At 41.0% G+C, this 568,070-nt stretch overlaps 45 protein-coding genes and 4 long non-coding RNA genes across 85 annotated transcripts in view; 20 read left to right on the top strand and 29 right to left on the bottom strand.

Annotated features, from left to right (window-relative positions):
- Positions 1-1,017, bottom strand: part of LOC116603539 — a 6,112-nt gene extending 5,095 nt beyond the window's left edge. The window contains exon 1 of the mRNA XM_032364873.2: positions 632-1,017. The gene's annotated coding sequence lies outside the window, so the exon portion shown is untranslated. The remainder of the gene's footprint in view (positions 1-631) is intronic.
- Positions 1,018-1,652: 635 nt separating this feature from the next.
- LOC5520011 (protein RCC2 homolog) lies at positions 1,653-9,223 on the top strand. 2 transcript variants are annotated; one of them, XM_032365073.2, is made up of 10 exons: positions 1,653-1,980; positions 4,025-4,115; positions 4,800-4,937; positions 5,203-5,334; positions 5,403-5,494; positions 6,199-6,483; positions 6,573-6,693; positions 7,257-7,416; positions 7,690-7,762; positions 8,358-9,223. In XM_032365073.2, the coding sequence occupies exons 1-10, from the start codon at positions 1,789-1,791 to the stop codon at positions 8,544-8,546; spliced, it is 1,473 nt and encodes a 490-aa protein (XP_032220964.2). In that variant the 5' UTR covers positions 1,653-1,788; the 3' UTR covers positions 8,547-9,223. The 2 variants fall into 2 exon arrangements, with proteins under 2 accessions (XP_032220964.2, XP_001639937.2); XM_001639887.3 differs by having other exon boundaries at positions 1,654-1,971.
- Positions 9,224-9,608: 385 nt separating this feature from the next.
- On the bottom strand, positions 9,609-10,956 carry LOC5520010 (mitochondrial carnitine/acylcarnitine carrier protein). The gene has a single exon (XM_001639819.3). It carries the CDS (start codon positions 10,709-10,711, stop codon positions 9,725-9,727), a length of 987 nt encoding a protein of 328 aa, XP_001639869.3. The 5' UTR covers positions 10,712-10,956; the 3' UTR covers positions 9,609-9,724.
- A 36-nt stretch (positions 10,957-10,992) lies between these two features.
- Positions 10,993-24,339, top strand: LOC5520009 (mitochondrial 2-oxoglutarate/malate carrier protein). Of its 3 annotated transcripts, XM_048724741.1 has the most exons (14): positions 10,993-11,107; positions 12,796-12,857; positions 12,960-13,050; positions 13,441-13,524; positions 13,614-13,657; positions 13,823-13,901; positions 14,513-14,603; positions 14,686-14,776; positions 14,883-14,982; positions 15,055-15,106; positions 16,818-21,198; positions 22,918-23,088; positions 23,483-23,659; positions 23,878-24,339. In XM_048724741.1, the coding sequence occupies exons 1-11, from the start codon at positions 11,046-11,048 to the stop codon at positions 16,983-16,985; spliced, it is 924 nt and encodes a 307-aa protein (XP_048580698.1). In that variant the 5' UTR covers positions 10,993-11,045; the 3' UTR covers positions 16,986-21,198; positions 22,918-23,088; positions 23,483-23,659; positions 23,878-24,339. The 3 variants fall into 3 exon arrangements, with proteins under 3 accessions (XP_048580698.1, XP_001639936.2, XP_032220965.2); XM_001639886.3 differs by having other exon boundaries at positions 16,818-23,088; XM_032365074.2 differs by lacking the exon at positions 12,796-12,857 and having other exon boundaries at positions 11,007-11,107; positions 16,818-23,088.
- Positions 24,340-25,814: 1,475 nt separating this feature from the next.
- LOC5520007 (potassium voltage-gated channel subfamily B member 1) lies at positions 25,815-28,307 on the top strand. Its single transcript, XM_001639884.3, has 4 exons — positions 25,815-26,234; positions 26,491-26,736; positions 27,047-27,373; positions 27,645-28,307. The coding sequence occupies exons 1-4, from the start codon at positions 25,926-25,928 to the stop codon at positions 28,221-28,223; spliced, it is 1,461 nt and encodes a 486-aa protein (XP_001639934.3). The 5' UTR covers positions 25,815-25,925; the 3' UTR covers positions 28,224-28,307.
- An 879-nt stretch (positions 28,308-29,186) lies between these two features.
- On the top strand, positions 29,187-51,053 carry LOC116603594 (transient receptor potential cation channel subfamily A member 1). Of its 2 annotated transcripts, XM_048725021.1 has the most exons (31): positions 29,187-29,510; positions 30,621-30,723; positions 31,341-31,516; positions 32,202-32,291; positions 34,794-34,910; positions 35,824-35,932; positions 36,483-36,583; positions 37,042-37,089; positions 37,383-37,519; positions 37,593-37,641; positions 37,772-37,960; positions 40,958-41,044; positions 41,428-41,534; positions 41,832-41,993; positions 42,515-42,629; positions 43,509-43,678; positions 44,381-44,465; positions 44,696-44,752; positions 44,839-44,916; positions 45,300-45,370; positions 45,448-45,565; positions 45,789-45,845; positions 46,115-46,222; positions 46,628-46,818; positions 47,180-47,240; positions 47,369-47,443; positions 47,790-47,963; positions 48,249-48,317; positions 48,396-48,506; positions 48,723-48,814; positions 50,078-51,053. In XM_048725021.1, exons 1-31 carry the CDS (start codon positions 29,292-29,294, stop codon positions 50,211-50,213), a joined length of 3,462 nt encoding a protein of 1,153 aa, XP_048580978.1. In that variant the 5' UTR covers positions 29,187-29,291; the 3' UTR covers positions 50,214-51,053. The 2 variants fall into 2 exon arrangements, with proteins under 2 accessions (XP_048580978.1, XP_032220958.2); XM_032365067.2 differs by lacking the exon at positions 32,202-32,291.
- LOC125561228 (cochlin-like) lies at positions 50,922-54,729 on the bottom strand. The gene is made up of 3 exons (XM_048725023.1): positions 54,518-54,729; positions 53,588-53,916; positions 50,922-51,366 (listed from the first exon to the last, which is right to left on the bottom strand). The coding sequence occupies exons 1-3, from the start codon at positions 54,609-54,611 to the stop codon at positions 51,067-51,069; spliced, it is 723 nt and encodes a 240-aa protein (XP_048580980.1). The 5' UTR covers positions 54,612-54,729; the 3' UTR covers positions 50,922-51,066.
- On the top strand, positions 52,281-54,848 carry LOC116603568 (QRFP-like peptide receptor). The gene has a single exon (XM_032364987.2). The coding sequence runs from the start codon at positions 52,444-52,446 to the stop codon at positions 53,383-53,385; it is 942 nt and encodes a 313-aa protein (XP_032220878.2). The 5' UTR covers positions 52,281-52,443; the 3' UTR covers positions 53,386-54,848.
- A 171-nt stretch (positions 54,849-55,019) lies between these two features.
- Positions 55,020-57,295, top strand: LOC5520005 (MIT domain-containing protein 1). The gene is made up of 2 exons (XM_001639883.3): positions 55,020-55,529; positions 56,280-57,295. Exons 1-2 carry the CDS (start codon positions 55,094-55,096, stop codon positions 56,546-56,548), a joined length of 705 nt encoding a protein of 234 aa, XP_001639933.2. The 5' UTR covers positions 55,020-55,093; the 3' UTR covers positions 56,549-57,295.
- LOC5520077 (ephrin-B2) lies at positions 57,087-61,976 on the bottom strand. The gene is made up of 5 exons (XM_001639817.3): positions 61,729-61,976; positions 59,645-59,952; positions 58,698-58,799; positions 58,432-58,599; positions 57,087-57,759 (listed from the first exon to the last, which is right to left on the bottom strand). The coding sequence occupies exons 1-5, from the start codon at positions 61,842-61,844 to the stop codon at positions 57,500-57,502; spliced, it is 954 nt and encodes a 317-aa protein (XP_001639867.2). The 5' UTR covers positions 61,845-61,976; the 3' UTR covers positions 57,087-57,499.
- A 1,117-nt stretch (positions 61,977-63,093) lies between these two features.
- On the bottom strand, positions 63,094-67,202 carry LOC5520076. Its single transcript, XM_032365037.2, has 2 exons — positions 66,386-67,202; positions 63,094-64,309 (listed from the first exon to the last, which is right to left on the bottom strand). The coding sequence occupies exons 1-2, from the start codon at positions 66,641-66,643 to the stop codon at positions 63,749-63,751; spliced, it is 819 nt and encodes a 272-aa protein (XP_032220928.2). The 5' UTR covers positions 66,644-67,202; the 3' UTR covers positions 63,094-63,748.
- A 220-nt stretch (positions 67,203-67,422) lies between these two features.
- LOC5520004 (hyaluronidase-1) lies at positions 67,423-74,265 on the top strand. The gene is made up of 5 exons (XM_001639882.3): positions 67,423-67,993; positions 69,673-70,038; positions 70,348-70,584; positions 72,162-72,685; positions 73,246-74,265. Exons 1-5 carry the CDS (start codon positions 67,649-67,651, stop codon positions 73,496-73,498), a joined length of 1,725 nt encoding a protein of 574 aa, XP_001639932.3. The 5' UTR covers positions 67,423-67,648; the 3' UTR covers positions 73,499-74,265.
- Positions 74,266-74,605: 340 nt separating this feature from the next.
- LOC5520075 (D-glucuronyl C5-epimerase B) lies at positions 74,606-79,148 on the top strand. Its single transcript, XM_001639881.3, has 2 exons — positions 74,606-75,584; positions 77,721-79,148. The coding sequence occupies exons 1-2, from the start codon at positions 74,753-74,755 to the stop codon at positions 78,749-78,751; spliced, it is 1,863 nt and encodes a 620-aa protein (XP_001639931.3). The 5' UTR covers positions 74,606-74,752; the 3' UTR covers positions 78,752-79,148.
- A 359-nt stretch (positions 79,149-79,507) lies between these two features.
- Positions 79,508-90,371, bottom strand: LOC5520002. Of its 3 annotated transcripts, XM_048725054.1 has the most exons (14): positions 89,786-90,371; positions 87,171-87,353; positions 86,546-86,701; positions 85,587-85,772; positions 85,415-85,506; positions 84,871-84,997; positions 84,405-84,557; positions 84,078-84,178; positions 83,743-83,834; positions 83,386-83,434; positions 83,274-83,314; positions 82,617-83,175; positions 81,719-82,351; positions 79,508-81,541 (listed from the first exon to the last, which is right to left on the bottom strand). In XM_048725054.1, exons 1-14 carry the CDS (start codon positions 90,014-90,016, stop codon positions 79,951-79,953), a joined length of 4,194 nt encoding a protein of 1,397 aa, XP_048581011.1. In that variant the 5' UTR covers positions 90,017-90,371; the 3' UTR covers positions 79,508-79,950. The 3 variants fall into 3 exon arrangements, with proteins under 3 accessions (XP_048581011.1, XP_032220832.2, XP_032220834.2); XM_032364941.2 differs by having other exon boundaries at positions 79,508-82,351; positions 89,786-90,370; XM_032364943.2 differs by lacking the exon at positions 89,786-90,371 and adding an exon at positions 87,755-87,942 and having other exon boundaries at positions 79,508-82,351.
- Positions 90,372-92,616: 2,245 nt separating this feature from the next.
- LOC5520001 (ubiA prenyltransferase domain-containing protein 1) lies at positions 92,617-94,073 on the top strand. The gene has a single exon (XM_048725056.1). It carries the CDS (start codon positions 92,752-92,754, stop codon positions 93,679-93,681), a length of 930 nt encoding a protein of 309 aa, XP_048581013.1. The 5' UTR covers positions 92,617-92,751; the 3' UTR covers positions 93,682-94,073.
- Positions 94,074-103,387: 9,314 nt separating this feature from the next.
- Positions 103,388-104,291, bottom strand: LOC5520000 (ceramide-1-phosphate transfer protein). The gene has a single exon (XM_001639814.3). It carries the CDS (start codon positions 104,166-104,168, stop codon positions 103,536-103,538), a length of 633 nt encoding a protein of 210 aa, XP_001639864.3. The 5' UTR covers positions 104,169-104,291; the 3' UTR covers positions 103,388-103,535.
- A 1-nt stretch (position 104,292) lies between these two features.
- Positions 104,293-120,705, top strand: LOC5519999 (integrator complex subunit 11). 2 transcript variants are annotated; one of them, XM_048724548.1, is made up of 25 exons: positions 104,293-104,456; positions 104,577-104,588; positions 105,322-105,407; positions 105,830-105,903; positions 106,383-106,494; positions 106,589-106,648; positions 106,855-106,911; positions 107,380-107,478; positions 107,763-107,797; positions 107,872-107,952; positions 108,642-108,699; positions 109,222-109,286; positions 110,443-110,497; positions 110,759-110,854; positions 111,271-111,309; positions 111,448-111,531; positions 111,675-111,764; positions 111,864-111,944; positions 112,717-112,798; positions 113,036-113,155; positions 113,510-113,583; positions 113,705-113,847; positions 115,317-115,386; positions 115,604-115,681; positions 116,289-120,705. In XM_048724548.1, the coding sequence occupies exons 1-25, from the start codon at positions 104,429-104,431 to the stop codon at positions 116,388-116,390; spliced, it is 1,881 nt and encodes a 626-aa protein (XP_048580505.1). In that variant the 5' UTR covers positions 104,293-104,428; the 3' UTR covers positions 116,391-120,705. The 2 variants fall into 2 exon arrangements, with proteins under 2 accessions (XP_048580505.1, XP_048580506.1); XM_048724549.1 differs by lacking the exon at positions 116,289-120,705 and adding an exon at positions 115,817-115,894.
- Positions 116,981-153,325, bottom strand: LOC5519998 (oxysterol-binding protein-related protein 11). Of its 4 annotated transcripts, none has more exons than XM_048724546.1 (23): positions 153,224-153,325; positions 152,030-152,061; positions 151,360-151,465; positions 151,201-151,248; positions 140,594-140,675; positions 140,120-140,199; positions 139,002-139,268; positions 138,674-138,715; positions 138,459-138,488; positions 137,565-137,612; positions 137,380-137,416; positions 132,588-132,627; positions 129,909-130,096; positions 128,101-128,243; positions 127,780-127,865; positions 127,631-127,712; positions 126,755-126,941; positions 125,427-125,537; positions 125,043-125,106; positions 124,437-124,659; positions 124,021-124,182; positions 123,304-123,369; positions 116,981-117,823 (listed from the first exon to the last, which is right to left on the bottom strand). In XM_048724546.1, exons 1-23 carry the CDS (start codon positions 153,296-153,298, stop codon positions 117,731-117,733), a joined length of 2,292 nt encoding a protein of 763 aa, XP_048580503.1. In that variant the 5' UTR covers positions 153,299-153,325; the 3' UTR covers positions 116,981-117,730. The 4 variants fall into 4 exon arrangements, with proteins under 4 accessions (XP_048580503.1, XP_048580504.1, XP_032220981.2 ...); XM_048724547.1 differs by lacking the exon at positions 153,224-153,325 and adding an exon at positions 152,673-152,823; XM_032365090.2 differs by lacking the exon at positions 153,224-153,325 and adding an exon at positions 152,253-152,398.
- Positions 153,326-154,127: 802 nt separating this feature from the next.
- On the bottom strand, positions 154,128-185,641 carry LOC5520074 (thyroglobulin). Of its 2 annotated transcripts, XM_048724543.1 has the most exons (39): positions 185,290-185,641; positions 183,660-183,765; positions 183,441-183,511; positions 182,726-182,950; positions 181,747-182,016; positions 181,312-181,521; positions 180,108-180,275; positions 179,581-179,805; positions 179,241-179,441; positions 178,820-179,026; positions 178,178-178,375; positions 177,718-177,933; positions 177,327-177,551; positions 176,486-176,686; positions 175,986-176,192; positions 175,312-175,524; positions 174,807-175,013; positions 174,506-174,706; positions 173,797-174,006; positions 172,966-173,178; positions 172,496-172,702; positions 171,287-171,505; positions 170,747-170,965; positions 170,453-170,671; positions 169,649-169,980; positions 169,210-169,471; positions 168,900-169,073; positions 168,405-168,611; positions 167,880-168,095; positions 167,650-167,796; positions 167,001-167,183; positions 166,630-166,845; positions 159,176-159,379; positions 158,462-158,671; positions 157,655-157,840; positions 156,704-156,904; positions 155,927-156,091; positions 155,344-155,553; positions 154,128-154,748 (listed from the first exon to the last, which is right to left on the bottom strand). In XM_048724543.1, exons 1-39 carry the CDS (start codon positions 185,357-185,359, stop codon positions 154,711-154,713), a joined length of 7,659 nt encoding a protein of 2,552 aa, XP_048580500.1. In that variant the 5' UTR covers positions 185,360-185,641; the 3' UTR covers positions 154,128-154,710. The 2 variants fall into 2 exon arrangements, with proteins under 2 accessions (XP_048580500.1, XP_048580501.1); XM_048724544.1 differs by lacking the exons at positions 182,726-182,950; positions 183,441-183,511; positions 183,660-183,765; positions 185,290-185,641 and having other exon boundaries at positions 179,581-179,800; positions 181,747-181,888.
- On the bottom strand, positions 163,923-166,473 carry LOC116603603 (adenosine receptor A1). Its single transcript, XM_048724550.1, has one exon. The coding sequence runs from the start codon at positions 165,476-165,478 to the stop codon at positions 164,531-164,533; it is 948 nt and encodes a 315-aa protein (XP_048580507.1). The 5' UTR covers positions 165,479-166,473; the 3' UTR covers positions 163,923-164,530.
- Positions 185,642-187,053: 1,412 nt separating the features above from the next.
- On the bottom strand, positions 187,054-190,795 carry LOC5519993 (metalloproteinase inhibitor 3). The gene is made up of 2 exons (XM_032364891.2): positions 190,581-190,795; positions 187,054-188,000 (listed from the first exon to the last, which is right to left on the bottom strand). The coding sequence occupies exons 1-2, from the start codon at positions 190,693-190,695 to the stop codon at positions 187,432-187,434; spliced, it is 684 nt and encodes a 227-aa protein (XP_032220782.1). The 5' UTR covers positions 190,696-190,795; the 3' UTR covers positions 187,054-187,431.
- Positions 190,796-191,757: 962 nt separating this feature from the next.
- On the top strand, positions 191,758-227,013 carry LOC5519992. Of its 2 annotated transcripts, none has more exons than XM_032364946.2 (76): positions 191,758-192,313; positions 193,622-193,684; positions 193,892-193,963; positions 194,645-194,710; positions 194,784-194,855; positions 195,062-195,130; positions 195,690-195,761; positions 195,853-195,936; positions 196,045-196,116; positions 196,222-196,293; positions 196,697-196,780; positions 197,347-197,430; positions 197,713-197,787; positions 197,892-197,972; positions 198,430-198,483; positions 198,564-198,635; positions 199,025-199,102; positions 199,396-199,473; positions 200,048-200,119; positions 200,223-200,288; positions 200,390-200,461; positions 200,694-200,765; positions 201,468-201,539; positions 201,846-201,917; positions 202,213-202,284; positions 202,495-202,602; positions 202,867-202,941; positions 203,289-203,375; positions 203,496-203,567; positions 203,710-203,799; positions 204,029-204,109; positions 204,390-204,461; positions 204,601-204,669; positions 205,083-205,226; positions 205,366-205,437; positions 205,679-205,744; positions 205,822-205,893; positions 206,178-206,356; positions 206,572-206,792; positions 206,857-207,031; positions 207,162-207,228; positions 207,348-207,665; positions 208,282-208,460; positions 208,826-208,923; positions 209,690-209,926; positions 210,427-210,580; positions 210,970-211,115; positions 211,355-211,527; positions 211,859-212,106; positions 212,561-212,715; positions 212,880-212,942; positions 213,022-213,118; positions 213,359-213,553; positions 214,473-214,600; positions 215,136-215,354; positions 215,655-215,804; positions 216,175-216,279; positions 216,623-216,730; positions 216,974-217,133; positions 218,053-218,174; positions 218,649-218,704; positions 218,869-218,954; positions 219,373-219,486; positions 220,214-220,389; positions 220,896-220,947; positions 221,296-221,486; positions 221,709-221,783; positions 222,392-222,489; positions 222,672-222,815; positions 223,278-223,358; positions 223,625-223,729; positions 224,484-224,581; positions 225,346-225,416; positions 225,508-225,573; positions 225,770-225,964; positions 226,272-227,013. In XM_032364946.2, the coding sequence occupies exons 1-76, from the start codon at positions 192,042-192,044 to the stop codon at positions 226,371-226,373; spliced, it is 8,433 nt and encodes a 2,810-aa protein (XP_032220837.2). In that variant the 5' UTR covers positions 191,758-192,041; the 3' UTR covers positions 226,374-227,013. The 2 variants fall into 2 exon arrangements, with proteins under 2 accessions (XP_032220837.2, XP_032220838.2); XM_032364947.2 differs by having other exon boundaries at positions 191,759-192,313; positions 206,872-207,031.
- Positions 227,014-229,849: 2,836 nt separating this feature from the next.
- Positions 229,850-241,662, top strand: LOC5519991 (acid-sensing ion channel 1C). Of its 5 annotated transcripts, XM_048725041.1 has the most exons (9): positions 229,850-229,992; positions 230,755-230,856; positions 234,088-235,607; positions 237,434-237,988; positions 238,134-238,385; positions 238,826-238,982; positions 239,311-239,527; positions 239,731-239,822; positions 240,612-241,662. In XM_048725041.1, the coding sequence occupies exons 4-9, from the start codon at positions 237,440-237,442 to the stop codon at positions 240,728-240,730; spliced, it is 1,386 nt and encodes a 461-aa protein (XP_048580998.1). In that variant the 5' UTR covers positions 229,850-229,992; positions 230,755-230,856; positions 234,088-235,607; positions 237,434-237,439; the 3' UTR covers positions 240,731-241,662. The 5 variants fall into 5 exon arrangements, with proteins under 5 accessions (XP_048580998.1, XP_048580999.1, XP_032220870.1 ...); XM_048725042.1 differs by lacking the exon at positions 230,755-230,856; XM_032364979.2 differs by lacking the exon at positions 229,850-229,992 and having other exon boundaries at positions 230,033-230,856.
- Positions 231,038-233,292, top strand: LOC125561229. Its single transcript, XM_048725043.1, has 2 exons — positions 231,038-231,815; positions 232,048-233,292. Exons 1-2 carry the CDS (start codon positions 231,428-231,430, stop codon positions 232,164-232,166), a joined length of 507 nt encoding a protein of 168 aa, XP_048581000.1. The 5' UTR covers positions 231,038-231,427; the 3' UTR covers positions 232,167-233,292.
- LOC5519990 (tyrosine-protein kinase Fer) lies at positions 241,501-252,890 on the bottom strand. 2 transcript variants are annotated; one of them, XM_001639806.3, is made up of 14 exons: positions 252,494-252,890; positions 250,170-250,636; positions 249,867-250,004; positions 249,158-249,277; positions 248,627-248,681; positions 248,489-248,556; positions 247,985-248,063; positions 247,394-247,492; positions 246,661-246,846; positions 245,772-245,963; positions 244,223-244,604; positions 243,347-243,577; positions 242,615-242,781; positions 241,501-242,323 (listed from the first exon to the last, which is right to left on the bottom strand). In XM_001639806.3, exons 1-14 carry the CDS (start codon positions 252,722-252,724, stop codon positions 242,144-242,146), a joined length of 2,595 nt encoding a protein of 864 aa, XP_001639856.2. In that variant the 5' UTR covers positions 252,725-252,890; the 3' UTR covers positions 241,501-242,143. The 2 variants fall into 2 exon arrangements, with proteins under 2 accessions (XP_001639856.2, XP_048580997.1); XM_048725040.1 differs by lacking the exon at positions 252,494-252,890 and adding an exon at positions 251,380-251,571.
- A 2,084-nt stretch (positions 252,891-254,974) lies between these two features.
- LOC116603600 lies at positions 254,975-258,116 on the bottom strand. 2 transcript variants are annotated; one of them, XR_007307296.1, is made up of 3 exons: positions 256,374-256,690; positions 256,081-256,299; positions 254,975-255,631 (listed from the first exon to the last, which is right to left on the bottom strand). XR_007307296.1 is itself a non-coding variant. In XM_032365083.2 (2 exons), the coding sequence occupies exon 1, from the start codon at positions 257,548-257,550 to the stop codon at positions 256,729-256,731; it is 822 nt and encodes a 273-aa protein (XP_032220974.2). In that variant the 5' UTR covers positions 257,551-258,116; the 3' UTR covers positions 254,975-255,631; positions 256,081-256,728. The 2 variants fall into 2 exon arrangements, 1 of the variants encoding a protein (XP_032220974.2); XM_032365083.2 differs by having other exon boundaries at positions 256,081-258,116.
- Positions 258,117-260,869: 2,753 nt separating this feature from the next.
- LOC5520073 (trichohyalin) lies at positions 260,870-279,229 on the bottom strand. Of its 4 annotated transcripts, XM_048725703.1 has the most exons (6): positions 278,903-278,984; positions 273,307-273,357; positions 264,919-268,967; positions 264,466-264,672; positions 263,969-264,073; positions 260,870-261,873 (listed from the first exon to the last, which is right to left on the bottom strand). In XM_048725703.1, the coding sequence occupies exons 3-6, from the start codon at positions 268,963-268,965 to the stop codon at positions 261,418-261,420; spliced, it is 4,815 nt and encodes a 1,604-aa protein (XP_048581660.1). In that variant the 5' UTR covers positions 268,966-268,967; positions 273,307-273,357; positions 278,903-278,984; the 3' UTR covers positions 260,870-261,417. The 4 variants fall into 4 exon arrangements, with proteins under 4 accessions (XP_048581660.1, XP_048581661.1, XP_032220970.2 ...); XM_048725704.1 differs by lacking the exon at positions 273,307-273,357 and having other exon boundaries at positions 278,903-279,229; XM_032365079.2 differs by lacking the exon at positions 278,903-278,984 and having other exon boundaries at positions 273,307-273,445.
- Positions 279,230-284,316: 5,087 nt separating this feature from the next.
- On the top strand, positions 284,317-291,002 carry LOC5520072 (contactin-associated protein-like 2). Its single transcript, XM_032365082.2, has 3 exons — positions 284,317-284,743; positions 286,890-286,980; positions 289,768-291,002. Exons 1-3 carry the CDS (start codon positions 284,402-284,404, stop codon positions 290,367-290,369), a joined length of 1,035 nt encoding a protein of 344 aa, XP_032220973.1. The 5' UTR covers positions 284,317-284,401; the 3' UTR covers positions 290,370-291,002.
- LOC125561290 lies at positions 285,523-287,297 on the bottom strand. Its single transcript, XR_007307320.1, has 2 exons — positions 286,809-287,297; positions 285,523-285,643 (listed from the first exon to the last, which is right to left on the bottom strand). It is a non-coding gene; the product is annotated as an uncharacterized LOC125561290 (long non-coding RNA).
- Positions 291,003-293,192: 2,190 nt separating the features above from the next.
- Positions 293,193-294,523, bottom strand: LOC116603599. Its single transcript, XM_048725341.1, has one exon. The coding sequence runs from the start codon at positions 294,379-294,381 to the stop codon at positions 293,317-293,319; it is 1,065 nt and encodes a 354-aa protein (XP_048581298.1). The 5' UTR covers positions 294,382-294,523; the 3' UTR covers positions 293,193-293,316.
- Positions 294,524-295,623: 1,100 nt separating this feature from the next.
- On the bottom strand, positions 295,624-298,141 carry LOC5520071 (putative sulfiredoxin). Its single transcript, XM_001639804.3, has 2 exons — positions 297,887-298,141; positions 295,624-296,689 (listed from the first exon to the last, which is right to left on the bottom strand). The coding sequence occupies exons 1-2, from the start codon at positions 298,106-298,108 to the stop codon at positions 296,477-296,479; spliced, it is 435 nt and encodes a 144-aa protein (XP_001639854.2). The 5' UTR covers positions 298,109-298,141; the 3' UTR covers positions 295,624-296,476.
- Positions 298,142-299,239: 1,098 nt separating this feature from the next.
- LOC116603598 (trichohyalin) lies at positions 299,240-308,971 on the bottom strand. The gene is made up of 2 exons (XM_032365078.2): positions 308,711-308,971; positions 299,240-308,238 (listed from the first exon to the last, which is right to left on the bottom strand). Exon 2 carries the CDS (start codon positions 308,233-308,235, stop codon positions 299,719-299,721), a length of 8,517 nt encoding a protein of 2,838 aa, XP_032220969.2. The 5' UTR covers positions 308,236-308,238; positions 308,711-308,971; the 3' UTR covers positions 299,240-299,718.
- Positions 308,972-313,150: 4,179 nt separating this feature from the next.
- LOC116603561 lies at positions 313,151-325,616 on the top strand. Of its 2 annotated transcripts, none has more exons than XM_048724506.1 (13): positions 313,151-313,347; positions 313,449-314,121; positions 314,366-314,512; positions 314,672-314,826; positions 315,955-316,135; positions 316,914-317,033; positions 317,283-317,437; positions 317,949-318,134; positions 318,356-318,587; positions 319,342-319,496; positions 319,819-320,101; positions 324,368-324,565; positions 324,965-325,616. In XM_048724506.1, exons 2-13 carry the CDS (start codon positions 314,079-314,081, stop codon positions 324,967-324,969), a joined length of 1,860 nt encoding a protein of 619 aa, XP_048580463.1. In that variant the 5' UTR covers positions 313,151-313,347; positions 313,449-314,078; the 3' UTR covers positions 324,970-325,616. The 2 variants fall into 2 exon arrangements, with proteins under 2 accessions (XP_048580463.1, XP_048580462.1); XM_048724505.1 differs by having other exon boundaries at positions 316,914-317,123.
- On the bottom strand, positions 325,408-343,818 carry LOC5519989 (glutamyl aminopeptidase). 3 transcript variants are annotated; one of them, XM_032364960.2, is made up of 22 exons: positions 343,611-343,818; positions 342,100-342,307; positions 338,263-338,550; positions 336,801-336,978; positions 335,805-336,075; positions 335,462-335,582; positions 334,787-334,941; positions 333,814-333,927; positions 332,769-332,903; positions 331,974-332,039; positions 331,739-331,804; positions 331,205-331,374; positions 330,550-330,629; positions 330,101-330,225; positions 329,727-329,782; positions 329,502-329,652; positions 329,020-329,093; positions 328,480-328,590; positions 328,190-328,357; positions 326,960-327,103; positions 326,353-326,434; positions 325,408-326,041 (listed from the first exon to the last, which is right to left on the bottom strand). In XM_032364960.2, exons 1-22 carry the CDS (start codon positions 343,644-343,646, stop codon positions 325,880-325,882), a joined length of 2,961 nt encoding a protein of 986 aa, XP_032220851.2. In that variant the 5' UTR covers positions 343,647-343,818; the 3' UTR covers positions 325,408-325,879. The 3 variants fall into 3 exon arrangements, with proteins under 3 accessions (XP_032220851.2, XP_032220853.2, XP_032220852.2); XM_032364962.2 differs by lacking the exons at positions 342,100-342,307; positions 343,611-343,818 and adding an exon at positions 341,667-341,685; XM_032364961.2 differs by lacking the exons at positions 342,100-342,307; positions 343,611-343,818 and adding an exon at positions 340,655-340,897.
- Positions 343,819-344,613: 795 nt separating this feature from the next.
- LOC5520070 (putative neutral sphingomyelinase) lies at positions 344,614-351,508 on the bottom strand. 2 transcript variants are annotated; one of them, XM_032364968.2, is made up of 7 exons: positions 350,994-351,508; positions 350,671-350,742; positions 347,014-347,090; positions 346,511-346,694; positions 345,996-346,303; positions 345,204-345,361; positions 344,614-345,104 (listed from the first exon to the last, which is right to left on the bottom strand). In XM_032364968.2, the coding sequence occupies exons 1-7, from the start codon at positions 351,081-351,083 to the stop codon at positions 344,734-344,736; spliced, it is 1,260 nt and encodes a 419-aa protein (XP_032220859.2). In that variant the 5' UTR covers positions 351,084-351,508; the 3' UTR covers positions 344,614-344,733. The 2 variants fall into 2 exon arrangements, with proteins under 2 accessions (XP_032220859.2, XP_001639852.2); XM_001639802.3 differs by having other exon boundaries at positions 350,671-350,767; positions 350,994-351,088.
- LOC116603562 (tigger transposable element-derived protein 4) lies at positions 347,983-350,514 on the bottom strand. Its single transcript, XM_032364969.2, has one exon. It carries the CDS (start codon positions 349,883-349,885, stop codon positions 348,914-348,916), a length of 972 nt encoding a protein of 323 aa, XP_032220860.2. The 5' UTR covers positions 349,886-350,514; the 3' UTR covers positions 347,983-348,913.
- Positions 351,509-351,857: 349 nt separating the features above from the next.
- On the bottom strand, positions 351,858-363,206 carry LOC116603584. 7 transcript variants are annotated; one of them, XM_048724509.1, is made up of 11 exons: positions 362,968-363,195; positions 362,281-362,356; positions 361,214-361,300; positions 360,365-360,549; positions 360,024-360,122; positions 357,274-359,116; positions 354,755-355,613; positions 352,629-352,919; positions 352,435-352,503; positions 352,270-352,359; positions 351,858-352,009 (listed from the first exon to the last, which is right to left on the bottom strand). In XM_048724509.1, exons 7-11 carry the CDS (start codon positions 355,595-355,597, stop codon positions 351,959-351,961), a joined length of 1,344 nt encoding a protein of 447 aa, XP_048580466.1. In that variant the 5' UTR covers positions 355,598-355,613; positions 357,274-359,116; positions 360,024-360,122; positions 360,365-360,549; positions 361,214-361,300; positions 362,281-362,356; positions 362,968-363,195; the 3' UTR covers positions 351,858-351,958. The 7 variants fall into 7 exon arrangements, with proteins under 7 accessions (XP_048580466.1, XP_048580464.1, XP_048580468.1 ...); XM_048724507.1 differs by having other exon boundaries at positions 362,277-362,356; positions 362,968-363,194; XM_048724511.1 differs by lacking the exon at positions 362,281-362,356 and having other exon boundaries at positions 360,365-360,482; positions 362,968-363,206.
- Positions 363,207-364,785: 1,579 nt separating this feature from the next.
- Positions 364,786-458,664, bottom strand: LOC5519988 (MAM and LDL-receptor class A domain-containing protein 2-like). The gene is made up of 141 exons (XM_048724504.1): positions 458,536-458,664; positions 457,295-457,428; positions 453,966-454,109; positions 453,163-453,327; positions 452,617-452,883; positions 451,712-451,977; positions 451,167-451,257; positions 450,102-450,242; positions 449,498-449,763; positions 448,524-448,614; positions 448,110-448,247; positions 447,502-447,755; positions 445,777-445,939; positions 445,266-445,415; positions 444,755-444,905; positions 444,199-444,316; positions 443,772-443,865; positions 443,333-443,473; positions 442,876-443,099; positions 442,413-442,536; positions 440,695-441,852; positions 439,938-440,272; positions 439,369-439,546; positions 438,770-439,029; positions 438,170-438,424; positions 437,744-437,995; positions 437,330-437,618; positions 436,515-436,783; positions 436,161-436,395; positions 435,566-435,810; positions 435,108-435,369; positions 434,628-434,887; positions 434,252-434,420; positions 433,772-433,909; positions 433,263-433,525; positions 432,743-432,974; positions 431,892-432,148; positions 431,492-431,582; positions 431,253-431,402; positions 430,684-430,949; positions 430,325-430,583; positions 429,696-429,967; positions 429,510-429,600; positions 429,175-429,315; positions 428,319-428,575; positions 427,163-427,394; positions 426,535-426,794; positions 426,215-426,386; positions 424,961-425,104; positions 424,502-424,668; positions 424,082-424,180; positions 423,845-423,935; positions 422,129-422,290; positions 421,630-421,883; positions 421,170-421,260; positions 420,520-420,660; positions 419,793-420,061; positions 419,109-419,391; positions 418,796-418,979; positions 418,103-418,319; positions 417,525-417,615; positions 416,856-417,115; positions 416,321-416,411; positions 415,916-416,077; positions 415,238-415,490; positions 414,022-414,578; positions 413,459-413,727; positions 413,190-413,280; positions 412,935-413,075; positions 412,528-412,790; positions 412,101-412,332; positions 411,389-411,666; positions 410,859-410,943; positions 410,571-410,723; positions 410,248-410,352; positions 409,666-409,878; positions 409,072-409,348; positions 408,871-409,004; positions 408,409-408,680; positions 407,661-407,913; positions 407,176-407,313; positions 406,043-406,291; positions 405,619-405,773; positions 405,219-405,414; positions 404,555-404,773; positions 404,068-404,287; positions 403,625-403,854; positions 402,761-403,020; positions 401,935-402,161; positions 401,534-401,667; positions 401,044-401,394; positions 400,491-400,787; positions 399,293-399,484; positions 398,834-399,017; positions 398,184-398,419; positions 397,605-397,871; positions 397,021-397,269; positions 396,547-396,770; positions 395,857-396,049; positions 395,563-395,751; positions 395,286-395,375; positions 394,486-394,814; positions 393,988-394,206; positions 393,663-393,867; positions 393,198-393,466; positions 392,802-392,920; positions 392,128-392,369; positions 391,658-391,803; positions 391,263-391,494; positions 390,815-390,994; positions 387,295-387,419; positions 385,432-385,581; positions 384,146-384,367; positions 383,413-383,866; positions 382,747-383,226; positions 382,210-382,466; positions 381,605-381,894; positions 381,220-381,395; positions 380,482-380,651; positions 379,837-380,077; positions 378,605-378,985; positions 378,124-378,350; positions 375,645-375,846; positions 375,112-375,408; positions 374,717-374,892; positions 372,765-372,933; positions 371,678-371,923; positions 370,676-370,742; positions 370,080-370,252; positions 369,752-369,821; positions 369,169-369,326; positions 368,471-368,540; positions 367,951-368,126; positions 367,533-367,599; positions 367,120-367,292; positions 366,884-366,931; positions 366,719-366,803; positions 366,523-366,585; positions 366,326-366,410; positions 366,170-366,229; positions 364,786-365,268 (listed from the first exon to the last, which is right to left on the bottom strand). The coding sequence occupies exons 2-141, from the start codon at positions 457,332-457,334 to the stop codon at positions 365,185-365,187; spliced, it is 28,641 nt and encodes a 9,546-aa protein (XP_048580461.1). The 5' UTR covers positions 457,335-457,428; positions 458,536-458,664; the 3' UTR covers positions 364,786-365,184.
- On the top strand, positions 387,968-390,014 carry LOC116603555. The gene is made up of 2 exons (XR_004290672.2): positions 387,968-388,461; positions 389,164-390,014. It is a non-coding gene; the product is annotated as an uncharacterized LOC116603555 (long non-coding RNA).
- Positions 454,057-461,656, top strand: LOC116603554. The gene is made up of 3 exons (XR_004290671.2): positions 454,057-454,189; positions 455,632-455,769; positions 461,021-461,656. It is a non-coding gene; the product is annotated as an uncharacterized LOC116603554 (long non-coding RNA).
- LOC5520069 (serine protease 23) lies at positions 460,856-466,466 on the bottom strand. Its single transcript, XM_001639799.3, has 4 exons — positions 464,790-466,466; positions 462,554-462,892; positions 461,805-462,211; positions 460,856-461,239 (listed from the first exon to the last, which is right to left on the bottom strand). The coding sequence occupies exons 1-4, from the start codon at positions 464,846-464,848 to the stop codon at positions 460,962-460,964; spliced, it is 1,083 nt and encodes a 360-aa protein (XP_001639849.3). The 5' UTR covers positions 464,849-466,466; the 3' UTR covers positions 460,856-460,961.
- Positions 466,467-466,697: 231 nt separating this feature from the next.
- Positions 466,698-469,348, top strand: LOC116603553. Its single transcript, XM_032364923.2, has 4 exons — positions 466,698-466,921; positions 467,076-467,390; positions 468,641-468,726; positions 468,825-469,348. The coding sequence occupies exons 1-4, from the start codon at positions 466,826-466,828 to the stop codon at positions 468,871-468,873; spliced, it is 546 nt and encodes a 181-aa protein (XP_032220814.2). The 5' UTR covers positions 466,698-466,825; the 3' UTR covers positions 468,874-469,348.
- A 178-nt stretch (positions 469,349-469,526) lies between these two features.
- On the bottom strand, positions 469,527-472,139 carry LOC5519986 (transcription initiation factor IIA subunit 2). Its single transcript, XM_001639798.2, has 4 exons — positions 471,981-472,139; positions 470,781-470,885; positions 470,506-470,632; positions 469,527-469,897 (listed from the first exon to the last, which is right to left on the bottom strand). Exons 1-4 carry the CDS (start codon positions 472,050-472,052, stop codon positions 469,869-469,871), a joined length of 333 nt encoding a protein of 110 aa, XP_001639848.2. The 5' UTR covers positions 472,053-472,139; the 3' UTR covers positions 469,527-469,868.
- A 656-nt stretch (positions 472,140-472,795) lies between these two features.
- On the bottom strand, positions 472,796-477,481 carry LOC5519985 (protein YIPF3). The gene is made up of 11 exons (XM_001639797.3): positions 477,343-477,481; positions 476,933-477,003; positions 476,584-476,677; positions 476,296-476,402; positions 476,120-476,168; positions 475,509-475,601; positions 475,072-475,203; positions 474,568-474,687; positions 474,315-474,447; positions 473,568-473,726; positions 472,796-473,478 (listed from the first exon to the last, which is right to left on the bottom strand). Exons 1-11 carry the CDS (start codon positions 477,427-477,429, stop codon positions 473,447-473,449), a joined length of 1,077 nt encoding a protein of 358 aa, XP_001639847.2. The 5' UTR covers positions 477,430-477,481; the 3' UTR covers positions 472,796-473,446.
- A 616-nt stretch (positions 477,482-478,097) lies between these two features.
- Positions 478,098-484,332, top strand: LOC5520068 (UDP-N-acetylhexosamine pyrophosphorylase). The gene is made up of 10 exons (XM_001639875.3): positions 478,098-478,349; positions 478,916-479,410; positions 480,073-480,421; positions 480,769-480,834; positions 481,173-481,300; positions 481,619-481,690; positions 481,761-481,829; positions 482,068-482,253; positions 482,594-482,651; positions 483,200-484,332. Exons 1-10 carry the CDS (start codon positions 478,294-478,296, stop codon positions 483,311-483,313), a joined length of 1,593 nt encoding a protein of 530 aa, XP_001639925.2. The 5' UTR covers positions 478,098-478,293; the 3' UTR covers positions 483,314-484,332.
- Positions 484,333-486,301: 1,969 nt separating this feature from the next.
- LOC116603559 (voltage-dependent N-type calcium channel subunit alpha-1B) lies at positions 486,302-520,125 on the bottom strand. 6 transcript variants are annotated; one of them, XM_048724500.1, is made up of 44 exons: positions 519,932-520,125; positions 519,415-519,520; positions 519,100-519,239; positions 513,544-513,671; positions 513,208-513,357; positions 512,767-512,975; positions 512,158-512,270; positions 511,095-511,258; positions 510,512-510,635; positions 510,146-510,315; positions 509,708-509,820; positions 509,294-509,403; positions 508,875-509,006; positions 508,672-508,744; positions 508,246-508,369; positions 507,758-508,001; positions 507,219-507,258; positions 506,940-507,084; positions 506,593-506,731; positions 505,919-506,048; positions 504,799-504,858; positions 504,507-504,613; positions 503,917-504,034; positions 503,670-503,777; positions 503,461-503,513; positions 503,285-503,345; positions 503,010-503,110; positions 502,390-502,591; positions 500,310-500,474; positions 499,556-499,663; positions 499,216-499,299; positions 498,438-498,566; positions 495,309-495,374; positions 494,821-494,915; positions 494,414-494,555; positions 493,459-493,586; positions 493,012-493,108; positions 492,411-492,615; positions 491,849-491,952; positions 491,569-491,723; positions 490,988-491,132; positions 489,593-489,718; positions 488,466-488,491; positions 487,215-487,351 (listed from the first exon to the last, which is right to left on the bottom strand). In XM_048724500.1, the coding sequence occupies exons 1-43, from the start codon at positions 520,123-520,125 to the stop codon at positions 488,471-488,473; spliced, it is 5,328 nt and encodes a 1,775-aa protein (XP_048580457.1). In that variant the 3' UTR covers positions 487,215-487,351; positions 488,466-488,470. The 6 variants fall into 6 exon arrangements, with proteins under 6 accessions (XP_048580455.1, XP_048580456.1, XP_048580459.1 ...); XM_048724501.1 differs by having other exon boundaries at positions 489,649-489,718; XM_048724498.1 differs by lacking the exon at positions 488,466-488,491 and having other exon boundaries at positions 486,302-487,351.
- A 13,029-nt stretch (positions 520,126-533,154) lies between these two features.
- LOC5519984 (gamma-aminobutyric acid receptor subunit beta-2) lies at positions 533,155-543,682 on the bottom strand. The gene is made up of 9 exons (XM_001639796.3): positions 543,420-543,682; positions 540,533-540,606; positions 538,899-538,969; positions 537,232-537,449; positions 536,548-536,630; positions 536,259-536,393; positions 535,694-535,908; positions 534,593-534,751; positions 533,155-534,264 (listed from the first exon to the last, which is right to left on the bottom strand). Exons 1-9 carry the CDS (start codon positions 543,482-543,484, stop codon positions 534,040-534,042), a joined length of 1,245 nt encoding a protein of 414 aa, XP_001639846.2. The 5' UTR covers positions 543,485-543,682; the 3' UTR covers positions 533,155-534,039.
- Positions 538,308-553,201, top strand: LOC125561266. Its single transcript, XR_007307299.1, has 2 exons — positions 538,308-538,447; positions 552,804-553,201. It is a non-coding gene; the product is annotated as an uncharacterized LOC125561266 (long non-coding RNA).
- Positions 544,759-561,776, bottom strand: LOC5520066 (endothelin-converting enzyme homolog). Its single transcript, XM_048725200.1, has 19 exons — positions 560,637-561,776; positions 558,788-558,984; positions 557,875-558,129; positions 557,485-557,550; positions 556,997-557,116; positions 556,809-556,898; positions 556,191-556,324; positions 555,133-555,367; positions 554,445-554,543; positions 554,058-554,135; positions 553,848-553,951; positions 553,531-553,589; positions 552,887-552,938; positions 552,126-552,193; positions 551,456-551,580; positions 550,974-551,039; positions 547,258-547,353; positions 545,892-545,968; positions 544,759-545,737 (listed from the first exon to the last, which is right to left on the bottom strand). Exons 1-19 carry the CDS (start codon positions 560,932-560,934, stop codon positions 545,638-545,640), a joined length of 2,319 nt encoding a protein of 772 aa, XP_048581157.1. The 5' UTR covers positions 560,935-561,776; the 3' UTR covers positions 544,759-545,637.
- Positions 561,777-568,070: the final 6,294 nt, after the last annotated feature.

Below are 568,070 nucleotides of genomic sequence, written 5' to 3'. Positions count from 1 at the left end.
TTTCCGGGTTCTTCTCCTCTGACGCGTGAGGCTCATTACTGTATATTTTGTTTCGGATTGAGGCTAAACGTTTTTCCGGGTTCTACTTCCCCATCTAAGTGGGTAGAAAAGCCATTTGTGGTTATCGGAATGGAATACCCTGGGTATTTTTAAATTTTGATTTTAAATAAAGGTGTCTATCTTTCTAAAACTGATGTTCAAGCTTTCACAGCACGATATCAAAATTAATGTCTAACTAAATGCATGACATCTGAATAACCATGAAAACAAATAGTTTGTGTAGAACCACCCGAGCAATCAAGGAATAGCATGACTTAGGCTTATATATCTTTCTCACCTCCCCCCTCTCTCTCCCTCTCTCTCTCTCTCTTTTTGCTGTACTACTACCCAAGAGCAGATCAAAGAAGATCAAAATGTGTTTCGAAAGTCTATGCCTATAAACTCACTGCCTTGAATACAGCGGCCATGTGCACAAAAAAGACTACCCGGTACGACAAGTAGGCTGTTATGAGATGCATTGAACACAATATGGTTTGTTCACAATTTGAGAAGATACGGAATACAAATTCCTTTCGATCTCAATCTTAATTGCGCCTCAGTAACAAAACAACATATAATTTCGGATACGTACCCCAGATGCCGGGTTATTAGCGTACGGTTGTTGAATCCAGGCACACGGTTACAGCTCCCTGGTTGGCGAGCCAGTATGTTTCCAGTGACTAGTGGAGTAATTACCTATTGATTGCTTGTGTGTTTATCTCTCCGGTTCATCCGTGCCGCCACGGGCTTCCCGTAGATGTCAACCTTCTCAATTCTCAACGTGACTTGTTCACAGCATGCCTTCTGACGTATTAACACTATAGACATATCAAATGATATGAAAACAAAGATTTTTAGGGACAGAACCTATCTGTTTCAACCACAAAGGACCGTCTTTTTTACCGAAATTTGCCAAATGGAATAATAAAACTGCAGTAGGACCAAACTTTAAAAACTTCACCTATTTCTCCGATGGCTTAAAGTACAAATCTTTGTAGTTATTCATTCTTGAATTGTGTCTTTCTATGCACTTATAAAAGTTAATTGTAGACTTCTGATTGGCTCCTAAATGATATCACCAATTACCTTAATGGGCTATAAATTCTTTTCAATATCAGCAATTGTTAGTAACTGAGTGGTAAAGTGTTTTTTCATTGTGGAAATATACGCTCTTTTTAAAGAGTTATTAAAATAACTTGGAAACAGATAATCGGCCTCTATCCAGAACTGACTATCTTTGATATGCCTGCTGGTGTTGACGGGTCAACCGTTAAACTCACATTGCTTTAGATCGTAGCTTTGCAAAATATGATTCGCTAAAACCGAAAACTTAATTTATATTTAATGGATCAATGGGCACGGAATGAAGTTCCTATACGCTCCGACAATAATATAGCCAATGTGTTATATTTTATAAATGGCACTTATTAGATCTTTGTGTCTGCTATGAAGCGCATTTCATGGCATAGCTTGGTACGGGTTTGTAGGGTACTAGATCTTTTTCCTATTCCTTGTTTTGGAAGAAGGGTCGCAAGGCCTAGCGCAAACGCTGTTATTCGTGGCCAACGGTTCCTCGACCCTACCCTACCCCCCTTATTTATGTTGCTTGCGCTAGTGCCAGTCTCTTTGGCGTGGTTTCGCAGCTGCACGCTGTTGCCTGTGTATTTTTATTCTCGGCTGAAGGAGAGTCTAAGAATAGGTAGAAAAGGCCACCAAATTCTTTATAAAATCTTCTCAAGACTCAATTAAATGCCCCCGAAGAAGAAACGAGACGCCGAGAGCTCATCTGAGTCAGAATGTAAAAAAGCAAAGACAGAAAATGAAATCGTAGATGCAGAGAGAAGTGAATCGGCCACGGAACCGAGTGACAATGGAACGGATGATCATGTCCGTTCAGAAAAAGCTAATGCAGCATCGGCTGAGAGAAGCGAGGTTAGGAATGTGAGTTATTATTAGGGGGGATAATCGAGACGTCAGGGGCTATATGCGTGGGTTTTCGAGCTATGGACGCCACTCCACTGCGGACAGGAGGTTTCGTTATTACAGATAGCTTGTAGCTTGGTAATAATTGCATGCATGAGCTTTCATTTAAAAGAAATACAATGTACAAAGAGGATATCTAGCCGCTAGAGAAGCTAGGGGGGCCTTATCCGGTTAAAGTAGTGGTATATGCATTCGATTGACCCTAACCACAAAGTTTCCTGTCTTTTTATGGGACCTTGTAGAGACTTTAAGCTGAAGATACCCACAATGTGCTAAAACACGTTTTTATTCGAAATTAATTATAATAATGATTGTCTATAAAGATGTATAGGCGTATTAGAATAATTTAAATGTCTCTTATTACTAAGTATTCTGCCTCATTCATGTCGCTGTGAAAAGGAATTGTAAATTAACAGTAAATAATTTTTTTCTCATGGATTATTTCGTATCCGGATGACAGCGATATTCGGAAATTGGTTTTTCGTCCAGACATATGCTTAAAAGCTAACCCTTGCCTATCGTAAAAATATATTTTCAATCTCCCCCTATTGAAATAGGATATTAATTATAAAGTTTTTCTATTAGGTGTGTTGATTTTTAAAGTAGAGCTCGTATCCAAATATTTTTCTTTAATTTTTGGCTCTTTGGCATATGAACTTTTTTATCGTATTATAATGAAGAATACTTTCAACTACTCTATATAAACATAAAAACGTGATTGGATATGTGCACACATTTATTGACTTTTGGCTTTTTTTTCTATGCTCAACAGTAGATGATAATTTCAAGCAAAAAAAAAAAACAATTATGAATTTTTGCAGTTTTATAAATGATGAATAGTCCATTTGGCTTGAGCATGTTTTAGATACTTAAATACTTGCTACACAAAATACAAAAACAAGAAATTTTCCAGACAATTGCTCTTGGAAAGACTATGAAAACATGTTCATGAGAACATCCTTTCTTGATGGTCTTTGAAGCATAGATGGCAAAAACTAGCCAGAGGGTAATTATTATTGTCTTTGTGAAACGGCCTGCAGCATGTGTCTCTGTAGTTCATGAGATGGACATGTATTGCTGAAGCGGTTATCTTGCACAACCCTAGGGGTACTCAGCTATTAATATAATGGTTGTGGTGGGAGGGGGGGGGGGGGGGGGGGTGGCAGCCTAAAATTTAATGCCTCTCAAAAATACCAATAAAAGAAACATTCCCCTCCAACAATACCTAAATCTGTATTTGGTACTTCCGAAATATTTCAAGGCTAGAAATATACCACCTTAAAACCAAGACCCTGAATTCTATAATAATAAAGTTGTCAACCCACTTGGAAAATTCAATCCTCCCCAAATCAGGTGGATTGGCCAAGGGGGGGGGGGGGGTGCGCAGTTATAGGTCCCATGGAAAAATCATAGCATTTGAAGATTCCTCAACAAGAAATGACCCCCTTTTTTGGCCGCCGAGGGGGGTGCATGCTCACCTGGCACACCCCTCTTTGTACCTGTCTGCAAATACCCCGCCCAGACACATGGCCAAAATATTGACATATAAAGTGCAAAAAAAAACAGTATGAACAAGTATCTAATTCAAATATTTTTTTAGCTCTTGCACATGTCATATCAACTCACAAGAAGGTTGTGATGTTTTATTGAAATCAGCACTTAAAATAAAAAAATGTGAATATTCCGTAGTTGGCTAGCTATATTGTTGCAACTGTTGTATTTGGCCTTTAAAAGTGGAAAAGAATTAGACAAATTGTGCTAAAGTGTTTTGCTGTGCAGAAAAAATGGTTTAAATAATCAAACAAATTGTAAATAATTAAGGTTAGGCAACCTTAAAATTAAAAAAAGATAGTGTACCATTTTGACAAGGGTTCTAGTTAATCACCCTATTAATCCCCTGGACCCATTCCTTGATTGTCTACACAGTAAGATGTACACATTTGTTAAGAGTTGCTGTTTGAATTTGAATAGTTGAATCTATTATTGATCTGTTATTGTAAAGGTGCGCCCATCTACACCATGTGGGACTCTTTTGATTTGTGGAGGTACAAACTGGGATCTTATTGGCCGCAAAGAGCTCCCAAAATCAGCTAGTAAGTCAAATAAAGAATATTGATTAATTAATTTAATGTTGTAATTTAGGTTGAGATGAAAGCTTAGACAAGACATTTGTCCCTACCCCCTTTTGGCTACCAAGGGAAGTGATTTCCATATGAAATAATAAAAATAAGGGTTAGAATCCTCTTTCCCATTGTGTAAAGGATTTTTTGTTACAAAACAGCTAGATCTGCCATGTCTGAATATTAAATACATTTGAAGCTTATAAAAGTGATACATTTGAAGCTTATAAAAGTTCACCTTGGTAAAGTGGTCTGCACTAGAGCTTTGGCCCATTCCCTTAAGTGAACATATCTACAATTGCACATTCAGCCACTCAGTATTATCTCAACCAAGTCAGATATCGCTCTGAACTTTCCGTGTGCCTCAAAGTGATTCAAAGTGCCTCTTTGATTGGTTGTGTGTACATTATGATCTTATAAACAATTGAAAGACTTATTTGTCATGCCTAAAAGTGGTTAAAGTCTCCCATGGTAATTATTGTTTACTTGTTTGCATGAGTACAGTTGGAGTGACAATTTGAGTGGGTTTCAAACAAATACATTAACTATGGTCATACATGCTTTTATTTAAGCACTGCAGGTTACGGCACATGGAATCTTTAGTGCAACCTCATTTGAAATCCGCATTTCAATTTTTTATCAATGTTTGATCTACAGAAAACTATGGTGGACCTAATTTATGGGAGCCTCATCTGATCTCAACATTGTCAGGAATTCGAGTGCGCCATGCTGCCTCTGGTCCAAGTGCTTGTCACAGTATCATCGTATGTGAAGATGGGCGTGTCATGAGTTTTGGTACATATACTGGAAAAAATTATTATGTCACGTTATTATGTCACATTTCCCACACGCTCGCACTTTGTTGTGAGACTTGAGACTAACACAATCAAGGCAAGATTATTTGTGGCTGTACCACATTTTGACTATTATTACCTTTGCCCTAACCCTTCCTTCCTTTGTTTCCTTTTTCACTACATTATCTTATATCTTTGCCTCTACGTTGCCTTAAGTGAACAGGGTGTAAATATAGACTTTTTTACTACATTTTCTACGTGAACAGGGCGGAATGATAAGGGTCAGCTTGGTCATGGTACAACTGAGCGCTGCGATGTACCAAAAGTGATTGACAGACTTAAGATGCACACCATTGTACAAGCAAGCTGTGGAAGAGGACACACCCTTATTTTAACAGGTTTGAACTGCTATTGATATGTGCAGTATGTCAAATTTCAAAATTGAACTTATTGACTTTTTTTTAAGATGCTGGTCTTGTGTTTGGCTTTGGTGATAATAAGCTTGGACAGATAGGACAAGGTCACCAAAAGCCGACTAGCCTACCATGTCCACTACAGGTTAGTGTTTAGGCTGCATATGTCCCCTCCCCCATTTTAAAACCACCATGTGATATTCCTCAGAACTGTAAAATCTTAGTTTGCTAATTAAGAGTGTGGCTAGAAAACAGTTTTTGTTTCTGTTTTTTTGGGGGAGAGGGGTCTCCTTTGTTGTGCCTTTTAACCATGGGGGGGGGGGGGGGGGGGGAACTTGGGGTTGGCTGAGCAGGACCCAGCTGGCCATACTTTCAATGATTTTGCTTTGAAGTATGAATAAGCATGTGGAAATCAACAAAGAACAATGAATCCCCCTTTTCATGATTTATTTATTTATTATTTAGTTGCTGTCACCACACTACAAAAAACAAGTAACATGATGAGGGGAGACAAACAGACTCGAGGTCAAATAGTAGCATCCCAAACACATTACAGTATACATACATAAAATACAATATTGAACTCTTATAAACAAGTTACAAAATAAACATACAGCTACTAGCAGTCCATCAGCAATGACCTGCAGTAAGGGCATATGGATTTCTAGGACCATATCTGGTCAATGTCAAAAGCATTTGCTATTGAAACTCCTGTAGGTTGCAGACTGATTAAAATAGATCTTCATATTTACCATTTATTTAACATGTTTAAGCAAATTTACTCATTAAATTGAAATTATTATAAAAAAATTATAGCTTGGTTATATGTTCTTCTGTCTATTTTACTAGATTATGCACCCTACGGATAAAAAAGTTACAAAGGTCTGTTGTGGGGCCGAGTTCAGTATGTTGCTAGATGAGAATGGAGATATTTTCTCATTTGGCAGTCCGGAATATGGCCAACTGGGTCACAACACAGATGGCCAGTACATTGTCAGCTCCAACAAGATGGGCTTTCAGTGTGAAGTCCTTCCTCGTCGTTTGGTCGTTTTTGTGGAGCGCAATAAAGATGGATTTGTGAATCACATCGAAGGAGTCAAAATCAAGGATGTAGTTTGTGGCAATAATCATACAGTGAGTAAAGTATGATTTGTATATTAGTAGGAGCATTTAATAAAGCATAAAAGTATCAGCATTTTAATCATGCAATGATTCATGTCTAGATGGCCTTAGATGAGCAAGGGCGAGTGTTCACTTGGGGGTTTGGTGGGTATGGTCGATTAGGCCACCAGCAACCAAAAGATGAGCATGTTCCAAGACTTCTTACTTTCTTCAACACCAAAGGTCTGATAATCCTTTTTTTCATTGATTCTGGTACCGTAGGCAAGACCTTCTAGGGAGCAATAATGCTCAAGTATAACCCAGATCCATTTATTGCTTTCAAGTGCAGTTGTGACTTCATATGACAGATTTGTATTTAGGCAGGCACCCACTTGATTACACTACAATGTCCTGATTTCAAATTTCTACAAGTGAATATGAGAGATAAAACCTCTATTAAGAAGACACCTCCATATTCAGAACTATATTCTTTTCTCTTTTTTTTTTTTTTTGATGACCACTATTTAGGGCTTTTTTGTTTTTTTTTTGCTGTAACATGCAATGCTTCTATGACTACTGCAAACGTTGATTTTACTCCATTAATTCACCATGAAAAAAAAAACAAGACTACCATACAAAAGGATAATGCTTCTTCTGATGGATTTTATTACATTACAAATATCTAGTCATGGACAGTAGGATCTAGAAGTGTTTAAATGATTTATTTGATTATTATGCTCCACATTGCATCTTTGTCTGTCCTCTAGCAATATTAACTGCTCTTATGCACTGTATGTTTTCAACAGGGAATCCCTCAGTGATCTTTGCTGGCTCCACATATTCCATGGCTGTCTGCATGGGGCAGCTTTACTTCTGGGGCCAGACCAAACAGTCAGGCGAGGCAGCTATGTACCCCAAGCCTGTCCAAGATCTGAGTGGCTGGCAAGTTAGAAGTGTTGGATGCTCGTAAGTTTCATTATGTTTATTCATCAGTTACATAGAGTAGTGTCTCATTCTTTATGCATACAGTATCTTTTCACTGAATTCATGCGTGTCATGAATGTCATAACATTTTGATTTCGTTTAAATGACACTGGATGAGAAACTAATGGTTTTTTAAAGAATCACCAAAACCATCCCCAATCAATAAATTGAGCTTGTACTCATATCAAAACAGATTGTGGATTTGTTGTAATCAAGACGATGACCTAATGATAACACTAAATTTTCATTCTTCAGGAAATCCAGTATTGTAATTGCAGCTGATGACAGTGTAGTAAGCTGGGGTCCAAGTCCCACCTATGGGGAATTGGTAAGTGTCATCAGAAGAGATATGTGGCATACAGTTTAACCCCCCAAACATTTTTTTACTGCGTTTTCACTTAAATAGTCTCTGTCACCTGCCACCAAGTGTGAAAAAGAACTCATTTTCCATCTGCAGATTTGATTTCCAATATGTATTGAAAACAAAAATGAGGGTGTGGCTAACAAGGTCCATTAAAAAAATTATCTAGATGCCTCAGTCAAGAGGTTCAAGGGGTCCTCCCCTTGATTTTATTTTGTTTAGTAATGTGTTGGATTATAATTGATCATTCTATATTGATATTTTATGCTTTCCCACTTGCATATATAACGAGAGCTGCTTTAACCCACATTTGGTTTACTGGGCATGAATACTGGCAGCAAGTGACACATACATGTGTTTCCCTAGCCTAGTGCTAATGAATAGGGTTCAATGCAATATACCCCTAACAGGTGGACAACTGTTACATAACAATAACACGGGGTACCAATCAATGAATTATATTGCACAGGGCTCCGGTCATAATACAATTTGCATTACTAGTGGGAAAGCATAAAAATTCTATTCTCTAGCAAATATTTTCTCTTTGTCTGTTGTATATCAGGGCTATGGCCTGAAGAAGGGAGGTCAGAAGTCATCAACAAACCCTAAAATTGTTGAACCCCTTGAGGATATTTATGTGCATTCCGTAACATGTGGTATGGGACATACCCTCTTTATCGCCAAAGATGTTACACCAGAGGATAAGACTATGCTGGGAAAGAAGCCAGTTTATACACCTGTGAAGGGTTAATACTCAGCCCTGCATCAACTCACAGTGTCTCGGACAAGCTGTGATATACAAGTCCCAAGACCTCAGACGAGCCCTCCCCTCTGTTAAGCAGCAATAGAGTATAAGTCTGCTGCCTCATTATGTTTTTAAACTTAAAAGCTTAAAGGCTTTTTTGCTATTTCCGTTACACTCTAGGGAACCACAGAAAACGATTCAAGCTAAATACATTTTTGTATTTGTTCTTAATTTCTGTTATATAGCCTTTAATTCATCATCCTTGTATTATATAAAGTTGCAGTAATTTATACCAGAATATGTGCTAGATTCTTTATATATCACTTATTATTTATAAAGTGATGACTTATCACCTATATGGTAAAATTTTATTTGAAGGAAGCAACATTTAGTGATATTTTTGTCAAATATTCCACTCTTGTAAGATGCATAGCCATGGATTGCTGAAGGGGATGTGTATTTATAGCAATAGATATCATAAGCAAATAGATATCATAAGCAAATTTTTATGCAAAAAGATTTTGCATAAAAAAAGACTACTGTTGACAGTCTAGGGAAGTGGTCCTGTCCACTACACCCACACTTGGCTACGCACCTGAATGAAACAGAGTGTGATACTTGCCGACAAGACCAGAGTTATAAAACAAGTCTAGCAAAAATATTAAATAAAAATTTAAATTGCTGGTTTATGTGATTTTAGTTGCTAAGGTGTTTTCTCTTTTGGCCCCCTCATCCCTTCCTTATTGCAGTCCCTGCAGACAACATACATTGCAAATCAAACCAGATGCAGCACAGGCTTACCAACCTCTCACTCAGTCCCCAGTCAATCCAAGTAACTAGCTCGAATATTTTCACAATTGATCACCTGCAATTGTCCTATAATTGTCTTATATCCTAAAATAAAGGTGACAACAAACTCGCATTGCTTTGTGATGTGTATTTATTCAGAATAAGCGGTGTTTCTAACGTTTGAGCAGTTGAAGGATTCAGCATTTCCGTACTTGATGCCTCTACGTTGGAAATACCGCTTATTCTGAGCTACTGGGATCGATTGGAGACTGAGAGGTTGGTAAGCCTGTGGATGCAGGTTAATTTCCATTTAATTTATTCTGTAATAACTTACATTTGATTAATTCCAAGGTCATCGTTCCAGATATAATGACCCTAATTCAACTTTAATTGCATCATAAATCTGGGAATGCATAATTAATGAGCCTTGCAGTGTAATCGTATGCTAGGAAGAAAGCTGCATTCACAGGCAGAGCCCTAATAAGAATTGCCCCAAACCCTGTGTATAAAGCTGTGAATCCCTCGTAGCGAACCAAAGTACGCAGTACGTCAAGAACTCTACCATATCGACCTGGTGGTGCTGTCTGATATCGAGTTTTTAAAACGTCCGCTGGGAGTCCGGCAGTCCAGTACGCCATTCCTGCAATTGCTCCGGAAACTAATACACCGCCCGGACCGATATGTCGGGTTAAATGATTTTTTTCGCCGGTGATTGCCCTATGACAGAGTTCATTAGTGAAAAACATGGCACCCCAGCCAGGTATATCACGCATTGCCGTCACGGAGATTCCCTTGTACACCCCTCTAACACCTGCCTCGCGGTAGATCCTTCGTAAGCAGTCCACAGGCCCGCCGTATGAGCTTCCACCGAAAGCTTTTTCTATCTGTAGAATACACTTTACCCGGTCCAGAGGCGTTAAAACAAATGATGTAGCAACTCCAGCAATCATTCCTGCTGCTAAAGAGCGTAATAGCTCCGGGTCTTTAGATACCGGTAGCTTGTAACTCTTGACAAACGATACACATGAAAATAAGACAGTTGTATTGGGAATAGAATTCAGGATTGGAACTGTCACTCCACGAAATAAATAATAAACTCCTTCGTTTCTAATAATTTTGAAGAAGCAGTCGAATGAGTTCTTATACATCCACGGTTCGCCAGGTTTAGGTAAAGGCATTGCTTGTAGTCGAACTTTGATTGTGTCGAGAGGAAATCCTACAAGATTCGCTGCAGCCCCAGCGGCTGACCCGGCGATACTATTTTTCAGTACCGAGAATTTGGGTCGAGTGGAGTCTATTTCTTTTTCCTGTGATACTTCCATGTTAACTTCTGAATATGTGGCGCTGGTTTTGACGGGTACATTTTGGTCGGTGGTTTCCATTTTGAGCTGCGTGTTCGAAGTCTTGCGTTTTTACGGTTGGTTTGTTGATATCATTGACCCGCCAATTGCGCAACACCGCTGACACATACCTGTGTTTTTGTGGCTGGCCGCTCATTATTTCAGGAAAACAAAAAGATAGTCATGAAAATGGAAACTATTCTAAATTATGCCTCAAAGTCAACATCCATAGAAATTATTTCAAAATGTAATTGAAAAGTAATGAAAGTGTACTTTGAAAATTTGACGGAAAATAACACGGTGCAGTTATTTCCCGTGACCCTCTCTTCTACAAGAGAAGGCCTGGTTACCTTGTAAGTTCGCACAAATTTCCAAAATGACGGACAAAAAGGCCGGTATTCCCAATTATGCACGCTTCGTTATGGGCGGCCTATCTGGGTAAGTGAACGACGAAGTTTTGATATATTTGCTGTGATTTCTGCTGCAGATTATTGATATTGTCGTACTGTTTGCGCCAATAAACTCGCACAAGTGCACAAAGCCGACGTGGACATCAATTCACAATTTTGAATCAACAAGACAATTGATTCTTGATTCTGTTAGGCCTGAAGAAAAATAATCAATCGTTTGTTTCCTGAACGGGAATTTAACTCGTGCTTACTTGATGCCTATGATTGTCTTGTTGTTTTAACACGAATCTTGTTAAATTGTTAATGTTTGTTTGGTTGTTGGTTTCGTGCAGTTTTGTTAACATTTTTGTTCATCCTCGCGATCTGCCATAATCCACCAATATATCCCCCACCGATTTCACTCCTATCTCAATAGCGGGCATTATAGGATCCCGCCAATATAGGAATCAATTTATTTTAGCTCTGTTTATGACAGCTAAGTAACAATTGCAATCTGTTTACGTCTGGAATGTTTACAAATATGCCAGCTAGTTGAAATGAAGATGGGAGTTGGTGAAAGATCATGCCCGTCAAATCTCTCTTACACTTATCAGGCCCAGGGGGCCCAATGGCAAGTTCTCAATAGGCATGCTATTTTGTAGACAAAACTATAAAGCAAAGGCTAGTTCACTCTGGTGTGTCATCAATCCATAAGTCAGACTTTTTTGTAGTAGCCAAACCAGACAATAGACGTGCCTTGGAGGTACTGCAAAGGCATAAAATCTCCCTTTTTGTTATTTCGGGGGTGGTCAGATTTTTATCAAAGAACTCCCTTCCCCCCCTCCCCACCCCCCCCCCCCCCCCCCCCCAGAAAAAATAGGTCCACTTTTTGGATTTCGCACCCTCTCAAGAAAATTCCTGTGTCTGGGCCTGCTTATGCACAAGTTAGATTTCTCTGCATGCTAAAAGGTTGTTGTTAATCTTAAGGTCACTTATGTCATGCACTCTTAGCAATTATAATTTACTTATTCAACCATGCAAAAAAACCTTGAAACCAACTGGTAATTCAACTCTTTTCCTGGAATCAAACCAAGGACCCCATGATGGGGAATCTGGCAATACAGAGTGATGCTCTGCCAACTAGTGCCACCCAGTCCCCCCTCCCCCCCCCCCCCCATACACTAAAAATCTGATTCTGTGCTGAATCCTGTAATCAAATAATCATTTTTAAAGATACATCAACTCATTTAATCACACGCATGAGACATCCAGACAGAGTGGAACTCTCCTTATGCTACCTGATCACTCATAAAAGACCCAGCTTTTTCGGGAATGGGCTGCAATCAAATGATTGGATTCTATTGTTGTGATACCTGTTGCATCCATTCCCAATGGGTTACCTGTGTAATACCCATGCACCACCAAGTGCAGCGAGACTGAGAGAGTAGTAGTAATTGAACATTTTGAGTGTTTATTTATTCCTCCAGAATATTTGACTGCTACAAGACAGCAGAACTGCTACATTAATGTAGTAATAAAAAAATGATAAATGCTTCAAAAAGGATTACGGAATTTAACTAGCAATATACACAATTGGCAGCTATAGTCAGATGCCAGAAAATTGCAATTTCCTTCAGTGGATTAACTTTTGCAAATGCAGCAACCTAAAAATCCATCCCTTGTGGTTCACCGCACAACATGGTGCTGCTATATAAAAGTTTAAACGTCTGTCTGTAGAATGGGTGCAACATTCTTTGTTCAGCCACTGGACTTGGTAAAGAACAGGATGCAGATGAGTGGTAATTATCATATTTATATTTAAGCTCTTTTGTAATCATACTACAGTAAACAAATTAAAATAAACTAAACTGAATCTTGTTTTACCCTTTTCGTGTGATTAGGTATCGGAGGAGCCACTAAGGAGTACAGGAGCAGTGTTCATGTAGTGATGAGCATTCTTCGGAATGAAGGATTTCTAGGGGTCTACAACGGGTAAATGATAGCAATAGGTACTTCTACACTGTTTGGGTAAATAATGGGGAAATAAATGCGGCAGCAGGTTTTGCAAGGTGGCTAAAAACAAAAGATTTTCATAAAATATGAGTATGTTTCTATGTTCTATTATGGCATCATGAGATATCAAAGGAGCATCAAGGACATTTCTAGCTCTGACTGATAATAGCATGAAGTGTGTGCAATGTTTGGTGGGTGGCTAAACATTTACCCTCAATACAAATGTTGGATGCAAATGTTTTGATTTTGTTTAAAAATCAGGAAGTGTTGCAAAAGTAAATAAAGTGTCATGTTTTAAGGGTGGCTTAAAACACACAAACATATATTTTTTTTAAACAATTTATATAAATGATTATTATCACTTTTCAGTCTTTCAGCTGGTCTCCTCAGGCAAGCAACTTATACTACGACCAGATTAGGGGTTTACACAAATCTGTTGCAGCATTTTAAAAAGTAGGTGGTAGTTGTTGTCCATATCTAATAAGTATGAACGGAAAATGAATTAAAATGAAATAAATGAACTTTTTTTTACATGATTATAGCCCAGATGGTTCTGCACCTGGGTTTTTCAAGAAATGTGCTCTTGGTATGTCCTATTTAGTATGATTAACATCAGTTTTTTTAAATGTTAAATCAAAAGGTTATCAGTTACATGCATATTGCACACCAGTCTGTAAAAATGTCCACATCTATAGTTGTTGTTGTTGTTGTTGTTGTTAATCATTAACAGATTTCAATATCTGAATCACAGGCATGACTGCAGGGGCAATTGGCTCGTTTGTTGGCACACCAGCTGAAATCTCACTGATCAGAATGACCTCTGATGGAAGGTACATATTATACTAACGACCACTGCCATTTGAATAACACATTGAACATTGACTAGATAATGTTAGGCCACATTCTAAGAAGGTTGTGGAAAATAGTTAAACAGCATTTAGTAGGAAATAAGTGATTTGAAAAATAAGAAGCAATGTGCACTTACTCCTCTTTCCAAAATTGATAAAAATGAACAATGAAGCTTGCCAAATTAGCTACAATATACCAGACCTATCAAGTCTCAGGCTTTCAGTGTGAGACTCGTGCATTTAAATATCATATCACGCTTTCACGCTGAGATAATCATTTCTCATGATTTATTTATATGCTGTTATATGTTAAATAAAATTTATAAAATAAAAGGTTAAAAGCTTGAAAATTTCATGTAAAATCGATTCTACTTTTTGATTAGTCTTCGGTTTAGTAGTCTAAAATTAAACCATTTGATTGGTGTAAATTTAAAAATTTTCTGAGGGGAACCTCTATACCACCTCTCTCACCCGTACAGCAGTCCGCGCTAGGGCCCCTTCACGGAAATCTCACTCTTTCAGAAAATTCCAACTTGAGAGGTCTGATATACTAAGTTCTGTCACCGTACACAAAGCCTTACTGTTTTCTTTAGGCTTCCTCCAGAGCAGAGAAGAGGATACACAAATGTGTTTAATGCTCTGTATCGCATGTCAAAAGAGGAAGGCGTTCTTACGTTGTGGAGGGTAAGTCAACAGAGTTTCTAGTTTAAAACTTTTCTTGAGAACACCCGGGTATAACAGCAAGGTAACAAACTTGTTCTTCTAGGGCTACATTCCAACTGCCGTCCGTGCCATGGTTGTAAATGCAGCTCAGTTGGCCACTTATTCCCAAGCAAAGCAACTCCTTTTATCTACCAGTATGTTGGGATTCTCCTAAAGAAACATTTTATTTCTTAATTGAAAACAGTTTAAAACATTCATTATTTTTCCCATTCTTACTTGTTACTGTCCTTTTTTTTCCAGAATATTTTGAGGATAACATAGTCTGTCATTTTGGAGCAAGCATGATCAGTGGGCTTGCGACCACTGTTGCCTCTATGCCTGTTGATATTGCCAAGACCAGGTAAAAACCATCAGTTGGCTTAGCTAGTCTGTATACCGTCACATGAAAATATATTTGTGTGTTTATTTGTAGAATACAAAATATGCGGATAATTGATGGAAAACCTGAATACAAAGGGACAATGGTGAGTTTAGTACAGTTGATACATGAATTAACCACCATAGATAGGGCCAAGTGTCTTCTATCAAGCGCATACCCAGGATTAGCTGAGATGGGGTGCACAGTCATACGTATCATATGGAAAAAGTTAGTATTTGACAATCCTTCAATAAGAAATTGCCAGCTTTTTTGGCCAAGGGGGGGTTGGGCGCACCCTGGGCATCCCCCTGTGTGACTCACGCCTATGTATGTAAATGGACATGACATTGCTGCACATCCCCCTGTGTGACTCATGCCTATGTATGTAAATGGACATGACATTGCTGCGCATCCCCCTGTGTGACTCATGCCTATGTATGTAAATGGACATGACATTGCAGCGCATCCCCCTGTGTGACTCATGCCTATGTATGTAAATGGACATGACATTGCAGCGCATCCCCCTGTGTGACTCATGCCTATGTATGTAAATGGACATGACATTGCAGCGCTTCCCCCTGTGTGATGCATGCCTATGTATGTAAATGGACATGACATTGCAGCGCATCCTCCTGTGTGACTCATGCCTATGTATGTAAATGGACATGACATTGCAGCGCATCCCCCTGTGTGACTCATGCCTATGTATGTAAATGAACATGACATTGCTGCGCATCCCCCTGTGTGACTCATGCCTATGTATGTAAATTGACATGACATTGCAGCGCATCCACCTGTGTGACTCATGCCTATGTATGTAAATGGACATGACATTGCTGCGCATACCCCTGTGTGACTCATGCCTATGTATGTAAACGAACATGACATTGCTGCGCATCCCCCTGTGTGACTGATGCCTATGTATGTAAATGGACATGACATTGCTGCGCATCCCCCTGTGTGACTCATGCCTATGTATGTAAATGAACATGACATTGCTGCGCATCCCCCTGTGTGACTCATGCCTATGTATGTAAATGAACATGACATTGCTGCGCATCCCTCTGTGTGACTCATGCCTATGTATGTAAATGGACATGACATTGCAGCGCATCCCCCTGTGTGACTCATGCCTATGTATGTAAATGGACATGACATTGCAGCGCATCCCCCTGTGTGACTCATGCCTATGTATGTAAATGGACATGACATTGCAGCGCATCCCCCTGTGTGACTCATGCCTATGTATGTAAATGGACATGACATTGCAGCGCATCCCCCTGTGTGACGCATGCCTATGTATGTAAATGAACATGACATTGCTGCGCATCCCCCTGTGTGACTCATGCCTATGTATGTAAATGAACATGACATTGCTGCGCATCCCTCTGTGTGACTCATGCCTATGTATGTAAATGGACATGACATTGCTGCGCATCCCCCTGTGTGACTCATGCCTATGTATGTAAATGAACATGACATTGCTGCGCATCCCTCTGTGTGACTCATGCCTATGTATGTAAATGGACATGACATTGCTGCACATCCCCCTGTGTGACTCATGCCTATGTATGTAAATGAACATGACATTGCAGCGCATCCCCCTGTGTGACTCATGCCTATGTATGTAAATGGACATGACATTGCTGCACATCCCCCTGTGTGACTCATGCCTATGTATGTAAATGGACATGACATTGCTGCAGTTCCTATACCTGGGAGATGGAGACATGACAAGACGCGACTGAAAGGAAATGATTCCAATAACCACTTAACTTTTAGAGGTCTATCTGACTCAGTGTTGTGTCCCGTTACAGGATGTTCTGGTGCGCATAGTCCGTAATGAGGGCGTGTTCGCACTGTGGAAGGGTTTCACCCCTTACTACTTCCGTATCGGCCCGCACACCGTCCTTACCTTCATATTCCTGGAGCAGCTGAACAGAGCCGCAAACTACTTCTACGGGGGGACATCTGCGACCATGTAAAACAAAAGACATGGTAGAGTTGTATTCAAAAGACCTAGAACTTACAAGTACTATCCCGCGATATTTTAACCTCATTGGCCCAGTATGCTTCTAGTTAACCCCTGAGCTATCATTGGATCAACACAAAATATATCACTGTTATACTCCAGGAAAAGGAGTGAATAATAGGTTAACCAAGATTTACCTCTTCAAGAGATAAAGTAATCATAACAGTAAAATATTTTGAATGTGAACTGTAGTAACTATTGTCCTGGGCTTCAGGGCCGTATCTAGTACGATGCCAGCCTAAGTACACTAGATTAAGAAAAAATATAATGATCTAATTACACTATTGTGATTTTTTTTTTATTTTAGTTATACGTCGATTCAGCGATGAACTGTAGCTAAGCTACTCTTTTTTTCTCTCTATCCAAAAAGATAAGTGAGGATTGTTGATTTATCGATATTCTCAGTAACGATGATTAATATATGAATATTCTCCCACTGCTAAGCTGCTTTTTAGACTAAACCGGCAGATTTTATTAAAGATGATGGCAGTTGTAAGTATAATTTTATTCCATGCGCGGTCTGAGCCTATGAAAAAGACAATGTTACGCATTTGTTCTTCAGTCGAGCACTTCTGCGCAAAGCACCTATGATTTTCAAGATTCTCAAAATGTCGCGAGATAAAAGTGACGCGAAATTTAGTGTCCAGAAAGTAAGGTGGTCAAATTGCGCCGCCATCTTAATAAATAAAATCTATGGATTTCTTTGGGGCATTGTGCTGTGTCCTTCCCACTTGGTACAGGTTTGAATCTCGGTTCGATTTAACGGAAAAACATGACATGACGCTTCGAATAAGCCCATTTCACATCGAATAAGGCGGAGAATTTCTCTGAGTACTTAACTTATAGCAAGTGCACTTTTTTAAATTGATGCAACTTTTTGTGTCATTGAAATTTGAGCTTTTCGTCTCTGAACTGTTACACAGGCAATGATAATCAAGGAAAAATTACCTTAAAAAGCCAAAATCTGGTTATGTTATTTGTGTTTTGAAAATCAGTCCGTAATTCAAGGAACCTATAGCCATTTTAAGAAATGGTGTCTTCTCTCTCTATCTGGAATTGCGTGTTTTCCAGGTTTTTCCGTCATGTTTCTCGGTTCCGATCTGAGTTGTGTTGGTTTGTTCTCGCCTTTGCTCTAATGCTTTTATTTCCTAAGTTATTCGTTCCCCCCCCCCCCCCCCAAAAAAAAAAAAAAACGAGACGTTCGATGTATTTCATCATTCGTTTGTTGTATTTCATGGTGCATTTGTGGCATGGTTCCTTCCTGCTCTCCTAATAATTCAGTTTTTCAGCTGCAAGAATAGGGTGATTAGCCAAAATCTGTTCTATATATAGATTATTTTTAGGCTAGGGTATCCGGATAAAATCTGATAGAGTTCTTGTATACCCTAGCCTGATCGTTCGTTTCACTTAAAACGAGTGTCAATATAATTCCGGCCATCCAATTTAATTCCGACCTGCCCTTTCAAAATGTGCGCCTCGCTTCATTTCCCTAGTGAAAGGGATCTATCGCGTACGGCCCTTTGAAAAGGTGACAGTTGACGAGATGCGCTGACGTAACCCCTTTCACAAGGGATTTAACTGAAGGGGCCCTTGCAGTGTCCTTTCTACCCTAGTGGTGTGGATTTTACCGTGTAACCCCTTTCATAAGGTATTTGCGAGTATGGTTTTTGTATTCAGTATCAGTCTACTCAGTGCCTCGGAGACTCTGAATTATTTTTGATTTTGTAAAATCGGAATGCAGTAAATTTGGGAAAACGTTATTAAAGCTATCCCACCTATATTCTCAACCAGAAATTAATAAGCCATTTGTACGTATATCCAGGCGACAAAAAAAAAAAAATACTAGAGAGGACTTAAAATCTATTTAAAAAAAGCCTAGTGAAACTTCTAAGCGCAAACAGCTTAGAAGTTTTATAAGGCTGAGCAATTAACTTTATTCGCTCTGTGCCTCACGACTCACATGTTATTTAAGAATAACGTCAGGGGCGAAATAACGCAGGGTGGGTCCCAGTTTAGCATTCCTTGACCACGGAGATCAATTAAGTTCAGTCGGCTCAGGGCCCGTACCCAAGGGGCGAACGACCCCCCCCCCCCCCCCCCCCCCAAGCATCAGCTAGATCAGTCTGGTATGTAGCCAAATACGACAATAAACATCCCGTGGCAATACTGCAAAGGCATAAAAAAATTCCTTTTTTTTCAGGGGATGTTCAGAATTTTATCAAAGGACTCCCTCAGGGAAGAAATTAGTTTTGCACCCCACCAAGAAAAATGCTGGGTACGGGCCTGCGGCTCTTGTAATAGGTCACTAGATCCATCTAGAAACTCTTTTTATCCAAGGGGTCATAGGATCCGGATGTTTACCTGCTGCAAGCTACATATTCTTTGTGACATTAATCTCTCTTTTAGTTAATTGTTTATATATAATTCTAACTCGGCAGGCTCCCTGAAGTAGGATTTATATCATTAGTTTCCCTAGTGATAAGATGATTATAGCCAATATCTATAAACCAAACACCTCACACGCACACTCCCGGTAAACACAAAACAGTGGAGGAATGATAAAAAGGAGGACGATTTCCCACCGGCTTATATACATACTTACGAAAACGTCTTCAGTAAATGTTCCAATTAAAGCAGAATGAACATGTTGTTTGTTCATTTTTTTTTTTGCGTTGATTTTGTATTTTAATATACTAATAGAAAAGCTCAGTTCTAATACGTCAAACAAAGTGCGTCATTGCAACATATATTGATATAAGAACCTCTATATTGATATAAGAACCTTTAATAGTTGCGTTTAGTTGTTGATATTTGGTTGTTATTTTTTATGCTTTTAATAAGTGTTATGTCTTTGAATAAGTGTTAGTTAGTGTCGGGCAATTTAAGGAAAAATTAATTTTGAAGCTAGCTGGCTTTGTTGTTGCAAAAAGCACAATCAATATCTTGCAAAGGGTCTTATCAGCGAAGTGTGTCGCGTATGGCGAAGTTTCTTTTGTTGATAACCAAAAATAGAAGAAAAAGAACGCATAATTGCTAGTCGTTTAACAAACCGGATCTCACGTCAGCGTTACTTAAGTGTAAAGCAGTGGTATGCCCGCGATGCTGTGGATATTGGTAGGACGCTGATATTTAAGATGTGCATAAACGCTTAGATTATGTCTTGAATTAAAACGATGTTCATCAAAACATGTTTTTCGCCCAAGCTTGCCATTTTGGGATTTCAGAATTCTCTTTGTCAAATGCGTGACTCTGAAATCGTGCCGCTAGCTCCAATCCCAGCACTTAGGTGCTTTGCCAAGTGCACTCAGGCTAATGATTGTTAGAACAGCGTTTAGTCAGACAGGAAAATATATGATCAGCTCAAAATGTATTTTCTTGTTTGTGAAAATGATTTCACAAAAAGCTGTTGTGATGGATACAATACACTCTTTTTTATAAGAACGTCAAGGCTGAGATTTCACCAAATTTTAAGAACATGCCGAGGCTCAGATAACAGCAAAATATTACTTTATTAGTCTGATGTGTTCTAAAATGCAGTGTCAAATTGTGTTTATCAATAACAACCTCAAATATTATTGCTATTGATCATTCTTCTAATACCCTTCCTAAATATTCAGTGGGTACTATATTTTATAAGCACTATAAAATTTAAGAGCATCGTTAAGAACACTTTTAGCCTTAAAATGCTGAAAATTTGACGTTCTTATAAAAAAAAAACAGTGTATGTGAAGGACTCCACTGAATATAGACGGTCTTCAAAAGCTTTTTCAGGATGCGAGATTCGTTTTTTTTTTTTTTGCGATCGGTTACGGGATTCTGGATAGAAATGCTGCAGGGATCGGGATTAAGGGAAAATGATTCGGTGGAAGGGACCATTGGGCTATTGTGGAATCCAACTTAGACCCTTGTCATAGTCGAATGGCCATCAGAGCAGTATCGTATATGATTGAGCTTATTTACAGACGTCCTCGGTACTTCAATGAATAAAAAAAACTGGGAATAAATTGAGTTTACATGATAAGCTCACTCTGTGTGTTTTCTGAACAAAGTCGACTTTCTAATATCAGGTCGCCGGGCCGTTGTGTAGACCAAATGGAAGGCACAAAGATTCTGTTAAACCAGCGCCATCATCCTGATAATTCTGTGTAAACGAAGAATGACAAATGGTAGGACTTACACCGATCCTTCTTATGGGTATTGATAGCTTTCGAGAATAATGATCATAGGTAAACTATGTATCCATATTTTTATTTTTTAGTAAAAATATGACAATATCTTTCAATAGTAGAACTGGCAATTTGGCATTTGCTATTTGCAATGTTATTATTTGAAATAGGTGCATATAGTGGTTTTCAAAAACCCGTGATACTATTTAGTTTATTTCGTACTATGACACTGTAATGTATTTTTTCTATTTTGTTCTGGCTTGACTATTACACTTTAACAACTACATTTTGTTCCACGGGATTTTGAAAACCACTCTACTAGTATTTTACAGCTTTTATTAAGAACATGTTAGTTTAGGTTTAATTTTTTATGTATATTTGTGTGCATCCCTATAAGGGCGGGTTAATATTTGGAACCCAATATGGTCATCTATTTACAAATCATCACACAATAAACCACTTGACGTTGAAGAGGGCATCATCTATTTTCCTTGTTCTATTTTTATTTTATTCAACCGTCTGTATTGGTCCAAGCAAGGGAAATTGACTTAAGTAGCACGTGATATATTCTGTTGTATTTTCTGTTTTTATTTTTTAACCATCTCTTGACTGCGACTCGATGAAACATCATTGCCGTGTTAACTTCATGTGTAGTGCATTTATTGTAGTATGTATGTAATCACCCTCATCATCAAGAGTAAGTCAACATTAAATTTATTGCACAACATACCTCATGAAGTTGTTCAAGAGGTTAAATGATTAATTTTCCGTATTCTATTTTTATTTATTCAACGGTTCATATCGGTCAGATTAACAAGGTTAACAAGTTTAGTGAAATGGCCAAAGTACCGCATGTGTTGGTGATATATGTCACAGATCTCATTCACATTGATTAACAGTAAATAGCTAAAGAAAAAGCTAATAATTATGTATTTCGTTATATATTGATAATATATAGTGTTGAACGTGGGCCCATGGAATGTTCAACACGCCCTTTCCCATATTGACTTCTCCTTGACCTTAGTGACATTAAACGAGAGCCCGTCAGTTCAAAAATGAAAACTCAGCACTAAGTGTGCGAAGTTAAACAATTGAAAGTAATAAATATCAATTCAACACAATAATGTTTGGAGTATTCACGAATCTTCTATACCAAGACGAATTTCTTTTTTTTTTCTTTAGTTATTTATTTTATTTTTTATTTTTTTACAAAAATATAAACAATTTGAGTAACAGGAATAGCTCTTCAAAGTAAACAGGATAGCAAAACAGGAAAATGAGAAACGTTCTGTTGTGTCCATGCTTATCCTGGCGCGTTTCAGTCTTTGTTACCAAACCAAATAATCGATATCTGAACGGTAGCGTAGAATAGCGTCTACATTGATGATTCTGTTCCTGCCTTAAACTTGTGTCTTCTAACTAATGTGAATTTGACTCGATGTCGATCGGCCCACCGATATAACTATTGTAACACAAGGCTACATGACGTAAAGGAATGAAAAATTGGCTAATGTAACGACTTGAACACTGTTTTCATCTATAAGTCTTATAATAACGGACGTGCCTTCCCTATATTGCTCGTTCTAAGCACTTAAATTCTTATGCATGGTTCTAGAAAGCGGCTGACATGGTGGAATGTTCTCAGATGTTGATATTGAGGTTTCAATAAGATAATATTTCAACCATTATACCGGAAAATGGGCGTGTCTTTGATATCAGCTTCTAGGGGATCTGTGACGTCACGCACAAGGGTATAAGAAATGAGCGCAGTTCAGCTCTCTATCACTTCATCTTTAGAGTTCAGAAGAAGACTTCAAGAAAACTCAACAAGAATGAAATATCTTATCGGGATCGCCGTCTTCGCGACGCTTTTCTATGCTGCATATGCAGGTGATATGACCTTCGGTTTCCTTTGATTTTATACCACTTTCTTACTGTACAAATGCATTTGTCAAAACGTTCTTGTTTCTTTGTTGATATAACAGCAAACTTTAAGCATTTTTTTATTACGAAACATAAATTACAGCTTTTTATAGGAATCCAAAAATTAAGCATTGGTTACTATTTTTGATTTTAAACAAATATTTTGGACTGTGAGCGCTGTAGTCTTTTTCCAATATTGGTAACGTTAAATCGGCTGGTTCTATACTAGATGCTCTCCACCTGGAATTAATAACAAAACCGATAGATACCTACCCCATATCAAATAACGTAACAAATTGACAAAAAATATACATGAAGTAAATTTGATTCGTGACTTATCATGCTACCGCTTGTAACTCAGCACCTCCCTGCACCCACGAGGGAGAGATGTTCGCAGATACCCAAGGAAACTGCAGTGTCTACGTGCAGTGTGACGCTGCCCTGAACCCCATTCGCCGACCGTGCGCACCAGGCACCGAGTGGAGACAGCAGGACCACATCTGTGTCCACCCTGAACAATCCGACTGTTCTCCTACAGGTAAAAATGAAGACACTCGCGGATTCAGTCAACTTAACCCATTTCATTATCCAATAACTACCAGAATCCCCTAAAGGAATTGTGTTCACATGCAATTCAGTACGTTAATTGAACTAGAAATACATACTTCACAAATGTACATACTACATTTATGCTGATAAGAACTTCACTCCGAGTCTTGAATTTGTTCAGAGTGTGGCTTTTGTGGTTTCTTGCAGCTGGTTTCTGCGCTGGCAAGATTGCCGGACACAACTACGCCTGGCCCGGGCGCAACACGGCTAATGGCCTGTGCCACCGCTATTTGGCATGTGTAGGGGGAGTTCACCCATACAATGTGATCTTCAACCCAACGCCGATGGACTGCCCCGCTGGGCTGAACTTCAAGGAAACTGGTCCTTATGGATACTGCACCTATGAGCACGACGAGCCCTGTCCACCTGCTCCATAGAAATAGATACCTTGATCTTTTTGTATCCCAAGGACTCTGTATTTTTATCCAGGGACCATTGTACCTTGGCACTTGTATTTTAATTCTAGGATCGTTGAAGCTTAAATTTTGATCCTCATAAGATGCCGAGCAAGAAATATTCTATACTTCGTGGCTATAGTATAATTCTCTTCTCATTTAATTTGTAATTTCGTTTAGTCTCTGCAGAAAGTAAACATACTTGGTATGGAAATAGTCTTTGTTGTGAGTGTGTTGTGAGAGTCCCTAAAGTGTGTTGCTCGCTTTCCTAAAGTGTGTTGTGCGAGTCCCTAAAGTGTGTTGCTCGCTTTCCTAAAGTGTGTTGTGCGAGTCCCTAAAGTGTGTTGTGAGCGTCCCTAAAGTGTGTTGTGAGCGTCCCTAAAATGTGTTGCTCGCTTTCCTAAAGTGTGTTGTGAGCGTCCCTGAAGTGTGAAGTGCGCGTCCCTGAAGTGTGAAGTGCGCGTCCCTGAAGTGTGTTGTGCGCGTCCTTGAAGTGTGTTCTGCGCGTTCCTGGAGTGTGTTTTGCGCGTCCCTGAAGTGTGTTGTGCGCGTCGCTGAAGTGTGTTGTGCGCGTCGCTGAAATGTGTTGTGCGCGTCTCTGAAGTGTGTAGTTCTTGTCCCTGAAGTGTGTTGTGCGCGTCGCTGAAGTGTGTTGTGCGCGTCGCTGAAATGTGTTGTGCGCGTCTTTGAAAGTGTGTAGTTCTTGTTCCTGAAATGTGTTGTGCGCGTCGCTGAAGTGTGTTGTGCGCGTCGCTGAAATGTGTTGTGCGCGTCCTTGAAGTGTGTTCTGCGCGTTCCTGAAGTGTGTTTTGCGCGTCCCTGAAGTGTGTTGTGCGCGTCGCTGAAGTGTGTTGTGCGCGTCACTGAAATGTGTTGTGCGCGTCTCTGAAAGTGTGTAGTTCTTGTCCCTGAAATGTGTTGTGCGCGTCTCTGAAGTGTGTAGTTCTTGTCCCTGAAGTGTGTTGTGCGCGTCGCTGAAATGTGTTGTGCGCGTCTCTGAAGTGTGTAGTTCTTGTCCCTGAAGTGTGTTGTGCGCGTCGCTGAAATGTGTTGTGCGCGTCTCTGAAGTGTGTAGTTCTTGTCCCTAAAGTGTGTTGTGGCTCTACCAGTGCCAGCTAACTTCAGTTGGGCAGATCATAGTGATTTATAAATAATATAAAGGTGTGGCTGTGCTGGTGGACCTTATGGAAAATTATGCACGTTAGCGACGGCCCTAATCTCGACGCGGGACTCCCCATGTTTTGAGCACGTGCAGTTCACTCATCGAAAGCGCAGTTTACTCATCAAACAAGCGGATCGCGCGCGCATGAACTGCTGTTTGTCTTGTCATATATTAAGAGCATAAGATGCTCTCTTGATTAATAGTATGGACATTTAATTGTTTCGATTAACAGACAATTTATTATGCACACATTCCTGAAACTCGTTTATCCTCAAACTTCTTATCGGAATCACTGATCCGCGCATGGAACGCGCGCGTTGCTATATCATCTTTTTTTCTTCTACCAAGAAATTCGTTCGAATCATCTCCTAAAACAGTTCCTACCTATAACCCATCATATACACCTCTGATTAACATGCAACAGTTTCTGCGGGAAAAGAAAGCATTTATAGATTCCACAGAACAATTAACCCTTTTCACTGGCCGGTGTGGGTATGTGCGCGCGCGGCGGCTGTTCTCTATGACGTCACGGATATTCTAATTGTTTGGTAATATTTATTTTTAAAAGAGAACAGCTTACATGGTGATGATAAATTATAGTCGTAATCATACTCTGCTTTGTGTGCCGATGGCTATCCATGCCGAAGGATAGCGACGCAGTGCTTGATCTGAACGGCAATGCCCACCTAAACATCAGTGGGGTACGTTTCGAACTATTGTGGAGCTCAATCAAAGAGTTCCCATTTACACGATTAGGAAAGGTCTACTTTTGGTATGAGCATGGAGACAACTGGCAGGAGCTCTGTGATGGCGTCAAAATGGGCGAGAAAACAGCAGAAGTCTTCTTCCAAAGAGACCCTGAAATTTTCAACACAATCATGTGCTATTACCGCAATGGAAAGTTCCATTTCCCCAGGACTATTTGTATTGAGCATTTTCAACGAGAGGTAGGAGTTAATAAATACTTCATAGAACAATAATAATAAACGCCATAACAATAAACGCCATCACACACACACATATATATATATATATATATATATATATATATATATATATATATATATATATATATATATATATATATATATATATATATATAATTTCCTGTTTTTATTACTAAAATATATTAACAATTTCTGTCCCTTGTTTCGCCCTCCCCTTATTGCATTATTTATTACGAGCGCTCTTTAACACTAACAGCTAAAGTACTGGGGAATTTCGATCAAGAACATGGACGATTGCTGTTATAACCACTTCCATCAAGAGAATGAAGCTGTAGAAAACCTGATGAAAATCAAGGAAGCGTTTAAGAAAGACTTGAATTTGAAGAAAGAACAAGATGAGGTCGATCTACTACTGGAGGTTGAGAGTCGAAGCAAACTGGCCCGATTGAAAAGGAAGATGTGGGACTTGTTTGAAAATCCCCACTCTTCCTTTATGGCTAAGGTTGGTGAATAAGGTTGAAGGTTAAAGAAAAAAATGAAAAAGTAGGATAGAATTGATGAAATATGTTATTCTTTAGATTATAGAATAAGAAAAGTTTAAAGACAAGGATAGCAATGAGAATTTAGAGGAGACAATACACAAATTTGTGAGACATAAGGATCACGTGAGGCTGCTGCGAGAGCTACTGAGACTCACTTCCAGGATTCACACACTCTTGACCATAATATCTGTTTTCTATTGTTTGCTTTTCCATTATTTTATTTCTTGTCCTTCTGGTAATGTTTTCACCTTATACTTTCTTATCCACCAGATTGTATACCTTTTGTCCAGCTTCTTCGTGATGCTATCCACCGTGGCCCTGTGCCTCAACACCATCGACTCCTTGCGTATTAAGCTTGATAAAGGAGAGACTGCAGACAACGCTGTTCTTGCTGGTATCGAAGCTGGCTGTATCGCTTGGTTTACTGTGGAATACTTGATTCGCGTTCTGTCAGCACCTAGAATTGTTCCATTCCTCAAAAGCATCATGAATACGATAGACTTACTTGCCATCTTACCCTATTATTTCGAACTCTTGTCCCTTGCGTTTGACAATCAACTTGACTATCGGTTTGTGGAAATGAGGCGCATTTTGCAGGTAAGTTAATGGCCTTTTTGCCCTTCAGAGCATCTATCATATATCTATCTATTTATTCCGTGTGCCTGTCCTATCATCCCGTCTGTTTTAGGGTATCCATCTATTGGTCTTCTTTGTGTCTGTCCGTTCGTCCCATCCGTGCTTCGGGGAATCTATTTATTGGTCTTCCGTCGGCCTTGTAAATCCTCCGTCTTTCCGTTTGTTACACCCTCTCCACGTATTTGGTAATCTGCATCTTTTAACCGTCCGTACTTGTTTAAATTATGCATAGATTCTCCGGATTCTTCGTATTGTCCGCATCTTCAAGATGGCGCGCCACTCTGTTGGTCTTCAGACTCTAGCGTACACCTTTAAGCAGAGCACTGCCGAGCTTGGTCTGCTCGGGACTCTTCTGATAATGGGAATGACTCTCTTCTCGTCACTTGTCTACTTCGCAGAGGAAGCCGAGCCAAACTCCATGTTCAAATCCATCCCAGAAGCCTTTTGGTGGTCTATCATCACCATGACAACCGTCGGCTACGGTGACGTCTATCCCGTCACACCTTTAGGGAAACTTGTGGGTTCCCTGTGTTGCATCTCTGGTATCATTTTTATTGCACTCCCGATTCCAACGATTGTGAGTAATTTCTCGCAGTTTTATAAGGACCAACGTAAAAGTGTCGAAGTGCGCCGTAGGTTGTCTATGGTTGAGGCAGGCACCTTGACGACGCTTGTGGGCGAATCCGGCACTCTTGTGCAGAACGGTGTTAACATTCCTGGTGTTGATGCCTCGGATGGTAGAAGCAGTACCCAGTCGGGAAATAAGGTGGCATGGTTACACAGAGAGGTTTCATCTCCAGATATATTCTAAACTGCTTTATTTCATTACTGATTTTAATATTTTATAGCTATAGCTTCAACTATGACCAATTAAAGTTTTCATTCTGGCATTCTATCCTCGTACGATATTGCGTTCCACAAACGATTCCGGGAAGCGGCGGAGGAGGGAGAGTGGCGAGAGTTAAGAAACGCATAAGAAAACAGACAAGTTGAATATGATTTTATACAGACTTTTGCCTATGAGCTCTCCCACCTCGTAGGCATAGTTTACACGCAGTTCTTTCCATACACCGTTTAAACTAAGCCGTTCTGGACTCGTCCCGCAATAGATTCATCCCCCCCCCCCTCCCCATCCCCCCCCCCCCCCTTCCCGTCTACCTTCGGTCTGCTCGTCTCGTTAAAATTAAAATGGCAGACGCTCCTTGGCGGGTAATAAAAATGGTGACGTCATAAAAAAAAGTGGTTGCGCAACATATAAACACCCGGTGACGAGGCTTGCCACGTTAAAAGGCGCTTAGCTTGGGCGGAAACTACATGCCTTTCCTCCTTTTTAAAGCGTGTACTACAATATGTCGGTTTTCTAGTTTGCCATTTATTTAGTCAGTTTTGCCGCTGTGCAGTTACTGAATACTGTTCGGATCTCTACAAGGAAAAACAATATGTTACCTGTTTCCTTATTTGATTCTGTATTACTATTTTCTATAATATTTTAACTCTTTGATATACTCTGCATCCAGAGCCAGGTATGCAAGACAGCGCTAAAAATGCAGTTTTCTCGAGCAGAAGAATAAATTTAGATGCTTTTTATCAAATATAAAAAAGTGATTTAGCAATATATGGATTCATTTTCATTTTTCTTCTTGTATTATGTGACTAACAAAATAGCTTATGGAATGATATGGAACTAATGGCGCGTGAACTCAATACATTTGTTTTCATCCTCAAACAATAACAGCTTATCTATAATTTGACGCTTTGATTACCAAGTCAGTTGAATAAATTGTCGCTCATTATAAATACACAACTGGCCACAATCGTTGGCAGGAAGACCTGCAGCATATTTCCAAATCAATCTTCCAGCAGCCTATTAGGGCATTCAATGAGTCGAGAGATGAACCTGGACGTCCCAGACGGGAATTTATCCCGTCGCAGCTCCATGACAAGCAGTCAAGGGTCCGAGGCACAAATTGATGAGTTCGAGCTCGAAGCTCTTTTATACAGAGATGACATGGCCGGAGACGAGAATGTAGGCGACCATAGCGATATCGACATCGAAATCGAGGTGGCGGAAAAAGAGCACGCTCTCTCTGGCTCTATGGTAAGCAGCCTTTGAGCAATGATCCGTCTATAACAAATTTTCATGCGCTCATCAACATTCTACTCTCGCTACAGAGACTCTATATTCATCTCTCGCTTATTGACGCATTTTTAAAAGTGTTTTGCTTTCTGTGAAAGTTGAGAGAGAAGTGAAGAGAGGCCAAAAGTTAAACTTATTTATATTTTAGTGTTACTGTACTTGTATTAGTGTAGGCCTCCGAGTTTAATTTATTCTCATAACTGTACTGGGCTCATCATGAATACAGTATTCTTTGTTATTATTTTGTATCAAGTAAGCATGAAGAGCATCTTACCGCAGCTGAGCAATAGTTCGCCTTTTTTTTACAGGGTATATTCCCGCATGTATTTATTAGTATATTGACGGACGGTTTAACATTTTTTTAACATTGTTTAACATTTTATCCTTGAATTTGACCATTTGTTGTGAAGCTTACTTTCTTTAATCCCCCTTTTAGTTCTACCCACCGGGTTTCCTAACCTTTGTTGTTGTTTTTTTATCGGAGGTTATTAACCGATATTTCACCACTGAATTTTTCTTCTACTGTTGCGTTTTTACCGCAGAGCTTGTTGCCGGGTACTTTATCCTACCGGATTTATATAACGTTGTCGGGTTTTATTGCAGATTATATTACCGGGTACTTTACCCTCCCGGGTTTTTCTTTCATTGTTATGTTTCCACTAGTGTATATTTAACAATTACACCATTTCCATTGAGGTGAATAGTGGCGAAATATCTACATAGAGCCGTAAAGTAGATATTTTTTAAAGCCAATCCGCCGAAATGGAAATGGTATAATTGTTTTAGTATAAAAAACGAGCAGGATTTTCTGCCGTTGTTGGGTTATGATACTTCAGGGTATCGGATACCTTACCATACCGGGTTTTTCTTCTATTGTTTGGTTTTCACCACATGGTATATTGTTGGATATTTCTACCGGTTTTTTTTCATTGTTTGGTTTCCGACAGAGGGTATATTGTTGGATATTTCTACCTGTTTTTTTATTCCATTGTTTGGTTTTCACCACAAGGTATATTGTTGGATATTTCATCCTACCGGGTTTTTTCTTCCATTGTTTGGTTTTCACCACAGGGTATGTTGTTGGATGATATTTCATCCTACCAAGAGACTCTGCACAAGGCGGCTTTCTGTGGCAACATGGAGTTGCTTGCCATGCTGTACAAGGATGGTGCAGGTAACCAAAAATAACGACTATTTCCTTCAATAACTGTATATTCTATAATGCAAGGTCCAAGGAGCTCCAAAAAGGGGGGCCGAAGCAAGGGTTTTAAGAAAGGGGGGGCGGATTCAATGTTCTTCCGTGTATTTTTTTTTTTTTTTTTTTTTTTTGTATTTTAAAGCCAAATATCTGAAAATAGGGGTGGAGGGGGGGGGGGGGGGTACGGCCCACCCCAGGAATCACATAATGTACTTTCGTATTTTGTTGTCCATTTAAAAGCAACACACTAGTAACAATACAGTTTACACACAGGTACATTGCGAGCTACATTATACATGTATCTAATCATCTTTCAACTTATTCAACAGTATTTAAGGCCGGCGTTTAACAGCGATCTGCTTTTTTTTAAAGAATAAAAACTCTCGCTTCTCCTAAAAGTGCCGTCGGATTGTCATCATTGTCTCCTTGTGCTCCTTTTTGGTAGAATCCACTGAGTGATAAAATACGAAGGAAAAATAGAAAATAAAACAGTTTCTGTGATTTCTGCCGCATAATATGTTATCCGCAGACGCACATAGTGCTTGAATACGACTCTAGAGTTAACCTGTTCGATTGTTACCCTGGCAACGCAGATATCAACGCACGTGATAACTACGGACAGACAGCTCTTCACTGCGCGATTCTCGGCAAGCAACACGAAGCAGCGAGATTTCTACTGAACCGCAAGGCCAGGGTCCACGTGCTCGACGATAAGCAGGACACGCCTGTCCACGTGGCCGTACGCATGGGAGACCTCGACCTTCTCAAGGTGACAAAACCATATCTAAATGTGTTGTTTCTCGTGGGGACGACATACTCACCTTCTCTGTGCGATAATACCTGATCTAAATATGGTATTCTTATGGGGACGATACTTCCACCTTCTCTGGGTGATAATACCTTATCAAAATATGGTATTAGTTTAGTTTTAGTTTATTGGCTTTGTCACACAAAAATACTACGGTTTACAATAGGAAATAAACAAAATAAAGAAAATAAGAAACAATTTGACGGGAGAAGAAAACAGGGCGTAAGCAACAACAGGGACAACAGGGGCCCAAGGATAGATCTCTGTGGGATGACATCAATGTCCTTCCCCCCCTGCTAGTCTGTCTACGATGTCATGATAGACTTCGACAAGTTGCGTCACGGTGGATTTTCCCTTAAGGAATCCGTGTTAAAGCTGGTAAATATGGGGGGAAATGAAATTGAAGCAGCGCTTGAAGACGCAGCGTTCAAGAACTTTTGACAGAATACACAGAAGGGAGATAGGCCTGTAGTTTTCTGCCAGGGTGGGGTCATCCTTCTTGAACACAGGTGTGACAGTTGCGTCCTTCCAAAGCGCGGGAACGGGTCCAAGAGACAGCGACAGATTAAACAACCGACATAACGATGGTGCGATTTGATAAGCGGTGTTTTTCAGCAGAATACCAGGGATTTGATCCGTTCCACAGGCTTTATGGGAGTCAAGATTTCGTAAGACATCCAGTACTTCAGGGACAGTGAGTTGGATAGAGCCCAGACCCAACACGGGCTCACGGTTGGTAGGTATGGCGCTAACAAATTCCTCGCTGGCGGATGAACTGAATATGGAGTGAAAATACCTGTTTAACAGGTTAGCCATGTTCTTGGTATCTGTAACGAAGGCGTGGCCATCGCGAAAAAAAAAATCGGCAAATGCTTGTTGGTTGTGCATGATTTTACGTATGTCCAGAAACGCTATGGGTTGTCGGATATAATAGAGTTTAGTTTTTCGGCGTGCTCTTTTTTCTTTTTGGAAAGCATTTGTTTCGCAGCGCGCCGAAGCTCATTGTATTTTCTTTCAGCAGCCAGCGATCCGGTTTTGTTTGCTTTTTTACGCTGCGCATCCTTCTTTTTGAGCAAAAAACGCAGATCGTGATCTATCCACGGATAATCGTTCACATTCCTTGGTTTGGATTTCGGAATATGCTCGCTAACAGCGGCGAGAAATAGATCAGTCCAATTAGCGAGTGATGAATCGATGTTATCCCAATGGTATGGGGACGATACTTCCACCTTATCCGGGTGATAATACCTGATCTAAATATAGTATTTCTTATGGGGACGATACTCCCACCTTCTCTGGGTGATAATGCCTTATCTAAATATGGTATTCTTATGGGGACGATACTTCCACCTTCTCCGGGTGATAATACCTTATCTAAATATGGCATTTCTTATGGGGACGATGCTCCCACCTTCTCTGGGTGATAATGCCTTATCTAAATATGGTATTCTTATGGGGACGATACGACATTCCCACCTTCTCCGGGTGATAATGCCTCATCTAAATATGGCATTTCTTATGGGGACGATACTCCCACCTTCTCCGGGTAATAATGCCTCATCTGAATATGGTATTCTTATGGGGACGATACGATACTCCCACCTTCTCTGGGTGATAATGCCTAATCTAAATATATGGCATTTCTTATGGGGACGATACTCCCACCTTCTCCGGGTGATAATGCCTTATCTAAATATGGTATCCTTATGGGGACGATACTCCCACCTTCTCCGGGTGATAATACCTGATCTAAATATGGTATCCTTATGGGGACGATACTCCCACCTTCTCCGGGTGATAATACCTGATCTAAATATGGTATTTCTTATGGGGACGATACTCCCACCTTCTCTGGGTGATAATGCCTCATCTAAATATGGTATTCTTATGGGGACGATACTCCCACCTTCTCTGGGTGATAATGCCTTATCTAAATATGGTATCCTTATGGGGACGATACTCCCACCTTCTCTGGGTGATAATGCCTTATCTAAATATGGCATTTCTTATGGGGACGATACTCCCACCTTCTCTGGGTGATAATGCCTTATCTAAATATGGCATTTCTTATGGGGACGATACTCCCACCTTCTCTGGGTGATAATACCTGATCTAAATATGATATTCTTATGGGGACGATACTCCCACCTTCTCTGGGTGATAATACCTGATCTAAATATGGTATTCTTATGGGGACGATACTTCCACCTTCTCCGGGTGATAATGCTTTATCTAAATATGGCATTTTTTATGGGGACGATACTCCCACCTTCTCTGGGTGATAATGCCTTATCTAAATATGGTATCCTTATGGGGACGATACCACCACCTTCTCCGGGTGATAATGCCTTATCTGAATATGGCATTTCTTATGGGGACGATACTCCCACCTTCTCCGGGTGATAATGCCTTATCTAAATATGGTATTCTTATGGGAACGATACACCGATCCACGTGAAGATACTTTTAGGGACCTCAACATATTAATGGCGAGCATAAAGCTATATATTTTCCCAAGTGGATGTGGGTATGGGAACCTCATATTTTCAAGGTGGTAACTCTTATGATTTTGATGATTTACTTAATGATGTTATGCAAGGAGGCTTGGCCAAGTGAGTGGGTGGGTTTCAGGTTCCCGTACCTATTATCAAAGAAAGACAAAAAAAACCCTACGCTCGCTCAGGTCCTGTCCGTATGTCATTGAACATACCTTGACTTTGTGGTCTAGCCTTAATCTGCACATAAAGCGCAAAAGGACATGGCAACTGTTTAGAGTAAGTACGCAGCTGCTTAGAGTAAGTACGCAGCTGCTTTGTCTCCTATTATCTGTGTTCTACAAAGTTCTTATTTCTCTATTCTCCTCGTTCTTTGTGTCGAGGTGCGGATATTGTTCATTTGCCCAACCAAATTGCAGCTTGTAAGAGCTGCGTACTGACCCACTGGGGATTTTGAGATCCCTCACCAGGGGTTGATATAGGAGTTTCAAAAAAGGGAAGCAAGGATTTCAAGAAGGGGGGGGGGGGGGGGGGGGTAGCAGATTAATTGTTCTTTTGTGGGTTTCCTTATATTTCTTGTCATTTTTAAGCCAAATATCTGAAGATGGTGTGTGTGTGTGTGGGGGGGGGGGGGGGGGGGGTAGGGGGGGGGGCTCGGTCCACTCTTAGATCCGCCCCTGCTCACTCACCCACTGCCACCGTTAATGATTATGATGATGTCAACTCTTTTGATATGCTGACAGGAGCTACTGATTGACCCGCATGCAGACGTGAACTTCAAGGGCCCTGACCAGCTTTCCGCTCTTCATATAGCAGTTCAAACAGACCACGAGAACGTGAAAAGCATCTGCCAATTACTCGTACGTTATAATAAGTATAATGGTATGAAAAAGCAGGCCCGTCCCAAGGATTTTTCTTGGGGTGGAGGGGGTGCGGAATCTTAAAAGTGGACCTAATTTTTGCGGGGGGGGGGGGGTGGGGGGGGACGAAGGGGTTGAGTTTACTGATGTACTAATTAGAATCTGACCACCCCCTCGAAAACACGTGAAGTGGAACGTTTGTATAAAGCTGTCAGAAAGCGGTGCCGCAAATCACTTCAAACGCCGAAAGTTATCGCTGGGCCCTGTCTTGGTTTTAACAGCCTGTTGGTAGTTTTGTCTTTAAGAATGTCGCCATAGGTAGATTATCTTTTGATCAACCAGAAAATGTTTTGTCAGAGATACTAGGTGCTTTTTCACCAATTCTAGCCAAACGTTGGCGCACTCCATTCTATATAGGCTCTATTTCCAGCCGTTGCAATACCATACTGGATTGCTGGCTCGGACTGAAAATTTAGCCTATATCCTTTCCAGGGCCGTAGCCAGAAATACATAATGATCAAGAAATAGTAACTTTCACTTAGAGAATACGATCATATGACCATGACAAAAAAAGTATAATACAAATTCTTAAGCCTCTTAAATCATGGCTGAGATTACTCAGTGCGCAGGGGCGAATCCAGGATTTCAAAATGGGGGGTGGATAATGGCCGGATAGACGGCATATTACTGATCTAGTGGTTCTTGGTAGGTCACATAGATCTCAGATCTTTCACTAAAAAAGGGGGGTGTGGATATCGACCCAATCCACCCCCCCTGTATCCGCCCCTGGTGCGCAATTGAGATAGTTCACAAATTGATCGGTAGCTGTCAACTCCGTGTCCCATCAAGTTTCACCCAGACATCAAAACACTATTCTGATAGTAAAATCCCTACTGCCATGTTCTTTCACCAGCTTCTGGCTGGTGCGGATGTCTCGGCGAGAGACGTTAATAACCGCACGCCACTGTGTCTTGCCATCATCAAGGGAGCACATGAAGTGGTAGATTGCCTCTTTCGACACGGTAAGTCATACACTTCTTACCTGTCACGCCCTTGCGTCCTTAAAGAAACGAGTCTAACATTTTAGACGATCTGGGGCCGGTTGCACAGAGCTTGGATAAGTCCTATCTGGCGGATAACTTACCAAGGCTTCGTGCAACCGGCCCCTGTTTGATTTCAAAGTAACCACACGAGGAAGACCCTTTTTCTGATACATCCTGTGTTTTTCTATTTCGAGTCGACTGTGTGGGTTTGCTTAACACTGAGAGTTCCGGCCGTTGTTGAACACATTGACGCATACATGCGCATATTGACCAATAAAATTGGTGGGGAAAGGTCAATGGAATTTGGAAACCTAAGCAGAGGGGCACAAGATATGTTGCAACAAAAAACACCGCCCACACAAACCATCGCTAAGCAGAGACGTCCCACTTTGCACCATCGACCATATTCAGCATCAATCTACCCTGTGCCACCTAGTCTAGCATTTCGCAGGCAAAGTGTGTTGATCCCATGGATGACTTGAGCAAAGCGAATGAGTCATATATATATAAATGCTATTTTTCTCTCTAGCGAATGCACATAAGCGTTATGACATCAATGAGCTGTTGTATGGCGTGGATTTGAACGGCAGCACACTGCTCCACCTTGCTGTCGACACCGGCCAAACCCAGGTAAAGTAAACGGTCTACTCGGAAACGAATCATTTAAAAAGGGAATTAGACATATGCTATTAGACACATACCGATTTTGCACGAATTCTAGATTTTCGCGGCCTGAGGCCTTTTCTAACAAAAACGCAAACACAGATTAAAGACGGGGTACGTAAAACAGTTGTTTCCAGGGACTAATTATTGGGTGGTGCCTGGCTTCCGTAGTTACTTGAGCTTTGTCACACAAAGCGCGGGTTACTCGTGAGAATGCCTTATTTTAGCTTGAGGGATTAAAAGTGTTCCTATTACCTTATTTTTTGTGTTAACAATCTTGATGCTCTCCATTTAAAAGTCTTGATGGTGCTGCGCAGTGTTTATTATAGTCATAGTTTTTGGTTATCCTACTGATGAAGGCAGCTTTGCCGAAACAAATTAGCACTCTGCGATTTCAAATAATTAAATAAAATCTCTCAATTCAGATTGTCGAGCTTTGCATTCGTTATGGAGCAAGGGTGGATTACGTCAAGGTAACTAACGTGCACCATAGTCTGTTAGCATCGTCTTTTTCTATATCACACTCACCACGACAAATTCTCGTCACGGTGGGTGTCAAGCTTTTCGTCACGCAATGTTGAATGTCTATCGGTATGTCACGCTCATTGTCATTCCATGTCTGTGCGGATGTCACGCTCATTGTCACTCCAAGTCTGTGAGAATGTCACGCTCATTGTCACTTCAAGACTGTGCGGATGTCACGCTCATTGTCACCCCAAGTCTGTGAGGATGTCACACTCATTGTCACTCCTGCTTGTTATCATAGGAATCTGATGGCACGACGCCTATTCACATGGCGTGTACGTACGGTTCCTTGGACATCCTGAATATTCTGCTGAGCTCTGTTAACTACGTCTACTCGTATTCCCTGGCGGACAAACAGGGATTTACCTGTCTACACAGGTGAGCCTAGAAACAAAGAGTCATACTGAGTTAAAGAAAAGAGTGTAATTCCCTAATGATGTTGTGTCTACAGGGCGGCAATGTTTGATCATGAGGACATCGTAAGATTTCTACTCAAACAGGTACGTGAATACATTGTATGCATTTTGCTACAAAAAAATTATTTGGAATCGTGAAACAAGGTGGCACTCGATCATCGATGTTTCGTGACCTGTGGTGGTTCCTGAGTAACGTATGACTGCTTTTTTGTAGGGCATAGAAGTGAATGACCTTGACCTTGAACTGCGCACCCCTCTGCATCTCGCAGCGTCCCGCGGGTGTACCCGTACGGTCGAGGTCTTGCTACAAACTGGCGCAGACTGTAATATCAAGGATGCTAAGAACAGAACGATCATTCACTCAGCGGTCGGGCACTCCGATACTCTAGCAGCTCTTCTAAAGGTAAGACCAGTTTCGCTACCACCTCCTCAACAGCCCTCCGTTAATTCTTTCATCTGTCCGCCCTTCTTCCCACTCACACTTCAGCCTGAATGCTGCAAACTGCCTACCCGCCTGTCTACCAATCTGTCTGTCTTCCCACTTGCCTTCCTACCCGCCTGTCTACCAGTCTGTCTGTCTTTCCACTTGCCTTCCTACCCGCCTGTCTACCAATCTGTCTGTCTTTCCACTTGCCTTCCTACCCGCTTGTCTACCACTCTGTCTGTCTTTCCACTTGCCTTCCTACCCGCCTGTCTACCAGTCTGTCTGCCTTTCCACTTGCCTTCCTACCCGCCTGTCTACCAGTCTGTCTGTCTTTCCACTTGCCTTCCTACCCGCCTGTCTACCAATCTGTCTGTCTTCCCACTTGCCTTCCTACCCGCCTGTCTACCAGTCTGTCTGCCTTTCCACTTGCCTTCCTACCCGCATGTCTACCACTCTGTCTGTCTTTCCACTTGCCTTCCTACCCGCTTGTCTACCAATCTGTCTGTCTTCCCACTTGCCTTCCTACCCGCCTGTCTACCAGTCTGTCTGTCTTTCCACTTGCCTTCCTACCCGCCTGTCTACCAATCTGTCTGTCTTTCCACTTGCCTTCCTACCCGCTTGTCTACCAATCTGTCTGTCTTTCCACTTGCCTTCCTACCCGCCTGTCTACCACTCTGTCTGTCTTTCCACTTGCCTTCCTACCTGCCTGTCTACCAGTCTGTCTGTCTTTCCACTTGCCTTCCTACCCGCCTGTCTACCAATCTGTTTGTCTTTCCACTTGCCTTCCTACCCGCTTGTCTACCAGTCTGTCTGTCTTTCCACTTGCCTTCCTACCCGCCTGTCTACCAATCTGTCTGTCTTTCCACTTGCCTTCCTACCCGCTTGTCTACCACTCTGTCTGTCTTTCCACTTGCCATCCTACCCGCCTGTCTACCAATCTGTCTGTCTTTCCACTTGCCTTCCTACCCGCCTGTCTACCAGTCTGTCTGTCTTTCCACTTGCCTTCCTACCCGCCTGTCTACCAATCTGTCTGTCTTCCCACTTGCCTTCCTACCCGCCTGTCTACCAGTCTGTCTGCCTTTCCACTTGCCTTCCTACCCGCCTGTCTACCAATCTGTCTGTCTTTCCACTTGCCTTTCTACCCGCATGTCTACCACTGTCTTTCTTTCCACTTGCCTTCCTACCCGCCTGTCTACCAGTCTGTCTGTCTTTCCACTTGCCTTCCTACCCGCCTGTCTACCAATCTGTCTGTCTTTCCACTTGCCTTCCTACCCGCATGTCTACCACTGTCTTTCTTTCCACTTGCCTTCCTACCCGCCTGTCTACCAGTCTGTCTGTCTTTCCACTTGCCTTCCTACCCGCCTGTCTACCAATCTGTCTGTCTTTCCACTTGCCTTCCTACCCGCCTGTCTACCAGTCTGTCTGTCTTTCCACTTGCCTTCCTACCCGCCTGTCTACCAGTCTGTCTGTATTTCCACTTGCCTTCCTACCCGCCTGTCTACCAGTCTGTCTGTCTTTCCACTTGCCTTCCTACCCGCATGTCTACCAATCTGTCTGTCTTTCCACTTGTCTTCCTACCCGCATGTCTACCACTGTCTTTCTTTCCACTTGCCTTCCTACCCGCCTGTTCACCAGTCTGTCTGTCTTTCCACTTGCCTTCCTACCCGCCCGTCTACCAATCTGTCTGTCTTTCCACTTGCCTTCCTACCCGCCTGTCTACCAGTCTGTCTGTCTTTCCACTTGCCTTCCTACCCGCCTGTCTACCAGTCTGTCTGTCTTCCCACTTGCCTGTCTACCAGTCTGTCTGTCTTCCCACTTGCCTGTCTACCAGTCTGTCTGTCTTCCCACTTGCCTGTCTACCAGTCTGTCTGTCTTCCCACTTGCCTTCCTACCCGCATGTCTACCAGTATGTCTGTCTTCTCACTTGCCTGTCTACCAGTCTGTCTGTCTTTCCACTTGCCTCCCTACCTGTCTGTCTACCAGTCTGTTTATCTTTCCGCTTGCCTTCCTACCTGTCTGTATACTAGTCTGTCTTTCTTTCCACTTGCCTTCCTACCTGTCTGTCTGTCTTTTCACTTGTCTTTCCTACCCGCCTGTCTAACAGTCTGTCTGTCTTTCCACTTGTCTTTCCTACCCGCCTGTCTAACAGTCTGTCTGTATTCCTGTCTGTCAGGCCACATGTTTGAAAACCTGCGTGCCTGTCATCCTAACCGCTTATCTGTCTACCTGTCTGCCTATTTCCTACCCAGTTGCGTAGCTAATGGTGCGTAGGGTGCGCGAGCACTCCCTTGACCGCCAAAAAGCAAGTATTTCTTAAGGGCCGTCTACACGCGCAATTTTAACTTGACAAGAAAAAGTTGCTCGTGGTGACGGGGAAAGTTGACGAGTTTACTTGTTCAAAAGCTAACGTGTTTGGTTTTACTTGACAGGTTTTGCTTGCCAAGTGCACAAAGTTGATCGTGTACACGCCCAACGAGTTTTATTTGACAATTTTTTTCAATGAAAGTAGATCGCAGGCCCATTTTTCTAATGCTTGTGGACTATCAAAAAAGCCGCTGTTGCTGCTGTAACTGCCAAGGTCTGTCTCTTTGTCAGAGGCATTAATTTGTGATTGCAAGCTGTTATTTTTTGTATCGCCGCTGCGTAAAGGCGTTACCAGCTCATCGCACGGAAAACTTGTCAAGTAAAAGTTGCTCGTGTGGACAGCACGTCTACGCGAACAACTAGAATTGTCAAGAAAAACTTGTCAAGTAAACATTGCCCATGCAGACGGCCCTTTATAAGGATCGTTAGATATTATACATTTTCCATATGATATCTTTAACGGGGCACACCTCGACGGCTCGCCATACCCTAGGTTTGCGCCAGCTACCTGCCTGCTGCCTTCCTAAACGCTCTACAGTCTGCCTGACCGACCGTCTGCGGGTTTTTTTTCTCGTTAACACCTTTCTCTAATATCCCTTTTTTACCCTTCAGAGCGTGTACGTGCGCGAGCTGCTTGTAGAGGTGGATGAACACGGAGCGACCGCACTTCACTACGCGGCACAGGGGGGATTCCTTAAGGTAGCGTCACTAAGTTATTTGTAGCAATTTGATTTTGGACCGTGTTCCTATGCCTAACTAGAGCATGTATTGTTACTCCCTAGGGGCATTCAGTATTTGTGCTTATTTTGTGACAGTACCTGCCAGCATTGCTGGCGAATTTTTGCTTGACTGACTATAGGACAAAGGAAATGTGAAAATGGAAAATGGACTTTCTGACATTTCTTCTGTCTTGTGGTCATTCGAGCAAGAATTCGCAGGTGCTGGCGCAGTTTGCACGGGGCTTAAACCATCACGAGCGTAGATTTCCGGGTGACTATTTGTGATCATACCATACCCAAAGCATGAGATTACATGACTGTTTTCTTTATTAAATCAACTCAAAGTTTTCTGTGTCTTGACAGAATGTGTCTCTTCTAACCAAGAAATGGAGACGGCAGGTTTCGGACAACTTTGTAGCAACAAGGATCCGGAATCATAAGGGCGAGCTGCCACTCCACCTTGCAGCAAGGTATAGATTATGTCGTACAGCAGGCTGAATATTTTACCACCTAACCGCTTGCTATTTGTAATCCTCAACCGCCCTTGAAGATCCCCTCTGAACAATCTAAGGACGTACTGCACTGACATGACGGAAAATCACGACGTGACGCCTCAAAAAAGCCCATTTCACATCGAATAAGGCGGACAATTTAGCACAGATACAATAGCTGTTGATAGCCAGACTTTACCGCTACGATACGTATTGGATTAATGTTTAATTGGGTTAAATATTTAACATAATATTCAAGCTACTATTTTGTTGTAGCCACGGATGGCTGGATGTCGTGAACAAGCTCCTTGAAGTTCGGGACTTCCGTCAACTTGAATCAGTGGACGACATGGAGCGAACTCCTCTATTCCGCGCGGCCGAGATGGGTCACACGGAGGTGGTGACGGCGCTGCTGCAGAGTGGCGCTAATATCAATAAGTAAGTACCCGGCAAGAGTGTGGTTACTTGCCTTAGGCGTGGTAGAGTGTGGATATGATAGTAGCGTAAATTTAGCCCTTTTGCAGAGTGGCGCTGATGGTAGTGTTGGCCCTATCGTAGTGTAGTGCTAACATAACAAAGTAATTTCACCGGGCTAGTGTGTGCTTATGTTATGCTAATGCTGTTGCTTACAGTTTAGGTGATGATTGTTATAGTGTGATTTGTATTACGAAGGAAGGATTTGTATTACGGAAGTGATAGAGTTTGTGTCGAGATTGATTTTGCGTGGTTGTGTTGTTGGTGATGGTGGTGATGATGATGGCGGTAGCGATGGTTATGCTACTGATGGTGATGGTAATGATGATCCAAATAGTGGGATAGCGGTTATTGTCACTAGTATAGGTGCTAGGCGTGTAAGTATTACTAATACAGAGGGTCTTATTGTTTCATGTTATGAATGTATATGGAAGTTTAAACTGTGCTGATGGGCTATGTAACCTGCCCTCTCTATGCCACCTTAGAGATCGTGATGGGCGTACCCCTCTGCACGCAGCAACGATCGTTGGATCCTTAAGATGTCTAGCGCAAATCATTCACAGCAAGCCTGGTACTATAAACGACCAGGACAAGGAACAGGTGAGACGCGATGAGACGCAATGAGACTCGATTGGACGCGATGAGACGCGATTGGACGCGATGAGACGCGATAAGAACGAGGAGATGACAAAAGCGAAAGTTCACACTCTTTGAGATGACCACGCACATAAAACCACGCACATAATTGTAATAATGATAATTAAAAGAGGGAAAACACATCCACCCGAATATAAACAAGGTGAGTTGCAAGCGACTGGAATAAGATTCTCTTTGGCTACGATGCTCTTTGGTTATTATGAAGCTCTCTGTAGCTATATTAACTGGTCCACAGTAAAATCTTATCTGGCACGACAAAAACCTTTGCTTTTATAGTTAATTTAATTTGGGACTTAATACTATCTTATTACACTTAATTTTCGCGACGTCAAAATTTCGCGATTTTGAGATGGCGATATTTCGCGACACTTTATTTTTGCGATTTTCCTACTTTCATAAAGATCCCTTTTTTGCGATTTCGCGATTTTGGGATAATAAAATCAAGCAAAACAAGTGGAATTAAAATGTGCTGTAGTCATCAAAACTGAAACAATTTGTAACAAAAAGATTTTAGTGAATACAAGTCCAACTCAAACCCTTACCGTGCTATATATACATTAGATGATTTAATAGACAAGGTGTTTCAATAAAGCTTATTAAGCGGCCAATATTCCCCCAAAGGCTTCTTGTGTTCTCACTTAATTTTCGCGCATCCTAATTTTCGCGACACTCAATTTTCGCGTCAATTTATTTTCGCGAATCTTATAAAATCGCGAAATTAAGGTGACGCGAAAATTAAGTGTAATAAGGTACCACATATATTATATATTTTTGTATACAGATTCCAGCATTATTTTAATTCTGCCTATTGTTTTGTAACAGAACACTGCCCTCCATCTAGCAGCGCAAGGCGGCCACGCCAATCTGGTTAAGTTCCTCCTGTCAATCAATAGCTCAAAGGTGCTGTTGAACGCGTATAACCAGAACGTGCTGGATGTGGCCTTGAGTATGGAGCACGCGGAGGTCGCCTTGGTGTTGGCTGATCACAAGAGGTGAAAGCAAGAAGAGGATACTTGCGCAGAAGCGTACTAAGGAGGTTGCGGACCCACCCCCCCCCCCAACTACCACCACCCCCCCCCCCCCCAACCACCACCACCACCACCTCCCAACCACCACCAACCCCCCCCAACCACCACCACCACCACCTCCCAACCACCACCAACCCCCCCCCCCCAACCACCACCACCACCACCTCCCAACCACCACCACCACCACCACCTCCCAACCACCACCACCACCACCACCTCCCAACCACCCCCTTGGCGGCCAAAAAGTGGTTAATTTCTTATTAAGGAATATTAAAGTACTACGTTTTTTTCACTAAGATACCTATGGCAGGCACCCCCCCCCCCCCCCTCCTCAGCCAATTCTGGGAACGCGTCTGCTTGCGTAAACTATATATAGCCCTGAATGTCAAGTGTCCAGGCCATCATCAAGATATTTTTCAATACATTTTCCGCATATTTAACCCGGCTAGTAAGCACATCTACTATCAGGGTATATAAAGAACAGTTTCAAAAGTTTTGAGCTAGATTAGTCTGATTTAGCTGGACGTTTTGTAGCTACTGCGCATCAATACTTTTTATAGTATGATTATACTTAGAAATAACCTAGAGATATATGATAACATTACAGTTGTAAATACTTGCCGCAGTAGCTACATGAGGATTACGGGCCTATTTTTGTTATTTTAGATGGCGTGAGGTTTTACGACGCTCTACGCGCAGTTCGCCGAGTCAGATTCAGTTGATGGTCAGATCGTCACCACACGTGGCAGATGTAAGGGGAGGACAAAGAAAATTGACATAAAAGGGGTGAACTGGGGTAGGGAATTCGGGATCGGAGGAGGACTTTAAAGTAGAGGGCCGATGATGTCACTATGGTAAAAGACATGGAATGAGAGAGGACTTGGGAGTAAAGAAGAGTGATCAAATATTTAATCAAATGCCAACGTTTGCTTTAACGTTACGATATGTTCGATCATGATTTTTTTCTGTCAATTGCTTTAGAAATTTTTGGATAACTGCGTTACAGAGGAAGGTAGTCCTGAGAGCCCTAACTACAAGGTTAGCTGAACTTGAACTTTTCATTGCTTGCTTTAGAGACTAGAAACTAACGGGTGTGAACTTATTCATTTTACTCATAATTGTAGATAAAATACGATTTCCGTATGTTGCAAGGAATGCCAGACGAGAATGAGCCCTCACGCGCCTCCTTGGATGCTTTAGAGGTAAGACAAATAATAAATAATAACAATAATCAGTTTATTGCCCATTATCATAGTCTAGGACTAAATTACATGGGAGGTCAGCAAAATATAGGAATTTATACATATTTGTAAGTGACAAATTGGGTAATTTAGCAATCAGACATAGATTCCGTCAACTCCAATCTTTACATACACTCAGGGTTAGAAGGGATGGAAAGGAGGGGAATCGTGACAGCTTCAGCCCAAAAATAGGGTGTCCTCACACTAACCGACCATCCGTTTCTTACTTATATTTTTTATCTATATATCACCATCTCCACCATCGCCATCGAAGATGATTTGCTATATGGATTTCTACATTGTAATTGGACCAATATCACCCTATTTGTATGTCCTCTCCACAGACTATGGTTAAGTACAAGCGGCTGGATTGCCTAACACATCCACTCTGCCAAGCCTTCCTTGACATCAAATGGTGACTGGACTCCAAGATTGGACTAACGATAGATATTAACGAGTTTTACTAACCGTATTTTTTTTACTATTTTCTAGGCGTAAAGTCGGACTAAATGAGATCATTCCCCAGTCTATCCTTTTCTTCACTTACATCCTGACTCTAGGCAACTTTATCCTTTACCAGCCGTGTGGCATCTCGGAGAGACGACCTCAGGTTAGACCAGGGGCGTAGCCAGGGGGGTTTCCCAGCCCCCCCCCCCCCTTCTAGCAGCCAAAAATACAATGAATATATTAAACATCTAAAATACAGGAGAAAATGCCTTGAAAAGGTCTTTTGTGCCTCCTCCTATTAAAAATCCTGACTACGCCGCTGTAGACTGCTTACACATGAATCAACGACTTGACAAAACACGACCTGAAAAATTATTTCTCAACAGAAAAGCATCCATAACTACTCCTGCGTCGACGGCAACATCTTGCTGTATGGAACTTGGGTAGGTTTTTTTTATAACGTTGACACAGGGCCGTTAGCAGGCCTCGAAATATTCGTGGAGGGTCACGATACAGAGACATCAAGAAAACTGACGCCTGTACTTGTCATTTCTTTATTATTTCAAGACATATTTGAGGGGGAGAGGGGGTTCTCTTGCTACGGCTCTGCGACACTTTTAAGCTTCAAACCCTACTGTCTTGGCTACCTTAAGAAATTGTCAGTACAGGCTTGAAGCCCGTTTGAACGTTCGATATGTTGTGATATCAACAGCCTTTTGAAGCGCGAGTGGACCACCTTACCCGTCTCCGTGTGATGTACTGGATCTGCTTGACGATCTGTTCACTACGCGTACCTAAAGAGATCTCCATCATGAAACAGGTAAGGATCAGTCGTACAACTTTTTAAAAAATTGCTGTACGAGCGCCCCTTGCTATTCCATGTCGGATGAAATGATACTTTTGATTGCGCACGTCAGTTGCGCTAGTTAAGCCGAACCTTATTTCTATACCGCTGTACAAGTAGTATGCAGCTCGAGTACGTTACGCTATTTTAAACTACCCGTGCTGCTTGGAGGGGAATGGTAGTCTTACTGCGCATGTCTGGTCTTGTCTACTTAAACTTTGTTGGTCTTATCTAGTGCAAAATTTTGCTCGTAGCAAAAATGTAATCATCCGTTTTCAAGAGACAAAGTTCAAGAACATTACTCTCCCACATCTCCTTCTCATCTCACCCCGGTGCCCACAGTAGCTGATACATAAGCTCATTGCGCTTTTCTCATCACAGGGCATGGTTCGGTACGTCACTGATATGGAGAACGTGTTCAACTTTGTTGTGATGGTAGCCACGTTCATATTCTTCCTCTATGTCATCCCTTTCGGTCGTCCGGATGTCGGACAGAGGGCGAGTGCCGGATATATCCTGACCGTGTTATTGGTCATATGTAGTGGTATCATCTACATCAAGCACTTGAGAAGGTGAGACCTCAGATTATAAAAATAAAAATATAGAAATAACTTGTCGCATCGTCAGCAAGCGCGTACCCAGGATTGGCCGAGGGGAGGGGGGTGCGCAGTCGTAGGTATCATATGCCACTACCATCATCATCATCATCATTACATCATCACTATCACCACCACCATCACCACGAACCGCATAACATTAGCCTCATTATCTTTATTATCATTAAAAATAACAATGGCAGCATCAACAATAGCAACATCTGCAGTCAATACATGAAGGTTAAGTGTAGTCGGATGCCGATCTTATAAGATTATGAGAAGAGGCCTTATTTACGGCTCTTGAATATCTGTTTCTTTTTTTTTTTTCATTCTTCAGCTACAAGGTTTTTGGATTGTACATCACCATGGTCATGAAAATAATTAAGACTTTTCTTAGAGTAAGTATCACCTATTTTCACATACTCTCTCATTTAAAGGAAAGAAAAATGCTCCGTCCTCCAATAGTCTCTGTGGTCTTGAAGACACTCACAAGATTGAACTAAAGGCGGTGTAATTTCTCTTGTAGGTCATCATTCTCTTAATCATGTTTATTTTGGCATTCGCGTTTTCATTTTACATGATGAACGTGGACACTGATAGAGTAAGTGTATGAATTTGTTTTATGACTGACTGTTGCTTTTATTAAACTCTCACAAATCTTCTAAGCTCCTAATCTTAAAGCTCCCCATTCTTTTCATATTATTTCTTCCATTTCCATTTTTTTGTTAGAATTTCGTTCCACAAGAATTCTTTCAACTAATTTACAATACTTATTACTGTTTTTTTTCATAGTTTAATAAAATATAAATTAAAATCTAATAAGTTGTGAGTTTTCGCAAAACTGCTGGGTCGTTTCCTACTCCCTTATTAGTTTATTCCCAACTTACCATCCTTCGCTATCCCAATCACCCTAATTCGCTCACTCGCTTATTCCTCTCAATCCCTAGCTGGTGTTCCGTAGCCTGTTCCAATCCGTGTGCACGACCTTTGTGTGGATGCTCGGCGAGTTTGAGTACAAGAGCACGTTTGTTGACAGCCCGCCCACATTCCAGCCAGTCCTCTTTTACTTTTTCTTCATCATGTTTGGCGTCAGCGTGCCCATCATTTTCTTGAACCTTCTGGTAAGGTCAAATGTCTTTCGTCGATAATCATGTGTTCGTGTATCTTTTAATGGGAATTATACTACCTTTAGCAGCCCACCCCGTGTTCTCCACCAGGTAATAGGCCATGTGGAGCGCTAAGGATCGATTAAATGGCGACATACTAGCTCCAAATGTTGGCTAAATTTGGCTATCCTTTGTGTCCTACTTCACGGGATATATATTTCTCTTCTACAAAGCACAGTATCTCTGTGTAGAACAGGATTCGGTATCCGCCCTCGCGTAAAATATTATTATCTTTAAAAGATTGGTCTTGCTGTGGGTGACATCGGTAGAATACAAGCTTCCGCTGAGCTCGAGGTTCACGCACGACAGGTGGGGGATCACATCTTTCAGTTCAGCTATAAATTTATTTGCGAAAATGTATCCAATTCATATTGTTATATTTTTAAGGTGGAACGTCTAATTCAGATCGAGAGAGGTGCTCCTAAGGTGATACTAAAGCGATCTAAAGTGACAGAACACTTGGAATTTCCTAATGCTAAAGGAACAATCAGGAAAAAGGTGAGATGGGACAGAACTCGGTTCTTGAATCTTCCTCTCCTTCAATACCGCTCCTCTGCCGTGTCACGTGACCCCCATTTTTCACTGCTTATCTGCTTGTTTCATAATATGACACCCCCTTATACCCTGTTAACCTGTTCATCAATGTCCTATATTTGTCACGAATTACGCCCTTCTGTTAAAGTGTTACGCTTTTCACGTATTACGCTCTTCTAGATTGTTGACATAATTGTAAGCTGGATAACCCAACGCAGAGAAGACAAAAAACAAGACACACTGACAGCCCGCCTGGATAAGCATCAACAGAGGTAAGACACACATGATAAAAGAGCGTCATAAAATGAAAAAAGATGTCAATTGACTTAAATTGCGTTTACCTTTTTTTCGATATTCCGTATTTTCATTAGTTTTCTTCGCAGCCCCCAGAGTCACACAACGCTCCCCGCCCGTAGAGACTGCTCAGATTCGAACTACATTCCTTTCCCATTGTCTGTACATCAAGATTATGTCAAACGGCTAATCCAATCAAATGCTTTTCCAATGTACAATTGAGCCAATAAAAAATACCATTGAACTGTCATTTTGTTTTGGCGCGAAGTCATACTCAGCTGAGAAAACATCGCAGCTGAGAATTGGACAAATTTAAAACAGATGAGCACCAGAGTTCCCAAACAATAAATAGCAATGAATATTACTCCAAAAAAGATCCAAAACATCGAAAGCCATTGTTTTATTTGTTGCAAAGAGATAATAGGGAAGGTCAAAATCTATATATTCGGAAAATCTTCCCTTAACCTGGGCGAACTAATAATAATAATGTGTCTCGAAGTTGACTTTGACAATTTAGAGAATCGAAAGGACTTTACCATGCTAGCGTACTCGCGCAAAGTTTCAAAGAGCAAGAGATAATCTACATTCTGTACAAAAAGAAATCAAAAGTGCTATTCAAAAGAGAAAAACCGAGAATCAAGCGTCTGCTTAGCGCTGCAGGCGATGGAAAAACACCAAAAGCTTCGAATGGGTTGCAATTTCCCGTCCCAACGCCATGTACTACTTGCGCTTCTTTCTCCCATGATGACTTCGAGAATGATTCAGGAGGCTAGACCCAACATAAGACTTGAAATGTTCCAGTCCCTCAAAAGGGTTTCTTTCTCCCAATTTACAACAACAGTGCAACAGTTTGGTCTTGTGTTTCGAGCATTCCCGCATCTCACAGGGATTACTTACGGTTCTCACGCTTCTTCTTTGAATGATAATACACTGGTCGTGATTGGTTTGCTTGCCATGGCGCGAACGGTTCTCGAAATATGGTACCCAAAATTTAATTGACTAAAAGCGCGAAAGGAATGTAGTTGAATCTGAGCAGCCCCTACGGGCGGGGAGCGCTGTGTGGCTCCGACCGCTGGGAGCTGCGAAGGAGACTATATTTTCATGTATATTTTTAAAAAGACGTTTTTATATCTAACCCAATTAGCCAGGGCTCAAACCTTAGTGGAAGAACACTGTCAAATCGCCATATTCTTTTTCTTTTGGTTAGATACTTAGCATAAAAAACTCTTACTTATTTCCAGATTGGACGAGATGAATGCGCTGATCACTCGACAAAGCAACCAGTTCGTGCATATCATGCAGTCAATGAGACGCATCGAGGAGTTTTTATCTTCACCTTCCTCGTATGACGCTACTTCCACGTCATCACTAGGCTGAATCTCTAGCGATATGACCGCGTCCTATCCTACCTCACGATATCACCGCGTCAAATCCTACCCGCAAAATGACCGCATCCTTTCCTAGCCGCAATATGGCCGCGTCCTAACCGCGTGATATCCTAGCCGCGATATGACCGCGTGATATCCAAGCCGCGATATGACCGCGTCCTTTCCTAGCCGCGATATGACCGCGTCATATCCTAGCAGCGATATCACCGAATCCTATCATCCTATCCTATCCTACCTCACGATATCACCGCGTCAAATCCTACCCGCAAAATGACCGCGTCCTTTCCAAGCCGCGATATGACCGCGTCCTTTCCTAGCCGCGATATGACCGCGTCATATCCTAGCAGCGATATCACCGAATCCTATCATAGCCGCGATATGACCGCGTCCTATCCTAGCCACGATATGACCGCGTCCTCACCGCGTGATATTCTAGCCGCGATATGACCCCGTCCTATCCTTGTATGTCATGCATCGCGTGTTTCTATCTCGCATGGCGCCAATTTCATGTCACAACTAGGCCTAGGACACCGCGATAAAACCGCGAGCTGACTGCGTTCTCGCGTTGGTATGCTTGCCAGATAGACGAGGCCGCACTGTCTTTGCTTTATATTCGGAAAAGATGGGATTAGGATGCGGGAAAATAAGCTCTGAAAAAGAAAAATTTTAAGATAAAAGATAATTTTTACGTTTCATGTACCATTTAGTTTCTAAATTTATTATCCATTTTAAAATTATCACATCACTGTCAATTATTTCAATTAGGATGTGATTTTTTATTTTATCTTAGATCATTTTTATCAAAAATTAAAGACAACTATCTCTTGAAGAAGCGTGGTACTTTACTTCCCATAGCAAGGGCTACTAGCGCATGCACCCACCCCCTGTTGGTACGCGTTAGCCATCATTGCCTTCCTGACGGATTTACAGACCGCGTCACGCAACTTCCTCTCGACAGACATAAGGTCACGAAATCCCGCTGTTAACACGTGACCTGTATCAGTCGCGATGTCCTTGAGCTCCCGAGGACGATAGTGTTCACCGATTCCCACCGCAAAAACCTCCACCCCACTCTCCCTCAAGGCCTTAGCGGGCGCTTTGACGTCATCAACGGAGGTGCCATCAGTAAGTACTATCAGAACCTGGGAACAAAAGGATATAATACAAGGGTAAAGTTCAATAAGCAGTAAGCCGGCCCTGGAGTGGGGCTCTTATAAAATATGATTACATGGATGCTCGTAAGTTCTAGAAACGACGTGAGTTATGTGTGGCTCGAGTTTTCCTTTTCCTTTTTTACCCTCAAAATTTCTAGAAAGGACGTGAGTTTGGTGTGGCTCGAGTTTTTTAAAAAACTTCTTTATTACTGAAGTTGACAACTCATCAGGTGTGTTAACCAGGTTGTCGTGTCCATCGGCGCTCAACACCATCCGCATTTTAAATTTTTATTACTCCCTTTTTAAGGTGATAAGAGAATTTCTGTCATCCTGATTGAGGGAGTCCGTTTTGGATCACACGGACGTACCACTGACTTGTTATCAAATTAGGGTTTGGCACACTATTTTACACTTTACACTCCGGTTGGCTCTTGGATTGTTATCGCAATTTGCCAAATATAACAAGTCAAGTCTTGCTTTACCATATTTCATAAACTTTTTTGGAGTTAATCGATGCATTTAAACTCGTTGCACCATTTATTTGTCTACCGTTTGGTAGCAGCTGCATCGAGACATCCTGAGATTTTCTTAAATCACGTAAATATATGTTACTTCGCGCTTTTTGTGAGACAAATACACTCATACACAAAAGCTCATCATACACTTTACTGACACTGATGTATCATACACTTCATACTTTTTAAAAAGGATATAGGAGTATCGAATCTTTGTTTAATTATGCGAAAACCAGATGGCCAACAATTCAAGTGTAAGGCATGAGGTTTTAAACATAGCTTATCTAAACAGTGATGTTTCTCTCAAATTAAAGACACCCGCTATACTGTCAGTTATCGGTTAAGTTATTGGATACTATACGATACTACCCCGTTGCAAACCAATTATACCGCAGCAGATTGACAACAATAGATGTAATTTCATTTTTCATCAAGCGAAGTTTACAGCAGTGTGATTTGTTCAACTCAGCATTCTGGATTTCTCAGTTGATAGGCTTGTATCGAGGGATCTATTTTAGTAAATATTATATGAAGAGTGTTGGAAAGAGAAATGCATAACAATTCCAGTAGCGGGGTCCAGTCAAGGACTATAAGCATAGTCTCTTGTATTGTGCTTTCAGAGGCCATGATCATCGTAGTAGCCAACACATTAGCACTGGCTGTTTTCTTGAGAAAGACATTTCGCATCAAAAAGTCGAACTATCTACTCTTAAACTTAACAGTGGCTGATTTATTGGTAGGACTGTCGCTGATAGTTTCAGAAACTGATGAAGTTGCAAGTTTTAAGTCTGGTGTATTCAAGACTACCTGTACATTATTTAACGTTATATCAACCGACGGATCTCTGTTCTCTTTTACAGGAATTGCTATTGAGAGAGCATATGCGGTCTTAGCGCCTCTCAAACATCGTCTTCTTGGAAACAAGCCTTACATTATTGTCATTTTCCTGGTTTGGGTTGCTGCGAGTGTAGTTAACTTGGGGGTAATCATAATATTAATAAACGAACAAGCAATCGGAAGTATTCTGGTTAACCTTAAAATGGCCGTTACTTTTATTTCTCTTGTTGTTGTGTTCTTGTGTTATCTGGCCATCTGGATCAAGGTGAAATTTGATAAATCTCTTCCAAACGGAAGACAAGCCAAGAGAAGCACCAAACTGACATTCACACTCTTTATTGTAACGCTTGTGTCTCTGGTTTGCTATCTACCCACTATTACCTTGGTTGTTTTACATATAGATTGGTTACACAAAGATGGAACTAGAAAATTGTTTTATCCGGTGTTAGTGTTACTATACGCCAATTCATTTGTTAACTTTATAATTTACTCCGTCCGAATGCCTGAGTTCAAGAAAGAATTGTTCAAGATTTTCAGAAATTTCCTTCCGTTGTGTGCGCAATCATCTCAAGAAGAATTCCCCAGTTACTTACAGCATATGGAGAGCAGAGGTCAGCCCTCACTGATTATGGTAAATATGGTACGATCAAGTTAAAACGAAATCACAACCTCTCAGAAGACACCATCTTGTTAACTCTAGCCCTAGCCCTGTAGCATGTTACATTACTTAACCATTTTGATCGAAAATATCGCAGATGCCAGCTTTCAAAAGAGCCAATCGAAATAGATGCTTTCCCACTGTTAGGATGACAAGAAGCGTCTGACAAATGGCTCTGTAAGTGAGACCCGACATTTACCTTATGGGCTTTCGGTCTCGACTGAGAGAAGAGATGAGTCTTCATTAGCTTTAGTGCTCTCCCTGTCCTGGTCCCTTCACCGGGATAGCGGAGTTTCTTTATCCCTTCAACAGTTTCCTGCAGACTCGTGTACTTGCCGAACGGAATAGGCACGGACGCAAAGGTCGAATACAAGCCGACGCCGACCCGAGTCTGAGACGAAGCAATTCCGAATCCCGAGGCTATTCGCTGTGTGAAGTCGAGCATTCGCTTGAAGTTACCACATGCCGATGCTTCGATGCTGCGAGAGCCGTCGACGATAAAACCCAGTTCTACTTGACCATAGCAACCTGAAGTACATAACATCGTGTCAACGTGCGAGCTCAAAACTTCAATAGTGTTGTCGGAATATTATAAGACCGCAACTCCATCGACTAGTCACAATCATTCATCTCCATGGCCATACCAAGATTATCGCATCTATCATGCCGCCATCCTAATCACCATCATCATCATCACAGTCATAAAGTATCTCTGTCATCATCACCATAAAAATCGAGTTATACTCTCTGTGGAATCGTGGACCGCCACTGAGAATATTAACTCTCTTGATCTACCCTACTTACATCATAATCACTATATTATCATAATGACATAATTCATAATATCATTATTATCATTATAATCATTAGCATCTTAGTCATCTGCCACGGCATAACAATCAAGTTACACACTCTCTTCAGAATTGTAGTAGTATATTAAACTACGCAAACTGTACAACATCTGATCGACATTTGATCACATCTATCACTCTGGTAAAAAGCGTATAAAAATAAGAATTAGGGAGCTAAAGGACATCAGACCTTCTTGATACGTTCGTTTAGTACAAAGCCTGATTTTGCCTTCTATGTCATACTTTTTATATTCATTCCTACATTTGTTCTTACTTACGGTTATAGGGCTCCACAAGTTCAACACCATAAGCCTTCCTTGCCAACATGAACGAAATAATCGCCGCTAACAGAAGAAAACTTGACATCTTCATTTTTCAGGGGACGTGTTGTCTCAATTTTTTTGAACAAGCCACCGTCAAATATTCAATTCATTTGTAAGTCTATTTTCTGGTTCTTTGGATTGTTTACGAATACAGGCTGTTTGTATTTGAGAAAACGCAAATTTTATTTTGGTTGTACAGCATGTGGCCCGAATACTAAAATTACAACCTTTCCAGTAAAGGGGGAAATTGAAACTTTTATTAATTGATTAAAGTATTATTGATAACCAAATGGTGGTGGATGTTGTTGTTTTCACCGAAAAAAATATTCCGGGAAAATATGAATTTTTTTTTTTAGTCGCGAACTAGATAAAATCGTTATATGATAGTAAGCTAAGGACAGATGCAAAGGAAAATAGCCACCCCACGCTACACTGGGTGCAAATGTGAACTAGTTCCCAGACCACTCGCTTTGAATTTTCTAACATGGCGGATGACACGAGTGACATAGCAAAACACAACAAAGTTTCAGAATGTCCCTAGAAGCAGCCATTTCCGTTCTTAAACGAGCTGTAGAGCTCGACGAAGGAAAGAGTTATTCTGAAGCCTTAGTCTGCTATCAAGAAGGAATAGGTTTACTGCTACAGGTCGTGAAATCCACTACAAATGAAATTACCAAAACGCGTTACAAGGAACAACTGAACTCATATTTTGAACGCGCGGAGAACCTAAAGCGTACAGTTAAGGAGCAAAAAGAAGCGGGTAAATACCACGAACAAATTCAGATCAAGGACGGATCTAAGGGCTACAGTTACTCTAAGATTTTTGGACGTTATTTGGACGAGAATGTGGAGGAAGTTACAATCGAGGATCCGTACATTCGTGGAATTCATCAAATCTATAACTTCCTGCGGCTCTGTGAATTATTCGTATTACATGGCAGCGTACGCAGAATCAACCTTATTACAGGTATAAGAGTGTGGACGTTAAATGAATGCATTTGTTTTAATCAATTCTTGTTCGACCTCTTTTGCCAAGTTGGCATGTTTATTGAAGAAAGAACCCCGAATATATAAGGCTTAACAAGGTTTTGAATGCACACATAAATGTCCTAGGCTGTAGAGAAATTAATGCTCGCACATAACCAGCATTGGCCGAGTAGGGGTGTACAGTCATGGGAATCATGGAAAAAGGATAGTGTTTGACAATCCTTCAATGAGAAACAACCCACTTTCTGGCAGCCAAGAGGGGGGGGGGGGGGGGAGGGTTGGAGTGGGTGTACATACCTGAAGGGGGCTAATAATGCAGGCGTGGAATTGAGTTTAAGCACCCCCTCCCACCCACTTAACTAGATGTTGTTAGTGAGAAAGCCTACCTTCCCTGAGAGCTTTGGCACATACAAAGGAGGGCACAAAGGGTGCGTGCACACCCCCCCCCCCCCCCCCTTGGCAAAGTAATTTCTTATTAAGGAATCTTCAAATACTATGCCTTTTCAATATGATACCTATGACTGCGCACTCCCCTCCGCCAATCCTAGATGCGTGTCCAGAGCCATAGCACAAAAGAGTATAAGAAAAATAGAACTTAAGAAATAAGTTTGTCATTAGATGCTGCTGTTATAACCCTCAACCATCCCCTCTCAAGCGACCCCTTCCCACCCGTCCACTATGTATATTTTGATCTAGCTTTTCTTACTCTGGGGCAATTATTTTTTCTAAGGTCTTGATGACGATCCCTCCACTCAACAACAGAGACTAAAGGAACTCACCTCAGATTTGAAAAGACACAATATTGATTTACAAGTGAACTACTCCCACACTCTACATGATCGCGAGATTAGATTCAGCAATGGCTGGGTCATAAAGATTGGAAGAGGTTTGGACTTTTACAAGAAGCCAAGAGGGAAATTTTCTATTGGTTACTGTAACTACAATCTGAGGGACTGTCATGAGACAACTATAGACATTTTTCTAAAGAGAAAACAATAACCAAATTCATCCATACTCAAGGAGAAAAAGTGGAAAATTAGAAAAAGGTAGGGCTGTAGCTAGTCTGAGGCAGTGAGAGAAAAGGAGGATATATCCCTCCTAGTAGAGCTGTATCATTGCACCAAATGACAAATATAGTAGCAACTCTCCCTCTCTCCCCCTGGCAGAAAAAGCAAGAAAGTTTATGCAGAACGTTTTTCTGCTATGGCCATAAAAGGGTGGGACCAAGATATTTTAAAACAGATTTTTGATGATGTGCCAATTAATACATTGACAAGACATTGGAAAAATTACATTAACATGAATTCAATTTTGACCACCTATTCATATGCCGATGACACAAAAAAAATCCTCTAAATAATTGTGCAGAAGTTGGTAATCCAGGTAGTCATATTTTTGTAATCTAGGTTCATAGGCTATTTTTGAGTATGAGGTATTAGTGAGACTATATATGACTATAGGTGCAGAGGAAGTAATTAAACAACAGATGTAAAAGATACACCAAGAAGGGGAAGGAAGGTAAAAAAACGCTTGATGCTTTTTCAACTAACCAGCTTATTTATTTGAAAATTCTATCTTGTTTAACTGTCATGCATTTGCTTTTCTCACAAGCACTCTAGTAAACCATTATGTGTCATTAAAAAAAACTGTGTATATTTGGGGTCTCTCTCAGCATGTAAACGTTATAAAATGTATTCCAAAACTTCATAACGTGTATAAAAGTAATAAACAACTCCTAAAAAGGTATCTCCACACATAGAAATGTTATTTTAAATAATCAGTGATATTCAGTGTTCTAGAAAATGCTGGTGACTTGCATCTTTGATTTTTTATGTACATAAATTTTTTTTCATACTTTCTTAGTAACTTAAAGTTAAACTGTTTTAAAGTATCCATGTTCAGCCTTTATAGGGAAGGGAAGCGCAAAACCTCATAATAAAGCAGCCCATTTTAGCAATGTGAGCTATCCCGAAGTAACTCGTGCTCTGCACCATCGATAGAGTCAGCGCCTTCGCTTGTAGTTCTGGTTGACGCACGCATTGAGAAGCGGCCATTCTCTGAACACATTCGAGGAGTCTCTTTTGTTTTCCGGTATAACCGGTATCCAAGGTAAGCAGTGCTTACTATGAAAACAAGACAGACAGCGGTGAGGAAGCCAACCGCAAACTGGTACTTCATTTCTGTGAAAAAGTCTCGACGGCCATGAGAATCTGGGGATCAAAATGTGAAAGGAGCTTAACTATGGAGCATAGCTGTCAACGTCGCTTTAGGAAAAATCATGAGAAAATACAGTAAATGTATCAGAAGTACCAAGATAGCTAATGTGGGAGAATACAGTAAATGTATGGATATTTTCAAGAAAATAAGGCTTGAGAAAAGGTTAAAAATCTTGAGACTCCCGGCTAATGCGGGAGAGTTGACAGCTATGATGGAGCCCTAAGTCATTTATGTCGTCTGTCACGTCTGTCTATCCGGCAATTTAAAAGTGAGACTTTCAATCTGTCACAATCAGTGCCGTACATTACTATTTTTGGTTATGTCGATTTACATTATGCAAATATTCAAAATGTCAAAATTTCAATCTGTCACAATGTTTGGCCCAGAGGTCGAAATTACGATTTTGGTTTTTCATGGGGTGTGGTTTATATGAAAGCTGATATGATTGAACAACTTTATGCTGTAAGTCTTTAAGGGATAGGCTCGAGATGTTCCCTATCCAGGTTGCTGGACTAAGGGTGGGGCAAGGGTGACCTGCCTGCAGAGGTTTCACTGTTTTAGACAGTTCTTCCGCGCCACCCAGTGAAAAAGGGGTTCCTTTTCTCGGTAGTGCGTGGTTGGGTGGAACCTCTTCTAGCAGGATAATGGTTAGAGGTATCACATACCTGGTTTACCGATACATGGGGCCGGAGTGCTGGTTAAGTTATTGCTTGAGTATCCTTCAGTAAAGTTGTCGTCTGTAGGATGGTATTGAGTCGTTGTTGCTGGAGCGACGGTGCTTTCTTCCTTGTTCAACAACGCTTGACATTGCGCTTCGCTCTTGCAATGAATATCTTAAAAATATATATATTCGGTTTGTCAGTTTTGATGCTTGCCAACAAATGTCAGATGCGAAAGGAGACGTGAAAGGATTTTTTTCAGAAATACGTACCATCAACATCCCTGCAAATGTGAATCTGCAGTCGCATTCTTGAGCTTGAACAGCGGCCACCCGCAGTACTGTCCAGTGAGCTTTTGTCGCCAGTGGAGGTAGCTGTTATGATAGGATAACAATTATAGGTGCTCCATTATACTAAGTTCATTTTGAAGTGGCTTTTAATACAAACGCCTAAAATAAAACTGGCTTTAGGAATCCTCGCGTCATTACCCGATTGCTTCACGGGGATTTATTGAAAGAGAAAGGGCCAGCCTTAGTCCCCCTCGCAGCGGCTCTAGACTCGTCAAGCTAGCGCCGCCTGGCTGCGAGGGAATCAAAGCCAGCCTTCTAAAGTTTTTGCACGGGCACTATTGATTGCCAAAGACTCCGAAATATCGAACCGCCATCAGTTTTTTTGCCTTTTATATTTCGAGCTCCTTCCTAAATCTGTATATGAAATGACTACACAGTCCTTTGAATGACATACCGGTGCATGGAGCAGGGGCGGATCCAGAAGTTTGAAAAAGGGGGGGGGGGGGGGGGCGAAGAAAAAGATTCAATAAAGGGAGTACCGGACTTATTGTTCTTATGTATATTTCCTTACATTTCTTGTTATTTTTAAGCCAAATGTCTTAAAATAGCCCCCCCCCCCCCCCCCCTAGATCCGCCCCTATAGAGTATTTCTTCGAGCCAACCGCATCCCACCCATACCATAAATAGGCATTAGGATCGAGGGCTCACAGAAACGAACTGGAAATCGTGCCTAACCTATAAACCACGTGGCACATCAATCATGGGAATATTCAGGCCAAGGTATATGGGACGGCTTTGGGACTGGATCACTTGGAAAAACAAATTTGAACTTGAATACTGTTACATACATACTGTACTAAAGTCAGGGACGAGGCATGTTTGGTTTTACTTGAATGACTTATAGACACAAATATCGTAGTGTGACTCACCGATGAAGTAGTACTCCCTTTCGGGAACAAACTCTAAGCCTTGAGCCGTGGCGCTCTGCTCTTGAAATATCAGCGTGTACCACTTGAGAACCAGGGGGGTGTCGCATCGCAATAACAGCCTCTTTTCGCTATCAGCAGTACTAATATTACAGCTGTCGTAACTCCCCCTGTTTACCAACCAGATGTTCTCGTACAGCTGTTCTTTTGGTGGAATCAAGGGGGAGTCTTGCACGACCAGGGCCTGTGTGGGGCACACGATTGTCATCTTGGATTTAGGAATCACGCATTTGATGGCAGTTCCAGAGAAACTGTGGATAAAGTCTTCCGTCTTTAGATTGCAGTCTGTAGAGAAATACCCGCCTTCCTACCCTTCTACATGTTCGGATCGCCAATAAAAACAATACGATTACAACTGTAGGCATGAACGACCCCAATAACTCGATCTCTCAGTAACCCCCAGTAAACCCAAACCTGCACTTAAAATTCATTCTTACCCGTAGTGATTTCTACTTCTCTTCTTTCATGGCCGTAGCTAGCATGGCGGTAGAGGACTGGGGGAACAGCTACCCCCTTAGTAGAGCAGGAACTTTACGATTTTACAATTCCAAAGCAAATAAAAAAGAACATCTACGGCTTGCCCCCCTAAACAAGTATATCATATTTGTAAAGCTATATATCTTATTCCCGCATCGTCTATCTATTATGTCTGTAATAGCATACATTTGACAATTTCCAAATAAGTCATGTTTCGCGAGTGACCTTTGGAAGCGCCCGCAAAGTACTCTGGATCTTCGAGCCATGCAAATAAGATTCAATTCATTTTAAAACTCATTTTCAAAAACCTATTTTGATTTCCCTTAGTCTCCTTTACAGCCGTTGTCGTGTTTGTAGTGTTGTTGTTTAAAATAATCGGGTTTAAAGGTAGGGGATGACTTAATCCCGTTTCTAAAGTCATCCCCCCTTCCCCGTTTCCGTCCCTGAGCCATCTCTTCAGGTGCCAAGGGTATGTATTTAACCCCTAGATCGCATGAGTAACCATTTGATTATTTGAAAATGCAAATTAAATGTCGTGTGTTTCTAGCTACGCAACAGTAAACAGATAACATCTTCACCTTTTGACTTGTTATTTTAAGAAACATGACATGTCTTCGCTTTTGACGCTAAGAACAAAGATGGCAAGGTTTTAAGGTGACCTTGTGTCATCTCCCTTGTGTCACTGAATAACAACACATACTTTTTTAGCTTTACCAAACTCTTGCTGAACACTCTCAACTAAATGCATTCAACGGTAAATTAATTATTTTCTCCTGAATTTAAGACGGAAGTTTACTCTCCAAGCGAACGCTTGTTTCCTCTCAATGTTTCCAGATACTGTTTTATAAACAGGTGCTCAGACGAGGTAGGGTAATTTGATGCTGAGAGGAATATATCTCAAAAACAGTATTCCAGGTCTAGTTATGCTATAAAATGATGAAAACTAATAAAATTATTGTTCCTTATTCATATGGACGTTCTCCTAAAACAGGTACTACGAGTTATTTGTTTGGGGGAATAGTTCATCACGCGCATAAATTAATTACCCTTTCCAAATAAAATTTCATCAAAACAAGCCATTCCTCCAATAAACTTGTCTTCCTAGCACCTTAAACTATGAAGTATCAAAAAGTTATGATTATAACACAGGTAGAATGCGAAGGCCAGTGAGTTTGTTGACAACGAGTTGGTTGATTGAGTCGGAAATAGAATACTAAATTGAAACTGTCTGCAACAAATCTTTCAACCTGTAGGCCCTCATTTGACATCGTTCTTTAGCTAGTTTACAACACAGGCGATTACAATTTCAAACTAACGATCTGCCAACGTAAGCAACGTTGATAATTATCAGGGGAAGAAACGCATCCCTGTATGATTTACATCAACAAATGAGATTACTGTTCGATCCCAGCTAATTAGTAGTTTGATTGCAAAAACTTGTAAAAATACGTAGCAGAGGCAACACACAATAAGGATAAAAGATGCCAACATCAAAATCGACCTGAAAGATGTGATAAACGCGATGGAAGTTCGACAAAACATTAACTTACATCGGGTTCTGTGGACTCCACACAATAGACTTGTAAAACATCGACTCGACAAGACTTGGTGAATTTGCAGCCATGAAAACCAACAATGTGACTATGCGGTACAGGTATAAATCCATGATTTTCGTCACCAAGAATGAATGAAAAAACACATTTTAGCTTTGTTTGGTGTCACATAGTAGTTTCGGCCGTAGCATGTTCTGCCAGATTTCGGTTGATGATTGTTATTGTTTTATTGTAAAGCGACAATACAACAAAGACTTCCGGTTAATTATTTGCATAAATTTGTATAAGTGTGTCGAAACTAGTTCCCAGTCCTCTTTGTAACTACCATCAGAACTTCGATTATATAAAAGCATAAGCTTTATCACAAAATAATAAATAATATTTTTTTTCAAGCATTTGGAGCAATATGTAGTGAAAAGTTGAAGCTCGAAGAAGCTCGTCTTCAAGAACCACCATCTTCATATGCTTATCATGCTTATCGCAGAGAATTGAGCGAAGCTTGAATTTGCCAGGTCTATTTCAACGTCGCAGTTGCCGAAACATTTCCGAATGGTAGTGGTGACTAGTTGTTAGTGTTTAGTTAGTGTCTGTCTAATATGGCTGTATTTGCTTTGGTTTCGCTCCTTGGTTTCGCGAGCTGTCCCTACGCGCTTTACGGTCTTTCAAACAACGCGCTTTGTTAAGGTGTGTTTTTCAGTTTTTTTTAATGGACGGTGTGGCATTCTTTGGGGTTGTCCGAACAAAATCTCTGAACAGGGGCTGCCTAGACACACAGGGTGGGGTCCAGAGCGGTAATTAACGACTTCGCGGAACGGTTAAAGCAGCATTGTCACCAGTTCACTTCCGGAGGTCCGACGGAAACCTCAACCGTTGAAGACAAAATAATCTATTAGAATCCGAGATATTTAACATGCCATCCGCTCTAAATTACCAATCACATCCTCGATGAAACTTGCAATATACACACTGCTTTCAATATTTTGAAATATTTTTTGCGTTTTCCGTTAAAAATAATCGGAGATTGTAACGTAATCGACCGGAAGTAAACTGGTAACAATGTGGCTTTAAGCTCAAAATGGCATACAGATCATCTTAGACCCTTTTGCTTATCCAAATAAGCAAACGTGTCTAAGTGTCTGGAACCCCCACCCCTGGCTTAGGGCCCTGAAAAAAAGATCGTCGACAACCCTAGCTTATGAAAACGCACGTGCGCAATATTGCCGTCTGTAATGGGCGAAATTCTCAGATGTTCAACCACAATACCTTCCTCTCTTCTTTGCTGTTCATACGTTTTTTTTACTCCCATTTATTCTCAGGTAAATTCCTCGGCGGCTAAATGCCTAGTTTTCTTTTATGGCATTGTCAGTTTTGCTTTATTTATTATTTTTATTTGAGTTGATTGTTTTTAAACAATCTTTAAAAAGATTACAAATATATTTCTATCCCACAGTCACCTCAAGACAATGTTATGTACACAAAATACCTCAGTGATTGGTATCTTCATTTTGGCGCAATTTTGCCTCGTCACTGCTCTTTACTTTTCTCTATAAATTGAGCATCATGTGAAGAGTGAAACTCGAAAATGTTCCGATTCTGACCGCCATTCTCAGAAACATATGTAGGCGGGCGGACCAGAAACGTGGAAAATATAACCACTGTGGAAAAAAGTATCCTTAGTACTAGGTATTCGTAATAAACTCGATAGGGTGTGGGTCATTATTTGTTTTCGATAATAGAGAATCTTATTGTCAGGTAGACATCGTCTCTATCCTTTATAGTCGTCTCCATCTATTAAGTCTTATTTACGAATCACCTCAACCAACATGCCGCTAGCCGTAGTGGCGCACACACATCTGACTGGTGGTCCCAAAACCATGTCTTTGCCACTTTCATAGTTACTGAGCTCATGCGCATTGCGTGACAAAGGCCACAGAAGGATAACGTAGCATTACTCTGCACCAGGGAAATCCTCAGCACGTCGCACAATACAAATATGTCACGTACCATAAAGCTAAAACTAGCTATTGTCATGAAGACAGTTCGTGGCCGGCCGCGCCATCGCTACGATGACCAGAAAACACCCCACGAAGGACAACACTATCTGCGCAAGCGCTTGGATGCCAAATACTTTGCGGCACCATTGACGCGGGTACACACACCTGCACCCATACCCCCAGGAGTCATGGCTGAGCACGTACATAACCGAACAACCAAGGATGAGAAGGAAGTTCACGAAACACGTGGCTTGGAACCCACGAAGAAGCTGCTCATATCCCCTGGCTGAGGGCTCACACGTCATAAACGCGAATAGCACCATGGTCTGTATGATGTTCTCGAATATGGCTATACCGCAGGAAGCCATGATTAGGGATTCGTATTTGCGTAACAACATCTGGAACTGGCTAGCCCTCATCGCCGCCGGATCGGTTTGGTCAGTGGTTATAACGTTTTGGTCCGCAGCTGTTAATACTTGGTGGTCTTCCTGTGGTAATGTTCGGTTGAATGTGTGGAGTGTGTCGGTTCCGCAATGCGGTGAAAAGCGATAATGGAACTCCAACGATGGCACTAGGATTAACAGCTACAATGAAAAGTAAGTGAATTAATGCCACATAATTCATAGATATATATCACAGAGGCGGATCCGATGCCGACCACAACCATACTTCAGAAAACTGTTGAAACAAATCATATCTGGGAATATGTTGCAAATGCAAAACAATGTGGCTGCCCAAGGGTGAATACTTTTTAATAAACAGTGTCCTCCACAAACCTGATGAAACTCGAAATACCAATGTAGTCCTTTGTTGCTATAGTCCGGAAATGTGTTTGAATTGCGCACTTTTTGCTAAAGTTACCAATTTTAGCATAGTGATAGTTTTTAATATTCTTTTCAAGATAGGCTATAGAGCCAAGCTCAGATCGACTTTAATTTCTAATTAATAAGGATTTCTTTTGGCTTCATAGCTTATCTTGAAAAGATTACCCTAAACTACTCCTGAAACAAGGTTTTTTTATTTTTGTTTAAAGGCGCAAAGTGAAACAAGCGTGCCAGTATTTACTCTTGACTACTTCCGGTTCAAAATTGCTTTCACCGCATAAGTTACAAAAATTAAAAAAAAATCTTGTTACTTTAAGAACTCTTTTGTTTAGATGCATTCTCTGACTTATATTTTATTTGTCTACGAGTAAACTTTCTTAAAATGTGCGAGTTTATTTATTTTTTTTGGAAAAAAGTTGGTTTACTTCCGGTTCAAAATGGCTGCCAAATCAGTATTTATTATTAATCAGAAATTAAAGCCGAACTGAGCTTTGCTCTATAGCCTATCTTGTAAGAGGTATCAAAAACTATCACTATGCTAAAATTGATAACTTTAGCAAAAAGTGCGCAATTCGAGGTAAAATCTGCACATATCCTCTGGACTACTAATATTAACACATGCCTTACCTTTGATTGTTATAGTTTTCTTTTTCTTTCTAAGATAAAACCTCTATCTCTTATTGAATGTCAATTTTTTTTAATTAAACATTCACAACAAGAAATAGAGGATTCTGTTGTGATGGATTTTCTAAAGCCTTCCCATTTCCCTTTAAATTGTTTTTTTCTAAACAATATGATGGCATAAATACAGTAGATCTTATTGTTCACTTTGCACTTACATTTTTAAAAGAATAATTGCCATGAACAATGAAAACTATTATACAGTACTGTTATCACAATATGGCTCTTTTTTGGTGCAACAGCAAATTTACCATATTTATTACGGTTCCAGCCCTGCATTGACTTTGTTTTCCATGCTAGTCTATGCCCTCTATACCTCCAAAGAGATTTGGTGTATGACCAATAGGATAATAAATACATGATGATACTAGGCTACTACAAATGCAATATATCCTGATATACATCCAGATATTCAAAATATTTTTGTCTAAACAATATTAAAGCAAATATGGTATTGTTGTTTAATTTGTACTTACAAATAAATATTAAATGGCATAAACAACGGAGACAATTATTTACTACAATTTATTTTTATGGGGTTCTCTCCCCCACCTGGAAAGCTGGTGTTTCTTACGTTTCTTGGCCAATGATTTTTAAAATATGGCATTTAAACATTTTACATTGCTTTTATAGTGAAATGTGTTTTTTTTATGGCTGCAAAAAAACTCGTCACAATACAGTGGCTCAAACAAATCGCAAATGCACATGCAATTCCTCAGGGTCTAGTTATTATTATCATATTGAAACAATAATAGTATTATAATCGCCCTCTTGGGGCGTCTCTTTCACATCCGATTACTTTGATCACAATACACCCGACTAAAGAGCCAGCATTCCTGGGCAGAACAGCAGTATCCATGGAACTGTCACACTGTCACACGTCACACGTCACGCATTCCATGAAATGAAGCAGAACGACTTCAACCTCATTATTAGTTAACTTAGTCTACTTTCAACACTGACAGTAATCATTCTAATCAACAAGTTGTAATAGCATATATTATTTCTTGAACAGATATCACGAATGATCTTGTCGTTTCCCCTAAGAATTTTTCAGTAGCGTAAATAAAGGTGATCCCATAAAATCTACAGATCTAGCTGAGTTGAATCGCTGAATATATCATTCGGTAATTCTCGGGGTATTTTCTTCCTCACCTTATACAAATTGAGGTATATTGCAGCTGCTGCAGATACACCACTGAGAATAGTCGAGAATACCAGGACACCGAAGATCGCCACACTCTGAAGCCATGGACGAGACGATGGAATAAACTCGTCTGCCTTGTAAGTCGTCGCAGCGTCATTGATGAGATTGAATATGTAGAAAACAGTCCATAGCATAAACCACGAGAAAGCAACACCTTTGCGCGTTTCAACGTCCTGTTCAGAGACCCACCATGGCTTACGAGGCATCTTCTAATTCGCAAGTCGTTGTGCAGCAGATTTTGTGAGCTTCAGAACTATTTGATTGACTGTTTGATTCATGCACTACTGCGTAAATATTAGTGACGTATTGAAATAGAGGTCATCCGGTTACAAGTTAGAAGCCAAACCAGGGGAGGGGCTACGCTAGCGGTGCTGTATCTACGTATTATATACACATATTCGTTTTAACTAAGACAAATTATAGTATAAGTAACAAGAATCTGCCGATTGTTTTTGATTCTTTGAGTTTTAGGGTTTATTTCATAGATAAATCTGATTTGGCGAATCTTTAACAAAGTAAAAATTATTGGTTCACAAAAGAAAAGGAAGCACATTTTTTCACGTTATTTCCTTAAATCTTGCCATGTTTTTTTATGTCCTGCCTCTATGTTTACTGTTTAGCACAAAATACATCCTACAGTCCTATGCAAGGAAAGCTTTTTGACTGCAGAACAATGGGACTTTGATTATACTTCTTGCATGATGAATGATCAATTTTGTTGTTAAGCATCGCAAAGATATGGGTCTTTTAGAATTTTAAAATCCTCACGCGGCGAATTTTGTATAACAAAATTTACACGATATTTTCCGGAACCCAACAAATGGCCCATTCTGAAATAAAATTAAATTATAAGTTTAGATACATACTGGCTTTCTTTCCTAACTTTTTTTGGAGCAGCCAGTTCTTTTTTACGTTCGAATTTTGTTTTGTTTTGTTTTGTACGACTAATATACGTGTAAATCCGGCTAAAAGTGTTAAGAATATTTTTTTTTTGTAAATGAGGAATAATGTGGGTAATGAAGACACACCATTACTACTCAATCAAACAATGCTATTTTGGCGATATCTGTTAAATTCTACATGGCTGGTGTGAGGGGTTGCCTCGCAACAATATGAAAAAAATGTAGTCTTACATCATCGGCCGGTTGAACGGGAAAAGTAGATCAGTCAAGACGAGCGCCCGAAATAGCCCCTGACGAAAATGATCCACCATGAGCGAAAACGATGCTCGGGTGCGCCTCAACTATCCTCTTCTGATATTTCTACTGCGTATATGCACAAGCTTTGGAAGTTCTCTTTTTCCTGGAACGTCTTGCCAATGTGAAGAATTTGCAATCGACGGCAAACCGTTTGTGGCGGTGTGGAACTCTCCGACAGGTGGCTGCACTAAGAATTTTAGTGTGGAAATAAATCTCAAGGATAATGGTATTCTAGAGAACGAAAACCAGACTTGGGATGGCAAATATGTGACAGTGTTCTACAATGCGCAGCTTGGACAGTATCCGTATTTCACGGATAGCCAAGGGACAGGGAGCTATAATGGCGGAATGCCTCAGGTATGCAACTTACCACAATTTTACGGTTCACGCGCTTTGGAAATACTATCAATTCTTAGATGTATTTGGTTTTTGACCCCAGCCCCATCCAAATGAATAGGGGATCTGTTTATCACATTTAAATAGCTCAGTTCCTAACATCTGATGACATGTGCCTTATCTCCCAGTAATTTAATTTTCTTTCTATTTCTTTTCTTAAAATTTAACTTCACCTTAAAACAAGCTTTTCGATTTTTGAGTACGGCACATGGTACTTGTTCATGTAAAAATACAAAAAAAGATATTTCAAAATTGCGAATGATGCCTAGAGTTGCCAGAGAGTGTTGTTGTCATCAGAATACACATTTTTATTATGATATTTTCAAGTTAGAACATGTTTGTTTTTCACATTGACTTTTCCTATTCTACGCCTTTCTTCCGTAAGCAGGTCGTAATCAGATGAATCAGCAAAATTCCCAATCGGTTCATTGTGAATAGCCGAATTCTCGTCAATGTGGAAAGAGTTTGAAGAAATTTTACATGATGTATTTTGATTCTGATTTCATCTAGTGTTTTCGCTTGATTGGGTTTGCATTGTTGCGCACAGAAAGGGTCAACGACAGTATAACAGGTTGTTTCACTTGTTTTCAATCGCTCACGCCCTCCCACTTTGCCTCAGTTGTTACCTGCCAAAACAATGCATGACTTGACATCCACATATACCCAAAAGTTAAGCTACAAATAAAACAATTATTTATCTATGTTAACTCGATATTTCTAATATTTTTTTTAGTAAAAAATATTCTACACTCGGAAGTGACAAATCGCTGTTGTGGCCGTATAAACTGCTAACTGTAAAAGGGCTACGTAATCGCGTTCTGCCTTAGAGTCCCATTAAAGAGTTTGGTCTTTGGCGAGTACTTACGACCACCCTAGCGCCATCGAAATACTGGAGAGAATAATCAGTACAATTTTCTTTCGAATTATGACCGATCCTCAATCAAGATGAGCAAATCCGAATTCGGGGAGCCCTCGAAAACGGCGTTTGACGCACACTGTCGTTTTAATCAAATTCGACCGTGATTTGCCTGGTACTGGCTCCTGGCCCCAACACTCTAGAAGTCTCCGATTCATAACCGCCCTGACCATACAAGCGCTTAAGTCTTGCTTATCTTAGCTCGTTAGCGCTCAGGGTTTTGCGCGGCGATGCTCAAATGTAGGAAGAAAACTAGTATCAATATTTCAGCAACGCAATACGTCGGGCAACTGGAAAAGGCGGATCCAGGAGTTCGCAAAAGGGGTAGCCGAAGCAAGGTTTTCAAGGTTTCCTTGCTATGTAGTCAAATATCTGAAAATAGGGGGACCGTGACCCGCTCAACCCACCCCTAGATCCGCCTCTGCGTGGATAATCAAAAAGGCCTCAAATCGTCAGTAGCGGATCTAGGGGGAGGGTTCGGGGGGTTAAAAAATAACCCCCCTCCCCCCTTTGGGCTGCCAGAAAGCCAAATGTAACCAAACAATCAACCCCCCCCCCCCCCCCCTTTGTCACTGAGCCAACCCCTGCCCCTGCTCGTTTCACTCTGCTTCTCAGGAAGCAGTGTATGGGCTAACCTTATTATAATTGTTCAGGATAGCCCCTTCCATTGCTCAATCAGTAAGATTTCTATTATAATTTTTATACCAAAAAATGTATTCTTCAGCTTGTTGATCTTGACGCTCACCTTGAGAAGAGCAAGCGTGACATCATCGACAAGATCCCAGACCCCCAATACAATGGCTTGGCCGTTATTGACTGGGAAGGCTGGAGACCAGTCTGGCATCGCAACTGGGATTCCAAGAAACTCTATCAGACAAAGTCAATCGAGATCGCGCGATCACAATATCCCGATTGGCCTTTGGATAAACTCGTGGAGCTAGCTAAGAGCCAGTTTGAGGATTCTTCTAGACGATTAATGGAAGCAACCATCAGGCTTGGCAGAACGCTACGCCCCCATGGAAAATGGGGATTTTATGGCTTCCCAGACTGCTATGGGAGAAAAGATAACGGTTACAAGTGCTCGGAGAAGGTGAGTGTCAAGATGAGGATGGGCTGGTGAGTGGATAGTGGCGCGATAGCTTAGTAGTTGGGCTTTGTCTCTCAAGCAAGAAGAACAAGCATTACGATACCTAAGATACCACCCCTTCTATCTGGTTCCAGCCATGTTCAACAATTTTGACAGTAGCTCAAAATTATTGGTCATTGTATGTCTTATTGATATTTTATTTGATATGTGTAATAAAAATGTTATAGATTTGTTTCACATAAAATGCCTATATGTGTATGGTACGGTTATTCCACATCATTATAAATTTTATCAATATTTCCCTGTTTTTAGCAAATGCGGATGAATGACGAGCTTGTCTGGATGTATGACCTCAGCACTGCGTTTTACCCGTCGATATACCTCCAGAAGCCCGGCCCGTCTAACAGCGCCTTTGTGCGGGGTAGAATGATGGAGACTATACGTCTAGGTCTCGTACAAGCGATGAAACGCGGCAGCCCAGTGCCGATATTCCCGTACTTTAGGTTTATCTACGAGAAGGACTTCTTAAAATATAACTTTCTAAAGGACGTAAGTACGGCTAAATGTTTGCGATACTCGTTAGGTGCAAATTATTACCACATAATAATGAATAACGCGCCTAACATGTATTATAAGGTGATCACTATGTAAAATTCAAACTAACAATAACATACTCATAGAGATACCTTCCACCTCACTCAATCTCAATAATGACCGCTAAGAATATTAATTATTTTCTATCGCTGAGTATAATTTTGTGACATTTCCGCAATGCTGACTTTATCAGGAATAAAAGAAATGACCGCCATTCATATAGACTGGCGGGGACACTATGACAACCATGTGCAATCACACACTGACAACCATGTGCAATCATACACTGACCACCATGTGCAATCACACACTGGCCACCATGTGCAATCATACACTGACCACCATGTGCAATCATACACTGACCATTATGTACAATCATACACTGACCACCATGTGCAATCACACACTGACCACCATGTGCAAAACACACACTGACCACCATGTGCAACCACACACTGACCACCATGTGCAACCACACACTGACCACCATGTGCAATCACACACTGACCACCATGTGCAATCATACACTGACCACCATGTGCAATCACACACTGACCACCATGTACAATCACACACTGACCACCATGTACAATCACACCCTGACCACCATGTACAATCAAATATGACCACCATGTGCAATCAAATATGACCACCATGTACAATCACACACTGACCACCATGTGTAATCATACACTGACCACCATGTGCAATTACACACTGGCCACCATGTGCACTCATACACTGACCACCATTTGGAGTCATACACTGACCACAATGTGCAATCATACACTGACCACAGTGTACAACCCCACACTGACCATCATGTGCAATCATACACTGACCACAATGTGCAATCATACACTGACCACCATGTGCAATCGTACACTGACCACCACGCGCCACCACACACTGACCACCATGTACAATCACACACTGACCACCATGTACAACCACACACTGACCACCATGTGCAATCACACACTGACCACCATGTGCAATCATACACTGACCACCATGTGCAATCATACACTGGCCACCATGTGCAATCATCACACACTGACCATCACTACGTTCAGTCACACACTGGCCACCATGTGCAATCATCACACACTGACCACCACTACGTTCAATCACACACTGACCACCATGTGCTATCACACACTGACCACCATGTGCAATCATACACTGACCACCATGTGCAATCATACACTGACCACCATGTGCAATCATACACTGACCAGCATGTTCAATCATGTGCTATCACAAACTGATCATCATGTGCTATCACACACTGACCACCATGTGCAATCACACACTGACCACCATGTGCAATCATACACTGACCACCATGTGCAATCATACACTGACCACCATGTGCAATCATACACTGACCACCATGTGCAATCATACACTGTCGACCATGTGCAATCATTTACTGACCACCATGTGCAATCATACACTGACCGCCATGTACAATCATTTACTCACCTCTTTATGCACTGACCACATCTTTGTACAATTCGTTCTTTCAGGAGGACTTAAGGAATACTATAGGGCAGGTTGCGGACCTGGGAGCGGCGGGGGTTGTCATGTGGGGAAATCGTAGAGACGAGAACACATCTCCTCAAGTCTGTAAGCACATCAATCACTACATTCACTCCAAACTCGGCCCCTTCATCCACCGCATGAAGACTACTGCAGAGAAATGTAGTGAACTCAAGTGCCGTGGAAACGGCCGATGCATTAAGGGAGTGACGTCGGTTGGAATGGACGTTAATAAAAATAATATGATAAGGAGGAGCTGCCCTTTCAAAGCAAAGACATTTACCCCAAAGAAGAATATCGACAAAGAAAAGAATGCTGTTCAAATACTGAATGACATTGCAGCTAATGTCGATAACAGAGACGATAAAATGCTTTCAGCAATTTCAAAATTAATAGGAAAAAAAGATTTATTCTTCAAAAATTCCAAAAAGGATTATGGCGTTGCTAAGGATGTCAGTGAGGTACTCGAGCGAGGACTTGGTCGTCATGACAACCAACGAAGTAGCCAAAAGTAGGTGAAACAGGTTTTAGTTACGTTATTTTACTGGCATATATCTCTATCCTCTGATGGCGATGATGATTAGGTGATGCGAAATCGGCCATGATATACGCAAAGCTATTTTTATAATTCTGAACAGCACTTGCACGCTTGTTCTAAGAATGTTTGATAAGATATGAAAAAATGTGCACCAAAACAACGTAAAATCTTCCTCAATACTCCGCCCAAGTGTAATAGATAGAAATCAACCAATTCTCCGCAAAAGTGATTTTATTCACAGTATCTATAGTTGGTTTATCCTTTATTCAAGGTTTCAATAAAGGTGCTGCCAGTTCCATTTCCATCCGCTCGATGTGAGACGTTCAAACCACAATACTGTATTTATCTAGAAGATTAAAGGTCGTGATTTTGACTGTTTTTGAGATTGCCGAAATAATGCTAAAATCACTCTTCACCCATTAAGACATTTTTTTTTCTTCAAAATCGTTATCATTTTATCATTTTATAATGCTAAAATTCCAGCACTCCTCGTGTGACTGATGTATTAAATGCACTTTCTTCTGTTTCCATAGCCACTCTTCAACGGCTCCGATAGATGACCAGCCGACAGAGATGGTCTACTGCAACAAGACGGCTGTGGGTGAGACGAAATGTGTTCTTGTCAATCGACACACTGCGGCACAACTTTCCAAGCACGGTCATTTCCACATGCCCAAGATCTACGCCGTTCTGATCTCCATCTCATTGGGAGGCGCTCTTGTCCTCTCCACCGTCTACATAGGAACGTATTGGTACTTCAACATTTACAAGAAGCAAAGGAGATAACCTATATGAATCAGAGACAAGGTTATGAGGGGGATAAGGGTTCGAGAAGAAATAAAGCTTCGCAAAAGCTGCTTAAACCGAAGCTGCCAAAAGAGCAACAGCTAACCCGCTAACCGCAGCAATCAACATTGCAGCCAAGCCAGCGTTGCAGCCCAAGCTATTAGTTTTACTTTTTTCGATTGTCTGAAAAGTTTGTTGTGGGAGTTAAGTGGCCAAACTCCTTGCAAACATTTGTTTACTCTTTTTTCAAGATGTAAAAAGCTCACCACCCAGGTGCGTGCCCTGGATTGGCTGAAGGGGAGGGGGTGTGCAGTCATGGGTAATAAGAAATGACGCCCCCCCTGTTTACGCGCCTGCCACCTATCAGGCGCGAACACCCAGGATTGGCTGCAGGGGGGTGCGCGGTCATTGGTATCACATTGGAAGCATTAGTTGTTGGAGATTCCTTAATAAGAAATGACCCCTTTTTGGCCGCCATAGGGATGGGCGCGCACCCTCTGCACCCCCCTGTGTACGGGCCTGCTTATAGGTGGAAAGTGTATGATAGAATTTTGAATTTTTCGATATCGTATGACCATCTATTGCAATAAATACACACGTAACCAAGTAACCCATGTTGCGCGGCCATATTTCAGTCAGCCTCTGACAAAATCCTGACTACAATTTGTAAATATAACTGTGAATATATCCCGGCTTTTGGGTTTTTATAATTGTATAGATATATACATCAACTGTAATAAAGTCTATAACATAGCGGACCGGAAAAACGAATCGAGATTCTGCTTTCCTTCACCACCCTCCCTCCCCCCTCTGCCCCTCCCCCTAATACACACATCGGGCTCTTTAGACTTATGTCTTTCGCTACAACCCAGATAAGAGGGTATGAATTGTCAACGGTTTATCAAGTCTGAAGAAGTGACGTCATGTTTCTGCGGTAAAATAATCTCACCAACCCTCATTCGACATTCGGCACACGCAAATCAAATGAAGGGAATTCGACACGGGCTGAAAAATCTTTTTATTAGTATTTTCGCATTTTCGTTGAACAAAAAAACTTTATGAAACGATCTGCCCCACCGGACTTCCTGTGTACGACGCAGGGTACCTCAACAAAGAGCCTGGCTCTAGTCAACTTATTACAACATGGCGGAGGCAGTGGACTGTGGTTGTTTATCTAAAACACATGGAACAGTGTTGATGAAATAGCCACCAGAACCATCTGTTAGCAAAACTCCACAGTTCGGGCTCTCTGAGATGCGCTTTTCGTCCTTGATGTATCACAGGCCAACGTTGAAGCTTGCATTTGCTTGTATTCTGAGCTCGGTTTTCACCTTGTACATATCGTGGCAGCTCTTCGGAGCCGCAAATCCACGAACAACAACTCGACTAAAAGCCATCACAGAACACGCCCGAGAACAAGAGTCTGCGACTCTGCCAGACCCACAACTCTACTGCTCTGAGCTTATTTCTAGAGCCCTAAGGGAGCGTGAAGATCAGGCGTACCAAGAAGAAAAGGAAAGGGAAGAACATTTCGAGCTCAAGTGTCCGAAGGAGACGCATTATGAGATTCTTGAGGTAAATGTCAACGGCGGAGAAAAGAAATTACAAGGCAGGCTGGACTCATCTTCAGGCGAGCCATACGTGCCGTTTTCATTCGTGAAAGAATACTTTGAAATATATGGCGAAGTGCAGAAGCAGAAAGAGAAAAAAGTCTTAGAGTGGAGACATTCGTACAGCGAAATTCACGAATCGAAATTCGAATACGACCCGAAGGGAACATTCCTATGGTTTCAAGGTTATCATGTAGAAGGAAGACTTCGCGTGAAATGCATATGCGGCAAGGAAGAGGTCCCTGTATCTTCGCAGTGGAACCCAAATGGCCATTATTACCCGATACAAATTGCACAGTACGGACTATCGCACTACAGCAGCTACATCGCTGAGCGGGATGACACCGGCAAAGTCAAGCTCTTTGAAGACGCCGAAAGCGTGTTTGACTCAAACTGGGTCGTATCGGAACCCAATAAAGTCGAAAATATTGTCGACGAGGAAAGGGGTTCTCGGGTTATTAAATTCTGGACTCAAGGTGGGTGGTTATTATTGTAAGATTTGTTACTCTCCTGTTTTACTGATTTTCGCTGTTGCAAAACAGCAGTAGGTCTGGTTGTGCGTGAGTATATTTCATGTGTAGTGTCCAACGCGTAATATGAAACCCTATGAATTTCCTTCGTCGCTCTGGTTTTCTAAGAGAGTGTTAATTTGAAACGCAAGCTCCTTCGATTCTCGCCATTAATTATTTAAAGCTTTATGGATCGTTGATTTTATGGTCGTTTTGTGGTGTTCTTTAATTCGCAGACTCACGTTGCTCTGATGTGATTCACGCACTAAGTTTTATTACTTGGAATGATAGTTATTCTTTACATATGTCAAAAAGCAATCAAGATATCCTGTCTACACGTTTGCGCGTTAATTGTTATCTCAAAGTCCCTTAGAGTGGATAAATGGATGCTTGGGCATTTTCAATTGTTTTCCACTTCATCGCTCCATTCCCGTATAATTGATAAAATTGTACTTATGATAACAGTCAGAGTTATCAAACCTAAAAAGAATCTTAGCCTCCATAAATTTTGTCATTTATATATACACTCGTTCTAGCTGTCATTCCTCATCCGATTTATTCTTATACTTCAAAGTAGTGAGTGTGTCACAGGTTATTTTTTAATTATTAAAAGTGAGATTTTTAGACAAAATTTCTAAACATTAATTTGTTCCTTCAATTTCCGCTTACGCTTTGTAGACATATTGATTGCTTTAAAAACAATTTCACAAAAATTAAATTTCTTTTTTTCATTATGTTTATGCTACATACTCTTTCTTATGAGTGTTTCTGTCGAAACACTCATCACGAAATCTTATTCGAATCTTTCTCATAGCTGTTTAGATTATATCTGGCCTGAGGGTCAAGATGCAAATTGATCCTTGATGTTTTTTCTCAATTTAGCATGTTAATAAGTAATACAAAGGCCCTGTCTTTCTTTATATTTGCTATAACCATCTGATTGCATTCTTTAAAAGCATGCTTATTACAGAGGTTTTGTGATAGTTTATCCATCATTGATGGCATCTGATTAATTTTGTTTGTTTGCTGTGTCTGTGCTCTCGAAAATTTATTCACTGTTTATATAATTTTTTGTTCTCAGCCTTTCATCAAACATTGTAACAGCAGGGGGTGACTGATGGCTTCAGCCATGGTGTAATTTTGCCTGAGTTACTCAAATGTTATTTATTTGGTTTTTAACACAACTTTATACAAAGCCTTTGATTTGGTATGGTATAAGAGGTTTGAGTGAATAGCCACTCACAAGCACAGTAACTTAATTTATTTGCAATGGTACGTTGTATACTACCTAAATTTGAAAAGAAAAATGCCAAAAAAAAATGATATAGATAACTGTTTAACTGTAGAATTAATGTACTATTCAAAAGCTGATCCTTTTCCTAGAAGCTAAGCTCAATCTAATTTCCATGTGTACCGTACAATGTTTTTTTATGTGTTAAAGCACAGCAAATTTCTACTTTTTAATTAACTGTGCGAAAAAGCTATTTACAACTAGCTACCTAAATTCAATCATCAGCCTGTTTTTAATAATTTATAAAAGAAGTTGTTATCATTTTAGATAGGTTTATTAATTTGCTGCAACAATAGTGGTCAACAAATTTCTATGATTGTAGTTATGCCTAATGACTAGATAGCCAAGATAACCTTAGAATATGCAACATTGGTATTTTAGTGGCATTTTGGCCTAGCCCTCCACCCTAGAACTGACATTTTAAAAAGAAATGTTTGGAGCTAAAATCCATGTATTTATCTCCTTATTTATTGGGCCCTTCTTCTAGAGATTTCATTACAGGGTTAACAAACGCCCTCACAAAAATCACACTCTGTGACCAATTGTTGCCCTGTCCTAAGCAGATATTTCAGAAAGTTCTTCTCAAACTTATAATTAAATGAAAAAAAAGTGTATCTTGGTCACAAATGTTATTTGATCATATATCCCAGTGGGGAGGGGCACAACATTAAGAAAAAATTGGTGGGCATAGCCACGCCCCCTCCTTATAATTTGTAAAAATATTGGGGGCACATGTCCCCAGTGCTGCACCCCCCTGCTACGACCCTGGGGAATTCATATGTGCTTTTTCTCATGCTGGTTACCTTTTTCAGGTTTCGTAGGTGAGGGAGTATCCCTTCACTTGGACAGCTCGACCAAAGAATATGTTCTCTCTTTCCACCTTAAGCAAACTGGGGATGTCATTATTACCGTCTCTATAGAAACCAAGCATAACACGCAGCACCTGATTCATTATACCTCAGATGAGGAGATGATCTCTGTAAAGCAAAATGAGATCTTCATGGGTATAGGCACATGGAAAGGCTGGCGGAAAATCACACGGAATCTGGACACGGATCTCCGGAAAGGACTTAGGTTATCTGAAAAATCTCCTAACAAGAAACCTAAAAATACACCTAAGTTTTCCGTGACTGAGATCCAGACTATAACTCTCAAAGGAAGCGGGTGTATCGATAACATAACTCTTAGCCGATCTGCAAGGTTGGACTTCTTCATGGCTGCAGCCAACTGGTTTGTCCGTAATCAGGACAAAAACGGTGGTTGGCCAATCACAGTGAAGCGCAAGATTATGGAAGGGGTGGAGATGGCACCAGGCTGGTACTCAGCGATGGCTCAGGGACAGGCAATGTCACTCCTTACTCGGGCCTATTACCACACGAACAATAGTGTCTATTTAGAAGCCGCACTTAAGGCGACTTCCCTATTTGGGGTGCCCGCTAATAAGGGCGGAGTGCGAGCTATGTTCATGGACAAGTACCCCTGGTATGAAGAGTACCCAACAACACCTTCCTTGTATGTCCTCAACGGGTTCATTTATTCACTTGTGGGACTCCACGATCTGACATTGGCCGCGCCCAAAAAGACAGAAGCGAAAGCGTTTTTCGACGACGGAATGAAGTCGCTAAAAGCGCTCTTACTGATGTTCGATGCAGGCTCAGGGACGTTTTACGATCTGAGACACGTGTCTATGCGTGCGCCCCCTAATCTCGCTCGTTGGGACTACCACACGCTGCACGTTAGCTTGCTACATTTTATATCGGGCATTGATAGCGACCGTGTACTGAAAGATACGGCTGTTAGATGGACAGGTTACACTAAAGGCAAACGTGCAAAGCATAATTGATGAGAGGGTACACTAGTTTAGAAAACGGGCTATGTGAAAGGTACTCGACAAAAGCAAACGAACTTAGTATTATTAATTAAAATGAATAGTCGGGTGGGGGGTTTGTAGGTGAAGCCTAGCTACGTTCATGATGGCTGTATAGTAGAGGGAAAAAAGCAAAGTACGATTGATATATCAGAGATAAGACTGATGCAACTAGATCGAGTGGTTTCAGCAAAGGTTAAAAACTGGACTATGATCCAAGTCAAGCCAAAATTGCACGAAGCCGGTAACCTTAAACTCTTGGTATACAGTTGGTTAAGGTGTTAGTGAGGGAAAGTTGAGAGTAAACTAGATCAATGTCGTGTAAATACTTCTAGTGTACATTAGGCATTTAATAAATTCTTATTTCATTCGATTCTCAAAGTCATTTATTTTATCATCACAAGATGGCGTGCGGAGATGTACACAGTATGCGCTTGTAAAAATTGGGGCTAGAAACGTCAACCAAACACTTTTTAACAGAGGCGTTAAACATACTATTTCATCCCTGTGTTGAATATTTCACAGGACACCCGGGTAACAACGCCTGGTTTCAAGCTGGTTATTGGTATGCTCGGAGACCCAGCAGCCTTTTCGGGCGCTCTAAAGATCTGTGACCAAAGAGAAAAAGTGCTGGACCCTCAAGCACGTTCAAGGTAATGATCGCTTGTGGGAGTTTTAACAATTTTCACTTCAAAAATCCCTCATCTAATATTCAGAGAATAGTCTTCCATATTACATTTGCATCATACCATTTTTTATTCTCTAAATGTACACTAATCTATTAAACAAATTAAATTCTGCCTTGCAATATCTAGTAAAAATATATTACTGTACAATAAATCTTATAAAATCTTCTATTTAAATAAGTTAATAAAAAAGAATATACTATAATAGATATTGTCTATGTTATCTACTTAAGGTAATGTGTCCCCAGCAAATGCATGGATATCTCAAGAAAGACAACTCAAGGGGAACCAGACGTGATGATAAGACTAGTTATTTTACCATTAAAAAACTTCCACATACAAACAAAAAAAAAATATGTATTTAACCCAATTCTATAAATGTGGCTTATTAAAAGAAAATATTTGTGTCATTACCACCAAATTGGTTATACGTTTCTTATCACCTGTACATTGCGACACTTTGCTTAATCTTACTATTTACTGGCTGTTTTACAGGATGGTTTCGGGCACCATGTTTGGGCACGTGTTTTGCCTGGACATTCCCTTCGACAACTTTCTCGGCAGCGGCGGTGGAAGCTCCTCCACTTCCTTTTCCATTACCACCTGACGAGGAGCCTCATAGGTATTGCCGCTTTCGATGGGACACGGCCGGTACCGCCGGGCTCCAGTCGTGGTATCATCTTCTGATGAACCGTGCAGGCCAGTCGAACGCACAACAGACCACGAGCTGCTACGGTGTAATGGACTTGTTGGGGTTTTCACACCAGATTTTGCCTTAGGTGGCAGTTCCGGCGGTCGCCCGTTTGCCTTCCTCAGGCTTAATCCGAACGGCTTGGACGAGGTAAAAGGCAATTTGCTTTCAAGCTCTGGATCAAATCTCGATCCCATTTGATCGTCAATCCCTAGACTTCTTGTCTTTGAGGGCAACGAAGGGCTAGTCATCTTGCGCGGAGGAGGCGGGACTGGTTGGCCCCTCGAGTTCGACGAGACTATATTCTCATAAGAACGTCCATCTATCTTTAACTTATTGGTCCCTAGCACCATTGTTCCAGGGGACGGCGTGTAGCGCGGTGGGAGACGAGGAGCATCTTCCTCCTTTTTCAAGATACTTCCCGAGTGTGGAAGACAGGGCGTTTCCTCCGCCTTCATGGTACTGTCTGAGGCTTGAAGACGGGGCGACCCTTCCAAATTTCTCTCCGCACTTCCCGAGCAAAGTGGTGCTACCTTTTGGCACAGTTCTCCACTGTTTGGTCGAGGCGGCACTGGCTTTACCCTCAGATTAACACGATGTGATGATACAAGCTCATTCTCGACCGACCGATCACTCAACTCTTTTGTTTCTTGGTTTCCTTTTGCCTCACGTTTTCGTAGCGCATTGGCGACTTCACCTGTGATACCAAGAGACCACTTCTTTTCGGGAACAGCGTTCCGAGCCTGCCTTAACTTTTTCTTTAACCTGGGCGGTGCAACAGGGTGGCATAACTCTTTAACGCACTTGAGAGGATGCTGCAAGTTTTCGTAGATGTCCCCGGTACTGGAAGAGCGGCGAAGATTGTTTTCTGATTTGAGCTCTCCAATGACCGCGGTGAAGGTGCCATCTATCCCAATACTCCGCTCAATCAGGCCCAAATTGCATGCTGATGGCACTGACTTCGACAAGACGTCATCCCATGCACCACTGTACCTATTCTGACTTGACCTGAGCATCTCAATGGTTGGTGGTATAATCTTTCTCGGAATAACATGGTTCTCGTATTGCGGTAGCTTCAGAGGTGCGGACACTCCCTTATCTGCAATTGTCACATCACAATACACATCCTTTTCTGAAGCCTCTTTCTCTCTAAGAGCCTGCCTAGGTAAAGGGTCTATTTTACTGGCATATGTCATATCACAATACACTTCCTTTTCGGAAGCCTCTTTTGTTGTTGGAGTCTCCCTAGGAGGCAGGCATGTTTTAATTGAATCCGTCATGTCACAGTATACATCATCGTTAGGGGTTGCTCTTTGCGATGAAGTTTTGTTCGACTTTGTTTCAAATCTTGGACTGGTTGTGTTTCTGTCAAGAGAACGGCTCCTAGATGTTAGGGCTGGTTTACTTGTTGTTGGAGTCTCCCTAGGAGGAAGGCATGTTTTAATTGAATCTGTCATGTCACAGTATACATCATCGTTAAGGGTTTCTCTTTGCGATGAAGTTTTGTTCGACTTGGTTTCCAATCTTGGACTGGTTGTGTTTCTGTCAAGAGAACGGCTCCTAGATGTTAGGGCTGGTTTACTTCTATCAAGAGAAAGACTTCTGAATGCTGGGCCTCGTTTGTTTTTATCGTGAGACTGGCTCCTAGATGTTGCATTAACCTCAAAGCTTTTCTCCAAGCTCATGTTTTCATAGACATCGGGCGATCTCAGGCGATAGTTCTTGTAATCCGAGGTGTCGGATGTCTCTACCTCAAGTCCAGTGCTGTCCTCCGTGTCTGTAGCATATTTATCTTTTCCATACACGTGCCTCTCAAACTCATCCAAAGCCTTAGAGATCGCGGACTTTACACAGGCCTGGTCCTGATGTCCTTTCCTAAACACATGGTTCTCATACCCGGCAAGACTTCCAAAGCTTGCACTACGAGGCTTGATCTCGAAGTTGTCAAATCCATCAGACATTCTCGGAATGGCTGTGGTGTCGAGGGAATGCCTCTTGGAAGCGTTTTCGTCGCTATTTGTCCGAATACTGTTTACATCTGTGGTGGTGACTGTCGAGGAATCGAAACATTCCGTCGAGCAGCTCTTGATGAATAAGATCATTTCGTTGGCAAAGGATTCGCCTATATTAGTGCTACCAGGTGAGCTGGATGCTATTGGTGGAGACGGGTCACGTGACCGAGGACTGCTCTTCAATGATCTGAAAAATAAACGACAACAATATAAGTAACTCGTTGCATCAGCTTTTGAGAGAGGTAAAATCTGGAAACTATGGAAACATACAGTCACATTATAGGGTAGGTGGATTCTTTGTCGTTGTTGTATCAAATAACAGAGGGAGAGAAGTTCTCAAACGCACAGAAACAACTATACTGCCTGTAAACGAGAATATGATGCGGATGAGGCAGGCTATGACAGCTTTTACGATTCAATATCAAGTCATTATGCCGTCCATCAGTTCCTACCTCGGAGGAAGAGGAGGAGGGATCTCTTCATCAACGACTTCCCGCCTTGAGCTGGCAAAGTCAAGCGGACACCTTGCGCTTGTAGTGTTCCCGCTGGGATCACTTCGCCTGTTTGCCACTCGCTCCATCTTGGGGCTCCGACACAGCGGATCAGACATGCGACCTTTCAGCCGATCAAGGCTGGGCAGGTCGGAGACCCTCTGCCTCGCACCGGTCATATCTCGCCGTGGGATGGGCATGGGCTCAGAAGAGCCACCGCTTTTCGGGATTGTTATTGGACGACTGGCTAGGGCATCAGCTTCCATGGTTTCGTATGATGGGTTACAGTTCTCATACGAGTACGAGAGGTCTTTTCGGGAGAAGGTGCTGTTTGAACGTCGCCCGTCCATGCTTGAGCAATAGCCGCTTTCATATTCGCTTGGAGATGAGATATCACTCTCTAAGGAACGCGTGGAGTTCCGGGAGACAAGGCTTGAGGCAGGGCTTGTCGGGTCAGAGGTGGGAGTGGATGTGGGAGGTAAGAGCACTGGTGTTTCGTAAAGGTGCTTCTCGCCACAATCTGTAAATGGGTAAGATTTCCACATGTCAATCTCGGGGTTATCGACATCAATATCAGACAAAAATATTTGATACACAGTGACGGAGACAATAACTCACCACAAGAAGTTTTGCCGCATGAGGCAGGCTTGAGTAGACGACTGTAAAAGTGATAATTGTTAGTATAAATACAAAGCTGAAACGTTTGGATAGAGAGAGATCACACACTTACCTGAGGACAGAGGGAGAGATATTTGTGGAAGAAATTTGTTGCACTGTCCCTGCAAAAACAAAGCTAGCCTCAGGATGACAACCTTATAGTAATCATTTAAAAAGCAAATCATATTCAAAGACTCTCTCCCTTGGTTTCTCATCGTGTGATATCATATAGCGAAACACAAAACTATGTTTTTTTCGCGTTCTTCACTTGGTATTATCACAATATCGTACTCAAGGCAAAATAAATCAAGTAGATTGTTTTATCTACATTATACATTTGCATTGAATACAGATAAAGGATAATACGACGTTTAAACTTCTCAGTAGAATAGCTTTCAATGCAAAAACAGGTACTGATAATTCTGCTTACCAGGTTTGGGTCCCCCGTCTACAAGTTCGGCAGGAAACATTCCCACTCGGCCAGTCTTCTTGTTTTGTCCTCTCCACCACGAGGTGTCCGCACTGGGGACAGAGAGAAATTAGCTACATGACCCAAAATTAGATACACGGGTATTGACAAAGAGACAAGCGAATTTTAATGGAGCCTTTCGTCACAGTTACTGCGTGACAGTACTAAATGAAATGAAGGGACGGGGTTATAATTTAGTAGTAAGAGAGAACACACCCAGTTTCCGATCATTCAAAAAGTCACACCTCAGCGATCGTTGAAAGAACAATAATGAAGCGACTAAGTACTTCACTTACCTTGCTTCTATAAGTGTGATCTTGTCGCCTTCCTCGAAGCACAGGTTCTGTGGACTTTTGCTGTCATAACCATGCACGGCACGGACATCATGGGGACGAACCTGAAAAGAGTGAAACAAGGCGGATCAAGTTAAAGACGGATTCGAGCACACCGTGCAAAAGAACAGGCCGAGAAAGGTTTAGGTTATCATTCTGATGATGGCGTGGATGCAACGATCATGATGACGATGATGATTATGGTGATGGCGGTGACAATGCAAATGATTGTGGAACTACTAACGTGGCAATTGTTCTATTGTATTATATTTTGTTTGTCCCTGATCGCACCTGTTCCAACGATTTTTTTAGCTCGGAAAACCCCGCCCTATTGGACGGATCATGAGCCCAACACAGGGAGACCAGGAGACTGTAGATCAGGGAAGGGCAGTGACTTGGCTTTAGCGGGCGCTCGCATCGCGGCATGTCCACTTTTGCAAGAATCTGAAAAGATGTGAATGATAGGAATCACTTTATTACTCCATTTTCAACCGTCCTAGAGCGGTGTATCTGTTACAAGATACAAATCAAAATAACATCGCCATTTGTATACTTAATAATAAATTACCCCGCAATGATTAAAAAAATTCAAATCACTTATTACTTACTCTATAATGTGCTTATGGAATGACACCTATCTCGATATTGCAATGATTCAGGGTTGACAAGAACGGGTAAGCGGATTAGATACTCAAAGATCTCTCTAACGTTCCATTAATGCTATGCTAGAAGGATATCCCAATATGCCAGCACAAACCTGCGCGCCATTCAGCCCAGGCCACGGCTCCTCCCCGTACGAGAACAGCTCGATAACACAGATACCAAACGACCACACATCAGATGCGTGTGAGAACTTGCGATACTTGAGCGCTTCTGGTGGACACCTAGTAACAAGTATATGCGTGTCAGCATTCATTCACAATCGAGGAATTAAGGAGACAAACTTGCTTATCGTGATTATGGCATTCTACTTCTGAGAATTTACTGAGCTTTTTACAGAAAAGCCTTGGAGAGTGCTAGGGTTATGTTTAGCAGCCTTTAAGGTGGCCTCTAAGGGATTAGAAAGAACTACTAGCGCAATGTAAAAGTACTTCGCCACTTGTTTGCTCGTTGTGTGAAACCATCAAAAGGGAGAGGGAATTGTCTAGCTTAGTTTGCTGCTCTATTACCAAGGTTCATTTCTACCCCTCAAGTTAGCTTTAAGAGCTCAGTTGGCATTTCCATTTGGGGGGAGGGGGGTTCGTCTCTGTGAGTGTCTAAATGAAGTCTTTGAAGTTCGCATTGCAGTCATCTCAACTCACCAAGCAAAAGGAACTTTGCCTTTCGGGTTCATAGTATAGTAGTCATCTTCAACGGAGAGGGCCCGCATCAAACCGAAATCACCTATCTTGACCTGGAATATATTTCAGATAAAAATCAATACAAATAAATAGATGTAGAATGTCCTAGTAATTTCCACTATATAGTACGTACCTTCTCGTTCGATTCAAGTAAAACGTTCCTAGCTGCCAGGTCTCTATGTATGAACCTCTTGCTCTCAAGGTACGCCATTCCTGATGCTACTTGGATCATGAAGTCGCACAGTGTAGACACCATAAAGCGTTGTCGGTTGTTCCTCAGAGCCGTCAGAAGGCAGCCAAGAGGAGCGAGCTCTGTCACCTAAACATACAAAAGATATGAATAGAAAATTCTGAAGGTGTTTACCTAAAACATGATGTCCAAAGTATTGAGTTGAATGGCCAAGAAACTAATGTCAACTGGATCTAGGGAAACCATAACAGGTGCGTACCCTGGGTGGGGTGGGGGGTGCAGTCATATGTATGCAAAATGACCCACCTTTTGGCTGCCACACCCTGCGCACCCTCTGTGTATGTGTATAATTTGAAATGAAGATTTTTGTGGTACTTATAAGGGGCTCTAGAATCCTAACTTTGCAGCTTTCTATGCCTATGTAGAAGCAGACAGAGGGGAAGTGTCCTCCCACTACACTAGCACAGGCATATAACACTTATTTCTGCTGCATTTTAGGAGATGTAAACATCTATAAGGATTTATACATTATTGAAACAGTAATACAATGTAAGGCATGTTATTTAAGGCAGACAATTTTAGATGTTTCATACAGTGTATCCCTTCTTAATAATTTTATGATGTGTCAAGTCGTTTTTGTGTTTTCAGTCATTCAAACAATATAGCATAGAGGATGGCACATAGAGGAAAAGGTACATATTTTTAGGCAGAAGGAGTTTTTTTGGAGGACTTTAAAGCTTTCTGTAAAAAAACATAAAAATATTGTGATCTCCCAATAACCCTTTGTGCTCCTAATAGCAACTGGGTAAGAGTCTGTCCAACTACGAAATGGATATGTACATGTGTAGAGAAAAGCAGAGAAATACACTTTCTCTGTCCAATCAACTTCGAGGGTACCTTACCAGCATCATAGGGGTAGACAGCACAATTCCAAAAAGCCTGATGATATGAGGGTGGTCTAGCAATGCCATAGAGTTAGCTTCCTTGATGAAGTCTGTCTGCATCTGTATGAAGGCTGCATCGGCAGAAAACTTCAGACACTTAACAGCTACATCAACCTGAAGAGAAAAAGAAAAATAGCTTAATCTCTTGTATGGGATCTTCATCAGATGCTGGCTTTGAGCTCCAAAATCGCAAGTTGTGAGCTGTGCCTAGCCTGCTTGCAGGTGGGACCCGGTGTTATTATTGCGGAATACCCTCTCCGTTCGGTGATTGGGGCGCCATCTTGTATTAAACGCAGGGGGCCCTGCGTCCATTTTGGCACTCGCCCCCAGGTACTATGCGGCTTAAAATACAAGATGGCGCCTATCACCGAATGGAGAGGGTTTTTTGCGATGATAACACTGAGTACTGTCTGCAAGCAAGCTAAGCTGTGCTCCACATATCATGGTGATGCAAGGGTGGTGTTGCTGGCTTTAAAATAATAATTTGCTGACATGGTACAACACAAAATACTGTTACTGTATAAAAAGATACCATGATACTGTGGAATATTCTGTTTAATAACTACAGTGAAGTATATCACACCTTTGTTCCAGTGTCTGTTGTCCACTGTCCTTTCCTCACATATCCAAATGCCCCATCACCAATCATCTCATATAACACCAAGGAGCTCTCGGTGATGAGGCAAGTCAAGCAGGGGCCAGCAGGAGTTGTTATTGGGGACTTTGGATAGGAAGAGGGTTCTGGCAGTAACTTGTTCTTGCTTTTCTGTTGAGGCATATTGGATAAGAGAGTTATGATCCACAAGAAGCAAGTTGCCAGCTATGTCATGACTTCAGTGCCATAGCAGGTCTTGGGATATTGGGGGTGGGGGGTGGGGCACGATTCAGAGACATATTGGGGGGGGGGGGGGGCACAAAAATATACAAAATATTCTTGTTTATGTGCTTCTCATACCCATACGGTTTTCTGTGACCAGAATTGTGTTATTTATATATTAAACATGTGTGCAACCATATCTAAAAAAGGTTTACATAATATTTGTTCAGACAATATTTGTCCCTGGTTGGATGTGCAAGTGATTAACACTCCAGGACCTTAATATCTGTCCTCTTGGTAATGCAAGCTGTAGGTATCTTTTGAAAGCCACACTCACTGTGTTGACTGACCTATTATTAATGTGTCTCCCTTTCCTTAACACATCACAAGGTCAGGATAAGGCTATCTTACAAGACACCTCTAAGATAGTAGATAAAATAACAGCATCATTGTAAACTTGATAATCAAAATTGAAAGATAGAATAGTGAGTGAATTGTGTCTCTTACTCTGATAAAATTAAAATACACAAGTAAAGATATCAAATTGAATAAGAAGAAATTCTTAAAACGACAAAAAATGTAAGAAAAAAAAGTGTCTTGAATCTTTTCTCTTACTTTAGTGGGCTTGATGAGTTTAGATTCTTTGCTTATGAGGGTCAATATCATTAAAGTAAGGCATTGCTCTCTTAATGATTATCCAAGGGTCCTATTTTATCATGATATATTGTTTCTTACATCTATTTAAGCCTTAGTTGTCTTAGCTTTCTTGTCACTTTATTTCCAAATTTCTAAAGATCTAAACATCCACAAACAGGGGATATTATGCCTCTGATCTAATTAATGTAGATATGTCTGGCCAAGATAGATTTTATCTCTAGCCACAAGCTCTAACACTTTATAAGATGACATGCAAGATAAGAAATTTTCACAGCTATCAGAAATAATGTGAGCCTACATCTACATGTTGACACTGATTAAAAATGGTTCCTTATCTACACCTCTTTGCATAGCACATCCTACAATAAACAAGTAAATTTGTGATTTATAGGAAATAGGTGTTATCTTAGGGTCACAACTGACAACCTGTCTAACAAGAGGCCCTAAACAAATTGATAGAACAAGTTTGTGTGTCTGGGTAAAGTTTATCTACATGTATTAGTGATCCCAAAGGGCTTTATCTCCTATCTCATGAAGGATGAGCAAGTGTGATGACAGCTACTCCAATGATAAGCAGGATTTCCAACAAAAGGCAAAGCCCTGAATGATAACCTCTATCTCTACCAGCAAGATATCAGTAATCTATACTTTCTCAGCCAAGTGCTGTGTTGCTGTGAAAACCTCAAACTGGGCAAAGTAGATCCCATGAGAGGAACATATGTCAATTAAGAATTTTAAAGGTAGGCATGAAATGCATGCCGATAGAGTATTGATGATGGTTGGAGGTCAGCACAGTCACTGAACTTTTGCTGTTTCCAAGAGATTAAGAATCTTATGCAAAAAAAATAAAATCAATATTTTAGCAATTAAAACTATTATAGCCATATTTTTTTGTATTTTTTTTTATTAAATGGTTATACAATATATATGAGTAGGCGGGCGGTTATTGTATTAGCATATCTCAGTAAACACACGTAGAAAAACTAAAAATACAATTGACCGATTGAATATATTTTATAGAACACAAACTGCTCTCTTATTTTAGAGATGCCAACAGCTTTTCTTATCAAGATCTCAATTATATTTAATGACACGCGAAATATAATGGACTTTAGGAAGGAAAATAAACACTTCTAACTTCAAGGTGTGAATCGTGTGCAGACGTGTGTGGGAGTCGATAGAAACCACAACAAACATGACGTCTACAACTGAAACTCAGCCCAAGAGACCAACTAATAGATCTAAAGTACTTTAAATATTTTACTCCTTTTGGCTGACCCTGAAAACTTTTCTGTGTACTGTACTTAGACTAAAAAGGCTAATGAATCGTAGTTACGGTGTAAACATTTAGTATACGCTTACTCAAGCATAACTCCATCCTGAAACGTAAATAGAATGCTACACGTGCGCTAGCTCAGCCGACAAAAACCCCGATCAAAGGTTCCAAAGTGTCATTTGATTCTTGATCTGAATTCGACTCGAAACAGATGGTGGAATCAACTTGAGTTAGTTGGGAGATACGCTGAATCAAAACGCGGTATCAAAACACTGGTTCACAGTGGCTTCGTTCGAGGGATTAAGCATGAATAAAAAAAAAGTCTAATACCATGTCATATTTTTCTAAAAGCCGTAGTTTTATATTACAAGAAGATGTCATAGTTTCCGACCCCAAACACGCAACTAACTTAGACTCACGAATCAACCCCACGATCAACATCACCTACCTTTCTACGAAAACTCCCAAATAAATTCCTACGCTTTCCTTTCTTGATCGCTTCAAATAGCCTTCGTTGAGCCGGTTTTGCCATGCCTAAGCCATCTAGGTCTTCTTCAGTAACATGATCAAAATGATTTACTCGGGTGACATGCAGCCGATCTACAATTTGCCTGTGGAACTGATCAAGTTGGACTCCTCGAAGAATGTCTAAAATTTTTTCTTCTTCTGTAGAAGCCATAATGTGAAATACTTTGTTTACTATTTCCTTTTTAATTTATCCACCTTTTTAGATCGTCATCTGCGGAGTTGATTTTAAAAATAACGAGGACATCGTTGATCTTCGGAGGTCGCAAGGTTTACCTTCTCATTCATAAGATGACGACTGTGTTGTGGTTGGAGTCGAGTTGCCGCGCAAAGTTGATGTTAAGGAGAAACTAGATTCCAATACACCTATTTAGCATTCGACAAGGAGATGTGTGTTCTGTAAAGCAGTTATCCATCTCTTGTTATCGCTTTATGAACTTATTACTACTGCGTCATTTGTCAAATATAATATGATATGGAGCGTGATCGAGTATTGAGTTTTATTTTTCACTTCCGGATCAGATTCTCCCAAGGTGGGCCGCTGTGTGAACGTAGATATCACGGTGATTCATTGAATCGTAGCACGAATCTCACTTTATCACGTTCATTCACGCGATTACTCACACCACCAAAAGCACGGCTCAGTGATTGGTCAAAGAAAAACGCGTGTTGATTATTAGATATTCAGGCGTCGGGGTCGCCTTTAGTATTATCGAGCACTTCTCTAGTTTAGAAAGCATTTACAAAAAACAAACAAACAAACAAACAAACAAACAAAAAACATTGCTCATCAGCAATACGCAATCGGGTTATTCATACCACAGGTAACCCAAACAAACGACAAAGGATTTAGGTTTGCTTGAGTGATACCATGAAAGCTCTCTTGGTGATTTACAACCCCTGCAACAAAATACAACTTCCTCGACCTTTTCCACTGCTCCGTTTGTGGTCACCGTACAGGCAGCTGTGATTGCATGCCCGATGCCTCCAGCCAAACAGGGCACGTTAAAATCTTGAAACATGCTGAAATATATGTTTTAATACCTCAAGGATTTTTCCTGGCTCTACCATGACGGACACACGCAACTAGCCCTAACACGACTATACCGGACACGCTACAGTTAAACTTGCTTAAATGTGCGTTTTGAACACACCTTGAAACTAGCCCTGACGCAATTATTCCAGGTATACATTACAGTAAGACTTATGCATGGACAGCTAGAGTAAATCGGTGTGAGAATAAGTATGGATATCAGGGCAGTAGCAGGGGGTGAGGCACTGGGGGCATGTGCCCCCTTCCCCACATATCTTCGAAAATAGTATCTAATCTTACGTGGCCTTCTACGGCTCTGCATATACATCTTTAGTATATAAAGCTCTGGAACCTCGCAAGAAAAAGCGATTTGATTGGTTGAGAAACTCCATACTTCCAGACATACTTCCAGACATATGCTGAAGCGCCGTATGGCAGCTAAAGCTTTACGACTATCACCGCTATCTAGCGAACTGTACAAAAGGAGCCTGAGGCACCTGCACATTAATGGGGTGGCAATAACCAGGATCCCAGACCTGTCTTAGTCGATTACGCACGCACAGCTCGCTGAGATGTAAACTAAAAAATATCGGGATTTTTCTCACGCTTCCGTCTCTTGGAAATTAGCGTTTTGCTATAGTAGTGTGGTAATTTCGTCATCGTAATATATTGCCGTCTTTAGTCTTTTGTTCTCCTTTGCTCACTCGCGCACGTTTGACATATCTTTCGTACGTGTTGCCGCATTTAGGTTTTTGCTCTCCTCCTGCGCTCGTCGTGTACGTGTAAACCTTTGTGCTCGGAAAAAAGAAAAATCAACTGAACTACGCTGAAATGTGCGGTGAGTCAATGGGTGTAAGTAGGAGCCGTTTATAAAAAATCCAAGATTGCCGCCTTGTCACGCAACTCCCGTCACGCGACTCGAGTTAGGGACATGTACTTCCACGAATACAAAATGTTTCCACAGCATCCAAACCATTGTCACGAACCATTTCCAACACCTTTTCATGAATGTGTGATTCTAATTAGTCTTGGAAAACAGGTGCTCTTTTCTCATATAGATTTCAACCCTTTCTCACACCTCGTATGAATAACTAAAGAGTCACTATAGTATATAAAGAGGCAAACAGCAATGTGATCAAAAAGGGAATAAGATTTCAGTTCAGAAGATACCGGAGGAGAGAGAAAGAAGAGAAGGGAGGAGATGAATAAGAGTTCTGTTCAGATGTTGAATAAGAGAAGAGTTAAGTAAGGCAAAGAGTCACACTGAAGTCACGCTGGAGAAGAGACGCATGTTCCACAAAGCGAACGGAGCAACGGCAAACAGAGTCTGTCCTGCTAAATTATGATAATAAACCTAGGATATTTCTTCTTATTTGGCTGAAATGGGCCCCTTTTCTTTGCGACGCGCTTTTCGTGTTTGATAGAAAACCGTCCCCCCGATGCGCAAGCCGAAACGTGCCCGACTGAGTTATTTTCCGATTATGTCATCTGCGAACAGGGCTTCACGCATTTGATAAAACTCTTCCGAATAACCCAAAATATTAAAAGCAGGCTACCTCGCGAAGAGCCATTTATTGGCATACGTAAAAAAAAGGACTTAGCTCGAATTTTTGATTGAAATCAAGATAATAGCCTACTCATACTTGTGGTGTGTTATCAATACTAAATAAGGAGTTTGGGCTTCCTGTGTCCATAGGGAGCCCAAACTCCATAAGCCCCTTGCTGTGGAAATAGCCGCTGACATCAGAAACAGCAGACACAATGACTTGTCTAAATACTTTGCCCACGTTTCATCAGCTGTCCATTGATGCTGGGAGTTGGTGAAGAAACTCCGTTAAAAACTCGTTAAGTCCACGATGAATGGGGTCAAAACCTCAGAGAAGCCTTCCACGCATTCTAGATTCGCATCGTATTTACTTGCGCTAAGGCCGTGGTCATTTTCGGCGTCGTTGATTCCTGTTTCGCTCGGAGCCTTGTTGAGTTGGAAGACAACCGGTGAACTGAGCATCCCACTAGCTCTCGCAACAGCCATCGCTGTCCTGTGTGTCCACGCTTCTGGTAACCTAGTGAACACGTTCTATGATTATCTCCGTGGTGTGGACAGTAAGGTATCGGATGACCGTACGCTGGTTGACCACATTCTCTCGCCAGATGAGGTTGTTCGTATTGGAGTCATCACATACAGTACAGCGAGTATTTGTCTAATCTTTGTTATGGTGTTATCACCCGCGAAAATGGAGCATCTAGCACTGCTGTTCTTCGGTGGACTGTCCGGGTCGTTCTTATACACAGGGGGAATCGGACTGAAGTACTACGCTCTTGGTGATATTGTTATCCTCATCACCTTTGGCCCACTGGCCGTACTCTTTTCATACGTGGTGCAGGGTGGTCAATTCGCTATGTTCCCCCTGATATATGCTATGCCCCTTGCACTGAATACAGAAGCTATACTACACAGTAACAACACAAGAGACATAGATGCTGACAAGAAGGCTGGTGCTGTCACATTAGCCATTCTGATTGGCCGAAAGGCATCTTATATAGTATATGTTATCCTGTTGTTTTCACCATATGTGATTTGTGCAGTATGGGGAGTCAACTTATCTATAAGGTACTCCCTCCCTTTATTAACACTGGGCTATGCATTCAAGCTTGAGAAAGATTTCCGTGATGACAAACTGTTCCTTCTACCCAAGAGAACTGCGAAGTTGAACCTTTACTTTGGGTTATTGTACCTGATAAGTTTCTCCATAGCTCCTAGACTCCCACATTTAGGAAAAATATGAAAGTGCATACCCAGTATTGCCTTCAGTCTTAAAACATATACTACCATTTATTCCCTAATTTATTTTACTCAAAATCTATTTTACCTACAGTCCATGAATGTGGTCATGTTAATATTCTCCATAGATACAATATATGTATGTTATTTTAAATATTTTCCTATGGTTACATAGGTTTTGATTATGAAATTATATTTCTAATGGCAGGATACTTTGTTCTGTCTTTTCCTAATTAAATGTTGTACCAAATTCTCTTTTTTTGTCTTTGTCTAAGAATTTTGACCATCTTCAAGGTCAGATTCATGTCAAAGTTTAGGACAGCATGGTTATTTTTGAGAAAGAATGTAGTTGAGTACTTTTGTTAAAGAAAATTAGAATATATTTTTAAGGATGCAGCTGTTTCAGTGTTTGTTTTGTCTTGAATGAGTGAACAACAATAAGGTAAACGAAAAGAACATTTGTCTTTTAGTCTTCTTATCTTCTGTGCAGTATTTTGAGTATTTCTTGAAATCCATGAGAAATTGATTTGTAAGATAAAATGTACTTCACTTTGCTACTGTTAGAAATCAAGCTTTTTAGTAAACCAAACTTTTAAGTTGCACATTGCAACAATAATTTCTTAATTTATACCAAATGTTTGTTTATGAAATAGTTAAATTTTCTAAAGTTAATCTAAGATCACAGAGATTATTGCCTTTAGGATAAAGAAGGTATTTCATTAAATTCGTTGTAAAAGGACACCTTGAGAATAATTCTTTATTTCCATGACACAGGATACATTTGCAATCAGTTATAGTGGATTATCTCTCTTGGTGTTAACTAAAGTAAATACATTCACTTCCAATCAATTTCCTGGGTGTTTCATCTCCTTTTGAGTTTTAGATTGTTTGCTGAGTGTTTTCAGCTGGACGATTATCACAGACACTGTTATTAAATCTCCAGGGTTTTGCTTTTTGAAAGACTAACAGGGCTGTAAAATGTGATGATGATACTTAAAAGGTTGAAAATATTCCATTTTAGGATGTTATTGGAGTTATCACTTGAATGATAGAATGCAAAGCATTTTGATTTTAAAGATTAGATCCATGAGCTTAGGCAGGATATTTTTTTATGTAATGTTTATTGTTTTTTTACTGGAAGTATTAATGTTCTTAAGAATTTTGTTAAATTTCATTATTGGAAATTGGAGCAATAATTGTCCCTTAGTAAACAAAACAAATCTCATTTACCTTTTTAAAGGACCATAACCAGGGTAGGATTTAGGGGATGTTAGATTACACGCCATGACATAGAAAATGACTACCACTGTTGCTAGGAGGAGGAAAAAAACTGCTAAATTGGCAATTGAGCTCCCACTCAATATCAAAGCTATGGATCTGCTTTATCAAATATGGTTCACACACAAGATCAAGAACCTGTGCAGTTCCAGTGAATATGCAGTGATATGTAGTAAAATAACTTCAAAAAAAATAAAAAAGGAGAAATACTCTTTCCTTTCACCTCTGGAACACAAATCTAATCAAATCTAATCTTCCACTGAAAACAAGCAAACAAAAGTATCGCCCTATGACAGGTAATCCGGAATCCAGGAAAAAATGAGACTTGGAATCCGGAATCCATGCTACTGGAATCCGGAATCCACACACTAGGATCCGGAATCCAAGACTTAAGCTGGAATCCGGAATACAAGAATAAGTATAAAAATTATTTTAATATTTGGCTTCTTTTTCCAAAATTCATTTTGATTTATCTGTTTATATCCACGTTATTTTCATTTCAACCTTTTGGCGGTTGACGAAGAAGCCATCCCATGGTTATTATTTTATTAGCCAATGAGACGCGGGTAGGTTTGAACATGCGATCAATCACCTCCAAGTTCTCGCTTTCTAGCTTCACACAGGCAAGAATCAACAACAAAGGAGGGTAAGGGCAGATTTATTTTTTCGAATTCTTATTGATAATGACATTCAATTATTTAAATATTTATTGTATTGTAAAAAAACACCCATAAGAAATCGCCTCGCCATATCTGTGAGAACAGGAAGTTCTGATCTCGACGAACTAATCGGTCAAAAGAGTTTTCACTTCAAAACACGTGTAAGTTGGGTGTCTACAAAACGAAGACCTAAAACCTGTGACCCCAAAAGCTACGACCCCAAAAATATTGCCGTTATTATTTAACCTACCTTGTTTCCCAAAATGGCTACACAGCGTTTTCATGTGGAATCAGTGATCTTTATGAGATAATTAGCTAGTTCAATTTGTTTTCTTTTAATTGGGAAGAGAAAAGCACTACTTGTGCTTCCAGGTAGTCGTTTCTTAAAACGCTGATAAACTCAGAAACCCGGAAAGTCACACGGTAAACTTTCCGGGTTTTTCTTAAAAAATCTTAATCGCCCGCCAAAGAGCTAACTTACGGGAAATCGCTTCATGTTCTAGTTGTGTCGAGTTGTAGAAAGTTTTCATCACAGAAAAAAACATTCCACTGCCCGGTATAAAGTGGGCTAATCAAGGCTAACATCAATAAGGTTTCATCTCAGTCAAATGATTTGACATTTAGCTGTCACAGTGCGCCTAAAAAATATAAACAGCTTTGCGAAATTAAGTTTTTCTACAAAATGAGACTTTATTTACTTGTTCTTTTTCCCTGCTAGCAGAGGCCTCTTTTCTCGAACTCCAGCCCAGCGAAATACAGAGAAAAGAGGCCTCTGCTAGTAGGGAATTGTTCTTTGTCTTTCATTTGAAAAATGCCGATGCAACGGTAATGTTTGGGGTGAAAGTTGTCTACAGACATCGACAAAACTAGGATTTCAATAACTACTACTATAATCTTCAACAGTCAAGACACGTCAAGACACGTCTGAGGTATGTTTTTATACTCGTATAATAAACAAAGCCATAGCAGGAATCAGAGGGGGGAAGGGGAGGGGGCAAAATCACAAAATAATCTAAAAACATGTTTGAAAAAATAAGATACACGTTGACAAAAAAAGGCAATAGAAGAAAATAAGATGAAAAAAGGATTTGATTTGAACAGGGAAGTGCGCTTTCCTGATTTGAACGACTGTTAAATTCTTTTATTGGGAATGAGCTTGTACTCTGATTACTGCTTTTTTGTTGGTTATCATGCAACTTGAAAAATAAGGCCATTGCCTATAGCTTTCACATACTTTTTGGTGGACTGATATTTGGTTGAGATTATAATCAGGGGCGTACGCAGGTTATAGGCCTGCAGTCACTGGACTGCAAAAAAATTGGTGATCTTATTTGCATAACGAGGGAAAAATCAAATGTTTGCTTATTCATTTTTATGTACGTAGTTTAATATATATAATGAGGGAGTCCATATCAAGCCTATTTATGGCAATGACTGCAATCGCCCAGCGCGTCATTGACAAAGCGAAGGAAATGGTGGAATATGTCCTTGAACTTCGGAACAAAGGAGAATCATCGAATGGTTCAATTGATGTCCTTTTAACCGTGTTAGATGGTGTGGCGGACAGGCCCTGTACTCTTGAGGCTGCTACAGACGACATCAAACGCCTTTGTCTGAAAGTTGTGGGTTCTTCCGCACATCCCCTCCTTGTCCACTTATCAGAGCTGTGTGAGGAAGGCAACATCAGTGAGCCAAATGATAGTGACGAGGAACGGAGCTCAACTAGCGAAGGCGACGATGAGGAAGAACATCAAGACAATTCTCCGTTATGACTAGAACCGCCGAAAAAGGCGGATCTCTTACTTGACCTAGAGAAGATGGATGAGGCTGCGGCAATGCTTGCTTTCTTAACATCATCTGGGATATTCCCAAGAACCACGTGTTTTACAAACAGGTTCATTCCTTTTGTTCGCGTGCACTAGGCGTTGTAGAGGCCGAGGCGTTCACGGAGCTTTACCCCGCATTAACGCGATTCCAGCGTGCAATACAGTTCAATTGCAAGCCTGTCGCTTCTTACCTTCTTTGCGGTCGAGGAAACCACGGCCAAGAGCGACATGCGGCTCAGACACCTCAAGGCTTCGTTCAGACACATAATCTGAGGTTCTTACACCCAAGGACGGTGATAAGACATGCCCCGCCTCCACATCTTGAAGGGCGTGTTTATGGTGAAGACGTTCTATTTTGCATTGAAACATGTGCAGAGAAAGACGTTGTCGCCATCAAGAGCAACGATGTGAATGGCTACCTGTGTTGTATCTCCACAGATGAGATGGCAATTAAGCCAGCCTTAGAATATTCTCCATATCTGAAGTCGGTAGTCGGTCTGGTAGACCCCGACCGTCTTTCGTATGATGAAATTCTACGTATTATGACGTCAAGTGAAAGTGTAACCAGCTTCCTAAAGACGCGACAGTTTGTCACTCAAGCAAGAGAAGTAAGAGTGAGCTCTCTTGATGACAAAATTAACTTCCCAGTTGGAGTTTTTTACTGCGGGAGCAAGGGAGGTGCGGACACAATAGAACATATGTACCAAGACATATTTAGCGCTGTGAATAGATGTGCACGTTGTGTTCAAGACGATCTGGATTGTATTTGCCATTGTGACATTTGCTTCGAAAATAAATCGGTGTGCGCACAGTGCCTCCTGCTTGGACATAGCGAGTGGCATCCTCTCCGTCGTCCTTGTCTCGAGTGCCTAAAGGAAAAGTAAATCCCTTGGAAACGGCTTCTCCCCTTAGTTTGGTCAACAGATTGTGACCCCAAACAGAAGTCCTTTATGAACAGAATGCTACAGGATAAAGCTTCATACCCTTACCAAGTTCCTTTCCCAGACCCACCTCATAATATTAAAAGCGTACGGTCAGCGGAATTCGGGTACTGGGTCGACATCAATGGCTATCTTGTGAATGTGCGACTTCTTCTTCTTCTCCGAAGAGAGATGGAAGAAATGAAAAGAAATGTCTCAATGAAGGCTGTCCGCAACATAGACCGGATGGACGTTGAGACAGCCATTGAGATCCATAGACATGGAGTCCAGGCGTCCATCCCGGACAAACGGATAACAACCACCTTAGTACCAGAGCTAGAATTCAAACAATGGCGAAGAAATGGCAAAATTCTCAAGCATCCAGTTGGAGTGTGTTTTTCACCTTGCCATAGTAAGCTTTTCGTTAGCGATCGACATCAACATGCCGTTTATATGCTCGATATGCACTGTCCGGTAAACGTAACATTAATTGCAGGGGGCAATGGACCAGGTCACGCAAACGGACAAGGAAAGGGAGTGAAAATGAGAGATCCTGCTGATCCAGATATCGATGGTAAAGTTATCTACGTTTGTGATCAGGGAAATGGCCGAATAAGAGTTATAGACTGCACCTCCCTTTTTTGTCATTCGTCTAGGCTTAATCTAGGTTCTGACACGTCTGAGAATGGAGATGAGGATAGAGATGGGGACGAGGAATGCGCAACTCGGCGTATTCGCCAGGTGACAGTAGGGGACCTTACTTTGACATCTGACTCAGAAGAATGTAATTTGAAGTCTCCATTTGGCATTTGCAGATCACACAAGGATCCTTTTACACTCTATGTATCGGACATTCGCGAGCAAATGTTATTCTCTATCGCAAATATTAATTCTGATGCAAATGGGAACTATTCTGGACATCTGAATGCCATATTATCTTTTGGCCGGACAAGTATCCTAACGTCGATAGCGGTTACCAGGGATGACGATCACATTCTTGTTGAAGACTGCAAAGAGAGCGCTCCTTGTGTCTACGTGTGCTATTTACCTGTGCTATTTTGTACACAAAACAAAACAATCACTCGGACAGTATCAGGTGTTGTGGCTCCTACAGGAATAGCAGTGACCGAGGAAGGAACTGTGTTCATCTCATCAAGTAAGATCAACACGCTGCTGACCATGACAGAGGTGGATCTTATAACCAGTGATAACACCCCAACAGCAATCTCTAGTTCAACGGATGCAGGCTATTGTGATGGTTTAGATGCTCAGTGGAACGCTCCATCAGGGCTATGTAGCTACCGTAATACGATCTTGGCTTGCGACACTGGTAACAAGGCCGTTAGAATGGTTACATCAGCTGTTGGACTGGTGCATCTCCAGCAGAATATGTCGATGTATGCCAATGTGTTCCGCCTGGATAAAAAGTGTGAGAAAGAGAATTTCCCCGAGAGGTTTGACGAACACAAAAGACAGATAGAACATCTGGTCGCGTTTTTATTAGATCATGAAGAAAAGGCAAAGGAGAGAGGACAGGGAAGCTGAGCACGAATGGCCCTGACATGACAATTCCACGTTGCACCCGACAGTCTTTCCAAATCGCGCTTGACTCACTGACCAGCCTCGCAAACACCTTAACAGAGATCGGCGAAGAGCGAGTTCTGGAGGAGATCAGATTTGCGAGTCTGACAACTCTTTCTGTCGAGTGCATCTTCAAAGCCATGCGTGCCGATTATGACATGCCAACTATGGTGGAGTATGCTTATAGACGAGCGCGCTGTGTGGAAGATGACATGCTCCGAATTTACCAGAAGCATTTTACATACTTAACAGGGCCGAACTCGTTTTATCCGGAGAAGATTATCTCGGGCGATCCACCAAGTCTGATGCAGAGGCCATCCAAGAAAACGCAGACGAAAGAGGGGACTGGTGATGAGACAGAAGACCGCAGACGTGCAGAGACCATGCGGGAATTTACACGGGAGTATGGGAGAGGAGTGCGACAAGCAAATGTCCGAGCTAAGACAAAAGAGCTGACAGAAACCCTTCCATACTCACTGAGTATGCTGCCTGACCGAATCGAAACGGGCTCAGACGACGTGCTAGACTTCGTAAGTGAAGCTCGATCAACGGTCACAGTAAATGACACCGGTGGAAGTACCAGGGTGCAGGTCTTGTACTACAAAGACGACATCGTCGCCGTCAGACACGATCGCCGACGGGAGGCATCTCCGTATTGGCTCGCCGTTATGATGGAAGACGTTTTGGTCATCGCTGCAACTGGACGATTCCAGAAGAACAGCGTAACTTTCAGATGGCTCGATCAGACTGATGACCATCTGAAATATACCTTACACGAGGTATGCAACGGCAATTCCCCTAGATGTCTGCTGGCAAAAGTAGAAAGCCTCACCATTCATGACCAGATCGTAACCATAACTCCCGAAGAAGACATCAAACTTTCGAGAATTGCGAACGGTGATGATCAGACGGTGGAGACACGGGAAGATGAGAACGAAGAAAGAAAGTGACTGACAAATGGAGAGTCTTCTTCTACCTCCACAGAAGCAACAGAAGAGTCGTTTCCGGCGAGAGTGGAAGGGGTTAGTTTATCAGGACGCAAAACAACGCGTTTCATTTTACGACAGTGATGTCTACTTTAGTTATTGTTATAGGCTCGTGCCAAAATACTTACCATGGCTCTCCTAAACTCGCCCTGATATTCCACCAAAGCGGGCCACAATGGCACGGTCAAACAAAATACCAGAGCATGATAATGTGTTTTGATATACAAAGAAGTAGGCATATTCTCAGCAACATTTATTGCCCGATGAGTTAATAAGGTTTCCTTGATCTATTAAATTTGCAATTTTTCGACTTATATCGAAGCATAGTTATCCACGTAACGCACAGACAAAATATACAGTATGCTTTGATATGCAGTTTTGTTTTTTGACAGTAATAAAAAAACTGTTTCTTTTAAAATTTCTTGATGTGGTCTACACAACGAGCGACACAATGCAAAACGTTTATAAATGGAATCGAAAGGTAAAAACAAAACTTTACAGGCATTAGAAAGATTTAGAACATATAGGCACTGGAGGTATTTAAAGTTTTGTAAAAAACCTGGAACAAAAATGGAATCCGGAATCCACGGGAAAAAACCCACATGGAATCCGGAATCCACACACTAGGATCCGGAATCCACACACTAGGATCCGGAATCCAGAACCCTATTGGAGAACCTGTAATGGGGCGAAAAGTATATGTGATGTGTAACCGACGGCAAGGGCTTGCACGCAGGACACGAACTAATATTGCTCAATGTAATTGAAAACACATTTATTATAGCAAAAGCCAAATTGAAATGAACGAATTTACAATTTTACAAACATGTAGCCAAATGACTAATTGTTGTAGGATGGTCTAAAATATAGTACAGGATAGTACTAGGAACTGTATCTTAACGGTAATATAAACGGGTACTACAAACGGTAGTTCAAACGGGAACGAAAATAAGGCATTACAATCTTGCTAGAAGCAAGTTCTTTCGTCTTCTTTCATCGATGCTCTTTCCAATCCAAAATATTGTTGTCGTTCTTACTGTTTTTACTTCGCAACTGATTGTTACTAACAAAAGTGCCTCTATTTATAGTCGGTGGAACAAGGAAAGGACATGCCTAAAATTGCAGAAAGGTGTAGAATAGTCCTGCGCATTTCCGTAGCTAAATAACGCGGCCAGGAAGCCCTTTGCTCGTACCGACGCGTAGGAAGTAGATTACACTATCTAACCTAAGATAACTTTGGGATGTGATTCGTGCGCCGCCTAGATGCACGTTTTAGCACGTAGGTGTTGCCTACGAGTTTCTGAATCACATACCAATCACATTGCTAAGCACTGAGTCTATCTGTGAAACAAACTAAATTTTAAAGCTAAACTACAAAATACAGTAAAATAAAGTCCATGATTTGATGATTATCAATGTTCATATACTAACTAGTAGTGACCCTGTCACAGATGTTTAATGGGAACAGAGTAGACATCCAGAAAACCAAAATGTCTAGAAAAGCAGTATTTCTTTTGAAAACTCCCTGAAGTAAAAGCAGTTAAAGTCTTACTAAACAAATATCTTTCCTTACAGTTGCTTAGGTTAGTAAGACCACAGTGAGACAAGCAGGCTCATAGCCAGATGACAAATTCCCCTCCATTCCCCACTTCACAAAAGTTTCCCAAAATCTCAATAAAGGGATTATTTGCCACCCTTAATCCAATCAGGAAAAACCCCTATGCTAATTTAGAATTGTGTTATAAAATTACGTTTTGTATATCATCTTGTATAACAGTTGATGTGCATCATCAATTCTATGTAACTACATACAGTGGATCACCTTCAGAACTCAAATGGTGTACTAATGGGGCTTTCATTTATTGGGTCTACTCTTAAAGCCGCATTGTCACCAGTTTACTACTGGTCGATTACGTAACAATCCCCGATGATTTTCAACGGAAACGCAAAAAAAAATACTTCAAAATATTGAAAGCAGTGTGTCTATTGCAATTTTCTCCGAGGATGTGATTGATAATTTAGAGCGGATGGCATGTTAAATATCTCGGATTCTAATAGATTCTTTTGTCTTTTAACGGTCGAGGTTTCCGTTGGACCTCCGGAAATGAACTGGTGACAATGTGGCTTTAACAGCAATGTGTTACCAGTACCTCTGGCCCCTATAGGTGGTGTAATGCCCCCCTACCCCTGTTTTAATTGTTCCTGTGCCCTCCAGTTTTCTTGTTTTTTTTTCTGGGGGGGGGGGGGGGGGAGGGTGGCTATTGTTGAGGGGGTAGGTGGGGTAAAATTGGACTGCAGGAGGGATACATATTTTTTTTTTCAAATAATAGGGAGGGGGCTTTAATTTCATTTTACTGTCAAATCTCCCCTTCCTTTTCAATAAGGTTGGGCCAAAGAAACATCAGTTCAACACAACATAATGTCAAGAATTCTAAAGATGCTATCAATAGACAGAGTCACTTGAATGAAGACCTTTTTATTGCCTAATATATGAACGTTTGATTTACATGCTAGTGGCATTATTTTCCACGAACCGGAAGTACAAGCAGGTGTCGATCAAAATTGCAATTTTTAGAAAAATGTAAAATTTAGAGGAAAATATTCCCCATCAGGGTAGACCATGCAAATCATATTCAGTATATAGCTCCTCGGTGGTATCATAAACAGGTTGAATTGCTTCAACAGCTTCACATAACAGTTTTTGGGCGCTTTCCTGGTCCGCGCTTTCAGCGGATGCTTTCTTGATCATGTCACCAACACTGGCCAGTGTGTACATCGCAAGGAGAGCTGCTTTGCGAATCAGCCAAGGGTGATACGCCGCAAGGGTCTTGTTGTATGACTCCGACGCTAGCGCGGACGAGCTGTCACCTTCATGAGACTCACTTAGACGTTTCATAAATAGCATAGTGAATGCCAGAGCTCTATGTAAGCGAAGTAATGTTCTTGATCCCGAGAGTGGTTGGGTCTTTGCATCGGTCAGTTTATTCTCGATTTCAAATTCAAACATTGCTTTCACGTCGGTATATTCACCCCCGTTTTCTGCTCCTCTGTGATGCTGCAGGATTCCAATCTTATCTCTCACATCAGACGTTATGAAGCCGAATACTGAACCAAGCGAATCGAAGAAAATACAAAGTTCGTCGTAACCTCGGACATACTCATCAACAATTATCTTCCCATCGTTGTGTGCTTTCTTGAATGCATCCACTACCACATCTAATTGAAACTGTCGCTCGGTCATTCTATTTCTCCAAATATTCTGATGTATTGATAAAATAACAAATCATAATATGTTATTTTCTAGGGAAGTTTGAGGGATAATGTCATCAAAATTATGGGTACTGCGGGGTAGCTGTGTTGATAAGATACGCATGTGTAACATATTATACCGCTGACAAGCCAGCAAGCAAAAAAATAAAAATAAAAATAAGGAATATCGTGGAGATTTGTAGAAGAATCAGAACTCTTGCACCGCAATAGAATACGTTTGGTGTGACTATAATGTCTGGAATAAAGGTTGTGCCGTTAGGTGAGTAACTGGACTGTTGAAATACTTTTCGGTAAGATTTGATTGCTGACAACCACTATCTTGTCTAGAACAACAATCACTGACATGTGCATATTCCTTTTCATGCGATAACCACATCAGGAGCTGGCCAGGGTGAGTGTAGATTGGTGTGGAATTCTTTATTGAGCTGCTTTGCTACTGCGCTGTGTTGCCGCTGTATATCTGGCTTTAGTTGCTTTTACTCAAACGATGGGCCGTCTGTCTGTAATAGTAATAATAGTTGATTACGACACTCTCGTAGACTAAAGTCTGAATTACAGTGAAGGGTTATGCACTACTTTACACAACATTACTGAAATCGCACACTAACAAAATTATTTAACCTGTAAGTATTTTCTTGAAACCTGTCAGTACGCATGTGGCCACACCGGAGTGAATAGCTATGATTGACTTGTGTACCTTTAGAAAAGGTATAGTTCAGAGGTGGCGATATCTTCTCTTTTGTGAAGAAACGCACACAAAGGCTATCATGGCAAGCAGATAGGGACATGAGCCCTGCATTGACAAGAGCCATGCATGTCTTTCTGACCAATTCAGGCACTTACCAAGGATTGGCTGAGGGAGGGGGAGGGTGGGGAGGGGGGTGTCAAAGTCATAGGTATCCTATAGAAAAAGCATAGTATTTTTAGATTCCTTAGTAAGAAATGACCCATTTTTTGGCCTCCAAGGGTAGGGGGAACCTTGCGCACCCCTGGTGTATGCTTCTGTCATTCAAACCTTGTGCTGACTTGAGTATTTGACTTTCTGTTCTTTCATACGTCCACCTTTCATATGTCTTTTTGTCTGTCTGTTATACCTTTGTACTGAATACAACTTTATTTGATAGATGTTGGTAGAAGCTGTATCCTGGTCAGTATTGGTGGTCGTAACATTATGTTAGACTGTGGAATGCACATGGGATATAATGACGAGGTAAGCAATTTATGGACATACTCCTAACATGATAATGAGTGGAATAAATGGCAAAAGAAAAAGTAAGCAGTTGCGGTAGCAGAGCAGTTGCCCAGGGCGTATTTCAGTGCTCTTTCTTTCTTGCGCACTCCCTGTGTGCCTGATCTCCATGATGCCCTGGGTCCCTGATGATGCTTAAACAACTAAAAATGCCGCCTTAAGATTTGAAGTTCCAGGATGGTCCTTCACTCACCAAAGAACAAGATGGAAACACCACACTTGATGACATATTTACTTTTTTAAGATACCAAAACCAAGGCTGCAGGCTTCGATCTTTACCTTTTCATAAATTTTAGTGGTAAAGGAGTCATGTAGGCAGTCCAATTTCAATATTTTGTTATAATTTTTTTTTACCTTCTTATTCTTATTGTCTTCATTATTAGCGCCGTTTTCCTGATTTCGATTACATCACAAGATCAGGAAAACTGACAGAGCATCTGGACTGTGTGTTAATAAGGTAAGAGATATTTATAGAAATGACTATAAAAGTATGCTTATAATTAAGTCTGGGCAAATAGAATATTACATTTGTATGAGTAGTCTTTAGGCTGATTTAGACAGCACCATTTAGTCTATGCAACTTGCCTGCAACACCTCTACAACTTGAGTTGAAGAGTGTAAATCATCCTACAACTCCTCTACAATGTTTGGCTGTGAACGTCATAAGGTGCACCCGATTCAGGGCTTGTGGGTTTAGACACACCCACTACACTGCAGATTGTTTTTTTATGGATGAGAGTCATAAAGAAAGTTATTGATGACTCAAGCCAGTCCAGGAAGATATCCTTTGCTGCTTTGTGGAAACACAGCTACTACTGTATGGACTTAACAGTATATTATTCGGACAATTAAAGGGGAGCCTTAAAAACAAACCATATCCAAAACCAGCCTGCTAGCCTGATTTTAAAACATTCTACTTGATTTATTTCTAATCAGCCATTTCCACTTGGACCATTGTGGAGCTCTTCCATACTTCTCAGAGATGGTTGGTTACGATGGACCAATCTACATGACACACCCCACCAAAGCTATATGTCCCATTTTACTGGTACAGTATGCTAGGACTACCATTACTTGATGCCATGGTTTCACCATTACCTGCTTAATAGTATGTACTTCATAGACAACTTTACTTTATACAGGAGGATTACAGAAAAATTACTGTTGAGAGGAAAGGAGAGACAAATTTCTTTACATCACAGGTACGATTTGTTTTCCAAGGAACTCTGTATCGTTAATACAATCAACGCTGTATATTACAGTGTAACTTGAAACTGTAACATTTTGCTTTGTTAAATTTAATTGTATTGTATTTTGTTTTGTAAGTTATGGTAATTGTTGCGATATAATATTTCATTTATTTGCATTCTACTAAGCATTCACATGTATTGTATATTATGTTCTCTAGATGATCAAAGATTGTATGAAAAAGGTTGTTCCAATCAATCTTCATCAATCAATCAAGGTGAAGAAAATGTTTAATTATTAGTGTGTAAAAAGTATTTGCATTTTAACAAAGCTTGAAATGGGATGTGGCTATGATACCCCCTTTGGGCAGTCTTCTATCAACATTTTGCTATTTGTTTTCTTTAAGGAAATCATGTTTTTCTCCAACAAATGCCAGCACTGGAATTTTGATTCTGTTTAGCACGGAGGAGTTTTGTTGTTGTCAGCATAGTATTAGCCCTTCGTCTGAGCAAAAAAAGATGAAGGGCTAATACCCCTAAACATACCATTTCAACCTTGTGTTGATTTATTCCCCTGATTCCACCATGTCTACTCAGACCACCTAGTTAGTCTACAGCTTGTGTGTAGTTTCCTCTTATAATAGGTTACCATAAGCTAAAGATGAAAGCTGATGTTGTCTTTGACTTGTTGCAGCCATGTTTTCTATATCTAAATAAAGTACTGGTGATATTTTTGTTGTTAACAGGTTGATGATGAGCTGGAGATAAAAGCTTACTATGCAGGACATGTGCTGGGTGCCGTCATGTTTCATATGAGAGTCGGAACAGAGTCAGTAGTTTATACTGTAAGTATGCATGTTTATACTGCAATGTCAGTGAGACTGGCACATCAACTCAGGGTTCAAACCCAGGTCAGGTCAACCTTACCCTATACGTTGTGGACTGTGTATCCCTCATGGCACAGATAACAAATCTCACAAATCTAGCCAAAGAATCAGTAATTGCTGGTGGACCACTGTAGAAGGCAGAAGGCAGTTTTTAATGTCTGTACTTGGCCACACAACCAATGTGGCTTTAACATATTTACATAAAACTTTTCTCATACTTTGTAAACTCCTTTTTGTTTCAGGGAGATTATAACATGACACCAGATAGACATTTAGGGTGAGTGTCTTGGTCTTGTTTAGCTTATACAGTAATTAGTCGATGCAATGTTATTGTATTTTTTTAAATTTTAGTTCAGCATGGATAGACAAGTGTAGGCCTGATATCTTGATAACAGAGTCCACGTATGCCACTACCATCAGAGACTCAAAAAGGTAAAACATTCAAAGACACCTGGATCACCACTATCACAGACTCAAAAAGGTAAAACATTCAAAGACACCTGGATCACCACTATCACAGACTCAAAAAGGTAAAACATTCAAAGACACCTGGATCACCACTATCACAGACTCAAAAAGGTAAAGCATTCAAAGACACCTGGATCACCATTATCAGAGACTCAAAAAGGTAAAACATTCAAAGACACCTGGATCACCACTATCACAGACTCAAAAAGGTAAAACATTCAAAGACACCTGGATCACCACTATCACAGACCCAAAAAGGTAAAACATTCAAAGACACCTGGATCACCACTATCACAGACTCAAAAAGGTAAAACATTCAAAGACACCTGGATCACCACTATCACAGACTCAAAAAGGTATAACATTTAAAGACACCTTGATCACCACTATCACAGACTCAAAAAGGTATAACATTCAAAGACACCTGGATCACCACTATCTCAGACTCAAACAGGTAAAACATTCAAATACACCTGGATCACCACTATCACAGACTCAAAAAGGTATAACATTCAAAGACACCTGGATCACCACTATCACAGACTCAAAAAGGTAAAACATTCAAAGACACCTGGATCACCACTATCACAGACTCAAAAAGGAATAAGTCTACCACTGTTAGAGATTTTTTTTGATAGATATGTTTATTTCAGGTGCAGAGAACGAGATTTCCTGAAGAAAGTACATGAAACCATGGAAAAAGGAGGGAAGGTACTGGAGAGTTTACATGATTTTTTATTTCCGTTATACCTACAACATGCATATTCTTCTAGAGGAGCCTAGGTGGCGCAGTTGGTCACCTTACTACAGAGTGTCACTCTGCAGTGCCTGTGCCTTTGGGTTTGATTCCTGGTTCCATCACGAGTTGAGTTAGCTAGTCTTATCTGTGCTCTGAATGTTTTTCTCTGGGTTCTCTAGTTTTCATCCCTTCACAAAACCTACAATTTCGATCTTGGCTTTGATCCCTGGTCAGACATGAGTCCTATGGCGACTGCCTGAGGTGCCTTTCCATGCCTTCAACTCGACCACGTCTGAATCGGCACTCTCATAATTCAGCATCTAGCTGCAATGGGAGTGATAAGCTACTCAAATTTATTTATTTATAGGCATTCATTTGTGCTGTTATGATTAACTGGACGTTTTAAGCACTGTTACACAGGGTACACATTGTCAGACCAGAACCTTCCTCACAGTATCATGACAATAACATTAATAACACTTGTATTTTGACAGGTTCTGATACCTGTGTTTGCCCTGGGCAGGGCTCAAGAGCTTTGCATTCTTTTAGAAACTTACTGGTATGTATAAAGTACATATTATTAGAAATTTGACATGTGTCAATCCATAACTCTAGCTGCTTTTGGAGCAATGTGTTGCGGTTGTGTGTACGGGAGAGATTTCTGTGAGGGCAGACGTACTGTTAATGATTTTTTTTAGCATCCAGTTTCAAATGAGCAACATTTATATTACATTGCTTGAGATGCCTTATTGAAGACCATCTATCTCTTGAATGAATCATTGAGTATCTGGATCTGGTGATGTTTATTTTGCATTTATGACATTTTGAGTGTTGGCTCTACTGTATATTCAGCAGGCATCTAGGGACAGAGAATTAAATATATCTCACATCCAATTACGAGTATGTAATAACAGTGGGACCTGGATTTTACGATGTGCCTCGGGAGAAAGAAAATGTATGGTAAAATCGAGGTATCGTTACAAAGAGGTCCTCGATTTTACTATATAAAGAAAAACCCTTTGAAAATATTGTTGTAGCGAGGTCGGGTTAATTATCAACTTTTACAAAATAATATTATTGTTACCTGTACTCTGTGTAAGATGGTTCAGTTACTGTAAACTGTAATCTCCATTTAACAAGATCTGTCAAGTCAAGAAAATCGAATAACTGTACTGTACGTGTGTGGTGTCCCGAGTTTTTCTCTCTTTGTTGATAGACACAATCAGTTATATTGTTGTATCGAGGCCAAAATTATGCTTTGGAGAACAGATTTGTATCGTAAAAGCGAAGATATCGTTGTATCCAATATCGTAAGATCCAGGTAATTTCTTATACAATTCACTGTATTTCCGCCGGGAGATAGGAACATCATCGTAAAATCGAGGTTATCTTGAAATCCAGTATCGTAAAATCCAGGTTCCACTGTATCAACCTTACATTTGCTTACTGCTGTGCCATACGTTAGGGTCAAACAAAGATGATTGGCACTTGTTATCCCATGATAATAATAGTAAGTGCCCAGCCTTAATTTACTCTCCACTGTCTTCTCGCATAGCCTGCTCCACTTTCTGGACTAAAAGATGAAAAAAGCCACCAAGGCCTTTATTTAAACAAGCATATTCAGCACCTCACTTTACAACCTTTTTCTCTATCTATTCTCACATATTTCAGATACCCTTTTTAACTGATTATATTTTTCCCCTTTATATTTTTAGGGAAAGAATGAATTTGAAAGCCCCAATCTACTTCTCTACAGGTCTTACTGAAAAGGTATGGTACTTCACTTGGTAGTTGTGCAGATCTCTATGAACACAGTCTACTACTGTAAGCAACTGCATACAGTCCCGTACCCAGACGCCGCACAATGTATTTTGGGGAGGTTGAAGAATCATACAGTGCATGACAGTCAGGATGCAGTTTCAGAGGTCTGAATTCCGTCTCCTCTCCAGGACTCCTGTGGATGCCCACGCAACTGGATACGAGTCCAAAATGCCTCTAGAGACCCTTTTATGTTTTTTTATGCTTTTCCAGGCAAACCATTACTACAAGTTATTTATCACATGGACAAACCAGAAAATCAAGAATACATTTGTCCAAAGGAACATGTTTGAGTTTGAGCATATAAAGGTTTGTAGACTAGTATCTAGTATCTGCATCTTTTCATTCTTAGATTAATTTGTTGGACATGTATAATTGCAGGAGAGTGGGGAAAGGGAGGAAGCTCAAAGAAGGGTTAAAGCGGCAATGTGACCACTTTACTTCCGGTCAATAACTTAACAATTTCTGATAATTTTTAATATTTCAAATTGTAAAGCAGTGTGTCTTTTGAAAGTTTCTTCGAGCATGTGGCTGATAATTTAGAGCAGATGTCCTGTTAAATAGTACAGATTCTAATAGATTATTTTGTCTTCATCTGTTGAGGTTACGTCGGCCTGATGGAAGTAAACTGGTGCGATTGCCACTTAAATCTCTTTTTCATTCAAGGAATTCAGATAATCAATGCAAATTTTCAATGAAACGGACAACCCGCTATTTTTCCACAGCCATTTGATCGGTCGTACATTGACAACCCCGGACCAATGGTAAGTTTCTTTTTTATCCATTCTCTCTCTCTCCATTGCTCTATAGCAATGTGCATTTTCAGAATGATCAATTGAAATGGGCCATATTGTATTACCCTAGCTTACTAAGAAAGTATTTAATTATGTCAAATGTTTCAGGTTGTGTTTGCCACTCCAGGCATGCTTCATGCTGGTCTCTCATTACAGATATTTAAAAAGTGGGCTTCCAATGAAAACAATATGGTAAAAGTTCTTAGATAACCCGGTACTGTTGTCGTGCTATATTTTTTCTTAAAGTACAGTAGTTTTTAAAGTATTTTCTTGTCTCACAAATTTTCTCATGTTCTCATTTTATCACAAAACGTGGTTCTTATTTATTGTTTCAGGTAGTAATTCCAGGATATTGTGTTGCTGGTACAGTGGGGCACAAGGTCCTCGCTGGACAGAAAAAGATTGAACTGGACAAAAAGAATGTGGTAAGCAGGGTAAAGCATTGAGTATAGGACTTTTACACAATTTTCCCTCAATCGTCTTGGGATTGGCATGCTGTAATTTCCTGGTTTCATGTTTTACAGATCGATGTGAAGTTATCTGTTCAATACATGTCATTCAGTGCGCATGCCGATGCAGCAGGGATCATGCAGCTCATACGAACGGTATGCTCCCACATGGAGAAGCCCTGGTGTAATGTCTTCAAAACAAGCCAAGCTTGATAACAATATCTGGCTTACTTTGTTCGCTAGAGGTCTAATGTATGATGAGGTTTATAGGAGTTAGTGACATGTTTCCAAGGGCGTTTAATGTCTTTGTACGTCTTAATAGACCGTTTTCACGATGTTGCGCGTGCATCCAAAATGCCACCAGACAGACTGGCCACAGTTGATCTAAAATATCGTCCATAGTGGAGTTTACAGAGTGAGACAAAGCTATAGAAAATGCTGTCAGAGTGCTATATACAAATTGGCGTTAGAGTCAAATACCCCTTCGTTCGCATTTTGGATCAGCTGTAGCCCGCCTGGCTGTGGCTTTTTGGATGCGCGCGCAACATCATGAAAACGGTCTATTATGCGGTGATATGAGGGTGCTTTTCATTGCTTTTTTGCGCGTGAAGTCTAACATGGTGTGATATAAGTACATATATCGCAGGGGCACGTTCTCAGGTGTGTTACGTTTTTGTCTGGAAGACTCGCCGTAAAATGTGTACTTAGGCAACAGGGAAACTTTGAAAAGTATTCTTCTTCCTTATGTTAGCTGGAAATCATTATGTGAGCAGGCGCAGCGAAAACACTCAAGAGCATTTCTTATTGCCTTGTTGGTAGGTTGGCGGTCTCGTGTCTAATCTTTTGTAGCCATGCAGTAGACACATTTATTGTCAAGAATCGCTTTGTTTTAAATTCTCATGTTTCATCTTGCTTTATGTGTCTGTAGGCAGAACCCAGGAATGTGATCCTTGTTCACGGGGAGGGAGGCAAGATGGAGTTTCTTAAGCAAAAAATTGAACAAGAATTTCGTAAGTTTTCACAGGTCGCGTGTATGACGTTTTTTGCGGTTGTGAGGTACAATATATCTTGGTATTGCCTTTAGCTTTGTGCTTACCTTAGACTTCCAAGCAGCAAGTTGAGTTCAATTACTCAAAACTTTCTTTCAGCTATCTCATTCTCCGGTAGATAATCTAACAAATGAAGTAAATGCTTAGTAGTATTCTTGTCTCAATAAATCCCACATGTATTGTTTTCATTTATTAAAGGAATTCCTTGTTACAAGCCGGCAAACGGGGAGACTGTGACAGTTCCTACCTCTCCTGTCATTGCTGTTGACATGTCTCTCAGTCTGCTGAAAAGGAAGATAGAGTCCTTGAGAGATCCAGGTAAGCTTGTGAGAAAGTCTCATTCCAGAATTCTTGTTATTGATTAGCCGTATGCAATCCAGGAAAAGGGGGAAAATCGAGTCGGCCCATTGTCACCAGATACGGCTTATGTAGCCTCCTCCGCAGGCGTCTCTAAACGTTAGAAACCGAGACTGAATCTCTAATACTCTCGCGGGTTTCCTGTGTTCGACAAATTTCTTTGTTATTGGGGGAGGGTTAAATGCCAAAAGCAGAATCCCGAGTGCCTATGTTTTATTTCTGCCGCTTTCTGGGCAAAGCGATGCCTGCGGAGGAGGCTACGGCTTATGGACAGTACGGCCTTTGAACTTATGATAACTTGCTAATTATTTCCAGATGCAAAAAGAGCGCGATTGACACCAGACAACAACCACCTGCCACTCCAAGGCGTCTTGGTCATGAAAGACGAGGTGAGCTGATGGCTCTACATGTATTTTACCCGTTTAGTGATGGGCCTGACTCCAGTATGCTAAGTAACGCTAGCACATATAGTGCTTGGAATTAAGAAACAAGCGTTCTTCTATTTCACAGTCTCTGCGTCTGCTAGAGTCCGAGGAGGCCATGAAGGAACTAGGACTCACACAGCACCAACTGCGATTTACATCTACTGTTACCATGGAAACCTCAGAACCTAATCATCAGATCCTGGAGAAATTGCATTCCCACCTTGAAAGGTACCGACGTCTCTGCCTTCGCACAACATTTTTATAGTTCCTTAACCAGTACTCTACACACCCTTCTTGAATGGTACTAAAAGGTATTGAAGTCTCTGCCTTTACACAACATTTTTATAGTTCCTTCAACAATACTCATCACACACTTCTTGAATGGTACTGAAAGGTACTGACGTCTCTGCCTTCGCACAACATTTTCATAGTTCCTTAACCAGTACTGTACACACCCTTCTTGAATGGTACTAAAAGGTATTAAAGTCTCTGCCTTTACACAACATTTTTATAGTTCCTTCAACAATACTCATCATACACTTCTTGAATGGTACTGAAAGGTACTGACGTCTCTGCCTTTGCACAACATTTTTATAGTTCCTTAACCAGTACTCTACACACCCTTCTTGAATGGTACTAAAAGGTATTGAAGTCTCTGCTTTACACAACATTTTTATAGTTCCTTCAACAATACTCATCACACACTTCTTGAATGGAACTAAAAGGTATTGAAGTCTCTGCCTTCACACAACATTTTTTATAATTCCTTATCCAGTACTCATCACACACTTGAATGGTACTGAGTGGTATTAAGTTTCTGCCTTTGCACAACATTTTTATAGTTCCTTAACCAGTACTCTACACACCCTTCTTGAATGGTACTAAAAGGTATTGAAGTCTCTGCCTTCACACAACATTTTTATAGTTCCTTCAACAATACTCATCACACACTTCTTGAATGGAACTAAAAGGTATTGAAGTCTCTGCCTTTACACAACATTTTTATAGTTCCTTAACCAGTACTTATCACACACTTTGTGAATGGTACTGAAAGGTATTGAAGTCCCTGACTTTACACAACATTGTTATAGTACTGTTCTCCCCTCTAACACCATCAATATTAAACTCTTACCATTACTCACTCTACACAAAGGTACAGAAAGGCCATGACTTATTTACCCTCAATAGGTTTTACCTACCACCTATTGTTCGCACACGACACCATAAATACCACCCATTTGTCTCTTTTGCTCCTACGCTCTTGGTTTCAGTCTCTTTTTCTCCTACGAAGTGCTAACGCTCGAAACGTCAGCACAACTACTCTGTTTCTACTGCGGCGTACAACATACTTTTCCAACCTTGTGTTCATTTATAGCTTGTCTACACCAAGCCTGGGTAGACCTTCTAGTTTTTCTACAGCTTGTCTGTAGTCTTTCAAGTTATATCATTTTCTTTTGGCTTACAATGCGACCTACTTGATAGAATTAAAAGCTAAGGCTTGTCCTACGGGCTTTTTGTGTTGGTCTTGTACCAGGGACTTGAGCATCCCGCAGTTAATGACAATCCAAGGCCATGATCAGTACTTGTATGTGACGTATAACAGCACTTCTGAGGCTCTTACATCACTGCACATAAGTGCTTTCTGTATTTTATACCTTTCATTTGTGAATAACCTTGGTATCTCTTGTTTTGCGTAGACTTCTGCCCAGCTACTCCATACAAAAGGTCTCTGGGGGTTGCCTTTCAGTCGAATCGGTTCTTATAAAGGTAAGTGCATATCTTGCCCTTGGGTGGGTGTGGCTTTAGACAAAGTATGAAAAAAGTTTGACCTTGGCCTGAGTATGTCTAAGGGGCTTGTGGTGTTGGGGGGGGGGGGGGGTAAAATGACTCTAGTTGGGATGATGGGTGGGTGTGGCTACACACAAAATCAGATTAAGAACAAACTCCCTGGAAAGTGCCCTTCTAATTCGTATTATGTCCGCAGTTCAGTGGTAGTGGATCTGGCACAGAAAGGACTGGTCAGCCCACCACTTGCAGCATGCTGGTCTCCTGGACATTCCAGGTAAATTTCGTACCTCTCCTGTTCTTCGCCATCCCAAGTAATCTTATTTCAACGAATTTTTTTTGGTCACTTTTTCGCGTGCAAGTCACAGACTTGCAGACATTAATCCGACTTGAGTGACGCATGTTTTCGTAGGCTATGACATACATACGAGACGCTCATCTCAACAGCGAACTCAATCTTCCAATCCTACAATAAAACGCCTCGAATAATGCGTGGGTAGCTATATTTTTAGTTAAATAAAGTGTGGTGATTCAAAACCAAACAAGCAAGTCGGATCAGCGGAACTGGTTGGTATCCATATGTTCGCAGCTAATTTGTTCGTACGATCTCAACCGATCGGAAAGTGGTTCATATGATGGTACACGATCGTAGGACGAGTTTCCATTCAATCGCGTGCTATCATGGAACCCCAGCCCTTATGACATTTTAATGGGCGTCTAGATGGCACAGTTGGCAGAGCGTCGCCACTGGGTTCTGGACTGATTCCCATTTCCGATGTTTCCGAGTTGAACTAGTTGGTCTCGCCTTTGCTCCGGGTTTCGCCAGGTTTTAAACCAGCTGCAATGAGAGTGATTTGCTACATTTAATCTATTTATTTATGTAGGACGAGGAGCTTGGCAGTCACATCCTTAACATACTTCAGGGACAGAAGGGCAGTTTCCTCTCCCAGACTTGCCCCCAGCCTGTACAACCCGCCGCCAGATAGCACCGAGGAAGCATGGAAACTATAACGTCATTGCCCATGCTTGGCAGCAGACCCGCATTTCTCGTATCCGGGTTTGGGAAGAACTCGACCTGCCTTTGTGAGGGGGGAAATCCCAAATTCCTGTTTGATCTCAGATGTCATTTCTACTCTTGGGCTCTGTAGCTAAGACCAGCTGGGGGGGCAGACCAGCAAAACGTGAGATATTAAATGTTAATAGCGCCGGCCCTACATACTTGGGAAAACTTATTCTAAACTGTGACAGGAAAGTCCACTAACATCACGTTCCTTACTGTTGAATAATGTTGTGCCTTTTCACGCCTATATGACATCGGCTGAGCATTTTGTCACCTATTTCGGACAACGTTGTGATGTTTGGTAGCGGTTTGTAAAAGATGAAGTAGTGTGCTTATAGATTTGTCAAGAGCGATGAAAGTGATTACAGACTTCATCAGTATCTAGTAGCAACCCTGATTGTATATTCAGGTATTTGCTGTTTAATATAATCTTATAATTGCGGTCAAAGAGAAATATAACTATCTAATGAAGGGGAAGAAAGGGTTAGAACTCTTGCCAAACCAACCACAAGACAATACAAAATGCAATCTTTATTTTCTCCTCTTTTAATATCTTCTAATTGCGATTTTGCTTCACAAACAGCAATTTGTTATTGTTCTGGGATTGCGGCAATATTTTCTTGGATGTATAAATTTATAAGCTTGTCATATATATATTCTTCTGTTTACGTGCTCTGACGACTGGATCCCATATGGAGGATTATAATAGAAACAAAGTAAAAAACAAAGTAAGAATACCACAAACAATGGGTGGTTTTCAAAATCCCGTGCAACAAAATGTAATTGTTAAATAGTCAAGCCGTAACAAAAGAGAACAAAGACATAACAGTGTATTAGTACTAAATAAACTAATAAGTATTTCACGTGTTTAAAAAAACCACTCAAAGCTTACAAATTGACTTACAATAAAAATAGGAACAAACCGAATTATCAAACAACAGGCTACAAAAGCAAAAAATGTCACTGTCAATGTCATTTTTCCTGTCAATGTTCTTGTGGCTTTTATTTCGTCCTAAATTTGCACAAATAAATGAACAAGCAAACAACAACAACAACAAAAACAACAACAAAAAACGAAATACTGACTAGCAGAAACATTCCGGACAGGCCACTAAAAACAGACGGGCGATGCGTTTTGCACCAATACTAATCTCCTCTATTCGTTTACTGCTTAAATTGTATACATTCCAACATCTTCGTAACTTCGGTAGAGCAATAAGCCGTACGTAATTATTAGTTCATTTGAATTAGTTCTGAACGCCGTGTTCAACTGGCAGCAGCTTCCTTGGTGTCCGACTCAGACTGTCGTCGCGAGAGGTGCTGATTGAACCGCCAGCCCTCATTGTGACGGTGGAACATCTGAAATCAGCGAGAGCATTGTCAAGGTGGACGTGACATGGAAAAAAAATAAATTCCATTTTTAGGGGATTTTCAAGAAGAAATTGGTGAAATAGTACATTTTAACTTGGGAAATCGTGGCTAAATAACGCAAAAATAACTATCCCCAGATAGTGGTAAAACAGTACATTTCTAGGGGATTAAAACAGTACATTTCTAGGGGATTGTCTAAGGGGAAAATGGTAAAACAGTACATTTCTAGGGAAAAAATGGTAAACAGTACATTTCTAGGGGATTGTCTAGGGAAAAAATAATAAAACAGTACATTTCTAGGGGATTGTCTAGGGGGGAAATGGTAAAACAGTACATTTCTAGGGGATTGTCTAGGGGGAAAATGGTAAAACAGTACACTTCTAGGGGATTGTCTAGGGGGGAATGATAAAACAGTACACTTCTAGGGGATTGTCTAAGGGGAAAATGGTAAAACAGTACATTTCTAGGGGATTGTCTAAGGGGAAATGGTAAAACAGTTCACTTCTAGGGGATTGTCTAAGGGGATAATGGTAAAACAGTACATTTCTAGGGGGATTGTCTAGGGGGGAAATGGTGAAACAGTACATTTCTAGGGGATTGTCTAGGGGAAAAATGGTAAAACAGTACACTTCTAGGGGATTGTCTAGGGGGAAAATGATAAAACAGTACATTTCTAGGGAATTGTCTAAGGGGAAAATGGTAAAACAGTACATTTCTAGGGGATTGTCTAGGGAAAAAATAATAAAACAGTACATTTCTAGGGGATTGTCTAGGGGGGAAATGGTAAAACAGTACATTTCTAGGGGATTGTCTAGGGGGAAAATGGTAAAACAGTACACTTCTAGGGGATTGTCTAGGGGGGAATGATAAAACAGTACACTTCTAGGGGATTGTCTAAGGGGAAAATGGTAAAACAGTACATTTCTAGGGGATTGTCTAAGGGGAAATGGTAAAACAGTTCACTTCTAGGGGATTGTCTAAGGGGATAATGGTAAAACAGTACATTTCTAGGGGGATTGTCTAGGGGGGAAATGGTGAAACAGTACATTTCTAGGGGATTGTCTAGGGGAAAAATGGTAAAACAGTACACTTCTAGGGGATTGTCTAGGGGGAAAATGATAAAACAGTACATTTCTAGGGAATTGTCTAAGGGGAAAATGGTAAAACAGTACATTTCTAGGGGATTGTCTAGGGGAAAAATGGTAAACAGTACATTTCTAGGGGATTGTCTAAGGGGAAAAATGGTAAAACAGTACATTTCTAGGGGATTGTCTAGGGAAAAATGGTAAAACAGTACATTTCTAGGGGATTGTCTAGGGGAAAATGGTAGAACAGTACATTTCTAGGGGATTGTCTAAGGGGAAATGGTAAAACAGTTCACTTCTAGGGGATTGTCTAGGGGAAAAATGATAAAACAGTACATTTCTAGGGGATTGTCTAAGGGGAAAATGGTAAAACAGTACATTTCTAGGGGATTGTCTAGGGGAAAAATGGTAAACAGTACATTTCTAGGGGGATTGTCTAGGGAAAAAAAGGTAAACAGTACTTTTATAGGGGATTGCCTTGGGGAAAAATGGTAAAACAGTACATTTTTAAGGGATTGCCTTGGAGAAAAATGGTAAAAAAGTACATTTCTAGAGGATTGTCTTAGGGGAAAATGGTAAAACAGTACATTTCTAGGGGATTGTCTGAGGGGAAAAATTGTAAAACAGTACATTTCTAGGGGATTGTCTAGGGGGGAATGATAAAACAGTACACTTCTAGGGGATTGTCTAAGGGGAAAATGGTAAAACAGTACATTTCTAGGGGATTGTCTAAGGGGAAATGGTAAAACAGTTCACTTCTAGGGGATTGTCTAAGGGGATAATGGTAAAACAGTACATTTCTAGGGGGATTGTCTAGGGGGGAAATGGTGAAACAGTACATTTCTAGGGGATTGTCTAGGGGAAAAATGGTAAAACAGTACACTTCTAGGGGATTGTCTAGGGGGAAAATGATAAAACAGTACATTTCTAGGGAATTGTCTAAGGGGAAAATGGTAAAACAGTACATTTCTAGGGGATTGTCTAGGGGAAAAATGGTAAACAGTACATTTCTAGGGGGATTGTCTAGGGAAAAAAAGGTAAACAGTACTTTTATAGGGGATTGCCTTGGGGAAAAATGGTAAAACAGTACATTTTTAAGGGATTGCCTTGGAGAAAAATGGTAAAAAAGTACATTTCTAGAGGATTGTCTTAGGGGAAAATGGTAAAACAGTACATTTCTAGGGGATTGTCTAAGGGGAAAAAATTGTAAAACAGTACATTTCTAGGGGATTGTCTAGGGGGGAATGATAAAACAGTACACTTCTAGGGGATTGTCTAAGGGGAAAATGGTAAAACAGTACATTTCTAGGGGATTGTCTAAGGGGAAATGGTAAAACAGTTCACTTCTAGGGGATTGTCTAAGGGGATAATGGTAAAACAGTACATTTCTAGGGGGATTGTCTAGGGGGGAAATGGTGAAACAGTACATTTCTAGGGGATTGTCTAGGGGAAAAATGGTAAAACAGTACACTTCTAGGGGATTGTCTAGGGGGAAAATGATAAAACAGTACATTTCTAGGGAATTGTCTAAGGGGAAAATGGTAAAACAGTACATTTCTAGGGGATTGTCTAGGGGAAAAATGGTAAACAGTACATTTCTAGGGGGATTGTCTAGGGAAAAAAAGGTAAACAGTACTTTTATAGGGGATTGCCTTGGGGAAAAATGGTAAAACAGTACATTTTTAAGGGATTGCCTTGGAGAAAAATGGTAAAAAAGTACATTTCTAGAGGATTGTCTTAGGGGAAAATGGTAAAACAGTACATTTCTAGGGGATTGTCTAAGGGGAAAAAATTGTAAAACAGTACATTTCTAGGGGATTGTCTAAGGGGAAAAAATTGTAAAACAGTACATTTCTAGGGGATTGTCTAGGGAAAAAATTGTAAAACAGTACATTTCTAGGGGATTGTCTAGGGGGAAAATGGTAAAACAGTACATTTCTAGGGGATTGTCTAGGGGGAAAATGGTAAAACAGTACATTTCTATGGGATTGTCTAGGGGGGAATGATAAAACAGTACATTTCTAGGGGATTGTCTAAGGGGAAAAATGGTAAAACAGTACATTTCTAGGGGATTGTCTAGGGAAAAATGGTAAAACAGTACATTTCTAGGGGATTGTCTAGGGGAAAATGGTAGAACAGTACATTTCTAGGGGATTGTCTAAGGGGAAATGGTAAAACAGTTCACTTCTAGGGGATTGTCTAGGGGAAAAATGATAAAACAGTACATTTCTAGGGGATTGTCTAAGGGGAAAATGGTAAAACAGTACATTTCTAGGGGATTGTCTAGGGGAAAAATGGTAAACAGTACATTTCTAGGGGGATTGTCTAGGGAAAAAAAGGTAAACAGTACTTTTATAGGGGATTGCCTTGGGGAAAAATGGTAAAACAGTACATTTTTAAGGGATTGCCTTGGAGAAAAATGGTAAAAAAGTACATTTCTAGAGGATTGTCTTAGGGGAAAATGGTAAAACAGTACATTTCTAGGGGATTGTCTAAGGGGAAAAATTGTAAAACAGTACATTTCTAGGGGATTGTCTAAGGGGAAAAAATTGTAAAACAGTACATTTCTAGGGGATTGTCTAGGGAAAAAATTGTAAAACAGTACATTTCTAGGGGATTGTCTAGGGGGAAAATGGTAAAACAGTACATTTCTAGGGGATTGTCTAGGGGATTGTCTAGGGGGAAAATGGTAAAACAGTACATTTCTAGGGGATTGTCTAGGGGGAAAATGGTAAAACAGTACATTTCTATGGGATTGTCTAGGGGGGAATGATAAAACAGTACATTTCTAGGGGATTGTCTAAGGGGAAAAATGGTAAAACAGTACATTTCTAGGGGATTGTCTAGGGAAAAATGGTAAAACAGTACATTTCTAGGGGATTGTCTAGGGGAAAATGGTAGAACAGTACATTTCTAGGGGATTGTCTAAGGGGAAATGGTAAAACAGTTCACTTCTAGGGGATTGTCTAAGGGGAAAATGGTAAAACAGTACATTTCTAGGGGGATTGTCTAGGGGGAAATGGTGAAACAGTACATTTCTAGGGGATTGTCTAGGGGAAAAATGGTAAAACAGTACACTTCTAGGGGATTGTCTAGGGGGAAAATGATAAAACAGTACATTTCTAGGGGATTGTATAAGGGGAAAATGGCAAAACAGTACATTTCTAGGGGATTGTCTAGGGGAAAAATGGTAAAACAGTACACTTTTAGGGGATTGTCTAGGGGGAAAATGATAAAACAGTACATTTCTAGGGGATTTTCTAAGGGGAAAATGGTAAAACAGTACATTTCTAGGGGATTGTCTAAGGGGAAAATGGTAAAACAGTACATTACTAGGGGATTGTCTAAGGGGAAAATGGTAAAACAGTACATTTCTAGGGGATTGTCTAAGGGGAAAAAATGGTAAAACAATACATTTCTAGGGGATTGTCTAGGGGAAAATGGTAAAACAGTACATTTCTAGGGGGATTGTCTAAGGGGAAAATGGTAAAACAGTACATTTCTAGGGGATTTTCTAAGGGGAAAATGGTAAAACAGTACATTTCTAGGGGATTGTCTAAGGGGAAAATGGTAAAACAGTACATTTCTAGGGGATTGTCTAAGGGGAAAAAAATGGTAAAACAATACATTTCTAGGGGATTGTCTAAGGGGAAAATGGTAAAACAGTACATTTCTAGGGGATTGTCTAAGGGGAAAAAATGGTAAAACAATACATTTCTAGGGGATTGTCTAGGGGAAAATGGTAAAACAGTACATTTCTAGGGGGATTGTCTAAGGGGAAAATGGTAAAACAGTACATTTCTAGGGGATTTTCTAAGGGGAAAATGGTAAAACAGTACATTTCTAGGGGATTGTCTAAGGGGAAAATGGTAAAACAGTACATTAGTAGGGGATTGTCTAAGGGGAAAATGGTAAAACAGTACATTTCTAGGGGATTGTCTAAGGGGAAAAAATGGTAAAACAATACATTTCTAGGGGATTGTCTAGGGGAAAATGGTAAAACAGTACATTTCTAGGGGGATTGTCTAAGGGGAAAATGGTAAAACAGTACATTTCTAGGGGGATTGTCTAAGGGGAAAATGGTAAAACAGTACATTTCTAGGGGATTTTCTAAAGGGAAAATGGTAAAACAGTACATTTCTAGGGGATTGTCTAAGGGGGAAATGGTAAAACAGTACATTACTAGGGGATTGTCTAAGGGGAAAATGGTAAAACAGTACATTTCTAGGGGATTGTCTAAGGGGAAAAAATGGTAAAACAATACATTTCTAGGGGATTGTCTAGGGGAAAATGGTAAAACAGTACATTTCTAGGGGATTTTCTAAGGGGAAAATGGTAAAACAGTAAATTTTCTAGTTAGAAGGTTAGGTTAGCTTTACTTACACGTGGTTTCCACTCGGCACCAGTCTCCGCCCGTTCTCGTGCCTCTTTCCTTTGTTTTTCTTCAAGCTAGAGGTATAACGGAAAGGTATCAGCCAAAAAAAAAAAAAAACAATATATATAAAAGCACGAGTCTGCTCTTCTGTAGCTTATCTGCTTCAAAGGACTACGTAAGGCCGTCGGTTAAGCTGAATGTGAGTTGGCCAACATGAACTCTATTTTCAATTACGAAAAATCAATACTGAATGCTATAGCTCTGGATATGGCAATAGGCAATGATGCAATAGCACCTCTAATAGGGAGGAGCGGCGACGGCAGCGCGAACGGCGACGGCAGAAAACAATTGAAAACAAAGAGCCAGACGTGAAATATACTCTGAAATGGATTCTGTCTGATACATTTAAGCCGTTGCCCTTCAAACTACAACGTGAAAACTCCAAGATTACCGGTTTAGCGAGGACTATCCTTGTGCTCCATGTTAGAAATAAAATTCTAGGCTTTCCTATAGCTTAAAATTGAGCGCAAAGCATCAAAGCTTTTAAAATATTGATAACCGCAGTAATTCTAAACAGTTTTTCGATAAACAGCGGTTTACTAGGAAGAAACTTGGTGTCTCCACGTCGGCGAGAGTTCGCAATTTTTCGAGTTTCTTTCGTCGTCATATTCGTCGTCGTTGCTTTGAAGTTCGATTTCCACTATGGCACTAGTGGTCCCTCTTACCGCGTGCTTAGCTTCGGTTGCTGAGACGGTGTTTTTGGAGCGTAGCCCTGATGTGACCGTGTGCCATAGTCTCCGTGACTCGTTGTCCTCCTGACTAAGGACTGGGCGCACGCGCTTGTGGTAAACCTTGAGGGTTTTCGTGTCGATCACCTTGGCTTGTTCCTAAGGAATGAATCAAGGATGGCATATTTAGTATTGCATGTTCCTAAGGAATAGATCAAGGATGGCATATTTAGTATTGCATGTTCCTAAGGAATAGATCAAGGATGGTATATTTAGTATTGCCTGCTCCTAAGAATAGATCAAGGATGGCATACCAAATAAAACAGTGTAACAGCTTCACACTCTTCTGTCATTACTTGATTGCGAATATCCCATATACTATGAATCCCACATGAAGAGTCTTCCCTGATTACCTGATTGCTTGTGTAGTTAAACTCGATCTTGCCATTCCACTCGCCTGCCACCTTACAGATGACCTTGCCCGTTGATGCGTTCTTCACCTCGCCCGTGACCCGGTGCAGCTTGCCGCCGTAGAAGGGCTTGGTGTGAAACGTGACGGAGGCGTTGTATCCGGTCTTGGGACATGTGATGTGCAGCTTACCGCCTAGCTCCACCCACGGGAAAGTCAGAATGGATCTGGGATTGAGCATTGATGAGTTTTACAAATGGGAAGCCAGTGTACGCAGGTGTCATAAACAAGCCATTAGAAAAGTGACGCTCTACCAACCGCGCCCCCAGTTATAATTGACGCACTTTGTAATACCAGGCACACTACCAGGCGCTTGGTTTGGACGCACTTAGTCAACTCAAATTGGAAGGAGAAAGCCGACACCTTATAAACTACCATTCACACACCAGTCCCATAAAATTGGCGCATTTGGTGATACCTGACACACCTTGTTTTCATTTAGACGCACTTGGCCTTAGAAAGACGCACACTTCGTGAAATAGAAATTCCAGCTCTAATATCATTACTCTCTTCCCTGGGTATCTAAACCTTACCGATCGCAATAACTCACCTACAAAATGCGCTCGGGAACGTGAAGTGGTATTCCTCTTCGTGTTCGAGTAATGTTATCACAGCTACAGAAAAACAAGAAAGAAACGTAAAGAATCGTTATTCGTTATACGGTTGGTACACTGGAAGACAGGCAATCAAATCCCTAGCCAGCCACACCTTTGCCATTTTTACTCGCTATTTCGGAAGACGAGTTAAAAAAGTTTTTCTTTTCATCTACCTATTCAATAAAAAAATATCACAAAAGCTAGCCTGCTTGCCAGCTCTCCAGTGGGTTTATTCGGAAATTACTGTCGATTCTCAAAACCAGCCCATAGAAATGGATGCATTTTCGCATTTGGTATTTCGCTAGGATGACAAAATGGCCAGAGAGAAGACCACATACCCTCGCCTACGTTAGCAACTCCAATAGACATCCCGTAGAATTTCGACTTGGTCCATATATGCGCGTTCAAACAGATCTTCTTACGAGGACATTCTGCATAAAATCCAGACACTACAAAGAGATAAACGCATAGGTTACAAAATGTTGGTGGAAACATCACTGTCGAGGAAACAAAGTATTATGCGGCAGGAAGAGAGTATGATGAAAAATAACGAATCTCCCTTACCCATGGTGACGATCCTGGAGACAATTTTTAGAACAGACATCAATAATGAGGATTCGTTTTTTTTTTCGACTTGGTCCATATATGCGATTCGTTTTTTTTTTTTTACATCATATTCTCCTAGCTAGCAGCTATATGATGGGGGAAACTCAATAAAATTGTAAATACTCTATTCAGAGCTCACTAAATAGGTTCATAAAAGGAAAATCGGCGCTATAGTATGAATGCTATTTCTATTTTCGGCATGGGTTATCACTTCAGGATTGGACTTCCACCCCACAATACTGTCTTTGGTCTTCATTTCCTAAAGTTTTCGAGTGATTTCAAGTATTCCGTAAAGTTTCAGTGAAGTAAGTAATCGATACAATGTCGTAAGAATCTGAGGCCGGTTCCTGAAAAGCCGACTAGCGCTAACCCAGGGTTAAATTTGCCCTAACCCACGATAAGATTTTTACCTCCGGATTAGTTCTGTTATCGAAACGCTGGTTAGCGCTGACTCTGGGTTAGTTTGGAGGTTAAACCTTATCCTGCTCGCGAGGTGGGTTAACTCGCTAACCTACGGTTTAGTTGGCGTAACACAGGCCTCCCAAACTTTGTAGTAGAACTAAAGTTGCATAAAATGATGTTGCCGACAAAAAAGACGTTACACAAAAACAAAGCATGGATCAAATGTCCTAACAATTCGCTTTGTTATGCGACCTTCGTTGCGATGCTGACTCGAAAATTGTGCTGGGACAAACGGAAAGCTACATGAAATTTATACTTGAAATGAATCTGTCACGCACCAACTCGAATCCTGCAAATGACATTTTTGGCAATGAAATGGAGGTAATTACAGGCGACAATTAATTACAGTAGAGGTGTTTTGGGGCTTAAATAAAACAAGCAAAGGTAAATTAGAGTTGTTGATCTACTGTGGTATCCTGTGTGAATGTTACTAGTCAAACCGGGGGTTTATTTGGCTTTCAGGAACGGTGAGTTATCCGTAGGTAAGCTAACTTACGATTAGCGATTTTTGACCCCGGATTTTAGGCACTGATCTAGGGTTAAGTCAACTATGGTTAAGTTAATCGTCCTTTGAGGAACAGGCCCCTGTTTCTTTTACCTGGAGGGTGATGGGAGATCTGCTCAGCCACAAACCGTAACCCCCTGTCATCTTCCATGACTGACACGTCATTAGCCAGATTCAGGGGGTTCCTCTCCATTCCCGTGCTGCATTCCTCACGAACATCCCACGAACACGTGAACGTCTCGCCGAGAATCGGGTTGTACGGCTTTTTCGCCAGAGAGCCCTACGGCGAACAAATTTCGACGCTTTTAGAGCGTTTTGACATGATTATATGGTAGGCATATGCTGGTCCTCGGGGACGCCCAAGATTCAAGTCACTTCCCGATTCAAGTCACTTCCCTAACTCGAACTATGACGGGTGTTATGGATAGTGATAATACAGTAAAAGCCCGCTAACCCGAACTCTGACGGGTCTTATGGATAGTGGTAACACAGTAGAACCCCGCCAACAGGTCTTATGGATTGTGGTAATACAGTAGAACCCCGCTAACTCGAACTCTGACGAGTCTTATGGATTGTGGTAACACAGAAGAACTCCGCTTACTCGAACCCTGACGGGTCTTATGGATTGTGGTAATACAGTAGAACCCCGCTTACTAAAACTCTGACGGGTCTTATGGATAGTGGTAATACAGTAGAACTCTGCTAACTAAAACTCTGACGGGTCTTACGGATAGTGTTAATACGGTAGGACCCCGCTAACTAAAACTCTGACGGGTCTTATGGATAGTGGTAATACAGTAAACCCTGCTAGCTCGAACTCTAAAGGGAGAAAAAACAGTTCGAGCTGCGGTGCGGTGGTTCGAGTAAACGAGTTGGATTGAAAGATTTATTTGTTTTATCTAAATCGAGCTTGATTCGAGCTATCCAAGCTCATGATAGCGGGATTCTAGAGTATCAAAGACGGCTTACTTTCCTTCCCACATGGAACGACGTCAAGTAAAATTCTAAAACCGCTAGAATTCTATCTTCCGCAGTTAGACCATCAGCGATCCTGGGAAAATGAATCAAAACAATGAGTCGTACAGTCAACTCGAGGTCCATTTTAGGGTGTGCTTTACCTAATAAACATATCTGGATGAGCGAAGAAGTCGGCATACATCTCAAGTAGCGATCTAGGCTCGAGGATGAAGGTGGGAAGAACAACCTGCAAGTGAACACACTGATCAGCAAAGGCGAGGTAAGACAGGGTACACTAGTCTGCTAAGGAGAGGAGAGGCCGGTTAGGGTTAGAAATAAATTGAGGCAAGGTAAGATATGGTATGGTGAGGTAAGACGAAATATTGGAGAGCTGCTCCAATGTGGTTTGATAAGGAAACTCTCTGAGATCTACTCCGTGTATAAGGCATGTTGTTACAAGGCGGTTTATAAGGGTACCCTACCTTTGTCAAGTCCATCCCGAGTTTGAGCTGTGACAACAAGTGCAGAATGACACTCTTGTGCTCCTCGACACTCTGGTGCTCAGGTTCCTCACCTGAGCTGTACACCACTTCATCAGTCACCTCGCCATTGCGACACAGGACACCTGACCAACACAAGTGATAAGTACAGTGGAAACTACATATAACGGCACCTTTAGCACCTGAAGAACACCATAGGGAGGGATAAGTACAGTGAAACCTATACATAATGGGCACCCTTGGCACCTGACGAAAACCATAGGGGGGGATAAGTACAGTGGAACCTCCATATAACGGACACCTTTGGCACCTGATGAGAACACCATAGAATGGGGTAAGTAGAGTGGAACCTACATATAACGAGCACCATTGCCACCTGACGAACAACATAGGGAGGGAAAAGTAAAGTGGAACCTACATATAACGGGCAAAATTGGAACCTGTCGCGCATCATAGGGAGTGAAAAGTAGAGTGGAACCTACATATAACGGGCACCATTGGCACCTGACGAACACCAGAGGGTGGGGTAAGTAGAGTGGAACCTACATATAACGAGCACCTATGGCACCTGATAAACACCATAGGGAGGGATAAGTACAGTGGAACCTACGGGCACCGTTGGCTTAGGGGTTTGAAATCGATACTTTGGGAAGTGTCCATTATACAGAGGTTACCACTTCACTGAGATACATTATTTTCTAAGAGGTCCTACTGCAAGCCGTGGCATCTATCCTTTTTGAACTCCAGGGAGAAGTAGGTAGTGTATAGGATTAGCATAACGAGTGGGGGATTGAGTCTGGTGATTGGAACTGTGGGATCGATTGGCTGGATACGCCAAGATGTCAACCCTGTCTAGCCAAAGTACACAACAACCTCTTTAACCATTCTATAGATGATAATTCCCTACTCGCAATTGACTCAATCTTGCTTAGTAGAGGAGACTGGTTAGGAAACGCGGCGACCTTCTTTGAAGTGTGTCTGTTAAATTTTTCTCGTTATCACGTGACACTGACCCTGCACAAGACCAGCATACAGTACAAGGTAATAATAATAATACATTGAGTAAACTAAGAATCGTTACTCTTTGCATCAATACTGCACATCGATCTTTTCAAAACTCCATAGTATTGATGCAGAGTCGTACATCATGCTTGCCTTGTAAGCTCACAGAGATTTTTCAATAGAACCCTACTCTCTAGAGCATTTTAACCCGGCTCTGTACTTGTACTAAACGTACATGGCTTTATAAAACTAATTTTCTAGGGCTGTAGAACTCAGGATGTAATTGCGATAAAACATGCCCGGCTCTGTACTTTAATGTTCCAAGGTATAAGACCGGCCGTTTTGGCAATAGTTTTATAATTAAGAATGCTTCCTCCCGATTTACTTAGATTTTATATACTTCTATTAGTTTCCCTGTAAATAATTTTAGTGTAAATAATTTCATAATTCAACCCTTGGGTTGCGAGGATTTTATTCAATAAACTATCTATCTATCTATCTATCTACTTGTACTAAACGTACATGGCTTTATAAAACTAATTTTCTAGGGCTGTAGAACTCAGGATGTAATTGCGATAAAACATGCAAAGTAATAAAAACAAAGATTAAAAGAAATGGCAAAGTTTCAGCGATTGATTTGTAACCAAATACGCATATTCATAAATTTCGTCCAGAGCGCCTATTGCTTATGTGCTTTGAAGCCCTAGTCACAACACAGCCTAATACATAACCTTATATAATCTTTGAAACCATTCAAAGAATTGGTCATTCATGGGATAATTCCTTACCAGCATTCTTGTCCATGCTGATTAAAGCTTGTTCACAGCAAGACACGCTAGGGTTTTCAGTCGCATCGTCTGCTCCACTCCTCTCTGGTTGCTTCGCCTGATTCTTGGGGGTGCCAGGGGTGCGCAAGGACCGTAAATGCCTCATGTCAGGACTCGGCTTGCTCGGCGCAGGCTTGGGGGTAGGGCTACTGAAACACACAGAGTGGAATCAAAGTCAAAACAAGAAGGTGGGGGAGGATTTTGGTGCGCTTAGCAAAGGCTTAGGGCTACTGAAACACACAGAGTGGAATCCAAAGTCATAGAACCAGTTGGGTAAGATGGGGAAAGATGCTGGAGTGGAATTCAAAGTCATAACATGGGGTAAGATGGGGTAAGATGATAGTGCGCTTAGCGCAGGCTTGGGGTAGGGCTACTGCACACATTAAAATATCGAAAAAGTGCAGATACAGCACGCATTCAAATAGCGATCCAAGCTTACGACTTTCAAATCCCCCAATCAAATTATACTCGAAGATATTAAAAAGCTGACCACGATTCTATGTCCCCAAGACATTCGTCAGACTCTTTGGAAAATGGCTATAGAGGCAATGTTTCTCATTAGCCGAACGGATTTATTATAAATTTCCATCAATTTGCTGTAGGGGGTGCTGAAAATATCAGATAAAGGAAACGGTCTTGAAGCATACATTTACCCCTTTTCCTATGTATCTAACTATACATATAAGCTGTATCGTACACTGTACAATGTGCCAGGGCCGGTTTGTGCGTGTCGTTAATTGTGTATATCGAAAGCTCACTATCAATGATCCCATAGCACAGATAAACACTGGACCAGAAGTATCCAGCTGAGACATGAATAAAGAAGAAACCTAAACATCTTGAAAAATTAAAGACAAAATTATGTATCTACGTAAAAAGAAAAAAAAGAAAAAAAAAACAATATATAATACATTTATTTACTATGACTCAGGACAGAATTTAAAAAGTCTACCGGGACTCGATCAACAAATATGCGATCATGCAATATTTATGAGTTGAAACCGCAGCTCATTCGTCGTAGCGTTGCGACCGATTCATATAAAAGAGTAATTTGAGCGAGAAAATCATAACACTTCACAACAAAACTGAAAAATTACCCGAAGAGTTAATGAAGACAGAATATTTCCACATCATGCAACTCCAACACCGGAACACAAGCACCAACATTTACCGAAACAATAGACGCATTAAGGACAATGATATACCTGTGGAAGTCTAAAGCGCGCCGTACTAAAAATATCTAGGGGACTCTCTTGTCTTTGAAACCGCGCGAAAAGAACTTGTTTTTGACAAAAAACCATCGGAAGACTTTAATAATCAGAGCTGTTTACTTCAATATTTTCTCCTTCCAATTTCCATATCTAGTCGGTCAAATAATGAGGAAATTTAAAAAAGATACACGTAGAGCTGGTTGTATGCACAACTGTCAAAATGTGAAGGTTTAACTGAAGAGCATACTGTCGTCTCCGAAGACTAAAAACACCACACACTCATTAACATTACATTTATACTGTTCCACTTCCTTTGTTTTCAACTTCAGACAACCCTTGTATCTAGATGATACTTTTCCAATTGGATTTGTATTATAAGCACGATGCGCTGTTGTAGCGGTGAATCTAGACCGCATGGACTCCAAAAATCATTGTTAACGTGCGCGGAGCGTCATAAAAACATCGTAAGCGAAGACGTGCGGTTAATCAGTGTTTACCTTGGCTTCTTTACGCGCATCTTGGCGGCTTTAAGTCGAGCGCTCGCCATTTTTACCAACACTCGTTCGTTCAACAGTCGCGTCGTATTGTTGTTCAATCGTTGGTTTGGCAAGTTGTTATCAGCACCCCATGCGACGGAGCCTCTTTAAGTATTCATGAGTCGTTCGGGATGTGGTGGCAAGGGGATGTGACGTGTGTATATGTGAGCCCAGTAGGGCCATGCTGGCTTAGTTCGCTGTTTGCACACTCAACCGCGAAAACGGTAATAGAAAATCAAACAAGAAACGTAAACGCAAACCGCTAAGCCCCAGTTAACGCTGTTTCCACACCCAACGCGAAAAACGAAACGCAGGCAAAAGAAATGCAAACAAGGAAAGTGAAGGCACGTCTCTTAGACCCAGTTAACGCGGTTTCTATGCTTAACAGCGAAAAACGAATCAACGGTTATAAAAAAGCAAGCAAGGAGTGCCCATTTCGCGCTGTTTACACGCTCTGATGACGAAAACCGCTAATAGAACAGTAATCAAGGAGTCAACCTCGTTCCCAGGGTCTTCTGGGTAATTTCCAATAGTTAGAAACCATATTGAAAACTACCCAGAAGCCCCTAGGGAAGAGCAGCACATCAATTTCAACAAAGGCAAATTGGCTTGAAGCGTGCACAGCAACTTATTATTTGACCATCTTATTTAACACCTTATGATTTTACCAACAATAACCTTTTCAATGGACAAAGGCCATACGATGTTTTTGGAAAAAAATAGCGGTGAATAGCCACCTATCTCCGGCCGGAGAGAGGTTCGTTTGAGTTACCACTGTAGCGTACGGATTATTGTATTATTTATTGTATCTACTTTATTATTGTATTATTTATTATATCTACTTTGTGTCGTACTGATTATTGTATCATTTATGTATCTACTTTGTGCCGTACCTTGATTCTGAAGGCTCCAGCCACTCTAGAGTTACACCACCTGTACAAAATAGGCAAAATAAAGCACTACGAATTAGTTATCAGTAGCAGCATAACAACACAATGGCTCACAGATATGAGCACTACTAGTATAACTATAAATGTCAAGTAACACACAAACAACCGCTCATAATGGTTAGAAATGAAAATTTCCCGGTTCTTCCAAGTAGAACAAAAAAAAATAAAAAATAATTAAAGAGTTTATACCGACTGGTGACATGAGAGTCTGTGGGAGAGGGCTGATATATATTTGCCAGTTCTCCTGATAAACTATTCAGTGATTCTTTTTCTCATTTGCTATCGGAATGTATTTCTCCCCCATAGGAAGCTCGATTGAGGTAACCAAAAACGCCGAATTAAAAAAAAAGTTACCAATGGAGAGGTTAGACCTGATTATCAAGATTTATATTACACGAAACATAAAATTATAATCTTTACGATGGCAGAAAGAGTGAAAAGGGATTAATGATCTGTACAATCAAAGGGAAAGAAATAATACAAAGAATAATTGCTAATGAGCAATGTACGTCATATGCTGGGGTAATTAAAAACACATTAAAATTTAAAGCAAAAACATGGTGGGCCCTTAGTCGCTTAACGCTCGATGTTCCAGAAAACACTCGATCATCCACTGAACTAAAACAAAAAAAGTTGCTAATCAGATGGCAAACTTACAAGTTTGTCTTTGCCATAGAGAAGTCTAGCTATGCCGTCGGGCCTAAAACATCTAAAAGAAATTAACAAGACCTCGAGCTAAAAAAACATCTAAGGATAAAATATTGGCTAAAAAAGCAATAACGCTAGTCTATGTAAAACAACGCAATAGAAACTAGCAGACAGAACGCCCTTCCCTTGAATAAAACAACGATGATTCTTCACTGTACAAACCTCGAGACTTCAACCGATACTCTTTTTCGAATACCATAGCCATAGGTTAGAATTACGAGGAAGTTACAAAAGAAATCTCGCCTGACAGATAGCATCCGCGACTACTGGGAATTCCTCTTTCTCAAAGGAGTCGAGACAGCTGTTTTTCCCTTATAATCGTCACTTTTGCTTTGAGGCCGGGTTATTGGCAGGTTTTAAATCACTACCCTAGGTTGATCGTGATAGCGCGCTATATTTAGATCAAGAAGGCTAATTTGGTGCGGTGTACATTGTAGCGATAAGCGAGGGGGAGATCGCGGCTATTGGTTGTAGGGGAGTTTGTCGAGGATGGCACGATCTTACGATAATATCACGTGCACTACGGCCACACGGCACTACGCCACTAGTTAAAGGCTTTGTTACAGGCGCCGATTTGCCGGGACGATATTGTGTGCCATTGGTTAAAGGCTGATGGACAAGTGCCGATTTGTCGGGCCAATATGGTCTGCCACCAGTTAAAGGCTGATAGACACGCGATTTGTCGGGCCGATATTATGTGCCATTGGTTAAAGGCTGATCGACATGTGCCGATTTTGTGTACGTTCTCTCGATGTCGGCCGAGTTCTAAAAATCTGACGCGAATCAACAGCAACAGGTTCCTCTTAGGCCGCATTAACGTCGCGCCGTATAAAATTCGAATTTTAGTCGACGTAAATATAGCGGTGGTTTTAGACGCCGTATTAAATTAGGCGTAGGTAAATAATTGAGTTCTAGCAGGCAAGCGATTAGTGCCTGCGCTATCACAATGACAGCGGTACATGGCTCGTTTCGAGGGTTGAAACTTCATGTAGTCATCAATATAGTGTGTCCTGGATACTGACCCTAGCCAAAACCCTAACCATATTGATGGCTACATGAAGTATTATGCTTTACCGAGTAGAAAAGCAGGCATGCAAATTGGAAAAAAAGAAATTAATGTTCTGTTTGCTTCAATATAAATTTGCGAGTTTATCGAGACGTGAGTTTCACATCGTTCAAAACGATGTTGTAAAGCGCACAGGCGAAAGGTTTTAGCTAAAACTTTATTAAAAACCGCTGGATAATCCTTCGCGTGACTTCATAATTCAATTAAATATTTGCTACGGCTGGGACCTAATTCGGCGTTTAAAACCAACGCCGTCTTATAGCCATATTCTCTCGAAATAGCTACATTTGCATTTATTATAATAGCTTATGCATTCTATACGGCGCATGGTTTATACGGCGTCTAAAACCAATCTGACTTAAGCCGTACTATGCGCCTGGAACATACTCGCAGACCCGTATTTAATTAGACCGGCCGTATAAAATGGTTTTAGACGCCAAATTAACCATGTATAAAATTGTAAAAATTTAATACGGCTGAATTTAATGCGACGTTAATGCGGCCTTTAAACTAGGTCTAAGAGACCCTAGTTGCACCCGCAACCCGTGTTTATGTAGTTAGAACATTGTCATTAATTACGTGTGAAAAAGCAACTGTGGAAAATTCATAGATAACTTATGTGTTTAGTTTGTTGAAGTTAAAACATTTGATCATAGTGTTACTAAGAAATAAAAATTCGGGAAAATGTACTAATAAGGAAATCTGACGAGACGAAAATAATGATTCATCATCATTATCAATATCAAGATCATATTGTCTTCATAATTAACATTGTCACTTCTGTGATCATAATCAAATTGTTCATCATCATCACAACCATCTTTAGCTTTAGCCTTCATTATCATAATCAAAATCATTTTTAAACGTCGCCTAGGACATCATCATCGTCACCACCATAATCATTATCGTCATGATCACTATAACCATCATCGTCACCACCATAATCATTATCGTTATCATCACCATAATTATTATTGTCACCACCATAGTCATCATCGTCACCACCATAATCATTATCGTCATCCTCACCATAATCATCATTGTCACCATCAGCTTAATCATTATCGTCATCATCATCGTCGTTGTCAAAATCGCTTAAGCCATCACCAATGCTTAGAGCACTCTCTTTTATTGATTACGTAGACAAATATATGACAAAAATAACACTTAAACAAATAAAACGAGAGGTAAATGTGTTTTAAATAACAATTCTTTGTCTGTTTAAAGCCAAATTTTGAAATGTAATATTTAAAATTGTACAAAAAAGAATTGCCTCCCTACTTATCAGATTATTCATGCGACAACCAAGTGCAGCTCGAATGCAAAATATTCAAATGCTTCATGGTGTACCAGTCTCGTCGTTAGCATATTCACAGCGATCGATAAATACATCACAAAACAAATCATTACGGTATAATGCGAAGTATCACCTGGTTAAAATAACACCGAGAGGGAAAAAGAAGCACTTAGTAGACCAGGTGAACGGATAATAAATAATAATACACAGAATCGAAAGAGCAAATTAATATTTTTAAATATCCCAGTTCAATGTATGCAAGATGCAACCCTAACAGAGATTGTAAAGAATCCGTGGGAGATGAATTTGGCTAAGTTCGGTCCCCGCGCAACCACCGATTGAATACTGCTCCTCGGCTACAATATCCTCACATTTCACTCTTGACTCGCTATAGAAAGTTATTAAAAAGGCGACTCCGTCTCCGAGCACTATCTTCTATAAGTACTAATACGCGATAAAATACTGTAAATTCTCTGCGACACAATAGCAGGCGAACTGGGTTCCATCTTGAACAAGCAAAGCAAATAGATGCTTACCGTTTAATACAAGAAAGATGAGCAATAGTTCAATTTTGAAGTATTCGCCGGAGTATTATCCGCGACTTGTATTATCCTGACCCGCCGTTGATGGCCGCTACGCAAGATTGCCGTTGTGTGACGTCACGTCACGCAGGCACGCATCGTCCACATACCAATCAACCGGCGTAATATGTGCTAATTGCGAAATTATGACTTTTAATAATAAACATGTTAGCATTGAACAGGATTCAAGCTAGAAATGAGCCAGTTAAGCGATGGTTTGGTAGTTCTTTTGACACAATTCTTAATTTCGGGCCGTTTAGGGCAGAAATAAACAGTGTAGCGTAAACAGCAGACCTAGAAAAGTACTTGAAATAGTAAAACAAATAAGTAAGTGTTGAAATAACACCAGCCAAAGCCGATAGGCAATAAACAAATGATTAAAATCTTCGATTGATTGATTGTTGAATTCCGCGTATCACATAAGTCTAAAGTTTGGCCAGGGAGTGAGAGCACGGGGCGTGACTGATGAAAAGGCTGTTGCTCAACCAAGCTTCGTATACACTATTGTACTGCTTTGAAAAGAGATTAGCGGAATTTTAATCAAAAAAAGATAAAGGAACGACAAGTACATTTTTAAGCCTGTTAGTCTTGACTTGTGCTGTCTTGGCAGGCTCTCAAAAACGTGGCACTAGAAGTCCAAGAACACTTTTTACTGTCGTTTCAGTTTATCGCAACTAAAGTCTGTTCTTAATCGATTTAGAAGCTGGTATTTTCCGCCAAAATATAAGCCCCCCCCCCCCCCCCCCCAATGACCCGTTGAAGCGCCCCCTAACCATTTCAGTATTACAAAAAGTAGGGAGGGGTCGCCGCAATAATTGATATAGGAATTTGTTGTCATGACAAGTTTTTTGCTATTAACACTCGATAACACCATAAATTCCTATGAAGGAGGGCTCTGAAATTTAAAGGTGTCTTCCCCCTCAGTGTATCAAATGAACACTCCCTAATGGCAACAGACATATAATAAAATTAGATATTTCGGTAAAGAGAGTAACATTTATTTAATCTACCGTGTATATACGGATGCATATATTGCGTATTGCTCAGAGTATAATTGGAGAAAATACTAGGGGTTTTACTCACCGCCTTGAGGCATTTCCTCACTTTGAACCTCTGCAACCTTTACAACATAGCCAGAGTTATAGAGGGTGTATTGAGAAAGCATGTACATTGGAAGATTGGAAGATGCATGAATGAACAAACAAATAATAGAATAAATGAGATCAACACAACACAAAAATATTTTACAAAAAAAAATGTTTCCTCACCCTTCTCTGCAGTATGGAGAAGCAGTGATGAAGGGAGCTCAAAGTGGACTGGAGAGAGAGAAGGGTTTGAGAAATCAATCAAGATCTTTGTACGTATAAAAAATAATAAAAAGGTAATAGGATGTACTTTAAAGCCATTTTCCTAATTTGCAGTTATCTAGCTAAAAGAACTTTCTAGTAGCATGTTACCTTTTTTGACCAATGGATAGATATTGTATACTCTGCATAAGGTTAGAAGATTTGAAATTTAAGGTAATTCCCTTGAAATAGTTCTATTATTCAGAATTTTTTTAACTTTGGCATAAACAATATTGAAGTTAAGGGCTTCAAAAAATGTAATAAAAAAATGGGGGTACCGACCTCGTTTTCACAACAATGGGGCACAATTTTACTGATCGCGCGAGAAAAAATCTAAATTCATAGTTTTTTTTAAAAAAAAGTGCCTATAGTCTTTAGAAAATTAGGTTCAGTTTGTCGAGCTGCAAAATCCGATCTCCCATAATAACCCATAGTACACAGTAACTAATTTTCAAAACAAATCACATTTTAAGAGATCGCACTAAAAGACACTGTTTTCGCCACTACAGTATATATACAGTAAAAATCGCAATTTTGAAGTATTTTATTTATTAAACGGCTTTTATAAGAGAAATAAAAAAACTTCTACTATCCATTTTTTTTTTCTTTCAATATATCATTTTTCCTTATATAATTGACTATTCGAGCAAATAAAAAATGGGGGATAACTGACCTCGTTTTTCTGTCAGAGCGATTTTTAAAGAAAAAAACATGAACCCTTTGTTTTTTTTTCTTATACAACTGTGGCAACTATGCGCAGAAGGGTGCGCAGTGCAATTCAAGGGAATTACCTTAAACAAAGCATGGTTTAAATACCTGTGCTGTAGCCTTAAGCAGCAAAACATCCTGAAAATCAACAAATGCATGTAAATTATGAGAAGAAGTTTGGTTGGTTTAAAGGGTTCATTGTTTCAGAGTGACAGAGAGACCAGGAGATATTTGAACATAAGGACACAAACATTGTGCCACAGTTTGGGCTGGGTTTGAAGTTGCAATATACAGTATATAGATAAAATATACGTAGTCCCTACCTCATCAAGAGGATAAATAGACTCTTCAGCTAGAGGCTCAAGCTGAAATATTTAAAAAAAAAAAACACATATAGGAGAAACATAAAATTGAGAGAAACAGAGATTACAGTGACATCATGAACTGCTGTAAAAAAGCCAAATTTTTCATGCTAAAACTGTGGTGAGCTTTTCCAGGATTTTTCTTCTAATTTTCCTATGTTTTTTTTTTTCTTAACTGGGGTCATTAGCATCTGGTTATTATCAGAAGAATGTGGTTATTTCAGTTTTTGATGAGGTTACTGCGGTCAAATGATGCTAACTTCAGCAATGCAACAAAGGGGATACCAACCTCCAATTGATCAATCATTGTAATCTGATCATCTTCTATGCAGTGCAGGATCTCGCGGATCCCAGCCAAGTCGCTATTTATGTTGGCTGGCACATGACTGAATGGTTTATGTCCCCTCTTGAAGAACGACTGTGTGCTGTTCTCTGTTTCTTCACTGGCCTCACTGACTGGTTCTGTTATTGCTGATGAGCTATCAGATGGTTGGGAAGGCTGGCTGGATTGAATACTGCCTAATGACGGTGACAGGGTGACACTTTGAGGAACAATCTAAGGGCAAGAAGTGAACATGTTACTAAGAGACACTAGAAAAGCCCAAGTCAGTTACACTTGGTTGATGTTTTTTATTCAATATTGGAAGATAAAAGTCTCAACAATGTGAAACCACTGTCTAAAAGCAAAAAAAGCTTTCCAAAAACAGCTGGAACAGGGAACAGGGAATTATGTAGCTATAAAATGCTTAAGAGTGTTGGGACATATCTTGCTACATCATGATTTGTTGTTAGAATCAAAAAGCCCAAACTGTCGCGATCTCGTACCAGAACAATGAATACAATACACCAAAAACTGGAAATCGACTCTGCCAAATTTTCGTTTTTAATAAGACTTCTTCAGGGCAGACTGAAGAAGGTGAATCGTAACAAGCTTATTTACATCAGAATAGTGGCACGAGACGCAAAAACATTACAACTGACAAAAACGCGCATTTTCTAGAATAGCGCGCGCTATGGATAAAAAGAATTTACACATCTCTACGTGGGTTCCTACTACAAAAAAAGTCATCACTATTAAGACCCCGCGGGTAGATAGACTTAAGCCAATAAGCCCACTGGCCTTCCCTTTCCCTAAGCTGAGCCTCAGAGTTACACTTATCTATAAGTTGTGCCATAACAACACTTATACAGAGTTACACTGTGTTACATTATGATTTGTTGTTAGGTGCACTCACAATCATTTGAGAACTGATAACGTTTAGGTAGGAAAATCAGTTAGCGGAAAAACAATTTATGTGCACACTACATTTTGCGAAATCTACTAATGTGAAATCTACATTGTGAAATATACAGTATCTATTATCTCAGTTTCTTTTATATGTTGTACAAGGATAAATTCAAACTCACAGGAGCCATGTTTTGGGTGTGGAACTCAGCTACACTTCTAAGGGTGTTGATCCAGTGTTGTCTTTCTTTTGCATTGTTGGCTGAAACATCAAAGTTCCAATATTTTTATCAGTCAATTGCAGGAACCATTGATTTTATTTGGTGATATCATAGAACTCACAAAACAAATTAAATTAACTCATGTTTACTATATCAAACAAGGTACAGATTGAAAAGGGAGGGGGAGTATTGAGTAAGAGTGACAGATAAATGGAAAGAATTTTAAAATTACTCAAAATGAATACTAAAATCAAGAATTTTAGTAATTTAACCCCTTTTTTCTACAATGAGATGAGCAAACTGTACTTTTTATTTTGAAGAAGGAAATATTATGATTCACTCTTCCAATATTTTTTGGAGCTTAAAATTTGGAAAGATCTTTTATTCTAATTAGTCTGGTTGCCCTTGATTTTAGGAATCAGAGATTTGCAGTACCTCTCAGCTTGAAAACATCTCCATTGATAGCATTAACACTGAAGGTGAATGAATCCTCATCACTTGGACAGACACTAGCCCCCTACAAAGACAAGAGTACTATCACTGTACAGACACTAGCCCCCTACAAAGACAAGAGTACTATCACTGTACAGACACTAGCTACCTACAAAGACAAGAGTACTATCACTGTACAGACACTAGCCCCCTACAAAGACAAAGAGTACTATCACTGTACAGACACTAGCCCCCTACAAAGACAAAGAGTACTATCACTGTACAGACACTAGCCCCCTACAAAGACAGGAGTACTATCAATGTACAGACACTAGCTACCTACAAAGACAAGAGTACTATCACTGTACAGACACTAGCCCCCTACAAAGACAAAGAGTACTATCACTGTACAGACACTAGCTACCTACAAAGACAAAGAGTACTATCACTGTACAGACACTAGCTAACTACAAAGACAAGAGTACTATCACTGTACAGACACTAGCCCCCTACAAAGACAAGAGTATTATCACTGTACAGACACTAGCCCCCTACAAAGACAAGAGTACTATCACTGTACAGACACTAGCTACCTACAAAGACAAAGAGTACTATCACTGTACAGACACTAGCCCCCTACAAAGACAAGAGTACTATCACTGTACAGACACTAGCCCCCTACAAAGACAAGAGTATTATCACTGTACAGACACTAGCCCCCTACAAAGACAAAGAGTACTATCACTGTACAGACACTAGCTACCTACAAAGACAAAAGTATTATCACTGTACAGACACTAGCTACCTACAAAGACAAGAGTACTATCACTGTACAGACACTAGCCCCCTACAAAGACAAGAATACTATCACTGTACAGACACTAGCCCCCTACAAAGACAAGAATACTATCACTGTACAGACACTAGCTACCTACAAAGACAAGAGTACTATCACTGTACAGACACTAGCCCCCTTCAAAGACAAGAGTACTATCACTGTACAGACACTAGCTACCTACAAAGACAAGAGTACTATCACTGTACAGACACTAGCCCCCTACAAAGACAAGAGTCCTACCACTGTACAGACACTAGCCCTACAAAGACAAGAGTACTATCACTGTACAGACACTAGCCCCCTACAAAGACAAGAGTACTATCACTGTACAGACACTAGCTACCTACAAAGACAAAAGTACTATCACTGTACAGACACTCGCCCCCTACAAAGACAAGAGTACTATCACTGTACAGACACTAGCCCCCTACAAAGACAAGAGTACTATCACTGTACAGACACTAGCTACCTACAAAGACAAAAGTACTATCACTGTACAGACACTCGCCCCCTACAAAGACAAGAGTACTATCACTGTACAGACACTAGCCCCCTACAAAGACAAGAGTACTATCACTGTACAGACACTAGCTACCTACAAAGACAAAAGTACTATCACTGTACAGACACTAGCCCCCTACAAAGACAAGTGTACTATAACTGTACAGACACTAGCTACCTACAAAGACAAAGAGTACTATCACTGTACAGACACTAGCCCTACAAAGACAAGAGTACTATCACTGTACAGAAACTAGCCCCCTACAAAGACAAAGAGTACTTATCACTGTACAGACACTAGCCCCCTACAAAGACAAGAGTACTATCACTGTACAGACACTAGCCCCCTACACAGACAAGAGTATTATCACTGTACAGACACTAGCCCCCTACAAAGACAAAGAGTACTATCACTGTACAGACACTAGCTACCTACAAAGACAAGAGTATTATCACTGTACAGACACTAGCTACCTACAAAGACAAGAGTACTATCACTGTACAGACACTAGCTACCTACAAAGACAAGAATACTATCACTGTACAGACACTAGCCCCCTACAAAGACAAGAATACTATCACTGTACAGACACTAGCTACCTACAAAGACAAGAGTACTATCGCTGTACAGACACTAGCCCCCTTCAACGACAAGAGTACTATCACTGTACAGACACTAGCCCCCTACAAAGACAAGAGTACTATCACTGTACAGACACTAGCTACCTACAAAGACAAGAGTACTATCACTGTACAGACACTAGCCCCCTACAAAGACAAGAGTCCTACCACTGTACAGACACTAGCCCTACAAAGACAAAAGTACTATCACTGTACAGACACTAGCCCCCTACAAAGACAAGAGTACTATCACTGTACAGACACTAGCCCCCTACAAAGACAAGAATACTATCACTGTACAGACACTAGCCCCCTACAAAGACAAGAGTACTATCACTGTACAGACACTAGCTACCTACAAAGACAAGAGTACTATCACTGTACAGACACTAGCTATCTACAAAGACAAGAGTACTATCACTGTACAGACACTAGCCCCCTACAAAGACAAGAGTACTATCACTGTACAGACACTAGCTACCAACAAAGACAAAGAGTACTATCACTGTACAGACACTAGCCCTCTACAAAGACAAGAGTACTATCACTGTACAGACACTAGCTACCTACAAAGAAAAGAGTACTATCACTGTACAGACACTAGCCCAATTCAAAGACAAGAGTACTATCACTGTACAGACACTAGCTACCTACAAAGACAAGAGTACTATCACTGTACAGACACTAGCCCCCTACAAAGACAAGAGTACTATCACTGTACAGACACTAGCCCTACAAAGACAAGAGTCCTACCACTGTACAGACACTAGCTACCTACAAAGACAAGAGTACTATCACTGTACAGACACTAGCCCCCTACAAAGACAAGAATACTATCACTGTACAGACACTAGCCCCCTACAAAGACAAGAGTACTATCACTGTACAGACACTAGCTACCTACAAAGACAAGAGTACTATCACTGTACAGACACTAGCTACCTACAAAGACAAGAGTACTATCACTGTACAGACACTAGCTACCTACAAAGACAAAAGTACTATCACTGTACAGACACTAGCTACCTACAAAGACAAAGAGTACTATCACTGTACAGACACTAGCTACCTACAAAGACAAGAGTACTATCACTGTACAGACACTAGCCCCCTACAAAGACAAGAGTACTATCACTGTACAGACACTAGCCCTACAAAGACAAGAGTACTATCACTGTACAGACACTAGCTACCTACAAAGACAAGAGTACTATCACTGTACAGACACTAGCCCCCTACCAAGACAAGAGTACTATCACTGTACAGACACTAGCTACCTACAAAGACAAGTGTACTATCACTGTACAGACACTAGCTACCTACAAAGACAAGAGTACTATCACTGTACAGACACTAGCTACCTACAAAGACAAGAGTACTATCACTGTACAGACACTAGCTACCTATAAAGACAAGAGTACTATCACTGTACAGACACTAGCCCCCTACAAAGACAAGAGTACTATCACTGTACAGACACTAGCCCCCTACAAAGACAAGAGTACTATCACTGTACAGACACTAGCTACCTACAAAGACAAGAGTACTATCACTGTACAGACACTAGCCTCCTACAAAGACAAGAGTACTATCACTGTACAGACACTAGCCTCCTACAAAGACAAGAGTACTATCACTGTACAGACACTAGCCCCCTACAAAGACAAGAGTACTATCACTGTACAGACACTAGCCCCCTACAAAGACAAGGGTACTATCACTGTACAGACACTAGCCCTACAAAGACAAGAGTACTATCACTGTACAGACACTAGTCCTACAAAGACAAGAGTACTATCACTGTACAGACACTAGCTACCTACAAAGACAAAAGTACTATCACTGTACAGACACTAGCTACCTACAAAGACAAAGAGTACTATCACTGTACAGACACTAGCTACCTACAAAGACAAGAGTACTATCACTGTACAGACACTAGCCCCCTACAAAGACAAGAGTACTATCACTGTACAGACACTAGCCCTACAAAGACAAGAGTACTATCACTGTACAGACACTAGCTACCTACAAAGACAAGAGTACTATCACTGTACAGACACTAGCCCCCTACCAAGACAAGAGTACTATCACTGTACAGACACTAGCTACCTACAAAGACAAGTGTACTATCACTGTACAGACACTAGCTACCTACAAAGACAAGAGTACTATCACTGTACAGACACTAGCTACCTACAAAGACAAGAGTACTATCACTGTACAGACACTAGCTACCTATAAAGACAAGAGTACTATCACTGTACAGACACTAGCCCCCTACAAAGACAAGAGTACTATCACTGTACAGACACTAGCCCCCTACAAAGACAAGAGTACTATCACTGTACAGACACTAGCTACCTACAAAGACAAGAGTACTATCACTGTACAGACACTAGCCTCCTACAAAGACAAGAGTACTATCACTGTACAGACACTAGCCTCCTACAAAGACAAGAGTACTATCACTGTACAGACACTAGCCCCCTACAAAGACAAGAGTACTATCACTGTACAGACACTAGCCCCCTACAAAGACAAGGGTACTATCACTGTACAGACACTAGCCCTACAAAGACAAGAGTACTATCACTGTACAGACACTAGTCCTACAAAGACAAGAGTACTATCACTGTACAGACACTAGCCCCCTACAAAGACAAAGAGTCCTATCACTGTACAGACACTAGCCCCCTACAAAGACAAAGAGTACTATCACTGTACAGACACTAGCTACCTACAAAGACAAAGAGTACTATCACTGTACAGACACTAGCTACCTACAAAGACAAGAGTACTATCACTGTACAGACACTAGCTACCAACAAAGACAAAGAGTACTATCACTGTACAGACACTAGCCCTCTACAAAGACAAGAGTACTATCACTGTACAGACACTAGCTACCTACAAAGACAAGAGTACTATCACTGTACAGACACTAGCTACCTACAAAGACAAGAGTACTATCACTGTACAGACACTAGCTACCTACAAAGACAAAGAGTACTATCACTGTACAGACACTAACTACCTACAAAGACAAGAGTACTATCACTGTACAGACACTAGCCCCTTACAAAGACAAAGAGTACTATCACTGTACAGACACTAGCCCCCCTACAAAGACAAGAGTACTATCACTGTACAGACACTAGCCACCTACAAAGACTAGAGTACTATCACTGTACAGACACTAGCTACCTACAAAGACAAAGAGTACTATCACTGTACAGACACTAGCCACCTACAAAGACTAGAGTACTATCACTGTACAGACACTAGCTACCTACAAAGACAAAGAGTACTATCACTGTACAGACACTAGCCCTACAAAGACAAGAGTACTATCACTGTACAGACACTAGCTACCTACAAAGACAAGAGTACTATCACTGTACAGACACTAGCCCACTACAAAGACAAAGAGTACAATCACTGTACAGAAACTAGCCCCCTACAAAGACAAAGAGTACTTATCACTGTACAGACACTAGCCCCCTACAAAGACAAGAGTACTATCACTGTACAGACACTAGCCCCCTACAAAGACAAGAGTATTATCACTGTACAGACACTAGCCCCCTACAAAGACAAAGAGTACTATCACTGTACAGACACTAGCTACCTACAAAGACAAGAGTATTATCACTGTACAGACACTAGCTACCTACAAAGACAAGAGTACTATCACTGTACAGACACTAGCCCCCTACAAAGACAAGAATACTATCACTGTACAGACACTAGCCCCCTACAAAGACAAGAATACTATCACTGTACAGACACTAGCTACCTACAAAGACAAGAGTACTATCGCTGTACAGACACTAGCCCCCTTAAAAGACAAGAGTACTATCACTGTACAGACACTAGCCCCCTACAAAGACTAGAGTACTATCACTGTACAGACACTAGCTACCTACAAAGACAAGAGTACTATCACTGTACAGACACTAGCCCCCTACAAAGACAAGAGTCCTACCACTGTACAGACACTAGCCCTACAAAGACAAAAGTACTATCACTGTACAGACACTAGCCCCCTACAAAGACAAGAGTACTATCACTGTACAGACACTAGCCCCCTACAAAGACAAGAATACTATCACTGTACAGACACTAGCCCCCTACAAAGACAAGAGTACTATCACTGTACAGACACTAGCTACCTACAAAGACAAGAGTACTATCACTGTACAGACACTAGCTACCTACAAAGACAAGAGTACTATCACTGTACAGACACTAGCCCCCTACAAAGACAAGAGTACTATCACTGTACAGACACTAGCTACCAACAAAGACAAAGAGTACTATCACTGTACAGACACTAGCCCTCTACAAAGACAAGAGTACTATCACTGTACAGACACTAGCTACCTACAAAGAAAAGAGTACTATCACTGTACAGACACTAGCCCAATTCAAAGACAAGAGTACTATCACTGTACAGACACTAGCTACCTACAAAGACAAGAGTACTATCACTGTACAGACACTAGCCCCCTACAAAGACAAGAGTACTATCACTGTACAGACACTAGCCCTACAAAGACAAGAGTCCTACCACTGTACAGACACTAGCTACCTACAAAGACAAGAGTACTATCACTGTACAGACACTAGCCCCCTACAAAGACAAGAATACTATCACTGCACAGACACTAGCCCCCTACAAAGACAAGAGTACTATCACTGTACAGACACTAGCCCCCTACAAAGACAAGAGTACTATCACTGTACAGACACTAGCTACCTACAAAGACAAGAGTACTATCACTGTACAGACACTAGCTACCTACAAAGACAAGAGTACTATCACTGTACAGACACTAGCCCCCTACAAAGACAAGAGTACTATCACTGTACAGACACTAGCTACCTACAAAGACAAGTGTACTATCACTGTACAGACACTAGCTACCTACAAAGACAAGAGTACTATCACTGTACAGACACTAGCTACCTACAAAGACAAGAGTACTATCACTGTACAGACACTAGCTACCTACAAAGACAAGAGTACTATCACTGTACAGACACTAGCCCCCTACAAAGACAAGAGTACTATCACTGTACAGACACTAGCCCCCTACAAAGACAAGAGTACTATCACTGTACAGACACTAGCTACCTACAAAGACAAGAGTACTATCACTGTACAGACACTAGCCTCCTACAAAGACAAGAGTACTATCACTGTACAGACACTAGCCTCCTACAAAGACAAGAGTACTATCACTGTACAGACACTAGCCCCCTACAAAGACAAGAGTACTATCACTGTACAGACACTAGCCCCCTACAAAGACAAGAGTACTATCACTGTACAGACACTAGCCCTACAAAGACAAGAGTACTATCACTGTACAGACACTAGTCCTACAAAGACAAGAGTACTATCACTGTACAGACACTAGCCCCCTACAAAGACAAAGAGTCCTATCACTGTACAGACACTAGCCCCCTACAAAGACAAAGAGTACTATCACTGTACAGACACTAGCTACCTACAAAGACAAAGAGTACTATCACTGTACAGACACTAGCTACCTACAAAGACAAGAGTACTATCACTGTACAGACACTAGCTACCTACAAAGACAAGAGTACTATCACTGTACAGACACTAGCTACCTACAAAGACAAGAGTACTATCACTGTACAGACACTAGCTACCTACAAAGACAAAGAGTACTATCACTGTACAGACACTAACTACCTACAAAGACAAGAGTACTATCACTGTACAGACACTAGCCCCTTACAAAGACAAAGAGTACTATCACTGTACAGACACTAGCCCCCCTACAAAGACAAGAGTACTATCACTGTACAGACACTAGCCACCTACAAAGACTAGAGTACTATCACTGTACAGACACTAGCTACCTACAAAGACAAAGAGTACTATCACTGTACAGACACTAGCCACCTACAAAGACTAGAGTACTATCACTGTACAGACACTAGCTACCTACAAAGACAAAGAGTACTATCACTGTACAGACACTAGCCCTACAAAGACAAGAGTACTATCACTGTACAGACACTAGCTACCTACAAAGACAAGAGTACTATCACTGTACAGACACTAGCCCACTACAAAGACAAAGAGTACAATCACTGTACAGACACTAGCCCCCTACAAAGACAAAGAGTACTATCACTGTACAGACACTAGCTACCTACAAAGACAAGAGTACTATCACTGTACAGACACTAGCCCTACAAAGACAAGAGTACTATCACTGTACAGACACTAGCCCCCTACAAAGACAAAGAGTACTAACACTGTACAGACACTAGCCCCCTACAAAGACAAGAGTACTATCACTGTACAGACACTAGCCCCCTACAAAGACAAGAGTACTATCACTGTACAGACACTAGCCCCCTACAAAGACAAGAGTACTATCACTGTACAGACACTAGCCCCCTACAAAGACAAGAGTACTATCACTGTACAGACACTAGCCCCCTACAAAGACAAGAGTACTATCACTGTACAGACACTAGCCCTACAAAGACAAGAGTACTATCACTGTACAGACACTAGCCCTACAAAGACAAAAGTACTATCACTGTACAGACACTAGCTACCTACAAAGACAAAGAGTACTATCACTGTACAGACACTAGCTACCTACAAAGACAAGAGTACTATCACTGTACAGACACTAGCCCTACAAAGACAAGAGTACTATCACTGTACAGACACTAGCCCCCTACAAAGACAAGAGTACTATCACTGTACAGACACTAGCCCCCTACAAAGACAAAGAGTACTAACACTGTACAGACACTAGCCCCCTACAAAGACAAGTGTACTTCACTGTACAGACACTAGCTACCTACAAAGACAAAGAGTACTATCACTGTACAGACACTAGCCCCCTACAAAGACAAGAGTACTATCACCGTACAGACACTAGCCCCCTTCAAAGACAAGAGTACTATCACTGTACAGACACTAGCTACCTACAAAGACAAAGAGTACTATCACTGTACAGACACTAGCCCCCTACAAAGACAAGAGTATTATCACTGTACAGACACTAGCCCCCTACAAAGACAAGAGTAGTATCACTGTACAGACACTAGCCCCCTACAAAGACAAGAGTATTATCACTGTACAGACACTAGCTACCTACAAAGACAAGAGTACTATCACTGTACAGACACTAGCCCTACAAAGACAAGAGTACTATCACTGTACAGACACTAGCCCCCTACAAAGACAAGAGTATTATCACTGTACAGACACTAGCCCCCTACAAAGACAAGAGTAGTATCACTGTACAGACACTAGCTACCTACAAAGACAAAGAGTACTATCACTGTACAGACACTAGCTACCTACAAAGACAAGAGTACTATCACTGTACAGACACTAGCTACCTACAAAGACAAGAGTATTATCACTGTACAGACACTAGCTACCTACAAAGACAAAGAGTACTATCACTGTACAGACACTAGCCCCCTACAAAGACAAAGAGTACTATCACTGTACAGACACTAGCCCCCTACAAAGACAAGAGTATTATCACTGTACAGACACTAGCTACCTACAAAGACAAGAGTACTATCACCGTACAGACACTAGCCCCCTACAAAGACAAGAGTACTATCACTGTACAGACACTAGCCCCCTACAAAGACAAGAGTGCTATCACTGTACAGACACTAGCCCTACAAAAACAAGAGTACTATCACTGTACAGACACTAGCTACCTACAAAGACAAAAGTACTATCACTGTACAGACACTAGCTACCTACAAAGACAAAAGTACTATCACTGTACAGACACTAGCCCCCTACAAAGACAAGAGTACTATCACTGTACAGACACTAGCCCCCTACAAAGACAAGAGTACTATCACTGTACAGACACTAGCTACCTACAAAGACAAAGAGTACTATCACTGTACAGACACTAGCCCCCTACAAAGACAAGAGTACTATCACTTTACAGACACTAGCTACCTACAAAGACAAGAGTATTATCACCGTACAGACACTAGCCCCCTACAAAGACAAGAGTAGTATCACTGTACAGACAGTAGCCCCCTACAAAGACAAGAGTATTATCACTGTACAGACACTAGCTACCTACAAAGACAAGAGTACTATCACTGTACAGACACTAGCCCTACAAAGACAAGAGTACTATCACTGTACAGACACTAGCCCCCTACAAAGACAAGAGTATTATCACTGTACAGACACTAGCCCCCTACAAAGACAAGAGTAGTATCACTGTACAGACACTAGCTACCTACAAAGACAAAAGTACTATCACTGTACAGACACTAGCTACCTACAAAGACAAAAGTACTATCACTGTACAGACACTAGCCCCCTACAAAGACAAGAGTACTATCACTGTACAGACACTAGCCCCCTACAAAGACAAGAGTACTATCACTGTACAGACACTAGCTACCTACAAAGACAAAGAGTACTATCACTGTACAGACACTAGCCCCCTACAAAGACAAGAGTACTATCACTTTACAGACACTAGCTACCTACAAAGACAAGAGTACTATCACTGTACAAAAATATGTAAGACTACTGTCACTGTATGTACAAAAACTAGCCAACTAAGAAGACAAATCTACAATATTACATACTTACAGCCAAGTTAACAGAGCCCCGAGGGCCTTGCTTCATTTTCTCTTTATCCTAAAGGCCAAGACAACAGACCCATCAGTAAAGGTAGTTTGCATAAATGCACTTTGATTAACATTAATGGTTCAGGATACAGTAGTTCCGAGCCATAAAGTAATAGCTTACCACATAATAGTCAAAGATGCCTGCATCAGGGTCAAGCGTAAACCATCTGTACTGCCACCCCTTCATGTAATTAGTCCATTTCATAAGCTGCCCTTCCATTGGCTGCCTGGGTGAGCCATGCAAATAATGTGATGACAAACAACAAAGAAACTTATATCACTTTCATGCTATACACAATATTCTGCATCTTGCTTTTTTTGTCACCTTTCACTGATTTTTTTCTAAAGCCCCATCTACACGAACAATTTTTAGTTGACGATTTTTATTTGTAGTGTAGATGGAGCAAAGTCACCAATTTTTATGTGGCAACTATAGTTGTCCAAAAGCTAGCAGGTTTGCTTTTTTTCGGCAATTAAAAATTGTCACACATGAAAATTGTTAGTGTAGATGCCAACAAATATAGTTGTCAACTAAAAATTGTCAACTTTAAATTGTTAGTGTAGATGGGGCTTAAGTCGTATTTCATTTCGTACTGTATATATTTTTACTGTGAGGTGTTTGCTGTTTTTTGTAGATTACCTATTTGGTTTAGATCTAGTCTTTTTTTTTATTTTCAACACGTGAAAATCCATCTACAGGGAAAATAGGATGCCTATATACAATATTCATAGAATTGACTAGAGAAAAGTTAGGGTTGTTTACAAAAATATGAAATCATTACATCGCTTACCTAAACTTGTTTTCCTCTTGCTTCTGGAAACTCTAACAAAGAATACACCATTTCAACATGAAATTTAAACAGGATAAATTGGGTTTCGCTTTTAGGACTTCATAAAACTTGTGAGTTATATTTACACGAAGCCGGACAGGTTCTACAAACAAAGAATAAAGACCTATTGCTTGTGGCCTGTGCGCTTATTCGACATTTAGCAGCAATACAGAGGGTAGACTACCTTAGCTCTTTCCATGACAGATACGATAGCAACTCGTTCTTCCTCTGTATAAATGGTGAGATCTATGTCTCCTGAAGGGTCGTGAATCACTGTTGGGGCCGCCATATTAGAAAATGGCCGACAAGTGTGATGGGAATGGAAGACTGGGTACCAGTTTACAATTAGAATAGAACTCGAGGGGGGGGGGGGGGGGTTGTAATCGCTATTTGTTGCTCTTTCAGCCCTACTAGCAAAAAGATCAATATAGACCATGCTAGATGCACTATTTAGTGGTCTCATATCATACATTAGTGACACACCTATGTCGGTAATGTCTATAGATATAACATGGATGATAACAAAGTGGATACTAGTCTAAAGATGACTGCTGAAGAAAGCCGGAAATCATTGTCATTTTAGATATCATATATAGACCCTCACCTGAAGAATATTCAAGGTCAAAGTATAAATGTTATGATCGCAGCGATCATCGTACCATAACTTATAGCGCCATATTCGTGCAACTTGTAGTGACGCGGCCGCCGATTAGCCTTGATAGTTAACTCGTGTACAGAAAGTATCTTCTCAGATTACAAACTGATAACAAGACCACAGGTAACCCATCGTTTTGAGCGAGTGGACTAGCAGCAATAATGCTTTTAGAGACCCTGAATTTTTCGTCGAAAACTTCCTTCCCTATTTTAGAAAAAAAATACAGGAAAATTTCAAAAATTTCAAATATTTTTCGAAATTTACATTCCAAATAAAAATACACACAAAAAAATGAAGAAAATTTAATAGAAGCTATCAATGTTTTGTTTTTGTTTTTTCCGCCAAACGCTTTTTAAAAAGCTAGAGGGACGGGGAATACATGTCAGAAGTGGAAATTACGAGAACTATAAACTAACGAATCAATAATTTATACGCTAACCCCTATAGTCTAAATTCATCACGTTACATTATTATCTCATAGCGTATAAAAGTCTCTGTACCTGTGAGACCGCTATGATCTTCCCTTTCACCAGAGGCTTTCGCTTCGTTGGTCTAACGCAGCCATCTTGGTTCATGTTTTGTCGCGTGACAATCAGTAGAGCAATAGTTGAGACAGCTAATGTCACGCAAAGTCATAAAGGCTTAACAGGTGCAATCATGCATTAGCAGCAAGGAATCTTATTCACGCGATATTACACGAACCGATCTATAGGACCGACCACCGGCAACGGCATTTAATGTACAGTTGTCGGGCCTCTGTTTTGTAGGGTGAAAAGAAAAATCGCGCCGCCCTAACTAAAGCCTTCTTGCGCAGTTCATATTTCCAGAAGTTGTGAGTACCCCATCTAGTAATACACAGATGCGAAGCGATGCTAGTCTGGGGAGAGGCTCCTTTTGTTATATTTGTCAAAAAACAAAGATAAGATTATGCGATGGGGCAGAAGGCGATACAGGATTTCCCGAAAGGGGGGGGGGGGGGGGGGGGGTGGGAGGGGCTGCGGGCATCGATCCCCATGGGTCCACCACTGAGGGGTTATTGAAGCCTGATTTTCATATAAATTTCAACTTGACAGGAGAAATACATAGTATATCCCAAATCGCGTGAAAATAGAAACAAACCTTACTACCATTTTGAGTACTCTGGAACTTGCATTGGATTTCAATCGACAAAACAAATTACTGCTTTCACAGATTTCAATTAGCCAACACTTGGATGGACGTAGCTTCGTTTAGCATTCGAATAAGTGTTTTATTAATGAGATGGACAAAAGTTCACCGAGCTCTCGAAGTAAGGACGAAAGGGGCATCGTGAGTGGACATTGTCCCTACTACTCGAATTATAAAAGAAATGGGTATTAGGATTGAAACAACGCGTCAAAGTATGCAAGTATAACAAGACATGAATACAAAATTAATTATTTATTCTTATTTCGGATGACATATTGCTCTCCTTGTTTTATTTAAATTACCGGTTTTTTTAATCAGTTGTAATTTTAAGACAGGGCGAATTCTTCCTAGGTTACCAGAATTCATATGTAAAGAATCCCCGAATCCTCGTCGCTCGTTTGATCAGCACCTCTTCCTCATCGAGACACACAAGTGGATCAGTAAACAATGCCATGAGGTTTCTTCAAGTCTGTGTCCGCGTCGAATGAGTGAGCCTGCAGACCGCGAAAAATTCTGTGGCATCAGTTTCTTCTTCACATGGCCGGTGTCACCCAAGTGCAGTGTCACGCAAGGAGTGGGACACTCCTTACGGACTCGCGCGTCTAACTATCTGCACGTCTTATTACATATGTCGTCGCTTCTTTATTATCTACAGCGTTCGCCTCGCTACTAATCCCCCTTTTAACTTATACGATAATTAATTTACACAATGAGGCCACAGGTGAAGAAAAAATGATAACAACAAGAAAGGTCTTTCTTGTTTCCATCAATTCCCGTAACATGAACCTCTCCTAGAGGGTACGACCGACAAGCGATGCGGTTACAGATGAACGCGTCCTCCAACCGATGTCTCTTTACCTGAAAATAAAATACAAAAGCGCATTTTAAAAGAAGAAGGAAGAGTGGGCAGGCGAGGAAGAGTTAGTGTGGATGAAAGCGACAAGGGGAAAATGGAGAAGAGAAAGGAAGAACTAAAATGGAATAGGCCAGGGGTAAAAATAAGCGAAGATGATTGGATAAATGTAAGAACGGAATCGGGGGGGGGGGGGGGGGGGGCAATTCACTACATCATCAACAGACCCCTTCGACGGTTATGCAACAATTCCTTGTTGAATGATGGTAATGTTCTTCATGGAGCATAAGAAATTACGTCAGCAGCGCATCGTTAACGCCCCCCTCCGCCAAGTTAACATTTTCTATCCGCCATCTCACTAAAAAGTCGAAAGCTTGTAACATACACTTTTCACTGATGCAATCCGGTACGAGGCAAACCAGTACTCACCGCCCCTCCCTAATAAAAATCCTCCCTTCTCCCCTAATGAAATAATTGTAAGCTAGTAAAATACCCTCTACACCGGAATCCGTCAAGCTGACAAGTAGTACTCACTGGCCTCTTCAACCTAGCCCCCCCCCCCCCTTTCCCCAAAAAAGAAATTGAAAGATAGCAGCGTACCCCGTTCATTGCAATCCAGTGGCGGTCCTACAAACGTGTGCGTGCCCCTGATCTCCTCTCCGTCCTTATCGACACACCAGCACTCCAAGTCTCCATGAAAGCACTGAACACTTGCATAGCTACCATCCTCTTTACACTTGGGAAGAAACCTTGAGTTGAGAAGGAACTTGGATTGCTGATACTGCTGCTGGCATAGTGTCAAAGATTTCCCTACAGCAAATGGAATAGAATGATTTCAAATATCGCTACAACACCAATTTTTCGTCACATAGTGTGACGCGGGCCTAAGAGCTAATAAATATTACAGAAAAAAGCAGCGTTACCATTTGCAGTAGTCTGGATCGCCTCGCCACCCTAATAAGTACCATCATAGACACCAGTAGCGGAACCAGGGGGAGGGTTTAGGGGGTTTAAACCCCCCTTTGGGCTGCCAGAAAGACTTATGTAACAAAAAAAAAATTACCACCTCCCGTCTTTGTCACTGGGCCAAACCCCCCTTTAGCAAAAAGCTAGATCCGCCCCTGGACATCATCATTGACACCACAGTTCGCTTGCGATAGTCTTTATTTACCCACAAACCTACCATTACACGTAGCGAAGCACTTGTCATACGTCTCGAAGTTGTTGTTGTTGCCATCGCAGCCACTGTAGAGAAAGATCTCACATGCGCCAGACGAAGCGTTGAAGTACCACTGGGGAAGAAATTCCTTACAAGGGCCGCGTTGTAAAGGCAGGAAGCACAGATCATCTTAAAGACGGAGAAATGCGATACAAGCTTGAATTTAGAACAAATAGCTGCTATAGTCAATGATTGGATAAGCAAGATGAAAAAAAATGTTTGTGGCAGGGATGGTTATAGTAATAAAATGAATACGATAGTGATTATGATGATGATGTCGGTGATGACCCTGGCCATGTGAATGAGTAAGGTGCATTTGTAAATTGGAACCTATTGCATCAGAGCTTGCGTCGTGGAGCAAGGAACAAATAAGAGAGGAGGTGGGAGGGGGGGGGGGCAAAAGCAGATGTATCACATGCAAGTCGGATGTTTTATGAGTTTTCGATTTTCCAATAAGAAAAGAGAAGGGGAGGGGTGAGGCTCTAAACCCACCCTAGCTACGTAACCGTCAGAAGACAACAAAATCTTCAAGGGCGCCGGAGAAGATACCAAGGTATTCTAAGTTCGAAGGAATCAGAAGAATTGGGGAATGGTAGGGAAGGGAATATAAAGCTGAGGTAATGAATGGTTAATGACCACGCTCCAAGTGATATTTCGGCGCCCTTCAATACCCCATGTTTAGCCATTACCAAGTGATACATCAGCGCCCTTAAATACCCCATGCCATGAATTTCCCATTACCTCGCATGTCACAATGAACATTTCCCTTCCTCCGCGAGCCGGCTGATTCCTGCCCATTTCTATCGCTGCACCAGCATTCCCCAGTCCTGGCGTCACACTGCTTCGGGCTGTAGCTACCATCAGGGCGGCATGAGGGTGCGTAGAGTGATCCTTGCTGCATGGCGATGTTGTAGCGGTAATGACAGATCGGCAAGCCCTGGCCTAATAGGGTTACAATGGGAGCCTTAGAGTCTTGCGCGTTATGCTGCTTCTGAGGTGCCCTTGTGCTTTGTAAATAGCGGTCCACTTTGCCAGCATAACGACATAGGCGCGAGGTCTTTTATGTTATTATGTACATCCGCGAATGACAACATAACATCGACATAGGACATGGGCATAGCGACATATGAGAAAAAACCACATAAAACAGCTTGTGCCTATGTTATTGTGTCACCAGTGTTGACCGCGCATTACAGGGGCTCTGCCGTGTTTTTTCCAGCACAGCCCCGTGGCATTTAAAAGTTTAAATTTGGTAAATTTGAAAAATGAAGCCATACTTTTTGGATATATATTTTGTAGTTATATTCGTAAAGTACGAAAGAAGAAAAAATATATATAGGAGAAGCTGATTGAGGGCCTTAACGGAACCATCTCAGGCCCGTACCCAGGAGGGGGGGGGGGGGGAAAGGAGGGGGTGCAAGGGGTGCAAACCCCACCCACAACGGCCTCCTAAAAGCAGTTCCCGTCACGTGACTACACAAATCAGAACGATTGCGTAGAGAAGACTATTATTATGGTGTTTAGTTTTGTTTTACCAAAGATAAGCGCACCTAAAATGAGGCGGATACAGGTTTTATGTGCGTACTTACTTGTAGAAGGCGGAGAAGGGGGCAGTTTACTCATCGTCATATTTTACAGTAAATTAGATTGTGTATGGGGGAGTCAGAGCGAGATTAAACCAGATCGCCTTACCTGTACACGAGGCGGTGCGGTTAGGGCTGATGGTCCCGAATAGCGCGTTCCCGTATTTATTTACACACCAGCATAACTCGCCATCACATTGTCTCGGCTTGAAGCTGCCATCAGGAAGACATTCTAAGCTTCGGTTTGTCGTACTTAACGCATGCGCACGCCGTTCCTCGCACAAGTTTTCCTTTCCTGTAGAGTGAAGACGGATGACGAACACGAATATTGTGAACCCATTGAAATGATTATTTGCAGTCTAAGTCTTAACCTGCTCGTAGTCGTCTATTCCGTCTTTTTTTAGAAACAAGTCGTAGCAATTCGCATCGCTATGCCCAACTTTCGCACGGCAGCATTCAAAAAAATCCAAGAATATCATCTGATGCTTTCCATTAAAAGTTAAGCCTAATTTTCTCTTGTGGCGCAAGCGCAGACGAAGCAAACGAGTTTCTAGTGAAATGCAGCAAAAGGATCAATTGTTTTTCTCTTTCTTGATTTTGCCTTGTGCTTTGTTTGGTTGTGCAAAGGGAAAACGAAACACAATGAAGATAAGACAAGTGTGTCTTCAATACGGCGACCGAGTTTGAGGATATTGTTTTAGAGGAAAGGGTAATTAGGTTCACTTTTACACAACTCGATTTTACTAGAAACAAACCCTGTGATTGCGTAACTAGTGAAAACTTGGCTTTACGGCGTCGATATTAGAATGAAATACTTTAGCCTGCTAGCCGGCCCTCCCCGAAACTCCGAAAACAGTTATTTCTGAATAAACTCACTTGAAAGCCGGGCCAGCAAGGTAGAAATACCACCACCTACCACAGTATGGTCGCTCTCCCGGCATTCCACGTGTCCCCGGGACCTCTATACCACGTGACGTCACACACCAGCACACGCGTTTTGCGGGATCACACTGTAAGGACGTGAAAGACCCGTCTGCTTTGCATTCTGGGAAGAATCGTCCAACCACAGGTATTCCGTCCAGACCGAGGGCGGATCTTCGCTGGATTTGACAGGGGGTCAGCCAAGCTGTGTAGAGATAACTTATTGAGCTCACGTACTAGGAGGAGAGAGCCTTACTACTTGGCATGTCTGAGGGTGAAGCTATACAGACTGTCCATCGCAGGACAACATTAAATAGATTGTAATCCATCATCAGGAAAATGGTACCTGGAAGAAAAACGTCTTTCTCACACTTGGTACATTACTGGGATGACAAAATAGTGGCTGACAAAGACCCTTTAAATCCATTCGCTACACGGCTGTTACTGTACAAAGGTTCACTTATTTGTTATAAGAGACAATAGGGAACTTAGGAAACACGGAGGAAGGACGGCAACCGGAAGTAGAGGGTGTTTATGCTTAACGTTACCGCGCCGCTAGCTGGTTCCATATCAAGACTGCGTTGTAGAACAAACACTACCTCTTTCATTGAGTTTGATTAAAAACTTTACAAAGAAGGAAACGTTAAACTTCCGGTTGCCATCCGTCGTTCAGAAACTTGTTTGATTAAGTTGTCTAGGAACCACGTACCCAAAAGACCACACGAGTCGTGTTTTCTCCCTATCATGCGGGTAGCCTGTCTCTCGTAGCCATATTTGTCGACGCACCAGCACTCGTCTCGAATGCACTGCAATTCCTTGTACGAGCCGTCTGAGGTACATGAGGGCAAACACTCGACACCCTTGTCGTGCCGCTCACACGCCAAGCGGCGGTATTGACACATTGTCATCGTCTCTGGTGGGATGGACACAAATGCATGACCAAAATCAGAGCCGTAGCAGGCCACGTAAGATTTGGGGGGCACACTACACAAAGATTAAGAAAATATTGGGGCGAGGGGACAGCCACGCCCTACTGGTCATTTCCTTGTATTTTTTTAAATATTGGGGGGGGGGGGTTCTACCCCCTGATACGGCCCTGTGAACTTGGTGGCTTTATGCAAGGTGGATGGGTGTGGGTAAAGGAACTCTTTAAATAGCGTATAAGTAACCATCTGAGCTTTTCACTGACTGCTGAAACTATAGGTATAGGTACTATTACCATTTTAGATCAAAATTACCATATCGATTTTTATATGGTTCCACTCGTTTATTGGTATGCAAAAAAGCGAGTTGGAGGCATAGAATAAATATACAATATGTATTTCAAAATTCGCTAACAACGCTTTTTAGACAGGGGCGACGGAATGGTCCCAAAAGTAGGGAGTGGGAGGGGGGGGGTAAAATACAATACAATTAGATGATTTTCGGTACCTTATAAAAAATGTACATAGGTGCAGAGAGGTATTATTGACATTTCTTTCTTTTCCTAATGCACTCAAAATTGTATTATACCATTTTGACCTTTGTATGTTAATATTTTCCTTTTCCACTACCAGGAGAACATGTTCTCCTGCCACTACTTATTGTCTATTATTATAAATAGAAAGGCCCTTGTGCTTGTCTATTACAAATATCTTTTTCTTTTTTTATTATAGTAGAATACGTTTCTCTTATTGAATTATATGCAGAACACACTGCAAGTAAGTGCTCCTACTTTTCTATTCCCGTTTATTTTGCCAGTTTGCAGATCGTGCACTTTCTCTCATCCGGGGGTATATGTGGTCTATCGTGTCTCCCTGTTTCAATGTCCAAGTTGTGGTTGCCAAGCCTCAATTGTTTAAGAAAAACCCTTTGTGTTGTATAGTAGAAACATTGTTATTACTACCTTTATTTATAATCATCATACGCCCCCGATGGCGTTGCAAGTGTCTGAATATTCCACTTTTGTCTTAAATGAGAACACGTACCTTCTAAGATCGCGCGCTTTTGGACATAGTTCAGCTTCATTTTCTCGTTTCTAAGCACGAAAGATGCACGTGCGCGACTGAACACCGAGAACAAAATGCTAAAGGCGGCAACGCGAAAACATGTCATATGCACGTGCGCGACACAGCAAAGCAGAACAAAATGCTAAAGCGGGTGGGATATTAAGCCCAGCGTTCTGTGCATGATGACGAAATTGCCACACTACTATAGTGTCGTAGACATCCAAACTACGATCTAGGGGAGTAGCTGTATTTATTAAAGAGTGATTTCTACCTAGATCCAAAGCTCTATTTATAACGACCATTATTTGTAAAGCTTTGCATCTAGTTCTACATGTATTACAAAAGCTTCGCTGCGAACTGCGCCTAAAATAACATTCAGGTGCGTATGCCAGAACTTGGTGTTAGGAACCTCTTTCGAAATTCCTTTTCCGGTCCCTGGTTGTCGAGTTCACCAAGTTGTGGTTGCCTGTGATTGGTTGACAGCCGATAGGTTCTTGCGTCATCACAGAACAGAAGGTATACAGCAAGGTCACTTTGTTCGCGAAAATATAATGTGTTGAATTTAGCTGGATAAAATTTAGTTGAATGTTAGCGTGTGCCAATAGTTGGAGAACGCCAATGTAATTTAAAAATACCAGCACGCTACCTGGTTTCGTCGGTAACGAGCTTTAATTTCGGGGTCAAGAATGTTTTGGCGTCCAAGAGTAGATTCGACTCATGGTTCACAGCTAAACATACATGACCAATATTACTTTTTGGCGGGAAGGGGTCATGCCAATCATTCGAACAAAGGTTGCTAATACAGCTTATGACTATCAACAAATCCATTCAAAGACCGTACTGAATGTTAGTTCAGCTACAAAAGAAGGAGGTTAGATGACGAACTTTGAAAAATACCTAAATTCAACTTCAACTATTTTCAATCGATTACAGAGAGATCACTAGTTTCTAGTCCGTCCAAGCGGCTTCTCTCAATCGATATTCCGGCTGTGTAAACTAATGCGCCGGTTGTGCCAAACTTTACGGCCCATTTAAATTAAACTTTTATAGTGAATTTAGTATCATCACAATAGCAACACGCTAATTCCCAAGAGACGCAAGCGCCAAAAAGACCCCGATATTTTTCAGTCGACATCTCAGCGAGCTGTGCGTGGAGTAACCGACTAAGACAGGGCTGAGATCCTAGTTATTGCCTCCCCATTAATGCGCGGGTGCTTAGGTTTCTTTGTGTTGTACAGCTCGCTAGATAGCGGTGCTGGGGCCGAAATCTTCAGCCTAGCCGTAAAGCTTTAGATAGACGTTTCAGCGTATGTATGGAAGTATGGTCTATTTTCTCTCGCTTCATTTGATCTAAGGAGGTTCGATCCTCGGGCAATTTCTATTACTTATCAGTACTTTTCATGGCTTTTATAATTTGTTTCCTTCCATTTTTGTTCTCGGTTATATCCCATGTGTTAAAGAGGATTTATCAAAAAATCGATTTATACATATGTAACACTTGTAACCCTTTATTCTCTAAGAAAAGTGGGGGCGGGGGCAATTTCATTTTAATTTTTAACACCTCGGCAACCCATGTGGACGCAGTATTACAAATTACAAATGTCAGGTATCAAATTAGCAATAAATGAGCAATTAATAGTTAATAAAAATACGAATAAAAAGTAGTGGATAGTTATTTTCTATGCCTTGCAGCTGAAGTAGTGGAGGATGGCACAACAAACTTTCTGGAGTCGGATTCCGTACACTACGGGGTTAGTTGCTGACGTGTAAAGAAAAAGAGCAATTGAAATAACCCATGTGACCACCATGGCATCCTGTGCTCTGCAGTCCGTACAAACCACAGCTAGAACATGGGTGATAGGAATAAATGTGAGCAAAAACATCGTAAGGACGATGGCGACTGTGGCCTTTCTCTCTCTTTGCTAACACGAGCCGACGAGTATTGGTGCTGGGGTCAGCGGATTGCAGGCTGATCGCGCGGGACTTGTGCCTGATAGAAATGACGATGCGTGCGTATAGACCGGGTAGGATTATGGCAGTCATGATCACGTGACTTCCATAAAAAGAGCGCTAAATAAGTACCACTTAGGGCGATGGCAAAAATAATCCTTGCGAGGAGTTGCTTAGTAACCGTACTCCGGTAGCTCAAGGGACGGGTAACGGCGAGAAATCGATCGATTGTCATTGCAACGAGAAGCAACAAAGAACCTAGAGTAAACCAGACCATCAGAGGACCTACAAAAACGCTTTGCAATCTACGTTTCCTATTTCCAAGAAATAGGAAACTCTGAGGCAGCAAAAGCAGAATTCCTGACAGTAGATCGTAAAAAGTGGCTACTAGCAAAATGGTAGGTACTGCTTGAAGATTCTTGTTGGGGTCCTTGACATATGCGAAAATGATCAAGGCGTTGCCAAATATGGCGACAAGAGGAGCCACTCCCAAGACACCATGCACGACGTAAAAGAGTCGAGGCGACTTTGTCTGTCACGTTGACGAATGTAATAAATGAGTTTAATTCCACGTCAAAGACGTTTCTCATGTTAGTTATCTTGACCTTCTGCTAGTATTTTTTTGTCGATTTATTTTCACAACATAGGAAGTCGTTAAAAAATATTATTTTTCAGATTTTCTTTGAATTCCGTGAGGAACTATAACCCAACTTTTTTCTTAGCCTCTTTTAATGTTTTTGTTGATGATTTTCGCAACGCAATAAGTTTAAGTGGCGGAAGTGTTCTTCAGGTATTTTCAAGTCTTATATAGTTCCTATTCAATAGCCGCAGATCTTCTCAATAGATGGTTACATTCGAGTGAGCTGGAGGTAATATGTGTTATCTTTTCTTTTTGTGTGGCCAGTACCTCCACAGTATTTCCAGAGCAGAGATGCAGAGCAGAGATGATCTTGCGCTTGAGAAGTTTAGCAGATAAAAAAATTGCATCCCTAGGCAAAACGTGAAATTATTCGTTTCCGGAATATTGCTATTGAAGTAGAGTTTGCCCAAAAATAAGACAATTTACAAATACTGAGGTTATTACAGTCTACCATCGTTTCCTAACAAGTCAAATAAAGAAATCAATAACCCAAAAATCCATCCTGGGGTAGATAGCTGAAAGAAAAATGATAAGTTGCCGACATCGTATGTATACAGTCATCCATGTCATATGTTTATACAAAGTAATGTAAATTACACAATAATTAAATTTCTGGTTATTGAACTGAGCTATATAGTTTTATTTGCTTGACATTATTAATCATTTAATGTTCAACTTTATTTTCTTGGCAAATGGCAACATGTCACTATTGGGCCGACACTACATGTGTCCCGCTTTTTAATTTCTGAGAAGATATACTCAAACAGTCTGACGGTACCGATATGGGAGCGTCTCAAACATTCATTTCTATTTCTTGCTTTCATTTGAATCAATATATGAGAGGGTGATGGAATATAAAAAAGAAAAATGAAACGAAATTGTAAATCTAATTTCAGGTTTAATTTCTAACAGTATTCGATTACAATGAATAACTTATTTACTTTATTTTCATTTGCCTCTGTGCCGAGTAACCTTAAAATTAAATTAATTTTGTAGCTGTGAAGTAATGAAGGTACATAATGGTTATTACATAATTACATAATCTTAATTACATTATGGTCACATACTAGAACCGGGAAGAACTAAGTTTATTTGAAACTTGAGTTTTTTTAATGAAAGGTGACAAACATAATATTATTTGAAAAAAGGATTATATACTTGCTACTGATCATTAAAATTTTCCTTTTCATCTAAAACCTGCACAGTGAAAATTATTATGAAACACATTCGCTACCACGTGATCGACAAAGAAAGGGATTCAGTGTCGTCGGTCCCCAAAAACCGAATGAAAAGTAAAACAATTATTTTTTTAGGAACAAACAGACTTTCTTTATGTACAGGGAGTGAGTTGAAAGATATAAGTGAGAGATTAAAGTTAGTTCCTAGATACATTATAATGAGTCTCTTAGCGACCAGCTTCTGTCTGGATCTTGTAGAAGTTCTCAAGCTCACAATGCCCCTCTTTGAGGGCACATTTGTCAATTGTTTAAGTTTTGGAGCAGGAATAATACCCGATGGCTTGCCTGAATTTGTCGACTCTGATTCCATAGACGAAAGGGTTGAATGCACAGGTGGAGTTGAAGAGAGAGACAGAAAATAACAATGCAATCGCAAACTTATAAGACAAGCAGGTAGAGCAGACCACCAAGAATAATGTAGTGATGTAGCAAGGGATAAATGAGAACAAAAACAGAGAGAGAACTATAACCACCGCAACTAACACCTTTTTCTCTCTTGCTAGCATGAGTCTGCGAGCATGAATGTTGGTGTCAGCAGACTGGCTTATCGCGCGGGACTGGCGCCGAATTGAGACCATTATACGGATGTAAAGACAAGACATAAGAAACGCAGCTAAGACCAAGTGACTTCCGACAAAAAACATACTAAATAGAAACCAACCTGGGTTCAGCAGAAACAAGGTGAAAGAAGCAAGGGAGTAAAGCACAATGCTAAAAATAGCCCATATGATACGTTGCTTGGTAACCAGACTCTTGTAGGCTAAAGGGCGGGTGACGGCGAAGTAGCGGTCGATTGCCATGGCAACAAGGAGAAAAAGGGAAGCTAGCGACAGGCATACTGATACTGGGCCAAAAAACCTTGCCTGCCAATGGATATATGATATATCAATTTTGCTCGGAATAGACATCAATGTCTGTAAAAGAATGTAAAGAAATAAAAAAAATACTCCCGATAGAATATCCACAAAAGCCAGAGTAGCTACTAGTAAGTTCGAGGGCACCGTCTGAAGATTCTTGTAGGGATCTTTGACGTAAGCGAATAGGATCATAGAGTTTCCAGCAAGGGCGGTTAGAAAAGCTGCTGTACAGAAGCCTATGTTTATATAACTGGCGGTCGTATGAATGGACGAGGTGACGTTTATGGCTGAGTCAAAGGCGACGAATATGTCAAATGGTCTTGTGTTGAAAATGTCCATCTCTATTATACAGACAGGATGATCGATTTCCTTGTCAGGTTTACAAATTCTTTGTCCGGTAGTTCTACCACATATGACGAGATGACGTTCAGTTTTTGGGAGCCAAAAACACGCAAAAAGAACTATTGGTATCTCTGCCCCGGTTTAAAATCAGGCAAAATCATCTCCACTTGACAGTATGCATTTCAGGTATAATGAGTAGGGAGACGATTGTCTAATTGACTTTTTTCTTTTTTCTCTTGTTGTGATGTAAAGTAATGGGTTTTCATTCGCAAGATAAGTTTTCCCGTTTCCTCAACTTCCTCGCCGTTGCTTGTGGTGCCCGCAAATCAAGTTTGTGGCCGGACCTTCTATGTTCTACCTTTATTAATAAAAATAAACACCTGTTCGTTCAGCCATATTCAATTAATTTCACAGTTACTTTTAATATTTGATTATGCTTCTCAATTTAATCTTATAAAGTGGGTTATAAGTTTTTTTTTAATGTTTGGGGGCGGAAGGAAAAAAAATTGCACTTTCATTCCATCAAAAGCACAAAAATGTAATTAAACAAACAAAAAGTCAAAAATTAAAAGCGCTTAGCACATTTAAATGTGATAATTGATGGTCCTATCGCTCCCCCTTTTTGCTGCTTGAATATTGTGAAATATGTTACCATACTCGCAGGTCTACTATCAAAAATGTCTCGTTTCAAATGAAATGCAGGAAAATTATTGATAAATCATGCGACCAGCGGTGGATCTTTCTCATTTACCCTGACAAAGTTTATTAAAGTACACGCATTGTCTTATGAAAATCGGTCAGTTGTTATTGATCATTTCTTTGGAAGTAAGGATTCACAAGTTATAAAAGAATCCCCTACCCTCATTTGTAAAATCTAAATTATTCGTGCTAGACCAAAAAATAAAAAAAATAAAAAAATAGGCAGCGGATAGCAGAAGAAGAAAGGGCTTGTATTTTACGGCTGCGGAATAAATACCTTATGGAGCACCCGAAAAGGCTGACGGACCTCCGCCCCGAGCATGATAAAAGAGTGCAGTTAAAAATACAGGACCAGCATTTTATACTTCACACGATCCCTCCAGGGGCAGAAAAATGTTTTCCCTTAAAGGTATTTCCCCTTAATAAGGCTATTCATGTTACCTACTTACCATTGATTTCTGTGCAGTTGTTCCGGCCCCAAACCCTTGTGCCGGCAAGCTCGTTTCCATTGCCATCTACGCACCAGCAGAATCCCGTAGCCGAGTGGCACTGGAGAGGGGTAAAGCCGCCGTCTGGCTGACACTGGGACACGAAGAAGGGAAATCCAGAAAGTCTACGAGCGGATCGCGCATGCGCAGCTTCACGCTGACATGGACTGATGGTGGCTGCAATGAAGAGAAAAGTGAATGCCGGGTAAGACAGGAATTATGGGGGAGTTGACGATAAAAATGGGAGACAAAACAATAAACAAAACATTACTCTGTTACTGAGACAGGGGGCAATACAAGAAGACAACACACATTAGGAACTGCTATCCTACCCCTAGACTCGCATTTGACACTCCCGATGCTCCTAGTCCCAGGTCTTTCGTTGCCATGGCGATCAACGCACCAGCATACGTTGCCAAGACACTGCGCATGCTTATAGCTCCCGTCCTTGGCGCATTTCGGCACGAAATTCAACAACGAGTTTGACATTGCCTGCTGACGCTCGAACTCACAGCCTGGCAAGAGTAAAACAAGACGATGAAATAGGAGCGACGGTTATAAAGAGGGATATCTGGTAAAAGGCTCAACCTAAAATAACAGTATTGTTTTCATAAGCGCGTGAAATACTATACACTCGAATTTCTCTGGCTTGACTGCTTCACTTTGATTATTACACATTGTTCCAAGGTTTTTTTTAAAAAAAAAAACACTCTAAATGCCTCAAACTATTACGACGACATTCATATCACACAAGGAATTGTTTTACTGTGATATTAGAAAGTCTACTCTATTTTGTACGGTTATAAGTCCATAACATTCTAAATATTGTAGCAAGGGCGCATTTAGGCTAGTAGAGCAGGACCCATTTAGAGGGCCATTTAGTGTTCGATTCTCTCGATTACTCCAGGCTAAGGGATTAGGTTACTTACTTTCAGACCATCCTCAAAGCGCAGGAAGTAAAGCGTCGAGCCTGTTACTTACTCATAGGTGCTGATATGGGCGATCTCCGAGACGTGCATCTTTTCCCACCGCCGCATGAGCAGCACTTGAAACCAGCTGCGCAGTCCTTGTCACTGGAACATTCCACGCTGATTTTCGCGTCCGGACACTTTTTCGGACATTCCCAGGCTTGGGAGAAGGAAAAAATATGCCGTCTATCATAATGAAATTTCCGAAATATCCATAAAGAATGTGTTTGGTTAGATTTGTACCTGATGCTGTAGCACAGGCAGCCCGTCCCCATCGCTGCGATCTCGGAATAGTTGCCCCAAAAGCGTCAACACACCAGAAGAAATTAGAATTCCCGATTGTTTGGCTTTGAGCGTATTCCCCATTCGGTAAGCAGTCGGGTACATGTCGGCCATGAGTCGGTACACTCGACAACCCGAGTGCTCTACGACGTTCTTTTAAACATAAAGAAAGCTGCGCTAAAGAAATAAAGGAATTGGAATGAAAATCATGAACCAATATCGTTTATATGTAATAAATTTCCTTGCTACATCATATACCTTTGTCGTTATTCTCATCTCGATAATATAAGGTTTGCTATTTTTTCTCTCTTTTTTCTTTCTTTCCTTTTCTCATTTCATTTCGTTTTACTTTTTTATTATTTCCGTCCCTTCCCTTTCGCCCTTCTTTTCTTCTAACTCTTTTGTCTCATCCGTCCTTTCCTTCCGTCCTTTTCTTGTCCCGCCAATAAATCCTCCTGCACCATAAAGAAGCAGCAAAGCGTTTACCTTTCACTTGGTTACATACGAGGAACCCTCCCTTCACTCGAGTACCAGGTCTCTCTCGTCCATGGGTATCTACGCACCAGCAGGTCCCGGATGTACCGTAACATTGCATATGCTCATAGCGACCAGACGATGTGCAGTTTGGAGTAAAGTGCCCGAGAACTAGCTGTGCCCGCCGCCTTCTCTCGGCAAGACACAGCGGCAACACTCCTGAAAACAAATAAAAGAAGAGCAGAAGTAAATCCATGGGTGGCGTTCTGAGAGAGCCTGGGGCAAGGGGGCGGGAAAGCTGTGATAATCTTACAACCAAAAGGTACAGACCAATATTTCGAGATGACAGCGAGAAAAAACAGTAAAATAATATTAAACATGAATTCTTGCAAATAATCATTTGTAGGACCGAAATCTGATCGAATGGGAGCCCTAAATGCGGCCCGAGCGAGAAGATAGAACGAATTAATTCTAATCACCTAACGATCAAAATAAGCTCGCACAAACCTCCACATTTTCTCCTGCATAACTCGTGATTTGGAAAGTTGTTCGCGTTACCACCGCAACCGCTGAACCTAAACTGCAGGCACCGCCCTGTAACACTGTCATAATGCCAGGCAGGGATAGAGGCCTGGCAGCCTAGCTGTCCAACATCATTTGCCTGGTTACACTGCTCCTCCACTTTGAAAGAAAAAAAAACGAATTGTTGTAAATATGAAAAGAGTGGTTTGAATAAGAAACGGGTTGTGCTCATACACGAGCTGTTTAGCATCACGTATCAATCACGTACGCGATATTCACAACCCATTCACGTTACCTCTACGCACGTCCCTTGTTGCATTTTTTATCACTTCCGCCATCACTTGCCCGTTTTCCGGAAGTTCGTCATACCCCCGTGCGGTAAACACGTGATATGGGTCAGATGCTACCGTGAGCAAGTCTTCGATCCTAGCGTCCAGTCCCACGCCGACGGTCGCAATCAGAACACCGCGATTCCTCAAACCACGTGTAGCCACGCCCAGTGAAACGATACCATCTTGGTCGAGCGGATGAGCCTTATCCATTACGACGAAGAGCGCCTGCAGAACAAGTAACGTGGTAAGAACAAGTAACGTGGTAAGAACGTTTTGAGACCAATGTAGCCTTATGCGAGCATATGGACAGAAAATACAGACTTGCACAGAAACTACAGACTTACACTTGTAACTACAGACATTTGTGACGAATACCGAATGCTGTCATAGTATTTCACCCACCTTTTGGGAATCCGTCCTCTCTCCACTCGACTCGGCAAAAATTTCATCCTCCACGTACTTGAGTCCGCGGTCAAGCCTTGCATCCGTAGAATCAGTACTCAGGCTGCGAATGACGTCTAGTACTCGTCTCTCGGAGTCGCTATTCCAAGGAAGGTTGAAGAAGGTCAAAGGCGCTCGTACATCGGTGGAGAACACGACGATGCTGAGGTGAGTGTTGCGACGGGAGATTTCCAGGTGAGATACTAGGGACTGCAAGAATGCCTTGATGGAGGGTAGGGTGGTAGTGGATGCGGATGGAATTAGAATTGCTAGATCCAGTGGGAATACATCTCCTAGAAAATAAAGAGTAGAGATGATAGTCGTGTGAGGATAATACTCTGATACGATGTTATTATTATTGTGAAGTGAGTGCGTGAGTAAGGTCTATTTTCAAATACTTATTCTAAAAAAGACTGTTCAATGATAGATAGATCCAAATGTTTGATATAGACTAAAAAATGAACTTCATGATGTCATCGATAACCGGTGCTTTGTGATACAACAGAAAGTCTTTTCGTCAAGACAACAAAAAGCTGTGAAGATACGATGATGAAAATTGGTTAGCTTGGACATGAAATGATATTTGGAAGATGCGTGGATTGCTTGTAATTTCTTGAGAGTGCAGTCTGCATTCGTTTAGCTATTTTAGCAAAGCTCTTAGCATATACGCGTGATATATTCTAAAGATTGCTAATATTCACAACGTTCAATTCAAATCGACAAATTTACAACCACTAGATGTCACTCGTCTGTTATAGCACTCACTCTTTGGGGCCATGTGGCACCTAGGATAGCCCCACGTGCGTGTCCTAGTGATTTCCTGTCCCCTCTCGTCCACGCACCAACATAATCCGGTGCCCGTATGGCACTGCACCTCTTCATACCGACCGGTCGGCTTGCACTGAGGTAAATATCGTGCTGAATTTGGTCGTCCAGTCAGACCCAAGGCGGCTGTGCGTTGCCTCTGACATGAGGTCGTTTGTGCTAGGACAATGTAGAAGAAACAAACAGTTACAAAGACAGAATTTTTAACCTAATCCTCTTGCTTTTACTGCATACCTGCTTTTTTGCAGTCAGGCCGATGCCCTCTGGTAACGCTTCCTGGTATTTCTATACCATTCATGTCCACGCACCAGCAATTTCCAGTAAGTCCATGACACTGTACGTCTGCAAAGCTGCCATCATCTCGACACGTGGGGATGAAGAGCGGAGCGCTCTGCGCATGCTCGATCGCACTGAAGATTGATTGACGTGTCTGGTGGCATCGGGACAGCGGTGCTGCAGTAAGAAATGGGCATTGTTGGTAAGTCAGTGTATCTGTTGGATTTTGAAATAGTCTGAAAGTCCTACTTTAATGATGATGTTGGAAAATAGCGAAAGAATAATACATTCCGCAAAATCGAGTAAAAAAGCTCAGTAACCCATTTTTGACGTTGCATGGGTAATTTGTGTTGGCAAAGGCCGCTAAGTCTTTCGCGTTATGAGCGACCCTCCCCCGTCTCCGCACGTTAACATAAAAGAGAGGGGAATTTAATTTCTGTACTTTTGGCGGAAGACCACACACATAAGATACTTTATGTTGCGTTTGGGTGTGCCTACCGTTGGGTGGGCATATGATGAGCCCGGCTGTGCGCATGCCTTTCTTCTCTTTGCCCTCGCTGTCCACACACCAACTCTGTCCGTACGTGCTCTCGTACTGAATGTTGTCAAAGCTACCGTTTGGTTTACACGCTGGTATATAACTGCCTAGCGACAATGGCGCATAGACTTGTTTGGCTTGCATACGTTGGCATGGTGATGGTATGAATCGTGCCGACACTAAACCCAGACGAGAAGATACTTCATATGAGATACATAAATGGGAATCCTTATCAATAGTTTAGGTAGGAATACGCGCTTTTTTCGACACTAACGAGACATTAGACATCATTTTGGAGTCAAATTATACTATAGCCACGTGATTCAGTGGGTTAAGTCCATATTCCTATATTTCCAAACTATAATAATCAAAGCCAGTATTACTAAATCTCCAAGCTATAATAATCAAAGCCAGTATTCCTATATCTCCAAATTATAATATAATCAAAGCCAATGCTCTGTGTAGGAACTAGGTAACCTAACGGCATGTGCACGCTTGTATGTCAAAAATGCCTTTGTTAATATTCGAAATTTGATTGGTCAAGACAAAAAAAATACAACATTAGTTACACTTAAAACTAAATGATGCCTATCGTTTTTAAATACTTGAGTTTTAGGTTTTATTAGTATGTGTAATATGGCTTATTAGACAAATGTAACGTGTGGAACCTTGTGAAAATTATGTCAAGAAAAACTATTGTTCTTTCTTCTTTTGATTGGTTCAAAACAGAAAATCTCAGATAAAATGTATTAGGGAGCACCTGTTTTATGTAATTTCCTCAAAATCTCGCTATATTATATTATCATGTGCCTGTGTGTTTATAACAAAAAATATCCTTTGTGAGAAAGCTATGATAAAGCTTTTTGCCGCAGGACAATGGGACGTTGCCTAGTTCTTGCATGGATGGTTACTTAATCCCCTGATCTGCTCCCATTATTAGAGGTCAAATGAACACCATCAATTTTCCCTCACTGTTATCAAGAATACAAATTCTAATAGATCGTGGTTTCAGATGATGAAAATTAAGCACGAAAGCGAGGCCTTGACAAAACGGAATATGTCAAAATCTCTTTGCAGTTCGCAGGCAAGAGGTTTCTCCGTCATGTCGGCGCATGCGCGGGGTTTCCCGTCATGTCGGACTTCGGGCATACGCGAGTTTTCGGACTTACCCATTCCCCCACAGTCCGGTCTACCCAGAGCTACGCTGACCCTAGTACCCAGGATTTCTCTACCGCGGGCGTTGACGCAGAAGTAATAAGAGCCTTGAAGTTGCAGATGGTTATAGGCACCCGATGGGGTACACCAGGGAGTGAAGATTCCATCTCGGCCAGATCTAGCAGACTGGACGTACTCTTCCCAGCATCTTGTGTTCATATCTGGGCCAGATAAACAAATTTTTTTTTAGATTTTGACAACTATTTCTCAAAATATTTAGAGAAAATCCTGCCACACGGACAATTGATTATTTTCATCTATGTCAAGAATTCGCCGCAAGGCCAAGCGAGTAATTTTTAAATGGACAGCATTTATTTTCCAGGGGCAGTATGGCCTATTTCTTGGTGAGGAATGCAAAATCGAAAACGCTATATATGTGCAGGGATCGAGCGCAACGTACCTCTCCCTCCCATATTGACCTTACTTGCGTTTCCACACGCGATCGTTCCGTTTGTTTTCGTGCCTTCCTTGATCGTGCCCGAGTCGTCTACGCACCAGCAGAACCCCGTCACGTGATCACACTGAATCTCCTCGAACCGACCGTCCTCCTTGCACCGCGGCGCATTTCCGCCAAGAGGGGACTGGATCGAGTAGCGGACCTGCTGCTGGCATACCGTCAGTGATGATACGGCTGTACCTGGAAGATGGTTTTATTGATTTGAGGCTTTTTCTTTTATAAACAATCTAAAAAAAGAGATTAAAATGATAATAACATGGCGAGGAAAGCACAACAGAGCGAGGATCCATATGACTTTCAACCAAGATTTGGAAAATTATAATGAAATCAAACATGCATGCGAACAGGTTCATCTTTTCATTAACAACAGAGAAGAATATGAAAAAGTGTGCATAAAGAGATCTTATCATACAGCTATGATGCAACGTGCGCTCTCATTGGACATCTACATCGTTTATGGGCTTGGTCATGATAAGGGATCGTACTGTACTTTGACTGGATAATGGATTGTAATGTACTTTGATTGGATAATAGATTGTAATGTACTTTGATTGGAAAAGGGATTGTTGTACTGTACTTTGATTGGTTAAGAGATGATACTGCACTTTGATTGGATAAGAGATGTTACTGTACTTTGGATAAGAGATGGTACTGTACTCTGATTGGATAAGAAATGGTACGGTAATTTGTTTGGATAAGAGACTGCACTGTACTTTGATTAGATACGAGATGGTACTGTACTTTGATTAGATAAGAGATGGTACTGTACTTTCATTGGAATAGGGGACCATACTGTACTTTGATTGGTGCAGACTGGATGTCCCTTGATGTAGCTTTGGCGACTGCCTGCCACCTCGACACCATGGTTATCCACACAGTAGCACTGCGCACCGCGGCACTGAACGGGATAAAACGAGCCGTCAGGGTTACAGAGGGGCTCGCGCAATCCTCTCTTCTTCATACGGCGAAATATCTGCATCTGGCGCTCGCATATGGTAGGGCCACGTCCTGGTAAAAACAAACATCAAGCCTACTGCCCACAATGCCATGTGTTAAATGGGGAGGTATATTTGGGTATCTTAGCTCCCATACATTTATTCTAAAATGTCAGACGCCGGGGTGGACATCAGCCTCTTCCTTAAAACGCAGTTGGGCCTTTCAGTGTAATGCATAGTGCACACTAGCGACATATCGACATAACGACATGGGCGCATGTTTTTTCTTTTATGTCATTATGTCCATGTCGTTATGTCGGGCTAAACATAGTGCGCGGCCTTTTCGTTATGTTGTTATGTTGCTAGTTTGCAGAAGGCATAAGCAGGTGGAGAAAACCGTTGTCAGGTTTGATGCAACTCAAAGCAAACTACAATCTGTTTAATATAAATTTTCTATCGACCCTGGTAATTCAAACCCTCGCTAACTCGAACTTTGCCCCCCTCTGTACCTCTTGAGTCCGAGTAAGCGGGGCTCTACTAAATGCTCTGGTTATAAGTACTGTAAAGAGTACCTCGGCATGTCAACTGGTCTGCGGCCTGTACACGGGATCCAAAAAGCTCCACACCATGATTATTGACGCAGAAGCAGCTGTCTTTTATGCACTGGACATTTTCATACGCGCCGTACTGGTTGCAGCGAGGCACGTGCACAGGCCTGAGGGAACTGCGGAGAGTGGACTGGTACCGCTGCTGGCACGGGCTGAGCACGTGGACTGCGGACAACAAACACGTGCTTCTCATAAGAATCAAATTTGCACCATTAATTCGGACCTATAAAATGTCCGACACTTTCGACCGAATAGTGAACTGTACCTGAGGCAGGGCATGTGATCAGGCCTGTGGTGCGAGTTCCTGGCGTTTCCTGGCCATGCTTGTCTACGCACCAGCACTCCTTGCCGTAACACTGGACCTCTTCATATCGCCCGTCACTCTTACAAATTGGCACGTGACCACGCTGGTTGCGTGGGGCCTGGAGTGCCCTCATGATGTGCTGGTGACAGGAGGTCAGCCGCTGCTTGCCTGCACGAGATAAAACATGATCGGGTCAGCTTAGTGTCTGGCGTGCCTAGCAGTGAGGCGCGAGGGACTGGCGAGAGCAAAACCCAGTCACAAATGCCACAAATAACCAACTTTATTAAGACTCAGGACAGGCTTGGGTCTGCAAGTTTTTGTTACATCATATTACTATTTTGGAAAATACTTTTATGCCTTTAAAAGAAAATGGATGGATAGAATTTCAGAGCGATTCTTGCGGATGATTTCTTCCTGTTAGGTAAATCTATTTAAAAATTTAGTGCGACACGTGTCTGTCACTTACTGTCCCTCGTACAAATTGGCATTCCCACGTGCTTCTTGTTGCGTGTGGCCGGTATCTCATTCCCATTCAAATCAACACAGTAGCAAAATCTTGTACCGCACTGCATCGGCTCATACGTGCCATCTTCCGAACAGCGAGGCGCCACGTGAGCGGCCACCGATGCGTTCCTTGTGTACTTCTGGTATTCACGCTGGCATTCAGTCAGAGGGCCACCTCAAAAAAGAAATAAAACGAGATGAACCGGCTATATGAAGGAAATTCAACGCGCCATTGTTCAAACTCTACGCCGCGCGACCAGCTACCGATGCATTCCTTGTGTAGTCCTGATATCTAGATGGCAAAATTTTAAATAGGAGATGAACTTGAAAAATAATGTAGAAGATACAAATATCAGCAAACTTGGTGGGTTATGTGGAGTGTGTTCCTGACAAACATGGCCGCGAGTTCCTGGAAGTTCCTCGACGGAAGTTCCTCGGCGCACCAGCCCTTTCCCCCTTGCCAATAACAGGACACCTGTTTAGCGGGGCGTGTTCCTGGTAGTTCTTTGCCCTCGTGGTCCACACGCTAGCCCCCCCCCCCCCCTCCCTTCTTCTTTTACTAATAACAGGAGAGGTAAGCGCATTTCTGGTATTTCATCGCCTTCGTAATTAATGCACCATACCCTCCCCTCTTACCAATAACTGGACACTTGATGAGTTTAGTGGAGCGTGTTCCTGGTAGTTCCTGGCCCTCGTGGTCCACGCACCAGCACTCAGACACATCTCCACGACACTGGACCTCTTCAAACCGGCCGTCCTGCTTGCAGAGGGGCACGTATCCATTTGTCATTGAATAAAGCACGGCTCGTCGGTATTCACGCTGACAACGCGTCAAACTTCCGGCTATATAAAAGAAGAGATTCAACACGACAAAAATATATAAAATATACATAGGAAGAGATTACTTCAACTCTACATTAAGAATAACCGGAAAACACGAAAAATGTTTTAATTTCTTCGAGGATGTGACTGATAATTTAGAGGGGATGGCCTATTAAATAGCACGAATTCTAATAGATTGTTTTGTTTTTAGTCGGTTGAGGTTTCCTATCGTACCGTCACCGGAAGTAAACTGATACGATTGCCGCCTTAATAGAGGTGCCGTTATAGCAAGAATGGTGTAAAGTTTAACTCACCTCCACTCTTACTACAAGTCGGCCTCCCTACTGCGACACTAATTCTTGTGTCAGGAACCTCGACTCCGTCGTCGTACACGCAGTAACAGAACGATCCATGACACTGCATGGGGTTGAAGTGCCCGTCACTCGTGCACCAAGGCAGAGAGCCTGTCTTGCGGGACGCCCTTAGCAGTGATACGTACAGGGACCAGCAGGAACCTGGGAATAGGAAAATTAGGCTTGAATTACAATAGAACTGAATTACATTAAATTGCATCATTTGTAGATTGCCAACACATTGGGCGCCGAAATTAAATTTTCGGTTAACCTCGTAATTAAATTATCCTATTTGTAGCTGAAATGCTGAATTAGGAAAACGCAGATACAACATCGTCGAGTCTAAGGCTAAAGGCCATACTACCCATTTCCTGACCACGGAATAGAAATCGAAATTGCTGCCAGCAAAGCTACCCTATGTCGGAACCGGGAATCAAATCCGTTACCTTGTCGTACGAGGCACAGAGACTGCAAGGCAACGCTCTGCAAACTGCGCCATACTGGTGCCATCTACGCCCAGTCCCTAGCGCTATTCAGACCCAGTCCCCTAGCGCTACTCAGGCCCAGTTCCCTTTGCGCCACTCAGACCCTCTCTGATGCTACGCTCGACGATCAAACTGTTATAGCTTCACGCACACTTCTTATCATCACATGGGTGTGTCTTATCATACTGGATCCCCTGGGACCCGCCCCCTGCAATTCAACGCATCTGCGCCCGCCATATACCAACTCCATATGAATTAATTTTCCGACACTTTTTGGAAGTAAAATAAAAAGTAACATACGCATGAGTGGTAGTTACCTGATACTTCGGCCCGCAATGCCTTGCCATGAATTGCACACAGGGGCTTTTGTAATGTTCTTGTATTCTTAACTTCTTGGCCATTTCCATCCACACACCAGCATTCTCCCGAGCTGTGTTCACATTGCACCTCTTGCCAGCTACCGTCTGGTTTACACCAGGGTACGAAGGTGTCAGAAGATCGTGCGGAATGCTGAGCTCGCTCACATGGGGTGGTGTTAACCTCTAGAAATTGATGAAATGAGTATTATGATTGTTATTACGATTATAATGAATATGATGGCAATAGAATTTTTTTAGGGGGATGTAGATTCGTTGTCGTCATTGCCACTGATGTCATCGTCATTACCATCATCGTCTTCATCATTTTAAATAAATAGCTTTTACACACCTGGAACTGTGCAGTTGGGCTGCCTCCCGGGCGCATGTATTCTTGTACCATTCACCTCATTCCCGTCCTCATTTACACAATGGCACTCCCTCACGTGACACTGAATTTCTTCAAAGCCGCCATTTGCTTTGCAGCGTGGCGCGCGCTGATTAATGGGATTGTAACGCCGTCGCAATGTATTCTGGTAGTGCTTCTGGCACGGCGTCAAAGAAGAGCCTTTTGAAAAACAAGAGTTTAAATAGGCCATTCCAGCTATAAGATCGCGAGTGCATAACTATAGAAACCCACATCATCTACCAGAATGCAGACACGCCTTTTCAAGCTTGCACCAAACGAGGCGCGCGCTGCATGACGTTAGTTGTGGTAGGTTCCCATGGTGAGTGCGCGCGCATGCTTATAGCTGGAATGGCCTATTCGTTTGTATGAGAGAAGATAGAGACTAAGGCAATAAGGTACATACCTAAGATGGGGCACGTTATTGTACTCGTTGTCCTGCTCCCGCTAATGATGTCCCCGCTGCTATCCACGCACCAGCATTCCTGAGTACCCGCGTCACACTGCGTTTCCTGGAACTCTCCGTTCATCTTGCACCGTGGTACGTACTTTGCCGACTTGCGCATGGCATCGAGTTGTAGCCGCTGACACTTTGTCAAGCCATCTGTAACGTTAGGGGGCTTAGTCTGGCGAGCTATTGGACAAACTTGTTTCGGAAGTAACGCCAGGACAAAGCGTCCGGTTTTAGTTTAGTTTGAGATGTCAAAAACGTTATGCACTATTAAATAAAGAAATTACGTTTCATTATCATGCCTCATTTTAAAGGATCTATATTCGATTTTATTCAAACTATTTAAAATACATTACTAAAATATAACCATTCATGTACTGTTTTATGCTTAAAGCAATATAATGAAGACATATTGAAGGCTGGATTGCGCATTTCACAAAGATTCAGATGGATTTATACTACTGAAATGTACTTCCGTTTACAGATATTTTTGCGGCATTTTCCTTACAAGCCGGGTCTCTGGTATTGCGAATAGCATGTCTTTACACTGTTTAACTTTTTTATCACCTGGAATATATAGTGAGACGTCTTTATTACCTGGCGTTTGGCACTGTGGGTATCCAATCTTCGTGTTGACATTTGTTCCAGGTATGACCGTGCCGCTGTCACGATTGACACACGAGCAAGACAGACCGCGACACTGCATAGCTTCATATCTCCCATCCTCCGTGCATCTAGGCACAACACCTTGGCCTTCCTTCAACGTCTTTATGTACTCAAGCTGGCACTTACTAGGCTTAGTTCCTATCAGAAACAAGAGTGCGACACTTCAATATAAAAGGTAAAACCCTTACTGATCTTTAGTTTGATGTTTGTTGTCTAGTTCATTGCATTGGTTGTTGGGAACATGATAATTCATAGGTTTTTCAGTCTGACGGTCAGACATTCTGTCGTAGAGACAGATGGACAGACAGACGGATGGAAAGTCGATTTGTTGGTGCTTTTATCTTAGACTTACCGAGAGAAGGGCAGCTCAGATGTTCTCTGGTCCTGGACCCTGCCATTTCAGTTCCATTGGTATCAACACACCAGCAGTACCCAGTCCACGCGCTGCACTGAACTTCTTCATAGTGACCGGTCTTTTTACACTGAGGCACGTGATCGGTGACGTCACTGCTTGACTTCGTTGACCTCTCAACTTCACATGGCATGGAGGATGCTACAAAATATGTTTGTTATAGGCTATAATGAGTATTTTATTTATATGAAATTTTAATATGGCTCAAATGGGTCAACGGTATCTTAAGTAGCCGGTAAAAAGGTCATTTTTTCTTCCTTTTCAGGATCTACTTTTTTACCTTTGAGCGTCATTTTGACGGTGCAATTTGCTTTCTGACCACGTGATACTCTCGTGCCAGGCTCCTCATTGCCTGACTCGTCAACGCAGAAGCAGACTGAGCCGTGACACTGCTGTAATTCGTACTTGCCATCCCCGGTACACCTGGGAATGAACACTCCGCGTCTGTTGCTCTTTGTAGCTTCTGTGTATTGCCTGACGCAAGGGGTCATGTCTGGGCTCTGCGCTGAGTAAAGAATTCACAAGAATGCGACAAAATATTCAAACTAACACTAGCCACTTCCGCAAGTATCTCTCGAAAGAACTACAACGACTGGATATGAGAGCGAATTGAACCCTCTTGTAAACCCTGTGTTGTCGCCTCGTCGACTCTGTGTTGCTTCAATAAAAAAAGTCACAGAACCTGTTCCCAATTGACTTTATTTTCTGCTTACCACGAATGCAAACGCGCGTGCATCGTCTGCCCCTAGCTCGTCATGACATATACATTTTGTTCCACTCCCTTGCTGAGATACATTTCCACAATACCTTTGCAGCTTCTTTCGCATGAGCGATGACTCTTGAATCGGTTTGCGTTACCTCGGCAACCGCCATAGACGAATTTTTGACAGCGTCTGTGCTTAGCGTTATAGTACCATCTGGGAACGTAGGCCGAGCAGGGGCCTGGGAGCTTGGGAAGCTGACAGATGTCACCAGCTGCAAAGATAGACGTGATAAACTAATGGGCGGGGATATATGATCAAGTTTTAATCAATTGTAAAATTATGCTGCATACAATACTGCATAGAATTATCGCCACAAGCTAAAATCGAATATGAAGAAGTCCAATCGACGGCAGTCTTAGAGCTCTGCACAGGGCATACTCGAGTATCAGCGATTTCTTGCTTCAGCCGCGAGTATATCACGCTGGACAGGCGCGTACCCAGGATTGGCCGAGGGAGATGCGCAGTCATAGGTATCATATGGAAAAAGCATCGTAATTTTTAGATTCGTTAATAAGAAATGACCCACTTTTTGGCTACGCGCCTGCTGGAAAGAACTTCTCTGCGGTGGTGACTACCTGTAAACACCGCATAGTATACTCCAAAAGGCTATCAATCACCCGCACTTTTCATTTTTCTACACCTACCCCATCGACCGCACCTACCCCATCGACCGCACCTTCCCTATGGACCGCACCTTCCCCATCGAGCGCACCTTCCCCATCGACCGCACCTACCCCATCGACCCCATCGACCGCACCTACCCCATCGACCGCACCTACCCCATGGACCGCACCTTCCCCATCGACCGCACCTTCCCCATCGACCGCACCTACCCCATGGACCGCACCTTCCCCATCGACCGCACCTTCCCCATCGACCGCACCTTCCCCATGGACCGCATCTACCCCATCGACCGCACCTTCCCCATGGACCGCACCTTCCCCATCGACCGCACCTTCCCCATCGACCGCACCTTCCCCATGGACCGCACCTACCCCATCGACCGCACCTTCCCCATGGACCGCACCTTTCCCATCGACCGCACCTACCCCATCGACCGCACCTTCCCCATCGACCGCACCTTCCCCATCGACCGCACCTTCCCCATCGGCCGCACCTTTCCCATCGACCGCACCCACCCCATCGACCGCACCTACCACATCGACCGCACCTACCCCATCGACCGCACCTTCCCCATGGACCGCACCTTCCCCATCGAGCGCACCTACCCCATCGACCGCACCTACCCCATCGACCGCATGCCTGCAGGCAATCCTTCTCACTCTTGAAATTGTTCTCGTTGCGCCCGCATCCGCTGTACACGAACACCTGACAAGATTTCGTGACAGAATCAAAATGCCAGCGCGCGTCATGCTGACGACAGTAACCATGGCGACGGGGTAGCATGCACGCAGCACGTGACATCGTCTGGACTTTGTCCTCACCGTCTTTGCTGACTGAAAAAGAAAGGGGGGGTTTAAGGTATTATGTTTCACTTAATTCCTTACACGTACGATCTTGCGTAGTGTATCAGGCACGGTCTAATTAGATCTTAGTTGGTATAAATGACGTACCCGCTGAAAACTACCATCCACCACCCCCATTCTACGGCCACATTAATCTTTTCTTCAGCCATCAATATGGAGGGTGTCCGCGTTATAGAAAGGTTATACTGCACTTACCTTCTACAGTCACGTTGATTGTCGCTTCCGCCATTGAGAAGCCATCGTACCCCTGGCATGTGTACACCCCTTCATCAAACACCCGCACGTCCGGGATAACTAGGGTATTCTTGCGAGGGATCATTTGAGGTGGAAGGACGTCCATATCTTTCTTAGACCACGTGACAGACACGGGATCACGCGTGAATGAGCACGTGATCTGTCCAAGGTTGAAAGCGATTAAGGTGACGGTACGCTTGTGTGAAGGACTTACCTCGAGCCGCTTCGATTCTAGAATAAATGGTAATAATATGGTGATGATGATGGTGATGGTGATGGTGATGATGATAAAGATAATAATCCTTTATTACACATTGCAATTCTGAATGATAGTGTGTGTCAGAACAACAAGAGACATAACGATAATAGTGGTCGACTTGCGCTAAGAGATCACGTGACTTTTCTGGGTGGCAAAATCAAACCAAAAAAATCACAGAAATTACTGCGCCCGTCACACCAGAGAACGACGAGAAAATATAATCTTTAAATGAAACTAAACCCTTTCTGGAAAAAAAATTCTGGATTTTTTTGTAAGCGCTATGTAAGTTGCTTTTTGTATATGTTATTTCGTCGCTAAAAGCCTAAGCGCGCGCTAGTTTGCCAACCAAACAGTCAAGTGATCTCTTAGCGCAAGCCCCCTATTGACCATAGCAAAATTGTTAAATACAAGTTGACATAATCTTTATGGATGGAATTAATCTGAGGTAACCCAGATTTAATAGTTCATTAGATAACAAATAACCCAACGAAGCATCAATCCAGAAGGTTAAATCCAGTGTACTTAGCAAAAATATAGTGTTACTCTGCAGAACTCCTACTAGCCCAACATTCCGAATGAAAAGGTGTGCTAACACCAACCTGGGCACGTTTTGTTATAGACACAGGCACGGTATAATGCACACAATACTGCGTAGACATCAAACTATAAAGCATACTATACTTGGTATACAAGGTCCCGGGTGCTTGACATGTAGTTTTTCTCCAAGAATGCACGCAGTTCGATTCAAGACGCATTCGTTTATATAAGTTAACCCATCGCTCCCACACAGACGGCTCCAGCTCGCTGGACCAGGACAACCCTGAGGGCATCTGCACTGCGGTAGGTTGGCACTAGTGAGGTCACAAACCTCCCCAGGGTACGTACATTTGATGGACGAACACAAGACTAGGGTAAGAAGAAGTACTCATTACAGAACAGGCAATGATAGATGCATATATTTCTGAGGAAAGTGCATTTGATGGACGAACACAAGACTAGGGTAAGAAGAAGTGCTCATTACAGAACAGGCAATGATAGAAGTAGGGATGAGCCAGAGTAAGAGAAGAAGGGATAAGCCAGAATAAGAGAAGTAGGGAGGGGCCAGATTAAAAGACGTAGGGATGAGCCGGATTAAGGGAAGTAGGGATGAGCCAGAGTAAGAGAAGAAGGGATAAGCCAGAATAAGAGAAGTAGGGAGGGGCCAGATTAAAAGACGTAGGGGTGAGCCGGATTAAGGGAAGTAGAGATGAGTTAGAGTAAGAGAAGAAGGTATGAGCCGGATTAAGGGAAGTAGGTACGAGCCGGATTAAGGGGAGTAGGGATGAGCCGGATTAAGGGAAGTAGGGATGAGCCGGAGTAAGGGAAGTAGGGATGAGCCACAGTAAGGGGTACATACCCTGCTTGCATTCCCCCCGAGACATGAGTAAAGCTGGGTTCGGGTTACACGTGGTGTCTGAGGTGCAGCATCTGGTGGAACAAATTGTTAAATCATCTCACAGCTAGACGTTATTAAGCTAATGCGCAATTGAAAGCTAAAGATAGAAGCATCTCCAAATGCAGTTTTAATTAGGCACGCAAGTCACAAGCACACATCATAGCATCTAGCACGAGTTACCTTGTGCAGTCTTCCTTGTAGCAGAATTTAGTCTCTATCGGCTTACAGTCGAGCTGACGTCGGTGTCGCCGTATGGTTGTGGCATCAGTAGGGCAATCAGTGGCAACTAAAGGAAAACTATCGATCAAGTTACCTGCACATAGAAACGTCTGCAAAATAACTATCTAGCCCTCATCATCGTCATTGCCGGGGGAAGGACTAGGCAGTTGCCGGATTATATATATTTATTTTTGCATATCAAACATATTCCCCACATATAGTGTCCTTCGTATGCATTGCCTTATATGGGAATTGATGCCCATATTTAGAAGAGATAAAGTTTTCCCGCTCCCGGATCTCCAGAAAACATGGTGAAAAATGCTGATTTCTGTCAATTTGTACCCTGGTTCCAGAGCCTCGTGCGTCTCTCTATTTAGTGGCCAGCGAGGTTGAGACGAGAGGTTGAGACGTCTCAACCCCGCTGGCCACTGAATAGAGAGACGCTCGGGGCTCTGGGACCAGGGTAGTCAATTTGAGACTCGCGGCCAAAATTTGTTAGAAAAACTTGATCGCTTGGTCAAACCTTTTTCTCACTGATCTTGAAAAGCCCTTAGACCCAGGCCTCCAAGGGGGGGGGGGGGGGAGTAACCACTCTTTATTCTTTGTTTTTCACACGTGGCGCTATCAGAGAAAGTGGTGAGAATATTGAAACCATGAATTGTTGTATGCCGATACATACAGCGCACCTTTTAATTAGAATCTGATGACAAAACGTCTGGAGATGTCGGGCTGAAATTATCTACAGAAATCTGTAAAGGGCATTCGATAGCACGTTTTCCTATCCTTATCCCGTGCGACATTTCTATTCTGAATCCCGCGTGAAAAACTATTTGTGGTCCATGCGAGCTCTATGGTCTTCTAGGTTTGTTTTTTCAATAAGAGACTCCGTGGGCTAACAGGGTCAAAATTACTGCTAACTGATGAAAAGAAACATTCGGAAAGCTCTTGTAAGCAGCTGAAGTTCCCACCATCAATCAAGAATTGCGCCCTGACTAAAGTAAGCAAGAGTCACTGAGCCGTGCAGTCTGTGCTCCTGGGAGAGATTATGGTCAATTATGCACTATTATGCTCTTCTTCTACTCAGCCCGTAGTCTGAATTGGGTATCGAGTTATGGCATTTAAATATCTTTAAAAACAATAAGCCAATTCATGATGAATAAAGATATATTGACATTTAGTTCCGATGAAGTATGATGTTATCGGTTCTATAGGAAAAGAATGTTGTAGTATTTATGTTATAAAAACTAGAACTTTGGCGTTAGTAAAGTATCCCGCTGCGCCGCGAACGAAGGAGGCAACCTTAGCGGCAAGTACGCAGGGAGTTCGACATAAAAGACGATTAGGTAGTGATTATTTCATCGCTTGGAGATCTAGACCCGGCATAATGAGGGATTGTTGATTTGCAAATCGCACGACTTATAGCAAATTACCTACCGTGAAATAATTCCTTCGCGCTAGCACTGGATTTGATACAGTTATAGATAGACACTATCAAGTCGATTTGATTATCCAATAATAGATCTATTAAACCAACCCTTGTATTTACAAAACACATCATCAGCAGTTTAATAAAATCCCGAAATTAACTTACCGGCACAGTTCGCGAATAAGGTGACGAGGAGGACGAGTTTGAGGGACGCGTTACTGTTTGCTAAATTCATTCTTATCCAGCCACTGAAGAACTGAGAACGTGGCACTGACCAACACACGATGGATAAAGACTCACAAGCGACAGAGCTGCACCAGAACTCTCAACGGTCACGATCAGCCGAAGACTGAGTGCTCTGTGGTGAGCCGAGCGTGGTTACTGAGGTGTTAAATTACTGCGCTTTCGACAAGCGCGTGCGATGATAATCCTTATGAACTGATGTCAGTATTAGATCAGATCTATGGGGTTAATACATGTACTAGTGCGTCCTGTTGTGACTGTAATTCCTCTCCTGAGTACTGACCGGGTCATTGCATTGCTTTTTAACCGTTGCAATTACTGCGGTTGCGTTACCATTGCGTGAGGGGCTAGATGACGCCTTGTGATGATAGGCAAGTTCTAATTGTCACGATCACAATAAGGCCATGTCGAGGACAACGGTAACAGTTGGAAAACATTAACTTTTTTTTCAATAAAACATCGATATAAAAGGGGAAAAACGCTTCTTATAAGCACTTTTTATTCTACGGAGTGTGAGAACGGGGCAGTGCCCTGGACTGATGGGGTGTGGGGGATGGGGGGGGGGGGGGGGGGGGTGCTAAATACTCTATCATATTAGATGATTGAAAATATTAGGAATTGGCTAGGCAAACAAATTTATTACTATCAACCTATTCTTGCGTCCTTGAAAGTGAAAATATTATATTATGCCAACGTTCTGAACAAATTTTATTTGCTTATAATAGGGGATTTTCAAGAAGTTGACACCTAGCTTCTGAAACAACCTCTCTTTATATAAATCATGTTTTCATGGCCACTTTTATTATCCAATCCAGTTTCCCGGCCGTTGTTCACCCCATGTCCGTTTTCCTTGTAGCTAAAATCCCATTTCCCTCCCAAAATCATTGCGATCCCTGGTTTCCGCCATTCCTGGTACATCAAAGAAATTACTCCACAGAATTGAGGATATGTGGTAGAGAGAGAAACTCTGCAACTCTGACCTTGTTGACAACCTTGGAGGTTTTTCAATCAAAATCAAAATATTGTCTGAGACGCTAGCAAAACACAGACAAATTGAGGTAGAGGGGTCAAGTACTTCAAAAGCAAATGGATGAACGCCCAACCTTAGCAAGAAAGCATAAAAAATTGCACTTTCTTGACTGCATTCCAATGCGTTCCCGGGATATTTTGTGTGTGCAAAATCTAACGCGGGTCTCAACCATTCTATACCAGCCTCCAGTCCAGGGACGCGGAGCATGGTGAAAATTGGTTGGGATGACAATTAATCGTATTGAAAAACGAAAAAGGAATAAAATTAGTATTTGACTTGTTTCTTGTCGCAAAAAGTAGTGAGGTTACGGCCCAACCAGCCCCTCCCCCACCACGGTGCCTGCAGTCCATCTAGTCAAATCATTTACTGATTTCATTTACTGATTTAGTATCACTTACCTTAAAATTTTCTTGATTTTCTTTTTACTTTGTAAACTTACAGAAAATCAAGAGATCGACGAAGATGCAGTCTAGGACGAGAGTCTTTTTTCACCACAGCTATGACCGCGATATGCGAATGCTAACTAAGGTTATAATAAGCTGTAATTCTGATTTCTTCTATTATGTTAAATTAAAATCGAATTTGACTGAACGAATATTATACTAGCGCAAGAGTAGCCACAAAAGCGCTCATATTATATAGTCTGCACTGATGTCTATCAAGGAAACTCAATAGTTTATTCATGTTTGTGCAAGATAGTAACTTTTAACAATTATGTAATGCTGGTATTAATGAGGGTTCTGATTTAACAACAATTGATAAAAATAGATACAAATACATAAGATAACGTTGAAGATGATACCCAGATAATCATCAGAGAAAGCGTTAAAAAGAAATATTAAGCTGATTTGATCCTATAAGCCGATTTGATCCTATAAGCTTGTTCCAGCGCTTTTTTGAAGGCAGCGATTTTTCCCCTGACATAAATTTAAAAAAAAAATGCATCAATAGTTCTATATTGAAGTGCCCTCTTTTCAAGAAATCCTTCATCCACCCCTTATATCCCTGGTTACCCGTGGTAACTATTCGAAAGGCTATGATCTACCGGTACGCATCCTCCCCCTCTTGGATACAACCTCCCCTACAGCCTCGCCTGCACACTTTGAGTAACCACTGTCTAACACCTTCCAAGAACACTTCTCCCAATCATTACTCAAAGCGCAATACATATGGCCATATGTACATGAACTGACAATTTCCCGTCCCCAGGGATCGCGGTCATCACAAGAGCGGCAGCCTGGGAGCCACCATCTTTGACAGTCGACCCTGCATCCGCAGTTACGCTTGTACACGGTTTGTACTCCTTTGGTTTGCGTTAGGGTTAGTTTATCCCACGGGGCGTGCCAGGAGCAGCTGCTAGTATGCAGCTCTCCGTTGACTGTGATGACACCAGTGAACAAGTACTGCGACCCTTCCTGGACATCTAGGGGACAATTGACAGGGTAATACAGCCTCACTTGGAAAACGATTTGGCCAAAGACCTCGGCATTCTCAGATGTCAAAAGTTGATTTAGACCCTTGAAGACGTGGCTGACGCTCACAGCAGCTGATTTCATGCCTGGTCCTTCTTTACGAATCTTGCCAAGAATTTTTCCCTTGATGGCTGCAGAAAAATGAAGAGATTCTCGATGAAACACTTATCTTTTAGACTGCATTTTGCAGTAACAGCGCATTTTAAAACGACTTGGACAGCTTTAGAGATTTTAATTCCCATCTAAGGCACAATATTATTCCGTGTCATCGGAGTATATAAGTGCTTTAAGTTTAGACGAGGTGCTTTTTTCTAATGGTTTACAAACTCTGGGTTGTGTTGCTACCTACCTACCTACCTACCTACCTACCTACCTACCTACCTACCTACCTACCTACCTACCTACCTACCTACCTACCTACCTACCTACCTACCTAAGTTTTGTAGGTGGATTCATGAGGAGGAGGAAGAGGTGATTTCCTGACATTCGATTAACATTAATGTTTGTTGCCATTTGTATGTTTTTGAAAAGTAAATAGGGCATATCCTCTCATTTGCTCTTTTGTAAGGTTTTCGATAACGCGCAGCTTCGATTTCGAGCTTATGATTGCTAATTCGCAGTTTTGTCAGCGCGATTCTGTGGTTTGTATTGGTGACCTGGCTGATATATGTTTCAAATTCGTATGTTGTTTTGAATATTCTATAGGTTCTAAGTTTGTTTTGTTGGTTGGATTCTTTTCTTATGTCATCATGTATGTCGCCGAACCATGTCTGTAACTCAACGTCTTGTATTCTTTGTTTTATTAACCTTTCAATTGCATTAAAATTATCAGTTATTAGATTTTGGCATTCCCATTTAGCAGCCCATTTTGATTGAGCCAGTCTTTTATAACTCCAGAAGGCTTTGTTGTCTGCCTCCTTAATCCGTTGTATGCAGTTTTCGAAAGTTTCTGCATTTCGTTTACAATAGATAATTTCAGCCATAATTTTAAAGATCGCATTTTTGCCTTTGTTCTCATGGGAAGCCTTCCAAGTTCGCCTCTGCATGCGTTATTACTTGCTCCTTTACCAACGCCGAGCAACATTTTACAGAACTTTATATGAACTTGTTCTATTGGTTCTTTTTCATTTGTAGCGGTTCCCATACACCAAACCTTTAACCTCACTCCGATACAGTAGAATGGGGGCTATCAGCGTATCAAATAGCTTCATTGTGAGTTTAGGATCAGTTCTAAAGTAGTCTCCTAATTCTTTTCTTAATTTGTAGAGTGCTTTCAGGGCTGTCTTTTTTAGCTTTTGTTTTGACAGAGCAAAATTTCCAAATGCCGATAAATGAAGTCCGAGGTATTTGTATGACTTGACGTTTTCGAGTCTGACATGACTGATGTAAAACGGGATGTTGTTCATTATTTTACCGTTGTTGTTGAAAATGAGAATTTTTGTTTTCTTAATATTAACCTTCAGGTCTGTTTGCTTTCAAAAATGTTGGACCTTGTCGAGATAGTTTTGGAGTCCTTTTTCCGATTTTGAGAAAATGACAAGATCATCTGCTTAAAGCAAACAACTTAGAGGTTTGCCGTTGAGATTAATATCGTCTATGTTGCAAGTGTCTAGCTGCTCAGGAAGGTCGTGTACATATAAATTGAACAGCGTTTGGCTAAGCATACAGCCCTGTTTCACACCTACAAGGCACTTGAATGAAGGTGTTAATAAATTATTGATTTTCACGGCCGATTTATCATTTGAGTACATCGACGAAACGACTTCATAAAACTTGCCGTTAACTCCAACATTTTTAGTTTATCGAGGAGTTTGTGACGCGGAATGCAATCCCTATCAGGTCGACATGGGAAGAACACCCCCCCCCCCCCCCTCCCAGGACCGTGCGTCCATTCCTTCGTTATAGAAGCACCTGATAAAGGGTGGCTCACGTGAATGTCACGTGAATCGACATTCATAGTACACGCACTGCACTTTTTTTGAGGATTTCCCAAAGAAATTCAATTTTTGAAAGGGTTGATCACTCGAGCGTACCAAGAGACACTCCGTCGGTTAAAGTTTCTAGAGGCCATATAAAGCACTGCGAATGTCTTGTGACTTCCACGACCCAACGCGCCGTGAATAATCTAAGTTTGGAAACAATCCATAACTTTGCTAGGCCTTGTTACTTGCTGCATTAAGGTATTTCGCAGACAAGTTACTCGACAGCACATGATCCATGATAGAATGATCGACCGGAACACTCGTCACCAATTCCCTATCCACAACTGATTGACAGATTCGGAATTCTGCACACTGCAGCAAGTCAAGAGGGTCATAACTGTTATAAAACTCCCCTCACTTATATACATATTTTTTTTTTATTTCGGTATCTTCAACCCAGCGATAAATTAAAACCTCAAGCAACGGAGTTTCACATTAAAGTATTTTAATGGATGTGCAGCTCGAAAACACATGCAGGTCGGGAACGTTGGGAACACAATAGACATTCTACATACGGTAAAACATATCGACATCTGTTTCATTTAAAATTCTACATGTACCATCTATCACAAAATATCCCCACCGGCTCTAACCGCTAGCCTTAATTGTAGAATCATAGTTATAGCCAATTACCAAGGTACCATTTGATAAAGTGCAAACCATACCTTGATCACCCTATCCCGTGTGACAAAAAAACATTGTGGCTGTTTTAGAGCCCTTTTTACTCACCGAAGGTTGCTTGACAAAACCAATCTTGAGGATGAGGCGGATTGTTGCACTTGCAGGTCTTTCCGTCGACCATAGACACACATGAGATAGCCAACAATAAGTGGAAGGCCCACATCTTGTCCAAATCTCTTTACGAAAACGTTCGTCTCTTTGTTGCTTGCGAGTGTGTTGAACAGTTCTTAAATTCTAAGTGTTCGGTTTCTAAAATGCCCAAGGGTTTAGGCACGTACGTCACCAAGAGCCAACATGGGATTAGTTCATGATACACAGACCTCTGCAGGCGAGTACCCAGGATTGGCTGTAGGGGGTGCGCAGTCATAGGTATCATATGGAAAGAGTATAGTATTTGAAGATTCCTTAATAAGAAAATACCCACTTTTTGGCCGCCAAGAAAGGGGGGGGGATGTTTTAAAAAAACCTTTTCACGAAGATATCTACATTTTTTTTAAAAGGAACTACGAGTGAAACCCCCCAACTCGAACTCGACTAGCTCAATAACCGTCTCAAACTGAGTTCTATTTCCCTTAAAGGTTTTTAATTGTTGTTGTTGTTGTTGTTGTTGTTGTTTTTTAATAGCGGTTAACTCGTACCCGAACTCGAATCCCCGCTAACTCATCATGTTTCTTTTTTCTTTTTTCAGAGAGGCTTTGCGTTTGGATTCAAAAAGTACTAAGTGCCTAGAATTAAGAATCAAGAATTAATAATTTAGAATTAAGAATACAGCGGGGGCTTGGACAGCTTATTCAGAACAATTAGCAGAAACGCCATCAGCTTCATCTTGTACGTCATCCCATCAGTCGTCCAAGAACGTATGAGGGACGCGCATATCTTCACCCAAGAGAACGATGTCTCTTGTTTCACCTCATGATGCGGGTGTGGACTAAGTTTGCGCCGTCGTGTCCGTCGTTGTGTCTGGGTTTGTAAGCCGACTTTTAGAAAATGTTTTTGTGAGAACTTAAAAAAAAACATTAGCTATACACACATTGGTCACCAGAAGAAACGCTGGCACCCGTCCAATTCGGCAACCATGGACATCTGTTTCTTCCTTATTATAGGACTCATCAGCATGGCATAGCTGGTTTTGCCTCAGTTGCTCTTATTATATTGCCGCCGTCCGTGCGTCCAAAAAGTTTTGTGCGCATTGCACTCTGGGAAGTAACCCCTCTCCACCGACTCATCATTATGCAAAGTGCATAGTGGTCTCCAAGGGAGATCGTCAATTGCTCCGAAATTGGAACTTATTGACTTGGAATCAAGAAAAAAAAATTTATGGTTTCCAAAGAGAAGTGTATTATTCGATCATTTGTGCAAACTTCTATTGGACTTTTAACATCTGTTCAAGGCTAGATAAATAGATCGATGTCTTCTTTGACTCAGGAAGCACTTTTTGGCAACCGTGGAATGCAGAAGTCGAGATAATTTCCTTACAACTCATCAACGGGTAAACTTTTAAAACACGGCATGGCTGCCGTACGAATCACTCTTTTATTATTTTGTTTGAAATCTGTATCGTCGCTTCTGGACCATGGATCGCAGAATTTTCTTGGCTATAACTACTGGAACACTCGATATCCCAGCCTGAATCTTCCCGCTGACTGGGACGGATTTTGGAATAGTTACACGGATGGTCGTAGAAACTACGAAAGAAGGTCTTCTGATCTTACATCGCGGTGTTCCGGTTGCCAATGCTCTCAGTCAAAGCTCGACTGTACTGGAAGCACTTCCAGCTCATTGTAAGTTTATGAAAATTTCCTTTACTCTTTATTAGCAATTATTAGCAATTATTATAAGTAATAAGTGTTAGCTTCCCGATATTCAGATATTGGCTATGACAGATGAGTTCACAAGGGGAGAGCAGGGTTTAGCCTTGTAGCCTATTCAAAATACGATAGCCCTGTAACTAGAGTAAGAATAACGAATAGAAGTTTCATTAGTTTATGTTACATATAAACTAAACGATCACTCGTTTCGAAGACAGCTACTAAGTGGTAAATATTTTCTCATAATAAACTTTACGAAGACGATAATGTCAGTCGAAAGTGTCTTCTATGTTTCTATGCAGATTAATGTTGCTACTGCGATGTTTGACTGGGTCTATTAATAGTGTTTCAAACTATAACCGCTCTTAAGCATATGCATGTGCAATAGAAAACGTTGTTGATTTTTGATGCAAAACTACTCTATCATCTACTAATCTACTAAACTACTCTATCAACTACTAAATCATACTCCACTCTTCTCCTACTTGGGCTAGAAATTCGTTGAAGAGATATGGGTATTTGTTGTATTGATGGTTGGGGGTTGGGGGTGGGGGGGGGGGGGGTGAGGCTGGTTAGCCTATTATTGATAAGAGGTCACCTTTTGATTTCTGATTATTGTCAGTGGTCATGTGAGTGTGGGATTGACACGTCGATGGGCCCTTAGAAGTACCCAAAGTAATGAAAAAAATAATAAATGTAAAATAAACACAACAGGATTTCGGTGCTCTGGCTCTCGGAAGATATGCACCCAACCAAGGTGTTAGCAAATACTCTTCAGCCAAACTCTAGCTCAGGTTATTGGACAAATTTCAAATCGAACAAGGAAAAACGGCAGAATCAACCCTTTTAACAAAACGCTTACTGAAAAATACTAGGAAAGAAGAAAGAGATAGGATGTAAAAGTACTCAAAATAAGGGGGGAGGTATCTGTTTTCAGTATATTTTTTGTAACTCAGCTAAAAAATAGCCAGGAGTCAATGGGATCTAAAATGATAACAATATTTTTTTTGTATTCTCACATTCAAAAAATATTTTCAGTTTAAACAATCTTGGAAGCATGTTATGTTATTTATAACCCAGGGAAGGATGGGATTATTCAGGGTGCGGGTAAGTTATTTTTAAGATTCAAGAAGGGCCATTTTTGTTAACGTGTAAGAGACCAATTATAAACCATGATCTATGATTGTTACTGTATAATCTGTGTGATTTTTTTAGACTTGTGAATCATTCAGGGCGAACAGTATATTATTTTATTTTAACAGAAAACATTTATTTCAACAGGACAGTGAGGATTTACACAGTAACAGAGCTTACAGAAATGCTACCAGATACTTTGACAGAAGTGTGAGTTTTGTTGTTGTTGTTTTTTTGGGAATAGCTATAGGATATTAGGTTCATACTTAATTATAATTTTTAATTCCATCCAAATCTGGCTCACACTAAATGATTGCTTACCAGTGAAAATAAAGTACATGGTAAAGAATCATTCATATCCTTTGTCTTTAAATTTTTGATTTTGAGTCTGCTGAATTGTTGTTGTTGTTGTTGCAGGGAATTTATAAAGACATCCTTATCAAGCATTGCAGATGATGTTTTCCACAACTTGACTGCTCTTGAAAAATTGTAAGTTCAAAAGCATTTCATACAGCTAGGTGCTGCGAATCTGTAAAATATTTTATTTGGATACAAAAATAATAAGTAAAAAAGGAGTAAATAACACATTTACTAATGGCATTGTCAGAATGCAGTAGCCTGTGTGGCAAGCGCAAAAGGCTGGGGAAGACGAGGGATAGACTCCACACGCCTTGAGAGAAGGACGGAACAAAAGAAGGGAAAGCCAACCATGTGAACACTTTATACTAAAAAACATGGTTTTGTTGCAAGCTCACATCCTTCCATACCTTTCAACCCTAGAATATCTCAAGGTTCTAGTTTTTTGTGGGTGGGGTATATTTGATTTTTGGGGGAGGGGTGGGTGTACCCTCACAATCAGCAGACGTTTGCCATTCAAAAAGCTCTCGTGCACAATATAGATCTCACATATATTCGATAAATGGTCAAAGAAAATAGTCAAAATATTGATTTTCTATAGAAGGATTTTTCTGAAGTGATAAAAATCACTAAAAAGCAGTAGATTTGTTGCTCCATGTGGAAGAGTGTTATATGGTAGTATAGCATATTGCACTTTAGGCTTGGCCGTATCACTGTAGCTGGATCATTGTCTTCCAGCCTCCATACCTCAACAAGGGTGCTAGCTTCCAAAATTTATTTTTCAAGTGTTAACTGCTTTGGGTTGATTTACAGAAAACTCCCATACAACAACCTGAAAGATTTCCCTGATATCTCTAAATGTGCTGCATTAAAAGAACTGTAAGTATTAGTATGTGAATATAACTTTTATCATGAACTTTTATAATAAAATACTGTTGGACTTTTGTTGTAGAGACTTATATAAGAATTCCATAAAGCTTTGGCGTCACAATGTAACATCCTTACCCAAGACTCTGGAAAGAATGTGAGTATCTGTTATGTAAAATAGTTGTTGACATGTTGACAGACAAACAGATTGATAATTGACTCTTTTTTGTAAGTGCAAGATTTTGTCGTTTTTCACAAAAGAAAAAAAAGGAAGAATTTGAAAATGCCTTGGAAGAAGCAGTTTATTAAGATTTGCCTTATCCAGTGGTTGGTTCATTACTAATTCATACAATTGGTCCTTAGCATCTTGATTGAAAATGAGCTGGACTGGATTCCAGACAACTGGTTTGATCTTCCCAACCTTGAGTACATGTAAGTGACATGTCTGCCTTACCTATACCAGGGGTGGGGACCCTTCAGAAAAGTAGATGGGCATGATCATCACATCATTTAGGGTATAAAATTTCGACCAGCCTCCATCCTTTTGGGGGTGTTAAAGGATTTTTCCAATTCTGCCATCTCTTACGGTATAAAATTCAACCAACTGCTATCCCTTAGGGGGTGTTTAAAGTTTTTATCCAATTGTGCAATGTGTATTTCTTATGCTAAAGGTCACCCAAAATGTATTACAATAAATCATAAGTTGACTGATTGGTTAATACTTCCAGCTTTATTGTCTCTTAGGGGGTAATAATTGCTGTTGACAAACACCCAAAGTGCCTTCCCTAAGGGTTAAAATTGATTTGCCTGCCGATGATCACCCCTGTCTGTTTTTGTCAGTCTCCCCCCCCCCCCCCCTGGACCTTATCCAATGTGTATGTCACTCCCTACCCTGTTGACTGTATTTCTTGTGGATATCTGTCTCTCTTATGGAGTCTGTCTGCCTGTCGGTAGACTGAAGACGTTATCTGATTATGCCATTACGTTACAGAGGCCTGAGCCATAACAAACTCAAGTCTTTCCCTGGATCAGCATTTGTAAACAACATTCTGTTAAGATATGTGTGAGTAGAATGTATTTCTTATTTTGCCTTTATCGCACAGCTGTTATTGCCATCTAGAAAATTCTGTGTTTCTACTGCCTTTTGGTTTTAGGTCTGTGGACAACAATCAAATTGATCGTATTTCCTATCCTAATCTGGAGCCATTTTTTCAAAACAGATCTCAGCTTGTTCATTTGTAAGTATACAGTTTATGTGACTATACACACAAAATTTAGGCACTAAAATGCATTCTTCTGGTGATTGGCTTACTGTCTACAGTTATAATTTCTTTTTCACTCAACAGAAACTTAAGCAACAATGCAATCGAATCTATTGCTTCTGAGGCTTTTTCTCAACTGATTCATCTAAAAGTGTTGTAAGTAGCAAATTGTTGATATGCACCACTGGATTACTGTGAGCTGGGTAGCCTTTGTAGAAAGTTTATTGGAGAAGGCAAATCTAAGACAATCTCTATTAACAGAGAGCTTCACGTAAACAAGATTGCACTGATTGGAGCCAAAGTATTCTACAGGATGCCTGAACTGCTCCACCTGTAAGTAACCATTCACTCAGGCTGTCATTATAGTCTTGTGCCTACATTATGCCTTTACTGATGTGCATTGTTCCTGGGAAGGAGGTCTCTTCTTCACCTGTAGCAGACTTGATTTCCTGGGATTTAGATGGGGGGTGTAGAGGTCCTGGTGCAAATGTAAGAAACATAAGAAAACAATGTCAGTCTTAACAAATTTAGAGAGCAGCAAGTCTGTGGGAACATTTCTTGGCATCTCTTCCTGGTGGGGCTCTGTTGATACTTGTACAGTCAATGCCTCATTTATCAAAGTGTGTTATTGCTTATTTGTTTTACTCAATGGGAGGTGCACGTTTTTGTATGAGCATGCCCTGTTTGGCCCTTGAAGAATGTTTTACACAATTATTAACAGCATTTTCTTTTGTAGGGATTTGCGCCACAACAAGCTATCTACAATCACTGCCCAAGGAGGTGTAACACCCTTTGATCAACTGCCAAAGCTTAAAACACTGTATGTAAGACAAGAATTGGCAAAACTACTCTTAAAAGGGAAAATGGTTTTGAAAGACCATTTGTCAATAGACATTATACAGCACTGTGTAAGCAGGTACAAGGATGAAAAAGATGAGTGAGCTGGACATGCACAAAGTATCAAAGGGCGAGAGAGTAAAAAGAAACTTTTCATTTCCCCCAGCTTCTGTTGCGCTTACAATGCAGTCTACTTACAAGGCATAGGGAATAATAGAAATTCTTGTGGCACTGGCCAAACACTGTTTAGGGTTGTCTGCTTACAAGACATTGTAACAAGACAGGGTTAAGGTGATGAGCAAGCTGGTCATGAGCCAGCTGGTGAAGGGAAAGAATTCTCCCCAGGCATGTGCCGTCTCTTTAAATTTTTGCTAGGGCCCCTTGTTGTGACTATGTAGATTACTATGATAGAAACAGGGGTGTTCCTATTGGTAGAGACTGTTACTTTATACAAAAGAGAATCGGTATAGAAACAAATTAACCCCTTTGCATCACAGTAGATTGGGTAACTGAAACTCCTGATCTCACTTTTGATTTCTTTACTTCTAGGATCCTTATGAAGCAGGAGTCAGGGTTTGAAACCCAGCATGTGATGTATAATGCATTCAAGGGTCTTTCCGCACTAGAAGACCTGTAAGTGGTAAAACAGAAGTATTCTATAGGTGGCTGCTTCAGGTTTTCTGTTTATGGTTATTGATATCTGAACAGAAGAAAGATACTCAGTTTCAGCCTCAGTTTCCCTGAGAAATATAAGTGTAGTTGATCTAAACAAAGTTATTTTTTCTTGTAATTTTTTTCTCGACAAATACTCAGCTAAAAATCTTGGTATTTTTACACCTTAGTATTCAAATGTCTACATGTTGTAATGCTCCACTCAATTGAAATATATGTACTTTCGTTTCCCTTCTTTTTTAGTTGGCTTAATGACAACAAACTAACAAACTTCCCTCATCCTGCCCTGTCGCAAGAAGTTATGCCTTTAAAGTTTCTGTGAGTACTTTGTTTGCATCTTTTTCTCAAAGAAGGTGGCTTGGTTCTTGCTCTTGTTAGACAAATTGAATGCTCGAGGTTCATCTTTGTTTATTTTTCATCAGTCATTTAGAAAACAACCAGATCAATTCTCTGACAAGTTATGCAGCCACAGACTTCCCTGTGGATCTGCAGGTCCTACATGGGTATGTATGTGCCAGTTCATCCTAAGGGCCCTGCAGTATTCATTGGAGTGCTCCCTGATGTTATGTATGTACTTTGAGCCAATATCTTGTGGGCCGATCCTTGTGTTAGCTCCTAGCCTTCATTCATTCATTCATTCTTTCATTCGTTCGTTCGTTCGTTCGTTCGTTCGTTCGTTCGTTCGTTCGTTCGTTCGTTCGTTCGTTCGTTCGTTCGTTCATTCATTCGTTCATTCATTCATTTATCCACCGACCCTGTTTTCCTTTAGAAACATAGTGCAACATTGCAATGTTTATACGAAATGTTATTCTCCTTTGCATCTGCATTGACTGTTTCAGCAAATTACGTTGAAATGGGGACTATCTATTGGGCGATGTGCAGCGTCTTTAACCCAATATTGTATATTAATCAATAACCCCTGTGTCTCCTTATTCTTGTTACTTCTGTTTGATTCTTCAGCGGGTTAAAGGACAGTCACGAACCATTTTTGAAGCTCTCGTCCCTGCAAAAGCTGTAAGTGTGCCACAAAAGTGAGACACGTAATTTAAATTATAAATGCCATTCTTTTGTAATTTGTACATTTCTATGCCCAGTTTTGTGCACAACAATCAAATCACCTCGATTGGAGAAAAAGACCTGTGGCACTTGAACACGCTTGTGGATTTGTGAGTATAGCAAATTTGAAATGTCATTTATTTAAGAAAATTGCAGAAAACCAAAGCTACAGTATGTTTACATTTGGTTTATGATATTGTATAACATAATACTTTTACCCAATTTAATTAAATAACATAGCAATCTCCGATGATTTTAACGTAAAATGCGAACATTAAATTTAATACTTGGAATTGTGTGCCTATTAGAGATTTCTTCGAGGATGTGACTGATAATTTAAAGCGGATGGCCTGTTATAAGTGGGGCAGATTCTGATAGATTCTTTTGTCTTTTGTCTGTTGAGGTTTCTGTCGACCTTCCATAAGTTAAGTGGTGTAATTGCCGCTTTTTCCTCAATTGCATTTTTCCACTTAATGTAATGCCGGTACTCTGCCACCAGCTATGCTTCAGTCAATAGCCTCACCAACGCTACGGTTCACCCAGAAGCATTCAGAAACCTCACCTCTCTTACAAGGCTGTAAGTATAATATGATATTCATTGTAACAAATAGCTCTATAGTAACAGCAATAAATGCAGCGTCACTAAAACGGCTACGAGTACTACTGCAACCAATCAGCAATTATAAACGTCAACAACAACAGCAACAGCATAGCAATGTTACAACAACAACAGAAGCAACAACAAATTCATAGTAACATTACCTAATTGCAATCAGTACTTACTTTTCATGAATTAACAATGACCATAGCAGCTACGTGAGCCTAGTGTGTATATTCTGTCTAGCTATAATAATCTCATCTCTCACTCAGGGACATTGACTATAATCAGTTCCACTACGTGCCAACGGCAGTGACTACCAAGTCCCGAATACCCAAAGTGCAAGTGATGTAAGTTAAATAATACGTTTATAGAGGATTTTGTGTCACATTAATTCGTGCTTTCGCGCTAGATTGCTTTGCGGAAAATGAAAAAGCATCTCATAAAAGTCATCAGTGCGGGACCTTACCAAATTTGGTTATATTGATCTAGCTACTTAATTATGCAAATATCCAAATTACGGCATGGAGTTTGAAACTGGAATTTGTTTTGTTATCTTTCCTTACAAACTGCAGCAGAAAATAGCAGCGATTGCTGGCCCAGTTTTCTTTTGGTTTTTGTACACACTATTGGTAGAAGTGTACATAGTCTTTTGTGTTTTGGTTATTTGAGCAGGGCAGGTGTCGGCAACGCCTTTGTAGGGGCTGCTTGCACGTTGCTTTACGGTATAGCCTCGTGACCTACCAGAATTCAGACTCTTGGTCTTGCTGGGTGCTTGCAGGGCTGTTTGATTAATCCATGGCATCGAGTGAATATGCGCTATCCCAAGACAAGAAGAACACTAAAATTCTTGTATGTCCTAATCGTTAGCTCGACTAATGTATTACACCGTTAGATTTGTGACTTCATATGTTTCCTTATCAGGCATCTAACAGGCAACAAGATTACGTTCGTCAAAGCCGGAACCTTTAGTGAGCTTAATGAATTGCAGAATGTGTGAGTACAAAGGCACCAGTCAGTCAATCAACAGCTAAATGTGAGGAATGTGTTTTCTAAGCTATTTTTTATAAATGTATTAAATTGGTGTATTTTTCTCTAGGTATCTAAAGAATAATAAAATTGTTGCTATAGAAAATGGAGCTTTTCCTCTCAATTTACGAGTGATGTAAGTAGTAAGCACATGATCAAGTTTGCGGCATATTGTTATGTGTTTTTAAAAGCTACCACGGCTCAACGCATTCTTATATCAACTTTGCTTTGATACAGAGAAATAGATGCCAATAGATTTACATTTATCCACGAAAACCAGTTCACCAATTTAACTCTTCTGAGGACCTTGTAAGTACATATTGTCAGTATTTACTTTCACCAGAAAAAGAAAAGAAAGAAAGTAAACAAAATTGGAATAGTGACCTCGAAGTGGCCAATTTGTTTATCTACATTAACACCAAGTGTAGCTTGAGATCTTCATTACGAACAAATGAAATTTGGCCCAACATCTTCTGGATTTTAGGATTTGGACCCTGTTATAGTTATATATCGTTGTTTGATACTGTGTTTATTTTCTCAGAAATTTGGCAAGCAACCAGTTACGAGTTATCCCTGACACAGCTTTCCACGGTCTGGCATCTCTGACCTCTCTGTAGGTGTTTGATCCTTGTTAATTATAGCTTTATCACAGGACGTGTTATTTTTTTATGATAAAGGTTTTTATTATATACATACTGAGAAATACTCACTGAAAACATATTCAATAAATTTTCGTTGTTCACTGGTCTCAGCAAATCAGAGGCGCGAACGATGTTTTTTCACCGTAAAGAAAAGCCGTTCGCGGTTCTGATTGGACGGACGATATTTTTTCACTGCACTTGAATGGCTTCAATCCCAACGCATCAACGAGTGCATAAAAATCGTACAAGAATTTTCCATTTAGTAATTCATTTATTTCATAGATTTCGAGATTTTAGAGATTAAAAAGTACACTACTTGTGTAACATGAGCTACAGTCTCGTGCGTGACATAAGCGAGACGATTAGTGACGAGCGATTAATATCATTGTAAGTTTCTGTCTGTCTTCAACTAAACCGTCGAACAGCACAAGCCTCGGAGCCTTTGCAGCCAAGTCTAATAAATATAAATATTAATTTCTCAGTATGTTATAATAAATAAAATACAGCATGGAAAGTGCTTTGTATAGTTTTTATTCACTCGTTTTTTATAAAAAAACTCGCTCGTTCCCTGCGCTCACTCGTTCGTTTTTTGATACTGCACAAACTCGTGAATAAAAACCGTACGTGCACTTTCCATGTTGAATTCTCTATATACCAAACACTTAATCTTCCAGGGATCTTAGCAACAACAAGATCGGACGCATCGATAAAATCGTGCTCAAGGATCTGGTTAATCTTAACTCTCTGTAAGTATTAGAGATGAGACCAGACGGTCACGCATGTATTTTCAGCAATAAGCAAATCAAGTTATTAATGGCAATCTGAAGGTTCCCTTGTGGGGACACAAGTTGGGACGGGCCTGCGACTATTGTGCATACAAATTAAACCTCTTATTAATCAAAAGAAACGGTGTGTTATCGATTAAAAAGTGTGCCAGCAGTTCTTATTCAGCTTAGGATTGTATTTTCCTCGCAGTCGCTGTATTAGATAATCGATGCATGTTGCGTGATTTTGTCTGCATTACTTCTAAATATATTAGCCTTTTGCTTCAGAATTTTGAATGATAATGAAATCGCGCATATTGAAGATGGAGCTCTGGCCATGAACACACACTACATCAACCTGTGAGTATGGAAGGAACCTTTCTTCACTTTAGAGCCCCCGCTATGAACACTATTCAGTATTATGTTTAAATGTGGAAAAGTCCGTGTCATGCACAATGATTTCAATTTTATTTTGGCACAATAGTTCTGCATTTATCTGTCTCCTGTGAAAAAATATTCTGTTTTTCAGGGCGTAAAACATAGTTTTTCAACCTTGTGTTGATTCATAACATCTACGCAGACTATCTAGTTTTTCTACAGCTTCTCCGTAGTCTTTCTAGTTAAACCACCTAACTTCGAGTTTGTTTGTTTGCAGGTTGCTAAATAACAACCAGCTTACCATTCTACCTAATGGCGGGGATTTCCACAACAAACAAATAGACAGGCTGTAAGTATGATGTCGCGAAAGTGGTGTTGATATCTCTTTTTTTTGTAATCATATGCCGTATATATTTGTGCGACAATGCGCCATGACGAGCCTAAAATGATAACAATTACCAGCACCATATAAAACTATGTAGAAAAATGAAACATTATGCCTTTGTTTTTTTTTCTTTTTTTCCGAACTATCTTCATCACTTTGATATTGTTTTGTTAGGGATCTCAAGAATAATCGCCTGACCACGATTGCTCCAAACACTTTTGTCAACATAACGTGCAACGGCTTCAGTTGCAACAAGAACCAACTGTCCTACATTCGATATTTGTGAGTTTACACTTCCTCCCCTCTCCTTACATAATTGTGCCCCCTTTGATTTTACTATTCTTCACTTCTCTGTTTGCCATTCAATTTCCCCAACTCACCTCTCTCGTACCTTTTCAACTTGCATTCTCACCTGTTGTTTTCAGGGTCGCTCTCCATTTCGGTACTCCATTCGGCGCAATCTTATTTATTCATGTGCCTCTTTTCCTTGTTGTTTTAATAAAATCCATCAAGTTTTATTGAGTGTTAACATGTCTATATCCTCAGCGATTTCACTAAGAACGACATCGTATCCGTCCAAGCAGGAGCCTTTGATAACTTAGTTGGAACACAGTGTTCAATGTAAGTAGCTTTCATCGACTTTAGTCGCTTTCAAATCAAGTTTATCGTAATTCCTGAGCTCGATCAAGACAACGCCATCGGAACAACGTTAACGCTGATGAGAAAATGTATTTTCGCGCCGCGCACTAACATGTCTCGTTAGGAATAAGAGTGAGGGAAGTACTATTTCATTTACAAGAATAGTATTAACCAAATCAGGGAAGATATCTTCAGTGCACATAATGGCGATAACGGAATCGCTTCCTTATCAAAACTTCAGTTTTCTTGGTGTCCATTTAAGTCTTGACAGGTCAAACATTGTTTTAAAAAGTTTTGTTCATATATGGTTGTCTTTTCCTCAAATGCAGATTATTTGGTAATGATCAAACTGCTGAGCGAAATCCGCTGAAGACAATCGAGAGTGACGCATTCAAGAAAGTCTCTGTTTGCCACATGTATGTTGTCTATAGAACTACTGTATCTGAGCATGGCTTCCTTGAGCCTTTGTTATGAACTCTGGGATTTCTAAGTCTTTTGTTAATATACTGATTGGGTGATTTATTCTATTCATTTAGAGATTTCTCATACCTGGAGCTGACCACCATTGCCACACGGACACTTGTTGATACAACCACCGGACAAGACATGTAAGAATCTACATTCCGACAAATCATGGAGTCATCTCGCGTCGCATGACGTCACAGTAGTTTTCTTGTCTTTTGTTTTGTTCAAGATTTGGAGTCATCCTACCCTTATTTGTCTCGCATGATAAGTCATTTGTGTTTGCAGCCGGTTCCAGTACAACTCCATCACAAGCATCGCAGAAAATGCCTTCCAAAACGTGAAGGTTGGGCAAATTGGGTCTGGCCTTGCCACGCTGTGAGTATCACACAAAGAAAGCATGCCAGAAGGAAAAATCTCTCACTTTAACTTAACCACGAAGACTCAGTAGCGTGTTATTCCACACATTCAAAGCAAGATTTTTTTATCTTTATGGATTTGAATGTCGTTTTCTTACCTGAAAGTGTTCCAACAAAACAATCAAAACAAGGGCAATTTATTAAGCAATTAATAATTCTTACTCAAAGTTTACTTTTTATTCGCCCAGGCATCTCCAGAACAATAAGATCCAAGCAATAACTTCCAAGATCTTTGGAAACAGCGGTTCTGGGTCAAGTATCAGAATATTGTAAGTACTGTAACATTTGAAATGCTATAAAATATAAATCTTCCTCAAGTAATACTGTTATAAAACAAGTTTTCTTTCAGTTGCGTATAGTTGCAAATGCTTTAGAACACTTTCTCAACCTGAGTTTTTTGAGTTTCTGAGTTTCTCAACCTGAGTTTTATTGCCATCGTTGTTATCACCACTGTTTTTTATTGTCATCTACTTGTTGTTGCTGTTGTTGCTGCTGCTGCTGTTGTTGTTGTTGTTGTTGTTGTTGTTTATGATAGTGTACCTTTTGCAGAGACTTGTCATACAACGAGATACGCACACTCAAAGAGGACGCCTTTGCTGGCCTAAGCAGTTCCTATAAGGTGTAAGTTTGTACCGATGGTTAATATCTATTGGATCGATGAAGGCTAAGTGGACTGTGAATATTTTTTTTTATTTTTTTTTGTGGTTATTTCTTTCTTCTTTATTTAATGATTTTGTTTTTTTAATTTTTTCTCTCTTAGGATGTTAAGGAACAACAAGTTGATCCAGTCACCTCTCATACCGCTGGCCCATCTAAACTTAGTTGTCCTGTAAGTATAGAATCATGCCGTTTTGATCATAATCAAAGTTACAAGTATCTCGCACCTAGATAAATTCTTATTTCTCCATTAGATCAATAAGTTGTTTTACAAAACTGTACTATCAGTTGATTGCAGCCTCCTTTGTAGAGGCTTGATATACCAAGCAAAAGAATTCTTCCCATCAGCCGTTAGATCTTTATCTCAGCACTACCAATATCTTCATCGATTAGTTGCATTAGAAACAAACCCATCTGAATTATTGCTGATGGTTTAGAGCGGCCCGAAGAAATTTAAAAAAAAATGCGGGTTGCACTGTAACGCTCTCTTCGATTGATTTGAATGTATACAACAATATATCGTCGTTGTCTGAATGGGCATTCTGTTTCAGGTATTTTATTTAATGAGTTGTTTTTCATTTGCAGGGATTTGCAGTTCAACCAGATACCTACGATCAATGTTGGGGAGCTAAATGTGTTTACTGGCCTAAGAGACTTGTTCCTACAGAACAACAACATCACTGAGTTGGGCAAAGACTTGTTCAAATACAACACTGTGCTAGGAACCCTGTAAGCTAATCAAAATGCTTATCTGCTGCTCTCTCTCAATTACACAAAACATCATAACTTAAATCAAACTCTGCGTTCTCTTTCTTTGCGACTTTACATTATTTTTATCTGACGCTTCACTTTCTCTCTACATACGAAGGAACATTGACAACAATGCAATTCAAGTTGTCCACGAGGGAGCCTTCAATGACGCCAGGGACCTAGATTTTGTGTAAGTATTGCTATCTCCGAGGTTTTATTACTTTTAGTACTACTACTACCACTACCACTGCTACTTCTATTACTATATTACTCTTAATTCTTCAAAGAAGAATATTTAGCATCAATGTCTTCGGGTTTCACATCAGTTGTTGGAGATGATTCGTGCTTTAATAGATTTGTTGAGCACATGAAAATGAACTGTTAAAAATTATGTGCCTGTTTGAATAATTTGCATCTGCACTGTTCTTTAGGTACTTGAGAAACAATCAAATTGTCTTTTGGCCAACCTTGCCATCCTTACCCCAACTTCAGAGATTGTAAGTACACCCTACTGCGAAGTAATAAGTTTTTGTTAAGAAAAACAATCTAATATATACGAAATGGTTGAATTTAGGGATTTGCGTGATAACAAGATTCAAAACATCGGCCAAGATGCTTTTGGAAATCTACCTAGTCTAAACCAACTGTAAGTGTTAAAGAAGGGTATATAATTGTACTGCCAGTAATCATATACGCCTAGAACATTGTGTTTATCCCCTTCGTCAAAGTACTGTCTTTAGTGTTTATTTTCTTACAAAAGGTTTCAAACTTCCAATTCACAAGGCTATCAATGCCATTATTTGTTTCTAACAGCGGAACAATGTCTTAGTATACAGAGATACTTCTATTAAACGACCACTCAATGCCCCCCCGAATTATTGGTCATCCACAGACTGACGGTTTTTCTATTAAATATTTCCATGTCTTCAGATACTTGAGCGGGAGTAATAACCTTTCCTGTGATTGTAATGTGTACAACTCATTCGTTGCCGTCATAAATGCACTGAACGCTGGCCCTGCTGAATGTAAGAGGCCTCCCCGTGTTGCTGGAGTGACGTTCTTCTCGTCAGGGACGTACAAGACTACTTACAGACAAGAGTTTACATGCTGTGAGTAACTTCCAATTCACCCACTGAAGTCGAGCACTACACGTGCTTCCTGTTTTATTTCGTTAAATTCCAATGTTTAGAATTTCTAGCTAAGAATATGCTTTTATTATACTTTTTACTCATTACTTTCCTTAGCAAGCTTTTTCATCGATGCCACCTCCTATCTTTGTTGAGAACTTCTCGTTGACCCAACTTAATCTTTCATTTACACACAGCTCCGATTAACATCGCTGCGAGTGCTCCAGGCGATTTCCAGCTAAATGTAACTTGGGACCGACCCAGCGAGCTGTATCCTCTGCAAAATACTTCTGGTAATGCCACCAATACATGGGAAGAGACCGAGGTAGTGAATGTGACATACACAACAACATGTGTTAGTGGCAATGCTCCTACCATGGTCAAAGAGGACAGCTTATTGTATGCTTTGTTTACCAAGGTAAGTCTTTAGTTCCATCATTTCTATAATTTTTTTTTATTCGTCGATTGTTAACGAGGAGAAGTCATTATATTTCCAGTCTGACAATGTCAAGGCCGGCACAGACTACGTTTGTTATGTCCAGATGACAGTCACGGCATATAACGGTACAATAAAGCCCGGCAAGCCCCTCGGGTCGGTGGTGGTCCGGACCACGCCCAAGAGTGAAGAGGCTTCGGTGACCACCTTGGAAGGCAAAGGTAAGTATAAAATAGCAAAAGTCTATCTCGCAGATGGAGGAAATGTGCCAACTTGTGTTGATTATTAAACAACGCTGTTGTCTAACTGCTTAGTTTAGTGTTTTACTATTGTCTTGTTGTACCTACCCAGCACCTTCGACCAACACGTCTGCCAACCCTACGAGCTTTTATTTGAATGGAACGTTTTATGATTTCCGGTAAGTTTGCAATTTTCTTCGGTAGATTGAACAAACCATGCTTTGACTCATCTGAATTCTTGATGCGCAACAAGTATAAGCAAAAGCATTTTATTTACCTGTTTTTGTGTTTTCCATAGATACTCCGACGTTGACTTTGTGGGCGTCAGTTATCGCGAAATCTACAGTGGCCCCACCTACATAGCAAGCCCATATGGTAGCTGGCTGGCCATATCCGCCAATCCCTTGATCGACACTTTTTCTAGCTGGTTCAGACCCGATGCTGTGAGGAATAAGGGGTACACAGACGCAATCGAGCTGAAGAAGACTGCTGAGATAGACGCTAATGGAAACCCTGTTTACCGTTACTATAACAGCAAGTTTTTCCCTGTTGATGGCAAGGGATTTGGGGCAGAGGGCCAAAGGGACTGTTACACCAACGCTCTCAGAAATTATGGGTAATTACTGTACATCGGCAATACTGTATGTACTGCATACGAAATTGTGAGAAATGTTTGTGTATGCCCCATTCGATATGGAGTTTACAAAGCTTTTCCGAGACTAGTCAGAGAAACAAGGTAGGGCCGACTCTCCCGAACTATGGAAGAAATATAAATTATCAATATACAGAGCCTTTTTTACGACCCTGGAAAAAATGACAAGCTCACGTATACTTCTAGCTCGAGAAATAAAATCTGTACCCCTGAGCTGTCAAAAATGTATATTTAACAAATAGAACTCATTTTTGCGTGCGTCTATCCTCTAATAGATGCCAGATGACGTCACAGCGTGTCATGAACAAAAAGTACGCAACGAGACGCAGTCGAGTTGCGTGACTGTTGTTCATGACACGTTGTGTGATGCATCTGTGCATCTATTAGAGGACAGGCGCACAAAAAAATGATTTATTTTTCATATAACAATAAAAATGTTTTCTTACGTTATAATCTAGTTTTGGGGGAGCGCGCGCATGCTGACCCCAAGCGTGTGTGTGTGCCCTCTAATAACACATGGATGTATGAATCGTCGTATGAAACGTGTTAGTCGTCAGTTCACGATGTCCTCCGTTTTCAGGTTTACTACAGTAGTCAGAAGTGCGTTCAACTTCACTGGTCAGGAGCAGTTCGCTTTTGCAGGTGGCGAGGAGCTGTGGGTTGTGGTAAATGGCAAGGTGGTGGTAGAGATTTTCCACAATCCTTCAAACAAGCCGAACCCTTGTCGTACGATTGATCTCTCTCCAGCTGCCGCATCAGGTAAGAGTCTCAGTATTTTAAATACCACGCTTTGCTTTCTACACAACATAAAACAAAGGAACGATCCACAATTTGAGCAACAATACTCATAGCATGCTGTTCCAAAACGAAATTATGTTTACATAATTGGTCGACCACAATCAGCAAACAAATTTATGCATTTGATTTGCTTTAGTGAAGTTTAGTTTTGCCTTGGTGTCATTCTTTCCGTCCATAAATGAAGGTGGAACATTTCTATTACAAAAACGTGTAACTGTAAAATTCATAAGAAAAACGCCAGAGTATGTTTAAGAATTCCACCATATTTTATATAGCGTCTTTTTTCGGGCTTGGCGCCAACATTAAGTAAGCTCATGACTTTTCAGAAGGGGGCATAGTAGTACCACAGCAAGGAACCCTAACTGGAGGGAAGTGCGTCACGACGGGTCCAGTATCCGCAGAACAGTTCAACATTACACTAAAGGTAACATTCCCTCTTAGCTATAGATACGGGACCCAGTATCATCATAACAGTTCAGCATTACACTGAAGGTAACATTCCCTCTTAGCTATAGATACGGGACCCAGTTTCCGCAGAACAGTTCAACATTACACTGAAGGTAACATTCCCTCTTAGCTATAGATACGGGACCCAGTATCCACAGAACAGTTCAACATTACTCTGAAGGTAACGTTCCCTCTTAGCTAAAGATACGGGACCCAGTTTCCACAGAACAGTTCAACATTACACTGAAGGTAACATTCCTTCTTAGCTATAGATACGGGACCCAGTATCAGCATAACGGTTCAATATTTCACGGAAGGTAACATTCCACCTTACCTGCTTGGGACACACAAGGGTACAATAGACCTCCCTTGCTTTTGTTCGTAATATCGTTCCTGCTTGGGACACACAAGGGTACAATATACCTCCCTTTCGTTTAATATCAGGAAGAGCGGCCTTTAACTACAGATACGGAGCCCAGTTTCCATAGAACAGCTCAACGTCACCCGCACACTGGGCGAGCCTGTCTGCCATGGCACAAGCCTGATACGTCGTACCTTCCTTACTCTCGTCTTCCTTACTCTCGTCTTCCTTTAGACCTGCAATTGAAAGACCTAACCAAAAGGCTAAGGTTTCATATCAACCGTACCAATTCTAATCTGTTTCCAAGCAGGACTTATTTTTGCACTATATCAACCATATACCTATACATACCCTCCTTCCGAACTCATGTTATTTTTTCCAGGTTGGCCTGCAGCACCGCATCGAGCTTTTCCTGGCCGAGCGCTTTAGCTGTGATTCGGAGTTCTTGTACCAAGCCAGTGGCATATCGTTCGTGACGTCACCGTCTGAGGCCCTGCCTCTCGACTATGTCCTAGATGTGAGCGAGAGCATCCATGTTGGGTCTGTGGTCCAGGAATTTCTCGTCTCTGATGCATTCTCAACTGGGCCATATCAAGTGGAAATATTATCTGGAAATGAGGTTAGATCGCTACTCACAGATAGAGTATACTTGTTTTTTGTAGCTTGTCTTGTCTTCCAGAAAAAAAAAACACCTGTAGGAGACATTCTATATATGAGTTCTAAAGTTAAATAAACGCCATGTAAACGCAAGGAATATGAAAAATTTAAAGCGAGGATTTTAATTTTCCTGATTCGTGAGTAATCTGTGATATCTGAGCGAACTCGGGTTCTAATTTTACGTTGAAGTTTAGCTGTCTAGTGCAACGCACGCTACTGTGGCCACCAATACAAAGTATTAAGAAAGTTGTTTTAATTGAGACAAACTTCATATCTCGGATAATTCCGTCGTGCTCTGATATGCTCTAAAGCATTTCTCTGCCTGTTTACTGTTGACTTGTGAAGTTCATGCCAAACAGATAGTACATTGTCGCATCCTCATTGTTTTCATTGTTTTCATTGCAATGTGACTCGAAGAATAATCTATCGTCTAATCTTCCTCTTCTGTCACATTTGCTCCAGGAACGCAGGTTCACGATTGAGAATGGCGGATATAGTGCTCCCGCAGCCCCAGTGACGCCAGCTCCACCCACTTTCATACTGAATGGGGAGACCGTGTACCTATGCGCCAATGCATCTAATGCCAGCACGCCAGCTATCCCTACAGTGGCTCCAGGTGGGTATATTTCCCCGCCCTTAACACCCTCCCTTTTTTCTGTCCTATTGTTTTGCTGTTTTTCATCCTTCCCCTTGCACGTGATTAATTTATTCTTATTATCTTCCATTTTCCTTTCTCATCTTTCACATTACTTCTTTTTCTCTGTTCTCCGCGTCTGCCCTTTCCCATCTTCTTTTCATTTTTTCGTCCTTTTGGGTGCAGTCATTTTATCCTCTGTTCTTTTGCTTTGTCGTCTTTCATGGTAAGTATCTGACATGGCTCTGTCATTCTGCCTGTGGCTCTCCTACATTCTCGCATCCCCCCCCCCCCTCCCCTCGTTCTTCTCTTCCATTCTCCCTTTCTAACCTCTCCTATTAATAAGAATCCTTCTACGTTTAAATTCCAAGGTATCGAGACATTTCCCACGATGGCTACATCACACGGAAAGCTAACCTTGAAGGCAGAGCTGGACTATGAGGCGACCACGGAGTACTTAATTGTCATGCGGATCACAGATACCGGGAGAGGGACTAGTGGAGAGATCGCCATAAAGGTTTTATCATTTATTCGTTTTTAAATGTACGAATACCGTATTTACCTGTTTAGACGTCGTCCTTTTTATTAAGCGGTAAGGAAATTGTATATAACGATTTGTAATGGACAAGACCGTACTTAAAAAAAGCTGAAATTCAGCTACGCCCTGTGAAATATTTCGCGCCACAGGAGTTTACCGCAGTCTTGCATAAATAGACAAAACGAATAAGGTTTGTTTGTTTGTTTGTTTGTTTTTAGATTTTTGTGTTAGACTATAACGACAACTGTCCTATCCTGCCGAAAGTGTCATACACTCTTAAGCCAATCCCACCGCTACAACCTCAGCCATTTTTCACCGCACGAGCCACCGACAAGGACACCGGTCTGAATGGTCACGTGACGTACACGTCAAGTCAGCTGATTTCTGCTTTGTATGTATGCACCGAAAAAGGGGGCTAATGTAACGAAGTTGTTGCAAAAGAGCCGTCTTCCTTTCTCAAGGAAATTAATTTTGCAGCCTAGTCCCTGGCTTTCTGACCCAGGATTCTGATAGGGTTTACTGTGGTTGGTTAGAGAGTTGTGACGTTACAAAAATCTCGCCCCATGCTCCATGCTGCCTTAGGGTTCATCGCTGGGAAGAGGAAACCTGGAAAGAACACTTATGGCTTAGCTGCCCTTTTCTATTGTCGAGGAAAGGTTCTTGTGTACCTTATCGCCCATTGTTTTTCTTACGTGCCTGATTGGGCCTTTTTTTATCTTAAGCCCCACAATCGTGAGTAAGAAGTACTACATGAACAACTACACAGAGATCGTGTGGTCCAACACAACTACCCAGTGGGAACAGACGTACTACATATTCGCTATCGACGGGGGAACCCCGAGACGAGGCGACAAGATACCGCTGACTATCACGTTCAACGCTACGTGCCATGAGACCGCTGGTATATTTGTGAATGCAGGCTCGGGTGAGGTGTTCTTCCGCGCACCATCCATGACCAACTCAGAGTACCGTAAGTATACATACCCGTGCCAGTGCCCTTGCCAGCCACACCTATGTTTTTGTTTTCATTTGATATTAGAAATGGCTTAATGTGTTAAGATCTCGAAATTACCATCCAAAAACAAAGTTTAATACTTTATTTAACAAATTCTATGGAACATATCGCATCGGCTTCCCCGAATCAGCCGATGGAAATTGATGCTTTTTCACACTTGCTACTTTGCTAGGATGACATAAAGGCGGCTGTCAGAGGCTGTTTAAGGACCGGATTCTCCTCTTTGTCGTTACCACTTGTAATTAAAACGTTTCATTTGCGAATAGATTTAATGCATTAGAATTATATTTTTAGGACATAAAAAAAAAATATCAGGTCACAACTCTGAACCAGCAAGAATCTAGAGCCGATGCCGAACAGGATTTAAAATTGTTGTTTTATGCAATTTTCAAATCCTCAATCCTTTCAGCAAAGAACTCGACTGAAAAACCAATGTGCCGACGATGCCAGACAGGGTATTACTGCCCGGGTGACGGAACTGAGACGAAATGTGCTCTGGGGGTCAACACTACCGAGTACTCATTTGGCGGAGCCGTCAGGTGCTCGGCTTGTCCAGAGGGATGGGTAAGTCACGTGCTCGCTATGCACCGAGGGATCACGTGCTCGTTATTTCCCGTGGGTACGTGATCTCGGTACCTGGAGGGATAGGTAATTCACGTGCGCGTCGTGTCCCGGGGGATTCCTGTGACGGATATCCCGTAACGCCAATCGATTTATCTACATTTCAGCTGTGCAAAGACGGATTCGCCCTGCCCTGCCCGCCCAACACCTACGTCAAGTGTAATAGCACAGTAAGTGAGCCGATCTGTTGTTTTACAAACGGTGAAAAGCCAATTCTTTCTTTATGGTTATTCTTTTCTACCCCGGCAGTGGTGTCCTGATAACTGCTACCCCTGTGAGAAAGGAACTGTTTGTTTCGAAGGAAAGAAATACGACTGTACGCCAGGCACATACAGCGACGGTACAGGTAAGGGTCAGTATGCTATAAACTCCTTGTTTTGTGGCCAGGGTCCCTTTGTGTCATATGTTATTGCTAAACCCCTTTTTTATTACCGTACCATTAAGGCCGAAAAAAATATCCTGCATCGGTAAAAAAAATTCTTGCACGCCAAATGCTTCGAAAAAAAATATCATGCGCACCCCAAAAGGCCCCCCCCCCGTCAAAAGTCACACGGTCTGCCCCTATAAGCCTTTGATTTGTCGACAGGGTTTCCCTGTAAGCAGTGCGACCCTGGGAGTTTTAATAACAAGTCTAAGGCAGACTCCTGTCAGTGTTGCCCGAATGGCTATAGTAGCACACATATGAAGACATCATGTAAGCCGTGCTTGGACATCGAGTGGACCGACCATGGTAGCTTCCCTAACTGTACCCTATGCAAGACGTGTGATGCCTCGGCGGGCTGTAAGTATACAACTCCTTACACACTCGCCAGTCCACACCAGCGAGTAAGTTATCCCACGCAAAGTATACCACTTCCCTAACCCCTACACACTCAACAGTCCACACCAACAAGTAAGTTATCCCACGCAAAGTATACCACTCCCTTAACCCCTACACACTCACAAGTCCACACCAACAAGTAAGTTACCCCACGCAAAGTATACCACTCCCTTAACCCCTACACACTGTTATCCCACGCAAAGTATACCACTCCCCTAACCCCTACACTCTCAACAGTCCACACCAACAAGTAAGTTATCCCACGCAAAGTATACCAATCTCCTAACCCCTACACACTCAACAGTCCACACAAACAAGTAAGTTAACCCACGCAAAGTATACCACTCCCCTAACCCCTACACACTCATCACTCACACTCCACAACCTTGAGCAAGAGGCGTTTTTCCAAGAAGGATCTGATGTAAGTACACCATACCTTCACCTCCACTCACTACACAACTACACACACGCATAAGCAAGGCGTTTAATTCCTCGGGTAGCTGAAAGTTAAGTACTCTTGGCCTGTTCCCTCCCGGAAGTTGGCTACACATATTGTTATCGATAGTCTAGAAAATTGAAACACTATTTAGTGTCACTAATAAACATAGCAACCGTAATTATTAAAAGATTGTGCCTGAAAATGTCCCTCAGGCATAAGCAATTATTAATATGGTAACAGATTGTTTATGCACTGCATGTGCTACATTTGATTTTTTCGGTCCTTGCTTCCCGACTGCAAACAGATAATACCAGCGTTTTTATTGTTGTTTTTTAGACATTTACTCCCCCCAGTCCCAACCGTCTGAGCGAGGTTGTTATCAGTCATTAAATTATTTAAAAAAAGAGGCTGAGCGGTGATAAACTGTTTTATATTTTGTAGGTCCATGTTTGAACAAGCCGTGCTTCCCAGGAGTGAAGTGCCGTAATACTGGAAGCGGGAGCTTTAAATGCGAGAGCTGTCCAGATGGTTATGAGGGCGATGGTGTGACGTGTACTGATATTAATGAGGTGTGTTACGCTCGTAAACAATCTATCTAATATCCACCAAGCGGACCGTGTCGTCAAATGACTTTCAGAAGTTTCCAAAATTGTATGGAATCCAATATATCAATCAGCGCTCTGAATAAGTGGAGACTATCGGGGACTATTGAAGACTATTTTAGACTGCTAATCCTTTCTCTCAGATTCGAATTCTCTTTTTCGGAACTATTTGTGTACTCTCAAAGACTAATAATTACATATGTACAGTGTATTTAAGTTGAAGCGAGACATATTATGGAGAACACTTTTTGAAAGTGTATAGGAGTAATCCATGCTTTTCTATCGTAAGTTGAAAGAAGGATAATCAAGTACTCTTTTTACAATATCATTTCCATCGGCTAATTCAAGCAACTGACCTACTTTATCTAATATCGTAAATGAGATTTTATTGACTTTATAGTTGGTCATTTTCCATGTTTTTTTAGTTTACTTGCAAATCACCTTTGCATTTTCAATTGTAAAAGATAAAAACTACTATTCTGATATTGACATGTTCTTGCAGTGCTCGCTAGCTTACCCCTGCTACGACAACTCCTCGTGCGTGAATCTCTCTCCCGGATACCGATGCGGAGGCTGCCCTCCTGGTTACCGTGGCAACGCCCCCTCGGGTATAGGTCTGAGCCACGCCCACTCTAGCAAGCAAGTCTGCACGGAGATAAACGAGTGTGCCGAGGGTACAGCATCCTGTGATCCGAACTCGCAATGCCTGAACACACCTTTGGTAAGTCGGAACTCACAATGTCTTTCAACACACCTTTGGTAAGTCGGAACTCACAATGTCTTTCAACACACCTTTTGTAAGGCGGAACTTAAATATATCAGCACACCTTTGGCGCCTAAAACTATTTGTTGGAACCTCTGATTCAATGCCAGTGATAACGGAAGGTGACACTGTTTGTATGATCTAGCGTCTTAGAGTTTACCCTTTTTTTCTAATGTTAAATCGCCTTATAGTAGCGCATAAATTGTTTGTATGCTGCGAGAGCTTTGCTGTCTTGTTTTCATGTTTACTGCTTTTTAGGGGAGTTACACTTGCGGCTTCTGCAATCCTGGTTTTATCGGACATGGAACCACTGGGTGCTCACCGGGCGACCTTTGTACTAACGGGACACACACATGTCACGCGGATGCCACGTGCACTCAGACAGCAGCCGGGAAGTACAAGTGTGTGGTAAGGACTTATGCGCCTTTTGACAGGCGGCAGTAGTGGTGGAAGTGAACATTATTTTCAAGAAGAATTATAGGGAACTTAGACATGAATACTAGATCAGGCAGAGCTACACGTTTGTCACATGAAGTACTTGTTGACATGAGGACTAGGAAGTCACATATATCTAGTTAATGGCACAGGTATGGTAAAATAACACACCACGTGTAATCCCACGTGCACGCACACGGATGGAGAAATAACACGTCACGTGAAATCTATGTGCACCCACAGTGATAGTAAAATAACACGTTACATGAAATCCCACGTGCACGCACAGGAATAGGGAATTAAAACATTACAGCCGTTATCGTGTTTTTTTTTTCTGTTACAGTGTAAGAACGGCTTTGGTGGTAACGGTGAGGAGTGTAACCCAGACCAGGACTTTGACGCGATCCCGGATGTTGGGCTCAGCTGTACGCTCTCAAACTGCCGCAAGGTGAGATATGGTCGTTTTTCTGTCATTTTGAAATAACTCTAACCCTATTTCCACTTCCCCTTACGAGTTGAAGCGTACATCTGGTCCTGTAGGGGGAGAGGACGTGTTATGTATTTAGCTATTTAGCCATTTTGTCAGTAGAGGCTAGGCTATGCGTGTGACGGGCCAGGGAAAGATAAGTACGTTTATGACGTTTCAGCCTTTTTATGTATGTACCCCCTGACCCATCGTCCTCTCTCACTCACCCCTCGCCCATTCTGACAGCCCTCTGTCGGCTGTATTTACTCCTCTTTCCGCTATATATTTTAGCACTCCGCTGACATGATTTATTATATGCGTTCAGGATAACTGTCCAGTTGTCCCAAATACCGGACAAGAGGACAACGATTCGGACACTGAGGGCGACGCTTGTGACGCCGATGACGACAATGACCTTATCCCCGATAAACAGGTGCAGATCACGCGTATTAAAGACGATTTTACGTTTTTTCTCGAGCAATCAAGGGCTGGCAGATACGAGCAAGCCAATCATCGTAACCGAACACAGCGTCGGTTTCGTCGGTTAAGTCAGAAGATCGATGCACAACTTTATCAAGCATCTTTGTATACGACGTCACAAAACGGAACAAACGAGCGTTTTTGATAATATTCGATGTTCTATGATAATGGAGTTCTAAAAAAAATTTTGGTCTAGGATAACTGCCAGTTCAAGTCCAACCCAGATCAACAAGACACCGATGGCGATGGTGTCGGGGATGCGTGTGATAACTGTGTTAATGATCCCAATCCAGACCAGAAGGATACGGATGGAGATGGCCAGGGAAACGCTTGCGATAATGATAGCGACGGTGATGGTAAGACACAAAATCCGGACGGAGGTGTGCAGGGGGTGCTTGCGATACTGATAGCGGTGATGATGCTAAGACACAAGATACGGACGGGGGTGGGCAGGGGATGGTTGCGATACTTATAGCGACGGTGATGGTAAGACACAAGATACAGACGGGGGTCTGCAGGGGGTGCTTGCGACACTGATAGCGATGGTGATGGTAAGACACAAGATACGGACGGGGGTCTGCAGGGGGTGCTTGCGACACTGATAGCGACGGTGATGGTAAGACACAAGATACGGACTGGGGTGGCAGGGGGTGCTTGCGACACTGATAGCGATGGTAATGGTAAGACACAAGATACGGACGGGGGTCTGCAGGGGGTGCTTGCGACACTGATAGCGACGGTGATGGTAAGACACAAGATACGGACTGGGGTCTGCAGGGGGTGCTTGCGACACTGAAAGCGATGGTGATGGTAAGACACAAGATACGGACTGGGGTCTGCAGGGGGTGCTTGCGACACTGATAGCGATGGTGATGGTAAGACACAAGATACAGACGGGGGTCTGCAGGGGGTGCTTGCGACACTGATAGCGATGGTGATGGTAAGACACAAGATACGGACTGGGGTGGCAGGGGTGCTTGCGACACTGATAGCGATGGTGATGGTAAGACACAAGATACAGACGGGGGTGTGCAGGGTGTGCTTGCGACACTGATAGCGGTGATGATGCTAAGACACAAGATACGGACGGGGGTGGGCAGGGGATGGTTGCGATACTTATAGCGACGATGATGGTAAGACACAAGATACGGACGGGGATGGGCAGGGGGTGCTTGCGACACTGATAGCGACGGTGATGGTAAGACACAAGATACGGACGGGGGTGTGCAGGGGATGGTTGCGACACTGATAGCGATGTATTGTCTCGGCATTCAGGTATTTCTGATACTATGGATAAGTGCAAGTTTCTAAAAGCCGCTAACGACCAGAATGATACAGATAGTGACGGTGTTGGGGACCCGTGTGATAACTGCAAAAACACGGCAAATGCTAACCAGGTAAGACTCATTGTACACAGATAACAGTGAGGCAGCTACTTAAGCCGTCAAGTTATGTGCTGTGTACCTTACCCCTAGTAGCTGTTCTCGATTTAATCGCCATAAAATATCTTTAAATAAATCAATGCTTGTTTATAAGCGCACCTGTTGCAGCCTCTGTTGGTCAATTATTGTTGAGGTTTCTTACACACTTTTATATTTACTAAATAATTACGTCCTATGCCACCGCTCAACAAGGAAAAGAGAAAAATATATTATTCGACTTGGCGACTTGATACTGTAACTTTATGAAACAAGAATTGATCTTTATTAAAATCAATATTAAAGTTTTTGGTGCACAGTTGTACTGCGGGATTATTTATTTGTCTAACAAATCAAAGGTCATTATGAATCCTCGATGGTCATTTTGGTGATTCTGTTTGATTCAATTCACCGTACAAGTTACTTAGATCAGTCGCACTTTGCTTCTCTCAGCTGGACACAAACCAGAACGGATACGGTGATGCGTGTGACGGGCCAGGGAAAGATAAGTACGTTTATGACGTTTTAGCCTTTTTATGTATGTATATATACCTATTATACCTATGTTATACTTGCGCGGAGGGCACAGTTCTGTACCAAGTGCTCCGGTATGTGTTTTGGTAGTAATCCACCAGGTCTCTGCTTATTTCCTTCTCCTTTCGTTCTTTCTAAGGGATGGAGATGGCGTGCTAAATGAATTTGACAACTGTGTCGATTTACCTAATGGTGACCAAGCGGACGCAGACGGTGACGGTATAGGTAAGCGATGCTATGTTTAACTTTGTTAACTTATGAGAGTGGGTTTTCTTGTTCATTGGCTCACTATCATCACCACCACGACCGCCACCATCATTATTTTTATTATCATTATAACTTACGTCATTATAATTATCATAAGCAACATCATCAACATCACCACGACCACCACCATCATCATCTCATTATTATCACCTACGTCATTATAATTATCATCATTACCACAACCACCATCATCATCTTTATTATTATCACCTACGTCGTAATTATCATCACCAACATCTTCATCACCACCACCATCATCATCATCATCATCATCTTCACCTACATCATTATAATCGTCAAAGATCTTTATCACCATTTATTATTGTTGTTTTTCTTGCTGATGTTTTTGGTGGTTATGATTATTATTTCCCTGAAGGCGACGCATGTGATGACGATGCCGATGGTGATGGTGTCCCTAACCTGACTGATAACTGCATACTGGTGTCTAACCCTGCCCAGGAACATGTCCATCGTACCTACAACGTCAAACGTAAGTCAGTGTGAGTGATCAATAGGCAACTTGTTTTTTCGACCTTGACTTACTATGAAATCTGTCATTCAGAAAAAAATAGCATGTTTTTGTATTTTCCTTTTATTTTCTCCGTCTTTTTTAAAGATAAGAATTCTTAGGAAGTTTAGTTATTAGACATGCTTCAAGTACCTTTCTCGGAGTGTCGGCTCATCAATTGTTTTCTTTTTAGAAATTTCGAATTGTATATTTTCTTTCTGGTGCCCGCCCCTACATGCAATTGGATAAATATAGCATATTTATTTGGTTATCTAAACCCCAATATCTCTAGTATTCCTGTTATAGTGGTAGCGGTGAGTATTATTCCTTCACTTTTTTTCATTATCTCCATGACCTCTCTCTATGAAGTAGGCCAATTGCGCCACCATTTTATGCTCCCGCCTAATGTCGAATCACTCAAAGAATCCATTTCCATCGGCTTATTCAACCGAGTAACCAAAATATTTGCAATCAAATATCGTCAATAACATATCCGACTACATTTGTAGATTATTATTTTGAAGTTTGCATATAAGCCTCTGTATTTTCAATGATAAACAATAACAAAGAGTGGGTGATCGACATTCTTTAACTCTTTTTAGATTGGTTGATATCCCTCTTGTTCGCTCCACCTCTGTGTCCGTTGCATATTCATCTTCCCCCTTGAATATTAATCTTTATTTACTTTTTTCTCTGTTCCTATCTGTAGCTGAAGCGGTCGGTGATAAGTGCATGGCGGACTATGATGGGGATGGCGTTGTTGATAATGACGATGCGTGCCCAAATGTCAAGCACATTACCAAGACAAGCTTTCTAGATCATTTCCTGGTTGATCTGTATCCTGGACATGGCGATCCCATCCCCGAGTGGCATGTTGCTGTCAAGGTAATTAGCATAAGTAGATAATGACGATGCGTGCCCAAATGTCAAGCACATTACCAAGACAAGCTTTCTAGATCATTTATGGTTGATCTGTATCCTGGACATGGTGACCCAATCCTGGATTTGGAATTTAGCGGCCAACGTTAGTAACTTACTGGACCATTTCCTGGTTAATCTGTCTGAGCATGGTGACCCTATCCTGGATTTGGAATTTAGCGGCCAACGTTAGTAACTTACTGGACCATTTCCTGGTTAATCTGTCTGAGCATGGTGACCCTATCCTGGATTTGGAATTTAGCGGCCAACGTCTATCTATGATCGTACCCTTGGTGAGCTTTCACGAGCATGCAAGCGGCATCATCTTTTTATCATGTTAAAGATCAAAAGTTGATGGAGGCTACTCAGTTGAATTACTCAGGGGCCCTATAACGCGAGATCGAGTCTAGACTAGAAAACAGTTCGTTCTTCTCTTCTTCCCGCCAGTGAGAGTATTTTTGTTTTGTTTACAGGGAATAGACGTGGAGCACGTGTCAAATAGTAGCCGCCCCGCAATGCTGATCGGTAAGTAGTGCCATAAGAAACCTTTTATTACCAATTTCATTCTCCGTGTATTTTACCGTTTTCAACTCAGTAATATAGTGTAGAGTTTTACTTAGCCTGTAGCACCTGTATATATAGTTTCCAAGGGGACACGCTTAGTGTTGAAACTTTATGGCTCTTTCATTAGCAGATAGAGTAGTGATTCATAAAGCTTTATATGGGATATTTCAGGCCACTTATTACTGTCGAGTATTTGATTCAGTTGTGGTCGACGGATAACTCGTGATATTTTTTTAAAATAACATTGGACAGGTATCACATCCAGAAAATACAATTTTAACAGCAGCTTGATCCCCTCTCTATGACTAGGCGAAACGAGGTACGGTCCTGTGGACTTCAGCGGGACGTTATACGTGAAGGGATCATCTGGCACGGACTATATCGGCGTGGTGTTCGGCTATCAGACCAACCAGAAGTTCTATGTAGTTATGTGGAGAAAAGAAAACATCAATTTCGCCGCCGCAAATATCAATGTTGGGATCAAAGGAGTACAGCTCAAAGTACGTTACGTGAGATTAATCTTTGAATTGTTAAAAATATTATAATTCACGCAGAATATACATTTAAAAATAGTCTTTTTTGGTAGAAATAGTGAGGATAACAAAAAATTAAAACCTATGGCGGACATTTCGATTATTATTGATTCTTCGTACCACACCCATATCACAAACATTAACAAGTATGTGAACCAGTAATTTATAACTGCTACACTCTGCCAATAGCTCGTGGACTCCAACGTCGGCCCCGGACTAGAGCTAGCACAGGCCATCTGGCACTCAACTGACAAAACAGACAAGGTAATTATTGAATAGTAAATATTCGTGCTTCTGGTCTGTCAGCGGTTCAACAATGGATGGCCTACATTTTGTCCTTATGCCAGCTTACGAAAGCGTTTTGCTCGTTGTATTGAATATTTAACAATTATACCATTTCCATTGAGGTGGATAGTGGCGCCTATCCTCCAAAATGGAAATGGTATAATTGTTTTAGTATATAAAACGATGCTTTAGAGCAATTTTCTTTTCTGAAACACTTGCAAATCGGCTGTTACACCCGCCATTTTGCTTGATTTCGGGGCACACCTCCTAGGTGTATATTGCATTTTATCCCGAGTTTCTCAACCAATCAAATCGCTTGTTCTTGCGAGGTTCCCGAGTTTTATATACTAAAACATTTTAGAAATACCAAACAAGCTTTTATTGACCGAGTGCGTGTTTTGTCGTACGAAAACTTATGGATCACAAAAATTTATGTATCTGTATATTCCCGTACGGTCAAAGGAAACGAAGACATTAAGACATTTATAGCCTTTTTTAGAAAATCATTAAGTTGAATTGTTTCTTAGTTTCTGAGGGATGAGTAATAAAGTCGATCATCACTACTTAACGCATTTTTTTTATCCTAGACCAAACTCGTTTGGCAAGATCCCAAGATGGCTGGCTGGAAGCACGAAACGCCGTATCAGTTTCACATAAAGCATCGACCCTCTATCGGACTCATACGGTATGGACTTTCACAACATCCTGAAGACACACGCGTTTAGTAATACTTGGTTATTTGCGTTTAAATGCGCGCATATACTTCTTTAGATAAGCCAAGTAAAGTAAGATAATCGTAAACCAAGTTAATTTATTATTTTCGCGAGAAATTCATGCAAAAATTAATATTCTCCATCCTGGTCGCAGAATTCGGGTTTTCCAGGGAGAAACTGTTCTGACAGATTCCGGTGATCTGTACGACACTACCATCACGGGTGGACGACTTGGTATGTTTGTATTTGGCCAGGAAGACGTCATCTGGTCTCGCCTGGAAGCCAAGTGTGCAGATAGGTGAGTTAAGCAGCCTCGCCGGGTAATTTAAAAACGTTTAAAAACGAAGCGATATAACCCATCTATCTGTCCCTCTTACCACCCTTTGCCTCCGTTACTTTCTCTTTCTCTTACTTCTTCATCTACTTCCCTTCCTGCTCAACCCTCGTCCTCGTCTTTTTCCTCTTCTCGTTCCTGCCACTGTTTCCAGCCCCCCTGCCCGTCCTCCTTTCCTCCTTTCCCTTCTTCTCCCCCTTTTTCCTCCTTTTTCCTCTCTCTACTCGTCATCCTACCTACCTCCCCCTATTTCAGCACCCTCCTACTCGTCCTCATCCGTACCTCCTTTTTCCAGCCCTTTCTTTCTCGTCCTCCTTTTCCTGTTTCTCCTCCCGCTCCCCTTTTTTCGCTCCTGTTCATCCTCTCTTTTTCTCCATCTTCTTGCATACCACTGAGCATAAGGTCTCTATTTTCTTTTATTTTCAGGGTTAACCAAGCGCTGTATTTTGATGGCGTGGGTGACCACGTTGTTTTGCCCTCTTTAAATACTATCGGCCTTCCCAACAGGTAAAAAAAAAAACTTACGAAGGATTTTCTTCGGTGAGATTGGCTTATGCGTCGTAAATATTTCATTGCTCATAAAAACGGAAAGAAATAATGGGCGACTTCGTCTACAGTTGTAGCTATAGGTTGAATTGCGGTAAATGTGGGGTGTTATCCGTTCTGCTTTACAATAGATGACACGCTGTTAACCGCAGTTCATAGGATCTTGGCCATGGTGGATGTAACATTGTATACCGTACTGAAATGATATGTATATTTTTTTCCTGCAGCTTCACAATCAGTTCTTGGGTAAAGATGGCGTCGAACTATCCGCTGAGCAGTCAGCCGATCGTCTGTTCTTTAGACTCCACTCTATGTCTTTATCTTGAAAACAGGTATGTGACCGTCCAACTGTACAAAGGCCGAAAAGAGTTATAGCGCTATTCGAGGCATAAATTTATATCGGGATTAAATCTTGTTCCTGAAAGCAAGGATATCGCTATTCGTTATAAAAGCAGTCTAACTTAATGTTTTTCATTGGCTTACCTACTTTTTTCCGCTACAATATTTGGCAATTCAGTCGACATTAACACAAATGATTCTCCATGCTTTCTACTATTTGCAGCAAAAGAAACCTCCACACTGTAAAGATGAATTATTTAGCTATCAAAGTTTTGTTATTTCCGTGACTTTTTGCTTCGTAAAAAGTGAATATTTCTCCCATAATTGAGCAAAACAACTTTTTGCCAAAACCCCGCCATTTTGTTTGAACCCAGCTCTCAAACCAATCACACACAGGGGCCCAGTAAAACGCAGTAGCAATGAACACGAAAAGCGATTGGTTTTTTAAAAATTTAGTTGCTAATCCTGGAGCAAGTTATTCCTATTTTCAGGAACCCGTCCCCCTGTTACTGTACATTTTCTTTTTCGCACAACGGTCTGCACACTTATATTATGAAATTATTTTAAAACGGGTTTCATAAATAGGCCCTTGAACAGGGTAAAATCTCGAGATTTGATCTAGCATGTCTTTTCTTCAGTTAAGATAAGTGTAAAACTATTACGCTGGTTAAACATTTAGAACGTCTAAAAGCTCTGCATTTGTAAAGGTCTATAAAACGCTCCATTTCGATTCTCTTCTTTCTACAGACGTATCCATGGCAACCTTGGGTCCGTGAAGGTTGAAGGAACGGAGGTTGTTGAGCCTGATGAGTGGCATCATCTGGCATTCAGATATGATGCTCAGAGTAAGTAAGAATGGAATAAAATGAATAGAAATATAATTAATCATGTAATGAAATTAATTAATATGTAATGAAAAACGGTTTGCGTAAAGCGGCTTTTTCTGCCTGATCTCAATGTGGCTTACTAGTCACCACAGGTGAAGGGAATTTCACGTGTGATCCCATCAATGAAATGCTTAACACAACATTCTCGAAACACCCGAGAATTCTCGGGCCCGAAAACTTTATTTTGCATTTTTGCCCAAAATTTCGCATGTTTTCCTTTTTGAGAACCGCTTTCATGTTTTAGAACGGTTCGAACTTCCTCTTGGTTCATATTCCAAATGATTTCGCTCAACAGGGCTATTTTCGAAGTTTTGCTGAAGACAGAAAGTTACCCGAAAAGTCTCGGGCGACTGCGAGGTCTCGAGAACTTTCTTAATATTTTAGCCATGTGAATTTCGGGCCCGAGAAGTTTGGGAAAGATCAAAATCTATAAATCTATAAAGGGAATCATCCTTTACATGAATCTTTGTGGTAAAATACGATGTTTGACGATATTTATACACATTTACAGTAGATACCATAAATTTTATAGAAATTAGCCAGCTTTTCAAATTCAAAGAATAAATCGTTTTCGGGCCCGAGAGTTCTCGGGTGTTTGGAGAAACGAGCCCCGGGATTGACTTGCTTCACTGCACTTTGTTTCTGCGCCGTAATGAGCTGTCAACAATAGTCAGACAACAGTGAAAACTGCTGTTATTATAAAGTTTCCTTCTTATTGACAGGGCACAAACTGGATCTTTTTGTGAATGGCTCCTTAGTTGGTAGCAACTCCAATTTGGCTCCTCCTTCGCTGGTTAGTATTTGTCTTTTATTTGTAACTTTTCGACTTCTAGTGACGTGTTTTGTTGTTGTTGTTTAATAATGGTATATGGTTTATCTTGTAGACACGAAGTATGAATCTCTATCTCGGCCGCGACAGGGACAACTTTATGAAGGGCACCTTAGACGACGTGAGTATCAGCAAGATCAGATTAAAGTGAAAAGGCAAACAGAACAACACGATAAAGGATGACAATCCCTTAAACATCTATTTTTTCCCCTAGTTCAATCCAACATAGTTTGCATTCGTTTCTGACAGTTTTTCCCTTGACCGTACTGCATTACTTTATATTTTACCTCATTTCTGAACAATGCTCTTCTTTCCAGACTACCATCTGGAGGGTCCAGATTCCGGACAGCGAGCTGTCCGACTACATGAAGTTGGCCGGTCTGACGTGGCCCATACATAAAAATCTCGTCCTTGCTCACTACTCCATGGAGGAATCCTCCCCTTCACTGCTTATGGACCAGAGCGGACGCAGCAATAACGGTGACCTGGTCGGCAAGCCTGACTTCGTACCGGTCAGTACGCCACATTCAGTCCTTCAATCCCACACTATAATTTTTTTTTTATGGTTCTTGTTTCATTAATAACCAGAGTTTGCTTTAGGGGGGGGGGGGGGCGTATGGTGCGCGCCTCTGAATTACCAAAGTCAGTTGTAAATAGTGTCACTGCCATTACAATGTATCCAAATGAGTACTTTCCTACGTTTTATGATTACAAATTGGCTTGTTTCCTAAGCCTCTTGAATAAAACGTGGTTCTCTTGTGCTAATGATAATATGTTATCCGCTCTCTCTAAACACACAATTATTCTTGGTCGCGACAGAGTACTGTTGACAAGAACAGATTCTTCGTTACATACCCAAACAACAGGCGTCGAAAACGAAGCGTGTGGGGAGCGTCAGAAGCTGAACATGCCGAGCTGTGATTGACAGATAGAAGACCTATCCTTCAACAAACAAGAAGAGAGCTCTGTTACCAGAGATTTATAGACCGTACACGACACAAATTAGCTAATGACTGCTCTTGAATACATACTTATTTTTAAAAGTGGCGAAATGTCTTTCATGTTACTGCAAGAAAAATAGATTACCGCCTGATACCTTAATAAAGAGCACAAACTCGTCGATTATACATTTTTACCTCACTCTTCCATTCTGCTATAGAAGGATACAGTGTGGAGGCAAGCTATGTGCATTGTTATGTGCTGTTTTCTATTTTGTATCTCTGGAAAATATTTGATTGAAAACACAAACTTTTTTTCTGAAACTTGCAGAAATATGCGAGTGTTGAGTGTTGACGTTATGTTCTGATACTGCTGGGATCTCTTAACCACAGTCTATATAAGACTACCATGCCCTCCCTTGAAAGTCCTTGTTAGCTCAGGTTAGCTGTAATTGGCTGGTCCAATTTGTAAATAGATTATATTTTACTTCTCGTATTTCTAGATAAAATGGGCGCTTTCAAGCGCGCAAAAGGTGTAAATCTTTGGTATTTTTTTATAGGCTATATGTAATATTTATTCCAAAAACAACTTTGTAATAAATAAAATTTATGTGATCAATCAATGATTTTTAATATTTTTTTCTAATGATTAAAAAAAGCCTTAACCTATAAAACCTTTTCTACCAGACGTCAGGATTCGTAATTGCCCCATAAGATGAAAATACAGAATTGGTTATGCCCCATAACATGAATACGACAAGCGAACGTAACAGGCCCGTAGCCAGGGGGGGTTCGGACGAACCCCCCCCTCCCGGCTTGAAGGTCCGCTCAGAGCAAACAAAAATATATAACGTTTGGCTAGAGATATACCGTGCACATTAATATGTCTTCAAAATGACTATAATATCTTTATTATTACCGCTATACGTTAAAAAGTACCCTATTAATAACATTTTAAATACAAGATTGATTACCTAATCTAACAAGACCCTGCGCGCAGGGTTGACTGGGGTACCTGATGGGTTACCTGTGTATATGTATGACAATATTTTTGGCCAATAATAATACCGCCTGGATATACTAAAAACATTTGTAAAATCTTGAGTTATGTTATAAATGCCATATCATAACACTGATTGGGGCAAGAATGGTAAGAAGCACCAACTCTCCAGGTTTGATTGGGGGGGGGGGGACTCACCATGAAAGTGGACATGACTAATTTTCCTATCTTTTACAGTGTAAATTTCTTCCAAATGCTATCATACAGCAGTGCAGAGAGCATACACATAAACTACATAGAAAGAGATATAATCCGCAGCAAAGCACTGTCATAGAAAATGTGTTTGAAAATTGTTATAAGTGATAGCACATTTGGGGGGGGGGGGGGGTCAAAACAGTTTTTAGGATATAGCAATTTTCAAACAAATAATCTGGAAAGTCAAAAGATATATTTAGTCCACCAACTTGTTTTCCAACAGCTACTCTTGTGCGACATTGAGCTGGCCCTATATTTCTGGTGCTGTTTGAATTACTCCTTCGGGAAAGACTACGCCTATCTGGTTAACTTCTAGAATACCATGGATGTAACAAGGAGGGCTATGGCCAAACATTCCTTGGGTGTATTTGCTTTGAAATTTAAAAACATATAGAAACAGATGTGAAGACAGATATATAGACACGAATGGGAGCTGCTTCTTCCTTTCTTGGAACTCCGGTCTTCCACTGGAGACCTTACAATTTTCTAACTATAAGGGTTTGTAATAAAATCTGAATACTGAGCAAAAAATGTTTTAAGATATTAGCATATTCATGGCGAATTTTAGAGCATCACTTAGGAAGCGGCAGCATTGGCGGAACAATAATAATGAGAAATATTACAAAAAAACAAACTCTCTTTTTTTAAAATTTAGTAGCAGTAAGTATTGTAATAAATAAGTACTTAGATATCATTGTTTAATTCATTGTTCCAATAAACCCGCGACTATTAGCCACAATTTATTTTGGGTCTCAACAGCATTCCCTTGTTGACAATATTCCCACCAAAATACAAAATGCACATAAGAAATAAATGTAATTAACTTTACTTCATTCCTGAGTGTATAAAGCTAAAGCACCTCAAATTTTGGCCTTGAAGAAAGCTCCCGAACACTTGTTTCTTTCTTTACGGCCCTACGGGTCGGGTCTTCGACTAATCATATCACGAATCGACGAAGGAAATACGCGGTAAAAATTCAAATTCACATGAATTTCCACAATAGCATTATAGATAAAAAAGCTTTGATTGCATTTGCAATAATATAATCGCCAAAGTTGCCTTTTTTACCTGCACAAATATAAGCTAATGCTCGGATGAAATCTCAAATCCAACAAGGCGCGTCTCCTGTCTTGAAGTGAATTAGCGATGACCTTATAAGGGCAGAAGGGACGTACTTAATGTAAGCTCAGCCATAGCGTAATGACAAATGGGGACACAAAATAGATGGTACACGAAGTGGCGCAGAGGCTCATGGGGTATTGCACAATATGGCAGATTTCCCGGGACCACGGAAAAAAAAACAGTTGCATTTTATGACTAGGATACCACAGGTATCCCAGTAATGAGGGGAGGGGTATACCGGAAATTTGGTCCGCTGAAATGGAAAAAACGAACCACCCCGCTCAAAATCCTGGCTACGGGCCTGACGTAAAGCAGAGCCGTATAATGCCTCGAAATGAATTGGTTAAGGAAGGGGGAACGGTACAGAATCATCAAGAAAGTTGTGGTGGCACAGCCACGCCCCTACTGGTCATTTCTTTATAATTTATGAAAATATTGCTGGGGCACGTTCCCCGATGCCCCACCCCCTGCTACGGCACTGTAAAGAGATGGAAAGCACAATTAGAAAACGTGAGCCATCATGACCAAGGGCAGCGGTATTTCATCTTGACGGGCTGTTTAGCTTTTTTTTCTGCTCTTACGATTAATTAGGATATAATGAGTTAAATTGAGTAAAATTATTTTTTTATCGACTTGTCATAGCCTCACTCCAATTTCAATTTCATGTTTTGTTTAATTTCTCCTTGCCCTTCCAGTATTATTATCTCAACTGTCATCTGTTTAATGAGAATAATTCAGTGAAAAACAACAGACCTTTAACAGATAACCGCTATACGTACATATTAATCTACATCTCATTTCCACCTTTCTTTAACTAAAAAGAACTCTACTTTTTTATGAAGAGGTTCTTATATTTGAACACAAAAGGTAAAAGTTTTGTAATCTAATTTAAATGTGCGTTATCAATTATTTATGAAATGTTATAATGGGGGCCTTGAATAATGACAGTTGCTTTGTAAATAGGAAAAAAAGTTTTTCTTGTGTAAAAAATCCGATGAGTATCTATTAAAACTTTCTAGTCTCCTGATTGGATGGCTGGTCAGTTTCTTTAACCCCTTTGTTCTGAGTGATAATCATAATAAACTTTAAATTTTGCTTAAAAAAATAGCTGGAAAAAACTGCTGTGACTTTTCGTGATTCTTAAAGCTTGCTGTTGGGAGGCTTCATCGCCAAGAAAGAAAACATCAAGACAAGTACCCAAAGGAAAGTCGGCGATTTCTCACAGGTTTGTTTTTATGTTACTACGAAATTTTTTTTGTTTTTAATTTTGACAGCAGCTGTATGTTTCAACATTTCTTCCCATACTTTAAGTAAAGAACTTTTACTCTGCTCTTGGCTGGTTTAACAAGGGCGAAGAGAGGGTGAAATTAGGGAGACCCGGGTAAAGCAAGTAGAAAAGGAAAGGGAGAAGAATTTCCTATATGAATATCTATGTCTTGGCAACGCGTTCCGTGAATGATGCTATGTTTGTGTTGGATGGTGATTGAGGTGCTCCTGGTGTGAGGGCGTTATTATCTCAAACAAAGTCTTTGTTATAGCGTACAACATTGAAAGGAAGTCGAAATATAAATTCTGGAAATTGAATATCATTGCATGGCTCATCGAATTTCTACATGTTCATCTTTTTTATTATTATTAATCAAGTTTGTATTAATCACAATAATACCTTAAACAAAAAGCTAGCTTTTTTATCTTATTTTAATGAGGAAAAACAAAATTGAACTTTGTGAGCATGATGATTATCAAAACCTCCATAATATGATTGTCGTCGACTCAATTATACTCATAACAACGCTTTCCCCAGGTAGAACGCCTGGGGAAAGCGTTGAAACATAATGATCATAACCCTGACTTAATTAAGGACTACATTGCAATACAATCATTGAAGTTTGATGTAGACCAATTATAGAAGTCCCATGGGACTTCTACTTAGTTACTATAGAACGAGCCAAGTAAATACAATGAAAATGCAAATAACTTTGTATAGGGCCCTCAATTCTGTTGCCCTTGCTGGCAGTTAGTGTACCCGGGAAATGGTTGACCAATTTAAAGAGGATACGTTTTCCAAAACTGCCATCGGTTCCTGAAGGTAAGAATTAAAGCAAGGGAAAAGCCCTGAATGATGTATCGTCTGCTGACGAAGGCTAGCTTAAAAAAAAGAAAGCTTATACTTATATAAGCACTAGATGATAGTTCACTAATAATAGTTGACTGAAAAGGACGTTATTTGCTGTTTTCGGAGGTTAAGGCGGGGGTCTACCTGAAACTCACTACAGACATCAAAAAAAAAAAATTTTCGATAAATATCATATTCAGCTATTCCTTTATCGATTCAATGTTGTCCTACAACTGTCCTGACTCTTTTTCGATAATCCCGAGCGCTTTTAAAAAGTTGTGTCAAGTTTGAAGACCACGTTGCCATGGCAACGATTACTGTTTCTTTTGAATTCGGCGCATTTTTTCTACTCCAATGGGGCCCAATCGCCATACAAACCTCCTCAAATCTCTCTTGAAACAACTGTCCAGCGGTTGACAGCAAAATACACAACTATTATGGGATATACATGTGCAAAATCCAGCAAAACTTCTAAACTTATCGAACCGCGATCCTCAAAGCTATATACAACTCATATCAACTCTTTAAAAGACCTTGAAAGATAATGGTGGGGGAAAAAGACTCATCGACGTACCGAAAGAAAAGAAAACGCGTGTTTTACGGCAAGCAAAAACAGGAGCTGAACCGCTCAGACAGAGATGAAAGCTCTCAAACAACTCGTGGCCTCGACGAAGAACCAGGACCCTCACACTCTCGATCGGCAGATTATACTCCAGATCACAGTGAACAAGCTCCAGCAAGTGCTTCTAGAAAGAAGCTTAGCGACCATGGCTACAATGAAAGCTTTGACGGAGAGTTTTCTTCGGACGATCAAAGCCTTTCAGAATTTGACTCAGACCACGAGGATGAATCTGGTGATGATGCTGAAGCCTGCGAATATCGAGTCGTGGACTTGGGATGCCTCTCTTCATATCTTTCCGATGTTCATGAAGGTGAGTATTTTGAAAAATAACATCATATTGTTTTCGCTGATAAGCTCAATGTAGTGATTTAGTTTATATGATTGGTCTCAGATTTGGAAATTACTATATACACAGAATACGTGACCTTATGATTTCTTGAACTCAGTGGGACTGTAAGACTCATATTATAAGTAACAATTATTCTGTTTGAATCAATGGCTGATTCATTAGCTAGCGATTCTAAGTGTTTGTTTTATTGCAGGTAAACTTGAAATAAAAGAAACTACTTCAGCAAGGGCAGGGCTGAAATCCTCTTTCGAGGTTAAGTGCAGTTCCTGTCATGAAACTGAAACTCTGACAACATCAAGTCAAATCCACTGAAGAGGCAAGTCTTTCGATGTCACCGGCGAGTAGTGTACCACTCCCTGGAAAGTGGAAATGGATATGAGGGACTTGCTTCATTTTGCAGAGTCATGAATATGCCATGCGTTAGCAAAGCAGCATATTACAAACAATTGGACATAATTGTCAATGCTCAGGAAGAGGAGGGAAGACGTGAAATGTGTTCGGCCGCAAAAAGACTGCGTCAGAAGCTGATAGGAGATGATGGCAAGGAGTTTGAGCCACCGGTACCTCCAGTTACGACTCAGCAGACTGCTTACCTGAGGTTTTCCTAGAGGTACTGCGGCCAGTATACATGAGCTTGAGTGAGACTGATTTACTGAAGAGATGTGTTCGTGGAAAGACACAGAACCCTAACGAATGTATTAATTCGTTGGTTTGGGCCCGATGCCCAAAACACAAGCACCATGGCCCAAAGGTGGTGCGATTTGCAGCAGCATCTGCTGTCTGCCATTTTCATGGGGGGGCTGCTAGTAGGGAGAAAGTGATGGAGAGTCTTTTGATCCCTGCTGGCAGCCATACAAAGCAGGGATCCCTTCTTAAGGACAGAAAGCGGGTGCAGAAAGCAGACAGGCAAGTGTCTGAAAAGGCAAAGAAGAAAAGACAGGCCACCCAGATGCGCAGAGTACGCAGGGAGGAGGCTCTAAGGAGTGCTGAGGGTGTTACTTACGAGTCTGGAGCCTTTTAGCTAAAATATTTTCAAGAACATTGCTTATATGATAAGAAACAGCGTTTTTGTGATTATTGTCAACTTTAAAGGCATTTTCCCGAATTTTTGCTTTTCGGGCTTTAAGAAAAGATATCTCTTCAAGAATTTGTTCAATTGACCTCAAACTTTCAGCATTGATAGATATAACTGAGGTGATTAAAATGAGTTGAGGGATTTCCTCTTTAATTTTTTAAAAGAAAGTTATGGACTGATGAAGTCAATTTGCCTATTATGCAAATTTAAATGACTTCTATTGGCTTATTTTTTGGAATTCCAAAATTTCCTCAACTCATTTTAATTATTAGTGTTCTAGCAATAGTACAATGAAGAAAAATCGAAATTCCATTCAATCTGCAAGGAGTTATTTTTTCTTAAATAAAAACTCTCCTTACTCAGCATGTGTCTTTTTGAAAGCCTGGTATCAAATTACATTGTCATATTTCACGGAATAAAATATAAAATCAGAATCGTCATCTCATAACCTTTCCAATGATATATGGTTTGCTATAGTTATGATGAAAACTTTGACAGTTGTGATTTTTTTTTGCAACACCACTCAATTTGCTATGAGTTCAGGTAGACCCCCGCCTTAATGCTAAATTTAAAAAAAAATGCATGGACTTTTTTTAGTTAGTAAGGAAATGTTGTTCCCGTCTTTTTTATCTTATTTTGATGAGGGAAAAGAAAAATAAACTTTGTCAGCAAGATGATTATCAAAACCTCATATTATGATTATCATCGACGCGTACATATTATCAAATCTTTGACTTAATTTTGAAAGACTACATTCATCACAAAAGTCCGATGTCCCTGGGGACAGTTTGTTGTTTGTACTCGGGAAACGAGAATAAGCAAGGAAAAAGCTAGAACGATGGCTCGTCAGCTGACGAAAGCTAGCGTCATAAATAAAAATAGCTTAATATATGTACTAAACAGCTAAATGATAGCTGACTCTTTTAAAACGTTATTTACTGACGAATAATTTTCAAAGGCTGTGTTTGCAAAAATTACATTAAAATTGTGATATATAATTATTTCCCCTGGTAATGACACTTTGATTGAAGTATGTTAATATGGAAAGACGACTTACTACCTGATAAGAGAAAACAAGAAATGAAGGTTTCGCTTTTACAATGACTGCGCAACATCTTTTAGATCTCATCTAACCCTTTTTTATTGTACCTAACGCAGAGCACAATGGAGTCTTTTAACCAAAACACAAAGACAGATAACAAAGATTGTGAAGAAGACGAGAAAAGAGAGCCACAACCGACCATGTTACAGGATTTTGCTGGCTACACAACATTACATGGGTTCCACTTTTTAATTCACCCTGGCTCGCCTTTAAGGCGTTTCATCTGGCTTTTGATGCTACTAGGATGCTGGGTGGCGTTGTTCTACCAGTTATACAACAGCGTTGACCGGCTCCTAGCGCACAGGATAGTCATGAGTCGCGGGGTCGAGCAACCTGACGAGATAGACTTTCCTGCCATCACCATCTGTAACCAGAACATGATGAGGAGGAGTAAGATTAAAGGAACAGAAGCACAGAGATATCTCGATGAGTTAGACACTGTATTTCCTAAAGAAGGAAATGTCCTAAAGGGAAATGTCAGTTATGAGACCTTCGTAAACAAATATGGACACGATTGGGAGAACATGTTTCAAAACACTGAATACAGCTGTATGTAATATTTATAGGCTGTATGTAATATTTATTCCAAAAACAACTATGTAATAAATAAAGCAGAGCCGTAAAAAGCCTCAAAACAAATTAGGGTGGGGAAGGGAGAACGGTACAGAATCATCAAGAAAGTTGTGTGGGCACATTTCGTTTCCTTATAATTTTGTGTGGGCACATTCCATTTCCTTATATAATTTATGAAAGTATTGGTGGGGAACGTGCCCCTAATGCCCCACCCCCTGCTACGGCCCGGTAAAGATATGGAACCGTAAAGCACAATTAGAAAACGTGAGCCATTATGACCAGGGGCAGCGGTATTTCATCTTGACGGGCTGTTTAGCTTTTTTTTTTCGCTCTTAAAATTAAATAGGAGATAATGATTTCGTAAATTGAGTAAAATTATCGACTTGTCACCATAGCCTCACTTCAGCTCCAATTTATTTTTTTGTTTAATTTCTCCTTGCCTTCCCAGTGTTATTATCTCAACTGTCATTTGTTTGATCAGAAGGGAATGAGATTTCCATAGAATAATCCAGAGAAAATCAACAGACCTTTAACAGATAACCGCTATACGTACATATTAACCTACATCTCATTTCCACCAACCTTTAATTAAGAAATCTATTTTTTTATGGAGAGGTTCTTATATTTGAAAAAAAGGCAAGGGTTTATCTAATATAAATGTGCGTTATCAATTATTTATAAAATGTTATGATGGGGGGCCTTGAATAATGACAGAGTTGCTGTGTATATAGAAAAAAGTTTTTCTTGTGTAGAAAATCTGATGATTATCTATTAAAATTTTCTAGTCTCTTGATTGGATGGTTGGTCATTTTCTTTGACCCTTTATTCTGAGTGATTATCATAACAAATTTTGAATTATGCTTGAAAAAAAGGACAAAAAGTCAGTAGTTGGAAAAAACTGCTGTGACTTTTCGTGATTCTTAAAGCTTGCTGTTGGGAGGCTTTATCGGAAGAAAGAAAACTTCAAGACAAGTACCCAAGGAAAGTTGCCGATTTCTCACAGGTTTGTTTTTATGTTACTTTATAACAACAGTTAGTCAATTTAGCGACTGTAAAGACACATCTTGATTATATGATAGAAGTTACAAATAGTTTTTATTATCTTTGTCTATTCTGATCGCGATGTGTCTCGGGTTCGTTAAGAAGAAAATGGCACGAGATTCTGACAGCAGCTGTATGTTTCAACATTTCTTCCCATGCTTTAAAGAAAGAACAACTTTTACTTCGCTCATGGCTGGTTTAACAAGGGCGACGAATAGAGGGTAGAAATTAGGGAGACTCGGGTAAAGCAAGGGAAAAAAAGGGAGAAGAATTTCTTATATGAATATCTATGTCTTGGCAACGCGTTCCGTGAATGATGCTTTGTTTGTGTTGGTGACTGGGTGCTGCCTTGTGTTAGGCCTTTATTATCTCAAACATAGTCTTTGTTATAGCGGTTCTTTCATAACTTCTTTTCTGGTGCGATGATAGTACAACATTGAAAGGAAGTCGAAATATAAATTCGGGAAATTGCGTATCACTTTGCTTTGCTCATCGATTTTCTATATGTTCATTATTTTTTTATTATTAATCAATTTTATGTTAATCACAACTAGCTCTTTTTAATTTTATTTTAACGAGGAAAAACAAAATTGAACTTTGTGAGCATGATGATTATCAAAACCTCCATAATATGATTGTCGTCGACTCAATTGTACTCATAACAACTCTTTCCCCCAGGCGGGGCGTTACATATGATCAAATCCTTGACTTAATTTTGAAAGACTACATTGATCGGAAAACAATCATTAAAATTTGATGTGGAACAACTACAGAAGTCCCTGAATTTTCTATAGAACGAGCCAGTAAATACAATGAAAATGCTGACATAAGTTTTGATAGGGCCCTTGAGTTCTGTTATCCTTGCTGGAAGTTAGTGTACCTGGGAAGTGGTTGACGAATTTAAAGAGGATACGTTTTCCATAACTGCCATCGGTTCCTAAGGTAAATAAGCAGGGAGGAAGAAGCTCTGTAAAGCACTAGATGATAGTTGACTCTGTAAAGACGTTATTTGCTGTTTTTATAGGCCGTGTTAGGAGATTAAAACTAAATTTAACAAAATGCATGGACTTCTTTTCAGTTAGTTAAAGGAAATATTTTTCCCGTCTTTTTGATCTTATTTTGATGAGGGAAAAGAAAAATAAACTTTGTCAGCAAGATGATTATCAAAACCTCATATTATGATTATTGTCGACGCGTACATAGATAAAATCTGACTTAATATGGAAAGACTGATTGATCACAAAGCAGTTATTAAAGTCTGATGTCCCTGGTGGCAGTTTGTTGTGTGTACTCGGGAAATGGATGGTTAAGATTAAGCAAGGAAGCTCTGAAAGATGGCTCGACAGCTGACGAAAGATAGCTTCATAAATAAATAAAGCTTATTATATGTACTAAATGATAGCTGACTCTTTTAAGACGTTATTTACTGTCGAATACTATGTTCAAAGGTTGTGTTAGGAGATTAATGATACATTTATAAAATGCATGGACTTCAGTTACTTACTAATGGAAATATTTTCCCTTTTTGCATTTCTTATTGAGAGATAGGTAGGTTTCATATTTTTCCTAGTAGCTAGGTTCTGTAAACAGAGCTAAGCTTTTCTCGATTTTTCTATTTAGTTCATAAACAAGACTTTGTACTACTAACAGCATTACAATTGTGATTATATATTTTTCCCTTGATGATGACACTTTGTAAAAAAAAAAGAAATGAAGGTATCGCTTTCACAATGACTGCGCAACATCCTTTAGATTTTACCTAACCCTATTTTATTGTACACTACACAGAGCATAATGGAGTCTTTCAACCAAAACACAAAGACAGATATCAAAGATTGTAAAGAAGACGAGAAAAGAGAGCCACAACCGACCATGTTGCAGGATTTTGCTGGCTACACAACATTACATGGGTTCCACTTTTTAATTCACCCTGGCTCGCCTTTTAGGCGTTTCATCTGGCTTTTGATGCTACTAGGATGCTGGGTGGCGTTGTTCTACCAGTTATACAACAGCGTTGATCGGCTCCTAGCGCACAGGATAGTCATGAGTCGCGGGGTCGAGCAACCTGACGAGATAGACTTTCCTGCCATCACCATCTGTAACCAGAACATAATGAGAATGAGTAAGATTAACGGGACAGAAGCACAGAAATATCTCGATGAGTTAGACGATGTATTTCGTAAGGATATAAAAAAGGAAAATGTCAGTTATGACGCCGAGACCTTCGTAAACAAATATGGGCACGATTGGGAGAACATGTTTGAAAACATTCCATACAGCTGTATGTTTCAACGTTTCTTCATTTGCTCAGCAAAAAACTTCACTTCATTCCTTTCGTTCACGGTAGGTTGAAAGATTGATGGGAGACTCAGATAAATATAAAAGATGTAAAAAGGAGGGGGACAAATTATTTGTTTTATTAAAACGGTGTTATATGAGTTTGCATAACGCAATAAATAATTTTAAAATCTTTATTGCGCTTTTTTAGAGAGGACTGTGCTACACATACAATTCAGGGGTAAATAGATCATACGTTCAGCGCGTTTCCGAGGCTGGAAGAAATAATCGTCTGGAGTTTCATCTTGAAGCACATCCAGAAGAATACTATGGCCCTTACAGCTATGAAGGAATTGGCTTCAAGATAGCTGTGCATGACCAAAGTTACGTACCAAATATGGACCAAGAAGGCTACGATATTACTGCCGGGTTCTACACCAATGTTAGAGTGAAAAGATACAAGGTAAATAGGCGATACGGCATAACTCCCGCTACGGCTTTTGGCGGCTAAATAAAAACAACAAAAAGCAACTTATTCAGTCGACCCCCGGGAACACAACGTGGATATGTGGGATATCAGGTGGGGGGGAGGTAGACATTGCCCCCAGGGGTAAACGACACGACTTTGATTTTGTGACCATGGGTGGGGAATTGTAATGGCTTTGTGTTTGTTTTTCTTCCGTCCAAAGAAATAACTATATTTGGAATCATTTATTCTCCAATTTCTTATATATTGAAAAAATTGCGAAACATCGAGGTTAAAATCTGTTGTTGCAAGGATCAGATGTACAGTTGCTGGGAGGCGTGCAGGGAAGGGCTTATTTCCATTAAACAATTTAAGTTTTCGTCGCTAGTATATCATTATAATGTAAATCAATTTTAATCAGTCTGATATTATATTAGGAAAAATCTCTCCCACATCCATACAAAACAAATTGCGGCGAGAGAAAACTCGAGTACTACGAGCGCTACTCCAGATCCGCGTGCATCCTTGAATGTCAGGCCCGTGAGTTCGTGAGGAAAACCAAATGCAGGATTATTGGATTCCCACCTATCAAGGGTAACAAAATGTATTTATTTCGGGGTACAGTATCAATCAAATCGCGCAAACTGATCTGGACCTTGCAAGTTCTTGTAACGATCGGGGTCAATATACTTTATATATTGTCGGTACGTATTCGAGAAAAACCGTGGTCTCGGCCTTGCAATACTGACCAAGGCCTTCAGAAATATAGCATATAATTAAATGATTATGTTTTTTTATCGGTTATCGACCTTGAGACATACCAAAGGGATAACTAAAATACCGAACCACAGATAGACAGGAACCTGTGTGGACAATATCCCGGAGACACTGTACTTGTCAATGTTTCATTCTTTGTTTTCAGTGATAAGAGATGTGCCATTTTGCTCAGTTCTTAAGATAGAAACTGGCTTGACATATATGTACTACAATTGGAACACGAATCAGTGCGACTGTCCAAAACCCTGTGTGGAGATCAGCTACAGTGCCCAAATGTCCCTCTTGCAATACCCGACACCCAGCCTCGTGAGGGAAATAAGAAAATCGTTTAACGATACAGAAGACTACATCAATAATATGAGGTACTGGAAATCCGAACCTCCTACAAAAGTATTTCTAAATGTTGTAAAAATGTTGTAATATGCTGAATAGACATAACGAGGAATGTTTCGTGTGTTAGAACAAAAAGGCAAAGGTGATAAACTGGGGTTGAGCGGGACAAGACCGAAATGTGACAAATACTTTTGAAATCTAATATACTGTCGTTTTGTTTTTCTTTTTTCAGGGCAAATTCTGTCATCGTAAGCATTTTCTACGAAACCCTCTTGACAGATGTCTTCGAGGAGAAAAACGATTATGACATCAGCAGGTTTGGATGTGAGTATAACGCTTTTTCTTGTTTGCACTATACCAAGGGCTGTAGGAACAGAGCTTTGTTAGGCTAAATTCTGGTAATAAACAACGAAATTCCCTCTAACTTGGCTGAAACGCGCTTTTTTTTTTGCGACGCGCTTTCCGATTAGAAAACCCGGTCGAGTTACGTTGAGTTATTTGAGTTACTACCCCGTGGCGTGTGTACTGTCCCCGACGCGCTAGCCGAAATGTGCCCGACTAAGAAAACAAAAAAAAAAAAAAAACTCTGTTCCTACCGCCCTTGCTGTACCCAGTGATTTGGTGCAACAAAAGGCGACTTGCCTTTTGGAATCCGAGACTATTTGAGAGGCAAACTCACTGAAAAGTCACGTGATAATCATTCGATATAGCGGTACTTAATATAACGATACTCGATATAATGATACTCGATATAACGGTACTTGATATAACGATACTCGATATAACGACACTCGATATAACGATACTCGATATAGCGATACTCGATATAACGATACTCGATATAACGGTACTTGATATAACGATACTCGATATAACGATACTCGGTATGACGATACTCGATATAACGATAATCGGTATACGATACTCGATATAACGATACTCGGTATAACGATACTAGATGTAACAAGTACTTTCGTTTTAACGATATCGATTTCTGGTCCCAGTCGGAAAATAATTTCGATATATACTTGCCGCTATTTTCTTGACCATACTGACATAACTGACCTTGCAGGCACTTTTTTTAACCATACTGACTTGCTCTATTTGTTTTAGCTGATCTTGGAGGTAACTTGGGACTATTTCTTGGCTGTAGCCTGCTTACTCTGGTCGAGTTCTTCGATTTGGGAATACGTTGGTGTCTTGGCCGAAAAGACAAAGTCCAACGGTCCTAAGTGTCTTGGATTTGGAGATGGAGCTGCGAGGCGGACAAGAAAGTATTATCTAGCCATTGCCATAATCATCCTATAGTTTTTGAAAAACACTTATACTAAAAATAATATTTCGTCCACCAAAACTTGCTGTCGACTGCGAAATTTTCGTCTTTACTAAGACTTTCTCAGGGCCTGTTCAAAGAACGCAACTATTTGGGTATTTAGAAGTAATATTCGCACATACAGTGATTACTAAGGCATCCCCAGAGAATAAAGTGGCCGGCTTGCCCTAATAATCGTGATTATTTGGCATCGAAAAAACTAGTTTTATTTTTATGCCAAACGAAATGGATGGTGCAGTGCTGTAGATAATGTGTCGTCTTTGTACCAAATTTGTGTACCGAATTTTTGTTGCCTTCAAAGATTTTCTCGTGCGGAAGTGTAAATATACACCTATTTCAAATAAGGTTGCACTCCGAGAATCTGTGTATCGTAACTCGCAGTGCTTCATGGGTATCAAGTTAATAAGCAAATAAGCGTAATACAAATTCAGGTTTCAAAAGCTGTAGAATTCTTTTTTATGTCCTTATGGACATTCACATGGATTTCAGATACAAGATTCAGCCGTTTATACGCTACCCATGAACCACCGCGGGTTACGACACATGGATTCTCGAGTGCAACCTTTCATGAAATAGGTGTATAAAATTTGTAGGTTACAGAGCTTTTTGCAGATGTCTTTTCTGGCAATGCACTAACGCCACTAGTGATTGACATCAATGGCGCAAAAATCAAACTTTAAACACTTTAATGTCGGTTGCCTCGATGGGACAATCCTGTAATAGCTAATTACAAATCAACATTATTGTCAATTATTGTGTACTGCACTATCTTTGAACTATATAACCTACTATACTATAATAAACTATTTATTGTGCATTTACCATTTAAAAGTATCTTCTTCTAATATGTATATTTAAATAATTTTACTTGTTGTATTTATAGCTTTAAAAAAAGCATGTTCAAAATAGTTTAGTGTGTGCCGTGCCTGGAATGATAGAGGAAATGGCGTAAGTAAAAATATCAACACAAATATAACATCTATCGACATCCTACTATTGTCCGAATTGCTCTTGGTAACCTATATTTAATATTAAATATCGAATAGGATTTCACTTTCGACTTTACTGTTCTTTGCGACCTTATTGGATAAAGCCAGCTTTCCACTAGCGTAGGAAACAGACAAGGGAAGGAGGGGGAGAAGTAAGAGCATGTTAAACCGGCGCCAAAAAAACAAGCGGAGAAGGGAAAAAAGACCCGTTCCCATTTGAAGTATTAACATCTTTTGTTCCCTTACTCCCCCGTATCTGTCTATTTCCCTTGCGAAATAGCCTTTAGCGAGACAGTGGCTATGGCCCTTTAGCGAGACGGTGGCTATGGCAAACTCGCCCCCACTTGCTCCTTGACCTGTTTCAGTCTTCTCAGGAGCTCGTCAAATTTGGGCCGCGCTTCCGGGTCGATATTCCAGCAGTCCTTCATGATCTGGTAGATGGTGGGTGGTGTTCCCATGGGAGGTGGCATGCGGTAACCCTGTTCCACCTTATCCCTGGTTTCCTGTTAAAAGACAGTAATCAAGATGTTGAGAAGAACACTGGGGGTGTGAGGACGCCCCTTACCCTTATTAAGTAAGGGGGGGGGGGGAGGGGGAGCTTGTCAGTCAGAAACAAGGATCATTACTTTAAAGTGTGAAAGAAATACTATTGGTCATCAGGTAAACTTGGTCCAACCTTGGAATAAATGATACTAAAGATTTTAAAAAAGCTCGCTCCAACAATATGACCTCATTATCTAAAACACTGTTTTTGTAAAGCCTGTGTATAGTCATGCATCATATTAGCCACCAACCTTGTTATTAAGACCGGGGTAGGGCGTATTCCCAAAAGAAAAGGTTTCCCACAGCAGCACCCCGAAGCTCCAGATGTCACTCAGCGTGGTGTACTGAGCGTAGTTCAGCGCTTCAGGGGCGGTCCACTTGACAGGGATCTCACGCATGTTAGACGCCTCGTACAGACCTGAGAACGAAGATGGAATTATCTCTATTAAACATATGCCCAATGGACGGCATCTCTCGCACCTGCTCTCGCGAGCGTTTATTATGAGGGGGAGGGGGTGAGTAAGAAAAGAGGCCTGGGTGTTGGCGTGTCGTAAAGGCCTGAGAACAAAGAGAAGAATTATTTCTAGTAATAATTATTGTCAATGGACGGCATCTCTCACCCTTCCCCCAATATTATTAGCGATTACTCGCTGGCGACCAAAAAGGTATAAAAAGACCTTGCCTCCACAATCTATAAGGTCTTTGCTGAACTGTGAAACATTTTCCCCATCCCACCGAGGTCGAACTTTGTCATTGTTGATGGGCTCAAGGAAGCGAGCTAGAAGTCGAGCCTGTCTTTCTTTATATGGCAAAGGAGGAAGGGGTGAGTAAGAAGGGGGTGGAGGTGGGGGTTACAAAAGGGGATGGGATCCAAAAGATTCCCAGAAAGGGGAGGAAGGAAGGCCTTGCAACTTTCACTGACATCGTAAAGACACGGTGACTTTCGCCATTCAAACAAAAACAAGACCAAATATTCCACTGACCTTCGTCGTAAACCTCCCTGGACATGCCAAAGTCAGATATCTTCAGCACATCGTCTTCACCGATCAGGCAGTTCCTAGCGGCTAGATCGCGGTGGATACAGTTCTTGCTAGCAAGGTATTCCATACCCGCTGCCGCGTGAATACTGAACTTGACCAGTCTTGGGACCTGGATCTTCCCTAGGTGTTTTCGTAGGTATGTCAGAAAGTCCCCGCCGAGCATCAGCTCCATAACTGAGATAAAAGGTGATTGAGTGGTATAAGAATATGGGAGTTTGTGCGCGACGATATTTGCCTGACCAAACGGCTTAGGAATATCACCTCCCTCTCTCTGCACACGCAAAGGCGTATGTATCACGAGGGCAGCGTCTTCTTTCCCGCCAGTAGAGGCGGAATTTAACAAGACAAAGAACATATGAAAGAAAATGGCGCCAACCTCCCAATAAATACAAGGAATGGCCGAGGGTTGCCCGCCTCCCCTCCCTCTTTTAAAATATATGAATTTAATTTTCTGGCTATGGCCCTGAGGCCCGACCCGCCCATCGGTATGACGATGTTTCGATGACATACTGCTTAGGTATTCGCACGTTCTCCCTCTGTGCGCATGCGACAATATGCTAGATTACCTTACCCATTTTTCCACCAGCACCGAGAGATGATTGTCTTTAGCTGAATCAATTATCATTTTGGCTTAATGTTTCCCACCAAAACCCAAATATTCACATGCATGCATTTGGGTTGATGCACAGGCGGTCATAATTTCCACTGACTGTACCTTTCCTATTTCACATGCCTATACACACTCACTGATAAGTCGATTATCTTCCTTATATACACGGGCTCCCTCTGTGCGAACTACTAATAAGAAGATTATCTCACCTATATACACGGGCTCCCTCTCGGCACACACGCCGATGAGCCTGACAATGTTTGGATGATCATACTGCTTGAGTATTTCAGCCTCCGCCAAGAACTTCTTCTTAACCACTTCAGATACGTCCTCCTTGCATGATTTGACGGCGACAGGGAGATGTGACGGCTTCAGGTATCCCCTCATCACATCCCCAAAGTGACCATGCCCAAGTTTGCTCTCAATCTCAACAATACTGTGGCTAATCTCCCACTTGTCCTTAGGTGGGCGCTGGACGGGTGTACTGATCATCGCATTAGACTTTTTAGTGACGGGGATATGATGGGTTATATGGTATTTGAGTAGCTCTCGGATACACGGGAACGCTTGCTCTTCGAAACGTACAAAGCCCTAATAGGAAAACCAGTGATGTTTAAATACCCTGTAGCCGACACTGTTGTTTTGACTTTATTTTAATAATAAAATATCTATATATTTGAGAAAAGTATTATCTATAGACTATTCTATGCTTTAGCAATCAAATAGAGCCGTTTTAATTTTTGGATGGATAAATTTCCGTGATTCTAGTGAATACAAATACAAAACATGCGAGGTTATTTAACGATGCAAAACCCATTTCTACCGTTCTATATCCCCCCATGCTTTAACTAGATAGACTATCTATCTCCCCTCCAATGATAAATACCTACCTCTTTTCTCTTAGAATTGCCTCAGCGTCGCTACCTGTGAAAGCCTTCTTGGTATTGTGTCACCCTAGCTATCTGAATACCTGTCAAATTGAATAAGTACTCTCCCTTTTTTTATAAGAATGTCAAATTTTAGTTCAGACCTGGCACGTCGTTTTTTAGCCTTTTAATGCTGTTCTTAATTTTTGGTATATACAGAAACATAATAGTAGTAAGTATTAGAGAGGAAATTACACAATGATCAATAACAATGATATCTAAGGTTGTTAATTTATTATGAACACAATTTTATTCTGCACTTTAGAACGCATCACAATAACAAAACAATATTTTGCTTGAGCCTTGACATGCTCTTAGCATGTTCACAGAATTTGGTAAAATCTGAGGCTGGACTATACCCAGGGTACCAGAGCCTCAGGATGTCTGGTAACCAGGGTAGCTGGACTAGTCTCTTGAAGCCGTTCTTTGTGTCCGGCTGGACGTTATTATAAAAAAAGGTTTTTATAAAAAAAAAAAGTGTATCTACTATTTTTTTTATGTCTTTTAATTTCGATAAAGTGTCGACAATAAATTGCCGACAACCAAACTTTCCTCACACTCTATCTATAACACAGATAAACAAATTGGATTACCACCATAAGTAGCTTCCATTGTTCACACATGTATTTTTCAACCGACTTTCTTGACGTTCTTTCTAAATGGGTATCTGACACGAAGCATTTATTTTTTCCTGACTAACAATACTTCCATATACCATGTTTTTTATTGTAAAGATACAATTAATACTCCAAAACAAGGGTCGAAAGCAAGCTTCTTAGACTCTCTAAGTTATCTAAACGTTAAATTCACCGAATTTCATTCAAAAACTTACGTCTTCCATCGTCTGTATGATGAAGTGCCTGAGCGCGCCATCACTGCGCGCTGACAGGACAAACTGGCCGGGCTTTGTAGCGCTCTCACGTACCAGGTACTCGCCATCAGACTTGAGTCGCTTGTCCACATCCTTTCGTTGAATTATGCCGTGGAACCAGGGCTCGTCTTGTAACGGGATGTCTTCAGGCGGCTGTGAAATAACCATGGGATTTTTTTGGGTCGATTAGAAAAGCTGAAAAAGCAGATGGGCTCAAGGTAGGCTCAGTTCCTGAAGTGTCCATCAACAAGAATAAAAACTGCAAACCGACATTAAAGATTACCCCCTGCTACCAGGGGTCTCTCTATCAAAAATGCGAGTTTTTGAGTTGCAAATTCAAGCCAAATAAATAAATGAATGCATTAACAAATAAAAAAAAGCAAATAAATAAATTAATTTATTAATTAAAAATAGCTGTGCAGGTGACGCCAGAGAGCGATGAAAAGATATTTTTCAAATGAAATCTTTCAATGGAAATAAGCTCTTTCTGACAAAGAAATTTCCATCTGATTCGTAAGCGCTGAATAAGTTTTTGTTGTTGGTGGTAATGATGGGGCATGCGCGAGATGCCACACCCAAAACGTCACATAATTTCTTAGTGCTAGCCGCCTATTAGCCACATGACTCATTTGATGACGAATATTTTGGTGTAGTATATACCACGGACAGCTATGGGAAATTTGATAAATCTATCATGTTCATAATTTATCCCTTGTATAAAAAAATTATGAAATGAAGCCAAAATCTAAATGTTTGATTCTAAAGAACACAAAGCTGGTGCGACGTATCTTGTGTTCTACAGTACATTGTTGTTCTTAAGCTCGGTATTTTGACATAATTAAACACCCACCTCAACATAATCGCCAACACTATCTTCATCTTCATCTTCGTCATGTCCGTCCAAATCACTTTTATTATCACTGTCGCTGGAGGACTTCTTTTTGATCCGCTTGTGGAAGAGATTGGCAACGGATATCCTGGGTATGCGAGTACTGCGGCGAGTCTCAGAAGGACCGTAATCCTTAGTGCTATAGTCCTTTAAAAAAGATACGGGTAAAGACTATTATAGAGATACTGTTCAGATTACTTGAAATAACAATACAGTAAAAGCTCTCATATGCTACCGGGGACTTCTTTTTTAGCCTCAATATGGGGAGCCGAGGGCTTTATAGGGAAGGGTAAATTTATTTCAAAATCTGATTTCAAAAGTCTGTACTGCACATTCAATCTAACTAACATTCTTGGAAACTTTTGTTAATGTGACATCTTTTTCTCCTTTGGGGGGAGGGAAATGGCTTAATAAGAGAGAGCGCCTTGTTCAAGGGGGGGGGGGGGAGGGGCGAATTTTTGGGAGAACAGGGCATAGTTCTTAGTGTTATCGTCCTACAAAAGAGACAAAGATATACAGTAGGTTTACTTCAGCCTTAAAATATTGGAGAAGGGCAACAATACAGAGACATTAGGAAAACGGGAAGACACAGCCACATCCATACTGGTCACTTCTACGAGGAGAGAGAGAGGCATGTCACTGAGAGATGTAACGGGCACACACATGGGGGTGAGGTCCTTTTAACTCATCTTACCCCTGATAAAGAAACTGGCGGACTTATCAAATCATAGAACTTTGGGGGAGGATCATTTCCCAGGCTGTCAAGCACTTCTTTCACAGTGGAAATTTTCCTCTGAAATAAAAATACAGTGAGCAGTAAAAAGACATCTGCTTTGTGGTTTCATGAAAATGCTTCTTTCTCCAAATAAATTTATGTAGTTTCTGCTAACATATGTAAATTTAGTCTCCAGCATGCTACTGTATGTAGCAAATGGAGTCAATTTCTAAATCGTTTCAATGGTTTTATCTACATTTTAAACTCACAATAAAAAGGGCAAGGCACAGTGTTACATCCCTGACCTTGGTCTGCCAGGATTACAGTACAAGAGCAAATTTTAGGTGGTTGAAAGACAAACGAAACCACTTTGTGGTGAAATGCAACAGAAAAAAAAACATATGTATTGTTTTAGCCCAACTGTTCTCTACCATCTTTACTGCTGTTGTTGATTGGTGGAAGCTTATGAAAGTATGCAAGTGCATTACATATACCTTGACATAACTTCCCATACCTGTTTCTTAGGTTTGTAGGGCTTTTACAGTGGATAAAATAAAACATGTACTGTACCTCAAGCTTTAGCTTACTACACTGTAGTTCTTCTAGCTGCCATTCCAACACTGCAACTGTAACCTCTCGTGGAAGTATACTGGTACACATAAAAGCAGTCAATTAGTTTAGGCCCGTACACAGGGGGTGCGAACATCCCCCCCCTCCCACACACACACACACACAACGGCCGAAAGTCATCTTTCGGTTCTCAATAGACGTGCTATTTGTAGACAGAACTATAAAGCATAAGCTACATAGATCACTCTGGTATGTCATTAATCCATAAGACAGATTTGTATTTTAGCCAAATCCGAAAATAAACATCAGATACTGGAGATAGGCATAAAAAATGTTTTTTTGGGTGGTCAAATTTTTATCAGAGAACTCACTCCCCCCCTCCCCCAGAAAAATTAGGTCCATTTTTTTGGATTTGGCACCCCACAAGAAAAATCCTGGGTATGGGCCTGCAGTTTCACTCAATATTTCTGGTAATTTCAATATTTTTGATAGAATATGTCTTACCATAGAGTTTCTCTGCCATCACTCTTTGCAGTTTCAAGGTTGTCTTTCTCTATTTTTAAATCTCTTATCTGCAAAATACAAAAGGGAGGATAATGACATATAAGTCTTTTTTTAAAGCAAAAAAGGCATAATAAATACCTTGTGCTCCAGTTGTTGGTCAATTATTTGGAGTTCTTGTGTCAACAATGTATTCCTAGAAGAAAAATGCTAAGGTTGAGAAAAAGAAATGAGAAAAAAAAATGAGATGATGTCTCCATCAAATGAATGAAACTAGGAAGTATTTACCGAATATGGGTGCCTTTAAATCATATTTAGAATGCCCAACTATTCCAATTTAATCGAAATTGCTCCTTCAATGATGCTCCTCAGCACATGATAATAGTGTAACTGGGGAATGTTTTAATGAATCTTTTTTTTATTTTTAGAGGGGTCATCTTATCGATCATCTTTAGGGGGAGAGCTGGAGAAATCTCATGAAATCCAGTTTTTAAAGATGAGGACACATTACGTAGGGTAGGTAGACATTCTAAGTGAAGTTGGCTCAAGGCAATTTATGTGATAAGTGTGGTAAATAACAAGAAACAAAGCAAGATAATGTACAGGTGCACCAAAGTACTATTTAAAGAATACATCAGATCATTTTAGCACAAAAGGTACTACGGAACATACTTGTGTTGTAACTTCTCCCCAGTTAAGTCATTCACCATAAGCTTATTAGCTTTAAGGTTGGTGGATGTATTTTCCAGTAGCGTTGGCTCGAAGAGAAAAGGGCACACTGGTGATGATTTTCTGTGTAAAGAACAACAAAAAGAAATATATCAGGATATCAAGTTTTTTGTATCTAGTAGCCAGCTACTGTATTACTGGTGAGAAGGAATGGATCCAGCCAAATATCCAGAACTCCTGGACCCTTCCATGGGATCTGGGGTCACTGTTTCAAAATAATGGTGGTGTTTTGGCCAAATGAAGGTTGGATTGAAACTATTTTGCAAACAATAAGGGAACAGCTACACCTCCTCTCACTCATGGAAGGGTCAGAACTATGAAATATCCCTCTTGTGTGACCCTATTCTCGCTGCTTGCTCACTCTTCAGAACAGCATCAGGCTCAATATATAGGGTCAATTAATTCAATAGAAGATCAGGAGGAGGGTTTAAATGCCCCTTTTTTGAGCTGTCAAAGGCATTTTGAGTGCATGCCTCTATAAAAAACCCTATGCTGGGTTTTTATAACAAAACAACCAGAGAATAGAGGGATACATTAGATTTTTTGTGTCTTTTGGGAGTCAAATAATATTTACCACTTGCCCATCTTTCATTTATTTATTTAGCTAATCTGCCATTTCAATTCATAACTCTATAACTGTATTCATTCTTACTTGTTAGCTTGGATGAAGTCTACATATTCATGCTCTTTTGTGACAGCCCCTATGGACTCATGTACTTTTATGGAAGAAGTCACAAACTCCTCTCTACAACAGTCAGTGAAATTGAGTATCTCCTGAAGAATTTCTTTCCTGTCAAACAGAAATTTATCAATAATGTTACAGATATTTTTACTGTTAGTGTTGCAGGAATGTCAGCCTTTATTGTTAGAGTACAAAGTAAAAAATGAAAATACTAAAATTCTGATAAAAAGTTGTGTAATAGTCTTCACCCATTATCTTTATCACAGTACATACCACTCGTTAATGTAAGACTCCTGCAGCTCTTGCAAATGCTCCAGCATTGTAGGAACAACACTATTATGATAGAACTCCTGATGGCAATTTGCAGATACTAGTGAGAGTACATAGTCATTGTGATTTTGGTGCAATTTAAGTGCCATTTTAATAAACTTGTCCTTTGATTTGTCCCATTCTTTGGCATTCATTTTATCTTTAGTTATAACTTCTTCATAACGTTTCTGGGCATTTTCAGCATCTTTGGCATTATCTCTATAAGTCCTTCGCAATCTGTCAATCTCGTCAGATTCTTGTTTGTATTCACTGTCCACACGAAATCTTTCAGTTCGATACTTTCGTAATAAATTTTTCTTGTCCTGTATTAATTGCTCTAATTTAGGAAAAGTAATTGAAGAAACTTGATTTGAAAATTGTGAGACTAGCCTTGACTTGGCCTCTGATTCTGATATGTACACAGACCATGCCTGGAAAAGATAAAATAAGTGTATTAGCTACCTTGCAACAACCTGAATTCAGAAAGAAGAAGAGCAAATCAGTACTGCACGATGACACTGCACTATAAGGGCCTTCTATTGGCCATGTTACAAATTTTGTTACACTGCAGAAGTAGAATTGGCTTATATACTTTTCTCAACATTGCGAGAAATATTGTCCTATGTATCATGTTTCTACAACTTCCAATGCAGCTTCCAATACAATTTCAGGAAATTTACCAATCAGCAGACAATTTCATGTCTTTAATACAATGAAGAGACTACTGTAAATCATAATTTTAATGCAGACACATGGCAAGTTGAAAAAATACTGTGAGTGTGTTTCACCGTGCAATATTATTTTTGGTCATTGTTGCATTGCAAGTCATAGGAAAGATTACCTCATGTAACAACCACCTTAAGTGATAAATACAGTAAGTAAGCTTACACATTTAATTCCAAAACATTTTATTTCCTGGAAAAAGATCCTGCTGCAACTGTATGACAGCTGCTATGACAGGATGTTTGAATTTCAGGGTTTTTTAAAGGGAAAGCTTTGAAATAAAGAGATGATATCATGATGCGCTCTCAACAGTAGTATACAGTAAATTACACGTACAGTACCGCTCACGAACATAGGGACACTGTTCGCGAAACATTCGACAATCTTCGAAGAATATCAAGCGATCGACATTCCTTCCCTCTTTGGGGCAAGCTTTTGAGAATAAACTAACTTTTTTGCCTGTGTCTGCCCTCGTAAATCCACGATTGAATCCTTCGCATGCTTTGGCTTTCATCCGCCATCTTTATTGTCTTTATTTCTCAAACTTGAAAGTGTCTTGTCTTGATCGTCTACAAATAATTGAACTCGAGGCATATCAGACTATAACTGAATTTGTTGTTTCTGATTTTTATGATAACCATAGCTCTCAGCTGACTTTTACACGAACAATTTATTAGAATCGCTTGCAGAACTCCTGCATGTATAAGTGAGTATCAGTAAGTCTTCGGTTACACGTTACGAGTTCCCGTTTGTTAAACGGTTTGCCCTGGTCTGTTCGCGAACACTGTGTTCGCGAACATCAGCTGTTCGCGAACATCAGCTGTTCGCGAACGTTGTTCGCGAATTTCGCGAACAATTTCGCGAACATATGTCCACATGTTCGAGAGCGGTACTGTACATACATATTGCCTAATTAACCTCTGATTTTCAAGGAAACTTAGCTGAAATAAGTAAATCTGAAGACAATTCACCAACAGATATCCAGCTGTATAAATTGCTATTTAAATTTCGATAACACTTTCTTGTGTAGGAAAATACATGTTTACCCTGAAGGTGTGCTTCACAAAATTTGAAAGAAGCCATAAGGCATGTCAACATCACTGAAGTGCATTGCCAGCGAACAAATTGTTCGCCGATGACAGGAGGTCGCTCTCCATTCAACATACAAATCGGTTGTAATATAATTCAATGGAGTAGGTCGGAAAGCCCCATAATCCCAAAATATACGTTAAAAATATACATGTTTCTATTTTAATTGAAAACAAGATATAGCCTGAATTGATTGCAAGGCGACCGACCGTGAAGCAATATGAAGAGATTATTATGATTCTCGTTGAAATCTAAGGACTTCTGAGTCGAGAGGTTTTCTTCAATGAAAAGGCGCAACTAGTGGTTTTAAGAAGAGTGTCATTTCCCATCATGTTTCAACATATTTAGGGTAAGCTACGCCCAACTGAAGGCGAAATAATCAAACAAGAGCTTGTCAGGCGAATCAACGCAGAATTCTAGAGTAAAATCAAAGAGCCCAACGCCTAAACGTCATCGGTAAACGCTTTTAATCTCACCTTTCGAATGTCACTTTCACTCGTTCCCTCGGCGAGAAATTGTGAGGCAGTAGAGTTAATTTTTGAGAGTGCGGAAGCATATTCGAGTTCGGCTTTTATACGTTTCCCCATGTACTGGCGAATGTGTTCCAAAAGCTTGATTTCTTGCTCATTCTGCGTGAGTATCGCTTCGTGACCCGACTTGGAGAGTAAATCTACCGCGAATCGGGGTCTTTGGGTGTTGTGGTCCATCCTTCATCGGAAAGAGTGTTTCATACAGATAATGTCAGAGCTTTTCTACGCGATCGCCATGTCTGGGGATGAAGTCTTAGTAGGTTTGGCGTGACTGCATCCACTCATTTTCCATTACTTCCTTCAAGTTCTGTTTCCGCTTTCACTGACAATGCTCGCACGGCCACTTGGGAAAAGATTGGATAACATTGTGGGACCACAGGTAGACCATAGACACATACGGAATGCCTGTCATTTCGCATAGCGTCCGATTGGTCGAATATTGAATGGCGCGAAAGTGGGGACGCGCGTACTAGCCTGCGTAGTGTGTTTTGAGCGAAAGGAAACCCAGACAAACAGAGGAAATCGGCGAAAAGTTCTTTCCTCTCCCCTCCCCTCCCCTCCCCCTCCTTCGTTTTTTGCGCTCGCCCCATTTTTCGCGAGGTCAAAATTTCGCTCGTCGAACTCTCGTCGGTTTCTGGGGGGTTTCTTTGCGCTCAAAACACACGGGAACGCTTGCTATGCAGGCTACGCGCGTATGCAAAACAAACATTCTACAAAGCCAAAGCTTATAAATATTATACTAGAAGTTCTCGTGAAGAAGTGAAGTGCTCGTGCTCATAGATTGCTTGGTCAATTGCAAGGGTTAAATCTATATTCTTTTAGATTTGTGTGGGGCAGTTCGCACATTTTCCATAAGCCGGATTTATGCAAAAAATACAGTTTAGAAGCGATATTTTAAATACATATGAAAAGCCGTTTAAAGCTCACCACAGGAAGCCCATCATCCAGCCTTTCACCCGTACTCGCTCAGATCCTGGGAGGACTGTGCACAGGGCAAGTGCGAAAAATCCACATGGCCGCCTTGTATCGCGGACTGCCAAAGGTAGCCCAAAAATAGTGTTTCCACAGACAGACAGAGTCCGTCCAACGTATAGACTACTAATTGATGATGGGGGGAGGCGACGTGAGAATTCGTTTTCAAGTTGGCGGCGGTTTGTTCCACAGGAAACCCAAATCGACACGGTGATCGAGAAAAAAACACTGAGAAAATACACAAATACGAACATGGAAAACGGGGCGATTTTGCGAAAAGGAATGTGACCTAAACAGGCGACAGCATTCTAAAAACCCGGGCATCTGATAACTTTCATAACTACGAATTTAAATTGGATTTAAACTTGGTCTACTATGTAAATAACAGAGAAAATCCTGTATCATCCATCATGTGAGAAAAATAAATTAATGACACATTAAATTATTTGAAATTGATTTTACGGCAAACGTAAAATGCAAGTTTTTGCATTGAATAAGAACTGCACTGCACTGCTCTCAGCCAATCAGAATCGAGGAATTTGTGCATGTATATTTTTATATTATTAACTATTTTTTGTTGTTAAATTTTACTTGATGTAAATTGTGCAATTTGGCATTTTCCCTGCAAGCAAGGCAACAATTTTAAAATAAATCATAGTTGTGGTAGTTTCACAAGATGTATAAATAACTGCGGCTCTTTCATAACTGTCAGTCAAGGGCTGTACTTTATAGATACGAACAACCAGTGATATGTTGGGCTCCGCTTCCGGAATTGCCTAAATGATATACACCTATTTCAATAATAAAGGTTGTCAGTGCAAATGGCGATTGGCAAATGGCAGTTCTACGACCGAAAGTAACCATGCGTCTCGAAGAATATGGATAAATCAAAACAATTATCTATGAAAGGTTACCAATGCTTGGCTCTGACATTGCTGGACTTTATTTAACACCTTTTATTTTACGAATATTTAGTACCCATAACCCATTTACCATTTGCCATTTGCCATTTGCAATGACAACCTTTTCTGAAATAGGTATCTAGTACAGAACACAGGAAGCCCCTCTAAAAGTTCTGTGAGAAGTGCCGGCGGGCTAATGTGCTTACAAACAGTTCGACGAACAAGCAAACATTTCAAGCAAATAAAAAAAAAAACATTTGAGCAAGTCCCAAAGACCTTGATGGAGCTTCCATTGCAGGACTTGCACGGCCTTGCCACATCAGCGGCAATCTCGTCCCTAGCCAACGCATGGCAGCATTGGCAACGCATGCATAGAAATAAGAAGGACTCTGGGGACGAGATTTCTGAGTCAAGACTTCTGAGTAATTTTGATTGAACGAATTATTGGTTTCAAAAACAGGGGGAGGGGATGCAATAAAATGCGAAAAGTTACCCTTTTGTTAACCAGTGAGCCTCCCGTTTTTCGCAGAGGGAGTAAAAAGGAAGAAACAGATGATATTAAACGTACTTTATTCGCTATACACAAAATATACAATATTTTTAAATTCTTAGTCCGAGTAAGCAAAGAATCGCCAGCAATGCATTATCAATGTCACGTGCAAAGTACCCTAGCTCAGCTCAGTACTGCTACCTTAATGCCGGCCAGCTCATAGCTCAATTGCGAATCATCTAGAGGGCGTGGACACGTCTCTTCGCTTAAGCCGTTGCAGCTCACGAATCGCCTGATGTAACAGCCAACACTTCGTAGGGTCTTGAACTCGAGAAGAACGGCCTTCCCGTTAGGATGTCTAAATCCATTCTGGTCTCGATTATGCGAATCAAACAACAACCAGGTTTGAGATGTCTTAAATAAGGCTATTGTATAAAGTAGATACCGAACGATGAACATGTCATACTCGTTTAGGGAATCAATACTACTTTCAATGCCATCTTCTCTTGAGTCTCCCTGTGTCTTTTATCCCCGGTGAGAATGATGTTGTCCATGTCCTCAGGCGTCCAGAGCAAAGGACTTTTGCCGGACGCTCTGAGGATGGCGCAGAGAGCAATGGAACAACACTGTACACCTGGAATGATAAGTCTTGCGTCCCCTTGGTGCATGTTTGCCTTGACGAGAAGACGCGAGCTGCTTTTGCTATCACGTGACTTGTAACTATAAACAGAAATGTAAAACATCTAGTTTATTCTAAACGGGAATACAGGATGATAGAGTAGCACTCGGGAGAAAGATAACCTCCACCTGTCTTCCAGCAATTATTTTTTTTTCATCTTCTTCCTTAGCTTTTCCCTGTCTTTTGCTATCCACGCTACTCAAGTGGCCATTTTATAAAAAAAGAACTAGTCACCATAAATGTTAGGAACGGGCGTGCGAAAACCGCAAAACCGCACAGAAAAACGCAAAACCGTCAAAATGAGTAAATAACAGTAAACCGCGCAGTCTAGAGAAACCGCAAAACCGCGGAATAAAATACGAAAAACGGCGCCAGATTAACGCATCACCGCATCACCGCAAACCCTTACGCCCCCCTCTATAACGTTTTGACTTTTGAAGGGTGATTCAATCTCCCCAGCGAAAAAGTATCAACTTGCTTTGCCTCTTACCTATTATTTGATCTTGCTTCATCTTGTACCATACCATTCGTCTGATATGATTCTCTGTGGTTTTCTCTCCCTGTGCTGTTTCCCTTTTGGGTCGCTGTGGCATATGAACTCCTCTTGGTGGTGGAAGGCATGGAAGGTCTACCCATTACTCCACAGGCGTGGCCCTTTCTGGGGTGATCATCTCCATGATTGTTTCGACGTTTTCCTTTTTTGGTTGATCTTACAGATGAACAATATGATTGAACTATCTCCTTGTTAAACAACTTAACTAACAATTCGAAAAGATGACTTACTTGGCGACTCTACACGAGCTTCCTTCTTCGATGCATCTTCTATTCTTTTTGGAGTAACTGGCTTCTTGACGGACAAGCTTTCCATTCTTTTCTGTTTTTTGCTCTCTCGATTCATCTTAACGCCTTGCTAAGACAATTGTTCAGCTTCTGCATCCATTTTGTTTGTCGTCTTTTCGACTTGTTCTGCTTTGTTCGCACGTTGAGCTTATTACTCCCCTTGATCTTTCCTTCTTGTGCATCAGCAATACTTGCGGTAAGTTCAGAGTCTGACGGCGTCTTATGAGGAGTCATCTCTTCAGCCTGATGGCCGATTTCATTAGAACTCGTGTCTGATGACTCTGTCACGGGGAAGTGCTTAGGAGGTACGACTTCTTGATCGACTCTCGCTTCTGTTTTGACGAAAGATGGATTTCGTTCTTTTTACCGATAATTCTGGTTCATCTTTTTTAGTTGGACACTCTTTTATGTCTTTGCGTGATCTGCGCTGAGATGCTTTTGGTCTTTGGTTTTTGTGCTTCGCCTTCTTTTTCTGTGCTTGAACGCATTTATGAAGGAGCTGCTGGTTTTTATTGCTAGTGTCCCCATCATTAGCAGAGGTCGAAGGTGTGTGGCCAGAGGTAAGTTCGCCATCATTGCCTTCATTTGGTGCATGCAAAACACCTGCATCAGTTATTAGGTTAGCATGGTTGTCATTCTTTGATACTCGATCGTCTTCACCTCCAGTCTCCAGCTGTGGTTCTTCTACACTTGAGGACTCTTCGTTCCTTTTAAGATACTGGTTAGATATAATTTCTTTTTCCTTCTGTATCTCTGTTATTGTTGGAGCACTTTGAATACTCACATCCGCAACCTCTGTCTTGTCAGCTATTATCTTGGATTCATCGTTAATTTCCAGCTTCGCTCCGTCAGCGGCCCCCTGGATTATGTGTGTTTGTTCACCATTCACCGACGTCGGTGCCAGTTGTTCGCCACTGAATGCCACACGAATGCCAGAATGGTAAGGCTTCGTGAAACCAGAAGGAAATTCAACAACCATCTGTCTCACTGGCAAGAACATTTCTTCAATCGTCATGATGCCAGTCTGGTCTTGTTTCGTCTCCTCATCCTGACCTTCCTCATTCACGCAACCAAATACAGACACTAAGAAAGGGCGGGATGTTGTATCCGTGAAACCCATGTCAAGACCCTCAAGGCCTAGTTGCAGAGTTGTAACACTGATTGTGTTAGCTTTAAGGTGCTCAGATATCTCATGCCGTCATCCACTCATGCTCATCATGTGACACCTGGCTGACGGAAGATAAAAGCGCTGACATGTGATCTGGTTCTGTTGCGCAGTAATCCATCAGATGAACCTTGACGCGACGTCGAATGGTTGGGTATCTGCCATCAAAGGTAACCAACACAGGTCGTTTAGCTGACGATGACAGAGGCTCCATTTGGTTAAGCTCTAAACTGAGGGGTCTCATCAACGTAGTCAAAGACTCGGCGAGAGAGGGATGGAGTGTGACTTGACGCCCCTGGCGCGATGCACAAGCGGCAAGTCTCTGGAGGCTTTGTGTGTCCCATGATGCACGCAGGTCAACCAGGCGGAGCTCCTTGAGCCCTGTAGAGGATGCAATCCCCTTGTTCTTTACGGCCGAGGACGGCTGCACGTTCACCTCGGTGGTTACGAGAGCATCACTCTCTTGGCGGTCTGTCGACGCAATAGATGGACAAGCACCAGTCTCCTCTTGGATGCACCTCGGTGATGCTGGCAAGACGCACTCCCTGATAAACACAAGAGCAATCAACGTCACTGGGAATAGGATAGGAAAGTATACCCGTTTCAAGTCCATACAAATGGTCTAATAATACACAGCACATTAACTACTGGTACCGAATGACGATCCAGCAGCTTTTATGGAAATACGATATAAAAATAGCCAAGTATTGCCGTACAAATGGCAATGCTATTGTCGTGTTGGTGTAGGGGTGTGGTTCTTTAATCTTCCCACTTTAATAAACGCTCACCTGGGGGGGGGGGATTGACCTTCGACTGGACATGCATCTTCATGACAAAGTTGATAACAAAGCATATTAGTACTGCGAAGGTAACCGCTGACATCAGGTACATGATATCTCCCAGCACGACGGTGGGAGCGGGACATTCGAAGACAACGAGTGCTGGCTTCGGAGCAGCCGCGGGAAAGACTACAACTGAAGAGGAAAAAGAAAAAGAAAGAAGGATTATTGATTTAGATTGACGCAAAATGATAATATATTTATCGTCTTAGTATGTGATAGCGTCGTACAAGACAAACATTTCTAACTCTAAGACATTTTTTTTTGTTCCTGAAGTTCCTGACCACATTTACGACCAGTTGTTATTAGGATGTGAGGATCTACTAGCGCTAGTGGATGACCACCGAAGGGATAGCAGTTAGTAGGATTTTATACCCTAAAAGGTAGGACGAACACGCCTGTCTACTTTTATGGAGAGTCCCCCTCCCCCCCCTCCCCCTCCCCCTTGAGCGTCGTGTGTATTACGAAGATATTTATGCTTCGATGGCTGAATGTTTTCAAATAATTGAGGGTATAATTATTATTGCACTTACTTGGCATCAGCAGTCGTGGCTTGATGAAGATCTTAAGCAGGTTCCGGGGGTAGAGTTCCGGGTACACTTGCTTGTAACTGGGGAGCAAAAGCTCCCAAGAACGGGCTACAGATGTGAAAGGGCAGATAAATATAAGTATCATCACTATGACTGGTTATAAAGATTATAAGAAGAGAGAAGGCCAAGCACAGCACAGCAAAATGAATAAAACATTTTTCCCACACTATCGGAATTTTACGACCAGCGGTCTGAGTTCGTCGAGATTTCTCGGAAAAATGAAGTTTGGGTGCCCTAGCTCAAAATTAAACTGGTAATAGGTATTGGTGACCATGATATCCTGTGAAAGTTTGAAGCAATTTGGATAAATATTTTTTGGCGATAGAAGCCGAAAAGTAATTTTTCGTCTCCCGCACCCGGATTTGAGACAATTTCGTGGTTGTTAGAAAAAGACTAAAAACCGGTTCGCAACGCGTGATAAAACAACTGCAGCTTATATAAACCTAAAGAATGGATAATAAGGAACTCCCAGGCTGAAGGATAAGCTGTTCTGTCAGCACCTTATTATTTTACGCGATTTTATTTTATTTTATGCTTTTAGATGACTTTGAAAAGCCTTGAAATAATCGTGTAATATCGCCGATGAGATGTGGATTTGGCAAAAATGTTTGCACTCATCGAAAAGAGCATCATTTCTACTTTTGATATGTGAAAAAAAATTCAGTGGCAAATAAAATCCGACTTTTTTACAAGCCGAAATATGACCCCCACTTGACCCTAATTATAAACAAATGCCATTTTGAAAACTTGGTACGCTCCATGAATACTTGTTTATCGTTTCGCTTCATGAACGTTTTGATCAGTTTGGGGGAATGCTGATTATGACGTCAAACAATACGTAAACATCCTCGAGCTTCTCATCACAGAATTAATCAATTACAGGATTTCACTTAGAAATAACATATTATCGACACCCAAAAATTCGAAACCGAGTAGTTTTTACTTCCAGTAACATTTGAAAAAAAAATACCACAAGTTTTTAGAATTATCGACTAATTAATTTCTAGGAACTGGATGATGTTTTTCAGCCTTTATTAAATATCTCAACGCAGTCAATAAAGTATAGATAGAACGAAGAACATCAAAGGATGTTGTTATGCTCAAATTGTTTGATTTAGACCACGAATTCTCCAAGCAAACTCTATAAACAAATGTATAAATCGAACAAGCTAAGTGACATTGAAACAGTAACTAGACTACTACGTATAGATCTCCATAGATATAGACGTGAAGGAATGTTATTAGAATGGTAGTGTAGAGCCTCTAAGAAGTCCTCTTTTTGCTGCTGCAACGGACGGGATTCACGAACACTCGGGTAGATTTTACTATCGGCTCGTACTTCAGACAAAACGGTTCCTCAAAGATTTCAGCCCATTTGAATCCGCATATTTTCTCATTAAATACTATTTTCAATCTGCCCTTTTTGTTGTGAACATACGAACTTTGATGGCGGTAAAAACATAAAAATACGTAAAAATGTAAGACCGAGGGGGCCTTGGAGTTGCACGATTGACTGGATGGATGGATTGTGACACCACAGGATAGCCGAGCGATGACCACAAAACAAAGTCGCATAGCTATACCACATTTCTATACCTATGAAGCTCCGCGCGCGGCCTGCGGCCGCACTGGCTCCGCTTATATGTAGTCTGGATAAAATTGATGAGATTATAAGCCATTGAGGCGAGTAGTTTATGGGCTACGCTTTTGATCCCACCACCCCTTCCATACAAGAAGAGAAGAAAACTAAAAAGACTTAAAGTCACAATGTAGCGCGATCACACACTGTGAGCTTGGGATACCTGTGATTTTGTTATAAGTAAAAAGTCAACATTTGTCTTGTCATTTTCACTAAAAATCATTTATTATAGTATTTAATAATATTTTTACTACTTAGTTTTTACAGCTTTATTCGGCTTTTGAGCTCAACCATTCACGATTGTGTGCAGACTATAATAGCCAGCAATGCATTGCAAAATTGTCTTCTGTCGTTTCCTGTTATTATATGAAGCGTTTACTTGCTGTTGATTCAATGCTTACAATATTACACAGGATTTTGCCTTCCCCTGCTTTTATGTCATATAGGGATGGTTTTTCTGTGTCATTCTATTTTTCATGATTGTGTGCAGACTATAAAAGCCAGCCAGGGCCATAGCAGGAGTTGGGGCACTGGGGGCATGTGCCTCCCCAATATTTTTTTTAAATTAAAAGAAAATAACTAGTTAGGTGCATGGCTGTGCCCCCCCCCCCCCCTAATATTTTCTTAATGTTTCTGATTTGTGCCCCCACCCCGATCTTACGTGGCCTGCTACGGCACTGCCAGCAATGCCTTGCAAAAAAATGTATGAGCATTTTTGCACATTGTTGTTAAATTATTTAAAAGAGTCTTCTGTCTACAATATAAGACAGCACTTTTGCCTGCCCTTGTCTTTTGTGTGGTCAAGCAATGGTTTCTCTGTTGTATCATCACCTTCTTCAGTAAGTATCACCAGCACAGGTTTTTCATCATCTTCGCCTTCATTCTCTTTACCCTCACTCTCATCCTCCTTCTTTTCTTTTTCAGGGGAGGGAACTTCGACCAAGGGGCCTTCTTTAGGGGCCTTTGAGGGGCCTGTCTTTGCAGGTATGTGTTTTGCAAGGTGTAAACAAGAGTCATCTATGTCACTTTCCTCCTCATTGGCAAGTGGTGGCATGCCATCATGCTCCCCTCGGACAGATTCTACCGATGTGACAGACTGCGGTCGTACACCTGTAAACATCACCGCTTTGGATTTTGGAGATGGCGCTTCATGCTCCTGGACTATGACTTTGGTTGGGGTTGTCACCTCACTTGGCTCTGCCGGTTTCCCCTTTGAAAAGGAAGAGGTTACATGTATTGCCATCACTATGGAGTGATGTACGGTAGTACATCTATTTAGCCATTACTCTTGAGACAAGGGGCCCCTTGAAAGAGGTTTGCCACTAAAAGGTCAAGACTTAAAAATACTGAAATACTGTATGTCTAGGTAGCTATAGATAATTTCTAAGTTGTATTATTATTTTTGAAGCATATTCTTTCAAATCTAAACTATATAACTACTACTGGTAATAACTATAATACTACTTTTGAGGCTTCTGCCTCTTAATCGGTGTCAATTAAATCAAGTTATATCAATACTTGAAAAAAAAGCTTGTTTATAAAGCTTATAAATACACATGAGTAAAAAATCAATTCAGTTTGATTTTGATGTCATCTAAATATTTATGTTCATTATCAATAATATACTATATACCTGTAGTTGGCTTCATTATCAATAATATAATGCCTATTTGATATATACCTGTTCATCAATGTAGTTGGCTTCATTATCAATAATATAATGCCTATTTGATCTATACCTGTTCATCAATGTAGTTGGCTTCATTATCAATAATATAATGCCTATTTGATCTATACCTGTTCATCAATGTAGTTGGCTTCATTATCAATAATATAATGCCTATTTGATATATACCTGTTCATCAATGTAGTTGGCTTCATTATCAATAATATAATGCCTATTTGATCTATACCTGTTCATCAATGTAGTTGGCTTCATTATCAATAATATAATGCCTATTTGATCTATACCTGTTCATCAATGTAGTTGGCTTCATTATCAATAATATAATGCCTATTTGATCTATACCTGTTCATCAATGTAGTTGGCTTCATTATCAATAATGTAATGCCTATTTGATCTATACCTGTTCATCAATGTAGTTGGCTTCATTATCAATAATATAATGCCTATTTGATCTATACCTGTTCATCAATGTAGTTGGCTTCATTATCAATAATATAATGCCTATTTGATCTATACCTGTTCATCAATGTAGTTGGCTTCATTATCAATAATATAATGCCTATTTGATCCATACCTGTTCATCAATGTAGTTGGCTTCATTATCAATAATGTAATGCCTATTTGATCTATACCTGTTCATCAATGTAGTTGGCTTCATTATCAATAATATAATGCCTATTTGATCTATAACTGTTCATCAATGTAGTTGGCTTCATTATCAATAATATAATGCCTATTTGATATATACCTGTTCATCAATGTAGTTGGCTTCATTATCAATAATATAATGCCTATTTGATCTATACCTGTTCATCAATGTAGTTGGCTTCATTATCAATAATATAATGCCTATTTGATCTATACCTGTTCATCAATGTAGTTAGCTTCATTATCAATAATATAATGCCTATTTGATCTATACCTGTTCATCAATGTAGTTGGCTTCATTATCAATAATATAATGCCTATTTGATCTATACCTGTTCATCAATGTAGTTGGCTTCATTATCAATAATATAATGCCTATTTGATCTATACCTGTTCATCAATGTAGTTGGCTTCATTATCAATAATGTAATGCCTATTTGATCTATACCTGTTCATCAATGTAGTTGGCTTCATTATCAATAATATAATGCCTATTTGATCTATACCTGTTCATCAATGTAGTTGGCTTCATTATCAATAATATAATGCCTATTTGATCTATACCTGTTCATCAATGTAGTTGGCTTCATTATCAATAATATAATGCCTATTTGATCTATACCTGTTCATCAATGTAGTTGGCTTCATTATCAATAATGTAATGCCTATTTGATCTATACCTGTTCATCAATGTAGTTGGCTTCATTATCAATAATATAATGCCTATTTGATCTATACCTGTTCATCAATGTAGTTGGCTTCATTATCAATAATATAATGCCTATTTGATCTATACCTGTTCATCAATGTAGTTGGCTTCATTATCAATAATATAATGCCTATTTGATCTATACCTGTTCATCAATGTAGTTGGCTTCATTATCAATAATGTAATGCCTATTTGATCTATACCTGTTCATCAATGTAGTTGGCTTCATTATCAATAATATAATGCCTATTTGATCTATACCTGTTCATCAATGTAGTTGGCCTTGACCACCACTCTTTCCGTTGGAGATCTCGGAGGTACCTCATGATCGGTCTCGGATTGGGAAATATCTCGGATCTCTGGCTTCTTAAATAAAAAAAGAAAATATCAGTATTGCAGGAGATTTTCGTTTGCTCTCACCCACCCAACCCACTATCTGTTTTTTTATAACTATGCATATATAGACAGAGCTCGACACCATATAATATCATATTCGCAGCTTTTATGATTATATTTTGGGACAGTAGTTACCAAAATACATTTTCCAATTTCCTTTTTTTTTCTTCTAGTCGGCCCTTGATCAACCCACCGACTTCCGAATTTTTCACAAATTTTGGATTTTTCTTTTTCTTCACAGATCCCTTAGCGGAATCCTACAATTATCCTTGTTGTGTCCAAAAAGTTGCCTACCATGTCTTTTACTTCTAATTCATATTTTACTTATGAGCCTTTTATGTTTGCCCAGCCCGAATTGTTACCTGGGATTCTGGTAAAACCTCCGTCCTCGTTTTAATAATCCTTGACTTTGCAACGGTTTGAGTAGTCTTCACTTTGGTCACGGATGAAGGAGTTGTTTCGACTGTTTCTGTCTCGGTGACAATCGGTTCTGAGGTCTCTCGGGTTTCGTATTCGTGTACAGTAGGTGATGATGGTGTCTGTTTTTCTGGACTTGAAATTGCTTGGACCTTTGCAAATATAAATGGTCATCTGTTACAAATATTCAACGAATTCGTGTGTACTTCATTTTATTTATCAGCTCTTCGGAGCAAACCAAAACCTGACTAGTATGTCGAGGTCGGCTTTATCTGTTTCTGTAAGACCAGGTCGATCGAAAATCAAGTTTAAATATGGTGACGTTATTGGCTAGAATCATCAAATTATTAGCTGTAAACATGACGTTTCGCAGATACATTTATTTAAAACTTCCTTACCTTCACAAGTTGTCGAGATTCTTCCCCTGTAGGCCTTGAAGGTATCTCTGCCGGAGTTTCGCTTTCTCCGTGAGGTTTTTGCTCGGTGAAAAGAGGGTATGATGATTCCGCTTGAGTCTGGTACGTTTCAAGTGGCTGGATTTCCAAGTTACTTTCGCCTTTCTGTGGAGAACCCTCCTCAAGTTCTTTCCACTTTTCTAAGAGGTCCCATTCATGAGATTTTCTCTTTTGTTGTACTTCCGTTTGAACAGGCTCGTTGACACTCTCCAGAAGTGCTTGCCTTTCGATACGCTCCACTTCAGACAATACTTCAATACTTCGCTCTTCTTCACTTGCTAAAGGTCTTGAAGCCTTATTCTTCGATATTTCATTCTCAAACATGCCTTCGAGTACCTTGTCATGGTCTATTTGATTTTCATCTGGTGTATTCCTTGGTTTTTCCTGTTCATCGTCCATCCATATTAGCTCGATACCGCTCTCTTGTGTTTCCTTAATTTCTGCACATATTTCTTCATGGATGGGTTGTGGAGCATCTCTTTCTAAGGGTTTCTCCACATCTACTTGCTCTTCTTCAACTTCATCATCAAGGTGAATATCGATCTCATCCGGGACACTTCTAGGCTCTGCATTCACCTCTTGTATCTCCTCTCCCGGAAAGAGTGCTTCTAGGCCGCTGCATACAGTTCTGTCTCTATTGTTCGGAACGATTAGTGTTTCATCGTCAGTTTTCCTTTCGAATTCGTCAACGCTCATCTCGTGGCAAACAAGCGCCTCTTGAGTTTCATCTGCAGCAGAGTCTATCTTAATTACATCACCTTTGAAAAGAACTTCCTCTTCATCATCTCTTGCCATCAAATCATCTGCAGATGTCTCTTCGTCACTGCCGTCATCTACCAATAAAAGAGGCTCGTTCTCCTGGGAGTGCTTTTCCACATGGACCTCAATCTCCCCGTCACTGTCATCATCATACTTTTCCCACACCCCGTTGGTTGTTGCAACTACATCCGGCTGAACATTATCAGTTTCACTTAATATAACGATTTTATTTAGTTCACCATCGTCTAGAGGTATTGCTTCCTCCGCGACCTTAACTTTGACAATGGCTCCCTCCTCCCCTTCTTCACGCGCACTGTCTACTTCATGTGTTCCCTCATCTACACACTTATCTTCATTAATGATAACATCTTCTGACTTTTCATCATGATGTAATATTTGCGTTTTATCCTCATGTTGTTTGTCGTCTTGCTCTTCTGGTATTGAAATTTGCTTCGCTTCATCAGTTTCTTGTTCGGCTGGCACTTTGACGGGTTCTTCTCGCTTTGGTTCTTCTTCCGACGCTCCATATACAACTATTGCAACTGTTTCCGGTACATCAATTTTTTGGTTTTCCTCGATTGGTTCTTCTGGGCCGTCTTCTTTTGGTGGTTCTTCTTGCTTTGTTTCTTCCGCAACTGCTTCCTCTGGTTTCGTTTCTTCTGTAGCTGGTTCCTCTTGTTTTGTTTCTTCAGCAGGTTTCTCTTGTTTCGTTTCTTCCGTAGCTGGTTCCTCTTGTTTCGTTTCTTCGTCTTCGGGTTCCTTCTGTTTGGTCTCTTCTTCAACAGCTTCTTCCGGTTTTGTGTCTTCCGGCACTCCAGATGACACTATAGAAATGGGTACTGCTACATCAACATGCTCTTCTTCTTCAACCTGTCTTTCTTGTTCCGGTTCTTCTTCGACTGGTTCCTCCTGTTTTGGTTCTTCTACTGGTTCCTCTTGTTTTGGTTCTTCTTCGACTTGTTCTTCTTGTTTTGGTTCTTCTTCAACTTGTTCCTCTTGTTTTGGTTCTTCTACTGGTTCCTCTTGTTTCGGTTCTTCTTCGACTTGTTCTTCTTGTTTTGGTTCTTGATCGACTAGTTCCTCTGGTTTTGGTTCTTCCTCAACTGGTTCCTCTTGTTTCGGTTCTTCTTCGACTTGTTCTTCTTGTTTTGGTTCTTCTTCGACTAGTTCTTGTTTTGGTTCATCTTCGACTAGTTCCTCTTGTTTTGGTTCTTCTTCAACTGGTTCCTCTTGTTTTGGTTCTTCTTCGACTTGTTCTTCTTGTTTTGGTTCTTCTCCGACTAGTTCCTTTTGTTTTGGTTCTTCTTCAACTGGTTCCTCTTGTTTTGATTCCTCTTCAACTGGTTGCTCTTGTTTTGGTTTTTCGTATACTCCAGATGTATCTATAGCAACAGGTGCATCGACCTTTGATTCCTCAGCGACTGCTTCTTTTTGTTCTTCAAAAGGTTCCTCTTGTTTTGGTTCTTCTTCAACTGGTTCCTCTTGTTTTGGTTCTTCCTCTACTGGTTCCTCTAGTTTCGGTTCTTCTTCGACTTGTCCTTCTTGTTTTGGTTCTTCTTTGACTGGTTCCTCTTGTTTTTGTTCTTCTTCAACAGGTTCCTCTTGTTTCGGTTCTTCTTCAACAGGTTCCTCTTGTTTGGGTTTTTGTTCAACTGGTTCCTCTTGTTTAGGTTCCTCTTCAACAGGTTCCTCTTGTTTTGGTTCTTCTTTAACTGGTTCCTCTTGTTTCGGTTCTTCTTCAACTGGTTCCTCTTGTTTTGGTTCTTCTTCGACTTGTTCTTCTTGTTTTGGTTCTTCTTCGACTAGTTCCTTTTGTTTTGGTCCTTCTTCAATTGGTTCCTCTTGTTTTGATTCCTCTTCAACTGGTTGCTCTTGTTTTGGTTTTTCGTATACTCCAGATGTATCTATAGCAACAGGTGCATCGGCCTTTGATTCCTCAGCGACTGCTTCTTTTTGTTCTTCAAAAGGTTCCTCTTGTTTTGGTTCTTCCTCTACTGGTTCCTCTAGTTTCGGTTCTTCTTCGACTTGTCCTTCTTGTTTTGGTTCTTCTTTGACTGGTTCCTCTTGTTTTTGTTCTTCTTCAACAGGTTCCTCTTGTTGCGGTTCTTCTTCAAAAGGTTTCTCTTGTTTTGGTTTTTCTTCGACTGGTTCCTCTTGCTTTGGTTCTTCTTCGACTGGTTCCTCTTGTATTGGTTCTTCGTCGACTGGTTCTTCTGCGACTGGTTCTTTTTGCTTTGGTTCTTCTTCGACTGCTTCCTCTTGTTTCGGTTCTTCTTCTATTTGTTTCTCCTGTTTTGGTTCTTCACATAAACCAGATGTGTCTATAGCAATAGGTACATCGACCTTTGATTCCTCGTAGACTGCTTCTTTTAAATCTTCTTCAACTAATTCCTCTTGCTTCGGTTCTTCTTCTACTGGTTCCTCTTTCTTTGGTTCTTCTTCGACTGGTTTCTCTTGTTTTGGCTCTTCTTCGACTGGTTCCTCTTGTTTTGGTTCTTCGATTTGTTCCTCCTGTTTTAGTTCTTCAACTTGTTCTTCTTGTTTCGGTTCCCCATCAACTTGTTCCTCTTTTTTCGGTTCTTCGTCAACAGCTTCCTCTTGTTTCGGTTCCTCTTCGACTGGTTCCTCTTGTTTCGTTTCTTCTTCGACTGGTTCCTCTTTTTTAGGTTCTTCTTCAACTAGTTCCTCTTGTTCCCGTTCTTTTTCGTCTGGTTCCTCTTGTCTTGTTTCTTCTTCAACTGGTCCCTCTTGTTTCGGTTCTTCTTCGACTATTTCCTCTTGTTCTGGTTCTTTTTTAACTGGTTTCTCATGTTTTGGTTCTTCTTCGGCTGGTTCCTCTTGTTTTGTTTCTCCAACTGGTTCCTCTTGCTTTGGTTTTTCTTCAATTGGTTCCTCTTGTTTTGGTTCTTGTTCAACTGGTTCCTCTTGTTTTGGTTCCTCTTGAGCTGGTTCCTCTTGTTTTGGTTCTTCTAATGTTACTTCCTGTTTTCGTTCTTCTTGTTTGGTTTCTGATTCTTCGAGTTCTTCCCCTTGTGTTGGTTCTTGTTCAACTTGCTCTTCTTGTTTTCGATCTTCTTGGACCTGCTCTTTTTGATTCTGTTCTTCTGAGCTAGGTTCTTGTCCTATTACCTCATCCGTTACTGCTTCTTGCAGCTTTTGAATTTGTGTATCACCACTTCCTTTAACAGTTGATTCCTCTTCAACCAGCCCATTCATTTCTGGCTCTGCCATTTCTAATTTTCAAGTAATTGAAAATAGTTATTAGATTAACGATGATCAATATTTCACTATATTTTTAGATTAGCCACAAAAATCGTATCCTATAACAGCCGCAGACAAGCCCCAATAAACATCAAATCCTTAAAATCCTGGACTTTAGAAATTCTTTTTCCAGGCCTTGTAATTCATGAAATTTGAATAAATACCCACCAAAGTCATTGAAAGTTATGGAAAAAGAGACGTTGGCATTATACCTTTACGAATAAAGGTATTTTTTTTGTATATGCAGTGTCATTGGTTTTTTAAAGATTTTGAAATTGTTATACTGGGAGTCTAAAATCGCGGTAACCCTGACTGCATTTTTATGCCGTTTTCAGCTTCAAAAAAGCGCCTCTTCTGGAACTAACACCCCGTCTAAGGAAAATATAAAGAAATACCCTCTTTAAAATAACCGTCCGGCCGTCTAATGAAAACTTTTGTTTATCATTGCTCCATTTACTTGTTTTGTGCATTAGCTAAAATTGTAGAAATTACACCATTATATTTAAAAAGTATGAGGACAGCCTGAGCTTCAAATAAATACTTTTGAATTCAGCGCTAGAAAAACTAGACCCTGTGCGCAGGGTTGACTGGGATACCTGAGATCTGCAACTTGTTTGAGTCCTGTGTTCTGACATGTATGACAAAGATTTTACTGCCCACTTTGTGTATGATGAAATATATATACAATCTTGGTTTTTATTGTAAATGCCATATCACAACACTGATTGGGGTAAGAAAGGTAAGAGCATCATCTCTTCAGGTGGGGGGTGGACTTGAGGTGTGCTGCATGAGAGGATTGTCGTATCATTTACGAGGTAAAATCTTACAAATATTATCCCCACAGCAGAGTTAGCACCGAATTAAAATTAAGGAAAGATGAGAATGTGTTTTGAAATTGTTATTTAATAAAAAATTCTTTGGTTCACAGCCCTCAATGTGCTATCACTTAGGGGTAAATTTATTTTAACACCTAAAGCCAGTCATATTGTATTAACAATATAACTTTATTGAAATTTATCATTTTATTTATGTAAGTGCAAAGTAAACAACAACATTTATTTATTTTGAGGTCAAATGAGAGGGCTATAGAATATCCAGAATTTAGGTCAGTTTTAATCTCATTACATTTTCATTCAATCAAATTTAAGTGAAAATAACACTGTATAACGTGACCATTTGTAATTATCTTATCATGTTATGTTGAGATATGTTATCAAAACGATAAACATGCTACTTGAGCAAGCTAAACAACCTGAAAATACCGGATTGAGAAATATTCATGAAGGAATGATACCATAACTTGAGAAACGACAAATAGCCAGTCATATTGTATTAACAATATAACTTTATTGAAATTTATCATTTTATTTATGTAAGTGCAAAGTAAACAACAACATTTATTTATTTTGAGGTCAAATGAGAGGGCTATAGAATATCCAGAATTTAGGTCAGTTTTAATCTCATTACATTTTCATTCAATCAAATTTAAGTGAAAATAACACTGTATAACGTGACCATTTGTAATTATCTTATCATGTTATGTTGAGATATGTTATCAAAACGATAAACATGCTACTTGAGCAAGGTAAACAACCTGAAAATACCGGATTGAGAAATATTCATGAAGGAATGATACCATAACTTGAGAAACGACAAATAGGATGTTGTGAGGTAACCCCAATTCCCCTGGCTAGGATCATCTGACCGGACTAGGGTCATGTGACCAGATGACTTGTAATCGTGTCGTGAAGTGAATCGTTAATCGTGAAGTGAAAGAGATAACCACTCCATCGGTTTTTGTTCATTCCACACCGATAGAATATTGATAAACTAAAGAACGCTTCATATTTTTTGTTGGTGGTCTATTCAATAATTACAAATTAGCTGATTTTTATAAACAAATTGGCGGATTTTTAGAAACAAATAAATTATTATCAGAGATCCTTTACAGATGATTGCTACTCGCGCTTTTCGCAGTAATTGATATGTTTTCAAGGGGACGATATACTCTAACCATGGTACATTGCTTTGTCAGCCATTTTCAACGCCAGCCTAAGCAAGGGCTTGTTATTTTTTCAAGATTTTTAGTGTCCTTGGTGTCATTTTTCTTTCTCTTGAACTTTCGACTTCGCTATTCGAATCAAGTGGCAATGGGAAGAATTCGACTAAGACAACCTCCCTGAAGTCTCACTCTTGACAATGATACAGCTTTCCGGTCCGAGTGATCTTATTGATTGGCCTCTACTGGTAGGAGGTCGCATAAAATGCCTCTTAATCAGGGGCGTACGCAGGATTTCAACAAGTTGCAGTCAAAGCATTCAGAATGAGGGGAAGGCTCCTCATCCCGCATCCCCGTGAAGATTTCATAGCTCCAGCTTTGGGGTTTGAAATTGGCGTCAATGCGTCAGACTTTTGAGAATATTACATGATTTTCTGTCATCCTCGATCTAAAATAGGACTGAACGACATAACAATATGTTTGGAAATCGTCTGTAGACTACCATGATTAAGAAAATTATAGTTTTTATCCTCATCATATATATAAAACTACGTACATAAAAATGAATAAGTAAACATTTGATTTTCCCCCTTGTTATGCCAATTTTTTTTGCAGTCCAGTGACTGCAGGCCTATAGGCTGCGTATGCCCCTGTTAATGTAAAATATTTTGTTAAAAGGAATGATTCTGGGGAGTGAATTTGGATAAGTTGTTTTGAAATATGCGCCAGCGAATACTGAATTGGTCAGCGCACGCATGTGATAACCAAGAATCGGTAAATACAGATAAACCCTCGATAGCACTCATGTATCTCATAACATACACACCGCACCCTCTACCAGCTCATTAACTCTTTACACAGACATGGCTATTAAAGTCCGTTTGTCTCCGCATGACCTCGCTACCGCAGCCCAAATAGGGTAAAAACCCGCATTCATACTCAATTAAGAAATCACAGTCGGTTATGATGAATTTTCCTGTATTTCCTCTGCCATACAGATTGAATTAGATTCATTTGCTTTGAAAGAAACGTTTTCATATTAAGTGTCCGTGTACTAAGAAAGTGATATTATGGAAAAATCCCAATCAAATTCGCCACAAAATGCATTTTTTTTTCGAATACGACAGATGTCATCATACGCACTTTTGATGTTTTATATATTTCAAGCACAAAGGAACTATTTCTACTTTGATAACAGTGTATTCAATCATACTTTGATTTGCCTGATTTTAAGCGTTTGCATAACGATCATAACTGTAAGCGTGATAGGTATTTAGATGTCTCTACAGTGGAAGGCGTGACGCTTGTATATATTCATAAGACAAAAGCAGGTCAGAAGTCGCACACGAACTAGCATTATAATTTCATTACTAATGTGTTTATCTAAACAACAAATCAAATAAATAGTTTACTTTTAAAGTGAATGTGTCCATTAGTAAAAGAAAAGTCTTAGTTATTCGAGAATATCGTAGACCGAAATCACTTTCGTGTATAAATATTTAGAATTCCCAACGGGTGCTCGGAGCATTGATATCGATTTTAAAACAGTGAACCAATTTCCGGCTTTTTAAACAGTAGAAGATATGGAATATTCCTTTTTTTTTATATGTTCTAAAAAGGGATGCCTGAAATAAGTTTGACGGTTTTAATAACAAGGTATAGCTGTCATATAGATGGCAAGTACGGGTTGAATAAACAGAGAAATGCGAGAGATGTCATCAATAATAAATCTCTAAATCGGTTTATATCAGTTCAACCGGGGCACATAACATAAAACTTTTTCCACAAAAACCACAAGCAACCTATTCAGAACCCCACACGAGCGCACTGAACATGGCAAGTAAATATACTGCTTATTACCTGTACAAGTAAATTTGAAACATGAATATTATTTTGGTGTTACAGCATGTCTTAATACTTTTTATGATTTAGAAAAATGAAACGATCGCTCCACAAAAATGTTTAGATTCAGCCTTAGCTCTGACGACATAAATCGTGGCTAATAATAAAAGGCCAAAGCACGGCTGTCTGAAGATGGCCTAATTCGGAATAAACATAGTTTTCCCCCCAAAAAAAATGTTTTACGCTCAGCAGTGTAGGCCCCATCGACAGGGTTCTATTCATAGCAGTCAGCACAAGAATTGTGTAAATTGAGTGTTAATTAAGACAAATTTCTTGAAAAATAACGGTTTAGGCTTGATGCCTGTGGGTAATTCACATGAAATGTAGCTCGATTTGTAGGTTTATTTCAGGACCAAAACGCTAAGAATGATGAGGACTTGAGAGAATTAAAAGCTCCTCGCTCAACTCACCGTTGTGGGGGATTTGCCGTCCTTTTTCTTCTCAAACAGTCGGGGGAAAATCTACAAGCACAGGACAGAAGTAGAAATAAGGTATTCTAGGAGCGCTTGTGATATGACTAGGTCGGCGGGGTCAAATCAGCGTAGGGAGGAGTTAGCCTTGTGTAATCCAAGCCGTCTTTTCGTGCCCGTATCCGATAAGCGCGAATAAACGCGATTTCTAGACTCGGTGTCAAAACAGCAGATAACACAGGATAACCCTGCTTGAGATTATCGAGAATAAAGACGAAACGAAATCGTTTCTCTTTAAAGTTTCGACCGCGTGGTTTTATATTCCATGGGAGGGTAGAAAAGTAGCGTGACTCAAGCTTCGCCTGGATGACGTGATTTAAGGTTTATTTTCCGGGGCCGTCCACACTAACACGGATTCGTTTGGATCCGTATACCTTTTTATACGTTTAGGCCTACCGTCCACACTAACACGCGCGCTGGATCCAGCGAATCCGGATACTTTTGAAAACGCCGTCAAAAGTGAATCAGAATGAATCCGTATACTTTGGTCCAAGTGTGGACGGTCGAATCCGTATCAAAATGAAAACGATGGCATCATATCGCAGGCACGTCTGTTGTTTTGAGCACGCACATATCATAAAAATGACGTTACCCCGTATCTTTCAGCGTTTCAAACGTTTGAATCCGTGTTAGTGTGGACGGCTGGATCAAGGTGAACACGCTGCGAAAACGATAGTGTGGACGCGAATCAAGTGATGCGTTTTCTGCGAAACGAATCCGGATACTTTTGAATCCGTGTTAGTGTGGACGAGCCCTTAGATACACTGTAGGATATTTAGGGTTCTCCGCAGTTTGTTTAGTCATACAACACGAAATTCTCATGCATTGACGAACAGTTACGGTTACGTCGCAAAAAATTACACCGACTTTTCTCAACTGGTAGCAGATTATATATTATACAGATTTAGGCAATGCCTAAAGGCGGAGCCAGCGCATTTGTATTCCAAATATTTCTCAATATGGTGGCAGCCCTGAGGACCCGCTAAAAATCAGTTTTTAGCAGCCTAATATCCAAGTGAACAAGTCAGCGTTTTATCTGGGACATTCCGTTGGAAAAACCGAAGAAAAACAGGGAAAAAACTGTGGGAGACACGATCCGTTCGACACTCTGCACAAAAACTTAACCTCAGCGAGTATAGTTCAAGTCAAGGGACAACATACCGCCGACTTCAATTCACCGAGCTGGAAAGAAACACAAGAACCACAGACAGCTACCACACACTGGGAAGTACAATCTACGTCGACTTAACAGCTGAGTTGATTTATTCAAAGAGTATTTTCTGTAAATAAGCTTACAAAGACAAGCTTACCGTTGTCAGAAATAAACTACGACAAGCCGGCAGATTCATCATAAATTCCAATCCTAGAAGCGAGGAATTCCACCCCCAAAAAGTATTTATGGACTCTTGCCGTAGTTAGACAGAACTCTAATTATTACAGTGAGTTAGAGTAGATAAAAGTACCGACTTCCGTAGTTTAGCGCCGTTTTTAGAGACTCGGCGATTGCTTTGAAAAGTTTTCATTCACGAAAATAAAACGTGCCACCGGCGTTTTTGACCGCGCGCAGCCTGGGACCGTAACACAGGTATACTGGGCACGCTAGAATTTTCTAGTACGATCTTTTTCGCGTTTTCGCGACGTTTTTTCGCGCATATTTTTTCAGATATTTTTTAAGCGTTATTTACTTCTTAAAATTATCACTCTGTCTTTGTTATTGTGCGAATTTATTTACAGCAATGGCTACATATCAGATCCCAGCCCCAACCCCAATGTCGTTACAGGGAGACGTAGTGGAGAACTGGCGGGACTATTATACCATTGCTACCGATCTAAGATCGAAATTGACATCGCCTCCAGGCAAGGAAATAGTAGCCGCAACACTTTGCACGGTAATGGGCCCTGAAAGCAAGAAGATAATGAACTCATTACCCACCCTGACCAACGCCGACAAGAAAGACCCGAAGAGGATTATAGAAGAGCTGAGAAAATACTTTGTACCCCAACGCAACGTGCTGTATGAACGGTTTGTTTTCAACTCTGCAACACAGAAGCCCTCCCAGTCCGTCGACGAATATGTCGTCCGCCTGCGTCATCTAGCCAACTCTTGTGAGTTCGGTGACTTGAAGGACTCTCTCATCCGAGATCGGATAGTCATAGGTACTACCGATGGGAGTGGACGTGAACGCCTTTTGAGGGAACGGCCGGTGCCAAGCCTAGAAAAAGTGATGGAAAGCCTTCGAGCTGCCGAGATCTCAAGAACTCACCGACAAGTGATCAGCGGGAAACCATACTCGAGCCAGGCAGAAACCATTCACCATACAGATAAGAGGCAGCCGAACAGAAGAAACAACCAAAGAAAGGGCCGGGGTAACAACGGTAACAACAGTGGACAACAAAAAACAAACGGAAACAAAAGAAGGCAAACCCAAGACCGTAGACCACCTAACCCGGGAAGCCATAACTCCTCCACCTCCTGTCACTGGTGTGGAAAAAAGGCAGACCATGTCAAGAAAGATTGTCCTGCTAAAGACGCAAAGTGCCGTAACTGCGGCAAAACAGGCCACTACGCCGTAGTCTGTCGGTCAGACAAACAAGTGCATGAAGTAAATAGAGAAGAGGAAGGAAGCTACCAGGAAGATTACTATTTAGACGACTGCTACTTCATGGGCGAAGTGAGCACCACCAACGATGACTTCTGGTCAGCGGAAGTGTTCATAAACCACAACCCCTGTACCTTGAAACTTGATAGTGGGTCAAATGTGACAGTGGTTGGCGACAAGGCACCGTGGTTGGAAAACAGGCGACTGGACAAGGTGACAAGCATGTTCAGAGGACCCGGTGGAGTGAACCTGTCCCACTTGATAAAAGGACAGATCACAGACGTCTTATTTGCAGTCAGAGGGAGGACACACCGCGAAAATGTTTATGTCATGAAGAACCAATCTAAGAATCTACTCTTCAAGTTAGCAATCCAGGCACTCCAGCTGTTAATACCGTCAGCAGCAGTGCACAATGTGTAGACCGCCCCGAATTTCAAGGCAGAATTCCCCGAGTTATTCAAAGGGCTGGGCCTCATGAAGGATAAGTACAAAATACCTCTGAAACCGGACGCAGTATCAGTTTGTCTATACACACCCCGACGTATACCGCACCCACTTCTCCCTAAGGTCAAAGAGAAGCTACTGGCCATGGTTCGTCAGAAGGTAATCTCTCCAGTAAGTGAGCCAACAGACTGGTGCTCAGGCATGGTGATCGCTCCCAAGCGCAATGGTGATGTAAGGATCTGCGTTGACCTGACACCGCTGAACAAGGCAGTAAAACAAGAGATCCACCCTATGGCAAGTGTCGACGAGAACTTGGCAAAGCTTAAGGACAGCAAAGTCTTCACCAAGCTAGACGCCAACTCTGGATTTTGGCAAATACCCCTCGACGAGGAGTCTCGGTTGCTCACCACCTTTGTCACACCATTTGGCAGATACTGCTTCAACCGCCTCCCATTTGGAATCAGCTCAGCCCCTGAGATCTTTCAGCGTACCATGTCTCGAATCCTAGAGGGCCTCGATGGCACAGTTTGTCACATGGATGACATCCTCATACATGGGCCGACACAGGAGCTTCCCGGCAGCCGTGTCCGAAAAGTGTTACAGCGGCTCAAGGATGTTGGAGTCACATTGAACGAGAAATGTGAGTTCTCAAAACAGCGCATGAAGTTCCTCGGGCATGTAATCTCGGAGGATGGGGTAGAAGCAGACCCGGAGAAAACCAAAGCAATCCAAGATTTTCCCCAACATACCACTGTGACAGAGCTCCAGCGTTTCAATGGTATGGTCAACCAGCTGGCCAAGTTTATACCCGACCTAGCAACCATCAATGAGCCCCTACGCCAGCTACTTAAGAAAGAGCAGCAGTGGCTTTGGGATCAGCCTCAGGAAAGGGCCTTTCAGGCGATCAAGACGAAACTGACCTCTACAGATGTGCTGGCACACTACGATCCAAACAAACGAAGCATGCCAGGACGGGCTTGGAGCAGTCTTACTGCAAAGCGACAGCAGCGGTAACCAGCGCCCAATCGCCCTCGCTTCACGCTCTCTAAACGACACGGAGAAGCGATACGCAGTCATCGAGAAGGAGGCGCTGGCCGCCACGTGGGCATGTGAAAAGTTCTCAGACTACATCCTTGGGATACCATTCACCCTAGAAACGCCCACTGGTACCCCTTTTCTCAAGCACAGACCTCTCTAAGTTGCCCCCGAGGGTTTTGAGGTTCCGCCTCCGAATGGCCAGGTATTCAGCAGAGGTCACCTACGTGCAAGGAGTGCACCAAAACACAGCGGACGCCCTGTCTCGTGCACCCACAAGCAGTCCCACTCCCCAGAACTTAAAACAAATCGAGGAATTAGAAGAACACAGCGAATCAGTCCTAGAGTCTCTACCTGCAACGGAACGGCGCCTCAAAGACATCCAGGAAGCCCAGGACTGCGACGCCATATGCAAGCAGGTGAAGACCTACTGCTTAGAGGGATGGCCTCCCATTATGCCATCCCTACCACTCCTAAAGGCATACTGGGAGAAGAAGCAACACTTGACGGTCAACCGGGGAATCCTGATGTATGATCACAGGCTAGTTATCCCCTAAAGCATACAACTAGAGATGCTGGAGATCATTCATGAAGGCCATCTTGGCATTACCAAGTGCCAAGGGCGCGCGAGCTCCTCGGTGTGGTGGCCGCTCATAACCAAGCAGATAGAAGCAACGGTCAACAGATGCCAAACTTGCGCCAAACTCAGACCAGAGCGAAGAGAAACTGCGTAACAAATTGCCATCAGTCCCCGAGAACCTAAGACCACGAAAGATCGACCAAGAGCAGCTGCTTAAGAGAGAACAAGAATATCGAGAGCGCTACTCCAGTGACTACAACTCTCGCCACAGGGCTGTGGAACTCCCAACACTCCACCAAGGAGACAAGGTGTTCATAAGGGACTAGCAAAGGTACGGAGAGATAGAGAAGAAACTTGCAAGCCCGAGATCCTACCAACTGGTAACAGAAAATGGCTCAGGGATCAGAAGGAACAGAAGAGCGTTAGTCCATGAACCAGTGGCGACGTCTGAAGAGTCCAGCTCCCTACCGAGCCCTTCCAACCGACCACCAGTACGCGAAGGAGGAGAAGGATCGCCAGGACCTGCTGCGTCTCCCTCCCCTAGCCCATCTAAGGCAGTAGTTAGAAGGTCGGGCAGACTTTTAAAGCCCACTAATAATCCAGACATGATTTATTATTAGTTGGACGTTCACAAGTGACACTGAACACCTGATTATGATGATTATTAAGTGTGGATGCAAATTAGCGTTTAGACCGTTCCAATTCAAGTTTGTTAGTTATAAGTTTATGGACATGATAATGAAACTAAAAGAGGGATGTTGTATTATGCATGATTGCGTGACGTGAGGACTACAGTTTAAATTTTAAAAAATCTAAACCGAACATTAACGAATCTTAAATTAAAGAAGCGATAATTAAATACGATTTGAAAACGTACCGTTTCATTCGTTTCAAGTCGGCGAGAAACCAACATTAATAATCATACTTTTGCTGCTTTATTGTCTCCGATTTCGTCGTCTTTAGACATGGCTCCTTTCTTTATTTTAGGCTTTCGATTTTCTTTCGAAGACATTTTATCTTTCATCGCAACACAACAGTGTCAAACGGTTACGTCGAGTAATAAATCTTCCGCCGTGTGATAACCAGTTTGTTGAAGACGAAATCCGACAGCGGAATCAGGGAAAATTGTAGATTCTTTGATTCAAACAATCCATGACTGTAACAGAGTTTCCCAGATTGTTTTCCCACTTCTTAGCGACACACACACTTCCGGCCGACACACGCCCGGGCATGCGACAAGTGCAGGGATCAGGGTTCATTTTTAAAAATGTTTCTACGGACCGTTGCATTTCTTCATCCAAAAAGTGAAATGGCTCTATCCCCCTTCTCCACTTCTCCATTAAAAATAAAACACTTTGCCCTTTGTCGATAACTTGCAGAATTTTCTGTTGTTCCGGTTAAAAATTCAAATTTATGTGGCAGTTATATAACATCTTTCGATAAAACATTGCTTTTTCCCGCCTAGACAAAATTAGCCCCGATCCCTGCACTGTGTGTCGGCGGCGCGATAAGTTCAAAGAGAAAGTGAGCTGTCACTCATCAATCATGTCTCACACCAACATCACAACATTGGCCGTAACTAGGCAGGTTTTCGAACAATGGAATCGAGCGTTGTTTCACTCCCTTCTTATTTTATATAGAACCTAAATACGAAGTTAGGTTCGGAGAGCGTTCGGGCTAGTCACGAACACTCAAGAGGCTATGGTTACTCAGTACTGTTCAAATGTTTCGAGAGTTGAAAACAACGATCGCGTGGGTTTTTAGACAAGAGAAATAGAAATATAACGAAAAAGGATTTCGCTGAATCGGGAGGCAGGAGACATTTCGCACAAGGGTTAGAGATATTTTATTCGCTGAAATCAATATTCAGCGAATTGGTAATTTTGGTTATTTTATTAAGAAATCGCTGACAAAGTATCCTAATCCCCGTGGTTATATACCATTTCTCTATTGTATTCGTTCTCTTACATCATGGTCTTCACGTTACGGTCACACAAGCATTACTTACCCTTATGGGGCTCCGACACAAACTGCTGGCCTGAACACGGACGACACGGAGATACGACAAGGTCATGCAAACAGTGAAACAAAGTCATAAAAAAATGCTTGTGTGACCGTAGCGTGAAAAATTACAGCTAGGCAAGAGACCATAATGTAAGAGAACGAATCCCCAGTATTAGGGTATGTTCCAATGATGACGTCCGTGAAAGCTATTTTTAGAACAACAAGTTATTTTTAGAAAGCGCGTCTTACGCGCGATCACATCTTGAGCGATGTGAACCGGCAAAGGATGTTTTGGAGATCTTTTTGACCGAAAATACCTTCCTTTTTTACGAACGTTGTGAAAATGATCTTCAGAGTACGCTGGATCCAATCAACCGTTTCTGGGACATTGAAACGCATAAAGTGCGTGATTTTAGGGTCGGGGATCAACTTCCCCTGTAAACGTTTTCACTGCTGATTCGCAAATTATAAAACAACAATCAATCATAATCTGTGTTTACAAAACACAATTTTCTTCCAATTCCTTTTTCGATATTGTGGTTATTAAGACAGGTATTTGACAAATAAAAGATTTCAAGTCTTTATAATAAAGTAATTCTTATACCAGTGACAAGGGTTTCTTGAGTGACATGATTTCTGAACATTTGCGTGAAGAATTGAAATTCATTTATCTAAAAATATTGTAAATCAAAGAAAAATAAAGGCCTTCTTGTATTACAATACATAACATAGACTCTGAGAATGCCTAGGTATTCTATCTCACCGAATTGCAGAGAAAAAGAACTTTTTAGGAGTCAGCCTGATGCATCTTGAATTCCAAATTCGCCTTCTCCCTCGACGTCTTCCCGTTCAATTATTAATACAGCATTTAGATAACTTAACATTAACTTAACAGATACCAGGACACCATCCTACGGGTAGTATTGTGATCATGAGCTATGAGGAGCAGCTAAAAGGATGAAAACAGGTAGCGAACGAAGTAAAGAAGTGCAGAGGGAAAAAAATTGTTGTGAAATTGATGTAGCTCGAGGTGCCCATAACCAAATATGGCGCGACGAACCATATATGGATGCTATGATCATATCAAACATATTCCCCACGGATAGTGTCCTTCGTATGCATTGCCTTATATGGGCATTGATGCCCATATTTAGAAGAGCTAAAGTTTTCCCGCTCCCTGATCTCCAGAAAACATGGTGAAAAATGCTGATTCCTGTCAATTTGAGACTCGAGGCAAACATGTGTCAAAAAAAACTTTATCGCTTGGTCAAATCTTTATCACACAAGCCTTGAAAAGCCCTTAGGCCCAGGCCTCCAAGAGATTGGCCGAGCGAGTTTTAAGGTCACCCAAATATTGATATGTTGACAAGCTCGCGCCATCTAAAAATAGCTTTCATGGACGACATCGTGGGCCGCAGGGCTTCGTTCTCTTATATCATGGTCTCTTGAGCTGGGACAATAAAACAAAAATTATCATTAGGTGCGTAGCTAGAAATGGATGCAAGTAATAATGACCTCACTTGGACGTAAACGCAAGCGCAAAGCACGTAATTGTCCGATTCTAACGCAAGCGAAAGCGCAAGAGAACGCAACTGCTTGATTTTCTTGCGCTTGCGCTTTCGTTTGTGTTTGCCCGATATTCACTTGTGCTGCTCTTTCGTTTGCGCTGACGCTTGCGTCCTAGTAAGAACCAACCTCTAGTCCCCCCCAAGCCCCTTAGTCCCCCCCAACCCCCTTAGTACCCCCCCCCAACCCCCTTTTCCTCGGCCTAAAAAATCAAACCCACAATCTCACCGCTCTCGGTGGATGATAGCTATATGCGCGCCTGATCATCAACACAAAAGAGTGCGCAAAACAACAAATAAGTAACGATGTAAGCTAACTCTCGATATTGAAACAAGATACATCGAGTGTCTCTTCATATTTTTATTGAGCATTTAAGGGCTGCAATTATATATAAACTAGACCCTTCGCACAGGGTTGACTGGGATACCTGATATCTGCAATTTGTTTGGGCCCTTTGTTGTGAGATGTATGACAAAGATGCTACTCCCCACCACCTTTGGATATAATAAAAATATATGTATAATCTTGTTTTTTATTGTAAATGCCATATCACAACACTGATTGGGGCAAGAAGCATCATCTCTTGAAGTAGGGATGGCAGGGTAGAGCGACCGGCTGTTTTCTGGTCTTTGCCGTTCTTTTTTTCTGTATCCCCTTCTCATATCTTCAGTATGCAGGCTTTTTTCCCCATCAAAATCCACAAAGCCGGCAAAATCTAGCCGGTAAAAAAGATTGTTGAACCCTTTTTAGGAGTCAGCCTGATGCATCTTGAATGTTGAAACCTGGGTGGACTTGAGGTGTGCTCCATTTAAGTAGATGGGGCTGATTGTCCTATCTTTTGCAATGTAAAAACCTTAGAAATACTTTACCCGCAGCAGAGATAAAACCAAAATAAAATTCAGGAAAAATGAGAATGTGTTTGAAAATTGCTTAGTATTTCTTAAACATTTTTTTGGTTCACTGCCCTCAATGTGCTATCACTTAGGGGTAAATTTATTTTAACACCCAAAGTGAGGCAAAATTGTATTTTAACAATATAATATAGATTTAATTTATTATTTCATTTATGTAAGGGCAAAGTAAACAACAATATCTATTTATGCTATCATATTGTTTAAACACTTTTATTTTGAAGTAAATGAGAGGGCTATAGAATATCCAGACTTGAAGTTATAGCATATATATATCATTAACAGCACAAGAAAGACAACACAATGCTCTAGATTTCATTGAAAATGGTCCATAAAATTAAAATTACATTCAATGAGGCATAAAGTTATTTTAGGAAGAAAACAAAAATTATCTAAAGGAAGGACCAAAATACCAAACAAACAAAAAAATAAGTAAACACTAAAATACCAAAATAATTTTTATAGTTTTACATATCTTACACTACACATGCCTACTGACATGTTTACCTCTAAAAAAGTTACCAAACCAAATATTGATGGGAATTGCTCGATATTCTGTTGGAACTTGTCTCAATTTACACATATGCTCTACTTTATTGAAATCTACATGGTGAAAAAAAAACATGACATTCAATGAGAGAGATCAAGATTTTTTATAGTAAGAAAACAAAATTTGTATTATGCTAGGTAGTCGGACAAGTGCCGCGATGTAAGGTAGTCACTTCTTTGGGATTCATACATAGCGATTTGTACGAGACGATTTTCATCAATAAGCTTCAAAATACATCCTCTTCAAAATAGATTAAGTAATAAAGTTAAATACCTCAAGTCGATTCGTGAGAGTCCAGAGAACATTTAATTACGTCTTGACCGGGCCGCATTTGGAAACACGAGTAAAAAAAGCGAAATCAATCCAGCTTGAAATAATTTTGCACAATTACTTGAGACTATGGTAATATATGCAGTAATAAAATCGCGAATCAGGCCTTCAACTGCACAAATAACATGGATCTGAGAGCTGGAATCTCAAAATCAAAGATGGCGGCCATGACACAGTTTTAAATTATGCAGAAGAGATCGACTATGGCGACTAAGGTTTTTGGGTCATTGCGCAACTTTGGCCATATCGCGAGCAGAAAAAAAAACATGTTGCATTTTATGACTGGGTTACCACAGGTATCCCAGTAAAAAAGATCGTGTCTGTTTTCGCCATACGCGAGTATGCGCCCAATATACAAGACGAGAAAAAATGTCATGCGCAGGTGGTATCATCAATTATCACCAACGCACCATACAGTAAATATACAAATATGATGGTTGCAATATTCTAAACTTAACATATATACACGTTAATTTTATCATTGAGAAACATAATATTAGATACATGCAATTTGTTGTTCATCAGATTTGCCCCCATTTTTATGCGAGTTAGATCTTGCGGTGCTGTAAAAACGGGTTAACAATAACGGTAAAAGTAAAATTTATTTAGGGCAACTCTACTTGATTTCCCGTTCAATGGCTGGCTGCAGTGTATGGTATACGTGTTATACCACATGCAGATTTGGTGAGCACCAATTACGTCAAAAAAAATAACAGTTTAGAAAGGGGGTCAGTACCCAGCTCTTACAAGCTGCAATTTGATTGGGCAAATAAACAATATCTGCACCTCGACACAAAGAACGAGAAGAATAGAGACAAAAGAAATCCTTTGTAGAACAAAATAGGAGACAAAGCAGCTGCGTACTTACTCTAGAAAGGCTATATAGGCGTTAGTGATTATTGCATAACAATGAAGTTTCTCGCCAACCATTAATTAGTCATATTATATGGATCTGTCATAAAGGCAAACCTTCCACCAAATAGCAAGGTTTAATGCTGTAACCAAGAAGGCGAAGATGACTAACAACACCGTTTTATTAATCAAGATTGCTCTTATATCTTTCTATTTTCGAGGCTTGTTCACAATTGACCAAACGGCTTACATAAACTCTGATTTTTCTTTTGATAACTTTATTCCCGTTTATGGCAAAATTTTGAATTCATCCATTTTGAAGTCTCTTGACGTGAAATGCTACGGAGATTGCCTTTTCGCCTGCTTGGATGAGTTGAAATGCTTTTCATTCAATATAGCAAATCTGCCAAGTGACCAAGGGTTCCTGAGATGTCAGTTATTGCCAACCGATATGTTTAATTCCAGTTTGGCAGCGAACGCCTCGTTCAGTCACTATAGTCGGGCGGTGAGTACTCACATTTGTAGTTTTTGTTTGTAGTAGATGTAGGTCACAACAAACAAGAAATGCCTCTTTTTCAGTTGAGGCTGAGCCGTTGTTATTTTTGGAGAATTTTAAGGTTGAAAACTTTGTTTTACACACCGGCTGTATGATACGTATGAAGTATCAAAAAGAGAATAACAAAAATGATAAATAACAATAGGACACATTGATTTGTACATTCCGCATCCCTCTGATAAATAAAAATATTTTGCTGGTTTTTGAGCTCGGTATGTTCTTAGAATTTGATGAAATCTCAGTCTAAACGTTCTGATAAAAAAGACATTTTTCTATAACAAATAGAGTGTGCCCAGGCTAAAAGTATAAAACCGATGTTCCCGATTGTAATTGACTAAGCCGATTGAATCTTTTATGGTCTTTCGAATTGGCTCTTTAACCTCAGATCAAGGGTTTTCTTACGATTTCAAACAATTCTTGATTATTTTTATCTATAATTTCTTTTCTATTGGCGTAATTTGATATTTTTCTTTAATGCTAATAAATTCAGTTTCTTGCCAACCATTAATTAGTCATATTATATGGATCTGTCATAAAGGCAAACCTTCCACCAAATAGCAAGGTTTAATGCTGTGACCATTTCAATCAAGAAGGCGAAGATGACTAACAACACCGTTTTATTAATCAAGATTGCTCTTATATCTTTCTATTTTCGAGGCTTGTTCACAATTGACCAAACGATTTCAAAGAGTTCTTGAATATTTTTATCTATAATTTCTTTTCTATTGGCGTAATTTGATATTTTTCTTTAATACTAATAAATTCAGAGCTTCTGTTGCTTTTTTATTTTTGTTATGTGAGCATTTTCCCATCGGAGAAATCTGCTTGCTTCTGCACACACGAGTCGTTCTATAATCAATATAAAAATAAAGATGGTAAAAATAAAGGGGTAAATTATATATACTGATTTGCCTGTTTTTTTAAAGAGTCGTCCCCGAGGGTTCTTAGAGGGGTTTCTTAAGGCTTACACGCTCCTTCATTGATGACGGAACTTTGTAGACCGTTGCTAAGGTGAAGCCTTAGTATAGATCACATGATGACATAGGAGCCCATCTAATGGTAGGGTAACGCGATTTGCGATTAATTATTTGGTCCTTTTTGAAGGTGAAAGTTGATGAATTCGAAACCTTTAAATTTGGACCTAATTTTCAGTCATTTATTCTGATAACTCGAAATCAATACAAGACTAGCTCGACTATTTTTATTTTCCACTCGTCAACCGGTAAACTAGAACATTTACGCCTCAAAAATACAAAATAGGCAATTTTGATTGTTATTTTGGTTGCTTATTATCCTTGAGTAAATTCCGTAGATAAAAATTTAAGATTATTGAATTTTATTGTTTATTAATATTAAAAATGCGCCAAAGTCCTTAGCCATCGAACGGAATAAATTATTCTACTAGATTCTATTCCTTTTTTTTGTCGCACTGCACGGCAAGGGCAAAAAACGGATCTGTTCCGCAGCCCGTTTTTTTGCTGGCTGGGGAGATGTTAGACCCCTCGGTTATTGCTGGGAAAAAAATCCAAATAGTTGATGGTTCTGCTGGCAAATTTGTGGAGTCGAACAAGTTGTGCTGGGAATTTTTGGGGTCGGCTGCAGCGGATGCCAAGGGAAAATAATCGTCCCGACCGGTTATTTTGGCATTTGCTAAAATGAATGGTCACTCCTGGTAAAAAGGAACAGACAATTTTTCCTAGCAATTTTTTAAAATGGATATTTTTGGGATCAGAACATATTCAAACGTGGAAATATGCCATTTGAACGTGTTTCGGTAAGGGGGCTCGTTGTATGCCCTTGGCAGTGATTCTATTCCGCTTTTTGTCAAGTGATTTGAGAGCGGTTTTAAGGATACATTCATTCAGCTTTAAAATGATATATTATTCGCAATATTTCGTGAAATATTCGCCCGTCAAGACGCATTCTACAAGAGCCGGTCGGCGACCCTTTCCACTATCCTTAAATAAAGAGATTGACCAGGTTACCTGGTGACTTGGCTAAAACAAGTACATACCTCAAGCTTAAAGGCTTCGTAACTTTAGCTTTTCTCGCTGTAATTTCTATTGTTTTTTTTTTTTTTTTTTTTTTTTTTCAGGATCCCTGCGTTGTGCATCCCTGCCCTTCACGAGGAGGACAATGCGAGCGACTCTATGACAAGTCATTTATGCCGTACCGATGTGTTTACGGTACGCCTTAAGAACATAACTCACATTACAATGCGAGCGACTCCATGACAAGTCATTTATGCATACCGATGTGTTTACGGTACGCCTTAAGAACATAACTCACATTACAATGCGAGCGACTCTATGACAAGTCATTTATGCCATACCGATGTGTTTACGGTACGCCTTAAGAACATAACTCACATTACAATGCGAGCGACTCTATGACAAGTCATTTATGCCATACCGATGTGTTTACGGTACGCCTTAAGAACATAACTCACATTACAATGCGAGCGACTCTATGACAAGTCATTTATGCCATACCGATGTGTTTACGGTACGACTTAAGAACATAACTCACATTACAATGCGAGCGACACTATGACAAGTCATCTATGCCATGCTGATGTGTTTACGGTACGCCTTAGAACATAACTCACATTAAAATGCGAGCGACTCTATGACAAGTCATCTATGCCATACCGATGTGTTTACGGTACGCCTTAAGAACATATTACAATGCAAGCGACTCTATGACATGTCATCTATGCCATACCGATGTGTTTACGGTACGACTTAAGAACATAACTCACATTACAATGCGAGCGACTCTATGACAAGTCCTCTATGCCGTACCGGTGTGTTTACGGTACGACTTAAGAACATAACTCACATGACAGTGCGAGCGACTCTATGACAAGTCATCTATGCCATGCTGATGTGTTTACGGTACGCCTTAGAACATAACTCACATGACAATGCGAGCGAATCTATGACAAGTCATCTATGCCGTACCAATGTGTTTACGAGACGCCTTAAGAACATAACTCACATGACAATGCGAGCGACTCTATGGCAAGTCCTCTATGCCGTACCGATGTGTTTACGGTACGACTTAAGAACATAACTCACATGACAATGCGAGCGACTCTATGACAAGTCATCTATGCCGTACCAATGTGTTTACGAGACGCCTTAAGAACATAACTCACATGACAATGCGAGCGACTCTATGGCAAGTCCTCTATGCCGTACCGATGTGTTTACGGTACGACTTAAGAACATAACTCACATGACAATGCGAGCGAATCTATGACAAGTCATCTATGCCGTACCAATGTGTTTACGAGACGCCTTAAGAACATAACTCACATGACAATGCGAGCGACTCTATGGCAAGTCCTCTATGCCGTACCGATGTGTTTACGGTACGACTTAAGAACATAACTTACATGACAATGCGAGCGACTCTATGACAAGTCATCTATGCCGTACCGATGTGTTTACGGTACGCCTTAAAACATAACTCACATGACAATGCGAGCGACTCTATGACAAGTCATCTATGCCGTACCGATGTGTTTACGGTACGCCTTAAAACATAACTCACATTACAATGCGAGCGACTCTATGACAAGTCCTCTATGCCGTACCGATGTGTTTACGGTACGACTTAAGAACATAACTCACATGACAATGCGAGCGACTCTATGACAAGTCCTCTATGCCGTACCGGTGTGTTTACGGTACGCCTTAAAACATAACTCACATGACAATGCGGGCGACTCTATGACAAGTCATCTATGCCGTACCGATGTGTTTACGAGACGCCTTAAGAACATAACTTACATGACAATGCGAGCGACTCTATGACAAGTCCTCTATGCCGTACCGATGTGTTTACGGTACGATTTAAGAACATAACTCACATTACAATGCGAGCGACTCTATGACAAGTCATTTATGCCATACCGATGTGTTTACGGTACGCCTTAAAACATAACTCACATGACAATGCGAGCGACTCTATGGCAAGTCATCTATGCCGTACCAATGTGTTTACGAGACGCCTTAAGAACATAACTCACATTACAATGCGAGCGACTCTATGACAAGTCATCTATGCCGTACCGATGTGTTTACGGTACGCCTTAAAACATAACTCACATGACAATGCGAGCACTCTATGGCAAGTCCTCTATGCCGTACCGATGTGTTTACGGTACGACTTAAGAACATAACTTACATGACAATGCGAGCGACTCTATGACAAGTCATCTATGCCGTACCAATGTGTTTACGAGACGCCTTAAGAACATAACTTACATGACAATGCGAGCGACTCTATGACAAGTCATCTATGCCGTACCAATGTGTTTACGAGACGCCTTAAGAACATAACTTACATGACAATGCGAGCGACTCTATGACAAGTCATCTATGCCGTACCAATGTGTTTACGAGACGCCTTAAGAACATAACTTACATGACAATGCGAGCGACTCTATGACAAGTCATCTATGCCGTACCAATGTGTTTACGAGACGCCTTAAAACATAACTCACATGACAATGCGAGCGACTCTATGACAAGTCATCTATGCCGTACCGATGTGTTTACGAGACGCCTTAAAACATAACTCACATGACAATGCGAGCGACTCTATGACAAGTCATCTATGCCGTACCGATGTGTTTACGAGACGCCTTAAGAACATAACTCACATGACTGCTAGAAAACAAGCGGCATAGACTACTCCGCAGAAATCTCAAGTTAAGAGGGTTTGAGGCTTCCTGTGTTTTCTTGGACAAGAGGGAGTAGAAAAACGCCGAGAAAATCCTTTCCAGTTCCCAGCCACTAAATCTTTCTAGAGATGCCTCAATTATTCATCATTGGGATTCTCTATATATTTCTTTTAGCTCTTGGAAACCAACACATCATTGTATACACTGAAAACCCCTCATTATTTTTTGGTATCGATTCATAGAAAATGTAATATTTGCTAATTATTTCTGTGACGGACAGATAAGACGTGCCGTGAGATCAAGGCCGCAGACCCGTCCGCTATCAGTGGCGAGTACACTCTTACTTTGAACGGTACCGAACCAATGATGGTCCAGTGTGACATGACGGCCCGCGAGGGAGTTGGCGTGACGGTGGTGAGTCACGACAGTGAAGCCCGGACCCTCGTCAAGGCAGGTGAGCCTCCTGGTGCATACCGGCGTGACGTGACATACACTGGCGTGACTGTCGCGCAATTGAAGACTCTCACTGGCAGCTCTATGTACTGCGAGCAATTTCTCAAATACGAATGTTTCGGCTCGGTTCTTTATAAAAATTCAACGGGTCTCTGGTTTGGCTGGTGGGTGTCACGGGATGGAGCTAAGGTGACAACGTGGGGTGGCGCACCCGAGGGCAGTAACATGTGCGCATGCGGGGTAGCAGATACGTGTGTTGTGAAGGGGACGAGGTGTAATTGCGATTCTAACTCCTTGAGTTGGAATGAAGATGGCGGCATGCTGACATTCAAGGATCTTCTGCCTGTGACTCAATTGCGATTCGGCGACACGGACTTCAACTCTCAAGAGGAAGGATATCATACTCTGGGAAAACTCATGTGTCACTGAGAGGGGACTTCGGGCATGGACAATATGGTTTTGTCTAACCTATTACCAGTGAGGAGAGATATCAGCAACACTTTTACACTAACTATTACAGGCGCATGTCCAGAGGGAGGGAGGGGGGGAGGGGGGATCGAGGTTTCCGGACACCACCCTGCCCATGTGTACTGAGATGTTAACCACTGAAAACATTTGACGATTGGCAAATTCGTCGATTAATTTTCCATGTATATTGGGACAAAGGGTTCTTACGACTTGTTATCCAGGGCCGGATGTGGGCGTGGTCCGAGCCGGCCCCGACCCCCTTTTTTCCGATTTTTGACTTAAAAAAAAATAACAATACAGGAAGAACATTGAATCCGCTCCCCCCTTTCTTGAAACACTTGCTTCGCCCCCCCTCCCTCCCTCTTTTGGAGCTCCTGGATCCGCCCCTATCGGAGCTATTAAGGATGCCATTTTAAGCTCAACAGTTCTGCTAAAAACGATTGGTTTTCAAAAAAGGGCACTGGTATGTGAATGTCAACTAAAACTTAACCACTGAAGTAACACACGTCTGGCAATCTCATGTACAACCGAGAGGATAAAAATGAAAAGACGATACTCTTTCTAATTACAAGTATAATTAAAAAGTAAATATAATCTAGAGCTTTATTGAGTACAATTTTCATTAAAAGGTAAATATTAACAATGGCATTTCACTTAACACTTCAAGTGAATTGTGTGCCATAGAGAGCTGAATATAAAAAGAGGATATGAATAACATAGTAATGCTATACTATCTGTAATGTGTCTTAGAGAGGTATACAACCAAGACCACCATATGTACATGATACAAGGAAAAGCACACCAAGCGTGATTTTCTTGGATATGCTAGAGTATTCACGCGATGATAAAACAGTACTCCGAGATGTTATAAAACAAAACCCTTTTCTCAGTGAACTTAAGTGCCTATGAAAGTTGGATATGAAGTCTTTAAAGTGCCCCTAGCATCAAATTCCAGTAACTTGTTTTTAATATTCACTTTTCTTGAGATGGAGAATAGGTTAAAGAGTTTCAATGATATCAGAAAAAATCTCGAAATTTGACCATAAGCAAAGATACAAGCGTTTAAAAACAGCTCTTCACAAGTTGACCCCATAAAACGAGCCCGCGCGCAGTGAGAACAGCGGTAGCTTGCATCAAGCTAGAATGTGCAAGAAATTTTCTAACTAAACGCTTTTCAGGGGATGTTAGCAATTAAAAATTGCCAACATCGTACGATAACTGATACCCCAACTTGAAGAATTTGATTCGTCCCTGCTTTTGTTAACTAAAAAACTGTTTTTTGTAAGCACATTTTCCCTTAAAAATAAGGGGAAATGCCGTAAATAAAAAACACACACAATTTGACAGCTATCTCGGATATATTTTATTTATAATTATACAGATGATCATATTGAATAAGAAAAATGATGATATTGGTCTGGTAACAGGCTAAAACAAGGCCCTAAAATAATAGAAAATGTGCCCTTTAGGATTCCTGAACCAACGAGGAATGCCTGGCGCTTTCGAAAAGTTGGGTCACTTTTCGCTCGAGAGTGCAATAATATTTACATTTAAAAGCCGTCAAAACCTCACGAAAACCCGTCGTATGGCAATAAAACTTGGTATGGTTTGTTTTCAAGCCCTAAACTACTGATATATTGGTATAAACCCGGAAATTAAGAGTTTCTCGATTTATTTAGGGCAGGTTACTCTGGGAATTGCAAAAGATGTGAATCACATGACACCTCTGTTATCAGAGAAAGTGAAAGAGTGTAAACTGTCGAAGTTTGATTCTTAAAAAATAAAGTAACACGCCCCTTCAATTTGTGCAGTCTTTATAGAAAGTCACGTGACAACTTATTAAAACGGCATTGTCACCAGTTTTCTAATCTTTTAGAATCAGCGCAATTTAATAGGCAATCCGCTCTAAATTATCAGTCACATTCTCGAAGAAACTCCCAATAGACACACTGGTTTTACAATTTTAAAATATTTTTCGCGTTTAGGGAGTGTTCATTAAATACACCGAGGGGAGGGGGGGGGGGAGATTTTTACTCAAGACAGAGTAAAAGATTTCAGAGCCCCCCTTTCATTGTAAACATTCTTTTTCGGTGCCCCCCCCCCCCCCCTTTTAGAACCCCAAAATTTCCAGAGCCCCCTCCCCTTACGATCTAAATAGACCAAAAAGTCTTTAAATCAGAAAAATAAAAAACAACTCAAAAGTCACATGGTCCGCCCCAAATGGTAAAGTATACATTGTATATATATATATTTGTTTTCGTTAAGAATGCTTTGCTGTATAAAAAGAGATAATGTCTTTTATACAAAGTATAAAACATTGTATGTATATCGTTTTGTGGATTTGCAAAGATAATAATCTGTATCGGTGGGTAATTCCAAGTGTTATATACTGAAAGCTGTAAGTATCTATATTATTTTTTATAAAGAAAAAAATACATTGTTTAATTTGGCTTAATTAATATTTAATCTTGTGCTACAAACTAGATTATATCAGTAAAATATTAAATCTGAAAAGTACGGCTCTTTAAAAATTCAGAGCCCCCCCTTTGAAGGACCTTTTTTAAGAGCCCCCACCCTCAATATCTTCACTCCACCCACCCCCCCCCCCCCCCTCGGTGTAGTTCATGAACACTTCCTTACCGAAAGTCTACAATGACATAACAGCGACAATGCCGCTTTAACCTGTGTGATTACAGCTGTTCATCTTTCTCCTTTCCCTCTTTCATTTGATTCCTTTGTTGTTTCTATGTTTCTTTCTTTTTCCTTTTTTCTTTTCTTTTTTTCATTCCTTTTTCTTGCTTTTTTTTCTTGTCTTCTTTAATTATTTTTTTTCTTCGTTCCTTGTCGTATTCTTTCATTGACTCTTTCACTCTCTTATTTTCTTCCCTTTTCCGAAACTCAGGAGTGTTTAGCTTGCTACCCTTATCAACTTCAACAGGGGGCAGCAAAATAAAACTGCTAGCACCATCACCCAAAATATGACTCCTATGACATACACCCTATCAATGAGGTCCTTCATTATGCCGCCAGTAATGCCTGGAAGATTATAGTACCTATACGTAAGCACTGACATCGCAGGGGTCAAAATGACGATAAGGAATAAGCCCCCAGCGAAAACGGACGTGGTTGCCCGGATGTAGAACATCTCAAAGTTGGGAACCCTACTCCAGCGGTAAAAACTCGATATGCCCTTCCACAGAGACGTTATACAGATAGCTGCCATATTGAGAATTATAAGTCGATGACTTGCATCCAGCTTACTGTCGAGAATTTTCTCGTCTAAGCATTCGCCTGTCTTTGCACATAGCCAACAGACGATCCCGCTATTCCCTTGCTGCAAGGCAAACAGTTCGGCCGTTATTGATGACATCGGGATGTCCTGGAAGAAACTTGCAGCGAGAAGAAAATATAGTTTTGTCTTCACTAAAAACTCCCTTCCTTCTTCTCCTAGTTCCCGTTTTTGTGCGGAGAGGTATAATGTGTATACCCAACTTAGAATCTGCAGGGTGAAAATCATGCTAGCGATGGCAAGGAAAAAGCAATATAGGTAAAAAACTCGCTGAAAATGTTCGGTGACATCATCGATTCTCTCTCTTCCCCAAAACACCCCAGACGAGCAAAAACTTGGCACGGTAAAGTTTAGTTTAGTAACATTTGGCGTAGACTTTACATCTTGTAGGCTGACCTGGGTTTGGAAAGCTTCACTTAGGACGAGGCAGTTTGTGAAAATGTCAAACCCTTGGATGGCTAAGAAAAGGAAAAACTCCGCTAAGACCCCTTTGTTCAAATTCACCCACCATTTTGGGAGCTTCATACCGAATACGATCTTTGAGACCGGCTTTTTGCTTGTTCTTCTTCTCTTCTTCTTGGCTTTGTCACTTTTGGCCATCTCAAGTTGCTGTTTTTTCATAAGAGCATCAGTTGCCAAATCTTCGGCAAGCCTCCCTGTCTGCATGGCGACAAGGGCTGACATTTTCTTGAAAGCGATCAAATTATAGGAATGATAACTACAAGGAATAGTAACTACTTCTCTTTGTATGGTCGCCAAAAAAAGTACTTCAAAGGACTTTCCTTCGAAAAAATAACTAAAAATAATTAATTCACAATTGAAAGCTTTGAAATATTAATGCACAAAAAAGATGAATTAGAAAAACTGTTTGTCCTAACTGGTGGTAAGGAAAATGCTGGAGACTAGCCATAAAACTATAAGGAAAGTTATTGGACTTTGCTCAAAGAGTTTATCACCATCTCGCCCTCACGGTCTTCTGGGTAAAAAATTTGGACGCAATTTATAAATACCCAATAGACCCTGAGAATTACGATGTGTGAATGTATTCCAATAGTGTGCTAGCCAGCTCTGAAAACGTTTAATCTTGCGCTCGGGATACAACTAACCGTAACCGCCAGTGCTGATAAACGCAAGCGTAGTTTCAGTACCGCGCGGTTAAACAGCCATTTTGTTTTGAAATGGCGGCGTTTTACCGGCAAACTGTCACATTTTGTCGAATGCTAAGAAAACTAGACCAAACTTAAGACTATAATTTTCTTTATGACTTCCTCATTATCAAACAAATCTGTCATCTTTTGTACAGTATGGTTTTAATGCTGTAGTTAGTCAAACGGCGACTGAAGTCATCATTTCGTACCTTCACTCGAACGATTCAACACTACGATTATGTTTGTTTTTGTCAGAGCACACGCATGCGCATACGTTATTCAGCACTGTCACCGTAACCCTAAACCTACACCTCGGGCGTTGGCCATATGGCTGTCTCAGGAAAGGAGCTTTGGCCGTTTGCTGGTTTGGGGACTGGTTATGGGCGTAGCTAAGATCTCGCCTAGATTGTGCACACATGCACGGCTGCGACTCCATGGGCTCAAATACATTTTTTATATTAAGAATGTGCTTTTGGAAAGAGTGGAAAAACTGATTCCTTTTTAATCATACGTTCTTCAAGCCGCATTGTCACCAGTTCACTTCCGGAAGACCGACGGAAACCTTCAAAATAAGAATCCACACTATATAGGTCATCCGCTATAAATTATCAATCACATACTTAAAGAAACTTGCAACAGACAAACTGCTTTTAAAATTTTGAAATATTTTTCGCGTTTTCCGTTAAAAATCATCGTTAAAAAGATTATTATGTAATCGTCCGGACGTAGACTGGTGACCATGCGGCTTTCACCTAATTAAATGTTAAGTCAACGATTGTTCCATAGAAAATCTGGTTTATTTTTCATAAACAACACAGCTGATATGACACATATTCATTTACAGATATTAACAACGCAGTTTCTATTTGTTGTTTTTAACAAAAAACATGAAGATACGCTTGTTTAAAGATGAATTTAATTCCAACTTCCCTCTGAAAAGTCTCGATCAGGCAACTATAAAATATCTCCGTCTAAAGAAGATTAATCCCTTAAAACCAAGCTGTAAAATCCAGAAAGCTTTACTTGACATTTTTTGCCTCACCCATGTTCCTTTTTTATTTTGATATTTTTTTTCTTCCTTTTCAAAGGAAAATTCTAATGCGGAGCGTTTTTGTTTCATTTGTTACCAAATAACTCTAAAAAATAAAGTATATTTTCATTGGTATAAACGGCATATCCGAGATTTCAGATTACAGATTTCAGATTACAGATTTCAGATTACGGAAGCACGGGTGGCCTAGTGTGTTAGCGCGTTGGCCTCTCACCGCTGTGGCCCAGGTTCGAATCCTGGCTCAAACTGGGGATTTTTTCCGGGTTTCTGCCTTGAATCGAATTTGTCACAAGTGAGTTGAAGTTATTCTCCCGTGTTTCCAGTCTTCTCGGATAAGGACACTAAACCGGAGGTCCCGTCTCTTCAAGCTGTACTACACTAAACCTGAACCGAAGGGACGTAAAAGAACCACTGGGGACGCAATAAACCCTCTGGCAGTGACCACCCCCAGTGACAGTGCTTGCTTAATGCCTCCTAGTATTAGCGAAAGCTACTTAGGAGTAATAATAAGAATAAGAATAAGAAGAAGACATCCTATTCCATAATTTAAGCTTTTTTTCGTCATTTAATTCTAGTATGGTCATTTCAGATCTGGTGTCGCTGAAGAGCCGAGGTGCATCTTTAGTATTTCCACTGTTCCAGGAATAAGTTTGCATGGAATTGTGTTCCTCGAAAGCCTTTTGTGGGCCTCCAAGCGGTGGGCCCCTCCGAACGAGTAGAAATAGTTCCCTCCTTGTCGGCCCTTTATCCATAGCACGTCTATTGGTGGGACCAAATGCCGTGTATTGGAGTGCTGCGGAAAACAAAAACAGCTTCACTTTAAAAGGGAAAAAATATCTTAAGTACATGCATTCAAAGATTACAATACCCATATGAGTTATTTGAGTGGCTTTATCTTGTGGCAAGAGGACGGTAATACTTCATTTCCAACATTTCAAACCATTTTAATTAATGGATACTCTTTGTTCGCCCGACACTTTTAAGCTTTTATCACAACAATGGACAAGTTCATCCGTTGGTTCGTCTTATATGTGCAGGCAGCTGCGAACTTTATTTAATAGCATGACTAATTCGATACCGTTGGCTCAGATAGCAAATTACTTCTAGTTTCTGCTATACTTAGAATTTTCTCCGGTCTAGGCAATGTCAGAGCGACGCTGCATTAAGTATCCCTTAATAATTAATGTAATTCCCTTACGTGCAACATTGACACAGCAAAACCCGTTTTACGAGCACGTCAAGCAGCGCGTCAGTTTAAACGCGTGTAATCTCGCATGCCAGCCAATGAATGAACGCTTTGACACTGCAGGTATATGTACATAGGATAATTAGCATAAAATAACCCAAAGCCAAACCCGTATTTCCCCGAAGGACGATTCAGATTATATAGTCCAGTTCAAATAAGCATAAGGCAAAGTTGCTAGCAAGCTAGGCACAGTTGATAACCTGGTGCACATTTTTTTTTTGTATTTTATTCATTTGTATTATTTCCTTGTAGTGTTTCGATTGGCCTTTTTGACTGAGAAGTGTCAATTTGTTATTGCCCATTGATCTTGTAACACACTTTTATTTGTGTTTTATCACAGATGCACAAAATTAAATGGAAAAAGCACAAATATTCTTCAGACAGTTATCTCGTCAACTAACATAGAGCATTTTTCAAAAGAAAGCGAATTTCTGATCTGACCGGTATCGTGATTTGAAAAAAGAAAAAAAAAACTTTCTGGGTCACTGATTACGATTACCTGTCGATCTAAAGATAATGTTTTTCGATCTAAAATTTTCGCGAAAAGCGGACAAAAAGAAAAATTTAATTCAATACATTTTAAACGAATTTCCAATTCGCCGATTATCGAATGATCATGCTGAATGCAAAAATTTCGATAAGAGGATCCACTGTTAATCTAATTGCGCGCGGTTATAATGGGCAGAAAAAAAGCTTTTTCCTGAGAATAAAATCACCATAAGCAAGAGAATCCTCTTAACCCACCGTTAGCACAGTGACAAGTGATTGCACTTTCCTTTCATCCAGATCTGCGACGAAGGGCCGCGTTATTGCGTTTATAGGGACGGCATGCGTCTCTGTGATACCAGCAGAGTGGACGCTATGGTAACCGACGTCTGCTGTACCTCTTTGAATAGCTCGGGAGTTCCTGATGTGCATCGTGGAAATCACTAGAACTCCGAGCAGCAGCGATAATGCCCTTGTCATGAGGAGTAAGGAAATGAGGCGAAGGCAGTGTTCACGTACTGGATTACCTGTTACGTTGCCAGGCAACAAATCGCGTCTTTTAGCTTTTAGACGCTTGAACGGATATCCCGCCTTTTCCTATCTCATTCCAAGTATTTACGTGCTAAGTAGTACATTTTAATTTAACTATCAAATATAATAATTTTCACCCGGATTCGCGGTATAGCAGACGCAGTGTGTCTTGCACTTGGGCTGTCATATATATTTTTATCGTACAGAGCTAATTTTCAATTACTGCCGAATCCGTTGTATCGCGACCCGCGTTTTCAAAACACGATTTGTTTTGGTTTTCTGTTCCGTCAATAAAACCATTCGGAGCCAATCAGAATCTTGCTTTGTGCACTTCCCTGACTTCCCTTTGGACGAAAACCAGACAGTCGCGACAGAAAGCCAGGCAACTAACTGCACTAAGCGAGAGATGGCAAGAATCTGATTGGCTTAGAATAATTTCAAAAGACAAAAACAAATCGATGTTTTGAAAATGCTGCGTCGCGATACAACGGATTCGACGGTATTAGAAAAGGCGATATTTTGGGTGTGATCGGGGTTGAGGTGAGGAGGTGCTGGAGGGGGTAGGGAAGAGGATTAGTGGAAACTTATGTTTTTACTATAAGACAGGGATTTTCAAATGTAGATTGTTTTGATGTTTAGATTGTTTTCTTGTTTTGAAAACTGTCGTTCGGTCATTTCCTTATAAAGACATTACATGGCATATTTGGAATCTTCTTTATCGCTTTTGTCGGCCTAGAGTGTATGTCGAAAATTTCCATATAAACTTGCAGGAATTCATGCTTATCACGATTTTGCAGGCCGCCATTTTGAAAAAAGGCCCAGGCCTAATCCTTAGCGTTTATAGAAAATCACAGGTCTCCCGCGCACTCTTCCCAGGCTCTCGTTTAGACCAGAAGCGTGAAGATCTGTCAGTGAGCCTGGTTACTAAATGTGCGCCTCCCGTGTCACTATGCACGCGGTATACATCAACAAAGATGTCGGCTTTCCCGCGCTTTTCACTTTAAGTTGTCTTTGAGTTTTTAAGATGGCAATGTGTGATTGCTCGAGCGGTGAGTGCTAGGTAGTAACACATTATTGCGGTTTACTGATAGAACACGGTAGGGACTTTATTCATAACACTGCTTTGTACCGTTGTTTGTAGTTTATTAAAGCTAAGCTTTGATCTTTATGATAATATTTACACTAAGCTATATAATAAAAGAAGGTAAAAAGGAAAAAAAGAAACATCTGTTTTTTCATCTTTGGCTTGGGTTGCTTGTTTCTCTCATGTAAAATTTTAAAGCTGTATGTAGATCTCATGTAGAAATAGAACTATGGCATTTGTTATTTGAACATAGATTTATGATTATGGCTACTATTTCTCCTATCTAAATCTGCATGGTTTCAATTATTAACAAATAAACATTTCAGATAGCCCTGTTGCTCTTTTAAACATTACTATAATGCAACCAGTTAAATAAGAAAAGTTCTTTTGACATTATACCTGAAAGTTCTTTTGACCTATATACATGAAAATAAATGAATAGTTATTTTGAGCTACCATATTTTGAACAATGACGTCATTCATTGACTGTTTTTTTACGCCGCTGTTGTCTGTCTTGAACAACCTTTGCAAACTCATCTGTGGTTTTCGTATTTTTCTCTGCCTCATAGAGCTTTTTTAGCTTGACAGCTTGCTCTTTGTATGTTTTACAGCGCTTTCTTTCAAACTCCAATTTCTTTTGAAGGTTTTCTGAAACTTTTGATGAACTCTCTTCAGCTTTCCTATACACAAACTGCAAGAAAAGCTGCAGAGCAATAAGACCTGAAACTACTCCAGATTTGTACACTATAGATACGACCAAAGCCAAGATGCTTATCACCATATCGGCTATTGCTTTAAGTTTCTTGTGCTTTGGAGAAACTGCTACTTGCCCTTGCATGACATTAGGTGTTGCTGATGTGCTTGCTAGCTGCAGTAGATTTTCTGCTACAACACTGTCGTCATCAGGCAACTCAACTGCTATCTCTTGAGCTAGAGCTTTCATTGATGTCTTTATTACTTCATCATTTAGCTGTGAGGAGTCTGTGTCGATGATGGCAGCTCTCATTTCTTCCATCTCCTTAACTTGCCATATCATCTTTGCCAGGGTCATTCTCTTCTCTTTGAGGCTTACATGCTCATTGTCAATCTCCCTCACCATTGTGTCGATAGCTTCTTTTTGCGCCTGTACCACGTCATGTTCTTTCTCTAAAAGTTCAGTCAAATCGTCCAGCTCCTCATTCTGCTCCTCCACAATTTTCCTTTCTTCGATGAGCTTTTTCATGACCACTTTCTTCCCATACCACACGTTAGCACAAGTGATGACCAGTAACAAAAGCACACTGAATGGTGCAAAAGGGTGCGTTGTCGTGACCTGCATCAGTGCAATAGCTAGTGCAGCCCAAAGCGGAAGAGAGGCAATTCCCAGATTGATCCATTTGATATCCTTATCTAGACAGCCTTCTGCCTGGTTCTTTCTTTTCATCATCATGGCTTCCTGAAGTTCCTCTTGAGCCCGTTTCTTCTTAAGAATCTCTAACTCATTTCGTAAGCGCTTGTACTCCTCAAAATTTATGTTATTACGATCGTCATCTTCAAGTCTTGCCTTTTCTACCAACTTCAAATGTCCCTCTAAGCTGCTGATGCGATGTCTCTGCTCCTCAAGAACATCAACTTCATCAGTTTCTTCGTCCTCGCCTGATGGCAATGGCTGGGTGCCCTCTAGCTCTTGTTTAAGGTCTTCAATAACCTCCTTGTCACTCTCTATTTGTAGTCTAAGCTGCTCGATCACGACTTTCGCTTCAGGACTGAACTCATCTTTTGCGTTAACAAGTCCAATACGCTTCAAGCTCTCTCTTGCATTTTTGCGATAGCGGGATATCTCGAAGGTTGTCAGAGCAAAGAGTACAGGCGTCCCTAATAGACCAAACACGAGAGGCAGATGCTTGGGGTCAACATGGTAAGATACCAAGCTTAGAAGACAGCCAGCAACTACATAAAACACCAGTCGGACCTTCCATTCTGTTGGAGGTAGCTCAACTGTTCCCTGCAGCATTCTGAATTCGTTTTTAGAAATATCAACATGCTTTTTGTATATTATTTCTTGTAGCTCTTGCTCAAATATGTCATCGGTTGGAGAAGCAGCCATCAATGTATTGTGCTCAGTGGCATTGATTACTTCTTCTTTGATAGGTGTCTTCCCTGATGTTTCGTTACAACTTGTTTGTGTGATTTCTTCATTGCGGCTCTCATCTCTCGTCCCATCAACTGATGATTTACTAGCTTCCTTATATGCTTCATTCAAACTTGATTGTAGTCGTTCGTACCGCTGCAACCTACGCTTCTTTTCTTCTACTTCAGCCGTGAGCAGCTTTTTCACGTTCTCATTGGCCTTGAGTTTACGTTTGTCTATTGCATCGTTGGACTTTTTCATCTCCACAATTCTCTCCTTCAGCCCTTTCAGCATTTCTGTCTTATTCTCGACGTCCTTTCGCAGTATATCAACCTGGGTGCCAAACTCTTCAATCACCAAAGTAGCATCCGATATATTCTCCGACATTGTCTTACTCATAAATTCACTTTTCTTCAGCTCAGCTTGCAACCCATTGAATAACTTTTTCATGACGGCGAAAGCTTGCTTGATATTTAGTATCTCGTTCTCTTTTTCAGTCATTGCAATACGATGCTCTTCTCTCACTTTCTGCATGACAGTTGCCATGTGGATCACTCGATCCTTCAAGCGTGCTATCTGCTCATTTTTGTTTTCTCGTGACGGAGCAGCATCAACATAATCTGCAACTCTACGAGCCTCGCATGCACCATCAGTAGTAATGATACCATTAGAAGTTTCTCCAGTCACATTGCCGATGACTGCGGGATCCTTAACTCCATTATTATCTCTGTTATCGTCGTTTTTCTTCCCAGTGTCGTCTGAATTACTTGGCTGATCCTCTAATTTTAGAGTTGCTTTTGTCTGGAGCACCTGTGATTTTAGCTCGGTTACCTCTTGCCGTAATTGAGCCATCTGAAGATTCTTGATATGCACATCAGTTTGCATGGCCTCAAACAACAGCTTAGACTTTTTAATAGCCGCCTCATATTTTTTCGTCGATTTTTCAAGAGGACGTAGACGCATGATCTCTGCTTGTAGTTTGAAGATGCATTTCTCGTTTTCCTTATCCTCTTTCTCTAGGTCTTTGCACTTGGTGGTTAGTCGCTCGATCTCTTGTTCTTTCTTCATTAGCTGCTGTATCAAACTTTCTTTAGAGTCCTTGTGCAGCGATAACTCTTGGATAGCTCTCTGCAAGTTGCTAACATCTTCCTCTGTGACACGAAGGCGCTCTGACTTTTCGTGCAGCTCTTGTTGTGCTTTTTCAGACTTTGTTTTGAATTCTTTGAGTGAGTTGATCTCTTCCTCCTTGTGATGAGCAAGTGACTCAAACTCACTCACTTTTTCTGACAGTCGTTTAGTTGCCTCAAGCTTTTCTCGTGCAAAGTTCTTCTCTTCCTCATAAAACTTTTTTAATGTTTCCCTCTCTTCTTCTATCTCTTGCATCTGTGTATTTCTTTTTGCCATCTCAAACCTCAGTTCTTCAATTGTTTTGCTAGATCTTAATTCACTCTCTCTCACCATCATGTTTATTTTCTCTATCTCGGCTGCAACTTTTTCTTCTGCCGCTTTACTGATCTGAGACATTTCCGATTCCTTATGTTGTAGCTGTTTACGATATTCTTCAACCTCTGTCTTTAATTGTTTCTGGGAGCCTTTCTTCTTGGCCACGGCTTTATTGATTTTGCGAAGCTCTCTTCTGGTGCTATCATTGCTATCATCACTGCTGTAATCGGTAACCTCGTCTAAATAGTCAGAGTCTTCCTCGAGTTCTCTTGTCACCTTAGCTGAGAGTTCCCTCACCTTCGACAGAGCTCTTTGAAGATGCCCAACCTTATTTTCGTACTCCCTGTTGTACTCTTCTAGCCTTGCTCTCCTTTCAGATTCACTCTCAAGTTTATCCTTCAGCTCTGAGGTATGAATAATTTGCGAGTTCAGGATCTCCTGCAGGCTCTCGGTAGCAGCGCTCTCGTCCTGGATTTTCCTCATTTCATCCCGTATCTGCCGATTACTCCGCCTCTCCTTCTCCAAGTCGTCTTTTAATTCCGTCACCATGACGTCCAGCTCAGCTAATAGGCTGTCGCGATTGTTGAACTCGCCGCCACTTTTGAGGAGCTCGCTTAACTCTCTGTTGTTTTCACGCTCACGTTCAATTGTAACTCGTAGCTCGTCAAACAGCTGGACATCAGAAAGTACTTGTTTCTCCAACTCTTTTAGTTTCTCTTCAAGATCTTCATTCTTCATCCTTTCTTTATCCAAGAGTTCGGAGAGCTCTCGGTTACGTCCACTTTCCGAATCAATATTTTCTCGCAATTCCTCAAACAGTTGCTCGTCCCTGTTAATGTGCTCTTCAAGTTCTTTTAACTTTGCCTCAACCTTTGACTTGGCCATTCGCTCTACGTCAATATCTGCAAGAAGATTTTCAATCTTGTTTTTCTCGTCTCCGAGCTGAGAGACCAAGCTGCCAATCTCTTCGTCTTTGTACTTGGTTTCCTGTTCAATTTTCTCCAGCTTGGTAGCAAATATTTGTTTGTTTTCTTGTTCTGCATTCAGCGCGGTGCTAAGCTCCTCTACGATGATCTTCTCTTTCACGGCTACTTCCTCAGTTCTTCGAGCCTTTTCTTCAAGCTCTCGCAATGTGCTATGTTCTGCTTCAAGTCTCTCGCTCATAATCCTATAGCACTTTCTTTCAGTCTCGAGCTCCTCTTGCATCTCTTCAATGGCCTTATGCTTGGCATAGAGCTCTTCCTCAAGTTGTGAAAGCTTGCCTTCGGCCTCGTATCGTGAATTCTTATCATAGCCAAGCTCTTCCCGGAGTCTCTCGGCCACCTCCCGTTCCTCCATCAGTTGGCCTTTAAGTTTCTCAAGCTCTTCCTGATATTCGATCTTTACCATTTGCTCTACTGCTAGACTTTCCTTCAGTTGGTTCACAAGGTTCATCTCTTCTTCCAGCCTGTCACTAAGCTCTCTGTTTCTTTCCTCGTGCTCGTGGAGTTTGTTCTGAACCTGGGATGTGCTGTCTTGCATATGTACTCCCTTCACCTGTTCAGCAGTCAACACTTCACTCAGCTGTAACGTGCGTTCTTCTTCCTCTTCGAGCGCTTTGCTTATCTGCTCTGTGACCTTCCGTTCCTGTTCAAGTCTTTGCTCGAGCTCATTCACTAACGCTTCTTTGAATGAAAATTTGTTTTTCTCTTGGCGGAGCATCTGGGAAAGTGATTCTATTGTTTCCTGGCTGGACCTGACGTTTGCAGATAGCTCCTCGATAGTTTTATTGCACTCTTGTAGTTTGTCTTCCATTGCGATGAGTTTTTTCTCTTTCTCGGAAACTTCTTTCATGAATTTTTCACTGTCCTCTGTCCCCTTTCGTTTCATTTTCTCTATTCTATCTTCCAATTCTCTTATTCGGCTTGTCTTCATTTCGTTGGCTTCTCGTGTCTCATTTAAGTTCTTCTTCAAGTCTTGTAAGATTACAAAGAACTCCGCGTTCTTATCTATTATTCCCTGGAATTTCTCAAGAACCATGGTTATTCTTCGCCCCTCTTCCGTGAATATGTTCTCAAAGACTTGCTCAAACATGATCAAGTGTTCTATCAGCATAGGATCATAAGGAATTTGATTGATACTTTCTTGTACTTCAGCTCTTATTTCTGTTTGGCTCTTACCTCTGCTTTCAAAGTACACAGAAGCGTCAGATTCCTGCCTTTCCTCTTCAGATTGTTTCGCGCCTATCTCTGCACTCGATGAATCGCTCCCGGTCTCGCTACTCATGAGATCCGAATAAGCAACAGTCAGCGGCATCGCTGCTCTTATTTCTGGTACAATAACCTCCTCATCAGCATCCTCGCGCTCTTTGAGTGATCGATCTTCCTGGACTGGAGTCGGGCGTTTTCCTGGAATGTTCTCGGGCTGTCTGAAGATTGTCTCCCTTGCAAGTACACCTTCCTTTCCATTATTTTCCTCTGGCAGATCCTCTTCACTCATTCCGCTCAGCCCTATGTACCTCTCTCTCATTAGTTCAAGCTTTTCCATCATCCTTCCAATAACGTCTTCGCATTCTAAAGATTTTGCAAATAAAAGATTTATCTTTTCATCTTGTTCATCATTCCTGTCCTTCTGTTTTTGTAGCTGCTCATCCAACTTTTCGTTTCTTCGTTCCACCTCATTCATGTTTGCTTTTAAGTCTTGAATAGTTGTTTTTTGTGATGATAATTTTTCGTGAAGTCGTCTTATTGGGCCGTATCTCTGTTTACTAGAAATTCCTTCTTCGTCGTCGTCATCCCCTTGTGGTCTGCGATGAAGTTCTATCCTCATTCTATCCACCTTCCTTTTCAGTTCACCCACATTAGCCTGATACGTCTCCACCTTTCTCTTTAACTCTTCCATCGTCTCTAAATGCCCAGTGCTCCCCTTCTTGTCAATAGCAAGCAGCTCCTCCAGAGCCAGTGTTCGCATTCTTTCTCTGTCAGCGATACCCTCCACCTCAGCGATAAGCTTTTGACCTTCTTCCACCTTCTCCGTGAGCTCATGGATTTGATCTTCAAGTCGTACTATTTCACGGTGAAGCTCTTTGATTTCCTTTAGATCGTGATTGTTTGCTTCGTTAAGGTCGCCAATTAATGCTTCTTTACGCTTCTGGCTTTCCTTTTCGGTTGCTAGTTCAGTACTTAGTGTCTCTACCTTTTGCTTGAGCTCTTGTATGATGTCGTCTTTTCTCTTGAGGGTCTCAGTGGCGTATTCGTCTTTTTTCTTTTCTAATTCCCCTTCCATCTCTTCAGATTCCTTCATTTCAATACGTTCCTGCAGAAACATAATTTCTTCTAGCCTTCTTATCTGGGTTTCATATCCTTCAAACGCAGTCTTATTGAAGTCTAATTCTTGCAAGAGCTCTGCAATTCTTTGACCGTCTTCAGCCGATTTCCTTGAAAGCTCAAGGTCTTTCTCCCTGATCTGATTCTCTGTTTCCTCGTACTGTTTGTTCAAGGCTGTCAGGGCATCTTCGTACTTCTCTGCGCGAACCCGTTCCTCTTGTAACAGCTTTTCAAGTTCGTCTGTCTCATTGTCGTCTTCCTCGTCCTCGCTAACTGGTCCAAGCCCTCGCTTCAAAGCTACCACTTCCTTCCTCAACCTTTGTATTACCCTAGCCTTGAAGATACTGTCGCGCTTACGAATTTGGACGTGACTGCTAAGGGATGCGATTTCTTCACGAAGCTTCAACTCTTCGACTGCGCATCGCATGATGAGATCTTCAATCCCGATGTCCTTCTCTGCCAGACTTTGTCGCAAATCTTCCACGATAGTCATAAGTTGCTTGTTTTCTCGCTCAGCCATGGCAATATTCTCTATAGACTTCGACCTTATGATATCACTGTACTGTGTTTCGGCAGCTAGTTGCTCCTCTAAGTCCTCTACGAGAGCGGAACTTTCTTCCGACTTATCTCTCTCCTCCTGCAGCATCATGGTTAGTTTCTCTATCTCCCTCAGTAAGCCATCCTTTTCCTCTTGTTGTGCCGAATCTCTGTCGTCATCCTTTTCTAGCATCGCCAACTTCCCCTCAAGAATTTCACACTTTATAATGTACTCATTTTTGACAAGTTTTTCCGACTGCAGTCTTGTTTGCGTGTCCTTGAGTAGCTCCGTCATTTCCTCAAGACTATTTTCCTTCTTCTGCAGATCGCTAATCAAGGCGTTAATTTTCTCCGCTCGCCAGAGTATCTCTTCTTCTAAGACCTTGATCCGTTCCGCGCTTTTCCACACCTCGGCTTCGAGTCTCTGATTTTCAATGTACTTGTCTTCTAGGAGTTTATCCTTCATCTTCATCTTCTCTTCCAAATCCTCAGAACTCTCAGACGACGATGACTCTGCTTCAGCTTGCTCAGCCTGTTGTTTGCGGAATTTCTTGCGCTTTGCAGGAACATCTCTAATCTCTCGTATAGCTAACAACTCCTCTCTGATCATTCGCATATCTCGTTCATACCCCTCATTAAGACTCCTTGCTTCAGAGAACTTTGTTTTCAGTTGCTCCATCTGAAACTCGAGGCTGCGGTTATTTTTCTTCTCTTGCTCTACCCTTTCCTGTAAAAGACTCACTTTTCCTCTTAGCTCATTCACTCGTGTTCTCTCTTCGGTAATTGTCTCCGTCAAATTTTTGTTCTGAGCTTCGAGGTTACGTACAAGCTTCTCACTTTCGTCCAACAGCCCTCGAATGGAGTTTATGAGGAATGCTTGCTCTTCCTTGCTTTTCTCCTCCTTGTCAAACTTGTGCATCAGCTGTTCTACATTTTCTTCGGCTTCCTTGCACTTTTCCTTCTCATCTTCTAGCTCACCCTCGGTGGAGTCAATGATTGACTCTTTCTCTTCGAGCTGTTCACGAAGCACTTTGAGTTCTTTGGTCAACTCCTTCGCAACCTCGGCTGCCTTCTCCCAGCATTTTGCCGATTGGCTGATTTCTTCTAGTTTAGACTTGGACAGCGAAATCTTCAACTTTTTGCATTCTCGGAACTTTGCCATAATGTGATCAAAACAGCTCTTGACGTCTTCTATCAGTCGATCTAACTCCTCTTCATTGTTTTCTTCCGCATGTTTTGCAACTTCATTCTTCAAATCTACTAGTTTTTCTTTTTTCTCGTCGATAACTTCAAGACAAATCTCAATTCTTTCTTGTTTATCCTGGATATCTTGGAATCTTTCCTTGATCCTTTCATACAGAACTCGTACCTCTGCTTTTGATTTCTTTCCATCCTTAAAACAGCTCTTAACTTCCTCGAGCTGATTCAGGGACTTTCTGTTAACTTCATTCTCTTTGTTGATCGAAGTGAGGAACTCCACTAGGTGTTCTTGCTTTCTTTCTATTTTGTTGAGAAGCCCTTCAGTCTGGAGTTTGAGGCTCGAGAGGTCTGTCGCCTCCTCCATGTTTTCAGCCCAACTGTCATCATCTTCTTCCATTCTCTGCGAAACCATACCACATCATTAACATAAGCGGTTTTTTGGTCAACGCGACTGCCAATAAGGGTTCTTTTTTCAAACAATTGGGCATAATTTTGTATGGAAACAAGCATTAGTGGGATTGTGGGGAAATGTATATTGTATGATTTGCAAAAAGCGGTATTTTAGAATATATCCCTATCTTCTACTTGTTGTTTTATCTCTGAGTGTTATCGTTACATGCCGTTTTAAGAGCATGGCCAACAGCTAGATGATGAATCTCATTACGCACCTTCTTTGCTTTTAAGTAAATATGTCTTTTTATCTATGTTTTATTTCTTTTTGGGAAATTGTTGCATACCTCAGTAAATTTGAGCCATCTTATCAAGAGAAACTCTCCTTCATTACTTGTGAGATTATAAATTGTCAAAGATAACATTGTTATTAGGTTAACGCTCTAGCATTTCTCGTAATCTTCATACTCGTTTATACTCACCTGTAAACAAGTGTCAAGCTTCCGTAAAATGACGCTTAGATTGTGTTTCTAGGGTATTCAGGTTATGTATATACTTTAGAACTCTGAAGACATCGCCTCTACCTCTGCACTGTATTCTTTTCAGCGCAAAATGGATCAGTTTGTTCGTATACAACAAAACGAAGCTATAGTGGTTAACGGCACCTGTCAAAGATGCGAAAACATCTCTCGGGCACAATTATGCGTCTCCTTTACTTATAAACTTAGGTGCAATTTATGAAAATCATTTATTTGTCTTTATTGAATCGAAATTGGCAGTTTCTATTGATCTTTCGGAGTGGGGAATGTTGATTATGTGGTTTGTCGCCGTGCATTATGCTATTTCCGACTCTAACCAGCATTTAAAATTTGGCATGAAGTTGTGAAACACATTAAACATTTATCCCCGATTAACAGGTACCTGGGTTTAGTGTCCCAAGATTTCAACAAGCTGCTGCAAAGGCTAATGGGATTCATAAAGCGTCAATCAAAGTTATTTTGATTTAATTTTTACATGTTTTGAAAAAAAAAATCAAAAAAGCAAATATGGCTCGTAAAAAGGCAGCGAAGAAAGCTAACGTAGTTCCTCAAGGCTTCAGCAAAGGGCTTCTCATAGAATTCGTGATTTTTGTGTTTCTTCAAGGCTTCGACATTTATTGCGACTACGCTGTTTACTTTGAAGCAAAAGATGCGTCTGTGACGTTTGAGAAGATTTCTGCGATGGACCCTGCCATCACGTCGAGCAAAAACTATAGCAAGCCGCTGACTTATTGCACATCTAGCTTCGATACCAACAAGATCGAGGGAATACGGGCTCAATACAACGACGCACTGGGAATCTACCTGGTCTTCTTAGTTTTCGCGAGTCTTATATTTGGATTTGCCTTTTTATTGTGGGTTTGCACATTGGTTTTCTCCGTCATGGAAGCGGACTTTCTTCAAGACAACTGGGATCTCCTAGTTAAGGGAAAAGTTGGATTCACTCTGGCCGCCAATTTTGTACAAGACATACCGACTTCTATGCTCGCAATGGCGCTGTACTTACTTCGCAGGGGGTCGTACGGACTCCTTTGCTGGCAATGCAGTATGAGTATTGATTGCGTCAAGGATGAGCAACTGGAAGTCTTAATGGCGCCTAGTACAACAAATCTGGCTTTACTGATCGTGGCAATTACCATAAGCACTCTATGGAAGGCCATCTCGTCGTTCTTCCGTTGGAGTCGGTTTGACGAGTGTGAGTTCTTTCTTGTCAGAGCCGCGACCTCATTATTCGCCGGCTTCTTGTACGGTGTTATCATCCTTACGCCAATGATGACTCTGCTAAAGTATCAGTACTTTACTCTCCCGGGAGTCACACCAGGCCTGCTCGGTTCTATAGTCGACAAGCTCTTCCTTGTAGGGGCTCTATTCTGGGCGCTCTTGCTCATGGCTATATGCTGTTGCCCGTGTCTTCGATTGATAAGGCTCGCTCAATAGAAGAAGACTCGGTGGGAGTATCTTGAGCATGGCTATATGCTGTTGCCCGTGTCTTCGATTGATAAGGCTCGCTCAATAGAAGGAGACTCGGTGGGAGTATCTTGAGCATGGCTATATGCTGTTGCCCGTGTCTTCTTGGGAAAGAGAGAGAGAGAGTCGTCCTAATAAAAGTCACAAAAAGAAAAACAATGGAAAAAATGCTGCCAGCTTCTGGGGAGGATAGTGTCCTTACTTAAAGCGACATCCTTGGAGCTACCTGTATTCACATTGTATTTAATATACTAGCTTTTATTTTCAATACGAATAAATACAAAAAGCCCAAATTGTCGTGTTTGTGAACAAGAAGAATAAATACAATACACCAAAAACTGGTATTCCACTCTGCCAAATTTTCGTCTTTAATAAGGCTTCTTCAGAGCAGTACTTATTAAAGACGAAAATTTGGCAGAGTCGAATACCAGTTTTTGGTGTATTAGCTTTTTATTTTCATATATAGAATACGCCAAAGAAAAAACATTGCGCGCCACCTTTCGCGGGAAAAAGGGTGGAGCTAGGTAACTCCAGGACCAACCCAACCACTAGTTTTCAATAAATCTGATCCGATAAATTTTAGTTTTACCCTAACCTTATATTAGTCACCAGGCTTCAACTTTGTCAGCTCTAATTTCCAGGCCCCACCATGCAGCGCTGTCATATTCTTTCAAAAGCGGACTTACGTCACTAACGACAAGCCACTCAGCGAAAATGAGTAAGGGGACGAGGCAAGCCTTAAATTAGAATTCATGTTTTTTTAAGAAAAGCTGCACTCACACATCGGCTTATGATATTTCGCTTGAAAACTCCATGCCTCAGCAGAAACGCAGCAGAAACATGACTGCGATATAAGATTTAAATGCGCAGTCCCTATCGTCTTTTACAAGACAGGACATCGGTCCCCCCTCCCCCCCCCCCCCCCCCCCACTACGCGACACTGATTATGTTGTATCCGACCCTCGTTCTCTATAAATAATACTAGCCCTCTACTTGTAGATTCTTTTCACATGCGAATAATTTGATTATTTGTGTTATCCGCCACCATTTCACCAACAAAAAATGTCTTACGCCTTCCCCTTATCCCGTCCAAAACTTGGGCCGCAATGCACAACTGATAATTCGCGAGCACTTCGTTACACTGCTATACTGTACGCAAAATGCTGTCTGCGGAGAAAAGATTTTATAAGTGCAGCGGATTCGTTAGTAAAAGTAAGAAAAAACGGAAAAGTATTCACTTGTTATAATAATATAATAAAATTAAAATAATATCTTACATGTGTTTCGAGATAAAGGAAGCAGGGATAGGATGCGAGACTGTCCTTAACCGAAACTAAGAGTAACATTTACAAACTATTTAAAGAAAAAAAATAGTGTGCGTAAACAGTAAACATACTGCCGGGATGAGGCGGAAGTTGAGTTTCTCGGCCACGCAATATAGAGCGACGTCAAGGCTTTCATTGGATTATTGGGATTATATAATATTCAAGTGTTTTGACTCACTTATGGCCTACGGTGCTCTTGGGCTCATTTTCATATGAGTTATGTTCTTAAGGCGTACCGTAAACACATCGGTACGGCATAGATGACTTGTCTGGGCTACTAGCGTACTATGTTTATATTAGGGGGCCCTTCAAATAGCATTGATTAGCTGCATTTCAGTAGTTGTATAGCGGCTTGTGTCGAAAAGTTTGCTTGTGGCTCATTTATTGCATCCAAGGGTACAAGAAAATAATTATAGTATAAAGTAGGCAATCCTGTCAGTATTACAGAGTTCGCCTCAATGCCACATATAGTGAGTTTTGTTTGATAAAGGCTACTTTATAAATTATAAAGTGTATCTTTTTATTCTTCGAAAGATTCCGTCATTACGATTTCAAATATATTACTCAAACTCTCCTAAAGTGTATACCTCCATGTGAAGGATACTTTTTTCTGTCCGTAATCTGGTAATACTGTGGAGGTTTCGCAGTAGGTTAAATACATCTTACGCCTGTTGTTGGTTGTCTGAAAAAGAATTGGTTATGTTTTCCATACAAGCTCTCTCGCGTGCATGCATATTTAATAATGTACTTGATAAACCTTCGGAAAATCTCCTTGACATTTACCTGTCCTCCAAGAAACAAATGAAAAGATACTACTTACTAAATCAGCACACTAAAGGTTTACATACGCAAAAGAACCTATTCCACGCTCGGCCACTAAGCCTAAAATGTTTCTGTAGTCTGTTTAAAATCCTTTTCGAGTGTGGTTGAAAGATGTAAGCTGTTTTATAGTAATAGTTGAAAAACACCGAAATTTTGAACATGTTAGCATTGATTTCAAGCGGCTAGCACGTATAAGGGGGGAAGCAGCAGAGTAAGCGATATGAGAACAGACGTGCGTCATCGGGTACGGTACCTTTCGTGACCAGTGGACCGGGAACAGTGGCTCTACAAGTGAGGCATGCCCGATTGTTTTCTACATGTTACCAAAAGAAAACAAATTATAGAGAAAAACTATCATTATAGGACAATAAATATTCGTTAAAGATGCCTGTTAGCATAAAAAATTGCATTAAAAAAATTAGGAGAACTCCTTCCTGTGGTGCGACATGAAATTGATTGATAATTGATCCACAAGAGTCCGTAAATGAAAATGCTAACCTAAGTAGATCTGCCAGGAATATGCAATTAATGCTATCAAGGATTGCTGTAAGGGCTATTATTGTATATCGTTCGTTTACTTAAAGCAGCCGTGCCTGGTAAGCGGCTAGTCTCCTCTATTTTCATCACCCGATCATCGATTTCGATTATCTTGTCATGTAAAAACGCGGTATAGAAATCAATAAATTATTATTATCACCCAAGGTCACTGCTTCAGTGGGCAGGTCCTGTTACAGTAGCGCCTCAAAGGCGTTTTCTTTCCACTGACGAACAGGATATGTGTCTTATTCCGTATCGTCAATTTTCGATCGACTGATCCCTATAACAGAGCTAGGGTATATAAAACTGTCTCTAACCTCGACAAATCACTGCAGAGTGACCATACAGCGGCCTACCTTGAACTTGTTTTCTACTATCCCCTGTTCGTCTGGACAATAGATGTATCATGAGAACATTATTTAACAAAAGGTAGCGATAATTTTACCTGTCTAGAAATGAATCGCTTTTCTAATGACTCGCTTTTCTTTTTGAATATTTTCGTCGTGATAGCTGTGTTCTGTTTTTATCAGTGTTCAGATATTTCACGTATGATGAGGGAAGGGCAGCAGTACGATTCTACCTATTCCTTATTTTACTAGTCCTCGGACAAGAATTTACCTCCGCAAGATATGTAGAAAGGCCGCAGAACGGGCAACGAAACATAAAGGGCAAAAGGGAAGATGGGGGAACGTGTTTTAACTTAAAACACAAAGACAAAAGAGTAAGTTCGGTTTATGTTTTAGTAGTCACCCTTTATTTATTGTAGTCTTAGCAGACTACCTCCCTTCTGTTTACACTGTTTACTGTTTTGTTTGGCATTTGGGACCTCTACTCCCCACGTTCAGGCGGTCACTATTTGCAAGTTCCAATTTCTCAATTGAAAGGGGTTTAAATTGCTAGATAAATATCCCTTTATCTAATCTAACACGGTTGCACTAAATATCAAGATGTAAATAATTTCAAATTCAAAGGTAAAATGTGGAAAAATCTATGTACAAAAACACTTGAAATGCTATATAAAAATACTAATACTATTTATTTAAAATGTGGTTTCGCATATCTGGGAACGGATATCTAGCTGAAAATCACCAAATGCTGTGGAAAGTTATCAAATCCTGTGCGAGTAGACAGAGACTTACACACTAACACAATCACAAGAAATGAAGACACTTTACAATGTGATAGACAACAATGCTCTTGCAGGTATGAATAACTTATTCATGCCTAAAATAAACGATAATTTAAGAAAAATGCAACAGCGTTGGTGCTTTCAAAAGGGTTACATACAAACGGTCAAAAGAACCAATTGATCCAGACTATTACAGATAGCACACTATACAGTTCTAAAAGCTATTACTCTTTGCTTCATCTAAAAATCTGCCCACAGATATCCCAACTGCATTTAGGCCTGTGACAATGAGCGCCGAAGTAGGCTTTCTACTTGCAGATCTGGGAACGAATATCTACCTGAAAATCACCGAATGCTGTGTGAAGTTATCAAATCGTAAGCTGTGCGAGTATGCAGAGACTTACAAAACACAATCACGAGAAATGAAGAAACTTAACAATGTGATAGACAACAATGCTCTTGCAGGTATGAATTCAAGAAAGGGGCTTATTCATGTCAAAAATATACGATTGGCGCATAAAGTATTCAAAAGGGTTCACATACAAATGGTCAAAGGAACCAATTGATCAAGAGTATTACAGTTAAGCACACCATAAATTTCTAAGCTATTACTTTTTGCTTCAGCTAAAAAACTGCTCACAGATATCGAGCTGGGGTATGGTCAATTCCAGATGGTTGCCACCAAGTTGATAAGTATTATCAAGATTTCGGACGAACTCCTGGAAGCGATTCATCCCGACATTGTCAAGGAATTTGACCAGAAATGGACAGAAATAAGGGTAAGAAATGTCCCGTATGCAAGTCAATATATCCCTCCACCACATTCCCCACTAGGACCGGATCATGTTTTTTTCTAATATTTTTGGTTTACATTCTCAATACTTGAAATGCCCCATCCCTTCAACACATTTCCAATATTGATTTGTCCCTACCCCCCTTCATCACATCATCCCCCCCTTTATCCCCCCTTTTTGGTTTGTCCCATTCAAACGCTGTAAACATCCGCCAGCATTGCTTGACCACAAGATAAAGAAAATATTGACGAACTACTTAAAATAACCCTCTACAATGGTAATTCCTTCTACAAGCTGCCACCATAGCGAGAAATCAAACAGTGATTAGGGGTGTGTGGGTGTTTGCAAACGGTTTACCCTGTATCTTTGAGTCCTTAGCGCCTATGTCCAGTGGGTAAAGTTTAATTACAAACTGGACTATTATGATTACAAGCAATATAAACTTGAAGTGTGCGTTCTCGACTTTTTTGTACGTTTCCAAAGGCAGGTCGAAAAGACCATGGTCTGATATTTCTCCGTGCAGACGAGGTTAATAAATCTTTTAATATATTGCCATTACTGTCGTATCCGTTGTATCGCGACCCGCGTTTTCAAAACACGATTTGTTTTGGTTTTCTGTTTCGCCAGTAAAACCATTCTGAGCCAATCAGAGTCTCGCTTTGTGCACTTCCCTGGCTATCCACTGGACGAAAACCAGACAGTGTCGCGACAAAAAGTCAGGCAACTGTACTAGGCGAGAGATGGCAAGAATCTGATTTACTTAGCATAATTTGACTGGCGGAACAGAAAATCCCAAAAGACAAAAACAAATCGATGTTTTGAAAATGTGGCGTCGCGATACAACGGATTCGACAGTAACTGCGGCGAAAAAAAAAAACTTAGGCTTTGCGCAATTGCCGATCAACTAACGGTGGGAAAAAAGAAGTGTGAAAAGTTATTTACCAAAGACGTAAAAGCAGCTGACTTTCTCAATCAATTTGTCGTAAACGTATAGATAAATGGCTCTTTTTACCATGGCAATGGTTCTGAGATGGGGGAATCTCGCCCGTTAAATCAGCCAATCACAGCGCGCGTACTTTCCTAGAATATTATGCTTTATTCTGTTTTTATTAGTGTTCAGATATTTCACGTACGATGGGGGCAAGGGCAGCAGTACGATTCTGCCTATTCCTTATTTTACTAGTCCTCGGACAAGAATTTACCTCCGCAAGATATGTAGAAAGGCCGCAGAACGCACCAAGGAGCATAGAGGACAAAAAGGAAGATAGTGGAACGGTATTAAGCAGTCAAAAGAGTAGGTTCGGTTTATGTTTTAGTAGTCGCCCTTTATTTGATAGTCGCCCTTATATTAAACTCCGCACGTTCACGTGGACACTATGTATTTGAAAGTTGCAATGTATCTATAGAAAGTTGTCTCATTGCTAGATAGATATCCCTTCATCTTCACGGACTCTTGGTTGCGCTAAATATCAAGATGATAGTTTATGCGTGCCCCGACACATTAAATGTTTACAAATTCAATGGTAAAATGTGTGGGGAAAAAACTAGGTACAAAAAAAATTATTTAAATACTATATACAAAAAACTAATACGAATACTGGTTTCGCAATTTAGGGGCAAAGGCGACCCGAACTAAATGTCCTTTAGTCGGCTCCACGCGCCCCCTTATTCACTCTATTTTTCTCTCCTGGCGGTCTATCCCCCCTCCCTCCCTTCATCACACAACCCTCATATAATCACTGTTTGTGCTTGTAGTGTTTTATTTCTATACAACAATTTCTTGAATCACTGGGTTCTATTTTTTTTTTCGACGTTTCGGCAATTCTGCCTTCATCAGGAACGGTAAATCAGGATTAAGTCAGGATTAACGATCAGCATTGCCGAAACGTCGAAAAAAATAGAACCCAGTGATTCAAGAAATTGTTGTATATGATCACTAATATGGTGATTTTCACTTCATCCCAATACACACCCACATCAACATTGCACCGCATCACCATTCACATCACTCGATGTTTATTTAAAGTGCTTCGCTAAGCTTCCAGTTATTTTTTTTATGTTATTGATTGCAGGAAGTTTAGGAACTGCATTTACGCCTGTGACAATGAGCGCCCAAGTAGGCTTTCTACTTGTAGATCTGGGAACGGATATCTACCTGAAAATCACCGAATGCTGTGGGAAGTTATCAAATCGTAAGCTGTGCGAGTATGCAGAGACTTACAAAACACAATCACGAGAAATGAAGAAACTTAACAATGTGATAGGCAACAATGCTCTTGCAGGTATGAATTCAAGAAAGGGGCTTATTCGTGTCAAAAATATACGATTGGCGCATAAAGTATTCAAAAGGGTTTACATACAAATGGTCAAAGGAACCAATTGATCAAGAGTATTACAGTTAAGCACACCATAAATTTCTAATCTATTACTTTTTGCTTCAGCTAAAAATCTGCTCACAGATACCGAGCTGGGGTATGGTCAATTCCAGATGGTGGCCACTATGTTGTTAAGTATTATCAAGATTTCGGACGAACTCCTGGAAGCGATTCATCCCGACATTGTCAAGGAATTTGACCGGAAATGGACAGAAATAAGGGTAAGAAATGTCCCGTAAGCAAGTCATCCAAGAAATCCCTCCACCACATTCCCTACTAGGACCAGATCATGTTTTTTTCGAATATTTTTGTTTGCATTCTCAATATTTAAAATATCCTATCCCTTCATCACATTTCTAATATAGGTTTGTTTTTACCCCCCTTCATCACATCACCACCCCCCCCCCCCCCGTTTAATCACATCTCTTATATTGGTTCGTCCCTAAATCCCATGCAAATGCTGTCAACACCGCCAGCATTGCCTGACCACAAGATAAAAACAATGTTGACGAACTACTTTAAAATCACCCTCTACAATGGTACAGTAGAACCCCGCTAACTCGAACTCTGAAGGGAAACAAAAATCAGTTCGATTTAGCGGGGAATTCGAGTTAGCAGAGTAAAAATGACTCTAAATTAGGTTCAAGGGAAATCGAACTTAGTTCGAGATAGCGGGGAATTCGAGTTAGCCGAGTTTTAGTTAGCGGGGTTCTACTGTGATTTCTTCCACAGGCTGCCATCAGAGCGAAGAATCAAACAGTGATTAGGTGGTCGAACACAGAGTTGCAGACGGAGTTTCAGTCAGTGTTTGATAGGGTTGACTCGGCGGTTATGTCAATTGCTGGCTATTTAGCTTTTCTTATTGACGGCGCCGTGAGGTTGGGCTACAAGCGGTACACAATCAACAAGATCAACAAGGTTAGAAATGAGATTTTGATACTGAGGTGTAGATTAGACATTCAAAAGGAAATGAGACTCACACAGGAAAGTAAGGGGTAAGGGGCGCCCTTACACTAGCCCCAGCTCTCTCGCGCTGCCATTCAAGACGCGCGCTACCGTGGCGAATTAGCCAATTAGCATGATGCATGCATCATCCCATCATATCCAAAAAGAAATTGAATTAAGAAAAGTATCCACAGGATTTGGCAAGCTTCGCGCAAGCCGGCAGTGGTGACTACAAACAGCTAGTGAATGCGCGCCACACAAAGGCGGATAAGGTTCTAGGCATTGATCGGCTCGATGACTACATCAAAAGCACCAAGACAAGCATGAAGAATGCGAGGCTTTCAAGCGGATCATCGGGCAAATGGGCCAGTCGGTTGAAGACTACATGGCGCGTCATGGCGGGCGCCGCCACACTTGTCACAGAAGGTGAGTCGAACGACCGGTGAACCTTGAGGAGGGGGGACGTAACCTTTAACGATAGCGCAGTCTTTTAACAGTGCTAGTAGAGATAATCCCGTCGGCAGGTGAACGATGTGGAGAGAAAACGTAAAGTAGTAAAGTGTAACGATAGCGCGGTCTTTTTGCACAGTTTGTAATGATAATTTCATCGGCCGGTGAGCCAGGGTTAGGGAGAACATAAATGGTAACGATAGCGTGGTCTTTTTACACAGTTTGTAGAGATAATTTCATCGGCCGGCGAGCCAGTGGTAGGGAGAACATAAATGGTAACGATAGCGTAGTCTTTTTACACAGTTTGTAGAGATAATTTCATCGGCCGGTGATCCAGGAGGAGGGGGGGGGGGGGTACGTAAACGTTATCGTGGTGGTCTTATACATTCTGTAGATGAATATTGTCTAATACTGTTTTCATCGGTTGGTGAATTACGTGGGGAGGGGAGGGGGGGGGTCGTAAACCGTAACGCTTACACAGTCTACGATGAACCGGGAGAAGGGGGGGGCGTAACGATAGCGGCTTACACAGTATAAAAGATGACTTTTGCTAGCCAGGGATGTATTTGACGTCTTTTTAGAAAGCGGCGTTACTGCGGATTATCTATCCTTTCGCCCGTGGCATGCCCTTTATAATTTAATGTAGCTGTTTGTGTACTTGGTTTAGCGATCGCGCTCCTCTATGATAAACAAGACCCTTCTCTTCTTATCCTTCTGGTTTTCTTTGCAGCACTGACCATCTACTCGATTATAAAGAAACCCCAGCAGTGTGATGCGATGGAGAAGAATGCACGAGAAGGGGCACACAAAATCACCGCCGCAAACAACAACTTGAAAGAGCTCAATAAAAATATTACAGATTACATGTCTTTTTTAAACAAAAAGGTAGATGTACACCCCATTCACCAAACTGTTTATAGTTCTCGATATTTATACAGTTCTTACATTTTCGAGTTATTTCAGGGGCTACAAGAACGCACATCGTTTTGTTTAAGATTTTTTTTGACTTTGGAATGTTTTGCAACATAAAGGCGCGCACGGACTCACATGCATACATACGCAAATACGTGGGGTGTCATGTCTTTTTTATTTCTCTTAGGGCGTAAATGCTGTCAACAATAGCCATTTTTCGGGACAAGATGCGAGGGAGATTTCCCGCGGTGTCTGTTACCCAGCGCTAAAACTAAATATTGGTCCCTTTGTTTAGGGAGCAGAGTACATCAGAACCAAGCTCAGAGCTGATGATCTTCACAACACCCTGCGTAATGTTGTGGCTATGCTCGATCAGGCCTCGGATCGCAGTGCGAATAACAGTCACGCAGCGTCCCTAATACGAGAGTATCTTGCCAAAATTAACACGGCCTCGCTACCTGAGACATACGACCTGAATGTTAAACTCAGCAAAGGGCTAAGTCAAGTCGCGTATCTCTATAAATGTTACCTGAACAAGGTCCAACTGGCGAAGTACGTGATCAGGAATTGCAAACAGGGTAAGGGCCGATGTCATCTTCATCACCACCATCATCATTATTATTATCACTTTTATTAACGCCATCATCATTTATTCATTATCTCCATCATCACAATAATTAACAACACCACTTTTATTAACACTATCATCATCATCATTGACACCACCACTTACATTAACACCACCATCATCATCATCATTGACACCCTCATCATCATCATCATTGACACAACCACGTTTATTAACACCATCATCATCATCATTGACACCATCATCATCATTATTGACACCACCACTTACATTAACACCACCATAATCATCATTGACACCATCATCATCTTTATTGACACCACCACTTTTATTAACACCATCATCATCATTGACACCACCATTTTTATTAACACCATCATCATCATCATTGACACCATCATCATATTCATTATCACCATCACATAATCATTATTACCAGCACTTTTATTAACACCATCATCATCATCATCATTGACACCATCACCATGATCAATATCACCATCACATAATCATTATCACCACCACTTTTATTAACACCATCATCATTGACACCATCATCATATTAATTATCACCATCACATAATCATTAACACCACCACTTTTATTAACACCATCATTGACACCATCATCATAATCATTATCATCACCACTTTTATTAACACCATCATCATCATCATTGACACCATCATCATCATTATTGACACCACCACTTACATTAACACCACCATGATCATCATTGACACCATCATCATCTTTATTGACACCACCACTTCTATTAACACCATCATCATCATATTGACACCACCATTTTTATTAACACCATCATCATCATCATTGACACCATCATCATATTCATTATCACCATCACATAATCATTATTACCAGCACTTTTATTAACACCATCATCATCATCATCATTGACACCATCACCATAATCACTATCACCATCACATAATCATTATCACCACCACTTTTATTAACACCATCATCATTGACACCATCGTCATATTAATTATCACCATCACATAATCATTATCACCACCACTTTTATTAACACCGTCATTGACACCATCATCATAATCATTATCATCACCACTTTTATTAACACCATCATCATCATCATATTCATTATCACCATCACATAATCATTATCACCACCACTTTTATTAACACCATCATCGTCATCATCATCATCATCATTGACACCATCATCATAATCATTAACACCACCACCTCTATTAACACCATCACCCATATAAACACCATCATCGCCTCATTATTATCATCACCACTTTTATTAACACCATCATCATCATCATTGACACCATCATCATCATTATTGACACCACCACTTACATTAACACCACCATGATCATCATTGACACCATCATCATCTTTATTGACACCACCACTTCTATTAACACCATCATCATCATATTGACACCACCATTTTTATTAACACCATCATCATCATCATTGACACCATCATCATATTCATTATCACCATCACATAATCATTATTACCAGCACTTTTATTAACACCATCATCATCATCATCATTGACACCATCACCATAATCACTATCACCATCACATAATCATTATCACCACCACTTTTATTAACACCATCATCATTGACACCATCGTCATATTAATTATCACCATCACATAATCATTATCACCACCACTTTTATTAACACCGTCATTGACACCATCATCATAATCATTATCATCACCACTTTTATTAACACCATCATCATCATCATTGACACCATCATCATCATTATTGACACCACCACTTACATTAACACCACCATGATCATCATTGACACCATCATCATCTTTATTGACACCACCACTTCTATTAACACCATCATCATCATATTGACACCACCATTTTTATTAACACCATCATCATCATCATTGACACCATCATCATATTCATTATCACCATCACATAATCATTATTACCAGCACTTTTATTAACACCATCATCATCATCATCATTGACACCATCACCATAATCACTATCACCATCACATAATCATTATCACCACCACTTTTATTAACACCATCATCATTGACACCATCGTCATATTAATTATCACCATCACATAATCATTATCACCACCACTTTTATTAACACCGTCATTGACACCATCATCATAATCATTATCATCACCACTTTTATTAACACCATCATCATCATCATATTCATTATCACCATCACATAATCATTATCACCACCACTTTTATTAACACCATCATCGTCATCATCATCATCATCATTGACACCATCATCATAATCATTAACACCACCACCTCTATTAACACCATCACCCATATAAACACCATCATCGCCTCATTATTATCATCACCACTTTTATTAACACCATCATCATCATCATTGACACCATCATCATCATTATTGACACCACCACTTACATTAACACCACCATGATCATCATTGACACCATCATCATCTTTATTGACACCACCACTTCTATTAACACCATCATCATCATATTGACACCACCATTTTTATTAACACCATCATCATCATCATTGACACCATCATCATATTCATTATCACCATCACATAATCATTATTACCAGCACTTTTATTAACACCATCATCATCATCATCATTGACACCATCACCATAATCACTATCACCATCACATAATCATTATCACCACCATTTTTATTAACACCATCATCATTGACACCATCGTCATATTAATTATCACCATCACATAATCATTATCACCACCACTTTTATTAACACCGTCATTGACACCATCATCATAATCATTATCATCACCACTTTTATTAACACCATCATCATCATCATATTCATTATCACCATCACATAATCATTATCACCACCACTTTTATTAACACCATCATCGTCATCATCATCATCATCATTGACACCATCATCATAATCATTAACACCACCACCTCTATTAACACCATCACCCATATAAACACCATCATCGCCTCATTATCAACATCACTTACATTAACACCATCATCACCATCGTCATTATAATTATCAACTCATCAATCATACAATGAAATGTGTCACCAAACAATTAGAGAGAAAAAACCAATCGCATTTAAGGCTTCCATATAATAGTTGGCGATCGTGTACGATTATATAAAAAGTCACCTGTCGCCATCGTGTGCAATCGTATGGAAACCATTCTTTACATCAACAACCAAAGCAATCAAACTCTATCAAGAATAAACAATCGTTAGGTACAGCTATAATACACAAACGATGCACAAACGATTGCTTTGCAGGGGCGGACCTGGTATTTTTTTTTTTAAATGGGGCTTGTGGCATGTTTCTTGGCGGCCTAAAAACGAGATTTCTTTCTTGTGCCATGTTTTTTTGTGTTGGGACTGCCAAAGCTTCACCTAAATTCGCCCCTGTTTTGGTACCACATCAGTTACTTTTTCCACTGGTCCGAAAAGAGGTCAAGATTTCCTAAGATACTACACAACCTAGTGATTAGACAAGCATATGTGACCTGAAATATATAGATTTAGGCATTGCCTAAAAGCGGAGCTCCAAACGACCAAATCTTTGCTTATTTTCTCTTAAATAATTTAAAAAATATTAAATATTATTATTATTTCTGTTTTTGATGACGTCAACGATTTCACAGATCACGCGACCAGCTTGTTATACCCCCCACATCTACATGACACATAACAAGTTTAGTTGTCATATACGATGTTTCGGCGTCAGGGTAGTTTTCATTTATTGACGTCATTGATGACGTCACGTGACCATCTCATTGCACCCCACTTGAAACAACATCACACCTACCGAGTTTTGTTGTCACACTTTGTTTCCTTCGTGAAATATAAAATTTTTATTTTTATTTTGATGACGTCAGCATATTTTTGCTTCTAGTGACGTCATCGATGACGTCACCAATCACGTGACCAGTTTTGCACTTCCCTTGATACATACATGACACCTGCCAAGTTTGGTTGTCATACGATGTTTTTAAGGGACGGACGGACATCGCGTCACGAAACCTCGAGTCGATGGGTTACCAATATTTGTTACAATATTTGTTTTATATACCACTTTTTCTTAGGTATGGAGCTCGGTTCACGCAGCGCTTCACGCCGCGTGGGAGCTTCGCTAAAAAAAGCCATCCCTCTCTTAATGCAAATCACGACAAAACAGGATGTAACTGTCCGTTTACGAGCTCCTTGTGATTATAATTTGGCAGGTGCTGGCGATCTTAGCACTATCTGGCATGATGGATCGAGAGATTGGAGCACTGAAGAGAAGGATTGTCTAAGCTACAACGGGATCCCCTATTACACAATGAGTGATGCCAGGAACGACGTGACGAGCACTGCCAAAAGAGAAGGCTTTTATCCTCACTGTCACCTCAACAAAAAGAATCAAAAGAAAAAACATGCGGGTCAGTATAAAGCACTTTGAGTTTAGAAATACTGGTAATTAATACATCTAAACGGCGGTCACTCTAGGTGCCAGAACACTAGTCTAAGTGCCAGAACACTAGTCGTTAGTGCGAGTTAAACACAAAAATGCATCTTTTGCAAAAGCTCGATCCTCAGCTAAATAGGGTCTAGCTCTTGCCTAGCTCTTGCTCCTTTAAATGATGCTCGTGAAAACTATTGTTTCCAATATTACAGCTTTAGGGCTACAGGCGGCAAAGGTTACATATAACATTTAAGAAATGATGAGATGTGACGTAAGAATAATAACTGTTAGACACAAAAGAAACATTATAGCTCGACACGCGAGTAATTCGTGTTTGAAACGCATTTTGCTCATATTTTCACTAAATCTCTTGCAGGTTAGTCAACAAGGGCGGGTGGTGGCCAAAAGAAGCAGCCAAAATGGGCTGCCCAAGTAAAAGATAACACAAAGGACTGTCCCCGGAACCGCTGTCGCCAAAAGAAAAAGCAATGATTTGCCTTCTACGGGCACGCTCAATTAAAGACGTGGAAATTGCCCTTATTTATAACTACCTCACGCTCGCACAAATCATGGCAGTTAAGTGCACTTGATTCCCGCTTTATCTCGGGAACATCACTCTAGTTGAAATAATAACATAAGAGAGGCTAAGAAAAGGGTTTCGGGTAATGTCACATTATCAACCACAGGGAACCCCTAACAAGACAGGGAACCCAAACAGAACCACGCCGCTGGGGTGGGGTGGGGGGGGGGGGGGGCGTTGTCACTTGTATAAGGCATATTCAATAATAGAAAAGGCAAGAGAGGAGCTAATTGCTATCATTTGTTTGCCGCTAGAGCTATAACTTTTTTTATTAGATTTTGTGCACACGAAAATCAGACTGGCATCTCCCAGTCATAACGTTAGAACCAGAACCATTGGATTTACAGAAAATGCGCCTGTACTTTACAACATTCAACTAATGCCATGTACATACAGAACTTATGCTAATCGTTTACTAAGAATATATTAATAAACCTACTTCAAATAATTACTCTAAATACACAATGATGAACAATTAATATATTAAACGTTCTAGTGCATATGTACATAGTCCAATTGCACTGGCTGCTTAAACAATTCGAAACATAGAAATATCGAAAAGGGAGGAAGATTGTTAGGGCAAATAAATGTATGGCAGATACCACCAATGTGTAAATGTTAAGAAGACGGGCCAACGTCGGGAAAAAAATATAACAGTCTATATGATACTACAGCAATGGCTATTGTGGGGGGGGGGGGGGGGGAGGGAGGTCAAGGGATGTTGTTGTCCTTGATAAACTTGTGCATCCAGGTCTCGATGCCCTTTTCGTTCTCCGCCAGCCATTTAATGTTCGCCTTCACTCGTTCCACGGCCTGCTCCTGGGCCCGCGCTCCGGAGCCTGGGTCTTTATTTTTCTCGTTGAATTTTAGGAGCTAAAAGACAAAGTTAAAAAAAGTTAATCGCTTTAAAGAGACCCTCTGTAACATTACAACAGGCACAGAATAACCAAATTTTGCGTTGCAGCTGCAATTTTAAAATGTTGCAAATTTATTCTAAATAACTTTGGTAATTTGGATTTTTTGCAGTGGCATTAATAGGCAGTTTCGGGGTGTGCTAACTGAACATTAGGTAGTCATTCGTATACACCATCTAGTAGTGGCTGTTTCTTACCGTTTATTCTTACCGCATTATTGTTAACAAGGAGATATTCGTATACACTACCCTGTAGCGGCTGTTTTCTTACCGAATTGAGCTCATACTCCGTGGAGAAACTACTCGTGACTCCGAGAATGAGATTTCTAAATGCAAAGAAGCCTCCACCATATCTGGAAATAGGAATATCAAAAGCCAAATAAGAACTTGAAACACACCGTCACAAGGCAGAATAGCGGAAGGCGGGTGAGTAACTAGGATACATCCCTCACGGCGTCCATAAGTATTAGTCACTTCTTGAAGAATCGTCCATGCCCGACCCCTTAGCAAACCCTGGCTGCAACTAATACTTAAATTCAATGAAGTACTCTACTACTGTTATGCCTAATGGTCAAGTTTCGAATTCTACTATGTCTCCACTGGACAAACGGACTAAGGACACAAATTAATGCGTGCTTCGGTTTGGGGCATATTTCATGCACATACCAGCGAGAATCCCTTAAAGCTAAGAAAATAAAACAATGTAAAACCTTGAGAATTCTCCATTGGCTTATGGGTGTTTGCAAACGGTTCGTCCGGAACCGAGGCTTGCGCTGTGTCTTATGAGTGCTTGTATCTATGAGTGCCTACGTCCAGCGGGTAAATTCGAAACTGGACTATTATGACTATAAGCAATAACTAGAAGTGTGTGTTCTCACCTTTGCTTGTAAGTATCCCAGTTGAGTCGTACAAAGTCCCACGCGATGAGCCTGCCGTTCGGGTTGTAGTTTGCCACGTATTGTACAACACGTGTGGCATCTTGGGGGCGAATCTTCGCAGGGTCTAACGAGTACTCCAAGAAACTAGAGCAAACAGGTTTAGACTTGATAAGGAAGGGGAGATTACCAGCGCGGCCCAATTACGCCGCGTTTATCAGGGATGGATCCAGGAATTAAAAAAGGGGGGACCGAGGAAAGGGTTTCAAAAAAGGGGGGATTTATTGTTCTTCCGTGTATTTCCTTATATTTCTTGTTGTTTTTAAGCCAAATATATTAAAATAGGGGGGGGGGGGGGGGCGCTTGGCCCAACCATAGATTCGTATATTCAAACAATAATCATTTATAGGCAATAATAACAACTCTGTATTACAATCGTACTGCTATTTCTAATAGAACTGCTCAAACACCTTATCCCGACCAACATGCATCCCATTCCAAAGCTTTATTCTATCCTGCCTGTTTTCCAGAACAGAACCAGGTATTTTAGCAACCCAGCTCGGTTTGGCAGCCTTCACTATGAGTTAGACTCTGGGATTAGCCTAAGTCCCTAGTCCGATATTGAGTAACAATGCCTCAGGCCCGTAGCTAGGGGTATTAAGGGCTAGCTAGGGGTGTTAAGGGCTAGCTAGGGGTGTTAAGGGCTAGCTAGGGGTGTTAAGGGCTAGCTAGGGGTATTAAGGGCTAGCTAGGGGTATTAAGGGCTAGCTAGGGGTATTAAGGGCTAGCTAGGGGTGTTAAGGGCTAGCTAGGGGTGTTAAGGGCTAGCTAGGGGTATTAAGGGCTAGCTAGGGGTATTAAGGGCTAGCTAGGGGTATTAAGGGCAACCCTCCTTATCCAGTAGAGGTTCGGTATTCAGAGGTAAAATGTATAGTTCTAGAAAATATCCATACCCCCCCCCCCTCATTGAGGGGGTCGGAGGTATGACCCCCACCCCTCTGGAATTTCCAACCCCCTGCAAAAAATAAATACAGTAACTGTTTAGGAAAAAGGGCATTTTACCCCCCTCCCCTGTGAAAATTCCTTGGCGTTTGAACCCCCCACCCCACCCCATCCCGGAATTTCCAATCCCCTGAATGGGTGGCGTATGGATATTTTCTGGAACTACACAATTACACTTACATGTCATGCAAGTATGTTCTTTACATCGAAGCGGAACACAACAGAACTCACCGGCCTATAATCCAGGTCTCTTTCGACGCCGAAAGCGCGTACAAAAGTGTAATAGCCTCTGACTGAACTCGAGTGTTCATGAACTGTTTGTAGACGAAGTCCCATTCCCTCACGCCGCCATTCGCAACGCCATAGTAGTACACAAGATTACGGAAGTTCGATGGCACCCTACAAAACGCATCCGCATCATCAGAAGGTGGCTATACACCTGTCAAACACGCCCCAAGACCCGTGTGTTGGCCTAGACTGTTTTCTGATATCGCTCGCAAAGGTTGTGATAAGACACTCACGGATTTTTCTCTGGATCTTCCATCCATTTTTTGAACATCTCAGTAGTATTCCCGACGCAGCTCTTCTCACCATTTCGGCAGAATATTGACAATATTGAACTTCGCTGGAACCTTAGAAGAAATAATATTATCATTAATATACCTAAAACGTCCTATGTTACTTGATAGGATATAAAAGAATGCTAGCCTACTTCCACTGTTATTAATGTCACAGCACCTATATACACAGGGATCTATCGACACACAGAGAGAAAGACGTAATGAACTGATTGTGCTTTCCATCTTTACCCTTTCCTCTCTCACTCCCCTGCAATTTACGCACCGCAAACCCACTCTTTTTTTTTAATGAAGAGGCCAATTTAGGCTCTAGTGTATTATTGTCGACTGTAATTTCTAATTTAGATTGTAATTTTATTGATAACATTAAGATGATGAAATGGCAGTGGACTGTGCCCCTGTAGTAGTCTCATAGCAATGGTGTCTTTGTGGTAGAGACAATTTTTTAATTAAAAGAGAGGGAGAGAACTTGACTGTACATACTTTTCCAAGTGGCTACCGGCGTCCTTGAACCCAAGAGCATCGTATTGCTTCTTAGCTTGGTACTGAAGATATCTCTAAGGAATAGAAGATAAGGTCAATCTAAGTCGTCCACATGATACGAAGGGTGATAAAAGAGGAAAAACGGCAAGGGCCGCTCGAAAGAGTACTAGAGTTGCGAGAAATGAACGAGAGAGGGTAGTTAGCTCAGCATGGGAGAGAAAAATAAAAGAGCAGCAAAAGTGAATAATCTAAAATCAAACTCAAAGGATACTGAAGTGGAGGAAGCTGGGGCGAGAGAGAGAGTGGTGCGGGACTTGGGCAAGAAAAGGGAAGAGGGTAGAAGAAGCCAAAGGTAGAATGATCTAAAAAACAAAAGAGAAAAAGAAGAAAATGCAAAAAGAAGTCACATCCAATATTGTGATGGAAGGATAGGAGAAAAGGCAAGAGGGAAGAACAGAGGAGACGGAAAGAACAGAACTGACCTGAAGGTACTTATAAGCGGGACTTGATCGGGAGAGTAGACCACTGATAAAGTTGATTTCCGACAGGGCGGCGCTCCACGGGACGTACTCCGTCTCTTTGTTCAAGTAACGCGTGGTTTCGAATGCCTGTGTGTAGTTCAACATTTTCCCACTAAAAAATACATTAAGCATTTGATTGGATAACGCACGAAAATGATTACGCATCAAGAACACCCGTTGTCTCACCGTGCTAAGTTAAAGGCGTCTTTCAAAATTCCCGCGCGGTCGGATACAGTAAACGTCTGCAAAGCATTTCAATTGAAACAAATATCAAGCCATGCATTTCTTCCAATAACGTTGCACTCTGCGAATCCATGTGTCGTACCCCACAAACTTCACGTTAAGTGTACAAATGGGGGAATTGCGGTTCTGAAATCTACCGTGCACTGTCAGAGGTATAAATAAACAAGGCTACTTTTTTCAAATCTGTATTTTTGCGTTTTCCCATTATTCTATATACCCATGAAGCACTGTGGGTGTAGTTAGATAAGCAGCCTTTACGAAATAAATTCCCAAAAATTCAATACTATGTCTGTCTGTCGTTTTGTCCATTACCGTACCGTGTGCGAGGCCTCCAGCTCATTAACTAAACTCTCCCAGTTCGAGTCATCGTAATTAACCCTGTAAAAGCCTCGCTGGCCGAAGTTTGCCTTCATCCAGCCCTGGCTATCCCACTCCAAATCAACTTGAAAAAATAAAAAGATACAGCATTACCACCATCGTACCTTGGACACTTTTACTGGACACATAAACCAGTAAACCAGGGGTGGAGTTATTGTAGGGGCGGGACGCACACCACCCCCCATCCCTCTACACACATACACCAACACACATCCCCTCTTTCGCCAAAGCCGTGCTATGAGCCTGCAAAAACCATCGTAGCGGTGGTTATCAGATTTTGAGAGTCGCTTATTTCAAAATTTAAACCAGTGGGGACTGTTAAAATATTTTATGAGTTGGGCGCTAAGACGAACATTTACAGTTATTAAAAAAAAAATGAAGGTATTACCTGATGTTTTGTTTATTAACATCTTCTTTTCGCTTGGCATGGCTTTGGTTTTGTAAGTGAATGGGATGACCCATTGGTAGCTGCAAGAGGAAGAGAAGGCAGTTTAAAGAATTATGATAAAAACGGTTCCCTATATTTCTATGTGCATCCTTCAAAGTGACGCTAATGTTTTAATGTCAAGTGACCCGGATTTGAATTTTCAAACAATGTCGCAAACTAACTGGCTCACTGCATCGTACTTGTCTCGCATGACAACGTTTGTTAAAGAACTACAAAAGAAATCGGATTCATCCTTAGAGTCTTGAATAAAGGGGGGTAACATCCTTAAACTTCTTTCATGCATGTAAAGATATACATCAGTCCGGAAACTACCCAACATAGTAGGAAATTAATCCCTATTAAGTCGGGCCACACTGCTTTCCTTTATATGCAACAACAGCTTACTATTGTGAGTACAAAGACCTTAAGCTGTACAAAAGTCTCAATAGGACAGTTATACTTAGCCTTAGCGTACTACTTGGGACTCCTGTGGCTGGTGGTGAGGCAAAGTCGGGCTTGGATGAGGGTTCTTGGCAATGTCTCATCCAAAGCCACAGAAAACACAAGACAGACAGGAAACTCATAAACAACAGGGAGCACGCTGACCAATACTCACTTGAACGGGGATTTGTATTTGGACGCACTGACGTTAGCGTTAGGGTCATAGAGGAAGTGCTTCTGGGATACAGTCACGTGGGAGCTGTTCTTCCGCCTGATATCCACCACAGGGTACCCCATTTGGAGGGTCCACGTGTCCATGACGCCCTTGACATCCTGCCCACTCTCCTGGAACGCACGTTACATCCGGGAACATTACAATGTACTTTTACAGACGTCACATCCGTGATACATCACAATGTATTTAACAGACGTCACATCCGAAAACATTACACATTATGATAAATAGAAATGATATTCTTCCTAACTGGAATTTGAGCGAGCAGCCTCGCTTTCCTCGTACGACCAACGTCAACGTAACACGCGCTTCTAAAATTGACCGTAAAAATGGTCCGTATAAACACCGTGGTAAAAATATAATACAGATGATTGCCCTACTGAGCCTTTGAGAAATATCATTTTTGTGGTCCACCCCCTCTACCATCGCCAGGTCGGGGTGGCGGGAGGTGTTGCTGTTGTTCAGTTTCCTTACCTCTTTCAGTGCTTTCCAAAGATCATCCGTCTCGGCGTTTCCATAGGCATGTCTCTTCAGATATCTCTAAAAGAAACAAGTATATGGTTATATTACCATTAGCAACTTAAAGTGGGCTTCGATTAAGGGACGTTTGTAATACTGGTATGGAACTACTCTGCCAAAGAAAACAAAATATCGAAAGTCGATCAATCAAAGATGTTGCTCATATTAGATGCAAACTTCAAGGACTTACCGTCAAACCTTTCTTGAATTTGTTTTCACCTAGGAAGTCTTCGAGCATTCGCAATATACAAGAACCCTGTGAGTTTCAGAACGCAGCACGAGTTTAGAGCTAGTGGAGCTAGTGTTACACTTATATGATTTCACAAGGTGTTTCAATTATAACGATGGCACGCTAAAACGGTGTTACACTTATATTACGTCACACTAACACGGCGTTACAATTAAATGTCGTTACACTAACAAGGCGTTACACTTATATTAAGATATAATAACATGTCGTTAAATTAATATGACAAAACACTAACAAGGCGTTACACCTATATACCTATACACTTACAAGACATTACACTTATATGACGTTACACTAACATGGCGTTAAATTAATATGACATTACACTAACAAGGCGTTACACCTATATAACTATACACTTACAAGACATTACACTTATATGACGTTACACTAACATAGCGTTGAATTAATATGACATTGCACTAACAAGGCGTTACACCTATATAACTATACACTTACAAGACATTACACTTATATGACGTAACACTAACATAGCGTTACATGTATATGACATCACCCCAACATGGCTTTACACTTATATGACGTTACACTGATATGGCGCGTTACACGTTTATGACGTTCCGGACACTAACATGGCGTCACACTTATATGGCGATACACTTACATGGCGTTACAACTATATGACGTCACACTTACATGGCTTTGCACACATATGACGTTAAACTAACATGGCTTTACACATATGTGTCGTTACAATCACACGTCGTTACGCACCTTGTTGTAGGAGATGGAGTCAAAAATCTCGTTGATTTCTGCCGGATGATTGACAGCGACTTTGATTGGATGAGAAGACACTAGCCCATCGAGACTGAATGCCGTATCCGAATCCGTGATGACGAACTGGTCATCCTACGAAACACCATTAATAGCAATTCAAATTCTATTTGTCTCGTGCATGGAACTTGTCACGAGTATGGGGTTTTCACAACCATGGCCCTACTACCCCCCCCCCCCCCCCCCATAACGAGAGGTTGCGCACTGGTGGGTTAAGGCAACAATTGAGAAGGCGCATAATAACGTAAGTCGAACTTGCGAGTGTTTGGGTGGACTTAACATTATTAAGCCCCATACAAACAGCACCAACATGGTTAAGGCAAGACAAATTCAGGGACATTATTGAGAAGGCGCAAGTTAACGTAAGTCGAACTTGCGAGTGTTTGGGTGGACTTAACATTATTAAGCCCCATACAAACAGCACCAACATGGTTAAGGCAAGACAAATTCAGGGACATTATTGAGAAGGCGCAAGTTAACGTAAGTCGAACTTGCGAGTGTTCGGGTGGACTTAACATTATTAAGCCCCATACAAACAGCACCAACATGGTTAAGGCTAGACAAATTCAGGGACATTATTGAGAAGGCGCAAGTTAACTTAAGTCGAACTTGCGAGTGATTTGTTGGACTTATCATTATTAAGCCCCATACAAACAGCACCAACATGGTTAAGGCAACTTGCGAGTGATTTGTTGGACTTATCACTATAAAGCCCCGTGCAAACAGCTCTTCTATCATATGGCATTGCTGGCGCCGCTACGCTCGGTAGCCATTTAAAGGAAATGCTGAAAAACTGCTTCACATTTCCTCTCAACGCAGACTTTAAACAGCGCCTTCATCACTCGGTCAGCGTCGCTCGAGCGTCTTGCCAGCAATGTTGTCGCTACATTGTCGCAATATTGTCGGGCATGAGAGCAATGAATCGACTAAGACTCGATATCTTACTATCGAGGATTCGTTGACTATTCCAAGGTGAAAGCCTTACCATTCCCCATGTTGGCTCCACTTTGTTAACCCCCTTATACTCGACGAAGCTTGCGAAGCCTTCATTCAGCCACAAGTCATCCCACCACTCCATTGTGACGAGATTTCCAAACCACTAGGAAGGAATGCTTGATGTTAGTCCGGCTCGCGATATACACAGCCTAGTTAAATGAGATTTCCGACAAGCATCAAGTCCATATTGAAAATGCTTTGCAAGGTTCAGATCTATAGAGGAACTCCGTTAACTTGTATCCTCACGAACAAAGTAGAACTGACTGAAAATTAGTCTTGGAGTCAGATCAAGTGAGCGGGGAGTTTGAGTTATCCGAGTAGAAAGGAGGTATCTTAGGAACTCTTGTTCCAGCTAGTGGGGGAATGGATTATCAGGGCCCGTATCACCTATCGTATTACTTGAGACAGGATGATCCATGTAACGAAGTGTTAAGCTGGTAGCGCTTGTTATCAGACGAAGAAGATAATTAAAAATTTAGATTTAGATTTAGATGATCCATGTTATCAGACGAAGAAGATAATTAAAGATTTAGATTTAGATGATCCATGTTATCAGACGAAGAAGATAATTAAAGATTTAGATTTAGAGGCTAGTGCCTCTCCATCAGTGTCAAGTAGTAATGTCTCACGCTCTATTTTTCATTTGCCTCTTGACACTAATAAAGAGGCAGTAGCCTCGAAATGCCTGTAATTTTTTTTATCTTTTTAGTGCTATTCAAATATATAATTATACTTCTTCGACATGATAATCCACCCTGTCTACTTTCTTGTCTTTCTCTTTATGTCCCTAAACCACCTCAGATCTCTCAGTCTCTTCGTTACCCCCCCCCCCCCCCTCGCTTTTTAGCCCTCACCATGCCATATGCCTGCTATATCAATGAACCACTTCCTCCCACTTCTAGCTTTGAAAACATAAAAAAAGACGCACTGCTATTTTAAAGAAAATTGAATCTAAATCTGACCTGATGAGCCAGTTCGTGTGCTATTACAGCTGCTACGCGTTGCTTATAGCTTTCCGAGGAGGTGCCCTCTTTCCACAGCAGAGCTGTCTCGCGGTACGTCATTAGACCCCAGTTCTCCATGGCGCCAGCGGCGAAATCAGGGATAGCGATCATGTCTAGAAAATGATAGAAAATCATCCACCGATAGAATCGGACAAAGGTATAGAAACAAACGATAGTAACGGGATAATGACTGTACCAAGCTACAGGCACACACGATAGAAACGCGTCTCGCCCACACGCCTGATATATGGGCGCAATCCTCCTCGTCTGCTGTTATTATCACGTCCTAATGGTCAGTCATTAAAACTTATACTTGATTTCCATGGTAAACCAGGGCAAAATTCCCTCCCTACGTCAATAGTGTTATAACAATGTCAAGAATTTAGAGACAAGGCGCGGGCTTCCTTTGCGAGTGGCACTGGGTGTGCATGGGTAGTACTAGTGCCAGTCTAGTAGAAGGCGAAGGCACAGAAGGAGAGATAGGGTAAGATTCTGGTACGGAATGTAGGGCAAGTAGAGAGAAAATAAGAGCGACATATTATGACTTTAAACTCTAAATCTTCAGGGTATACAGGGTGGAATGGTTATAAAACAAAGCGAGAGATGTGTGGTGTGAAAACTAGTGAATGATACCTGCTTTGGGTAATGGATAGCTGATGTTATAGTAGTGCTCGAAATCATCCAAGATCTTGTTGCCGATGCTGGCCGCGTAATTCAGCTGTTCGACTTTATCAGGGGGGGCATAATACCGCATCTGAAAAAGATATGAGCCAGTATCAAATATAATTGAATACATCGAACATACTTTTAAGAATACTACTGAAATAACGGTCTCGTTAGCAGTGAAAGAGTGCTTGTTAGCCGCACAGCTCTGACGGATTTTGTGACGAAGTTATATAGTTCTCGAAATGATCCCCCAAAGGCGATTGGTATTTTGCTAGGTTTAATAAACTGAGAGACTCTTTAACAACCTTACCATCACTCCCCTAGCTGATTTAGTCTCTTTGACGCCGAAGTCGCACACTACCATCGCTAACAAGTACGTTGGCATTACAACGGTCTTTTCAAAATGGTCCACGGTTCTTCCATTCCGTGTCTCATTTTTCCAGATAGGCATGTTAGAGATTGCGATAAAGTCGGGGCGATGCTCTATGGTAATGTTAAAAGTGGCTTTCAGTGCGGGCTCGTCCAAGCAAGGGAACGCCTTGCGAGCGTCTGTCGGCTGAAACTGTGTTGTCGCAATGGTGCTGGGGATGCAAAGAATGTCGGTCAACCACTCTTTTGTTTATAGTTGAAATTACAAAGGTTTATTCGCAAGAAATCTTTAAAATAGCAATCTACAAATGAAGTCTGATAAATTATTGACGATATTTAAAATTGAACATATCTTGGTTACTCATTTGAATTAGCCGATGGAAATATATGCTTTGTGTGACAATGGCAGCGTGATTGCCCTACTTTAAAGGATTAAATTGGTCTTTGCCTTTGTAAAATCAATTATTCCTGTGTGTGCTAACTTCAATAAAGACAGTTAATAAAGATAGTATACCTTATTACACTTAATTTTCGCGTCACTTAAATTTCGCGAATTTCGCGATTTTAAAAGATTCGTTAAAATGAAGTGACGCAAAAATTAAGTGTCGTGAAAATTAGGATGCGCGAATATTAAGTGAGTACACAAGAAGCCTTTGGGGAAATATTGGCCGTTTAATAGGCTACATGGAAACAACTTGTCTATGTTTTCATCTAATTTACTTATATTACGGTAGAGTATTCCCACCCATATTTTTGTTTCAGTTTTGATAATTCCACTGGTTTTGCTTGATTTTATTATATCAAAATCGCGAAAATAAAATGATCTGGTTTTTACGAAGACTGGAAAATCGCGAAAATAGTGTCGCAAAATATCGCCATCTAAAAATCGCGAAATTTTGACGTCGCGAAAATTAAGTGTAATAAGGTAATTACTTACACATTTTTGCCATCTTTGTGTGTGTATTGGCTCCTGTAGAGGCCGTTCAGCTGGTCGGATAGGAACGCTTCGAAGCCAAGCATGACCACATAAGGACCAGGCTCCAAAGCTGTCTCCATTTGCAAGACAGTGAACTGATTTTTCTCGAACCAAAATCTCTTTTTAATAGCTTGTTGATCTGAACAATAAAAAAAATATATATAAGCCAACGCCCACTCTTACAACCAAAACTATCAAATTACCCGAGACATTCGCGAAAACACGTTTTTAAAGTACCCGATACATTTGCGAAAACACGTTTTTAACACATGCTTTTAAGGTGTTTAAAAACTAGAAGTTTCTAATAGAAAGTGAATACTCAGAGGACGGGACGAGCATGTTTCACTACAGGGGTTCTCGAAAAAGACCACTGATCAGCATTAAATCAAAATACAAATCAGCCGACTGGGAAACCTGTGGTGTGGACACGAAAAATTGCATCCAAAATTGCATCCACTATATGAAACTCGCGCATGCGCTAAAACACCGCTGACCGATATGAAATCAAAATACAAATCAGCCGACTGGGAAACCTGTGGTGTGGACAAGAAAAATCACATCCACTATATAAAACTCGCGCATGCGCTAAAAAGACCGCTGATCAGCATGAAATAAAAATACAAATCAGCTGACTGGGAAGCCTGTGGTGTGGACACGAAAGATCAGCTTTTCGCATATGCGGATACCAAGATTAGACTTGCTCTCCGGTCGCTGCGCTCCCTCAGAGCCAAAATATTGTTTGGGGAAACGTCCTTGCAGTCAGGCATTTATACATTTCTGCATAATTTGCAATACCAAACACATGAAAAACTAGGCGTGGTCAATCGTTAATCACACTGGGTTGAAAGTTTCTTTCGACCGTAAACCCGATAACTAGATGTCGACAAGAGAGCAAGTAGTAGTGCACCCGGCTTTGAAGCCTAGCCGATTGCCTCTGGCATCCAGCAGGGGCGTAGCCAGGGGGGTGGCCCAGGGGGCCCGGGCCCCCCCTTCCAGCAGCCAAAAATACAGTAAATGTATGAGTCATTATTTGAAATACAGGAGAAAATGCCTTCACCTGGCCTTTTGGGCACCCTCCTGTTAAAAATCCTGGCTACGCCGCTGTCCAGGGAAGCTCTCTTCGACTAGAAAATGCTTTTACTCGAGACGTCTCAAGAATAAAGATCAGTCACTCCTTTTCTGTTGTTTTAATTTGAAAATTCAACAGTTTATTTGCAAGAAAACTTCAAAAAAAGCATCTACCATTGAAGTCCAATACTTGAGTAACAATGATTAAAATCATCTAAGTTACTTGCGGGATTTAACCAATGGAAAGTAGTCAGTATCAAACGGGAGATAAATATGGCGATGGGATTGACCTGTATTAAAACTCTAACAATCTTATGCAAGGGCTTTAGTAGACGTGCCATATTGTCAGCTTTACCTCCAGCCTTGTTCATGACAGACCCTGACGTGACATTCATTCTGGCAGAGTGCACCAAGATGAGGTCAGTAGATTGCGTGACGTTCAAGTGGATCTCTGATGTTCCTGTGAAGCGCAGCTCCTTCAGGATGATGTTCAAGTACACGTTGTAATGCACAGGGACCACGTTCTTTGGAAGACGCACATTCCACCAAGCCTCCGTACCCGGGGTGGTAGGGAGGGGGCTGGACGGCTGCGTAGGACTGGGCGTGCCCTTGCCATCACCCCCCTGACCTGCACCCTTGCTTTCTGAAATAGAAACAACAGACGCATAATTAGTTTGCAGGTATGAGGGGGGGGGGGGTACTTAACCTGGTAAGTATATGTATGCTGTAAAATGTAACAGGAAGTTATAAGGCATAGTGAGACCAAACTAGCCCCGAGGCTATGTAGCATGTATTACTCCGATTGCTTGACGCGATGGGGAACAAAATATCACAATTTTACAGTTAAACCATCATTGGGCACAGACACACGAGAAAGAGGGCAAACTTATAAAAAAAATAAAAAATAACTGGGACCACTTATTTAACTTTTAAGGAGGGCGGGGTTTTGGGGGAAATCAAGCATGCCCTGCGGATCTAAAAACTATTCCTGCATCGTTTTGTCAAAAAAGTATCCTGCACACCAGTTACCGTGAAAAAAAATCCTACTCAATAAAGTATAATGGTTGACCCCTTGCTCTTTTCCCTCCGAACCCCTCCTCCAACCCTTCCTCATTAGTTTTCCCCCCCTCCCCCAGCCCTTCTTGGCAGTTTATCACGTTGAAACTGGCGCAGGGATAAGGATAAAGGAATGTTTATATGCTTCCTCGTGCTCGACACCTCTCCAACCGAGCGAATGAGGATGCTAATGGCACTGATTCACACCTCGAGCGAAGTATAAGGTGGACACAAGATAATGGGTCCCAATATTGCTATGCTCTCGGTGTCTTATTCCCTGGAGTGTACCCTGGTCAATTCGTGTTGTCGCGGGTTCGCGGCTCCTGGTAGTGAAGCTTGGGGCCTCATGTACAGGCTACCAAGAGTGAAGTTGCTTCGGGCGATGCTTATAGGCATATTGACAAACACGAGCATCCATCTAGCAATTTCGAACAGTAAAAGGAAAACCGCAAAAGGTATAACCACCTTTTGGCAGCTTTAGGCATAAGAATCCTTATAATTTACTTCGCACTAAATTTGAATTGCTTGTATAATGCTAAATTTTAAAGACGGTTGCATAAAGAATAGAAAAGTGAAGGTGCACAAATGTTATTTCTTGATGAATTGAATAAAAAGTCTCATGGACATGTGTTTTTTCAATGAAGAACACGCAGCGGTGGCAAGGTAACGAAACAAATTTATGCAAATTTGAGTGCTGATCATAGTAGGAGATCCAGCGATGTTTGGCTGCACTCCGAGAAGAATAGAGCTCGAATATAAGTGCTAAATGTACTAAAATGAGCTGGCAAATTATTAAAGATGGAATATTTAACAATTATACCATTTCCATTGAGGTGGATAGTGAAATATCTAACGAAATATCTACCGAGAACGGAAGGCTCGAGGTAGATACTTTTAAAGCCATTATCCGCCGAAATGGAAATGGTATAATTGTTTTAAATTATAAAACAAGCTTTATAGCAATTTTCTTTTCGAAAACACTTGCAAATCGGCTGTTACACTCGCCATTTTGCTCGATTTCGGGGCGCAGGAAGATATCCACCTCCTTGGAGGTGTATATTGCATTTTATCCCGAGTTTCTCAACCAATCAAATCGCTTGTTCTTGCGAGGTAGCTCAATAACATAACCCGACCTAACAGCCGCATTTTAAAGAATGTGCTCAAAAATCACTAGCTCGCACAGTAGGAAACAAACCGGATAAAACAATATTATTCTCCTCGTTATATGGGACTCGAAACAAAAAAAATATAAAGAATGACCATAAACGACCATGTAGGTAACCTAAAAACTTTAAACGTATAACTTTGAGAACTAAGTAACAATATAAGGCCATGCACGGGCCACGCTTGGGGTGTGGTTGAAGGGTTACGAGTCCCGTACCTTCCACAGAGATGAACGAGGTATATTAATAAAGGGTACTAAGCTAAACATTATTCGAAACTTAGCCTGTAAGTAATATGCACTGAAAACTTCCAGGCTGCGAATAGGCAAACGAAAACCAATGGTTTGAAAATGCTACGACAGCGTGTCAACGATACTCTTTCGATTATAACCTTCTAATTTAGGTTGAATCACAGTGTGAAAGTATAATAATTTCCTTATGATCCCCGGCACTCTGCTTGGCAAATCAAATGCTAGAGTCATTAGGTCGAGGAGCTTCTTCGCGTCCGTCCATCAATTGAACACTCACCCTTTGCAGCACGAGCCGAAGCCGAGTTAGCTTTCCCTAATAACGCAGCGAGGATAATCACAATGATGGCCAGAACAAGAATAAGTGCAGCCACCATATAAAGCTTCTTCTTGCTCACATAGATTCCAGGCAGTGCACCCGCGATAGCGGTGGCGGTACCCATATTGAAAAACACAACAATAAGTACGCGCTCGTGTTGCTACGAGTACTTCCAAGAGGATTGTCCCGTTAGTGAAATCCGAAACTCGATAAGATTCCACGCTCACAGCACGCACCGGAAAGCGAACGATGGAGCGCAACACGTTGTGGACTCAAGAGAATCCAGTATCGCATAGTGTGAGCGTCGTAAGCAAACACATTATTTGCTTTTTGGCGAACTTTTACTTTTTTTGTTTATGAACACTATATTTTAATTTGCACTTATTTGCAAATGACGATGCGATTGGATCTTGCATTCTAAAAGGTATGGTTTTAACCAGAACTCAACTTTAAAACCCTATAAGCTACTACATATCTGATAAGAGAAAGCGGGTGACTCTTTATAGTAGAAGTGTTTAAAAAAAATGTTTTGTCTGCCAACGATCAAGCAGGATAAAGCACTTGGTGAAATGATTGATCTAGAAGTGCGTGGTCCTTTTGAAAGAGGTCCCGACTTGACCTTGCAATCGAGTTACGCAAAAGTTCATCCAAACAATTAAAAAGCTGAATCAGTGAAGCGTATAATGTCAGCTACAGTTTTCTGTGTGCTCAATTTAACGCTTTTATGACCTTGATTTGGAGGAAAGCTTCATAAATGCGTCATGACATAGGAGAAGAGTAGTGTTATATAGCCATTTGTCAACACACCATTAAGGTTTACGGGAATGCTAGGCTAACGCTCTCTCGTTTGCCAACCGCTCCAGATAAAAGCTGTCAAAATATGCAACTCTGGAGTTTTGGCTACTGTAACCCTGACATCGGATAAGAATGATTGGTCACTTATAAGATATTTTCACGTCGCCGCATCGCTCACCTTCTCAAGTTAACACTAAACAAGCATTCCACTTGGAGATGAAACCGCCTTCAAACAGTGTCCGCACGGCAAATATACAATCCTAGAACGCATAGTCCTTTAAACCTGATTGGACAATCATGTGTGCTTTCGTAAACATGTTGATCTGTTAGCAGCTATGAGTTTTTTATGACACCTATAACTAATAAATTTATTGTATAATTTTTTGACAAATTTACTTGTGTCGCATTTGCACCTGATACTAAACGAAAAAAACCAAAGCAGATCAACACTTGTAATAATAAACTAATTAAGACTACAATTCCTCAAGATTATTGGCCATAAAAAATATTGTTGTCACATCAGATCACAAACCAGCAATTTCAAAATGACTTTTAAATGAATTTACGAGCTGCTGGACTAATGTCTTCTCATGACTTTAAGATATCCTTACCTCTTGCCTCTTTAGATCTTGCATGGCCTAGCAACGCGCCCAGGACAATAATCAGAATCACAAGAACTAGTAGAACAACTGCAACACCTATGATCTTCTTCTTGCTGAGAAAAACACCCCCAAAGCTTGGTCCCTTAAAGTCTTCAGTGGGAGAAGATGGCGGGGACGAGGTTCTCAGGGGAGCTTGTTCCGAGTCGTCAGACATATTCTGAAATCAAAACAAGCCTGTGTCGCCTGCAGCAGTTCGAGATGGTTTGGCGAGTCGGCTTATGCAAATCAACAACTTGTTGAATGAAAATACTAGAGCAGAAGCCGTGTCAAGTGATTATGCTACCACAGGGTGCCCATGATCATACGCTAGCTTGAACCCGGGCATGTAGCCTATGCTATTCACTTCTCGCTCGACTCCTCCTCCTCCTTTGTGTAGCGCCATTTCACCCCCTACCGAGCTGTCTTTCGTTCCCTGCTAGCAGGGCCCTCTTTTCCCTTTATTTATTAGGGTAGGCAGTCAAGAAGGTGTACACTCTTTTTTAAGAACTTCTAAGTTTCAGTTGATGATGGGTTGTTCTTTTTTTTTGAGCATTTAACGGCTGGAAATAATTATAACGTTGTAAATTTCCGTGTGTATATGAATTTCAAGAAAAAGAATTACACCCACGATACTTATGACTGTTGTTTATATTATGAACACACTAATATAATTCTGCATTTTAAAAGGCGTCACACCAACAAAATGATAGTTTAGCTGCTATCTAAGCCTCGATATGTTCTTAGCATATGTTCTCAGGCTGGACGTCCTTGTTTTTTAAGTTATTATTAAGTTATTATAAAACAAAAATAGTGTATCGAAGCAAGGAACAACAGAGGAGCACCCCAAACAGTGTGTGTATGGGAGAGGAGGAGGCTTATTCCCTAGCCTGCTTGCAGGCGGTACTTGGTGTTATTATCACGCACGGAAAACCCGATCGGTGATCGGGCGCCATCTTGTATTTTAAGCCGCGTAGTTCCTGTGGGGGATACAAGATCGCCCCCATTAACCGAACAGAGAGGGGTTTCCGCAATAATTACACCGAGTACCGTCTGCAAGCAGGCTACATATTCCCCGAAGACATAACCTTACAGGCTTTTTTGGTATTTTGATGACCAAATAAATAAATCTGATGACTTGCTGAATAACGCGATAAAAAAATACCAACCAAACATCCTTTTTTTCCGCATTGTGAAGCAACACCTGCTTCGAGAAAAAAAGCCGTACTCCAATTGATAATTCCCAAAAATAATTTTCCAGCTCCCCAATTGAAATCCCTCGAAACTCCCAGTCATTCGTTTTGAAAGTGCGTATAGATGTACTGACGGTCGGAAATCCTAAAGCAGCAGCAGAAAACTATTAAAACAACTGCGATTCATTCACATCTCCTGTAAGTGCTTTAAAATGAAAGCTCTCATTTGAATAAATGTGTGATTGGTGGCAGACTGAATGATTAGAATTTTAATATTGTTTTTGTTCTCACCTGCAAAACTAGAAACAATCCTTGTCTTTCTCCCATTTTCTCGACTTTTGTCGCTCATACTATACCATACCCTTTCCCAGAAAATTCTTCCTTCTTTTACATTTCCACTGTTTGAAACGGTAAAGCATGAATAATTAGAAGAACCTTTTTCACAATCACAACGCGATTTCACACGATGTTTTGTTAGACTCAGGCACTTTCGACACAGGCAGCCCGAGCAGAATTGCTGTATGTTTACTGTACGTGGGTTTTCGTGCGGGGTTGTAAATTTGGTTCAATGTTTGCACGAGCTTGTTTTTTAATCACACTTTCCTTGTTCACATTTTCGAACAAATCGCTTCTTTGGCGCGAAAAGCAAAAAAAAATCAAAATTTAGAAATAAAAAAAATACAATTAGCAAGGCAAATTTTAGAAACCAAAATGAAAAAGCAAATATTTTGACACAACTTATAGCACATTCCAGAGGGGAAAAATAAAGAGAATTAAAGAGAGCTTGAGAGTGAGATGTATGATATTAAAAAAAATTTTGAACTAGGGGGATTACACCGTGCTCTGATGTGTGCATGGAAACACTTCTCTGTCACGCTGTCACTTTGTCAATCAGATAGCATAAGCTTCTTGCATATTCTTATTTATTAAAATTGGTCTTCTTACAAAACTGTGGCCATGTAAGGGTGCACCGCACAGTTTAATTGATGATAATCCTTTTTGTGCAATAAGTCATTGAGGGTTTGTAAAATGATTGCACTTTTTTTGGACGGAAACTTTGGATTGTGAAGTGAAGAATTGATGAAAAGTTTATGGGAAAAATGGGCGGATCTAGGGGTGGTTCCGGACCCCCCTTATTTTCATATGTTCAGCTTAAAATAACAAAGGAAATACATGGAAGGGCAATGGATCCGCCCCCCCTTTCTTGAAACCCTTGCTTCGGCCCCCTCCTTTATGGACCTCCTGGATCCGCCCCTGACATCGCATGTGACATTGCTAACAACAACACAAATAGTACTGTATCTCAAAATGTCTTTTTTTTTAAATTAAATATTTTGATCATTCATTAGAATCTCAATCTTCAGAATCTCTATCATGTATTAACATGATGATGATGACAAAGATAATGATGATATTATAGTGATACAAGTCTAATATTTACAGCCTCATACACATCCTTATATGCGTGATACTCATCCCTGTCATTTAGAAAAACATAGAACACTAGGGCTGTCACCAGCATACTGCACAGGATCCGTGCAATATACAAACCCACACCTAGACATGTGCCCATACTGTACAATAACAAGTTGCCTTCTGGTAGAAAGATTGGTAGGATGATAAACATGAGCAGCGCAGTGATCAGAGCAGTTGCATGCCGATGGTATGGAGTGGTGGAGAGCTTGACTGACATCATGGAGGACACTTCCTTCAGGGTTTCTCTGAATTTGTCTTGGTTGGTCTCGGTTGGGCATTTACTTTCGATTTGTTGAACTTTTTCTTGACCTGCAAAAAGAGGTTGTGTACCCTATGAATCATCCTCTTTCAAGACAATGATTTTTCAAAATTGTGTAAACCAAGAAAATAAGCTTTTTGATTACAAACCTTTTTCAAGCACCTTGTCATTTTTCAAACAAAATGTTGCAAGAACTCCTTCATGGTCTGAATAGGAGATCTCCTCCCCTGGAATACGGCTCATTGTTACATGGCAATCCAGCAACTCCATGTTAGATCTGTCACCACGATAGAAGATGTAATCTATCCTAGAATCAAGAGCCAAAAACACATCAGACATGCAAAATTGATAGAAAACTAGTGAGAAAGGATTGCATTAAGTTTCCTGGTGGATTGTAGCCTGACAACGAGACCCTTCAGGAAAGAAAAGCAAAAAAACCTGCCAATTATGCAAAAGAGGAGAGAAGAACACTAAATAAATAAATAAATAAATGAATAAATGAATAAATGAATAAATGAATAAATGAATAAATGAATAAATGAATAAATGAATAAATGAATAAATGAATAAATGAATAAATGAATAAATGAATAAATGAATAAATGAATAAATGAATAAATGAATAAATGAATAAATGAATAAATGAATAAATGAATAAATAAATAAATATAATACAACATCGATAGACACTTGCAATCCCCCCCCTAAAAAACACCAGACCCAAAATTTTGATCCCCTCTTCTCCCCGCCCCACACACAAAAAAAAAAAAAAGTTTTTGGCCCCCAATAATATACCAGACCCCTCAATCATGCTTATAATCCAAGTAACCCTTTGTGGAAACCTCAGTCATTCCTTGTGTTTGTTAAGGGGTTAAAAGTTAAAAGATATCTTTCCTACACTCTACTAGTTGCGGCCCTGGACTTCTAAGGGTATTCCATACCTTATCCCATCTGAGGGTCCCTTCTGTATTGCTTGTTGGAATGTTGAGCCAGCAAATGAATTATGACTGACACCATAAGTGTTACCATGGTAACCTTCTTTGTTGCATTCTAGCCATGTGTCTGTGAGGCCTGGTAAGTTACAGAGGATTCGATAACACAAATCTGTTGGCTCTGAATTCATGTCTCCGCAAACAATAACACAGTCTGACGGTTTTGTGATGAGCTCGATTAGTTGAGCAAATTGATAAGCTTGGGTTACTCGGTGTGCTAGGTATTCATCATCTTGGCGGTTGTACTCTGCATGAAGCTGGAATAGATGTCAGTATTTTCAAGGCCGAGATCTCAAGTATTTCAAGATACAGACCAACACTTGGCTGGTAAATAACATATTTTCCCCCTTAAAACTAATTCATACACAGCAGCAGTTTTCAAATGGTAGAAAACCAGCGCCAAGTAAAGTCAATCAAAACATCAAGGATTGATACCATGCCTACACTACATTTTCAATACTTACATGAGACACAAAAAAATGTATTGGTTTAATTGGATGGTCTATAACACAATATCCTGCCGATGTCCCAGCCAACCAGTCACCATGCCACAGCTTATACAGGTACCCATTCAAGGAGAAGCGATAGGTGAAGGAATTTGTGATTCGATAGCGCGAGAATACACACATGCCACTTCCAATAACTCCACTGGCAAAAGAAAATAATTTAGATCAAATGATGAGCTATTGCAGAAAAACAATATGAAATCCTTGGATTTCATAAATATTAATGAAAATTGATAAAGGCAATTGATAATGCATGTACATTCCCCTTGCATGGGCCATCTTGATTAGACAATCCATCATAAGAGGAAACTGATGACCTGAGAAAACCCATTTGAATTCTTATTGCTCTCAATAAGACATTTACTTGATAACCATACCACTTCTAACATGAGAAAACTAGATTTATAACTCACGTTTAAGTCCTCTTTTTTAAGGACAGTACAACTCAAGCCATAAAATACCTGTAGAAATATAGGGAGTATGGCAAAGTACTGGATAGCTTGTCACACATGACAGCATAATCACTCTTGTTCCAAACCTGCAAGAATATGCAAAAAAATATTACTGTATTTACCTGAGATAAAAACTGTAGTATTCTTCACCTCTGTTCAAACATCATTACATTATATTACTAGGCCACATAAAAAATCTCTTTTTCTTACTTCTTTTCTCCAAATTAGGAATTTAATAATTTTAGGCTTTTTACTGTTGATTTTAAATTTAAATCAACAGTTCAACAGTCAGGCCATATAACAATTATGTACCACAATCTATAAATGTAAAAACTACATACATCAACAATGTTGAGGCCATTGTACTATAAACAGTGCGATCACAGGCTTCCCACCCGCGTCAGTGAAGGATTTCTAATAAGGACATACGAAATTCATGCAAATAAACATCTATGAGTTATATCTTCATTCTCTAGTTCATGAAATGAACTTAGTTGGGATTAAATGTATCTGCCTGTGGTGTTTTTTTTTTCAATAGAAGCTCAATTTTACGAGTTTAGAGCAAAATTACTGTAGTTTGTCTTTTATTTTGTTTCAATACTAAGTATGTTAGTGAGACAAGGCTGGAAACTTAATTCTGACTACCTCAGCTTCAGCGCAATTTTCTGACGTACTTTAAGCAGTGTGAAACCACTGACACCAGTACAGGATGGGAGAGGGATGGAACTCTCCCTGAATCAAGCTTTTAAGCAATCCGCCTAAAAACCTGAGAGAAATGATTTTTTTAAACATCAATTTTAGCTTTCTGTTGATAATCGGGACATAGCAGCTGGTCAAATGGCATACAGTAAAACCTGTCTATTAAGACCACCCAAGGGACCGGGCTTAGGTGGTCTTAATAGACAGGTGGTCTTAGTAGAGAGGTTCACCTGCTGACCATTTTTCTCCAATTTTCAATTTTAACGAAAATACAAAAACTGTAATTGCATATTCAAGGTTTATTTCGATCTTAAAGTTAGACATGGACAACCTGTGAAATCATATTTAGGCATACTTTTCTAGAACAGGGTATGATTTACCCTGTCGCAGCCTCTGAAACTAGATGATACTGATCATACTGAAACTAGATGTAACATTCGGTGGTTTGATGGGCGGATCTAGAGGATTTACATGTACATCTGCTTCAGCTCTAGTCATACTAGAAGCAATACTTGCTGCTTTCATGGGTGGATCTAAAGGGGGTTCACACTCCATTTTCTGTGGACGAAAAAACATCACCCACACTGCAGGAGCTTACAGCTGTACTCGCTGAGGTTTTATCTACATGTACTGTTGATTTGAAAAAATCAGTAATGTTCTTCTGCTTGACAAATTTCGCTTTCACTAATTCAGATGTTAAATTGTCCTCAAGTTCAGAAGATATGGGAAAGATTCCAGTCATATTCTTCTCTAGAGAAAACAGTTTTAACTGCTGGGCCCAATATAGTGCAGTTTTTGTGTCTTTAATCACTGACATAGGTTCAAGTGACCCACTGCCATCGCTGGTTTCATTACACTCCTCGTCATCATCTGCGGTTTCTGATACACTGTCTTTACGCAAAACATGTTCCTGAATAACCTCAGGTACCCAGTTTTCATTATGATCGTCCTCAGTTGGCACCTGGCCATCATGGTGAACAAAATCGTCATCAGTTAATGGCCCAGTTATGTTCAAGCCAGTTGCAACTGTTTCAATTAAGTGTTGAAGATCGGGTTCGGCAGCATTTTGAGCATCTTGGACCACCCTGCGTGTGTAAAACAGTTGGTAACTGTCTCAGGCTTTATTTGACGTACAGCCCAAGCAATCCACATGCAGCAATCAAGCATATCTACCTTACGAGCAACAGAGCAGGCATCAGGAAATTCAGCTTCATTGATAGCTGAGACAACTTTTTCTAGCAATTTCTTGCGATAGAATGCTTTCAAGTTCTTGATAATTCCCTGATGTGTTGGGAGGATAAAATACAACTTTGATGTTTGTCAATTCTATATCCTTCACATGTGATGGAGCATTGTCCTCAAACAACAGAATCTTCCTATTTTGTAACCTCATCTGTCGATCTAAATCAAGAATGTACTCAGTATAAAGAGGGGATGTCATCCAAGCTTTTCCATTGTACTTGTATACCACAGGGAGTGAGTTTTTATCAAGATTCTTGAAACATCTAGGATTTTCAGACTTTCCTATAATCCAAGTCTTTGTGAATTCTCCTGTCATATTGTACGTTAATACAGCTGTCAGTCGCTCTTTTAAGTGTTTACCACCATGACAGTCAGCGCCACGAACAACAAGAGATCGATCTGGTAGTGCGCGATAGAACATCCCTGTTTCATCCATGTTAAAAATGTCTGCTGCACGGTATCCCTCGCACAAAGCTTCAAGTCTTGACTGCCACTCATCGACTGTCTCGGTAGGAACACTGCTGCTTTCTCCCGATAAAACACTACAGTGAATGTTTTTGCGACGCTTAAATGATTCCAGCCATCCATTGGATGCTTTAAAGTCACCGATTCCAAACATTTCAGCATATTTCAGGGCTCTTGCTTGTATCATTGGGCTTGCAACCGGGATGTTCATTGCCTGACATCTAGTAAACCATTCCCATATAGCGTCATTGATGCGGTCATTAGGTGCAGATACGAAGCGTCTTTTCTCAGAGTTTGAATTCTGCTCAAATGCCTCTTCAATTGCATTTTTTTTCTTAATGATGTTCGATATTTGAGTCTTACTAACTTTAAACTGATCAGCAAGCTTTCGTTGACTCGCGCCACCAGCTGCTAGCTTCAAAACTTCAACCTTTTTTTTCAGTGAGAGCTCAATCCTAGCTTGTTTACTCGCCATCTTGACTCAAAGGCAGGGCTCAAAGGTGACTTGAGGACGCGAGCATGCTCAGGGTCACGTGTGACCTTTAGAGAGGGAGGTCACTTTAATACGTATGGGAGGTAACTTTTAGCAGGGAGGTCACTTTTAGAGATCACTAGCAGTCATGAACCAGAAATCGATTTGAAATGATTTTGTCAGTCAGTGGATTAAGTGGTCTTACTGGACAGGTTTTACTGTACTTGAAATGTAATTTGCATAGACAGCGTAGACCCACACCAATCTAGAAACCGACTTCTAAATAACATCTAACTTTTAAATTGTGAGGAGAGTACATGACTGTGGACGTTTGCGACCTGCGATTTGGAAGAGGGGTTGAGAAGGGACAAAAGAGGTCAAGGGTGAAGTGGTGCTGTGGTGTGGTGTGGTGTCTATGCAAATTACATTCCAAGGATGCCATTTGACCAGATGCTATGTCCCGATCATCGACAAAAACCTAAAATTGACGTTCAAAAAGTCTTTTCTTGCAGGTTTGTTAGCGGATTGTTTAAAAACTTGTTTCAGGTATAGTTCCAGTGTTTTAGTTTCGCTTAAAATCCAGCAAAAAATTGTGCTGAAGCTCAGGTAGTCAGAATTAAGTTTCATCACTCTAAACTTGTAAAATTGAGCTTCTAGGGAAGAAAAACCATCACAGATGGACACTTTTACATCACAACTAAGTTTATTTCATGAATTAGAGAATAAAGATATATAACTCATAAATGTTTATTTGCATGAATTCGTGGTAACAATCTGTATCACGTTACCTCTTGTAAGGCTACAACATCGTACTTGCCAGTAGACAATTCCTTGGCGATGTGTTCAAATCTTTCCTTAACCTGTTTAGAGATAAAAGGAATTCCCCTGGAAGAAGATGACATTCACCTCTGAATAAACACATGTCTATGTACAATAGATTAAATTTGAAGAGGAAATGTGAATAAAGTCAAAGATTGTGGATATATAAGTTAAGCTTAAATTAGAATCAATCCAGACACCCTTCTCACAATGGTAAAAATGGTCTAGGCAAAATTTTCAAAAAATAATAAAATAAAATATATATATTCAAATAGTTGTAGGTGTTTCTTACCAGCAGTTTAAGGTTAAAACACGGAGGTTTTGTTTGTACCCGGAAACGAATGCATCGTCCTCCATTTTGATTACAACTATCTCTACCCATGATGCACCACGAAAAACTAAAGCTCCCGGTTTTTGGGCTTCCTGTACGCAATAAGTCCAATATAAAAACTGGTTGAATCACATTTTATCTATTTATTAGTTTATCTAGGGTTAAGTTTTGTGTAAAAAATCGAATTCTAAGCTTTCTGCGTGGAGTAAATAAGTTTGAACACAGAGAAAGCTATTTGTCTATAAGAAGCCAGCCTGCCCAACGTCCGCTGCCTTGCTTCCTTATCCGTCGTATCGTATTATTTTCATGAGGCGATTCCTTTGTTAATCAGCCTCTGACGAGCTGTAACACGAAGGGTACATTTCCAGCATTTTTTATGGTCACACAGGATTATAGATTTTACAAAAGCAAAAAACATTAAGACCATATAACGTACAAACCCGCGGGAACAAAAAAAACGTCTAATGGCCTAAAGTAGGCTTTTTTATACCAGGGGCTCATACTTATCACCCCCTGTACATACTGTATTGACTGAAAAAAAAATTAAATACGTTGGAAAGTGTCCGTCAAATAGAAGGTATTTCTATTGTATCTAACCAGGACCGTAGCAGGGGGTGGGCACTAAGGGCACCTGTCTCCCCCCAGATATTTTAAAAAAATTACAAGGAAATGACCAGTAGGGGCGTGGCTGTGCCCCCAATATTTTCTTAATGTTTCTCTATTGTGCCCCCCCCCCCCCCCCAATGTTTCGAGGCCTGCCACGGCCCTGCCCACTTACCCTCTATTACTGTTACATTTTGACTAATATTATGTTTTTCTTTTTGAATCATTTTGTTTATAGTCGAGATTGTAGGTGGGCTGTATTCTACACACGCATTACAGCATTGAAGCCATCATACTCATTGTTTTTTTAGTTATAAAATATGTTACTTGAACTGGACGAGGATGGTCAGGTACCCCAACACAGTCCCAAAGACCTGAAAAGACATAATAGATAATAATAGAAATAATCGATGAACGTGAACAGGTCTAAAATGTAATTGCGGTATATACTCTTGTTTTAATCAACTCATTGTTTTTTTTTCATACTCATTGTTTTAACCAATCCCTGCATACATATCTGAGTACCTCGCCTCTCTTCTCCTCCTGGATATAGCAGACTGTCAGTAGCATCCCGCGTGTGATCGGGACGCTCCCGCAAAAAGTAAGACCTTTAGTTTCTATTGCATCAACTTACTGTCAACAGCATCCCGCGTGTGATCGGGACGATCCCGCCGATTGTAGGGCTGATAACCTCTGTGATCAGTTTATTCAGCAGTAGCGTCAACTAGAGTTTAAACAGATCACTATTAAGGCACAGAGAGTGCTGCAAGTATGACCTGTGCATTATCCATACCCATACCTCCGTCTTCTCATCAGCATCGAGTCTTTTGACGTCGATGTCATACACAACGTCGGTCAGACTGTGAGCCTTAAGATCAAGCAAACAAGAAACGACGATTAACTAAGGATGCGTGTCTGTATATGTCCGTTTGTGACCTTGGCACTGGTAGATAGCGGTCCCCCCCCTCGCCTTTGATTAGAAACAAGGTTTACCTTGGCATTAACGTGAGCTCCTGCCAAAGAACATAGTACTGTGTTTGCTATATTAGTCGTGCTCCAAAACAACAAAGCAGTCAGCTCAAATGGGTCGACCTTCTGGGCGAAAGTGCCAATGCTGATGTTGAGGAAAATGCAGACCAGGGGGATGTTACAGCCGTATGATACGAGCGCTAATGGGGAAAGAACGCCATCTAGAGCCTGAAGGGCGTGGCAAAGTCGGAGGTGCTCGCGACGAATAATGGAGATATTGATGTAGCCATTCTTCTCGACGGTACAACGTGCAGCCTTCGTAGATCAAAGATACGAGACCATTAATGTCATTACCGAGTAAAACATTGCCGTATTTACTTGTTTAGACGGCGTTTATTCTAATCGTTTATACACCTATTAAAAACACTTTTTGGTGCAAACAGCGAACGCCAAATCGTAGCTCTTAGACCAACAGGTGACGAATCCCATTACTGCATTTTACAAATGGAAATCGCACTGTACGTGAAGCGCATCCGGCGTTTAAATAATGTTTGCACGTACTGAGTTTATCTGAGGGCGGATTTTATTCGGGGATGGCGTCTGAAAAATAAATACGGTATTTAGCCAAGGACCAATTCCTTATTTCAGATCGAAGCTGGAAGAGACGGGCCCTCTATTTAACATGCTCGAAGAGCTTTTTTTAGAAGAAATAAATAACGGCGGTTCTGCGCTAGGGGGCTTCGAGGGGCGCTTGCAAGGATCGCCGGGTATGTCCTTCTACTTCTACTTCTACTTTATTACTTTTCAACACTTTCGTATCAAGAAAAGATGACAAAATATATATAAATCTAAATATATAAATCTAAATATAAATTAATAATAAATAGGTAATCCATAAATTCAGTCGACTTACTATATACAATAAAAATTAAAATAAATTATAAAATAAGATAATACTTAAACAATAAAAATAGCATGATAATAAAAATTAGGCGATGAACTTGTTTACGTTATTACAAAAAGATGAATAACTATTTTCTTCTCTAAGTTCAATTGATAAATTGTTCCAATCTTTGATTGTTCTGAGAAAGAAACTATATAAATAATAATCGTGACGTGCCTTAGGCTGTATAAATGTATTACTTGAATAACTTCGAGTATGACGCATTGAACGTTGATAATAATTAGGTATCGGCAATGCAATGCCATTATTTACTGATAAATAAAACATTTTTACACGGTGAGCCTTTCTCCTCTCACTCAGCAGATCCAAAGAAAGGGATTGTCTCATTATTGTAACACTAGAGTTCCAGTCGTAATCCCGCTTTATGAATCTCACCGCACGTCGCTGGACTGCTTCAATCTTGTCCACTTGATCCTGTCTATAAGGGTCCCATACAGCAGCTGCATATTTTAGATGTGACCTTACAAGTGTAACATAGGCTACACGCTTGGTGACCTCAGAACATGAATACAAGTTCCTTTTTATGAATCCAAGTGTTGAGTTAGCCTTGTTTACGATCTTGTTTACTTGAAAATTCCACCGTAAATCATCAGACAGCAAAACGCCCAGGTAGGGATGCTGTTTAACACCTGAGAGTTTCTGATTATATAAAGTATAATCTTTCAGTACTGGTGATTTATTTCTGTAGACTGACATTTTGTAACATTTGGTAGGGTTAAAAACCATTTGCCATCTTTCGGCCCATAGCCCCACTCTGTCCAAGTCCCTCTGCAAGACTAGGGTATCATCGTCATGTGTAATTTGATGGTACAGCAGGGCATCATCAGCAAATAGCCTTAAAGTGCATTCCAAGTTCTCCTGCATGTCATTAATAAACAGGAGGAACATCAATGGACCAAGTACAGTGCCTTGCGGCACTCCTGATGTTACGTCTACTGGTTTTGATGAAACACCGTCCACTACGACTCTTTGTGTTCTATTGGTGAGCCATGACTTAATCCATGCAAGTGTTCTACCTTGAATACCATAATACAGTAATTTACTGATCAAGCGACCAAGCTTCCTTATCGGGGAAGAAAGCATTTATATTGGATATACATATGCATTAACAAGCTAAGTTTTCATCACAGCGTGAATCAACACATATGATAACAATCATATGTGACAATCGCTAAGGGATACTTACCTTTGATGTTAAGAACGAGAATTTCTCAGCAACCAATAAGCACGTTACAATGTAGATCCCAGCGGGATAAATCCACGCAGCATTGGTAAACAGTACAGAAGATGTGATGACTGCTAGAGCCCAACCTCCAGAACTGGACATGGTGAGGTTACCTTGGCCAAACATTAACACGAAGAATTTGCGCCTCATGTTTTCATCAGGGAAAGATAAAAACAGCAGAACCATAATAGTGTTGACAAGGTCAATCACTATACAAGAAACTATGACTGTTGTCATGAGCTTCGTTGAAGGAGGAAAGCTGTGGACGTCTGCGCTAACGAGAGCGCGGACAAATTTCGAGAACTTTGAGGCTTGATTTCGCTTTGAGATGGTCAACATGCAAATTGTGTGTTGCGATGCACACAGCAAAGTCCAAATGTCTAGGACAAGCAGGTTTAAGATGGTGCTGAAGTCGCGGGCCTGTATGGTGAAGCTCACAGAACTTATAAACGCACCATATAGAAGTAGACCGACAAGCACGCAGTAAATATTCATAATCACACCCTTCCGTGTATAGCGAGGGGTACGCGGGTCGTCTCCATCTGAAGGACTGATCGAGTTTTTATCATCAGATGCGGTGTCTGTATAAACGTTTCCGTGGATAAGACCAAATATTTTCATTAAGAGAATCAGTGGTTTTAGCACTTTACGGATTTGGAAAAAGGAATTTTCACGACTTATTTCTTGATCAGCTTTCCCGGATTCAGCGTGGCTGTGGGTAGGTATGCGTAGAACAGAAAGGGACCTCATGGGAGCTGCTTCTTGAAGGTTGCCGCTGACCTGATCGGTGGAGAACGCGAGCATTTTGTAACAGTTTATGCTGGAATCGAAAAGAAGGTTAACGATTAAAATAGAACGTTATTGTAACGGCCAAATCAACCATAATACGTGCATCATATTCTAATAATATACAGTAGAACCTGGATTTTATGATAACCTCGATTTTACGATGACGTTCCTTTCTCCCGGCGGAAATACAGTGAAATGTATAAGAAATTACCTCGATCTTACGATATTGGATACAACGATATTCTCGATTTTAAGATACAAATCTGTTCTCCCAAGCGTAATTTTGACCTCGATACAACGGTATTACTGATTCTGTCTATCAATAAAAAGAGAAAATTTCCGCACACGTACAGTACAGTTAATCGACTTTTTGGCTTGACAGATCTTGTTAAACACAGATTACAGCCTTACAGAAAGTAACTGTGCAGTCTACCCTGGGTACCAGAGCCTCCAAACTTCTCTCGTCCAGTGACGCTCAGCCAAAATGTCGCGACTGGCATTTTGGCTGAGCGTCACTGGACGAGAGAAGTCTAGAGGCTGTGGTACCCAGGGTAGACTGTACTTACAGTGCAGTCTTACACAGAATACAGTTACAATATTATTTTGTCAAAGCTAGTTACTAACACGACCTCGCTACAACGATATTTTAATGGATTTTCCTTGATATCGTAAAATCGAGGACCCCTTTGCAACGATACCTCTATTTTACGATACATTTTCTTTCTCCCGTGGCATATCGTAAAATCCAGGTTCCACTGTAGAAGAAAAGGATCGGACTAAAAAAGGCTTCATTATGGTAAGGTTTCTTTTAGTTCTTTCTTTAAAGCGCTTTCGGCCGGCGTGCTATGCGCATGCGAAGAACTCTTTGCAGAACAAAATTTTCCGGTTCTGAATTCCACTGTCCCCACTGGACATTAGTATCGAAGGCTCATATTACAGTGCAAGCCTCGCTTTCAGGCAAACCGTTTGCAAATAGCAGCGAAATGAGAAACTCCCAAGTTTTTGCTTTGCATTATGTATTTTATGCAAAACAATGTCCTTTAAAGCTTTAAGCTTAAAGCTAATTTTATGAAGTATATTTTTACTAAAAAAAGTAAGTAAACTATTTAAGCGGGCTAAAATATATTCTAAAATGTATTTTAGCCTGCTGATATATTCATTTCAGCCCGTGTAAAAATGCACAACAATGCCCTTAAAATTATTATAATGACTATTAAAGAACTCTTATTGGTTTGATTATTTTGTGGAACAGATGTTTCCAAAAGGAAATCTATTATCACTCAGTTGATAATACAAATTCCGATCGACATCAGAAGCACTCGAACAACGTCTCGGATGGAACGAGTTCGGCTTTAAATACTATTTATGGGTAACAAAAATACCATGTAACCAGAGCGCGCTTCTTGCTTTATCTCTTTTTGAAAAGCTGACAACAAAAACCTTGCTCACATTGCTCACATGTGTTACATATGCTTCTACCTTCTACCAAAAAGTTCTAGTATCATGGACTTTTATGGTGAAAAAATAGGTACTTTAATGCGTATGCAGCTGCAATGATGACATACCATTGAGGCCGAACTTTTTCTCTTAAAGAAAACGAGGTTGTTCACGGTTTCTTTTTCACATCGATATTAAAAAGTAACCATCCATTTATACGCTTTCAAAAAGTGGCTTTCTCATGGAAAACTTACAGCACAAAGCTCTTGGAAATGTCCTCAAACAGCTTCGCCAATGCGCATTTATCGCAATGAAGTGAAGGATGCGTACATTCTGTACAATATATGTTACTGACGGGAGATCCAAATTACCATAAGATTGCTATGAGTTAATAACAATGTGGGAACTCACAAAAAGTCAGCTAGATCACTATTTTGATTACACGACGTTAATGAGAATGGATGGTCTTAAAAGCAATTACCCTCAAAATCATAATGTTTACATATAAATTTTGTGGATAGGGCATGACACCGCATTGAAATAAATTATTAAAAAAATAAATCGAGGGTGCCACCTGGTGTGTTCAGATTTGTTCTCGTAATGACAGGCGTCGCATTCCAATTGCTTTACCGTTATTATTTCCGTTCCCGCTATTATTTTCTTTATTCGTGTAGAATAGATCACTTCAGGGCAATATTATGTTATAGAGTTGCCCCACAACACACAAAAGAGTAATCGGTATGATCATTGTGGGAGTCGTCATTCACAGTGTCATCCCCAACCTAATAGCAAAAATAAAAGTATATATAAAATGACACTCATGAATCCATCGCTTGTTTTATGTCAATATAAAGGCTATAAGAGCCGGCAAGATAGCATAGATGGCAAACTATTTTGCTTTTCACTCCCTTAATGATTTCAAAATTGTTATTTAGTCTCGTTAACAGTATTTCACCGAAAAATGGTACTCGACGAATTTTAGACTTGTAGGACAGACGAGTTCCTGGACCAGTGGACAGACTGGTAACCGTTACAAGCATATTTGCATCAAATTTGTAGCGCGATGTAAATATCCCAGACCGAAGCTGCTGATCAAATAAGCGGTTGGAATAACAGTCAATTTTAGTCAGGAAGTTTCACCAGTATTTTATTTAATTTATTGTGGCACATTTATCAAGCGCTAATATCTGCTAATAAACAAAAACAGAATAAAACACTCTTCGCCCGCACTTTTGCAATCAATTTTGCCATCAATCATTGTATGAGATTGATCAAGGATCAATGATTTTGTCATTGGGTGCAGGTTTCCAGTATTTCGTCAAGGATGCAGGGCGGAAATTCCTGGTGACGTTGGGTCCTTCGGGAAACCACTATTGATCGGACACCCTCTATATAGCGGACACCATCCAAAGTCCCGATATTTTAACCTCTTTATAACGGACACTTTTCACGGTACCGAGGGAATCCGTTCGGCTTTATACAGTCGTTTTAACATAACGTCGTCGTCAACCTGCTTCGCAACTACGCGATAAGCCCGCATGTAAGCATGGGTAAAAACCACTGAAGCGCCTAGCTGCAAATATTAGACACCGCTACCGTGTCTAAGTCAGAAGTTATGCAGTGGCTAATAAATGCAGCTAGGCGCTTCAGTGTTTTTTACCCATGCTTACATGCGAGCTTGTCGCGTAGTCGCAAAGCCCGTTGACGACAACCTTTTGTTAAACGACTGTATGCAGCTAGGCGCCTGTTGACCACGGCGTTTTCTCAATCGACTGTATATATATTTTTTCACAAATAGCATTATTACAAACTGTTTTCTACTGTAACATTGCATTATCATTACATGCCTATTCCTCATCCACTTTGTCCTTTGGATATGGAGGGTTTCTGAATTCAATTAATTGTTATGACCAGCCACACACAGGAAGTTTTTCTCTTTTGGACAGTATTCTGTGCGCACAACAGCTTCTTTTATTATGCCACAGGAGATAGCTAGTCCATGAGTAAGACCAAGAACACTGCTGTGTTATCTTTCCTCATTGCTGAAACCATTACACCATGAATAATGTCATCATCTCCAAGATAATATTGCTCCACCTTAAATAAAAAAAAAACAAAAAGCAAACAAACAATATTTTCAAACATACGCCTAGACAAGGGTTGCCTCTGGTATCTCTGTTGTTTTTTCAAGATGCATTGGCCTAACCCTCCCCCATCATAATTATTTTTTACACTGGTTCCACCTTAAAGGATATCTCTAATATGCAACTGTTGAACTAGTATTGCTATATTTACTTTTTATTTAGTAAGGGAAAATTATTATTCATACACAAATGATCTGCCATCATTAATCAAGCTTTCAATTCTTGATGATAATGGATTTTTTTAGCCTTTTTATAATAATGTGAATCATACCTACTGTAAATGATCTAATAAACGCCCCCTATCTAATAAATGCATCCCCCTAAGCTTACAAGTTTGTATTGAACGTCCCTCTCTAGTAAACACACCCCTGCATTTAATGCCACCCCAACCTCCTCCTAGCTTAAGACAAATGACATAGGAATATGAAAACAAATTTAATTGCCTTCTTGCTTAATCTGAGCCTGGCTTCTACTAGGTGAGACTTGCTCAATGTCAAGAAAAGCTTGCCATGCAGGCTATAACTTAACTTGATCATGACTGAGAATAGAACCCCACTGCACTTGGGTTTGTTATATTGTTATAATTTGTAAACACCTCCTTCCTATTGAACGCCCCCCCCCCCTTGGACCATCGAAATTTATTAGATCATTTACGGTGATGTTTTAATTGCTATATTAGAATAGGAAAAAACTTCATGCCTCTATACTACTTTGACTTTCCTCATACCCATCCAGGTGCCACAGAGAATATCTTTTTGTTATGTTTTCTCAGAAACATTGATATTCTTCAAATATAGTTCACTCTGTGTCATAATCCCATAGAAATAAGCCTTTTTTTATAATAACACGGGAAAGTTTACCATTTTGTTGTCCTGTGATGCAAATGCACTTTTGAAAGCTGCTTCAGCCTCTGTTGCATCATCTCTATTCACAAGAAGCTGTTCCATTTGTAAGGCAGCCTACAAAAACAGTATACTTAGAAAAAAGGGCAAGAAAAGTCATGATGTACACAGCCAGTATTATAGTTTTGCAAAGGCTAGTGGATAATAGTGCAAAGTCTTTAAAAAATTAGTCAATTAATAAGTGAGAATCATATTACACATTTACATCCATATATTACATTTAATCCTAAGCATATAAAAGTGGTGCCAAAGAGGCAGGGGAAGTTCCCTTACAAAATTAAGTAGTAGATAGGACAAACCTGGAAATTTGTTGGATTTTTCAGCTGGTTAAGCAGGCTAGTAATGTCACCTTCTGTGTTAAAGGGGCCAGTAGAACTGTATACTTTCTCCCATTCTGCAAAGTACTTGGTCCTTTCTCTAGGGTAGGTGTTTTGGTGGGACTTCAGAAAATCATCAAATGCTTTTTTTGATTTAGATTCTAGATCTAAAAAACACACCCACACCCACATACATGAAAAGGGTGGTAAGCAATCTATTGGTGGATGCAATGCATGTCTAATGGTGGAGGGAGGTGGAGCTATATGGACACATCCCAATTCATGGCAACAAATGACAGTAAATTTGTGGATATTTTATATCCCATACCCCTCCCACTAAAATTTCAGTCCGAAGAAATGGGACTCTCTACCCTCATATTTCACTAGTACTTGAGCATGGCAGCATGTCTAATATTCTCATATGTATCCTTTATGGGGAAGGGTGGACAGCCAGGATTTGCTGAAGGGGGGGGGGAGGGTTAGGGGGCAGTCTTAGATAACTTAAGGAAAATGTATAATACTGTATTTTGATGTTAGTTGATTAGGGGCAACCCCTAGCTACCGCCAATGCCTCCACAGTAACCCTAAGAAAGGGCAATCATAATGACTAATATAGCAATGAAAATAGATGCTAAAAAGTAAAAAAAAAAACAAAAATTTTTAAAATTAAGAACTATTTCCCATAATTGTCATTTGTGGAAAAAAGCAAGAGGTATACAAAAAGCCTGCCACTAAGCCTACAAGTAGTGTAATCGACATTGGGGTAAGATGGCTATCCTCTTATACATGTGCCCTGTTCACAAGCTGGGTTCAAGTAGGTTCCGGCCCTACCATCAGAAGGAGACAGCTTTCTGTAGTAGACTCCACTGTACTCCTCCTCGTAAAAACTCCTCAGGTTGTCGACAAAGCCTGGTAATTCTTATTCAAGCAAAAAAAAGTAGTTGTTATTTTTCTTGCATTCATCACTCATTAATTAATGATAATGCAAGCAGACCCTATTGAGTCTATTGAGCTACTCTTGTGATATCCTGCATAACTCTTTGAAATCTACTAGCCATATGTTTTCCCCATAACGACCCCCAGGATAGTGGGGACATATATAGGGGAATTACCAGGGCACTTATGCAAATATTACGGCACAAGTTTTTTTCTAGGGAGTAGGGAAATTTCAAGATTGGTGGTCATCTGCCCTCATCAGGCAATTCTTGTTCTTAACAAGAAAGCCCTGGGATGTTCACATGTGCAGCTGAATGAGCAAAATAGTGAAAGCAAATGTGAAAAAGGTAACAACTTTGTGGTTTTAATTATCACATAGTACTTTTTATGATGTCACTATTCCTTTCTTTTAGGGAGTGTTCATTAAATGCACAGAGGGGGGAGGGAATATATTGAGGGTGGGGGGGGGGGTCGAAAATTTTTAACTATCAAAAGGGAGTCCTCCAAAAAAAAAGGTCCTCTAAGGGAAAGAGAAAGAAAATTTTTGGGGTTTTATAGGGGAGGGGGGAGCACCGACAAAAAATGTTTACAATGAAAGGGGGGCTTCGAAATTTTAAGATGTCTTGGGTAAAAATCTTCCCTTCCTCCCCCCTCGGTGTAATTAATGAACACTCTCTTATCTGTCCAGCTCTTATGTTTGTTGTTGATAAAGTTAAGAACTATAAACTGTTCATAAAGCACAGGATTGCCACGAACGGTAAATTGTGGTACAATCAAACATTTCCTTGATGGCTCAGGAGTCCTTTTGAACAAGGAACAGAGGGATGATGGAATTACATGTATTTGTCTGCTCTAGTCCCCAGAGAAAATACATCTACTTTACAACCATTCAAATTAAATTTCTTATCCATCCCCGGGGATCAACAGACTAGTGCATAGCATAAAGTACATAACCTACCTACATCTATCCCTTTCTTCAGGCCCGTTGTCCCCTAGGGGGGACTCCCTGTACCGAGATGACGGGAATGCTTGTAGTACCTTTCAGGGGTAAAAATCATGGGTTTGGTACCTTTTAGGGGGTTCAAGTTCAAGCACTGGCATTTTTTTGTGACACAGTACCTTTTAGGGGACAGAACAAGCTGCTACTTAGATATTAAAAAAAAAGCTAAAAATAAATTTTCCTGTTCCAGTTGTGAGTTCTACAATTGCTAAATATAGAATGTTGACAAAGTATTGAAAAGCAATATATTTTCATGTTCCAGTTCTTGAGTTCTACTATGCTAAAGATAGAATGACAGTACGTTTGTAAAAATAACTGGTGGAGGTGCTTGATGACTTGTCAGCCGCAGCATAAAAGTAGTTTAAAAGCCTATTTTTTTGTTGGTACGTATTAGGGGTAAAAATTGGCTTCCCTACGAGCATCCCCGTCATTATGGGAGTCCCCCCCCCGGGCCAGTAGTAAGTTATAGCCAGCGGAAGGGTTCGGAAGAACCAGTCCACTCAATAGGAAGGCTAACACAATTGAAAGTACCACAGCGAGTTAGGACAAGGTATCTGAACAAAATAGCTCCGCTAAACTGATGAACGAACCCTCCCGCTTCGGATCTGGGCGACAACCCCCATTTTCAGTGTTACTGTGGTGGACTCACCTTCAGCCGCCATTTTGGAAAAAGACGCAAGGGACCATGGGATATTTTGCGGCGAGTATTTTCTATGCAATATAATATTTCCCATGTCAAATAAATGGTTACCTCAGCACGTTTAGCATTGTTAAGTTTACTTATCTTGTTTCTGAGCACGAAAGATATGCACGTGCGCGACTGAACACAGGAGAACTAAAATTGCTAAAGGCGGCAACAAAAAAAAAACATGTCATATGCACGTGTGCGACCAAACAAAGGAGAACAAAATGCTAAAGTCGGCAATATATTATACCTAGGTCAAAGCGTTCTGTGCATGATGACGAAATTACCACACTACTATAGCAATACGCTAATTCCCAAGAGACAGAAACGTGAAAAAGACGCCGATATTTTCAGTCTAAATCTAAGCGAGCTGTGCGTGGCGTAAGCGACTAAAACAAGGCTGGGATCCTGGTTATTGCCCCCATTAATGCGCAGGTACCTTAGGTTCCTTTGTGTTGTACAGTTCGCTAGATAGCGGTGCTGGGGCCAAAATCTTTATAGCGGTGCTGGGGCTGAAATCTTTAGCCTAGCCGTAAAGCTCTAGCTGCTATACGGCGTTTTAGCATATATCTAGATGTATGGTATAATTTTTTCTCTTGTTCATCTGATCTGAGAAGGTTCGATCCTCGGGCAATTGGCTCTACCTTTTTTCTCTGCTATTACTTATCAGATTTTTTTCTTTTCATTTCTGTTCTCGGTTATATTTCATGCGCTAGAGAGGACTTACTGACTGGTTTATGTGGGATTAGATATTCTCTATTAGGTGAAGACCGTTTTCTTGACCGCCGAGTAAGGTGCTTGAGCCTCTTGCGCCCACTGCCAAATATCATATAATAAAAAGATAGGAAACAAGATCACTGCAACGCAAATAAAAACTTATGCCTAAACTCAAGGATATTCTGCCGCGGTGCAAATGATAATGTGGAAAACCTATTAAGCCACTGCGTCGAAGCTACTAATGAAGATAACACAGATAATAGCAAACATAGTATGCAAATTCACGAAGCTGCTCATTGAAAAGGTGTGGTTTAAATACAGAGAAGGCCGAATTGCCAAACTAAAAACGCACTGTGGTTTAATGAGGAATGTCGAATAGAAAAATAAACAGTCTGGAAAAAGCTATACGACTCACCCAGTGATTCATAACGGGTACACCCATATACTTTTCTTTGCCTTAAGTGGAACAAATAATGGCCAAATCTTGAACAAAAGCTGTGTCGGTCCAAAACCTTAGAAAAATAAATGCAACCCTAACGACAACACAAACACTCAAATGTATAGATCTGTCGTTATTGTTTTTGTGTGTGTGGTATCTTGCAGGTGTTTGCTCGGTGAAATAATCAGACGATAAATGCAAGACAAGACGGCCGGCGTCATCGACTCGCCATGAAAGAAAGAACAGCATACGGTACCAGCTTTACAGGCAATTGTTTATTTAGCCGCGCATAGGCTGGAAAGAGGGATAGAAAGGCCGGACAAACCCGACGCCTCGTTACGACTCGCTAAAACCATCGAGTTAACAACCAATGAGTTAACAGGTGTGGGCTAGGAATGCAAGTAACCACCAAAAGATGGGTGGGGTGGGGTTCATGGCTCTGTGGTTGTGGTTTTGGTGGTTGGAGGGCAGAGGGTTTGAAAGCGAACGTTATCTCTATAAATTTAACCTACTGAAAATGGTTCGAGTCTACTAAATGCATAGGCTTCCCTGAAGCCGACCAACGTCGATTATACGCGGACGTATGTTTAGAAATGTAGTGGACTCGTGTGTTTACGAAAAGATTATTTAAGAAATGGCAAAGGCCTTTATTGTATATAAAATAATTTTCATTAATTAACATTTTGAGTCAAGAGTTAATCATACTTCACTCGAGTCAATAATTACAATAGAGAATGACATCGTAAAAATATAACAAAAATTCGATGCAAAATAAACCACTTGCTAACGTAAGATATTCTGCCATGCGATCGTCAAGTTAATGTGCGTGGCTAAGTATCTTGCAAATCTTCGTTAATGCCGATATAAGAATTGAGTACAGAATAAAAAAATTCTCAGGACTTAAAAAGCTATTTTCTAACTAAACTATCATTCCTACGAGAATCATCGATCCACGTGTTTCAGTGGCATCGTGTCGTTGTACGCGCGTGCTGAGGAGGATCGACAGGTCGTTGATGGGCTGCTGGTCAATATTTGCTGAGATCTTCCTCTAGATATGGATCTTGGTATAGAGGGTTTGCCATAGATGAGGGACCGCCTGCCTTCTCGGTCTGAGGACACAATTATAAAGTATACGGTGAGAGAATGTGGAGAAGGCACACTCATTGGTATATCTGTTTGAAAATAAACCGTCTCAGTGCAAGACAACTTAAAAATAACTATTCACAACGGTAGTCTCATATTTTAGTAACAGTATATTGTTTCTTACAGCTACTCGTTAGAATTCGCCGATAGGTATAAAGTCCTTGTAAAGTCCTTGTGTTGTGAGCATAAATCGGCGGCGCGTTGACCTTTTTTAGCGCAGCGTAAACGAGTAGAGAGGAAAATCTTTGGTATCCTGATTGCCGTTCGGAAGAAACGAATCCATTTTTTAAAGCCTTATAATATAAAAACAATAACAAAATATAAAAATAATAACAAAATATAAAAATAATGACAAATTATAAAAATAATAACAAAATATAAAAATAATAACAAAATATAAAAATAATAACAAAATATAAAAATAATAACAAAATATAAAAATAATAACAAAATATAAAAATAATAACAAAATATAAAAATAATGACAAAATTTAAAAATAATGACAAATTATAAAAATAATGACAAATTATAAAAATAATAACAAAATATAAAAATAATAACAAAATATAAAAATAATAAAAAAATATAAAAATAATGACAAAATATAAAAATAATAACAAAATATAAAAATAATGACAAAATATAAAAATAATAACAAAATATAAAAATAATAACAAAATATAAAAATAATGACATATTATAAAAATAATAACAAAATATATAAATAATAACAAAATATAAAAATAATAACAAAACATAAAAATAATAACAAAACATAAAAATAATAACAAAACATAAAAATAATAACAAAACATAAAAATAATAACAAAATATAAAAAATAATAACAAAATATAATGACACTTACAGGCATCCCGAACGCATCATCAGAGACAAACATATTGGTGTCCACGTCACTCATTTGAAACTGCACAAAGCAAATAATAATCGGTATTATTATTATTACTCTATGGGATCTACGGGTCTGTGTGCATGACACGCGGATGAGGGTCTGGGTACTAACCTCCTCTAGAGGAGTGCCCTCTTGGAAAGAGTCGTACACAGGATTCCCGACACCTTCAGAAACTGCAGGCCCTCCTTTCGCTCCCCTGGAGTGCAGATAGAGAAGAGATCAGTACCATAGTATTCGCCGTGACCATATTTTCATAGATCATCTCAAAATACTACGTTTGTGACGATGGCGTTTTTTGGTTATCTTACCTCATCTGGGCCTGGTCCTGTTTGGTCGGGTCATAGAACACGTTGAATAAGTGCAGCTTTTTCCTAAAAGTTAAATGGGTGTAAGTAACTACAAGGAAGTCAGAGGAGGGCAAAAGGTGTGGTAAGAGAATTGGCGCATTCACAATTCGGGCTAAACAGATAAATGACCTACGCCTCCCATCTAATTTTGTCATACCTTCGTCCTTTCGTGAGGAAATAAGCCACGATCAGCACGACGATGATTAGAAGGATTCCACCAGCAACACCTACTGCGATGTACGCTATAGAAACAGATACAGTAGTCAGCATGCATGTAAACGTATAGGCACGGCATACAGTCAAAACAGTATCGAGTGCTTACTTGTTCGTTGGCGGCGCCCAGTTTGTGCCGCCTGGGATGGCAGGATTTCTGTAAGGAAAGCGACATACATAAGCAACCTTATTTATTCAATCCATCACAAATACCTCGCTCTGACTGACATTTTCTTTTATCCTGTGAGCTTTAGTTTAGTACATAAATAAACAGTTCATAGACCAATAGAGAGTAGACTAACCTCTTCTCTTTTATCATTCTCTCATATTATTTGGGTTACTCACGTGGACAGTAGTTGCTGAGCTGGTCTTGTGTGAGCCCGCAGTCGTAATTGTTGGAGCAAACGCTGGTACTGTTCTCACATTGTCCGTTGTCGCCAACCGCACATGGGATAAGACCAGCTGGGCACGTGATGTTCAGCTTGCTACACACTGAACCGCTCCACGATGGAGAGCACCTGACATAACGGAGAACCGAGTAAGTTACTGGCTAATTACCGAGTTTTGGTCCATTGGCATACCGAGATAAATGGCACATTCGGTATATCAACATAATTCCGGTTTGGAACACTTGGTTATCAACACAATTCCGGTTTGGCACACGTGTGATAACATTTGCTTGATATACATTTAGGTTTGGTACGTCGTTGACAAAGCTCTGTGGGAGTGATTGATATAACGGTAAAGCTGGTCCTTACTTGCAAGTTCTGGTGCCATTGTTCGACGAGCAAGTGCCGTGGCGAGAGCAGTATCCAGGATAACAGACTGTTAACACAAAGATGCACATCATTTAACGCTCGCGCATCTGCAACGTATACCCTTATCTAACTCGCACATATTGACGTAATTTCTCTTATCTGAATTAGACCCGCATATCTATAAGAACGTTAGACAAACATCTATACTTAACGTCTGAAGTTATAACCCTTATCTGCGTCAAGCTCGTACACCTTTGAGAACTGTCTGACGTTATCTTTCTTATCTGCATGAAGCTATAACATCTATACGAATTGTCTAACGTACTGTATCTTATTTGGGTCAAGCCCGTACACCTTTTAGAACTGTTTGACGTTATCTCTCTGCATCAAGGACTCAAAACATTAAAAACCGACTGACCTCCACAGTATCTCTTGATCTGGTCATCGTCGTAGCCGCAGATGCCCATTTGGGTGCTGCACAAGATACCTCTGCCTGCACATCCGCTCGGCTGCTCCGGGCACTTGAACTCATCATTGGAGCAGTCAGACGGGATTTTAGTCTCACAGTAAACGCCCGTGTAGCTCAGCGGGCAGCTAGAAAACACAACAATAGGTAACGCTGATCAACTGTAGTGGTAGAGAGGTACGGTCTATGCTCATTCAAGCAGGAGGACCAGGTTCGATCCCATTGGATCAACCTGGTTCTCTATATTGGAGACTGTAAATCCCTCATATTCTCGGATAAGGACGTTAAGCTGGAGGTCCCGTCTTAGACGCAAGGGCTTCTAGGGACTCGCTGGTCCGTGGTATCATATTCATTGACTGGCTAACCCCCCCCCCCCCCTATAATTGCAAAGCATGTGAAGCAATCTAAATATGCTTCTATTTACTTTAAGTGATGATTTGTTACCTACATACGCCGCCGTAACAGAACTCACATGCATTTCCTGATTCCCGTACTCTGCATAGCACACGCGCCCTGGTTCTTACAGTAATTGTCCGAGCACACTGACGAGGAAAAATAATAACCAGTGAATAAGAAAAACTTTCTTTTAAGAAAGAGTATCGCTGCTGTTGTAAGCTCGAGTAACAAAATAGAGAAGGTCAGTGTAATAGCAGAGTTATATTGAAGCCGGTACTGATTGAATACTTAAGGGTAAGACATGTAAAAGGGTAGAGGTGTGCATATATTCAGTGTGTAGTTTTAAGCCTCGATTACACAAAGATGAGGGTCGACGAGGTTTGCTTCTACTCTTTCTGGCTCTTATAGGTCTGACATCAAACGGTCTCTGAATGTTGATTGCGATCGGCAGGGTTTTTTCCCTTCAAAACCTTCAATTTCCTTATTTCGAATCATCCTCGTTCCCAGGGACTTCCTCTCATATCCCCCGGTGGGACCCTGGGAACGAGGATGATTTCGAATTACACATAAAATTCCACCTTCTGTAAAACTGCTGACCGAAATACTCCCGTCAACTATCATTCACAAGGAAAAAGGCGGAAAACTATACTAAAAAGTGCACGGTCACATGGTCACGAAAGTAGGGCTTTAGAAATTATCTCGCTTGTTGTTATTCTTATTTAGGAAGGAGGGGGTGGCGGAATGGGGGCGACAATTGGTCGTGATGGTACATACGTCCGCATTGTTTCTGCAAGTCTGCTGGATTGAGGTTGCTGCAAGACTTAACACCGGTGCACACTAGTTCTTTATTTACGCATTTGCCACTGCACACGATCTGCTTGCTGCTGCAATCCGGCTGTGTGCAACGCGGTCCCTTCCAACCAGATGTACAGCTAGAGGAAAATCACTGATACTCAATAGAAAATCAGGCTGATCGTATTAATGAATAATAGAATCACAAAACATATACAGTAGCGTTCTGAATGCTGAATTTCTTAAAACACAAGCTGCGTTGCATAGAAAAGAAAAATTAATACTCATAACTACCGGTAACTTTCTATAGATGATGCAAGCATCTGCTCGCGTTGCATAGAAAACAAGAAATCATTCTCATAACTTGCGGTTGCTTTCTATGGATGATGCAAGCATCTTCTATAAATCTTTACTTCTTTATCAAAACAAAATGCACTTATCAAATACTACGTTGCAAAGAGACCTTATTCTTTTATTTATAGTGAGCACGCTGTTGCGATTATCTGTTATAAGTGATTGCTAAGACAGTGTGACATGGCGTACTATGTTTGTACATTATACTCACGCGCATTGTGGGTTTCCACTGTTGTCCACAGAGCACTTGGCGTCGTTAGCACAGTATCCAGCGGTACAATCTAAACATAAATACTTCGTGTAAGAGCTCCACGCTATTACGTAGGTAGCCGGAATACCTCAGGGAGGGGATGGTGCAGACCTGAAGCTTGTTGATAGGAGTAGCGCCTCAGGAAAAAAGTTAAAGCATGGAAGCGGAAGAGGAAAGGGTTCCCTGTAACAAGGTGTTTAGAGGTGGCCAGTAGCTTTGACAGGGGCAAGAAGTTTGTGATAATTAGCCTGAACAAGGGCGAAAGGTCGAGGGATGACTAGTTACTTACATCCACAAAGTTTGCCCTTGTCCACAGGACTAAGCCCACAATCCACCAAGGAGTTACAGATGTCGGATTTGTTTCCACAGAACCAGTCGCCGACCTTACAGACGACCTGAGGAGCGGGGCACTGGAAACCGGACTTGATCTCGCAGCGAGTACCATTCCATCCGGATGGACACCTGGATATAAGCCAAACAGGTCAAATGGCATTGTAACCACAGAAATAATTTATGGTGGCAATGTACACTAGTGAGTGTTTTGTGTGTTACAATAAGGAACAACAAGTTTATATTTTTAAATATAAGGATTAAAATCCTTATGCCTAGTGCATACTAGCGACATATCGACATAACTATATGGGCGCGCGCACTCTTATCTTCGACATAACGACATAAGAGGAAAAACATGTTTTGTCATTACGTCCATGTCGGGCTAAACATAGTGCGCGCACCCATGTCGTTGTGTTGTTATGTTGCTAGTGTGAACTAGAAAATCTTTTCGCCATTAACTAAGGTCGGTGTACCATGTGAAATAAAAGAGAATAGTAGGCATTGACGGGGGGGGGGGGGGGGGGGGGGGATGGATACAGAAGGTGTACTTACACGCAGTCGGGTCGTCCTTGACCATCAAGTCGACATCTACCGTGCAGGCAGTAGCCGTTCGCACAAGCTGAGAAGGGATAAGGAATTTAGTATTAGTGTCAGAGCAATATCGGTTGTCGATACTCTCCGAAGCCCAACCCCACAAATTCAAACTAGCGGAAATTTAACAAGTCACCATAGCCAACAATGCTCTACCAGCCATGGCTTAATCTACCAGTATGGCATGTCTACACCAGCAAGGTTTAATAAAGTTATAACTCTTATCCAATAAGTTGCAATCAAAGCACATAATTCTACAGGTTCAACGCAAACAGCCTTGAATCACTAGAAACAGCATCCTAACATAATGTCACTTAATGCAAGCATGGCAAAAAAAAAAAATCACGCAACAATACCTTACGCAACCTTACATCCCGTAATCAGATATTAATCACGCACTAATAAATATAAATGTACATAACAGTGGAACCTGGATTTTGCGATACTGGATTCTACGATAACCTCGACTACGATGGCGTTCCTTTCTCCCGGTGAAAATAAAGTGAAGTATATGAGAAATTACCTCGATCTAACGACATTGGATACAACGATATTCTCCATTTTACGATACCATATTTGTTCTCCCAAGTAAATTTTGACCTCGATACAACAACAACAACGATATCGCTGATTCTTACTATCAACAAAGACAGAAAACAAGACACCACATACGTACATTACGGTTAATCGACTTTCTGACTTAAGAGAAAGTGTTAAATACAGATTAAAATTTTACAGAGAGTAACAAAACAGTCTTACTCAAAGTACAGTAACAATATTATTATTTTGTGAAGGTTGATTATTAACCCAACCTCGCTACAACGATATTTTCAATAATGGATTTTTCATTATATCGCAAAATCGAGGACGTCTTTACAACGATACCTCGATTTTACGATACATTTTCTTTCTCCCGAGGCATATCGTAAAATCCAGGTTCCACTGGCAATAATAGGTATTCACCTCGGCAATGTGCCTCATCGCTGTAATCACTGCAGTCTGGTTTGCCGTCACACTGAAGTGTGCGGTTCAGGCATTTTTGGGACACCGGGCAGTAGATTTGTTCCAGGTTACAGTCGCTGTTGGGGCAGTCGTCTTCGTCAGAGTGATCGTTACAGTCAGGGACACCATCACACACAAAGCTGGACTTGATGCAGATCTTGCTGGCACGGCACTGGAACTGGTCATCGTTACAAGTTCCTGGACGAGCTAAAAGACAAACAATGAAATAACATTCAGGTTACGGCTATAAGTTCCTGGACGGGCTACAAGACAGACAATGAAATAATCGTCAGGTCACGGCTCCTAGTTCCTGGACGAGCTACAAGACAAACAATGCAATAACAGTCATGTCACGGATACAAGTTCCTGGACCAGCCACAAGACAAAAAAAAAGGGCAGTAACAGGATAAGATAACAGGTTCCTGACTTGGCACCAGTCAGCAAGGGCCCTGGCGTAAAAAGTTACTCCAATATGCCGGTACTGTCTATTTAAACGAAGTACTATTAGTATTACGAGAAGGGGTCGTATAGCAGTTCTAAGGAGATTTCACCTTACCGGATTGACGCACCTCAGACAAAACAATGGGAAACAATACAATAGAACAGGAATACAATAGAACAACGAGGTAATCATGCCAATCCTATAACGAGCGGGCTGCTTTATTGCCGACGAGAAGAGTGTAAGGTACGGTAAAAACCCGCGCAAGTTTTTCTTTTAACAAATAGGATTCTTTCATAGCTATGCAGCTGAATCACAATAACATGATGATTTAATTTTCTAGTTTTTAGGAGGTGCAAAAAAACCAATTTTAAGCTGACTGGCTCTTAATTTTCAGTTTCTTACTTTCGCGTCACTGTAAAACCTAATTTAGATCCCATATTTTTGTACGGCATTACGCTGGGTCTTTCGCTTCCAATGGGGTAGGGATGGGGGTCTTTGGTCTCTGGAAATTTCTTCTTGAAAGTTTTTGTGGAATAACTTTTCTAAAACTGCACACGGAATTTACTGTGAAATCCATGGCACACCACAGAGCAACATCAGTCTTACCGTTGCAGCCGGTGAAGGAGATGTCATCAAGAGCGATGTCCCCGTATGCGGTAGGCCCGCGACTGCCCACGAAAGAAACGGTGAACGGCTTGTTCTGTGTATTGAAGTTGGAGATGACCGCTGTACCGCGAAGCCATCCGTCGCCTTGGTTACCGCCGATCTCGAACATCTACAACACAAGGGTGGCTTTTATTGACGTGTATTTAACATGAGTACACGTTACCTTTGGCGCAATAAAGAATTTAATTAAGGCACATTTTTCACACAAAAGGGAACGGTCTTTACAGCAGAAAAAGAAGAAATAATCATCCACTTTTGAAGTCTGATTAAGAAAATTTGACTGAAAACATAATTAATCACGTAAGAGTGAAGCGAATGTCATTATCTCTAACGATATCTTTTTAAGCTTCAATAACATGCAATACTTTTATATATATTGTATGTTAACTTTTGATTCCGCATCGTGAGGGATTGCTTGTTGTTACTTCCTACCCACTCCTCCCACCTACAATACCTTGGTACTGCCCCCCTCCCATTTCTCCCTCTATACTCTGTGCTATTACAATACCTTGGTACTGCCCCCTTCCCATTTCTCCCTCAAAATTCGGTGATATTACAATACCTTGGTACTGTTCCCCTCTCCCATTTCTCCCTCTATACTCTGTGCTATTACAATACATTGGTACTGTTCCCCCCTCCCATTTCTCCCTCTATACTCTGTGCTATTACAATACCTTGGTACTGTTCCCCCTCCCATTTCTCCCTCTATACTCTGTGCTATTACAATACCTTGGTACTGTTCCCCCTTCCCATTTCTCCCTCTATATTCGGTGATATTACAATACTTTGGTACTGCCCCCCCCTACCATTTCTCCCTCTATACTCTGTGCTATTACAATAACTTGGTACTGTTCCCCCCTCCCATTTCTCCCTCTATATTCGGTGATATTACAATACCTTGGAACTGCCCCCTTCCCATTTCTCCCTCTATATTCGGTGATATTACAATACCTTGGTACTGGTCCCCCTCCCATTTCTCCCTCTATACTCTGTGCTATTACAATACATTGGTACTGTTCCCCCCTCCCATTTCTCCCTCTATACTCTGTGCTATTACAATACATTGGTACTGTTCCCCCTTCCCATTTCTCCCTCTATATTCGGTGCTATTACAATACATTGGTACTGTTCCCCTCCCATTTCTCCCTCTATACTCTGTGCTATTACAATAACTTGGTACTGCCCCCCCTCCCATTTCTCCCTCTATATTCTTTGCTATTACAATACATTGGTACTGCCCCCCCTTCCCATTTCTCCCTCTATATTCGGTGCTATTACAATACCTTGGTACTGTTCCCCACTCCCATTTCTCCCTCTATACTCTGTGCTATTACAATACATTGGTACTGTTCCCCCCTCCCATTTCTCCCTCTATACTCTGTGCTATTACAATAACTTGGTACTGCCCCCCCTCCCATTTCTCCCTCTATACTCTGTGCTATTACAATACCTTGGTACTGGTCCCTCTCCCATTTCTCCCTCTATACTCTGTGCTATTACAATACCTTGGTACTGGTCCCTTCCCATTTCTCCCTCTATACTCTGTGCTATTACAATACCTTGGTACTGCCCCCTTCCCATTTCTCCCTCAAAATTCGGTGATATTACAATACTTTGGTACTGCCCCCCCCCTACCATTTCTCCCTCTATACTCTGTGCTATTACAATAACTTGGTACTGTTCCCCACTCCCATTTCTCCCTCTATATTCGGTGCTATTACAATACCTTGGTACTGGTCCCTCTCCCATTTCTCCCTCTATACTCTGTGCTATTACAATACCTTGGTACTGGTCCCTCTCCCATTTCTCCCTCTATACTCTGTGCTATTACAATAACTTGGTACTGTTCCCCACTCCCATTTCTCCCTCTATATTCGGTGATATTACAATACCTTGGTACTGTTGCCGCCGATATTGACGTTTAGGGTAAGCACACCCATGCCTGTACCGTACATGTGGTACCAGAAGTTGATGCGGCAGTTGGATGGCACGGGGGTCATCTGAGGCGAGGTGATGGTGGCTTTCTCCCGAGGTTGCATACGATACGCAGGCATGTAGACATAAAAGCCTGTAGGAAAAGGGATAAATTTCATTTACCCACTTTTATTAACTTTGATCACTTTCATTGACGACATACCATTCTTTCTTCATCGTTAACGTGTACCACAAAAAGGAACGATATCGTAATAATAATAGCACTATGAGACTACTACCACCATAGTATCCAAAATCATCAAAACTTAGTATTAGGAACAACTATAGACTTGAGACTATTAACAATACTTACCCGTCGAGTCCTCTTTAGTGTGATCGTATCTCGGGCCAGTGTTTCTGTACGGTGTCTCTCCTCTATAACGCATAAACCTCGCACGCGAGTTAGCAGGATCGGGCTGACCGACCCAACCGCAATAGCCATTCTCAAAGTTGCACGAGCCAGCGGTTGGCGCACTCGTGGGGGCTATAGTGGGGGTTGTTTTGTCATCTTTGCAGCACATAACACCGCCGACGTTTGAGTTGTCGATGTAACGGCAACCCTGTTGGTTGCTCTTTGACACAACGTAACGAGTCATCTTAGGAAAGACGCCTATGATGTTGAAACAAAATATCAGTACAGTATTCATTCACTAAATGCACCTTAACAAAGGGAAGCCAGTCTTTAGGACAAGCTTAAACAAGTACCGAATGATCCCAGATCTACAACAAGACGTCCCCGAATACAACGAAGTAAGACATCACTTGAGTCGTGAATAGTACTGTGAGAATCCCGAACCATACCGAACCAAGCCCGAATACAACTCACGAAGACAGGTATGACCGTACCTGAGTCGCATATATCTGAGCCACCGCATGTCAAACCGCAGCAAAGTGGCTCCGAGCAGTCCTTGTGGTATTGATCGCAGCCGTAGTCTAGCCCGGTCACTGCGCGCGTGCAGCCATCCGCTCCATAAGCCTTGGTCTTGCAATGATTGATGGCGGCGCTAAGCTGGGCGTAGGACGCCGTTTGGCAGTCGAAGCCAGTCGTCTATGTAGATAGACAGAATAGATCATATAAAATTTTAGTAGGAATAACCGACCAAGTTTCACTTTTAATTTGTGGAGCAGAAGCGTGATAATTATGCATTCACATGTTTCATCTTCTCCGTCATCAGGTCAAATGTATTAAATGTAAACACATCGGCATTATCAACATCGACATGACTATCTGTCATTACCGGCATCATTATCGACATCGCAATCATCATCACCATGTTTTCTTCTCTAACATAATCATCAAAAACACAACAATATATCAACATATATATCAAATTATCACTTGTTCCCACCAGCACATCATCATCAATCTTAATGTCAGACCTCGCGCGCCCACTCATCCTATTCTGTATCTCAAAGACAGACCTCGCGCGCCCACTCACCTTATTCTGTATCTCAAAGACAGACCTCGCGCGCCCACTCACCTTATTCTGTATCTCAAAGACAGACCTCGCGCGCCCACTCATCCTATTCTGTATCTCAAAGACAGACCTCGGGCGCCCACTCACACTATTCTTTATCTCAAAGACAGACCTCGCGCTCCCACTCACCCAATTCTGTATCTCAAAGACAGACCTCGCGCGCCCACTCACCCTATTCTGTATCTTAAGGACAGACCTCGCGCGCCCACTCACCCTATTCTGTATCTTAAAGACAGACCTCGCGCGTCCACTCACCCTATTCTGTATCTCAAAGACAGACCTCGCGCGCCCACTCACCCTATTCTGTATCTTAAAGACAGACCTCGCGCGCACACTCACCCTATTCTGTATCTCAAAGACAGACCTCGCGCGCCCACTCACCCTATTCTGTATCTTAAAGACAGACCTCGCGCGCACACTCACCCTATTCTGTATCTCAAAGACAGACCTCGGGCGCCCACACCCTATTCTGTATCTTAAAGACAGACCTCGGGCGCCCACTCACCCTATTCTGTATCTTAAGGAAAGACCTCGCGCGCCCACTCACCCAATTCTGTATCTTAAAGACAGACCTCGCGCGCCCACTCACCCTATTCTGTATCTCAAAGACAGACCTCGCGCGCCCACTCACCCTATTCTGTATCTTAAGGACAGACCTCGCGCGCCCACTCACCCTATTCTGTATCTTAAGGAAAGACCTCGCGCGCCCACTCACCCAATTCTGTATCTCAAAGACAGACCTCGCGCGCCCACTCACCCTATTCTGTATCTTAAGGACAGACCTCGCGCGCCCACTCACCCAATTCTGTATCTTAAAGACAGACCTCGCGCGCCCACTCACCCTATTCTGTATCTCAAAGACAGACCTCGCGCGCCCACTCACCCTATGCTGTATCTTAAAGACAGACCTCGCGCGCACACTCACCCTATTCTGTATCTCAAAGACAGACCTCGCGCGCCCACTCACCCTATTCTGTATCTTAAAGACAGACCTCGCGCGCACACTCACCCTATTCTGTATCTCAAAGACAGACCTCGGGCGCCCACACCCTATTCTGTATCTTAAAGACAGACCTCGGGCGCCCACTCACCCTATTCTGTATCTTAAGGAAAGACCTCGCGCGCCCACTCACCCTATTCTGTATCTTAAGGACAGACCTCGCGCGCACACTCACCCTATTCTGTATCTCAAAGACAGACCTCGCGTGCCCACTCACCCTATTGTGTATCTTAAAGACAGACCTCGGGCGCCCACTCACCCTATTCTGTATTTTAAGGACAGACCTCGCGCGTCCACTCACCCTATTCTGTGTCTTAAGGACAGACCTCGCGCGCCCACTCACCCTATTCTGTATCTTAAGGACAGACCTCGCGCGCCCACTCACCCTATTCTGTATCTTAAGGACAGACCTCGCGCGTCCTTTCACCCTATTCTGTATCTCAAAGACAGACCTCGCGTGCCCACTCACCCTATTCTGTATTTTAAGGACAGACCTCGCGCGCCCACTCACCCTATTCTGTATCTTAAGGACAGACCTCGCGCGTCCACTCACCCTATTCTGTATCTCAAAGACAGACCTCGCGCGCCCACTCACCCTATTGTGTATCTTAAAGACAGACCTCGCGCGCCCACTCACCCTATTCTGTATCTCAAAGACAGACCTCGGGCGCCCACTCACCCTATTCTGTATCTTAAGGACAGACCTCGCGCTCCCACTCACCCTTTTCTGTATCTTAAGGACAGACCTCGCGCTCCCACTCACCCTTTTCTGTATCTCAAAGACAGACCTCGCGCGCCCACTCACCCTATTCTGTATCTCAAAGACAGACCTCGCGCGCCCACTCACCCTATTCTGTATCTCAAAGATGTCTCCATACGTGCCACACACGTGCCAGCCACTAGCGCACAGCTCGGCGGGCTGGTAACAGATCCTGCCCCAGCTTCCGACATCGTCACCGCATGGGTAAGTACTGACACGTGACGCCCGCAAGCTCTTGGGACCCAACCATTGGCCCTTACAGCCAGCCAGGTTAGGGTTATTGAAGAAGCCTTCTCGTCCGCCGTCGGAACAACCTGCAGAAAGTACAAACCGAGTTTTAAAAAAGATCTTGTGGGATGCTTAATGGAAGTCTTGGGGGGCTGACCCGTGGGAACACCTTGTAAATAAAAAGATTCGAGAAATTTTTTCGCGTCTTATTAACGAGGAGCTAGAACCACGAGAATGATATATATATTCCCTGGTGGACCGATCAAGCTGTCCTTCGTTAACTTTAGGGAGAAAAAAATATTTGCTGAACCGGGGAAACCTTATTGCAATCAAAACGTACCTGTCGTAAGGGCGTTCTGACCATATGTCAAGGCCGTTTCGTCAGTAAAGGAGCACTGTCCAGCGAAGGTTATATCATCTAAGGCGATGTCACCCTTGTAGCTAGATCCTCGCGTCGCCACGATGTGGATACGGAACGCGTACTGACTCTTTATGTTAATATTAGCGTTGATCCACCTGTCGCCGTGATCGCCGGTCTCGTTAAACACCTGGACTATATCGCCGCCACTGTACACGTACACCAGGAGCGATCCGCAGTCACCGCCGAACATGTGGTAGAAGAAGGTTATTGAGCAGTAGGACGTGGGTAGCATGTATGGACCCTCAAGGATGGCCACGGAGCCCTTGCTGAACCAGCTAGCCTCGATGTGTAGGTAATAACCTGTAGAATTAAGAGTGAGCGTGAAAGATGTTTCTACTCGGGATCACCTAGCCTCGATATGTAGGTAATAACCTGTAGAATTAGGCGGAAGTAAAGAGTGTGCGTGAGAGGTTTCCCTACTCTGAATCAACTAGCCTAGATATGGCGACAAAACGACCAAAAAAAAAAAAAACTATGTTACGCATGACGCTCAATCCCCAAACTTGCCAGAGTGGGTAAATCGAAACACACTGGTCAAAACATATGGTCTCTGGCTACTTAGCAAACATTGTGCAGAGAGATCATAAGTTTAGCGTTCCCCCCCTGGACAGGCAATGAAACTTGGTTTTTAAGCAGTGGTTTGGTGGATACCTTGGAAAACTAAGCTAAAATATCGCCCTATAGAGGGGGTTCGCATTAGCCATATTTAGCAAACAGACATCCCTGGGCAGGCAATGAAACTTGGTTTTTAAGCAGTGGTTTGGTGGATACCTTGGAAAACTAAGCTAAAATATCGCCCTATAGAGGGGGTTCGCATTAGCCATATTTAGCAAACAGACATCCCTGGGCAGGCAATAAAACTTGGTTTTTACGCAGTGGTTTGGTGGATACCTTGGAGAACTAAGCTAAAATATCGCCCTATAGAGGGGGTTCGCATTAGCCATATTTAGCAAACGGACATTCATGATATTTGAAGATTGTAAAAGTAAATCCAAAGTCAACGCCAACATTTTTATACACCTAACGCTAAGTGTTTCTTTCCTTTCTTAACGAGCATTTTTTTCCAAATTAATGGGAAACAAACACTAGCCATTCTATGAGCATTGAATGTTTATAGAGGCCAGACTATCACATTGTATAATTTTTCTTACCATTAGGTGTGCCTGTGGTGTGGTCCGCACTGGGGCCAGTGCCGGTGCTGGCGGTCTTTCCTTCCCGTAGATACCATGGCATATCTGCCACCGCCGAGTTATTCCAATGGCAAAACCCGGCCTCAAAGGTGCAGTCCACAGATCCCGGCCTAAGAGTGGGTGGTACGATGGGAGCAGCATCGCAATTGGGGAACGTATTATCGCAAGGCTTGGTGGGGTTTAGGAACTTGCAGTTGTAGAACTGAAAGAGTGAAATAGGAGTGTTCAAAAGGCTTTCAATTCCAATTTGCAGAAAACTATATTTACTCAATTTAATCGAAAATATCAGCTTTCCTAAATCAGCCGATGTAAATGGATACTTTCTACCCCTATGTAAAGAATGCCTAGCCTTCACCTTTTTCATAAGCTCGAAAGAAAACGTGAAGAGATTGGACAAAGTGTTTGAACACCTATACAATCTGTGTTTGGTTTTTAAAGAATTTAAAGCAGAGTGTTTGATAAGATTGGTAAGATAATTTGGTAAGATAATTGCAGCAACCCGCCAATGTTGAAAAATAAATAACCAGAACAAAAATCGCCCTTAATCTAATTAGAATGTTAGCGCGGATAATCTTTATCTTACAAAATATTTATTTCGTAGTCTACCTTGATGTCGTCGATCGCGATGTCACCCGAGTAGTCATATCCTCGGTAAGCCGATATAAAAACCTGAGCCTGCAAACCGTGGTCAGATGGGCTGTTCAAATTCACTTTAGCTTGTTGCCATTTGTTACCTTGGTTACCGTAAAGACTCATCATGTAGACTTCCTTTTTAACTGAAAAGCAAAGTTAAAGGTATACAAATTTAATGGCATATAATTGACAAGACAATCTTATGTCTTATAGTGACAGGCACAACACACAGAAAGACCGAATACGATAACAAAAATTGGGTAGACGATCAATTTTTTTATCCTAGGGATAAGTCTCTTGGGCAGCATGTTATCAACAAATCCCTGGGAGCCTAGGTGGCGCAGTTGGCATAGGGTGGTCACTCTGTAGCGCCTGTGCCTCTCACCACAGGTTTCCCGGTCACTCTGTAGCGCCTGTGCCTCTCACCACAGGTTTCCCGGTCACTCTGTAGTGCATGTGCCTCTAGACACTGAATCCCGGACTCGATTCCCGGTTCCGACGTGATTTTAGTATGCTCTTTTCTTGGCAACCAGTTCTCCGATTTTCCTCCCCTCCCCGCGAAAACCAACAATTTCGAGAATCGTATGGCGGTAAAATAGTGCGCCTTCACGTGCCATCAACTCGACCACGTTGCACCTGGGCTCTAGCAAATCAACATGCCAGCTGCAATAGGGCAATGAGCTTTTCTTGAGCCCTTGACAGCCCGATTACCTGCAGGGTTATTTGGATCTTTGATGACATAGAGGCCGGCGTACAGTTGTCCTACGGAGCTGCCGTACATGTGATACCAGAAGGTCATGAAGCACCGCTTGGACACAGTCAGTTTACGGCTCTCCAGGTCAGCATGGGCCCATGCTGAAGCACCAGATGCTTCGATGTACAGGTATCTGCAAGATAGACCCGAACTCAGACAATGATGTCTATACGGAGAGAAAAATGGAAGTATCAAAAACATAAAACTATTGAATTTGGTGCCGCGTAGTACTGAGGCATTCATACATACCACCCATCACATTAGAGCCATGTGTTATAAATTATACCTTCCGTCAACACGGCACTGGTGATGTGTTGCTAAAAGTTATATATTCAAACCTACCGTCCATATATGGTCTTGGTGGTATGGTCGTATGATGGCCCAGTGTTGAGGGTACTGGTACTACCACGCCCTATTTGCCAGTCCATCGTCTCGTGTCCGCTCTGGTCATTGGACCAGCAGCTGACACAATCCTCGAAGTCTTCGTTCTGAATAGATGGTTTAGGTGTCGGGGTTGGAGCAGGCGTGGGGCCAAGCTGTGTAGGGCAGCCTACGAACTTGATGTCGTCCAGCGCGATGTCTGATTGGTAAGTCCTGCCACGGATCGACTCGAAAACAATCGAGTATTGTTGCTATGGTAAAAAACAATCACTCAAAGAATAATCAAAGAATTATCGACCCGAGAAAAGAAAATGGGGAGGCAATTGATTTTAGACATATCATCATGTTCTTATTTGAGGATATTTCATAAACCTTGAAGATAAAAATTGAGGTTGGTTCGCTTTCTCTTTAGAGCTACCTAAATCCCCTTATGAAGGCTTCTAGGCTTTGTTTTTCATATTCGCTGAGGCCTGGATCCATGCGAGAGGCACAATCCATGCGAGAGTATGGAATGGCCACGTGTCACGTTTACCCTTTTCCGCCCCCTGGCCAAACACCAAACGTACCTGGCTAGGGATGTCCAGGAACTGGCAGAACCACTTGTCACCATGATCCCCTGTCGTGTTCCATATCAGTCTCTGTGAGTCGTCAGGTTGAGGGTCCAACGTGTTGCGGATGTACACGTTTAGGGTACCCATACCCGCGCCGTACATGTGGTAACAAAAGTGGATCATACAGCTACTAGACGACATCATGTTAGGTCCGAGAAGCTCCCCGAAGTGTCCTAGCATGTTGGGGCTGGTCTCCGCGTACACGTAATATCCTGCACGGAAACAATAAAAGAGAATCGCTTATTTCCGCTACCCAATGCGTCTTTTGCTAACTTAATCGAGTTCAAACGAAAAAAAAGGTACATACAAGCTAGCCAGCGAGCCAGTAATTTAGTGTGTTAGCTTACCGACTGCATTTCGATGTTTACCTCGGATAAGCAAAAACCGAACTTTTTTATAATGGGCCCTATCCCGTGCAAAGCTTCTACCAGCTTGCAGTACGAATCTTTTGACTCGCGTTGTCTCTAACTGTGTCATGAGCGCATGAATTACCTTGTGCAGAGCCTGTGGTGTGGTCAACAGATGGACCTGTGTTCCATGAAGGCGTTCTGCCGCTATTCCGGCTCCAGGCCATGTCCGCAAACGTCGCAGACGTCCACAAGCACATATCCTTCTCAAAGTTACAATCGCCTGGATGAGGAGGCCCTAATGATGGGGTGATAACCGGAGCCGTGGTAGCACAACCCTGCTCGTCTTCGCCATCTGTGCAGTCGGACTCTCCATCGCATTTCCAGAAGATGTTGATGCAGCGATCGTCCTTTGAGCAGTAAAACTCGTTAGACTGGCACTTGTAGACACCAGTGGGCGGAGCAGGCGTACCACCGGCGTAGCAACCAGCAGAGAAACTGATGTCATCCAGGGCGATGTCTGTCTTGTCATCACCCCCGACGGTGGCTTCGAAGCCGATGTAAAACGCCCTGGACATGCTGATCGGTACCTCAGCACGAATCCAGTTTTGGTTCTTGAAATCGCCTAGGGATATAAAGTTCGTACTCATTACACTCAACTAACTCATTTTTCATACGTTCTATGATCATTAGGAAAATAGGGATCTTATGCAAAAATATTTATATTTTGTAGTTATGATTGATCTTTGAACCTTTTTCTGCAAATAACGAACCTTTATTGCGTTACCAAGTAAGTGTACCGGATGCTTACCTCGTGCTGACCACGCCTGTCTCCACTGGTAGTAATACCCAGTGCGGAACATAACATACATCTTGAGAATGCCCATCGAGGCCGAGCCATACATAGAGTAATAAAACCGTACGGTGCAAACTCCTCGGCTGGCAGGGAACAACTTGTTGCTTGCAAGACGTGCCCTATCGTATGGCTGCCTTGGCGAAGACGAGTCTATATACAATAACTGTCCACTTCCGGTCGTGTGATCCCCCTTGGGGCCTGTCCCAGGTCCTGTCGGTGCCTTTCCTCTGACCCAATCGAAGTCATCGTAATACCAATTGTAGAACGAACACCAGTCCTTTTCGAAGTTGCAGTTTGCAGTACGGCTGGCACAAAGTGTTGGGTCTTCGTCGGTTCCATCTCCACAGTCGTCCGTGAAGTCGCACACCTGTTGTTGCTGGACGCAGTGACCACTGTTCTTGCATCGCACCTGACCACAACAACAATATAAACGATTAATGTAAACGTCAACTACCTAAATCGGTTATCATGAAAAATAAACTTGGAAATGAACTTGGTAAAGAAAGTGTATCGGTAAGAATAGGTGTGTCGGCAAAATAAATAGGGATTTATCATTGGTTTCGAAAGAGTGGGCGTTTCTTAGTTTTCTTATTCGAAGTAGGCCAAACATGCTAAAAAGAGTATGCTAGGTGATTTCAAATATTACAGTATATCGGGCTATACATTTCGAAAACAACCCCCACCGTACCTCATTAGCCGTGCAGTTCCTAGCTACATCAATGAAGCAGTCCTTATCAAAGCTGATATCGTCGACGGCGATGTCTCCCTGGTAGTTTGCGCCACGCGTTGCCTCAATGATAATCACGAACTTCTTATAACTACCCAGACCGATCACAGCCTTCTTCCACGAGTTGCCTTGGTTACCAGACAGCGTGTACTGGACGTCGTAGGTTCCGTCCGGTTTCTTGACCTAGTTAAAAAGAAGGTTAAGTACACGCATTTTAGTTATTGCCTCTTGAACGACAAAAGAAAACGCACCACCTTGATTTCGCTGAGTATTTATTGTATTGCGACACTACCGTATTTACCCGAATAAGCGCCTCCCTCCCCTCCCCAGGTTTTATGTAACTGAGTTAAATGACTGTCATAATGTAGTTCCAAGAAAGCAGGAGCCCATAGACTCTGGACAAGAAAGAGACAAATATTTAATGGATGAAAGTTTATTGAAAAAAGCTGATTCACGTTGTAATAATGATATAGAGAAACGAAACTGATGCAATATAAAACTGATATTAAATGAATAAAAACACTTCGGCCTTTTGTTCGAAATTTGCTCTTCTAAATAAGCGCCTCCCCGAATAAGCGGCCCGTCTGAGAGTCGAAAAATTTAATAAGCGCTGGGGAGCTTATTCGAGCAAATACGGCATATCAATTGTGAAATAAATTAAAGACTAAACCATGTTCTTGCAAAGGGTCTATTGTCCCTAGTTTACACTAACAATGTGTGTTACCTTGGTGAGAGTGGTGTTACCTTGAATTAGAGTGTGCCAATGCTCTAGCCGTACATGCGGTACCATCGTTACCCTGTGTAAAGTGTGCCATTCCCTGGCCTTTCAAGTGGTACCAGTGGTACTCTGAGTAATAGTGAGCCAGTGCCTTGGCCTTACATGTGGTACTAGTAATACGTAAGGTGGTGATACCTTGAATGAGTGTGGCATTTCCCGGCCGTACATGTGGTACTAGTAATACGTAAGGGACGGGGTGTAACCTTGAGTGAGGGTGTGTCAATGCCCTGACAGTACATTTGGTACTAGTAATACGTAAGGGACGGGGTGTAACCTTGAGTAAGGGTGTGTCAATGCCCTGGCCGTAAATGTGGTACTAGTAATATGTAAGGCGGTGACACCTTGAATTTTCTGGCCGTACATGTGGTACTTGTAATACGTAAGGGACGGGGTTTTACCTTGAGTGAGGGTGTGTCAATGACCTGGGCGTAAATGTGGTACTAAGAATACGTAAGGGAAGGGGTGTTACCTTGAACGAGAGTGTACCAATGCCCTGGCCGTACATGTGGTACCAGACGCTCATCTTACAGTTGGGACTGGATGCGTAGTACTCGTAAGACGTCAACTCGGCCTTGTCACCTTGATTGCCAAATGAGGTCTCAATATACATGTAGTAGCCCTAAAAACACAATGAACAGACGAGGGAGAGGTACATAAAAAATCAAATTTCTTACATTGGGCATAGTTCTGTCAATATTTGTGGCCCGGCAAGGGAAAACTTACACTAGCGAAAAACGTTTTAGGGCAAATCTGGAAGATAAACGAACGCTTTTTTCTATAAGGGAACGATCTTGTTAATAATGAGGGAACGATCTTGCTTCGTTATATCGTTCTTGAACGATCTTGTTCCCGGGGCACAATCGGAAGAACGTTTTTTCAATTCGGAAGTTCCTTTCCTTCAAATTGGAAAAAATGCTCTAAAGTTCGTAAGATCGTTCTCTAAAATTCAGAAAGTTCGAAAGATCGTTCTCTTAACATTCGGAAGATCGTTCTCTTGAAGCTCGGGAGAACATTCTTTAATAATTCGGAAGATCGTCTCTAGAAGTTCGGAAAAACGTTCTCAAAGTTTGAAAGAATGTCCTTGATATTTGCCGTATGCAAACTAAGAAAGCGAGTCGACTCTATTTGTATTTGCAATACAACGACATGATAACGGTGACGACAACAATATGACGGTTCTCGCTTGCTACTAAAGTCGCGCATCAAACAGACCTCTCTGGATCTCAGCTTTCTTTTGCCATTAGGACTGTTAGGGTAGTTACGGTCCGTAAAGTTCGACAATTGAATTGTTTGAGCGGTATTTAATATAAGAGAGCGAGTCGGCTGTCGATATTTATTTTTTTCAAAACAAAATGTTAATGGCGACCACAACTTTACTATGACGGCTTTGCGCTTACTATTTAACTCGCGCATCAAAAGGCCTAAAAAAAAAAGAATCTCCTATATCTCAAACTTTAATTTGCTATTACGATCACCGATTATGAGTCGTATGCAAACTAACAAAGCGAGAAAAACTTGTCAAGCTGAAATATAGCTCAAAATAAAAATTAACAAACCAAGCATTTCTCAAAAGAGCGATTTTGTCTTTTTGGTAACGATTTTCAAAATCGGAAGAAGGTTTTTGCCTTTGGGGTTTTCTCGCACTGATAAACGTTTTTCAAATCCCGGAAAGAAGTTCTTGTCTTAGTGAAGCCGATCATTTCTTCGGATGAACGATCTTGAAAATCGGAAAATCGTTCTCGCCTTCGAGTGTTCTCGGCGATTTTTTAAAAACAGGGAGAACGATCTTGTCTTTGGAAGAACGGTATTGGCTTCGAACAGACGATCTTGACTTCTGGGAAACGTTATTGAAAATCGGATAACGTTTCTCGTAGAAACCTGATATCGTTCTGAATATCGTAAAAGCGTTCTGCATAACGAACGATATTTTTCGTTCATAGCTTTTCTCTAGTGTACGTTTTTCCTTGCCGGGTCACATTTACTCAAATGAAAGCTGGGAAGGCAGAATGAAAATCTAATACCAGTGTCTAAATGCTCTTGCGATGAGGGAAACCGAAGATGATTGCGGAGGAGCTGATTTTGGACGGCTAGTGATGGTACTATGTTTAAAGCTCGTCACAAATTTCAAGCTAGCTAACTTTGAACATGTATATATTTATATCAAGTAACTGTGGTAAAGCGAGTTGCCTTACCAAAGCCAGCTGGGCACAATTACTTATTCAACAGGAAGAGTTTTGGGATTCGGCAGTGAAAACAGTGGAGCATTGATGTAAATGTGATTCATTGGGCTATCAGTGGTTCTAAGTGGATTATGGATCGTGAATAGACTTACAGCGTTTGTTCCTAAAGTGTGATCCATCGAAGGTCCTGTTCCGATACTTGGGGTCTGACCCTGCCTTCTTATCCAATTAAAATTGTCAGAGGATTTGGCTTGACGCCACCCCTTGTAGCAGTCACCTGGAATACATCACGGTACATTGCACTATTAATACAATATTGTGCTGTTTGCCATTGCATATATAAATTTACAAGGCTTTACATGGTTTCTTAAATGTTCCTTAAATTTACTAGATAAATTTAGTAAATTTAAGTTAAGTTTAAGCACCCATCTTAAATATAGTAGTATATTTAAGCAAATTTAAGTCACTTGTTTTTACATGTAGTATTTTATTTAAGTGTCTTTAAGAATGTTCTTAAACAAAGTACTAACTTCACTATGTTTAAACGCATCTTAAACATTATGAGTTCTGAAGCGAAGGCATTTAACCCCTTTCCGTCGGTTTTGGCAATTTTCTCTAGTCGATGTATTTTTATTGTATGTTCTGTGGCGTTCATGATTGTAACGTGCTAATTTCCCCCCGCATAATTTGCAAGGATAACGGCGCTGTTTCGTCGTTACCATTTATTTCATGTAGAAAAACTTTCTCAATAGATCGAAATGTGAGAATCTTCATTTGAAAGTGCGCGCGCCTTAACAAGCGTCCTTGCATAATTTGCAAGGATAACGGCGCTGTTTCGTCGTTACCATTTATTTCATGTAGAAAAACTTTCTCAATAGATCGAAATGTGAGAATCTTCATTTGAAAGTGCGCGCGCCTTAACAAGCGTCAGATTGATTGACATCTATTGACATCGAAACAAAAGCCTCACGTGTGCATCACGTTGAAATCATTATCTTTCATCTGCATAACAAAAGCTCACGTGAACGGATATGAAGTCCATTCTAAGTGATACTCGTGTCTTCGCCGTTACTGTAACCGACGCTCGAAACTGAGCAAGGCAAATTCACTTTTGGTATAAAAGCAAAGCGAGAATTTGGCTATTATTTTATAGCAACTAATTAGAAAAACAAGACAGCAAAAGGAAGAGTAGCAACAAGTGAAAGACGTTTTGAAAGAGCAGGTAAACACGGGAACAGACAGTCGCGTGAAGATGAGAACGGCAATTGTACCGAAGGGCGCAGAGGCCGTTAGAAATGCCAAACGATCCAGAATGCCAGGTACGAATAGCTATTTTGAAGTAGATAAAGATTCTCTAAGACTTCGAGATGGGGAATTGTCTGGCCAGCTGAAGCTTACATGACAATGATGCATTCGGTCCGACTTGCGTGACACTGTTGTTATTGTTTTGTTTTATAAATAGTTGAAACAAAAAAAATATCCCCTTCCCTCCATTGTTCGATACTCAAGAAATATAATTAAGCCATATTTGTTTTTGGATGGATTAAATTTTACCGTGATTCAAGAGGATTGAGTTGGCTACTGATGATGAAATGAATATCTTATTTGCATAGTGTCTTATTTGCAAGTTGGATCAACAAGCTTTCTTTGGAGGGTTGTAGGCTATTCGGGTTACGGTCAAGTTTTCGTTTTTTTCAGCTTTTAAAAAATCAAATCACTTGATTTATTATCTAGATCTACAATTTGATTTTTTTTTCTAGAAACTCAAAAAAGCATCTTCTATACAATGGAGATTTCGAGCTTTGCTTTGGTATGTAGTCTTTTGAAAGGGTAGGGTAAAATACGAGCAGCAAAATCGTACAACTTTTGTGTCAGCATTTGCCAAAAAAAAAAAAAAAACGAAGGCAATGTTGCGCATTTTAGTTTCGCCGAACCAACTTTTGTTGCAGCAAAGGATAAACTAAATATGGGTTCTGTGAAATTTAGAGAACTCAAGATGGTTTTATCTTTTTTTTATTCAGAAACTCTATAATTTGTCAACGGCGATGGAGCAGATTGAATGGGAGCCAAAGCGCAAGGAAAAGTGAGTGAAAGTGATGACTATGGATATGGAGGATGAAAAGAGGTGGGTGTTTTTGATGGTGAAGCCCCTGGGAAAGAAAAGAGCTGAGGAGAGGAAAACAAGAGTTGGACAGGAGGCATGTGACGGGCCCAACAGAAGTCTATGCACAGAGTAAGAAGCTTTAAGTTTTCAAGCCGCCCTTGTCCCTCATGCTCAGTCAGGTGGGAAGTCCTGAGGAAAAAGGAGACATCCCTACCTCCCCAGTCACCCCTTCCTTGGCAGCGCCTGCCACCATTGACAAAACTCCCAGTACAGCACGTAGGTCATTATGAGCGCTAACTTAGTTGAGACTTTTTACAGTATTAGTACAGTAATTGTTAATTTTTACAGTTGGTCTTATCAGATTGATCGATAAATTATATATTTATAGTGTATTTTAATTCCCATATTGTTTCAGTTGCTTTTAGCAGATTGATTGCAATATATATTTATAGAAAAAGTAGAAAAAAGCTGAAGTTTTCAATTTTGAAAAGCCAAAAAATATGAACTTGTTACTGAGCTTATTTATTTATTTATCTATTTATCTATTTATTTATTAATTAATTTAAATATTATGTTAGGTCTAACAGCCAACACAGGTTTAAAACTTTTTGTCATTGTTAATTTCATTTATAGAACTTATATAACACAGAACACCAAATATATTGTAAATATGTTATAGTTGCTACAGAGAAACTTATTTTTATAAGAACATTGATGGTTGTAGTTCTATAAAATAGTGTTTATTTCAATAAAATTCTTTATATGCAAGTTTTGTATTGTGGACTTTCTATGATTTGTAATGGGTTCTTTTCTGGTGAAATGAGGCTATTTCATCACACAGAAACCACAGAATATTAACCTGAGAATTTATAAGAAATTTAATACCCCTTTGTAAAGAACGCGAAAATTGACATTTAAACACACCCAAAATGCCCTTAAATTTATTATTTTAGAACCTTTCATTACATTTTAAAACTAAAGGTGATATTTAAGCAGTTTTAGATTCCTTAAAATTGATTAAATATTAATTTAAACTACATTTAAGAAGGTCCTAGACTTGCTCGAAATGCCCTTAAATATATTATTTTAGAACATTTCATTACATTTAAAAACAGTTTAAAGGTGTTATTTAAATATTTTAAGATTCCTTAAAATTGATTAAATATTACTTTTAACTACATTTAAGAAAGTTCTTAAATGTTCTTTCTAACAGCATTTAGGGATTTCTTAAAGTCACTTAAATGTACTTAAATGTAAGATTTAAAAATTCTTAAATAGCATCGTAAAGACAGTTAAAGATATTTAAGTTGTCTTTCGGAATGTTTCCAACAGGCTTAAATCTATATTTTCACCCAGTGATATAACGAGTAGAAAAAAAAGGGCCATTTATATGGCCAAGGTACCTGGGATGTGCCTAAATCTAGACCTAACCCAACTCTTCATATGAGCTAAAAAATATATTTATTCTTGGTGACGGCATCACAACAGGAACACTGACAATAAGCAAGTATAAACAGTTTTTTTAAATATTAAAATTGACGTGAGCCCTCCTGAAGTGGATGCGTTACCTTCGAAAGTACAGCTGGTTCCGCAAGGAAGCTCGTCGGAGTTGTCCCCACAGTCGTCCTTGAAGTTACAGAGCTGGTCTCTGTCGACGCACTTGGAGTTTGCGCACACGTACTGAGACGCGAGACATGAGGAGGCGGTAGGGCGAGTATGGAAACCGAACGGCGTCGAGGTTGGTTGACCTGTCAATCATACAATAGCAATAAATAGGTAATCGGAAGACCCATGACAAATTTAAAGAGAGATATCAGCTCTAATAGCGTAACTATGTAAAAAACTTAATCTTACGTATACATTAAGAGTTCGAAATAATTGGCCGAGAAAATCCGGAATTGGCAATTGAAGAGAATTCTGAAGAAGCACAAAGCGGACGACGGCAACGCGGAAGTTTGCTGTCGTCCGTGCTATAAAACTGAAGAACGCAGAGATAACAACAATCCGGTGAGTTACCTGGCATGACACAATCCGGACAGATCTGGCAACTTGGCGTCATGGAGACGTCATCAATAGCAATGTCACCCTGGTAACTGATGCCACGGACGCCCTCGATCACGAACTGATAATCGCTGTTAGAGGTAGGCACCTTGACGACTGCGCGGTACCAGAAGTCTCCTTGTTGGCCAGTGATGTTCAGTAATGGCTGAGATATGCCGCCCTGGTAGTAAGACGTGCGGGTGTACACCTGAGGAAGAAAAAGAGAGGTGTTAGAAAGGAGCACTGTAAATATTGTGTAATAACAGAAAGAAAAGAATTCCAAAACCATATCACATATCCCCCGTTGTGGAAGCTCTCGGATGGGAAGGGGGAAGCAAGTATGACGTAAACGAAGTAGATAAGATACCTACCAGTAGACTTCCAATATGGTTGCCATGCATGTGGTAGAAGAAACGCAAGTAACAGTCCCGTGATGCTGCTTTGATGACAGGAGAATTTAGACGAGCATTGTCGCCAGGTTGTCGCGGCCATGAGGTTTCGGTGTACATGTAATGCCCTACAAGCCACAAGATAAAATCGACATCGTTTTGACATGGCGGGAAAATGTTCCGAATAACCTTATTTTAGATTGAATAAGGCGATAATTACAAGCTTAATCGAATAAACTTCAAGTTCCCTTGAGACTATTTTTTTCAGCCATTTGTACCCGGATAACTCCCTTATAGGTTCTGTTAAAGGGGTTTCGGGGAATGATTACCGTAAAAAGCCAAATTCTCAGGGATAAAAAGGACTAGTTCGCAGGACTGGTCACAGGGCTACTTCTGTGAAAAAGCGGAAAATGACTTAAAATTGAAATACCAATTGCTTCTGAAAAACTTACCGCTGGCGGTGTTGGTGGAATGGTCCTTGCTTGGGCCAGTACCAGTTGAAGTTGTGCCGCTGGTACCCATACTCCAGTCAAACTTGTCATCTTGAGACTGCGTGAACAAACACAAGCCGTGCTCGAAGTCGCACTTGGTGGTGTACGCGTCACATTTGCTTTCGTCTGACAGGTCATTAAACATACAGTCTGCTTGGTAGTCACAGAGGTAAGATTTAGGGATGCAACCACCCCTGGAGCACCTGTGAAAATCCCGACATCAATTATACATTTATTTAAGCTTCTGCTGACTGACTTCACCATCAAACGGATTTTGAAGGAGATCTTTGCTTTAAAATAAACCATAGGAGCTAGTATTTATATACACTTGAATTGTCAGTTATTAGAATGTCTAACAACCAATCCGCTATGTTAGAGGTTCCGGTCTAAATTATAAACTATGCAGCCCTTTTCCTTATGGAGGTGTCTTTTGTACGTATTTGAACTTATTGAAATGTAGCGAAGTCCCAATTTAAACTATACTATGCTATTTGTTATTTAGGGTCTCATCTGTAGGATTTCAACCCAAATCAGCTATACCTGATAGAACGCCTCTGAGCCTCGTAATAAAGGTCAGCTGAAAGTTGTAGTCAAGTCTAAATCATTACAATGTTATAAAGGGAACATGTACGTACTTGAACTCATCAGTATTACAAGGTCTAGTGACGTCAAGGGGCTTGCAGTTCTCTAGCTTGACGTCATCCACAGCGATGTCACCCTGATTACCATTGCTTCGTTTTGACTCCAACACGATCTGTGAAAAAAACGGAAGATAACAGTAATGAATTAATAGTAATAGTTGCACTCTTACATAAAAAATGCCCTTTAAAAGGGCAAATTTATCATCTTTTGCATGGTATTTATCGAGCCGTGCTCAGCATCACCTTTTTGTTTATTCCAAATCGAAAGAAATACATCAACGAATGTAACCCAGAATGCCCGTTACCCAAAATATCGAAAAAGCGAAAAAAGACGAGAAAAGGTGTCGCGAGTTTTTCATAAAAAATGAATCATGATTTTGGTCAAAATACCTGGAAAAGCTGCCTTGAGCCAATCAGAACCTTGGCATTCAACCAACTGTCGCCCTGGTTTCCAGTGCGGGACCAGATAACGGGTGAGGTCCCGTCAAGGAACTGTAACTTGACCGAAAGAGTGCCTACGGATGATCCGGTCATGTGGTACCAGAAGTTGATGGCGCACTCCGGGCCGGACATGCCGATACGTGGGGTCTTCAGTGGGGCGACGTCACCGGGGCTACCGGCAGAGGCATCCGTGTATGCGTACCAACCGTTTGCGGTACCTACCAGAATACCAAAAATTAATTACCAATGGATATATAATAACAGTTATGTGTCTTTAACTTATTCCTTTAACCAATGCAACAAATGCTGTACAAAGAGACGTGATCTCTCCAAAGATAAGCCAATTACCATAGGACTAAAACTTAAGGTAATGGAGCTTCTAAAGCAATAATAAATTTGATCTTGGTTCGTTACCTGTGGTGTGGTCGGTAGAGGGACCAGTTCCTTGCGTGGAGGTGCTTCCTTGGGCAACTACCCAGGCGTAAGAGATGGCACGACGCCGGCGCCCAGGGTTGTCCGGGTACCAGCCGCAGAATGAGCCAGAGCTGAAATCACAACTTGGCTGTACGCAGTTCTTCTCATCTGAGCCATCTTTGCAGTTCTTGCTGAAGTCACACACCTGAGAGGCAAAAAGGGCGTTAAGATAGATCTAATTATTTAATTACAATTCAATTTAGTCTATGCAGGGTCTTTTTTTTTGGAACTTGTCTTTAGATTATGTTTTTTTAATGTAGGTTACCTGGGTGGAGAGAATACAAGCGTTCGGTCCCTCGGCCACGCAGTTGAATTCTGCAGACGAGCACGTGCTGACGGGTGTTACCGGAGGCTTTGGAGTAGGCGTTGGGGGAGGAGCAACTGGGAGCTGACCGACAAGGTCCACGCAGGAAGTGGTGAATGAAATATCATCCAGAGCGATATCGCCGTCATAACTATCGCCTCGAACGCCTTCGATCACCACCTAAAAATGCAGAGAAAAGCTTATTGGGTTATCTAATGGCGTAGGGCATTATCAGTGAGTTCGAGATACTCGGATTTTGAGTTCAAGATATCCGGGTAAATGTTAAAATTAGGTCGAACATTATACATATAAAATAATACAGTTAAACTTTGGTCTTATGATACAGCGGGGCCCGAGAAAATTTCATTGTTTTGAAGTGAATGAAAACTAGTGTCTTGGGCATTTCAGCTCAGTTCAAGTTACCAGGGAGTTCGAGTTCTCGAGGTTCCTCTTTATTACCTGGAAGTCCTTGTCTGAGGTAAGCGTGATGACCTGTCGTCGCCAGATGGAGCCCTGTGCCCCTACCAGCGTGCTGACGGGCGTGCCCACGCTACCGTTCTGGAATGTTCTGATATACACGTTTAGTTTCTCCACGGTGTCACCGTACATGTGGTACCAGAAACGCAGCTTACAGTCCGTGTTGGAGGGGGAGATTGCACGGAAGTTGGAGCTGACCAGCCAAGCACGGTCGCCATACTTTCGTGGCCATGACGTCTCGATGTACATGTAGTATCCGCTGCCGGTCGTATGGTCACCAGGCGGGCCAGTGTTAAGGGAAGCTGTGTTACCTAAAACCACAAGTCAGTGTTCAAACAATCACATATTGCGTGCCGGTGCGGAGAGCCACTGTTTTACCCAAATCGACCAGTCGGTGCTTAACATGCACATATTCAGGTCGCCTACACCCACGATTCTTGCGGGCTGTGACAGACCAGTTACGCTTGTTTCATTTTACAAACCGAAGGACAAAGGTCCAGTCCCGGGCCAAACGAGCCTTTTATTTTAGGAGGGGGGGGGGGGGGGGGGGGACACAGCCGTAGCGGTTACAGGCCGATAAAAGAGACCCTTTTTAACTTGAACTTCTACTGGAAAATTTCACATAGGTAGTTAACAGATGATGAAAGGATTGCTGTGTTGGGAAAGCACAGAAAGCCAAAGAAAGTTACGGATGATCGATCCGAAGTTCGAGTGACACACAGGTCCCCCAAATAAATCATTTGCAAGCATTCACGAGTTCAAAAATAGTTATTATCCCTCACCTCGCGTCCTGGACCAGTCGAAGTCGTCTTCAGCACTCTGCTTCCATTTACACAACCCGGATGTAAAATCACAACGATTGTTGTACGAAGCTGTATTAAAAAATGCAGTAAAACTTATCAGTCTGGTCTATTGTGACATCAGTACATGTGGCTTTTAAGACTATTGAGACCCACAGCAGAACATAACTACGGAAAACTACGAAGAAACTACGAAAGAGTTGTAACTGTCAAATACGGCCAAAAGCAGTATAGACATGTTTAGTATTAGGCGACTTACAGCATGATCGCTCGTCGGAAGAGTCGCCGCAGTCGTCGCTGAAGTCGCAAACGTTATCACTACTGGTGCAAGAGCCGCGTGTACAGCGGAACTGCGATCTTGTGCAGACACGGTATGGCGGCAACTCGCAACCCACGAACTGAAGATCATCAATGGCGATGTCACCTGAGAAGGAACGGCCTCTGCGAGCTGGAAACAAATCATTGAAGTGGAAGGTTATTTCATCAAATTCCGCCTGAGGTGAGATTGCCTGTGATCATGTCATTAAATAAAAGTTTTGTGCAAGTCAAACACCTTGGAAGAGAAGCTGGAATGGCTGAGTTCGCTTGCCGATTCCCACCACGCCCTTCTGCCACTTGTTGCCCTGGTCACCAGACTTGTACCACCAAAGCCTCAGGGAGTCGGATACGTTCACGTAAACGGAAAGGTCACCGATGGTTGAGCCCCACATGTGATACCAGAACTCGAGTCGGCAGTCAGAGTGAGACTGCGGGGGAAAATGTGCAGTTAGTAGGACACGAAGGCCGATTTAATTATACGCCGATAATGTTCACCCTTCCACACGGCCTTTAAGAGCTCTTGTCAGAAACGCGTTTGTTATGGTTTTTATTCAATATTGAAAGAAATTATGTGAGGAAACCTTTAAATATTCATCCAAAAATAAAGTTTTATACCTTACTTACTAATTAAAAAAACACCAGCTATCTTTATTCAGCGGAAGGAAATATTCTAATTAACTTAATTTAATTTTCATACTTGTTATTTTGCAAGGATGATAAAAAAGCAGCTGAGAGGAACTCTTACTGTATCTTCGAACTATCAAATAATCTTCGAACTGGTTTACTCCAGGAAGGTGTAAGGTGCTTAACGTTCGCAGATAGAGTAAACACGGCAAAGATGACGTCATTACTTGACGTCGTTATTTTTAGAAAACTGATTTAAGGTATCAAGATTAGCTAGCAAGATATCATATAGAGGCATCACCTTCTGATAGCGAGGTCCAAGTAACCTTGCTCTCTGACCAAAGGAACCGGATGAAGCCTCGATGTACATGTAGTAGCCTAGCCTTGTCCCCAGGGTGTGGTCAACACTTGGTCCTGTACCCCAGCTAGGGGAGCGACCCTGGCGGCGTATCCAGTCATAATTGTCGTTATCACTCTTGTCGTGGACCCAACCGCACTGGCCAGTCTCAAAGGTGCAGTTAGACGCTGCGAGAGAACATCACAGTTGAGTATACGTGGTAACATTTAAGTTCAACCTTTTGGGTATAGAGGAACTCTACCAGTAAATCAAGTCACACACTATGCATGCCAATAGATCTATTTGTGGATGCGAATCTACAAAAGAATGCAAATAAACGAGTTCGTTTTCTTAAGACGGCAAATGCAAAGGGGGGCGTTTTCCCTGAGCGGGCACTTATTCAATCACAAGCTTTTTCAGATACGAAAATTTACTCACGGCAGCTTCTCTCGTCCGAGCCATCAAGGCAGTCGACGTTGAAGTCACAGACGCTTGTAAGAGGGATACACTTTCCGTCCGTCACGCAGCCAAACTGCTGAGCGTTGCAATTGTTTGGTGCCGCGGTAGTGGGTGGGGGAGAGAGGGTAGGAGCAGATGTGGGTAGGCTGCCGGTAAAGAGTGAGCAGGATGGGGTGAAGCTGATATCATCAATGGCAATGTCACCAAGGTAGGTCCGTCCTCGCACAGCTATTGGGAAGAAATCAGTTTAAATCACTAAAACACTTCCCTTACAAGATACATTTTCTACCAAGTAGCAGGGCGTAAATACTTCATTTTCTTAATTTTTGGGGGGATTCTGGAATGGTTTATTCACGTAGTAATATCACGGCAATGGTAACTTGATGACCAATTCTGTTTACCTCTTTGCGGCATAAGTAGGGATAAGGTATTTTGCGATCGAGCGGCCTTTTATTAACAACAATTCCCAAACAGACAAGGAAATAGCATACTCCCACTAAATTTAACCTTCAAATGAATTAAATAATAAAATACGTGTTTATATGATCCAAGAGTGATGGTACCTTCAATGATGACTTGGAATGGCTTTCCCCCTGGATTCACCACCACTTCCGCTCTGTTCCACAGGTCTCCCACCTCTCCACTGACGTTCATAATGCGATTACCGAAACCATCGTTAGTGAACCTCAAGTAGACGTTCAGCGAGTTGACATGTTGGCCGAACATATGATAGAAGAAGCGCATAGAGCACTGGCCCTGCAGAGGCGGACTGGCAAGTCGGGCATTATCTCCGTAACGGCCCGTGGACGTCTCTAAGTAAATGTAGTAACCTGAGGGTAGATCGAGGGAATACGTGAGGGAGCGCAAACTGCGTTAACATCTCATATAGCGTGAGCACCAAAAACATCGTAACTTTGGATTTCAAAAGGCCTAAGAGAGTAAGGCTTTGGGATGGGGTTTATTTGTGGTCCTTATTATCACCATGTCGTCGGTCTCTCAAAATTGAGATATTGCATTCCTACTTTATGCGGAATTACATGACACCAATTCCTAATAGACTAAATATTAAGTCAAAGTGACATCAGAACATCTCATATAGCTCAAACGTGTCAATATTCATTCGAGTTGTTGTCTGTGTGTACCGTCAGTTGTTCCAAGGGTGTGGTCGCGTCCAGGTCCGGTGTTGTAGGAGGGGGTTGCACCCTTCATTCTTGTCCAGTCAGTATCATCATCGGTCAGCTGTTGCCAGTTGCACAGGTCGGTTTCGAAGTTGCAGCGTGCTGGGTAGAGAGCGCACCTTCCTTCATCTGAATTATCGCCGCAGTCGTCCGTAAAGTCACATAGCTTTGATTTTTGAATGCAGCCGCCGTTAGTACACCTGGGAGTAGAGAGTTAATGTAAACATAACAACGACATTGTTCGAGTAGACCTTACCAGAAAACACATGTATTCTTAGGGCGATTTAGAAAACTGCCACAAAATATACAGAATATTGATATTTTTCCACAAACAGATTTTTTATTTAAAAACGAATGAATTATTATGACTTAAATAGCGTGTGTCAAGGAGGCCCTCCAGAAACCATAAGGTTATTCGTTATATTTTCCAGATTTTTCAGAGTAAAGCAGAAATGGAATGATTTCTGCCACTGTGAAGTATATTTGACCGAAAGAGAAAATTGGTGCACAACTCTTTCTTGATATGTTAAGCGGCAAACGGTTTAGCAGTTGCCAAAAGTTCGCAGATTATTCAAAGCGGCCAAAATTAACAAAAATTAGCAAAAACGTCTTACTTTACGTATCCAGCGGATGGTGTTGAGCATGTGGGCGGCGGGCCGCACTGCACCATGGCCAGGTTATCAAGGGAAATGTCGCCCTGGAAAGAAATTCCCCGGCTAGCCTCAATCTCGATCGTGAATGGCGACGAACGTCGACCGATAAGAGCGTAGGTTGTGGTCCACTTATTACCTTGGTCACCTGAAGGTATTAAAATATTACACAATGAGCGTAACACATGGTCTGACTAAATCTCAAAACAAGGAGCATGAAGGAAGCAACAGGAAACCATTACGTGTGTCATTCCTTTTACAGTCAGATTTCTGGCGCAGTTAGCGCAGTAAGCCTTCAAGAAGAAGACATGATTCACAGCCTTTGTCTGATTGGTGAATTAAGTACTACAGCGGTTACTTTATAAGAGAATGATGTATGAGTTAAGAAAAAAGAGAGAAATATAGACAAGTGCGACATCTTACCTGCCAGTGTCCAAATTCGTGTCCGGTACTTGCCATCCTTAACATACACGCTAAGCCGCCTGATAGTTCGGCCGTACATGTGATAGGAGAACTTGAACTGACAGGTAGCGAAGGCTTGTTGGTACTGCGGGCTAGTAAGCACAGCCTTGTTGCCAATGATACCGGTCGAAGTCTCGATGTATATGTAGTAGCCTAAATACAACCCAATAATTGTTAAACCAGACGGCATCTGGGTAGCGCTATTGACAGGGTCATTATGTAGTGCATAATATGCTTCTCAATACAGTGGAACCTGGATTTTACGATACTGGGTTTGACGATAACCTCGATTTTACGACGACGTTCCTTTCTTCCGGCGAAAATACAGTGAAATGTATAAGAAATTACCTCATTCTTAAGATATTGGATACAACAATATTCTCGATTTTATGATACAAATCTGTTCTCCCAAGCGTAATTTTGATCTCGATACAACGATATTACTGATTCTGTCTATCACACGTATAGTACAGTTAATCGATTTTTTGACTTGACAGATCTTGTTAAACACAGATTACAGCCTTACAGAAAGTAACTGTGCAGTCTACCCTGTCGCGACCGGCATTTTAGCTGAGCGTCACTGGACGAGAGAAGTCTGGAGGCTCTGGTACCCAGGGTACTGTACAGTCTTACACAGAATACAGTTACGATATTATTATTTTGTCAAAGTTAATTATTAACACGACCTCGCTAGAACGATATTTTCAATAGATTTTTGGATATCCCAAAATCGAGGACCTCTTTGCAACGGTACCTCGATTTTACGATACATTTCGTAAAATCCAGGTTAGACTGTACTTCGAGTTTGACTTCCGTGTGTTGAGCTTGTTTGTTCTGAGCTTGTTTGTTCATGCCTTTGCTGAGATGTTTTTTTGGTTTTTCCGGTTTCGACGAGATGTGATCAGAAGATGTGGTGAAGTCGTATGGCAGCTGCTTGAGGCGCTCTTTCTATACCTTCGACCCGATTTTGTTTTATCTGTTTTATTTTGTTTTTCTAGTCATAAAATGTTTTTGTCTGGTATTTGTCTTGTGTATAAACATATGCAGCGGCATATTTCTGACCTACTGCAAAGGAAAGCATCTCCTGCTCAATTATCGTTGTCAAGTATGTGCACTTTCTTGCTATCGTAGATACACACAGAACCAGTATCACACTAACCGTTCTTATCGTTGTCACCATCCACGCATGGGCCTGTAGAAGAACTGGCCGTGCATCCCTTATGCCTTGTCCAATCGAAGTTATCAGATACGGAGTTCACCCAGCCACATGTATCTTTCTCGAACTCGCAAGGTACACCGCAAGTGCCAATGGCTTCATCTATACCGTCTGAGCAGTCTGGCACGAAGTCGCACTTCTTGGTATTGGCCAGGCAAACCTTATTGCCAGTCAGATCAGTGCACTGAAATTTACCAGCGCCGCAGATGCCAGGAGTCGGAGATGGCGAGGGTTTGGGGGCTTAGGAAAGAAGATTTTTTTAGTCACAGGTTTGTCCCTTCAGCGTATTTCCTGACATCACATCGCAAGGAAACACCAATTTCGCACTATAAGTGAGCTCCATTAAACCATAAATAAACAGATCATGAAATTTCGGAATTCAAAATTTGTTATGAAAGTCTATAAAAAAGCCATAACTTTTTGCGATTCAGCGGATATAGATTTACGTTACAGCTTCTATTCAAACAAATCGAAAAGAAATAAAAGTTAGTCTTACCAACAGTGACACAGTCCAAAGTGAAGGTGATGTCATCCAGGGCGATATCTCCGGTGTAAGACGTGCCGATAACGCCCTCAAACACAACTTGGAAGTTCCCAGACGTCACACTGATAGCAGCTTCGCCTCTTTTCCATGCGTTGCCTTGATTACCAGACACCGACCACACCCTGCTGAGAGGTCCGCTCATAGAGGTGCGCGTGTATACATTAAGGGAACCCATGCTGGAGCCCATCATATGATAAAACCATCGCACCCGGCACGTGCTGCTCGGCTTGAACCATGTGCTTGCAAGGTATGCGTTGTCTCCTCGTTTACGTGGAGAGGACGCCTCGATGTACACGTAAAAGCCTAAAATGATCAAAAAGCAAATAATTATCATCGTGCATAATAATAATACCAATGACTGAATTGTTTGCGGTGGATAATATAAGCTAAAATATTGTCTCCTTGTCTTTTTTTTGTTTTTGCCTAGAAATAAAATGCTCACCGTATCGTGTATTGGTTGTGTGGTCTACACTTGGCCCGGTTCCCAAGGAGCCTGTGGTGCCTTGTTGCCTTATCCAGTCGAATTTATCATCCGTAGGCTGCGTCCAGTCGCATAACCCATTCTCAAAGTTGCACCTAAAAACACGACGAAAAGCCAAATTAAGTCAATATCAAGAAGGTTAAAATTCCAGATAAGAAATTTACGCAATAACATGAGCCCACGACACCTACTGCTTGACACTGTTGTCAAGGATCTAATAAAATTGAGAAACTGTACTACTGACAGAATGACTCTACAGGACAGTATTGTTCGTAAAAAGTTTTAAGATAAAAGTCAACCTATGAAAAAGAAATCTTGGTAGCCTGGATCTAATAGAAGCTTGCATCTGTGGAATAAAATACCTTGTATACGCAGTGCAAGTTGAATTACGTTCTTCGCTTCCATCGCAGCAATCTGTCTCAAAGTCGCACTTGGAGCTCGAGGAAATACAATGGCCGCTGTCGCAACGGAACTGGTTACTTGAGCAGGACGAGGGAGGGTCGGGCTGGAAACAGTTGTCGAATGACAGATCGTCGATTGCGATATCACCCAAGGCGCCGAGAGAGTAGTGATTTCCCTTGATGACAACCTGAATTGAAAGAAATGCTGAGACAATGTTGCAGTAGGTAAAACACTACTTCGGAAGCAATTTATTGCACCTAGCAGTAGGCAGATTGCAAGAAACAAAAAGGTAACTAATTAATTCTTGATGCTACTTGATGTAGCAATAGTTTGAACGATAAAAACCTCGAACCAAGAACGTTCGCCTTAAAGCAATTTTTATTTACCCAATCTAGGGCGAAAACAAATCCAACGCGTCCATTATGCCTTCACATTATCTAAACACGACTTTTTAAGCAATTAATTGCATCTAAGAGTCTCATGGCTCCATGAATCTTTCTTCAATTTCTTTTTCATTTGAACCTCAATATTAGGATAATAAGAATTCATTGAATCGATATTACTCTGGGACTTCGAAATCGTGATCGTTACACATCAGAGCCGTAGCAGGCCACCTAAGATGGGGAAGAGTACAAGGGACACAATACAGAAACATCAGAAAAATATTGAGGGCACAGCCACGCCGGGTCAATTCCTTACAATTTTCGAAAATATTGGGGGGCACATGCCCCCAGCGCCCCAACCTCTGCTACGGCAGAGGTCGTCATATCGGATATCTGAACAAACCTGGAAGTCATTAGCGCACTTCGGTATGGAAACGGTGCCTTTCTTCCACACATTGCCCTGTTGTCCACGCAAAGAGAACAGCTGGCTGTCGCGGCCATTGCGTCGGTAGTAGACCTGCAGGTAGCCGATACTTGGCCCGTACATGTGGTACCAGAACGAGAACTGGCATGTCTTGCCGGCCAGACGGAACAGCGGGCTAGCTAGGTGTGCGGCTGCGTAGAAGCCGGTTCTGTTGCTGACCTCCGTGTACATGTAGTATCCTACACGTGTGCGACAGAAGGAAATGAAACATTGCAAGCAATGGATTCCTGAACACTCTCCTAAAGCCCCCCCCCCCCTTTATAAATGTCAAATGTACGTTTGTTTTAATATTATTATCGTGTCAGCGTGGATATTTATTTCAATAGCTTTAATGGAGCACTGGTACAGTTAAATAAAAAACATGTTAGAGGCTGGAACAAAGCATATTAATCTTTATTCTATTCATGTTTAATAATTGAGATGATTTATAATTCTTTGATATAGATTATTAACGGATGATCTAGTTGGCTTGCACTTAAAAAAATAAAAAATTTAAGCCTGCACCAAAACCTAACAGTACATATTGTTAGTTATTGCTATACGCTTATTATGAAATAAGCAAACCACAACATTAAATTTACCTGACGCATAGTTTGGGATGTTCTCGAGCTTTACAAAAAAAATATAAAAATCTATATTCAGCGCTTAAGTCCCTCTTTTGAGCCTAATGCTTTTTTAAAAGACTCATTGGAGTTTGCTAAAACTTGAAAATTGTGCTTACATTTGTATCACATATCCTATCCTAGCCTATATCATAATTATGTCGATTTTATTGGTATTTACCATTGACAGAGTTGGTGGTGTGATCCACGGTGGGTCCAGTTCCAGTTGAGGGCGTTGGCCCTTTGTTCCTGACCCAATCATAAGTGTCTCCAACCTGGGTGTTTACCCAATTGCACTGATCCTTCTCGAAGTTACAAGTGGACTGGCATGTCGCCTCGTCTGATCCGTCAGAGCAGTCCTTCTTGAAATCGCAAACCTGAATGGCATTTATACACTGGCCGTTGGAGCACCTTGAGTTAAAAAAGGCTGGTTATCAAAAGTTGTCCAGTAGTTAGTAAGGAGTGCCATTAAGAGATACTGAGCTCAACAACTTCTCTAAAGAATGACGATAAGGCACTCTTTTGTTATTGTTTAAAATTGAATATATTTGAAGACACTAGACACTGGGCACTGGAGATCCATGTCCATTTTTGAGTGACATTTGACGTGCGTGCGGGACTGACCTGTGCTCTCCCGAGTTGCATCCAGGTGGCGGAGTGCTCGTAGGTGGATTGGGCGAGATGGTTGCGGTACTGTCGGGTCGGCATCCCGGCGTGAAGGAGATGTCGTCAATGGCGATATCGCCTTGGAAACTGACTCCTCGTTTGCCCTCGATCACAACCTGGAAGTTCACACCGCTTGTAATGTTGATTTCCGCGCGATTCCATATATCACCTTGATCACCTAGCAAATTCAAGACGCGAATGAAATGTTTAGTATTTGAATAGCGCGGGGCAAGCAAATCGCGCTTCACATGAGATTGACTATATTTGTCCGTATGTGTAGATACCGACCTTTCAATGTATAATAAGAGTGCTATAGTGTGTAAAAAAAGCACAGCCATTGAAGATGGTACCACAAGTTAGCGTCGCAAACGCTGGTTTCACGAAGCTTGCTTGTTAAGCGAAGCCGAGTTGTTCGTTAAGATAGAAAACACAAGCTCAGACTCACCCTTCATGCTCCAGATAGTGTTGAACCACCCGCCGACAGCTGTTCGCAAATGAACATTCAGCGTGTCAACGTGGGGGCCGAACATGTGGTACCAGAAGCGCATGCGGCAATTGTCTGACGCAGCCGCTGACCGGAAGGTGATACTGCTGATGCGTGCTGTGTCGTTTTGTTTTCTTGGCGAAGAGGTCTCGATGTACAGGTAGTATCCCTTAGAGGATCCTTAGGCAAAAAGGGTTAATATTGGCAAATATCCAGGTGGATAGGGAATATAATATTATAAAATTTCTCTGATAGATCTAGTTATCATATGGAAAACACCTTAGCTACAATTTTGGTAATACCAAGACAACAAATCGCACAATAAACACAAAGGTTCTCTGCACCAAATTTAAAAGCATTGAAGCGAGGCCAACATTGCCAAGCCAAGAAGAATCATAAAGCAATTGTTTTGATGTCAACTTCCTTTGGTTATCTTCTTGATATGGCGCACGGAACTCTGAAAAGGAGTCTGTTGTTTCAAACGCGCTAGGCGCCTGTAAAATATGTATACCTTTGATAAGGTGCAGTATGCTGTCTTTGTACCATTTCGAAGATTTTGTATTTCTGTCAAAAGTAACTGTTGTGGCTCATAATTGATAAAGAGCACGCCAGAAAGTTGGCTTACCTGTAGTGTGATCTCTTCCGGGACCCGTCCCTGACGATGCGGTACCACCATTGTCACGTGTCCAGTCAAAGATATCATCTGTATCCTGGTTCCAGCCGCATAGGCTTGTGTCGAAGTTGCATCGTTCTTTGTAGGTGGCACAGGTGCGGTCCAATTCATCACTGTTATCACCACAATCGTTAGAAAAGTCGCATACCTAAAATGTAAAGAAAACAATACAATTATGTTGGTGGAGTCATATAGAAGCCATAGTTCGTATTATATACACATATTCTGCAGACCAGAAACAACTTGGGTATTGGTATTCTGAGAGAGGTTTGTCAATCTCTAAAAGATAGTTCATTAGTCGCTACTTTTTTTTTTACAAAAATTGATGGATGAGCTAAATTTCATCCCTTACCTGATTTGGCAAGACACATGATCCTCTAGTACAGCGGTATTCCCCAGTCTGGCATGCTCTTACTGGCGGCAGAGCGCAGCTTGGGAAAGAAATGTCGTCGATCGCCATATCTGATGCACTGAAGAACTTGCTGGCTTCGAAGTACAGTTGGAAGCCTAAAACAGAGGTTATACAATACAATAATGTAAAAAATCAACCTATTTCAAAAGGTATCCATGTGACGATATCCACGTGACATAGCCCACATTTGTTTTTTTCTAACGTGTAAAGACCTATTGTATTTACGCTTTGCTTAGTTTATTTAATAGCTGCGTACTACGACACAAGTATTTTTCGAGTGGAAGTGCAAGTTACTTTACCTAAACATGGGTAGCGAAATATTAACGCATGAACTACCCGAGAAACGAACGAAAAGTACACCAACCTGTCTCTAAGGCTCCCAAACCAACAACTGCCTTTAGCCATTTGTTGCCCATGTTTCCAGATACCAAAAAGAGGGTAGAGGCGAGCCCCTTGTACTTGAGTTTGAGCCTCATGGTGGAATAACTATTGCCGTACAGGTGATACCAGAACTCCATACGGCATCCAGGGCCAGTCTTAGTCATATTCGGACTGGTCAATCTGGCGGTGTCTAGAAATGAGCCGCCACCTGCCTCCACATACATGTAATAGCCTGATAAAGAAAAAATAATATAATTTTTCGAGTTTGGTAGCAAAGCTACAAAAACGTCCCCAATCATCGTACACAAGGGAGATTAAGGCTTATCAGCAGCCTTATCAAGTGTTTATTATCAGCTTAGATTAGTAGAGGGAGATGGTTAGGAAACCCGGCGAACTACAAAAAAACGCTCTCTGATGATGAACCAGCCCCTCACGTGATCACGAACATGCACAAACCAAGCATACAATACAAGAAAACATAGACAAAATTTATAAATATCCTTATTCGGGCACAAATCGCTGATTGATTTTTGGGAACGTTGCCATTTTTATTTTAATCTTTGTTTTTATCAGTTTGCTAATTTATCACCATTACATCCTGAGCTCTACAGTCCTAAAAAAACTAGTTTTATACCGCCGTTCACGAGCCGAACGAGGCTTAAATCTTAAAGAGAGTAGATCTACACGATCTACTCTCCATAATTATATTATTCTGTACTGTACGCTCGACTTATGCAGGGTCAATGACACGTGACAACGTGAAAAAGCAAACAAAAACACACTTCAAAGAAGTTCGCCGCGTTTCCTAACCAGTATCTACTAGTAATTATGTCATTAGTAAGCACTGGGGATGCTCGCTGCCTGTGGGTCTATTGTAAGCCCAGTTGTTTTTATTACAGGCCATATTTTTGCAGATAATTCTTTGCATAGAGAAGAAGAGACCTAATTTCCTACTTTCCCTGTGTTACTACATTCCTTCTAATTCCTTAAACCTTAAACCTATTTTTACAAAAAAACATCAATAAGGGGCGCGTGAAGGAGTTTTTTTCTACGTTATCCAGTTTTTACACTTAAAAAATGTCTGTATATAACTTCAGAAATCATCTCATCACTTACATGAGCTATTTCCGCATGTGTGGTCCACGCTCGGCCCTGTGTTGGCACTAGGCGTGGCCCCCCTGTGCCTACTCCACTGGTATTGTCCAGGACTGTTATCTCCCCAGCCACATTGATCGGCCTCGAAGTTACACGTGCCTGAATAGTAAACGAATGCTTATTACACGTAGCAGATCACAAGAAACGAGACCTGCACTAGAGGGGCAATTAAGTATAAACTTTGTACAATGGATCAAGACTATTTGATCCCGGAATACAGAACATACGATGTGTGTTTGAAGGAGACTTCAGTGTCACACATTTATTGATAGATAGGTTACGATTGACAATCACGGCCAACCGAACGGGTTGTTTGTGTTTTAAAAGGGTCCAACGATTTTTGAAAACTTCCATGTGCATGAACGAGTCACCAACCGAATTTCGTGTAACATTTTTGTTGTTGCAAATATGCCTTTAAAACACGTCTCTTTTTCCATAAGACCTACCACATGACGCCTCGTCCAGCCCATCGCTACAGTCGTTCTGGTAATCACAGCGTAAGCTCTGCATAATACAGCTTCCGTCCGTGCAACGGAACAAGCCAAATGGACACGGAGGTAGCGTAGGGGGTCTTGATGGAGTCGGGGTGGGGCCAGTAGGCTTAGGGCCCGTGTAGGGTCTACAGAATGGCGTCAGGGATACATCGTCGATTGAGATATCGCCCTGGTAGTTCTTTCCTATGACGGCTTCGATAACAATCTGATAGACAAAGGCGAGACAATATAAATACTTCCAAGTAAAATACAGCCAAACGGCTGATGTAGGGGGAGGCTTATGGGACTGAATCCAAACTGGCTATGTATCGGCGCTGGTTAAACATCGCTATAGCTCATTATAGATCAGAAGATGAGCCAGTGCCTCAAAAAGACCAGTATAAGGGACTTCGCTTTTAAAGCCAGTAGTCCCGGGTTCGAACTTGGGTCAAACAACTTGTTTCATTTCAACTTGTACAACCTGGCCCTCTACATTGAGCGGGGACTTTGAATCTCTGTTCTTTCCGGAAAAAAAGACAAGGTCCCGTCCCTCGCAGCACTTCATTGACGTGTGTTAGTAGACGTAGAAGAACCGCTGATCCGTGGTACCATCTTCAGTGACAATTCTTACATGCTATCATTTCAACAACAATATACTTTCTGGATAAATACAAATTACAAATGGATACAAATTACAAACAAATGGATACAAATTACATACCTGGAATGGCGTAGTTGCCGTTAGCGTCACTTCAGTCCTCTCCCAGAAGTTACCAACCTCACCAGACTTGCTGAATACTTGCGTCATGACGCAGCCGTTGCAGGGCCGGGTGTACACGTTCAAAGAGCCGATGTCACTGCCCAGCATGTGGTAATACAAACGAAGCTTGCAGCTGCTGTCACCAACAGCCAAAGGCGCGATATAGCGGCTAACAAGATGGGCCTTGTCACCCTGCTTGCGTGGCCACGACGACTCCGCATACAAGTAGTAGCCTGGCCAATCAAAACAACCATTCATCATATTCTTGTACTTATTTAGAAGCCTTTGAAGGTTTATAGGCAAACCAAACACAATTGATAAACACAAATTGCAAAAAAGTAACATTCTTTTATGGCCATGGCTGAATACGAAAGCTACCCCCAGCCCCCCACCCCCCCCCCCCCCAAAAAAAAAGGCACTTACCTAAAGCTGTGCCATAAGTGTGGTCAGTCATTGGTCCAGTGCCTAAGGAGGCGGTGGCACCGCGGGCGCGGGTCCAGTCGAAATCATCTCCCATTGATTGGGTCCATCCACAGAGATACCACTGGAAGTTACATCTGCAAAAAAAAGTTTACATTTACATTCACATAATTTAAGCTTAGGGTCTAGTCCTTTGAAACGTACCTCTGGTTGTAGTTATAGCAGTTGTTCTCGTCCGAGTTGTCTCCGCAATCGTCTGTGAAGTCACACACTCGCCCTGTGTCGATGCAAGATCCTCGAGCACACCTGAACTGGCCGTATTGACACATTGGTACGACAGGGGGAAGCGCGCAGTTGGCAAGAGAGATGTCGTCAACAGCAATGTCGCCAAATACGTTATAGCTACGCTCGGCCTCGAAGACAATTTTGAAGGGTGATGAGCGGCGACCGATGTACACGGTTGCTTGGTTCCATTTGTTGCCTGATATAAGCGAATAAAAAATATATATAAGAAAATCACACACCTGATTGATGCCAAAACACTGAACGAGTCCAAAGTGTACACTTGGATCCATCCAGACTTTTTTCTTCACTTCACTGAAATGCAGCGCTTACTTGCCACATCAAAAAGGTGTTTTTTGTTGATATTCACACACGATGCACAACACAAAACGCTAACAGGAAAGAGCAATCTGTATCATATTTTCTGTCAAGTTCCCTTGCAGAAATTCTTATACAGGTTTTCCCGTTGCAGGGATCTCACAAACCTGCACAGAGGTACATACTATAGGTCCTTACCTTGGTTCCCGGAGATCTCGAGTACCCGTGAGTAAGTCAAGCCAACCTTCAGGTAAACATACAGACTGCCGATACCGGTGCCGTACATGTGGTACCAGAAGTTCATTTGGCATGTGGCTGAGGACTGCTTGAGGGAGCCACTCTCCAGGCGCCCCAAGTCGTACGAGTTACCATTAGAGGCTTCCACGTACATGTACCAACCCAGGGCGGTGCCTATGTAGGCAACAACAATATTATGCGAGACATTAATGGTCGATCCTTATTTAAGGCGGCTGGGCCGAGCCCTAGTGTATTGTTTGGGGTCCCCGTGGTTGGCCGTAAGACAATCAACCGAAATCTCCCCAAGAAAAGCCCGGAACAAGGCTGAAGGCGACTAAAAACATCGTTATAGCTGTTGCAAAACATGTGTTACATCCTCGTCATTTGTCGTGTGTACACCAGCGATTTTTTTTTTCATATTCCAATAATCAACTTTAACCTTCCGTTTCTTAGCTGCTACTTATCGACACCGCTTTACAAAGGCTACATCACTGTGTGATAAAAAAGTATTAGTAGCATGTGCATCTCATGCGAGGATCATACCTAGGGTGTGGTCGACAGTTGGTCCGGTATTGGCTGAAGGTGTCCCTCCTCGATCGCGGCGCCAGTCAAATGACCCTTTACTGGTGTCATTCCATCCGCATAAGTCTAAACCAAACAAGAAAGTCAAACATAAACTAAACAAAGCCTATATGTTCCTCTTAGTTTCATGTGAAGGAACAAAACACTAGACCTTCCCTTTTCCTTTTTCCGGTATACATTAAACGGATATGAGGCAGTGATCGCGCTGAATGGCAACCTTTCAGACACGTTCAATCTTAAGAGCAACAGACTAAATTGTCTCCTGTCTCTAATCTTTCACTCACCCTTTTCGAAGTCACATGCAGCACAGCCTTTCTCATCCGAGTCATCGTTCACGCCGCAGTCGTTAACAAAGTCACACACCTGCAGACTCGACACATAGTTGCCATTCTTGCACTGAACTGCCTTTGGATTCGGCGACGGAGATGGAGTAGGCGCTAAATAAACGAGACACAGCGATCATTAGTTTGCACTCGTGAGTCGTTTGCCGCATTGGTTCATGGGCAATGTGTAAAAGGTCTCCGTGGTAGTTTTTCCTAAAGCTAATTCGAGGTGTATATTTGAGGACATACCAGGGCAGTTTCCGGCAGTTACAAGGATGTCATCAATGGCGATGTCTGAGTCATAGGAGTCGCCTACAGTGGCTTGGAACACGATCTGCAATGAACAAAAGCGTAGGCAAACATTGATGAAAAATATAAACATAATGCTCAATAAAGGCAAATGCAGAAGTCAAACTAACTGTCCAACTGTCCAACGAGAATTACAAATTAGAATTGGACTATTTGAACTGTTTAGATAAATACTCTGTTACAGTCAACTATTCGTATTAGGGGCACCCTCAGGACCTTAATTCAATGCCCATAGAGAGTCCATAATGACGGGATATAGTTTCAAGAGACTTCTTGTTATTTCGGTTTCTTAGATTCTTCCTAGGGATATTTCTGTCCGTTATAACAAGGTGTTCGTAATAACAGGATGTCCGTAGGACGTTAACTGCCGTACATAACGGACTAAATAATGAATGAAAACAAATGTTAGAACTTTTGTGCTGAGTGATCAAAGATGGAAATGTGATAATATTGTCGCTGGCAAAAATTACCTGAAAGTCATCTGCGGCATTAACCTGCAACTGGTTCTTCAGCCAGTTGTCGCCGTAGTTGGCCCCGGGGATATAAAGAAGGCTTCGCGTGTATGGTCTGCCCGACTTGGGGAAATACCGGCCGAGGACGCGCAGAGGACCCATGTTTTGGCCAAACATGTGATACCAGAAAGAGAGGCACCATTGGTAGCTCTTAGAAACGCTAAGACGATCAGAGGAGATGCGAGCGGTGTCACCCTTCTGGCGGGGATAGGACGCTTCGATGTACAGATAGCTTCCTGAAGGGAAATAGATTGAAAAAATAAATCCATGAATAACTTGAAGAACAGTTTAAATGATGAAGTTGGATAGGTTTGGTAAGGAAGCAGAATAAAAGAACACGACAACAGCCCCCCCCCCCCAAAAAAAAAAAAAAAAACAATCCTGTTAAAATAACCCTATTGTACAATACCAAAGAACAATTTGTAACATCAAAAAAATCCAAAAACACTCGATAAAGTATGAACAAAACAACTTTCAAGTTTTTGAAAATATTCCTGTTTACTCCACCCAAGGTTTATTGATAGAACACTAGAATCAATTTTTAACAGTTCAAGTACCTCTTTAACCTTAACGGAAATTATCTTAAGACGATGATTCAAGACTTAATCGCTAGAGTGGTCTTTTGCGCGCTTGAGCGAATGCCTGCACATGGTTTCTTTTTTCCACCCACCTAGGGGAGACTGTAAAGTGTGGTCCGTGGAAGGACCAGTGCCTGAGCTTCCGGTGTGTCCTTTGTTCAACTCCCAATCAAAGTCATCCCCAGACGCGTCATTACTGTACGAACACCAGCCATTCTCGAAGTCACAGGAGGCGGGAGGCGGACAAGCGCCATCTTTGACAATGACGTCATCAATAGCGATGTCTCCCATGTAATTTCGTCCTCGAATACCCTCGAAAACGACCTGATCAGAAGATAAATTGATTACAAATCTTAGTTACATACTCAAACAACGAACATAATGTGGTAAGTTCTAGTTTCCTTCCCTTTGTGTTTAAGGTTCAGAGCAAGAGAAAGGGAGACTGACTGACTATATAGAGGAAGACTACGGGCAACGGGTCGTCATGACAATCATGTTACCATAGTTCCCATGACCTACCTTCCAGCTCTGCGTGTTGCGCACGGTGACCATGGCGCGGTTCCACTGCAGTCCCAGGTTGCCCGAGTCGGTGAAGACAGCCTTGCCAAGGGCGTTACCTATCTTGATGTAGGTATTGAGGCGACCTATGCCGTTACCGTACATGTGGTACCAGAACACTAGACACTTGCCATCTCCGAGGGCAGGGTCATACGCAGGCGACTCAAGACGAGCGAAGTCGCCAGGCTTACGCGGCCAGGACGTTTCAATGTACATGTAGCGACCTGGCGATTAATAATACATACATTACAATGAGCTAAAGTTATATCTTGCAAGTTATGGGGTCCCTGTTATCGTATCGCATCCTATCATAAAACCAGAACTGCAAATTGAACTGGCGCAGTGTAGCAGTGTTTAGTATAGCTTACCAAAGGGGGTGCCATAGGTGTGGTCAGATGGGGGCCCAGTCCCGATACTTGTGGTGTTACCACTGCCTTGACTCCAGTCGAAGGTATCACCCTGATCCTGCTTGTAGCCACAGATTGAAGGAGTCTCGAATTCGCATTCAGCTGGTAACAAAAATTTCGACATTAGCTGCGTTTGCATCTTTTCAATAAGTGTTACAGCAACAGATGTGACCAGAATGCGATGCTTGGAAAAAATGACCACGCCTTTCGACTTACGTAAAGTGGGACAGTCAGTCTTTAGCATCTTCATGTCGTCAAGCGCGATGTCTCCTTGGTATCCGCTACCACGGACACCTTGGAAGGCAAACTGAAGAAGAAAAATAGTTTAACCGTAACGTCCTCTGACGCTCTGACACCTGGTAAAGATTTGTGTTACGTGAATGGAAAAGGCCGTGGAACAACAAAACACAGCAGCACAGTACTTCATGTCAGCACATGTTTACTTCATGCCAGCGCCTGTTTGCTTGTCGGCTTCCTCCACCTACCTGGAAGTCTGTGCGACTCGAGAACTCGATCTGTCCACGGCGCCAGCGGTCGCCCTGAGTTCCTGACTTGGTCCATACGGGTGACGGAGGAAGGGTCGAGGAGGCAGGGTCCTTCATATAGATGTTCAGTTTATCCACGTGTTGACCGTACATGTGGTACCAGAAGATGAGACACATGTTGTTCGGGTAACTCCTGGGTACGTTTGCACTAAGCAGCACAGCAGAGTCATTGGGCGACTGCCACGAGGTCTCGATGTACATGTAGTAGCCTGTGGTTTTTTAATCAAACTGATTTTAGAAATGCGATTAACTAATAGCTGATGATCTCCCTGATATATCTCAGGAAGAACAGAATTCTAAATTAGTCAAATAACCATGCTACGGCCCACCCGAGGGATCAAAAAATGCGTCCGTTATATGTAAGTTAATGTAAATAAAGTCTGACTAAGAAGTATATTATCGGGACTTTGGAGTGTTCCTTATATATAGGTTATCTGTTTGACGGAGGTCGATTATATTGAGGTTAATTTTATTTGATCAAACAAATAGACACTTGTACTTACCGCTAGTTGAGCCCGTGGTGTGATCAGCGGACGGTCCCGTATTTGTAGACCCAGTGCTTCCAGACTGTCTAAACCAATCGAAATCGTCCTCCTTGGAGTTATTCCAGCTACACAAGTTCGTATCGAAGTTGCAGTCCCATATTGAGGGGGGAGATGTGGTTGGTGGTACAGGGGTGGTAGGGAAGGGTGTGGGCACGGCTGGACCGTAAAAGCAGTGAGGGACATTCGGAACGGACCCATCCCAACAGCAGCCTTTGCTGTTACAAGTGGCCTGGGATATCCCGACCCATCCGCAGTCCCGTCTGAGCTGAGGGTTGATGCTGGAGCAGGAGCTTGGGTGGTAGAAGCACCAAGGCACGTTGGGAACAGAGTTGTCCCAGCAACATCCGCGTCCCCGCACGCATGAGTCCTTATTGATGCCAAGGTATCCGCAGTCAACTCGCTGGTTTGGTTTGACGGACGAGCACAGGCCGACACAGTAGCCGTCAGTGAAGAGGATGTCATCGATGGCGATGTCGCCCGTGTACGACTGTCCCCGGATTCCTTCCATGATGATCCTGAGGGTGGGATTGTCAGGTATTGCACATAAACTTTGTTTGTTTGTTTATTTAAACCATAATACCAATAAATAAGCAAACATTAATCTTCAATAACATCCGATCTTGTTGAAGTCGTAGCAACATGTAAAAGTAATTACGTATTGGGCAGTCATCAACTTGGATTGAGGTGGATTGAATAGCGGTTGTTTCACTCATTTTTCCATTTTCCATGAGCAGGAAACTATGAGATCTCTCATGAAACTTTTAATCTAGAAAGGGGTTCATTAACAGTATATTTAAAAATGCTTCGAAAATAATAATTGTTTTTTTTATAATTTTTTTTAATTAATTATCAATAACTTTATTGTAACTTAATTAAACAACTCAATTAACAATTTTAGAATTACTAAATATTTCTTTTATAAATGATTTTTCTTGATTCATTAGAATTTGGTTATTTACAAAATTGAGCTATACTATTAAAAATGCGAAAATAATAATAATAATAATAATAATAATAATAATAATAATAATAATAATAATAATAATAATAATAATAATAATAATAATAATAATAATAATAATAATAATAATAATAATAATAATAATAATAATAATAATAATAATAATAATAATAAAAATAATAACAATAATAATAATAATAACAATAATAATACCTGTAAGGCGAAGCTGACACGATAGACGTTTCCGCCCGTCTCCAGACATTTCCCTGCGTACCATTTAGGTTCCAAATGAGAGTTTCTTGCTGACCGACCTGCAGGTATACGTTGAGATAGTCGACAGTTTGACCATACATGTGGAACCACCAGGAAAAGCACCGGCCTGTGGTAGGCCCAAACGTCTGGCTCTGAATGCGTGCGACGTCACCAGGAAGACGAGGAGAGGATGTCTCGATGAAAAGGTATGTGCCTGGGAAATGAAGGAATGCGACACTTTAGGGTGAGATAGTAATAGCATAAGATTGTGCTATCAAACACCAGTCTTACCATCGTCTGATTACATTGGGGCCTTACATTGACCTATAGTGGAATCCCGCACGGGGTAGACCGCAAAAGAAACTGAAATGCCACCCGCCCAAAACGATTGATGGAATGGCTATGATAATTGGAACTTTTAAGGGAAAGATTTGTAAACATATCTAAAAGACGTTTTCTGGAGAACTCTTGGGGGTCGAATAAGCAGACATCTTAAGCTATCTTAGTTCTAAGTATTAACTCTTATCCCAATGTTATTGATGTGTGTTTTATAATGGGGCGTGTTATGATACAATGCATGACCTAAGAGCGAATTTAAAAACACATTGATTTTGACAGCGTGGCAATTTGTTATCTTACCGGTCGCTGTGCCAAGTGTGTGATCCACAGAGGGCCCAGTCTGGTAACTTGCCGTATCCCCGCTTCCGAGAATCCAGTCAAAGTCGTCAAGACCGACTGAGCGGTTTGCATTCTTCACGTTCACCCAAGAACACAGGCTCTTCTGCTCGAAATCGCAGCTTCCTATTTCAGACGAGGCATTTCGGTCGTTTTATATTCAATACAAATAATGGCCAGCGAAAGTGAAAACATAGGTCCAATTTCAGTTAGACTAAAATGACTAAAATTTAGAATGTCTTTAAAAGTCGCAAAGTGCGGTTTTTTTTTACAGACTTTATCAGTTGAAACTACAGCACAACAGCAACAGAATCTAGGAGAGATTTCTCCCCCTGAAGTTCCTTAAAAATTTGTTCTCTTAGCACTAACCTGGAGGTGGACAAGGGGTATCTTCCATCCAAACATCATCAATGGCGATGTCACCGAGGTAGCTTTGGCCACGGATGCCTTCGAATACGATCTACACAACAGAAAAGATTAAGTTGCCATAATCTTAAACCAAAAAGTAACAAGACACCTCACTAGTCATTCCATTTCGTAACCTGAACAGAAGCGAAATTTTAAAAAACGGAGTCCACGCAATAGCACTCTAGTGCCCAAAGTGACGGTTTTCCTGACTATACATGCAAACTTTGGGCATCCGCTCACACTGTAGGCATATAGATTTTCCTAATAGTTCTGTACTATACTATGTCCATGAAAAGCACACTGTAGGCATTAAGGTTTCCCTTAAGATTTCCCCAATGTTAGTTCCGGTACTATACTAAGTCCATGAAAAGAGTAACAAAATCTTTGGGTATTCACTCACATTGTGGGTATTTAGGTTTATCTTAAAATTTCCCTAATGTTCTATACGATACTATGTCCATGAAAAGAGTAACAAAAACTTTGGGTATTCACTCACGCTGTAGGCATTAGCAGGGCTGCTGACGGTAGCACGTCCATGCCTCCACATGTTACCCTGGTCACCAGTCATGTTCCAGACCTTAGTGCCAAGGTCAAGGCCGCTCTTGACGTAGATATTCAGCGAGCCAATATGGCTACCGGACATGTGGTAATAGAAGTTCAAACACTTGCCGCTAGTCTTCGAGTAAGTCGGGCTGAGGAACCAGGCTTTGTCCCCAGGTTTGCGCGGGTATGAAGTCTCGATGTACATGTAGTAGCCTAAATAGAAGCACCGTTCAAAGAAGCAGCCGTTAACTAGTATTCTGTCGTAGGTTCAAATGAAATCTTCAGATGTGCAAGGTAGCTTTGGCCCCAGAACATATGATTACTGACAGAGCTAGTAGAATTCCTAATCTACGTAATGAAACGTTTGATCTTGAACATAAAAAGCATATTTGCTCTAAATGAGCCAATGCGAGTTTCTATAGCCGTCACAAGAAAAACTAAAGACAAGCTGCACAAAATTGTCAGCGTTAGCGTTGTGCAAACAGGGAAGAATTAACACAAGGTTGAAGTTGGTTGAGCGCCTCTGTAGAACAGTGTGGTTTCCATGAAGTCTCGAGCATTAGCCCTTCGTCTGAGCAAACGAGTCTGGTCAGATTGTGTAGTAAAATTGTGTTTTACTCACCGTTGTTAGTTCCGGTAGTGTGATCTGTGGATGGGCCTGTGGTCAGGGATGGCGTGCCGCCATTGTCACGTGTCCAGTCAAACTGGTCACCCTGTGTCGAGCACAAATCATCAATATTACCCTGATAACGTGACTACTTCCTTAACATTAGAAGGAATAAGATCTGAGACACGGATCCCTATCATTAAGTTAAGACTGGTTATCAAATGTGTTGAATGAAAAACACGGATATCACCCAGACCAGGAGACCACTTTCTTAGAAGAAATACTGTCCTCACAAGGACGGTCTGAAAAACGTGTCAAAGACATTAACCGAGCAAGATGACCAATCTTGGAAGAAATATTAGCAGTCTAAGATATTTTTTATCATGGAGGTTAACATTTATTTGTGGTTGAAATGCCTGGCGCGTCCAACCAAAACTGGCGTAAATAAAGAATTGCGAAAAGAGCAAAGCATGATTGAGAATTTAAATATGAATAAAAAAAGTTTCATAAGGTTTGCGCTACGATAAAGCTCAAAGGTCAATGCTACAGCTGAACCAGCGCCTGCGCATTCTGAATGCTATCCGAATTCTTACCTGCGGATTGGTCCAGCCGCAAGTGTCTCCCTCGAAGTCACAGAAAGTCTGCGTTGGGCATGCGCCATCGGCAATATCTAGATCGTCAAGAGCGATGTCACCCATATAGCTCTTGCCACGAACACCCTCGAATATGACATTGAAGGCACTGGTGCTGATGAGATCAACTTGGCCGTAACGCCACGTATTTCCTTGGGTGCCTGTTCTTGACCAAATCCTAACAGAGCAAACAAAAAGTCAAGTACTACTTTTTCAGTGCATGGGGTGGAGTACATGGAGTGGAGTACATGGGGTGGAGTACATGGGGTGGAGTACATGGGGTGGAGTACATGGGGTGGAGTACATGGGGTGGAGCTCGCATACTGCAATAACATAGTTTGCTCTTATTTTCTGCTGTTGTGTTTAAGCTTTCTGCTGTTGTGTTTAAATAAGTACTTTATCTACGCCTCTTGAAGAGATCTACGGATAAATTCTATTGGACATATCCTAGAAGATTAAAAACTTTTTAAGTGCATTCTGGAGAAATAAGCTTACTTATTTCAGTTATGTATGTTTTTTTTAAAAAAGGTAGAGTTTTTAACTACACCTTGGAAACAGATCAACGAATGGATGTAACGACTGGACATCTTGAACAACATAGCTACACACATGCTTACATTGCTCGCATAGAACGTAAGCTCCTTAGCCACTTACTTGATCTTACTTGAGCCCTGCGTGCGATAGACATTCAGGGTGTCCACGTGATCACCATACATGTGGTACCAGAACTTCAGACACTTTCCAGAATTCCCGGTGGTGGGCTGTACCAGTCCGCTCTGTAGCCAGGCCTTATCGTTAGGCTGGCGAGGTGATGACGTCTCGATGTAGATGTAATATCCTATGTTGCAAACAAACACCTTTTAATAACCCACCTATTACCCTATGTGCGATACATATGCTGCTTTGGATAGATATGTTCATTTGTGAAGAACACCGTAAAACAATGTCTAAAAACGTTCCTACTGACCTTGTCGAGTTCCAAGAGTGTGATCCGTTGCTGGACCCGTATTCCAAGATCCCGTGCTACCTCTAGACCTGGTCCAGTCGAACTGGTCTCCGCCAAGATTCGTCCAGGAACAGAGGCCTTGCTCGAAGGTACAATTATTAATGATAGGGGGAGGGGTGGTAGGAGGCGCTGTGGGTGGTACGGCGATGGACGGTAGCACGCTGCACCTCGTGTTTGTGTAAGTGACGTCATCGATCGCGATGTCACCGCTTATTCCCCTGCCTTTCATGCCCTCAAATACAATCTGGAGATGATTTCAATGAACTCGATTAGGCCTGAAGACTAAATCAATGTACTTAGACTAAAATATGACTGGGCATCACGTCAAAATCCACAGAACCTGTCAGCAAAATTTTGAAAACCCATACCATTTCCCTTCTCAACTGGGAAGTTTCCTACCCCCTTCGCAACAGCAACAATTTCAATAAAAAAAAAACAATAAGGATAACCGCGCTAATTGCGCGCTTTTAGCACTGCGAGAAGCAGTGGAAAGGAAAATGTATACCTTATTCAGGACATAGGAGGCTCAAACTTTACCCTGGCAGGCGTAAAAGATACATACATAAGTGCGTATAGGTGTTAACGTTATATATATGTTAATAGCTTTTAACGTTTCCATCACGGGTAACTTTAACCTCCTCGTACCTGATACCAGCCTGTCGACGAAATAGGAGCCTGACCATTCATCCACTGATCACCGAAGTTCCCGGACAATGACCAGATGGGTGTCTCAACTGCTGAGGAGTTGCCCCGCCCAGTCTTAAGGTACAGGGTCAAGGTACCAACTGTGGTACCGTACATGTGGAACCAGAAGTTTACGCAACGCTGTGAGATGGGAGGGAAGTCCTCACTCATGAAACGCGCCTTTTGACCCGTTTGGATTGGGTAGGACACTTCAATGTACATGTAGTGACCTATGAAAGAAAGTATCCTTTTAAACTGTTTGCAAACATGTTAGAGTATGAGGAGTGGTAGTGATAGCCGATTTTCTTTATATATAACATAGAAGCCACTGCAGACCTGCCGTAATGTGCGAAAAGCAACGATAAACATCACAAATACAAATAGTTTATCTGCATTTTGTAAGTATCATATAAGTCTTTTTGAAGGTCTCACATGTAAGTGTCATACATATTATCATTGAATTTTCATAAGGCTGAATGTTGGGGGAGGGGGTTTGGGTTTGAAGAATGGTCTTCAATGAGCCGCTAACACTTTCACTTTTCATTGGCGGTGACATAACTTGCACTAGAGGAATACTCCCAAGAAAAATCAAAATTCAAAGTAGCTAAGCCTCATAAGCCGACCATCCATCAGTGCCGCGTATACATGGCCTGGAAATTGGACATCGGAAATTTTCAAGGTGACCTACCCAGCTTAGTTCCCAGGGTGTGATCGATACTAGGTCCAGTCTTCCAGCTTGGAGTTGATCCCCAACCTCGAATCCAATCGAAATCGTCTTCTTGTTGCTCTTGTGAGTAGGTGCACGTCCCCTTCTCGAAGTCGCAGTCACCTATGAAAAAATATAAATATTATAAATACTACATATAAAACAAGATTGAGCAGCAGTAACGATAAACATCCTTTATGGCTGTATTCGCAGTTTCGTGACCGCCCAGATTTCAAAATCAAATTCTCGTGCGGAAATAGCACGTAGTCAATCATACCACAATGCCTATACCGATGTGCAGAGTCAAAGTTTATGGACCGATGGTGGAAACCTCAACCTTTATATGTTTAGTTGGTTGATTGACTACGCGATTTCCAGACTACAGAAGAGTCGTATTAACGGTAGTGGCGAATTAGGCAATAATTCGTTCACAATGCGTTTCATACCCTGGGTACCAGAGCCTCCAGACATCTCTTGTCCAGTGTTAACGTCCGACATTTTGGCTGAGCGTCACTGGGCGAGAGAAGTCTGGGGACTCTGGTACCCAGGGTATGCGTTTCACGGTGCTTTTAAAGGCCTTGCTTCAATAGCAGTGAAACAAATGTTGCCGGAACGCCGAACATGTTTCTTACCTGGAAGCGGGCATTGCCCATCCACGATCTTGAGGTCATCAATAGCAATATCCCCTTGGTAACTTGTTCCGGCGATTCCTTCAATGATTATCTGGAAAAAGAATAGATTCCCCTTTAAATTATAACATGATAAACGAATGAGAAGTTCCTCCATTTCGACAGCATCTATTAGATGGGCTGGACAGGTCAAGTAAGAAAATTTACTTGCTGGGTTTCCAAACCATCTAGTGAGTAAAGAGTTGCGCTTTGCTATAGGACACGAGAGGGATGACAAAGGACGGGTTTGCATGTATCAGATTCCTTTAAATGATTAAATGGAGTACAATGAAACCTACACACAATAGACCTCTATTAAGTGAGCAATCTCTAAATTCGTCAGTAGAACTCTATTGATAAAATCTTTATCAAGCGGACACATTTTCGGTCCCGATGGTGTCCGTTTCACTGTATTTTCACATACCTGGTAAGCACCCGTAGTTTGAATGGTAGTCTGAGCAACTTTCCACACGTTGCCATAGTCCCTAGTGCGCGTCCACAGCTGGGTCTCGGTCCCCCCGCTTTTCACATACACCTGAAGTGAACCGATACTAGCGCCATACATGTGGAACCAGAAGCGGAAACAGCTGCCTTTGGTAGCGGGGTACGAGGGGCTGTACAGGCGAGCCTTGTCGCCGCTCTTACGAGGAGACGAGGTCTCGATGTACATGTAGTAGCCTACACATTGGGAGAAAATACCGATCATTTACTCTACTCGTATTAGCGAAGAAAGAGAAACAATTAGAAATAGACTTTTAATGATCTCATGTACTCTCAATGTGACTAGTTTTAACAAAATGCCTATGCAAAAAAAATCCATGGTTATACGATTAGTTTAAAGGTATAGTTAACTGCAGGGTATAAAATCCCATACTCTCATGCGCATATCAATAAATAAGCCCGGAAGCAAGATCTGTTTGTACCTTTGTTGGTGCCGTACGTGTGATCATTACTGGGACCGGTCTGTACACTAGCAGTGCTTCCGGTGGCTCTTGTCCAATCGAACTGATCATCACTTCCAGATCCTTGAGTCCATCCGCATAGAGGGGTTGTCTGACCAAGGAAGTTCTCGAACGAGCATTCCTCTACAAATACGCACGAGAATACGTTACGACCAAATCAATGTTGAAAACGAAAACTAACAAGATTCAATACGGTTGTTTTAAAAGTCGTTTTTAATATATTTAGTTATTATCAACCCATCATTCATCATCCTCGGGATGCTCTCCGCAGGGCGTTAAGTGTGATGGGAAGTTAAGCCAATATTTATCATCCTCGGGATTCTCTCTGCAGGGCGTTAAGTGTAATGGGAAGTTAAGCCAATATTTATTATCCTCGGATTGCCCTCCGCAGGGCGTTTAGTGTGATGGGAAGTTAAGCCAATATTTATCATCCTCCAAATTGCCCTTCGCAGGGCTTTAAGTGTGATGGGAAGATAAGCCAATATTTATCATCCTCGGGATTCTCTCCGCAGGGCGTTAAGTGTGATGGGAAGTTAAGCCAATATTTATCATCCTCGGATTGCCCTCCGCAGAGCGTTTAGCGTGACGGGAAGTTAAGCCAATATTCATGCTCCTCGGGATGCTCTTCGCAGGGCGTTATGTGTGACGGGAAGTTAAGCCAATATTCATCATCCTCGGGATGCTATCCGCAAGGCGTTAAGTGTGATGGGAAGTTAAAGCCAATATTCATCATCCTCGGGATGTTCTCCGCAAGGCGTTATGTGTGATGGGAAGTTAAGCCAATATTCATCATCCTCGGGATGCTCTCCGCAAGGCGTTATGTGTGATGGAAGTTAAGCCAATATTCATCATCCTCGAGATGCTCTCCGCAAGGCGTTAAGTGTGATGGGAAGTTAAGCCAATATTCATCATCCGCGGGATGCCCTTCGAAGGGCGTTAAGTGTGATGGGAAGTTAAGCCAATATTCATCATCCTCGGGATGCTCTCCGCAGGGCGTTAAGTGTGATGGAAGTTAAGCCAATATTCATCATCCTCGGGATGCTCTCTGCAGGGCGTTAAGTGTGATGGGAAGTTAAGCTAATATTCATCATCCTCGGGATGCTATCCGCAAGGCGTTAAGTGTGATGGGAAGTTAAGCCAATATTCATCATCCGCGGGATGCCCTTCGAAGGGCGTTAAGTGTGATGGGAAGTTAAGCCAATATTCATCATCCTCGGGATGCTCTCCGCAGGGCGTTAAGTGTGATGGAAGTTAAGCCAATATTCATCATCCTCGGGATGCTCTCTGCAGGGCGTTAAGTGTGATGGGAAGTTAAGCTAATATTTATCATCCTCGGGATGCTATCCGCAAGGCGTTAAGTGTGATGGGAAGTTAAGCCAATATCCATGATCCTCGGGATGCCCTCCGCAGGGCGTTAAGTGTGATAGGAAAGACGCCGCAGATACAAGGCACAAGCAAATTCGAGGAAGGGCAAGAATGATGGGTTTTTCTTCTTTCTTCCCATCTCTCGACCCCCGCCTCCCCCTATTTTTGGGGTGCCATGTTTCGCTCTAGGCTCTGGGCCCACAATAATTTTATTTGTAACCAACAGACAAAATGCAATTTAATAAAAGGAAAAAGAGGCATCAAAACAATGCCTTGTCCCGGTCATTAATAGCAACAAAAACTTGTACATACTTTGTGGCGGGCATTGGCTGTCCTTAAAGGTAATGTCATCTAGGGCGATGTCTCCTTGGAAACTAATTCCGCGGATTCCTTCCAGAATAATCTGCCAAAAAAGCAACAACAATGGCATAAGATCTAAATAACAACAGCGCTATTTGCCTTGTAGTCAAGGTAGTACTTTTTGGACAAACCACTTTTTAGTCGAGGGGACACTTCTAAAATCCATTTTAAATAAAAACAACACGTTACCTGATAAGTGCTTGATGGTGAAAATTGAACCACTCCGTTTTTCCACTCGTCACTTTGCGTTCCATTCCTACTCCAGATAACCGATCGGGAACTACTTGTCTAAAAAAAATAACAATACAAATGTCATAATAGACCGAAATTGGATTTGACTATATCTTTTAATATAGGAGAACTTAAACTCGCACATCTCTAGCTAAATAACTTAACAAGTTTTGGATTCCTTTAATACTGTTTGTTAATCATTTCTACTCTAACTCTTACAAAGTAGAACTGGATTTGATCTCCCTCTATACGGTTTTTGAATCATAGCTACTCGGGTAGCTGGAACTCCTACAAACTCAAACTAGGTCTAAGATCCCTCAGTACTGTTTGATAACGGGGTTCCACTGTACATCTAACGTCTTTATAACGACATCACACCTTAAGGTAGATGTTAAGCGTATCCACGTGAGGGCCGTACATGTGGTACCAGAAATTCAGGCACACGAAGCCTCCAGATGGCTGTGGAATCTGGGCACTCAGTAGACGCGCTGTGTCGTTAGGCTTACGAGGATAGGATGTCTCGATAAATACGTAGTAGCCAGCAGCTGAAATTAAACAAGTTTAAACGATGCAAGACTTTCGATCAAAGTTTTGGTAAGTCTGACGCTGATTTTAATGAGCGTGACACTAATGAGTAAATAGTAAACTGCCAGATAATTGTAAAATGAAAAATAAAACGTGAACAATATTCCAAGTACAATATTTTGGAAAACGTTACAGTGCTATTTCTCCAAAGGATTATACCCAGCTCCTTAGGGAAAAAGGGCCAACACCCATTTCACCTCCGCTTATCTGTATAGTAGTTCTGAGCCGAAATTGTCAGATAAGGTCTCTTACCTGTGCCATGGGTGTGGTCGAATCTGGGTCCCGTTCCCGCGGACGTTGTGCTGCCCTTTTGCCGCGTCCAGTCGAACTGGTCGGTGTTATCTTGGACCCATTTACACATCCCAACCTCGAAGTTACAGTCATTGCCAGTGTTGCCTAAAATGAAATGGAAATGGAAATCGCATCGCTAGGTGAGACAAGCAAACCGTTATGTGACAAGATATCATAATCAAACTCAAGAGGGTGAGAGGGGAGACGAGGCGTAAGTCAACGGATGTGATTATTTGGTTGTAGTGGAGGGTGAGAACTTGTACACTTACGTTCCTGATAATCACATTACGTGCTAGCCTTCGATAAGGATATAAAAAGGCGCTTAAGAGTACAACACACTTTTCATCCCGAATTGCATAACATTCCCACACTCTGTCACACTTTGTGGTTGTTTTAAGGAAGCGTAATTGGTTCCCTGCTAGCAGAGGCCTCTTTTCTCTGTATTTCGCTGTGCTGGCGTTCGCGAGGAAAAGAGACCTCTGCCATTGTTGCGCATGCGTGAGCGTTAATAAGCGACCGACGTGCCAAAACCCGTACCATCGCGCGAAAGCTGTCAACATGCTAATATGCTTTGCATGGGTTTAGTCGGAAATCATAAATCAAACTCCGGTTAGTTCTCCTCTTCGAAAAAAGAAAACAACTGTTCAATTTCAATCACCTAAAACGTCACTAAAAAGATTGAACAGCAAACGCAGCAAAGACGAGTTTTGTTTTGTTTGTGGGATTAATTTCAAGACATCTGGGCAGGCGAGTTTCTTTAATGTAAATATCGTACAGTTGGACTCGAAGAAAATGTTACAAAACTTTTTGGTAAACTTAGATCAGCTATTTCCAGAAGAATATGCAAAACCTGTTAAACGGAAGATTGACTCGTTAGTCAAAAGAGAGAAAATTCTGAATGAAGATAAGGCATTAAATGGCTTCTTTTATAATTCGTCGCGTGATATTTCTACGGAGGACGCCGTTTCGAATGCGGGCTTATTATCCCGCAGCGGATAAAGTATACGTGGCAAATAGTGGCCAGTAATTAATGAACGGAGCATGCGCTCTGGATCTCCCGTCCACGATCTTGGACGGCGGTTTGATCAAACGAACTTGCGACCCATGGCAGAGGTATCTTTTCCTCGCGAACTCCAGCCCAGCGAAATACAGAGAAAAGAGGCCTCTGCTAGCAGGGAACGTAATTGGCCTCTATTTAAATAAAATATTACTTACCTGCGGTCGGAACAACAGAGGGCGTGGTCGGAGGCGCAGGTGTGGTAGAGGTACCAGGAGGGTTTGCATCAGATGGTCGCAGAGGGCAACTTGAGGAAGCCACAATAAACGAAATGTCATCAATAGCTATGTCCCCTGAAAAGCTAGATCCTCGAATTCCCTCGAAGATAATCTGCAAAAGAATTGCAGAATTGCAAGTTTTAAAATGTAAGCCGTGTTCTAGTAGTGCGAAAGTCATTCAGTTCAAATGATATAACTAAAAGGAGAGAAAACGAGAAAACGTTGTCGGCTGTGTTGGGCCAGGCCAATTGACACTTTACCTGGTACTGTGTTGAGCTGGAAATCTGCAACTGTCCCTGGAGCCAATTGTCACCCTTATTGCCGGATCGTTGCCACATCAAAATCTTGGTGTTATTGACGGCCATCCAGATGTTCAGGGTGCCGATGGTTGCGCCGTACATGTGATGCCAAAAGTTCATGCAAAGACCAGAACCGGTGGTCGGGTCGAAGCGTTGACTGACAAGGTAGGCTGTGTCGCCCGGATTACGCGGGGAAGAGGTCTCGATAAACATGTACTTCCCTAGAGAAAAAAAGCCAATTATAAGTTTACGTAAAGTGCAGGTCTTGCGAATCTCTTCTAAGATCTTAAGGCGATTTATCATACAATTAACTGAACACGGATTTTTATTTTTATTTTTATTCATGGGCGTCTTCAATCTATAATCCCTCAGGCATGCCCATTCTCACATTAACCTGGGTGTTGTTCACATTAAAATATCGCAAATCTACGTTTATATTCACAACCAGCAACCCTTACTCTTCCCTAACTATTCACCTTTTCAAGCACTGAAGGTGAAAGGGATGCAGCCTCTAATTTTGTCTAATCTATACCGTTTAAATTAGATTAACAGTTTGACTCTTCAATGGGCGACTAGACATTGCACTGACCTTGTGCGGTGCCTGTAGTGTGGTCGGTGCTTGGACCAGTCAGCCAGCTCGTCGTACCGCCACTTCCACTGATCCAGTCGAAGATATCCCCGGTTTGCGTGTTTGTCCATGTGCAAAGACCATCCTCAAAAGAACAATCGCCGGGGTTCGGGCAAACACCACTAGTCATCTTCACATCGTCAATGGCGATGTCGCCCGTGTAACTGGCGCCACGGATCCCCTCAAAGACAACCTGAAAAGACGTTGGAATTCTGAGTCATGCTAATTACGATCACGGGCGCTAGGATAGTACCTGTATTTAAACAATCTGTGTATAAAACTTTAAAAGTACATTTATGAGGCAGGCAATTTGGCTGAATTAACTCATTAATGATTAACTGGCGCTTCGCGTTCTATAAACAAATCCAAGTCGGTAGCATGCGCGGGTCACAACGCATACAGGGTATTGAATTGGAGGTGAATAACGGGGTTTGTGGCAGTTTAAAAGGATTTGCGGGGATACTTTAAAGATCGGAGGTAAAGTTTCCCGGTTTTGGCGGAAATCATTAGTTCACTAGATACACACACATTCTGATTGAATTTCAAATGTTCAAATACGATTTGCCTCGGGAGAAAGAAAATGTATCGTAAAATCGAGATATCGTTGCAAAGAGGTCCTCGATTTTACGATATCAAGGAAAATCCAATAAAAATATCATTGTAGCGAGGTCGGGTTAATAACCAACTTTTACAAAATAATAATATTGTAACTGTACTCTGTGTAAGACTGAACAGTTACTATCTGTAAGGCGGTAATCTGTATGTAACAAGATCTCAAAAAATCGATTATCTGTACTGTACGTATGTGGTGTCTTGTTTTTCTGTCTTTGTCGATAGTCAGAATCAGTAATATCGTTGTATCGAGGTCAAAATTACCATTGGGAGAACAGATTTGTATTGTAAAACATTGTTGTATCCAATATCGTTAGATCGAGGTAATTTCTTATACATTTTAATGTATTTCCGCCGGGGAAAGGAACGCCATCGTAAAATCGAGGTTATCGTAAAATCCAGGTTCCATTGTAGTTTAAAGACTGGGACTATCCTAGCGCCCGTGCTACGATAACAAAAAAGAGGATAATAATGTATCGGTCATCGGTGGAGAGTCGGAAACTACCTGGAATGAGAAGGAGCTGCTGATGGTAACCTGGGCGATATTCCAGGAATTGCTCTGGTTTCCGGTCTTGGACCAGACCTTGCGTAGGGAGAATCTAAAGATTTTGACGTAGACGTTCAGAGTACCAATAGTCGCACCCTTCATGTGATACCAGAACTGTAGGCACGAGCCACTTGATCCAGGGAACTGGACACTAGTCAGTCGAGCGTTGTCACCCTGCTGGAGGTTTCCAGACACTTCAAGGTACATGTAGTGACCTGTTTGAAATGACAAAAGACACGAGACATGACTTTTTAGGTGTGAACGTGGCTGTGGTAGTGAACCGTGCGGATGGCAGACCTACAAGGAATCGCCTTATAAAAGTATTGACAGAAAAGCGAGTCCTAGTAAGTCACCTCATGCCTAAACCATTTTTTTTTTTTTTCATAAATAGCAATATAATGCTCTTATAAAAGTTAAGACTAACAAGCAACGCTTACCGACAGAAGAAAAAAATGGCATGAAATTTTCCAATTTTCAATATGTAAGCTCAAGATTCCGCATACAAGGAGTTCCTCTGACCAAAAGCTTAATTCCAAATTTTAAAGAAATTTTGAATATATGAAATTTAGATATAAGCGAGCAAAGTTGGCTTAATTTCTGAGCAGAGCCCAACTTCTCCCTAAAAACGAGGAGAATTCATACATTGAACATTTAAAAATTGCACTTCAAGCCTCATATCTCCATTAGAAAAAATTATTTTTGATATGTTGGTTTACATAACATAAGGAACCTCTATGCAAAAAATTCAAGCTTACCAAACTTAACCAGACCTTATTTTGGAAAAACTTGCTATTTTTTGCTCTGTCACACTTACCATAAGGTGTCATATAGGTGTGGTCAAATGGAGGTCCGGTGTTACTACTTCCGGTCGCCCCACTCCCTCTCGTCCAGTCAAATTTGTCGTTGGTGTCTTGAGTGTAGCCACAGATAAGACCAGACTCGAAGCTACAGATACCTGGAAAGACAGAAATAGCGATCAGCCTAAGTCGTGGTCTTAGCAAAAGCCGGCGGCCGTCAAGATAAATTGAAATACCCTAAAAAAACCGTCACAAAAACGAAAACGAAATGAAAAACGAGATGAATAAAAGAAATTTTGATGGATGTTTCAAACATTTAAAAGTGATATAGTGAAGATGCAAAGCGCCTCACCTGACGAAGGACAGCTTCCCTCACTTATCCCAATATCATCTAAAGCAATATCTCCTTTGAAGCTCGATCCCCTAACACCTTCGAATACGATCTGTAAACCAAAACAACATCATATTGAATGGCAACTGATGTAAAATATGTATAAACTCCAGTGTGAGTAGTCTATAAGCCATTTTCTTCACATACATTGGCGTTAGCAGATGTAATGAGAGTATATTCTCCTTTTCTCCAGGCGTTCCCCTGTGTTCCGGTCTTGGTCCACTTGGGTTGGCCGAGGACGCCTTTTTGCTGTACGTAGAGGTTGAGTGCGTTCACATGAGGTCCATACATGTGATACCAGAAGGAGACGCAGCGGATAACCTTGGTACCATTGCCACTAACAACCGGACTAATGATCTGCGCAGTGTCATTTGGAGACTGAGGCGAGGATGACTCAATATAGATGTAATAACCTTGGGCTGGAAAACAGAAGGGTAAACATAAAGAAAACAAATTCAAGGGTACAGTACCAAGTAATACATAGAGGGGGAAAGCAATATGTTTTATTTACAGAAATAAAATATATTAGACACAACAAAAATAAAAGTATCATCACGCCGCACTTTTGTTTTCGTCAGAGAGTAATGTTACATTTGTTACCATTTGTTACGACTCTAGTTCATTTAATATAAATTGAAACGAACTAAATTTTGACAAAAACATTTTGAGACGCTCCTTCCTAGCAAGAAGGTAATAACGATCATGCTACAAATTTGTGCTACTTTCAGTAGTACCCTGAAAGCTAGTTCGGCCCTTAAAAGTCCTTTGTTACCCACCAGTTCCGCCGGTGTGATCTTCGCTAGGTCCTGTCCCCAAACTAGCAGTGCTTCCGCGATATCGCCTCCAATCAAAGTCATCGTTTGTCGCTTGCTTCCAGTTACAAGTGTCAGACTCGAAGTTGCAGTCGAAAGGCCACGGATTTGAGGTAGAAGCATTAATGGGGCAGTCTCCAGCAGACAGAGAGTTAGTAAATGAGACGTCATCGATTGCGATGTCGCCGCGGTAATCAACGCCACGGATACCCTCAAACACGATCTGAAAAAAAAATGACGGTAACAATATGTTGAATAATACCTATAAAAGATAACACTATACGAAATATTCTCTCCGATTTTTTAAGAGTTGCCATAGTTACCTGATAACTTGCGCCAGCGCTAAGTATTGGCAACTGTCCTTCATTCCACTGGTTTCCATGGTCACCGGATTGCGTCCAAAGCTTGGTCATGGACCGTCCGATCACGCGCATGTAGACGTTGAGTGTTCCGATTCCGGCGCCGTTCATGTGGTAAAAGAAGTTCATGCAGCGGCCGTAACCTGATGTCGGTCTGAATACAGCGCTCTCGAAATGCGCCAAATCACCTCGTTTGCGAGGATCAGAGGTCTCGATAAACATGTAGCTTCCTGAATGGGATCAAGGGTACAAATGTAAGATAATATATGCGGTAGTTAATAGAATGAAAAACAGGTTTGGTCAGTACTTGGGCTGCGAAACCATATCTGGTACTACTCACCAGTATCGGTACAGTTGGACCTTGGCCCAGACGACCGCATAATACCGTATTTGGTGCTACTCACCAGCTTTCGCTCCTGTGATGTGACGGTACTGTAGCCATGCAGCCAAAAATAATGGTAATACTCACCATCTTTACTTTCCGTGGTACTGGCGCTGCCGGCCATACAACAGCTTATTTAAATACTACATACCGGCTTTGGTTCCGGTGGTGTGGTCGGTGCTTGGACCTGTAAATTGGCTGAAGGTGTCACCAGAGCCTCTATTCCAGTCAAAGTTGTCCGTATTTGAGGAAGCAGGGGTGTTGAACCAAGTGCATGTACCCGTTTCGAAGTTACAGTCACCTGTAAGTCGTTATCAGCATTAGCAACATCAAAAGAAGACACGTTGGATATATGGATAGAGCGCTATAATACTGAACATATAAGGTTACCTGGTATCTGGCACTGCCCGTCCAGAATCTCCACATCATCGATAGCAATATCCCCGGTGTAGCTGGTGCCTGTGACGCCTTCGAAGATTACCTTAATAAAAATAGTAGTTTTAGCTGTTTACAGCAACACAGTAACATTATAACAGTAATAACATATATTATTCTGCCCTGTCCATTATAGTCATTGATGTGAGAATACTCCAGTGCCCGGTTCCTCTTCAGCAGGTTAGCGCTTATCAACGGATAAATATGGTTATCGAGACATTTGTTTGGATAACAACCTTATTTATTTCTGGGTTAGTGTTAACCTACTTTCTAGGAACCCGGCCCAGGGCTCTACCTGGAAAATTCCTTAGAAGAACAAAGGAAAAAAGGGGTGATTCCATGAAAATGACATTACCTTGAAAGGCACTACGCTGGTAAGAGTGACCTGTGCAACGCGCCACACGTCGCCGACATTACTACCCATGCTCCATATAGGCGAAGATCGACTGGAGTTCTGCATGAGTAGCACGTTAAGTGCACCGATCGAGTTGCCGTACATGTGGTACCAGAACTGCAGGCACCTCCCGGTGGTAGGGGTGAACTGTTTGCTGACGAGCCATGCTTTATGGCCCTTGGTGCGCGGAGATGAGGTCTCGATATACATGTAGTAGCCTGCAAGAGTCGCGCACATATTAACATCATACAATGGTAACATGCAAACACTTACTGAATGTAATAATTATCCCTTTCGAGACACTCTTGTAGTTCTTGTTACTCGGGTTTACTTCCTTCAGGGTAAAATCGATATAATTCTTGTACTGAGGTGTGGTCCCAGAGAAAATAGCTGGAAGGCCAATCAAGGGTATTACAGAAAAGTAGCAGAGTATCTAGCTACTGTACTCAGTGATAAAGTAGTGATTGAGGGTCTACTCAATAGAGACATCACAGGGCCGAATATATTAAGTTTGAACAAATGGTCTAGCCGCCATCACAATAATAGCGACGTCAAATGACGTCTATGATGATGATGAGTTAGACGATTAAATACGTTTAATAAGCTCTATTGATACGACAAGGCGTATCAATAGAGCTTATTAAACGATTAATATTCCATCCAAAGACTTTACTTACCAAAGGCAAGACTTCATTTTCGTGTCACTTTTTTTTCGAAAATTTTTGTAAAAACGCAATCCTCCAAATTAAAGTGAAAAAAGATAGTGATTGGAGCCTACAAATATAGCATTATATTTCACAAATTACACTCACCAAGATCAGTGCCATAAGTGTGATCGTTAGAGGGTCCAGTGCCAAAGCTTGCTGTCCTTCCATTCGCGCGCGTCCAGTCGAAGTTATCACCATGCACGTTTGACCAGCCGCAAAGCTGAGTATCCTCGAATGTACACTCGAGTTGCGGGGGGCATGCACCATCCTGCATCGACACATCGTCAACGGCGATATCTCCGGCATAGCTGACGCCACGAATGCCCTCAAACACGACCTGTTAAAATGACAGAAGCCTAGTTAGTTTGACGACTACACAGAATTTGCTTGAGTTTAAAACAGGGATTCAAGTATGAAGAACTCCTATTAGCCAAAATTATTTTCCGGCTTGTCACCGCTTTTTAATTTTTTTTTAGAAAATATATGTATGAGAAAACAATATCTGTGGAACGAACAAAGCTTCCCAAGATAAGAAAAGCATGCGAAGTGGTTTTGGCTTTACCCGGGAGTAAACGGGTCAACTACAGTTGCACGTACAAAATGGACATTAGTGTGTCATACAAACCTGGAATTTCTGCGGCACGGTGAGGTCTACAGTCGCATGTCTCCATCGGTTACCCTGAGTGCCGTTTCGTACCCAGACGGGCTGCCCTAGTGCGCTGTTCTGCTTGGTGTAGACATTCAGGGTGTCTACATGCGGGCCGTACATGTGGTACCAGAATTGCAGACACTTTTGTCGTGTCGCGGGAATCAGCGCACTCTCCACACGCGCTTTTTCTCCGGGCTTACGGGGGTAGGATGTCTCGATGTAGATATAGTAGCCCTTGCCTGTGAGCGAAATGGGATCGTTTGGGATCGTAATATTTGTATCGGGACAGGAAAACACAGTGGAACATAACAGACAACTGTTAAAAATTTATCTTAGGAGTGTCCACCTAATAATGATTTTAATTATTTTAGCTTGACTTCACAATTTGAATTCAAGGCACTATTTAAAGTGTTAATTCGGGTTGTCCGCTCAATGTAGGGCTATGAGGATATTCTACTGTACTTATCAATTGAACATCAGCATACCCGTGGTGTGATCGGATGAAGGTCCAGTCCCCGAGGATCCAGTGGTACCCTGAGCTCGAGTCCAGTTGAAGTTGTCGTTGACAGCTTGCATCCAGCTGCAAAGGTTGGTCTCGAACGAGCAATCCCATTGAGAAGGAGCTAACGAGGAAACAACACAGCCATTTAAACTTAATCATGCAGAATATAGCAGGCGGCGTACAAGGTGTGTAGGTGTGAGACGATAATTGAGTGCGCGTAGATTAGAATGTAGGCGTTAAGGGTAGAGTGTGACGGTAGACTAATGATACTCTCATGAAATATCGCATTCACTAGCAGGTTCAGAGCAGCATAGGGGGAGGGGGTCAAACAAATGAGAGAAAGGTTATGGAATTTAATGCTGAAGCGTTGAATTAATTGTATATGTTACAAAAGTATTTCATGGAATAAAAGGTAGGGATTTCTAGAGGTAAAGATAGAAACAATACAAGTTATCTTTATTACCTAGAGTCGGTCCAACGGTGGTCGCAGTAGGAGAAGGAGCGGGAGTGGTCCACGGATTTGTAGGCTTCGCATTGACCGGCGTAATGGGGCAGGTGCCAACAACAAACTCCACGTCGTCAATGGCTATGTCACCTTTATGGTTTGTACTACGGACTCCCTCGAAAATGATCTATCAAAAAAGAAGATCTGATTAAGCATGATATAGTTGCGTAACCTTTTTTTGTTTAATCTTTGAGCCTTTTCGAGACCACAGTACATAGATGGTGGACGAAATTCCATCGAATGCAAAGATGGCTATGGAGGGGTTACATGAAACATGATTGCTGCAACTGATATGGTTTCAAGTTGGGGTTGCAACACTATCCTCGCGCCTTACCTGGTAAACTTGGCCAGCTCTAATTGGCGCAGTTCCATACAACCAGTTGTTGCCTTGCTCACCACTCAAACTCCAGATCTGACCCCTGGTGCCGTTTTCGGAGATCCAAACATTTAAGCTGCCGATGTCTGGACCGTTCATGTGATACCAGAACTTCAGGCATCGGCCGGTGCTTCCAGTCGGCTGGAACTCCTCTGACTCGAGGAAGGCTTTGTCGTTAGGAGCGCGTGGAGATGAGGTCTCGATAAACATGTAATGTCCTAGAAGAAAACGGCCCCAAGTAAGTAGATGTCAGTAATTACTGCCAAAGATATGAGATAAGTCATTTAGATCCCTTTTGATACTGTGTGTCTATAGGAGTAAACGAAGTCCTATGATTTTATTCTATTGTCTCAGTCATCACTGACGAACAAATTTGGAGTAGGTTGCAGCAAAACAAAGACAAGTCAAAAGTATGTCAATCACTACCACAGCGCTTACCAAGTGGACTTCCAGTGGTATGGTCGGTGGATGGCCCTGTCTGCCAGCTAGGGGTTGTACCGCTGTTACGGGTCCAGTCGAACTGATCACCCACTTGAGTGTTGACCCAAGTACACTGGCCCGACTCAAAGTTACAGTCTCCAGGAGGCGGGCATGGGTTGTCAGTCAAATTGACGTCGTCAATGGCGATGTCGCCTTGATAGCTACTCCCAGAGATTCCCTCAAAAGCAATCTGGTAATTGTCGGAGGAGCGGATCGTCACCTGTCGAATTATAAAACACAACCATATGAACACTTGCAACGAGACACAGTGAAACATTCTATCGACCAGATCGACCATATAACTGGAATTGAAGACAACATCACCATCAAAGGTTTGATCTCAAAATTGATTTATCAGTCGCCTAATGGGTGGCCAAAATATATTACCACTAAAGATAAATCAATATCTGTCTGACCTGAGCGATGCGCCATCTCTGGCCATGGTCGCCGCTGCGTGACCACTGAAGGAAGTAAAAAGGCGTGCCAAGGAAAAGCTTCTTGACCTTGACATTCAGGGTCCCAATGTGATTGCCGTACATGTGGTACCAAAAGGTCAGACATTTGCCTGTTCCCGTGGGAGGGTACCTAGGGCTCAGCAGTCGCGCCTTCATACCGGGCTTGATGGGGTACGAGGTCTCGATGTACATGTAGTAACCTTTAGCTGAATAAAAATATGGCACAGCACTTGTTTCCAGGGATTATTTTAATCGGGTTACTTACGTAAACCCCTCGCTAACCGTAGTCTCAATAAAGTGTTTTCGCAAGCGACAATTCATCAGAAATGTATTAAATATGGTCCATATCTGTGGGTAATCAGTAATGAGCTCAAATGCGACAATTACAGGCGATTCGTGGTTGCCATATCTTAATCAGTGTGATAGCGACTAATAAAACAGCCAAAAAGGACGTAAGACGCCCCCCTTCCCCCAAACAAACAAACAAACAAACAAACAAAAGTGGAGGAAGACAAAGAAATTCCACTAATTTCATTCACCATTCCAGGAAAACTACCTGTTCCAAAAGTGTGATCATTTGCAGGCCCGGTTCCGGAGCTGCTAGTAGCGCCACTCTGTCGGGTCCAGTCAAAGTCGTCGGACGCAGTGTTTGGTTCGTTGGTGTATCCGCACAATTGAGGATCCTCAAAGGAGCACGACGTCAGTGGAGGGCAGCGCCCAGCAGTTACCGAGATGTCGTCCAGAGCGATATCCCCTTGATAATCGGAGCCTCGTATTCCTTCAAATACGAACTGGGCACAGCAAATAGGGGGTTAATTTGGTCATTTAGGCTGTTCAGCAACATTAGTAATATTTTTTTTTTTTTTTTTGCTGTTATCCCTGTTGTATTCATAATGCATTCAATAAATACCTGGAAGTTGGTAACTGCCATATAAAACGACTGCGCATACTTCCATTCGGTTCCTTGGTTTCCGGTCTTTGTCCATAATGGATTGCCGAGAATGCCGCCCCGTTTTCTGTACAGGTTGAGGGTGTCTGTGTGGGGGCCGTACATGTGATACCAGAACTTTATACAGTATCCCGGACGAGTGCTACTAGGTACCATAGGGCTTATTATTCGGGCCGTATCGTTAGGCTTACGTGGCCATGATGTCTCGATGTAAATGTAGCTTCCGTTTCCTAAAATCGGAAGAATTTCGATAAAGGGTAAGAAATGCTTTCACTTTTTTTGTTAAATTTCTTCTGCTAAATAACCATGAAATCCTTAACAAATATACCAAGACTCGGGTATAAATTAGTATACAGTCGATTGATGGTTGTGTTGGCTAATATATGCAGCTAGGCGCTTCAGTGGTTTTACCCATGCTTACTTGCAGGCTTTGTCGCGTAGTTGTTTGACGAGAACCTTATGTTAATCTACTGTAAAATTATACAGTGCTCCGCATAATACGGACAATTGATACTTTTCGTCGTCGATATCATGGAGACTATTCAATAACCATCCTTAAACTCCTAACACGATCCCGAGAAAGGTGCCTTTTCTGAAAGTGTTTATACTAGTCGAACTGCCAGTCTAACAGTTCAGACTGACAAGACAGCCCCCTTATAGACTATGTCAAGCAGCATGGGGCCCGTATTTATCAAATACATATGTCACAGGTCGGTTCCCAGCACCGAAACAGAAAGACTCTGAAAGAAAGACTTAGTAGAACAATGTATCCTTACCGGTGTGGTCCTTAGAAGGTCCCGTCCCTGAGGAGGCAGTTGGGCCTCTTGTGCGTGTCCAGTTGAAACTGTCCGTGGTATCTTGCTGCCATTGGCAAAAACTAACATCGAAGTTACAGTCGAACACTCCCCCGGAAGTTGGTGTTGTAGGGGTGGGTGTCGGGGGGGTTGTGGTAGAGCCTGGGGTAGCGCTGAGAGGCATTACCTTACACGACCCTACGGTGTATGTGATGTCATCAATGGCAATATCTCCGGAATAACCATTACCGCGAATGCCTTCCAAAACAACCTGAGAACGTGAAAAAAGGTCATTAACTTTCGACAGCCAGTTCAACCTTCAAGATTGCATGTAAAAAATTGTCCCATTCTATTAAAAAAGCCTAATATCAGTCTTCAAGACAATCCGCTCCTTACCTGATAAGAGTCCGACATACTGAGCACTGGGGCCTGTCCGTACGACCACTGGTCTCCTTGGTTACCGGACAGACTCCAAACCAGGTTCTCGGACCTGTTTCCAGGCCTATTCTTGACGTACACGTTAAGCTGTCCAATAGATGAGCCATACATGTGATACCAGAACTTCACGCAGTATCCGCGACTGCTGGTAGCGGGGAAACGCTCGCTAAGTAGGCGCGCCTTGTCGCCGGGTTGCCTAGGTGCAGATACCTGCAAAAGTGACACGGGCAGGGTTGGAAAACAGTCGAAACCCTCACAGGGCTAAACAAAGGTACGGGCCAGTAAACGTTAGGGGAAGTCTACCCTATTTGTAATTGTCCCCCCAAAAAAACTCTCCCTATGTGACATATCGCCCGTAAGAAAATAAAAAACATATCGTGTTACCTCAATGAACATGTATTTGCCGTAACCGAAGCCGGTGGTGTGGTCTGTGGATGGCCCGGTGTACCCGGACGGAGTACCACCACTGCCAACGATCCAGTCAAAGTCGTCCTCCGCTTTGTCGTTCGTCCACGTGCACCAGTCATCCTTCTCAAAGTCGCAGTAGGCCGGTTGGTTACATGCGCCATCCTTCAGTCTGATATCATCCAGGGCTATATCGCCTTGATAACTAAAACCACGCACTCCCTCAAAGACAACCTGTGATAGCGAATATCAGGCATCTCAGTGTTATTGACTAGGGGAAATTCGACCGCAAGGGATCTTAGGCTGGGTACCCGGGCGTGTCACGATCGCATGATTTTTTTTCCAGCAGAAATGTATTGTAGATAACCATGAATTTCAGTATATGTAGCATGCCATATAGCATGAATAATAACATGAATAATTGCTTATCTGCCTTTTAAAAATCGACTCATGTCAATAACCTAAACCCGTAAAAACAAAGAAACTGGGCACGCTGGACATCCCGTAAAACCCACGCCAGGAATTTTTTTTTTCCTGTGTACACAATTACTACCCTTGGTAATTTCACACGTTTCGTACCTTCATTTGTGTGTAGATGTTTTGGATGGGCACTTGTGCAATAAACCACTGGTTGCCCTGGTCTTTTTGCCTTTGCCATGTTGGATTGCTGGGAAGGCTTGCGCCTGTCTTGAGGTACACATTCAGCTGACCGATGCTACTGCCGTACATGTGATACCAGAACTCTAGGCATTTTCCACTTCCAGGCGAGAACAGGGAACTTTCTAGCAAGGCCTTGGCTCCACGGGAACCGCTGGACACTTCGATGTACATGTAATGACCTGGAAGAGAGAATTAGCGTAAGCCACTGCAATTTATATTCTTGGATTTTACTCAGTCACCGCTATCTTTACAAACGAGAGTAAGACTCTACATTGACCACCAAGGTTTTCGTGAGAAGTTTTCTGGAAAATGAATTTTAAATAGTCGAACTATTTAAACAAACTAATCCATAAAAGATCAGGAGCTATTTCTCAAAAAGATAAGGAAAGCGTTTTACGATTGAGAGACATTTGTTACTGAAGCGCTATGAAAGTTGTTGTGATGGATGTAAAATTTTCACCTTTGATGAGTTTCAAACTGACATCCATGATAGGAAGGTCGAAGCATAGAATAATTACCTCTGTCGTCGCCAAAAGTGTGGTCGAATTTTGGCCCTGTGGAGATGGAGGGAGTGCGGCCCTGTTGATACGTCCAGTCGAAATTATCACTTTTACTGTTGGTCCAGCCGCAGTACTGCGGGGGTTGAACATTCTCAAAGTCGCAGTCCATGCTGAACTGGCAAGCGCCATTTTTGAGCTAAGGAATACAGAGAAAACATGTAGTTAGACTCTTGGGTAAGGCAGCGTATAATGATTAGGAACAATCTTGATAAAAACAAGATGCCAGCTAAGATTATTATAAGCATGTGATCAATGCTTAAAATACTACTAGTCACTAGGGAAGAGGTAATCGTCTTTGGTCATAAAACGTCATCGCCCAGAGAGGATCCAGGGTAGGAGTCAAGGAGGGCTAGTCACCCCGTCACCCCCTCTCAAGGGAGGGCGGGGGGATTCTCGAGAGAATTCCAGGATCCGCCGCGATAATAATAATAATAGAAAATGGAGAATAAAACTAATATGAGGGGGGATATTGCGTCAAAATAGCGATGCTGGTAATTTCGAATCAACAGACTTTTCGTATCATTCACCTGAACATCATCGAGAGCGATGTCCCCTTTGTATGAGCTTCCACGCACGCCTTCAAACACGATTTGGAAGGTGCCACTTTGAGTAATTGGAACAATGGCGTTATTCCAGCGGTTTCCATGAGTGCCAGACCTGCTCCAAATAGGGTTGCCAAGGTTACTACCCCTCTTGAGATAGAGGTTTAGAGAGCCTATGTGAGGACCGTACATGTGGAACCAAAAGTTGAGGCATTTTCCTGGGGAAGGATTCGAGCTGATCGACGCCTGACTCACGAGTCTTGCAGTGTCGTTTTGCTTACGAGGAGAAGAGGCTTCGATGAACGCATAGTATCCGAGAGCTAAGAGAAGTAATTAAATTAAGACAATACGAGTCGTTAGTCAAAGTATTAAGCACAATTGAACTTATAGTTTTGTTTGAAATGAGTTTTAGAGCGCAAGACCACCATCCCCTTTCACTTGATTTAATATGCGTGTTTTAAAGAGAGTTATGAAGATTGGCGTTATTCCGAACAGTATAGCGTGGCTCCGTCTTGAAATGACTTAATCTTTTGATGTTTGGTACTATTATCAACTTTAATCATCACTTACACTAGTGCATTGTAAGTTCGTTTCCATTGCAAATTATGTATTTCTGTTACTACCAACAGTTATCTCGTTTTAATGTCACCACAGGATGCTTAGATAAAATTATTTCTTGCCGCTTTTATGGAAAACGATCGCTTAATAGAGGGTTCGAGTACAAATATTTCGTAATACTTACATGGTGACCACCGCATCTTCTGTTTATTAGACGAATCGTCGCACGTGGAACTTAAGACCAGCTTCAGGTTATTCGGCGGTACTTTGTAGTTATTAAAAGGCGTGACGCACTTGCCGGAGCCCATGTGCTTCAAGGACCCTCCTGCCGTCATCTGCCAGTTATCAACACAAGTATCAGTCAACACTACGTCATCAGCGGTAGCTGAATTAGATCCCCCGCGACGTGAAACGCACATCCCGAAAGGTGTGTGCTTCCAAAGGCCTGCCGAGAACTCGAATTCCAAGCGCTTTTGTCCACAGCCATCGTAGTACACCAACTGTGTTCCGCTTGCTGGTCTCTTAAACGCTCCTCCATTGATGTGCAAGCACTTCCCACTTAGAATCTGCTGGATGGAGCCTGGGCCATTTGGGCCTGGTGTGACGCCTAGCTGGATCGTGTGATCGTACAATGGACCAGTGTCAGCAGAATAAGTATCACCCTGAGTACGTGTCCAGTTGAAGACATCCGTTAGATGTTCCTGGTCGTACTTACAGAATCCCGCCTCGAAGTCGCAGTTGAAGTCGCCCTTGGGGATGGGTGGTGGGGTTGTGAAGGCGGTGGTAGGTGTGGGCGATGGGGTGCCTGTGGGTTTATTTGGATCCGCGCCGCTTGGCAAGATTCCACATGTTCCTGTGGTGAGCTGGAGGTCGTCAATAGCGATATCCCCTTGGTAAGAATTCCCTCGAATCGCCTCGAACACAATAAAGTGCTTTACATTTGTAAGACGGGGAAGCGACACCCGTGCGAACAGCCAATTGTTTTGTTGGTTCCCTGACAGTGTCCAAAGCACACTCTCTGACTGATTTCCTGGTCCAGTTTTCCAGATAACGTTCAAGGTCCCAATGTCTGCTCCATTCATGTGATACCAAAACTGCATGCATCTTCCTTGAGAAGGCTGGGTGTCAAACGACTGGCTAACAAGTCTAGCTTTGTCCCCAGGCCGGCGCGGTGAAGATGACTCGATGAACATGTAGGTGCCATTTCCGTTTCCGGTGGTATGGTCTGTCGAAGGCCCGGTTCCCGATGAAAGTGTGTTTCCTTTGCCTTGCAGCCAATCAAAATTGTCCTCGGTCATGTCGTTCCGGTAGGTGCACAGGCCATTCTCGAAATCACAGGTTCCTATAGAAAAAAAAACGCCCTCAATAAAAGAGGCTGTAGGCAGGATTTAACACAAAACACATAGCACAACAACAGAAAAGAAGTTCCTCTCAAACGAATAGCGAAATAGCGATTGAGATTACGTCTGTAAAACAACATTTAAGTCGAGTTTTTTTTTTTTTTTTTTCCGGTAATGACCCATGTGCGGAACAAGGGGAATACGGTAATACCCTATTCCTTCCCTAGATATTGCGCAAAACCATCTCGGAGCTCATAAAATACCCACGTGCAAACGGACTCGTCCACGTGCAAACGGACGCATCCACGTGCAAACGGACCCATCCACGTGCAAACAGACTCGTCCACGTGCAAACGGACGCATCCTTATGGTATTACAAAAGTAAGCCAAGCAAGGGAATATTAGGAGTCCCGGCATATAGACACATCGTGACATAACATGTTGGTATTTTGGTATTATAAACGAGCGCCAAACAAGAAACAAGAGACTGATAGGAATCCATGCGCAGAGAGACTTCGTGACATAGAATAAGATGATATGACCTGACGAGATAATTGCTTACCAGGATTCGGGCATTGTCCATCGATCAAGCTGATGTCGTCAATGGCGATATCACCGGTGTAACTACTGCCACGCACGCCTTCGAACACGATCTGATACTGTGACCAGGCACTGCGGACGGTCACCTGAGGCGAGATGATATCAGTTAAGCTAACACAAGAAGCGACCACACAGACAAGACCATTCAATCAACCCTCTTCTCGGAAGAAAGCCAACTTATATAGGCTGTGCGACGCTTAAAGTACGACTGAATGTTCCAGTCTTCTAAATACTTTTACTATTTTCTCATGAGTTAATAAAGCCACAATTGGGGTATTAAAAAGCATTGGTTTTGTTACTGTAGATCTGGTGTTTTCCAGACTATTTTGGTCTGACAGAGCTCATTTACAAAATGATCTTTTAAACATATGCTTTCTGGCTCTTTTTCGTTTTCTTTGTGTCAACTAAGCCAAAGCTTGTCATACCTGTGCGACAAGCCACTCTTTGCCTTGGTTCCCTATCTTGGTCCAAATGGGGCTACCGAGAGAGCTCGTCTTACTGTACACGTTTAGCGTTCCGATCGTACTGCCATACATATGGTACCAGAACGTCAAACACGAACTGTACGTCCGGGGCTGAATGCCTCCAATTAGCCTCGCCTTCCAGCCGGGCTGGACGGGACTTGATGTCTCGATATACATGTAGAAGCCTGGAAAGACATATCGCACATACAATAAATCGTAGGCCGCTGAGGGACTGGATTTCTCGATGGTAGTCGGGAGCCATACCGAAGAAGGGGGGACTAATACCGAAGTAGGGGGGGGGACAAATATATAAAATATGTGGCGGAGGTAAATCTGTGAATCTCAGCCTCTATAATTATCTTGTAAATATATTCTACCCGAAGAGAGGGAGAGAAGAAGATGAAGAAGGGAGACCCACCTGCAGCTGTGCCAAGGGTGTGGTCTGCAGAGGGACCAGTTCCAGACGACACGGTAGCTCCGCTGCCACGGTTCCAGTTAAAGTTGTCTGTTGTGTCCTGCATGTATCCGCATATGTGGGACTCCTCGAATGTGCACGTGGCTATAACAAGATTACAGAACAAAATGGTCAGCATTATTTTCATATTCGTATTTGATAAAATAATACATGTGATTCCAGATCACTTTAGAATCTATTGGCCTTTCGTCCAATTAGGAATGTCCAGTGTTTCTCATATACGATAAAGTATTAAACTTCGTTTCATGTTTAGATCTTTTTATATCTTAGCACATCGTGTGCAATAAACAAAAACACAAGTGTTGCTGCCAAGGGCACTTCGAGTATAGATAATGCCTACTTCCAGGGGGGTGTTTCAGGATAGCTTGCAGAGCGTACTTACTTGACAAGACATTGCAGGCACCATCGGAAAGAGTAATGTCGTCCAAAGCGATATCCCCCTGGTAGTCTTTTCCAGTAATAGCCTCAAATACGACCTGTGGAAAAGTGGAAATCAAATAAGGAGTAGCATCTCCGTAGTTTAGGATTAAAAAAAACATACAAATATACACGCTAAATGAGAATACTAAGATGGAAGTTCAGTTACAAGATAAAGGAGAAAGGAAGCATTAACATTCAAGTCAAGAATTCAAGAATTAGAACTCAACAAGGCAGGCTTCGTATCAGTAAATTCAAGAATTAGAACTCAACAAGGCAGGCTTCGTATCAGTAAATTCAAGAAGTCATCGAAGTAGAAATGACTAAAAATTGATCTAGGAATTTCAGGGGTTTAAGGGGAGTTCCAGTTAACGAACCAGCTGACATTTTACCTGGAAGTGAGTTCGGCTAGAGACTGTGACTTGGGCCCTGATCCACTTATCACCTCTTGCGCCCAACTTGGACCAAAGGGGCGTGTCGTGAGAACCCGTACGAATAAGGACGTTCAACCTGACGGGTAGAGAATTCAGAGAATGAGAATCTTAATTCAAAATCTTTACCATAAACAGTTTGATTGCGAGAAAAATATGATTTATTAGAGTTTTCGTCAAAATCCAACAAAACTGACAACACACACCTTTGATACAAGATAATCTTGCTAAGGTAAGCAACTTTTATAAGTGTAATAGCTTTCATCAAATTATATCGATGTCATTATTTAGATAAATCGTATTCAGCGGGAAAAAAAACTACTTTCGATTTCGGTAATCGATTCAGACTTTATGGTGCGGCCAAGAACGTGAGTATTGATCATTACAAGCGCTGTAAAAAGATGAAAGTTCACTCTTTTTTGTCGTATTGTTAGATTCTCGTGAGGTTATATCAGCCTTAGGATATTTATAACATTTACTTAACGGTGTCCCTTGACGCATGTGGCGGATGCCGTACCTATTGATGGTCGCACCGTACATGTGGTACCAGAAGGACAAGCACTTTCCGGGCGTGCCGGTGGTACCAGGAACGGACGAGCTGATTATGCGCGCAGTGTCGTTAAACTTGGGAGGGTAAGATGTCTCGATGTAGATGTAATACCCTTGAGCTGGTGAAAAAGTGAGAAAAAATATATATATAATAATCTGATTGAAAAACGAAGGTGTAACACTGAAGAAAACTTCTTGAAATCTTTATCGGAATTTATTTTCATAAACAGCTTTGAATGGTTTATAATATCACACTTCACTTAAACATTGTTGCTCCAAAGGTAAATGAAAAAGGTAATATCACACCCAAATCCCAAAATGAGCTTTACCCCTCAGTTGGTCCCCCACACTGTAAACTTTCCATACAATTTTCATGCACCCCACTTCACCCCCTCCCCCCCCCCCCCCCCCCCCACTCTCGCGACCCCTGAGTTAATGAATGACTATGACATTTTAAAGTCTTCCGTCGCCGTACGCACCTGTGCCCAATGTATGGTCAACGGATGGGCCAGTTCCCGAGGAGCTTGTGCTTCCACTCTGACGGGTCCAGTTGAATGTGTCCGTCACGTCTTGTGACCAAGCCTGGGGACAGAAGTCCTTCTCAAAGTCGCAGTTGATTCCGAGATTATCTGAGAGATAGGATAATCATCAAGTCAATTCACTTGCTATAACGAACATAAAATGATAAATAAAAAATTCTGGGAGAGAAACTTGGGGGTTGTGGGTACTTACTGACGGGTTGTGTGGTGCTAATTAGGGGATTGTGAGTACTTACTGATGGGTTGTGTGGTGGTAATTAGGGGATTGTGGGTACTTACTGACGGGTTGTGTGGCGGTAATGAAGGAATTGTGAGTACTTACTGATGGGCTGTGTGGCGGTAATGAAGGAATTGGGAGTACTTACTGACGGGCTGTGTGGTGGTACTGAAGGAATTGTGAGTACTTACTGATGGGTTGTGTGGTGGTAATGAAGGAATTGGGAGTACTTACTGACGGGCTGTGTGGTGGTAATAAGGGGAGTGGTCGGAGGGGTGGTGATCGCTCCCCCAGCATCTGACGGCACGATAGAGCAGCTGATTCCATCAAGAAACACGAAGTCGTCAATGGCAATATCACCAGTGTAGCTGGTTCCACGGATTCCTTCTATTACAATCTAAAGTAAAAAAAAAAAGTATTGGGTGAAAAAATGTTAATTACCAAAATTATTGACAATATCGATTCAATACACTTTCAATAAAAAAAAACGATTGAAATCGCTGATAGTCACAGACAGGCTTACGTGAAAAAGCAGAATCTAAGCAGCCTTCCAAAGCTATTTTTATCATTCTGTCAAATACGGTGGAATATAAGGGCAGTTTTTTTCGAATGATAAACCAGGGCCATCCCAAATAGCGAGCACTATACACCTGAAGCTGTTAGCAGGTCTTAAAAAAATGTGAGGGAATGATACAGAAACATTAAAAAAATATTGGAGGGAACAGCCACGCCCTAGCCAAACCCAAAATCGTATATCGCGGCCGCGGGGGATCGGGTCTTGTCCATCACCACCCTCCCCCCCGCGCCTCTCATTATTTGCCACTTATATCTAAGATGGCGACCACGAGCTACGATTTCGGATTTTTCTCGCTGAAAAAAGCATCCAACGCCTCTACAGGTAGGCTAGCCACGCCCCTATTAGTCATTTTCTTATATTTTATAAAACAGTTTCGGGGGGGGAGGATATGTGCCCGAAGTGCCCCAGCCCTTGCTAAGGAGAGTTGTAAAAGAACCGCCACTGGGGACGCAATAAACATTTGGTTAACTACAGTTGAAGCTCTCGTAAGCGACCACCTTGGGAACTGAAAATTGTGGTCGTTAACGGAGCTGGTCTCTTACGAGTGCGACCACTGGGCGTCAAAAACTTGAACAATAGGTGTTGGTCGCTTACGGGAGCTTCATTAAAATGCTGGAATCTAAAAGTTATCGTGATAATAACAATTCCGTAATATTTTGGTTTATTGCTTTTTAAAACTAGGTATTTGACTTATCATGAGAGTGATTTGTTTTATTTTAAAAGCAATTTAATTTTACGCAAAGTAGCTCGTTATGCTCGTTTATATCGACGACTTAAACTTTTCGTCATGAGAATATCTTCTTCGTCTACGACGATCGCGTGGCGTCTTTTGTTAGCCGATTTATAAAGCGTGCAACAAACAAGTGGATGGCTATTGTAACTGGAAAAAGGATAAATCGTGGAGCTGGTAATGGACTAGAGATTCCTTGAATTTATAAATTTTCTGGAGACAATCCCATGGTTGAAATTGAAGTTAAGAAAATTGTAATTATGAAATTGTTTAATGGTTGCCTACTGGTTGCCCACATGGTTGTCTATTACGCTTTATATGTGATTTCATCATGCATTGGATATGATGTTTATCAGGTGTTGACTGATGTTGTAAAGCCAAAAATCATTGTGGTCGCTTACGAGAGCTTAAAAATAAAACAAAATCTCAGTTGGTGGTTTGAAATTGTGGTCGTTAACGGAGCTGGTCGCACCGATAAGTTGGTCGCTTACGAGAGCTTAGAATTACAGAGTTTGTTTGACAATTCAATCGGTGATTCGTGATCGTGGTCGTTATAGGAGCTGGTCGCTTACGAGAGCGGTCGCTCAGAGAGCTTCGACTGTAGTACTTAACTTTGGTGGAAGTTACTGCCAGATATTACGACCTAGCTCACCTGATAACTAGCAGCATTGCCCACAGTCACTTGTCCGCTGAGCCAGCGGTTACCCTTCTCGCCACTTTGAGTCCAGATCAGACTGTCACGGCCAGACGTTCTCTGATAGATATTGAGAGAACCGATGGTTGCTCCGTACATGTGGTACCAGAAGGTGAAGCATCGGGGTGAAGACGCCGTAAACGTTTTGCTGTAAATACGAGCTTTGTCTCCGGTGTTTCGTGGATTGGAGGTCTCGATAAAGACGTAATAACCTAGCAAAAAAATCAGCAATCAGCAGCGATGATATGTGGCAGGAATTCAAAAGTCAGGCAAATCTAAAAGATGATGAGAAAACTATGGGTATTAAAAAAATGTACAGTCCAAGCGCAAATGGAATAGTTAGAAAAATAATGTTTTATGCCTTGATACATGGAGTTCGAGGCTAACAGAAACGTACTAAACTTATCATTGATGCTTTACCAAATGAATCAGTGCTCGTTCCCCATCATAATTACGTTTACCTAATGCTTTCCCAAATCGACCAGTGCTCGGTTCCCTATCTAATTTTTTTTAATGATTACTTCCCAAATCTATCAGTGCTCGGTCTCCTATCATAATCATTTTACCTGACGCTGTTCCAAATCGATCAGTGCTCGGACCAGTAAATGTGGTAGCAGTGCTTCCACGGGCACGAATCCAGTCGAAATCATCTCCAACCATGCTGTTTCTCCAGGTGCAAAACCCGCCTTGGAAATCACAGTCTCCTAAAAAGCAATGATGAACAAGTTACATGAATAGTACAAAATTCCCCATATTTCTATTGTTTAGTACCAGCGAGGAGTAACTGAATTCTTTTAATCAAATATCGTTAATAACTTCTTTGTGGACAGCTATTTTGAAATTGTTTCGCAAAGCTGTAAACTTTAAAAAAGAAGATTGAAAAGAATCAAGTCGCTAATCGACATTAAAAATGCGTCCGTTTCGTAATATTTTTCTGTCCCTGCACCTTCTCCGAATTAAATAAGAATGAAGCAACTTACCGTCAGCAGCACACTTCCCATCGCTGACTTGGACATCATCAATCGCCACATCACTTCTTGTACCCGACCCTCGTGTGCCCTCGAACACAACCTAAAAGACAGGGGGTTTTTAGCATAGGAAAAGCAAGCCTAAAGGAAACCGAGGCGAAAAAAGTCTAAACAGAACATTAAAAAAAAAAAAAACAATGAAGAAAAAGGACTTGGGAAAATAAGCCTATAGAATAAACGGCGTAAAACTAGCCTTAAAAACCGAGGGGATTAAAAATGACCTAAAAGGGGAAACGCCCCTCCCCGGCCCGGGGGGGGGGGGGGGGGGGGGGGGGGGGGGGGAGGGGGACTCCCTACATCTCTCGGACGGGGATCATCGTCGTGTCTTTTAGGGTGTAATTGAGAATGCCCAGATTTTTTTTTACCTCGGTATTTTTTAGGGTGCTATTATAGCCATCGCTCATCTAACTTGTAGCTCATGGAAGAGCGTTAATTATTTACGTTTCTTTGAGCTATCTTTTAGGGGGTAAATTCATGCCTAGTCACGCCCACTTTAGTAACTTTAAGGGTTAAAATATAACCAGACCACGCCCACTTTATTATCTTTTAGGGTTGTTTAAAAAAAAAACACGACGATGATCTCCGTCCGTTTGATATCGGAGTACCCCACCCCCCCACACCAGAGGGGGAAGCAAAAAAAAGGGTAAAAAACACAGTTACTCAGCTAGCAGGCAAGAATCACAGTTTTTTACACGAACTTCAGGTAGGAGGATTCACGCTCGTGTCAATTAGATAGCACGTTTCTCGCATCCTTATTGGCTTACTTCACAAAACTTCCAAGGTGGCCACGGTAGCGCGCGTCGTATCAGATAGAACGTTTCTCGTATCACAATTGGCCTACTTCAAAAAAACTGTCCAAGTGGCCAAGGTAGCTAGCGTCGCACTGCAATGGGAACTGACGAGAATTTCATTGTCGACTCACTTACCGAAAAGTCTACGGTGCTATTAAGAGTGACTTGTGCCTTAAGCCATGTGCGACCTAATCCTGCGTCGCCAGAGGTATTAAAGATAGGAGCGCCTAGTGCACCACCATCAGGTTTAAGATAGACATTGAGATCGCCCAGTTCTCGACCGTACATCATGTACCAGAACTCGAGGCACCGGCCACTTGGAGAGGTCTTTTTGTACTTTTTGCTCATACGGGCTTTGTCCCCGTTGCGCTGATTGTTCACCTCCGCGTAGAAGTAATAACCTAAACGTTGAATAATTTCATATTATAATCAATATTAAAACTACAAATCCGAAAGTAGGGGATAATGGATGATAAACTAGATGGACAGTTGTAACTTTAACTATAACAAACATCTGCAGAACACAAAACTTTCGAAGGCTCTTTACGACTTTATGTTGGCCTGAATCTTAACTTTGACGGCAACCGCGAATGTATAACGGTTGTTCAAGTCACGCTGATTGAGATGTCCATATCATTTATAATTGTGATTTTTACTCCGAAAAGATTATCCCACCGCTCCTTGTAACAGTAGAGTATGCCAGTAATAATAATTGTTTTTCTCACTAAACGTTGTTTACCTTGGCGGCTTCCTAGGGTGTGGTCACTCAAGGGGCCTGTCCCGGGCGTTGCTGTCCCGCCCCGATGTCGTCTCCAGTCGAAATCATCGTCGGTCGCTTGCGTGAAACCGCAGTTGTCGGTTTCAAAAGCGCACACTCCGACTAAGAGAATAGGAAATTCATGTTAGGAAAATATTTCATAAATGGACTGAAGCAGTCACACATGTGGATAGAACCACATCAAAACACAATCATATCTTTTTTATCTTTTATTTGTTGTAAAACGTTCATATCGCAGCGAACTATCAATACATATATATTTATGATCTTACAGCAGTAAAAGAAACGCTAAACAAAGCGAATCCAAGCCTTATCAACCCTGGGCAATAAATCAATATCTTTGACAAACAAGCCAAAAACTATAAAGTAATCTATAATTCATTATTTATGCTATTTTATTTATTATTTCAAATTAGAGTCGATTTAGGGCAAGATCGGCCCAACGGAATATCGTTATATTCCACAGGCGTGATTCTTGTATCTCGATTTAGTTATTACAGCATATTTTGAAGGAGTCTCACATTTTATTTTTGTAATACCGTCGCTTTTTTCAAAACTTCGACCTTCGATTAACCGCAATCTGTTTCGACCTAGCATTGCAATAAACTCAGAATCTAGGGTGGGTTTTTTTATAAGAATTTGAAAGAATTAGAGAACTCGCGTAAATAATGGAGAGCGCGGCAGCGGTAGGGAGAGGTTTACAAATGCGTGATTTTAGGGGAAAGCAGTCCTTTTCAATTGACGCGGGCCACCTTAAGGCTAAATGTAAGAGCACCGTGATGTTTGAAAAGGCTGCCTTGAACATTCAACCCTCTTCCGAAGAAACCGATGAACGTGGTTTACAAATAGCATGTATTATACGAGCGCGTTCAACCATAGCCTAGGCTTAAGATATAGATCAGTGTAATCCTTTCAAATAGCCTATATTGTACGAGCGGTAGACTCTCTTGGGCACTTTGGGCGCAAGGCTTAATGTACAGAAGAGCTTGGTTTTTGTCGAATAGTCTGTTTTGAACGAGATCTTACCTATCGCTGGGCAGGCCCCGGAAGACATTTTGATATCGTCAATTGCTATGGACCCACGGAAGGAGGACACGCCCTGCCCCTCAAACACGATCTGGGGGAAGAACATACAGGCGATAGAAGATAAATCACATTAGTACTATTAGTAAAACATAAAAAGAAAACCTCCACCGATCTGGGGAAGAACATACAGGCGATAGAATATAAATCACATTAGTACTATTAGTAAAACATAAAAAGAAAACCTCCACCGATCTGGGGGAAGAAATTATAGGCGATAGAATATAAATCACATTAGTACTATTAGTAAAACATAAAAAAAACCTCCACCGATCTGGGGTAAGAACATATAGGCGATAGAATATAAATCACATTAGTTCTGTTAGTTAAACGTACAAAGAACTCCTCCACCGATCTGGGGAAGAACATATATACATTTACGTATATTCCGCTTTTAAGGACAAAACAATAATATTAACAAAAGCGAAGCCCTTTCACTCTTCTGAGGTTACTGCCATAAAGTTTTCAATATAAAAAATCCACCGTACCGAGTATCCGTAAGTTTGTTGAATGTTTACTTCACCCATGTTCCATCCTGGGCTTTGAGAGCCAGATCTCTGGAACACAGGGTACCCAAGTGATGCGTTGTATGTGGAGTTGAGGTAGACGTTCAGTGTGCCTACTTTAGGACCGTACATATAGTACCAGAACGTCAGACAGTTACTGTTGGCCCCTGTGGAGGACTGGGAAGGGCTGATGATACGAGCTTTTTCATTACTACCAAGGGAGTTTTTGTTGATTATGGCAAACCACCCTAAAAGAATTAAAAACAAGTTTTAGAACTGAGAGTGGAGGGGTGTATTCAGGATCAAGTTTAACAGAGAAATTCAGAATTGTAAACTAAGGATAGCTAAATGGGCCTTTCATGTCCTTGTCTTATATCCATACCAAAGAAAAAAGAAAGAAAAGGAGATGGCTGTTGTATAAATGATTGATACAATTCACCAAACATGCTGAAAGGAAAAATAGCACCCAGAATAAGAGTAATGGGCATGGCTTAATTTGGAAGAATTTGACACCTTTCCAAGTCCTAAACCTAATTTCTCTTCCATTCAAAACAAGAAAATGAAACACCCAATGTTTTTTAGAAGAAAAAAAAAACGGATTCATCATCTTAGGGACAACCAAGGACATTTATTTATAGATAACTAGCAGGGGCAGAGCGGTCTTCAACTTACAGAAACCTTGGGAACGAAACATATGACGCTTTATTGAGGTGTCTCCTCTTAATATTTGTTTTATTCATAGTATGGCAGCAGAATTTATACCCCCCCCCCCCCTCCCTAAACTTTCTTCTGCTCCCATCCTCAACACCATCAACGAGTTGGAACAATGCATTTCATTTTAAAATGTGTGAAGAAAAACGTGGACCGACAATCATCACATAATTTACCTCTGATGATGTACACATCGTTTCCCCAGCCTCCACCGAGCCCGTCCTGGCAACCGCTTGTCTTAGGTCCGTATTTGTTGTAGGTGAGATGAGCGTTGGATCCGGACCAGCATTCGCCGCCATTCTGTACTCCAAACACCTTGAAGCCGCGTTGTTTGGCTTTGCCGTAACACCAGTTGATAAGATCCGCTTTATTGCCATTAGAGCCGAGATAAGTGGGCAGGGAACGCTGCCTCTTGTCCACGTAGCAGCCAAGCGAATGGATTCCTAAAAACAACAATCAGTCAATCATAGATCGGACTTCGAAAATACTTTCTTTGATGTCGCCATAGAAAAACACTCGAGACACTAAAATCCCTGTAAAATAAAACCGTTGTCCGTTGTCTGCATTATGATGACGGTTCTATTTTGCAATCTTGTAAAACCACGGATCGAAAAGACTCGAAAAGGACTCGAAAAGACTTGACTTGGAAGCCATTTTGAAAATCCCGCGAAAATGATTCTACCACAGCGACCCCAAGTATGCTCGCCCCAGATCTTACTCACCAGATGGTAGACAGTTCCCCCATTTGGCGTCTTTGTCGTAGTTGCTTGTAGTGCTGCACCATCGGTAATTGTGATTGGATGTTATGCAACTGCTGTACTTTGTGCCACTGTATGTGAACGGGAACACACACGGCGCGCCTTGCCCATTACCGGCGGTAGTGAATGCTAAGGAGAAAAGAAAACGATTCCTTACTTTTGCGGATAGAAGAAGTTTCTCAATCTGTTTCAGTCCTTTACTAAATTTCTAAACTGGATAGCTCGGACTTATGTTTGATTTACCGAATGGCAACTGTATGTGGCAAGAAAATATAATTTTCATTTATCCGTTTTATTTTATTATTATTATTATTTTATTTTTTCGGCCTAGATCACATTGGTTGATATTTGCAGAAACAATAAGGTGAACAAAAAATGATTGGGTGACCCCAGTGACAGTGTTCTCAAAAGGCCATCCAAAAGAAAAATCCCACCTCGATATAAAAAAAAACATTTTATGTACCGCATCGTCATCAGTGTACTTCCGGTCGATAACGTAACAATTTACGATGACTTTTAACGCGAAAAATATTTCAAAATTGTGAAAGCAGTCTGTCTATTGGAAGTTTCATTCAGGGTGTGATTGATAATTTAGAGCGGACGGCTTGTTATATAGCGCGGATTCTTATAGATTCTTTTGACGTTCCGTCGGCCCTCCGGAAGTAAACTGGTGACAATGCGGCTTTAAGGGGGAGGTACATAAATTTTGTTGCGTGACAGAGAGTCATAAAGTTCCTTTCTGTCACGCAACAAAATCATCCACTTACTGCTTCCAGACGTGACTGTCGTAGTGTGGTCGGTGAGGGGACTGTTCGCTATGTCCCATGTCCAGTCGAATGTGTCTGTGCTATCTTGTGTGTAACACATGCCTTTTTCAAAGTCACAGTCTGGGCTGGTTTGGGCTATGGCTCCTGCAACAGCAAGGCTTGATTAGAAGAAGCAGGGATAGTAAACTAAATCGACGCGAAAGGATAAACGTCGACAAAAAGAGGTAAGTGCATTTATTTCGTTAATGTCATATTATTTGTAGACATACACGATGTTATTGTGTACAAAACATACAAATGTTTCAAATACAAAGGAGTTATCTGGAGAATTAAAATGGCGATGAGGCGGTATCTTTATTTTCTTAGCAACCTCGTGACAGTCGTTACGCCGCACATGTCACGTACCAAAACTTGTAAGACCTGATTCGACACTTGGGAAGTACGCGTACTTTTGATACCTCTTGTTTAGGGACAGACCGTAGAAGGTTTAGGTGGTGGCTGCGGCAATCCGAAAAAAAAAAAAATAACGCGCAAGCCTTTCACTAAAAAAAAAATCCTGCAAGGCAAATGACCAGAAAAAAAAAACGTGCAAGCCGGTTCAGGCCCGTACCCAGGACTTTTCTTGAGGGGGTGCGAAATCCGAAAAAGTGGACTTAATATTTCAGGAGGGGGGAGGGATTTCTATGATAAAAATCTGACCATGCCTTTGCAGTATCTTCACGGGACGTTTATTGTGGGATTTTGATACATACCAAAAGTGATCTAGCTGATGCTTAATAGTTTTGTCTACAAATAATAGCACGTCTATTGAAAACCGAAATTGGACCTTTGGCCGTTGTGGAGAGGGGGGGGGGGGAAGGAAGTTCGCACCCCCTGAACCCCCCCCCCCCCCCCCCCCCCTGGGTACCTGCCGGTTTAACCGAACCTAGTACACACTGTCATTTGACCCTATAATAAAGCCAGTATATATAAAGACAGTGTGCCTCGCCAATCAATACACTTGAACATTTCTTGTTTCACTAATAATTCAAAGATGAGATATCTAAGAATACATTCTTTTTTATTCCTACATTTATTAGAACAATTACCGAGGTAACCAATGTTACAAAAGCCAATAGTGCTATTTGTATCTCTCACCTCCCCAACAAATGCATGCACAAATACGATGTATGCTTCGCGGTTCCTGAAAATTCTCATGTCTTCAATCATTTTTTAAAAGTAATTATAAACATTTATTTAGTTTTGATTAATTGTGAGGTCATTTTATCTTGTGTCCATTTTCGCCTTTTTAGAAATTACCGCTTAAAAATCCTTGAAAAAAATTCCTGCAGAGCGACGGCATACAAAAAAAAAACTGCCGAAAAAATCCTGCAAGAAAAAAAGCCGCAACCACCCCCTAAATATCTAATGATCCGTGCCTTATATAAGAATGTCTAATTTTGTTGGGACTTTCTAATTTTGGTTTAAGCTTAGTTGTAAAGTCTAGTAGGTATACTAATATAATACCCAATAAGTTATAAGAAGAAAATTACACAAATGATCTATTTTAAAATAATACCACTAAACTTTTTCGCCCCTAGTGGCTATAGCCTGTATCTGATTTCCAAATTTGATGAAATCTCAGGCTGGATGTTTTTGATAACTGCTCATGTTTTTTTTCGCGCAGTGTAATTTAGCAAGAAAAGGGCAGAAACACTTCCCTATGAACAGCGGTCTCACAGGGATCTTTGGTGTAGTGCATAGATGTGTAGCGGTAGGAATGAGGAGAGAAAGAAAAAAAAAGAATCAAAGTAAGGATAGATTGGTGAGTATGTTAGCATTAATGGCCTTGGATGAGGTCCAGATGCGTATAAGACGTGAATGCTATATCGAGTTATACCTCGATTCCAGTGTGTCGAACGTCTCTCTATTTAGTGGCCGGCGAGCTAGCGGAGTAGAGCTTCTCAGCACTGAGGTCCGCTGGCCACTTAATAGAGAGACGCTCGAGGCTGTGGAACTAGGGTAATATTCAGTTTACCATCAGGAAAATGTACCCTAGCACCCAGACGCGTAACCAGGGCTGGGTACAGGGGGGGAGGGGGGCCCTATCTCCATCCCCTACCCCCCCCCCCCCCCCCTCTCTCTCTCAGCAAATCCCGCACGATCGTATCCAAATTCAAGTGAGTTTACCATTACCATTGCCAACAGGAAATTGATGTTAACAAGATGACCGTTTTGAGCAAATATCAATATCAAAAATCTAAAATATCCGGCATTTCACCTAATAAGGTTATTATCGAAAATGAAAGATGGACTAAACAACAAAGCAGACGGGAATTATGAAATTGGCCGAACTGTTGTAGTGATACTGGATACAAAAGATCTAAGATTACTGTTACTTTAATACTACAAGTAAAATTATAAAATCAGGGCAGAAATTCGCAAATCCTGTTTTGCCGGCTTTAATCTAGTGCAGTAGAGTCCGGATAACTCAAGTTCCCGATTACTTGAGCATCCAGTCAGCTGCATGTGTGTTTTGTTTCCTTAATTACTTCTCTAATTATTTTTACGCTCGAAAACTCGATTCGATTTCCCGCGCTGAGGAAAGGTATGCGAGAGCGAGTTTTTACTTTTTGGATCGGGTCACATTTCAATTACGCACGTGTTGCGCAGTCCATTTGGTTCCGGAATGGAAGCGTTGTGTTAGCGCGGGAAATCACCAGAAAACGGATACAAGCACGCGCTGAATAGCTAAGGATAACGCTTAAAGGGTTAGTTCATGCAGAGCTCCTTGGCTTATGGAAACATCGCTAAACAACGAGTTCTGTTGAGAATTGTTGCTTTAATTAATACACTTCTCTCAGCACTGGCCTTTTGACCTATTAATCTTTGACGTCTAATACAATAACCATTGGGAACTATAATAGTTAAACCAATGGCGTTCAAAAAAATAATCAATGAAGTAATTTTACTTTACAAAAAAAAAAATTTAACAGTATCAAGCAGTTAAGTAATCCAAAGTTCCATTCGAGCCCCAAATTCAGTGACATTATTTCCCATCAATTGTTTAATACTTTACTCTAGGCAAACATTAGTGCTAGAATTATTTGTAGTATATAATGTTTTTGCAAAGATTTACAGGAGATAAGAACCTTACACAAAAGAAACAATTTCCCTGTATGCGTGAGTATACCATTAAGAGAGATGAATCCACAAAACTAAACGAACATAAAATTTGCCTGAGAGAACAAAGTCATTCAAAGTGGATTAAACTAAGTAAACACAGCTAGGATAGCATAATTTAAGTTTAAAAAAGTATTTAAAATAAAAGTTTTAAATGTCACACTTACCAGCCAGAACCCCGAGAAAGACAAGTACAACCTCTCTCATGGCTAGGTCTGACGCCCCTAAGCGCGTGAATTTGGCGTTATGTCTGCAGAATTCCAACTACCATGCATTCAGATTACTGACAAGGAGTACGTTTCTGTGGAGAAAATAACCTAGCATTACTGAAACTGTAGATGTTGTGGGTTTGGAATTGATAGTGAGGGAAAGAAAAAAACAAATAAAAGCCCCACCGATCCCAAATTCATATAAGAGTAATTAAAGATTACGTGCAGAGAAAAAGATTTTGTTAAACATAGTTCTTTAGATATTTATTTTTTACAAGAATCTTGTCAAGCTGCAATCTGATAGCTTTTTTGGAAATACAACTCCAAGGACATTCGCGTTCGTTTACACCTTAACTTTCTTGTCGACTGATTTTATCTTGGCGTTTGCTCCATATAAAAAATTTTCCATACTGCAGTTAACGGAATTTACAGAGCAATTCAAGATAAAATCACTTAGGAGGCTAAAGTAAACTAAAGTAATATTTACACCTAGTTCGACGGTAAGTTGCATAAGATTTCGTACTCATCTCCAGCAAAATTTAACTAGATAGAGGCAAAAAGAAAACAATAAAAGATTTTCGTTGTCTGGTGCTTTAGTTGCAAGGAAAAGTTTTGTTATGACAAGCGTTTCAACTGCATATTTCGTGTTTTTTGGTGACTGGCACGGGAAGCGGAGTGTTTGGTCGCACTGTGTTGTGTAACAGACCCCAAGGGTTAATGTCCACGCGGTTTCGCTAGAACCCTACATTGGTAAGCCAAATGACCTTTTTTTTACCCTAGCTTAGGCAAAACCTGACACCCTTTGCAGCTTACAAAACATACAAGAAGTAAACACTCTGCGAATGCATTTAGCACTGATATTAGGAAAAATCCGAACAAACCATTATGCAAGTTTATGCCATATTTAAACACCGCGATGTTAATAAATGCAAATAAAAGCTCAATACAAATCCCGTAAGAAGGTTATAATGGAGATATGAAGCACAAGTTTCAGAGGAGACATGCTGAGTGATGGTTTTTATAGAAAACAGTTATCCACACACTGAAGATACTTTCGCGCGTTCTGTCTAGTTGCGGCACGGCGCGGCGTCATACGCACAAAGTTCATTCATATGTAACACTATAATGGTATACGCTAGCAAAAATCAACAACTCAAATCTTTAGTGATTTCTACGCTATTATTAAACACGCTACTTACCGTGATGAATGTCCGCTAGCTAAGCTTGCTTGCGCTACATTCACTCAGCCGAGTTACTGTGTCTATGCTTGCTTTAGAGGAAGGCAAAACAGTGAAACACTAGCCGCGCTATAGTGGCTGGTACGGGTTGACTCGGCCCGGTACGAGGTGCGTGATCGTTGCTCGTGTCAATCAAGTAATTGACCTCAGCCAATCAGATGCTTTATATGAGACCGCTTGTCGTGACCGCATTGGAATCTCTCACACTGGTGTGTGTTGCATACAAGTGAGTAATCCTTCACACTTTTAACCGTCTGCTCACCAGGGCCGCAGAGTTATTTTATTTATTCTGTAAAATTAATCTAGGCTGGCTGTGTCATTATAAGCTTACCTTCGTCGGAATTCAGAAATAGGTTTTTTATCTGTTTTTTCTGCAATTGTAGAATGCGTCTCCCGTGGCCTGTTCTGCTACCCTGGGTACCAGAGCCTCCAGACTCTCGTCCAGTGATGAAGCTCCAGCCAAAATGCTGCTTCGCTCGTCTCAGCATTTTGGCCGAGCGTCACTGGACGAGAGAAAGTTTGGAGGCTCTGGTACCCAGGGTACTGTACTGCCTATAATTAGCATAATTCAACACAGCATACAGTATAAAGAAAAGATGGTGACGAAAAGAAAGAAATGTTATTGAAAAGGAATAGTTATAAAAAAGACATTTTAAACGGAAACCTGGCTCGTTCAAGAAAGACTGGAATAGGGGAGTGGTTTATATGGCCCGGCTATGGGGATGATTTTTTTTTGTCCTTTCTTAGTCCAGGCTGTCACGCTACTGAACACTACATAAACTTATTTCAATAAAGGTTGTCAGTGCATATGGAAAATGGCGATTGGCAAATGGCAGCTCTACGGCCGAAAGTAACCAAGCGTGTCGTAAAGAATATGGATAATGAAATCAATTATCCAGCATTAAAGGTTACCAATGTTTAGCTTTGACATTGCTGGACTTTATTTAATACCTTTAATTTTACGAATAATTAGTACCCATAAGCAATTTACCACTAGCCATTCGCCATTTACATGACAACCTTTTGTGAAATAGGTGTATACCGTGGACGAATGGATTGTATTGTTTTCCAGCCTGGACTTAGATACATGTAATTACATGACAATTGGCCAGGTTGAAAATCCTAGCTCGAGTGTGCTTAGTCTCCTTCGCAGCCGTTTTGGAGTCGTCACGCTAGAACAAGGACGGGATGGAAAATTCTTACTGGGCGGAGCCAGCTTATAACTCGTTCATGCATTCAAAATCAATAAAAAAAATGATTAAAACAAACATTTGTGGAATTATCCTAAACTATCCTGGACTTTCAGTTCCACTAGCCGGGCTGAATAAGTCCGGTCTTGAATTCTTTATTTAGTAGACCATTTTGGTAGTGTTTGCATTTGTATAGCTTTAGTTTTTACCAGTCCTTTCGTAGTCTAGTCTCGACACGGCCGTCTGTAATAACGAGGTGTCTAACAGTCGAGAGTCAAAGTCCTGCCCTTTGGCGGGAACACTAGGTGATACCCTGGTTCCAGATCCTCGGACGTCTCTCTATTTAGTGGCCAGCAAGCTTGCGTCTCAAGCTAAGCTCTCTGGCCACTAAATAAAGAGTCGTTCAAGGCTCTAGAACCAGGGTAATAGGTGATGACCAGGCACGAAGAACGCAACTTCGCGAGTGAAGAGAATGTGCTTTCGACTCGCAGAAGACCAAAGGGACCGTATGTTTGATATCTGAAGGGTCAGGTAACGAAAATCCTCCCAAACAAATCGATCAAGTCACAACTCTAGAAGAAAAAAATAGTTAAACAAGCAGCCCTTGGCTAAAAAACACAGCGACATTTCTGAGGAAAAAAATTACCACCATGTTACCTCCCCGACAGATCTTAAATGGTCGGTCTCGAGTCTTAAAGAGGCAGGCAGCTAGAGCTAAGCCTCATTCACCAAGTACTCGGCCGCCAAATATTGAAGAATCGCCAGGACATTCTTCTGCTTGTTACAACAGCGTTTAGAGGGAACGCCTTCACTCGCAGTATATAATAGTATTGGATCTAGCATAAAACTGTAAAAAATACTGAGAAATATTGCCGGTTTATTACTTTGTGGCCTTTTTTTGTGCACGCTTTTTATTTTTCCAGAATTTTAACCGTAGCATACGTATGTTGATATTTATTTTCCTAAACTTTTTTTTCGATATGAATACTTCATAAGGAACACAAGTGTGTGCGCAAGTTAATCCGAGAAAGAAACCAGCAACACAAACAACAGGGCTGAGTGGGCTAAGTAAATCGATCAAACAACTCGAGTTTAATGCACAAATAATTTATTATGTATTGCTTGTTAGGTATGCATAAATAATCTATTTCTCAAAATAACTTCCAGTATAACCCGTATTGTGTCAAATCTCTAACGTCAACTAAACTTGCTGAGCCATTGCTTTATTTGCTTCACTTTTTTTCTGTCCAATTTAGTGGCAACGTTATACACACGCCGCTGACCAGAAAGACTGACTTGCAAACGAGAGGCGGACAGCATACCGACAAGTACTTTGCCGTGTTTAGCACCTTTCGCCAGCACTCCCGCCCCAGAATTTCCCTTGGTCGCGTCACACGTGGTCACCATGACGTCTCGAGAGCTGTAGGGAAGCGGTTTGCAGCGTGACATGCGCATCGTTAGGTTGTTGTCAAAAGCTGACCAAAAAAGTATATTAGAATTTTTAGAGAGGCAAACTCTCGCGCGCAAATAATAAAAAAAAGACTTATTTAGTGCTTACTAAACTGCAAAAAAGGTTTTTTTTGTCAGTAAGTGCTTATTTTCGTCGTTTTCTTGCGTGACGGGCGCAGTCATTTCTAAGTTTATTTTGGCTTGAATTTGCCACTCAAAATATCGCGTGAGTTCTTAGTGAAAGTCGCCTAGTATTAGCTGGGAACAAGGCAATAAGATAGTGCCACGGTAGCACAGCGAGACGGACTTTGCGGAGGATTGGTATTTTTGAGAGGTGTAAAATCTTGCCTTTCTAGTGGGAACGGGACTTATGATTTTAAACTGCGTGTAGCCTTCTGTATCTCTATTGACGAAACACAAAATAAAAACTAGTTTTCATAGTAGTGAGCACTACTTTTAAAGGAGGACAGCCGTCACTACTATACTAGTTCCCTATATAGAAAACAGGCAATACCAACTATATGCACCATGAAAACGGGGGATGCAAAGCTAACCTACAAACTACTTTCCCTATATATCATACCAGCTCACCTGTAAATGACAGCTGAGTGCTGGTACTGAGTGGTACCGCGCTCATAGCAACAGCAGGGAGGCCTGGAGACGAGTTCAGCACAATAAGCGCGTAGTCGGATGCGATGTCGTTCTTTCGCCATTTGTGCGACATGGCGAACCTTGAAACGCTATACCAATTCATCATCCCGTTGCGCTGCAAAAATCCTACTTTTAAATTGTGCGGTTTTTCGTTGGCGACGCAATGAGCGGCGGTCAGTACGTGCTTGGGTCCTACCAAGACTCCGGTACATCCCCACGGACAAAATCTACCACAGGACACCCTCGCTGTTGATGAGTAGGGGACCATTTGCGCGCGGAATGGGCCGATTGTGGTTCTATCATCGGTGCCAATGATACTATTTGCTGAGAGTTTCATCAAGTGCTTCCTGAGGGAAAAAAAACAAAAGTGTTAGATGTTAGTCACATAATAAGTTTCTTCTGCGGGATGTTATTTAATTAAAATAGATTTTTTATGTATTGAGTTGATTAAAGAAAAAGTAGATCCAACAAAGCCTCCTCTAACAGCAAAGCTTTAATCATAAATTTTGAAGACAAATAAAGAATAACACCATACAGCATGTACTAGCTATGGTCATATGGATGTAGATGTCTGAGCAGAATCCGGATGACGGCTAAGAATCAATCGAGTTTTTCGTGAAAAAAACACCGGGAAAACTTTATCTCATTGGAATGGACGCGTCCAATCAAGTCCACAGGCATCCCCTTACCTTTGAGCTCGCCGTAACTTCCGTCTAATGGATCTACTCTCCCTCTGTGCTCCCTTGAGTTCAGTGTTTCCTGCCCTCATCTCTCCTGACCAGGGGGGAGAAAACTGTCGGACTAGAGTCAGGGTGCGAGTGCCGTTCGCATATACTGTCTCGTAATTCAGGTCGTCATCCAAGAAAGGCAAGCTGTTCAGAATTTTCTCAATCTGCTCGGCGCAGCTTGTGTTTTCATTCAAACTGATTGTCGTCAGTTCTTCTATGACTTCGTGATCGTGGCTGCTTGGTATGCTCGCATTCTCCTCCGCCCATCTCCAGCCTAAATTGGTGAATTGAGGCTCGGTGCTGCAAAGAATCATGACCAGTCTTATGGTTTGCTTCGAGCAGTCTAGAAAGAGGCTACCTAGCGTTCTGCCCTCTGTTGCACAGAAAAATAATAATAATAATAATAATAATAATAATAATAATAATAATAATAATAATAATAATAATAATAATAATAATAATACAACAATAATAATGATAATAATAATAATAATAATAATAATAATAATAATAATAATAATAATAATAATAATAATAATAATAATAATAATAATAATAATAATAATAATAATAATAATAATAATAATAATAATAATAATAATAATGTTTCAGAAAAAGTTAGGGTTAGGATGACAACCCTTAACCGGCCCTAGCAAGTACTACTAGGATCTCTTTCTTTAAAAAATGCGAAAGAACTAATAAAATTTAACTCCAGCATGCGGCATTCAAGAAAAGTTTATGCGACATTCAATTTATTTCGGCGCTTGTTGTTGAATGAAGGTATCAGGGAGAGCTTTGGCTTATGATAATCCTACCACTTCAGGAAGCCCAGACGTTTTAGTCGACAGAAATTACAGTCATAGACAAATAAGCATAATGAGTTCGATGGAACAGAATTTGGTCAACCTATGAAAACGTGGGATTTTTTTTAAAATAACAAATGTAAGGACGAGAAAGCTATACAATTATTTTCATGTGTATGTTTTTAATTAGTAAACCTTTTTATAGAAATAAATGAGTATAGATAGGAAGTTTGAAGAGTCGAAAAAAAATATAGTTAATTTAACGGGGTAATCGGACGTCATCAGTAATGTGAAACTTTTTCTTTTGTCGCATTCAATAATAACCTAGAAAGAATAACACAAAACCCCTGTCCGTTAACCTCCAAAAATAGCTCTTTCAATTATCGAATGCGGTTTGATATTTAAAAACCTATTTTTGGAATTATCTAAAATTTTCTCGTGATTATCAAACCTAAAACAACGACAGGTGTTTTGCGTCAACATTCTTATTTCTACCTTGGTTTAATTGTGAGACAGCTCTATGCACAAAAAGGCGGAAGGATAATAACTTGGCTTGTTATTCATTGTACATCTAGCCACTCATTCACGTCACTACCCGCGTGGGATATGATAAGATGACGCACTAACGATCCCGATGCAAAACAAGTTATGCCTGGTGCACACAAGTGACATAATGACATAACAACATGGGCGCGCGCACTCTTTTAAGGCCGATATAACGACACATGGACATAATGACATAAAAGAAAAAAAAAACATGTTTTTCTCTTATGTCGTTATAACAAGCTTCTGTAAAAATGTCGAGCCATTCACACTTGAACATATGAACATAAGGGTGAACGCGCCTATGTCATTATGCCGTTATGTCACTAGTGTGCACCAGGCATCATACGAAAGACCAACTTCATTTGTCTTCATTTCCATCCCAAAAGATCAAAGTTCTTGTTGTCTATTAGCCGTAAGTCGGGCGTTGTAAAATACACGTCTATCTTAAAATGTCAATGAAAAATAATGACAAAAGTGACATAACAAAATTTGATACAAATATAATATCTTCCAGGACAGAATAGCCCATAGAGCAACTACAAAATGTCTCTTGGCTTTTAATAGCATTTCTTTATATAGCATTTCCAGTGATTATTAGAAACTGATATTGGACAAAATTAAAATATCAATCAATAAAGAAACTTAAACTTGTATTTGGTTGCTCATAATATTATTCAAATGATCTTTTTTTTCGAAACTCGACAACAGGTGTTTTCTTTTCAAATGTGCTCCACTCAAAACAGTTTTTCTAAGCTAAGGGGAAAAGATTAACGGAAAAATAATAGTTAATACTTAATACAAACAAGGATAATGTTTCATCGTTATAAAGTTATCTTTCATATCCTCACCTGTGTTCACTAGAGACAAGAATATGGAGACACGACCACGTTACTAGAACCATAAGCATGGTAATTCCCTGAAGGCTCACGCCAAGGCCGCTAGTACGCCTCAGGCTAAGGTCGTCTGTGGTCGAGATCCCCAAGCGTGTCCCTCTCTTATGGGATTTGGGCGGGCATTGTTCGGAGCAAGACGGATTCTTCCTATGGCGGCATATTTTTCATTCACATTCATTTAACTAATGAGTTTTCAATATCGCGGACAATGGCTTGACTTTATGGGCGCGCGTTTCGCGCAATATTGCGGATACCAGATATCCCTAATGTGCTGGCTTGTTCATTATTTTCCCATAGTGCGCATGAGTGGAGATGTTGATATCGATCGCGCATGCGCACTGTAGGTTCCTCTCAGAAGTGCATGGGCGGCTAGTATGTAAAATCGGGAGTAACTCTTTCTTCCCTGTAATCCTGTGATGCATTAATGGACTCTACGGTATCGGAAATGTGTGGGAAGCGGGTTACAGGAATAGCTCTATCACTTTTATGTGCTCTTTTTCAACAGGTATTCACTGAAAGTAAGTTAATATCCTTCGCTATTGGAATTGAGAACAAATACGATTTGGTAATGACGGTTGAAGGTCTCTTATTTTGAAAGCTTCTTTCATCGATGTGCTCATTTTTAGAGTTATTACAATTTTATCTTGATAGATAAAATGACTATTTTCGTCAACAAAGACATCTCAATATAACAGGGAGTATAACTTTTTTGATTGTCTCAATTTATTGCAGTAAAACTATTGTTGGGCCTTTGAATCCTTGTTATTCTGATCTTTTCATGCAGTTGTGTTTTACATAGAATTTAATATCTAGGTAGAGTAGTATAATTATTTGTACGAGTTTGCCGTGCGTCAGGAAACAAGCCCCATAGAGAGGCTAATCTTTGGGTAATTAGAGCACCAATAAAAGCTTTCATCCAACTTTTAATTATAGAATTTTCCTGTTTTTCCTTTAAAAGACAATATTCGTTATCAGCATCAAATATGGAAATATGGTGGGCAGATTAAAAGAGTAAGAAGCAAGAAAATATCTACATACCGCAATAGTGAGAGAAAAAAAGTGTTGGGTGGTAATATTCTAGACTTGAAATCTGGTCGGGCTTTCAATTGGTGGTTTATCATATCATATCATAACGAATACATAAAACTGCATCTATTGATCGAGTAAGTTGTCTTTTCCTCAGTTTGTAAAGAGATGTATACTGAAAGAAACCCGCACACCAAGCAAGATTTCCTGCTTACAGGCGGTTAAGTTCTTATCGCCGAGAAAGCTTATAGAATTTACCCATTATTTCGCACGTTCAAGATGGTGACAGCACTATCGGAAATTCTAGGCCCTGGGATAAAATTAGACTCCAGCTTCGAAGGCTATTTCCTGATTAAAGGGGGTGATTGGATGATTTTTTTTCCCTTTTTTGAATCTTTTTTTTCCTGAGTGCGCCGTCGTACGTACCTTATCCCAGTCTAGACGCCAAAATGTTATCAGGTGTCACCCATCACAAGGCAAGAGGTGTCGAATGCGGGACCCGACTGCAACCTATGCAATATCACCCGATGTCGGATTCGTGTTTTGTCGTCTCACTGTCATGTCCGTCCGTCATATTACGAACGGAATTGTTGCCCCTGGATCGCTCGTGGTTGGGGGGGAGGGGGGGGGGGGGCGCGTATAACAAATAATAAATATCGTACGGTTATTAAAACAAATAAAGCTTAGCCTGCTGCCGACCGCAAAAACTTTCTGTATGTAATAATGTGAGAATTATTTCTGGATGCATCGCACACTCAATTTTCCATTTGAACTGCACGTAATAAGCAGAGCCAGCTTGGGTTGCCTGTGTGTGGTTCTTATTCCCCCTCTGCTTAGGTATGGAACGCCTTGTAAGAACGAACTTCGTGTGAGCTATTTACTTACGGAATGCCAAGAGACTTTGCTCGTTTTGTAGGATGCTGAATTTTAAAAAAATTAAAACTTCAAATCAAGGGATACCATAGATGGCTAGTATTCTAAAGCAACAGCTTTTGACGGAAGAAGAAGCGTTTCTACGGAAGATGCAATTCAAACTGAACGAACAGCTAGGCAGATTGAAAGTGGGTAAAAATTGAATTGTTCTTGTGACCGTGAGACATGAATTTCTACATACGATACTGCTACGAACGCGACGTTCAAATCCAAAAGGCGTACATAGGGCGAATAAGAGATAACATAGTTTACCTATTTTTTCATAATCTTGTATACCCGTAGGTCGAAGAAGCGACTTTACTGGAGCTACTGTCCACTCAACAACCCAAAGAAATGGTATCCCAACACAGTCAACGGGGCATAACTACTGGTAGTAACTCAAATGATATCAATCAAGCTGATAGTAATACCCCCAACGGCTTTTCTGATACTTCAAGCCAAGGCGAAACTACTAAATTACCAAGTGGCAATGTGTTGATTGGAGGAAACCATTGCATAGCCAGCCTAGACGAGACTGCACATGGGCTATCCGTTGCTCCTGATGAATTGTTAAAACAGCATCCAAGTACAGCTACACTATTCAGCTCTCAAGTACAGGTTAGATTTGTTTTGCAGATTATAAAATTATAAATAGCATTTAATAAGAATAGTAACCCTCTAAACGATATTTGATGTAGTAGAGTGGCGACTTACAACAAATAGTTTTAGAAACTTCAGCTTTGTTTGTCATGCTTTTTTGAAATGATAGTGACCTTTTACTCTTACCATATACTGTACTTATACAGACATGACACTAGAGTAGCATTCGGTGCATTTGATACAGATTTCATACTTTTTCACGGTCTAAAATTCAGAGCTATCAGTTTTCAGATCAAGGTAAGCAATCTGTTATCTCTTTTTTAGTTTAATTTATACAACAGGTAACTATGCGCCCGTGACAGCCTCGCTGGCTTTCCACCTTGTGGTGAGGGTAATAATAGTTTGCTTTGCTCCCAGTTCAGCCCAGCGTAACTAATTTTTCAACAGCGTCGTTCAAGGAGGCTTATGGCTGCTTACTCGTTTTAAAAAGTGGCTAGCAGCCAGGGAAAATAGTTTAGCTCAGATGTTTTTCCACATGTCGAATGTAAGTTTACCCTGGCATAGGTCTACAAGATAAAAAAATTTTAGTTGTTGCATTTTTCTCGTGAATTTCGACGGGATTTGAGTGCTACCTAAAATGGCACCTCCAACCTTGTTTCTTTCCTTAGTAGGGTGAGTAAAGCTGTATATTTCGTGAAGAAACCTACCCCCAAATCGTTATTAGACATACATTGACAAGACATGTTCTAAGTTTTAAGGCAATTTTACAGGACATGTTCTAAGTTTAAAGGCAATTTTATTGGCAACATTTCACAAAAAAATTCACTTCTTCAATCCTCTCGTTTTACCTCTACTAAGAATACGATTCCAAGCCACGATCAAGCTGCAAAACCATTGCCTGGGCTATCTAGGAGAGTAGACACTGTTTGACTAAAATGGTGGATTTTCTTTGGATATTGTTTTTATAAAATTATGGATAGCTTCAATAATGTAGTTTTAGAGCATGTGAGATTCTGGTAATTTTAAAACGAGACATATTTTTGGTAGCGAGAAATTTAGTTGATTGTTTTTTGAATAACAAGAAATAATGCAAATGTGCCAAAAACCTCAAGTTGTGGTTGTTCTGGTCACATGGCTGGACTTGAAAAATTGACTCATGACAACACGAGAAACGGCCGAGGACATACTTCTTTGAAGTTTGCCGCATTTTCGTACCAGTCTCCTCTACTTACAATGTACTGACACATTTTCTCTCTTTCCTTCATTAGAAATCTGGAACAGATCTGCCTGTGACAGATGACATTACTACAGTTAATCAAACCCCACTGGAAAATTTACAGCCCATTTCTTTGACGTGAGTTACAGTAAAATACTTTGTAGTCTCAAAAATTGAAGCATTAGTTTCTATTTCTATAAGAAGCTTACTAACATGAGTCCTTTTCATTCTATCAGGTGTGAGATGACTGAAAATGTTGAAGAGATTGAAGAGGAGATGGAGTAGTTGACATGCCTGTCCTTAAAATGGTCAGCACCATGGACTCATCACACGCTCCCTCTCCCGTGGAAGGAAGGGGGAAGCTGTTTGGGTGTAGGGTTGTCGCCAAGGGTCAGTAACCCTGACCCTGTTTAGGACAGAATACCTCAAATAACATATACCCTATTTAAGACAAGAAAACAATTTTCATATGCTGTTAAGGACAAAAAAAAATCATATTCTGTTTAGGCCAAAGGATTATGATAAAAAGGCTTGATGTCATTCTACTTCCCTGTGGAAGCACGATAAATCGGGACCCTGTTCAGGACAGATAGGCACAAAGTAAATACCCTGCTTAGGGTAAGGGAGGGTAGGAGATCACATGATTTATAATATTTAAGCCACATTTTTTTACTCCTATATTGTAAGAATACTATGTGCCATTACATGAATCTTGTCACTGTATATATTATTTGTATAACTCAAAAACCCTTTTGTGTTTTTTTTTGTTGTTGGTGTTTATTTTCGTTGAGTTAGAATTCACTTAAAAAGGTTCCACTGTTAAGTCTGTCCACAGCATACAATGATGTCACAGGCTTGTCTCATGGCAATTTAGGGGTAGGGGCAAGTGATGGTAATTTCCAACAAACTATGATTACAACAGTATAAAGCACAAGACATTATAATTATATTGTATTTATTTAATAAATACTGTAAAATAATTGATATACAAAGATGTGTATCTTTAATTACAAGCTTTCAAACATACATAGATGACAGCATATTACATTAACAAACAAAAATGTACAGAAAGGGTAATATAGAAAACATTCACTTCTGTGACTAACTTGTATGTGTATCTGGCTTGGGTTTTGCAAACGCTTTCATATTTGCCTTATTTACTCTTGATGTCTGGAGTGTATAACAATTTCAATTTGTAAGGAGTAAGAATGTGTTACTGAATCTTTACAAAGATGTTATTTTTTTGTCTAATTTATTTCTCATCTGCCCTGGAAACGTGACTATGTTGTAGCTTCAGAAGTTGATGAACCTGGAAACACAAAGGGTTGTTTAGACATAATTATATTATTTGTTTGCGAATTTGAACAAAACTGTATGATTTCTCACAAAATGCCAAGAAATGGCGCAGGGCAATTACTGAGCGTTGTGACACAGATTAGGTTGGGACTACATGGCCAGTAGCACAGCATTTTTAGAGGCTCTTGATTTTTAAACATTTGTTTGGCTTGGAAATGAATTTAAACCTTTTCAAACTGCTTTTTCACAGATTGCTCAAGTTCTTAAAAATCGACTTAGCATAAAATCGACAAATGAAACCTTCTCTTGATGAAACTAGTTCAACTGATTCTGCTTTCATTTATTTGCTTATATGTGCACATATTTATTTGCTCATACACATACACATGCCGGAAGTTTGTGTTTATTTTCGGCAACAAACACTAACAAATATAACTAATATGTCATAACTAAACTTTTATTAGCCTTGCTTGCTTGAGAGAAATATCTTTTTTTCTTTTTTTGCACAAAGGCATGCAGGTTGATACTGTATTTCTCCATACAGACTTCGCACTCAGTTAATAGGTAGAAGGTAGTACTCAAACAAAAATTTATGGTCTTGAAATAGGCTAGGAACCCCACCTTTGCCATCACAAGCAACAACTTTGACCTTGTCAACTTTCACAACATCTCCTACATCTCGGAAGTCAACATTTTCTAAAACAAATGTCCACACATTGTCACAGAATCTGTAAGTGTTCAGGTGACCCTGTTAAGAAAAACATGTACATTAAGACTAAGAGAATGGCTGGCCCATACAAATAAACAATCTCACCTCTAACGTATGAATAAAGTCTGGATTGCTTTTGAGCTTTACCTACATAGTTTACTTCAAAAAAAGATTGCTATGTACAAACCTTGAAGGTGATCTTGTTTTTTACTTTATTTGATAGAGCATGGTTGATTGCTTTGTCAAAGTGAAGAAGCACTTGTAGAGCCAGTTGAGGACTTATCTGTTGAGACTGAAAATTATGGAATCATAAGGAACAAAATAAACACCTTGAGATATAACCCTGGTTTCTATATAGTTGTAACAGTTGTCTGCAAAAACTTCATTACCTACAATTGACTACTTCAGAATTCTGCAACCCGTAAACAAAAGATCATTACCTAAAACCTTTACAAGTCGTGTGCTCACCTCGGGGGCAAACCCTAGATACTGTAACTGTTACGTCCCTTACTACTGTTAGGGTTACTGTATATGGAAACCAGGTTTTAATGCTATTTATTGTTCACAAGACATTAGGGGTGTGACACCATCTTTGACACACTCTTTGATGGCCAAAAAAAGTACTTTAATTGACAAATCACCAGGTTTAATGATGGAATAAGATTCTGGAATAAGTGTCATTACTATTATTATCAAATTGGGTGCACCTTAAAGCAAACTATTAATAGGAGCTGCACAATGCAAAAAATATGGATGATTTAGATTATAATACCATACAAATTAATAACAGAGTAATTTTCATATCCTTTCTGCTCTAGCTTCAAAGAAATAGCTGATAAAAATGATGGTATAAACAAGTTCTATATTGCTGTCAGAGGCTGATAGAGGAGGGGGATGCATTGTGTGAAATCTGATATCCACTCTAATTTTAGAGTACTAAAGTCATTCTTTTTTGTATAAAGTAACGAATAAAGTATTAAACGGATTCCCGGACACTCTTATTCGGATCCGCTCTTGCAAGTTATCATGAACATTATATAGTAACTTAATAAGGAGAGAACAAAGCAAACACTACTCACTTCTTTTGGTATCAATGTTTTGCCGATATAGTTTTTTATTTTTAGTCTTGTTTCTGTAACCAAAGGATATCAAAATGACCTATGTTTAGGTGGGAAAACGTACGGAGCAGCAAGCCTTATCGAAATAGCCATTTGCTTTACAAGTTAAATAAAATATGGAGAACACTTGCGAAGTAAGCTTATTGGCGTGAAGACACAGAACAAAGGAACATATGCGGCCACTTCAAGCACATTTTGGAAGGTTTTCAAGTTTGAATGTAGCATTTTAGACACAAGAAATACAGCGATCAGTAATGCTATATGCTTACCTGTATGAGCTCATCTAAGCTTTCTTGGAGGCTGTTTCCTAGCGTTGTGTTCCGATAGAGTTGATAACTCATCTTCTCTCGGCAAACGCTGCGTTTTTATACCTTCGAGAACTCCGTGCGTGCCTTATTTGGGCATTACAATTAGCCGCCATCTTGGATTTGACCATAAAAGGTCAAATGATTACCAGTGTTACTCAATCGAAGCGAAGCTGAAGCCTGGGTCTAGCGGCGCTAAAAGGTCGTTCTATCGATTTTCTCTCCTGCTGCATATGGAGTTTGATTTCCTAGATGACCTAAAAAAACCCTTGAATGACTCGAGCTACGATAAATGAAAATTTCTGCGCGGGAGATTTTCGGCACGTATCGTTTTGCACCCTAAGTGCCGTAGCATGCAGGCCTCTAAATATCGGGGGGGGGGGGGGGGGATTTTATGTATTTATTTATTTATTTATTTTTTTTTTTTGGGGGGGGGGGGCACATGCTCCCAACGCCAGCTCCTGCTGAGGCTGGTCCTTGCTGTTGTTCGGTTTTCGCTAATTTTGCACGAATGTCAAGACGCCTGGAAAAGGCAAATGCAAAAATATCAGCGTTTTAAATTAGCTTCACTCTGTATTTACGTGTCATCTACGCCATCGTCAACCTTCCTTATAGTGCTTGGTTTTCATGACAGAGTTGGGGCAACTGCGTAGGGATCGGGAGAGAAGGGGGGAGAGCAAGGGCCATCGACTGTCTCTCAGAGAACAAAGCCCCCGGCTCAAGACTAAGTTGAGTTTTTTGCAACCTGCCTTGAATATCTTTACTAAAGGTCATCGAGAGTAATTTATCTGCTTTATTTGTAACCGTATTGTTTGAATCCATTTAAGACATACAATTCAATGAAATCCAGGAAAGCCCCCCATATACACAAATTTCTAGCAATTACTCAGATCTTTCTGAAGCTCCTATGGTTTTCGTAACAATAAAATAAATCAGAATTAGCGAAACAAACTACTTAAAATCCGAATATTATTAAGTACATAAAACCACATAGCTAGAAACACAAGACAGTCTATTGTTCTTTAGTTCTAATGTCTTACTTTTTTCTATGATTTTAAAATAAAATATATTTGTGGACCGAGCCATAACACCAATAGCTCCTATTTTCATACTGTTAGCTACAAGTAACTAAATTGGGCTAACAACAAGGCTGCTATCTATAGACCTAACTAAACAGTTTTCAAATCCCTTTCCCCTTCTCTACCCCCCACCACTGAAAATTAGAATGCAGGTGAATAAATCGGCACTGGTTCGAAGAGTTTTTTTTTACTCTGAATAAAGAGCTAAATGTCTTTCTTCATTCTTTGCTAATATAAAGGGTTAAAAATTGTTGCAATGTGTTGATTTTTCCTTCTTTCGATCACACCCAAGCAAACCATCTAGGTTGTCTATAGCCTCAAATAATCATATCTTTGTGACTTCTGTATTGCTCACATTGCAAATGCCTGAGTGACTATCAATGCTGCAGAATTAAATAAAGTGACAATTAGTAATTCTGCTCACTTTACAAGAACATGAATTGAGATCTAAACTGACTAACACTGGACTTACTTGAGTTGATACTCCTTGCAACTCGGAGAGATCGTGCTGGATCCAATTTTAATGGTAGTTTCTGGAATGTTCTGGCAAAAGATTCAGCTGTCGGAAGTAGCTGGTCCATGGTGGTTAATATTGTCTCTCTGTTATGCCTGGCTAAAACCTGATGGTGATCTACCATGAAAAAAATATATTTGCCACATTATATGGATTTTATATTGTGCAATTTTTAAGTGAGATGTGAAAGTAGGGGAATGAGCTGATCATGCCTGGAGACACACCAGTCATTGTGGCCAGAAACCTAGAGGTACACAAGGGCATAGCCATCCCCCCACCCCCCTTCCAGCAGCCAAAAATACAGTAAATGTAAGAGACATTACATACTTAAAATACAGGAGAAAATATTAAAAATCCTGGCTATGCCCCTGGTATTGTAGTCATGGTTAAAGAAAGAAAGTACCGGGTGTGTATATCTAGGATTTGCTGAAGAGGGCAGGTGGGGGAATTGCACATACACCCTGCGCACCACCAAGCACCTGAGTGATGTATCCTCGAGCAAGGGGGCTGGTCAGATACTTATACTGTAGCTGTAAGAGGTCTGTACTGTAGAAGCTTGTTCAAATACACAGATTACATAGTTTAAGTTTATTGGCTTCTTTACAAAGACAATACAGTTTACAGTCTGACATAGAGACAATGAAAATAATTAATTTATTTTTTTTCCATTGCTAATAAATTAAATTGATTTGCTACTGAACATACCTACAGTATCCTCATACACCCCATGGAAGGCAAAGTGAAGGTAGAGAAGGAAGAGCAAATGCAGTGATGCTACTATGCATCCAGCAATCAATCCCTGGCGACGATTCCATGTTCTACTGGTATACACACTAACCTGGAATAAAATGCATTTTGACTAACATTTAAGGAAATTACATAACCATTACAGATTAAGTGAAGAATTTTAATTTTGTATTAATCACAACCTCCAACAGTGCTTCATTTCTACTCTTACCAGCTTCAGTGCAGACAAACCACCAAAAATTAACCACAGCATGTAAAAAAATGAATGGGAGTGATGGTATCCAACTGTTGTGAAGAACAGGCACACCACTTGGCCAAACATTGCATACCCCTAAAAAATAGATCACACAATGTATACAGTGTATACAAATAGATCCCTATGCATGTGTCTGTCCACTAATGGTCAACAGATTACATCAGTGTGTTAGAAAAAAAAAGTATGCAACAAGATGGAGTAGAGTAGCTGTATAATTTTTAACACATTTTTTATCATCAACTATTACTCTACACTATTTTTATGGGCATTTTACAGCTTTTCAGTCAGTTGCTGGCCTAGTATTTAATATCATTGTGTTTTTTCTTTAGGAAGAAGCTAGGCAGATCGGTCTTAAGCTGGGACAGATGCAGGATTGGAAGAATTAAATAAGGATGGGCCTAAACAGCCTGCATAAAACATGATTAAAGGCCAATTGCAATATTTTATAAATTAACTTACTGTCAGCGAGCATATCTGGAGAAATGTCAGGTGTGTGTTGCAGAAGTATGCAACACAGTAACAGAATGCAGAGCCACCAAGCCAATAACCAAAACATAGACCGAACGCTGTACCCATTAGTGTCCCTTCTTGCTGTGAAAACAAAAACAAATATTTGTCATCATAAAAACATATACTACTGTTTATTATATACAGTTTTTGGCACTGTCTGTCTGATCCTGCCTATCTGTCATACCATGTCTGTCTGTCTACTCCACCTCTACCCTTTTTTTTTTTCATTCTGAATCATTGGCACTTGCTTAAAATGTGAGCAGTACAACTTCTGCAAGTGCAAGTGGCTTTGTTCACGATTGCCCCATTAATAGTAGATTATTGTGCCGAGTAGCAAGCTTTTGTACTGTATAACAAATGGCCTACTTTACATAAAAAAAACTCACCACTGTATGTCCAGATGTTTTCATTCCAAAGAGCAACACAGCGATGAGTGTGAATACCAGCATCATTGGACCATACAACTCACCAACAACTGTCTAAAACCATACAGCATTGATTAGCTGATCTAGGGGCAGAAGGGGCTGATCTAGGGACAGGATGGGCTCATCTAGGGGAAGAAGAGGCTCATCTAGGGCCAGGAGGGGCTGATCTAGGGCAGGAGGGGCTGATCTAGGGACAGGAGGGGCATATCTAGGGGCAGGGGCGGGCTGATCTAGGGCAGGAGGAGTTGATATAGGGGCAGGAGGGGGCTGATCTAGTGCAGGAGGGGCTGATCTAGGGACAGGAGGGGCTGATCTAGGGGCAGGAGGGGCTGATCTAGGGACAGGAGGAGCATATCTGGGGGCAGGAGGGGGCTGATCTAGGGCAGGAGAGGCTGATCTAGGGACAGGAGGGGCTGATCTAGGGGCAGGAGGGGCTGATCTAGGGGAAGAAGGGACTCATTTAGTGGCAGAAGGGGCTGATCTAGGGGCAGGAGGAGCTGACCTAGGGGCCAACCTCTTATGCAGTGACCAAGACACTGCCAAGAGTTTCAGCATTTTAATATACACATTACCTGAGGTGAAGCTGTAGATGGAAGCTGTGGTATAAGTGAGTGGAAAAGCCTATAAAAAAGTAACAATGCCACTTTCAATAAACACCTTGGATAAAAAAATGTTCCTTAGACTGAATAATAAGATACAAGCAGTGAATACTACTATAATAAATGAGACAACATGCTATGTTTTTTACCTGCTCCGGACCTCAGTAGGTTCAACATCAAAGTATGGTCTCAAAATGTCAATATTGGCATACAAGTCAAATGCTCGTTTGGCAGACTGCTTGCCAGCTTGCCAAACCTGTAATGAATAAGAACCAATAAAGAGTGATTTTCATAGTCAGGGAATCTCTGGAGCATATCCATAATACTGATACTTCTCAGAGAAGATCAATTATCCTGTGTTCCATAATTAGGCCTGAAGTTTGTGTAAAAAATTGGTAATGTTTTTTTCTTATTTGATCATTATTGTGCTGACTTACATAACCACTGACTTCTTGGGCCATCCGCTCCTGGATTCTCTCCATGAACTCCTTCTCAGATAAACCCTGTCTTCTCGGGCTACCACCAGAAGGGCTACAGAGGGTGAATGGATGAACAGGTCACAAAACATTTTATGATAGAGATGTTACTGATTGCAATTGACATGAATACTGTATGCCATGGGGTAGGTGTACTTTTAGATTAATAGAATAACATGTTAAAAACATGATGTATCATGTCAAAACAATAAAATCAAGACTGGAATGAAAAAATGACAGTCAAACCAAATGGAAAAGTGGAGTTTCCAAACAAACATTCTGTTGTGGATTTGTTTTTACAATATGTCACCTTTCAGCTCCATTGGCTTCTGAAGGAAAGTCATCAGAGTCGTTGATATCAATAACAGCTGAAGAAGAGTCCTAAAAAATAACAATTATTCAGAACCATAAACACTTTATAATAGGGTGAGCACTCGAAAGTTGAACTTATGAATATACGATTGTTCCTTTGACGCGTTCTGGCAAAATCTCACTTCTGCTAAAAACCATCTATAAAACTCTACCCTTAAATAGAAAGGCGCTATTTGAAGTATGAAGTAAACCTCCACTGATGAACGAGGTGAGGGTCGGAGGAAAAAAATAGGAAACATCTCATCGACGTGTCACAAATTTCAGCAAATTCGTAATTACAAAGTTACAGTAGTCCCGTATGTCAATAAAAAGGACTATTTTGAAAGTTGAGTAAGCCTAACTGCATACCTGGACCATATACCAGCTAGATCGGCTGCCACTGCCGCTGGAACTTGAACTTCCACGGTCTTCGTCTTTGTCCGCGGTGGCCGCCATGTTGGCTTTATTTTGTTATCGTCGTACGTCACAGCGCAAGGCATGCCGGGAGCTGAAATGAAAACGGCCTCAGTTCGAGAGGGAACGGAAGGGGCCTCGTGGACGAGAGAAAAAAATCGGCGGAGCGAGCGGGGCCTGAGGGGCGGTTTTTTTCCCTCTATGCAGGCTACAGTATAAGGGTAGGCCTTAGCGTCTGTGGCGTATTTTGCAGATTGCATAACATGGTGTGTCGGAAATGTTAAAAAATATACAAATGACGATAAATAAAATACTACTAATACTACTAAAGCACATGCTTATTTATTGTTTTTCATAATGCAAAGCGCTAGTTTAACTGGTGAATATTTAATGACTCCCGCGTCTCGATTTCAGAGATGTTCGCCTTTTACTATTTTAAGAAGTTTTGTGCGGCGTGGTTTGCCGCCACAGGTGGACCACGATTCACGTGAACTTACTTACGATCTATTTGTTATGAACACTATTAGGCGAAATGCCCAGTGTAGGTCTACCCTGGGTACCAGGGCCTCCAAACTTTTCTCGCCCAGTGATGTTCAGCCTGTCGCGACGAGCGTCGCGGCAAATTGTGTGATATTACATGTATTCAGGACTCTGCTTTGATACGCAGTATGTATTTAGTAAGGTGCTTATATTGCCCGCGTGCTACGGGCATGACGTGACGATACGATATCATGTGATCGTGAGTAACTCGGGCTACAACTGGGACAATATCATGACAGTCCAATGAAAAACACCACTCATAATATTGCAGTAGCGTAAACATTCCTAAACTATAGCGATTCGACTTCCAACACGAGCGAGACTAAAGCCCTAGTAATCCAGTTCACTCAACAAACGAAACACAATATGACGAACGTCATCAAAGAGCACCCAAGTATCTTTGCCAAGAAAAGCGATGTCAGGTAAAAAAGAAAAAAAAAAAAGGTTTTGCGCTTGTTTAAAAAGTTCGGTTGTGATTGGCAAGCATTTTTAATCGTATAGCGTCACTGTTATTTATTTTAAAGGTATTACTGTGTGGCTAGTGCAATGATAGCTTTTGTCGAGCTCTTGTCCTTTTTATCTTTGTGGAGTCCAGTCTGATTGCGAAATAGCAGCTCTTTGCCCTTCCTTTGCGGAAACGCTTGTTTTTATTCCGCATTAACGAATTGCCTTTGAAGCCACGAATCTACAACAACGGAACCGGATTTGCACTAATGAATTGTTTTTCTTGTCACACGAGAAAAATAATCATTCCTTCTTTCTTGTTTGAAGAAACAGTATAGGTACAAGTATAAAAGCGGTAGGACTTTTTTGGAGCGCTAAATTTTCTACCCTCCCCCTCCCCCTAGTTGACGTTTTACACGTGGCTTCTCGGGAAAATGACATAAAGAGAGTTTAGATTTCGATCACGCGCCGGTCATCCCCATCAAACCAGTTTCCTGTTTTACTCAAAACAATTTATAGAGGAGAAACCGTTTTCTCACCTTAGATTTCTCTCCAAAATGGATATTGAAAAGCTCCGGAAAGATCTTAAAGAACATGGGCAAGAACAACTGTTGAAATTCTGGAATGAGTTAGACGAAAACCAACAAAAGAAATTCTACGATGAGCTTAAAGGCATCGACTATGCTAAAACGAATCGGTCGTTCACAGTGGCGACCGAAGATGCCGAAAACCACCGTGGAGAGAAAAAGGACGAGAGAATCAAGCCAATTCCCCCAGAACACTTCGGAAGCGTGGCACGCGCTGGAAATAACCTCAAAGTGTGGGAAGAGAAGGGTTTACAAGAGATCGGAGAAAGCAAAGTTGCTGTGTTGTTACTCGCTGGAGGACAGGGCACTCGACTGGGGGTCAGTTACCCAAAAGGGATGTACAATGTTGGCCTGCCTTCTGGTAAAACATTGTACCAGCTACAGGCCGAGAGGATACGAAAGGTTGAAGAGCTGGCCGCGAAGAAATCTGGAAAAAAATGCATCGTTCCGTGGTAGGTTATAAGATATCAAAATGCATACATTACACGTTGCCACTGATTTATATTCAAATTTTGTTTGCATCGATAGCACAGATTGTCAGCTTTATTGTTAGTACATTGAATGACTATCTAAACTTTTAAAAAGTAGTTGTCATGGTCGCAATTCACACGTCAGGCTGGTTAAAAGAGAGAGACCTTACTCCTGTCAAGAGTTTTAAAATTCTAGATTATTTTAAAGAAATGGAAGAAATGACCCCCCCCCCCCCCACTGGCACCTCGCACTGGCGCTTATTAAATTTTTTTTACTCTTATTCGAGTAAATATGGTATATCAATAAAAGTCATGTTTTCACATTTTTGAAATTTACCAAAAAGTCAAACTAAATAACTAAACAGTAACAAGAACCCAAGAACAACTGCAACAAATAGCTCAGTGTGTGTCAGTATTTTTTCAAGGCGGCACTTATCTGGGAGCTGTGCTAACTGAATATTTTACTACGCCTTCAGGGGGGGGGGGGGGTATTCAGAGTTGTGTGCTTACTAGGAGGTGGCATTTGGGGTACTATGACATATTCTTGTAAGCAGACAACTATCCTACCACACCTTTTGTGAGAGTGCCTATGTATGTACTGCACTGTACAGTTGCAAGTGCCAAGTTTGTATTCCCTTTTTTAGGTATTTGATGACGAGTGAACACACAAAGGAAAGCACATCAAAGTTCTTCAGTGACAATGACTACTTTGGACTAGACAAAGAAAACTTTGTTGTCTTTGAACAAAACACTATTCCCTGCATGTCATTTGAGGGCAAAATAATTCTTGCAGACAAAGGAAAGCTTGCGAGAGCGCCTGATGGTAATGGTGGGCTCTATGCTGCACTTTTAACCCATAAAATACTGGAGGATATGGAGAAGAGAGGAGTGGAATACATCCACGTCTATGGTGTTGATAATATTCTTGTCAAGATGGCAGACCCAGTGTTTATAGGATTTTGTATTGGTAAAGGTGCTGACTGTGGTGCAAAGGTAAGAGGAGTCACGAACAATAACACAGCAACACAACATTATTAGCATTCTCAGCTACATACTAAGTGAGTTTCTTTGAATCTAGTATCTTGCTTAAATATCCCTGTTGCTTTGTTAGCCAGTAGAAATAATTGGGACCAGACCTCTTTGTAAGAGTGAATCACCTGTAATCCAATAAAAAAAACATTGATAATCCAATAAATAAACATTTTATTAAAACCAAACTATTACAGTCACCCTTTCCCTGATGTAAGCTTATAAAAAGTGTGTCCCTTCTTAATCCTTTCCCCCAAAATGTATTTTCACCTCCCCTCCAGCTTCTAAAAGGCACATTATGCCACCAACAGGTTGTGGAGAAGACCATCCCTACTGAGGCTGTTGGTGTTGTATGTCTATGTGACGGCAAGTACGAGGTAAGAAACATTAAAGAGCTAGCTCAGATGAAATCTGAAAGAAAACATAATGCTCATTGTTGGGGGCCCCAGGCATCAAGTTAAAACTAAACCAAGAGTGGGTGCCCGGTACCCAGGGTGTATTTTTATCATTTTTTTTTCTCTTGCATGATTGTTTCCTGTTTTGTTTGTCATGACATCAGTCCCTCAGAAGCACCTGGTATTCACACTCATCAGTCTCTTGTCTTTCCTTTTGTTTTCTGATAAAGGTGTTTTTTTTTATTCTTGGAAGAGAAATTGTTTAATCCATGCTGTGCTTCGTACATATGTTATATGATATGGTCTTATTTTTATTTCAGGTTGTAGAATACAGTGAAATTTCAAACAATGCAGCAGAAAAAAGAGATGCAGATGGTAAACTGACCTTTAGAGCTGGGAACATTGCAAATCATTTCTTCACTTTTAAATTTCTGGAAGCTATTTGCAGGTGAGTGTATTATAGGCTATGGAGAGGATCATTATTTTTTTGTTTAAAGAAGGCCAATCGCGCCGCCATTTTATGCTCCCGCTCTATGGTGAGTCACACAAAGAACCCATTTCCATCGTCTATGTAATTCAAGCGAGTATCCAAGATATTTTTCAAGTATAGTCAATAACATACAGTATCAGACTTCATTCCTATATTGTTATTTTGAAGTTTCCTTGTGAATAAACTGCTGTATTTTCAATAATAAACAACAACAAAAGGAGTGGGTGATTGATATTCTTTAATTTCCACAACTAAACCTTTATGTCTCATTACTAGGGAGCATGAGAATGAGCTGCCATTCCACATCGCAAAGAAGAAAATCCCTCATGTAGATGATTCTGGCAAGATGTAAGAAGGTCTTTTTCTTACTTACCCATTTTCTTCTCACCTCCATATGAGCTTTTGGATTTTATTTCAGAGTAACACCTGTAACTCCAAACGGGATAAAGCTAGAAAAGTTTGTTTTTGATGTCTTCGGCTTTACAGAGTAAGTATCAAGTGTATATTAGAAAAAGCTTGCATAACTGACTCTGTCAACCAAAAGGTGTCTAACGTAAGACAATAAGGCTCCCTTATATAAAAAACCCTAACTTTAAAACTAACTCTTTTTGCCAATTTTACAGTATTGTGTCATCATTCCCCAATGGTTGTCAATCTCTCTTAAGCAATCCCCCTGTACAGTATCTCATATATTCCCTTTCAAATGGTCTCTGGTGTTTCTTTAGAAATCTTGCAGTGCTGGAAGTCCTGCGGGAAGATGAGTTTTCCCCACTAAAGAATGCACCAGGGTCAGCTAAGGAGTCGCCTGAGACGGCAAGACAGATGACAATTGACCTTCACTATCGTCACATTATTGCTGCTGGCGGGAAATTTGTTGATAGTGACGGGGTAGTAGTCCCAGCAGTAGCACGGTAAATTCATAACAAAAGTGTTCTTATTAACATGTACTGTAACTATTAATTGCTGAGACAAGACTGCTTTCATAAACAGGACTGATCTAAAAGTCTAATTCCACCACTTAATTGTAGTAGAACTTCCATAAACAGGATTAGTTGGGACATATGATTTGTTCTGTTTATACAGGGGCTTTAGTCTGTGTTCATTTTTGGTCCACTGTATGTGAATAAATTTAAATATGTATCAGTGGGATAGCATAAGTCTTTACTGTGCTGGAAGAATCCGAAAAAAAAAAACTATCAATTTTTATGTGCTCATGGAGTATTTGTTAAAACTTATTTACTTTATAATTAGGACACAATCTGCACCTGTTGTCTGTGAGATATCACCTTTACTTTCCTACTTTGGAGAGGTAAGTACAGTAGAGCCTTCTCTTAAAAGCATTTCCTTATAATTTTAGAAAACTACTTATGGCAAGATGTAAGCTGTGGTCTGCAAACAATTATACACTGATATTCTTAGAAATTAACTACATTATTTTGTCTATGCCCGAAGGGGGACTCAGATATAAACAGACAAGGGGTAATTGTCGGCAAAGTCGATTTTAACCCTAAGGGATGGCACTTAGGGTGTGAAACAGAAATTGTTACCCCTAAGAGATAGCAAATCGGGTGTGGTCATAGGAATTTTAAACCCTAAGAGATAACAGAATAAAAAAAAAATGTTAAACACTCCCTTAGGAAAGGAGTTGCTCGGCTATTATACCCTAAGACATAGCAAAATCAGGAAAATCCTTCAACACACCCTAAGAGATAGCAGTTGGTAGAATTTTATACCCTAAAAGATGTGACGATCACCCCCGTCTTCTTTTCTGGAGCCCCCCCCCCTCCCCCCCCCGTATTTTATGCCACAATTATCTTGTCTATGTTCTAACTTAGTTTTATACGCCTCTCTTCATAGGGTCTTGATGATGTTGTAAAGGATAGGAGATTCAGTGCTGCTGAGGAGCTACACTTAAAGGCTCAATTAGAGGAAAACAGTGAACCAGAAAGAAAGAAAGTCAAGTGTGACTAGCTCCCGCAACCTTTACAATTACGCTATTAGTTGCTTCATAGTTTTCTTTAATCTTTTCATTCGTAAAAAGGGTTATTATTGTGAATACCTGTATGTGGAGATTTTCTTTTGCATCTAATGCATATTTCTTATCAAGTAACATATTTTTATCAGCGTTTTGCATTGACTTAGTCAAGGTTTTAAGAATATGAATGCAAGGATTGTGATCAGGAGGTTTTCAGGATTTGCTAAGGCAAGTACAAACGTCAATTTAGGGATTCTTAAAAAAAAGGGGGGGCTGAGGGAGGGTGGTATTCTTATAGAGGGCTTTGTGCTTTGTTATTTTACTGTTTTTCGATACGGATGATAAGATGATTTCCAAAGTATATTTTTGGAGCCCATTGCAGGGGCAGATCTAGGGGTTGCCCGGGCGCGCCTACCCCCCCCCCCCCCTATTTTCAGATATTTGCCTTAAAATAGCAAGAAATATAAGGAAATCCACGGAAGAGCCTTTCTTGAAACTTTTGCTTTGATCTCCTTTTTGGAGATCCTGGATTCGCCCCTGCATTGGTGCAATACAAAATATCAAAATCTTTTGTGGCTTTATAATATCATTGTATTACAAGGCGCCATTGCCTTATATATTAGATATGCTTTTTTCTATTTCTATATATAGAAAGTATAAATAAATTATCGGTGGGTATCTAAACACTTGCATTTTATTATAGTCCGATGTGTACCTCTCGCCTTGCAAACACCACGCTATCACGGACTTTTACTTCTAGAAAAAGGCTTTTATTGCATACCCAACTAGCAAAACAAGATATAAAACAAATAACAGGGATAAATTATAACTCTTTTATTCTTGCAACAGTTGAAAGCGTCCCCGTTTTCCCAGAAGCAAATAATGCCACTCTCTAATAATAATAATAATAATAATAATCGTTTATTCATACTTTTGTAGCATAAGCTAAATTACAGTATGTCGGCCGATGCACACTACACTTAACAATGTATAAATAAATACTGGCATAACTACTGGAAACGAATTGTGATAAAGTTATTATACCTTTCAGTTACACCAACTGATTTATCCAAACGGCTGCGACCCCCCCTTAGCGAATAACCATGGGCGACCTCAGTCCCAGATTGTATTATATATTTTATAGGCTCAGTGCATCTTGCTTTGGCCATGAATCGACGGCACAGTTCTGCTCTGCGGACTGTAAGTGAGTCCATTTTTGCTACTTTGAGCCCTGATTCATAGCTAAGGCAAGGGTAGATTATTCGAATAGCTTTTCGTTGTACTGTTTCGATAAGCTCTGCAAGGTACTCAGGAAGGGAGGCCCAGACAGGAGCAGCGTACTCTGAAGGAGATAAGTCCCCTTCAAGATGACATGTTCCCAAATACACAAAATAGACCCGATAACCAACCGACGCCACACACAACGGCCGAAAGTCCACTTTTGGTTCTCAATAGATGTGCTATTTGTAGACAAAACTCAAACTCTGGTATGTAGCCAAATCCGACAATAAACGTCCCGTGGAGATACTGGAAAGGCACTAAAAATCCATTTTGTTCTTTCGGAGGTGGATAGATTTTTATCAGAGAACTGCTCCCCCTCCCCTCCCCCACGGAAAAATAAGGTTTTTCGGATTTTGCACTCACCCTCCCCCCCCCCCCAAGAAAAATCCTGGTTACGGGCCTGGACGCAGTACTCTGTGCATGTGGTCACAGGTTCGTGCCTAGTCGCTAAACGCAAAAGTAAACCCTCTGTGCTCCTCCTTCATTTTAGGTTCTGATGTGGGCTTTTTGGCAATTACAGAGACTACTCCGGCCTACTCTCGGCAGGTATATGGCCGATTGTCACGAAATTTTGACATGATTGTACAAAAAGTACAACAAACATATTCATGCATGTATGATATCAAATATTATTAATCACGTGACTGTGTGACGTTGAACGTTCCAGCAGGCAAGTCGTTACATCACAATTGTCGCAATATCTACGTCCCATTTTCACCGATAATCATCAAACTTTAACATAATTGTACAAATGTAATATCGAAGACAACGCCTTATTAGTTATTTTCATGACGTCATCAATCACGTGACCGTGGGAAAAAATGTTGTACTTTTTGTACAATCGTGTCAAAATTTCGTGACAATCGGCCATATACCTACCGAGATATTACACAAATCATCACATTTGAGTTGCCTGCTAACTTCACCGAGTTGCCTGCTGAGTTGCCTGCCAGCTTTACTATGGTATATTGTTCACCACTCTTACAGAAAGAAGTCGATTCTTACAAAAGCCCAACCTAGTATTCATCAAATGGCAATAACGAGAAATTCTCGAAAAGGAGTCACTAACCCTAAAGGGGTGGGACCTCGACCCCCGCTAGTGATACGGGCCCGGGGGGGGCTCTCCAGAAAAGTAGACGAGGGTGATCGTCACATCTTTTAGGGTATAAGATTTTGACCAACTGTCATACCTTAGGGGATGTTGAAGGATTTTTTTTCGATTCTGTTATCAGTTAGGGTATAAAAATCGAACAATTGCTATTCCTAAGGGGGTGTTTAAGGGTTTTTTTTCCGATTCTGCCATCTTTTAGATTAAAAAATTCTTTGGACCACACCTAAATTGCCATCTCTTAGGGGTAACAATTTCTTTTGACCACGCCCAAAGTACCCTCCTTGAGGTTTAAAATCGATTTTGCAATATGGGCTTTTGGCAATTACAGAGACTACTCCGGCACCCTATCCTTTCAGTTGCGATAATAACGATCACCCCCGTCTGTTTTTATCGGTGTCTTCCCCCCCCCCCCCTAGGGATACGGGTATGTGGTCCTGAAATATTACCCGGTTTTTCAGAAACGACTCAACATCGAAAGAACTCCAGTAAAAGCGATCTACCCCTCTGAAGATCGATGTACTATTTTTACATATTAAAATGTTAAAACACTAAATAGAACTACTGCAAACTTAAGTCATTGAACACGTTTACCTCCTTTTAATATAAAATTTATTAAATTTCTCTGTTATAAAATTGCACATAGTCAGGTAATAAAATCCTCTAATCACAGCTATTGGCTGCGCTTTTAATGCTTTGCCAGATAGAGACGTAGCCACACTTTTATATTGCCATGGACAATTGGTCCTGGTCGGCCATATTGAAATGTCTGAAAAATATGGCTACACCTCTTTTTTTATCTTCATGTTTTTAATAAATATAGTATGATTTTATGGGTTTTAACAGCGATTGTAGTGAAATAAAAAGCCCTAGACGCCTTCCTGTCATGGTTTACAGCAGGTACGAAGGGTTTGATATGACAAACTTTTACAGGCAATTCAACTCGTTCATCTTTCGATTCCACAACCGTGCTATTTAGGCTGTTTTGATTTTTCTTTGTTAATTTTTATCTAAATTATTTATACCCTTGTTAAGAGAATTGTCGGTTGTTTGGTTACGTGGCATCCAAGTCTCTTAAACGCAAAGTGCCAATTACACGGCTAGAGTAATTTTACTAGAGTATCCATGTTTCTCCTTGCATGCGCTTTTTAGACTCTTTTTACGTCGGGATACCTCATCAATATTGGAGTGCCCCAGTTGATAATACCCTGCCGGTAAACAACAGGTAATCTGGGTACTCCACCACCAGTTCAAGGTCACCTTAACACCACGTTTCTTCATCATTATCAAACATTCCAAATATAAAGTATGCACTCTGCCCACTACGCACGGCTTGAGTTATTTCCTCATTTATTTGATTGATGATTTCCCTTGATCTTCGTTCCGCGGGATTAGCGGGAGCGACCCGCGGGAAGAACTCGGTGATTGGGCTGTTCGCTGCAGATTTGATTACGTCAGGGAACGGGTCCAGTCGCATCATCCCCCTGTCATCGTTGACAACGAGAGACTGGGGCTCAAGCGTGAGCGGGGGGTGTAGCTCGATATGCACCATGGGAGGTGAGAGCGGCGACTGGGGGTCCTGGGACGAGCGTGATGGATGACTCTCCATGGAACTGCTTATCTCACTCTGAGCATCTTCTAATGCCTGCGACCAAGCGGGAGTAAGCTGTTACATTATGTCTCGCGCTGTAATGGCGGCGACCTCATGCGGTCCGAAATCATAGAGTTTTGACTACAAGAGACAGACTCAACAAGAAGTTGTCACTCTGAGAGTAGTGGTTTTATTTTCTTGCGCATGCTGTACCGAGTTTCTTTACTCGTCAACGCGTGCGAAAGAAAATGAAACCTCTGCCAGAAGGGCAACAGTTTTCTTGCTATCTCTACCTTAGTGCACATCCGTAATACAAGATATCCTATGCACGCACCCAAAGAAAGCGGAGCCGAAAAAACTATGGCGCAAGTGCACGTATAAAAACATGAGAGATCATGCCAAAAGAATTAATAGATTCGATCATCAATATAATTTAAAACGTTTTTGGATATGTCACCCCTGCTATACGGACGTGCGCAAAGTAAGAGACTAGAGGCAATCTAATCGTGACAGCAATAAGCGTCACGATGTCACACAAAGATGCACAGTCACGACAACCAGAGAACGTTACCGTACATTACTACACACGATTATCTCAACCACAAGCGTTACTAACATGGTAACACACAACGTCAAGCATTGCCGGTGTCACGCAAATTGTCACGTACAGTACACATTACAAAAAGACACATTCATAACAGAGCGAACAATCCAAATGATAGCGACTGCATTTCAAAAATAGAAAATCTAATCAGTTTTCCAAAACAAAAATTTATACAACAGTATCAAGATAAATCGCTAATGACTAGCCCTTTTGTTTCTCAGCTGTTGATCGGTTAATTTTTTAACAGTCTGTTAATTCGTGTAATTGGCTGCCGAGAGTCATCAACTATAGAAGGCTTAAAAATAAGCTAAATGAAATTTAAATAGATCTTATAAGCATTTTGTTTTAATTCAAGTTAGAGTACGATTGGTTAGTGTTTAAATAACGGATGCTATTATAAGTCTTCATCTTTATGTTATCCAATATACTTTTTTTTGCATATTCTCTTATATTTACGAGCAGTTGTTTTAAGTTTGTTAAATGCCATATAAAAAAAGGGGGCGACAAATGTATAACCACATCGGTATCTTACATACTCACTCAACATCTTATATACTCACTGACCTAAATCACGTGTTGAATAATTTCCCCTATATCAAACAAATACAAGCAGTCAATACACGAACGTCTAAAGACGAAAGCGCAAACCCGACATCTTCCTACAAGTAGTATACGAAGGAACAAATTAACTCACTTTTGAGAGATTCATTATTGCAGAAAAGTCGTTTTCGACGTATGTCACGAAAAAATATAGAGAAGAAGGCAGAAGTAGAAGAGTAGAGCAAGAATAAAGAAGACAAAGCCAGAACTTCCAATAGTCATGTGAAGAACATTTAAAGGTCTTAATCCTTTAATTGTTTTACCAAAATGAGGCAATTCGGTCCCAATTATACTACTCTGGAAGTTATCATGAAGCATTCTGAATAAGGAAGAAATAGATGAGCATATTCTAGGAAGAACTATTGCTTGACTTGGCGTATGAAGTTGGGTGTGAAGTTGCTTATGTCAGGTTACGCGTACATGCCTATTAGTACTCCTTAAGCTTTTATTAATCAAATAATTCACTAGGGTTAGTGGTTACCATAGTTACTGATTACTTTAGTCATGTTTCGTTTGTTTTTGCATTTTATCAATCAACGGCTTCAAACAAGTATCGGACTAATTTGGCTAGCGGGATTTCGCTGAGTATCACAATGCATATATAATCTATAAATAATAGATTTTAAGGTGCTTATGTATGTTTAATAAGCTCTTGGAGCCAAACATAAAAATGGACATAACTGGGCTTAAGGTGGCGTGTGAGGGTTTTAGAGTATCATGCATTCATTCGAGCATCGCCTTTGCACTTTGTTTAACAGTCGAAGGTATATCGCGTTCTTACCCGTGCATCAACGTGTTACTAGTCCAGGAAAGCAAATTGGTGGTTACTGGACCCAATGACCCACCCCTGGGTACGCCACAGCTGTCCCTCGCGTTTCAAGAACAGTTATAGCATCCCATCATGAACTCCAATATATTATTTAATATAGAATTTTGGACCCGCCTATAGCCGGATAACTCACCCCTCCCCCTCCAAATGTGTTGGAAATGCAAAGAAATAATGACGTTGGGAATATTTTCCATATAGTTTTTATAGCCGAGTTTGGATGAAATAATATGAATAAATGAATAATGGCGTTGGGAATATTTACCACAGGGTTTTTATAGCCGAGTTTGGAGGGTTTGCGCTTTCTGTTCACTGGTTCACCTTGGTCGTCGTCCTCGGTGTCTGTGCTTATGATGGTCGGGTTGATGTCTGTCAGATCCATTGGTGCGTCCTAGAGAAACAAGATCAGAATTTGTAATCACCACACCGAGACTATTGGACGGTGGTGAGGGAAGTTACAAGATTGGAAATGGTGTGGCCGCACCTCTAAGCGAAACGCACCAGCACCTGCCGCAACAAGCATAGTGGTGTCACGCACAATGTCACGCGCTTCCCCCAACAAGCATATAGGTGTCACGCGCAATGTCAGGCTCTTCCCACAACAAGCATATAGGTGTCACGCACAATGTCACGCTCTTCCCACAACAAGCATAAAGGTGTCACGCACAATGTCACGCTCTTCCCACAACAAGCATAAAGGTGTCACGCACAATGTCACGCGCTTCCCGCAACAAGCATAGTGGTGTCACGCACAATGTCACGCGCTTCTCGCAACAAGCATAGTGGTGTCACGCACAATGTCACGCGCATCCCACAACAAGCATATAGGAGTCAAGCACAATGTCACGCTCTTCCCACAACAAGCATAAAGGTGTCACGCACAATGTCACGCGCTTCCCGCAACAAGCATAGTGGTGTCACGCACAATGTCACGCGCTTCTCGCAACAAGCATAGTGGTGTCACGCACAATGTCACGCGCATCCCACAACAAGCATATAGGAGTCAAGCACAATGTCACGATTTCCCCACAACAAGCATAAAGGTGTCACGCTCTTCCCACAACAAGCATATAGGTGTCACGCGCAATGTCAGGCTCTTCCCACAACAAGCATATAGGTGTCACGAACAATGTCACGCTCTTCCCACAACAAGCATAAAGGTGTCACGCTCTTCCCACAACAAGCATATAGGAGTCACGCACAATGTCACGCTCTTTCCACAACAAGCATATAGGAGTCACGCACAATGTCACGATTTCCCCACAACAAGCATAAAGGTGTCATGCACAATGTCACGATTTCCCCATAAAAAGCATATAGGTGTCACGCACAATGTCACGATTTCCCCATAAAAAGCATATCGCTTGCACGCACTCAATACACCAAGCGTCACCTGTGTCCCAAACTAACTAAATCTAACGTCACCGGCATCACAAACCTAACAAAAAGCAACCGAGGAGGATATAACCAACAATGGGAGGTCTGTATGAAATACAAGGGAAAGAAGGGTAAATAGTAGGTAGAGTATGAGGTAGAAACACGTGTGCCTGGTATACCCTTTCCTATGTTAACCCCACCCCAAAAAAAAGAATCACAGGCAAAAAAAAAAAAAACACAACCGGTCCCCCTCTCCCTTAGAGTCGACGGCTAAATGGATCACCTTGAAGTGGACCGTCTTCCTGGCACTTCTAGCCTCGTCGGTGTCACTATTGCTTTCGGTGCGTCCAAACGGCCTTCGAAAAAATTTGAGTGACCTATGCATTCTCCTCTTGTTGTTTGTAGTGGTTTCTGGTTCGTTGTGGATGCTGTAATATCAACCATTAATGGTGAATTAAGAGATGTTTTCCTCATTGAAATCACCCTTTATTCCTTTCATTGTTTCTATTCAATTTGTAAAGGGGATAACGTCTTATTTTACTCTATTTCTGTAAACATGGAAATTTCTGTGTTGCTTTTGCTTTATTTTTTCTTGCAAGATTTTGCTTTGCATGAAAATAAAAAACCGCAAATATTGAATCAAAGAATGAGCCCTACAGTTAAAAATTGTTGAAAATATAAGAATATTACTACATTTCAAATGGGCGAAAAGACGAGATGCGCACTTTTTAGTAAGTGCTTTAAGAAGACTTGAAGTAAAATACATAAGGCAGCCATGCAATAAAAAGATCGGAAAATTGAAAAATTCCTTGCTTGGAATTTATACCTCAGTAGCGACAAAAAAAGATGAACAGCAAACCTTACAATGTTGGGAGAGAAGACAGCGTCTTGGATCGCCGACGGTGGCTCAGATAATCGGGCGGTGCTCGTAGTTCCGATTCCTCGTCCTCGGCTTCCGAATTGGATGGGTTGTTCCGAAATGCCCCGACAAAACGCCGAAACAGCGACGGACGTCGACCCTGCCAAGATAAAATGTATTTGCATTATTGGAGGGGATTAATATTTTTCACAATACAAAAAGATAAATAAAGCATTTTACAAAATAAATGAAATAAACAGTATGTTTTTTTGTCTATTTGGTCACCTTTTTCTTCCGTTCCATTCGCTTCTTTTTGGCGTGCTTATAGTTTTCGTAAATCAATTTCGCGCAGTAGATCTTCCCGATCGTCATTTGCTGAGAGCTAAGAACTGAAATTAAAAAGGATCATCAATGACGGCATAGCCTAGTTCAGATCAAGCCAGCCAATACATTCTTGTTGCTTGACATGCTGGAACATACTTTATATATTGCTTTATACAAGAACGCTAGTAAAAAGCAAGCTCTTAGAAGAGTTGTTGATTAGAGTCCACCCGCGCCCTTGAGGTTATCACGCGTTCATTTATGAATCATACAAATTGTAAAATCATAAGCCCTCTGACAAGAGAATTCAATAAAGAAGTAGGTAAAGTTGGTAATATATTATGGAGGTATCTTCAAATACTAAGCTTTTTCCATATATCTATGACTGCGCACCCCCCCCCCCCCCCCCCCCCCTCGGCCAATCCTGTGTATGAGCCTGGAAGAGGTCGCTATGAGCTTCAAAGATGCTGTTACAAAAGAAATATCCTTTCAAACGGCGTCTATTCGGAGCGTCGTCAACTCGTACCTGACTGAAGAGGTATCATTTTTTCCAGTGTCTTCTTACTCGTCTTGGGCCACAAGCGCCTGATGGTGCGTCTGAGCTCGCTGTCAGCGTACGCGGGGTCTCCAGTGCTGAATATCCCAAGCGCCGTGCGGATGAGTGCAAAAAGCGTAGCGGTGAACAGGACGGTGTTATCACCCATTATAGGCATGTTCATCTTGATGAGGCGCTGTGAAATCACACACATAAAAACGCATTAGTACGTAATGTTACAATACACATTTTCGCCCATGTTTGATACGCATAAGGACGCATTAGTACGTAATGACATAATACGTATTATCGTCCATGTTTGGAATAAAGTGCTATACAATCGCACGCATAAGGACGCAGTGGTACGTAATGATACAATACGCATTATCGCCCGATTTAAAGTGATGTGCAATCACACGCATAAGGACGCATTAGTACGAAATGACACTAAGACGCAGTATGCAAGGTATATCCTCACCAGGTATATCCTCACCTATAATCGGAATACAATACCATAAGAACGCATTGGTACATACTGACATGAGGTTTAAAATCAATAGCATAAGCAAGCATAAATTAATCCCCTTTTTACCTTGTATGCTATAAACTTCGGACACTTTTTGCCGAAACCCACTGGAGGCGACATATCACACATCAGATGGTAAACGTCGGTGTGCTTTATTCGACCGCTGTAAGAAACATTTGGTATCAATGAGAAAGGGAAACGTTATCCGTTAACCAGAATAATTCATACATACATTCTTCATAAGGTTTTAGCCTCGGAAGAAGGGAGAGGATGAGGGTCTTGAGAGGGGTGGAGCGTAGAAGGGATGGGTGTAGAGTGTTGGTTGGTGACAGGTATGGTGGTGTAGGTGTAGGGTTGTTTGAACAGTGGGGCGTAGGAGGGATGGGTTTAGGGTGGGATGCTGGAAGTATGGTAGCGATGGGGGTAGGTTACTGGGGGGTATGGGCGACCAAAAAGGATAACCGTAACATGTGGGAGGGGAAATAGCGAGAAGAAATGCATCAAGTGACTTACGTGGCTCCAGGGTCGTACTCAGACCACACACGGACAAATTCGTCGAGGTGATGGGGGCCTAGGATCGACTCATCGCGAGTGAGATATTCGAAATTATCCATGATAACAGCAACAAATAGATTCAGCATCTGAACGAGGTAATGAATAAATGCATTATACTTAAAAACATCTGCCAAGGAAACGATCCCCGACCGATTAATCCACGTTCGCAATTCCTTTCTACATGAAAGGCTATTTCAGCATATTAATCCCCTTCAAATGAATCCAAGGATACGTCATTAAAAAGAAGCCAGCCAATAAAGGGGCACGCGATGATTACTGTTTTGGTTGACAGCAGCTCCAATCGCCATTCTTACGTCGGGGATTGGGTCGGCAGCAAGCAGGGACGATTTTAGGGGATGCAATCAGACTCGTACCCAGGGGGGCGGGGGCGGGGGGTGCGAACGCCTCCCCCCCTTCCCCCCCCCCCCCCCCCCACACACACACAACGGCCAAAGGTCCACTTTCAGTTCTCAATAGACGTGCTATTTGTAGACAAAACTATTCCGGCTAGATCACTCTGGTATGTAGCCAAATCCGACAATAAACGTCCCGTGGAGATAAATAACGTCCCGCAGAGATACTGCATGGTCAGATTTTTTTATCAGAGAAATCCCTTCCCACCACCCCCCTCCACTCCACCCCCGGAAATATTAGGTCCACTTTTTCGGATTTCGCACCCCTCCCCCACCCCCCCCCCCCCCCCCCCCCCCCCCCAAGAAAATCCTGGGTACGGGCCTGGGAGTCGAACGATGCCAATGTTGATGTCGTAAATCTAACTAACAAATATATTTTCTAGCTTTCATTTAGTATCACATCAACATGTTTATGACGCCATGTTCCCCCTCGCAACGTACGATTGGCGAACATAATTGAGAGATTGGCTGGTTTTTGCCCCTGGAAGCTCCTCACTTACCAAAAATGAACAGAAGAAGTAGAAAGTTATAAAGTAGATGATCGAAGCCGCTGTGTTGCCACACGCTTTTCCGCCTTTCTCGCACGGTGCGTTATCAAAGCACGCTAACATGACCAGATGCCAGTTCTCCCCGGTGGCAGCACTGTATAACAAGGACAAAAGGACAAAAGACGCGTTATCAAAGCACGTTAACAGTTCTCCCCTATGGTAGCCCTGAATAACACGGACAAAAGACGCGTTATAAAGTACGTTAACAGTTCTCCCCGGTGCCAGCTCTGTATAACACGAGCAAAAGACGCTAACACGTTTACAGTCCTCGCCGGTAGCCACCCGTCAATTAAGCACACGAGTATAACTAGGTGCTAGTCATTCCGCTATGACATGGGCAAAGGTGCAATAACTCTTACCGAAACAGGACCAGCAAGGCTTGGAAAAACGACTGGAAGTTGTTATGTATATTGATTTCTCTGTTAGGAATGCCTTTGGCGATGCGTCCGAAAAGCTGCGTAGGAAATAAACAATGGTCAGATGAACGAATCAATTAATGATTCGCTGTCAGTTGTCAGCCATGGAAATCCCCCACTTTTAAACATGAAAGATGATAATAGAATGATGATTATAGTTCAAGATGATGATGATGAAAATGATGAATTGGTGATATAGAGGATAATGATTATTATGATAAAGATGCTAATGATTATGGTGATTATAAGGATTATGATAATGCTGATAATTGTGATGATATGGTCAATGATAATGTGTTAAAGACGACGGTGATTTCGATTATGATAACGATGATGATGGCATGTTTTACTCATCTTATTGATCTAATACTGATAATTATTAGTTATATATCATGGTTCTATCAGTAATATAAGTATATAGTATCACTCACCTGCATGCCAATGACAGCATAGACGAAGAACAGCATCGCTATGAGCATCACTACGTACGGTAAAGCCTGGGAAAATATTGAAATAAAAATAGTATTTACCTTCAAAGGATTGCGATACAAGAGGGCAAGAACTCAGTTTTTTTGTTGTTTTTTTTTTGCGCGTAGTCAGGGTCAAACGCGCACGCGCGCACCTCTACATTTACCCTCCATTACACATTATTCTTCAACAATATCGACACACCCTCAGCCCCCTCATCAATTCCCAGCTATACTGACAGTGCTGAATAACGTATGCGCATGCGCGTGCTCTGGCAAAAACAAGCACAATCGTAGTGTTGAATCGTTCGAAAGGCACGAAAGGCTGACATCAGTCGCTGTTTTGACTAACTGTACAGCATTAAAACCATACTGTACAAAAGATGACAGATTTGTGTGATAATTAGGGAAACATAAAGAAAATTATAGCCTTAAGTTTGGTCTAGTTTTCTTAGCATTCGCGAAAATGTGACAGTTTACGCCGGTAAAACGCCGCCATTTCAAAACAAAAAGGCTGGTTTAACCGCGCGGCACTTGAACTATTCTTGCGTTTTTCACACTGGCAGCTACACCAAGTGGCTTTAGGTATAATTTTGCATATAATTTGTTATTACACACTACGACTTGTAGCAGAACATGCTACTTCTAGGTAAATACATATTCTCTCTCGGTTACAACTTTTCCATTAGTCCAGCGGATATGTGCAGATTTTACCTTGAATTGCGCACTTTTTGCTAAAGTTATCGATTTTAGCATAGTGATAGTTTTTGATACCTCTTACAAGATATAGAGCCAAGCTCAGTTCGGCTTTAATTTCTGATTTATAATGAATATTGATTTGGCCGCCATTTTGAACCGGAAGTAAACTAACTTTTTCCCAAAAAAATAAACTCGCACATTTTAAAAAAGTTTACTCATAGACAAATAAAATATAAGTCAGTAAATGCATCTAAACAAAAGAGATCTTAGAGTAACAAGATTTTTTTAATTTTTGTAACTTTTACGGTGACAGCGACTTTGAACCGGAAGTAGTCATGAGTAAATACTGGCACGCTTGTTTCACTTTGCGCCTTTAAACAAAAATATAAAAAAAACTTGTTTCAGGAGTAGTTTAGGGTCATCTTTTCAAGATAAGCTATGGAGCCGAAAGAAAATCTGATTTAATCACAGATTATCTTGGGATACTAAAATGGCCGATGATTTAATCCGAAAGTGAAAAGTCACGCGTCGATACTCACTATTTTCGAAAGTCGTCAAATGATTTAAAAGACACATATAGCCAGCCCAAGTATACCAAACATTTACACTCAATAGCTGAATCAAGAGAAAAGAAAGAAGACAAAGGCAACTGCTTATGTGACAAGCCTGGTGGGGTACCGGGCCGCTCCACCATTTGACTTCAACGTCTGTAAACGACCGCACACATGAATGTGTGCAAGTGCTACAAGATGAACAGTTTCTAACAGTAGAAACTGTTAATCTGGTGGCCTCGGGTTTGCGCTTATCAATCTTCTTGAAGAGTCAAAGGAGTATCTCGCCAATTAGAATTTCACGCATTTACAGGTGATACTGTATCCTGTTGTGCGGTGTTGGGGGAAAGACATTACTTGCTGTATTCCCCGAAGCCACAAATGGTCTTCGACAGCTAGCCTTCAGGCCAGTTAAGATAAAAGACAGAATGTTTGGCAACACTTGAGCGCTTTCCAATGCTTCTATACGACCGAAAAAAGTGCAGAGAATCGGAAGTAGACAAGGCAAGAATGCAGCTCTTCGTGAAGAAAGGAACAGCATTTGATGTCATTCTACCGACGGAGGCAGCTATCATACAACACACCAAGAAAGCTGCCTTTCAAGCAGGCCGTTGTTGGGGGCAAGCACTCCTCCCTGTCTCAGTACTTCCGTCTTTTTAGCAGAATGAACAACAGTTGCCATAGCCGCTTTGGACAAACGCTACTAGAGCTTTCCAAGGCGTGCCAAGAAGCCAAAGAACTATTAGATGAGGAACCAAGAGCTATAAGATGCAAGATAGGCTGCCCAGCACGCTGCACTTGCACCAAAGCCAGCTTGAAATGTTCAGCCCTTTGCAGCTCCATTGAATCGTTTAACGATAAAGCTGTAAGATATCTGAACTGCATTAAATAAATAAAACAATTCTCATCGGAGTTTGTTATTACGTTAGACCGACGTATTATGAACCACACTCTTTTTGTTTTATAAGAATCTATTTTCAGAACATCCAGCCTGACTAAGATTTGACTATTTTTTAACAAAATGCCGAGGCTCACATAGCAAGAAAACATTTTCTTTATATTAAATTGGTGCATTTATTATTTGTGCAATTCTATTATTAAAAAAATGTTTCATTGCTTATTCGTATATGCATTAATCTGGTTTGATTAGAGTGTGCAGAAACAGGTTTGGAAACCTACCTTCGGTTTAAAAAAAGGTAAAATTAATAGCAGAAACCTAATCAGTTTTGCTTTTTTTACAACTTAAAAGTATTAAATGGATTTCATGAATATTTAAGTCGTAGATTTTTAAACAAGATGTGCATCTCTGTGCTTTCAAAAATGCTAAATTTAATCTCCAGTGCAAAATGGCTGCAATTATAATAAACCATATTAGTCGGTGATGAAAGCCGATTTTATCTTGGCTCCATAGCTTATCTTATAAAGGTTATTGCAACCTACAACTGCAATAAAATTGGTATCTTTTGCTAGAGGGCGCGGGGTGAAATAAACTCCTTTAAAGTGCCAAAAATGACAAATTTGCGGTTATTTTAAAAAAATATTGGGTTTAAATACATTCTTTGACTTTCATATTAGTTGTCTAGTGAAATACAGTATTAAAAAGTTTATTTATTTTTTATAAAAATGTAGTTTACTTTCGGTTCAAAATGGCGGCCAAATCAATACTCCTTATTAATTAGAAATTAAAGCCGATCTGAGCTTGACTATATCTTGAAAGGGTATTAAAAACTATCACTATGCTAAAATTGGTAACTTTAGCAAAAAGTGCGCAATTCAAACACATATCCGCTGGACTAAATATCATGTAAAACCTGAAAACTGTGATAAAGAAAACATGGAATACCTTGAAGGACTGCAGGAATGTCCAGAGTAGTATGCGGATCGTGTACCCCTGTCTTAGAAGTTTGACGAGACGAGCCGCACGAAACAGCCGGAAGAAGCTTGGGTCGATGTCGAGCTGGTTTTTCGTATCCTGGTGAGAAACGGGACAGTGTCAGACTATAGCAAGATCAGGCGCGTACCAAGGATTTGCTGGGGGGGGGGGGGGGGTCATATGTTTTACATGGAAAAAGGATAGTGCACACCTACGTTGCACACAATGATGGCAAGCAGTTTGTCATTTTGTCTATAAATTAATTTGTTCGCTTTAAATCAAAGCATCAGTTATGGGTCTAACATATATTTTGATATTTTTTTTACCAGAATAAACTAGTTTATTCTTAAATTTATTGCATTGATAGTTGGAACATCAGCTTAACACAAAAAGCTAATGATATTAAATGATTATGGTAACAGTAGCCTCAGGGGTAGGCAGTGGATGGTTATCGTGTGCTGGTCTTTTTTTTTTTTTTTCAGTAGCCACCGTCTAGCGATTCAACTATGTTTATACTCTTTTAAATAAAATGTCATTGATTTCAGGGGCTAGTAATCTCTGTAGGTTATTTTCTCCAATATAACATTTAGAAATCTAGGGCCCCCGAATGGTTCCCCGAAATTTCGATGTGCTTGCATGCTCGCGCAATTTTTTTCGCCGTGCTCGCATGCTCGCGCAGTTTCTTCCGCCTAAAAATGTTCGGTCTCGCATAAAAAAACGGGGTGCTCGCAAAAGACATATCCCATACCTGCACAAGCTCAAGAAGAACACCGACAAGTGTCGTCACTACGATGATGAAGTCAAACACATTCCAGTAATCACGGAAATAATTCTATAAATAAGAATATTTTTTCAGCATGAGTAAAAAAAAATACTATTTAATCTACTCTCGAAGTGAGCGGTGAAGAAGATGCATACAGTGAGTGAAAATCGAAAGGAGACTCACGCGGAGAGAAAGGAACGAAACACTGAAAGCAACTACATCATCTTTCGTTGTCTTTGTTTCCCTCGGACGTACATTACTATACAATCGTCACTCAATAATGTCACGCCACAGAGGTATGGTATGCGAGGATGAGGATACGTACGAGTTTGAAGGCGATCAGTTTAAGGATGGCCTCGAACAAAAACACGAAGGTGAACGCCATGTTCACGTACTCGATGATGTTATTGAACTCTTGCGTCGCGCCGTGATACTGGAAAATGAAATACACGCATTTAAAGATAAGATATACATGTGAAGTTACACAAATAAGATATATACTAACAGGTAAGATGTTCATGTAACGCGACAGGTATGACACACATGTAACGCCATAGATAAGTTAAACATGTAACAAAATAAATAGTATGTACATGTTATGCATCAGGTATGTAACACATGTAAGGTGCAACAGGTAGTTAACACATGTAAAGAAACAGATGTGTATCACATGTAACGCAACAGGTAGGTAACACTTGTAACGCAACAGGTAGGTAACACATGAAACACGCAACACGTAGGTGACACATGTAACGCAACAGGTAAGTAACACATGTAACGCAACAGGTAGATAACACATGTAACGCAACAAGTAGGTGACACATGTAACGCAACAGGTAAGTAACACATGTAACGCAACAGGTAAGTAACACATGTAACGCAACAAGTAGGTAACACATGTAAGGCAACAGATGTGTAACAAATTTAACAAACACATAACTGCGCATGTAACCGCGCAACAGGTAAGTCAAACACATGTAACGCTACAGGTAGGTAACACATGAAAAGCAACAGGTAACGTAACGCAGAATGAAGCGTCCACAGTGATTGAGTAGTGCGTAGAAAGGCTAGTTTATTACCGTCATCATCAGCACGATGGCGTTCAGTACAATCATGGTCATAATAAAGATCTCAAACGGCTTGGAGTCCACAACACACCACACTTTGTAGAAACACGTCTTTTGGTTTTCGGGCATATACCGCTGCCTTGGTCTTGCCGTCATCGCAAATTGTATACAGTCACGCTACAAAAAGACGTGACAGAAGGTGTTACATGTATACAGTCACGCTACAAAAAGACGTGACAGAAGGCGTTACATATATGTCTACTACGACCGACAGTCATTGTTCGTAAACACTGTCTCAAGTGGATTAAATCATAAGAATGCAAAAAAAAAGAACGCAACTACGATGGTGTAAACAAGATTCTAAGCATAGGTAAAAGAATGCTAGTAAATAAAAAAACATGGAAAGTTTTGTTATTTTTGGATCTGAAATAACAGACTTTCTGGGAAGCGAAGGGGGATGCGGTAGGGTAAATATGTCACTTCTGCAAAACCTCCTTCCCCCCCACCCCCTAATTGTTTGTAGATTCGAAAATGATACTGGACATGTGAATAGGAAGACTAGTTTCTTTCGGTCATATCGCATTTACAAGCAAGAAAGTTACAAAATATACTCACACAATAACTTACGAGCCTGAACAACTTCATTTTAAAATAATAACTACATTATTTAAATCCACACCACGTAAATGTGCTAGCAGTAGCTTAACAAGGACAACATGCCTTGCTTTACATGAAATCATCAATACTGAGTACATACGTATTTGTATAAACTATTCTATCTGAAAAACAGCAGACGGTTAGTTGGTATCTTAAAAGGTTGCCATGAACGTTGAAAAGTGTGTGATTTTTGCCAACAAATGGAAGGACTGTTAAATGTAGTAAACATGTTCTTAACACATTTTGAAGGCAGGACAATAATATTGTTCTCAGATGTAGGGCATCGCAAATGGATAGTAAGCGGCATAACGCCAGGTTTCAACCCCTTCTTCATCTTTTGTGGTGACTTTCCACGAAAGCACAGCTCCGACCGTTAATACTGCGACAATCGCAACGACGATGCTTGCTACAACCAAAGCAACCAGAGCCATTTTTACAGATGTGCTTGGTTTGCGAATGCTTCACAGTCTTCGTGCTTTTTGCCTTCTTATCTTGATTACGCTCACTTTTGGCGTGATCGATATTTGCGGCGACCTCTGAGAATAGCGTTGGGATACTAAAGATGTCACCTCAGTTTAACAATAGTTATTTCTATGCGAGTTATTTTCATGGATGGATGAAGGGAACAATAATATATCACCGTCTTCATAAACATCACAATGGAAAACTCTATTTGCTATGCTAATAAATTCATTCCTTTTTTATTCTGGTCTGACGACGCTATATCAAAGCTAAAACGAAATGCAAATACACCACTTTTTTATAAGAACCTCTATCATAAGAATGTTTTCAGCCTGAGATTTCACCAAATTTAAGAACATGCTAAAAATATGTTAAGGCCCAGATAGCAGCCAAATATTGCTTTGTTAGTCTGATTTGGTATAAATGCAGAGCCGAATTTTGTTCAGAACAACAGCCTTAAACATAATTGCATTTGATCATTTGTGTAATTCTCTTACTGATAATTCATTGGATATTATAGTTTTGTATGTACTAAATTTATAAACATCATTAACATTTTCAACCTTAAATTGCTTTTTTAAGCATGCCTTATTTAGTAATCAGTAGGGAAGAGGACTGGTTGAGATTGTAAAACCCGAACAAAGAATACAATACGGAAAACATTAGACTGCTTTCTTGTTTTTTTTTTTTTGTATCGTCTGTGTTACATGCACGTGATTGACTTGTGCATTTGACGTATCAACCATAATCATACAATGTAAAATACAATTGCGTGACACTCTAGCATAAACAATACAAGAGAGAGACCCCAGCATATACTCCTATTGTCAAGCTCGAATCCTGCTCAGAATAACCAGGTTTGGGCAACATTCTGCCTGCCTCAGTTACCTGGTTCTTGTTCTTCTAAGTGGTATTATATCTTCTCACCATATAAGGAAAGAATGACCATGTTTGGACAAGGTTTTGTATCTACCTGGTTTCTGTCCAGCTCGCATCCCACCATCTCCTTTTCGCCCTGTTCTTGGAATGTGACGATAATGAGCGCGACGAAGATGTTGAGGAAGAAGAAGGAGAAGATGACCACGATGCACACCATGTAGATAGACATCTGGATGTTATTATCGCGCCGAGGACCCCTATCAACATGCGTGGCGTCCACCGTGTGGTACATCGCGCTGTTACACAGAAAGAGATACCGAAGTCTCAGCGTAAGTAAATAGGGACCGGTTCTTACTCCTACATTTGCGTCTTCTGATTTTAAGCTGGTTTTTACATGTGCAAAATAAGCATCTTACTCCGAAGTCTTACCAGCATTAAGCACAAAGTCATTAAAAATGCCAGACACGTACCATTGGCAGCAAGGCATCCTACAACATTAAGGCTAAGGCAAGAAGTCGGAAAAAATGCGTTCCGAGCAAAGAAAAGATGGCGTTTGCTAGCTGGTTAGGTTGAAATTAATCTCGTTCACCCCTATGCATAGAGGAAACAAGCCTGATTTTCCCCGCGGACTATAGAGTCCAGCTTTCTCTCTCGTGGCGTACTTTTTCGTACGTCGTAAAACGCGATTGTCCAGGAAATGGCGGGCATACTTACGTGGGCCAGCCCTCGCCTGTAGATGCTGAAAATAATGTCAACATAGCGCTGGGAACGTCATCGAAGTTGAAGTGCCAACGTGTCCAATTTCGCTCTCCGAGCTGTTGGGAAGATATGTATGTCAACATTTCGTGACAATTTAATTGTGAGGCAAGAAGGCGTGGCATTGATTAAAAGCTGTGCATTATCATTCATTTATATCGCTTTTTTGATATTTTATGATTATCATGTTTTAAAGTGTTAAGTATTGTCGAGCATTTAGCAAGGGCACTTACCTCAAAATTATCCAAGCTGACTTGACTGTCCACGCCGACCATATAGCGAAAAAAGTGACCCCTATTCAGAACGGAAAAGGAGGGATTTAGTGATAACGCATAGTCCACTAAGTAATCTTTTACTGACAATAACACGATTCCAATAAAATATATTTTTACAGGCGGAGTTAACTTACTTGCACTCTGATTTTTGCATTTTGGACATATCTGTGCAGTAGAAAAACTTCCCCTGAAATCGGACATTAATGTTGATGTGAGTAAACATATGAAATATTTCCAGGTAGCAGGTAGGGTCTTGGGCGTGAGTTGATTGTTCCCGGTTGAGTGAGTAAGAGCACAGATCTTGATTGGCTTGTTAAAAAACGAAAAACGACGGAAAACATACCTTAAAGAGCTGCACTCCTATGACAGCGAAGATATAGTAGAATAGAAGATTAATTAGTAGGATGAAGCGAACGTTCTTCAGCGAGTACACCATGCACTGGAAGACGGTCTGGTAGGGTAAAAGAACACGTTCGTTACAACTGTACTACCATCTGGTTGCAAAAGCTTTGCTACGTAACTTTGGTATGTATCTTTGCTATCATTGGTTTGGGGGGTACGGTAGTGTTAGGGCAAAGACTATGCCATACCTTAAGTTTTTTCGACTTGTTGATGGCTTTAACAGGTCGTAGCACTCTCAAAACACGAAAAGATTTGATGGCTTCCTGAACAGACGTATTGCTGGTTTTGTCAGCTACAGCTTTGGCACTGAATTTTTAAGAAAGGAAGGAAAATATCAAATAGTTTAAATGGTGGAGCTGCTCATTGAGGTTGTAACTGCAGATGACTGGTCATGGATGGCAAAATCGATAGTTTTGATGATGACAATGATCCTGATGACGACGATTAAGATTTTGATATTATTGATGATGTTGCTCCTGATGATGCTGTTTTGATAACGGCAATGATGATGATGACTGCGGTGACGATGGTGATTTTAATATTGGTGATGATGATGTTGTTGATGATAATGATCATTGATGGTCAAATGATGATGATTGTTTACGATGACGATGATGATGTTGATATTGTTGTTGATGATGTTGATAATTTTAATGTTGATGATGACGATAATGATGGTGATTACGATGTAACTATTGACGATAATGCTGATGTTGTGTAAAGGTGATAAATGGTGATAAATGAAGGTGATAAACAATTATGATGACTTTGTTCTTACTTGAGAACCAGAGCAGCAATGTTACACGCGACGACAAATGCATCGATAACATTCCAGGCATCTCTAAAGTATGATCCCTTGTGAAGAATCACCCCAAGATCGATCACCTGAAATAATGGATACCTCAATAGAATACATTCAGGCATTGTGATACGATGATCAATAACATTACTCTGGAAAAGGCCTATTACAACATTGTTTTCTGGTGTTTGGGGGTTAATCTGCTACTCCGGTGGTGACTTCATTGATTGTTCAGATTCGTTTCGTGCATTATTTGAAGCATTATTTTTACCTTGAATAAAACTTCTAGACCAAAAATCGCGGTGATCACATAGTCGCAGTAGCCAAGAATCTAGAATAGCAAAAACGAAAAGTGATACTTAGATATAAGGGAGACATTTCTTCAGGGTTAAGGAAAGATAACCTGGTATATACTACCACGGAGGCCCTGCCTGACCATGACCAGGCAGTTAAGTTCTATACGTACTGTGTTTATCTCGCTGCTGGTACGCTCGAGGTGGGGGTTATGGAATGGTATGGTCCATAAGGTCGGGGGGGAGGGAGGGGAGCATCTGTACGTGCCGTATTCGTCTGGTACGCTCGAGGTGAGGGTTATGGAATGGTATGGTTCACAAGGGCGGGGGGAAGGGAGGGGAGCATCTGTACGTACTGTATTCGTCTGGCTGTTGGTACGCTCGGGGATGGGGGTTATGGGATGGTATGTGTTACAAGGGCGGGGGAAGGGAGGGGAGCATCTGTACGTGCCGTATTCGTCTGGTACGCTCGGGGATGGGGGTTATGGGATGGTATGGTCCAAAAGGGCGGGGGAAGGGAGGGGAGCATCTGTACGTGCCGTATTCGTCTGGTACGCTCGGGGATTGGGGTTATGGGATGGTATGTGTTACAAGGGCGGGGGAAGGGAGGGGAGCATCTGTACGTGCCGTATTCGTCTGGTACGCCCCGGGATGGGGGTTATGGGATGGTATGTGTTACAAGGGCGGGGGAAGGGAGGGGAGCATCTGTACGTGCCGTATTCGTCTGGTACGCTTGAGGTGAGGGTTATGGAATGGTATTGTCCAAAAGGGCGGGGGGAAGGGAGGGGAGCATCTGTACGTACTGTATTCGTCTGGCTGTTGGTACGCTCGGGGATGGGGGTTATGGGATGGTATGTGTTACAAGGGCGGGGGAAGGGAGGGGAGCATCTGTACGTGCCGTATTCGTCTGGTACGCTCTGGGATGGGGGTTATGGGATGGTATTTGTTACAAGGGCGGGGGAAGGGAGGGGAGCATCTGTACGTACTGTATTCGTCTGGCTGTTGGTACGCTCGGGGATGGGGGTTATTGGATGGTATGTGTTACAAGGGCGGGGAGAATGGGGGAGTAGTGGTTTGGGGGTGGGGTACTACACCTACCGTATTCGTCTGGCTGTTGGTACTGACAGGATCCTCAAACACCAAGAGCACGCTGCTGATGAGGATGATGAACAGGATGAAGGTGTCGAAGTAGCGCAAGTTCACCACCCAGTGACATAAGCGACGAATTCTGCAGCAAGAAGAAGATGATATGTAATCATTTTTGAAGACGTTATGAGGCGCCTGTTCAAGTACAACGGGGGACGAACATGAAGGGCGTTGTTATGCTTTGAAGTGTTATGTTACCTAATGTTAGGGCGCGTTTTTGTAATCGTGATTCCGGAATGAGAATGATAAGAATAGAAAAAGCGCGCATTTGTTTATCCCGCGTTCCCATTCCGGAATGGAATAAAGGCCATTCCACCCATTCTGCTACCTAAAGCCAAATGACTTGAATGCCATTTTGAACATCCTCTACAAACCATTCCCATTCCAGAATGATAGAATAAAAACGCGCCCTATGGTCATAGCCCCGCAAGGTTATAGTCTTCAGTAAAGGAACAAATTCCTACCATAGAGGCGGATTTAGAGACAAGATTTTGTGAACTGCTGACTCATAAGCCAGTAGTCGGGTTACCACATCTGTGTTTCTTGTTTCTCTGCCTGTGTTTCTTGTAAAAGTGATACCCTGAGAACGTAGGGGTTGTTATACATGATCCTCCCTAAAGACTTACGGGTTATCGGGTCCAAATATGAACATAGAGCTTTTGCGAATGATAGGTGAAGTACGATGAATGTTGCGCCTTCGGATGATTCGACCAGCGCTTCGCAAGCTGCTTATCGCCAAACTACGTCGAGGAGTACGAACCATTTCTACAAGAAAACAAAACAAAAAACGGTTAACTCGATGCAGCGTTATAGTTGTTTAGTGCAAGTCGCCTATTAAAGCAGACGGATAGCTAAGAAAACTACAAAGATTCATCAGACTAGCTTTTTTTTTACCCTAGGGAAAACACACAAGCTACCTTCTACTGTGGTACTTTTTTTACGAATGGTTTCCGTAGGGTTTTGTTATGCATACCTGGCGTTGGCATGTCAGCGGGCTCGTCCTCATCTTCGCGATCCGTAACAGGATCCGTTAGCGCATTATCTTGCGTATCCTGTCTTGAGATGCGACCATTCTGGAGAGCATCAGACGTCGTGTCCTCAGTCGTCTGTCGCTTCAACTAAACCAAAAATAAGGTTGCCTTGTGAATACGCAAATTAGGTGTTTATCTAATTAATGATGACTTTATGAGCAAGGTTATGAATAATGATGGTGCTACGAAGGGTACGCGGTTGAGGTAATTGAGAGCAGTACCTTGAGCGCACTCTTCTTGTTCCATCCACCAGCACCCCTGCTGGCAGAAAAACACATTTTAAACATGATACAGATTAGAAAAAATATGAAAACTATTTCAAGGCTGATGATTATGATGGTGGTTATGGTGATGATGTTTACGAAGATGATAATGATGATAATATGCATGATGGATGATGATGATGATATTGGCGGTCATGGTAATTCTGATGATAATGAACGTGATTGTGATGCAGATGATGGTAGTAGTAATGACATTTTTCATTTTCATTTTTTATTAGCTGCTGATGATTATGATGATAGCGGTTAACAAAATTGATGTTGTTGATAATAAAAGGATCTTAATCAAAATGCTAATAATCCGATGATGATGATTACGATTCTAATTATGAATATGATTCTGGTTTTGGGGTAGTGATGATGATTGGGATAAGGAAGCCGAGAAGCACCAGCGGTGAAGATTATTAAACTGGTGGTAATTATCGTGACAAAGATTTTTTACGTTGTCGATAAAATTTGTCGGGACTCAACAATCATACCTTGGTGAGTGATACACGGGCTTCACCTCAGGAAAGGGGTTGTTTTTACTGTTGTGGTTGAGCTTGGCGATGGCCATTATCATGGGCAGCTGTTTGGCTTTAGCCCAACCGTTACGACGCTTCTCATTACGACGCTTTTTTATCTGCTCGCGCATGCGCACTTCTTGCTCCTCGTCACGTGTTAAAGCCTGCGCATTAGCTAAGTTATCCACTGCGATAGCAAGGAAGACATTCAAAAGTGTATCTTGGGTTGTGTCAAGGAAGCGTCATCTAGAAAAAGTTGTGGTGATTCTATGATGAGTGAGGTCATCAACCAATTAAACACCGCTATCGAACATTTTGCATGCGCTTAATTTTTGGCGTTTAGTTTATTACCTCCACACTACTTTCCTTTTCCTTCTGTTTTATGGTCTTCCTAAAGAAAAATCGTGGGTAAAAGAAATTTTGGGGGGTTTAATGTAAAGACTTTTGTTTGCTGTAAAGGATACAATTTCCTACAATAACAAGTGCAACAAAATACAGCGATCCAAGAATGCCGAACACATTTTTCGGGCCGCCGGCAGCCTCGATTCCATTATACATGACTGTATTCCAGTCCTCCCCAGTCATTATCTAAAGTCAAAATACTTTGTTAGCAGTGTCTAGTTTAAAAATATTTTTGGGGTTACCTTTAATTCAATTTGCTCAATTTCTCAGGTTTTGTGATAAGCACTCTTTTACTGCAAAAGAGACGCAACCATAATGTAAACCCATAACCCCTTGCTAGGTTAGAGTTGATGCATTCAATGGTCTAGATATCTTGGGCGTGGAGTTGACCGTACAAGGATGCGTGTGATGTATGGTCAGAAAATAAGGTAGGTGAGGCGTGTACCATTGAGCAAAGGATGAGTCATTCTTTGCTGTTATGTCCCTACCTGGAAAACTGCGAGCATTGCTTTTACGAAATTATCGAAGTTTGTGCGAGGAGCGTCTAGCGTGGTGCTAAACCTATGGATGAAAGAGGGAATCACAAATCACTCAAGGGGAAATCGTCGATGTTTAAAGTCATACACCATGATATTGGTAAAGGCTTCATTTGAATGAGAATTATCTCAATTATCGCAACAGATTGACTCACCTTCCACCGAATAGCTGCATTCCAAGCAAAGCGAAAATAAATATGAAGAGAAGGAGAAGAAAGATTAAACTCAAGATTGAGCGCATGCTGCTTAGAAGTGAAGTCACCAAGTTACGCAGCGACGACCAAAATCTGGTGGAACAAAAGTGCACGCGAATATAAGGTACATCATCTATAAACCCCTTTTCCACGTAATGCTATCCTGTATTTATATCTATTAGTTTATTATTCTTTTAATATACCCGCCTTCCTGCCCTCTACTCCTCTGTGCACTTTCCTTGCTCTTTCGCCTTTGTCAACTTGCAACTCTCTTTTTTTTTTTTCGTGCGCCTTCTTTTTCTCCCTCGACATCCCATCTTTCTCCTATGTGCCATCACCCTTATTTCCAGATCTCTCCCTCTTCTTTATCTATTCTTCACCTTGTAAATTTGAATATCCTAAGAAGACGAAGACTACGAAGTACACTGCTACCAAAGCTGATATGAAGATATTTCTGGAGAAACATTTCCACAATCCCCGAAAGAACCACCTGTAACGGGAAATCATATTAGAAATGGTCGCAGAGACATAAGGAAGATTACTCAAATCACTGATTAAAGAAATATAAGGTAAAAGTATCATAGTATTCATCACGACTGATTGATTTGATCTTCGGGGACAGCGTAAGAACAAATTAAGAGAGTGGTATGCAATATGACAGTAAATACAGTGTCGAAATTACAATAAGAGAATACCGCATTTTTGTGGTCGGGGGTGTATGCGTGCCTCTTTTCTCTCTGGCTACACTCATGCGGACTGAACTGCAAACGGAGAAGCGATTGCTATAAACTTACCACAAAGTCAAAGCGATTAAATGAAGACTTAAAGTACTGTGTGGCGCCCAGACCGTAGAGCTTCAACAACATCTCAGCTATGAAGATTCCTAGGAACACCTTCTCTGCAATCGCTGGAAAAATGCAATCGACACTCAGTAATGTCCTTCCTAAGGGGAAACTAAGTAAGTCGGCTTGAAAGTAGCGAAGGAGACGGGGATGGATGTGTAATGAAGCGAGGTCATGAGAGAGAGAGCTTAGACGCATTTAAAATCACACTAACGCCAGTGGAAAAAGAAATGATCATGGAAGAGAATCATTTCTGTCCCTTTTCTCGATATCATTTCTACAATTGCGTCTCCTTGTTGATTTTCACACGCACGGTAAGCAATTTACATTTCATCTTCCTTCTACGTTTTATATGATAGTGAAAATAGGACTAGAGGGTCTATAACATACTCTGCGTCCTCTCCAGCCAGTCGGGCTGGCCGTAGTGTTCAAAGGACATCAGAACTGTGTTGAGGAAGACACAAACTAAGACGGCCCAATAGAATATCTGACTCCGGACCATGACTTTTACTTTCCGTCTCAGGAGTTGATTCTTTATCTTTTCCATTATACTACTTGACCTAGAAAAGCATAAGCAGGAGTAAGTATTCTCAGTCCAGCGTTGAGTACGCAGGGAGCTCAGCCATGGATGTTTCTGGATAGCGAAGGTGATTTGTGTTGGCAAATTAAGTCAAAATTTTAGGCTGAGCAGCGTTTAGCAAGTTATTATTAGAAGACGTGCATATCTCGTGAGTTAGGTATTCTTAGCAGATGTACCTATCTTGTGAGTCCTTTTTCTTCTTCTCCTTCAACCTGTTGAGGAACATTTTCTGATCTTCTACAAGGTGCGCCAGTGAGTCTGACAGACTTGTTCGCTTTCTGAGCGGATCTCGAGGGCCACCTGTGAAAGTATGATAAGGGTATAATGAGGTACTTCTTGAAAACCATAAATAATAACGTTAATTTGTTTTAAACATGGTCCTTATAAAATTGTAGGCACGGACTGCAGATCCATATCAATTTTGGGGTGACCTTCAAACCTGCTCGGTCAATCTCTTGGAGGTCTGGGTCTAAGGACATTAAAATATTAGTAAGAAAAAGATTTGACCAAGCGAGCAAGTTTTGCTTAATAATTGATTACCGCGAGTCCCAAATTGACAAGAATCAGTATTTTTCACCATGTTTTCTGGATAATATCAGGGAGGGGGAAAAATTTTAGCTCTTCTAAATATGGGCATCAATGCCCATATAAGGCAAAACATACGAAGGACACTATCTGTGAGGAATATGTTTGATATGGTACAGTCTCTTACTCCCCCCCCCCCCCGCCACCCCTCCCTGTGTCTCACTTATCACTTACCCTCCCCTACTCCGTGCTGTTTCATGTCTTCTTTGAGCATTATATCCTCAGCACGTGCGATCCAGTCCATGTATCCGGAGAGTTGTCTCTCCATCTGCTGCTGATGTCGGAGTTTGAAAAACTTACGACGATTTTCCACGCGTTCTCTTTCCTTCGCAAATTCCCTGGAAAGATAATCATTTATTTTTATTTTTAGGCCTGGTTTTCGTGAAAAGGTTTAGTTCAGGTGCTGCGACTTTTGTCGAATGGATTTGCCGCAGCGCTAGATTTTTTTCATCTAATAGAAAAACGTTTGCTTCTGTTTACGAAAGTACACAGAGACATTTGATATATACAAATATCATGCATGGGATTTCATTTAGCGTGTAAATCCTAAATGAATAACTTCCAAAAAAGCAATGCATTTAAAATACGTGTCTAGAAAAGTTAGGTGTTACTTGCTACTGACAGACCACTGACCGCACAATGTAGACTGACACATTTTTAGCAATAAGGTACGAATAAAAAAAAAATACAGCCGAGCTGTAGAAACTCTAGATGGCCTGCATTGGTGTGTGGTGGAATTAGGGTATTAAATCGACGCAAAGTTTGAATTAATGTTTACAAGAAAACAGAGAAGTTTCGTTGAAGCCAGAGCAAAAGACGAAGTGCTGCTGCTTCTAACGTCAGCAAACTATCTGTTTTTAGGCGCAGGCCCGTACCCGGGGGGGGGGGGGGGGGGGGGGGGGGTGCGAACACAAACACAACGGCGAAAGTCCTTTTTGTTCTCAATAGACGTACTATTTGTATACAAAACTATAAATCATAAGCTAGATCACCCTGGTATGTAGCCAAATCCGGCAATAAAACGTCACGTGGAAAACTGAAAAGGCATAATACTTTTTTGTTCTTTTGGAGGTGGTGAGTTTTTTTCTCAGAGAACTCCCTCCCCCCCTTCCATCCTAGGTCCACATTTTCTGATTTCGCACACCCCCCCCGAAAAAAAAAAAGAAAAATCCTGGGTACGGGGCCTGAGGCATTAACATACCACCGTAACTTGGTCTTATCTATATATGAAACCTACCCACTGAGTACACCAAGAACGAGATTAAGCATAAAGAACGAGCCAATGATAATCAGTGATATGTATATGATCGAAGTGACCACGCCTTGCTTGTAATCACGTGCGTCGTAGCTCTGTTGAAAGTCGAAAAGGATTACTGCTGATAATAAATGAACTTCTACAATTAACATTTAAAGATGTGTTTTTCTACTACAGTAGAAACTACCGATTGAGTTACTGATGGTGAGAAAATAATGCAAAAGAAGTTCAATCAATATATGAAGCAAGAATGTGCCTGATGTGATGATGATGATGACATTTATAATGACAATGATGACAAGTGGTGGTGATGATTATTGTCCCTATTGAGGGGGTCGGAGGTATGACCCCCACCCCTCTGGAATTTCCAACCCCCTGGAAAAAAAATAAATACAGTACCTGTTAAGGAAAAGGGCATCCCCCCCCCACCCCCCCTCCAATCTCCTCAATGGGGAATATGGATATTTTCTGGAACTACACAATGACGAAAACATTTGTAAAAATGATGATGATCATGGCGATGAAAATGATGATGACGATTATATGGCGAATATGACGTTGATGAAATGGTAGTAGAAGTGCATGACTCACGTGGTACATGATGTCTGTCCAGCCCTCCATCGTTATGCACTGGAAAACTGTTAACATCGATAGAAATATATTATCAAAGTTCGTAATGCCCTTATTAGGTCCGGGCCATATGTGGTCCAGAGTTTTACATGTGTGTCCATCGGAGCACTGCCGTCCTGCACTGTCATTGGAGCAAATCTTGGGAAACAAATATCCCTTTTCCATTCGATCTGTTGAGCAATAACAACCTGTTAGAAATACAAATTTCGATTCTTCCCGTCGATTTAGCCCACTCCCTTTCCTTCCCTTCCCTTCCCTTCCCTCCCCTTCCCTTCCTTTCCGAAGATTACATACCGAGATTACAACCTGTTAGAAATACAAATTTCGATTCTTCCCGTCGATTTAGCCCCTACCCTACCCTTCCCTTCCCTTCCCTTCCCTTCCTTTCCGAAGATTACATACCGTTGGCGTCGTAACATGTGCTGTGGAACTTCCCCTTTAGCAATTCGAGCCCGATTATGGCGTATATTACAATAACAAAAATAATGAGTAATAAAATCTGTAATAGAGGAATCATAGCCCGCCATATTGTCTTCATCACAACTTGAAGACCTGGAAAAAGAAAAAGTGAACGGACAGTTACAGAGTCGCTTTTGCCATATCCTAGCAAAATATCAAGTTCGAGAAAACACCAAGCTCATTTATCAACAATTTCGTCATGTATTGCACACTAGATTGAAGGTGATTGAAGGAATCATTTTGTAATTTATTTTGGATAGCAGAGCCTTATTTTCTTACTTGGAATGCCGGACACAATCTTGAGAGGCCGAAGAACTCGGACGGCTCGAAGTACTTTGAGGGAATCTTTTTGCTGGTTAAGATTCCTATTGCCTGCTCCATCGAGATCCCAGACCATGCCTACCAAACTAACAGCAACAAATATCATCATCAGCAATGATAGCAAGAGCAGCAGCAACAACAACAGCATCCTCGTTCTCAGACACTTTCCCTAGTATCCCCCTTGGGGTAGGGAAGGGTGGGACCCTGGGAACCAGGATGCAACAACAGTAAGGTGCCAGGAGTATTTGGATCTATGTTATCGCGGTTGCTGATATGAAAGAGCTAGGAATACACTATAAACAAAGTAAAATCACTGAAAATTTTGATGATTGGTGAGATCTAAACAGAAAGTGCCGTTTTGCCCAAGGGACAGGGGAGGGGGGGATTGCCTTCTTTTTAATTATACAGGGTGGTAAACGGTATTTTCGTGAAACGAGATTTGACCCAGTTTTCACTGTCGAGAAACGTGAAATCGTCCATTTCGACGTCCGTGAAACGTGATTTAACGATTTTAAAAGGCCATTTTTCTGTCCGTGAAACGTGAAAAAGCAATTTTGCCTGGTCCGTGAAACGTGATCCATAACCCCCCTTTACCAGCATATGATTATAAGGAAATGAGCGATAGGGGCGTGGCTCTACTCCCTAGTTTTCTCTGTGTCTAGATTTTTCAGTCAGGCAAAATAAGAAGCTCTGTATGCCTACGGTAAACATGCGATTTATAGCATTGCTAATATGTATACACCTATTTCAATAAAGGTTGACTATAAAAAAAATGGAAAATGATGAATGCCAAACACCCCTGGTTAGGGAAAACAAGTCTAGTATCTGTTAATGACATTTAGTGAGGCTAAATTAAGTTTGTAGCGACGTCCTTGTAATGAATGAACGAATTTTAAATACAAGGAAATATTATTATTGGCCAAACTTTGTTCCATTTTCCATTCTCTTATCGTCAAACTTTTTTGAAATAGGTGTACATAATAAGGAGCATATGAGCCAGTGTAAAATATATCTATACATGCATATCTCACTAATATATCTCGGAAAACCCCGTATAACAGGAAAACAACAAGCATTCTGCTTCCCCTTGTTTGTTGTCCCCTCCAGTTCACCATTAAATGTTTATTTTTCGCATTCATCTTATGACTGTTATGACTTATTCCGAAGAGCGGGAAGCATATGGATGCTAGAAAGCACGTCACAAATACACCCCCCGTAGCACAACGCAAATACAGGCAATTATTCTAAGAAGCCTCGCTGTTCTGAATTTTCTCTTTGAATGTTGATGAATCAAATGAGTGGGGAATTTTTATTTGCCTGAATTTTAGTAGACACAATCAGACTTTTTTTTAAGAAACGAGGTTTCTTTAGGTAAATTCTAAATCATATTATTGCAATTCTATTTATTAATACCCCTTTTTCAAGTAATATAATAACTGAAAGGAAAATCTTTGGGAATATTTTTGCATAGTTTTTAAGCAGCTTGTAGCGCGCGAAATGCTTCTTAAATTTTTCCCAGAAAAAAATAACATTCTAGCGATCGACAAATTTTGTGGCCGACGAAACATTTTTGATTCGCAGCTATTTTTACGCGGTACTATAATTTCTTTGTATGGCTAAACTAAGAAAGATATCATATGTGGTTTATAGTCCATCGGGACCTGCGTAGCTGAAATGCGAAATGTTTTCTCATCTGTAATTTGCACAGCCTGTGTCTTTTTTCACAAACAATACGTAAATTAATCAAGAAAGCATATACCAACATCGCCTAAAAAATACCCACTGGCAAATTTATATATCTGACTTTTACCATTATATGATAAGCGAGCATTTTATTTTCATAGCGTTAAATAATACGTCACAATCACTTGGAAACTGTCTTCCAATCAGGAATCAGAGAAAATACGACTCAGCTAAGTTGCGCAGTAGCAACCAATGGAGAATCCATGTTATCAATGCTCGTCTTACGCAAGGGATCACTCATGGCAACGCTACTGCGCAAGAGCGGAGAATGGCATGACGTCAGAGCTAAAAATAGGATCACGTAAATGAACTGCCGGTGGCCGGCTGTGGGTGGCCGGTGTATATTTGATTGTTTGGCGCATGCAGTTTGCTGGGCGCCTGCTAAGTGACAGGAAGGTCGGTTATAGACACGACTTTAGATAAAGAAGTCCATTTTATTCTTTGCAAACTTATACCCCGTTCAGACACATCAGTCAAGTCTATTTCACACTATGCAAAATAATACCGTTTATATGCCGCGATTAGTGCTTTATGGTCTTCCCAACTATCGCACTAGGCTATATTCCCTGATGAGCCAATTTTTAGAGGCTGTTAGCATGAAGGATCACATGCAAAGGTGCCTTGTTATATAACTTTAAAATTGTGTATTTATCAACAATCTCGAAAGCATTGCAATTGAGTTTTCTCAGCTGTTCTTTGGCTTTACAGTATAATGGTCTTTGCACAGGGAAAGCAAATAGCAAAGGAGTAATAGGGGGACGATATATTTATTATAACAACTGATGAAAAATAAATTAATCCTTGAAGTATTCCATAATCACATGTCTAATCTATATATTCAGAGTATCGTATCGGAGTTGAAGAGTGTTTACTTTTTCTCGTGAAACACTAAGTAGCCGAGCATAAAAAGACTACTTTAATGAAAAAACAATAGACCGCAGCGATAGCATCAGTGAATGTGAACCATAACAACTATAACGCACGATTTAGTTTTTCATTATCAAATATGTTTTTTCTTTTGAAATACTTAAAACAAGAAATGCGTTTATTCTTAGCGATCAACTATATTTTTTTTTCGAAAAACATTACTTTTTTACAGTTCCAAAAAGTCACAAAAAACCTCTAGACCTTGTATCTGCTGATAGTTCATATTTTTCGGCGCGCCCGAACCTTCAGGATGTTTCCTGGCCAAAGTGTATCAGCCAGAATTCATTTCACTTCTGGCTCTGAATTTTTCATTGTTTTCGGCTATTCGAGATACCGACGATCTTGTAACGTCCAAGAGAAGGCACGCGTTACCGGCACATGTGAACAAGAATGGAAGAAATATAATACTTAATGGAAGGAAACACAACTCGGATTTTCTTAATTATAGGAAACAAAACAAGAAGTGCGTCTAAATGATGACATTGCTCTGAGGTCATATCCATCGTGCACAATCCCACCATTGACACCAGATACGATAGAAACCCGCTCAGTAGAATTCTGAAGGGCTCGAATAAACCACTGACACCATATACGGTAGAAGCCCGCTCAGTAGAACCTGAAGGGCTCGAGTAAACAAAGGTTCGAATTAACGGAGTCGATTGAAACAGAGTCTGTTATTTATACAGGTTAAAAGACAGCCGAAATAAGAATCAAAATTTTCGGGGAGCAGCGAAAATAACACGCTAAAATAAGGCCCAGGAAAAAAAGTAGTCCAAACTAGAGGGGAGTAGTTCCACATGTGAGTACAAATTCAAGAGAAACTTTAAATTTACGAGAATTTGAGTTATACGATTTGGAATTTAGAGGTGTAAATGCCGACGCTTTGCAATAAAACAGACAATTTTAAAATCTACCACAATTGGCTGCCAAAACAATTAAAAGAATCAGAATTACATGGGATGCTCATCCTACCACAAATCATCAGAAAATTGGCTTTTATCAAGCAAATATCGCTACTCATGTTCGAGCAATATATATATAAACACAAATGCTGATCCAGAACTTTTTAAAGGGTGGCTCCATTTATAAAAACAAGCTTTTACCAAAATTCTCCTCAAGTCCACAAGGATAGGCCTTATCTCTTTGCTTGGGATAACCTCCTGGACTCTCCATTGACACCCGAAGTATAGAAAGACAGCAACTTTGACTTGCTCCACCTAGACCATCAACTAGAAATAATCTTAAATGCGATGTCCAAATGATTATGACGTTGAATTAAAAGCACAGAGGGCGAGGGCAAAGAGACCGAAAAGAATGTGATCGCGCATGGCAATGGAATAATCGAGAAAGTTCAGAAACAGACGGAAATAATCTAAGAAAATTTTATTTTTTTAGTGAACAACAAGGGCAAAGTGGTCTTGGTTTTGTTTAGAAACAGCTGAAATGAGTCTACTGAGATGTACAAGACAGGATGAATTTTTACGTGCTGCTATTGAATTATTAAATCAATCACTCATTATCGTCCTTCATGTTTGTCGAACCACCCTTTTAAAACACTCATAACCCTCGCACGGCTCTGCTCCGCAGAACAAAATAATCGCTCCCTATATGACAGATTTTAGGGGGAGGGGGACTCTAAACAGTGATAACTTATACGGAACCTGAGTACAAGAGTAAAATAAAAAATAGTAAAAATCAAAATTACCACACACAAAAAACAGATATATTTAGAAATTATATGATACCACGGCATTGTGACTTCATCTTATGTTATCAAATATTAAGAAATTCAATTTCACGCTTTCGATAGACTTGATCGTGACAAGCGTGTCATTTCTACTATAATAGCTTTGTTATACAAAATGAAGAACAGTATTGTTTTGCAGCTCTAACACGGTCTGACATGATATCATCGGGAAAAAGGATATATTTCGAAAGGGAAAAATCTGATAAAAAAATTGGAAACAGATTAAATTAAGAAAAAGATTTGAACATCGTCTATTGAAATTCAGTGTAATCGTACTCAAAAGGTATACCTTATAAAAAAAAAAACAAGTATTGTTATGTTAAAATAGTTTTTTTTAATTGTGTAAAAGATTCCAACTAATCGATTAATAGGAAAGTGCTTGCGATGTTACTAATTGGCAAAATAAAAGGAAAAACCACACGCTTAAGCCACAAACAGGGAAGGAGGTTTTGAATCTGTAGTTTAAGTTTTAACCTTCAGATTAATACTGTTTACACGGCAAAGCAACGTGACTGATGGTAAGCATCACTGAGTCAATCGGCAAATTTTCCTTACACGTTTAAGAATATTGAATATTATGTTCCCAGAGTAAAAACGTTAGAGAGGTTTTAAACAGCTAAATAGAGGCTAAAACAATATACAAAAAAGACGGCCTTCCACCCGCATAAAACCTGAATAAGTCAAGTTTCTTTTAAATTCACTTAACCCTTCAGTTTTGAATACTAGAAGTAACATTTCAAACGCGTCATTTGAATTTCAATTTCGTTTCGTTTGGCATAAAAATTGTATTTCAATGCCGCTTCCGCTAAAAAGTTATGAACCACTGTTAGATGTTTAAGAAATAAATAATCATAAATGAAAAATATGTATTTTAAAGGACTTGGAGGATTTGCGCGATTCTTTTATGAGACAGTACTCGCTTTCTCTCACAATTACGTCGAGATCGCGACCTCTGTAAGCGAATGCAAAATCACCGGAAAAACACATATTCTATTTTTTTTTTCTTTAAAAGTGATAAGAAAAATAAATGTCTTCGTCATATCGAGTTTGTGCTAGTGAGAGCGTTGGGGAAGCTAAAGAAGAACTGGTTTACTAACCCAACAACGACGACTGCAAAATCTAAGATGTTCCATCCATTTCTCAGATACGCTTGTTCGTGAAAGAGGAACCCCTGCGCAATAATCTTCAGCGCGGATTCGAGACAGTAGATAACAACAAAAACGTATTCCGCCTGCTCCTGGAAAGAAAACAAAAGATACTGCGGTGAAAATGTGCTTCAAATGTGGTTGGCTCGTGAGCAATGACGATAAAATCATAGAAATCAGTGTATAAAATGTTAAGGACCCGTGAGAAAGGTTTGGCAACAAGAAAAAGAGCAGTCGAGAAGTTGCAATGAAATTTCAATGACTTACCAGCGTTTTGTTTAAATCAGTTGAGTCCCCTTTTGGCAATGGAGTATCAAGTATTAATACAATGCAGTTCGCAGCAATAATAAGGAGGATAGATGTTTCAAAAAATGTGAAAATCCGTCAAGGAAATATACTGAACACTTTTGTCATTTTCAAACGCTGTGTGCGAAATATTAGAAATGAAAACCTTTAAGCTAATAGAAAATAGAGAGATGGATTAAATAGATGGTTACTTTTACAGTAAAATTCTGTACATAGGGCAAAGTGCAAATAGCGAAAACCACAAACCCATAAACCCTTTTTACAAGAATAAAAACAATAAATTATTTCCCGGGCAATCAGATTTCAAACATGCGTTTTTGCTTTTGTAGTTTGGCATGAAAACCAATCAGAATTTTTTATCAAAGATTCTGATTCTTCGCAGCTTGCTGAAAAAAAGATAGCAAAATAGCAGCTAAAGCTGACGAAATTATCTTCCTTTAATCTTTAGCAGCGCTCTTAAAGAAGCGAAAAAGGATATTTAGAATCGACTATTTTCTTGCAGTTCACACGTAGTTTGTTGTTCTCTTTCAGGCAAAAAAGAGCATTGGGCTTGTAAGCCCTCTGAGAGTTCTCTGCGTTCGATACAGATTTATACTTCCGTTGAAAGAACTCCGTTGCGGCTTGCAGTTTGCTCTCTGCCGATCGGTTGGAAAGTGTCGACTCGTCAGCCATTGATTCATTTGGATGCTCGGTTTTACGGTTTCCTTCTTCGATATGTAGAAATTAAGTGATGGCTCGATGTGTTGGCGGGCGCCATTACACTGTTTTGGTGATTTTAGTGTCCTCGTTTTCTTGTGGACATTTGATGGCAGCACAAGAAAAAAATATTCTGAATTGAAATGAGAACGCGAAAAGCTGATAGTCAATTTGCATAGCAAGGAACCAATCAAACGCCGATTTTGTTATTAATGAATGGGGGCTACAATCCTTCTGTAATTGGTGAAGTAAAGACGACACGACAATATTAGACCTGCGTGTTTCCTTTAGTTTATAAAAGTGGCGACGGCGCGATGAATACTTACAAATTCCCTTTTGCTAAACCTTAAGGTGCAGATCTACACAACAACCCGAATTGCTTTTAAATTTCACTCACAAGAATAGGGCGCCGGTTTTCCGGCGTAGACTGTTTTGGTTTTTGTTTGGGCAAATTAGTTCTAGTAATGTATCACTAGAGCATTCTGAGTAGATCGCTGATTTGTCCCTGGATGTTAGTTAAGTATGATCTAACCGAAAAGAAAAATAGAATCGAAATTATGCGGACATGGATTATAGAAAGGATTTTTTTTTTTCAATCAAACAACATGTTTTAAGTCCAGGGGAATCAAGCGAAACATCTAAACATCTAGGATTTCAGATTTATCTTCTAGGCTGGTCATTTAAAAATAAAGTCCACTAGGTGGTCGTACTAGATGGGGTTGCGCTATTTGACGCCCGCAATATTTTAATATGATACCACGGTTAGGAATTATGAAGGGGATGCTCTTAGAATAAAAAAATAGCGACTCATTACATGTGGTTTTATAAGGTGATAATCAGTCAATTTCTTCTGCGCTTGATTCGTTTGTGTAACTTGTTTGTAGCATATTCGATGTGGTCCGTATTAACGAAGTTTTAATTAATTTATAGGTAAGAACAAATCGTTCCCAGTTTGTCATAATGACGCAATTATTCCCTACCAAAAAGTTAATCCATCCTTGCCATTTTCCTAAAAAGGGCCGGTGCTTGGTACACAAACTACAATACAAAAAAAACGTCATATAGCTTTATTGCGTTTCTCTTATCAAATGCCACAGCTTTATCATTGCAAACACAAAGAAGGCGACAGCTGTTAGTACGAAAAGGACTGTTATCCGAGTCCTTTAACGCTAGTTGACTGAATGGGCATTTGGTCCTTTAAGGCGAATGGGAACACGGGTCCTTTTACCATTAGGGAAATGAAATTAGAAGGTTTCCATCGCGCGACACTGAAAGTTTTGATTACTGCCCTAGGCAAGATGTCGCATTAACACCCAGAAAGCTGCCGATTTAAGAGAAGTCTTCTTCACACGGTTAAGGCCAGATGGCTTGTAGTCATGGTAACAGGAGATTACTGTCGAAATCACTTGGTTGTAGGCGCTTGAGTTCTCCGCCAGTTTTGGCAGTGAACCAATAAGAGAAATTTCTTGTGACAAGAGAACTTTTGAATACAGATCACTCCAGTAAATTAAGGCGGCGGGCCCGGCTAAAGTTCAATTAGTGTTTAATGTACCATACTCAGCAACAAAAGATCCTCACGTTTAAACAACAGGTTTGATATCACCAGGTAACGAACCTGTCTGCTACTACCTCTACAACCATGTCTGCTGCTACATCTAACAGCTTATATATACATGCATATGTGAATATGATATTTTGAGTTGGAGATTTAAATATCGAATAAGAAAAATGATTGGCTAACGCAGATGTTGACTCATGCTGACATCGAATGTTATTGACGGACCAGGGGAAAAGTGCTGGGAGGGGTGGGTGATATTCTGTCTGCTTCAATTTTTTTCGGAAGCCTTTTTCCGTCCCTTACAATGTTATCTTCAGATGTTTTTATTGCATCGCAATCTAATTTTATAACCATGAGTGTAGCGGTTCTTTCTAATATGATTGTTTTCTTCTCACCAAGGTTGTGTTTGATTTCCACACACGGAGATAAAATAATTTTGAGCCATTACCGTACTTGCTGATAATTCCCCGTTCCCTAGCAACTCGTTGCATTCATATAACAAGACGAAAGCGAACCGTGATTTAAAAACGTTTCTTTACAAATCGCGTACTTCATTTGGCCGTGCATGTTAGCGAGTAATATATACATAACGACAGGATCAAAAAATGTCACGCATGCGCACTAGAGAGAAATTCAATGCAAAGAAACAAAATGGCGGCAAAAGCGTATAAACTCATGGGGATCTCACACTTATATTATTCTAACACTTATATTATTGGTGTGATTTCCCTCAGCTTCGAAACCTCAAGTCTATAGATAACAACAAATAGTAAGGTCAGCTTCGATTGTACCTGTGTTATCTTCAATAGTGAATAAATCCTCTTATATCTATTGCTTTTTCACGTGTTTGCATCGTGTTAACCATCGTCGAGTTATCTTCACGAAATTGCGAAATATAAGGTCTTGGCTGCATAGATAAGCTCACCACTTCTTCAGAAGACTCTTAGATAAATAATAAAGAAATTAAGCCATAGTATTTTTTTATGGTTTATATGAAAACTTATACGACGTTCTTAAAAGTTGAGGAAGTTATACCGGTCTGAACGAAGAGGGAAACAGGTTCTTTTGGTGCTTTGTATGCGCGTATGAGTCCAAGATTGCGGGAAGTGAGGTTTCAAAGAATCATCTGTATCTGTATTTCTGCAGGCCATCGCTATATGTTATAGAAATTATTAATTAGATTCGGTACTTAGGTACGGCTTTGACCATTTCATTAGGTAAATTCCAATATCCAAAGAGGCCATTATGTGTGTTTCAACCCACTTGCGTTTCAACTACTTTTTGTTGTGATCACTCACATCACTTTACCAAACTAATGTATGATAATTACAGTAAGCCCTATATAACTATATAAGGGGACAAATTCAGGGGTCTGGAGCCACCTGTATTTAGCCAATGGATAGAGGGTGGTAGTAATTTAGGATAAAGAAGTGGAAGCCTACATCTAAACATACAGCATTGATTTAAATTTCTGTGTTGGTGTACCACCCCTAAAGTCAAAGCTCTTATTTTTAGCACCATCCTCCCATTTTATTGGATCAAACTATCCATCAAGACCTGCCCCAACTTCCCTGCTCAGATATCTGCCCCACCCCTTCTGAACAGAGGACTTTCTCTTTTTCTCTGTTAGCAGGAAAGCCATTAAGACTAACATAAAGGTAAAACCTCCCTTACATCTTGTTCCAGCTCACATATACTTTAAAATGATAATGTGACCTTTTTTGATTAAAGTATCACTTAATATAAAGATAATAATATAAAGTAGCCCTATAAACATGACATGAACACATGCTATGCTATTACGATTTTTACTCCTTTCAAGTAAGTTGAAAACTATTGCTTACATGCTCAATGTTTTCATGCTCTTTTAAAATAATAAATGTTGGTGTAAGGAGGGGGGAGGGCAGGTAATAAGGCCTTTGGTGTATTATCACTGGTAATGATGGCTTACAAGGTCTAGCTAATGCAAGAAATATATTTCTGAATTGCAAGGGTAACTGGAGTATAACTAAATAAATTTGTTATATGTTGTACTTGTTTGGAAAAACAACCTAGAGAAACAGAAATATATACAAGAAATAATTCTAGTATTGTTATATGAAATGAATACAGAGTTTAACAGCCATTGAAATAATGCCACTCTGTGAGAAAAGGTTTACACAACAGCTATTCTTTTTTTTTTTCAATTACAGAACATTTTCAATTGTAGAACATTTTGCAGTCTGGTATGAATAAAAGGTTATCTTAACTCATAAAAAAACATTTTTTTTAGGAAAATAACTGGGGGTATAAGCAGATTTTTGTAGAAAATTTAAACTGCAAATATGTCATATAATAAATGTATTAGTTGGTTTATACCCCGTGAATGCCAGCCCAGCGAAATACAGAGAAAAGGGCCTCTGCTAGCAGGGTGCTTGGTTTACTGCAGTCTGATCATATAAGGAGGGCCAGGGGGACTAGTAACAATTGAAAGCTCTCCTCACAGATAATGCCTCTTGTCTGGCAATGGAACATTCACAGGGGTTGATGGCAGGAATAGTGTTGTTATTTGCTTAACATCATAAAACAGGGATAGATAAAAAGCTGTTTGGTTGTAAATTGTTTCTCAACATTACGAAAAGTTGTAGGGGAGAACAATCTGGTATATTCATTACACAATGGTACTTTATTCTCATTTAAATGTTGTATGTCATAAGCTTTGCTTGACGAAGAACTTTCCAGCTTTTTTAGTGAATTTTAAGCAACATTAGTACATTTTTCCACTGAATGGGAAGTTTGATTTGGCAGTTTTCCATGCAACTTACACACTCAATGACCCCAAGGATCATATGGCCACCAAGCTGGGTATCACCTGGGAGCCAGTATGTCCATCTCAACCACAAAAAGCATTGGTCCTAGGGAAGAGAGGCCAAAACAGTACTCATACCTGGAATAAAATGTGATACTGAACATTTAATTGAACTGTAGACCGTGATATAGCTAAACTTTACCAACCAATACACAAGAACCTGGGTCAGAGAAACATAGCTAACAGTAACAACAATAAAAGTTAATAAAAGAGTTTTATTATCCCAACAATAATAGTTATAACATCTAAACATTAATTACAAAAATGACATGAATTACTGTATAAGTAACTAGCTTCAACCGAAGTTGAATATACATATCAGTAATCTTTTTTTTTCCTATTCAATAAGTAAGTACTAATAGCTTAGTAGAGGGAGTTAGAAGCTGCGTTCGCCCAAATTTCCGAATCTTCGTTTCACAAGATAAGCTGGTCAATATCTTTGGCGACCTTAGAGGTTTTATTAAGTCAGAGATTTTAATAATAATAACGATACAGACAATTTGTGACATTGCTTACTACAACAGTACCTCGGCTGGTTCCGGAAATCTCACCCGCTGTTCACTTCAAAATCTGATACCGACAGGTGAGGCAAAAAGTCCATAGCCGTAGTAGCTAGTCAGTAATGAAGTTATAATGAAGGTAAACTATTTTCAGAGTGATCTCATAGGAACTGTTAAGCTGTTCTTGATTATTTTCTTTACGAAACAATGTCTTCATGCTTGTTTTCGCGCCATGTTGCTGTCATTCTTCTCATTGATAGCAGAAAATCCGGAAAATGTTCAGCGAATCGGTAGCAGATTGCCTTTTGAATACTTTCAAGGCGTTTCTTAGTTAAATTACATAGGAAATATTAATTCGTTATGTTTTAATTTGCTTTTTATCGTAAAATCCGCCATGCTCGATTTCGCTAGTTGCGCTTTGACAACTGCGCATAAGTGACATTTTTTGATCCTGTCATACATAACACTCAGGAAGAAAAAAAATTATTATCGAAGTGTGATTTGTGCATTGTCTGTTGTAATACACGGTCACTTTAAATGCGTTGTCACTAAACAAGCGTAGTCTCTGTTAGCGCGTAGTCTCTGTTAGCGCGAAGTCTCTGTTAGCGCGTAGTATCTGTTTATGCGTAGTCTCTGTTAGCGCCTAGTCTCTGTTAGCGCGTAGTCTCTGCTATTGCGTTATCTCTTTTAGTGCGTTGTCTCTGTTAGTACGTTAGTCTCTGCTAGTGCGTAGTCTCTGTTAGTACGTTAGTCTCTGCTAGTTCGTAGTCTCTGTTAGTGCGTAGTCCTTGTAGTGCGTAGTCTCTGTTAGCGCGTAATCTCTTTTAGTGCGTAGTCTCTATTAGCGCGTAGTCTCTGCTAGCGAGTAGTCTCTGTTAGTGCGTAGTATCTGTTAGTGCGTAGTCTCTGTTAGCGCGTAGTCTCTGTTAGCGCGTAGTCTCTATTAGCGCGTAGTCTCTGCTAGCGCGAAGTCTCTGTTAGTGCGTAGTCTCTGTTAGCGCGTAGTCTCTGTTAGCGCGTAGTCTCTGTTAGCGCATAGTCTCTGTTAGCGCGTAGTCTCTGTTATTGCGTAGTCTCTGCTAGTGCGTAGTCTCTGTTAGTGCGTAGTCTCTGTTAGCACGTAGTCTCTGTTAGCGCGTAGTCCCTGTTAGCGCATAGTCTCTGTTAGCGCATAGTCTCTGTTATTGCGTAGTCTCTGCTAGTGCGTAGTCTCTGTAAGAGCGAAGTCCTTGTAGCGCGTAGTCTCTGTTAGCGCATAGTCTCTGTTGAATGCGTAGTCTCTCTGTGAGTAGACTCTGTTAGCGTGAAGTCTCTGCTGGTGCGTAGTCTCAGTTAGTGCGCAATCTCTGCTAGAGCGTAGTCTCTGTTAGCGCGTAATCTCTGTTAGCGCGAAGTCTCTGTTAGCGCCTGGTCTCTGTTTATGCGTAGTCTCTGTTAGCGCCTAGTCTCTGTTAGTGCGTAGTCTCTGTTAGCAAGTAGTCTCTGTTAGCGAGTAGTCTCTGTTAGCAAGTAGTCTCTTTTAGCGAGTAGTCTCTGTTAGCGCGTAGTCTCTGCTAGTGCGTAGTCTCTGTTAGTGCGTAGTCTCTGTTAGCGCGTAGTCTCTGATAATGCGCAGTCTCTGTTTGTACGTAGTATCTGTTAGTGCCAAGTCTCTGCTAGTGCTTAGTCTCTGTTAGTGCGTAGTCTCTGCTATTGCGTTATCTCTTTTAGTGCGTTGTCTCTGTTAGTACGTTAGTCTCTACTAGTGCGTAGTCTCTGTTAGTACGTTAGTCTCTGCTTGTTCGTAGTCTCTGTTAGTGCGTAGTCCTTGTAGTGCGTAGTCTCTGTTAGCGCGTAATCTCTTTTAGTGCGTAGTCTCTATTAGCGCGTAGTCTCTGCTAGCGAGTAGTCTCTGTTAGTACGTAGTATCTGTTAGTGCGTAGTCTCAGTTAGCGCGTAGTCTCTGCTAGCGCGAAGTCTCTATTAGTGCGTTGTCTCTGCTAGTGCGTAGTCTCTGTTAGTGCGTAGTTTCTGTTAGCGCGTAGTCTCTGTTAGCGCGTAGTCTCTGTTAGCGCGTAGTCTCTGTTAGTGCGTAGTCTCTGTTAGCGAGTAGTCTCTGTTAGCGCAAAGTCTCTGTTAGCGCGTAGTCTCTGTTAACGCGTAGTCTCTGTTAGCGCGTAGTCTCTGTTAGTGCGTAGTCTCTGCTAGTGCGTAGTCTCTGTTAGCGCGAAGTCTCTGCTATTGCGTAATCTCTTTTAGTGCGTATTCTCTGTTAGTACGTTTGTCTCTGCTAGTGCGTAGTCTCTGTTAGTGCGTAGTCTCTGTTAGTGCGTAGTCTCTTTTAGCTCGTAGTCACTGTTAGTGCGTAAGCTCTGCTATTGCGTTATCTCTTTTAGTGCGTAGTCTCTGTTAGTACGTTAGTCTCTGCTAGTGCGTAGTCTCTGTTAGTACGTTAGTCTCTGCTAGTTCGTAGTCTCTGTTAGTGCGTAGTCCTTGTAGTGCGTAGTCTCTGTTAGCGCGTAATCTCTTTTAGTGCGTAGCTCTATTAGCGCGTAGTCTCTGCTAGCGAGTAGTCTCTGTTAGTGCGTAGTATCTGTTAGTGCGTAGTCTCTGTTAGTGCGTAGTCTCTGTTAGCGCGTAGTCTCTGTTAGCGCGTAGTCTCTGTTAGCGCATAGTCTCTGTTAGCGCGTAGTCTCTGTTATTGCGTAGTCTCTGCTAGTGCGTAGTCTCTGTTAGTGCGTAGTCTCTGTTAGCACGTAGTCTCTGTTAGCGCGTAGTCCCTGTTAGCGCATAGTCTCTGTTAGCGCATAGTCTCTGTTATTGCGTAGTCTCTGCTAGTGCGTAGTCTCTGTAAGAGCGAAGTCCTTGTAGCGCGTAGTCTCTGTTAGCGCATAGTCTCTGTTGAATGCGTAGTCTCTCTGTGAGTAGACTCTGTTAGCGTGAAGTCTCTGCTGGTGCGTAGTCTCAGTTAGTGCGCAATCTCTGCTAGAGCGTAGTCTCTGTTAGCGCGTAATCTCTGTTAGCGCGAAGTCTCTGTTAGCGCCTGGTCTCTGTTTATGCGTAGTCTCTGTTAGCGCCTAGTCTCTGTTAGTGCGTAGTCTCTGTTAGCAAGTAGTCTCTGTTAGCGAGTAGTCTCTGTTAGCAAGTAGTCTCTTTTAGCGAGTAGTCTCTGTTAGCAAGTAGTCTCTGTTAGCTGGAAGTCTCTGTTAGCGCGTAGTCTCTGCTAGTGCGTAGTCTCTGTTAGTGCGTAGTCTCTGTTAGCGCGTAGTCTCTGATAATGCGCAGTCTCTGTTTGTACGTAGTATCTGTTAGTGCCAAGTCTCTGCTAGTGCTTAGTCTCTGTTAGTGCGTAGTCTCTGCTATTGCGTTATCTCTTTTAGTGCGTTGTCTCTGTTAGTACGTTAGTCTCTACTAGTGCGTAGTCTCTGTTAGTACGTTAGTCTCTGCTAGTTCGTAGTCTCTGTTAGTGCGTAGTCCTTGTAGTGCGTAGTCTCTGTTAGCGCGTAATCTCTTTTAGTGCGTAGTCTCTATTAGCGCGTAGTCTCTGCTAGCGAGTAGTCTCTGTTAGTACGTAGTATCTGTTAGTGCGTAGTCTCAGTTAGCGCGCAGTCTCTGTTAGCGCGTAGACTCTATTAGCGCGTAGTCTCTGCTAGCGCGAAGTCTCTATTAGTGCGTTGTCTCTGCTAGTGCGTAGTCTCTGTTAGTGCGTAGTTTCTGTTAGCGAGTAGTCTCTGTTAGCGCGTAGTCTCTGTTAGCGCGTAGTCTCTGTTAGTGCGTAGTCTCTGTTAGCGAGTAGTCTCTGTTAGCGCAAAGTCTCTGTTAACGCGTAGTCTCTGTTAGCGCGTAGTCTCTGTTAGTGCGTAGTCTCTGCTAGTGCGTAGTCTCTGTTAGCGCGAAGTCTCTGTTAACGCGTAGTCTCTGTTAGCGCGTAGTCTCTGTTAGTGCGTAGTCTCTGCTAGTGCGTAGTCTCTGTTAGCGCGTAGTCTCTGTTAATGCGTAGTCTCTGTTAATGCGTAGTCTCTGCTAGTGCGTTAGTCTCTGCTAGCGCGTAGTCTATGTTAGTGCGTAGTCTCTGTTAGCGAGTAGTCTCTGTTAGCGCGAAGTCTCTGTTAACGCGTAGTCTCTGTTAGCGCGTAGTCTCTGTTAGTGCGTAGTCTCTGCTAGTGCGTAGTCTCTGTTAGCGCGTAGTCTCTGTTAGTGCGTAGTCTCTGCTAGAGCGTAGTCTCTGTTAATGCGTAGTCTCTGTTAGCGCGTAGTCTCTGTTAGTGCGTAGTCTCTGCTAGCGCATAGTCTCTGTTAGCGCATAGTCTCTGTTATTGCCTAGTCTCTGCTAGTGCGTAGTCTCTGTAAGAGCGAAGTCCTTGTAGTGCGTAGTCTCTGTTAGTGCGTAGTCTCTGTTAGCGCGTAGTCTCTGTTAGCGCGTAGTCTCTGTTAGTGCGTAGTCTCTGTTAGCGCGTAGTCTTTGTTAGTGCGTAGTCTCTGCTAGTGCGTATTCTCTGTTAGCGCGTAGTCTCTGTTAGAGCGTAGTCTCTGCTAGTGTGTAGTCTCTGTTAGCGCGTAGTCTCTGCTAGTGCGTAGTCTCTGTTAATACGTAGTCTCTGTTAGCGCGTAGTCTCTGTTAGTGCGTAGTCTCTGTTAGTGCGTAGTCTCTGCTAGTGCGTAGTCTCTGTTAGTGCGTAGTCTCTGCTAGCGCGTAGTCTCTGTTAGTGCGTAGTCTCTGTTAGCGCGTAGTCTCTGTTAGCGCATAGTCTCTGTTAGCGCATAGTCTCTGTTATTGCGTAGTCTTTGCTAGTGCGTAGTCTCTGTAAGAGCGAAGTCCTTGTAGTGCGTAGTCTCTGTTAGTGCGTAGTCTCTGCTAGTGCGTAGTCTCTGTTAGTGCGTAGTCTCTGCTAGCGCGTAGTCTCTGTTAGTGCGTAGTCTCTGTTAGCGCGTAGTCTCTGTTAGCGCATAGTCTCTGTTAGCGCATAGTCTCTGTTATTGCGTAGTCTTTGCTAGTGCGTAGTCTCTGTAAGAGCGAAGTCCTTGTAGTGCGTAGTCTCTGTTAGTGCGTAGTCTCTGTTAGCGCGTAGTCTCTGTTAGCGCGTAGTCTCTGTTAGTGCGTAGTCTCTGTTAGCGCGTAGTCTCTGTTAGTGCGTAGTCTCTGTTAGCGAGTAGTCTCTGTTAGCGCGAAGTCTCTGTTAACGCGTAGCCTCTGTTAGCGCGTAGTCTCTTTTAGTGCGTAGTCTCTGCTAGTGCGTAGTCTCTGTTAGCGCGTAGTCTCTGTTATTGCGTAGTCTCTGCTAGTGCGTAGTCTCTGTTAGTGCGTAGTCTCTGTTAGCGCGTAGTCTCTGTTAGTGCGTAGTCTCTGTTAGTGCGTAGTCTCTGCTAGTGCGTAGTCTTTGTTAGTGCGTAGTCCCTGCTAGCGCGTAGTCTCTGTTAGTGCGTAGTCTCTGTTAGCGCGTAGTCTCTGTTGGCGCATAGTCTCTGTTAGCGAATAGTCTCTGTTATTGCGTAGTCTCTGCTAGTGCGTAGTCTCTGTAAGAGCGTAGTCCTTGTAGTGCGTAGTCTCTGTTAGTGCGTAGTCTCTGTTAGCGCGTAGTCTCTGTTAGCGCGTAGTCTCTGTTAGTTCGTAGTCTCTGTTAGCGCGTAGTCTCTGTTAGTGCGTAGTCTCTGTTAGTGCGTAGTCTCTATTAGTGCGAAGTCCTTGTAGTGCGTAGTCTCTGCTAGTGTGTAGTCTTTGTTAGCGCGTAGTCTCTGCTAGTGTGTAGTCTCTGTTAGCGCATAGTCTCTGTTAGTGCGTAATCTCTGTTAGCGCGTAGTCTCTGTTAGCGCGTAGTCTCTGTTAGCGCGTAGTCTCTATTAGTGCGTAGTCTCTGTTAGTGCGTAGTCTCTGTTAGCGCCTTGTCTCTGTTAGTGCGTAGTCTCTGTTAGCGCGTAGTCTTTTTTAGTGCGTAGTCTTTGCTTGCGCGCATTCTCTGTAATTGCGTAGTCTCTGTTAGCGCCTTGTCTCTGTTAGTGCGTAGTCTCTGTTAGCGCGTAGTCTTTTTTAGTGCGTAGTCTTTGCTTGCGCGCATTCTCTGTAATTGCGTAGTCTCTGTTAGCGCGTAGTCTCTGTTAGCGCCTTGTCTCTGTTAGTGCGTAGTCTCTGTTAGCGCGTAGTCTTTTTTAGTGCGTAGTCTTTGCTTGCGCGCATTCTCTGTAATTGCGTAGTCTCTGTTAGCGCGTAGTCTCTGTTAGCGCGTAGTCTTTTTTAGCGCGTAGTCTCTGTTAGTGCAGTCTCCGTTAGCGGGCAGTCTCCGTTAGCGGGTAGTCTCTGCTAGCGCGTAGTCTCTGCTAGTGCGTAGTCCTTGTAGTGCGTAGTCTCTGCTAGTGCGTAGTCTCTGTTAGTGCGTAGTCTCTGTTAGCGCGTAGTCTCTGTTAGCGCGTAGTCACTGTTAGCGCGTAGTCTCTGTTATTGCGTAGTCTCTGTTAGCGAGTAGTCTCTGTAAGAGCGAAGTCCTTGTAGTGCGTAGTCTCTGTTAGTGCGTAGTCTCTGTTAGCGCGTAGTCTCTGTTAGCGCGTAGTCTCTGTTAGTGCGTAGTCTCTGTTAGCGCGTAGTCTCTGTTAGTGTGTAGTCTCTGTTAGTGCGTAGTCTCTATTAGTGCGAAGTCCTTGTAGTGCGTAGTCTCTGCTAGTGTGTAGTCTTTGTTAGCGCGTAGTCTCTGTTAGCGCGTAGTCTCTGTTTGTGCGTAGTCTCTGTTAGCGCGTAGTCTCTGTTAGTGCGTAGTCTCTATTAGTGCGAAGTCTCTGTTTGTGCGTAGTCTCTGCTAGTGTGTAGTCTCTGTTAGCGCATAGTCTCTGTTAGTGCGTAATCTCTGTTAGCGCGTAGTCTTTGTTAGTACGTAGGCGCTGTTAGTGCTTAGTTTCTGTTAGCGAGTAGTGTTAGCGCGTAGTCTCTGTTAGCGCGTAGTCTCTGTTAGCGCGTAGTCTCTATTAGTGCGTAGTCTCTGTTAGTGCGTAGTCTCTGTTAGCGCCTTGTCTCTGTTAGTGCGTAGTCTCTGTTAGCACGTAGTCTTTTTTAGTGCGTAGTCTTTGCTTGCGCGCATTCTCTGTAATTGCGTAGTCTCTGTTAGCGCCTTGTCTCTGTTAGTGCGTAGTCTCTGTTAGCGCGTAGTCTTTTTTAGTGCGTAGTCTTTGCTTGCGCGCATTCTCTGTAATTGCGTAGTCTCTGTTAGCGCGTAGTCTTTGTTAGCGCGTAGTCTCTGTTAGCGCCTTGTCTCTGTTAGTGCGTAGTCTCTGTTAGCGCGTAGTCTTTTTTAGTGCGTAGTCTTTGCTTGCGCGCATTCTCTGTAATTGCGTAGTCTCTGTTAGCGCGTAGTCTCTGTTAGCGCGTAGTCTTTGTTAGCGCGTAGTCTCTGTTAGTGCAGTCTCCGTTAGCGGGCAGTCTCCGTTAGCGGGTAGTCTCTGCTAGCGCGTAGTCTCTGCTAGTGCGTAGTCCTTGTAGTGCGTAGTCTCTGTTAGTGCGTAGTCTCCGTTAGCGCGTAGTCTCTGTTAGCGCGTAGTCTCTGTTAGCGCGTAGTCTCTGTTAGCGCGTAGTCTCTGCTAGTGCGTAGTCTCTGTTAGTGCGTAGTCTCTGTTAGCGCGTAGTCTCTGTTAGCGCGTAGTCACTGTTAGCGCGTAGTCTCTGTTAGTGCGTAGTCTCTGTTAGCGAGTAGTCTGTGTTAGCGCGAAGTCTCTGTTAACGCGTAGTCTCTGTTTGCACGTAGTCTCTGTTAGTGCGTAGTCTCTGTTAGCGCGTAGTCTCTGTTAATGCGTAGTTTCTGTTAGCGCGTAGTCTCTGCTAGTGGGTAGTCTCTGTTAGTGCGTAGTCTCTGCTATTGCGTAATCTCTTTTAGTGCGTATTCTCTGTTAGTACGTTTGTCTCTGCTAGTGCGTAGTCTCTGTTAGTGCGTAGTCTCTGTTAGTGCGTAGTCTCTTTTAGCTCGTAGTCACTGTTAGTGCGTAAGCTCTGTTTTGTTTAAGAGTTTCTGTTAGCGCGTATATATTGCTCCGCGGCGCTGGTAGATTGTAGTATTGAGCTAATGTAGTTTGACGCTAATGAAGGATTATTGTATTGATAATGATAATGATGTTAATGCTGTAGTAAAACTCACATTTCATTTGGTGTATATATTATTTTCCATTTATTGCGTTTTGTGTTTGCATTTTCTTTAGTGTTGGAGGATTATTTTTATCCCCGAGAAAATTTTTTTAATATTATTGACATGCTTTGCTATCATTGGCAGCCCTTGACACTACCAATACAAACGCATTCCAGAGTTTTTATGAGCTGGTCAAAATTTGGCTGTTTTTGTACTACTTGATAGATTGATTCTACTTTTTCGTAATCAAACATGCATTTAATCAGACACTATTTTCTATCAAAAGGAGTAGCCTTAATAACATGCGTAGAAATACCTTTATACATTTGATACATGTTATGAAAGCTACTTGATATCTTGAAAAAAATACAGCCTTATTCATTTCGTATAATAATATTTAAGTCTAAAAGGAACAATTAAATTTCCTTTGGCTCTATCCCTTTTACAGACACAACTGTCTTGTGACAGCCGAAGAGACATAAATGCATGTGCGCACGCATGTGCGTGCGCTATCATTCCCTATTGACAGATCGTCAAATTTCATCCTTTTTCCATATGATACCTTAGACTGCGCATCCACCCCTCCCCTTCCCCAATCCTGCGTACGCGCTTGAAGTGTACTGTAGATAGAATCCAAAGTGCCCCCTTACTACTGGGGGACTGGGGGTGAGTTTGCTCCACATGTGTCATCCAATGGTCTTACGCGCGCGCACCCCCTGAGCGGTCTTTAATTCTTTAAATATTGAAGAATCCTCAAATACCTAACTTTTCCATATTATACCTATGTCCCCTTAATCAATAACCCCCCTAGCAAACCCTGGCTACGCGCATGTGTGTTATCAAATGGCACTGCTCTACCTGGATGTTTTCCCGTAGCCACTAATGTAAACTACTCATAGAAGAGTTTTAGAAGACCTTTAGTGTATTCCCCCAGTAGGTAACGTTGAATATGAGGAAACCAAGGGGGAAAACCACCAGCGAGTACTCGTCCATGGCAAGGATAAATCTTTCGGTGTACACAAAGGAGCGAATGCTACCACGAATGATGCTCACGTTTCCCTTGCGGTACGAGGCCAGTTCTTTGGAGGGAAGACCGAGATCTGCTTCGAGCAGCAAGCCGTTTTCTTTTTCCTGTAATATAGTGTAGAAAAATAAGACTAACGGAAAGGGAAAAGAACAGAAAAAAAGGAAAGAAAAGAAATGAAGGAAAACTCCCATGCTATCGAGCATATTGCATCGCACCTTCAGTCTTTAAGTTTGCAGTAGTTAGAAAAAAGAGCGTAAAGTATTGTGTGATAACAAGAGTATGGCAGATACCGTTTTGTCGGTAACTTATGTCGAAGAGCTCTACCGGATGATTAGATATACCCTTGGAGCCTCGGCGGGTTCGTGGATGCTAGTGCTTCGCGATGGAATGCATCTCACGGCCTTATCCTACCTAGACAATCAACATTCGTACCTTTGTTTCTAAGAGTTTCTTGTCTTTCTTTCCGGAATGTCGTTGGTACTTTTTCATCCGGTAAGCCAGAAGAAGGACAAATGAATACTCAATCAGAGAACAGAACACAAAGAGAAAACACCCTATCAGGTATTCGTCTATCCGCTTCACGTAGTTCACCTGAAAGTATACAAAGGGCGAGACTGGGGGACATTACCCTAGGACTGTGAGATAACTTTCGATAAGGCCACACTTTTGTCTACAATCGGCGAATTGAGTGTTGATAATTTATTCAGTTGAAAACGCTTTCCATGTGTTCACGTCATATTTCTAGTATAACTCCTTCGTACCTTACCCCCCCCCCCTCTCTTTCCTAGGAATCCCTTCCCCCCCTTTCAATGTTGTAGTCTGTCACCTGCAACCATAGTCCTCAACATTTAATAGGGGGGGGGGGGGGATTTTTTGTATTTTCATTTTAAAAAAATAGCATATTGAGCATATTTCTGATTTAAAAATTATTTTATCAACCATTAAATTCGCCGATTGTAGGGGAGGGATGTGCATAGATAATTTGCAGACAAAAAAAAGGATTGATTTAGCAAAGTTCGTATTAAGGTGACGCACGCTCCCTTCGCCTATCCCTAATCCCATCAGAGATACCTCAAAAGTAAAAAAAAAAAAACAATCTAAAAAGTATTTCATTTTCATAAGACTCATTTTTTGAGCTGAAGGTGAAAAATGTCCGTAAATTGCTCCTCCGAAAATGTTGAATTGTTATAAAAGTGTTTTAAACACAAAAAAGATCCGGAAACTTTCATGGGAAACACGTGGACTAGAATTACCAGCGCTAGAGACTAGCCCAGGTTTCGATTGATAACCCAGACGGTAGGACGCGACATTCGTCGATCGCTCATCGAGTCTTAGGATTCAGTCGAATGAGCAATAAACCTCGGATACTAAGTATATTATCGCTTGGTTTAACTAACACTTCCATCCATACTGGCCTGTTCCCGGCACATGGACAGGTTGGGATCCGAACCGCTTGAACCCCTCTGGACAGGCTTCTGCACACCAAAAGGGTTAGGAAAGCGTCCCCCGGTTCCTTCGCACCAATAAGCTTACCTTAGCAACAGTGTTGCTGAGCATGTTAAGCACCGTGACAATAGTAAGAACTGACGTGACGCCTAGCGTGATGCGAGCTGGCGGTTTGTCACGCGGTAGGACGAATCCTATCCAGGATATGACGACGATAATGGCGGATGGCGCGTACACATGGTAAATAAAGTAGCTGTAGGTCCGCTCAAACGCAAACGTCGCTTTTACTCCGGACCAGTTGCCTGGGAAACAAAGGACACACATTCTATGAAATTGTTATTTTTATCAAACTAGATCCAGTCATGTATAGTCTAGCGGGATTGGCTCATTGCTCGGGTTGTTACTGTGCAGAATTGCCAAGAATCTTCAAATTCCCTTTCCTGGCTACGAACCTGCCGAACCTCCCTAAGTCAAGTAAGACGTTTCTGTTTGTTTATTACGTAAGGGCGGTTCAAGTCAAGTATCACAGTGCGATTTGCGCTACCAACAGTTTCAGGAAAGTAAGCCAATAAGGATGCCGAAAAAGCACTATACTAGTCCGGTAAAATCGAGACAAGTTCAAAGTTCGATAAAGATATCAAATGATAGTTACCGACAACATATACGTTGTAAGTGGTTGATAAGGCGACCTCTTTGAGGTTGTACTGCGGTAAAATCTTTAGTCTTTCTGGGATTGTATTCATTCCTAACTCCCACACGAAAGTGATGTGGCGGTCGCTGTACCCATCTGGAGAGAGAAAGAGAGAGAGGCATATTGATGATTTGTACCGTCCGTTCCGTACTTTTGAAGCGCGCTGAAATTTCTATTCACAGAAGACTAATCTATCCTATAAATCTCGTAGAATAAGAATGATGAAAATTAATCCAACACTAGTACTTACAGCTTTCAAATACAACTGGGCAGTACTGAGTATCCATGGGAAAATCTCTTAACTCCATGTCGCAGTACAGCCTGACAGAAACCCTGTAGACAGAGACCAAGAGCAATCTTATAGTTTATAGCCTCACCCTTATGCATTCTCCGTCCGTCTGTCTGTCTGTCCGTCCGTCCGTCCGTCCGTCCGTCCGTCCGTCCGTCCGTCCGTCTGTCCGCCCGTCCGTCTGTCCGTCCGTCCGTCCGTCCGTCCGTCCGTCTGTCTGTCTGTCTGTCTGTCTGTCTGTCTGTCTGTCTGTCCGTCAGTCCGTCCGTCCGTCCGTCCGTCCGTCCGTCCGTCCGTCCGTCCGTCCGTCCGTCCGTCCGTCCGTCTGTCCGTCTGTCCGTCTGTCCGTCTGTCTGTCTGTCTGTCTGTCAGTCTGTCAGTCTGTCAGTCTGTCAGTCTGTCTGTCTGTCTGTCTGTCTGTCTGTCTGTCTGTCTGTCTGTCTGTCTGTCTGTCTGTCTGTCTGTCTGTCTGTCTGTCTGTCTGTCTGTCTGTCTGTCTGTCTGTCTGTCTGTCTGTCTGTCTGTCTGTCTGTCTGTCTGTCTGTCTGTCTGTCTGTTCATGACACGCTGTGACGTCATCTATGCATTAGAGGACGGACTCACGCGAAAATGAGATTTATTTTAACAAATTTAAAAATAGCTCACCTTGCGTTGTACTGCACCCTTCCTCCAGGGGACAGCATGATCATCTTGTTATCTGTCGTCACTGTGTGGAACTTTGCGTCCTTGGCGTTCACGAAGTAGGAGTCGGGAAGCCAGATTTTGTCCATCACGTGATTACTAAGAAAAACGGTTTCGTTTGTTTTGTGGTCCAGTCTTTGGTCGTACCATTCTTGTCTCAAAAACATGTCCATAGAGAAGTCCTGAAGTATGAGAGAGACGAAAAAAGGCGGGTAAAGCGAAGCAGCGAGAGAGGGGAGGGTGCTGAAGCTGGGCCAATACCCAATCCCATCTTTAGTTACCCTGGGTACCAGAGGCTCCAAGCTTCGCGGCGAAAACGTTTTGATGAGCGAAGCGAAAAAGAGCTCGTTCTTGCCCCGAAGCTCGGAGCCTCTGGTACCCAGGGTAATTGCATACGAGTTTTCGTGTCCACACCACAGGCTTCCCAGTCGGTTGATTTGTATTTTTATTACATGCAGATCAGCGGTCTTTTTAGCGCATGCGCGAGTTTTAAATAGTCGATGCGATTTTTCGTGTCCACACGCACCACAGGTTTCCCAGTCGGCTGATTTGTATTTTATTTTATGCTGATCTGTGTTTTTTTAGCGCATGCGCGAGTTTCATATAGTACATTTTTCGTGTCCACACAGGCTTCCCAGTCGGCTGATTTGTATATTGATTTCATATCAATCAGCGGTGTTTTAGCCCAAGCGCGAGTTTCATATAGTGGATGCAATTTTTCGTGTCCACACCACAGGCTTCCCAGTCGGCTGATTTGTATTTTGATTTCATGCTGATCAGCGGTCTTTTTCGAGAACCCCTGTACTGAAACATGTTCGTCCCGTCCTCCGAGCATTCACTTTCTATTAGAAACTTCTAGTCTTTAATTAGAAAAGGATAGTGCCAAAAATGCCTTTTTCTTGTTTATTTTTTATTCTCGTAATCTTATCAGTTCAAATGGCGGAAAATAAAGAAATCAAAAATAGAATCCGACCTATGGTGTTGGTGGGATGTTTTGGTGGGCTACCTGTGCTGGTCAACGTTCTTCCCAGTTTATCACGGCCAAATATTATATTCAAGATGGCCACTTTTGCTAGGACGCGGGAAAAATTAACTTTGCATAAAAAAAGACAAAGGCTCGCTCCAGACAAACAAAGCCTGCATTGAAAATGGAATAACTAGCAGAATATCTAGGTGAAAGGTATGGATCTTACTTGAGAAATTTTACAGTCATAAACTTATAGATCTACCCGCAATCCTGGATCATATGTTTTACATCACTGACGTAACATTTATTTGGATTTATTTTACTGATGGGGGTTTGGGGGGGGGGGGGGGGGGGTGGTTGGAATGGTGATGAGCAGATTTTATAGACTTTTGGTAAGGATTTACTAATAGGAAAGGGGTGGATGTGAACACTACAAATCTTTCGGATTAAAGACAAACACTGGTTATCTCTATTGGCAAAACTCTAATAGCAAAGCAAAGAATGCAGAACAATGGACAAACCTCAAATAAATCCAGTAAGTATGGACTTAGAAAAAGCAATGGACTTGAAAGCTATGACACAACGAGTTTGAAACTGGACTACTGGAAACTGATTCTATGTCACCAGACATCCATTTTCTTCAAAAATACAAAATACTCTTTACCATGTCAATGACATTAATGGTGTCAATGGAGAGCAGAGTAAATCCAACAGTTACCACAACAGGGTGACCATCTAGAGATCAGAAAAAGACATATGATTAAAATCACAGCTGTCAACTTCATATGTAATATGTAAGGTGAACCCTCTACATAGGTTTAGTGTGCGCAAATTTTTCGTACACATCACAAGTCTTGGCACCACAGGCAATCAAACTCATTTCCAAATTTGAAAACATTCATTCTCTGATTGTCCTTCATCACTGAAACCTGCTATAAGGATAGGCTCTTAACTATTAATAAAATTTACTTCCTGTAAGCTACTGGCATAAACTTCTTGATATGTTTTCTTTTATAAGGCCACCCATAATCTAGTGCATCTTAGCCCATCTGTTGTTCCCATCGTGTGTACATGCGCATCTGCGACGCAAGCCTCTGTCACTAGTTCTCCTATTTTTGTAACCAAGAGAAGCAAAACTGCAACCTACCAGAAATCATTTTTTATTAGATTAACTAGAATATGGAACTTATTTGCATATAGAATGGACCTGTTTAACAATACTCTCGCTTCTTTCAAATCTGAACTATATTTAACTACTATTTTTGTGCGCTTAGAACCAATTACAATCCGGACAATCCTCACGCTTTCAAAATAATATGCCATAAATGTAACCAAACAAGACTGCTAGACGTCCCAATATTGTGCTGCATGTAATTAATTTTTTCATAAGTATCTTTCTTTGCGTGTGTATTATTGTAACTGGGCCTGCAGTAATTGGCCGATAGTTGTCACAGTGCCCCTGTCATGTGTGAATTCATAATCCTCTTATCCATGTTTAATGGCAAAGCTAATAAAATAGAAAAAAATAACTCTCCCGCATTAGGTGGTAGTCTCAAGATTTTGGACCCCTTCTCCTTCTCTCCCGCGTTGAGAACCAGATCTCCTACTTTTAGCAATTGTTTTTGCTTCTGAAAAGTTATTCTATAGAAAGCCAACATTTTGCCTATTTTCTCTTTAAATATTCCTTGTGCACAGTGCAATTTATTTAACACCCTCCTGAGATCTATAAATACATTTGTGTGCAAGAGCTTTCAATACAGCAAATGCCTGCAAGGGTATACCCCAAGAACTAATATACCCCACCCCTCACCCAAAAGATTTCAAAGCCTTGAGAGGTTGGCAGGCATGTTATATAGTCAATCGATTAAATTTTCTTTTGTCTTTCACTATGGCATGTCTCTACAGTGTTTTAATAACTGTGTTCCATACTGCTTTTGGTTAAACAAAGTTTTCTCATTTTTTAATCATGCAGCTCTTAATACTTATATTTGTTGTAACGCTGAATGACATTAATCAAGACCTCTGCTATGCTTTCATTTAGTCACTAATACTGATTTTATATATTTTATTATAAATTGCTCGCAGGGTTAAATATATTTTTTGTTCAAAAAATAGCAAAATAAAATAGCAGAAAACATGATCAAGGATTTTTTAAGGTGGCGAATATTATGATCGATTTTTATGGATCTCCTGGATCAGCCACCCAGCTGGAATAACAGCTGGTCGCACCAAGCATATTTAATGTGGACAATTTCTCCTATCTCCAGTAACTTAAATCTGTCATGAAAAGTCTCTTACCTTCGTAGTGAGGGCGAACTCGTCTGTCATAACCTGAAAAAAGGTCGTTTAGGACGTCTGTGACGGTCTTCTTTCTAGATGATGAAAAGAAAGCGCGGAAGGTAGTTCTAGTCAAGACAACTGAAGTAAATCAAAATGTAGACTGTATATACTGCATTTCTAGGGTATGCAGTCACTACAGAGGCCACCAAGACAAAGTTGAAGAAATTAAAAATATATTTTCTAACCATAACCATTCTCGTTGTTTTTCTGTTTGTTTGCAAATTCTCTCGGTAAATTAATTGAAAATTAACTCAAAATACGCTTTTTTTCTCAGTTAGGTTTATGTAACTACTACACGATACCTCTAAAAATCAACACAAAAAGAAATAAAATGCTTTGCATAATCACACTAAAAATATAATGAGTTCCTCTAGAGCGCGCATCGCAAGTATGATCTGCGTAGACTTCCATTTGGCATATTTTTTCAGTTCTAGTTACAGCCTTTATGTAAGCGTAGTCTTAGCCAATATGTTTCTTAATTATCTGGTTGATACAAGACAAAAGATTGATTAAAATTTGCAATAAAATATTGTCTCTTTTTTTACTGTTGAGATCCTTATCATGTTCACATTTTTTAATTCTCGCATTTAAAGTCATTTTCTCGACAGCTTCATAAATTAATAGATAATATGAATTTTCTCCCGCAGTCTTGAAAAATCTTTCATGTTCCATTGGCGTGACGCGTTTTTCAACGTTTATTCTCAACTCTTAATGCTAGCCGAAGGGTGTGTGCTAAACAATAGTCTCGAATAATTCCATTTTGCATTGTTCGCGCCTAGCGGTTATATTAAAGTAGTCCAGTGCTTGCAATCCGTTTTCATTATAAGTTGAATAGCGCCGACTTCATCACTGTTGATCTCGTCTTCTGCGGGCGGTAAATAGTATCCCTTCTAATGCTTCCCTCCAAAAACTCTCAAGATTTATCATTTCATATTTGAATGGCATCGTAACATTCCTATTGTTTTCAAGTAATTGTACTTCGTTTATTTAGAGGTGTATTTTAAGAGACGCCGCCGCTGTCAAAATATGACCGATTGGAGCTAATTTCTCTCTCGATTATCAAATGCTCCTAATAAAAGTTTTTGTTGGTTTAAGGATTGTTTAAAATAATGACACATCTCGTTTGCAGCATAGAGGGATGAACACAAATTTTATGTCTTCTGTAAGTTTCTCTTAGCCCGAAGCCATTTTTTAAATCGTTTTCTTATAAACAATTATAAACTTATAAACAATTTTATATGGTATTAAAATTAGGAATTCTGATTTAATGGCAGTTACTTCTCTTGAAAATGAAAAGTTATTCGTAGCTTTCCGTTAGTTTTTAATCTTTATCCATATAGCAATCTCCAAGTTTTGCTGTGATATGAACACACTCCTTTTTTTTATAAAAACGTCTAATTTTCAGTTGAGGCTGGGCCGTTCTTATTTTTGGGACATTTTAAGGCTGAATATGTTCTTAAAGATGTTTTTAAATTTTATAAAGAATATAATACCCAATGAACTATTAGGAAGAGAATTACACTAATGATCAATAGCAATAATAAGGTTGTTACTATGAGCATGATTCTGCATTTTAGAACGCATCAGGACTAAAAAAAAAATTTTCCGCTACCTCAGCCTCGGCATGAGGCAAAATTTGGTGTAATCTCAGTCTGGACGGAAGGGACTATTTCATTCTTATAAACCTTGAGAGTCTCAAATATTGGTAGAAATAATGACTAATTTGCATGACTGCCGCCTCATTTCGCCTTCTGCCAGACCTCTAGTTGTGAGTGGATAACTATAATTAGTTTTTGAGAAAAATAATGATTTTGAACAGTTTGGTTGTTTTATTTTCGTCGTTTGTTTATACTCCTCATTCATTCGAATAATTGCGTATTAGTTGTTTTCCGTTCTATTCAATGCAAATCTTCTACACTCTTAATCCTTTAGATGATGAATACTTTAACACTCTTTTGCGATTTTTTATTTAAATAAAATACCGAAATGCGTGACAATATTGTAAAGACAATCTTGAGTTTGCTGCAATTATAGGTATGTAAAAACAAACGACCATTTCTTGTTTTCACTACTGAAAGTACGCGGGATTTTAATAGATTCCATTTACTCCCAATGAAAGTAAACACACCACAATTTATTTCTTTACTGCTTTAACCATGTCCTAGATGTGACTAGGCGTCAAGCTTAAACCTCTTTATATGGTTTTACAAAAACCACTATTTTTGTGCAGTACTTAGAGAACACTCGAACTAATAGCTTTTCCATTTTCACCGCGATAATCTTGTGTGATCCTTTCTGATGTGAACAATGACAACATCACACTGTTGTCTGGTGACCGGTCGCTTCAAATCTTTCCTAAATTGCGCTTCTTTTCAAACAAATAATGGAATATGCGTCGTGGTAGGATCTTATTGTGGCGGCGAGTTTACCAAATACCCCTGAACATCATCGTGTTTATTTTTATTCGATCTAGACTTCTTTCTAGCATATGGTGTCACTGTAAATCCTTTTTTATGCGAGAAAAGACAGCAATAACACCTATAGGCGAGAATAAAATTGCCTTTTTCACTGAATTGGCGCACAAAATGCTTAACACCTTATTTTACCGACTGACAGTTTCTTTGTTAAATTGTGTGACCAAAGGAACATTATGATCCTGGATGAATTAATACAAGTGAAAATAAGGAAAATCAGCAAGTGCTTCGTGGGTTATACACTGACTCCATTAGTGGTGTACTTATTTCATAATACAAGACATAGCGAAAGCTCAAGCCTCGAGTCTAATATATCAAGCAATATTAAGATAATGCGAAGATATATAGGAAAGAGGAATCTTTTTACATACCTTGCCTGGGAATCGTAAATGCGGTGTTGGATAAGACACCCTAGTAATATGATAGATAATCTCATTTCCTGTATTCTAGGCTAAGAACTGAAGCGATTCAAAACAACCTCTGCTATGTACACTAACTTCAGATCAAATAGCGATAACAGAAACGAGATTTATACCCTAGTCTATTACAACACGTCACGTGACTAGCGCATTTTAGAGAATTCGAGAATTAGCCTGAGGTGTTATCCACAGGGTCATCAGAAGGAGTTTACCTAAACAATAACCAAAATGACCTAGATATAGGCATGCACCAGCCGTGAGTGGTTCTTTTGGAGAGGCGGGGAGATCTCATTGGCGAACGCACACGGTCTCTGTCACAAACAAAAAGGAAGCTGTCATGGAGTGCGTGTTAAGACATACTACGAGACATTTCCGACGCTTTGTCGGTTCACTATTTCTGAAGAGACTTTAGAGATGTGAAGTCTTTCACCGGTCACTTACTTCTGACACATGAAGTGCTTTACATACTCAAACCACCATTAATGGTCGAGAACGCTTTAGCCTTTGTCACAATATTTTTTTCTGACATCTGTCAATGTGCTTTATATTAAATAATATTGCAACAGTTCCATTCTTGTTAAAGTGGCAGGGGCGGATTCAGGATTTCTCAAAGGGGGGGGGGGGGGGGGGGGCACTCCGATAGAGAGAAGGGGTGGTATATCTGTAGGTAAATCTGCGACATTCAGCTTAAATTCGTTGTTTTTTTTTTTTTTTGTCTGAAGGAGACTGGGGGTGGGGCGCCCCCCTGAGTCTGCCATTGGATATAATAAGCAACGTGTATAGAGGGGAAATCCATTGAATGCATGGATGTGCTATTTGTGAATACCAGTAATCTGCTCCAAATCTTCAAGAATTGACAAGGCAATCCATAATAAACCGAAAACTAGTCGCTTAACCAGCTCATTATTTTACCGATTTAGTTACGGCGTCATGTCTGTAAAAACTAGACACTAAAACGACCCGTCTTAATTTGCAAGAAACGGTCTCGTGGTAGGAGAATAAAAAACATGTACGTCTACAAATGATTAATCACATTCAATGTCAGTGTTTTTCCGGGTCTTTCAAGCATATGCCCTCTCAATTTGCTACCTGTTTTCTGTTTTTATATTTGATTTAGTCTAAGCTCTTCATTTATCCTTAATTTGCCACAAGTGGTCGCGGTAGCTCTTAGAATCCATTTTGTACATTCCCTGAGCCGTTGTAGATAATTCTTTAGCTGTCATGGTTCCCTCGAAGAGCGCCATACCACAAGTGATGTACCGTCTATTTTTATTAACGCTCATCAATGATATAACTTGTTTAATTGTTTTTATTTTTCAAGTAAAACACATGCAAACAGTAAATTAGATATACTATGTTTTATTGATACAAGATATCTTTTTAGTTTGTCTTTACCTACATTTCTTCACGATGTAAATTTACATTTGAATTTTCTTTCATAGAGTATATTTGAACAGGTACAAGAATGGTATGGTTATAATCGTATAACTACGTTTTCTCAGTTAGATTGGGAACACGAGATTGTTGGGGCATTAGCCTTGTACGTTAAACGGGAAGTTTCACAAGTTGTTTTATATGGGCGCTCTTTTTGTTTGAGACAAAATCAACATTTATATCCAAATAGCGGCAATATTCTAAGAGTTTTTATTACAACCCCGTGTTGAAATTAAAATCAAAATCCATCTAAATTCCTTTAAATGATAAAAAAAATTAATTGGAAGAAACTCACCTTAAGTAAAATAAATTTGTTTTGGCGCACAATTACTCGTGTATTATTTTATTTTTTAATTTAATTTGACTAATGATTTTTATTATAGCCATGTATTTGGTGTTTATTTTTTTCTACGCAGTATTTTGTTAGTACGAATCTTTTACTTGGAAGTTTATGTAAAGGCAATATTTAAGTATCGTTGAGTTATGGGGCCCCATGTTTGAGTTTTCTACTAATAATGATCGGTTAGGGAAGCAACTCTGATTGATGGAGGAAGACCCTCAAATCATCCTTAAATATTTCCGTACCTGTTGTGTGACTTTTATTTAACCGTATGGTGAACACTCTTACTTATATTTTTCGACGAACGTATGTATTTATAATATTTTTATTTTATGCGATATAAATAGCTAGCCATTAGCGGATGAGTTCCCTACTGCTCTCTTCTAGGACCTCTTGTCACCATAATTCGCATTTTTTCTTGGGGTTCATTCGCGATCCAACTGGACAGTTATAGGCTGATGAAAAGTCGTAGGAGTTTGCCATTTCCATCAAAACTCTGAAAAGGAAAATATTATTAATTCAAAAGCCATTCAGAATAAGGGAGATCGTTGAATTATTTTATTGAATTATTAGAAGGCATATTATAAATGCAGGTTGTAATTAGAATATTTCGACGTATGCGATATTAGAAGTTTGAGATATCGTACTACCTCCAGTAGTCAAGAGTGTGTGTTCCGAGCTCGATCTTTTTCCGTGCTGTCTGAGGTCGAATGGAACCACAATCCACCTACAAAACATGTAAATACGCAAAATAAACACTTTTTTCTTTTTCATTTATGATCAAAGAAATACTAAAATTAATGATGCATCGATATAGTAAGGCTCTTTCTTCAGGCTTTTTGGTCTCGATTATTTAATATAATTATTTATTATTATTAATCGTGGTGATAAAGTATGAAGATTCAAGTCTTCTTGCTCCGAAAAAGAGCTCGAAACTTCTGCAAAACCACCGTCTTTTCAGACAGGCGCTAAATATTTTGAGAATCTTCAACCTAGTTTTGCTTTATTTTCTGTTTTTTTTTTACGCCTACGCAGACCACCTGGTTTTTTTTTTCAGCTTGTTTAGGCTAATGTAATGCCTTTCTGCGAAACCGCTCTCTTTTCAGACAGGAGCAAAATATTAAAGCTTCAAAGCATTGTTGCATTATATATCTTACACCACCACGCCTCCGCAGACCATCTATTTTTTTATACAGCTTTCTTGTAGTCTTTTTAGTTATAAAACAATGGCAAACGTCAAGATCTCAGGGATTCGGGGCGTTGATCCTGGATTCAGAGATTGCAAAGATGATGACGGAAAGTGTTTAAGACACAAATCTCACTCTCATCTGAAATTATACGAGTGCGGGAAAACCTTGCCTTCCGCAAATCCAAATCCCTATAATGCTCGATTTTCCTCGCTTCGTTTGCCGAAAATGCAAATCTTTTACCAGAGGCACAAAATTGAATAAGCTAAAGCGTCAACAAGCTTCATATAAACAGGTGGAAGACATTTTGTCTTCAGTTTAGAGTACATCATATGAAGACAATGGTAGAAAATATTTTCATGTCACCACAATAAGGCTATATATTTAAAAGCAGTATTAGTTTTTTTGTCTTGTAGTGTGACTTAATGCTTGTTCGGACGTTGAAAACCCTTTTAAGACTAATCAGATTAAAGGGGTTACATCATGAGTTTTATTTGGGCCACAGTTTAATCATCAGCCCTTCATTACAGCAGAGAAAACAAGCCTGAAGGATCCTACATTAATCTTCGTGGAAATGGAAATAACCATTCAGGATTTAGAAACTGCATACATTCAATTCGGATTCATTTAGGATTCAGAAACTTCATACATTCGATTCGGATTGAGAGTTTCACTAAAAGACGTCTCCTGGAGGGGAAAACTGGACGCGTAACTGATGATGTTGCCCCTTTCTCGCGCTTTTTTTAGATTTTACATCTAGTTGTTTATCTTTGAGATGTATTTGCAACTCTAATGTGCCGCTTACACGCGTCTATAGCGTGAACATTACCTGAGCTGCACTGATAAAGAAAAGCTGGTCATTAGTGTAGTTCAGTCCTGGGAGGAGCGGCTCCTCGCCGTGCTGTTTCACCCAGGTCTTGTAGGCCTGAAATGAAATAGTAGAACACACTGACCCAACACAAACAACAACAGCAACAGCAGCAGCAGCAACAACAACAACAATACAAACTGGAACAACAAAACCACCAACAACACAAACAGGAACAACAACAAGAGCGGCAGCAGCAATAAAAACAACAAAAGAAAAACTGTAACAGCAAAATAAAGAACAACAAAAACACCACCAACGACAAGCACCACTACCAGCAAAATAAAGAACAACGAAAACACCACCAACGACAAGCACCGCTACCAGCGAAATAAAGAACAACAAAAACACCACCAACGACAAGCACCACTACCAGCAAAATAAAGAACAACGAAAACACCACCAACGACAAGCACCACTACCAGCGAAATAAAGAACAACGAAAACACCACCAACGACAAGCACCACTACCAGCGAAATAAAGAACAACGAAAACACCACCAACGACAAGCACCACTACCAGCAAAATAAAGAACAACGAAAACACCACCAACGACAAGCACCACTACCAGCGAAATAAAGAACAACGAAAACACCACCAACGACAAGCACCGCTACCAGCAAAATAAAGAACAACGAAAACACCACCAACGACAAGCACCACTACCAGCAAAATAAAGAACAACGAAAACACCACCAACGACAAGCACCACTACCAGCAAAATAAAGAACAACGAAAACACCACCAACGACAAGCACCACTACCAGCAAAATAAAGAACAACGAAAACACCACCAACGACAAGCACCACTACCAGCAAAATAAAGAACAACGAAAACACCACCAACGACAAGCACCACTACCAGCAAAATAAAGAACAACGAAAACACCACCAACGACAAGCACCACTACCAGCAAAATAAAGAACAACGAAAACACCACCAACGACAAGCACCACTACCAGCAAAATAAAGAACAACGAAAACACCACCAACGACAAGCACCACTACCAGCAAAATAAAGAACAACGAAAACACCACCAACGACAAGCACCACTACCAGCAAAATAAAGAACAACGAAAACACCACCAACGACAAGCACCACTACCAGCGAAATAAAGAACAACGAAAACACCACCAACGACAAGCACCACTACCAGCAAAATAAAGAACAACGAAAACAACACCAACGACAAGCACCGCTACCAGCAAAATAAAGAACAACGAAAACACCACCAACGACAAGCACCACTACCAGCGAAATAAAGAACAACGAAAACACCACCAACGACAAGCACTACTACCAGCAAAATAAAGAACAACGAAAACACCACCAACGACAAGCACCACTACCAGCAAAATAAAGAACAACGAAAACACCACCAACGACAAGCACCACTACCAGCAAAATAAAGAACAACGAAAACACCACCAACGACAAGCACCACTACCAGCAAAATAAAGAACAACGAAAACACCACCAACGACAAGCACCACTACCAGCAAAATAAAGAACAAAGAAAACACCACGAACGACAAGCACCACTACCAGCGAAATAAAGAACAACGAAAACACCACCAACGACAAGCACCACTACCAGCGAAATAAAGAACAACGAAAACACCACCAACGACAAGCACCACTACCAGCAAAATAAAGAACAACGAAAACACCACCAACGACAAGCACCACTACCAGCAAAATAAAGAACAACGAAAACACCACCAACGACAAGCACCACTACCAGCAAAATAAAGAACAACGAAAACACCACCAACGACAAGCACCACTACCAGCAAAATAAAGAACAACGAAAACACCACCAACGACAAGCACCACTACCAGCAAAATAAAGAACAACGAAAACACCACCAACGACAAGCACTACTACCAGCAAAATAAAGAACAACGAAAACACCACCAACGACAAGCACCACTACCAGCAAAATAAAGAACAACGAAAACAACACCAACGACAAGCACCGCTACCAGCAAAATAAAGAACAACGAAAACACCACCAACGACAAGCACCACTACCAGCGAAATAAAGAACAACGAAAACACCACCAACGACAAGCACTACTACCAGCAAAATAAAGAACAACGAAAACACCACCAACGACAAGCACCACTACCAGCAAAATAAAGAACAACGAAAACACCACCAACGACAAGCACCACTACCAGCAAAATAAAGAACAACGAAAACACCACCAACGACAAGCACCACTACCAGCAAAATAAAGAACAACGAAAACACCACCAACGACAAGCACCACTACCAGCAAAATAAAGAACAAAGAAAACACCACGAACGACAAGCACCACTACCAGCGAAATAAAGAACAACGAAAACACCACCAACGACAAGCACCACTACCAGCGAAATAAAGAACAACGAAAACACCACCAACGACAAGCACCACTACCAGCAAAATAAAGAACAACGAAAACACCACCAACGACAAGCACCACTACCAGCAAAATAAAGAACAACGAAAACACCACCAACGACAAGCACCACTACCAGCAAAATAAAGAACAACGAAAACACCACCAACGACAAGCACCACTACCAGCAAAATAAAGAACAACGAAAACACCACCAACGACAAGCACCACTACCAGCAAAATAAAGAACAACGAAAACACCACCAACGACAAGCACTACTACCAGCAAAATAAAGAACAACGAAAACACCACCAACGACAAGCACCACTACCAGCAAAATAAAGAACAACGAAAACACCACCAACGACAAGCACCACTACCAGCAAAATAAAGAACAACGAAAACACCACCAACGACAAGCACCACTACCAGCAAAATAAAGAACAACGAAAACACCACCAACGACAAGCACCACTACCAGCGAAATAAAGAACAACGAAAACACCACCAACGACAAGCACCACTACCAGCAAAATAAAGAACAACGAAAACACCACCAACGACAAGCACCACTACCAGCAAAATAAAGAACAACGAAAACACCACCAACGACAAGCACCACTACCAGCAAAATAAAGAACAACGAAAACACCACCAACGACAAGCACCACTACCAGCAAAATAAAGAACAACGAAAACACCACCAACGACAAGCACCACTACCAGCAAAATAAAGAACAACGAAAACACCACCAACGACAAGCACCACTACCAGCAAAATAAAGAACAACGAAAACACCACCAACGACAAGCACCACTACCAGCAAAATAAACAAGAAAAGCATTACCGCTACCACCAGTAGCAGCTTAATGACAACAACAAGAACAGTAACAACAAGAGCAAAAGTAAAATAATCGAGAAAACATGGAATAAGCCGCATACAATACAGCAAAATACCGTCTTGTTGTCGCTTGGTCAATAGCATGATAAGCCCAAAATCTTGGTTGTTTATCGTTGCTGGCCGATAAAGCAATTTTAGTCCTATAATTCAAAGAGGCCCATCGCCTTAAAGATTCATACTATACTGCTTCAGATTACATTTAACTTGTGTCGATATTTTCGTAAAATATGGAATTTTGACAACGTTTCGCCACATCGCTAAAAAAATACAAAGGTTTGTATGGGAAATCTTTACTTCCGGTGGATTTTGGTCCGATGAGTCAGACTCGACACATTCTTCTCCGGCCATTCCTTAAAAATTCTGAACTGGCTTATTACTCACCATGAATGCTTGTTTTATTGCTCCATTATCTGCAATATTCTCTCCCAGAGTTTGCTTTCCATTTAGCTTTAGAATAGAGAAAGAAAAAACAAACAGTATAGTCTTAGAGAAAATGTAAAAATGTACTAAAAAAGTTCTATTAGGTTCAAGGCATTGCTTCTACTGTATTTCTAATGGTTTACAGCCAAATTTCGTTTCTGTGCGATCCCGGCGAATCCAAAACCCTTGTCTTGTTTGGGAATAGTGCGAAGTCTAAACCAATCTGTTGCCTTCATGTTTTCACTGTTGCGTCATAAGCCATTTGACTGCACACAGGAAGGGAATTGATTGGTCAAGATGGTATGATTGACTACTCGCTGTTCACATACGAGAAATGGGTATGAATTCTCGGCGGTCTCGCAACAACGAATTCGGCTATTAATCGGATCCGTTTTCTTTCATCTGATATGATGTATTGGTTAAACACTAACATCTATACTCACATATGTGCCATAGGCCTGTATACTGGAGTACTGATCCACGAAGCATTGGGATTTATTGACAAAGCCGTCGTTGGACGAGTTAGACCACCAGTTGTACAAGTCTCCTACTTTGTTGTACTTCCGCCCTACACAAAAAGAAACGAAGAAGTTGATAGCTGTTGTTTCAGCTGTTGCTCAGAAATTGTGTCAGTTTAACAAAAAATTAAAGTAATCTAGTCAGCCACTCCTTTGTTTGTTTTCCAATATTTCAAGAAAAAAAGGTAAAGGAATCTTGAAAGAAAGTTTTTAAGTTTCAGGGGCGGATCTGGGGGGGGGGGGGGCTACTATTTTCAGACATTTGGCTTAAAAATAACAAGAAATATAAGGAAATATTCGGAAGAACAATAAGGCCGCCCCCCCTTTCTTGAAACTTTTGCTTCGGTCCCCCCTTTTTTAAACTTCTGGATCCACCCCTGAATTGTTTTGCCAAATTCTATCGGAAATATCACCATGGCTTTCCGAAATCAGTCGATAGAAATACATAGTTTCTCACTTGTATTTTGCTAGGATGACAAATACATAGTTTCTCATTTATATTTTGCTATGATGACAAAAATGGTGGCAGATAGTAGCGACATCGACATTTTCATAATATTCTAGTAGCCAAGCATGTTTTATCGTCACTTCTCACCGTTACTATCGAAGCCGTGGGTTATCTCATGCGCCACGACGATGCCTATACCGCCGTAACTAACCACCCTGGAATAGATATCAACCAGGTCATTATACCGCCGGGTGCATGTCATTACTACGGCTAAAAATATTCTTACAGGCAAGCTCTAGATTTCCTTGAACAACAAGGACAACTTAGCCTGCTAGCCAGCTCCCATTAGGGGTTATTCGAAAATATTTTGTTTTCGAGTGGGAATCCTGTGGTGCACAAGGAACGAGGAGTAATGGATTCATGATCTTATTATTTCCGCGTATCAGAGTCCCTAAATACTTTGCCAATCCAATGTATTTAGAAATGGTAATTTGAATATTTGTTTTATCGTTCTGAATGTTGCTTTTATTATTTTACAGTGGACATGACTAGTACAAATATTGAGAGCTTTGAGAGAAAAAAAAATATTTTTTTAAAGCATATCAAGTGTTGTTAACTAATAAAGTTTTATAAACAAGTCTTGGGTATGCTTGAAGCGAGTTCTAAATTATTATTATGGCTAATAGGTTATTTTTGACCTTGATATTCGTCTATGATGTAAACGATTTCTAGCATCATCTAGAACAGAAATCCTCTCAAATGGACGTGGATTTTTACTTTCCGCAAGATGTCCTTATAATGAAATATTTATGTATTATCTTTCAGAGCCCTCATCGGTTGTTGCGGCGTGCCCCTCTATGTATTTGTGTCACGTTGTCTCGTGCCAGGATTAGGATTTAAAAATTTACCTTGGAAAATCAAGGTCAAAGAACGGTGGTTGAAGAATGCCAGCGGGGAAACCTAGAATAGAAGGTAATTCATATAAAACACAAGACAAGGCATCACGCACCGAGCATGGACCTTCAGTAGCAACTTCTATAGCAGAACCGACGCCGATATATGATAACATTATGATGCGGTTCATATTTCACGTGTGAATTCTTAAAAACAAGAAATGCAAAAGCGGTTACCGCGCTATTTAACTTAAATTAAAACAACTGCTTTAAGCAGTTGTTGGTGAGGTTCTTTTTGTTATGACCGAAAAATAAAAATTGGTTATGTTTGTTGTGCCGACAGTTTTTAAACATTTTATTTCAGAAAAAAGTCTCTTCCCAAGAATAGTCTTTTGAAAGTGCTTTTTTATTAGAATTTAATGTGAAATTGCGCCACGGGCTACTCAACCAGGCATATACATTCGCCTGGATTTGCTTTAAGGGATACACCAGCATGATTTTCGCGATTCTCCATTTGACCTTGCGATTGGGGTGAACGTTACGCGCCCCTTACCACCCCCCCCCCCCCCTCTAGACGCATACGCGCCTGTCATATGTAGGTTGCGAAATTCGCATAACGAGTTTAATGTATAATGTAAATTCCCAATACAAGCTCTTACTTATTTTGTTGGTCACTCGGTCGTAGAATGCATTCACAATGTGTGGAGCCACAATCCATCTGAAAGTTGGAAAGGAATGTGATCATGAGGCAGAACTGTCGATTTGAGATAAATGCCCAATTTTAATAAGCACCCACTGTCGGATTTTCGATACCCCCAACCCCCCCCCCCCCCCCCCCCTGAAAAATTTGAGGCTCCATTAGATATTTTATCGTTTTGAAAAAAGCAAAGTATACGGCCCGTTGATCAACCAATGTGAGCGCGCGTAGCGAGTAGCCGTATGATAAATCTGCATAGTCTACATCAAGCACGTGTACCTGCTTTTATCGACTGGAACTCGAAGTCTTTGAAGGTTCCTAGAGACGCTGAATTCTCGTAGATTAAGTATGTTTTTGAAGTAAGAGCTGTTGGTCGTTTGTAACTGCATTAAAAAAAAATAAGTTATTGATCATATAATTTTTATCCTATTGTACAAATTTTTCCCTCAGTGTTCCTCTAGTTAGAAATGCCCAATTTTTCATAATTACCTGATTGAGTCTTTTATTCAGTTCTTCTGTATCCATGATGTAGTCTGGGTAACCGATATTTTGCCGTATCGCTCTTGCCTTAAATCATCAACAGGGATTAGATTGAAAACAAAAATTCCCATAGTTTTCTACAACACAAACAGCAGCAAAGGAATTTGAAAAAAAACTTTGCGCGCCTATATGGTGTAATTTTCAGTGCGTCCGCGATCGTTTTCATCAGGGACTGAAAATTTTTTTAAGGGTGGTGCTCGGTATTTTCTATTATCTATTTTTGTCGGACAAATCCTCCAGCAAGGCAAAAATGTGTTTAAATTCACATTATGTTATCACAGCATTGTTATGTATTACAAATCCTGCATATTTTTGCAGTTATAATCAGTAACAAACCTTTTCTGTAGCCTTAGCCTTTGTTTCGCCATCCATCCAGTCAAGGCTCTGAAGGTTGGATATAAAGCTTTCTCGAAGATCGTTTATTAAACTTGTAACCTTGACATAACAAAAAGACCGAAGAAGAAATATTATTATTAGTGTTTTTTTTTTTTTGATTATTTGGCTTGGGTACGTACACTCAGGGTCCCCTCTACCTTAGCCAAGCCTATTTCGTGAAAGCATGTATGAGGCCACATTTGTGGACTACGTGTATCAGGCTCGTAGCCAAAATTCACTGAGGGGGAGGGGGTTGCGCAGTCATAGACTTGGAGAAATAATTAAGGGATCCTTTAATAAGGAATGGACCCTTTTTGAGGCAGTTGAGAGGGACACCCCTAGCTCAAGCCTATGTGTTACAGTTATAAGTCATTCCTAAATCTACTTGAAATCACTCTGAAATTCAATTTATTTCACAGTAGCCCTCTATTTCGCGATTTTGCTTAAATTTGACGCAAAATTTAAAAGAATACTAGGAACGGAACGCCTATTACACTTCAGTTCGGTTTACCTTAGTGCTTGCGTTCCGTCTTTGGCCCGGCTGTTGCCAGTACATATATGGCTAGTGTTCTAGTTATTCACTTATTTTAAAAATTTGGAAATAATAATAAATCTGTGTACTCTTTCACCTCCACTGCTCAGCACAGACCTTTTCTCTGCTTTCCTTCTGAAATTTCTCGTCGACATAGAGCAGTCCTAGCGGGTAGCTTATCTCGTTTCTGTTGTCACTCATCTCATTCAGGCATTTCTGCCATTGTGACGAGGTAGCACCACTACTGCCGCTGACCACCATGTTGAAGCTTCGGAACGGCCACTGGAATCGGTTGCCAAGATACTTGAACAGGTTGACGACCACTTGCCACATCATGTAGTTGCGTATGACCCTTTGAGTCAGAGTGATTAAAATGACGGTTATAGTCCCGCAAACTTTTATGCGACTGGATGGCTCGTGGTGCGGTGTGTAGGGTGTGTGCTGTGGTGAAGTACTTTGGGAGTTGTGTTGTGGTGTTGTGTTGTGACTTGTATGTTGCAGTGTTGTGGTGTAGCGTTGTGTTGTGCTGTTGTGTTATGGCGTGGTGTGGCGTAGTGTGATGCAATGTTGTGGTGCAGTGTTGTGGTGTGGTGAAAGGTAGTCAGGTGTTGTGTTGTGTTGTGTTGTGTTGTGTTGTGTTGTGTTGTGTTGTGTTGTGTTGTGTTGTGTTGTGTTGTGTCGTGTTGTGTTGTGGTGTGGTGTGGTGTCTGACATTGGTAATGTGTCGCAGTGGTGTGGCTTGCTTTAATGTTATGTGGTGTGCCACATTGTTTTGGTGTGTTTTTGTGAGGGAGTGTTTTGGTTTGTGCAGTGTGGTGTGGTGATAAGTGTCATATTGTGGGGGAAGGGGAGGGGTAGTGTTGTGGTGTGTGCAGTGTGGTGTGGTGCAAAATTGTAGTGCAAGGCTGTGGTGTTGTGGTGTTGTTAAGTGTATGGTGAGGTGTGATTCAGTAATGTGGTGTGGTTTCCTGTATGTGTTGTTATGGTGTGTGCTTTGTCAAGTGTTTTAGTGCAGTGTGATTCAATCTGATGTGCCGTGTTGTGTTGAGGTATGGTGTGATGTATGGGTTGTGTTGTGTTGGTGTGTGATGAGATTTTATTTGATGCAAATGTGACGTGGTATTTGTATATATGTTGTGTATACTGTTGTGCGATTTGACGTGTGTGTGGCATACCTTTTTGGCGTGTTTACTGTTAGGTTCACTAGCTTTCTCATGGAATCAATTGCAAATACTAGTACTTCTTCGTCTTCATTAATCTGGTACCCGGAGTCTTGGAATATAAACCTTAGAAGTGTAAGCCAGTCAAGCTAAGGACAGAATTAAATCAAAGAATTCAGGTAATTTCCTTAGCTTGCCTCTCTTCCTCCGCCTTTCATGCCTTCATTAGACTAAGCAGATCATCATTTTGTTGCATCAAAAGGATTTTAATGATTCAATCAACTTATTTGACTTTGATTATTCATCCCTAGTTAATATGCCAAAAAGAGAGCAATATAGACAACTGCATTATACAGTTTTTGCACATTTAAGAGACTCTCTTTGTGAATTTTAAATACCTTTTATACCTATTATTATGTAAAAAGCCCACTAAGAAGTTGACTAATGTTGCAATTTTATAGCGCTGACATTGGAAATGACTGCCATGCTAATATTTGAGTCCCTCCTTTCCCCCCACCCCCCCCCCACCCCTCCCCCTCGGATAAATACTCCTACCTAGTCAGCTGTCTAAGTGAAAAGTTCAAGTACGGTCACCCCCCCCCCCCCCCCCCCCCCTTGGTAAAATAGTCGTACCTGGTTACCCGTCTCGTTGGAAAGTTGCCGTACGGTCATACGAGTAAACATCTGACTAAGTTCTACTCTGAATGAATTCGGTAAAGATATCTGCAAGCAATAGATTTTAATATATTATTGAATGAAATACTCGATGTAACAACAAATGCGTGGGAATTTATAGGAAAAAATAACACACCATTACTCACTTTTGCTAATTCCTGTTCAAAGTCGATGATTTCTTGGAACTGTGTCACTACTTCTTGATTTTTCTCCGCTCCTAGAATTCCTGCAATGTCCAGCATAAGTTGGAAATATGCTTTACGCACCTGAAACAACAAAGGAAGAATTCCATCTTTTAGAACACGTATTTCTAGGAATTATTTTTTGCTGGCAGAAAACCTCCTTTGGGTATATTCCCCTTATTTATAAAACTTAACTGTAAATATATCTGGTGCTTTTGCAGACATGCAAGGCCAACTCCACAGTCTTTAAGACGTGAAAGAGACTGCGCAGGCGCGTACACAGCCCCCCTCCCCTCCCCCCCTTGGCGGCCAAAAAGTGGGTAATTTCTTATAAAGGAATCTTTAAATGCTATGCTTTTTTCATGTGATGTCTATGGCAGTTAACCCCCCCCCCCCCCCCCCCCCCCTCGGTCAATCCTGGGAATGCGCCTGCTGCAATGCTTTTGCCTTACCGGTATATTATATGACGAGTTCGACAGATAGCTCTCACGGGTGATGTAGTGATTTGTCTGGTCAATCTGTCGACAGAAACAATGTCTGATTTCTATCAAAAGTGCTTTTTGAACCATAATTATTATTTTCCTACTATGTTATATTAATTGTCCAATGATATGACCAACGAAGTTAACTGATGTATTTTGAGAAAACAGACTTCATTTTCCTCCTCCTCTTCTCTTTCGTCTTCTTATACCTCTTCTTCTTTTTTTTTCTGTGCATCTACACAACTTCTACTATCACTGCATACATTTACTCAATATATACCAAGCTACTACCACTGGACAGGATTAAAAAAAAGGATCTAAAATTAATAGTAAAACATGTTAAATCCTTGATTGCCATACCATGATCCTGTTGACTGATGAATTGTGAAAGTCTGCGCCCACGCTGATGCTGATCAGTGGTTTGATCTTCAGGTCCCGCTGCATTGCTGCCAGGCGCTCTACCATGCTCCACTCGCCCATCCATCCATCCACAGTGATGTTCCACGATCCATACGTCTCGATAATTTGGGTGAGAGGAGTAAGGCCCGCGTCGTTGATGGCATTCGTGTCTACGCAAGAGTCGTAATAGGCAAATACCTTTTCTAGTGTGGGGTTCTGTGAAGAATATAGCAAATCTTAGAATTTCTCTAGCGACTAGCGACATTCTCCGTGAATGAATGTTCTTGAATAGTTTTAGATGTATCTGAGACCAGATTGTTTATTTTTTCGAACACTTTAACGTAAGAAGTCATTTTATCCAATGACAAGAAAAGTCACCTTCGTCTGTTATTTTAAGGCGAGTATCAAGTTGTCCCAAGAAAAACCTAAATGGTAATCTTCTATCGTAACCCCCCCCCCCCCTCGCCTTATTACGGCCAGCGGCCAGCAGCATATGTCTTCATCCCTATAAAATGAGACTGTATAAAAACAAAACATGTGCTAGGCTAATTTACACCGATTCGCCTCTCCTTTACACTCGTCCAATATCAAATTTGTTCGCCAGCCCGTAATATGGCTAACATGACAAGTATTGTAAAATGCAGGCGACATGGGCATGACTTTTCAAGTGGGAAACTCACGCCAAAAAGAACACGTTGCGACCGTCGTGCCAGTGTGCGACAAAGTACATCCTTCAGTGGAACTAAGCCCTTTCTGACATGGGAACTTTCCGGCTGATTGGTTAGCGCTGAATAAGTTGCTTTTTGTTGTTTGCAGCCAAACAGTCAAGTGATCTCTTAGCGCAAGTCGTTTGACCATACTACTAATTACTTACGTGTTGATACTTTTTCCGCGTTGCACGACTCTCGATGAGTCTTCTGATGACCTTAAAGTTCTCTTCCGTCAGCTGAATGAACTGCGTCCAGTAAGGCTCATCGTCAGGAATGGGATGGTCGCGCTTCCAGCCACCGCACGCAAACATATAGAAATCATGACAAGGGTCTACTTTCTCATCCATGGCAGAGATGATGGCTGGTAAGACAACAACGCTATTTAGTACTTTGCGCGATTGGCCTTCTTTATCATAAAGTGTTGTACTTTTGGGTGTGGTGTGTGACGTCGATAGGTTCTCGTTCTCCTGTAGGCCTGAATAAAATATAAAGTTGCTTTTCAATTTCCATTCATTTCATGTAGAAAAAAAGAATACAAAAAACAGCAATATAAGTTAAATTCTTTAGAATTAGTATGCCATTGAAACAGGTTAAAGATGAATTCAAATAATAATTCAAAACAACGCGAAAAATATAATCTGTCTTTGCCGTCACGAAAATGATTAACAATTATTCACAGCCGATTTTAATTAGAAATATTCTAAACTCGCGACGATGTAAATTTTTCTAATTTACTGTTTTTGTGCAAATTCATTTAGTCGCAAGTTTAGTCCGCGAAAATATCCAAAGATTATACAACGATTGAGTTATTACTTAGGAAATTTATCTTTGTCCCAAAACTGTTAGAAATTATAGCTTTTGCCGTTGGTTAGATTTAATTGGTGATAATCAGTGGTAATCTGCAAATCTCCCGGGATTTCTCCCTCTGAAGTGATACTCTTCAAGAAGATAAGTAAGAGCCAAAAACCGCTCGCTAACTTGAACAAAAAACACAAATAAAATTCGTTTCTTTTCTTATTTTGGGGGTCCATTTATTTTGTGAGGTGCTTTAGAATATGTCCTAGCCTGATGGTCTCATTTTCTCACTTCACTTAACTGTATTCGTCTATGCTATGTTTTCCCCCAAATTCATGCAAGATCTCTAAACGATTGTCAATGAAACACTTTGGGTGGCGTTTTCAGTTTCTAAATTTGTTTGCACTATCATTCTGTTGCGCGCACGACATTCAAAAATTGCTCTCGACCAAGGTGCAAATTGGCTGTGTCGAGAATTTTTGCAATTTTATGGAGAACTTGGTTTCCCTGTTGAATACGCAGCCTGAAATCTTTGTAACTTCACCAAAGAATAAGCAACTGTCAAAAAATGACTACCAAAAATTGACGATAGTAATTGCAGTATAATAATGACAGAAGAATTGGTTTCCTAGGAGTTCTTGCGTACCCGCTAGCTTTTGATTGCTTATGTCAATACGAGATGCAAATAATCACTCTGTAGTGTCGGAACTAATATGTAATTGTTACAATAAGCAAAGAAAATCACCTGTAACGGAGCACAGGCATAACAAACGTCCCAAATTTCGCCTTAAAGATCAAGTTTGTGTATTCACCAAATAATGTGTTTCTTAGGCTATAACCAGTATTAGCTGTCTCGGAATCAAGCGGAAATAAGTAAGCGAAGTCCAGGTGCGTTCCAGCAGTAATAGAACGAGCTTCTTGATTGCGCGAAGGAGGAATGACGTGGGCGGTTTTTAAGATAGATGTATTTGGAGAAAAAGTAATTTGTGAGAATCCCCCCAGACTTGCGTAACACGAGCGCAGTTAGTATTTTATTCCCTATGAATGAAGGTCTCGCGCCCCGGGACCTCTGCACCTTAGTGGTCTTAAAGAACTTGTAAAGATAACAGTGTGGAATTGCCATCGAGAGCCCATATTGTAACTATATCGTGATAAACTAGACTAAATAATAGACGAACAGGCTACATTTTCGATTAATTATACCGTTTTCCGCTTTACCTGAGGCCGTTCGGACACACTCCTTTGTTGTGCAGACACGGCGTAGTCGAGTTTCTGTTCCGTCATCGGTGTTTCTCTGGGCGCGGATACGACGCGACCGCTCCATGGTGTAGAGTACGATAAGAACGGCACAGGAGACAAGTAGAAGGAGGATGATCAAGGTGAAAATACGAGTGGATTTGGAGTACGCCCTGTGTCGGTGCTTGGAGACTAACTTCACCTCGGTTGAGCTTTTCGTGTTGCTGTTGTTCAAAGCTACCTCTTCATCTGTCCCGTATCGATTCGCGTTGGAAATCATTGCTTGTCAATGACGGGAGACTACGCGGAACTCGTCCAACTTCGAGGTCTTGCTAAGTGAGCCACCGATGTAACCAAGGCCGTGTGCAGCAGCTTTCAATTTGCAGTCCTCAATGGAATGAACGGCTTAGCTAGCTCTTGTCGAAAAACCGACCCAGCTAACGGACGATCATGCGACTCATTTGAATTACAAAAACAAAGTAGCATTTCATTTCGTATTCTCGTATGGGTTTGGTCAGTGCATTGTTGTCTTCGCTGGGTGCGAAGTGCTTTAATATCTAAGGCCTAGAGGTATTTGTTTCAGTCCCAACCACCGAGTTACCATTATTGTTGTATAGGGTTTTCCTAACTACCAGCTGGCCCACAAGCCCTTAACGCAAATTGGCTAGACCGGTGGCTTAGCGCACGGAGCATGGGGTGCCTATTTGCACGAGATTGGCATCTAAAGCTACAAATTAGCAGCGCGATAACCCCAAAACCATCTGAAAATCAGGGTCCATTTCCTGTCTTGCTTGGTTTTTATTGTAAATATTTTTGTTTTGTCAGCCGGTTATTTATTTGCAACATTATTGAATTAGGTTAGTGTTTTTGCCGCACTTTTTGTGGTGATTTGCCTTGCAAAATCTGCCTAAACCAAGGGACTTTTCGCTCCATCTTAATCATCTTGTAAATAATTGATTGATGGTGTATGTGAGTAACGGTTTGCTAGCCGTATTTCTGAAAGCAATATCTCTCGAGAAATACCTATTTTCATTTATGATTAATTTAGTACGACTTGAGATTCCTTTTTATGCAAGACCATTTCAGTTATCTCCACAACTTTATCATACCTCAATAAAAGCATTTGCTATTGTTATTATTGACCATTTTCAAATTGCTTAGTTAATTTTCGTTACCAATTATTGCCTTTTATTGACTTTGTTTTTATATGATTTGGCAATTATGTTAAGAATTTAAGCAAATGCTTACGATATTAAGGTTAGAATTTACCCAAAGCCGTTAACGTTACCGGCTAACTGGCTCCAATAAAAATGCAAATATACTATTTTCTGTTCGGATTATGTAGAACGCACATTTCATATTGACGACGTCTTTAAGGGGTTTAAAATAAATTGGGTTATGGCCGTTACTTTTTAATTCTTTGCAACAATGAAAATAACAAAAAAGAGGCTAGTTACTACAAATAAAAACAAATTTTCATGTGTTGTATTTTTTTAATATTCAACAGACGCTTATATTTCTATCCACATGTAATGAAGGGCGCAAGAGGCTGTACTTATCTGAATAGCTACTCACCAAGTATTTCAAGTAGAACAGTACAGGGATTTTAATTGAATAAAGGGGATCGTGGTTTGAGCTCTATCTGGGTGATATTTTCTCGCTAAGGGTCTCGATAAGTGACGCTGAGTATTTCTTTGATGAATTGAAAAAGTGTTTGATTTCGTATGTTCCGCAAAGTGTCTATGCTTGTGCGTAAAGAGCGTCATGTCAAAAAGCGTCACACGGCATGTGGTGTGCTGAGGAAGATGGTTGGGGGAGTACATCTTTTCGCTGTTGGGTTTTAAGGAAATTCTTTTTTTCTAAAAGCTATGGGATTTGGACTTTAATAAAGGAAGCTAGAATTTGGTGCAACAAATTTCTGATTAGAATATATTTCCCCGCTTCATATTGTTGTACTAAAGTAATAAAAAGGGATCGGTTTATATTCAAGTTAATAATAACGTATGTTTATACTACTTAAAATTTTATCAAGAACATAAATGTACGTATCTTCAAGGCTGAGTGCCAATCCCCACCATCAATTTCAATTCTAAATTTAGACACTACTTCACTGGGCTTCCCTACAGGCATTTCAGCATCTTTAGAAGTCAACTCATTTATAGGTCTCTATAGCCTGGTACGGTCGTAAAGTGAAACGACAAAGCGTAGAAATGTCCTTTTCTACCACCAGTTAGCACAGAATATCTCACGATTATTATTTTTGTTGTCAAGCCATCCATTTAAAAGCTAACAACACCTGCGTAAGTCTTCATTAGCATCGCAAAAACGCTCTATCATTCCTCTGTCATAAGTGCAGTGGAAAGGCCGTGTATTCAATAAAAAGGCTTAAAGTCATAAATCATCCTGCTTACGCACGCGCAACATCTTCATGCTTCACTCTATGACACTCGGCATTCACGGAAATACACCACCCACTAATTAATGGTCAACGCCTACACGAGATCCCCTCAAAAGCCGCTCTAAGCGGATCACCGCATTATCAATCTTATCATTGATTCAAACATAAGAGGCTGACAAGAAAAAAATATGCCAAACGAGTATTCCTCATATCATTGATGTATTTTTAATTTGCGAGACTGCGAAAAATCTGCGGTCTGCCAGCCTGCGGGCGATTGTTGGGTGGGCTGACGGAACTTGCTCTCATGCCTGGGCAGTTTCAATGCATGCATGAGATGCCAGCAGTTTGTAAGTTACTCGAGATCTACAGTCAAGAGTAGCTACAATCATCATGGCTACGCGTTTATATTTTATTTTCGCTACGTATTCTTTACAATGCCTGAGGCATTGTTAACTACACTGCTGGTTACCGTCTGACCGGCTTCTTCTAATGCGTTTTCCAGATCTAGCTTCAACATTCCGATAGTTCACTCATACTAAACGTTAGAACGATCCATGCGCAGCAACACGTCTAACCTTAACCTAGTCACCTCCCCCCTAGAACCCAAGCCTTATCGGTCACTGTGGCGATAAAGTCGAAAAAGTAGTATAGAATTTCTTTCTATACATATAGTAGTATAGAATTTTTTTCTATACATATTGTTTGATAATTAAAAATTTAATTGAACCTTTTATTGTTGGATGGATTTAATTTCACAATGATTCGTGCAAATTAACTTCGTTAAAGAAGAGAATATCGCATTAGCATAGGGTTTAAAGGCTACAAAAGCATGTAAATCAGCTCAACGGATTTCATCGGATCGTCAGATATCAAATGGCCCCTGATCGACCACAAGACTTATCCTGAAACAACAAAAAAGCTAGTTGTGCTTATTTGACTTGAATTGTTGTCTTTAATAATATGGTGGAATAGTTGATTTATACTTGAATTATTATCTGATACTCGCTGCCTTATGCTCGAATTGTTGTCTCATACTCGAATTGTTGAATTATACTTGAATTGTTGTCTGATACTCGAATTGTTGAATTATACTTGAATTGTTGTCTGATACTCGAATTCTTGAATTATACTTGAATTGTTGTCTGATACTCGAATTGTTGAATTATACTTGAATTGTTGTCTGATACTCGAATTGTTGTCTTATGTTTGAATTGTTGTCTGATACTCGAATTGTTGTCTTATGCTCGAATTGTTGTCTGATACTCGAATTGTTGTCATATACTCCAATTTTTGTTATACTCGAATTGTTGTCTGATACTCGAATTGTTGTCTGATACTCGATTTGCTGTCTTATACTCGAATTGTTGTCTGATATTGGAATTGTTGTCTGATACTCGAATTGTTGTCTGATACTCGAATTGTTGTCTTATACTCGAATTGTTGTCTGATACTCGAATAATTGTCTTATGCTCGAATTGTTGTCTTATACTCGAATTGTTGTCTGATACTCGAGTTGTTTTCTTATACTCGAATTGTTGTCTTATGCTCGATTTGTTGTCTTATACTCGATTTGTTGTCTGTTACTCGAATTATTGTCTTATGCTCGAATTGTTGTCTTATACTCGAATTGTTGTCTTATGCTCGAATTGTTGTCTTATACTCGAATTGTTGTTTGATACTCGAAATGTTTTCTTATACTAGAATTGTTGTCTTATGCTCGAATCGTTGCCTTATGCTCGAATTGTTGTCTTATACTCGAATTGTTGTCTGATACTCGATTTGCTGTCTTATACTCGAATTGTTGTCTGATACTCGAATTGTTGTCTTATACTCGAATTGTTGTCTGATACTCGATTTGCTGTCTTATACTCGATTTGTTGTCTGATACTCGAATTGTTGTCTTATACTCGAATTGTTGTCTGATACTCGATTTGCTGTCTTATACTCGATTTGTTGTCTTATACTCGAATTGTTGTCTTATGCTCGAATAATTGTCTTATACTCGAATTATTGTCTTTTTCTGGTTGTTGCGGCGGTGGTGATGATCATCATAATGCTCATCATTACTAGGTTTCCGAGTAAATCCCAGTCCCGTTCACCCTAAAAGAGTGTAAAAGCAACCCCCACGCCCCCCTTATCCTACAAGCGGTGCATGAAACCAGCAATATGGATTAACAGTATTCGTTTATTTCTTCCACAGAACACCCCTCCTTACAACACTCCTCGACGATGTTGAACGATCGCCTTCGTCTTGATGTTAAGAAGGCGTTACTTCCCTCCCTGTCCTGCGTGAAGGCATGCCTGAGATCTGGAAGAAGATTGCGTTTTATAAGTAAGATGGCCGTGTCTCGTTTGTAACAACTAACCCCTTCCGAGAAAATGCATTTTATCTACAGTGGAACCCCGATATACCGACCTCGAACAACGAACTCGTATAACTCGAGCACCCCGATGACCCGACCTTGGATAACTCGAACTCCTCGATAACCCGACCTTGGATAACTCGAACTCCTCGATAACCCGACCTTGGATAACTCGAACTCCTCGATGACCCGACCTTGGATAACTCGAACTCCCGATAACCCGAACTCGGATAACTCGAACTCCCCGCTAGCTCAAACTTGGATAACTCGAACTCCTCGACAACCCAAACTCTGTTATTCGTCCCCATTGAGTTTAAGGGCTTCCACTGTATACATATTGGCAGTAAATGCTATGTATGCTAATCAAGCGATTGGCGTTGACCCGTACGCCATTCGCTTCAAATTAAAGCGGCCCTCTTTGCATAATAGGTGAAAGATTCGCTATTCTGCCTGATAGCAGTTTTTTTCTACTATGGCAAGCTTAACAGCACGATCGGGGCCGGTGCAATTCAGACCCCTGTCCCCCAGTCCCCCGCCCGTGGTGTTCGGTATTCCTGTGGTACTCATCGAGGCCAGGGGTGCTGGCGAAAGCCAATTCAGAGAACGCATCACAATCAATTTTATGTTGAAAGCTGGCGCTTTTCTAACTAGCTATTAGGATATTGTACATTAGTTTTGGAAGTCAGCTCCAATCATTTCCCCCTTTTTATCGCCCTAGGACTGTAAAAGTCAGGAGTTTCGAAAGTAAACTTGCAGGAATTTGTGTAAACTAAGTTTTTGCTAGCCGATTTGAAAAATTGGCCCAAACCACTAACGTTTAAAATTAGCATAGTTTAATGCGTGCTCGCCCAGGCTGCTTTACTATTAAACAAGGGCCCGCACCAAAAGGGCTCAGCTCCCCCCCCCCCCCCCCTTTCGGTTTAATTAATAAAATTCATTTTTAGTTGTGTTATTGTTAATAATTTAAACTTATTTTTACTGCACATTCCTGCTCTTTTGGTGGTTTATTCATTGTTAATAGCCAAGAGAAAAATAAACCGAGCAAACGTGAAGAAATGCGCTTCAAAAGTTGAGTTTGGGTTTCGCTTTTCGTGGGCAAACAAGACATGCTTGAATGAACTCCGGAGCTCCGCACCGCGTAGCAGTTAACTGACTACTGAGCCATTTGTGGACCTGGTCCAGGGCCTTTTATAGTGCGGGTCCTTGCTTAAGACTATTGAGACAAACGGTTGCAATTGATTGATAGATTGCATCGGCCCCGATAGTACCGTACCTAACAAGCCTTTACTCACCTCGTTTTCGCCTCTTTCTGGTATTCCAGCATACAGCCATGAAAACATCCATTATATGATCACCACACAGGTATCCCGCGATGGGCGCGTGTGAAGCCTCGGTGTATTTTCGACATCCCCTTGATCCACACTGCGCATGCGTGGAAAGGAGGCAAGACGCTAGGGTAAGACCGAGAAGCATCATGGGTAGGTACGTGGAGGTTGCCATCTGTAGAGGATAGTATAGGAAATATTTCAGTGTCGATGGACGGAGATGATTTGAACACGTGAGGTCGTAAGTGCGAGGGAATTGGGGGAAAGCAATAGACACTCGGCTAGTTTTTTTTGGCCTAAGACCAAGAATAATTATGGCCATTCAGGATTTAGGATCTTTTCCTGAGATGCGTAAGCTGGAGATCTCTAAGTTCATATTTTAATGCAAAACAAGTCGAACAAGGGAACAAATCACAAGAGAAAAGGTAAAGAAAATCGAGACCGTATACCACTTTTTCCAAATAAAAAAATGACACTAAATTTTTTGACGTGTTACTAGTGTAACAAAAAAAATGGGCCACAAGAAAGAAAAACTCACAATTGCCATGCGGCGTAAGTTATTTCTGTTGAGTGTACTTATCCAAAAAGAGAGGTTATGGGAGCGATTAATAATAAAGAATTTCTGTTTTGTCTTCTCTCGCAACAAAGGACGCACCCCTAAACGTACATGCCCAGCACACAGTTTTTCTAGACGAAATTCAAAGGCGTAACAAGGACGCCAATTACACGAAAAATGCCGAAAAAGGTATCCGTATCGTAAAGGTATCGGGTATAAGGTATATACACTAAGAAGAAGAAGGCGAAATGCATATAGGGACTTAAATAACCCCAAAAACAGAATCAACCGATTAGGATTGATAGAAAGTTAAATAAGAACAGTGATTTTTCTCTCTCGGAGCCGTACTAAATGGACACTTCAAGGCGGTTGTCTACTTGATGGAGGCTCAAAAGACAAGAAATAAAATATGCCTAAGCCGCATTGGTCTCTTATATGTTGTTTGTCGTCAAAATTCTGTCTTTCTCAACAGTAACACGTATCTGCGAAAACGGTGACCGAAAACGGAACAATTTGAAAACGATTCCTTTTTGGTGTGGTGTGGACGGACGGAAATGGAACCTTTTGAAAATGATGATGTGGTGACTCAGGTCCAGTCCACTTAGCGCGAGTACGCATGCGCAGTAGAGCTTGTTATCGTTTTCGTTTCGTTTCTGCGTTTTCGTGTGGACAAAATGAAAACGCTGCGGTGGACGCGAATCTTTTTGAAAACGGAACAAAAAGGTTCGTTTTCAAATGAAAACGGATACGTGTTGAGAAATACCGTGTTTGACA

This window comes from Nematostella vectensis, chromosome 3 (genome assembly GCF_932526225.1).
Source record: "Nematostella vectensis chromosome 3, jaNemVect1.1, whole genome shotgun sequence".
NCBI lineage: Eukaryota > Metazoa > Cnidaria > Anthozoa > Actiniaria > Edwardsiidae > Nematostella > Nematostella vectensis.
The sequence above is the reverse complement of the archived record's forward strand: the minus strand, read 5'-3'. Positions and strand labels throughout refer to the sequence as shown.

Bases quoted from the DNA above. Each gene is read 5' to 3' on its own strand.
- LOC5520011 (XM_032365073.2), top strand. From the start codon at position 1,789: ATGCCCCCGAAGAAGAAACGAGACGCCGAGAGCTCATCTGAGTCAGAA. The intron at 4,116-4,799 runs GTAAGTCAAATA...TTTGATCTACAG, and splicing joins AGAGCTCCCAAAATCAGCTA to AAAACTATGGTGGACCTAAT. The intron at 7,417-7,689 runs GTAAGTTTCATT...TTCATTCTTCAG, and splicing joins GTTAGAAGTGTTGGATGCTC to GAAATCCAGTATTGTAATTG.
- LOC5520010 (XM_001639819.3), bottom strand. From the start codon at position 10,711: ATGGAAACCACCGACCAAAATGTACCCGTCAAAACCAGCGCCACATAT.
- LOC5520009 (XM_048724741.1), top strand. From the start codon at position 11,046: ATGACGGACAAAAAGGCCGGTATTCCCAATTATGCACGCTTCGTTATG. The intron at 11,108-12,795 runs GTAAGTGAACGA...GTCTGTCTGTAG, and splicing joins GTTATGGGCGGCCTATCTGG to AATGGGTGCAACATTCTTTG. The intron at 13,051-13,440 runs GTAAATGATAGC...ATCACTTTTCAG, and splicing joins TTTCTAGGGGTCTACAACGG to TCTTTCAGCTGGTCTCCTCA.
- LOC5520007 (XM_001639884.3), top strand. From the start codon at position 25,926: ATGCCGAAGGATAGCGACGCAGTGCTTGATCTGAACGGCAATGCCCAC. The intron at 26,235-26,490 runs GTAGGAGTTAAT...TAACACTAACAG, and splicing joins TTGAGCATTTTCAACGAGAG to CTAAAGTACTGGGGAATTTC. The intron at 27,374-27,644 runs GTAAGTTAATGG...AATTATGCATAG, and splicing joins AAATGAGGCGCATTTTGCAG to ATTCTCCGGATTCTTCGTAT.
- LOC116603594 (XM_048725021.1), top strand. From the start codon at position 29,292: ATGAGTCGAGAGATGAACCTGGACGTCCCAGACGGGAATTTATCCCGT. The intron at 45,371-45,447 runs GTGACTGGACTC...ACTATTTTCTAG, and splicing joins GCCTTCCTTGACATCAAATG to GCGTAAAGTCGGACTAAATG. The intron at 47,444-47,789 runs GTAAGTGTATGA...CTCAATCCCTAG, and splicing joins TGAACGTGGACACTGATAGA to CTGGTGTTCCGTAGCCTGTT.
- LOC116603568 (XM_032364987.2), top strand. From the start codon at position 52,444: ATGCATAACAATTCCAGTAGCGGGGTCCAGTCAAGGACTATAAGCATA.
- LOC125561228 (XM_048725023.1), bottom strand. From the start codon at position 54,611: ATGAAGATGTCAAGTTTTCTTCTGTTAGCGGCGATTATTTCGTTCATG. The intron at 53,917-54,517 runs GTAAGTAAGAAC...TATGTACTTCAG, and splicing joins ACTTGTGGAGCCCTATAACC to GTTGCTATGGTCAAGTAGAA. The intron at 51,367-53,587 runs GTAAATGTCGGG...TTTTGTTCCCAG, and splicing joins CGAGACCGAAAGCCCATAAG to GTTCTGATAGTACTTACTGA.
- LOC5520005 (XM_001639883.3), top strand. From the start codon at position 55,094: ATGTCCCTAGAAGCAGCCATTTCCGTTCTTAAACGAGCTGTAGAGCTC. The intron at 55,530-56,279 runs GTATAAGAGTGT...ATTTTTTCTAAG, and splicing joins CAGAATCAACCTTATTACAG to GTCTTGATGACGATCCCTCC.
- LOC5520077 (XM_001639817.3), bottom strand. From the start codon at position 61,844: ATGGATTTATACCTGTACCGCATAGTCACATTGTTGGTTTTCATGGCT. The intron at 59,953-61,728 runs GTAAGTTAATGT...CTTTATCCACAG, and splicing joins TGGAGTCCACAGAACCCGAT to TTTCTCTGGAACTGCCATCA. The intron at 58,600-58,697 runs GTACGTATTTCT...TATATTTTTAAG, and splicing joins CATTTGCAGGGATGTTGATG to ATATTCATTGCAAGAGCGAA.
- LOC5520076 (XM_032365037.2), bottom strand. From the start codon at position 66,643: ATGCCTCGTAAGCCATGGTGGGTCTCTGAACAGGACGTTGAAACGCGC. The intron at 64,310-66,385 runs GTGAGGAAGAAA...TTTTCATTGTAG, and splicing joins TATACCTCAATTTGTATAAG to CTGTTAATCCTAGTGCCATC.
- LOC5520004 (XM_001639882.3), top strand. From the start codon at position 67,649: ATGAGCGAAAACGATGCTCGGGTGCGCCTCAACTATCCTCTTCTGATA. The intron at 70,039-70,347 runs GTGAGTGTCAAG...CCCTGTTTTTAG, and splicing joins GTTACAAGTGCTCGGAGAAG to CAAATGCGGATGAATGACGA. The intron at 72,686-73,245 runs GTAGGTGAAACA...CTGTTTCCATAG, and splicing joins AACCAACGAAGTAGCCAAAA to CCACTCTTCAACGGCTCCGA.
- LOC5520075 (XM_001639881.3), top strand. From the start codon at position 74,753: ATGCGCTTTTCGTCCTTGATGTATCACAGGCCAACGTTGAAGCTTGCA. The intron at 75,585-77,720 runs GTGGGTGGTTAT...TACCTTTTTCAG, and splicing joins TATTAAATTCTGGACTCAAG to GTTTCGTAGGTGAGGGAGTA.
- LOC5520002 (XM_032364941.2), bottom strand. From the start codon at position 90,016: ATGGCTTCTACAGAAGAAGAAAAAATTTTAGACATTCTTCGAGGAGTC. The intron at 84,998-85,414 runs GTGAGTTGAGAT...ACTTGTTACTAG, and splicing joins GGCAAAGTTCCTTTTGCTTG to GTGTCCACCAGAAGCGCTCA. The intron at 84,179-84,404 runs GTGCGATCAGGG...CACTCTTTTCAG, and splicing joins TAAAAAAATCGTTGGAACAG to GTTCGTCCCCATGATGTCCG.
- LOC5520001 (XM_048725056.1), top strand. From the start codon at position 92,752: ATGAATGGGGTCAAAACCTCAGAGAAGCCTTCCACGCATTCTAGATTC.
- LOC5520000 (XM_001639814.3), bottom strand. From the start codon at position 104,168: ATGACCGAGCGACAGTTTCAATTAGATGTGGTAGTGGATGCATTCAAG.
- LOC5519999 (XM_048724548.1), top strand. From the start codon at position 104,429: ATGTCTGGAATAAAGGTTGTGCCGTTAG. The intron at 109,287-110,442 runs GTATGTATAAAG...TTATATTTTTAG, and splicing joins ATTCTTTTAGAAACTTACTG to GGAAAGAATGAATTTGAAAG. The intron at 110,855-111,270 runs GTTTGTAGACTA...ATTTTTCCACAG, and splicing joins TTGAGTTTGAGCATATAAAG to CCATTTGATCGGTCGTACAT.
- LOC5519998 (XM_032365090.2), bottom strand. From the start codon at position 152,357: ATGGCGGCCCCAACAGTGATTCACGACCCTTCAGGAGACATAGATCTC. The intron at 151,466-152,029 runs GTAAGCGATGTA...TGGCTCACCCAG, and splicing joins CAAGAGGAAAACAAGTTTAG to GCAGCCAATGGAAGGGCAGC. The intron at 117,824-123,303 runs GTAAGTAAAGCT...CGCTGATTTCAG, and splicing joins GTGCCGAGTGGAAACCACGT to ATGTTCCACCGTCACAATGA.
- LOC116603603 (XM_048724550.1), bottom strand. From the start codon at position 165,478: ATGGACATTTTCAACACAAGACCATTTGACATATTCGTCGCCTTTGAC.
- LOC5520074 (XM_048724543.1), bottom strand. From the start codon at position 185,359: ATGAATTTAGCAAACAGTAACGCGTCCCTCAAACTCGTCCTCCTCGTC. The intron at 183,512-183,659 runs GTAACTCGTGCT...TTGTTCCACCAG, and splicing joins TACAAGGAAGACTGCACAAG to ATGCTGCACCTCAGACACCA. The intron at 156,905-157,654 runs GTAAGGCGATCT...TAACCCTATTAG, and splicing joins CCGCACCGCCTCGTGTACAG to GCCAGGGCTTGCCGATCTGT.
- LOC5519993 (XM_032364891.2), bottom strand. From the start codon at position 190,695: ATGTGGGCCTTCCACTTATTGTTGGCTATCTCATGTGTGTCTATGGTC. The intron at 188,001-190,580 runs GTGAGTAAAAAG...ATTTTTCTGCAG, and splicing joins GTTTTGTCAAGCAACCTTCG to CCATCAAGGGAAAAATTCTT.
- LOC5519992 (XM_032364946.2), top strand. From the start codon at position 192,042: ATGGCTGCCGTACGAATCACTCTTTTATTATTTTGTTTGAAATCTGTA. The intron at 205,745-205,821 runs GTAAGTACACCC...GGTTGAATTTAG, and splicing joins TTACCCCAACTTCAGAGATT to GGATTTGCGTGATAACAAGA. The intron at 221,784-222,391 runs GTAATTATTGAA...TTTTTATCCTAG, and splicing joins CAACTGACAAAACAGACAAG to ACCAAACTCGTTTGGCAAGA.
- LOC125561229 (XM_048725043.1), top strand. From the start codon at position 231,428: ATGGTGGGGGAAAAAGACTCATCGACGTACCGAAAGAAAAGAAAACGC. The intron at 231,816-232,047 runs GTGAGTATTTTG...GTTTTATTGCAG, and splicing joins TCTTTCCGATGTTCATGAAG to GTAAACTTGAAATAAAAGAA.
- LOC5519991 (XM_048725042.1), top strand. From the start codon at position 237,440: ATGGAGTCTTTCAACCAAAACACAAAGACAGATATCAAAGATTGTAAA. The intron at 239,528-239,730 runs GTACTGGAAATC...TTCTTTTTTCAG, and splicing joins GACTACATCAATAATATGAG to GGCAAATTCTGTCATCGTAA. The intron at 239,823-240,611 runs GTGAGTATAACG...TATTTGTTTTAG, and splicing joins TGACATCAGCAGGTTTGGAT to CTGATCTTGGAGGTAACTTG.
- LOC5519990 (XM_001639806.3), bottom strand. From the start codon at position 252,724: ATGGACCACAACACCCAAAGACCCCGATTCGCGGTAGATTTACTCTCC. The intron at 250,005-250,169 runs GTATGTACTGTG...TCTGTTTGACAG, and splicing joins GAGTCTTACATTAACGAGTG to GAAAGAAATTCTTCAGGAGA. The intron at 244,605-245,771 runs GTAAGTTTTTGA...TTTTCCTATTAG, and splicing joins TCATACAGACGATGGAAGAC to GGCTTTGTACGTTTCGAAGA.
- LOC116603600 (XM_032365083.2), bottom strand. From the start codon at position 257,550: ATGGGTTTCACGGATACAACATCCCGCCCTTTCTTAGTGTCTGTATTT.
- LOC5520073 (XM_048725704.1), bottom strand. From the start codon at position 268,965: ATGGCAGAGCCAGAAATGAATGGGCTGGTTGAAGAGGAATCAACTGTT. The intron at 264,074-264,465 runs GTAACAATTCGG...TTTTTATTTAAG, and splicing joins AGGTTTTACCAGAATCCCAG to AAGCCAGAGATCCGAGATAT. The intron at 261,874-263,968 runs GTATAGATCAAA...TCCTTTTCAAAG, and splicing joins CCAACTACATTGATGAACAG to GGGAAACCGGCAGAGCCAAG.
- LOC5520072 (XM_032365082.2), top strand. From the start codon at position 284,402: ATGACTAACAACACCGTTTTATTAATCAAGATTGCTCTTATATCTTTC. The intron at 284,744-286,889 runs GTGAGTACTCAC...TTTTTTTTTCAG, and splicing joins TCAGTCACTATAGTCGGGCG to GATCCCTGCGTTGTGCATCC. The intron at 286,981-289,767 runs GTACGCCTTAAG...TGTGACGGACAG, and splicing joins GCCGTACCGATGTGTTTACG to ATAAGACGTGCCGTGAGATC.
- LOC116603599 (XM_048725341.1), bottom strand. From the start codon at position 294,381: ATGTCAGCCCTTGTCGCCATGCAGACAGGGAGGCTTGCCGAAGATTTG.
- LOC5520071 (XM_001639804.3), bottom strand. From the start codon at position 298,108: ATGACAAGGGCATTATCGCTGCTGCTCGGAGTTCTAGTGATTTCCACG. The intron at 296,690-297,886 runs GTGGGTTAAGAG...TGTTTTCCGCAG, and splicing joins CACTTGTCACTGTGCTAACG to CACTCCAATACACGGCATTT.
- LOC116603598 (XM_032365078.2), bottom strand. From the start codon at position 308,235: ATGGAAGAAGATGATGACAGTTGGGCTGAAAACATGGAGGAGGCGACA.
- LOC116603561 (XM_048724505.1), top strand. From the start codon at position 314,079: ATGAAGACACTTTACAATGTGATAGACAACAATGCTCTTGCAG. The intron at 314,827-315,954 runs GTAAGAAATGTC...TGTTTTTATTAG, and splicing joins AGAAATGGACAGAAATAAGG to TGTTCAGATATTTCACGTAC. The intron at 318,588-319,341 runs GTGAGTCGAACG...TTTTCTTTGCAG, and splicing joins CGCCACACTTGTCACAGAAG to CACTGACCATCTACTCGATT.
- LOC5519989 (XM_032364960.2), bottom strand. From the start codon at position 343,646: ATGGGAGAAAGACAAGGATTGTTTCTAGTTTTGCAG. The intron at 336,076-336,800 runs GTAAGTAATTAC...TTGCATCCCCAG, and splicing joins CACAAAGATGGCAAAAATGT to CACCATTGCGACAACACAGT. The intron at 327,104-328,189 runs GTGAGTTCTGTT...TGTTTGCTCTAG, and splicing joins GAGACCTGGATTATAGGCCG to TTTCTTGGAGTACTCGTTAG.
- LOC116603562 (XM_032364969.2), bottom strand. From the start codon at position 349,885: ATGGCGAGTAAACAAGCTAGGATTGAGCTCTCACTGAAAAAAAAGGTT.
- LOC5520070 (XM_032364968.2), bottom strand. From the start codon at position 351,083: ATGGGTAGAGATAGTTGTAATCAAAATGGAGGACGATGCATTCGTTTC. The intron at 347,091-350,670 runs GTAACGTGATAC...ATATTCTTGCAG, and splicing joins ATGTTGTAGCCTTACAAGAG to GTTTGGAACAAGAGTGATTA. The intron at 345,105-345,203 runs GTTTGTAATCAA...CTCTTTTTGCAG, and splicing joins TGACAAGGTGCTTGAAAAAG to GTCAAGAAAAAGTTCAACAA.
- LOC116603584 (XM_048724511.1), bottom strand. From the start codon at position 355,597: ATGCTCGCGTTCTCCACCGATCAGGTCAGCGGCAACCTTCAAGAAGCA. The intron at 352,920-354,754 runs GTAAGTATCCCT...TGATCTACGAAG, and splicing joins TCTCGTTCTTAACATCAAAG to GCTGCACGTTGTACCGTCGA. The intron at 352,010-352,269 runs GTAAGTTGATGC...ATGTCTTTTCAG, and splicing joins CACGCGGGATGCTGTTGACA to GTCTTTGGGACTGTGTTGGG.
- LOC5519988 (XM_048724504.1), bottom strand. From the start codon at position 457,334: ATGAGAGAGGTTGTACTTGTCTTTCTCGGGGTTCTGGCTG. The intron at 423,936-424,081 runs GTAACGTGTTGT...CTTTTTTGGCAG, and splicing joins CACCATCAAGCACTTATCAG to ATTATTCTGGAAGGAATCCG. The intron at 417,116-417,524 runs GTGAGTAAAACA...GCTTCTATTTAG, and splicing joins CACTACCGGAACTAACAACG to GCTACTACATGTACATCGAG.
- LOC5520069 (XM_001639799.3), bottom strand. From the start codon at position 464,848: ATGCTTATGGTTCTAGTAACGTGGTCGTGTCTCCATATTCTTGTCTCT. The intron at 462,212-462,553 runs GTAAGGGGATGC...TTTTTCCCTCAG, and splicing joins AAGTTACGGCGAGCTCAAAG to GAAGCACTTGATGAAACTCT. The intron at 461,240-461,804 runs GTGAGCTGGTAT...TTTTTTGGTCAG, and splicing joins CACTCAGCTGTCATTTACAG to CTTTTGACAACAACCTAACG.
- LOC116603553 (XM_032364923.2), top strand. From the start codon at position 466,826: ATGGCTAGTATTCTAAAGCAACAGCTTTTGACGGAAGAAGAAGCGTTT. The intron at 466,922-467,075 runs GTGGGTAAAAAT...GTATACCCGTAG, and splicing joins AACAGCTAGGCAGATTGAAA to GTCGAAGAAGCGACTTTACT. The intron at 467,391-468,640 runs GTTAGATTTGTT...TTCCTTCATTAG, and splicing joins TATTCAGCTCTCAAGTACAG to AAATCTGGAACAGATCTGCC.
- LOC5519986 (XM_001639798.2), bottom strand. From the start codon at position 472,052: ATGAGTTATCAACTCTATCGGAACACAACGCTAGGAAACAGCCTCCAA. The intron at 470,633-470,780 runs GTTTGTACATAG...TTTTCTTAACAG, and splicing joins AAAACAAGATCACCTTCAAG to GGTCACCTGAACACTTACAG. The intron at 469,898-470,505 runs GTGGGGTTCCTA...TTGTGTTTCCAG, and splicing joins TGTTGCTTGTGATGGCAAAG to GTTCATCAACTTCTGAAGCT.
- LOC5519985 (XM_001639797.3), bottom strand. From the start codon at position 477,429: ATGGCGGCCACCGCGGACAAAGACGAAGACCGTGGAAGTTCAAGTTCC. The intron at 476,678-476,932 runs GTGACATATTGT...CACCCTCTGTAG, and splicing joins GAAGCCAATGGAGCTGAAAG to CCCTTCTGGTGGTAGCCCGA. The intron at 473,727-474,314 runs GTATGTTCAGTA...TTTTCATGGTAG, and splicing joins GGTGTATGAGGATACTGTAG to ATCACCATCAGGTTTTAGCC.
- LOC5520068 (XM_001639875.3), top strand. From the start codon at position 478,294: ATGACGAACGTCATCAAAGAGCACCCAAGTATCTTTGCCAAGAAAAGC. The intron at 479,411-480,072 runs GTAGGTTATAAG...TCCCTTTTTTAG, and splicing joins AAAAAATGCATCGTTCCGTG to GTATTTGATGACGAGTGAAC. The intron at 480,422-480,768 runs GTAAGAGGAGTC...TGCCACCAACAG, and splicing joins GTGCTGACTGTGGTGCAAAG to GTTGTGGAGAAGACCATCCC.
- LOC116603559 (XM_048724498.1), bottom strand. From the start codon at position 520,125: ATGGCTGACGAGTCGACACTTTCCAACCGATCGGCAGAGAGCAAACTG. The intron at 513,672-519,099 runs GTTAGTAAACCA...TGTTGCTGTTAG, and splicing joins TTTGCAGTCGTCGTTGTTGG to TTTGGTAGGCATGGTCTGGG. The intron at 513,358-513,543 runs GTAAGAAAATAA...TTCTTTTTCCAG, and splicing joins GATTGTGTCCGGCATTCCAA to GTCTTCAAGTTGTGATGAAG.
- LOC5519984 (XM_001639796.3), bottom strand. From the start codon at position 543,484: ATGAGATTATCTATCATATTACTAGGGTGTCTTATCCAACACCGCATT. The intron at 540,607-543,419 runs GTATGTAAAAAG...TTCATCATCTAG, and splicing joins ATTTACGATTCCCAGGCAAG to AAAGAAGACCGTCACAGACG. The intron at 538,970-540,532 runs GTAAGAGACTTT...TCTGATCTCTAG, and splicing joins AGTTCGCCCTCACTACGAAG to ATGGTCACCCTGTTGTGGTA.
- LOC5520066 (XM_048725200.1), bottom strand. From the start codon at position 560,934: ATGATTTCCAACGCGAATCGATACGGGACAGATGAAGAGGTAGCTTTG. The intron at 554,544-555,132 runs GTCTGTGCTGAG...TGTTATGTCAAG, and splicing joins AGAAGGAAAGCAGAGAAAAG to GTTACAAGTTTAATAAACGA. The intron at 553,590-553,847 runs GTACACGTGCTT...TCCAACTTTCAG, and splicing joins GTTCCAGTCGATAAAAGCAG to ATGGATTGTGGCTCCACACA.